This window comes from Strix aluco, chromosome 3, assembly GCF_031877795.1.
Source record: "Strix aluco isolate bStrAlu1 chromosome 3, bStrAlu1.hap1, whole genome shotgun sequence".
Lineage (NCBI taxonomy): Eukaryota > Metazoa > Chordata > Aves > Strigiformes > Strigidae > Strix > Strix aluco.
The window spans coordinates 87,735,755-88,300,991 of record NC_133933.1 but is presented as its reverse complement, the minus strand read 5'-3'; the positions used below and the strand labels follow the sequence as shown (position 1 = coordinate 88,300,991).

Here is a 565,237-nt window from a genome sequence, read left to right as displayed (position 1 = left end):
TCATTAGGTCTATGTAACGGTACCAAAAAAAATTATCTTTAAAAGTTCTCAGAGGAGCAGAGTAGTAATTTACACACTTGTTATTTCATTGTTTTATCTACTGTACAAATAACTTACACTTGCAAAGCTTAGCTGTATCTAAAATAGCAATTGGTTAACAAAATGGTGTCAGTTTTATCTTTAAATATATATGCAAAAAATGAAATAGCTGCCACTGAAATAAATGTAATAAATAATGCAGTATTCCAAGTAGAACAGAGCATTTGGTCCCAGTGATTGCAAAGTCTATCCAAGACAGAATACTATGTCTGACTACTGTGCAGCTTGAAGAATGGGTTGGGGTCTTCAAAAATCCTTTTCCTTTCTATCAGACAGGCAAATTTGCTTTTCTCCTGAGCTAATAAAACTTTACTAATTTGGATACATTCTTTAAAAGTTTATTTAATTGATGTCATTTACTCAGACCAAACTTATCATCATCTTGAACTCATCCTTGACAAGTACAGAGACAGAATGATTTTTTAATAATACATGGGAAAGAAGTCCCTGCCACATTTTATTCATTCCCCCCTCCTCATTTCTCTTTCTTGCATTCAAATACTACCTCAAAAAGTCAATCTAGGACAGAACATACAATTTTCTGTCTTTAAAACAACTCTTTTCTTCTGATATTATCCATTTCTTCTTCCTCTCACTTACAGTAGTACTGGACACAAAGCCTTGTGTGTTTCAAAAGCCAGATCTCTGTCCCTGAATGTCAGAAGCAGGCAACCTAATGATCTGCTTCTGAAAGCACAGCACTGAAATGAAACCTAAAAATACCCAGTCACATATAGAAGTTGTGCAGGTGTCTAACACTGCCAGCAATAGTTATTACAGATGCAGAAACCACATCTGTGGATGATAAGGCTGCTGTGGGGAAAAGCTTCCTCATGCAGTGAAACAAGCAATAAGGCCCACGTAAGCTTTACGCAGGCTGGTTCTTCAGCACAAACTAGTTCCTTGAACAAAACGTGCAGCCAGCATGAGTCTGAGAGCAGGCTAGCACCTCTCAGTAAGGCTAATAGAGAAAGTAACGCAGACAAACAGTTATGCTACTTCTGGGTCTATTAGCTGGTTGCATCCTGGCTCACCACACTGCTAAATACCCCATGTCAGTTCTCACACTGATTAAAACAGCAGCTTTGTTTCAAGAAATATATTGTCTCAGCATATATTTTAATTCCAATAAAGTCTTTGAATAGGATAACAGGCCTTTAGGCAAAAGACCTGGCTGTGGTTTAAGATATCTCAGAGCAGATTTCTACATGTAGGTGTATAGAGGTGCAATGAATTTCTAAGTTCCCACTACATGTAAAGGAGTCACAAGTTTAAAAAAGTACATGGAGTCTGGGAGCAACTCAGCTCGCCTACTCTTCATCTTTAATCCTGACTAAGATCACATTAAAAAATAATATATTAACTAGCAATTCAATCACAACTGTATTACAATTGATTTTGATGTACAATGAATCAGAAAAATGAAAGAAAACAAAGCTACTTGTGCTGAACGGTGAAAAATTATCAGGTTTCATTCTTTCAGTCAAAATTAGGTGTTTGTGATGTTCTAATTGATACTTTTATGACAGGTCAAAATCACTCCCAAAATTTTTGTCTTTAATCAAAAATTTAGGATTTCATTAATAGCTAAAATAGTAGTAAGATTAATTTGGGAAATTGCATACTCATTTCAATACTTTTTATGAGATATTTCTTTTTCCCAAAGGAGGCTATTTTTCAATGACAGGATTCTTGAATGAGGAAAATGTCATCAACTGCATTTTCATTCTTCTCTTGGCTTCTGTCATCTGAATGCTGTCATGTGCAAAGAACACATACTTAGTGGGATGTGGTTAACCAAAATGGAAGAGTTGTTGCAAAAGGTTTCAAAATAATTTCTATATAGTCACAGTCCTGCTGCTATACCACAATCATGTTGTTCCTGCAATAGGAGCAATCATCTAATAGCTGATTGACATCTTTCAGACATATAATCTCAAGTTATGAAGTTCACTTTGTTTTTTAAGCTGCTCAGTCTTATTATTAACACCATTACAGTTTCTGGCATTTGTTGACATTTTCTCCACCTTATGCCTACTTGGTTTCCTCAGCCATATCATGCCTTCTCCTTCTACACTGACTCTATATTTTTAGATTCTCTGTCAGCATTTTGACATAAGAAAAAAATCTATTTCCAGCTAGAACGATTCAAGCCTCTGTAACCTTGAACTAGTGAGCCCTACACCCTTGTGCCACTGCGCCTTCATTGTCACTAAATTAGATTTAATTCACTGATAAGTACACTGAAATGAAATGTAACAAGGTACATGGGCAATCAGGTGCTTTTTAATTAGTTCTGCTTGTCAACCAAATATATTGTAATGCAATCAACCGGATATGTCAATTACATCCAGAGTGGCGGTTTTACCCTTGAAACCTTTTATTCTAATATAGCTTCAAGCTGTCATGTGGTTATACCATGCTAGACCCAGTCATGAGCTCAAAGACAGCAAGAGATACTGAGAAGACACACCAATAGCACAGGATAACCGTTTAGTCAGTGGCTTTCCGAGATTCCCTGATTAATAGGAAAACAACACATACAGCTAGACATACCATATCATTTGCTACAGTTATATCTGCCTGCACAGGCTCAGCTCATGTCCAACACGGTGTCTCAGCACAGGTCTTGAGTCTGTACCTAGCGCCCTGACTTCTGGATAGCACGGGGCACCATATGGATCCACAGAGCTCTCCAGCACCTTGGACAAGCTGCCCAGCAATAATAAAGCGCAGATGCATCTCCAAGCATTCCTGAGATCTGGATAGCACTGCCTAGCAAGCAGGATTGAGCCTGTAGGCCACCCATCAGCCATATGAGATCTAGGTCAACAAGAGAGTGTGTTCAAAAGTGCAGCTTGCTTTGTCTCTGTCTTTTTTCATGTCTTTCATGTTGGATGTCTGAAAAATTCTTTTATCTTCCATTTGTTTGATGTTAAAAAGCATCCTCTTTCCCACTAGTGCTGAAAGCAATGGCACTTAATATTATCATTCAAAACCTCTTACAAAAATTACAGAACCAAAACCTTAATCTTTGTAGTGATTTTACATGTCTCTGATGCATTACATTTTAGTTTGTGTTCAAGATGAGTGCTTTTCACAGATAGATGCATTGTATATCAAGACAGAGCTGATTTACCTTTTTTGTAAGGCTCAAATACATATTTACAAATGCAAACATGGTTCAGGAGCTCTATCTTATCAGAAAAAAATATGTAGGAATGTGCACCATAATGATAGTAATTCTCACTGCTACCAATCCCATTCAACCAAGGAGATCAAAGAGTTAGTGAAATAGATGTCACCCTTCAGCATCTGCAAAAAACGTTTTTCCTGATGTTGCAAATTGTAGACTTAAATGGTTTTGGGACTCCTTCCACACTTAAGTAAAGCATCTGCACAAGTGTTTGCAGAATTAGGATCTTTATTTTCCAGATGAACTGGTGCCTTGCATAAGTACTCATATTTTCACATTAAAGAACTGAGGTACTGAGCCGAGTATGGTCATGAGCAGAAGGAACTAGCTCAGCTGTTGTAGAGCACAGCTGTATATAGCCACCTGCCTGCACTGCCCCAGCACCTGAGCAAGTTCACTTTGACCCTTTGCACTTCTGCAAGAGATCTGCTAAACCTTTCCACTCAGGAAATCTCTAGAATCCTCCCTGAAAGTTAGTCAGAAAACAAGCCTTAGGCAGTTTCTTAAATTTCTTAATCCCTTAATGAAACCTGTGACTAAGTTACCTGGAAGCATCTCCCTGTGGTGGATATTAATGCATACCTTTACAAAGCAGTTGACATTACAGATGACCACATTATTAATAAAGATGTCTCAGATCTTCTCTTAAAGTCTCAGCACAGTCATTTTAAGGCAACTACAACTTGTCTTCAGTGAAACATTTAGATGTTTTGGAATATTTAGTGTTAATATCCTTACTGAAGTGGTATATGAAGTGATATCTAAGACTTAAGACTGGACTGGAATGGACTCGTTCTAGATCAGAACACCCAGAACTGGCAATTCTTAGCAAATCTGAACATACCCTTCATACTTAAAACTACTTACGAAGCTGGTTTGCTGCTCTGGAATCTCACTGCTTTGGTAGTTAATCTATTCCTTCTCATGGAAGCCCATCTCATCTTGTGACAGTACTGCTCTTCAGCTTAAGAGGGAAGAAAATCCTTTCTCTCTCCCTTAAGCTTACATTTATGATGTGTTTTCATAGTGTTGCATCCCTTCTCCATTTTCAGTTTGCTCTTCCATTTGCTTTTCACATCATGGGTTTGCCATGCCCTGATATTCTTAGCTATCAAGAAGAATTTATCCTTCCTGAATCTGAGTGACTAGACATCTACACAGTATTTGAGATGCTTGGTAATAGCAGCTCCAATAGTATTTCTCTAAAATGATTGATCCCTTTTCCATCTTCCTCCCCAAAGAGGCCTTTATTGGTGACATCTCTGGTCTTGTAATGATTTCTTATTGTTCTCCCAATAGCTGATTGCTTCAGTTTCAGGGCATTTCTCAATTACCTTCCTTTAACTGTTTCTCAATCCCTTATTCCCATTACAGGAGAATTCTCTTCATTCATTTACCAGCTCAGCACACTGATGTTATCTAAAAGCCTTACATAACTTTTGTTTTCCTAATTTAACATATTAGCATAATATAATTGAAATTGCTTGTGAAGTCCAGAAACATTAATTTCAAGGCATTGTTGATTGCATTGTTCTAATACTTGCAGTAATATCTCCACTGTATGATACTACACCCCAAGACAGAAGAATACATGCTTAATAAGCTTTGTTATCTCCTATGAAGCTAATTACTTCTGTGGGTTTTGCTTCACGATGCATTCTGATTTTAAAAAGTTTCTCAAAACATCCCTCTCCACCATCATTTTTTACCTAGACAACGTGCTGTTCTTTTTCACTCTACTTACTAAACATAACAATGCCTCTCCACAGCAGTCTTTCAGTGAAATTCATCACCAGCCCCATCTTCTTAAAAGACCTTTAGTTCTTCTAAGATCCTCTAGCAGAGGAAGGAATGAAGCCTAGTTTTATGAATTCATGTCTTGTAGTTGGATTCTCTAGCATATAATTAGGCGTGATGTCTGATTAAAGCTTTTCTCACAATCAGGACACTCATAATAGCTCTCTCTTGTGGATTCCCTGATGTCTCTGGAGGGTTGCATTCATAAATCAGGTTTTCCTTTAGAAGGGAGAATTTACAGGTCTATTTGAACTATTAGTTGCCCATTTTGATGAACATTATGTGAACATACTTTGTTTGCATCTACTAACACTCTGTGAAATTGGCTCATATGCTGATAAGTTATGTAGTGGGAAAGAGCAAGCCAAAAAGGGAAGCACAGGTAGAGACAGGCAGAGGAGGAGAGAAAGTAATCACTTAAGCCTCATATCCTTAGAAATGTCTGAAATATCTAATTCTAATACATATATCTAATTCTAATACATATATCTAATTCTAATACATATCTCCTTCCACCATGCAGCAGAATAAATAACTGCCATTTGCACACCCTTAGAGAAACACAAGTTCAACCTTTCACCTTCCATGGAGAAACACGAAAGACAAAGCTAGCCTCTGTGTTGAAACAACTGCTGCTTCACTTTTAATCCAATTTCAAACCTCTTCCTTCTTCCTCAGACTGTCTTGATTTTGTAAGAATCTCATTAATTTCCTTCCACACAGTATTTCTCTTCTTGTCTCACCTACAAAGACTATATTCCCCAAATGTCCAGATAAATTTTTTTAAACATGAGAATGACAGCTAAGAGTTTTTGCTAAAGAAAAATCATTCCCCAACTGTTCACTCAAACACAAGCTGCTCACAATTAAGCATGCAGCCAAACAACCATTAAAAAATGATTCTTAGGCAGCCTACAATACTGCACATTTGAGCATCTGCTTGTATCTGCTCTTGGAGACAGACCACCAGGATAGATAGACTCCTAGTCTAACCCAGTTTGATCCTTGTTATGTCCTCAAACAGAAGTGCCATGGTGAGCTTTCCATGACAGCATCTGTAAACTGATTCACAGGTGCCAGACCTTTTCATTCCTGGAGACCAATGGCAGTACCATGTTCACTGGCCAACTTCTAAAATCCCTTTCTTAGACACTTAACAGACTGTGTGCACTCTTCAGGCAACCCCAGTGGCACGTAACTCTTTCAGTCAGCCTTGGATATGGCAGCAGGTGGCAGACTGCCTAATGGCATAGTTTCTCTCAAAGCTAGTCTGTTGTGTGAGTTAACTGAAATCTTGTCTGGCTGTACCTGCATTAACTCACAGAAGTGCTAAGCAACACGCTGCCAGGAATGCGTGAGCCAACTACACACCTCAGAGGCAGCAGCATGTGGATAGAGCTATCTCACTACTACTAAGTGTCAGCATCATGACACTGTATATGGAATCACAAGTAGATTTTGCTGCAAAATATAAACATGTTTCTGTTAACTAAATCCAGAGCCAGCATTATCCTCTGGGAGCCACAGAGAAGTGAAAGATACAGATCCCCCAGTCCTCTCTCATGAACATCAGAAGACTTGGCCTTGCTTGGGTGCATGCACTCTCACAGCATTCAGACCCACAGAAATGCTTGCCTTGCCTGCCCTTAAAGTGACGGGAGAATGCTCAAATCTCTCAGAAATCTGCCTTTAGTGAAACTATGGGCCAGATCTTCAAAGGTAGATACAGGCAATGGGAATTAAATACATAAGGTCACTTTTTCCATCATGTCCCAGGCTTTGTAATCTGATGTATATTACTACATTGTTACAGTGATCTATGCTATCACACTGTTGGAGTGAACCCTCATACTATTTATGTCTCAGGCCAGCTGCTGCACTCCCAGTACCTCCCTAGAACATTTGACGAGCCATCTGATGCCAAGAGACACTTAACATGAGACTATTCTGTTCTGGAGGATAGACTTGACTAGTGTGGACCCTGGCTAGTGCCAGAGAATGGTCAATAGTAAAATGCAGCTAAAGGTAAGTACAGATTTAAGCATTCAAAAGTACATACTTATTTAAATTCTTGAACCATACGTTTCTTATGAACTAAAACAGTATTGCATCTCTCCACCCGCAAAAGGCATTGTCATATTCTCTGGGGATCACAATCATGATATGCTGAAAAATCTATAAACTCATTTAGGAAAAATCTTTTGCTGTTACAGTTCAGTGCATGATCAATTTGGCAGCATTCTGACAATTCACATGCCTGTATTTAATGTGAATTTACCCCTTTTTTAGTGGCAATTTCTTCTTAATGAAAACAGAATTTTACAACTGATATTACATAAAATGTGAACCTAATTTATGTCTAAATTTTGTGCTGTTTGATAACCTTCCCTCCCTTGATTACTATGAAAGTCCTCCTGCAGAGTCCAACTGTGTAAGAGTGAATTCAATCTTTTTGGGATATTTGGAGAATAGATAGCACTTGATTAAAGAATTCATTCATTATACCCCAGCACACAATATCTATGCAGAGATAGAATTTTTCCTCCTCAAAAAGGATAGTTGACATTTAATTGAAATAGAAGGCAAGATTCTGTTCATATTTCAAATTACAGACTGCATAGAACTGGAACTGATAGGCAAGAGAAATAACAAAAGCGAGCAGAAGAAATTCTGCTCTTTTGATAAGTATCTGCTGAAATTCCTTGAATCTGTGGACATATTTCTTAATGAATCACATGAGGACTGAATATGTTTATAGAAGCATAGGAGAAGGATGCACCACGGCAGGTTGGAGGCCCTGCATAAGAGTATTTTAATGAATCAAATGAACGTTTACATGTTTGCAAACATAACTGAATGGAATTTCAGAGCCCTTCCAAATTTCCCTATTATTTCACATATTGCACTTCACTTCTAAAAAATAAGTTAAGAAATTCATTCATTAGCTAGGTTAAGGGGCTTCAAAAATATCATACCTTTTAGACAAAAATCCTGAAAACTACAGATTAGAATAGTATTGTAATACTTGTTTTGTTTTGTTTGTTTGCAGTTTTGAGTAAGGAATATGAAACTTAGTAAATCTAAAAGTTATCTACACAAAAAACCGCAGTGCTAATGTGCTTATGACCCTGCTACTATTTCCTTATATATTTTCACTACAGTACAAAAAAAAAAATGATACTCCATCCAAAACTCTTCACTGGCACAACATTCTTCTCTAAAGTAGTAATGGGTTATGATTTCATCATCAAAACTCAGGAAAATAAATCTGCATCACAACACAACTTCCACATAAATATGAGAGTTGTTAGATCTGACTAGAAGAACAATGGCTCGTATTAAAAAATCAAGTTATGCTGAGATGAATTTACATCCAGTATCCCAAGCTGTTCTGAATCAGCCTCACACCAGCAATATGATACCGTCTGATATCTAGCATGGTGTGAATGAAAGGTATATATTTTGAGATTTTTATTTAAGCTACTTTTTGTCTCTGCCTCATATCCCATCTTTCTTCCTCCCTTTTCTGGCAGAAACCTCAATATGATGATAAAGCCCTTCTATTTCATTCTTAGGATGGCAACATTCAGTTGTGCCCATGCTACTCATAAGTTTGAGGTGATGCTGAGTGTAGGGATGTGTTCACTTACCTTTCTTCCTGAATGGACCTTATTTGACTGCAATAGGATTATAGCTCCACATATTATTAAACCTCATACAAATGCTGGTAAGTCTGGGGGATAATTGTTTACTGCAGTTCAGCTTGCTTACTTTTAAATTTCTCTCAAATTCACCAAGGAATATACTCTACTTGGTCCTTTTTTTGTATTTATCAAGTCCAGTTTCCAGGTACAGTATGTCTCTGAACCCACTGGCAATACCTTCAAACAGAATTCTTTATCCAAGATATTGTGGACAAGCAGCCTTTTTAAGTGAATACCTGTTTTTTTCACTGGGGAACATTGCTAGTAGGTGTCCTGGTTCAGCTAGGATAGGGTTAAGTTTCCCCATCAGTGGGGAGGGAGGTCTAGCCGGGTTATTCGATACCATGCTAAGGTCACATCCAGGCACCCAAGCGTGGGAAGAGCAGGGACAGCTTTTGTTGGAGTCGGTACCCTCACTGCTGGATCCGTGCGGTAAACCTCTTGTTCTGTTCATTGTTATTACTGTTACTGTTATTGTTATTGTTGTTGTTCGGTTTGTTGCTGTTACACCGTTGTATTAAAACTCTCCTTATCTCAGCCCCGGGGTTTGTATTTCACTCCCTGCCCCGTCTGGTCCGAGGGTGGGGGAGGGGCAGCGGCAGCGTGGTCTCAGGTCCCAGCAGGGCCTAAACCACCACAGTAGGGCATACTGTTACCACAGACTAGATTATCCTGCAACAGCACAGGATCCATGTGGTTCAAAAAAAAAATCTTCTGGAGAAAATCTATTTTGGTTCCAAAATGATATAAAGACAATTTCACTGAATTTTGTTCTAAAATTATGTCAGTATATTTTTTGGTCTTTTTGTTTTCTAAGTTTTTGTTTTCTAAGTTCTTTTGTGCTGATTTTCAATTGATATCCACCTACTTATCTATTAAGCATATAATCTATGAGTAGAACTGAACCTGCTCATGTATGGGTCCCCTGCTGGTCAGAGCTTATAGTCTGGTAGGCGTAAATTATAATTTAATAGACACATAGCAAGGAAAAATCCCTGCCCATCTGTTTCATCCTTTAACTAAATATTTTGGAAGTAATTCACCTTGGCAAGTTCCCACAGTAAATTCTGAGTAGAATAAATAAGCTTCCATGTATTTCTGCTTGTACTTTCATTGTCTCTCAAATTAAGATGATCTATATTCATCTCTTTAAAAATATTTTTCATAGTAAATAAATAAAACAGCCACTGTTCTTAAAGTCTGACTGGTTTCACGGATTGTGTTATAGAATCAAAAGCATTTTTGTTAGAGAGGGACCTTAAGAACTGAATGTGGCGTCTGGAGGTAAACTTATTTTTACTACAGTGTCTCTTCTAAATGGTATGTGAGAAACCACCCAGGAAGGGTGGTTCCCATGCTCCAAAGTGGGGATAAACCCATTTTTCCTCTAAGTAGTTGCTTCAAACTGCAAAATGACTTTTTACTTGCTTCTGATAACTATGGAGAATATCCTTATACTAACATTTTAGTAGCCACAGCCTGCTGCCATGTTCCCATCTGTTCTCTTTTCTAGATTAAATAAGCCTAACTGCTTCAGAAGTGCTTTCTTCTTTCATTTCAGTGGTCCTTCTCTAGTTTTTTATAGATCCTTCTTTAAATGTTCATTTTTCACCAGCACTTAAGAAAGGTAGTAATTTTTTCCTTTATACACCATTTCTGTTAATATATCACAGAATGAGATACCCTTGGGGTTTTTTTGTTATAACATCCCAGCAGGGATTCATGTTTCATTTGTGATCTGCTACAACTCTCACAGCCTTCACTGCAGTATCTCTGACAACTCAGTTATTACTCATTTTGTACTTACACCTTTGATTTTGCCTTTCGAAATGTTTAACTATGCACTTGTGTTTAGTGAATTTTGTCTGCTTGATTTTAGATTATTTCTTCAATCTATCAAGAACCTTTGAATTTTGATCTTTCTGATTCTCCAAAGTGCTTTCAAATCAGCCAGCTTGGCATTATCTAAAATTTTAATAAGTTTACTCTTTATTCTCTTATCCACATCATTAATGAGGATATTTTAACAGCATCAGAAAAAGACTGAGGAACCCAAGATGAACTGTCCTCCCAGACTAAAAATCCCATTCTCTATGTTGTGTTTCTGTATTGCTTGATGTGGTGAAGGCTTGACAATTAAATATGCATTTCATCACAGTGTGAAATTAATGGGCTGCTCCACAAAGCTTAGCATCTAGGACAGACAAAAATTAATGCAAACTGGCCTCTCTCTTTGGCTACATTATTATTTATTGCTGTGTTATTAAATTCAGCAGATTTTCACTGATAAAATTCAAAACCAGCTAAAACTAGAAAACTACATCATGACTTTTTCTTTGAAGTTATTTGATAATATGGTGAGCTGGACTGGATGCTGTATTCATCATGTACATTCATCAAAGGATCTGTCCTATGAGGTGATGAATATTCTGGACCTGATTCAGCCCGGGAGATGGGGATATGAATTTAGTAACTGTGTGTGGTGGGAGGTGTGAAGCAGAATTGTCACCCATCACTTGTCAGTTTGCTCCAGGAAAGGAAGCATTACATCTGAGGAAGTGCATGGGCCTAAACGCAAAGCCTATGTAGTTTTCAACAACGTACTTGTAGCAGAGCTGTGAATAAGGTTGAATGGCTGCAACTATGTAAAGTAACCCAGAATTATTTCTCCTAATGTCCCACCATGTGACAAGGGAGCACTTGTGCGGTCATGATGCACAGATGTAGCTAGACAGAAGACACCTTTTCCTGCAGCACCACAGCTCAGCACCAGCTCCCTGCCTCTTCAACAAGAAAAAAAGCATAGCTTTGGGCTGGGAACACAGCAATTGCAGTGTTATAGTAGCAAAGTGGGAAATGGGATGGTTTTATTAGATTTTCATTGCTGGTGTAGAAGAATTATAAGCAGAGGAAGCAACACTGGGGAATTAGGATTTATTCGGTAAAAGTTGTGAGTGAAAACAAAAGTTATAGAAGCCAGACAGGTCCAAACAGAAGCATCTAACAGGGAAGAGACCTTTCTTAGAAATTACAATTCATGATCTGAAAAATTTGCTATGTTCAAATTATCAGTTCAGCTAGGAAAAAAATAAGAAATTAAGTAAAAGAAAGAAATACTTCAAGGAAAAAAAAAAAAAAAAAAAAAAGAAATGCTTTTACTGTTTTGTATTGTGCTGCCCAAATAGAATCTTGCACTTTTATTAAACTATTTCCATTTCTTTTAAAGGGATAAATAATATAGGGCTAGTAGCTGTTACACTATTCCCTGCATTTGTTCTGCACACAAAATTTCTAGAGGTATTTAAACATCAACTATTACCAAAATCTTAAAATCTTAAAAAAAGAAATCTAGGTCATAACTAATGTAAATACTCAGCAGCTGAGTAGATCTGAGCAACCCTGAAGAGATCACTTTTTCTGAAATTGTTACTACGTGTCTATGTTATTCCACAGTAAGAAGCTAACTATTCTAGCACAACCTTAGTTATGTTATCATCTGATACGAATTTGACTGCCTCTCATCTCAATAGTCAGCAACAGAGTTGGCTGGAAATATTCACAAACTTGGAAGAAATAAAAAAGGAGGAAATACTTTGTAAATCTACAGGGAACAGTGCCCTCCCAGATGGAATGAGTAGTTAGAAACCAACTAGATTTTTGGTAAAGTTGTTTCATCTCACCTAATTTTAGCTGTCTTAAGGCTGGGCATGCAGCTTTACTTCTAAGTCCTGTCACCTAGGCTTTCTCCTTCCAAATATCTCCAAGGAATGATTAAAAAGATGTGTATTTTAGAGATGTAGAATGAATATATACTTGAAGATGCCTGTCTCTCTCCACTGATGGTAAATGAAGTTTAGATGAATGGCTGAAAGTCTAAATATATAAATTCTGGGAAGTTAAATTAGATGAAGCAAACCCTACCTTAGAAGTCCAGCATGAAATAACATCATTTTGATTTGCACAGACTTTTCAGTGTGAATGATCAAAGAACTGTCGTAGTGTGCAGAGAGGATTAATGAGTGGAAGGGGAGGGAAAGGAAGATTTTCTGCAGGAATGTTAATTTTCTGGAGCAAGGGCTAGAATCAAGATGCAAACAACTTTCTGCTTGTTAGTGTTGAAGGATAAAAGTGAAATGACTAGTACCCAAGGGCTATTTGGAAACTAAGAGAATCCACAATTACCGTTATGTTTAAGATGAGGCTGCAGTCTGAGAAGACATTGCAAAATGAAGCATTTTAGGTGTGTTTCACCTTGACACTGTATCACACCTTCTAAGTAAAGTGGGGTTGAAGTTTCACTTTGGATCTCAGACAGACAACTGCAGCATAGGATTTGAAAGTCAAAGCATACTGTTACTAGATATAGTAAAATAGCTGCAGGAAGGCATTGTGCTGACTAAAGTACACTCCTTCAGGTGTCTGAAACCAGTGAAGTACCTCTTCCAGGACCTGCACTGAGTATTGGAGCATTGACTTGTGCCTTTCCTATATCATCAGAGATAAAGGTCAACCTAACATTGTTATCCTACTTCTGTGTTTATATTCTTACCAATATCCACTGAGTTTTCAGAATTTAAACTCAGATAAATTAATGGTGATGAAAAGGAAACCTAGCTGTCTTGCTATGCCATTTCTGTGAGGCAAAGTCAAGTCTATCCAAGCTTGTTTTTCCTTGCTGAATTGTTCTTATATTGGTCTTATCTCTAAAAAATCTTTGATATACAAAGCTGAATGGGTGCAAATCCATCCACAATTTGTACATTTCCTCCAGACTTATAAAAATGCAAACAGCTGCAAGCCAAACAGAACAAGCCCATTTTGAAGAGCTATTTAAAAAGTATGAGTGATAACATCCTTCATATGGCATATGAGGCATTAACCATATAGCAGTTGATTTTTGTGTACTTCACTTTTAAATTATGAAGCACTCTTCCTGCAGAGATGGTTTCCATTTCATTCTCTGTGCTCTAAAGTCTATGCAAAGCTATGCTGTGTGATGGGCACTTGACTTTTATTTTTTTCTTCTTGTTTTCTCTAACTTAAAATAAAAGTAATCAATGGGGAAAGCCTGTATACAGGAAAACATAAATAAATAATACTGTGATCCTTATTTAATTCTTGTGGTTAAAAGGAAGTAGTTAGAGCTGCCTCTAACTTAAACGATTTTTGCTTTAGCAGCATTTAAAATTTATTGTTGTTTTAAAGGTGGATTCATGAATAAAACATCAGAGTTCTAAATACAGCCTGGCTTTGCAGTGTTGTGAATGGAGAGCAAAAATAACAAATTAATCAGTATGTTAGAATTTCACCTGATGTTTTATGGGGAGAAGCATTACAGCTGATTTAACATCTGAATCACCTTAACCGTAGGGGTAGCCTTGAGAACGACATCAATAGTTTTGAATTGGCCTGATTTAATTCCTAGCTTTCAGTTTAAGGTAGAGTGACATTTCACGGTCCCATTTCATTTCAAAATTGTATATTGTTAGTACGAGTAGTTACAAATGGATTGTTAGGAGGGCAAGTGATATTAAGTTACTGTAAATTAGAAATTACAAAAAGCAGTACCAGTGCTCTTTCAAGAGAATTACTAACCCTAAAAACAAACAGGATTAGGGCTAATATGGAGTTTCTTTTCTTTTCCTTCCTGAAAGACATTGTGGCTTCTATTTATTTGTTCTTGGAGAAGCCTGAGTACCCTCAGCTTTGATGATTGACTTTGAGATGAGAAATAGGCATCCAACAGTTCACAAGATTAAATCCTTGCTAGCATGTGGAAATAAATCTCTCCATTAGTCTGTTACATGTGTGTCTGTGGGGGTGGGGAAAGGTGCAGATGGCAATAAACTATACTGAAGGCTCAGGATTTCTGAACTCTACAGAAAGAATATGGAGTCACTATGAGGTACAAAGCCCCACTTCACAGGGGCCCTTTGTATGGTCATGCAGAGACCATCAGGTCTGTACCAACACCCCCAAAGCCCATGACAAGATCCAAACAGTGAAAAGGAAAGGCTAATTCAAACAGAAAACTCAATAAGGCCTCATTTGATATTATTTTCTGGTTCAGTGCAAACTACTGTCATTACCAGTTGTTGCTTTTCATTTCACTTTCAGTACCCACACATATTCATCCTAAGTAGCTGCCTCCTGCTTGCAAAAACAGACTGCAACTAATCTTATCTACCCTCAAGCATCTAATGTTATTGAATTTAGCAATGCATATATTACAAGAAATGAATGTATGGTCTAAACATCACATGACACAGCTCCCCAGCTTAAATATATTACAATGGTATATACATTGTGGGTAAGTAAACAGATCTCCTGTCTACACAGGATTTCGCTTGTGAGATTAATCCCTGAACATTGGAGTGTGTGATACAAAGTCAAGTCACAGAAAGCATTCAGATTTTCTCTTCAAATGCCCCTTTTGAGCACTGGCAGGAAATTCTAGGGAGGCACAGAGTGAAATAGTTCACAATTCTGAAAACACCGTCACAGCTAATTGGAAAGTTGTGTATCGGAACAATCTAGGGTCTGCCCAACAGGGAAAATGCATTTCTGTCTAATGCAGCAGTTTTCTCTTCAGTTAAAGCCACCATAGGGGCAGACACGCCTACCAAAGCTGTGCTGAGGGACCTCCTCTCTGCTGCAGCCACACTGGATTATACAATCAGCAGCAGGAGAGTCACTGGGCAGATCCTGCTCTGAATCAGAGCCAGTGTGAGATTTCACCTCCTAGCTTCCAGGTGAGAGGCCCAAGTCTGCTGCCATTCAGGTTGTGCCTGGACATGATGAGCACAGAGGTGAAGCAGGATCCTATTCCTAAAGTGCATATTCTCACATAACCTTTCTGCTCACCAAAAAACAAGTCATTCACAGACTCCTCTCGTCCACTCCTCCCATCAAGTAATGTCTCCAGTCCCTGACAAAAGTTCATGCCTTTGTCCTCAAATCCTTCATCCTGTCCTTTTCTGAAATGGTATGTGCTGTCTCCTGTGTGGCAGGGGACCTGAGGGCTTCTGTCTGATTTTCATGCATTCCTTTGCTCTGTGAGGGACTTGTGATGGAGAATTTCAAGACCAACAGTGGGAAGAAGGAAAAGGAGGACAAACTGCTAAGCAGTGAGGCAGTTGCCCAATCAAATATGAGATGCTTCTTTTTCCCCCCCTCACTCCCAATTTCATCACAGTGAAAAGATCAAGCATGAGAACCAGAACATCATGATTCAGTAAAAGGAAAGCTTCCACACCGAGCAGAGCTTTTACATGGTATCTAATTCTTACCTTCCATTTCCACTGATTGGTTTTGCCAAATATGACCCAACTGGGAAACTAAATCTCTCATTTGGCATCAAATGTAAACTTTGTATTGGCTTTTTTTTTTAGTGAGAAACACTAAAATATGCTCATTTCTGTTAAATCCACATGCATCTTCTTTTCTTCCTTTTTTTTTTTCTAACTTTCAATTTTTCAGTTTGGCTACTGAACCAAAACATCAATTATTCACACAGCCCAAGCAGAGAGTTCAACTGTTGTAATTAGCAAATGTAGCAGTTAGTTTAAACATATGCAAATTCTTCACCTACATTTCCAAAACGCATTAGCTTTCTTTGTGGAATGCATGTATCACACAAGTCAATATTTAACAGAACCTTTATTGTGCAAGCACATACAAAGGTTTCTCTTGAAAAATACAAAATTCAGGAGTCCCCCAAATCCATCTCAGTCCAAAAATACTTATATACATCTAATTTCTATTTGCCATTATAATAAAATTCTCGACACTATTACTCAGAAACAGTCCTTAGTTCTGCAAAGACAAGCGACTATGGCAACAAAGGCAAATAAGGATAAGCACACACTATTTATTTCTTGCCACAGTTTTGTTTACTGCCTTGTTGATTAGCAATGTCAAACATCTAGACAGGGAACCCCTGGCTCCTTTCCTTTTTCATTCTCTGTGATGCTCTAATACAGGAACATCACTATGGAGCTTCCTCAGCTGGACCTCTGCTTCTCAAGGCTCACATGGTAAGGTCTCTTCAAGAACTAAACATCTCATTACACGAGGTATTGCAGGATGCCCTGATTTCCACACCTTCCACTTATGTTGATGCAGATGTGGCAGTTCCTCCAAGGCATGGTGCCATGTCCAGGAATACAAATGAATAGGAAAAGTTTCACTTAATCATGTAACAAAAAGTTATAACGAAAAGCAGCTGTCTACATTCACGACTGTGGTGCTGGTTTTGGAAACATTTTACACTCAGATTTAGTGGTATATATTCAAGCAGTTAGTTCATTTAATCTGGGACCATTTAATGTTTCAAAGTTAAGCAGATGCTTAATTGCAATATTCATAGAGCAGTAACAATGCCTAAAGTTAATGGTCCCTGACAGTTTTTATTATAATCCTTATTTTATAAAAGTTTTTCTTTCCCATACATGATTTATAGCTGGTGGTTTCTTATAAAACCAGCAATTTATAGATTATAAAGTGAAACTGTTCTATCCTATTTCTTCAAGTAATGAGTAAACTAGGTCAAGAAAGTGTTAGGTATGTACAGCAAAGAATTTAATTGCACTTATCAAAAGTTCTTTGTCTCCCTGGCCACCTAGCTGACAGTGCATGAATGTTTTGTGGCACCTTTCAAAAGGAAAAGTGCACCAGGGGTTTTATTCCACTCAGTAGTACAAACTTTCTTTTCGTGGAAACCAGGGTCAGGCAGATGTATAGGGGTGGTTCATGCCTGTCTGCTATTCCAAGAGGGGGTGAGGTAGCAGCTCAGATGTACATTTGCTCTTAGGAGCTGTGAACCTGTACCAGATCCCCACAATATTCACATAATGAAGTGTCAATTATTTTGGTAAGTGAGAGCTGTGGAGATTCTCTAGCACTGCCTGACTCTTATCCCCCAACCACATTTCATGCCATCTTGGTTTTTAAAAGGTTCTGTGAAACCTCAATGTATTGCATCATTGTGTTAATGATAATGCAAAAATTAAACCACCACAATTCTGAAATCAGAATCTAAGCAGCCTAATACTTAATGGCTTATAAGCTTTGACATTTCATAGGTCTTCTGGGACACTTATGAAATACCCATTTTCATTTGTGAACTTCAGTTGAATATTTTACTGCTGTTCTGCATTAACATTTGGTACTATTAGAAGGTTTCCTCAAAGGATTTCAAAGGATTTCTGGTACGTTGCATGTATAATTCTTCCTCCCTCATCCTTGTGTTTTATAGCTGGATTATGGATAGGCTGCTTACAACCAATGAAAGGTTTACACTAAAGGACATAGTCATCATAAAAACTAATGAGCTAAAATTCAGAATTCCTTACTGGATTGAATCAAGTGCCTATAGCCACTAAGTAATTTCTCCAATGCAAGACATTAAGCCAAGCCTTCTAAGAGCTCTTTCTTGTAGTAGTTGCTAAATGATTAATATCACATTGGTAGATTTCACAGGAGAATCTGCTAAATAAAGGAAGGTTCAGTGTATATGTAAAGTTTAAATTCCACACAATTTGTTTTAGAATCAACATACTATATTGCATATTTCATGGTTCCAGGAGGAGTGCAGTATTCATTAAGAAAATACAGATGGTCTTCAGATAGCTAAAAGATTTCACACACATTTCATTTCTCCCTGCTGTGAAAGCTAGAGACAAAATAACAGTAACAATGAACTCACTATGGCTGAACCTCAAGGCTCATTTCTGCCAAAATATTATCAAAATCCTGAACTGCTTTTAGCAGTCAAATTCCACTGAGTTTAACAGAGCTAAGCTATTTACAGCACTTTGAAATGTAGTCCTCTCCAACAGTATTTTTCTCACTTTAGGAAAATCCATCATATTTTAAGACCAAGACTGTCGATTTATGACAAGCCCTGAATAGCCAGAAGCATGTAGTTGTACTGCCCCAGGAGCACAGTAGTCTGAATGTTGAGACTCAAAGAATGAGAATGCAATTGTTGGTGGTTGCCTTGCTTTGGGAGAAAACAACCAAATCAGCACGTTAGTCACAGAGACTCTCCCTTCCCCTTCCCTTAGCTGCCCTCCTGCAGTGTGGAGAGGAGAGAAGCATGAAGAGATGAGGCCATCAAAAAGTCTAACCCCCTCTGCTGCACATCTCTCCACAGCAAGACCTAATTGTGCCTGAAATTTGCATTATGCATATTAATATTTTATGGAATTAATGGAAAACAACAGGTAACAAGCATGTTTTGTTGGTCTGAATTCACTCAGGAATAATTGATCTCTCTGACAGTTTTGGTTGGCTAAAGCATAAGGGTTTCAGGATTTCTTCCCAAATGATTTCTGCCTGCAGTAAGAGAATATCTGATGCATGATGCAAGTATGAACACTGAAAAACAAACTAGACTAAACAAACTGACCAAAACAATGGACTATTCATAAAAATTTACATCAGGAAGTTAGTTTTACCTTCACCTGAATCTCTTAAAAGCATTCTACCTTCTGACTCTAGTGTCTATATTAACTTTCCCTCTGTTATTCTAATACATTCACTATTTTGCTGCTGGAGCACCTATGAATAAGAACAAATATAGGCACACGGAAGTACAAATACATGAATGTATTACACAGGCACACAAAGACAGATATATATTGATTGCATATTGCTGCCCAAAAAGACCTTCCACGTTAAAACAATTGGGATGTCTAAAAAATTTAAAATAATCAAAAATTATGTTTGTTAAACCAAAGCTTGCTCACCATCCTCAGTTACATCTATGCTGTATTCACACAGTAGAATGCAGCACTGGACATACATACAAGCGTTCCACATTATGTGAAAATACTGGCTTCAGGTTACTGTTTCTCAAATACAGTTTGGTCTTACCCTTGCTCTCAGAAATTGGGAGTTAGCCATTATTCAAGTTTTCAGTGAAGAGCTTGTAATTTGCCTCATTTCAGCATCTGCCAGATCTTTTGCAGACAGCCCTGAGCTTGTTCTGCTTGTACTCGGAGCTGGCTGGATGCAAGCAAGGGCTCATACAGAAACCACATAGCTTCAGTAAGCAGCACTTTGCTCTGAGCAAGGCTTACAATATTACTCCAAGCACAGGGCCTTCAGTTTAAAGCTGCCAAGCATCCTGTTGGCTTAAAACATAGGTGGAACAAGTGTCTGTAAAAGCGTAAAAATACGTCTGTAAAAGTATGTATAGAAATATTTATAGTCTAACACCATAAACCAGGATGCCAGGCTACAGGCTTTTACTGATATTTTAAAATCCTTCCTGGGGCTCAAGTTTAGGGCTATAGCTGTCGTATGGAGCTTTACTCATGCAAATGCAGAACTTGTATTGCAGACATGTTTCCCTAAAAAACAAAACCAAAATCGGTCTCTACTTACTATGTACTCTATTACAGTGAGTGTCTCTACATTGTCAGGCTGATGGCCACATTTGCATTCATCCATATTCCTTTCCTACAGGAGCATTCTTGCAGTAGTTTTGCAGGGATCTCTCAGGAGGCAGGAGAATTTCCAAAATGTGGCACAGATTTATTTAGTATTTGCATGGACCTTGCAGCTCTGGACTCTATTGACATAGGTCAATGGATTGGGTAGAAGAATTACTGATCTGGTCAGCTATGTCTGCTTCTGTGTTCTACTGTAGATGAACACGTAAATCCTTTGTTTTTACCAGGTATTTCTATTTCACTATGATATATCCAGACTGAAAGACTGAAGAGCTATTGCAGACTTTCTTATAACTTGCTCTGTGTTAATAATGGTTATTATAAAGTTTCTATAGAGATACAAAACCCTGTCTTGAAAACAATGCTGCAGTATTAATGGAATATTTTATATAAAACACATGCATATATTTGTGATATGGTTCAAAATTTTAGTGGATTTTTATGATATATCTTTACCTTTAAAGCTTTCTACTCAAATAAAAGCAACTGTATTAGACTGGTAAGAAGACAGAAGAAACAAACTTACAGTTCTAGATCTAAATATTCATAGAAATCTTCACTGGTTACAGTGAATCACATTTCCTGCCCCCTTTGTTCACTCTAGCTCTCTAACACATACATGCAAGAATACTTAAAAAAAAAAAAAAAAAAAAAAGAAAAAAAAAAGTCATTGATGAAACATGCAAGGTTATTATATGTCTAAGAGCATACGTACTGCTTTTGATCATTTTTGGTTTTTTCTTTCAACTTCTTTTTGAGTGATTAGTTTGGATGACTTGAATGTGAAGATAGCTATAAAAATGGCACCCATAAGTCTTATTAAAAATCCTAAAATTCTTTGAAGCTTTTTTTTTCTTTGTCTGGTATATCAAAACACAGTGCGACCTGAGTGAATGACTTCTAGTCTGATTACTCATGTGGGTTTCCAACACTAATGTTGCTAACTAACACCTTTGGTCCTCATCACGCTACAGTGTAGTCTCCTTACACACTTTGTTCTGATCTAGATGTAAGAAAAAAACCTTTCAAAGAACAAAACATCCCATCATTTGTAGCCATGTCAAGCGGTCATGTTGTTAAAACTTTTTCTTTTCTCATCTAGCAGGTATCAATAAGTATCTCATCCCTTAGTTAAAAGGGAATTGAGACCCAGAATGAAGTCAGAACTCTCACCACATATCTGGTGTTTTAAAATGAACCCATCATGAATTCTAACTGTGGCTAAATGAAACCACCCTCAGCCTCTCCTGCTTATGAAGCGCTCCACATACCTGGCAAAATACTTAATTTTGTTCAACAAGTATTACAGGCATTTTTATCCATTTGTCTTTCCACTCAAAACACACAGTCATCTTGTTATTGCAGTAAATGTTCTTCTGAAATCAACCAAAATTCTAAAAAGGAAGTAGTTTAATCTTAATAAATCCAGATAAAGCAGAGTATCCCCACTTCCAATCCAGCCTTAAATTAGGTTTTGGAAATTACTCTATGAATAATGGCATAGAAGTGGGCTGGAATAAAGCAAGTCAACAGATTTTTCAAGAGGAACTTTAAGCTACTGTAATTTCCACTGATCTGAAAAAAAAAAAAAAATGGCAAAAGATATTGTATCATATCAAACTTTTAAATCTAGCTGTCATGTGTTTGGCTAGCTCAATGAGTTGATCTTATGTTAGTTATACTAACGTTCACTATTCAACTAATAGTGCTAGCACAATTCACTGTTAGAAAATCTGAAATAATTGCCATACAAAATGATTGCATAAATATGTTCCTGGTTTTTCAGCTTTTTAACATAAAAAGTGTATTGAAGTGCAGGATATATTGACCATGTTCTGGAAAGACAATGAGATTAAAGATCATGCATATATGTGTCAATGAATAATAAAGCAAGTTATTAACCTCTTTTGTAAGAGTCAGTTTTTCTGATGTGATATCATCTCTGCATTTTTATTAGGGCAGTAATCATGTTATTGGCACTAGATTTAAAATTTTATATGCCTCATATGACTAATTACTTTTAGTTATAATTGACTAAATAAATATGAAGTTAAAATTAACAGTTTGTACAGCCATAGCACTAAACATCTGGATTAGCTAACATTGTATGAAATTTTAAGCTTCTGATAAAGAACAAAAAATTTACATATCTAATTAATTTGCCTTCAGTTTTACAGGTACATGTGCTGTCCTACCTTCTCAGTTTTTTGTATACGCATAACTCACATTGTCCAATGTAATAGACTGTAGCTTGAAATAATTATGTTCAAGAGGCTGTAATATTAGTCTGTTCATCATTACGTTATTTTTGTCAAAAGCACAGAAATTGAAACTGAGAAGTCCTGAAATTGCTCAGTATGACTCATGACAGTGTGAAAGTAAATGATATTCTGTTCATCTATAGGAACGGCATTAGTGATATTTACAGTGTCTGTTATTGTTTACGAAATGTTTTGGAGACGAAAGGTGCAGTCTCATGCTGATTCCTTCTGCTATGCCATAAAAGTGTTTTACATTTTCTTTCTGTGGAGCATTATGTCCCACAAGGACAAAGCTTTTTGTGTCAAAGTGCTCTGCCGATGCATCTTTAATATTATTATTAGGTTAACAAATGTGCAATGCTGCTGTTACAAATGAGAACACAATCTTTGGCAACAATATCACTCTGAGTGTCACCATGTACATATCTTTTCCTAATAGGAATATTACTTTCCTGTGTGATTTATTCTGTTGCTGTGCTTTTGTTTAAATCTTTAAGAAGCATCAAAATAAAGGTACATAAAATCGGTGTCAGGAACATATAATGAATGTGATTCTGATGTCTTTCAGCTCCAGAAACAAAAGTCTTCAAAACCAATTTAAGTGAAAAATTTTCTCTAGTTGTATGTAAAACCTGTCTCTTATCCTGTCTGTGGAAAAGCCACCAGAAGGCTATATAACATTTTCAAGCACATATCTGTAATTGCAACACATTACACAGTGCAAGACACAGTTGCAGTACTGGCATTAGCTGCACCACCTTCTCAGAAATTATGTAGGCTGTCTCTTTGTCCCAGCAGATGGTATTTTTATGACCCACAGTTCCTGTGTTCAGGAAGGCTGGATGAGAAAATAGAAACCAAGCAAAACTGGGAATATAACTCTCCATCTGAAGAATTTCAAAAAACTGTAACCAAAGTTTTTCCATCTTAATATTAGCCTTAACATTAAGAAGTATGGAACTATCTAAGTGTCCTGGTTTTCAGAGATACTCAGTAATAGCAATTTCCCTTAAAGTCCAGCTCCATCTGAAAAGCCTGCCAGCTGATGTGGATGTCTTAGCAAGCATTAGAGAACACAGGGAAAAGAACTTGAAGGGAAAAGCATTGTGTGTTACTGCACAACAAGAGCCTGTATAAGAGCCTGAAAAAGCACATCACTTCCTGCTGCTCACTTTTTATAATGCTGGGTTCCAGCAAGTGTTTTCAGCATCCCACATCAGTTCCATATAAATAGTATGGTCATTTTAACGTATGAACAACAGATCATATCAGATTGTTTCACCTTCACAAGGATGGATTTAATCAATCAAGTATACCAAAATATATGCCTGCCTTCATTTTTAACTTGCCCCAACCTATATGTTTAAACACATTTCATTTTTTAACTGATAATTTGAAAATGGGATATATGCTTCAAAATTATTCTTTTTTCTAATATTCAGAGATGAGCAACTGAGCTGAGCTGTGATAAACAGCAAAGAGCTCCACATCTGTTCATTCTCAGTGTGTGAATATGCCAGTTCATACTGTACATTATTTGATAAATGCCTTCCCCTAGACATACAAATACAAATGCACCATCCTACCCTCAGTTCTGCTCTTTGAACTGCTGTAAATCTACCTTAACTCCTCAGTCAGCAATCCCTTTGGATTTGTATCAGTACAACTAAAGGACAAATACGGCCACCCTAACTGAATATTTGATACAGTCCTCCAAAACTTCACTCAGAAAACAAAAATGTAGACAGCTTCTACCCCTTGATCGGCTTGTGATAAATAGAACAAACTGAACAAATAATTTCCCTAACACAAGGGCTCCTAAAGGAACTGTCATTCTGATTAATCCCAAAGTACTTTCTGAGTAAACAAGTGTTTATATTTAAAAGCCACAATGTGATTTCAAAGAATTCTTTCTATCCCACTCATTGCTCATGGTTAGAGGTAATTGGAAGCCACTTTCTCACTCTATTGATGATTAATGAGTGGAATTTTGGCTTTTTAAACATAACATTCTTTAGTTCAGTGTAGAAAGGCAGTAAAAATTAGTGGCTTAATAACTTAGATTTTCAGAGCAGAAAATAATTAAAGCGATGAAAGGCTAAGAAGAAAGCACAAGCCTTGTTTAAAAAGATCCCCCACTGAGAGCTAGGACAGTTTGGGACCCTAAGCAGTAAGTAAAATCAATCAATTTTGGTCTAACTTGAGTAAAGTTATTGATTTTATATAAGGATTTGATCCACCATGCTAGTTACTTGCCAGCATGAAAAATGAATCACATTTGATGGGAGAGCACTGAATGTGGAGATTGCAAGACTCTGAGTTGAAGAAGTAAGAGGTGAAAGACACTCTGTATTAATACATTCAGAATTGGTTGGAGGAGGGAGGAGTCTTTCATTCTTTCTTTTTTTAAAAAAATATGAAACCATGAATATCCATACAAAGCTTAGCTTTTATGCCCAGCACTGTACCTCCTTTCATTCTGTCAGTGCAAAAATGATGACCTACCCATGCATTTGAATAGATGTCTTCATAAGCTACTCAAAGGATAATGAATAATACCATTCACATAGCTACTTTCATATACTACAACCAAACTGGAAAAAATGCTCAAAAGATGTGCCCAAGAAAAATAGACAATTAAGAACAATACAAGTTAAAACCAGCAAAATGTGAAGTGAACTATACTAAGGTGGAGCTTCAGGTATGATATGACTTCTAGCTGGCTCTGGAAAATTACAGTCCTCTCTAGCCTTTGACTTTGCAGTTATTGAAAGTAGAAGATTTCAGATCAAGATCTGGAATTTCAGTTCCCAAAGATCAAGAGAGTTTCAGAGTAGCCAGCCATATCACACAGAACTAGGTTTGGATTTTCTGTACCTCTCATACTTGCCCTCCAGTAGCTCTGGATGATGTAGATTTCAAAGAGAAGTCAGCAAAAATATGATGCTTTAGAGGAACAATCAGTGATGAAGATCTTTGCATTTCTGTTTCAGGATTCTGGAAAGGCAACCTTCTCATTCTCTGCTGTCTTGCATTGTGTGCACTCATCCAAATTTCACCTGGGTGGATCATTATGCAAGAGTCCATATATGCAAAGCAGTGATGGAACATACCACTTGTAACTAGGTATTAAAAACAAGTCAGGGAGCAGGAGGAAATCTTACAAAGTTTCACTCTTTTCCACTTTAGTTCATTAGTTTTTATTTGATTCAAGTCAATGGTTTACCCTGTGCTGCTACTCTATTAATCTTCAAGGTTTTTTTCAGGGCAGACAAAGTCTTTCTGTCCTATCACCCAAAGTGTTGATGAATGATTGGATTATTATCACCTTGCAAATATCAGTAATAGCTGATGGTCTCAGAGAAATCACTACAGGACAGATATCCTTATCATAAACAGATTCCCACAGCAATTAAATTTCAGTGGCAACTGAAAACAACAGATACTAGTTTTTCCTCTCAACCCCAAAAGCAACCTCTGCTTTTCAATGCCAAGACAGGGTAAAGGGCCACCACTCAGGATCTCATGTGCAAAGTAACTGTACTGTACCAATGTGAAGCAAAAATACCTCTCACTTCAAGAAAACAGAGCAGACCCAAGGCCCAGGCAAAGCAGACAGATGCCCTGGGCAGGACACTGCTGAGGAGGATGAGATGGATATGGCTCACTGCTCATGGTAACTGTTTCAGAGCCCTGAAAAATCAGCTTGCTTTGCTGCTGCCACCCAGGAGAGGCTGAAAGGTGAAGGCTGCTGCTTGGTGCTCCGACCCCCATAAAAGCTTCAAACCCTGTGCTCTGCCATTGCCATCCCTCTTGTTGCAACTAAAACAGCAAGACAGTTTCCCCAGGATTTCTGTCTTAGCTCCTCATCCATCTCTGTCCCCTTTCTTCTGTTCCTCCTGTTCCTCTGGCAGGAGTAACCCAGGGTCGGTCAAAACCTGAACCACCTTTTTAGAGCAGCATATTAGGTTTTGCCAACACTGCTGAAAATTGCTGTGCTATCTCTGAGGAAACATAAGCATGAAGCCATGACTTACTCCTGTGCACTGAATCCTGCCCTGACCTTAAAGAATATTCTAAACCTCCAGGTTTCAAGCAGATTAGCTGGGTTTGAGCATCCGCTTAATTGTTGTCTTGAACTAGGCTAGATTAAACCTCTAGGTCTGTCAAAACAGAAATATTTTAAAGAGCACATGAAAAAATAATCCAAAAGAGGGACAGGCAGTGAAATTCCATCAGCCGGATTTTCTTTTTCCCTTGTGCATGTAGAAAGTGAACTGGGTCATTCAGCATTCAATGACTTTTTTTCTTACATGCTTTACCACACACAGTGATTACTACTCTAGATTTAGATCACAGTCACAGGAGGTTTAGTAATTTAATGTTTTAAAATTAAAGTGGCACTTCAAATTAAAGGGGCACAAATACTATCTGAATAGGGTAAATACTGATCATATAATTACATGGTAATTAATTTTCATGTGGTATCTGTGTGATTATGAGATGAATATGTGACTTTTCTGTCTTCTAAACAGCACTGCAGCTTACTAGTTAATTACTCTAGATCTGCTTAGTGTAATTACACTGTAATCCACAAAAGTCTGTACATATTCTGTCATTATTTCATGTTTACTAATAACAGCAGCAAACTGCCTTAAGTCAGATCTTGTCCTTTCCTCTTCAGTATCCTGACCCCTTGGCAGAGGTGCATTTCTTTCACAGAGAAAAGGAGTGCAGGAATTTATGAGGATTTCTTGGGGGCCTCACATCTTATATACAATGTACAGTGTACTGCAGTTCTACTGTGATTTCTTGCTCTGTAGTGTAATGAGATCTTCAAGTTTATTGTCAGAATTTGAATTTTCTAATTTTGGATGTAGGATAAAGAGAGGGGCTGAATAATTTTGTATCCATCCAAATACATTTTTTGTCTGAGTTGCTTATATTTAAATAGAATAACAATTAACATCCTCTGTGCTTCCTCCAGGCTTCACATATCACCAGTTCATGAAAGTATCTCAGTGACTCACACAAAGAAGTAGTTAAATTGAAGAAAAAGAATCCAAATCTCATCAGGCAACATCTCTGTATTCAAGAGAAAGATCCTCCCACCTGCAGCTGGAAGAGGAGTAAGGGAAGGGCAAGAATGTGCATTTGGTTGTTCTCTGTTCTCACTGGCGTTCAAAATTAGCAGATTGCTGTTCCAGTATGAGATGACAATGATGGGCATTATCCCACATATGATATAAATGGAGAGAAGACATAATAAAACTATAGTAGTCGTATATAACACTTGTGCCCTGTGGTTTGAATAATTGCTTAGGGCTCAGTCTGTGTGTATTGTTCTCATTGTGAAAATGTAACTTTTTTTCAGGGGGAGAGAAAATGCTGCAAGGCATTTATATTTATATTTGTTTACTGGATCCTCTACTTCACACTCATGCTCAAACATGCAACTTAAGCTCCTCTCAGTTATCTACATGTTATCTAAGTCATTGTGTGCTACCACCATGTTTTGGTAAAATTGCTTAAACATGGTATGAAAAACAATGAGCTAAAAGAAAGCATAACTAAACCCTTCATGTGAAAATCAATGGGAAAATTATTTTTTTATTAAATCAAAGGGGTTGCATTTAGGAGGTTCTAGATCAAAATTTTGAGGGCCATGAGATACCTTTACTGATGAAAGCATATGCCAAGGGAACTGACTTCCAACAAGCTATGTGAGAGAAATGATTGCCTCTGGAGTCATGATTCATAAATCATCTTCAAGGCAAATCATTGTGACTTGTCTGTGATGGCAGTTTCAGCATCATAAACCATACATCATTCTAAAACAAATGGCAGCTTGCAATGTCCTTGTTAACTAATACTAGATTTTTCCTCAGATAATGAATTTTCAACGTATCCAAACTTATGGTATCAGACTTCAGCAAATCCTTGTTACTACGTTTCACTCGCTAAAGTCAACAGTGTTTTAAAAAGCCTTTTAAAATGTTAATTTATGCACTGGAAGTAAGACATGATTCACCATCTGTCACAGAAGGTCACTGGCTATATTTGGATCCATTAATAAATTCATAGGTTGCAAATGAGTAGAGGTGAGCCACCCCCTGAAGTAGAAGAAGCTGGTCCAAATCTTTGCCTTGTTTCTGGGCCAAAATCATAAAGTTCATTCTGACTCACATAAATTACATAGGGATGGAAAAGATAACTTAGTCACTCTGCCTCCAAAACAACCCACCCAGATGGATCACTGCTGGATTGCAGGTCTGGCAGAGACATGCTAAGTAAACAGGATGACACCTGACCTCCACCTGTGAAGTTCAGCATGAACTTCAGGAGACCCACAGAACTTAAAACCCTCCAAGGGCCATTGTGCAAATCTCTTCACTTTGTAAGTTTGAAGTCTGAGCTAAAAGGTTCAAAGGTGGCAGCAGTTCTGACCTTTAGCAAGGAATAGTCACCACTTATGTCTTACTCTGTTATTACCTGATTGCATCATTGTTAAGTATCTCTGCTTCCTTCTGTGATTTCTAATTGTTCTGCGTGTTGGAGATATTGATACCTAAGGGAACTACTTTTCAGCAGTCTGGGCAGCACAAGATGTCTCTCATTAGGATGATCAGCTTTCTGGGTGCTTTTCTATGGTATTTCTGAAGTTTGAGTAATAAAGGTAATATGGAGATAAGAGAAGCTAGAGAATCTGCTAAAAGCCTTATCCATTCTCCTCCATGAGGAAATTTCCAGAGATAAAACTCTGGTGGAAGAAAGCTAAAGAGGGATTTTGGGTGGTCTACTTTAGCATTTTAGTTTAGATCAGAAGTATATTTTGAAACAAATCTCCAGATTGTCCCCACTTACCATGCTCCGGTTTACAATGCAAAGCAGACTCAAAATACAGGAACGGGACTTCTTTCAGATGACATTAAATTGGGACATGAGCTCTGTAAGTGCAGGACATGTGCTCTAGTCACTAAAGCACAGTCAGCCCACACAACCAGACTACGCCTAGTTCGGTATGAAATCCACTGTTACATAAACAGTTTGGACATTGTGTTCTGGGCACGAACTCTACAGATCTGACCCTAATAGGCTGCACAGTCTTCTAACGTAGATCCAGGGGAGGTGTATCCCTTGCCCACGGGCCCAGGAGCCCCACTGCTGCTCTGCCTGGAGACATCAGTCCCTGCCTCAGCAATGCCACAGGATTACCAGTCTCCACCCCTGTGTCTGTCCCAGCCCCATGGATTAATCCAGGCCCCATGTTGTAGGTAACTTGCTTCTGGGTTGGACCCCTCAGCTGTATGTTGTAGCTGTGTCGGCAGTCCTGACTCTGGCCCTGTCTCCTTCTGTCCCTGGTTGGACTTCCCGTCTGGACCCTGGACCTGGTTCACTGCTTACCATGGGGTGGCTCTTGATGGACTCTGTTACCAGCACCCAGCCCTGCCCAACCATGCTCAGACCCTGTAAGACAGAACCCCATCGATGGGGACACTGACTGGGCTGGTGTCACCCTCAGCATCTTGTTCTTTAGGGAGCAGCTGTCCCTCACTGCACCCTGACACCAACAAGAAAAAACAGAAGTTTATGTATGCGTTCCTTCTTTTTCTATAGACATTTACTTTGGGTTTATTGATTGTATGTCAGAAACAGGGACTTCTAAGTTTAAAGACACAAGCTGATGTTAGTCTGAGAAAGACTCAATACACTTAACAGAGCACAACAGCACAAAATAGCATTTAGATATATTTCAAATTATGCTTTATTCCCTTCTTGGAAAATAAAATTCACAATTTGCTGCAAGCAGGAATAGATCCTCAGCTTCACAGTAGTCCATTATTTTGGAGGAATTGTGCTCCAAAGCTGAGGAGACTGAGAGATGGAGTCCATCAGGTAAATAAACTAACAAAAACCCTGGCAAACTTCCAGCTGAAGGATATCTGTCAAGAAGGGCGCATTAGATCTATCTCACAGTTTCATTAGAACTTCAATAAAAATAACTATTTTTGAGAAACCTTTAGATTTCACCAAACCAGCATGTAACATCAAAAAAGTTCCATCTGATACTTATTTTGAATTGGCTCTTTTTTCAACTGTTTACCACAAATACAAGAGGCCAACATCACACTAAACCCATAATCTGACAATAAAGCATAGATTCTGGGTCAGAATCAAAAAGAAAAGAGACTGAATTAGATGCCAAGGAGGAATGATCTTATTGTCCAAGGGAAAAAGAAAGAAAGAAAACAGACAGAGAGGGAATGACACAATCTCCCAGTAGTGTTAATCATTACATATGAAGAACAATGTGTGCTAACCTAAGTGCATCTTTCTAGTTTATATTAAACTATCACATTATGAAGCTTTAAAAATTTGACTTTTCTGTCCCTGGAGTTACAGATACTCATCTGTTTAAACATCTGGAAAGCTTTTTTCAAGAAAACTTAAACAGAATCCAGATGAAGGCATATAATTTGAGATGAATATATTAAGGATAAGGATTCATCTCACCATTCTGCTTCCACTGATCATGAATGGCAAACCAAATTTGGTTCTTCAGCACTAATTTTACATGGTTGGACGTACCTTAAAAAATAAGGTTCTTTAGTTTATACCATGCTTGAAACTACAGTGAGAATATCACTAGGATATCTTGTTAAATATATACCTGAAAACTGTAGTGAATTTAGTGTTATTAACAATGAAAAATTCAATTAAAAAAAAACCCTGAAAATTTGTGAAACATCAAACATTTTAGCTTAAAAGAGAATGAGCCAACATATTGTTTGTTGCTGTTAATCATCATTTTGCCATGGCAATCTGTCACTGGCAATATTTGGCATAGAAAAACATACCACACGCTTGTATGTGAGTCTGACTGTGCACATGCATGTATCAGCATGTGTGGGCAGGTATCTCTTACCCCCAAACACACACACACACAGACATAGGTAATCTGAAGTGATTTGAGAAGACTGTAAATAGAGAAAATGGCATTTTCCCTTTCTGCCCAGGAAAGAAAGCGTGGGAGAGATCCAGCCTTAGAAGAGTCTCTCTGACTACACTTTGTTATTCTGTGAAAGTCTACCAAAGAATGAAGGTAATTATACTTTCATCCACTTCTCATTTTCCTTTTTCTCACAGCATGCTTTGCAACCTGGACTAGACCATCCTCAGATTTCTCTTCTTTAGGCAGGTACTATCAGTTCCTTCCTGTCAAAGTTCTCATGATAATCATCACATTAGGATTATTCCAGTTCTAATGATCAGTCTCTAAGAGTGGGTTTTCCCTTTGCACCAAGACTCATTCATTTTTCAGCTTCACCTTCAGAGGAAAAGAGGCTTATGTGATCTTGTCTCTTTGTGTTGATCTACGTATCTATCTTTGAAAGTATTTGAACTCAGAGGACAGTTTCTACCAAACTTGACAAAGAGGTAAAAGCTCAAAGATACTCACTTCTGACATGCTTGGGGGTGGGGTTGAGGACAAGCCAAGTAAAGAAGACATCTCCCATTTGTGTCTCCACTGCAGTGATGTTCACCCTTATTAGATGTCAAAACAAAGAAACAAATCCATAGGAAATCACAACTCTGCTCTCATGAGGGAAGCTTCTGTCACCAGCAAAATAGAACTAATTTTCTTCACTGTGGAGCAGGAGCTGTGATAATTTAGCACTGAGTACATAACAAAAGAGATAAGAGAGATTATAGCTTTTCTCTTCGTGGTAATAAAACTTTTGTTTATATTTGCCAGCCTCTGCAACAGGAATCTCAGAGCACGAATTCTGGAAAAAAAAAAAAGGACCCTACAGTAAAATTCAAGTCCAGCCTTCTTTGGAGTAGGCAGGATTTTCTTTTATGAAGATACAGAAGATACAAAATAAAGAAGTGGTTGGAAGGTATGCGTGTGACTTCACCACCTAGTCCTTCAAGAGCTAACGTTTCCTGTCTACTACTAATCAAACAATGCAAAAAACCTGTATTTGTGAGTAATGTATTTTAGAAAAGAGCAATAAAATTGTATCTTGCATTGTATTACAGTTCATTTTTATATATATGCAAGCAATGGCTTAGCTATGGAGTGTACAGGTCCTGCAAGAGAAGTATGGGCTGGAAAAGCTTTGGCAGAAAGTCAGGGAGAGGTCAGAGGCAGCTAAAGAAAAGTGAGACTTGGTTCACTCCCCATACAAACACACAACGACAGTTTGTGAGAAGGACTGTGACTGGCTTTACATCATGTGTCAATTTCCCTGCCTGCTCAGTCTTTATTGGCGTCAAAATTTTATTGTTGAAACTGACAGATGACTGAACATGACTTTAAAGGGTTAGGGCATTGTATTCAAGTGTGGCTCCAGCTGTCTTAAATCAGGGAGTTGTAGCACCCCTGATTCCTCAACTTCTTGTCTCCCCAACCATTACGCTGGCATTCATGAAAACAAGGAGCCAGATCAGTGAGCTGATCTAACTGAGCCTATATTTATATAGGTATATATTGTGGGGGCAAAACAGCTATATAGTCAGTTTTCCACACAGCTTTCCAAGCACCAGTGACACCAGAGGGGAACGTGGGAACTGCATGACTGCACGCAGAAAATGGGACCCTGGCATCCCTACTACGGCCAGCTTAAATTCTGCTGGAAGTAATTCCTGAAAGAATGTTCCAACACACCTAACCGCAACAGAGGAAAAAAATATACAGCATGTAAGGGCAGTATTAGGTACCCAAGCAATCATGCTGAGCAGCATTCATGTCCACTGAACACACTTGGGGAATAATTGCTTTCTATCACAGGTATTTTTTCAAGGGTGTCTTATTCTTTTCCTGTCATTAACATAGCCGTGCTCCCGGCTGTACAACTGAGGTCTTTCTCTAAAAAACCCCTGCAATAACTAATAGTTCCTTTGTGGCCTATCTGCACAGTCACAAGGGAACTATTAGTTATTAGGAACTGGATAAAAGAGTGTTACTCTTTGATTGTCAGTCACACTCAGAGGCACAGTAAAAAAGATTTTTCTTATATTTAAATGTAACCTCCCGTGTCTCAGTTTGCACCTATTACCTCTGGTCCTGTCACTGAGCGCCACTGAGAAGAGTCTGGCTTTGCCTTCTTACACTGTTCCATCAGGTATTTATACACATTGATCAGATCCCCCTGAGCCTGCCCTTCCTCAGGCTGAACAACCTCAACACTCTCAGCCTCTCCCGACTGGAAAGATGCTTCGATCTCTTAATCATCTTCATGGCCCTTTGTGGACTCTCTCCTGTCTGTCCCTTGTACTGGGGAGTCCACACCTGGACCCAGCACTCCAGATGTATTTCCCCAGTGCTGAGTAGAGGGGAAGGATTGTCTCCCTCAACCTGCTGACAGTGCAGGGGCTGTTGGTCCTCTATGCTGCAAAGGCACTTTGATGTCTCATGTTCAAGCTGTTGTGCACCAGGACCCCCAGGTCGTTGTCTGCAGAGATGTTTTCCAGCTGGTCAGCCTCCAGCATATACTGGGACATGGGGTTATTCCTCTCCAGGTGCAGGACTTTGCATTTCCTGTTAAAGCATTTGCATGTAAAAGAAAATCACTCATAAGACTGCATTATGTATCTCAGAATATTAAGTACTTGAGAGGGCAGATGCTGGCTGACCATGTGCAGATAATTTTCATACTGTTAAATAAGTATAGAGTTAAGTCTCTTTATGTGTCAGGACTTCTCACCTCTTACAGAAAATGCAAAGAAGGAGAAGAAATCAGAAGAAACTGGTAAAATGTCCAGTCTGAGCCCTAGTGCTTTCTCGATGTAAACATGGAGTGTGGAGAAAAAAAAAAAAAAAAAAAAGGAAAAAAAGAAAGAAAGAAAATTAGTACTGTGTGACAAAACCTCAGTTTATTTACACAGGTGAAAAATGTGGGAGCAAGTGCGATTTAAAAAAAAAAAAAAAATCAGACTCTCAATTTCCAAGACTTCCCTTTTAACAGAGCTAAATGAAAATATTACTAAATATTTTTCTTGTTGCATTTTCCCAGAGTAAAATGTAGAAGCAGAACAAAAGACCTGATTTATTGAGATGTTGAGTGCTCTCAACTCCCCCTAAAATGAGCTTCTTACTGGATGGAGTCCCAATTTTTTTACATAAAATACCAGAGAGGGAAGCCTTGTTTTCCATATGTGAAGGCACAGACAAGAGACTGGAATAACATGATATACAGAAATTCATATGGTGGGTTTTTTTTCAAAATGAGGATATGCACGCCCACACCTTATGGATATCTGCAGGCAGTTGTGGGTTTTCTTGGAGGGGAGCTTTAATTTCAACTCTATTTGCATCTGTGGTGCTTGACTTAAGAATGATATATTCACAGCTCAGTGCCATAGAGATGTGTAGTGTGCAAAGACAATAGATAACCTAATACAGATGGGATAAAACACCTTGAAGGCTTTTCACTTGTATGTTGATGCTTTTACAATGAGCCTCGGAAACTCAACTCAGAGCCTGAGACTGCAGCTGCTGAGCCACTGTCATCCTCTTGGGCAGCTGGTGTGAAAGGTCTCAGGTTTAATCAGCCTTTTAAAATTACAGGCATGAGAAAGTTGTTTGTAACCACGGGGACCCCTTGTAGTGTGGTGCTCCTGCCATAAAGACCCACTCCTCCTTCCCTCTCTCCTACCCCAGTAATATCTAGCTACTGACCAGGACATGCTGCAAAATGCTTCCTGCCTTGCTCCTCGACCTTGGAGAACAGCAAAACAAACTAGAATAACTTTATACAGCAGCTTTCTAAGTGCTGCCCCAGAAGCCTGAGTAAAACTTTTCCAGCTCTTTCCACATCATGACCAGCCTGAAGCCAGAATGGGTAGGTCTGAGCATGGTGGTTTCCTATGGCTCTATGACCTGTCCTTGGATGATCCAACATGTACTGAAAACGTGAATTTCGGTAAAAGTTTTTTCTGTGGTTAATTCCTACCTCCTTCTCCCATGCAGATCCTTTGGTGTCTTTATTAAAGTTCATCGCTGGCTTCACCCTTTCCTTTAGTGGAGAACTACTCCAGTTCATTTCCTTCTTTTCTTTCTATTTCATGACAATTATAGGAAAAAAATATCTTTCAGACCTTTATCTGTCTGTCAAATTTAGTTAAAATTGGCCACAGAGTTTACAATTTTTTTCTGAGGGAGGCCAAGAGCAGCTGACAGCTAAGCATTTTCTGTATGGAATCTCGATAGAAACATCTGAAAATGCATAATACTCTCAGGAACTCTAAAGTTTTATACGTGTTAGATAATGGAATTCACTAATTTCTATTTCTTTTAAATAACATTAGGAAAAAATCCAAATGCTCCAATTTCCATATGAAAATAGAATTTCTTTTATTTGGTGCCCGAAACTTTTGAGTGAAGCCACAATGGCAGGTTCATTTTAAAGAGGGGGGTTTCCCTTTCCTAACCCAGTGAAGCTACTGTTGTTAGAAACCTTTATCCTTTTAACTTAAGGTCTGATCCAGCAGTCAAAACTGCAGATTGCAGTCCAGTTACAAAACCAGAACTGTAGACTGTGCAAGTGTTGAGCTTTTTAATCTCTGCAGTGTCACACTCTAGTTCATGTTACTATTCATTAAACAGGAGCTGTTAATGTTATTTGTTGACAGCAAGAGTTATCACTATTTGACAGTCATTATCCTGCAGCAAGGCTCTTCAGACCTTTTTGGTCCCTTTCTCTGTGATTATGCTGTACTAAATTTTTTCTGTTTGCAGTAGCTCATTTATCATTTCAATTGCGAATTACCACAGAAGCCAAATTTCCCACCGAGAGTTAGGAAGAAGAAGGGAAGTAGTACTTTTGAATTAAGTTTGGTCTGTCATATCTTTTAAATAGGGAAAAAAATTATGTTTTCCATGTAGACTGATAGTTTTCCTTAACAGTGTTTCAAATGTGGCTGTGTTACTTTCACTGATCAAAGCTTTTTTCATAAAGGGAAGAAGGAAAAGAGGAAAGGCATGACTCCTGATGCCTGCAAAATTCATCACTTCAGTAGTAGGAGGAAGACAATAAAAAAAGAAAAAAAATATTTAGTGGGATGATGGACAATGAGGCAATAAGATGATCTAAGGGAGCCTGAGTCAGGTTGCCTTTTCAGTAGGATTTTGTAACCCTTGGAGTATCACATTATACTGAAAAGTAATATGGGCAAAAGTTTGAATTTCTAATCCTTTGGAAAAGCATCTTCTCATTCCAAATCAATGTCAAAATATTGAGGTTTTTTCTCATCAGAAAGTTCAGAAAAACTCTGATTCAGAAATAGCTAAATATTGTGTTATGAGTCAGTTTGACATTAAATTGGATTATCTGCCATCCCACATGGTCTCAGAGGAGCTGTATCACTACCAGCTCATAATCTACTTCATAAGCAGTGCTCAGTGTCAGAACTTCATCTTTCACAATGCACTGACACTTATGAATCTTCACATGTTTCAATCAAAAGGCTACTATATGGCATCATGAGAGTTATAATCCATCTGGGGAACGTAGATTACAGACTGTCTAGAGGCAGGACTCTAAGCACCTAATCTACAGATGTTATGAAATTTCAGCGACAAGGAGGAGATCCAGGTTAATGCTGAACTGAAGCTAACATTTCAAATTTGGCAAAAAGGAGTGTTTAAGTATTCCTAATGGATTTTTTTTTTTTAATCACCAACATAAAAACATGGTTTTATAGAAAATTTATGTTGTGTAGAAGTTGGTCTCCTCTACCTAAAAGAAACAAAACAAAAATTTCCTGGCCATCTCCTTCTGTGATGCAAGTTGATGATTTTAGACTATGCAGGAGAATAGGAGACAGTTGTAACGAATGAAAGAACCTGTTCCCTTTTATTCTAGCAGGAAATAACTGTGTAGAGTCTCTACATGAGGCACTGCCTCAGAAAGGCAGGATGGGCATTAATAGCTGGACTATTAAAAAAAGTCAGATGGCAGAATGTAAGGCAACATGGCTGGAGTATTCTGATGCTTGGTAACTCTGTAACCGGATCTATTTCAGGCTATCTTACTAACCAATTTAAAGCAGCTAATTTATCTGAGCAACCAATTTATCCAAGCTATACAGAATCACATCAGCAAAGAACTATTACATATCAAAGCATAATAAATTGAGGGCATGTTGAGAACCAAGGGTCACTGGCATGTTGCTTTATGATTTATCCCCACTCAACAAAAAAGGCAAATAAAGATAATTTTCTAATCAGTCCAATATGAAAATTGGAGATGAGAGGTCTTTCTATGCTCTTTGATGCATTTCCTATGCATTTGTTTTTTCAACTCCAGAGTTCTTTCACAAAAATGAGATGATTCCTGAAAAACTTTCAGAAATTTTCTAATTATAAAAAAATATACTTTACAGGATATATTTCTTGCTCATGCATTTTTTTGCTTTTGTTTTGGAAAATGTGGAGGAGAACGTGCAAGAGTCATATCTCTTTCACTACACTGCAGTCTGTTCTGAGCAATTTCATCCTGTATTGCATCATGTTTCCTATTTGATGTAATAAAGTAACTCATCATTTCTTAATCATGCCCCTTGCTTTTGCTGTTATGAAAAGGTTGGAACAAAATGCAGGTAATAAAGAATTACAGAATAAGAGTACATTTAATGTCACTTGGTGTAGCTAGAAGGAAAATAGGTCTTGTCAAACAAATAAGATTTCATTTTGGCTGAGCTCACAGGTTTGATTGATGAAGATAACTGCAGAGGTATAATTGAATAGTTAAGTACTGATGTCTAAAATTCTGATTTAAATATTAACCATCTGTATGATTAATGAATTAGGAAACGTCCAACTGAGAAACCCCCAAAAGTCAGTGGTGATCGTCACTCAGTGCTTCTACTGGAACAGACCAAAAGGCTTTCCTGTCTCTGACAACCACGATCTAAAAAGCATTAGCATTTTGTGGTAGAAACTTACAAGATTAGACAGAACTTCTCACTAGAGAGGACATTGTCCTGCTCACCTACTGAATATTTAGCTATATATATAAAGCAAAGAGGTATTGAGACCCTTCTAATAATGACTACAGTATGGTAAAATGTTTCATTTGGGATGTGGGTAATCTGAGTTGAAATCAAATCTTTAGGCTGAATCAAGAAAAAGAGAAATCTGCACTTGGACTTTACAAATTCCTAAAAGGTATATTTCTCATTATTCTGGAAGGGTATTCTGTATCTGTAGTTTTCATTACACATTCCTTAATCTGAGAAATCTCTCTGTAAAATTCTCATTGAAACCAGCACAATCTATGAGGGATTATTGATGTCAATTTATTGATATAATCCAGTGAAAAAGACCTTTAAGAATACCAGCCTACGCATATTTTCTACAGAAATTCTGCAGGGTCTGACAATACAGCTGACATTAATCAGTATCTTCTTCAGTGATATGGAAATAACATAAAACCACTGCTGATAAAATCGTAAGTGGAATGCTAAATAATGATGAAGAAACACCATTGCACGTGGTAAATCGCTCAGTAAACTAAGTCCATTCAGGCAGGATACATTACACTAAAATATGTAAGAGGTGCAATACATGTAGTACAGAAGGAGGAACTATTTTGCGGACACACCAGCTGTGAACAGGTTTTAGGATTCCCACTGTCCAAGTCAACTACTGCAGTAGAGGGTGGATGCAGACCCTGTTCAGATGACAGGTGACTATCTCAGGCTGTATGTGTGTTTCTGAATGATACTGCTTACTAAAGATCTCTCAAATATAACAGAAAAAGCCACTCACATTCAAATTGGAAAAAGTCTCACATTTGCAACAATTTAAACACCAGGGAAATGGCAAATTCATCTTCCCTCACTCTCTTCAAGTGAAGACTTGGTGTCTTCAAGAGAAATAATGCTTCAGTCAAACAATTTCCAAAGTTTTCTTAGGTAACATTGTTTCTGTGTTCACAATCTCATCTTGGATTGCAATCCTGTAGCCTGGGAATCACTGACATAGCTAAAAACAAGTTATTAGCCTTCAACATTTCCAGCAAAATGAAATTTATTAGTTTCCAAAATACAGAAGGTTTGATGAGGTTCAGTTCTCTGAAGTGTATCAGACATTAAAGTATGTCATGTGCTTCAGCACTCAGTTCAAGTGACAAATGTAGCACCTCAAGCTACTCCATAGGATAGGTACTTTCCCATTACTGATATGTGTAATTCCGCCATACTCCATCAGTGTCAACTATGTTACTGATCAGTTTTATGAAAAAGTAAAAAATCACTCCAAACAAGCATGTATTTCCACAGGCTCCAGCACTGAGTAAGCCTGGTTTCCCATGAACTTTCAACTTACATCATAGACTTTGGTATGTAAAAAATGCTAACTCCAGCTGGAAATTCAATCTCTTTCCCACATGGATTGCCCAGTGCCTCCACTGGGTGAGCTCCCAGACTGCTTTTGCCCTAGCTATTGCATATGCAAAATACTTTTCCTTCACTTACCCACCTATTTTCATGAAACTGGAGAACTAGCCTGCAGTCTACTCAAGCAAATTCAAGCCTGTCATTTGCACCTCAGTTTTAGGTACCTAGTGACGCTGTTTACATGCTTTAGCACAATAATCACTGAATGGAAAGAAGCAGCTGTTTCTGAAAGCTTTTAGAAGCACTTATTGTTCAACTAACTTTAATGCCTAAACAGTGTTCATCAAGATCTCTCCTCAGAGAGATCTCTAAAGGCACCTATTCCTCTTCCTTAACCCTACAGGGAATTTAGCCAGCTGCTTTAAAAAATCTTCTTTGCTAGTAGTGAAAAGATAAACACATTATAAGTCTTCAGCTGAGGAGACTTGACTCTGAATACTAGTCATCATCAACTGCAAAAAAAATTATAAGAGAAGAGCAGAACCCCAAAGGCCATATTAGCACACAAACATGTGGGTATTGTATGTTCCCAAGTCTTTTTTCCATAGAAAGCATATTGAACATAATTTTTTTTTTTTTAATTTCTGTTTTATTTTTCCCTCTAAAAGAAAAGCTTCAGCATATTTTAAGGTAAGCTGACATCCAAATTTTTTGAATAAATTTCTATTGTAAGGAAATTTGAATAAAAAGGTTTTCCCAAAGTCTAGCAAAATTTATTTTTATTATGTGAGACTCTTATTGATATTTTTATTTGTCCAGAGAACAGTGCTTTATAAATATCAACACCACTTCATCACATTTTTCTAAGTTAACATTACCACTTACCATTATCACTGAGATGATGTTACAGGTGGTTCAACTATCCAGTAAGAATCTAACTGATCACCAGACTGGTCTTAAATACGTCAGTAGAGTTGCTGGCAGCAAAGTCTGTGCGCTGAGAACATATAGATCTACTAGACATGCACTTCTGTACATTATAAAGCTACAAATTTTCAGTTAGTGTACGCAGAGAATATTTTATCCTTGGGCTACCTGCAGTTTAGGATTTGACTTGGATTTTTTTCCTCTCCCTCCTCTGTGTGATAGCCCAAAGGATAGTCCTTTTTCTTCCTGAATTTTTTGTTGCTCTTCCCAGCATAAACCTATGAGGTTTATTTTACCCATTATTCTATCTTTGTCTTGTTTCTTGTCCCTTTAGCTTGATACACTTGTTCCAAACTGATGGCTATTCTACTTCAGTGCTCTCCCTGAAATTCAATAATAGACTTCTTTATGAAGATAAAGGTTTTCCTTTCATAAATCTTCCTAGTAAGCTGGATCCACACACTCCACAAAAGATTCAGCCTTTGATTTGAGATTCCTTTCTCTAAAATCATATGGGAATGGAAAAATTCTTAACTGTGTGAACTTTTGGAACATCTTTTGATCTGCAGTTTTTGTCTCAGAACTCATCAAATTTCTCTCTCCTCTGTTCAGACACTATTTCTAACAATGATGTCCCATTTATTTGCTTGTTTTTTTCCCTCATAAAATTATTTAAAAGTTACTATCTCCATTTTTTAAAATCTTTATCATGGGGACCTCTGTATACAGACTCAATTCTGTCATCTGTTGCTTTAGGTAGTCCAGCCTGAAGCTGATTTTCTTCTCAGGACTGTAATGTTCAGCTGTTAATCACGGTGTCTTTCTCAGCAAATATCACAAAACTGAAAATTGTTAGTGTTTTCCTTGCATCAAGTGTTAAGAAATGTATAAAAAGATTCTTTTTTCTGATGGCCCATTTTCTGTATATTAAGACTTAGAGATATTCTGCAACACCAGCCAGCAATCTAGCCACACGTTGGCTTAGTCTCCCTTTCAACAGCTTGCTTATGCAAGCTGGATGGTTTCTTTCTCTAAGAATTTTCCAGAATTTTTAATTAATGTGAAGTTTACTAGAGGGTAAACATGCAAGCAGCAGTGTTGCCAATGTTCAGTAGCTTTGGTTCCCCTTATGGACCAATAATTTAGTAATCTCCTGCACATTACCAGTACATGACTTTCCCTCTATAGTAACAGCTGAACAGCAGCTGATGATAGGAAAAATTTCACTGATCCTTCCTGGAAATGCCACAAACTCATCTGGAACTGTGAATCTCCAAAAGACATTCAGGAATTTTTTTCATGTGAGGGTCTACCACAAATCAATGTCTCAATATCCCTTAGCGGATCTACAGTTTCTCTTCCTATCTCTGCACTTGGGACACAGATAATGGACTGATTCATAAAACAACTCTAAACTGCAAAACTAGCAGAAGACATGAGAATACAATGCTTTATGATTGCAGCAAACACTTGTGAGGTGTAAGGTAATTAATTATTGTACAAGTGCTTGAAAGTCATATGACTGTCTGAAACTGCCAAGACTTTGAAACTTTATTATTTGTAGTGTTAACTAATAATTGCAAAGTACCTCAAGCAACTATAAACAAGTGCAAAGCATCTTCAGTACTTTCTCAGTTCCTGTCTCAAACTGACAAAACAAAGCATATCTCTGATACCTGAAGACAATAAACAGTAAGCACAAATGATTAGTTGTATAAAATCACAATGGTACCAGAGGGGAGTGGAAGAAGGTAAAATACTAAGAATTGCCCTGGAACAGTGTTGGTTTGTTCAACGGTAGGATCTAATTTGAGCTCATAAAATTGTACTCACAGTTAGGAGGAATGCGGAGCTCCCATTGGCAAAAGATGTTTTACTGAATGCAACAAGCAGTTGTATGCGCAAATCGCTGCTTCAGCATGTCAGTACCCTTTCTCAAGCTGATGCCACTCAGCTGGGTGTACAGCTGTGAGACAGCAACACATATCTTTAAATTGTTCACCAGACTTTGAAAACAGTAATGCAGCAAGTCAGCTCTTCAGCTGGGATAAGACACTGATGGTCATCTGAGATCCTGTTTTCAAACTAGTGGCTGGAAGCCCTGAAACTCTTTCATCTCCAGAAGTTAAAAAATATTGGACTTCTTTTCCATACCCCAACTTTCCACACTTCCATGTTTCAAGATGGGCAGAGCAGAGAGAGTGGCAAGACCTTGATCTGTCTCTTTCCTTTCTGTCTTTGTTCTCTTTAGGTTTGCTCGACAGTGATATTTTTTGTTCTGTAAGTGAAACCACAACAATGACCTTTGTTCAACAAGGACTACCAAACTTATTAGCCCTGGTGACAGAAACAGAGCCTGAGATACAGGTTTTGGAAAAAAATCAAGATGTATTGTTTGTCTTATTTCTCTTCGCTCCATTTTTTATCATAAAATTGTCACATCATATGTCTTTCCTTAAAAATATTGCTTTTTGCCTCCAGCAACCCACAAATCACAAACATAGATTGCTAATGATGTTTCTATCTTGCTTTCTTCCTCTCAGAAGTAAAGTTTTTGTCTGATATTCTCTCTCCAAGAGAAATGATCTTTTAAAAAGTGTGGTATGCATTTATTCTGAGACAGTCTTATTTTACCATGCACCCCTCCCATGACTGATTTTTCACTTTGCTGACTTTGTTTTTTATGTCTTTTAGCACTTCAGAAAGCTTACGGTAGGCATTATGACTTTTGCATGAGCACAAATTCTGGTAACATAAATTACATTCAAATCCTCCTGCCCAGCATCTTCTGTTCTCAGCTGGTAGGCCCTCATAGATGAGTGGCTAATAGGAAGCACTGTACAATGAGACTGAAGTGGAATTGAGGTTGTCAAAACCTGCATCTTTATCCTTACAAACCCGAAGTCTCAAGGAGACTCTTTCTTCTGTCTGAATTGAGAGGGCTTTGTACTGAAATATAATAGGTAGCACCCTTCAGATCTAGAGTTATCTTTAAATGAGTTATTGAATTATATGCCTTCCAAGGTTTCTCAGGGCAGTAGTGAGTACTAGACAGTTGGCTGTCTTCTGTAACGTCAGTAACTCATCAAAGGCCAGTTCCATTAGCACCACATACACCTGTGTGAAGCATGCTGAACCCTTATGATCAAGCAGACACTTTGCATGCATTCATTTAGCAATGTAAAATATAAATGTGATGCAAGTGAGGCAGGAGTACGAATTTTTATTTACTGCTCCTGTGCTCCTGATAAGAATTGCTCCAACTTATGCAAAGATCAGGAATCCAGCCAATATTTTTGGTTAGTTGAACAAGTAATTTTCTGCAAGGGCTCTCCGCAAACCAGTTTCTTTTACAACATACTGGGTTTAAAGGATATTCAACTCACTGCAGCTGTTAAAGTCATTGAATTGGATGCAATTTGCAGCTCAGGAAGCTTGTGGCATTACTGTCTGAGAGAAGGTATGAAGAAGGAACAGTCTCTAATATATTTTTTTTCTGTAGTCATACACTACTGTATAGCAGAAACAGGACTCCATCCAGCTGATTCTTTGTTTTGGCCACTATGTGTATTTTTATTGTGAGCCACCTCTATACTTGGGGGTCCTTTCAGCTTCAACATATGAACAGTGATAAAGCTTTCTGGTATTAACTGGTTTAGTCTAGTTGCTGACTACTATATGAATGTTCTGGGCAGGATTTAAGCACGAAGAGAAACAAGGTGCAAATCTCTCAAGAGTGCCACTTCTATCAGCTGGACACAGTGGGTGGTTGAATCTATTTTTAATAGAAAGCAGGTGACCTATTGTTGGGATTTTTACTTTTCATTCCTGCATTGGTGAAACAGAAGAAAGTAAAGAGAAGAGTTTCAATTAATGGGAGGACATAGCATAAATGAATACTTGTAGTCAAATTCACAGGACAAGGGGTAATGGCTTTAAACTGAAAGAGAATATATTTAGATAAGATGTAAGGAAGAACACCCTCACTGTGAGGGTGGTGAGGCACTGTAACAGGTTGCCCAGAGAAGCTGTGGATGCCCCCTCCCTGGAATTGTTCAAGGTCAGGTTGGACGGTGCTTTGAGCAACCTGGTCTAGTGGAAGGTGTCTCTGCCCATGGCAGGGGGCTTGGAACTAGATGATTTTTAAGGTCCCTTCCAGCCCAAACCATTCTATGATTCTATGATTCCTTGATTCATTAAATTAGTGGGATCTGCAAGACTTTTCACACATACTAGAAATTCCTCATTTCTTGCAAATATTTAACAAACAAAGCTATACCTAACATTTTATTCTTTGAAATATTTGTGAATTCCTTTTTAGAGGAGCAGAAGCCATATAACATGTCCCATTAAAGGAATTTCAGCATGTACATTTATCATCTCTGTGTAGAAGTCTGTTGTAATTCTTCCAAAATCCCATCCTCATCAATACCACTCTAGCTTAACCACAGAATCGCAAAATGGCTGAGCTTGGAAGGGGCCTCCAGAGGTCATCTTGTCCAACCCCCCACTCAAGCAGGGCCACCTAGAGAAGGTTGCTCAGTGTCATGTTCAGACAGCTTCTGAATATCTCTAAGGATGAAGTCTCCACAACATCTCGGGTCAACCTGTGACAGTGCTTCATCATCGTCACAGAGGAAAAAAGTGTTTCCTGATGTTCAGGGGGAATTTTCTGTGTTTCAGCTTGTGCCCCCTGCCTCTGGTCCTGTCACTGGGCACCACTGAAAAAAGCCTGGCTCCGTTCTCTATGCACCCTCTCTTCACGTATTTCTGTACATTGATAAGATCTCCCCTGACCCTTCTCTGATCCAGGCTGAAGAGTCCCTGCGTTCTCATGCTATCCTCATAGGAAAGATGCTCCAGTCCCATAACCATCTCTGTAGCCTGTCACTGGATATATGTCCATATCATATATCCGTATGTCCATGTCTCTCTTCTAATGGGAAGCCCAGAACTGGATGCAGTGCTCCAGATGTGGCCTCGCCACTGCTGAGTAGAGGGGAAGGACCACCTCTCTCAACCTACTGGCAATGCTCTGTCTACTGCAGCACAGGATGCATTAGCACACATTAGCCTTCTTTCATGCCCATACTGAATAATACAAGAAGGGAACAAAGTCCTTGTGCTTTCTCCATGGAATACAAAGTGTTAGGTAGTTAAATCTTCTTACAAAAAAGGAAGCATTAAGGAAAAACAGATGATCAGTGGTCATTACAAGTGAATTAATCTTCTTTATTACCATCCATAAATATTGTTAATGCATTAGTGTTTCACACATTGAACTCAGAGATGAGAAAATATAAATCATTAGTACATCCAGTATTTTCCAGCCACCTCATAATACAAAAGCCTGATGTATCTGTACAATACCTTGTAAAAATTGTGAGATTCTCCATATCCTACAGAGCTGAGAGACCCATGTAAGCTTATTTGCAGCAGGCAGCTGGTTGTAGGAGGAGTTATTAGTAAATTCAGTTCCCAAAGGACAGATTCTTCAGTGTTCATAAGCCTCCTGGCATCAAAAGCAGACAAGTTTGCTCCTCCGTACATGGTATGAACCTGAGAAGTATCCTCAGGTATGGTATTCGGCCAGTGTGATGCCCATATATAAGAAGGGTCGGAAGGATGATCTGGGAAATTACAGGCCTGTCAGCTTGACTTCAGTTCCCAGGAAGCTGATGGAGCAGCTCATCCAGAGTACCATCATACAACACATGCGGGACAAACAGATGATCAGGCCCAGTCAGCGTGGGTTTATGAAAGGCAGGTCCTGCTTGACAAACCTGATCTCCTTCTACGACAGGGCGACCTGCTTATTGGATGAGGGAAAGGCTGTGGATGTTGTCTACCTTGACTTTAGTAAGGCCTTTGACACCATTTCCCACAGCATTCTCCTGGTGAAACTGGCTGCTCGTGGCTTAGATGGGCACATGCTTTGCTGGGTAAAAACTGGCTGGATGGCCGGGCCCAAAGAGTTGTGGTGAATGGAGTTAAATCCAGTTGGCGGCCAGTCACAAGTGGTGTCCCCCAGGGCTCGGTTTTGGGGCCACTCCTGTTTAACATCTTTATTGATGATCTAGACGAGGGGATCGAGTGCACCCTCAGTAAGTTTGCAGACGACACCAAGTTGGGTGGGAGTGTTGATCTGCTCGAGGGTAGGGAGGCTCTGCAGAGAGATCTGGACAGGCTGGAGCGATGGGCTAAGGCCAACTGTATGAGCTTCAATAAGGCCAAATGCCGGGTGCTGCACTTTGGCCACAACAACCCCCAGCAGCGCTACAGGCTTGGGGAGGAGTGGCTGGAGAGCTGCCAGTCAGAGAGGGACCTGGGGGTGTTGATTGACAGCCAGCTGAACATGAGCCAGCAGTGTGCCCAGGTGGCCAAGAAGGCCAATGGCATCCTGGCTTGCATCAGAAATAGCATGGCCAGCAGGGACTGGTGAGGTCGCACCTCGATTACTGTGTTCAGTTTTGGGCCCCTCACTACAAAAAGGACATTGAATTACTCAAGCATGTCCAAAGAAGGGCAACAAAGCTGGTGAAGGGTCTGGAGCACATGTCGTACGAGGAGCGGCTGAGGGAACTGGGGTTGTTTAGTCTGGAGAAGAGGAGGCTGAGGGGAGAACTCATCACCCTCTACAACTACTTGAAAGGAGGTTGCAGAGAGCTGGGGATGAGTCTCTTTAACCAAGTAACAAGCGATAGGACAAGAGGTAATGGCCTCAAGTTGCACCAGGGAAGGTTTAGACTGGATATTAGGAAGTATTTCTTTACAGAATGGGTTGTTAGGCGTTGGAATGGGCTGCCCAGGGAGGTGGTGGAGCCCCCATCCCTGGAGGTGTTTAAGAGTCAGGTTGACATAGCGCTGAGGGATCTGGTGTAGTTGAGAACTGTCAGTGTAGGTGATCTTCAAGGTCTTTTCCAAACTAGATGATTCTGTGATCACACAGGTGTGAAGAGTACAATTGTACTGTGTTTAAGGCAGACATGTCTCAATCCTCCAGCAATGCCATACAGCTATCCATTCTTTACTTTCATCTGAGGTCTCGCTTTGCTTCTGCCTATGACACACCTTGGATTTTCTTCCTACTCCCTTCCATATCTTTCCAAAACACGTCCTAATGGTGAATTCCCCTCTCCCTGGAATTGTCAACTACACCTTTTTGGTGCCCTTTCGTTGGCTTTATGCAGTTGATGAATGAGACAGATGCAACAAAGATCTGGCTTTCCATTTTGGCTATAAGCAACATGCCAAAGGTCTGCAATTTATAAGAAATGAAAATTCACTAGGAACTCCTGCATGTATTTCATATATATCAGAGCTCACAGCAGACTTCTTCACTTGGTTAGACACCCTGACAGTAGTTGCTATGGATGTTTTGATGGTTTCTTTCTGACTACTTGGCAATTAAAAGGTGTATTGGGTTTTCAAGGCAAGGTTTTAGTAGCGGGGGGCTTACAGGGGTGGCTTCCATGAGAAGCTGCTAGAAGCTTCTCCTATGTCTGATGGGGCCAATGCCAGCTGGCTCCAAGACAGACCCACTGCTGGCCAAGGCTGAGCCCATCAGCAACAGTGATAGTGCCTCTGGGATAATGTATTTAAGAAGGGGAAAAAGTTGCTGCACAACTGGGCAATTGCAGCTAGAGATAGGAGTAAGAATATGTGAGAGAAACAGCCCTACAGATACTAAGGTCAGTGAAGAAGGAGGGGGAGGAGGTGCTTCAGGCACCTCAGCAGAGGTTCCCCTGCAGCCAGTGACGCAGACTATGGTGAGGCAGGCTGTGCCCCTGCAGTCCATGGAGATTAACGGTGGAGCAGAGATCCACCTGCAGCCTCTGGAGGACCCCACGCCAAAGCAGGTGGATGCCTTAAGGAGGCTGTGACCCCATGGGAAGCCCATGATGGAGCAGGCTCCTGGCAGGACCTGTGGACCCGTGGAGAGAGGAGCCCATGCTGGAGCAGGTTTGCTGACAGGACTTGTGACCCCATGGGGGACCCACTCTGGAGCAGTCTGTTCCTGAAGAGCTGCAGCCCATGGGAAGGACTCAGTTGGAGACGTTTGTGGAGAACTGTCTCCCATGGGAGGGACCCCACACTGGAGCAGGGGAAGAGTGTGAGGAGTCCTCCCCCTGAGGAGAAAGGGGCGGCAGAGACAATGGGTGATGAATTGACCGCAATCCCCCTTCCCTGTCCCCCTGCACTGCTGGGAAGGAGAAGGTAGAGAAATAGAAAGTGAAATAAAGCCCAGGAAGAATGGAGAGGTGGGGGGAAGGTGTTTTTAAGATTTGGGGGTTTTTTCTCATTATCCTACTCTGATTTAATTGGTAATAAATTAAGCTAATCTCCCCAAGTCAAGTTTGTTTTGCCCATGATGGTAATTGCTGAGTGATATCTCCCTGTCCCTATCTCAACCCATGAGCCTTTCATTATATTTTCTCTCCCCTCTCCAGCTGAGGAGGGGAGTGATAGAGTAGCTTTGGTGGGCACCTGGCACCCAGCCAGGGTCAACCCACCACCAAAGGTTTTGTAGAAACTGATTTCTTTGACAGTATACATTTTCCCTGAGGTGAATTTCACTTTTGACTACATGCTATTCTGGCATTCTCCTAAGTACCACAGTAATCATTACACATACACACATACATAGGCACAAATCAAATAGCAGAAGATGCTTATTTCAGTCAGGATGTTTCCAGCGCATAGTTAATGAAAACATTCCACATGCAGATAATAACCAAAAGTGAATAGGGGCAGTCTAGTTCAATGTAAATGCAACCCATCTTCACTATAATCACTGTCTGCATGGCAACAAGGCATCACACAGCCTTGCAGTAGGTCAGAATCCAAACCATGCCTCTAGAAATTAAAAAAAAAAAATGAAAAAAAGAAAAAAAAAAATTGCTTATAGCATCTGATATAATTTCCACATTATTGTATAGCACAATGGGACATTTTGTGGCTTTTCATTCCAGTGCAGGAATTAAATTGGAGAATGCTAGTAGCAAGTAATGTGTTGCAGATTTGGAGCACTTACAGATGAAAAACAGCCTATATGGATTTTGGATAAAATTAATAACTCCAAAGCTGCAGAACACTATCATGAAAAGGTTGATACAGTAACAGATTAATTAAAATTTGACTTTACAGGACAGATACCTTTTATAAGTTCAAATCTCACCTGATTTTAGTCACCTCTTTCTATGTATCCAATTAAAATAATATGAGCAATTAATATTAATCAGATAAAAGATTTGAATTATTCAATCAAATAAATCTTCCACATTTTTCCTCCTTCTATTAAGTTCTTTATATTGTAGGTGTTTCAGCACAAGAATCATTTTGTATTCAACCTTTGTCTCACTTAAATGTCAGGAAAAAATGAATTTTTAATAACAAATAGAAAACCATTACCATTCACAGATACACAAAAACCAACAATCAGTCATTCATGTTATTATGCAAATCAGATTATTTCCTCCCTATTTATATTTTAATTACCCAGGAATAAGTACAAACATGTAGCACAATGGATACTCTGGACACAGAACACATTTTAGTACTGCAAAACCCAGCAATTTCATCATCACTTGCAGTTATAAAATAATAATGAGGATAATAAATTCATGATTTCTAACTTCCATTGTTGGTTTCCATTATTGTACTCATCTTACTGTCTTTCAGGTACATATTTACAAACCAGGTAGGGAAGCTGGAGCACATGTAAAATGCTCAGTGATGAAACTCAGATGGACTCAGCCCACGTTGAAAGACTGACTTAGAGGCATGCTGCAGATTTCAGCAGACAGGTATGGAATAGCTTCATTCATACTTGGAAATGAGAAAGAATATGAGGGGAAAAAAGTTAAACTGAAATTGCTTTGAGGAATCATTCAAATTAGGTAGTGTAAAAATAGTTATCATGTGGGTTAACAGATCCTAAACAGGAGTGAAAGGTAATGGCCTACTGGCCAGCTTTGGAAATCAGCTAGTGCTGGTTTCAGTTAGCTCTTCAGGGATAATCAGGTAGATAGAGTGAACAGGACAGTAATTTGAAAACAGTCCTGTTGAACGGAACTGTGAAAAGCAATGAGTTAGATGACATGACACAACAAGACCTAGAGAGATTAGAAATCTGTGCCAAAAGGAGCTAAACGAGTTTCCTCTTCCAAAAAGAAATGCAACCTAATATACCTGGGGAAATCCAATTAAAAACAGATACAAAAATACTCAGTCTGGCAGAGAGGTCTGGATAAGATTAATGATATAGAAGTCCCAAGGGTGAAAAGCTGAAAGTGGATGAGACAGGGGTTGGCAATGTTATATGACTGCAAAACACATTTATACAATTTAGAGTTGTATTCACAAATGCAGCACATTATGGAACAACAAGGCATGGGATTTTGATAGCACATGGTGTACTCCATGCTCACCTCCCAGGACTTTACTAAAAGAGGTGCTGACAAACTTGAAGGAGTTCATAGAAAAGCAAGAGCATTTGAAATTAAAGATTTAAAGAGCATAAGGTATGTTGCTGTAGAAACAGAAAACTGTAAAGACCTTTGACAGGTTTGGGTTTAAAGGGTCGCAGTGGCCATTCTTTCATATTCAAGAAGAGGTAAATTAACCTATGAGAATTACGTGCAGAACTTAACACCATTAGGAGACAGCGGCCCCACGTACTCATGCAAGGTCCTTTTTTAGGACAGTTCTCCAGTCAGCTTTAGTAACATAAGTAATTCATGAAGTCTTCCTGTGAAGTAATTCGATAAGTAACAAAAAAGACATTATCATTGCTCAAATCTATTTATGCTTATATGTGTATGTCATACAGAATACAGTACATAAACAGGAGATACGAATTTACAACAAAGCCTTGTGACAAAAAATTCTCTACACACACTGTTTGCAAATATAGCCCTTGAAGGGGAAGTACATTTTTAATTGATACAGAGGTTTTGTTGGACATCTATTATCTGAAACCATTTAAAATTCGCGTCATCTTATGTGTGAATTGTAATTCTACAAATAAGATCTAATTAATATTTCAGGCCATGAGAAATGAATAGTACAGTATATATTACTATAACATAATTAATGCAGTAATCATTGTCCATATCATGCTAGAAATTAAGAATCTACATCAATTTTTATTACTAACCCTTTTGTATTAACAGAAGTTGCAGCATACAGGTAATTCAAATGTATAAAGTTGTACTGATCTTTGGGAAGAGTTAAGGATCAAAATGGAATTTGGAGAAGGCTGAAATCTCCTTTTGCCATGTTACTTAAAATTATAATAGTAATTTGTGTAAAAAGCAAGTTTTCCTGAATGCAACCCTTGCTAATCAAAAGCAGCTTAAGTTTCCATCTCCAGACAACGCATGAAATACATAGTGTAAATCTTTGATATCAAGTGAATGAATGTGCCACAGCGATATGGAATTTTCATTAAAATCTTGAAACATTTTATAAAAGGAAACAATATACAGTTGTAGTTTGATTCCCTGAACAATGATTCAATACACAGCAAGTTTTCATTGAGTTCCATCTATTTTGTGACGAAATCACAACTAATATTTTGTGTCACAGCAAATGTTCTCTTGGTGGAAGCTTCAGATTGTCCTGCTTGTTTCTCAAGTGCATGGTCCAGCTTATAAATAAAGGAAATCTTTGAGATAATAAAGGACTCAGATGTATGTGTTTTATGTTAAGTTAGATTTGATTTTCATTTGAGAATCCTTAAATAAGATGATTTGGAAATGTAACATGGAGGAAAGATACACAGCATTCCCAGTTTCCAGTTACAAAGGTTCAGACTTCTTTTGTATTCCTTGAACTAGCTTTCTTCAGACAAACACTGAAATATTTTTCCATATTTTCATGTACCTGTTATCAAGGAAAAATCAACTCTGTCTCATCAAAGTTGAGAAATTGCACACAGTGTATAGTACTTGTGGGGACCTACGTAAATCAGAAAAACCACCTGCTCGCTCAAAGTACTCACCTCTGCCAGGAAGCTACACCACCTTGGAAGAATGACATACATGAAAATATGCAGGCATCTGATCAAGTTATACGTGGGTGAAACGACAAATAATCTACCATTTAGAAGTCACCCCACTGTTGTTGAAATGCTGACTTCCTTACATCTATGGCAGTTGACTACTTCACTTCCACATAGGAAGATTACATTTTGAAGGAATCTGAAGGGATAGGGAAGAGATAGGGAAGGGGGGCAGGAAAATATTCTTTGTTTAATTAGCTATTTTCTTAAGAGTTTTGAACAAAACTCCCACTGGCACTACTGAAGACTCAAATACTGATAAAACTATACCCTTCCTTCAGTAAACTTTTAACAGAATTTTATTCCTGACACTGACTTTATCTAATGGTTAAAAAGAAAGCTTCTAATATGCCATCTAGCACTGTCAACAGCCACAGTCCAACCCATAATTCACTCCTAAGCTTCAAATTAGTTAAGGCATTTTAAAAAAAACCCATGTCATTCTAGTTAGTTATGTAGCAAAAGAATAAAAATAAAATGCAAATACATAAAATGCAAAAATGAGGTGCCTTAATCAGAGAAAAGTGCTTTATATAACATTATTTCTATGCAATTCAGAAAGGAAAAAAATATTTGTGTGGTTCTTTACTCCATCAAAAATTCATGCCCTCAAGTCAAATTGAAAATATCATAGATTTAAATTTATGGATACTTAATTTTGTTCTGTACTGACAGCCCTACAGGTCTGGACTTTCCTACGGATGTGAATATAACTTGCTGGGAGTTAAATGAAGAGTGCAATTAACCAACAATTTAGCAATGGAAAACCACTCATAAGCAGATAACAAAAGGAGTAAAAAGAAAAGAACATATTTTTTATTGTAAGAAAAAATATTTGCATACTTCTCTACCTGTATATCAAGGCATCAAGTAGTGTTAATATTACCCAAAAATAGCATCACTTTCCACATCTCAAAGATGGTCCCTATAACTGAGTACTGCAGCATACCAGCCTTACAACTGACTGATTTAAGGATCTGACTGAAGCTGTTGAGGGCTCCCAAAAATCCCACATACATGTTTGTCTTTCTTACAGAGTGCAGCCCATTGTGGAATTCAAAGACAGTTTTTCCCTAGGGGCAAAGATGTCAAAATCAGAAATCTATGCTTCTCCCACAAATGTTTCTTTATCAATGACATACAATGCTGTCATAGTGCAACAGAGCTAACATTGAAAATGGAAGTAACATGTTAAAAGAAAGAAATAACACCTAGAGATACAACTGTAGGATGATAGGGCTGAAGAAAGAAATTATGAACACATAGAATTCATACCTATGAACATTGCACACTGGGACAGAGCACACACACTGGCTAGCTGGTAGGGTAGATTAACAAATTGGTACACATAAAAGAAAAATATAAAACACAGAGGTCCAGTGGAAGGGGTCTGGAAAGGGGTGAACAAAGAAAAGTGTGATCTGCAAAAGAATCTCTGTGCTGAGAAAATTTTGACTGGCCAAGGCTTGAATTTCCTTGACATAAGCTTCCTCTATTCTTAGCGTTATGGTTGGAGTTGAGACAAAGAGAAAACTTCATTGACAAGAGAAAGATCCTAAAATGGAAAGTAAGAGCTGAGGCTGAATAGACAGAAAGGTCTTCAGATGAATACAACACCTGTGATGGGACTGGTGTCTCCTTCCGTAAAAGTAAGGAAAGAAAGAAAGGGAAACCCCAAAGGTACGGCTTTAAGGGCTTTGGAAATGTTCCAGCAAACTAAAAAGGACAGGCTGATGCAAGAATTCTGGTATGGAAATAGTTGAGTCTGGGATGGAAGTGGAAACTGTGGCAAAAAAGGTAAGAATATGGTAAGGTTATGACTTTTGAGAAAGTTGATACCACCACCAAGTGCAATGGTTAGGGGTTAGGTCTAAGAAAGAGAGAAAACCTAGAGCTCTGGTTGGAATAGGGCTACAAAGTAAAGAAAAAATAAAGAGGGAGGAGGGGAGGTGGGAAAGTGTGGGTAAAAGAATTAGTAAATTCCCTGAAATTTTTCTCAGCTCAGTCTTGTCTGGGAATATGGATATAAAGTACAGCATGTGTCTAGGCTAGGATTCTGGCTAGTATTCTCTTAGGGGTAGGGGAAAGAGAAGGCCTAGAGCTCCAGTTGGACTGGGGCTGCAAAGAGGCTGAAAAAGTGAGGGGACAGCTGTAAAAGAATTGTCCACTAAGAACTCGTTCATCTGGGCCAGGGCACTGGGTCTTGGACAAAGGCTCAGCTGAGGCCAGGACCAATGTCAGGGTTTAGGGTATTGGTTAGGAAAGAGACAAAGTTGTCCCTTTTGTCTAAGCTGTCCCTTTGTCTAAGCTGCGTTTAGAGAGAGGTTGCAGAAGGTTGACAAAACAAGGCTGCCAAAAGAATTGTCCCCTCAGGACTTGCTCATCCCTGCTGTGGCACTGGGTTCAGGACAAGGCACAGGGTTACGGTGAGGAAAGAGACAAGTCCTAGAGCTGGAGCTTGAGTGGGGCTGCAAAGGGGCTGCCCAGGAATGCATAGGTTGCAGAAGGAATTCTCCCCTCACATCTTGTTGGTCATGGGGCCAAGGCCTAGGTTTAGGGCAAAGGTTCAGACTAGAAAAGAGACAAAGCCTTGAGCTGCACTTGCAGTGGGTCTACAGGTGTATGCTGCATAAAAAATTCTCCCTAGAGAATTTGTTCATCTGGGCCATGGCACTGGGTCTTGGCATAGCGTTCATCATAAATTGGATGGTTTAGTTTTACAGTTTGTCTCTTTCCTAGCCCTAATCCTAGTAACAGCTAAGTCTTTGCCAAAGATCCCCCAGATGTAAAAGTTCTCTGGGACAACTTTTTTGCCAGCTCACACCTTCCTTTGGCAGCTCCTCTGCACCACTCTAAACACAATGCTAGGCTTTCTCTCTTTCCTAATCATAATTTTAATGTTTAATCTGGATATTGGCCTTGCTTGGATCCTATCCCAACACACCAAGCCAGGGTGAACAGATTCCCAGAGGACAATTCTGTTTGCAGTCTACACCTTCCTTGGGCAGGCCCTTTGCAGCTGCACTTCAATTGCAAACTTCCCTTTCCAAACCCCTGCCCTTGGCTTTGGCCTTTGACTTGGATGAGCCCCACCCCAATAACCAGTGCCATGGCCCAGAAGAAAAAGTTTTCCAGGTGACAAGTCTTTCTGTAGCCTACATCTGTCCTGTGGCAGTCCCTTTGTAGCTCTTCTCCAACTGGATTTCTGTGACTATTTTTTCTTGAACCCTAACAATCCCAAGTGATAGGCTAACCGCCTTGGCCTCTTTCCTGCTCCTATCAGAGGCTCCACATTCCTGAGAGGAAAATTTAAGTACCAGCTCTTCCTTTTCTTAAAGGATTTTCCAGACTCCTAAACACAGTTATCCCACAGTTTCTCTTTTCTCTTAACTGTAATTTTATTCGTAAACACAATCCCAACCATAAAATAAGCCTAGACACTGCCCTCCTTCATCTTACCCAGGAAAGGATTTACTCAAGGGGGAAATCTAGCCTACAGGATTTTTTATCAAACAGCCCTTCTCCCACACCACTCAAGCTGTAGCTCTAGGCATTTTCTCTCAATCATTAGAGAGCTGTTAAAGGAACTGAGTGGTGCAAAAATAATTGTTTCCTTAGGAATTTTTCATCTTCACTGGCATGTTTTTTCTCATGTCCATTTTACGGTTTGGGTTAAGGTTATTTTTGACTGAAAGTTCACAGCTAAGTTTGATTGCATCTGGACAGCAACTGACAAAAAAAAGCCACAGGCAGACTCTAATATTCTCTTTGGAAGAAGACTGAATCTTTGCATGGAGCACTGTCTTTGGCATATGCATCAGCCAAGCATTTGTGTTAGATCTAGAGGAGGTTTAGAGACAAAGGAAACCCAGAGATGAAGTTGTAATGGCACTGCAACATACCCTCCACTGTTAAGTAAGACCTGGAGGTACAACTGGAGAATTTTATCGTATTCATCTAAGCATATTTCTGAATGGAGAGGGTTTCCTCTCCTATGGCCCAGGCTAGGCTTAAGGTACACAGTTAAGGCTAGGTTTGTTGAGGAAAAGAAGAAGCCCAGAGCTTCAGGGGTACAAGGTCTGGAAAGAGGCTGCCAAAGGGAACTCGGAGTTCCAAAAAATAATTCTTTTGGCCAATTTTCAGCATGGATAAAGTCCACCTGGCCTTTTGTGACACTCAGCTGAGGTGTAGGATTTGGTGCTAGGTCTTTGGTTACTGTTGTGAAAAAGATAAATCCTTGAATGACACTTTGGAGTCAACTTTTAAAGTTAAGTAAAGACTAATGTGAAAATTCTTTTCTTAGGAATATTGATTCTCTTTGGTTGTAGTGTTTGCCCTGTCTTATAGATCAAACTAGAGCATTGCCTAAGGCTAGGTCTGGGAGAAAGAAACTTCAGAACTGCACTTGCAGGGGAACTGGGAATGGACTGCCAAAAGAAACTGAAATTCTCCCATGAGGAAGTTTTTGCCATGACTGGGATGGCATGCTTTTTTCTGAGGCTCACCTTGCATTAGGGTTGGTGTTGAAAGAAACACAGTAATTTGTTTGAACATGTAAGATGTTTTCACGCATGCATTTTTACTAGACTTAAATAACTTGCAGAGTAATGATGCATTCATGTGCTTGCATGGTACCACCAGTAAGGATTCCTTGTGCTAACCATAAACTTGCAGAGTAGGCATATATTCATTTAGGCTAAGTGCAAAAAGTGTGGAAGAGAAAGTTACAAGGCCCTTTGTAATGGAATGACATTTTTTTTTCCATTTTCCAACATACAGCAGCACATACAGAATCACAGAATCACAGAATCCTGTAGGTTGGAAAAGACCTTGAAGATCACCTAGTCCAACCATTAACCTAACATTGACAGTTCTCAACTACACCATATCCCTAAGTGCTATGTCAAAATACTTGTTAGTATTATTTTGATGATGAAAAACCTACATGTTCTTGTTTTGTATGATACTGTTTTCTTGACCCTCTGTTGCATTATATGCATGCTCACACACACACAAGTCTGCTCCAGAATTTTCTGCTGAGATCTGTAACAACTAAAAAGCCTTAGAACCACCACCAGTGGTTAGAAACAACTGAATGCATTTTCAGTGCCTGTCAAGGAAATAAATAAATTCTATATAATTATTCTACATAATTATTTAATTGCATAATTTCACTCATGTTCACCATTGCAGTATCTATGTGTTTATGAGTGTTATACGCTACAGCAAAGCATCAAACCAACACCTTTAGGACTGTAAATCCAGCACACACAACAGAGCTTATATTTGGGAGAACATAAATATAACTTTTTGTTGCTTCTGGCTGCATGGATAATATTCCTTAAACAAATTGAGGATGACTGAGCCTGAGTGTGTCTATTAAGGAGGTCTTTTGTAATAAAAACCTCCTTTCTGAGGAAGAGGCTTATGCCTTAGGCTCTCCTCAGTAAGAACCAGAATCTAATTTTCATAACTTAAGGGAGCTCAGATTCTGTTTTTTAGTTTAGTCCATTAAGAGCAACAGAGACCCACATCCAAATATAACCAAAAAGGTTAGTGCATTCATACTAGGACTTGATTGAGACGTATCTCAGCTTCTTGTCTAGGTATGAGAAAATCAGTGTAAGTGAAATAAGGAGTCTATATGAAAGGTTCTGACATAAATAAGTATGGTTATGGCAGTAACGTTTATGAGAATAATCCTAAAAGTATTGCACTGACAACTCATATTTGGTTTGCTTCTTTGGACTAACTTCTTTCCATGAAGCTAACCCAGTTTATGCCTATGTTGCTTACTGCTTCCTTGAGCATAGCATCCATTTATCAAGTCAGAATTCAGATCACTGTTTTGCATTCTGCATCAGGCATCACTTGAAATCCTCTTCCACCTTCTGCATGACAATCTTTAGAGCTCGAAAGCAATATTTTGAGCAAAGTATATGAGCTCGTTACTTGCCAAGAAATGACTGTTGTTAACCTCCCCATTTAACCTCTTTTAATTATTATTTAAATATATGTAGATGTGTATACAAAATATTTAATATCTTTATATTCAATACTGTATATATTCAAATGAAAGCATAATGTATATGTGTTGTGCTCTATGTACAAAATAAATCCTATAAAATTGCACAGTATTGCTGGGCATATCACTAATGATTACAATGAAGGTATTACAGAAGAAGAAAACATGATACTGCAGCATCCATCTAGATGATATTGAAAAGTTCTTCAGATTGTTTACTTATTTTCTAGAGCACAAGACTGAGACAAACATAGGCATGTGGTATATTTTGTTGTTCCTCCTGCATAGGAATCCTGAGGATTCTAGTCCGTGAATCCATTCATGCCCAGCCATGTTCTAATCACAGAAGCAAGAGTCTAAACAGATGTTAACAGCTGGAGAAAAGTATCTGTGCCATTTTCAAGTCCTTGCTTGTTTAGTATTAATGAGAAGTAGAGATATCTGCTGAGACAAATTAAAATTTTAAGGATAAATATTAATTTTAGCAGATGATATATTTCATATTTTATAGGTTACAGAGAGTAACTTTTGATTTACATAGAAGTGGAGGTAGGTGAGCAGGAGTGTTAGCTGAGGGTAATCAAATTTTAACAGATTTTGCTCACATATCAACCTTGCTCCCTTCTCAGTACCTATTCTGGAACATCAAGCAAGTAAATTTAATCATGTTTTAATTTATGTGGCTGTATGTGTGTGTGTACACATGTGAATAAGGGTTTGTATTAGTGTCCTATCTACAGATTTTTTCCTTTTTTTTTTCCTGAGTGCCAGTAGTGCTGGTAGTATTGTAACATCAGATTGCTACAGAAAAACTATTTTGGGGTTGTGCTCATTGCACCCAGGGATCCAACTGTCCAGGCCTAAGGCAATATCTGTACAAATGCTCTAAAGAAGCGATTTAATCACTACGCAGTATCACTGGAAACAGCCCAATAGGGATTTACCCAGGTAGTGAGAGTGGTCATGTTTATACTATATCAGTGCACAGGCTTGTCCATGTATTTGCCCTATGGCAACAGGGCTATAATTAGAGCTGTAGTTGCTGGATTAAAAGAAATGCTGTTACACTTAAACTCTTGTTATGAGCCAAAGGGAACATACCATATAAATGAAGTTAAGAATGTATTTTTATTCCAATTAAAGTTTTAGTAGTCTAACAGTCCGAATTAGATAATAATTGTCATGGCTTTAATCAGTTTTAATTGCTTGGGGTCCAGGAAAAAAAAAATAAAAAATCCATGGGTCCAGGAACTGCAGTTAAGCTCCTTGCCTGAATTATGCTGTAGGTATGTTTGTGCTCAGTTCTGTCCCTGGCTTGTTCTGGCTTTTTTGTCTTGTGTGTCTCAGATCACCACTAGACTGCAAATGGGTCTTCTAACTGTCACCATCCCTACACTTCTTAGGTCTATGCCTCTGTTGGAACAGATGCTGTCTCACTTCACACTGTTGTTTCTGGCATGTTTTCTCTTGTGAAGTGGCCCCACCCTTGTTATTTCCCAGCTGTACTACATCAGTCTTTTTCATAATAGACCTAAAATTATTTTAGACAAAATCAATTTCTAGTATCTAACCATTTTCTCTGCTGTTATGCTCACCCTTCCGATGTCATCCCAGATCCTGAGGAGAGGAGCGAGTAAGTGACTGGATGAGTGCTCAGCTGCTGGCTGGGGTTTACCCACCGCAGGCAGAAAGGGAAGGTCACATACTCCAAGCACAATACTGTTGCTACTGTTCTAGTTTCACCACGTGTCTTTAAAAATGTTTCTGGCTTTGCTTGTTAGCTGCTGATACCCAAGTACACTTTTCACTAGTCAGACATGGTTCTACATCAGATTAGCCAGATACTTGGTGAGAGCTAAGAAGAAATGGAGAGTTTCTCCCCATCCCAGAAAAAGCTTTGAATATTGGGAGGAAAGGATGAGAACTGAATGAGATCCCTGTTTCTGTAGTGCAAAACAATTTAATCCTTTACATATTCCCTAAGGCTCTTTCTTAGAGGAGATCAATACCCACCTGCCCAATCTGACATCAGGACATGACTGTGGCTTATATTATGGGAAAATAGTCCACAGACATTCTCTAACCCTCCTTCACTGCCAGTACACTTAAACAGGGACAGGTAGAAAAGCCCCTGAGTATTAGTTTTTGTTGTGGAAAAGCATGCATAGATATGTCCCCAGCTTTTTATAACCCTGACAAGGCATTGTCTGTTATGGCATAAGCAGCTGCTGAAGAGCCAAGGCACCTTACCCTCTATGACAGCAGTAAAAATGCACATTTTCTACCCAAGCATAGTCCATTTTGTTTCAGACTGGGATGGCTGAGCACCCTGCGCTTCTCTCCCTCATCTGTGCCTCAAGTTACAGTAAAGAACGGAGGAGTCTGCTCTGCACCATCGTGAAAGCTCTGCTAACATATCAATATGAACTCTTTCAACACTTGTACATTAAGTACGTTCCTAGATTTTATATGATGAAAATAAAGAGTAAGAAGAGCAAAAAATCAGTGCTTTTAAGGAAGACTAGTCTACAATGGTTATTGATTGAGACATGTTTGAAATAAGTAGTTTAGCATAAACATCCAACATTCACTCACAGATGCTGCCACCTAGAGACAAACATTATGACTGAAAACAAGGATAAAAATTTTCAAGTAAAATTATCGTATTTGTGTGTTTATTTTGAGTAGAGGAGGTGTTGGTATTCAGGGCAGTATGCGGCAGGAAAAGGTGAAAGAGCAGACACTCAAGCAGCAGGTAATCTTGAATTTTGTGTCTTCCTTACAAAATCTGTGATGGACAAAATCAGATCTTACACTGGGAGGTGGAAGGATGGAACTTAGAATGGGAAAGCAAGTTGGAGCTGCTATTCTGTACATTTATCAGAATATTTTAAAAATATATTTATTTCCAGTTCAATTTCCAGGTCTACAAAATAATGGTCAGCAGACTAAGAGATGTTCCAGTTGAGCAGCCTTGCCTTCAATTTTGATGAAAAAGCCTGCCAATTTTCAGGAAAGTCTTAAAGAAAGTATATTTAAGCTTCTCTCTCTCCACCAGTAGAATATTGCAGAAGACAAAATATCCCCATGAGGCAGCCTAACTGGAAATCCAAGGCAGCCTGGAAAATGAGCTATCCTGCTATGCTTTAGAAATTGCAAACAGCAGCAACCCAGTTTCTCAGCTAACCTGAAGGAGCTGGCAGCATTTGCTACAAGATGCCTAATTCAGTGCCTGGACTCTCACACTGTGTGTATTTTGTTTAGAAATGAGCTATGAACTTGAATCTTAATTTGCACAACAGGGTATAGTTTGATTAAATGTGTCCGGATGTATTTGTAATAGGATTATAGATTTCAATTAGGAGTAAGCAACAATCATTACAAGGTAATGTTTTTTCATGCATGTTTTAACAAGCTGAATTGGGGCAAGAAATAGGAATATGATGGAAATGTCTCCCATTTCTTTCTCCCCTCCACAATATTGTTACTGTTTCTTCACATTCAAGGTTTTTCCAACTTAACCTTATTGTTTTTTCCTTTCCCCTTGCTGGTCTGTTGTCAAAGTGATGGCTTCTAGTTCCACTGAGCTCTAAACGAGGCCATGATCCCAGCAACAAACTGATGTGCAACTCTTTGACTGCTAGTGAATGACAGTGACTCAATCTTTACTGTATTTGATTGCTGAGCCAGAAGGGTGAAGCCAATTGTTTCCAGGCTATTGGTAGAGGTACTGCTTGACCGAACTAGCCACCACTCCCTCTACCTTGGCTTGTGTCTATGCTATGTGGTGGAGAACAGGCTTGAGAAGACAGTGTCGGTTCACTGAGTCACAATCCTCACAGCTGGTGGTAGCTGAAGAAGAGCCAGCTCCCAATACTTCCTACTCAATAGGTGACTAAGCCTCACTTACACCTACTCTGTCAGACTGCATCTAAAAGAGTCATTTTGCAGAACCACACACACTAGGATTCTCCCTTCTCCAGGAAGCTCTAGAGCCTGGACTGGTTTGGCCCCTGTGAGAGACGACTTGTAAAAACAGGTCCTGAAAGAAACAGGCCTGCGAGAAACAAGGACTGAGAAAAACAGCCTGAGAAGGAGATAAAGGTTAGAGGGGGGAGTGGAGGCCCTCCGAGCTAAGGAATGTCTCAAACACTCACAAGTAACAAAACCATAGTTATGGGGTGGATAGTGTAGAGGTCAAAGCTGATAAGGCTGCCCAAATAACACAGGATGCAGCTGGAGGGGGGAGCCCTGTGGAGACAGGACGGCTCTGCTCTGGTACACCTGGCCAAATTTCAAGGGCCATCTGTCTGGTGAATGACCTTTGCTTCATTATCCACGAAATGCACATTAAAGTTAACACCCCTCAATATGCTAATGAAGACTAACAAGATCATGCTAATTACATCATCCCATGAAACACCTTACCCCTCCCTATACATGGGATACGTAGGTATGTGGGTTGACCAAGGGGATGGGCCCAAGGAAAGTGGGTATAAATCGAGGGGGGGAAGGGGTGGGGGGGTGTGGGGGGGTGTGGGGTGTGTTCCTGTGAGTGAAGCGAAGCAAAGAAGATGGAGGCCTCCTGGAACCCTCACTGGTGGGATCGACGCAGGAACCCAGACCAGTGATCTCTATTCCTCTATTCCCTCCATCTCCCTCCTTTCCTTTTTCCCCTTTTCCTTCACTACCATTAAGAAATGCAAGGCATACTATATTGCTTGCCACAACTCGTTATATACTTAGTCAATTATCGTGTATCCAATTAGTACATTGTGGAAAGTTAATAAATGTTTGGACTTTGAAGACTTGTCTCACCGTTGTCCACTCCATTGGGGATTTACAAATCTGAGTCACTTGTCTCCCTTGTGTGAGCAGGAGGTGACAGCCCCTTAGTGTAAAATTGAGCATGGGTTGTGGTCAGATCTCTTCTAATGAGTGGACTCAAACCTCTGTTGCCTGCAGTAGAGAGACTATTGTCACAGAGACATGTGCCAAAGTACAACTTGCAACCATGTAGCTAAATTTTCTTTCCACCAAATAGGATGGTCTCATTCAAAATGGAAACACTTCCTGGCCTGTACTGCTCTCCAGAGTGTGTCCAGGAAGTCTGAGAAGCTGTTGCCTGACATGGGCCAAAATCATGCTAGAAAGAGTGTTAACAGTGCTGGACTTTGCTTGGATCTGTGCCCTGGTCTTGACCAGTTTTGTGTCCTCAGAGAGCAGGAACTTAAGAAATTGGTGAAAGTAGGTATGCAACTGTTTCTGAATAAGATGCTGGTCCTTTGGCAAGAAATACCATTTGTTAACTGTGGTTGAAGTTCTCTGGTTCCTCCTGTGAAAAAGTAGGAATGCTGAATGGAGAAACTGAGAACAAAGCAAAACAGCTTATTCTGCCTGTTTTCTTCTAGGGGCTTTGTAATTAACCATTACTGATACAAATAATAATCACTTGTGACAGGCAAGAGAGTAAGTTTCTAATATATGTTTTACAGGGATGCTGTCAGGAAATCCATTCAGTCCTCCAGGGGTTGCAAGGAATGGGACAAGGAGGGTAGGTTTTTATGTTAATACACTGTCAACAATTTACCTGATCCTTTCCTTGTGGGAACTGGGTAAAGATGGGATGTCAGAGATAGCAGCTATTCCTTTATCTTTCTCCATTCCTCCTGATCTCTTGAAAAATTAAGGTCCTTAAGAGTACTAAACGTAATAAATCATACAGGCTGATACATAAAAATGTATATATATAATTATACTCCTGATAAAACTGATCTTGCCTCTGCCATTTCAGACAGTCACATCCCACTTCGAGGGGTATATAAACCCTGAAGCGCAACTGTCTGCTCAGTTATGTCACTTACCTGAAGCACTCTTCACTACCTGTTGGTGAGCAGCTAACTGTATAATGTGCTTCCTTAGAAAGTGTATAAATGCCCACAAGGTGCTTTAAAGGACATGGCAAAGAATGCTACTTTAGCAGACTCTTCATTCTAAATAATAGGCACCCCAGAGAATGGAAAGGAGACAAACTGAATAAAAAGAAGTTTGACTGGGCAATGATTAATGCACATATCTGAGTAGAGTTATCTTTTTTTCTCATCTATAATTGTGGTGGTTGGTGATGTTTATTATTATATAGACATCTGCCTGTTCACAGCATAACCAGTCAATGTATTTCACATGTTCAAACTCTATTCCAACCTGCAGAACCAGTCTGCATCAGTTTGCACTGTACTGGAAAACTCTGTTTGCATACAGTGCCAATACACTGGCACAAACATATGGAAATGACTCACAGGCAGTACACTAGTTATATTTTTGCCAAATGGGGCAATGGATTGGCAATTTTGTTGCATCTGCCGTAATATTCAGGCCAGCTTTCTCTTGTGCAAAGCAAAGCAAACAGTTTTCCAGACCAGATGAATTTAAAAGGAAATATGACAAATTCTGCCCATTCATTCCATTCACATATTTCTGTTCACTAGTAACAGTATGTTCATCACTATTTTATTTATATCCTGCAGTGTAAGGGAAGATCTGGTCCTCTTTGCACCAGTGTTCTGGAGAGCTATTACCAATCCATGGAATTGAGCAGACTGCTAAGATCAAAACCCTTTTCTACAAGAACAACATTAAAATATGCAGTCACTTAGCTTGGACTGATCACTTGCTCTCTTGCTAATCCTTTATTTGACAGGAGTCCTAGTCTGATTGTACATTTCATTCCTTGAAATGTATAGAAAAGTACTGTGAAAAAGGTGGGAGTTTAGAGTATGGACAGAGAAATGGAAAGCCAACTGAGGAAAGGACAAGATAAAGTGAGACACACAGGTAACATTTCCAAAGCTTCACAGCAGTTTAACATGAGGAATCATCATTAACTGTGGCAGGAAGGAACTAACTATATCCCAGACACATCCCTGATTACTTTGGCAAATGAAAGAATGGGAGGATAAAGGGCTGATGAGTTGCAGTGACATAAGACATTAATTTATCCTGAAAAATCAGTCCATAGGGGAAATAAATTTTAAAAGATAAGAGGCATGTTTCTGAAAAGCACCCACCTGTATGCCATTTTCCAGGATCACAAAGCACATAATGAGACATAAGACATGATTGTTAGAGGCCATAAGCAAAACAAGTTTTAGTTAAACATAAGGTTATTAGATGAGACAACATCACTGAAGGCATTTCCCTCCCTTACATCTGAAAGTGAAACCTGCAGATCCTCTATTCTTCCCAACTTCCAAACCTCTCTATAACCTTCTCTGTGTCCTGCCGACCATTCATAGAAATTCTCCAGAAGGATGTCAAAGACTCACAGACCAGAAGCAAGCCTGAGTGTCTGATATATAGTGTGGCCAACAAATTCAGAGCAACTCAAGCAACCAGAAGACTGATAGTGAATGCTTAAATGGCCTGTGTGATGCTTCCATTCAATTTAAGCTAAGCTGTCTGCCTTAGCACTGACACACCATCAGGGAAAGATGAGAGGCCAATGGAACAGTTTTGAAAGGGACCACTCTTACAATCCCCTTCATCTGCATCCTCTCATCAGCCTCACAAATTCATATTTCCTAAGGTTTTAATCTATATTGCAATACTGTTTATAACAGATGCTCTTGCATACTGTTTATAACAGATGTTCCATATTCAAACCTTTTCTCCAGAGTTAAAATGAAGAAACATGGAACTATAAATATGAAGAGATTCACGCAATGATAGAATTAACGTGTAAAATCCAAAAGGTAGCTGCCCGGGAGAATTAAATGCCAACAGTCACGAGCAGTGGCAAATTCTTTTCACAACATGCAGACAAGCTTTAATACTTTAAACTGGAGTACATTCAACTTTTAGGTGAGGGGTTTGGGGGTCTTTGGGGGATTTGGTTTTGTTTGTTTGTTTGTTTAGAAAAAAAATAAAGTATTTCTAAGACTGTGTACTGGAAGAAATATCCATTTCCTTTCATCTTACAGGATCAGAGAAGAGAGTATTGGGTCTGTGTTCCCAGTAACTCTTCCACTCTGTATTCCGTGTGGCAGTATAATGAAGTTCTTTAGAAACTCAGATGGCCCCGTATTTATTTCAGTGCATCATTTTTTAGTGCTGTTCTAGATAACGGTTTTGATCTATAATTCCCTGTGTGGTTAAAAGCCGTTGCCATTCTCGTATTTTTCACCAGCTGTTGAAATCTGCTAAACCAATAGCCACTGTGGTGTGTTTGCCTGGATGCACGGCTGGGGTTTTTCAGCAGTTAGCCTTTGCAACTTATCCTTGATTCAATGAAGCTGAAAGATGTCTGACTTTCAGTTAATAGGGTGAGGCAGAGAGCATTTTTCATGGGATTGGAAGGCAATTTCAGCAGGACTGCAGGCATACAAAAGAAAACATTGCTGTTTTCTTTGGAAAGATAATTAATACGTTATGTGAGTGAGGACATTTCATGGACATATACTCCTTCTGCACCCTACCCTCAAGGGAAGGGCTTCACTGCCCATGTGGCTAGAAAAACAGAGGCAAATCCTACTCTGGATTTACAGAGCCATTAGCTCCCCAGTAAGTCTACACCTGTAAGACTATGCTTAATGTGAGCATGCATGTGCATACTTTAACTACAAAGAGGGCTGTTTTTTAAACCTGTCCTTAATAAAGCATTTTAATTACTCTTTACCTCACATGCCAGCTACTTTCAAAGGTTACAATATTTTAGCATGCTTATTCTTTCTTCACACCCATCTTGTTTTCATTCTCTATTCAACAGAGGACTGGAGAACAGGAGAACAATGTTAGTAGTGCCTTTTGGGCTTGCCATAAGGGGAACTGAGATGATCAGTATAATATTCGTGATAAGCACTCTGTCAAGAACTGCAATATATAAAAAAAGGATGACCAACTTTCTGCTCTAGGCCAGCTGTGCCTGTTCAACACTCACATCTTTACTACTGCTGACAATGCAGTACTAACAGGAAACAAACAGCACTTACATGCGGAGCATCTCTTGTATGTCTTGGGTAACTGTAGACTGCATGATCCAGATCAATTCACTCCCACTGGGAAGCATGGACAAAATACACTGTTGCAGGAATTACAAATTCTGACTTTTGATCCAACAGAACTTCTATGACGGATCTCGCATTTTAAAAGATTTAAGAAAATTTTCATCTGTTCTCTGGGGATGTAAATCTTTCCATCATATTAATGTACAATTTTGCTCAACAGCTGTGATCTCAGTTTCCCTTTCTATTTCTCTTATACAATGTCAGTCCATTTGATTTGCCAGTCATACTACTCACCTCCAAAGTCATTCTACTAAGGCAACTGGTTGGCCATGGAAAACGTAAGAAAAATAAAAACAGGAAAAAAACAAACAAACAAAAAAAAAAACCCCAAAAACGAAAACAAAAACCAGAAGGGAATATGTTCACTGCCTCTGGGATCTTTCATTTTATATGAATAAACAATGCAATTCAGATTCACAGAATGTGAGAATCCAAGCTGTGGCTCAAATTTGCAGATTTTACTTACGCAGAAAAGCTAATGTGTTTAAGTCGATAACTCTTCTGATTTCAGAATTAACTTATAATTTATAAATGGTGTCAGTTTTCCTCTACTTTTAAGCAGTCTTCTATATTGTGAATTTATTTTCTATAACACAGATGTTTGAGCTTCTGAAAGGTTTGGGGATGAAGAGATGTACTATCAGTGTTGAGCTTCAGCTACTCAAATCCCTTGGCACTTAAGTTACAGTTTTCTTCTGTGCAAAATCCAGGAGTAGTGGAACTTATTTATAAACCATCCAACCTGCTATCAGTTGGATGGTTATAAACCATGCCTTTGATTCCTGTGCACTATGCTTTCCAGTCTTTTAAAAGATTATTGCCTCAGCTACCTGAAAGCTGCATTCTTGTCTGGTAACCCACACATCTCATAGCCCACTACAGAATAATCAGAGTTTTATAAAAGCATATTTAATCCATTGGCACACATATTTTGCTTCATTAGGTATTTCATACTCATGCCATGAGGTTTTATTACTATATGGAACTAGAGTGCTTGCCTTAAAAAATGTCTGGGTCCCTGAATTTGTTAAATAAACTTTGTTACAAGAAAAGGAAAAAAAGGTTTAAAGAAGTCACAGACGATTTCTAAAATTTCAAAGCAGCAGCAAACAGATTTGTGTTTATTATAGGGCACTTGAATTGAAATTTCAGATTTTGCCTCTACAACTAGACCTCTGTGAAATCCACTTCTTTTTTCTCCATTTTTTTAAATTCCATTCCCCAAGAGTTCTGCCACAAGATGGTCTTTTGCCTACAAATATATTTCCTTTTCCTACAGGTTGCTACCAAACACTACAGGGAACCTTATGCTGTCTTGACAAGCTTTTCCTATTACTACATGGTGAAGCAGCTGAGGATAAAGAATAGAATAGAAAAAAGAAACAGTGAGGGCCTTGCTCCCTCTCTTCACCCAAAATGGCCTATTCCAGATTTGACTTGTGTAAAACAACTGTAAAATGTCACAAATGCCTCTCCTATCTTCAAGAAGGGCAAAAAGGAAGATCTGAGGAATTACAGGCTAGTCAGCCTCACCTCAATCCCTGGGCAGGTGGTGGAACAACTAATCCTGGAAAACAGTTCCAAACACATGAAGGACGTGAGGGTGATCAGGGTTTGTCAGCACAGATTTACAAAGGTGAAATCCTTCTTAACCAACCTGGTAACATTCTACAACAAAGTGACTGGCTTGGTGGACAAGGGGAGAGCAGTGGATCTTGTTTATCATGACTTTAGTCTCCCAAAACATCCTTATAGACAAACTGATGAAGTACAGATTAGATAAGTAGACAGTAAGGTGGATTGAAAACTGGCTGAAAAGCTGGACCCAGAGGGTTGTGATCAGAGCACAAACTGCAGGCGGAGGCAAATCATTAACGGTGTGTGTGCTCCATGGGTTGATACTGGGGCCAATATTGTTCAACATCTTCATTAATGACCTGGAGAATGGGACAGAGTGCATTGCAGCAAGTTTGCAAATGACACAAACCTGGGAGGAGTGGCTGCTACACCAGATGGGTGTGCTGCCATGCAGAGGGGCCTTAACAGGCTGGAAAAAGGGGCTGAGAGGAGTATCGTGAAGCTCAATGAGGGGAAATGCAAAGTCTTGCCTCTGGGGAGAAATAATCCCAGGCACCAGTACATAGGCTGAACAGCTGGAAAACACCTCTGCAGAGAAGAATTTTGGGGTCCTGGTGGACAACAAATTGTCCATGAGCCAGCAATACACCTACATGGCAAAAAAGGCCAAGAGCATGCTGGGTTGTATTAAGAAGAGTGCTGCCAACAGGCTGATGGAGGTCCCCTCTACTCAACCTTGGTGAGGCCACACCAGAAATTCTGTATCCAGTTCTGGGCTCCCCAGCACAAAAGATATGGAGCTACTGGAGTGAGTCATGTGAAGGTCCATGAAGATGATGAAGGGACTGGAGCATTGTTTTGCTGATCGTGGATGCCAATTAAAGTCAGACACCAGAGTGAAAAGAGTAGGCTTATTTTATTGTTAATAATTAAAGGATATAACCAAGTAATACAGAAAATAAGCAATACAAAAAATACAGAATAGTACACTTAAATATTACTACATATAGTTAATTATAGAAAATAAGAATAAGAAAGGTAATGCACCTAATCATTACTACACGATGGGAACAATAGTGATTAAGAAAAATACATCACCACTTGCATATATTACCATCATCCAGATCTGCAGTCGCTGGGGAGCCTCAGTTACAGTGAGGATTTGGAGAGCCTGTCCCGGCAAGTGGGAAGTCCGACGTGATGCATTCATCCGTAGGTGAGGTATCCAAAGTCACGGCAAGAGGGTCCAGCCTTATATACCAAAAAACATCAAGTCAGAATGACTTTCACTTTTCTTTGAGCGGAAACATCTGGTTTCATCCTCCTGTTGGATTTCACCCAAAGCTTGGCCAGGGCTAGGGGGGGAAGAACCAAGGGAGTTTCTAACAAGGCCAAACACTTGAGTTCTCAGCCTTGAACAAGGCTAAACAAGGAAAGTTGGATACACATTCTCACAACATTTCATCCTCGCTACTGATTATATTTTGTCTAAGCTACATCTTTCACTAGTGAGCATACATATTTCATTAATGATCAGATACCAATAATAAACAATAATGGTAATACAGATTTTACTAATTAACAGATACTAATAATGGATAACATTTGGTTGTGAGGTTCATCTAGGGGTCAACTGTGTTTCAGGGCCTATTATTCAGGCCCTAGCACTACAAGTGTCTGACATATGAAGAGAGGGTGAGAGAGCTGGGGTTGTTCAACCTAGAGAAAGCTCAGAGAGGATCCAATCAGTATATATAAATACCTGAAGTGGGGGAATGACGAAGATGGAGCCAGGTTCTTCTCAGTGGTGCCCACTGACAGGATAAAGTAGAATACAAGGGATTCCATTTAAACAGAAGAAAAATCTTTTTACTCTGAGAGTGGCCAAACTAGATGATCTCAAGAGGTCTCTTCCAACTTCAACCATTCTGTGATTCTGTGAAGACACCTGCCACTGAGATGGAGGAAGCTCTCTTTAAAAAGCAGTCTGGAGTTCCTCTGCTCCTTCTGGTTTTAGAGTCCAGAACCACGAATTCCATGAAATCTGGCATCTTACTGAGACCTTAATTGCATGAATTCAAATTTTTATTCTTGGAAGAATATCAACTGTGGGGATTCGGATGGATTTCCTGCAAGGAAATGGGCATGTGAGCAATCCTGCATATGAGCAAGGCTGGTAAAGCCTCAGCGTCGGCAAGGATGTGACGAAATGACCCTGGAAGAATGAGGAAGAACCCAGGAAGTTAAACAACTTCAGGGTGTGGGTCTGGGCGGAGAAGGAGTTTGTACAATGCCAATGTGGCAGTTCTCATCCAATCAGAAGAGAGCTCAAGGAGCATGTGCAAAGCTAACTGTCCAATCAGAAAGAATTGTACCATGTGATTGTATCATGTGATTTTCACCTGCATTATAAAAGGCTTGCTCCACCATAATAAAAATGGGCATTGCTTAATTGATCTGGTTGTTTGCATGTCCATGTCTCCTGCAATCAACCTCCATAGCTACAACCTCCATTGGCTTCTGAGAAAACATAAGGAGCGAACCAAAAATACCAAAAAAACCAAGAAGGCAAATAAAGAACTAATTAAAAAAAGAGGGAAATATAGATAGAAAGCTAAAACTCATAATTTTGGGGCTAAGCTCGGATTTTGCTGAACATTAGGGACCCAACTATTGCTTGCCCTATCACCAAGGAAGTTAGCTGGCAAGTCTATGTTTGTGGCTCCTGTTTGCAGCACTCCAGGTCACCGCATTCCTGAAATGCCAGTTAAAGAACAAACAGAAGCCAGGCACAGGCATCTCCCACTCTTGTATGAGACCTTCCCTCAGCAGGTTCCTTCTTGTAAAACTAAATGTGGCCCCCACGTGCCTCCTGGCCACAGTTCACTTAGCTCATGAACACCATTACCACCACATGATCTGCCCATGCTGATCTCACAGCAAACCCAAGTAAAATAATAAGAAATTTCAAAGGAACTAAGCTATAGGTTACAAATTAAACAGACACTTCTCAGTTTTACCTGCTGTGCTAGTCTCAGTAAGTGCTGAATAATCAAACGCAATATATAATATATTCTTTTTTCAAAATGCATTTAAGCTGTTCTAAGCAACTTTGTTATGGATTCTCATAGCTGAGTAATGGACAAACTTGAATAATTTCCTGTGATACTGCTCTGGAGGCAATACCAAAAGACCAGTAGAAACATCTACCATCTGTAAGCTAAATTTGAGCACTCAGTGTCAGTGCAGCTTTGATGAAAAGCCCAAGAGCCTGTTAGCACATTCTCAGCTGTGCACATTCCAATTACAAAAGGGAAGATTAATATCATCAACTTCAGTCACCTCAAAGTTAGTTGACTACTTCAAAACGAGTAACCTTAAGCCCTGTATGTATCAAGGGAATGAATAAGGCACCTCCAGAGGGTAATTCATCTCATCCTAAATCTGGTGTTTTAGACAAGATGAATATCTCCCTGCAGACACTTGATTCATTTCACTGACTACAAAACTCAAGAGTTTAAACTTAGACAACTTCCAAGTTTATAAGTCAGGTAGGATGAAGGTTGCATAAAACATCTATTATCTGAACTCTGTTATCAGACATCTACATAGACATTTTCATTGGGAATATATGTCTAGAAACAGCCAGAAGAGCAGGTTCCGTAGTGACAGACAGGTTCTGGATGCAAATCTTTCAGAATCCAGCACAGTTATTATATAGCCAGTAGTTACTAGTATCTGAAGACTAATGTCTACATAATATAACGCTACATAAGACCTATGAACCTTCAGTTAAAAAGCACAACTTTTCAGAATTCTGCTAGCAGACTTTTCAAATATCCTGTCTCAGACACTGCAAAATGAGCAAACATAAATTTCCAAGGAGCTGTTGACAAGGCTGCAGTAGTTAGAAAATCTAAACAAACCACAAACTCTAAATTTAAAGCACCCAATTTATTTGTGGTTTTACTATTTAAAATGTATTATTCATTTTAGTATCATCACAATTGGAATTCTGCATATACAAGATAAGACAAGGTAATTCTCCAGTTTTCTTATACAGCAAATGCCAAAAGTACTGATACCATAACAAAACAAAATAGCACAGAGGTGTTATGGAAATAGTTAGGGAGCTGGCTCATGAAGTTGTTAACTTCTCATGTGAAATTAACTGGTGTTACCCCTTCTGTTAAAAGATTGACCATCCTCCCGACTTTTTGTCACTGCACACTGTCACACACAGGAATTGGAAATGCAACTTCTGATCGCAACATTCTGGGGCCATCTTAGGAAACATCTTTCTTCTTGTCCCTGCATATAAAAAGGGGATAATGGCTGGGTTTCAGCTTGAGGTTAAAAAAGTTGGAAAGTAATTCAGTTGCCCAAGTGTAGACATCTAGTGCATATACAATGCTTTCAGCTATTCAAAACACCTGTATAGGGCTGGTAAATATGACACAATTCTTGAGGATGACACATGCTTCTACAGTGGCAGCAAGAAGAGCAGAGGAAATATCCCACAGAGCCTAAAATGACACTAGAGATCTACATATATGCAACTGAATCCTTCCAAAACGTAGGTGCCTACAGGCATGCTGCTTCCTTAAACTCTCACTACAACCAACAAAGACCTAATCAGCATAATCAAAGGAGCCTGGCATGCATCATCTCACTGAGTAGATATTGACAGCTTGATTTACTTGCCCATCTGTAGACACCTAGTATTATTTCAGATGTCAAAAGGTATTTAAGACTCATGGCTGCCAAACATGATACAGGACTTGAGGAAGACCAGTGTCCTTCTGGAGTGGTGGCTGGAGGCCAGGAGGGTAGCTTTTTAGCATCTCAAACAGCACTAAATATCTGTGCAACCACCCCTCATAGCTGATCACCTGAAGCTTGCTCTGGTATCCACTGACTTTATCGACTAAATGTTCATTTTAGTTGCCTAAGCATAAGAACCTAGACATCTGAGATGTCTAAAGGCCTTCCATGTGACTTCCAGAATTACTAAGGCCTGCCTTAGGCCTTTTTTCATGCTTAACAGATCCATGCAGATATTCTGGATATTTTATAGCATCTCAAATGGCTATTCTCCCCCTTATTTAAGTAGCTGAATCAAGATCCAACTCTCCACTGACTACAGAGGTACCTTAGACATCTAGTATACCTACAGGTACCTAGATGATAAATTTAGGTTCGTTAATCCCAGACTGAATCCCATGCAAGGTTCCTCGGCTAACACTTAAAATTAACTAACTCAAAGGTTGTTAGAACAGAAAAAAAAAGCATGAAGTGCTCATGGACTTTCAGTTGAGGGCTTTATTCAAGAACGCTATGCTGTTACTAGTAAGAAGAGTAAAATTTGTACTTGTGTTATGGGAGCCAATGTTATGCACAGAGCTTCAGTAGCACATCAATGTAACTGTTGGCTCTTCCTTAGACAACAGCATATTCCTCCGTTTCTAAAAACTGAGTAACACTGGTTTGCTACTTTGGGCCCTCATAGTTATAGGTACTCTTTTCCCAAACTGAGCCTCCACTTTATTATGTGATATATGTAGCCAACAAAAGGACAAACCTCTGACCTAGGAACTTACAATCTACTAATAAGACACAGCTTTACAACGTCAAGTGCTCTCTGCATACTGGCAATCTACCTGTTAAGTTCTGTAAGAAAACATGATTTCTATGAGAAGTTCTTAGTTCCTAAACTGATCTAAAAGCTTTTTCCTCATTTTAAATTTTAAAAACCCTACCTCAGAAACAAAAACACAGAGTTAAACAGATTTATTTTAAAAATTGCAGATTGTATCTAGATTGTACCAGAAAACCCACTACTCTTGACATGATTTCCCACTCCAGAATAAAGGGATAGGCAAGATGAATTCATGAATTCTAAGTTTTACCCACCCTTTTTTTGGCTTTTAATCCTTCTACCATCCTTCAGCAGCAGTTTCCTCTGTGCTCTTTCATTAGACTGACACTATATTAAAAGAGGGTGTCTTCTGTAAGGAAAGAGTTAATCATGTAATATTCAAAATACTGAGAGGATGTGACATCTGAAAACAGAAGAGGAAAATCTCTACAAATTAATTATCTGAGATTCAAGGTTTACATCAGTCCTGAAAAAAAGCAGCACGATAATAAATATACTGTGCAAAAGACCAAAATCTAAGGGATATTTCTCCTACCTAAATATCTGACTCTTTAGCTTCAGTGGTTAACATTTGAGCACTTACCAAGATTTTTTTTTCCCACATCTAGTATTTGCAGATGCAAATTTAGCAGAACAGAAGAAGGTTTGGATTATTTTTTATTTCTTTTTTTGCTGTGTTTGTTTCCAATAGAAGGATAAATTTGCTTCTCAGCATGCTTTGACATTTCATAAAGATCCATCTGAAAGATACTGGAGTTTTTTTATCATAGCACATCTGTGCTATTTGCAGTGCGTGCAACATGAAGGCACCCTCTAACAAAATGACACAGAATGGAAAGGATTAATATGTTAGGTTAAAATAGAACACAGTTGTTCTGCTCGAGCATGCCTATAATTTCAGAGGCTTGGTGCGGGACTGAGTTGAAAAAAAAAACCCATATAAAACTCACGTTAACCCTTTGAACTCTTTCTCCACAAACACTTTTACTTCTTTGAGTCCATTTCATTAGTTTTCTAGAAAGATGTTAAAATTAACTTTTTCAAAGAATTTTATTGTTCAGTTCATAAAAGAAAAGCCAAAGTGTAGGATTGTTTATTTAACTTACAAATGTAAATAAATTTTGGTAAAAGCAGTCAGGAAATGGATTAGCAAACAGTATACAGTATAGCATTTGGGCTACTGCAACTTAGCAAGTTATCACACATTAGCTGGGATGTGATGACTGACCACTGCAAGCTCCTAGCCCGCCCCAAGTGTAACATAAGATACAGTTGTTCCAACCTCAAGTTTACTTTCAGTTGGAGAGGGTTGGAGCACATTCATCCATGGATATTATCATGCTTTTCGACTGCTTCCCCACTCACAGAACCTGATTTACATATATCATGAAGCTATATGATAACTTATTAATATCATTAGATTGACGTACTCAGGAATTCAGTCACAATACATTTCAAATAATCATTTTTGATCAGATCTTGAAATGTGTTGATCACCTTCAATTTCCTTTGCTCACATTTACAAAATGATCAGATCCCTGAATCATATGAGTTCTGAATCATTTGTGATTCATTTTTCGTACAAAACCACTTAACTGCACATAAGAACACATGTAAGAGAAATCTCCTACAGATGCAGTTCTCTCTCCAGACCCTGGATATTTTAGACAACTGAGTCTCTTAATTCTCCCTTAGAAAATTCCAGTTGAAAATCGGTTTGGTTGTTTGCCTCATAACTCACATCTTGAGGTAGTTCCAGATCCTCATTGTTCTGGGGTTTTGCACCAATTTTGCCTCTAACTTAATTATAGTTTTTCCCTATGTATCAGTTGTTTACCTTCTGATTAAAGGTTCAACCATGTTTCAGCCTTTCTAAATCAGACAAGACAGATCCTTCTTGTAAAACAGACCCTCCATTCCCCTGTCGTCATAAACTGTACCCACAGATCTTACAGGGTTTTTTTCTTTTTAACTTGGATGCTTAGAATTGTACATGATTATTGTAACCAGTGTCTTTCACTGTGGCATTAACACTCCCAACTTTACCAGAAATATCTTACCCCAAGCACCCTTTCATCATACTGATCCTTTTCACAAATATTACACATTTTTAGGCCACACTGATCCTGTGATTGACTAATTCAACTAAAGCACTATGGTGTCACAAACACTAATGCCCATGAATTAATTCAGTTTGGAAATTAGATTATTTCTAATCATCTAGATAGACTGACTCCAAAACAGCTTTCCAAGTGGAAGGGAGCGTGAAGGAACAACCCAATTACTATCTGTACTTCGAAATGAGAAACATAATGTGGTCACCTGTGAAGTGATATAAGAGAAGGCAAACCAGTGATCCAAAGTCCCTATTCTTGTTCAGGGCTGAAAGTAGACCAAGGAGGACGGGAGAGAAAGAGAAACTGCAGTCAAAAGCTCCCTTGTAAAGTGATGGAAACCACATGGTTCAAAGGGGCAATTTCAGAGGTCAAGAGGTAACAGAGAGACAGGCAGGCTTGAAATCTGGTTCCCTCCTTCCCATTAAAATTCCCTCCGCTCTGTGAAATACAGAATGCTATATGTGTATGAAGTACTCCTCCATTTTACAGCAGCGGACTTCCAGCACCTTTAATACTTGAACCCACACTGTGCCCTGAGCTGGCACCTCTGCTGACGCTTCAGTGCCTGTCAAGAATATGCAAAACCTCAGTTCACTGCTACTTTAGGATGGGATCGATGACACCTGAACTGCAACATAAGCCTAATACAGAGGAAGCATCACAAAAAGCTATTTGAAAAATATATCACTGTGAAAAAAAGTATTCTGAGAATAAAAATATCTGGGTTTCTTTTTATTTGCATGTTTGTTAATATTGCATTTTGAAATTACATTAAAAATAAATCTGTTCTTCCCTTCTACCTTTAAGTTCCTTTATTTTATTTCTCTGGTCTTAACTGCTACTAAAGTCTTTCCTTGGCACTGGATTTTGAGAATTTTCGTTGACAGACCCCTTAAAAGTTTCTCTGTTGCCTTTGATAGTATAAATGCTGGTTTATTTATGCAACAGCATATATTTTATATTGTTTGCAATATTTTACAAGTGCTTCTGGTTTACTGTGAATAAAAATTTTATATACTATTTCAATGCTCTGTTCCACGACAGCTCAGTATGTCAGAGCAAGATATATCTGATGTTTGCAGTATCTCACTATGACATGGTATGCTATTACCGACAAATTGGCCTTCTATTTAGCATTAATCAAAATATTCAGTTGAATGACAAATATAGGTATTTACAGTGGCTTTTGTTCTTTTCAATTTGTTCTACAAATACAGCAGTACATTTGATTTTTAACTGGGCACATGGCTTTAAACCTGCAGATATATGTCTCTCTTCCCCTAAATATTCTGTATTATGTTTGAAGATGAGGTGAAACAAATGGTTACTCAAAATTCTGCATATTACGTTTAACCATTCCTCAAAAAAGATCAAAGGGGGTTTTGTCAAACACATGTGGGAATTTGCTTATTTAAACACTTCAGAACATTTAGTCTTCTAATCCAAACAGAGAAAGCAACCTTGCCAAACAAGGATATAAACTGGACTTAATATTTTGAGCTGAGAAAATTTCATTAGCTCTATATATATACACTAACAAAAAGAAAAAAAGTACTTAAATAAGAAATAAAAAAACAGTATCTATATGAATATAATTTTCTGCATACATGTCTGAACCACATGCATAGTGTGTATGAACAAGGAAGCTGCTGATGCATTTATTATTCAGTTTTACTTGTGAGATTTTCCACATGTATGTGCTGTTTCATGCCCTGTACATCTATAAATATTTTACTCAGGGAAGGCTTTATTATTGATATGAACATTCACTGCAAAGGAAGAACCAAATGAATACCAAATTTCTCCTACTTACAGTTAGGTAGGTAATCACGCTAATTAATTGAAAGTATGGTGTTTCATAACTAAACCAATTACATAGAAAAGGCTTCCTGAGATTGCACTAAGCACACTCCCATTAGCATACAGTCACTGTGCAACAGCCAGCAGAAAAGAGTACAGTAAAAAGCAAAACATCACGTTATTTATAACTGTGCATTACAAAGGGACTGTGAAAATGAAAAAAGCCAAAGTTACCCATGGCACACACAGCCAGTGTGAAAAACATGTCCTTTTAATATACAACCAATATCCAGTTATCATTTTAAAAAGCTTGTGCTTTATCTTGCCAGCTTTCTCCGACAAAGGAAGAGCTTGTTAGGCACCTGTTCCTTCATCAGAGTAATCCCTCTGAATCACCACATCAAAATTGTTACTTAAATTTTGTATACCACCACAATGAAAACCAAATGAGATGTGAGGTAAGCTTTCCAATTTCTAAAATCAAAGTAAGCACATTAATGAGCAGAACCTGATAGCTAAACCTTTTAAATTCACAAAATCAGCTGTTTGGTAGGAAAAGATGACCAGCAAGTGATGAAGTAATATTATGACATATGTGGAATGAAAGAATCATTTAATAAAATCCTAATTTATACTTCATTTCATCCAGTTTCCAAACTATTTTCGGACATCCTGTTGGACAATTATTTACTCATTTCCACTTCTACCATTTCTAGTTTTTTATCATTATAGTGGTTACACTATTTCCTGCCTTGGCAGGTATCTTAACAAAATGCCCCATATCAAAAACATACAGTCTGCACATAGTCCAGACTACCAAATAATCACATCTTTATGCTTTATTCCCCAGTTAATCTCATACTGATTCCATTCCCAGAAGAACAAAGTGTGGTACTGCTCTTTCTGAGTGAAAGGAAAATATACTATGCATATCAAAATTCCTCTAATTCATTTTTTATGCCAAGTAAAAAGTTTTCTGATAAACCACAGCTCTTAGGAACTTTGTTCTTCTCTATTTCGCATTACTCACTCTGTCTATGCATTTTCTATACACTGCTAAACATACTTCATATGGTCAAAAAAACCCACCTACTATATTCTCAGTTTAATTTGTTTATACATTACATTTATCATATCCTTTGCATGGCAAATTAACACTGTAGCCTTGTCCTCTCATCCTGTCGATTTTCCATTATCAATTAATTTCCTAATCTATTTTGAGATGAACAGGAGTTACATCGAGTGACACAAAAGTCATTTAAGATATTATCCCTAACTATTCAGTTTTCAATGGCATTAATAACAATACTTTTTCCTGACAGGTTTAATATGGGAGCCCTAACTACACCTTTACATTCTCTTCTTTCCTAAATAAATACTAACAATTTCAGACAATATAATTGATGTTTGAAGAGTCTGCTCTCCTGTAAAGGAGGATGCACCAGGGACATCTTTGCTGGATCACTAATTACTTCAAGCAGGCATCGTATCAATGCCTTCTTTCAATTATTTTTGTATTAATTACTCTCTTTTTCTGGATAATTGATATAAAGCAACGACAGACACCATGAAATATGCAACCAAAGTATGTGTGTACACAGAGATCAAAATGGAAAACAGGAAATCACAATTTTTTCAGAGCTCTTGTCTTCTTCCAGGAAGGCTTCTAGAGTTGAAAAGCGAGTTCTCAAAAAATTAAAGGACACACCTGTTCGGCCTTAGGAGCCTGTGTTTCAGAGTATGGAAATATGCATGCTTGGAGTCTTTGGACACAATTCTGAAAGAGAGCTAGGTGTTTCTACACAAATAATAATATAAGTTTGTGTACTTGAGTGTCATGTTTGTCTCCCGCTCTAAATGTTGTGACGACTGTACGAACTTTTACTAGTCTTTTAGCTAGAAGACAGTATCTTCAGCTGACTGGAATGGGAAACCATCAGTTATAACTTTCTGTAATGCTTGGCAGCCAGCCATGAATCAGTCCAGTTCTTCAAGTTTTGCTCTTTTGGTGGTTAATGCACTGCATCAGCAAGTAGGAGCAACCACAGAAATGAAAACCGGTTCCTTTAATTCACACTCCTTCATTGGACTGGTAGAAATTCCAAGTTCCCCAAGGAGAGAGTTCAGAATAGTGCATATGAATATACACGAATATTACAATACAAACTTTTATAATGTACTTTGTGTCATACAGACAGCATTGATTCATTTTGACAGGATTAATAACCTCACCATTTGCTTTTATTGTCCCCAATTAAGACAGGGTAATTGATAGTCCCAGGGTGAATCAATGCAATATTGTGCATGGCCTTCATTTGCTTTGTTTTGTGTCAATGAAATATGGCCATCAATCCATATTATAATAGTTATGTAAAGGTTATTCAAAGCTTTGCTATCATTAAAGCTACAAAAACCTTCACACTCAGTTTATACACCTGCAACAACGAAACAAAAACATTTCTATTACTGTGGTGGCTCTGGAATCAGCAAACTTTGGAGTACTGTAGAAAAATAAATGGTATCAACTTTATTTTTAAGCAACATGAAATAGATGGTAATAACATGAGTTCAGTTAAATGAATCATTTGCTATAATTTAACAGAAGATTTAACTTAATTTATAAACTGTCTAAAGAAGAATGATTTCTACAGAAAAAAACCCTGAGTTGTTACTTGAATAATAATTAGGTATAGAAAACATTAACGCACATGTTGTGCATGTGTACATACATCTTGAAAGAAAAGGGTCTTTATAAAATCTCTTTGATTGCAGACTCAGAACCTGCAATTTCAAAATATCAGTATGTTTATAACTGTTGTGTGTTTATATGATTCATCTGACTCTTCTATGCACGCTGGTAAAACACAACTAAAAAAACCCCAATGACCCAGCTCTATTTACAGATGACTACTTTCACAGATCTGGCAACTGTGGCTTGAATTCAGGTCATACACACACAAGTGAAGGTCACAAATATTATACTTCACTTTTGGATCTTAACTTTAATGCCCAATTTGGCTAGCCCAAAGAGAGAGTCAGACTTTAGGTGGGATTCTCCATAGCCTGTAGACTATATTTGTAATTAAAGCACTTCAGATACGTTTAAGTTTAGGTAGGAAGAACCTAGTTCTAAGTTCCCTGTTCTTTTTCCTGATGTTCGCTACAATAGCCTGTTTCTGTGTAATCTTCATAAAAGTTGGCCCCACAATTGCTCACATTTTTTCCCTACCCCTCCAATACACTATTCATTCCACCTAAATAGTAATGTCTAAATCAAGAATCTGGCTAAGGAGTCTCCCTTGTTGTCTTCTTTAGCAATGGGGAAAAACAGGCACCTCCAATGAGTAATCAGATACCTTGTCTTAGATGTGTGTTTTAGATAGAGCTGAACAACAATTTGAGGAGCATGTCTCACTGTCTATGAAGGCTCCAAAACTAAACTTCAACTGCTAACTCGAGGTGCCTAAACTAGATGAATCCTGCCCCTAGTTTCTCATCACAAAGAATATGACCAGTAAAACTGAAGCTACATACTTATCCCATTATAAACATGTCACATACTTATCCCACTATAAACATGTTGTTACTATGCCAGTATCTTTCAAAGTATTTGTCTACACTATTTAAACTGCACCCAGCAGAACACAAACAATGCCAGAGACATTTTCCCATAACTTTTGGAAGGGAGAGAAAACAGTGTCAGTGAAAACAGTGGCTATGCAGCATCTGCATCCACACAGAGAATTTTACCAGCAAGAACCCGGGAAGGCCGATGATACAGCCTCAGCAAGCACGGACCACGTTCTCCACGTTGGGCAGCTCCCAGCCTCCTGCTGCCGTTCCACGCGGGAGGCCGCAGGCGTTGGTGACTGGCGCTTCACCCGCTGGCCCAGCACCGGAGCGCTCCCCTCTGCAGTACTCTCAGTCATTGCCACAGACGAGTCACCTTCATCATTTAAAGACCTTTAAAACTGTGCGGCCAGCCTCTGATCTGACAGTTAAATTCAGCTCACCCCTCACCGCATAATAGCGGTGCCATTAAATGGCGAAGCTATTTACCTCACACCCCACTTACACTCTAAATTTCATTTCAGTGTTCAGTAACGTCAGTTTCTGATGTTGCTCATATTTCCACAAATACGCTGAAAGCTCGGCTTACATGACCAACCAAGTTTTAGCCCTCGGCCTGCCAGCGCAGTCCCCTCCCGCTCCAGCACCGCGGCAGCGGGTGAAGCACACGGCCGGGGCCGCACCGCGGAACACCGCACCCCTGTCAGCCGTGGCGGCACCGCGCGGGCCTCGCTGCTGCTGACAACACGGTTCGCCGGCTCTCGTGGCTACGTCCACGGTTGCTGCAGCTGCTGGAGTCAGGCCCGCGTGGGGAAATGCTTTTTTTTCTTTTTTCCTTGTTTTTTTTTAATGACCATGGCTGCGGCGAGGCCCGGCAGCGCAGGGACGGCTCCCGCCCGACAGGCGGCGCTGCAGGCGGAGGCCGCGGGGAGGAGGTTTGTCCCCACTCGCTGCCCGTAGCCCGCCCGGTGGGGGCTGACGTGTAGCGGCGAGGCGGCGATGGCGGCCGCCTGGGAGGAGATTCGGCGCCTGGCGGCCGATTTCCAGCGGGCGCAGTTTGCCGAGGTGGCCCACAGGTGAGCAGCGCGGCGCCGGTACCCGCTGCGGCCTTCGGAGCCCGCCCGCCGGTGTTCCCGCTGCCGGCGCCCCCTCCCTGCGCCGGCGGCCCTCCACTCCCTGCCCCCACTCCGCCCTCACGGCCCCTGGTCCTGGCACCCAGCGGGGTCCCGGGGGCTTCAGGCATGCACCGCCCCTCTGCAGCCCCCCTTTGACTGGCGCCGATCAGGGGTTGGTGATTAGGAGCCCCGAAGGGGCGTCCGGGGTCCCTAGAGAGTGTATGCGGGTCCACGAAAGTGCATGGGCCGGTAATCGCCGTTCAGTTCGAGCTGCTAAACACCGTCACGGCTCCTGTGCTTTGTGTCATCCTTATGTGCTGTTGAGCAGTTGAGGTTGTTACCCAGAATTTACTCAAAAAAAAAAAAAAAAAAAAAAAAAATCCCGAACAAGCAAAAAAAAACCTTAAAAAAGTACAGAAGGATCAAAGACACGAATTCTGTAAGCACAGCCGTTCCTAAATATGCAGGCAGGTGCATTCTTACAGCAGAAGGGACTGACAGCTGTTCCAGAAAAAAGTTGTTTTAGAGGGATGACCCGCATAAGTGAAGCCACATGGACGATTTGGGGAGGCAATAAGTAGGATCCTGAAATTAGTTTTTTGTCTTAAAAAGTATTCACCCAGAACAGCAAGTAATCATCATTGTACTCCTTGTGTTTAGTATTTTTGAAACATTAATTTACAGGTAATTTTAGCAAGTACTTACTTAGAATAATTGATCTTTCTTTATGCTGTTGATAGATTGTCAGAGCGGAACTGTATAGAAATTGTCACTAAACTGATTGCAGAAAAGCAATTGGAAGTAGTGCACACACTTGATGGAAAAGAGTATGTCACTCCAGCACAGATTAGTAAGGAGATCCGGGATGAGCTTCATGTTTGCGGTGGTAAGTGTGGCATTTGCTTTCCTCCTCTGGATTTGGAAGTTAATTTTGAAGACTACAGAAGAATTCGAAAGTTCTCTTCAGTACCCTTAATCTTGCAAAAAAGTGAGCTTGTTTCCTATTGCTTCATCTACATGTTAATTCACCTACTATTATTTTATATTCACTTCAGATCTGTGTTTGGCTTTTAGGTAAGCATATCAAGATATGTTACTTGGTTCATTGTCACCCATGCAGAATTTCTGAGGTAGAAGTGGCTTATGAACCCTTTGAAGGAAATTTGGCATTTTGCTATGGCTAGGTATCTGGCTCAGATGTTTGGCCTTGGCTCAGAATTTCAAAAATTATTCTCCTTTCATGTCATTAGTAATAATATTTTTAAATTGTCATTGATGGGTCTTTTAATTTACTAGTATGAAGAGCCATCTTCTCTGTAAGGTCTGACTTAGATATCTAAAGAATTAAATATGCTTCACACAGGTTTTGTCGATGGTTTTAATGAGAAGACAGTATATTGTACTTGTAGTTATCTTTAAGAATTAATTTCATGGCATCGTATGTTTGGAAAATTAACTTCCTTATTATGTTCATACAGATTAGTCATTTTTTATGATTACCAAAAGTATGCCTCAGTTTGTGTTATGCCATTGTCTGTCATATCAGCATGATAGCTTAAACTGAATTTAAAGTTGTTTGATTTTGTTAGTAGCATCATGCAAAGGTAGAAAGTTTTGGCAATCTCCATTTTGATACCCATAGACAAGTGGTCAAATCCAGATCAGCATTGAGGCAAAAACTAATTGGGAGGGAGTTTGAACAGTGATTTTAACTTCTGGAATTTCTGTATTGGATTGTCAGGAAGGCCATAGGGTGGAACAACATGGGATATCTTGCACTGAACACCTGTGGCTTCTGCGATTTGACAATATATAAAGCTGAAGTTGGTTTAATTGATTTTTTTTTTTTTTTGTAAAAAAGTAATGAAGAAATATTCTGTACGTGATGGACTATGCTATATTCTCAATCTGTTCAAACATGTTTTATGTACTAAAAGTATATTTGTACTTTTTTTTTGAAGGTCGAGTAAACATTGTTGACTTACAACAGGTAACTTCTTAGTAATAAAAAACTATATACTTCTTTCTTTTTTCACCATGTATATTGTAAATATGGAGTTCATCAGTTATACTCCAACTAAATTACTTTTTTAAAAGAAAACAAACTTTATGAACAGCTGTCAGCTCATGTGAGAATACTGCAGATTACTTAATCCATCCATTTACTGCTTTATTGAAAGCTCCTCTCTGCATGATGATAATCTAGGACCTCTGAAATCACCACTAAAATATACAGATTTTCTTATGTACTCTTCCTTTGTAAACTAAGGGAGGCAAACAGAAAAGAAATATGTTTCCCATTTAAATTTAAAGCTGCGAGAGCATGCATAATTAACTTTGCTTGTCTCTTTGAATCTTCCCTCTTCCTTCATTAACCTCTTGTCTCTACTAATCTTTATCCTCCAATAGTTTTCCTCTGTGACTAATTTTCCCTTCTGGCTTGAGTAAAATTACTTGGAATCAGAAAACCTCTCTGAAAGACAATTTAGTATCTTCTGTTCTTAGCTTTCTGGAATTTTTTTATTACATAGATTTCTTTTAACCTTGTCACAGTTGCAAAGAGAGCTTTGTCCTCCTAAAGCGTTGCTGCTTTATTCCAAATCACAGATTAACTGTGTATGTATGCAACAGTAGAAAAAAATAAAAGCAAAAGTAGAAAATGCAATAGTAGAAAAAAATTCCTTAAGACATAGGAATGTGTAAATATAATATCTCAGTGTTTCAGAATTAATTTCAATTTAAAGTGCGGATAAGAGGTTTCATTGGGGGTATTTTTTTAGGTAATAAATGTGGACCTTCTGCACATTGAAAACAGAGCTAATGACATCGTTAAATCTGAAAAAACTATTCAGCTTGTACTGGGACAGCTTATAAATGAGTGAGTACTTTCAGGAGCAATATGTATAATTCACATCTATTTTTTTATAATGCAGAGTAAAAGTGTTGGCCAGCCTTTGTTGTTTCTGAAGTGAAATACATTTTTCTTGACTGCTACTAGGACTGCTTGGTGACGATCAGTGCTTGGTGGTGATTAGTTCTTCTTTTCCGAATGGCAAGTGAAGCCTATCTCAGCAGAGCATCCAGTGAATCCTTGGAGCAAAGGCCTTACTGAATGTCTCTGCCCAGTGTCCTGCAGTTGAGAGGCTTCGTTTCTTACCGGGTGTTTTTGTGTGCAGCAGCCAGATCTCATTTGCTGTGTGGCTTTCTGTCTGCCTCAGCTATTGACAAACCCTCTCATTTTTTCCCACTTCTTGCTTTACCTCACAAGTCTAAGATGTACGAGCAAGTTATTTCATGGCATTCAGCACACTAACAACCACTGAAGTGATACTCTTAAGGGGTTGTTTCTATTATTGATTGTGCTGCAGGATTTATTCTTGGCAAAGAATGTGAACTTCCTGGCTCTCTTGAAATAATTAAGACCTATCTTGCTCACTGAAGCCCTTGTGACATATAGTAGTCTCACTGACATATAATGTGTTCCTGTTCCTGCTTTTTGACAGTTTCATATAAGCTAATAAATGACCAATTTTAATACTACCTACCTGGTTAGCAGTATTAAAAAAAAACACCCCATATTTTCACTGACATTGTTCTCCTTTATTCATTTAAAATAAATTTCAGTTTATTTTTGCAAAGATGCAACAGAAGGAGGTATAGTGCGAGGTCAATTAATAATTCAGCATGTGACTAACAGGTTGATCTTGAAGTTCACACTTAATATGTTGGGTTTTTTTTTTCTTGTTTTTAAATAAGGAGTTACCTGGATCAATTAGCAGAAGAAATAAATGATAAACTACAGGAAACTGGCCAGGTGACAATATCAGAACTCTGCAAGGCATACGACCTTCCGGGAGACTTCCTGATACAGGTGATGCAAGCCACCGACCTAGCAAATGTAGAATTGATTGTGTTCACCTTCTTTTGTTATCTTTGCAATATTCATGGCTTTAATTGTAATGAGCTGTTTGTCATTCTAAGCAGAAAAGTATTAGATAATAAAGGTTGCAGTGTAACAGCTATTCACAGATAGAGGTTGATGTCTGCCTTTTCACTACTGGGCAAAATCTCTTCAGAATCTTTATAACTGTTAGGAACAGATTAGGGTTAGTAATGTTAGGAATAGGTTAGATTAGTATAAGATCTGAAAATTTTTTTTTTTCAGATATTAAAGACGTAGGGGTAATTTTATCAGTCCTGTTAGCTACCCAGGAGGCAGAAATACAGTGGTAGAGACCTTTCAGTTTATTCAGAAAAGGTGAAATAAATGTTCGTTTCTAGAAGCTGAAGCCAGACATTCAGAGTAGAAAGAAAAAACTGTTTACCTTTGTTAGTGACTGTTGTAGTGTTTAAAAGGATTAGGGAGAATTGTCTTACCATTGTTGACTTTTGGTCAAGGTTGGATTTTGCTTGGAAGATACTTTTTCAAAGGATGATCCTGTGGCATGTGTTAGATGAACAGTCATATTAGGTACCACAGACAACCTTGTTGACTCGATTTATGACCAGATTTCGTCTAATATTTGTCACGTGATCAGCTTCTACAAAAACATTTCTAACATACAAAAATTATTACATAGTTTCTTTTTGTTTCCTGGACAGTATTTCCTGGGTTTAGTTCGCTTTACAAGGATGCACATTTATAAACTGTTTGCACCTGTTGTGTTTATTGTTGCTAATTTTTATCTTGACTGAAAAAATGAATAGCGAATTTGTCTGCCACTGGTTCATGCAAAATTAATATGAAGGTTAAATCTTAGTTTTCACTGTGCATCTCTAAACCTTACTTATTTATTTTGGAAAGTTTTATTTCATCATGAGATACACATATATCTGATAGAAGAGGGCATTGTGAGGAAAGCTGGATTCCCTGAAGTTTGGGGTGTGGGCCCTAACGGCATCACCTTACACGTAGTAAGACACATTCTCAATATAACTAAAGAGTAATTTCTCCTTGTAGTCCTCATTTCTGAATATTTTGTCTGTCTTAGCAAAACTAATTTGCTGATCTGTTAATACAAATTTTTTTATTAATTTTTGTTTACCATTGTTAATATACAATTTTAGCAGTCATCCCAGCTTCTATTTACAGGCATTATCCAGGCGTTTGGGTAGAATTATTCATGGACAGCTAGACCAGGAAAACCGTGGGGTGATTTTTACAGAAGCCTTTGTGTCCCGGCATCGAGCACGCATTCGTGGTCTCTTCACTGCGATTACTCGGTAAATTGCAACACTTGCAACTACATATAAAAATACTTTTACGTTTGAAAAAGAAAACAAAATAAAGACCTAGCTATAGATTTCTTTAAGTGTAGTTCAGTTTTGGGGTGAAATATTTAGTTGTATTATACTCGCTTTTTTGAAATGGGGACCTTTTTGAAAGGAGCGCAAGAAAAGTATAACAATATACAACATACTTGAGTTTTTTGGCTGAAGAAAATGTTCATCTGTAGTTCTTTCATTTGTTTGGAGAGTATCTATCCCCAGTCAGTTACATACTGATGTCTACCCACTACATGTGATTATAGATAATTTTTTCTTACTAAATCAATAACCTTCTGTGTCAATTTGTATGAAAAGAAAAACTTGGGACAGTGAAAGTTTCCTTACAATAATCATTGTAGCTTTGTTACAAGATACAACTTGATAGTAGTTCAAAATTAAAACCTTGTAAGCTGTGTCACACCCTGGGGCTAAGATATGTAGTTTTGTCCATCTGGAGAAACCTCTCTTATTTCTAGACTCTCCACATCAATTTCAGGTCATTAGCTTATATTGTTTTGTTTTTCTTTCTTCCAAGGCCTACACCTGTAAGTAACTTGATCACTCGGTATGGATTTCAAGAGCATTTACTTTACTGTGAGTTTCATTCAGACTGTTCTGTATGTTTGTTAGTTAATTCATAGGTTCTCCGTTACTAGAAGTATGCTTTCCAAGAAGCATTTTTGTAATAACCTTGATTTTGGAACAAAGAACAATAAGTTTCTCTTTAGTGTAAAAAGTGTTGAACCTTTTGTGCTATCCATAACAGAAGAGATGTTTTCTGTATCTAAAGCAATGAAAGCATACGTTGATGAAATGCCTCTGGGGGCAGAATGATGCAAGAATACAGTACTCATTTTGCCATCTGTTTTGTTATTTGCCCTTAGCTACTGGCAGTTTTATCAGTGAAGCACACAAAAGAGGACAGATTTTATGTAGCCAAATGGCATTAACTACTCTGGATTTTATTTATTGACTTTTCTCTGTGATAGCAGAGGCAGAGCTTTTGTTATGCTCTTAGTTAAATGTCTTTATATGCTGAGAGATAAAGCATATCCTTAAACTGTTTACTTTTATTTTCCACAGTTCCTTTTTTAAATAGAAATGCCTAAAGATTTACTATCCAACTGCTGAAACTTCCAGGCAGTACATAATTGTTTCTCACTTCTAATGTTGCAGCTTTTCTTTGACTACCCCCTCCAGTCTGTCCAAAATATTGCTTCAAGCATCATTAGGCTCATATGCTGGATGACCAAGTGCTGCTGGTCTTCGAAATTCTTTAATGGTTATCTATCTCTTCACATGAAAGTTAATATTTCTCTTTTGTTTGATTGGGTCTTTTTGCCTTCAGGGCCTTGTACACTTTAGCTCCACTATAATATCTCTCTGCTTACCTTCTTGTTCTTTGTGACAAGCTTATTCATTAAAAATTAAAATCTTAGCATTTAAATAAAAACATATAAACACTCTACTTTCACATAATCAATTTCAGATTTCCTCTTTTTTTTTGGAATGTGCCATCCAGGTATTCATGGATTAAAAGGAAAATCTGCTAAACTGCATTATAGTAATGTTGCAGTACTCAAAAAATTTCAGTATGCAGTTACCGTCTTCTTCAAACAGGTCCTGCAAGTACATGGTCACGTTTTGTCATGTACAATGTTAATGTGAATTGAAGTTCTAGTGTTTTCCTGTCACCACTAGTCATCACAATGGCTATGTGTATTTCTAATACTTTCTTTTAAGGAGCTTGTTCATCTTTTTCTTTAGTTTTTCTTACTGTATTTCATTTCCTCTGCAGTTTCATAAGTTTCAAAGAGCTTTTTACTCGCTGCCAAAGCACATTTGATTTTATTCTGTCTAGTTGCTGAGATACCATTGCAATTTCACAAATGCTGGAAACTTGAAAAATACCTATTAATGATGTGACTTATACTCTCTGCTTTTTATGTTTGCCATTATTAGCAATGTTTTTAAGTGGTCTTTGTCAATTTTGTGTCTCTTCCTGAAAAAAAATTCAGTGTATTGTTTGTATAATTTACAAACAGCTAATTATTTAATCAACATTTAGTGTTGGACAAGAGAAATAATATTCTTTGGTTCTATCACATAGCTGTGCTGCCATTCATGTTAAGCTGGTGTGAAGTTATGGTAGAAGACAATTTTAGAAATGAGAAACTGTTAAAGTTGAAATAGTAATTACAAAGCATAATGAAAGCACAGATGTTCTTTATTTCTGAACATTGTGTTGCTGGTGTAGGACAGGCATGGAGGGACGCTTTTCTTCTGTGCCAGACTTTGCCAGAGACCTAATAGGACACTACAAACTGCTCAATCACCTTTAAAAATAAATGTGAGATTACAGTAGTTCTGCAGAGGTCCTGTTGTTTTGTTTTAAAACAAAAGACTATCTAGGCATAATTGTAGTAGGGGTTGTGAAATCTATGAAAGCACCTTCTCTGTCCTAGGGCTTTAGAACTGGCACTTGAAATAATACAAAAACTAATTGGCATATTAATTTCTCCTCCTTTCTCTAAAGACTCCAGTTCATTGCTAGTGCTCCACAAAATTGTTTGAAAATCTGTTAAAGTTTTACTCTTTTTTCCAAAAATCTTGAATAAAAACAAGTTGAGATTGCAAAGAACAAAACTGTATTGTCTGACAATTGCTTAAGTAGAATAGACACGTTGACTCTATTTTCTAGCATAACTAAACTATTAATAAGTATAAAAATCTAATTTGATTTTAAGAATATGTCTTACAAGCTCCATTTTATACAAGGTAACTGAACCATGGCAGAACATGATTTCTAGCTCTTGTCTTAGATCACATTAAGCTACATCTTGTTTAAATCAGTTTCTCTTTCTTCTACATTTTTTCAGTGTAAGTACTGTTCAGCTTTGTTAGTGGCAGTTTTAGAGGCTTATCTACACTATGGGCATATCTGGCAAAAAAATGATTTAATATGCAGTATTTCTGCTGGAACCATGTTTTCAGGTAAATTCTCCTGTGTAGGTGAGCTAAACCTCCATAGGCTGTACTAAGCATGTTGTAATGTTGACTGCTACTCATATTTAATGAGAAAGAAGCCATACCATGTGATACCATTTAATGTTCTGTTCCAGGGTAAAATCTGTCTTTTAACGAAATAGAAATCAACACAAACTGAGGATAAAAAAAGCCGTCTAGCAAAGCTCTGGAATTTAATGGAGCTTGGCAGTTGATGTCACTGATTTATTTTTTTTTTTTAATATATCTAGTGACTTACAAAAAGGCAAAAGCCAAATATAGGAGGCAGATCAGATATTACTGTGCACCTTTAATGGATTGAAAATACCTTATTTAGCATCAAGAAAGGCTTAGTACTTTGGTACTACCAGTTACCAATATGTTCTTTGTCAGCGATGTTTGTGCATTATCAGGAGGTTATTACTGGCAACAGTGTGAACATTGTAAACAGATGGTCACCAGTAGGAGGTGTTCACATTTATGCAGCTCAGGTAGCAATTTTTCGTGTCACTTTGGTGTGTTCAGATCTCTCTTTTTTCCATCTTGGTTAACATGCAAGCAGTGAATTGAAAGAGAACATTATTAATAAAATGTTCATATATTTTATTGTCTGGACAGAGAAAGATTCTTTTATGATTACATTTTCTAAATTAAAAGCTCAAACTGTCCATGTATATCTTCAGTAAAAAATGTTTTGTTCCTGCCGTTGTGGCTTACTCTTTTGAAACACTGTATGATTTCCAGAACTTTTATCAAGACATTCTCATAAGCCTTAAAAATAGTTGTTAGAACTCAGAAATGTTTCGCTAGAACAAGCACAGACAACAAATGGGTGGGGAAAAAAAAGAAACAAAATGGGAAATAATTGCTGTGTTTTGATTAATGGATATATCGAAGTGGAAAATGTTGCTTCGTTTATTTTCTTCTTGTAGCTGTGCTAGAAGAACTTGTTAACACTGGTCGTCTAAAAGGCACCGTGGTTGGTGGGAGACAGGATAAGGCTGTGTTTGTTCCGGACATCTATGCCAGAACACAGAGCAACTGGGTGGATTCCTTTTTCAAGCAGAATGGTTATTTAGGTAATTAATCTATATTCTCATAGATAAAATATCTTTCTAAAACTAGTTTAGGTTATTGCTCTTACCCTAATATAGATTATGTGTAGAGTGAAACCTCACAAGAATAAGTGGAAATCAATACAGTAGTTGATACTTCTTTGTTGAAAGACAATCTTGCTTGTAATGATGTGTTACTTTATCACAAAGAACTGCATTTCAGCAGAGAGAGCCATACTGCTAAACTAACTTTACTTCTCACAGAGTTACAAATGCTACTTTTATTGCTGTTCTGGAAACATTTTGCTCATTGTAGACTTCTCAGATGATCATGTTTTTGACCCACATGGTTGGAGTTTCAGTCCAGGTGTCCAGATTACAACCAGACTTTGTCTGTTAGTAGTCCAGGTAGCCAAGCGTGCAATGCACAGGAAGAACCTTTTCCAGAATAAGATTTGTAAAACTGGAGTGGGTAGCACTAGTGTCCTGATTTAAATCCAAACAAGTCTAACTTAAAGCTGAGTGATGCTGAACGATGGTGTTTTAAAACAGGAGCTATGGGAAAATGTACCCTTGTGGTCCCAAAGGGCCAGTCCCTAAATAAGAGTTAGTCTTGCAGTTTGAAAAGGTTGACATAATTTACTGTAGTAGTATTAAGTGTTTCTGTAATATTGCTTGACTGATAGAGTATCTGTCAAAGTCTTTGAATGTTTTCAGAACGTCTAAGTATAAACTGCCAAATAGTTGAAATGCTTTGCTTGTGAGGCTTTGCATGATTCTACGAGTATATTGGAGTAACTTTTGAAAACATTTTGACATTGTATATATTGTAAATATTGTTCATGTTCTATTAGAATACCTTGGGAAGATATAATTGCAAAGATAAATTTAGTGGTATAAGAATCTGAAAAAAACATTTTTTTTCCAAAACTCAGACCAAAGTCATGTCCATGATTTAATCTTTGTATTTCTGTTAGCCCTGTTTAGGTGTAGCTTGTACTGAACTAAGTTTTAGGGCAGCATCAGCTTGAGGCTGCATTTACTTGTATAAAAACTATATGTAATGCTTCATTTCCTGCTTTCAAAAAAAGTTACCACATAAGATCCTGTATGTATATGAAGATACTTAAATGTAACAGACATCTAACTATTTTATAGAATTTGATGCGTTGTACAGACTTGGCATCCCCGACCCAGCAGGCTACATTAAAAAAAGATACAAGTCCACACAGCTGTTATTTCTGAGAGCAGCTTGTGTTGGTCAAGAAATTGTGGATCAAGTTGAAGGCTCTGTAGAGGAAGCCATCAGCTCTGGAAACTGGATAGATGTAGCGGTAAGCAATCCTTTCAGTTCTTGTTGTTGGATTTATTTATTTAGTCTTATTTTTGTGTCAAATGATACTTTATGGAAACTCACATATGTATAGTGAAAACAGCATGTTGTCAAAGAAGAATATTCAGATAAGTAAAACAGCAAGTAAAAAGGCATTATTTGCCTTTAGGTTGGTCTGAACAAAAACAGGGGAAGGACATACCAGTATTCAGTTGATAGACACCTGAGACTAACTTTCATTTCAAGATTAGTGTTAATGTATTCTGCTAGAGAGCAATATATTTCTGTGGGGTTATTTTTTGGAAAACAGTTTAAACTGAACTCTTATGACAGTTTCAGTAAGCAGAGGAATATTATCCATTTTGTCCTGGCTAAATCCTAATTTTAGGCCATGCAGCACTACTTTGTCACTTGTAAGGAGGCCTGCTGTTGTTTTGTGTTTGGAGTTACTCTGTATCTGTTGAGCTGCATTTTGAAGAAGTTGACATGTGTTTTCCCAGAGGTAACACATGTTCTAGAGCAACGTTGATTTGGGATGTCAGAAGATTTAAAATAGTGTTTACTCTTAAATTACTAGTTTAATTTTAAAAGTGCAATATATTCTAAATAGTTAACAGATATCAAATGGGGTGTCTGTGGATTCTTTTTATTCTCATACAAGTATGTCTGTCTGTTCTAGAACAGATTATTGTATGTAAATTTTTTTTTATTTTATTTATCCTAGACTCTTCTGCCCAGTTCATTGTCTGTAGAAGATGTTGGGATTTTGCTTCAGCAAGTGATGAGATCTTTAAATAAAAATTCTTCAGGTTTAGTCTTCAGTGACACCATTGTGGTCAGTGAGAAATTTCTAAGCAGCTGTGCTGATCTGTTTTCTGATATGATGCAACAGAAAGCTGAAAAGGTACAGATTTTTTTAATTGGTCAAGATGCAATACCTGTTGGATGTTGTAGTGTAGTTTATGTGACTTCCTATTTGCTGTGATCTCTTTACATCTCATCCGAAATTCAGTTTGAGAAGAAAGGCAATAATGAAGAAAGGGTTTGTATATGTAATCAGTGTAATTTAATTATATTAATTTGCACTCGGGGAACACCATCACACTAACAGTATGATCAGATGCTGAATTTTGAAGAGAAGAATAAATGTCTTTTCATGTGTTGCACTTGGAAAACATGGTGTTAGATTAGTATACTTAAAAATGGCCAGATGGCTTAAATGTTTCCCTATGTAGCTTTTGTTGCTATGTATATCTTTTTTGTTGTTAAGTATGTGTTCTTCATTTTAGGAAATGAAAAATAACCCTGTTAATTTAATCACTGAAGAAGATTTAAAACAGACTGCTGGTTTAGAGAATTTATATGCTAATAAAAAAGACAAAAAAGATGAAAGACGAAAGAAAGCAACAGGTAAGGCATCAATATTTAGTTTAAGCCAAAAAAAAAAAAAAAAAAAAAAAAAAGAGTCTTGTTTAGCCTTGGAAATATTCAGATAAAAAGTTACTGTATTTTGTAGTCCATTAGTTGCCTCCAGTCCGTTGCTGAAGATATTTAAGAAATAATCCAACCACTTCTCATCATTTTACTGGAGGTGTAGATGTATCTGAGCTATGTCCATGAGAACTAATTTCAGATTTAGAAGTGCAGAGGAAGTGCCGTAAAGATATCTTGAGTTCATTCAACACAGGTCAGCTGGCTTTAGAAGCAAGGAATCAATGTTCATTTATTTGTATATAAGATTAAGTTGTGCAGTGAGGACTGACCAAACCAGTATTAGCTCGAGGACCTCTGTACCATTTTTTTATTACACAGTGTAGATACACTCTTACTCTCCACTTTTCAGGGATCCAGGAAAATGAAAATATTTCTTAATAGTCTTGAGAAGTTTTTTCTGAAATTACTCTAAATTCAGAAGTAAGGTATTAAGATGGTGTTTTTTGGAGAATATTATGCATCTTTTCTGAGAATCCCATGCCAGACAATTTTCTGTTGTTTCCACACATAGCAGTTATTTGGAGATTAACACAGTTTACTTTAAGGTATATTCTGTGTTAAATTAATCCCAAGCCTTACTCCATTTGTGTGGTGGCTGTTTGGAATAGATCCACGTGTCTAGACACATTCATATCCACAAGTAATATATGCTGCACCATCAGCAAGCTCTACCCTGAAGTGGTCTTTTTATGGACTGTTAGGTGTATTACCTTAAAACAGTCGGCATCATGGTTTAAGGATTACGTGGTGTTATTGTATAATGGCAGAATCACGTTGCCTATCTTAAGGTCTGTGCATGACTATATCACTATATACTGTTTAAGTGTAACCTGACCTGGTGTAGTGTTAATGCAGCTCATACAAATATGGATTCCATCATGTATTGGATTAATGAAAGTTTTAAAGACAAATTCTCTATTGTCCATTTGTAATACTATTTGCAACAAACAAGTATCTGTGAGGCATGTACTCTTGTATTCCTTTCTATAGGTTACAGCCCGCGTTTCCTGTTGTCAGAGATACAGCTTTTCTGGCAATAGTCTCTCCTGCTCCGTCTCTTTGTGGATAAGATCTTGACTGCAGATTGCAGCTTTTTCTGTATGGCTATTAAAGCGGAATACAGAATGAAGGGAGCTTGTTTCCAAAATAACTAATATGTTGCACAGTTGACAAACAGCTTGTATCTGCTCAGCTAAATGCAGTCACATTTCAAATAAGCTTGTGAAAAACACCAACTCTTTTTTTTGGAGAGGTGAAAAACTCAGAAAGTCTCACAAGTACACTGTCTGTTGCTAGCTGACAGTGAACTGGTTGGCTGTTCCTGCAAAGTAATGCTTAAACATCCACCTACAGCACATACCAGATGTGGTTAGCTTTGTGAGTAGTAGCATCTTGTCTTTGTGTTTCCTTTTCCTAAATGATAGTACTGCTACGTAATGCAGTTACTTGAACTCTTGGACCTTGTATTTAAATGTAAACATAACTACCTTTTCAAGACTTAGTGCGTGTATAGAACCAGTTATTCTGGAGTTTTAATTTCTTTCAAGTGAAAAAAGAAGGGAACAGGCTGTGAAAAAGGGAACAGCAGAACAGCTTACTTTGTGGAGAGGGACTGTGCTACAAATTGAGATCCTGTCTGCAGTGTGAATACATGGATTACAGGACCTACAAACTAAGTAGTTTGTTATGTTTATCAGAACAGGAACATCTCATTGCTTTATAGTCATCCAGGAATAGTCAAAAAAGAATTAGTGTTCTAGTTAATTGAATGCACGCTTCCAAGAATATTTTGGATAAACGCTTACTGCATAGGATTCTTTCTCTGAAAATTAATAAAGTTACATTATCTGGAATATTTTTGAGTAGCTCAGTTATTCAGCATCACTGAATAAAAATGCTAAATGCTAACTAAGAAGCTATTTTCAGCCAACAGAAAATCTCCCATTACATTATGGATACTGGTATCTCATCCGTTTTCAGCTGGAAAAAGATATTGATTTTTTTTTTTAATGATATGTACATTTGATATAATTAATATTTACATTTATTAGCTTAAACAAAGCTTTGACTCAGTTGCTTTTTTTTCTTGAGAATGAAACTTAGGTCCCTAAGATTCTGGAATATGTATTGTAGGTTACATTTAGAATCAGGCTGTGTTTTTTTAATTCACCATTGACAAGTAATGTGGATAAATTACCATAATACTGTAAACTTTTTAAGTGCTAGAACTTCACTGTGCACTAAGCAAATAATTCTCCACCAGAGGGCAGTGGAAGCGTGAGAGGAGGAGGAGGTGGTAATGCTAGAGAGATTAAGATTAAGAAAACCAAGAAGAAAGGAAGAAAGGACGCTGACAGCGATGAAGAGTCGCAGACAACTAGCACAGGTTTGTCATTTTATTTCGGGCACTATTTACTCATACCGACATGTTTTTATCACTTGCTTTTCCACATCTCTGTTTTTCCCCACTGTATTGGTAAGATCAAGTAAAATATCAAAGAATTTGAGAATACTATTCTGTTAGAATTGTGTCAATGGATATGATATTGCTATCTAAGTGAAGTGGGCATACTGTATTCACTGAATAGTATAACTTAGTCTTTAAAAACAAAATTTAAGTAAAGGAAATGAGAGCGGGCGGATTGTGGGGGTTTTTAATTTGGTTTTATGTAGGAAATGCCTTAGATTTAGGGATGAATATTGTTTTTTTAACACCTTCTGAGTACTGTAAGATAAATGGATAAGTTCTCATCCAGTTCCAAAGCTTAATCAGCTTAAATTAACAAATCATAGCAATGAATCAGTACTAAGATGTTTTTCCTCATAAGGGTAAAATATATAGTCACAATAAAGTTTTAATATTTTAAGTAAGATTCATCTTGTTTAACTGAGACTTCTACATCTGAGCTAGTTCCCTTTATAACTGCTGACTTTGTAATGGAGGAAAGTGGGTACTTTGAAGGCCTAGTCTGTCTCGCTTGTTTTAGATCTGTACTACAGGATGAGTTTGAATCACTCCCTGTTGGTGCCCATTTCTCCATCTTTACTGTTAGGACAAGGAGCGTGGATGGCTTCCTCAGAAGTAAACACCTATTGTTAGACTTAGCAAACTGGTGGCAAATGAAACAATCATAATTATGTGTTATTTCTTTTATTCGATGGAGTACTAGAAATGTGTACTTCCATTTTATATATAGTATCCGGAATTTCAGTACTGACTGAAAAATACTTGTAAACATATTTGAAGTTGTAAAGTACAGCATCTTCATTTTATATGATACTATCATAGGTTACTCTAATTCACATATAAATGAAGTTATTTTTCAAGACTACTCAGTTATTGAGTAAAACAGTTTAAAGCACCTTTTATTTTGGTGTAACCTTTCATGTTTTACAATTACTGCTGCTTGTATTGCTGTGCTGTAATAAATAGATTGAACCAAAATACCAAGATAAATTCAGATGTAACCATTCAAATATAAATAAGATCATTCCAAAACCTGATTTAGTCTCCCTTTCCACCTGTTTATATAGCTTTGTATGTTGTTTATTGCTACTGTGGCACAACTAGGAACATCATTAATTTCCATTCATTCAGTTACCTTATGTGCAGAATAAATGTGGTTTATGCTGCACCTGGAACACGGAATGCCTGTCCTTTTCTGGTTCCCTGTCATCATCCTGATCTCATTCTTACATGTAAAAACTAATTTCTGCAGCATGCAGACAAACCTTATCTTTTGTCCAAAACCAAAATACAGATGCACTAATTAGTATGTATTTACAAGCAACATGCAAGTTGATTTTGTTACTGGAACTTGTCTAGTTTAATATCCTTGCTTTATCATGTCTCGAATTTTATATTGTAACCTCAAGTTTAGGATACTCTCTGTTACATGACTGTGTACTTTACTAAATGGGGTTTTAAAAAAAAAGCAACCAACCACCTCATGAAATCTGTTCTATTCAGTTTTGGCATTTTAAAAAACCTATTTGGTCTTGGTGACGTCATTGTTTCTAAACTATTGGATGGGCTGGGCAGTTTGAAATGTCTCACCAAAAACACATTCCATCATACACTATTTAAGTTGTCTATTACAGAAAATAACTTCTAAGCGATCAAAAGAGAAATTTTGTGTGTAAAATTTAACTGTCATGCAGTCATCCCTTTTTTGCATTGTCGGTAAAGCATTTCTTCTGTGGAGGTGTAGACTTTGAGGCACTGCAGTGTTTCATGCTACAGACTAACTGCAGCAAAATTAAATACAATGTTTTCTCAATTAATGTTGCTCATGGCCACTACAGGTAGGAATAAGCACCCGGAGTTCCCTTTCATGTCACAAGAGGAAATTCAAGATGTTTTAAAGACCCACATGCAGGATTGCCCTGAAGAGCTTATTACAGAACTTGCTGAACATCTAATGAGGTAATTTCAGTAATTCGACTGGAGTTATAAAGTCTGTGATTCACTTCAGATGAATCTTCTCTTCAGTCTCTTTTCCTGCTTAGAAAAAAATGTTTTGATGATAGAAGTCAACCACAATATTCTTTTTCTATAGGGCTCCATGTTACCTATTTACTTACGTATTAGAAAGCTGTGCTGACACAGTAATGAGAAATAATGCTTCTGCTTAGCAGTAGGTGTTTCTGCATGCTTTGTCAGCAAGCATGTAGTCAGGTTCGTGGGTGTATTTCTACCCCCTTATGCTGATCCATGTTGGGGTTTCACCAGTTCCATCTTCTGCACAGCCCTTGGTGTATGTTCATGTTTCCTGTCTTTTGTGGCTCCGCTGGCACCTGTGTGAACTGAGTAGTAAGCTAGGTCAGCAAACTGATCTAAGCAAAGATGAATAACTTACTTTAAAAGATGTTCCATACAAGAGAGAGGATGCAAATACGTGTGTTTAGGGCAAAAAGGACGTGATAGAACTGTAAGAGCCTAAGCTTGAGAAACTTGGGAGTGCAATGGTAACTGCATCATTAGAAGGGCCTGTGCTATTTTAATGCAACTTAAGTCTTCCCCTCTTACAGCTCTCATTGGTCTGAAATTTGTCCACGGACCCCTGAAAGAGTCTGTGAATTGTGTTGCTTCTGAAAATCTTTTCTGTCTTTCATCTTGTTCCCATTTAGGAGTTGTTGAGTTAAAACCTTGGCAATCATTTACATACCATGCATACTGTAACCAATAGTATTTCTGCAATTACAAAAGTACATTTTAATTTCCTAGTGCTTTTTTCTGATTTCAATTATTTGCTTTTTATTTATCTCACCATTCTGTGGCATTCACGTCCCATACATTTACTATGTAATGAGGTAGCTTTCTCTATTGGTGATATATTTGGAAAAACCTTCTACAGTTTTACACTTTGCATAATGTTCCCTTTTTCTCTTTTCTTCTTCCCTGTTCTAAGACCTTTAACAAAAACTTACCAGGAAGTTGTGCGTTCTGTTTTTACGTCTTCAACATCTTCCTCTGGAGCTAGCAGAAGACAGACTATGAAGGACTTGCAGGAGGAATTCTCAAACTTGTACAACAACATCCGGTTATTTGAAAAGGGAACTAAGCATTTCACAGGTACAATAAATATATACTTTAAAAAATGGAATATGATACTTCAGGGATGTTGAATATATTCCAGAATCTACTTCAAGGTCAAAGAAGAGCAACAGTTTAAAAGGAAAAATTTAGAGATGTATTTACATTGCCGAATGCTGACCTTATGCTGGATTGTATTGCTTTGTACACTTACTGAAATATGTTATCTTTATTTCATATCTATAGTCTGTTATATTTTTTTTCAAGATAATTGTGGGTTCCTGTTCTTCCTTCCAAAATGTTTGCATTCCTTCCCAGTTTTTAAGTGTCTGGGGGGGAAAAAAAAAGAAGAAAAAAGAAAAAAATTAGTAAGCTTACTTCATTCTGTCACCTGTGCCACTAATGAGAGAATTGAATACTACCTGATTCTAAGAAGCCCCTGTGAAAACGTCTTTTAGGTTTGATACTGAAAGTACCTGCTCCTTGAGGGTAGTTTTTCAAAAAGGTCATTTTGCAGTGGGTTACTTTGTAAGGTGTCTTCTTTAGCTACCTATATTTTGTGACAGAAAAGTAGCATTAGGAAAATATTGTAGACATTTTAACGATTCTCTGCTCTATTCAACTTTCTTCTAGAACTTTCTCTGCAGAAAACTTAAAAGGAAACACTAGCAAAAAACCACAATATTCCTATGTTTAGGAATAAAGGGAATTATTTCCCATTGGCCTCTGTTCTTGTACATGTGTTCTGCAGCTTCTTTTTTCTAAAATTCTACTGTTTCAGTCTTAAGGGCATGTGCCTCCTCTTCTGTTTAACTGCTTGTCCTGTAGACTCTTCCTTTACATACTTTTGACTTGTTGATGGATAGCAGTGGTTGTTCATTAGTGGTTCAGGAAAATTGTACAGGAACTAGTTCACTGCTTGTACAGGTACACCTTTGAAATACTAGCAATGCATTAAAATGAACTTACAGACCATTTCTCACTGAACAGTGTTCCATAAGCAACTGCAAATGAGGGATGTGAGCTTCAGGTATCCAGATAACTTTCTCGTACTTTATCATGATTGATAGAGTCCATGTTTTAGGAAGTGCTGTGATAACTGTCATAGGAATCAGATAACTATAAGAAGTTACTTTTAATCACTTATTTCTTTTAACAGATGAGACTCAGACTAATCTAGCCAAACACCTGTTGAAGACTGTCTGTACAGATATTACAAATCTTATTTTCAACTTCCTAGCATCTGATTCAATGATGACAACAGAAAATTATTCTACAATCACAAGTGAGGTACACAGATAACAGTTTCTTTTTAACAGTCTCAAGTAGATCAGTGATGTTTATTTAATATTTAATTATCTTCTGCTTAAATATGCCTGCAGCTAAAATGGTAATTAATTATTACAAATTATTTCCATTCATGTCTCATACAGGTCCGGACCAAGATTTTAGGTAAATTGCCAGAAGACACCAAAGGTCCTTTAACTAAACTGCATACTTCTCTGAATGGCAAGGTAAAGTGATCCAGAATCTTTTGAGTTGACATTTTCTGTTCTGCTGATACAATGCTAATAAACAGCCGACATAAATAGTGTGGTACATAACTGCTGCTGCTGTGAAGGGTGAAGGCAAAATAATCTTTTGAAATTGTGTAAATCAGTGAGAGTAAGTACAGTATCATATCTGTGAATTTTAAGAGGTGGAAAGGTGGTCTTACATTTTGATATTGATAGTCACCTAGCTCTTTGCTTCCAGATGGAATCCAGTGTATCTTTTGTGTGCAGGTAAGAAAAGTAAAAGCTGAGAGAGGATCAGCAGTTAAAGTAGTTGATATTTCTTGTATTTTGTTCCCAATGTTCCCGGTTGTTATCCCATGTATTTCTGAACTAGTAAAATCCTAGATATTTAAAAAAAAACCCCTTCAGACTATGGCAGTGTAAGTACAAAGGAAAGTAATTTCTTAATTCTTCTATGCAAAAGGCCATACTGATACGTTTCTTAAGAAAAAAAAATCTGTAAATAATTGTAGAGCATGTATTCCTTCTTTAATTCCATTTTTAAGACTAATGGATTATAGTTTGTTTTAGTATTTAACACTAAAACAAATACTTTCCACTTTTTCTTTTCTTCCATAGTTTATTCGAAATGTATTCAAAGTCATCTGTTTGTGGGATTAATTGTGAACAGTAGGTAACCTTTTTTTACACAGATTAAATATTTATATCATTTTTTGATAGAGCATAGAAGATTTTCTTTCATGCCTGGATTCTGCAGTGGATATTTGTGGTATTATGGTGAAAAAAGGAGACAAAAAGAAGGAAAGGTACCTTAACTTTATTTATTCTATACACAGTATGTGAAGTGTAGCTCTTTTGCTGCACAAATATCAGGTGGTTAGTTTGGTAGCAATCACACAGAATGTGTAGGAGACAGCCTTCCTTTCCAGACTGTTTAACTGAAAAATGCAAAGCCAAACAGTCCTAATTCCATGGGAGAAGGAGCAGGGGGAGGGTTCCTGTTTAGCTAATTTGCTTGACTGACTGCTTACTACAACATACCAGTTTATAAATTCTCTAGGGGGCTTTTCAAAATCTGACTTACACCAGTGCTAGCTTTTTTTTAAAAAAAAAAAATAGAATTTCACATAAAGAACTGGTCGGTCAGAGCAGAACAGTAAAATTAAGTTAAATATGTTTTAGAGTGTATTTTCAACTACTATAAAACAGAACAAGAAATATATTTTTATATAATGTATTCCTGTTCCTTAGGCAAGTCCTATTTCAGCATAGACAAGCTCTGATTGAACAGCTAAAAGTCTCAGAAGATCCAGCTCTTGTTCTGCACCTGACATCGGTACTGTTATTTCAGTTTTCAACCCACTGCATGCTTCATGCACCAGGAAGATCAGTACCACAGATCATTAATTTCCTAAGTGGCAAGATCCCAGAGGTATTCCTTTCTAGCTTTTTAGGGGGAAAGTGCCTTTTTTCTATGACAGAACATAAAAGTTGTACCTTATACTATTCCTGCTGCATAAGACTGACACCTTTGTGTTTCATGTCTAATCATTACTTTATGTGCAGAATATACAATTTCTCTGATCTGTATTGTATTTCAAACCTATCATTTCAGGGATCTGTCTTCAGTATTTTTTAATAAAATTAAAAATCAATCTGTTATTAGTACTGTAGCTTTTGCCTTTATCCATCGAGACAGCTATGTATTGGGGGATATTATCATTCCTATAACTGACATTTTTTGTGCTCTTTTTCCTCCCAGCTAGAGCATGGTTGCTTTTAAACTTTTCTAATTCAGTTTTAAAGAAAGATGTATGTTTTCAAAAATAAAAATACTGAAATTCTATATTCTAATCTGCCAAAACGGATGTTTTCTACTAACTGCATTGCTTTTCTGCTTCAGTGGTTAATTGTCCTGTTCTTGCAGCATGGATGCACTTTCATTTTTCTGCCTCTTTGAACGTCTCTCAGAATTTAGGTTGCAAAATACCTTGATGGAAGTATATTTATGTATCACTAACCTTCTTTATGCAAGAATGGGAGAATGCTTTTTTAAAATTTAATCTTTAATTAAAGGTCTTTATACCTTCTCTGTAACATTGACATTCCTTTGTTTTGTTCTGTTTTTTCCCCTCAGGATCAGCATTCTCTGTTAGTCAAATACCAGGGATTAGTAGTGAAACAATTGATCAACCAGACTAAGAAAACTGAACATGGAGACAGCAACACAACAGATAACCTGGAAGAGAAGGAAGAAGCAGATACCATCCGAAAAGAGCTCCAGGAAATCACTACCTCTATCAAAGATCTTGTTCTCAGACCTAGGAAATCTTCTGTAACAGAGGAATAAAATTATTATTCAGTGTATCCACATCCATGATACAGTCAGATTTTATTTTTTTTATCCTGAAGGGAAGGATAGCAGAAAATGCTTAACAAACTTTAAAATTTGGCTTCTAACAATTGCAAATCACAGCCTGGGAACACAGTTGTTGGGTGATGGTGGCAGATGGAGTTTTGTTATGTACTACTACATGTAGTACAGGAACTACAGGGTATGTATGACAGACATTAAATGTAGATGTGACAGAGCAGTTGTGGACACTGGGTATGAAATTAGTGGGTTTTAATTGGCATCTTCACGTAAGACCTCAAGAAATGGTTATTATTCAGATAGCAGTGTATTCTGTTCCATACACACACGGGCTTATAGTTTTACTTCTCTGATTTGGATTTATAGTGATCTAAGGATTGCATATAAGTGTATATAAGCCTCTATATCTTAATTTCAAATGCTAGTTTTGAAACATATACTCATACCTAATAGTATACCAATGAAAGGCCATCTTTACTTTTGGATATCGTTAGTGGATGTTTTCAGCTTCCAGACCACTGGGCCACAACAGTAAAAACATTGAGTACGAGTGTATATTGCTAAACTTAAGAGAAGTGACCCAGTGCTAATGTGAGTTTCTAAATGTACTGAGAGCTTATGGAAATCAGCACGCTCATGCTATTAATGTATTCTGTTACTCTCCATAATAGCTGTTCATTTAAAATTTTGTAATTCGGACAGAGGAAGTGATAGAAGTGATACCCTTTTGCATTGATATTTTGGGAGTGGATAAATACTGTTATGTCTGCCATATTTTACGTGCTATATGTTCATTTAGTGGACTTGTTCAGTTCTTACTCCAGTTCGCATAGCAGTTAGAAGCACTTGCTTGCATTCTGTCAGCTCCTTGAGAGAACTTGTGGTATTCTGTTTATCCTGTGAGTTTCTTGAAAATAATTTAGTTTATGATCTTTCTACATAAACTTTATAGACCGAAATATTGGCTAAGTGTTTCCCTCAATTTCGTACTAGCCTTATTTTTACATGAGCGGTACTTTGTCTTCAGGAAAGTGGAAGAATGCGTAAAATAGAGTTCTGCCACTATTACTGACGTAATTCTTGTATGTCAAATATAATTCCAACTTATTTTTAAAAGAAGATAATTTTCAAACAATAAATATTTGAATTGTGTTACTTCAGTAATGCCCATTGATTTCATGTGTGTAATTTTAGGGTTTTGCATAAAATCAAGTTTGAGTAGTAAGTCAAGAAATAGAGTTATTTTCAGTGAAAATGTTATTCACCCATTCTTGCCAAAATTCTTTGAAAGCAAATTCTGTGCAACCCCTACTCTGTTCAAATATTTCTGTTTTCCAACAGTTCACATATTCTATAAACTTAATCATAATATACCCAGGCCTGAAATTGCAACAAATGAAAGTTGAAGAGGCCAAGTATGGAAGCTCAGTAACAGGTTAACCAAGGTTAAGTTTATTTCAGTAAGGTAAAAAATTGAATTTTATACATATATAAAAGGCAGTGATGTTTAACAATGTTCACATCAATGCTGATCTTTTCCCAGCTGTAAAAGCAAAACAGTTTGGCAGAAGCAAAGGTAGTTGTTTCCTTGGCTGGAGGCTATCATAGCTGACAATAAAGGACAATGAGGAGTAAGAGATGAAAAATGCTCAGGCTGTTTAAGAAATAGAGTTTGCATACAGAGAATAGGTTTGATTTCTTGTTATTTAGCCAGAATAATTAAGTTTCTCTACTGAATGTAAACAATTTTGTATGACATTGAGCTACTTTGTAAATAATATGCCATATGATATTCTGTATGCAAATATGAAATTATTTTAATAACATTAAATGATGAAGTATTTAAAACACATTCTGTTGACTTAACCAATGGTTGATCATCTCGCAACTTGCAGCTTTCAAACAGCAATTGGTAGTATGCACCATTTGATTTAACATGCCATTGAGTGTCCCTGTTTGATACTGTTTTATGCTGAAATGATAATGAACTTACTAGATAATTTACTGTATTGTGTGTTAGACTTGCTATATTGTAACCAATGTTACAGGAATGATAAAATATTTTTGGAAGTAGATAAGAGATAATTCGAGATAACTAAAATTCAGAGATATCTTCTGGCTACTAACAGAATTCAAGGAGGCATAGTTTGGAAAACCTTCCCAGATATTTTTATTGTCTCTTAGATGTGGAAAATCAGTCTTTATGATACAGAAGTATTTTGAAAGAGAAAGAAAAGGAATATTCACCATTTTCTGAATATTTTGCTAATTCTTGGGGTTTTTTTCTCTCCCTAGGAGGAATGTATGCAGGAGGAAGAGTAATCTCGTCTTAAAAATCAGAGGTTCAGTTCACAAAACAAAACTGCTGTTTGGAATATCTAGAAAAATGAAAGTCAATACAAAGTATACAAATTAACGCTTTTACTTTGGTTTAAAGTATTTAGTGTCAGCCTCTCATGTCCTTCACCTATGGTATTTAAACACCACCATTCTATTTTCATAGATCCATAAAGCTGACATGTATATATGCAGGTAAGTGTATATACACAAATATTTATAAACATGCATCCCATAGCCTCATTTGCTGCTGCTCTCAGAAAATTGGAACAGGTGCGTTAGCTGTAGGTAGAGTAATACCTTTCTCAGCAGCAGCCTTTCCTTTCCCTGTTTTTAAGTGGCAAAATGTGACTTTTGTAGCTGGTTATTTGCAGATCTGCTGGAAATAAGCAAACTGTAGCTCTGTTAGAACTTGCAGCCTTGTTTTCAATTCTCTTGTTTCTCAGCTTCTTAAAAAAAATTGGCACAAATTTCTAAATAATAGCATTGGGATTTGTTGTCTGCATGAATCCATCTTAGCTTGCTCAGATAAAACTACAGCACTTCTGGTCTCTATGTAGGCTCATGGGTAGGCTACTGATGCAGTGGTGCCTCCTTGAATTTTTTTTTTAATAAGTAACAGTTGCATTTTCCTTAGGCCAGGAAAAATGGAAATTTCTATAAAACTGGTTAGATTTTGAGGTTTTTTTAATAGGAAGTTTAGTGCTCTTGCAGAAGACACAAGAGTGTACTGGATCAGGTCAGAGGTCTATCTATGTAGCCCCTCCAGCAGGGGCCAAAAGTGGATGCCTAGGGAGCAATATAAGAACAAGGCATGTAGTGATTTTTCCCTTGAGTGCTTTTAGAGCCTCCAAATATGTGCTACTCAAACTTTTTGAACGATGATTGTATTTTAAACATAGAAATTGTAATTATCTGAAGCTTTTGGATAAACAGGATACTTGTGAGAGCAGAATTCCATTCTCTTCTGACCCAAATAACATATTCAGTAAATGCCAAAGATGTTTTCTCAGGAAAACAACAAATTAATTATTTATTTAACTTTTTTCTAGGAATTGTTAAGGAATTACTTTTATCTTTTTTAATTAACAAAATCTGAAGTGGGAAGAGCAACTTAAGAAGTTTTTAAAGAGAAACACCACTTGGTTGATGAATTTCCCAAATCCTCAATGTGAAGAGTTTGCTAGGTCAAGGCAGGTCATGTTTGAGGACAGATGAAATAAGCTGTTTTCTATTTCAGGATGTTCATGAAGAGATGTGGGATCATCAGGAAGAGATGTAGAGTCATCTAAGCAATACTCTGAAGAAGCAGCAGAGTTTTTCTTGTTCTCTTCAGTTGTACCCAACTTGCACCTGTTGGCAAAAACTCCTGACTGTTTTAAGTACTTCTCTGGGCATGTCTTCTGTTAACATATGTATGATCTCTATCTACAGTTAGACAAATTTAAGGGCAGTCTTTTAAGTTTAAGGAAGGTGATATGCTAGATGAGGTGTTTGTACTTCTCAGCCTTTCTGGAAAGAATGTATTGTGTTAGAAGTGTTTCTAAGTGTCATTAGCTCCTTTGTCAGATCCGTTTGGATAATACTTTTGTCTTGCTTTGTCTTGCGAGCTTCAAAAGGTTCTTAGTCAAGAACTGTACTTTCATTTTTTTCTTTTTGAAAGTAAAGGCAAGCTATTCATGATTCTTATTCTGGACTTAAATTCAGACCTAACGTCCTCTCTCTTCTCAATCTGCAAAAAATTGCAAGCCAGAAAAATCAGTATAGAAGTGCTTTGTATAAATTAAGCTTATAGTCCATTTCCTCCTAACAATAGGAGGAAAGAATTCAATCTAGTTTGAGTATATGACAAAATAAGTGTCTGCAGAGGTTTAATAAACCAGTCATCTACAAATAGAGATTATGAATTCCTGGCAATAATAATCAACTGATCAGTTTGATGTAGTATCTTGCAAGAACTACCTCAACACAGATAACCTCTGGAACACATCCTGATCTGGCAATTTTACTGAAGTCTTCAGATAACAAAATACATCTTTAAACCGTTTAAACACTTCTTCTTTCTTCTATCTGTGATATAAAACAGCTCCCACCCACTTGACATTATAGACTAAATGATTCAGATCTATTGGCTCTTGGTTGTGGAAAAATCTGCTTGGAGGTCAGAAGTGGTTCATACCACAAGCAGCAACCCTTTTTTTCACTCTGCTTGAACACAATATCCTTACTTTCAGCTGCAATTGATTAAAGGTCTGCATAGAGTCTTATGCAAAGCGTAAGTGCTTCTGTATGCTCCATGCGTGTGTTAGACTGTCTGTGAAAGCTGGCCCCTGCTCTGTCCAAGCAAAAAGTGAAAGAGATGACTGCAGTTCAAAGGCCAGAACTGAGAAATATTGAGAGAGAACCTAGAGGAGGCCACTGATGCCCCTCTGAAGGTAACCCCATACGAACACCTTCCTGCCCGCTGGAAGAGTGGCAAATTGTTCCAGCCCAGAAGTCGCTTCAGGAGCTTCAGAGCAGTTCTGCTGGGTCCCCAAAAGTCTTTTCTGAAACTGGAAGTGTTTCTCCCTGCCCCCCATTTCCTGTACACATAGTAGTCATGACTTTTCTACTTCTTTCCTGATTTACAAGCCCACATGAGGTCTTTTGGATTCATTAAGCATGGGCCAAAGTGTATCTGGAAATGAATGATAATTCATCTTTTTTCTTTTTTGGTTTTTTTTCCTTTTTTTCCTTGTACTAAACAGTTTGGGGCTTGGGGGGGTTTTGATTCTTTAGTTTTTTAATAGAAGTGCCTTTTTCCTTTGGACAACTGTCTGAAATATGTTCCTTTAAGAAATGGTATGTATTTGCAATTTGTAAACACACTATGTCAAAGAATGATTTGATTCAGTGGTGAGGCAGCCAGCTATTTGCATGTCATGAGGTCTAAGGGAAACAAACTGACCCTCAGCCTTCCTCCATCCAGCCAAATTCTGATGGGACCCTCAAATAGCTCTGGCAAAGTGTTCTGTTTCTTTTGGACTTGATGAATGCTTGTTTCTGTGAAGACGTGTAATTATTTCTTCCTTTATTTTGCTGCAAAAGTTACCAAGAGAAGCAGCTTAAAACCAAATGTGAGTATTGAGGCTCTTTTCCATTATTCCTTTATCTGATAAGGTTTAAATGTGGTAGTATACAAGGTACCCAATTTAACATTTTGAGCAAGTAAGCAGGAACTTTTTTCTTCAGACACAAAACTGCTAATTTAATTAGATGCAGAATTCTACATATATCAATTTTTCTTTTGTGTACCAAAAGAGATACCACACTTTTTTTGGATGCAATTGTTTTCATTTTAGTAATTGGCTCACTTGTTAATTTACAGGAAGATTGTTTGGGGTTTCCTTTGTAGTGAGATGAGGATTAATTTTGTCGAAGAACAAGCCAACAGAAAAAGTGTATGCTGTTTGCTGTGACATTTGAATCACCATTTTTATTTCTTAGCAAGCTTTCATAGCTATTTGCTATTGCAAGAAAACTTTCTAGATAGTGTCCTTTCTGATAAGGTAAGTCACTTGTTTCAAGTATAACTAATTTTAACACCTGGCATTGTTCTTGCTTTTTTTTTTAAATAAAACCCGTTTCCAAGCTGGTGTTTATAGCAATATTTTGACTTGCTATAAAAATCAAGTATCATCTCCATATTCTCTGTAAGACACTTGTTTTATCTTTTAGCTATCACATTTTTAAGATCATAATTTTGGTTTGGAATTTGAAGAGAAAGAGTATACCACTGCTTACTGAAATAGTGCTGGAAATGTGTGCCTATATTGTAGAATTTAAGTAGTATGGATAACGATGGAAATATTCCTTAAATTAAACTCTATGTATATAATTGTACTGCTACCTGATTTCATGATGGCAGTCTTTTTGATAATAAGGTTACAGTTAAATTTGGACAAAACTATTGAATATAATTTCAATAATATGAATGTTTGGAAATATATTTCTTTAACTGTCTTTTATATTTGGAGCTGGGCACAAAATCTCTTACATTTAGAAAACAGGTTTCAGATACCTTTTTTTGTTTGTGGTTAATATTTTCACCCGTATTTTTCTTCCATTTGTGTGAATAGTTGACATTTCTAGAGTATTTTAGCAGAACAGGCTATAACAGTTTTAATATATTAACGTTATAGCAGATTGCTGATGGTCTTGCCATGTCATTTTATTGCAGTGTCACAAAAGTCACTTTGGTTCAAAGTTGTGTAATTGGTAGAAACTTAAGATGGCATGCTAACCTTCTTGTAAGATTAGAACAAAATGAAATCAAAAGCTGCCTGAAAGAGATTCTGATCAGTTGTGACCTGTGGTGTCTCCAGGTTACTGCAGGCAGTCATATTTTACAAAGTATGTATTTTTGGTTGACTTAGTAAGTCATATGTTCTGTGGACTATATACCAATAAGGCCAGCTTTCTTCATTTTTTTCCGTATCCGAGTTTTATTTCTCAAAAAAAAATTAAAAACTTTTAGAATTACCTAACAATGCACAGACAGAAAGAAATATGAAAATCATAACCAGCATGCTTCAAAATGTCAAGCCCAAATCAGAGGGTGAAATTCTGACCCTGTTCAAATGAGCAGTCAACTGAACAAGCTCTAGATGCTGTTCAGGCTTTTAGATCACCTGAGGAATAAAACTGACCTGAGATTTTCTGCACACTTCCCTGCCAGTTAAGGGTAAGATGATGTCTTATGACTATTTCTAGGATGCTCATAAAATTAATGTTTTCCAGTTCAACTGTTCTATTAATGTCTCTAGAGCCCCAAGTTTGGAAGTTGGCGTGGCAAAATGCTGCTGATGCTCCACTTGCACTCCTGCAGCAGAATTCATTCTTCTGGGAACAGGGCGTGCAGCTCCACTGAGAAAGGAGTCTGTGAACTCCTCATTTTGTACATTTGTATTTTCCTGTAAAATCTAAGAGGATGGTTTTATAGAAGTATGCAAGCATTACTCCAAAAACACTGATGTATTAAAAATAAGTTAATAAAATATAATTAAAAAATATAAATAAAATATAAAAGTTAATAAGATACAGTGAGGGACAAGACTGTTACAAAGGCTAACTAATCTCCCTTGGTTGCCTCTATAATGATGGCTAATTTAAGTTTCAGCTGTGAATTGCCCTGGAGAGGACTTTATCTCTCTTTTAACTATAAAAAGTGCCTTGCCTCATTAGCCTCAGTCGGCTTAGGTTAGCTTTTGTGAATATCCCCATTCTTCTCTGATATGTGCAGCATACATCAGCTATCATCCCTTCTTGTTTCCCTTTCTTAGACTCAGAGTTTTCTTTGATCCTACTTCATTCATGCTAGTAGGTTACTTTTCTTCTCAGCCATGGTTACCTTTGAGTTTGAATTTTTTTGGGTCTCTCTATATGGACTGGTAAATTCTTGCACATCTCAGCATATTATGGATAATGGATCTGAACAGGGTGCCCTAGTTCATTGCTGGCCTCACTCTTAGATGCTTGATAAGTCAGAAAAATACTCATTTTCCTGTAATGTGTCTGTGCATAGATAGCAGAATTGATAGAAGGAATGACCTAGTGAGAGCATGGCATAGTTGTTGACAGCGCACACACACAGGTGACCACAGTTCAGTCCAGAGTGACCTCCAGCAAGTTGTTCTGTGCCTCCGTTCCCCATCTGTAAACCAGATTTGTAACATTGGGGAGAAAAAAATGAGTTCAAACCCATGTTATCCAAAAGTGTTTGGAAACAACCCAAATTCACTGGAAAATCCTTCATAATTAGGAATTCTCTCAACCACTGTAGCCCTGAGAGGTTTGACACAAAACTGGAAAAAAATTCCACCCCGAACATTTTGTGTAAGAATATTAATCAAAACCTCAGAGTAATTAAGGACAATTGCAAAGTTCACAACTGGAACATTTTATTGCTTCAGCTAATTTTAGAAGTGTTTTCTACCTCTAGCACTGGAGGTTGACTACCCGACAACCTTCGTACAGTGCTTTTGCCTATCCGGGCCAGTGCCGTGGACACAGCCTGATGAACAGACCCATCTAATGGCAAAGGTGTAGCCACTGGCTTCGCTTCATCCCACTCCTCCAGGTTTGCTCTCTGACCTTGTGTGAGTCAGTTACTTTTTGCTTTGACAAGTATTAACCTTTTATGTAAACAAGTATCTCACAACTGTGTTTTAGGATTACTTTATTGTTGTTGTTAGAAAAGCATTCTGAAGCCTTTGAAAGGAAGGCTGTAAAATCCTTCAGAGTATTAGGTTATAATTCTATTTATCAGAAGCCCAGAACAGTATTAGGCTGTGTATCTATTTATTGGGAACTCAATCTTCCTCAAGTGAGCTCTTCAAGTTTCAAATTCAGCCACATCATGATTCATTTATGTATTGTAACATGCAAAATTGTGGCATAATTAGAGTTCTGTGAGTCTGGGATTCTATTTGCATGGAAAAAAAGGAAAAGATTAGAGGAAAAACTTTCATGTTGATCTTCTAATTGTCAATCTTTGTTTAGTTTGGTGCTTGAAAATTGAAGACCATTGAAAAATATTTCAAATTGAAAACTCAAAACATTTGGGGTTTTTTTTTTAATACAGTAGCAGAATTCTTCATTTGTTTAATTACTTGCATAGACTTTTTACTGAAAACATTTACTGAATTTAACATAAATTAGCAAAAGAACTTGAATTGTATTTGTTCCTTAATGCAGTTTCTTCTACTGCATACCACTTTCCTCCTCCTCTGACTGACCTTATCCACCACAGCTGGTCAGAGTTATGGACTCTGAGCATCATCCTATACTGAAACCAGCCAATTCCATTCTAAGTTTGCAAAGATGGTTGCTATGTGGCAGGCTTCACGACCTCACTTGAATAGACTTTACCAGTTTCAGTGGACTCATTGTTCCACAATACCCTTGAGTTAAATAGCATGTTCTCAAAATGTTCCTAAACGTTAGAAAGGAATTTCTGCATTCTTACCAAATTTCTTTCAGAATTCTAATACTTTACTGATGTTTTTTGTTTCTCCGAGTCATATGTTGACTATCTTGGGTGTTTGCATAAACTTTCCTTCAATCAGAGTAGAGCAATCTTACACTGGAACCAGCTTTTAGATAGAGTGTATTTATGATCGTAGAAAGAAATCCACTCTGAAAGTCAAAGGGCCAAAACCAAAAAAAGGACCTTTTCACATGCCAGGACATTACAAAAATCCCAGCAGGGCAGTAACTGAAGGGTCAATAACCTCACATCGTAATAAAGACAGACAGAATACCATGGTCTACTCATTGCAGGATCTAATTTTAAATCATAGCCACTTTTAGGAAGATAGACTACGTTAAAATAGAAAGATGTTTAATGTCTGACACAGAGATTTTAAGGCTTAAGGCAAATATTAGGATACTCAGTCACGTAATTGTTCAGCAGACCTAATACCCTAAGTAGGCAAAACAGATAAAGAAGAAAAATGGCAGGACATGAACAGAAGCCAGGGCTGAGTCTCTCTAAGGACTGGTCAATGTGGCTGCTCACAGTGCATAAGGACTGAAGTTAAAACAGAGTTGATGCCATGATATGCTCTACCTTATTTGACAGGACATTATCTACTCAACTACTCAAGGTTCAAGAGGTCTTCAGTTAACATTTTTTTTTCTGGTTAATGGATGATGCACAAAGCCATGTATTTAAAGAAAAGAAAAAACAAAAACAGAAAACCAAACCCAACTCTTTTTCTGTATTCATCCTAGTGACACTCCGTTATTTTTCCTCCCTGGTAGAGGACAAACAAGAAGCCGAAGACCTCCATTTCCTGCCCTTTCTGCCATCAGCCCCACTCCTAAAGGGGTTCACAACAGAAGTCCTGTTGTCTCCTAGAACTGAGTTTTTACATTGTGAGTCATATATCCTTTTGCCGTGTTGGAAAGAAATGTGCTGGTGTACTATCAACAGTGAACACAGGACATGTAAAAGAATGTATTTATCTGAATATTTTATCTTTTTCCCCTAGCCCAAAGACTAGCAGCCTGCCCTTAATGTACCTGCATAGTTAAACTAATAAGGTTTTCCAGCTTTACAGTGTGTTTAAAACAAATACAGTGCAGAAAATAAAAGGAAAAAGTCACCCCGCTATAATTCCTCATCTTCAGTGAAATACACACACAGCCGAATTGTACTAGTTTGTTATAGGTGTTGAGATTTGTAGATGAATTGTGCCTAGCGCTCCCAAATAGATATGAGGACACCCAACCCTAATGTGCAGAGTTAAAAATCTTATCCAGAAAATATTAAATCACCTAATTTGACATCTGTGAATTGAATGAAATAATTCGGCTACATTCATTTACATACATATGCAAGTGTTCCCAGAGTCCTGTTCTAAGAGAAGCACCTTCACAAAGCAGATCCTCATGTAACACTTAGAGGGAAGCAGAAGTAAGTTAAATTAGTCTGCTTAAGAGCATCCACAGTGTATTTTCATGTTGATTGGTTGTTGTGTGCTTTCCTGGAAACCTTTCTTGCCCTCTGTCTCAGTTATATTGTATAACCAGTTCATTACTGTAAAAGCTGTAGAATACAAAGAGTATCTACCACATCTTTCAGGTTTTCTTCACCACACTGGAGCTTTAATGGTCTGTCCACCTAGCAGATGCAATATATGCATATGTATTTTAATAAGGCTGTGTTATTTTTGGATCCCTGTATTCCAAAGATTGTGCAATTGCAGAGGATCATTACTGCTAGATATCAGCAATGCCTACTGTGTTAATTGTCAGCAAAAATCCAAAGTACATAGGTAGTCCTTGCTTTGAGATCAGGCTGTTGCTAACTCTACTCAATGTTTCTGCCCATTCCTTCTCTCCTTGATCCTGCCCCTTGGGCCAGGATCCATCTTGAAGCCCATTTTCCCTTGGAAAGGTCCATGGGGACACATCATGCAGTTCCTCTACACGAAGAGGAAACTGCCACAGCAATGGTCTCCCTAAACAGCTCACACAGAACGTGAAGAGAGGGTATATATGCTACATTTGTAGTTGTCAACATTTCTTAGACTGTATGATACAGCAGTGGCTTCAGAAACTATGATTCCTGTGGGCGTAATAAGCAATCCAGGGCTTGTCTACAGAACTGTATCATCTCTGTTTTCAGTGAAAAGTTTGGTAGAAAGGTGGCAACCAAGACTGATGGAGCTCTGCAAGCAACAAAACTGGCCATTCATTGAGTCTACACATCTAAATACCTGGGAAGAATGATAACTGAAGTAGGGATCTTACATACCAATACTCTGTACAAGTAGCCTTTGCTTCTCCTAAGCTGTAATGCCACCTAGCTCATGACAATCTTTTAACAGGGCTGAGATCAGAAATCTTTACATTTGGTTCATTTTGATAAGGTATAATATTTTTATTACAGAAGTGCTGCAACTCGATTTATTTTTTTCCTCAGAAAACTAGGTCAGGTTGGCACAGTGCAGTTGGGAGAGAAAAGGAGAAGGCTGTGCCACTGCAGCAGATGCTTTATTACCACTTGAGGGATTTATGTTTGGTTTTGGGGTAAGGAGGTCTTTTTTTTTTTTTTTTAAAAATAATGAAAATCCTTTCCAATTTTAGCTTGCTGCTAACATTGCTGCTGCTGCTGCTGCTCATCTTTTTCTTATTGCTCATTTTATTTCTCAAAGCAGTTCTAAAGTAGGTCACAGGCTTTTAAAGAACCCAGCTAGAAAAAGTTATACTGCATAGTCAGTTGTAGTTTGTTTGGGGTTTTTTAAAGGATTTTAATTCATGTGATACACCCATTCTCACAAGACATAGTACTCTTTATCTGCCTTTCTGTCCCTGAAATAAAATGTAAGGGTGAGGGAAATCCAGTCTCTGTAGTTGATGCATCTGCAAAGACAAGAAATGGCCTGGTATTTATTAAGATCTTAAAGATTGCAGTCAACATCAGCATTGCCTACTGAAGCTCTGTTACCTCTTGTTAGTGGCAAGGCTGTTTTGTTTCATGGCCTGTAAGCACTTCACTCCCTGCTGTACCACAGGCATCATTTCCTATTGCTATTGTTTTCCCCAGGAAAGCTTTCAGTCCCGAAGGTAGCCTTGTGTCATTTCCAGGTATGTGTGTTCCTGCCCAGTGGTATTAGTGTATTACTAAGATGCTGCTGTTTCCCTGGTGGACTTCTGCTCAGCTGTGCAGGCATTTTGACTTCTGTGCATTGTATAGAGGGGAATCGGGAGGCAAATATTTGATGTGCAGATGCTGTTCTAGCAGAGATTGCTCAGAAGAGCTGCTTTGATTTGCACACTGGGGATGAACTCACTGGTAAAAGCCTCAGATCAAGACTTCAGCACATGTCTTCATTTGTAACTTTTATTTAAGTACTTTTTGAAGTATTTTCCATGATTAGGGGTTTGTATGTGAGGGTGGAGGCAGGAAAGGGGACTGGAAAAACCAGGCAGAAAGGGTAGTGGGGAAGACTTTGTATTCATTGCCAGAAATCAGCTGTGACCTCAGTGATCAGTTGTCATCTTTATCAGTTCAGCCCCAGATATTTCATGTTTCCTTTTCAAAGACATTTAGTACTTGCTGGGTTGTAGGTTGATAGAAGGAAAACACCTTAATATTTTCATGCAAGTACAATACGTTATTCTCTAGATTCCCACCATTTTAATTGAAGAAACTGTAACCCAGCTTAAACATCCTCTTGCTACCAAATTTCTTCCCTCAAAATGAGAACACTCTGATTCACATCTTTTTTTCCTAGAATAAAAGTTAGCTATAAAATTGCTTCTTCAAATTAAATTTTTAACTGTATATCAAAAATTAAAGTTTTTACTAGAAATTTTTCTGTTGAGAATTTAAGATCTTTTTTAGACCAAATTTTTCAGTCAAATTTCACATTTTTGAATCCTACTTTTCTAAAACAAACTGACATTTTCAATGAAATGGGTTTTTTTAATTCACAAATCTTTTCTATTAAAATACATCAAAATTTTTAAAATAAAAGTGTTAAGGCATGTTGGATCAAACTTAGTGAAAAACCCCTTTTTCTTCCCAAAATACCCTGATGCAATAACTTTTCTTTTAATTTATATTTATTTTGAAAGCTTATAAATGCTCAAGTTTCAGAGCATGAATTTAATCCTCTAAAAGGGATTAAGAAACTTTCCTCATGAGCAGGTTGTTGCCTAACCATCTCTTGTAGGGTTCCTTAGGATGGTTTTACCTGCTGAACTGAAAAAAAAAAAAAAGGTAAGTACAGTTATAGCCATTTTACCTCGCATAGTCTTTAAGTCATCACAGAATAATTTTTAGATCTGCTTTCCCTGCTGAGTCCTGGTAAGGAATGTATTTAATGTAGATGTCAGTGCCCCAAACTCTCCTTTATTCCTCATTGTTCTGCACAGGGCAGTGGCTGAGCGACGGAGCAGAGCACTGCCTACTTCCTTCTGAGCCAAGTCACTGAAATAGCTGAAATTACTGAAGGCATCCAGACCTTTACATCTCTTCTGTAGCATGGTCTGTAACATTTAACAGCAGCTTAAAATTTAAAATGATCACTGAGGAAAAAGTTTTGACTTGCACCAGCCTGCAACAACAAAAATAACAAAATCTTTACTGTGGTAAACCAGATACCGCAGACAAATTGGTAAGTCCTGTCCATCAAAAAGGGCCCAGCTTTTGGGCAGTACTTCTCTAAGTATCAGGATGGTTGACTAAGGACACATTGATCATGTTTCACACTCAGTAACAACACAGAAAATAATATGTGTATGTCTTAATTTCACACATGACTGGGAATGGAGAATGTTGAAAGTGATTTTTCCCTATGGAAATGCTGAATCTATGGAAACTGGTTTTTTCCTTTGACAGAAATTATCTAAAATCACTAGTTTCCTTTGCTCTTTCCTCTGTAACCAAATTCGTGCAATTCCACTGAATGTATTTCAATTGAGAAGGATTTAGAGACTATGTTTACCAGATTTGAAGTATCAGGAAACATTGAAATTAATTGTAAGGAACAACCTAATTGCTTATATGCTTTTTTAAATCACTTTTTTATTATCTTTGAAAATATCTTTCAAAATCTCTGCTCCAAGGATATAGGCAGCAAAGCTCTAAAGCATGGATTCAGATTCAAGCATGTAAATATTACAGCTGAAAGCAATAGCATTTCTCACCCATTTAGAGTATGCGCATATCTAACTTAGACAGGGACTCATAATAAGTCATCTAGAGAAGACCTGTTTTGTTGTTATGGGAATGACGCCACTCCTGATCAAATGCCCATAACAAAATAATGAGGTTTTGTGGACTCTCTCACCCCCTCTCATTTATCATTCAGCAGAATAGTTGAGGTGGCATGGGACCTGTGGAGATCATATAGTCCAACCCCCTGCTTAAGCAGGATCACCTAAAGCAGATTGCCCAGGGCTATGTCCAGTCAGGTTTTGAATATCTCCAAGGATGGAGACTACACAGCCTCTCTGGGCAACCTGTGCCAGTGTTCAACCACTCTCACAGTGAAAGGTTTTATTTCTTCTGTTTAAATGGAATCATTTGTATTTCAGTTTGTGCCCACTGCATTTTCTTCTGTCAGTAGGCACCACTGAGAGCACGGCTTCCTCTTCATTCCCTCCCTTCAGGTATTTGTACACAATGATAAGAACCTCTCTGAGTCTTCTCTCCTCCAGTCTGAACAGTCCCAGCTCTCTCAACCTTTCCTCATAGGAGAGATGCTGCAGTCCCTTTGTCACCTTTGTGGACTTTTATTGGACTCTTTACAGTCGCTCCATACCTCTCTTGTACTAGGGAGCCCAGAACTGGACCCAGCACTCCAGATGTGTCTCACTAGTGCTGAGCAGAGAGGAAGGATCATCTCCCTCGGCCTGCTGGCAATGTTGTTCCTAATGCCCTGCAGGATGCTGTTAGCCTTCTTACGTGGAAGGGCACGTTGTTGGTGCATGTTCAACTTGGTGTCCTCCAGGACCCCCAGATCCTTCCCTGCAAAGCTACTGTCCATCTGGTTGTCCCCCAGCATGTGCTGGTACCTGCAGTTATTCCTCCCTAGAGGCAGGTCTTTGCATGTTTCCTGGCCAAACTTCATGAAACTCCTCTCACCCCACTTCTCCAGCCTGATGAGGTCCCTCTGGATGACAGCACACCCATCTGGTCTATCAGCCACTCCTTTCAGTTTTGTGTCATCTGCCAGTTTGCTGTGGGTTGGAGATGCCCCATCTCCAGGCCATTAATGAAAATGTTAAACGCTATCGGTCCCAATGTCAACCCCTGGGGTACACCACTAATGACATTATTTTAAATTGTCTCCTTTAACATTGTACCTAGAATTCACTAATGATTTCTCATCCACATATTATGCTCATGGGTGCTTTGCTTTTGGAACTTGGACAGCTGAAGCTAATCATTTTAAAACTGTCTAAATGACTTGCAAGTATATAATTCACCAACTAATTTGGATATACTTTATTATATGGCCCTTTTGTACCAGATGCAATCCTCAAACCTGTTTTATCATTGAATATAGAGAGTATGACTAAGAATACTGCCAGGATTTTACATGAAAAGGTACAGCAATGCACAGCTGAAATATTTCATTGCTTCATTTGATTCTATAAATCTGAGAGTAGTCAGAAAGGAATGAGCCCCATCATGGACACAGGAGAAAATTCTGGCTCTATCAGACTATGTGAAAACCTGTAAAAAAATGTGGGTAAGAATGATTTCAGAAAAATAAAAGAAATTATCTAAGTCATAGCATTAACCCTACTTTTTTTTCATGTACTGCTGCTGGTGAAAGTATTGATGACACCCAGGAATCTGAGCAGATTAAAAGGTTTTGTGTTCCTAGGTAATAGCTTGGGAGAGACTTGAATCGATACCGAGCACTCCAAAGACAGTTTGTCTCTACTTAAACATGGAGCTGCATTACTGGCCAGCAATACTACTGATCAGCCAAGCTTGTTGTGTTGGGAATAACAGGGCCAGTTATTCTGGACTGGAATCTCTGGGCACCATTGTAGCACTTGTATTAAATGGTGAATTGCACTTCCTGACTCTCACATGTTGCTTAGTTTAAAAAAAAAAAAAAAAAATCCAGCAAATAATCTAGGTTTAATTCTGTAGCCAGTTAGCAAATTTTCCTTTCCCTTCTTCCAAAAAAATCCAGCTTTCAGCTACTGCATTAGACATGCTTATTTCTGACCCCTAATTTCTCTGTACAGTGGCTTTACTGTGATGGTAATTCTTGAGCTTCACTAGCAAGGTTTACAGTAGAGGAAGAATATCCTTTAGAAGAGATGCATACAGAGCCATTAATTTGAATTTTGCCAGCTATATTGCTCAGGCTGCTCTCAGTAGCAAGCACAAGTTTTATTGGACAAGCTGGATGCCGCTGGTGAAAGTTCTGTGGATTAATCAGTGACAAGTGGTGTCCCTCAGGTGTCTGTATTGGGACCAGTACTGTTTTAATATCTTCATCAGTGACATAGACAGTGGGATTGAGTGTACCCTCAGCAAGTTTGCAAATGATACCAAGCTGAGTGGTGCAGCTGACATGCCTGAGGTAAGGGATGCCATCCAGAGGGACCTGGATGAGCTTGAGAAGTGGGCCCATGTGAACCTCATGAAGTTCAACAAGGCCAAGGGCAAGGTCCTGCATATGGATTGGGGCAACCCCAGTATCAATACAGGCTGGAGGGATGAAGGGATTTAGACAGCCCTGCAGAGAAGGACTTGAGGGCACTGGTGGATGAAAAACTGGACATGAGCCAACAATGTGCACTCACAGCCCCGAAAGGCAACCATATCCTGGGCTGCATCAAAAGAAACATGACCAGCATGTGGAGGGAGGTGATTCTGCCCCTCTGGTGAGACCCCACCTAGAGTCCTGTGTTCAGCTCTGGGGTCCTCAGCACAGGAAAGACATGGATCTGCTCAAGCGGGTCCAGAGGAGGCCACAAAAATGATCAGAAGGATGGAACACCTCTCCTATGAGGAAAGGCTGAGAGAGTTGGGGTTGTTGAACCTGGAGAAGAGAGGGCTCTGAGGAGACCTTATTGTGGCCTTTCAGTACTTAAAGGGGGCTTATAAGAAAGACAGGGACAGACTTTTTAGTAGGGCCTGTAGCAATAGGAAAAGAGGTAATGGTTTTAAACTGAAAGAGGGTCGATTCAGACTAGACACAAGGAAGAAATTTTTTACAACGAAGGTGCTGAAACACTGGAACGGGTTGCCCAGAGAGGTGGTGGCTGCCCGATCCCTGGAAACACTGAAGGTCAGGTTGGATGGGCCTCTGAGCAACCTGGTCTAGTTGAAGATGTCCCTGCTCTTTGCAGGGGCATTGGACTAGATGACCTTCAAAGGTCCCTTCCAACCCAAATTATTCTATGATTGTATGAGTCTATGAATTAAAGCAAATACCTAGATTGCTACAGAGGCAATGGCGCTAGGCTATTCCAACCTACTCTGTAGTTAGTAAAGAGAGTTTGAGGGACATAGACTAGACAGGTCTTTTCTGCAACAGCATTTCTGTATGTCTGCACCACTGTGAACACTTAGTTGAGGTACTTTCACTGCTCTAATTTGTCCTAGTTTGAAGTTTAGGCAAGTAGTACATTATGCTGTACTGGAATAAAGGAAGAATTTAGATGACTACACCAACATTTGAGTTGGCATGGTGTAAACAAAGCAGACAACAATACCAGTTAAGGAGAAAATTACAGAATTCCTGAGATGTTCGATCCCCTAGTTAAGCCAGATGTCTTGTCCTTTATGCTTGTGGTCGTGGAGTGTGTAAACATGGTATAATGCAGTATGGTGTGGTTACCAGATCAGCCTCTAGATGAGCTGCTTTGCCTAGACAGTCCATCAAAACCATGTCACTTGTGGACCTTGAAGCAGTAGAGTCAGACTGTTACAGCACCATCCTGGTTGGCATCCATCCTGGCTGCTTAAAGCAAAACTTCGTCAGTGAGAGCTCTGCATCTACTCAGATGCTTGCAGGACCTGAGTATTACTGTGCTGTACCACAGAGATAAAACAACTTGTTCAAAGTTCATGCCTGTGTCTCTGCTTTCCTATAGGCACTTGCTTTGACTTGATCTGTAATATGTGCCTTGGTTCCTATTGTTTCTTGACCCATTTTTAGAAGAGTAAAAATTCCAGTATCCTTAAGCACTCAAGTATAACTTGAAGGTATCACTGGGAAACTTGCAGTTACTCTAAGGGAGGAAAGAGACAAAGCAAGGGTATTGCCAGTGTTTTGAAAATGCATCATACATTTACCTTATTGGTTGGGTTTTTTTGAGGTGTCAGGACTTTTAATAACAGATTTCTGGGGGGTAGCAGGCATCCAGAGAAATCAGGAAACATTGTTAGAAACTTATTTATAAAATAATGATATTGTTAGAAACTTTTCCTTATAATGGCTTATAATTAGCTTTATAATGCAGTTGTAACCTTGAGTCACTAATGTATTTTGCAAATTTATGTGATGAATTGTTCAGCAGCTCTCACAAAAAAAACCCAAAAAATGAAGTCAGCAAATTCATGCAAATAAGCAAAACCATATTCCAAGATAAAAACATGTACTTGACTGAAAATAAACAAGTGTCTGGGGTGGCTTGCAGGGGTGTCCCCCTCATAACAGATCAATTTGTTTTTCTTATCCTTCAGGGCTGTTGCAATGATTCATTTTGCCATCATTTTTCTTTCCTTGTGCCTCTAACAGAGCCTTATTCCAATCATTGTATGTTCTTAAAGAAAATGAAGATGCAATTCAATGGTAGTCTTATTCCAATTGGGAAACAGTCCATTAGAATTTCCATAAAGCAAAAGATACAATATTTTTACATGTATGTTTATATCTACATGCATATATATATTCCCATCTAAGTAGCATTAATGTTTCTGGGCTTTTTATACTTGTATAACATAAGGGAATTACCATGTGTTTATAGAAATTGTCAAGATAAATTATTAAGACATATATTAACATTGTGATTGTGCTTTTTAGCTCAAGTGAAAAAACAAATATTCCTTTCCTGATGGTTCCACATTTAGCACGTTTCACAGCTTCACAACCATTTTCTTAGAGCTTTCTTCACTGGAAGTCTTCTAGTGCTCTGCAATTTGCAGGAAACCATTTGACTCTACAGAAAGTCCCTCTCCTAATTTGTTGTAGCTAAATTCTATCTTAATCTGCTGGAACAGCAGGCAGACTAGCCAACTCTGTTGTTTTATTTTCATCTGCTTTATAATTCATACCATGACACTGCTGTATTCTCAAATCTGACCCCAGGGACTCCAATTGCAATATCCTCACATCCTTGGCAACATCTCCCTGCACCCCCTTGGAATATGCTAACACTACAAATGGTATCACATATCCGTGCCTACTAGATACATAAAAACCAACAGTATTTAGCTTTGCTCCAGTTTAAATAACAAAACCCTCTTTTCCCAAGGAATTAAGACATTTCAGTCTTTCCCTGTGCCTAGGACACGAGTTAGCAGCTGGAATGCTAGAGCCAGCGTTTCATTCCATGTGAGTGAATAGCATCAGACCTCCAGAGATTTCTTAACTGACCTTCAAAACACAAAGTCTAGCTTCCAGCAAACTTAAAGTAAACATATTTCTCTAGAGATTAGGATCAAAGCACAAGAAAAACATTCTACTTAACTACGTGGTGCTCAAACCATTACTTATTTATTGGAGCAAGGGTAAGTGGTTCTGGAGGAGACGAGATTCACTTATTTTGTTGTATTGTCTAATGGTAAAAGTAGTTCACAAAGGTTACCCAGACCTTTGCCAAGAGATTTTCAAAAATCATCATTCTCTTTCATACCACTGCTGCTTCATTCCCAAATATGGTGTTATATCATCATGGTCAAACTCTGAAGACTTTCTCTGAAGCAAAGCCTTGAGCAACTAGACAATTTTACTAGAGGAGCAGCTCAAGGACACCCCCAGGCTTTGACTCTGGTCTTGGGGGTAGTCTTTTAATGTTCTCAAGCAACCACTGTCATCTGTAAACCAGGAGTAATGGCACTTTGCTCCCATATCCATTTAGGAGGATAATTACATTACAAATTCAGAAGCTCTGAGGCATTACAACAGCAGATCTTGTTTGTGCACGTAACTTGGGCTTCCTGGAATTGGCTTACTGATTGACTTCCTAGGGAAAAACAAAAATAATAATCAAGAGAGTAACTTTTTAAAGAAAATTGAGGGTTATGCAGAGTTTTTGATGACTTAAAAGCCTATTGCTGTTCATTAGAATGAAAAAAACGGAGATGTATCTGTAGATATCTGAAGCTATTTGTTGGTGATCTTTATGCAACAAAAAGCACTATAAGTAAGATAAGTTCTTCATGCATGCCCTGTTAGAATTTTGCTAATACCTCTTTTAGGCTGAGATGAAACTGTGTTAGGAAGCTGTGGTACTGATTCGGCAGGGAGGAGATCAGAAAGGTGGTTCACTCAGGGTTATCCTCAGAGGCAGTTCATAACTCTAATTCCCACAAAAAAGGAATGAAAATTCCTCTGAAATCCAGTTGCAAGCCTGTCCTATGACCTTGAATATGGAGCCCAGTTAACCGCAAACATTCCTTGATTGTTTCCCTAGCCACCAGATCATGCTGCTTCTTCAATACAGAATAAAATGAGCAAAACTTAACTTTGATTTTGCTGATGACTATGTAGTGATTGTGCACTAAATACACTGTGTTGTGTCTGGGTTTTATATGTCAAGCTGATGTATGTTATTTTCTCATATACATGGGTTCATTTATTTCACATTCAAATCTCTGTTTCATCTTAAGGAAATGGAAATCCAGATTCAAGCCCTGTTATAGTATTATTCCACATAAAATACATCACATATTTTTAAACAAGCATGTTTCCCAGTGATCTGAGTTACAGATTATTTGATTTCCTTACTACGCCCTGCCTTGGCTAGCACAAAGATTTAGGGCAGTCAGAAATACAGTAAATCAATTCAACTCAAAAGATTTTCAATTTAAAGGAACAACAAGTTTTCCATAGCTTGTGCCAAATGATCAAGTCATTATCTTTGGTCTGAAATAAGCATTATAGCCTCTCTCCCTGCCCCCTTTCCACTGTCTTACTACTATCCCTCCAGGAATAGATTAACAAATGCTTGACCTTATGCATTGGTGCCAGTAGAAACCTGCAGTAATTGTTCCTTCTCATAGTTCAAACAATCATTTTGGATTACATCTCACAAGCAGAAGCACAGAAAAAGATGAAATGACTTTTTAAAACCATGGGTATAAGACAGGCAGTGACTGTATAAAAGCAAGTGTGAGGGAGTAACTCTAAATGAACTAAATGTAAACGAGTCCATTTGTGATGGTTAAGCACCCCCTCGAATCTTGTTCTTCATATGCTTCTCTTCCTTACTCTCAGGCTTCGCATCTGGTTAAGGTAAACTAATTTGCACTGTTATTCAAAGTGCAAAGATTTCAGTTTCCCAAAGTCACTGATATGTAAATATTTTAGGAGACCTTCTCCAGTTGTTCTCAAGTCTTCTAAAATTTATGATTGCTGGTGCTGGCTGCAGCTACACTCGACAAGTTTAATGAAGAGTGCAATCCAATGAGTCCACCAGATGTTCCTGAATTTATTTCACTGGGAACTTTCTGGATTCTTCTTCCTTCATTCCCAGAAATCAAGACCCAATTTTAGCAAAACACTGATGATCCAACCAGCAACAAGAAGACTGAAATAAGTCTTCATCTCCACAATCCTTACAATGTTCAGTATTGCAGATCTATAAGCAGCTGAGGTTTGGATGCTTATCCAAGCCTCTTTAGCCTGGAAAACTGAAGGATGGGAAACTCATACAATTGGCTCTCAATAGATTTGTGGTATTTCCTGCACTTGTCTGGCACAGAAATATAATCTATCTTACAGTATTTTGGCACTGCCAACATGGAACCTGGCAATAAAGAAATATGTAAGCAAAGAAAATAATTTCCAGTAACAGCAAGAGAAACTTTCTTTGAGTTATAATTTTGTTTGAGTTATGATTTAGCTTATTTATGTTTATATTTTGCTCTTTTTCTATCCAGGGGCATTTATGTCACCTTACATTGCCACCAAATGTTAGCAGCACAGCTGGGGTTATGCAAATAACAGCTATAGAGTTTGGAATCCCTTTTCTTCCTTCTGTTCAGTCAGGTAGAGGTGGGGGTATTTTGAAAAGGAAGGAAAAAGCAGAAAGGCAGGAATGGCAAGAGAAAGCCAAGAACACACTATAAAGTGCTTGCCACTTCTCTTTGGCCTTTTGACTCCACAGTTGGTTTAATTTTTGAACTATTGCTTCTATCTCCATTTCCTGATTTCTGAATAAACCATGCCTCACAATCCAGTACATAATGCTCATAATGCCAGTAGCTGTACGTAGAGAATGTGAAGATTACTTCATTTTCAGGTATCAGACCTATCAGTGTAAGTACCATCAGATTAAGTGAAGCAATCTTCTTGCTCCCCATTATGTAGGTAACACAATACACGGTATATGTTGTTAAAGACTGCTATTTTATTACGGAACAGCTCAACATTAGAAGTCTAGGGCACTGCAAATGACCAAGAAACATCTGTCTTAACTTTCACAGGTAAAGCAGCATTACTTCTTATTTGAGCAGGCAAACAGTCATCCACTGAATTACATGATTTTTCCATCTTTCCAGATCACATGGAGAACCCCACCAGAATGACCAGCAATCACACAGACTGTCATTACTGCCTGCAGTCTCTTCGTGGAAGGAAATATGCATTAAGAGAAGAAAACGCTTATTGTGTTACATGTTATGACAGCCTATTTGCCAACCCCTGTGAAGAGTGCAAGAAACCTATTGAGTGTGATTCCAAGGTAAAGATTTGTCTTTCACTTCTTGTTCTTTGCTAAATTATACACAAATCCCATTTCTTTAATGGTAGATTCTATATCCAACCCTCTGCATATCCCTGTACTGGTGAAGAGACCTAAGCATAGCCATTGTAAATCCACGCGCAACAGAGACAAACAGTGCTATTTTCCCAGAATAGGAAAGTTCTGGGGCCAAAGATTAGGAAATTTGCACATACATGTACCTCAAACATACATCGATGCTGTATCGTATGTGTGGATGACAACTAGACTCCTTCCTTCACTTCTAGTTGCTCACTGGCTGCAAAGAGTGCACAGTGCTTGAGGGATGGTAGGGTGCTGGTATAATTCAGTGGATCAGGTTGAATGACACTTTGGAATTTCTAAGAGGTGTCCATTGAAAAATGTATTTTGAATATTGCATAAATTACTTTTACTATAGGTGTCGACATGCAGACGCCACGCTGAAAAGAAACCATGTTTATAATTTTTATGTTATTCCCTCTGTCTTTTGGAAATTACGTATGTTTTAATTTTAACTTAATTCCATGTTTACCTTGCTCATCTCACAGATGGCATGTTAGCGGCAGTGTTTCTGAGCTTGGCTTTCCTTTCACCTCTCCCATTTTTCAGAATGTTAATAATATGAGTTCCTCTGTGGTCTTTGACAGGGTTTCCAGTACTCTATACTTCAATTTAAAGTCTGTACACTTGACTTTGAATTTTAAGTTCAGATGAAACCTATCAAAATGCCTTTGTTTTGCCAAGTTCAGTTTGTAGTTTTCACCTTCTCCCCATGCTCGCTTTGCCTACGTTGTTTTGAAATAAAAGGTCAGCAAGTTATTAAAATAAGCCTCTCGGGAGGCATCTCTGGCCAAAGCACTTCATGGTTTTCAAAGCACATTGTCTGAGTACAGCTCAGTACTGTAAAGGAATCATCCAAGGCAAATGCTGATTTGGATAAAGACACTTCTCAAACTCTCATCAGCACTTTTCAACAGCAAACTTGTACACGTAGCACCAGTCAGGGTCACCTGGAGAACATGTGCTCTGAGCTCACTAATTTCACTGTTAAAATTGAAAATTAACTAAGTGGCAGGACTACCTATGTCAAAGATCATTAACAAAAAGTCATGTCTTTGGACTGAATGGAAGGAAAAACTGGGAGAAAAAAGTAAGAGTAACAAGAAAGGAGTGCAACAAGCCAGACTCAGTTAGAAAAGTGACCCACAGAGATCTACAGCTGGTTGTCCCACCTCTCTGCCATGGTGCTAGAGCTTGGATCTTTTCCTCTGCTTCTTACCCAGTCTTTGCCTCAGGCTGCTCTGGGGTGATAGCCTGCTTTCTACAAGGTTCACAGTGCTAACTAAAGCAAATTAAAGTGGTAGGTGCTCAGCACCTCCTGAAATGAAGCATGCTATTTATCTCATTTTTAGCCCTTTAAAGGGTGGGGATCTGACAAAGCAGAAAAATGAGATTGGATTTGTGCCATTTTGTGCTTCTTACTTATAAAGGAGACCGGGAAGGGTCTGGTTTATTTTTTAAGGTGGAGGCTTTTTCTGGAAGTGCATTTTTCCCTTGGTTTTTTAACCTTGGAAAAATAAAATCTGCTGTTTGGTCTTTTTTTTTTTAATTTTTAGTTGAGGTCTCATACATATACTGTTAGCTGTTTCATCCCCTAAGCCTGCCAAGCCTTAAACAAACATTTTTCTGCCAGGTTTTTAGGAGGAGTTATATTAGGTGTAAACATAAACAATGATTTTTTAATAATCTTCCTAAGAATCATTTTGTTCTCAATGAGATTTTAATTGCTTGTTTTCTGCAATAATGTGATCTTTCTTTAGTGTTATGTAGTGTCAGCTGGAATAAAAAGTAGTTACATTAAAAAATACATGAGATTCATTTCAACGTCCATAGAGAATGCACTTCTTCTCAGGTGGCCCGCACACATTAAAAATGTTGATCATTGTTTCCCCTTGAAGGCCAACTATAAAATATAAAATTATTCTTCTAATAAAAACATATCTCTGATGTTACATAAAGACGATTGCCTGTGCCAAAGCAGCTCCAAATGGCCTCTGCAAGAGATCTACAAAATACTCCAACACAGTGACGTATATCACCTCTGAGCACACCTCCCGCCAGATGCACATGTCACATCTTCAAGTCACCATTCCAATGCTCTCCATTTTTCACTTTATTTCTGGGAGGAGCTGAGGGATAAAAGCACTATAAAGAGATGTCTTCATTAACATGGACTTACTTTCTCCAAGGATCTGGCCTACAAAGGCCGCCACTGGCATGAGGGGTGCTTCAAGTGTGCCAAATGCAGTTGCTCGCTGGTGGAGAAACCATTTGCTGCCAAGGACGAGGTCTTGCTGTGTACTGAATGCTACTCCGATGAGTATTCATCTAAGTGTTTCCACTGCCAGAAGACCATTATGCCTGGTAAGACAACAGGGACACTTCAGTGAAAAATTGAACTGTATTTTTAATTATAACCAGAGCTTTGAATAGCCAAGCTACAAGGTCCTTGAATTTCAGGACAACTTTCAAGTGACTACTTCTCCTTCGTGTGTAGTACCCTCCCAGCAGTGAAGAGAAGGCAGGCAGATACCTCTGGACTAGCACTGACATGGCTTATGAATCCTTATAAAGAATATTAGAGTACAAAATAGGATTAAATGTGTTCATGTTGAGTCCCTGATTCTGTTGCAGTTCTTAGGAAGCATATCCCACTGTGGGTGTAGGTAGACAAAGAGGGCTATCTATAGCAGGACTTCCAGATTAGACAACACATCTGCATTTTTCTCTGTCACATTGACCAGAACTTGAGGTCATGTTCTTGATACCATTTCTTTCAGTCAGAAATATTTTCTGTTTTCTGTGTTCAAATCATTATCAGCATCTTTGCTAAAAAGAATACAAGTACATTGGGGTTTACTTCCTGCCACTAGCGACCTTAAAAATTCTGCACTTTCCACTAAACTGCTTCTCAGCTTTTGAGCATGAGAAGGACATCATCTAGGCCTTTCATTGACACCAGTAAGGCTCATACAACAGAGAAATTGCCCAAAAACTGACTCTCCAGAGGCATCTAAGAGAAGCCACAGCACCATACGTGGCAAAATGAAGCAGCTTGCTTAGGAAAGTGGGTCCTTAACTTTTGGAACAGTGAACTACCCTCAATGTTTGAACGTTTTTACAGATCACATGTATAACTCAAAATAACAGCTGCAAACTATCTGCCATGGCCTCTTGACAACTAGTTTGGGAATCTTTGGCCAAGCACATCAGAAAATTTTGCAGTGACATAGGAATTCTAATTTTCAGTAGATCTTAATGCGAAACAATAATGTCTGGGCTGTGCAGAATTATTGTCTTAGTATAAATACTAGGTTACTGATGTTGTGGTTCAACTTGCAACACTGCTTTGTGTTTTTAGAATTTATTTCCTTCTTATTACAGGTAAAAGATGTATTAGTAGAAATAAATGTTGTGGCAATATAGTTGTGTTCAGTTTAAGGATGATATCTTGCTTAACTTTTATAGAGTTTAAAAATATGTTGTCTAATAGGCATGCCCTACTAAATGTGATGAGAATAGTACTGAAATATACTCAGGATTGCATTATTATCTTCTGGATATACACCTTGCAGATTTTGCCCCAGAGTCTAGGAGACTAAATCCTTGCAGCAAGTGCTGAGGGTAGGAGTAACAGTGCAAATAGAAAACTGAAGTGGCATGGGAATTCCAACCAGTTTCTAAATCATTAACTTCTTTGTTATCAGCTTGCTAGCTGTGTGTTGAAAAGACCCAGTAAGCAAAGACAATGAAGCCAGCCTTCTGATCACTGGGAGGAAGCTGCAAAGCTTTTATATTTAAATACAACCAGTAGTTTCTCTCTCCACTAACCTCACAGTCCAGGAAACAGGTATTGCATGATTAATCAGTTATATCAGCAATTCTCTTCATGTGGAAAGGATGGTAAAGCACCTGGCACCTCTCTTTGGAGTCTGATGCTACCAGCAGGGGAGGATGGTGGAAAGTCACTGCAAAAATCATTCTCAGATATAGGTGCACACCTTAGACTTACACATCTACATTAAGGTGTACAGGGCACCTGTACACAGAGCTAAGAGCTCTGAAACTCCTCTGGCAGACATTTAACTGAGTGACTTTCTGTCCTTATGCTGTATCAAAAGCATCTAGTAAACATGATGAAAAGAACCATTGATCTAGGTTGGAAATGATGAGCAGTGTAGTGTGCTTTATCACAGAAAAGGTATTTACTTTTAAAAACTTCACAGCTTAAGCTGAATAAGATAAATAATACATTTATAAGTGAAGAAGCCTTCATTTAAGAAAGACAAAAGACAGGACATTAATAGATGTACTAAATGTCAAATTAATCTTTAATTTATAAAAGTGCTGTGTACCTGAACTTTATCACTGAGTTGGCTGGCCTGAGAGAAACTCTGAGCAACTGAAGCCTATCACAGAGAAGTAACCTTAAAAGATTCATATAAGGACAGACTCTAAAAATCACAGCTTAGTCAATTTAGAACGTCTTTTGCCAGCTGATCACATGGTGCTGAATGTGTTCTTGAAATTTCAAGTACGTACTTAGAAACTCTGTTAAATTGAGGATAATTGCTTTCTTGGGTAATCCAATACTGAGATAGAAGATTAAAACCAAGAGTATTCCAGATGTTTAAAATTTATGTTACAAGGCTGTATCTGGGGAGATTGTTCACTCTGGGTTTTTGCAGGTTCCCGTAAAATGGAATTCAAGGGAAGTTCCTGGCATGAATCCTGTTTTGTTTGCCAGTATTGCCGGCAGCCATTGGGAACAAAACCATTGATCACCAAAGACAACGAGAATTACTGTGTGCCCTGTTTTGAGAAGCAATTTGCTCACCATTGCTACTCTTGCAAAAAGGTAATGAAACATACAGTGAAAAAATTGCTCTAATGAGGCAATATTGCTCATGGGGAAGGGGCTGGATCATGTAAAATGTCTGGTGAACTAAGAACAGAGTCTTCCTTTTGACATCAGACACTGAAAGCCAACTATGACAGTGTCTGCTGTCCCCTCTAGTTAATATTAATCTAAGCCAGATTATATTTTAAATAAACTTATTGACCAAAACAAATACTTTGGGGTTCTTTTGTTATTGATTATGATTTGTAACAAAGGTTGAATTTTTCACTGAAAATTACGTAAAACCCTTCTCTCCTGATAAGCTCTGATTTGGCCTTGATAAACATGCCTCCCTTTCCAACATTTTTCAGATATATTCACATGCATAATAAGCCACCTAAGCTTCAGACAAAGCATTCACAGTCTTGCTTGGTTTTTTTCTTGAAATCTATCAGACAACAATCAGATTAATAGTTATGATAATACTAGTTAAGAGTCCCACTGTTTCAATACATGACACTTTCCCTGTCAGTGCCAGAAAGCTTAATTTCAAATGAGTTTTTCTTTCTTCCCCCAAATACAAAAAAATCAATTCATCCCTCCCTCGTTTTCTCATGTTTTAAAATTGTCTCTGGTTGACAAAACACACAAAATATTGCACTACTCTAATGTGATACTGTTCTCTAGGGAAATGTTTTAAGCTGCTTTTTATGGCAGGATTTAACTTACTCTTTAGGGCCTGTACCACTCTGGAAGTAATTTTTTTTTTCACTTCATCAAATAATTTATAATTTCTGTGGTTATTTAATGTTTATCTGTAAACCTCTACTTCTAACAAAAGCTTTTATTTTAAGAAAAATCTGCTGCCTCTTTTTTTCTTCAGTAGTTAAACTTTAGAAAGTTCTTTTATCTGTTCCTATGTCTCTACATGTAGCCTTTAATTTGCATTAAATGATCACATGGCAAATATAGCAATTCTGATCTGTTAGAGGCATTGTACTTAGTAGCACTTATGTGAAATCAGGATTTGCTTCTTAAAAATTCTAGAAATGCAAAAAGTTTCCCCTACGTAATAGCTAAAACAATTTTACTACTTAAACTTGCATGAGTTCCCATAAAAAAGAATTAAGCCCAAAGAGATTAAATTGCCAAACTGGAGTCCTGAATTTTGTGTCAGAGATTTTGAGATTTTAATGGAAAAGCAAATGAGAGTTAGAAGTAGCCCAATACTGGAATGCTAAGGGGATTGGGAACTATTTAAATTTTTTTATTGCCTGACATCACCCAGTATATTTCTTTATTTCGCTGAAACTCTATTCCCCAGGGAAATTTGATGATGCCACTAATTTTACTTAATTGTGTCTCCAACTTTTTCTCCTCCTGTTCCAACTGCATTCATTCATTCATTCATTCATTCATTCACTGGCATGCATGTGACTTGACAGTAGAAACACTATCTTACAGCTCATCTTTATCTCTACAGAAATTTCTCTATACGGTCTTTCACAACTTCTGTGAAACCAGCTCTTTACCAAACATATTGAAGCCCTAGAGCAACTGGAAATTTCCCTTGTCAGAAATAAGCAATGGAGACCTGTGAGAGTTGCAGGGAATGAAAAGTTTGAAGACACTGATAAACACCATTTTTTCTTCTCTGACAGTGTAGATCTCCTTTCTGTCTCACTTCTGTTTCTTTACTTTCTTCCTACTTAAAATATTGTTTCAGTTGCGAGACAGAAAAATGCCATTTCCAGTTAGAGATTAGCCATAATCTCAGCATGAGTTCTCTCATCCACTGTCAATCACTGAGAATTGCTCTTCTGAGAGCATGCCTGATGCTAAGTCTTTATCCACATGTATAATAGAAAGATTTCCTAAGAAGCTAACCTGTTTATTACAAACCATGAGATTGTTATATGATAGACAATTGAGAATAACAAACCAGTGGCATGTTCAGCTCAACTGCAGTTAGTCAAACTGATATTCCAGATGAAAAAGAGTTGATGTCACCACACTCTCTTCTGTCGTGCATATAGGAAGAGAGAAAACAAGTAGAAGGATTTCTGAAGGATTGAATAATCCTTCATGATTCACACCTTTGTTTCATTGCTCTGTCATTTTTTGTCAATACATTAGGTAATAACTTCTGGGGGAGTGACCTACCATGACCAGCCTTGGCATAAAGAATGCTTTGTGTGTGCTGGGTGTAAAACCCAGCTGTCTGGACAAAGATTTATTTCCAAAGACGAGTATCCATACTGTGTAGACTGTTTCAGCAAATTGTATGCTAAGAAGTGTGCTGCTTGCAAGAAACCTATTACAGGTGAGTCTCATATTCTAGATGGGACTAGACACTGATGAATCATCGGTCTCCTCTCAAAACAGACCTTTAGAAAACATTATTAAAAGTAGTCCCATCATAATGAAAGACTGAAGGAGTCAACTGCTAGAGAGACACTCTCTCCATCACATGTAACGTATCTTGCTAGGACATAGTGATTACACATGTTCCCTAACTACTGAGGAGTTTTATGTGACGAAAAGAGTTCCTCCATTGTTTGATTTAGTGCTTTCTGAACTAAAATTAATCCTTAAGAATATAAGAAAAGGCACTTTCTGGCTCTTACCAGAACATTACACACAAGTACCTTGTGTCTGTAATGTCTTCAGCTTTGTTTTTAGATGCAAATGTAATCAAACTGGACATGACTTAACTGCCTGCTGGTAAGGCACAGCTGTCAAATTAGAAAGCTTGCCAAATGCAGCAAAACTCTATTGCATCCATCCTTGTGTACTTAGATGATTTATAATTAAACATATATGTCACTAGTCTATGGTAGCTGAAGTTTTCTGAGAGCATTTGCTGGTGTTCTGCACTCTACTTCTATTATGTGTGGACTCAAGTGTTGAAAAGTACTGGCTGCTTGCTGCAGGTGCATGCTGCATATGTAAGTGGACAAAGAAAATCATGAATACCCAAAAGGGCATGATTTTACAAAAAAAAAACCCAAACAAAAACCCCTCAAACAAAATCCAAACAAACAAACCTCCAAACCCCAAAACCCTCCAGTATTTTATTTCAGATACTCATGCTAAGAACATCGTAATCTGGTAATTTCCAAAAGACTGCATCTTGAAGAAACATAGGTGGAAATAAGTAAATTTCACTCAGTGTTATAAGAAACTATACATATCAACACATTGAAAATAATTTTCATGAGAGTTTGTTAGGAAGATCAGCAGACTTGAATGGGCATTCTGATAAACCCATTCTGTTCAGAGTTCATAATGGGATATGAAAACAAGCGACTTGTGGCTTTGCATAAAATATTCTCACTATATTTAATTTTTAAGTTTTTTTCACCTCAGCCAACAAAGGATATTTCAGACTATGGATTTTTGTTCATTTGTTTGTTTGCTATGTGAATGACAACCAGATCATACATCAGAAAACAATCTGTTGCATTTCTGGACGATGTCCAGAAAAAACTGGATTCACATTGTCTTTCTCATAATCTCTTTCAGCTCTTGGATGTGCCAAATTTATCTCATTTGAAGAGCGCCAGTGGCATGGGGAATGCTTTAACTGTGCGAAATGCTCTGTCTCGCTGGTGGGCCAGGGATTCCTCACTCGGCAGGATGATGTCCTTTGTCATGAATGTGGCTCTGCTTCATAGTTCAGTGGAGAGCTGTACAGCTGCATTATTCTTGCTCTGTAATGATGCGCTTCATTACTCTGCAGTAAGAAAACCATATAAAAGGTATAACAGTTATTTAGTCATTCAAGTAACTTTTCAACAGCAGTTTAATTCTATCATACTTCTCAACTGCTTATAAAAAAGTTTAAACGGCCCCATACTGGTTAGGAAAATAATGTGGAAAAGATTCTTATATATTTTAAATCTGACTACAGTATGTTTCTCCTTGTAACACACTGCACTCTGCTGTTAGAAGCTTAAAAATTTACATTCCATCTCCCATGAACCAAGAAGGATTGTGAAAAGTCTGTATGGTGTATAACTAATGATGAGGCATTAGCACTGCTTCACAGATGCACACTTTGGTGTGGAGAGCTGGGTACATGCATTTTTCTATTGGATCATAACATTGATGAGAACTACTTGTAAATATCAACTTCCTCCATACTTTGGGCAAAAATGGTGCTGACAAAGCAGGCAGAAAGTGGGAGGAGGGGGTACTTTTACACAGAGGGACACTGAGTCAGAGAGGCCCATTCCAAGGCCAGATAAAGGGGGAAAAAAAAATCTTCTTCCTCTCCTTACTGAGATTGTTCCTCGGGAACATAGTCTTTAGTCATCCAAAAAACTGAAAGAACAGTCCTTTCCCAAAATTGGTTAACCGTACTTAATTTTTCATTAACCATATACCAAATTTTCATCAACCATAACCAAATTTTCATCAACCATAAATAAACCCATATTTTGAGATACTGTGAGGATTCCCCAAGATTGGATAAATGCTGATTGATATACACTTTCCCATAGTTAATATGCCTTAAGACTCCATCTCTATTGTCTTCACTAGACCTTCAGATACAAGCATAAAATATATCTTTTTATTAGTAGACACAAGACCCAACTCATACTTGTCCCTTTAACCTCATTGTTTTCCTTCCCTTAAAACCCATTTGCCAGCAATCAAAGCACTGTTAAGGGCCTTACCGTTTCCACCCTGATAGGTCTTTGATTCACAGTCTACCCCTTTTCTTGTAAATGCCTGCTTGTCTATAGCAGGCCATAATCTTTTCAGAATCAATACCCAATTCATTTTGCCATGTGCCACATGCATTTTCCAATATTATGTCAAGAATTGGTAATGCTGTCATGACAAGCTAGGCAGTCCTCGCTTATAGTACAAGGTATTAGTTTCTCAGTAGCTGGCTTTGAGAAGGTTATATCTGCTTGCTGAGCTTCAGCGTTCAAGTGTCTATTATTAATGGTCATCTAGAGCTGAGTTACAAACATTTCTCTTCTTCCTTCTTCCATACCGTATGTTACAGTGGCCTGGTTCATGTTACGGTGTCTGTACCGGGCCATTGTGAATGCTGCAGTGATATTAAGAATGGCAGATTCTGCACCACTCAGCACTGTTTTACTCCTCATCTTGCATGTCTTTAAGTCATACATTCTCCTTTAGACTCTGACCTTAAGAGCTATTTGGCTGACTTGAGTGGGCTTTATTCATACTGAAGACAGCCATTACTTTAGGTAGAAAACTGAAAAGAAAGAAAAAAAAAAAAAAGAATATATGTACATAGCTAAGCCAGAGCTGAACTGCAGTGGCATAAAATCAATACGGATAATGACTGACCAACAAGTACATAGCGGTCTGTTTTCCGGTCAATAAAATATTGATCTTTTGCTCTACGTGGTGTTCATTTCTGGTTTTCAGTTTCTTCTTTCATGGCAGCTTTCATTGCAGTCTAGAATTTGATTAGTTTATACCTTTTCATTTTATCTAGCTGCTTCCTTTTCTACTTTCACATTTCACATGGCTAATACAGGTTCTTGGTAAGACTTGGATTCCCATAAATAGCAATACTTTTCATTGCCTTAAATATATATATATATATCTATACACACGCACATATACTGGTTCACAGTTATGTATGATGTTCTAAAAATGTGCACTAAGTTATCAGAAATTAGCCCATTGGTAAATGTTAATTGTCTTAAAATTTTAATTGAAAATGATGAATCACCAGATGTAGGCTTGTCTGTGGGGTGTACCTTTTGTTTGTGTTGTGTGAAATAACATTCAGCAAATTGCAAGGATGTGGTCTGGACCCTTTACTCAGTCTTGTCTGAGCAATCTTCCAGCTTAATTACAAACTGATGAAAGAATTACCAGGCAGAGTCCTAAAACATGACAGAGTCACAGGTCAGACACACTGATCATGATAATCCCAGTCTTCCAGCCTTAACATTTAGGAAAATGAAATTCTTCTCTGACTCATCAACTAATCATATTTTTAGAAATACCAACTGAATTATTTATTCCTCCTGCAGTAAATACACTACAGCCAAATCTGAAACTGAGCACTTTCACTTCAGAGTAATAATAAGAAATAAATGTGATTGCTATAAATAGTTTGAATAAAAGTTATATTAGATATCAGATGGATATTTCCTAGTCTGTATCACCAGCTACCAATGCCTAAACATATATAGAGTAATACTCTCGTGGTGGGTTGACCCTGGCTGGATGCCAGGTGCCCACCAAAGCTGTTCTATCAATCCTCTTCTCAGCTGGACAGGGAAGAGAAAATATATTGAAAGGCTTGTAGATCAAGACAAGGACAGGGAGAGATCATTCACCAATTACTGTCACAGGCAAAAGAAACTCAACTTGGGGAAAATTTAATTTAATTTATTACCAGTCAAATCAGAGTAGGATAATGAGAAATAAAACCAAATCTTACCAAAAAAACCCTTTCCCTCACCTCTCCCTTCTTCCCGGGCTTAACTTTACTCCTGATTTCTCTAACTCCTCCTTGCCGGCAGTGCAGGGGGATGCGGAATAGGGGTCGTGGTCAGTTAATCACACATTGTTTCTGCTGCTTCCTCCTCAGCAGGAGGACTCCTCACACTCTTCCCCTGCTCTAGTGTGGGGTCCTTCCCACAGGAGACAGTCCTCCATGAACTTGTCCAGTGTGGGTTCCCCACCCCCAGGCTGCAGTTCTTCACGAACTGCTCCAGTGTGGGTCCCTTCCACAGGGTGCAGCTCTTCAGGAACAGGCTGCTCCAGCGTGGGTCCCCCACGGGGTCACAAATCCTACCAGCAAACCTGCTCCAGTGTGGGCTCCTCTTTCCATGGGTTCACAGGTCCTGCCAGGAGCCTGCTCCAGCACAGGCTTCCCACAGTCTCACAGCCTCCTCCAGGCATCCAGCTGCTCCAGCGTGGGGTCCTCCACAGGCTGCAGGTAGATCTCTGCTCCACCATTAACCTCCATGGGCTGCAGGGTCACAGCCTGCCTCACCATGGGCTGCACCACCGGCTGCGGGGAAATCTCTGCTCCGGTGCCTGAAGCACCTCCTCCCCCTCCTTCTTCACTGACCTTAGTGTGTGCAGAGTTGTTTCTCATATATTCTCACTCCTCTCTCCAGCTGCAGTTGCCCAGTTGTGCATCAACTTTTTCTCCCTCTTAAATATGTTGTCACAGAGGCGCTACCACCATTGCTGATGATGCAGCATCAGCAGATCAGCCTTGGCCAGTGGCAGGTCCATCTTGGAGTCGGCTGGCATTGGTTCTGTCAGACACAGGGGAAGGTTCTAGCAGCTTCTCACAGAAGCTAGCCCTGTAGCCCTCCCGCTACCAAAATCTTGCCATGCAAACTCAATATACTCTGCACAATTTCAGTCACCTATGCTTATGTAGATGAAATCCAACTTGAATAGGTGTGCAGAAGGGCTGCAAGAAGGAACAGTGTGTCTCTGTGGAGGACTGTAGATCACGGAGGGGATTAGATAGCTGCTATAAGCCAAGAGACTACACTTAGTTCAAGAACAAAGGCAACTCCTCAGCACTGGAAATTGGAAACTGAACTGCTGCTGCTGCTGAGCAGTGATGCTCCAGGAGAGCCTCTTTCCAGAACCAAGAGTGGAACAGCTATGTGGTCAGTTTTAAAGTGATGTTTGATCAGTGTGTTAAATGGCATATATAACATGATTGCCTGGGATAGCAAAGCACTTGGCAAAATGAAGCAGATGGTCAGCTTCAGTCTTTGTTACTAACATTTGATTTACTGCAGGATGGTCAGGGTACAGACTCCAGTGCAATTCAGTTTTCTTTAATAAACTTCAGAGAATGGAATTTTGAGAGATTTATTTTTAAGTCAATTTTTTTTTAACATCATGTGCTTTTCTTTAACATTGTACTGGTTTAATTTAAAATATATCTAGTTCTTCCCTGTGTATTAGTTGTCCAGTTCTAAGGTAATCACATTGCTTTTATAATAACATTGCTTTTGTTATGGTCAAGTTCAATTAGCCTAAGTTGCAGTGATGTCTCTAATTCCCTGATCACATCTCTGCTGTACTCATAGTTATCCCAGGGGACTGGGAGGGATTCTGCCATTTGCAACTAAATTCTGAAGAGTGAAGTAAGGTAGCCTCAGTGCTTAAGTCTGAAGTTTAAGTTCTTCGACCACTGCCTAATTGTCAGAGAACTCCTGGGCATAACATGCTTAAAATACAAAGACAAGACCTGCAGCATTGTTACCAAGTGACCCTTCTCTACTCATACTTCCAAATGTCACATTTTTCACTCTGAGACAAGTTCATATAGTTAGAGCAAGATATCAGCCTTTTCCTGCACTACTACTTTTAAAATCCAGGCATGTTTTCAGTAGATGTTGTTGCAGGCAACACAGAGCAGCAGTAATGCTGGAACCCAGGATCACTTCCCAGCATTTCACATGCTCCAGACTCATGACATGTCTAGGATGAAACCTAGACATCCTCCATTCTCTCTCCTTGTCCCCTGGTTTTCTGGGAAAAAAAAAAATCTGTGAGTCTATGCTGGGAAAGATCTAGGCCATAGTCTGGCCATATTGGTGAAGTGGGTGTCACATCACAGCGTAGTTTTTCTGCAGTATCTCAGCATATGCAAGTTCAACTGGTTCTGGTACTCTACCAGGGGTATCGTTCCAGTCTTTCCTCATGGTAAGAGTGGCTCAGTGCAACCACAGGAGCATTAGGAGGGGACTGGTAAGGTTTTGCAAGGCCTTCTGGACCTGTGGTTTCAAACACTTCACAGGCCCCAATATGAGAGGGGAAGTATGTGTTTATGCCCCGCTAAGCTGACCAGCAATTTCTGCACCTGGTCAAAGTTTTTATGAATCACACTTGATTTAATACAATGGATGTAGAACAGTGTATTATATTTTAGGAAGACAAGTAAAAACACAGTGACATTCATATAATGGCAGGTATCAATAGCTGAAGGAAAGCAGTGTTAAATGACTGCCTAAGTGGAAGCTGGGAAATAATTTCTGTAAACAGAAACGATGGATGGAATTCAATCCTATAGCCAGAACAAACTGGTTTACCAATCAAGCAGGAATGCTACCATAAATCCTCTACATTCTTGTTAATAATATCTCAAAGAAAACATGTGTGTGTGCGTGCATGCTTGTTCACCCTCAAGTTGCCAAAACTTGAATAGACTGAGTCACAGGAAACCTGGAAACGTAAACCAAAATACAAAACACCTAGCATGGTTATAGAATACTATTTCCAAACAGAAGTTTCAGTTCATCGTATTCAGAAGTACCAGGTACAAGTGCTTTGATACAAAAAGAGGACAGATAAGACCTTTGGAGGACAGATATGGCTGCACACAGGAATGTAACACAGGGATGTTATCCCATTGGCAATACACGGCTGCAGTGGAGGATCTAGAGGTATCAGCTTTGGCTTGAATCACTAAGCTTTCCTTAGCTTGCTAGAGAGAACATTTGTCCAATAGTGTCCCTTTAAACATTTTTATAGATTTCCATCCTACGTTTTTCACCCAAGTCCTTACTGGGCCTCCTTGAAGATGAAGCCAGACAAAAGCATCTCTACAGCACAGTCCCACAGACACACACAGTGGCTAGCAAATACAGCCCATAAGAACCTGGATTTGCTCAGTGAAAATTAATTCAATGTCAGAAGAACAACCATTGTACATCATTACATCCAAACTAATAAACCTTATGTCTCTTGGATATAATTCAATATCTGGCTTCATCAACTTGTGCCTCTGCTGTATGTTTTTTACTGTCCTCTCCAGTAAGATATTCAAGCCTGTAGCTGCTCACCTGATTCACTGCAGATTTTTTTTAGTACTGACTGAATTACTAAATTGCATACAAGAAGCTGCACTACCATCACATCTCTGAAAAACAGGAGCCAACTAGTCCCTTTCATGCATAGTCTGTGTGAGGCTTTGAGAATGAATCACACTAAAACAACAAAGAAACACTTGGCTCCTGCCTGTAGCCGGCACAGATATGAAGGTGACCACCAAAATACCCAAAGTCACTTAAAGAGCAAACAAAAGAGCACGGCCTCAGATGTTTGAGGAACTGAGTCAAGCAGAAAACTACCTAGTAAAATCAAGAAACAATTGAGCAAGTTTTATGGGGTTCAGATGTTTCACTCCAGTATCTCAGCGCTCTCTCAAGTGACTTGCTATCTCTCACCCAACACCTCACATCCTAATCATCCTCAGGCATTTCCATAATTTCCACTTGTGACCAGGAGAGCAGTTTGCTGTGAAAGGACCTCAGTCTGGCACAATGGCCCAGCCTCAGGAATCTCCTGGGTGACTTATCAAATAGAGGATTGGCCCAGCTGGAGGTAAAAAATGCAAACAGCCTTAGATGGTTGCTCACATTTGAATCCCAGTGCTCAGCTTACAGTACTTTTATAACAAAAGCATACCTCAGGTAGCCATATCCACATTGTTCCTGAATGAAGATCCTCATTTGAACATCTCTCTCTTCACCTTAGACTTTTGATTAGCTTTTGCTAGACTAATTATCAAAAAAGTAAATTTTTAAAATCTCTTCCCTCTGAGCACAATTTTCCTGGATTTAAAAAAACCAAAAATGGTGCAAAATAATGTAAACAGTTTATCCAGTTATGCTGAATTGCATTTTTTGTTGTTCTTGTTTCCCAAAGGAAAAAAAAAAAAAAAAGGACTACTTCTTTCTTGAGAACAAGTTCTTTACTTATAAAAAAAGCAACTCAAGCCCCTAGTCAAACATTTTCATTGGAAGGACAGCAATCTGAGTAGAAATTTCTGGCTATGAAAGCAGATGGCTGTAAAAGGCTGTTAATATGAGGAATAGGACTTACCTCAAATAACAGAAAAATTGATAACAAATCTGTAACAGAAAGGTAGCCTAGCACGTACTTTGTGAGCCTGTGACAGAGGACCAAGCTCAGGACACCAGTCTTGTTGGGGGCCAGGCTGTTCTCATAAGGCCTTGGAGAAGTGACAAGTTGGGTGACCCTAACATCGCATTCCAATGTTTTTAAACATTTGGATTTCTTTAACCTTTAACTCTTGAATTTCTTGGCTTTCTCAGAATAGTCATTTTATTCCTTGTTAGCTTGATTCTTTTTTAATTGCTACAAAATCCTCTTTATAATCTTAACTCTTAACTCACTGGAAAGTAAACCCACCCTGATTGATTTTTTGGGGAGGAGGCAATGTCTGTTATCAGCTACCAAGATCTTCGAATTAAAATGTTTTCACTTGCCTATAAAACACTGTCAAAGTTAAATACTTTGAGCTGAGCTCTGTGCCAAACTTTCTCAGGCCAGTTCCTGCTTCCCTCTTCCCCTTTTTCCTTTTCATCACCAGAAACTTACAGTCAAAACCATCTTATTTTTCACAAAACAAAACACAGGAAAAAATAAAATACTTGCCCTATACAAAAGAACCCTGAAAATTTTCTTAGAGGATTTCAGGTGCTTCACATGATTTTGGTTCAGGAACCTAACTGATAACAAAAAAACCCCCAACTTTCTGTCATGGAGATGTCTCCTGCCATCTCCACAAAAATCCACTTGTCCCAATTACATCTCTTCTGCATTAAGAAATTGCAGGCACATTTCCCACAGGGCAAATGTGTGGTCCAGATACTACATGCTTGGTGACAATGACTTGTAAGCATTTTAGGTTGAGTACATGTTTCAGTTCCTCAGCTGTAAAATGGAAATAACTCCCCATCTTGGAGGAATCAAGTTAAATTATTGTGAAAATTAATCCACCTAAAGCACTGTCATAGCAGACTGCTGGTGACCAACCTGACAAGGCCAACCTCTGAGTAAAGCTCCCAATTCTGTCATCAGAATAGCTTTCAGCACAGAGCCACATAGCAAACAGTGCTGAGAGTCCCCAGTGTAGGACGGCGCTCGCTGTGAGAGCATGATCCACTCTACATGGATGATGGAGAATGGGTTCCCTAGGAAAATAATCATTATAGGCCATTTTGCTTAAAGCCTGAGCTATGCAGGAGAGGTAAGGGCACCACAGAGGCAGCTCTAATTCCAGTGTTTCCTTTGAAAAGTCTAACCCAAATTAACCAGGATTAGTCACTGTTATTTTCATTTAATATTTTGGAAACCCACCAAAGCCCACAAGGTTTTTCAAAAGAGGGCTTTAGCAGGATTTCTGCCCTCTGAGCATGTCAAGGAGGCAGCAGAGGGCTGGCCACTGCACCCAAGCAGCCCTTCCCACCAGACGCCACTAGACGTCATGACACAGTGGCCTCCTGGCCTGTGGCCACTTCGACGAAAAGCTGACACAAACCACAAAATTTCATAAACCCTTACAGTTACTCGAATCCAGTCAAGTTTCCCTTGCTTCTGAGGCAGGGATGTGCCCCATGGACTCAGGCTCGCTGTATGTTTAGAGTGTGCTGCCTCGGAAATGCAGTGATACTTATCGTCTGCTGCTCCTGTTGATGTGCTGCTGTCAGGCACAGAGTTGGGAGGTTCACTGGACCCAGATGCCTCTCTCCCCCTGAGTGACCCCCACTTATTTCCACAGACCTCTTTCTGGAAGATGGAGATTTTCTGTCAGGGAGCAAACTGCAGGGCTGTGGACTACAGAGAAAAGACTCTGTCAGAACATAATACTGCTCTTTATGGGCATCTAATTGGTTCTCATTACTGAAATTAAAATCACTCTGTGTGATGAAAAACAATGGTCAAGGGTGGAAATTCAGCTGCAACTACAGTCTGATAGTTAAACAAGAGCAACTTAGACCTGCTAGAACTATTAAAGAGGAATTTAGCTTTAACAGGATTCCCATCTTACTTCCCTTTTGCTCAGAGGTTTAGGTAGCCTGCTTCATTCCTGGTACAGAAACAATTGCTGTTGTTTCATCGTGGGAGGTAAGCAAGGTCAGGTCCCTGTTCTACCCTTCACACTTACTGGCTTACAGTGGAAGCATTCAGCAAACTGGGACTTGCACTCTGTACCAAAGAGAACTCGTACCAAGGGAAGGTAGCTAATAGACACCTTACTGTCTTACACCTCTTTTTGGTTGCCTAAAACAAGAACATACCATCTAGCAGAACAGCACATGCTTTCCTTTCAAGCATGATATCCAACTGTTTAGTGCAATGGTAAAGTCTGCTAAATAACATGCCATCTGCAATGGATGTGATGAAAAACCATACTCTGGGCACCAATGTTTATTTCCAGCTACCTTATCTGGGTTTACAAAGTCTATATTCGCCTAACTAAATAGCAACGACCTCACTGTCCCGACGAATCACAACAGGCTTCCTTTTAGGTGGTACAGAGAGGCTGCATGATCAAAAATCAGGATTTACAGCAGCTATTGAACTGAGTAGTGGAGTGTCTCAATTATCCAAAATTAAATACTTCTGGGAAGGTTATAGGTTAAGTCAAACTGCTCACTTCCAATTCATCAAGGGCAGGAAAGCAGCTCATGTCTTCCTCTGCGATTCAAAGCTGTGGAAGCTCTACCAAGATACTTAAGTACTTGTGGTGGTTTAGTCCCTGCCGGGGTCTGAGACCACGTGGCTGCTGCCCCTCCCCCACAAAGGGAGTGAAATACAAACCCCGGGGCTGAGATAAGGAGAGGTTTAATACAACAGTGCAACAGCAACACAACAAACAACAACAATAACAATAACAATAACAGTGATAGCAATGAACAGAGCAAGGTATGTAGCGATACAGCAGTGAGAGGACCGGTTGCACAAACCCCACGCGCTCACCGAATCTTCCCACCGAATCTTCCCGCGCTAATGGCGCCAGGATGTGACGTCAGCATGGTATATGAATAACCCAGCTAGAGCTTCCCCCCCACTGCTGGGGAAACTTAACCCTATCCTGGCTAAACCAGGACAGTACTCTACCAAGCACTTTAAGCAGAGTCCTGACAGAAGGACATTTGTGCATTTCCACCCTTCTAGATGTGAGAGCTCAGCAGTGAGCATGGTCACCAGGAATGTGAAAAACCTAACATCAACTCTCTTCTTTATCCAATTTGGATTAAGAATTTAAGCTTCCTCAAGAAAGTGTCCTGTCCTGAGAACTGGTTATTTGTGCATTCTGGAATCAAGATAAGTGCCACATTTCTTGCTGAAGAAATTTTCATATTATACAATATAATTAAATAATCATAGGTTCAAACAGGTGAGAAGACGTCTATCATAGATTGTCATGTTGCTCAGCTGGGAAATGTGGAGTATCCATTTCAAGCTGCAGATGACAACAGTCACTATGTGACTATATCAACAAGTCCCAAGAGTCAGATACAGATTTGTTGGAATACAGCTTTTCCAGAGGAAAGGCTGCTTCTGTGGACATTCGTACCATAGGGTAAGGGCATTGTTCACTTCTCTCCTCTCAGGATTGCACTATGAACATCATGGTACAGATTCAGCCCAGATATCCCCTTCAAAAACAACACAGAACCATTTTCAGCACAGTCAAGGTTAGTAATCAGTAATATTGGCTATAATATTCTGAGCAATTCACTTTATTGTCTCAGAACAGTAAACATGGGAAGCAAGAAATTTAGCTCATTCTTAGATATTACCAATAACATTATGACTTCAAACACCAACCCAGGTGGGAACCATCTCTCTTCTGAGAAGCAGTAGAGAAGAGGTTTTGCAGAGATACTGCTGGACACCCAGAGGCTGGAACAATGTCAAGCCAAAGGGTGGTGGGTCCCTTGATAGGGACAGAAATTTGTCATAGTCTACCTCTGATCAAATGACCTGAGAGCTCCTTTTGCACCATGTTCCCACAGGCATTCTGGAGGTGGCAATTCATACATTTTATCAGGCCACTGGGAAACCTTTCAAACAAATCTACTTTCTGTTTCTCATTCTATATGGCTAGATATGAATTTTAAAATTACATAGAATGGAAACACTCAAGAATAACCATCAATTGCTCTGTTCCAGGAGGAATTGCTGGGTTAAGAAGGATTACCTTTAATCTGTTGTATGGTTGGATAAAACAGAAATAGACCTTAATAATATCCCTGGTAGGCACTAAGGTGGATATAACTAGTAACAGCTGGATTAAAACTTCCCAAATACAAGGGTATGGTGTAAGCAATGAAAGAAGAGTATATTAATGGAAAAATAAACCCAATAATAACTAACAGAATGAGACAGAAAATAAATAGGTCTGTTGTAGCTAGCTTCAGCTTTATTTATCAGAATAATCCTTGTAAGTACCAAACTAAAGCATATATGTAATTCCTCTGAATATCAAATATTAAACATGCAGGCCATGCTCTAAGAGTGACAAGCATAGTAACAGAAAAGTGAAAGGGAGCAAATGAAATATAGGAAAATAACAGTAATGCGGCAATCAGTATTAACAGAAAAACTTCCTTATATTAAAATGATGTAGCAGTTTAGTCATGGAAAGATGATGTTAAATCTAAAGACTTGCTACGTGAATCAGTCAGGTATTAAAAGGAGTAATCTGTAGAAAAAAAAAAGAAAGAAAGAAAGAAAGAACTAAAAGCAAAGTCCTTTATCCTATGTAACTGTCTTAGAGTTCATTTTATTGTCTATTGTCACAACAGTGCCTGGGTGACAAGCTAATACAATAAAGTGCTGTAACAATTTTAAATGCATTATAAATCATTGATGTATTTTCAGCATATTTAAAATTTGCATCACTTAGGACACATATAGTTGAGTCTGTGTAGATGCCTGTCATTATAATCTAGGCCAGATAAAATTATTTTCACTTGATGAAAACATTTTGTGTTACCACACAGATTTTCTCATCTTGTTAACTGGAGAGATAGGTAAGTGTGTGTGCGCATTTATTTATCACTTGTCCCATAGCCTTCATAAACAAGGAAGGGAGTTTTCTTTGTTCCAGTGGATCAGTGGATCTAGGAAAAGCAAGTCTTTTTTTTTTTTTTTTTTTAGTCCTGTGCCCAGCAGAAATAAGACAAAATTTTAAAGAGGCTTTGGCTACCCCACCTTATGGTCACACTCACAGTTACAAACTCAGTCTTCAGTGACAAAACCAGCTCTTCAGTTTGGAGAGTTGGTTTTGCACCCACACAATTTAGAAGAACTGGCTTCTTCACTCACACACAAAAGATCTCAGTTAGAGAGTGATAAGTCTGTTTTACCTCACTGCATGCAATTACGGCTCCTCAGGATGCAAGCAGCTTGCACAGCTTCTCTGCAGTTAGACAGCACACAAAGAAGTGTGAAAGTTAGCAGGACAGCTAAGAAAGACTACTTTTAATCCACCAGGTTGCATCCTCTGCTGTGTTCAAATGAGTCTATGATAAATTACCTACCACTGAAGTTACAGGTGTAGCCTGTCACACAGTGTGCTCCAGCCACAGGAGATGGCTCAGAGACAAGCACGCCCACCTTGACCTGGTCATACAAAGCTCGCACAGCAGCCCTCCACTGTTCTGCACATCATGCTGGTGTTGAACAAGCCTTCCAGAGTGCATTCTCCAGTGAACTCAAAAACCTGTTTTGTCAGGTCACGAAAGAGAGGTGGTGTCTCTGACAGGTTTAATAGAAAACCAGAGCAAGTGGCTTTTACGCTCTTTACATGAGCCCTCAGGAATAACCAGAAACTCACCTTTCAGCATGAAGAAGCAGAAATGCAGGTCATTTGCCATTATCCTTCACAAATTCAAAACTCACCAAGCAAGCTGTTGAAAGGATGATCTATTAGAGTTGGTTAAACTTCACCAGCAGTACAGTAGTTTTCTCTCCATAGGAATCTGTCGTTCAGGTCAGCTATGGTACTTCTCACAAAGGGTTCTTCATTGAGCCCATCATTTACACCCAGACAACTGCAGCTAACTGTCATTGAGTTCATCATTAAGTTCATCACAAAACACGTGTCACCTCCTTGGAAACAAGAAGTATTCAATGTGACACACTTTTGCCATTTCTACATTTCTGGGGTTGAAAGTTATCCCTCTTGAAAGACAGTTGCTTAATGTTGCTACATGTTACTTGACAGACTGTCAGGGAAAGTCCGACACTCCCTGACCACCTATAATCTCAGGACATTGCTAGTTACCTGAAGGTTTATCACATGACATTGTGTGAAGAAGAAAAACTACATTTTTCTCATTTCCCTACCAATTGTCATGCAAGCCAGTCATTCATCATGGATACCAATACTACTTGGTAAGTAACATTCACTATCTTTAAAGCCAAAACCAAATTATAAAAGGAGCTCCTGCTTTGCATAGAGGTACAGTCCTGCTAATACTGGCTAGGACTACATCTCCTTTTTGAGACGGAACTCTTGCTGAGGTCTGTCAGCCCACCTAAGGTCTGCTTGTGTGCTCTGCTTGGGAAGGAATAACTGCAGACCTGTGCCCACATCATGAGGACTACTCAAGGTCAAGGGAACTTCTACATTAGGCCTGTCAGTACTGACTAGCTGGACTGGGCTTGTTTTTGAAGATCATCAGGAGCAAATACTCATGAATCAGTTTAATATCTGGGGTGGGAGACAGAATGCTTTATTAGGAGTATCATAAGAGAGAAGTTAGAGGCTTTTCTGACAATGATGTATTTAGAATTGGAGTTATGTTCATAAACACAACTCTTTAACTGGGATTTTCCTTCTTTTCATATCAGACATCAGGCTTTTATTTTTAAATTCCAGAAACACAAAACTTTATTTAATGATATTTGGCAGTTTTTCAGCACAGAACTTCACAGTGCTTTGGAAATATTAACCACACTTTAAAGGTACAGAATAGCACCTAAATAAAATGTTTGACATATTTATAGAGTTATGCCAAGCACATCTTAGCCTGCATTAGGAAGACTATTACTAGCAGGTCAAGGGGTGTGATGTTTGTCCTCTCTTCAGCACTGGTGATGCTGCATCCAGAGTCCTGTGTCCAGTTTCCCAGTACAAGAGGGACCTTGTTAACCTGGACAGAGTTCAGCAGGCAGAGGGCCAGCAGCTCAGGCTGAAGCACTTGTCCTGTGAGAAGAGACTGGGGGAGATGGGCTGTTCAGTCTGGCAAAGAGACAGACAAGAAATCTCACTGTTGTCTACAACAATCTAAAGGGAGGGTGTACAGGAGACTGAGCCAGACTCTTCTCAGAGTGTACAGTGACAGGATCAGAGGCAGTAGGCACACTGCAACAAGGAAAACTTAGAGTCCATATAGGAATTTTGTTTGTTTACCATGATGGTGGTCAAACCCCATCACAGGCTTCCCCTGAGAGGCTGTGGAGCCTCCATCCGTGGAGATGCTCAGAGCTCAAATGGTCATGGCCCTGAACAACCTGATCTACCTGAGCAGGGTGTTGGACTGGACAACTTCTGGAGAAACCTTCCAACCATCACAGCCTCTGTGTCTGTTAGCAACCTTATGACCCTCACAGCACTCCTTTGAGGGAAATGTACGTGTACGTCATACCACAGGGGCTTAGAGAAACCATGTGAGATGAAATGGCGATGTATTTGGTATCAACACTGTTTCATGATTGTTCTGAAACAGTCACAAACATGCAATCAATTAATTCTAAGTGCAGAAAAGTGTACAACATTATAGAAGTAGCAACTGCAAAGGAGTTCAAGTCATCCTACTAAAAAGTTCATGCAAACTTTAATCATGCCTCCAAGAGGAAAAAAAAAAAAAAAGAGGAAAAAAAGACATGCAACATGGTAACAGGAAATGCACCCCAAATCAAATTACTGAAAAGGTTCAAATTTCTTCTACCCAATGATAACACTGTTATATTCTCCTAGATAATATTCATTAAGGACTGTAATTAGTCCTTACTCCTAACTTCTTGACTCCAGTAATTTCAAGTTTTAAATTACAGTCAGTTATGAAACTTCTGAAATTAGACAGTTATGTTACATTATTTTCTGAAAAGCCAATATTTCATAACAACCTGTTAAGGTACATTCAACAAGCTGCACTAGGACAAAGAACTCCACTGGAAGATTTTGTTATTCACCACATATTTGGAGTATAAATTACTTTGTATAAGCCCTCCTTGCCTGACTAAAAAGAGTACAAAAGGTGAAATTGCATTTAATATAAAATGGTTGGATAGAAGTTATAATGCTGTAAATAATGCTGTAAAAAACTTGTGATGATTTGGGGTAGTTTACTGCTTTACTCTTGGATCTTACAATACTGTGCAGCACAACTATTTAGCCAATACTCTAGAAGTGCCAGCAGAGTTTGCAGTGATATATTTGCCCATATGTAAGTGTAAATCATGCCCACAGCAAAACCAACACTTCATAAACATGATTTATTTTCCTTTGAAATTATGGTATTGCTAACACATTCCAGCCTGTTGCAAGAGCTTTCTTTTTCTAACCCTGCTCCTCAGAGGAATGTATACTTAAAGGTGTTGGGGCAGGTGGGGAAGTATTCATCTTTTTTAAACAGAGATTTTAAGCAAGTTGAGGGGCGGAGAGTGGATTTTTGTGGCTGACTTACTGCATTGAATGCACTTAACAACTCTGAAATAAACAAAAACAAGAGTCATTCTGCAATTCATCAGCTATGAAGTAACTCAGTAGTGCACAGAGACAGCAGTTTGTGACCCTGACCAACCCCTACCCACACTTGCTATAGCATTGAGGAGACCTTTTCACAGTGAGATAGCACTCCTACATCTGTGTGGTGGAGCGAGAGATTCCTGATGCTCTGGAGAGCTGTGCCTTGCTTCATTTGACTGAGCGGAGGAGGAAGCCCAAGGTCTGGAAGGGGCCCATATCAGAGCACGAATGTAGTTACTAGAAAGGAAGACGCTCAAAACAGCATGGAAAAAGTTCCACTCCTTCCCTCTACACAAATGAAAAATTATAGTATCACATAATGGAATGAATAGACTAAGGGAGAAAGAATAGAAGAAAATGTTTCAGAAATAAGAATGGGATATAGACCTGCAACCCAAGCCCAAAAGGTCAATTGGAAAAGATATTTCTTAGGTACTAAACAAATAATAATTTCATGTAATTATCTCATTCTTTCAAAAAGAAAAGAAAAAAACCTACAAAACTCATCTCTATTTCCTACCAACATTCCCTCAAACCCATCTAAAAGGAGAAAATACATTAAGCCTCCTAAAAGCAGAGTTTATCATGGGAGAGGAGAGCAGAGCAGAGAAGTGGTCAGTGATGCTTGGCTACACCCCCGTCCACAGATGGCTTTCTGGGGATGCTGCTGAACAACTGCATCAACAACTACTTTAAGACCAATTAAATGGTAGCTCCTTTCTTTTCTTCCTTCTTCTTCTACCAGACAAGTTTGCTTTTTCTTTCTCTTTTCTGAAAAGTGACAATAGCCATATAAGTAGTAAAACAGTTCAAGTACAAAGGACTTTGCATGCTCAGAATTGGTAGCATGAAGTGGTCAGATTGCTTCATCCCAGAGTTTCTATAATCTTAATAGCTACTGAAACTCAGAAAAAAATCTGTTAGATTAGGTGTCCAGTTAAGCTCTTCTCTTCTCCCCCATGTGTTGATCTAGGATTTACCAGAATAGTAGGTGAAAGGGAAGAGAAGAATTACTTTACTCCTTTTGGTCAGCCAGACCAAGCCAAACATGCTGTCACAGCACTGATGGTGAAAGTACATCATTAATCTAACCCTTGAGAAGTTCCAAAACTTGTTAGTAAATCTTTAATTAAAAATAAACAGGGGATACTGTATATGTTCCTAAAAAGAAAGTACAAGAACTAGGACTATTTTCTGTAAAGAGTATTCACCCAAACATCAACAAGAATTAATCAAATTAATTATAATATCCTGGTAATGTTTATTTTCATTTCAAAAAAAGGGGGAAAATGTTTAGTCTGCTTTTCATTTGTCCCAGACTACAACAAATGTTTTTTTATGCAGAAGTTCTGTGTGAAAGCATTGGACAGATGAGGGTTTGGGTTTGAAGATATTATTACCCCTCCATCTGAATGTCCATTTTTCTGCTTGTGGTTACCACAGCTAAACTGAAAGCAGACTGGACAAGGTAGAGAGATTTATTCTAAGACACCATGTTGTGATCTGGGAGCAGCAGTGGTTTTGCTGGAAGAAACACCAACACTGACCATAGCCACCTTCCACTCAGACAGCAATGTTCTCCAGAACCTTCTTATTATGTCCTCTGCTGTGCTCCAAACTCAGATTACTACAGGAAAGCTTTGACAAATCAATGTATGTCACACGTTCTGTTTACAGATAGGATTAATCATTTCCTCCAGTAGCTCATTCCAGACATATCTCAGAGGCAGCAGCCTCCCACCATAGACATTTAATTAGGTCAGCTTGGGGCTGATTCTTTCATGAGAATCCATTGAGAAAGGCAGGAGTACATGACTCTCAACGAGATGTACACAAAGTCCAGGTTTTGAGAAATGGCTTCTGTGTGGTCAGCCCAGCTGTGCTCAGTTTTCTGCCAGACAGCCTGACTCTGACCCAGATTAATCATTATACCTATGCTTTTGGTCATATACAACAAGTGTGAGCATGCTAGCAGCTGTCTTATGACTCTCTTTTTTAGATTACATTAGACCTTGCAGGCTGATTAATTCCTTTCCTATATTTTTTTAAACCTTTTGCTCCTATATATGTTCGTGAAGCTTGCTCCTATATATGTTCGTGAAGCTTGACAGGTGCCATTCAGTTCAGAGATACATTTAAACCCACAGAGTTAAAATTGGTAGTATACCTCTAATCTCTAAACCAGACCATGAAAACCACTTCTGTGCTGAACTTAATCTACAGTCTCTTGTCTCCAAACTACTTGCATGCATACACATATAAGGATGCACAATGTAGTTACTGCATTTTCAATAGCTGCTGCTGCAAAGCTAACTTGGCCAACATCATTTAAAACCATATTTGCACCCTTTGATAATAGAAATTTCCTTAACACCTTTGATAAAACTGAAGCTGTGCCATTTGGCACCCATTAATATGGACAATCCTTTCATTCATATTTAAACCTTTCTGGTTTATTTCTACTGATATATAAGGGTTAGCCTTGTCTTTTATCTGTACATTGAAAAGCTTACCCTGAATGGTACCTCAAGCTTGTATTCCAACATATTTAGAATAACCTTTCAGTGATTCAGCAATGCAATGTAACTTTCTGGATTTATTTGATCTGTATCTTTGAAGCAAACAGTTAAGCTGCCTGTCTCAGAAAGAAAATAAAGCACTTGAACTCTTGCCTTGGTCTTAATTTAGAGTTCTGTTTGCATGTCTGTTTTAGCATCTTCTGGGAACATTCTGTCTCCTCAAGAGCTATTCTACCAACATTGAAACTCAATTTGACTGAAGTTTTTCTCATAGGCTTTGTCAACTTAATTTTCTCTTAAATATGCAAATGCAAGGATATAAATTATGCTTGGCATTATAAGTACATATGGCCAAAAATAGAAAATCTCAGCAACTGTTATGCTGCCACTATATGTGAATACAGTATTTGGCTGCTAAATGGGATGTCAGCTAGAGATTTTTTTAGAAAAGCTGAAAGAAGTCCAGTTTCCACCTCCTTAATAATTTTCTCCAGACCACCTAAATACCCGTGAGACATAATAACTAAATGCAAGATCACATTTTTATGGACTTCTCACTTCTGTATGTTTGAGTGTTAATCACACCTCATTGAACTTAATGGCGTTTTACCTTCTTAAATTGCTGCTACAGAAAGGCAAAGGGAGCAGTTCTTTGGGTTTTCATAGTCCAACCAGTAGGCAGGGAGTCAAGGTAAGTTCAGTGAACTGTAGCATTATAGTCACATTAGAGTACTTTATAGCATGCAAGAAGTTTGTCTTTATAGATGTTATGGACACAGCAAATGTCTGCCAGGACTGGAAGCATCGTTCTGCATACATTAACATGTTTGTCACATTGCAGAATCACGTAAAACCTCACTGTAGGGTGAGCCAGTTGCACAAACACATGGGAGAAAACAATTCATTACCAAAGGCTTAAACTTCAGTTGAGAGGCTGCTTGTGACAACCAAAGTGAGATGGAAGTATAATAGGACTGACTGAAGAATGGGGCCAGCTACAAAGTAAATCCATTTTGGACCATCATAGCATGTTTGTATTGGATGTTCTCAGATGTCATCCTCAGGGTAATCTCAGTGATAGCCAGTCTGTCAATATGAGATGTTAGCTTTGCAGCTATGCCAGCCTCAGAAGCTGATCTACACCAGCCCAGTATGTCAGTACTGTACACTACTGCACCAGAGCTGACGTAGTTTTAACCACTTGTTTTCTCATTGCTGAACAGCACTTACTGGTCTGTTGAATTTAATGCTAAATCTGGATTAACAAATTTAAAAAAAAAAAAAAAAAAGAGAAAGCAGTTTAGCCCTTTCCTTTCTATTGTGCCAAAAGAACTGGCTGAAGCAAGCTCAGCTCACAACATCTTCTTTTAGATGGTGAATAAAAAATACTCTTGTGTAAGATAATGGTAAATTGAGATGGGACAGAAAGTTGGAGTATTTCATGGGTGACAAATTGCCTTTGTAACAAAGCACAGCTGGTTCTCATTCGGTGATACTATGGCTTATTCCAAGCTCCACAGCATCACAAACCTGATCAGGTACCACATACTAAGAACCAAATGACAGCCTGCCATGCAGGGGATGGCAGCAGCAATGTGTACCCATGGAAAAAGCAAGTCAAAGCAGCAGCTGCCATTGTGAGTGTTGGGGGAGGAGAGGAAGGGGAGGTTTGCAACATAATCAGCTCTTTTGAAGTCATCAAGATCTAAATGTAGTAAAAATATGTAAAGTAGAAGGATCAAGACTTGGGCGCCCTGAATACAATGCATTTTAGGACTGCATGGACAAAAACAACAACCAAATAAACCAATAAAAACCTACTTAGCAAATATATTTGTGTTAAGAATTTTTTTTTTAAAAATTAAATGTCCTTGACATAAGAGACATTCTCTGGTCAGAAATCTGTTGATATAATGAAATTGCAAGGGATTTAGATCCAGCACACGAGCTTCAAGTTGACTTACCACCAAATAAGCTTGTCTTCCCTCCTGTCTTATTAGATAAGATAACCTGAGTGAAAGATCCATGCTTGTTCACCTATTTACGCTCTTGGTGGAAATAAACCAGTCACACTTCTCTTACTCTCGCAGGTCTGAGGACTGCAACAGCTGACAGAACCAGCTGTTCTCCATTCCTCTCTTCTCATAGCTTTTTCTGGCAGAGCATCTAATTAAGTTTTGCTTGGATGCAGTTTATGTGGTATTGAGTAAACAAACTCATGTATTTACTAAAGCAAAAGAAAAATCCCATTGTCTGGTTGGATCATACTGCTTAAATCACAGCTTGGAACCATCACTATATCTCATGTAAAACTGAAGAGAAATAAACATCTGAGGCCTGATGGATGATGGAACTAACACTTAAAAGTACATAAACTTAGCCAAAATAAAGCAATATATTGGAAAAATGGATGAGAAAAATGGATGCTTAGTGGCAGTGAGTATTCACTAAAGGAAAGGCTGGACTACATCATCACCAAAATAATTTTTAAACTCTCATGTGGTTAATCCTGTGATTACTAGGACAGTAAGTCCAGTGTCTCTCTCATTAAGCCAATAAGCCAGGTGCCTGGGAAGAACTGCAGAAAAGCTGTAAAGCAGGCAATGGAACATGCTCTAACTGAAATCTGCCAGTTTATTGCTAATACGGTGGAAAAGGCCTTTTCTAGAACCAAGAGGACCAACTCACAATTTGGCATCTAGAGATCTGGCATTCTCAAGAAGAAAAGATTAAGTTAAGAAAAAAACTGCTGGCAATGCAGTAGTATATTTTCATAAAATCTGAGGTCCATGTTTTTCCCCTTCAAAGTCTGATATAATTATGGCTTTTTTGGCATGCAGGGAAATAACACAAACCAAAAAAACGGGTAATAGTAACAATAGGAAAATAACAAAAGTTGAAAAATGGTGACTTGCCTGAAAATTTTTTTTAAAAGTTTAATAAACTCAAGTAGAAAATGTGTAAGACAAGGATAACCAAACTTCAGGCAAGACTTACGGAGGCAACTAATGTTCAGTTCACATTAAAATTAATGAAAACCGATTTCAAGCCACTTATTCAGAGATTTCTACCTTTTAACCTACAATGATATTTCTCCTAATTTAAGTACAGGAGTTCTATTACAAAGCTCCTAACTAAAGATGCAACAAAGTGCAATAATAAAAATGTATTTCAAATACATCTAAACAAAATGAAAAATAATTCCTCATGTCCTTTTGTATATGAGAACATTTGTTCCTGCCAGTAAGTTCTTTCCCAGTTTCTTAACTGAATTCTAATTCTGGAGTGGGATAATATCATTCCTGCACATTTCCACCCTATCCACTATTAGTCTGGGCAACAAAACAAGGCTTTTGCTGTCACCACCTTTCTAGGGAAAGGCCTAAGTAGAACATAAAATCTCATTTCAGTCAAACAAGCCATGCTGTACCTTATTCAGTTCTACCGAACAAATGCACACCCTTCCAGATTATATGGGCTTCCCAGAAAGTTCAGACATTTTGAAGAATAATCCAAATCTATTATACCAAATGAGCAGACCATACTAAATACTTTCAACTAAATATGGTCAACCTAAAGCCTTGACGGCTCTGATTATCCACAATAGTTCTTTGTCCCTCCTTCTACATACTCCTCCAGCCTCAGCTTAATTGCTCCCAGCTGTTCTTCAGATTCCTGTGACTTTCCATAACTGACCATCCCTCACTTCTGCAGTATCTTGCAATGCTCTTGAAGCCATAAACAACCCAGCTTCCAAACAGGTGTTAACAAACCAGAGCTAGCTGATTTCAATGCATGTGAAGCATTCAGTCAGCAAACTGGGTTTCTTTTTTTAAACAGGCTATGCAACAAGCAGAAAAAACATTTTGGAAGATAGTTTGTAAAAGGTGTGCTGGTTTTAGAGTTCACTGTTATGAATGATTGGATGCTTAGTAGCTGTGTCTGATTATGGAGTTCTACCTCCCCACACTTCAGCTTTTTTTTTTGCTCTTGGGAACAAACGTGCATTAGAACAGATATAAAATTTACACTAATTTACAGCAAGTTCTTGGCAGTCTAAGGTTGCAATCACCAGTATTATTTGTAGGTCCCCAGCTGGCCTCTAAGAGGCCTCCTTCACCAATAACTTGGGGGTCTTTTGCATGCGCCATAGGAGGACTGCATTGCTAGGCATCTGAAATGAAGACACAAGTTGCGCACCAAATTTAGGTAGATTATATCCTTCCCTTAACTCCCTCCCTTCTCTTTTGCAATCATTTCTGTTGAGATGGCTCTGTTGATCCCAGCCACCAAACCACCCAGTGGATCTGAGCAGTTCTACCTAAATGAGAAGATCTAGGCAGCACCCTAAGCTTCTCAGTTTGGGTGAGCTCCCTAGGCACATATGTACCCAGCCCCATGTCAGGATGACATCCAGACATGTGCATCATCTTTCTTTCCACCTTCCCCTTCCCCTTTCTTCTTGCACTTTCATCTCCACCAGAACCACATCTCAAGTCAGAGAGTTCACAGTCGTCACTCAGCTTGGGTACAGGCAGAGGGACTTGACCTGTACCGTGTCAAGCCTTTTCCTGAAAAACAGGGCACACTGGTGTTGCTTGGTCAAGACTTGACACGGCTTTTTAGATCTCTCTAACCACAGCGCTCTCCTTTAGCAAGTCTTTCACTTCCTGAATGCATACCAAACTCTCTTCGGGTTTCCTCACCTTCAGATTAGGAGATCTAGCTGCAGTTAACAGAGCTGGTCAGAATATGGCCTTTTTTACACTGTTTGTGGGTAAAACCAAATTATGAGTATTATAATAAATAGTAAATATATTGGTTGCTACATACAGACAGACAGTGTCAGAGGCATTTAAAAAACATGAAGGTATTTAAAGAGCATGAAGGGCAATTTTATGTGTAGTTTATGTTGCCTTCTCCCTTCCCTGTTTGGGCCTTTTGTTCTTACTGTCTCCCCACTGCTGGCAATAAAATAATGCAGTTCTGCTGTAAGACACATCAGCTGGCTGATTTTTTTAAAAATAGGTTTTTTCCAGCTAGATCAGCAAGGTGATCTGACTCTCTCCATGATAATACCAGCACAAGCAAGGCAGTTAAGCAGGAAACTTTCATTAATGAAATCAGTAAACTATTAACAAAAGTATTTTCTAAGCAGGATTCCAAGTGCATCTTAGTTACAGTCTTAGCATTTATTGTACATTTTCTGGCCAAAAAATTAGGTTTCTTTACAGGCAAGTCTTCTACCTTGGGCTACATCACACTGTTGATTGCCAGGATGAGAACAGGCTGTGGTAATAGGCTGCAGTATAGACTGCAGACATGCAGGTAATTGGCAATTGTTTTTAAAGAAAGAAAAAAGACAACTTCTGTTCAACTTGTGCAACTTCAGAAAGCAAATGCAGAAAGGAAAGCTTTCTAATACAACCAGATTAAAGATAAAAAGAAGTCCAAGACTGTAAATAGTGTCAGTTTTAAACATAGTTCAGGTGAAAACATGAAAAGCGTGGGGAGCAGAGGGGAGAGGTGCAGGTAGGGAACATTTTAAAATACGTATATTTATAATTATCTGAAAATCCTGCAAATGTGTCTGAGTTTTAAATATTGTATGTGTATCTCTACCCTTGTTCACCGTGTCGTGCTTACCCTCTGAGACTGCTCTCAGTCCATAGAAAGCAGAAAGCACATTAGAGGACCCTGACAGGAGTAATAAGCACTCTGTAATCTCGATATCTGCACAGTATATTTGATTTTATATTTGTGAAATTGTCAGACATCTAATATTTGCAAAAGCACAATTCTTCTTCTAGTCTGGGATGAGTTTTCAGGCTTAAGTATCTTCTGGCAAGGATTTTTAACCTAAAATTTGCAAATTAACTGACAAGGCCCCCTAAATTGATGGTAGTCCCCCCAGTTTTCTACAATACCGTAAGCCCATTCCACCTCAGTCAGACACTTTGGTCTGAACCGGTTTATCAACCCCCTTCTGCAGGAGTATGCCCTCATCAAAACAAATGTGTACTCATTTTGCAAGAGGGATCCAAAACCTATAGCATACAAAATAAAGCCCTTCAGATAGAATATCTCATCTTCTTCACTACCTTTGAAGCATTCACTAGGACTTGATCAACTTCTTCTGAGACACTATTTCCTTTCAGTCAGTCAAGAAACCTTTCCCACCTCAATTTGTAAGTGCTACCTAGGATGACAGGAGGTGTTTTGTACCTCACTAGATGTTTCTATCAACTCTTAAGAAATGTTGATCTGGAGCATTCAGGACTATAGTGCTTTATCTTATAAAACATTTCTCTAAATCTCTCTCCTCCCTCACATAGGTAGTAAGATACCCTTCATTTTACAGCTCTTTATATAACTGATTTCCCATGCAATGTCTTTTCACTTATCGTCCCCATCAAGTGAAGAACTTCTTTCATGTGGCCTCTTACTTAGTTTCCTTCCTAATAATCTTCATTCATTTATAATTTTCCTTGTGGTGTTCCATGTAATTAAAGTGTGCTGCCCCACCAGAAGAGCCAACCCCACATTCCTGCCTTTTTTCTTTTTACTAATACCCCTTTGGTCATTGGACAGCTCTATCATGGAACATATCCATCTGAAATCACTGCAAGAGAAAAAAAAAATCATTTAAATTAGAGTTCATAAGATGTTACTTGTATTAATCCCTTGACTGACTACCCCTTATGCATGAGAAAAAGGCCAGCACAACATAAAACAGATCCAAAATAGAGAGATCCAAGTGGACAGGTCCAAGTTAAAGTCAGTTTTGCATTCCTGAAATCTTAGGGGTTGTCATGGTTCCTGACAAAGTTTATAATCATCAGCTCACTGTTAACTTACATTCTTAAAAACAGTTCTCTATGCACTGTTGTCATTAACAACACTTGAGAAGGACTGTAAGCCCTACCTGAAATCTCTGGTTTCAGTTCAACTGTTCCCTAAACTGTTTGTTAGGCCCTTCATGGAGAAACCCAAAGCAATCAAAGTTTTACAAAACTTGTAACGTTCCTACTCACTGAGCACATGCTTCTCAAGAAGAAAAAAGATCTATATGCATATTGTCATTTGTGGAGTCACAGATTCTCAGCTTTTCACATGTGCAGTGTTAATTAATTCAGAGTTATAGTGCAATTATTATAAATACAGCACTCTCAAGAAATTTATTAGGACTCCAGGCAGGTCTGTGTACACACACACAAAATATTAAAAGGGAGTGAAAGTTTTTGGGGAAAGGAGTGAACTGCAGCCAACTCTGACGGCAGAGGTTTCAAAATCCCTTTTCCCTTACTGATCTTCCTGTCAACTTGCCAAGGAACTTTAAAAAATATAAATTTAAGGAGTATGGCCAATGGTGGAGAATCCAAAATTGTAAGACCTCAGTCATGAGATTAAAAAAAAAGTTTAAAAAAAACAGAAAGAACTAAAAGATCTTTTTTGTTATTACTGTAGTCTTTTTTAGTATGCAGGTTTCAAAGTCTCCAGCAGTTTGATTCGAGTTGTGGGTTGCTTCTCTACAGCACAAAGAAACTGAAACATGCCTTATCTTTCATAAAATACCTGATATTCTCGCTGAATCATCCAAAGACCTCCTTATTAAGAAAAAAATCTACACCACAAGCCAGGCAGGAAAATGGAGAACAGTGGCAGTGCTGCATGCCACTTCTTCCCTATCCCTCCTAGAACATCAGAGAAACACCGACAATTTAGTTGACAGTGCAAAGACAAAAGGAAAGGACCATCACCTGCAAAGAGCTGATCCTGTTTAGGTCCCCTGGAAGTTGCACTTTTCAGAGTAAAAATGGTCCAAAGACTTGATTTGGTAGCAAAAAGCAACTTTTTTTGTGGTCCGCTGAATATCAGTGCAGTTCCCCCAAGTTGGTAGAAGCATTTGAGCTTTAGTCTAGGTTTAGTCTAGGCTTAAACATGAACAGCTATTATTAGGATGGTAGTTTCAGTAGGGTCACCCACCGGCCTTACAACTGGCTCTCTTCTGAGTGCTGAAGAGCAATCCAATATCCAGGCTGGGTGGCCTCATTAAAAGCATCCTGGGATTCTTCTCCACACTTGTATGTTGATTACCCGTGTCTGTGCTAGGTATTGTGTCTAATCCTCAAAACTAATGAGGTCTATCTCCAGATCCGAGGCAGGGTCATTGTTCTCAGTCTTCCTGAACTGACAAATCTCCCTGGGACGTAGCGTGAGAGAGCTCATTGGAATAACTAACAAAGGTGCCAAACATTACTATAGCAACTGGGGAAAAACAGAAGCTCAGTATATAGTCCAGTTACATTTTCTATTTCTTTTATCATTCATGCTCAATCTTTACACAGCTATACTGCAGTCCTTTGGCATTATAAGCCTTTATATTTATTACAAATAAAGTAAAACAATGTTACTCAATTTAATTGCATTTCGTTCCCTGGAGGTTCACCTTGCACATTCACTGACAGGCCAGCTCCCTTTGTGTGTCAAGAGAGAAAATTAAAACTTTCTGGCCTAAAGTGAACTGAAGAAGAGTAGGAAGCAGCATGACAGAATGTATAATGAAAACATTCTTTGAATGTAAATCATATAACTTCTTATTTTTTTAATGAAGTGTTTCATAGGTTTTTACTGTAACTCTCACAGCATTGTAAGAGGCATGAGGGAGACCTGAACACTGAATTTTTCTGGTTTTCCAGCTTTACATTTCCATGGTAGGTGTTTGAAGGAGCACAGGATATGGAGTGCAATTTGACTGCATTTTTATATGTTTAATTCCCAATCATTTTTTCTTCTTTCATTCTTTTATATACCTAAATGCACTATGTTCACTGAAGAGAATTTATAGTCTGTCAAAGAGTGTGCTAAGGGGTACTTCAATACCTGGGCCTCTAAAACTGCCTGGTACTAAGGACCAGACCCCAGATTACCCTTTTCTGTGACTATGGCAAAAAATTGCATTTTCTATCTGAAGAAAAATATCTCCATTTTCTGCATTATTGCTGTATGGGTTTCAGCACTGGATTCCACTCACTGTTCCACCAATTCTCTCTAGCTTCATAATACTCTGGTAAACTACTCCATAAAACCTAGAAATAAAGTCCAACTGCTTTCCAGCAATATGAGCTAGGTGCTTGGGGTTTTGTGTTGGCCTTCAGATCTCAGCAGAAGATGGTGATGTAAGCTCCACATGGGTCCTGCACAATGACTCCTTCTTGTGTAAAAAAAACCTTTTAAGGTTATTAAGACTTTTTATAGGGAATGTTTTGTGGAGGTGGGTGTATTTATCTCAGACGGCCTTTGATGAAATAATTCTCATTTTTTATCATACATTTTTTCTGAGTTTTGGGATAGTTGTAACAATTTTCAGACAGCTCAGACTAGGTGTATATTCTAAAGGGATTTTGAAAAATTATCTTTAAAATTAATAATCCTGTAATCTCATGTTTGGAGTTATCAACATTTGCTCCACTGTGCAGAAGTATTTTTTTTCACTTTTGTTTAAGGTGATCTTTTAATATTAATACTAATAATGGATTACCCCACTTAATAGTTCTCATATTTGAGCAAGTGATTTGTTAAGCAGAGTCAAAAACAATGAAGGCTTTGATTTTCATAGATTTTGATTCTTTTATAATTAATAACTGGCAACGTATGACTAATTTATTTAATAAAGACAAAGTTATAATTCATATTCATTGCCTAAAGCATAAATCTGGAAAAAGACATAATGGGTTCAGGACAATTTTGAAAAATATAAGATAGCAACTAGAAATAGGTCATAAAAACTAATATACTTTGACTATCTCTGAAAAACTTCAGAAATTTTCTCTCTTATAGGCACATGTGTGGTATATGTCAGGCCAAAGATAATTCATACAGCACTAAGAATAACCATGCTATTACCTAGAAAAACTCCAAGCCTGCCTTCATAGTCAAGCAGCTCCTGCATGATCTGCATTTTTGAGAGTAGACTTACATTTTAAATGATGAAAAATATCCACTGTTTATAAGTAAATACATTATAATCAGCAATAGAGAAAATTTATCAGTAAACATGAGAGTAATTGGCTGAAGCAATAACAAAATAAAATGCTACACGAGCAGAGAAACAGCAGAGGCCTGGAAACATGAACCTAAATTATGTCTCTTACCCCTGTCTTGCTTGTCACCCCAGATTGTCCACATGCACTTATAATACACCCACTGGGAAAAAGAAATCAGTGACTATGACTCATCTGGAGCTGGGTCCACGTGGACAGGCCAACCTGTTATGTGCATGCCCTATTAGCCAGGAGGTTGCTATGAAAGAGATTACAATGACTGAGCTATGCCTTCCTTGGAGGAGTCATAAATTTCTTCTTTATCCTGATATTTATTTCCATTAGACTAGGAGGAAAACATCTTTGAGTACTGTACCCTTTTTCAAACATGGTTAAAATTAGACAGCGTCAAAAATAACAGGGGAAGGGACTTGGCAAAGGGATCAATGCAAAAATTATATAACAATCTTTTTTTTTCAGGAATTCAGGTCTAAATGTATTATGAATTAAAGCATCCATGATCCTTTTTATTATTAAATGCTTTTTACCCATCCCAAATTCAGCAAAATGAAAAGTTCATTAATTTCCAAAGTGAACAAATTTTTCACAGCTCATAACTCAAGCCCTGATCTTGCAGTGAGTGCTGAGTCTGCTGTAAGTCATATGGGATTCAGTGAGGCTGAAACATCCTGGGTAAAGACGTGGAGCTGCCTACCTGTATTGTTTTAATGACAGTATTTACTCAGCCAATATTTCTTTGGTAGCTCAGCACCTCATAAACTGCAAGTTATTTATTTTCACCTCTGTGAAGTATGGAGGCCCCTAGTTTACACATAAGGTACCTCCTAAAGTTACTTCCACCAAGGGAGATGACTAAAAAAGCATTTAGCACTGCTGCAGTAAATTTTCGGATACCAGGCTCCTAAGCAGAATACATGATTCTTCATCAGGTCCTTGATTTCCTTTATTGTCCAGATAATTGGAATTTAGGTGCCCAAACACAGGCAGAGAGTGTGTATTTAGATGCCTTAGGGTATCACCTACACCCTCCAGGAAGACACACGTCTCCAAATGTACTGTGTTGTATCTGTCTGCTCCACATTGATGATTCAGTAACAAAGGGCATCTCCAGTGGCACTAGGCACCTATGTTTATGTATCTTAAGTCCCACTGTAGATGGGGCATTCACAAGGGAGTTCACAGCAACCAACATTGTCTGCATGGATGAGATTGAAACATCTTAAAAAAAAAATTAACAAGTCCAGAATAGGCAGGAGCATTAGACAAAATACTGAAGGCCCCCAAATCTGTGAAACCTTTTAGTATTTGGGCATGAAGTGGGAGTGTTCCACTCAGCATTCACCAGGAAGATACTACCTGCACTGAGTTGTAGACATGAAGAATTTTGTAAGACTGCCAGGCTAAGAAACATCTAATCTTCAGGATCTAGATTTTGAACTTGGCTGTTTAAATACGAGACTTAAATTATATTTTAGGTCTTAACATCCTTTATATGCTTGAGCTGAAATGAATTGATCTGTCATAAAGAAAGTCTGGAGGAGAGGGAGAAACTGGACCTCTTTCTCCCATCACCTAAAGCACTGGCCCATCCACTTGTGAACTAAGAACAACCCTAACTCAGTCACTACTTGCTTGATTCTTTATTCTGTTTTTATGTTTTCTGTCCTAGAAATGATTCTTGGAGAAGTCTAACATGACATTAAAGAGATGTTTAAAGAGGACAAAGGGGACGCAGATGTTCTGGGAAGTGAAATTATGCAATTGGAAAGTACCACTCAAGAAAGGTCTTACCTCCTTTAGTTCTGGTACCAGTATTGATGAGCGTTAAAAGCACTGGCACTGCAGGATGATTACTGAAAACGTTGAAAAGCAAAACAAATGGCAGTCCTTACACTCCCTAATTAAAACAGATTAGTTACAGCAATTTACTCTCAGGATTAATGCAGCATCAGCCAGGCAGATGTGATCTATTAAATAGCTCTGCTTTTGCCAAAAGAAATGCATTCAATACAACTGGATTTTATAAAATCTTCATTGCATCTAAACATCTGCATCTAAAGCTTTACAACTTTATGGCGTTTTTTAAATTCCCTTTTCTAAATGTTTTATTACCAGAGGGTATTATAGGTTTTAACAGATTTATAAATATGCATTCCTTTATCTGTGTCCTCTATTGAGAACACAGACACACTGTAAAGCTTTGTTTAGATCTCTGTGGCAATAATTTCGACCTCACCACTAACAGGAAGAATCAAGAAAGCTACAGTTTTCATGGCACTGGACCTCCATCTAGTGAGAAGAAGAATAGTGCATGTTTCTGGGGCATAAAACCAGCACAGTTCCTGTTTCCATGTTCAAAAATGTTTTCATAAGGGGAATTGTGTTTCCAAAAGCTGCCAGAAGAAACTTGGATATATTTACATAAAATACAAAGGAATATGTTATTTTATACTATGAAAAACTTCACAAAATTCATAGTCTCAGTTTCAATTAAATGCCAGTGATTTCGCACAAATCTCAGTAAAGGAAACAGTCCTTGAGAAAATCCTGCTGTAGTCAGACACGTGTAACAGCTGATGTTATATTGCAATGTCATGCTCCACTGTTTATCCAGTTTAAAGACTGAAAAAGACAGTCTAAAGGCCACCTTCCAAGGTGAGGAGGTCTTGTCACCCCCATCACACAGGTAGGGAAGAAACACACAGATCAAGGGTTGGATTTTAAAGGTTTAAAGGTGTAGAGATAGGCACCTACTGAGCTTTTCAGATATGCTTAAATCTTTTTTTTAAGTCAAGGTGCTAAGTGCCTGAGTCCTCCTAAGCATCATGGCAGATGACTGTCTACATCTATTGCCACATAAATGCCTATAAAACTTGTCCTGACATGCCAGACTGATACCCTGTTCTTCTTCCCATCTGGAGGGTGACAGAACTGTGGAGTTAGTATCTGCTCAGTGATGCTCTTGCAATAATGACAGTTCAGTATCACCCCTCAGGGACTTGCATCAAGAAAATCCTCAGAGCATGCTTCATGAGATCACTGAAAAAAATTTGGGGACCTTTTTACGCAAAGGACAAAGCCACCACAGGTATCTGAATGCCCATTTTTCTCTGATGCCTTGACTTTTAAAAAGTTAGTTTGAAATTTTTTTCAGCTGCTTTTTCCAGATCCAGGTGTCTGGATTATTGCTGTGAGATGCTATACTATAGAAACACCTTTTTCAAGCTAGAAAAAAATCTTTGCAACAGTTTGCCTCAGTCTTTGCAGGTCATAAACCACCAACAGGCAAGGACTGTTTATTAAGAGACATAAGTATCACCTATAAATATGGTGACAGATATGTCTTCAAACAAGTAATTTGCTTTAAAATTCATTAATAAAACCATATGATATTTTCAAGATTGCAAGAGAATGTAAAGCACTTATCCACTCCTACTTTTCAAAGCCAAAATTTGCACATAAACACAGATTCTGGTTTAATGGCATTAGACGATTTTTTAATTTAAAAAGTAACTCTTGTTTCCCAATTCTGTTAGACCATATCTCTTCCTCCAAATCATATATTTCGTGGGTGCATGAGAAGAGCAATAAACCTAAATAGTATGATCTACATCCCTGGAAAATATTATTCTATACCAAGAAAATATTCTTCACATAGTACAAATTTCAGGTGAAATACTGCAGTGGTGAAATTTCAGGTGAAATAAATTAATTTCTTTGCTTTGATATATTTGTCTGGACCAGACATTAATGTTTCTCTAGTTGTGATTACACCAGGTTTAGACTTTTAGATCCCTGGACATGTTTCATTCGCTCTTCCAGTCTTACTTTAGTCAAGTTAGTTATGGTGAGTACTTCTACATCATTTGCACCTTGAGCAGAAAAAAATTAAATCTACTAGGTGCTAGATACAGTGGACCTTAGTAGCAGACTTTCTCTTTGCCAGAATACATTAAGTTTTGTTATCTATCATCTAATCCATTTTTAGCATGAGATGCCAAAGAAGAACTGCAAAAATAATAAAAAGAAATAAATGTACATACTCATATTCCCCGACAAGCAAAAAAACACACAGTAGGGGAAATAGGGTTGAGAACAGCAACACAGTACAGTTTGGTCATAGATTTGGAGCAGCAGGATGGTTTAAATATTGAAAGGTCCTCCAATTTTATTTTTCAGAGTGGTTAACTGAGTCTTTGATTTTCAAAGGTTATGAAACTTTGACTGAATTGAGTTCACGTTCACAGTTTTTTGTCATATGATTCCTCATGATGCTTACACTGTTCACCTGCATTCTGTGAAACAGCTTCTTAAGACGAGCAGCTACCATAGGTCTGGCAATATCAAACCCTTACTGATAACATTGCCTCAGTCAGCTTTTCAGGCCCCAAATATTGCAGTTCAGTATCTGCCCATGAAGTGGACTGATGTGTATAGAGGCAGGTGGTTCACAGGCAGTAAGAAGTTGAATGAGATAAACCTTCCTGTGGTTCAGGAAAGATACAGCAGAGACTGGAAAACCTGAAAACAGAGCTCTGACTTCCTACATGAATCCCGGGATGCCCTGGAGAGCTCTTCATTTGATTCCATAGCCTTACTGCACTTCAAAAGTTTTGGACTTTATCATAAAATCAAAGGCAAGAGGCAAGCCCATGTTCAAAGCGATGCTCAGTTCTCAATTTAAAGGTCCTGTCACTAGGCAAACAGGACCTGTGGGTAAAGCCACAGTAAGCCCCAGGTAAGCCCTACAAAGAGAAAAACAACTCCTTTCTCACAAAAAAATGCCCATATTATTCAACAATGTTAATGACTTGCAAATTACAGATCACTGAGATATGTACATCCAGACTGAAACTCTCTAAAAAAAAGTTAAAGACAGCAGGCATTCACTGAACTACATTTAGTGAGCTACCGAGGCAGCTTAAAATACCCTTTAATGGGCTGAGTCATTAAATTGCAGGATCTGTATTTGGCATTCAGCTTAGCCCACATGGATGTTTATTTCAAAGTCCTGTCTGATAACTGTGTCCCCTTTTTTTTTTTCTGCATTAGCAAATGAGAGTCTGAGGGATTAGACATTGGTTCTGTGTATTAAAATGCTCTAGACTGTTTTTTCAAGGACTGGGAAGCTTATCGTCCTTTTTTGGGGGAATTACCTAAGGATACTGGAGAAGTATAGGCTGATCCTGATGATCCCACCTTATAACCTTACTACAGAATTAATGGATCTGTCCAAAGATAATGTATATCTTATATTTTAGTCCATGCCTTAAGCCATGACAAGATGGGTTTAAATAATAAAGAAGACCATGGTTGGGAGGGCTATATATGAACGCTAGAGGAGTTGACAAAAACTCATGTAGGGTGGAGTGGTTTCTCTGTAATTGTAATTAAGCAGTAATCAACTCTAATAAGTTACTATTGTTAATCAGATAAATGTAGCAATCATTTGAGATATGTTCCTAAAAACAATGCAGCTTGTGGAAAATAGGATATTAGGAATTATTGTAGAAAGAAAAGAGAAGAAAAGAAAGTATATCTAGTAAATTTCTCCTGAACACTGCATATGGTTTTGGCCACTTCATCTTGAAAATAACAGGAAAGGTTGCAGGAAAGGATGTCAAAGATGATGGAAGATAGGAAATGGTTGCCTAAGAGCTTTGGAATAGATTCCTGACAAGGAAATACTGACTCAATTAGGACACTTTGGTTGAAAGGACAAAACTGAGAGAGGATAAAAATTACTATCCTTTAAAACAGTGGGTGAATCAGAAACAATTATTAACTGTATCCCATAATCCAGAGTACATATGACATTACCTGAAACTATTAAGCAAACATTCTGAACGGAATGTTTGTTCACACTGTGGTTAAAAGGTGTTCATCTAGTGCTACTTACTGAAGACCATGTTTCAGATGTAGCCTCCAGCATGGGTGGTCTTTCAATTGCTGGTACCAACAGCTGGGAGAATATAAACAGGAAAGATCACTTTATGCATGCTCTCTGCTTTACACTTTTTGTGAAGAAATGCTCCCCAGCTGGGAAATGTGGGCCTAAAGGAGGAAAGCAGGCTGTTCTGTGCAGAAACAGAGAACTTTAACAGTTGCTTTGACAGAGCAGAGTTTAAGTCCTCTGAGATGTCAGCAAGGGACAGTGTCCTCTGTCTTTGATATCACTTCTGCCAGAGGAATCGAATGACACACACAAACATCAGGCACATCAAATAGTCTTTATTACAAATGGGAAACAGACCTGGAAGATCAAGTCTGGATATAATTCAACATTAATATTATTTCCTGCACTTTGGAGACAGGGGAACTTATCCAGAGATTATTAATATCCTGTCAGTTTGTGGTTAGAGAGCTCTCATCTACTCTTTCTACCTACTAAACTTCAGAAAGGATTCACGCTTACAGGCCCAGTCAAATTTGACAGTTCATCACCTGAACTCTCCAGTGAAGAAAATCCCTCCAGAAGGTGTTATTTTAAAAATCAGTGTGTAGTGGAGCAATTATGACTTCAGCTGGTGTTTTTTTCTGGAAGTTTGCAAAGTTGTATTTGCTTCTCTGCAGGCAGTTTCAGAGATGTGACCTGAGGATTAATTGAGATAGCTCTGTGAAAAATGTTTGTGGTTCTTCTGTCCACAAGTGTTTAAAATACATCCCTCTGCAGGGTGCACACACCTCTTGTATACTGCAGTTATGACTAAATTAATACAACAAATGAAACTGTTGAAATTGCGTAACATTCATCAAAACCTTCTGCTTTCTCTTACATTTTCCACACAGCATAGCTTACTTTCCTCTGAGTTTAGTAGTCCTGTTGTTTTCCATTTTCAGATTAGCAATTCAGGCCTCACCATTCCATTTCTTTGTAAGAACATTAACCCAAAGATTTTCTCATTTATCTTCTTAAAATATATCAGCCATACAGTTTTGCATTTCTGAAGGAAACTATATAAGATGATTACCTGGGATAGCAGAGGACTGGACTTAACAACTCAGGAGATGGTTTCCTGTCATGTGTTACAGATTTCTATTCCAGTCAGCCTGAAACAATTTCAGCCTAAAGGCCATTAGGCTCACACCATACTTTCCTTCCCTTATGTTGCTTCTAGCAGCTGAGATTGTGATGTTTGGGCTCTACAGTGATGGCAGGATGGTTATGATGTCCTTCATCCCCTAGATCATCCCCTTTTCATCCCCTCTTCAGCCCTAGGGGTAGCAGAGCTCTATAGAGTGGATTGTTCATGGTAAAAATGGGTGAAGGAAGATCAGACCTTGGGGTCAGTATCTCTATTCTTGAAGTGAGTGGCACTTTGTTAACCACTGGCAACTTTCTCAGCTTGGGGTGAAGGAGGTGTTTCACTATGGCAGTTGGCAGGCAAGTATATTGCAAAAGCTTGTTCCTGTGTGTGAGCACAATAAAGCTCCAAGGCTTTCGAGAGCAATATTATCAAGTTTAGGGCTGGGAACTGAAGACAGGCACAAGCCCAACAGAGTGCCAATAGAAAAGGGAAATGCCATTCAGAATCATCAAAGCTTGGCCCTGACTTTGCTCCTTCCTTTTCTTGTGCCTTTCTTGTGCTGGGAAGGCTTCACATGTCTTGGGGGCAACAAATACCCTGACAAGGATTGTACTGAGTGTATTCCCCTTGTAAGGACCATACACCAACAGGCGATGCCTGTGACAACCAGCTGAACCTTTTACAGGAGGAACACTGAGCAAGAACAAGGTGCCAAGCTGTGCACCAGTGGGCAGAGTGTTACAGGGGGTTGGCCAGGCTCACCACATACCCCAAATATAGCTGGATTTTCTCCACTACACTTTGACCAGAACCCCGCCTGGCTTTAGGACATGCTCATTTTATAACTTCTGAAAGTTCTTTTCCAGAGTAATAGCATTCATTCTGTCTCACCCCCATCTTTCTGATGTAGAAATAAAGTCCAGCTGCAGTTCATTAGCTCCTGGTTAGTATCAGTTTCCATCTGAAGACCAGCATTACAAGAAAAAGCTGCAAAATCTTAATTTTGAGAAAAAGCAAGCTGGCTTTCTTCTTTCTGACTATAAGTTTTCCTCACTTATCCTGTGATTCAAGGAGATTTTGCAACCCTGCTGCAGCTCAAGAGCAAAACACACAGCATAAATACAACAGCTCCAGCCAGCTTTATTCAATTCATTCAGGTGTTATAATCTTATGTATTTATAAAACATTTAAGAGAAATTTATAGGATTTCTATATGTAAAATAAAAGTTTATGAGATATGTATGTATATGTCATTAAAATTGCCTCTAACTAGATAATGACAATAGGACAAAGATCTATTAAATGAGTACTGAGCTTAGCTGCATGTGAACTGGACATAGGAATGAGTAAACAAATGTCAGATGTGTCATTAATGTCATGGTAATTTTTTCTTCTTCTCTCTTAACTCCCTGGATACTATAAAACCCACGTAAGCATTAAGAAACTATATTATTGTCAGTCACAGACTTGACAACCTCTCTCAAAATAAAACCATTGAAGCAGTATGCCTCTCTTAGTTGAAAGAAGAAAGATTCTCTGCATTAGCAGGACTTTCACACCACCAGAGTTATGCTACCAGTTGCCATTTATACCTTCCCTGTTTCCCTATCCTACTTTAAAACATTACTTTTGAAAGCTGCACAGAGGTAATAGAATGACAGCAGCTTATTAGTTGGCACAACACAAAAGAAATCCAAGGCTGGAAACAGTGGAAATGAGATGGTAATGCTGCAAGAACACAAAAATTGTATACATGAAACCACTGATTTCCTGAGGCTCCTTGCACCTTACTGTCATTCCCTTTAATATGCCTTGGCATGTCTGCAACCACCACTACAGCACATAAAAATATTCATATATATTTAATAGAAGAAAAATGTGCTAAAGTCTGAGTACTTTATATAAAAAAATACATTCAAACCTTATCTTGAAATTCAAAAGATTATGACTGCAAAGAATCACTTCTTGTAGAAATGGTATTTGAAATATGACCATAAGATTACAAGGTTCTCCAGCCACATGTACAGTTATATTCTGCTTTTCTCTAGGTATGTTTTCCTATTCAACGTTACCTCATTGCTTTGTTATCTTGTGAGGGAGTAGGGAAAACTGATTGTAAATTCATACACATACATATAACCACACACAAGCTTATCACTGGTGTATATATATATCCTTGTTATTTTCTGGTGTTCACCCATTCCTATCACAGCTGTCATATTTCATTACTTATTAAATTCAAAATAAAAGAAATTATTATTCCTTTGCTCTGGTCTGCATATTTGTTTATTTGTTTGCATTTATTCTATATGAATGTATTATTCTGCATTATTATTACTTACTATTTTATTTAAATTTCCTAATTATTATGCATCTGTGTATTTATATGAGGCACAAAAATGTGTGGGGGTGGTCTCTGAATATGCTGTTACCTTGTTCCCAGTATACGCACTAATTTCTTGTCATGTGTTTTTAAATTCCTCACTAGATTTCCTTTGTCCCATTCAGGAAAGCTACTCTTATATACAGTAGGCTCAGGTGTGGATTCCTCGCGACTATTTTTAGGATGAGCTTGCACTAAGATTGATAACATTCTCTGGAGGTGTCTGTCTTTCTACACCGATTAAATTGGCAGGCTGTGTGACTAAGCTTCTAATTTAGGCATCTCAAGGCTGGTTTGGGGCACAGGCTGTTCTCTAGGGTGCTGGCCACATCACCTGCATATCTGGCATCATTAAGAAAAGCACTTCCCTTCTTACCAAGTCTTCGCTTCCATCGCACAGAAAGTAAAAAGTTATTTTGTCCTTGGCCAGGGGACAGCAAAATACAGCATTGTCTGCCCTTCATGAGAAGACCTTGGTCACTTTGAGTGGACATCTCAAATCAGCTGCCTGTAATTTTCTAAGTCCAGGATCAGCATCTCCACACACAGCTTGAGTTCAGCCAATAAGACTGCATATGTGAAGAGTGAACCTGTACAAAGCCCACCACATAACACAAGGCTCCCCTTCAGGCGTTATGAGTCAAGAGGATGTTATTGCCAGCACTGCCAGGAGCTATTCTGTGTTCTTCTTCACTTCTTTTATCGCAGATCTTAATAGAAGAGCCATCCATCATTTTTCTGTTTATTCCTTATAACTGTGAAATTTGTCACGGATTTTCATCCTGTATTTCTTAGATGATGGTCAAATATTGCAGAACTTTATAATTCAGATAGGAATGGACAATTTTTAATTTTTTTCTGTTTCAAACATGAAAAAAAGAACATTTCTGACCCCTTGCTTCTTAACCATTGTTTCCTTTTACAATGTATCAGTGTACATTCAAAACCCCACAAATTTTCATTTTCAGAGGAAAAGCCTGATGGGTTTTTTAGACAGATATGAGGAGAAAGCAATGTTAAAAATAAAATATAGTTAGTTGAAGTGTGGGAGACATCAGCCTGTCAGCCTTGCACAGCATCTGAATCAACAGCTAGGCTTTGATGAGAAACAGGACTTGGGAGAAAGATAAGAAACTGCTGAGTTGTGCCAAGGTGGCAGGGAAAAACAACGGACAGCTGCAACACTGAACTGTGGAAAAGTACTGAACTGTGAGAAGTTACCGCCGCGTGAACAGCGCGTGAACAAGAAGGTGATTGGTCTGCACAACGTGTGTTAGAGTGGTCTTATGCTGATAGGAGAAAAGGTCGATAGCTGTCTAATTGCTGATTTGCTAATTATGAAGTAAGAGCTTTGGCAAGAGCATAAGTATGTACTATTAGAAAAATAAACAGCTTTGCTTGATATAACTCTCAGAGTTGTGCAAGTCTGATATCCTCCTGCAACATTGAAGTGCTGGTTTCAGTATTTCAACCATGAGGAAAATACAGAAGTAGAAGAATCTTTGGTCCATAAGTGATATCCCTACTGTGTTTTTTGCTATTCAAATATTTACACTAAACATGCTGTTGGAATTGCTAAACATCTGTCAGGGTGACTCCTCCATTCTTCTTTTTACAGCTTGTTTGGCAGAGTCTCTGGATTCTAAGAAGAATGGTCTGCTGGCATGGAAATCTTCTAATGTATTTGCAACAATCATTTCCTTAGCTTTTTCCCCTTTTTTAATCTATTTCTCAAGTTTTTATTCCCTTCCTTGCTCATCTTCAAAAGATCTATATGTACAATAGTCCAGCATTATAGTCATTATCTGTTGCTCTGGATTGTCCTGATCAGTCATGTTACAGATGCTCTCAAATAAACAACCAACCACTAAAAATAAAAAAAAATTATTAACACAGTTATCTAGCTCTCCGTAAATTACAGGTTCAAATGTCTGTGAGAGGAGAACGGAACAAATTTTTAGGGTTTAATGGCAACCCAAAACACATAACAAAGAACTCCATGGGGTTTAACGGCAACCCAAAATACAGAACAAAGCCCCACTACCCAGGGTTTCACGGCAACCCAAAACGCTTTATCACTCACCTGACAAGTGAGGGCTCTCAACCTCGAGGACCTGCTCAGGGCAGTGTCCCAACCCAAGGCACCTCGAGGAGTTTTCTTGGGCAGCGTCCTGACCCAAGAGGAGAGTCCTCGACTGCAGCGTGCTGCTCCAGGGGATGAGCTCAAAATGGCTCCCCAGGGGACTCCATTTATACCCAGGCCGAATCTGACCTGTAGTCAATAGCGGCTCCCATTGGCCAAAGGCCCCAACTACCACGAGGCCTTGAGAACAAAGACAGCCAGGAGCTGCCACACTTCAGCAGCCAAGAAGCTCTGCTCTCACTGGGCAGATACATCTGCCACAAGTCACTGCCTTAACGGCATGATGACCTGTTCAAAGTGATACAGCTCATCGCACGTGTTGGACAATCTGCATATTGACTTCAAGTTCAGGTATGGGGAGGACCATCAGAGGCAGGATCAGGTAGGTGCTGTGGCACTCACATGTACCTCAAAAAGTCTTCAGAAACTAATGAGGCTTGAGATTTTTTCATCAGCTTGATTGGGAGGTCCCCTAAGACATCAGTGACCTCTAGTATGAATTCTGGGTACTTGCACATATTGTAAGTGAAAATGAGGCCAATATTTGCTTCTGTTCTGATTTTGATTTTTAAGAGTATGAATCCATGAGATAAGATGTCCTTTGGAGAGGAAGGCAGTATTTTCCTTCTAAGTGGCTCTCTTTAATGTCTTTGCTTGGCGTGTGTAATGTGATTGTGCTGTAACTATTACAGTATAAGAAACAAGCAGAGAAAGTTCAAATTAACATCAGTCCGATCAGCCTACTCTACTTCAACTCAGCCTTAGAGGTCCACATAAATCAGGGCCTCAGGAGAAGTAAATACGTGGATTTCTCTGACACAAAGAACAGTTGCAAACTCTAACAAATAGAATAAGAAAAAAATGTCTCACATGGTGAATTCGAATGAATCACACACAACACTACATGGATAGCGTGCTCACAGCCATAAAAGGTGTTGTTCTTAATACAGCCTCTTGCTGGCTCCTTTAAACACTGTTATTATTTCTGCTACTCAAAGCTACAAAAACTAGCACAAACTGAAAACTGCTGTAAGCTTAATGTTATCTAAATTTGGATAATATTTAGAATTACACTATGTTAGATTACAACATATTTTGAAAACTAAAGCCCTAGGAGAAAACCAACGGCTGTGAAGGCTAAAAAAGCCTTGGAATAATAAACCCAGCTCCTGCTGGAACATAGAGATTCAGCACTGCAACTGTGCAAAAGCAAATCAAATAATCAGCTTGGATTGCCAGCAGATCAGGACTCCCCAGAGGCTGCCTTTTCAGTTTCTCAATGGAGACCAACAGATGGAAAAAAGCTAAGAGAGCAGGCTTGCTTTCTCTGCCCATTGAATAATTTCCTTCTTACGCCTTTTTGTCTATCTGTAGCTTATAGCTCTATTTACCCAAAATGATTAGAGTTTTCTGTGAAACAGAAGCTTGGAGGAACAACAGAAGGTCATGTATATTCTTGCTGATACAGCCACCTGTTGTCTTGCCACATACCCCGTTTATTTACTACTGACTTGCTCAACCTTCCTCCCTAAACCCAGTGACACCAAATGGGACCTAGATTTCTTCTTTTGAGTTTTACTGTGGCAAGTTAACACAATGATAAAAGCTGTCTGCCCAATTTTGTAACCTTTGTGTAGTGAAATCTGTCCTAACTTAACTAAAAATCTTCATAGTCTTAAATCCTGCCACCTGATCAACCATACAAGAATGTGATGGTGGCGTGGCTTTCCAGACATTGGAAATAATTTTGAGTCAAGTGCACAGACAGAAAGGCATGCGAGAGGGAGCAAGACAGGTTATTTATAATTGCTGAAGATTCTCCATGATAGCAAATCATCTAAGCCCCTGGCTTATTTTCTGAAGCAACTTGGCTCTGCTAGAGGTTAATTTTCTCCACAGGACTTTTGGCAATGTTGTTAAAATCTGCTGAGACACTCTGGACTGCCAAAATCCACACCAGCAAGGATCTCCAATATACTGACTGACATTTCCAGGTCAAGCTGGTTCTGAGATAAGATTTCTACAGAAAGGTGTTTCAAAAAATAAAATATCACAAGGTGTTTCAAAAAATGAAACACCTAGGGTTTTTCAGAGGCCCTTGTCTGCAAAATAGACATTGTCCAATTACATTAAAACTTTTCCAGAGAAATGTATCTCTGGTTACAGCTTCATTCTACCTGCCAATTTCAGATGGAAAAGACTTTAAAAAAGAAAAAAAAAAAAAAAAAAGGGGGGGGGGGGGCAATCATTTGTTGATTGGATGGGGATGAAGCAGCCAGAATTAGACTTATAACAGAAAGTGATTCATATTTTATCTTTGGACTTACTGTACAGCATCTGTAATTTCACCTGTTCTTATTTTGCAGGAAAGTGATCAGCAGAAAAAGAGTACAAAAGACTGGGTTGGAGATAAGCTGAAGAAGGAAGGCCACAGGCACATGCCTCTGACTTTCAGGAGAGCTCACAGCAAACACAAATAACTAGTTTGATGGCCTTTTGCCACAGTCACTGGCTTCTACTTCTCAGAGAGGCTGGACGAACTGAGTCATATATTTAAAAGATTTTCCCAATTGTTTTTAAACTTCAGTTGACTAATTCTTCAGACAGGTCATTTCTCCAGTGGACTTCTTCCATGAAGAAGCCATGTTTATTTTCATTTTCAATTACAAAGGTATTGGTTTAGTGGTTTTAAATGTTTGTGGGAGGATACAGCCTTTAAGTTGCCAATCTTTTGTCACTGAAATCTTGTGATTTCTAATGAAACCAGTTAGCTGTCTGAACTGAAAGAGCAACTGGGCAAGCACTACATTTGGCATAAACCTTGTTAATAATACTTGCACCAGGAAGGATTAGGCTGGCTTTAGTCAGCATCACCATTTTATTTCAGAGAATCTCTTACACGATCCATCAGATTATATTCACTATTTGAAGCTTTTTTTAGGAAGAAGCACTCAAATTAGACTTATAAATATTGCAAAGCACTGAGATATGCTAGAGAGAAACCCAGAAAAAAAGACTGAAAAGAGGGCCAGGATGTGATATGTTTTATAGGCTGGCAGTAGCCACCTGCCCAACCAGCCCGTGCACAGCTCTAGCTTAGCCAGGGTATGTTCTGGCTGACATTTAGACCCAACACTTCAAATAAAGGGTAAGTGTCAGGACCCAAATGGCTTGAGCTGGCTCCAGCAAGCTTCATGGTTTCACACATGCTTAGTCCCAGCTCCCTGCTACTTGAGGAGAACCACAGAGTAACACTCATTTATTTTCCAGTACTACACCAGTTGCCAACAAGGAACTCATCAAGAACACATTTTTTTCTGCTCAGAAAGTGTGTGGAAAGCAGTATGAGGTCATGTCTGGGATAAATCCAGGTAGGGCACACCAGGACAGAACAACAAAGGAGACTTAAGTTGTAAAAAAATCAATACCTCTTATCTCAAGGGCTAGGATTACATTTCCCATTCTGAGGTTGCACACTATATCTACCCTCCCAGTGAAATCCCTACAAGAAGTCTCTGACAGGAAATCTACTTCTCTCAGTTACAAGATCTCTTTAAAACTCTTACTAGAGAGTCAAGTTTTGGTCACTGCAGCCCCTCTGGACACCAGCAACACTCCCTCTCCCAACCAGACCTGAAATTCATAAAGGGCACCAGCAAGAAGATATTTAGGTCCTTGCTTCCACCAGTCCTCCCACACAGACTTCTGCTGTGGCCCAGACTGTACATCCTGAAAGGACATTTCTGTGGGCATGTGTGGAAGACAGGGAGCAAAAAGGTGAAGAGGCTAGCTGTGCCTCAGGGTACTGCTCTGTTAACAGCCAATATTGATTCTGGGAGCAAGGACAAGATAATAACCTTGCCCTTCGGTGATACAGACATAAAGGACCCTCACAGAACACTGTCCCTATAGGGTGCCTTGTGCCCACTGGCTGATTCTGTGGTGGCCCATGTAATGTTCAGGGCATCCAGAACATTAAGGAAAATCCACCAAATGGCAAGTAAACATCCAAATGTATGTTCCAAACTGAGAAGCTGATATGCAGACAGAAAGCCTGTGGAGCCCCTACCATTACAATAGGAAACTAGGGAAAAAGGACAGGGAAGTATGTGGCATTTACCACATCACAAGCTGATAGCCTGGCTTTATCAGTGTTCCTCCACTGGTAGGAAGAGGTCACTACTCTGGCACTGAATCTGCAAAGATGAGACTTTCATGTTTGGTCAAGGGATGTCAGTGTTTATAAGCATGCTGACCCTGATGTTCCCCCAGCTCCTGTGGTAGCACTGTCCTAGCAGCTCTTTCTGCTTGCATAATTGAGGCACCCACCCACCAGAGGAGACTGGTCTATACTGGTATCTGTGGCCCTTGCTCATCTACAGAAACTTTGGTTGACAAGGACTCTTTCCCTTACCTGAGGGGATAGATGCTGAGCTCCGGACAATGAGGGTGGTCTCCTGGAAGTTTGAATGGACATCTCAAGGTCAGCCATAGCTTTTTTACCTTGTGGCTGGGTACCAGTCTCCTGAACAGTGTGTCAAAGACAAGAGGATGTTGCAACCCTTGCCAGCAAAATTAGGCAGAGTTGATACAAGAGGTGTTGGAAAGGTGATGCAGACAAGCTGGAGGAGAAGTGTGGGCAGAGAAACCAACGTTGGTGAGACGTGAAAAGAGAGTGAAACAGAGAGATAGAATTTACTTCTGCCAAGTTTTGCATTCAACTGAAGCAAGCTGGAGATGAATGGCTGTGTCTAAAGCGAGTGGAGACCAGAGCAAAACCCAGGCAACCTGTAGTACCCCCTTCAATGAAAGGCAACTTTTTAAGGTTTATGTCTAATCCCACTGACAGAATAGCAAAGCACTCAAGCTTCCCAGAAGGAAGGGCAAGGAAATTGGAGAATTCAAGCTGTAGTGTAATGAAATGCGCTTTCCACCCACTTAGATTTAGGATTGTGATTCTGTACTGCATTTATGCAGTTTCTGGAATGGAAGGGCATTGCGGTGCATCTAAATCAGATTTCTGAGCCAGTGGTAGCAGATGGACCTCAAGAGAAAAAACACAGAGTCAGATAGCTAAAATAAGCAGATATTTTTCACCACCTCTATTTCAGTGATGGTGTCACCCTCTGTCATTGCCAATTCTAACAAGACTAGTAACCTCTTTAAAAAATGCCACACATGGAAGATAAAAATATCAAGAGCAGAGGTTAGCTAATTTTGTAGCTTTGCAGTTTTTGCAAAATTTGCATTATCTGTATTATCTGTCTGACACTTTGACACACAGTGTTTACAGAGACTGTACTGGCAATCCAGGAAACCAACCATTAAAGGCTATCTCATGAATATTATCATAAAAGATTACATCAATAGACATAATTAAAAATTGATACCAGCCATACTTAATAATGAACTCAATTTTAAGGAAAAACTATAACAGACTGACAATTTGTATAGCTTTAACATTAATTTGCTTTATTAAAAAACAATTCTATAATGATATATGCAGATAAAGCATTGCAAAATCTTTTATGCATAACATTCTTAACAGAGACAAGTTTCATCCACTTTAAAAGATGCTCAGCCTTCCTGCAAATTTTGCTTAATATTTCCCTATATCAAAGCAGCATTTGCTTGCTTTTCTCATTCCTGCATTGGGAAGTTCAGCACTCTCATCTGTTATTAAAAAAAAAAGAACAAAAAAACCCCCGACTAGCTTTAAGGACAGCATGACTGCTTCTTATTTGATTGGGATGCTGATGACAACCCAGTGTTCACCCAAAGTATGCAGTTTAATCTGAGGGAGATAAATCACTCCAGCATAATGTCAAACTTTGCCTGTGGTTTCAAGCAGAGGAATAATTAGTCCTTTCCAGGTTTAGCCTAGGTGGTGATATTAATAACAAGTAAATTTAGAGTTGCATGTAAAGCAGAAAAGTTCAGTCATCAAGAGGCAAACCAGAATATCTTATAAATTAGGAAGGGGTAAGCGCTGATTTAACATTTTTTTGTTTCTGAGACTTCCAGTTACAGAAATTGTCGCAGTCAGATACGTCATTACCATTTTATTCAATGCTTAAGATAAAATGTGGCAAGAAGCATCCATCTGTTCATCTTTAGCACCCACCCAGACATATTCTATAGTGCCAATTTCTGCTCAGAAGTACACTGAGGTAAAGCAGTAATAACTACTTTGACAGTAATGTATTCACTTTAGGTTTAATATAGAACAAAATTTGTGTCCTGTTTGGCAGTTCTCAGAAAGACTAGAAAATTTCCCTGGAGCCCTACCTAATACTTCTTCTGAAAAAATTCTCCCTAGAGCCCTACCTAATACTTCTGAAAAAAGTAGTGCTTTTTATCTACAGTAGTGTTTAAGTCATTGTTTAGCAGGTAACTGCAAACACTCTGTCCACTGTTTAACTGCTGGGCAAACTGCTTTAAGGTATCATAATTTAGAAAAGCATCATACAATGCCACAGTCTGTTGAATATGTAGAAAAAAAAAATTATGAACTTTCTTTAATATCTGGTTCTCTAATTAGAAAATACAACTTCTGTGGGATATTATAGGAAGTTTTGAATGTCTTTTCTTCAAACACCCATTTTCATCCTACATGAAGTAAAGCTACACAGGGTTAAGGTTACTTCAATCTTGTGAACCTGCATATTAACAGTGTCCTCATGGCACATTGACTGAAGTGCAAACCTCAACAGATTTTCTAAAAGCCCTTCTTCTTCACATCAATCCACCTTGTGTCTCAACTGGCTTTGTAAACACACGAAACCCCACATCAGACTTGCACTACATATCCTATTTTATCAAGAAGACTTAAGAAAACTTGTTTTCACACATTTTCTGAGAATATCTGGAGTGAGCTTGCTACATGCCTCTATACTGGTGGCTAGTGCTTTGATTCACAGAACTGTCAAAAAGCGTTGACACTAGGATAAATTTACCTGGACAATTTCAAAGAATGGAGGTCTTTTCCTGCACAAAACCTAAGGACAAAATTCTGTCTGCCCACCTCCACTTTTGTTTTCAAAATTCTGTAAATCCCCTTTATTGCCATCTCAAAGATGGCCCAGCACATTCCCTGTACGGTAACATGCATCTCTGTTCTAAATTTGAACAAGATGTTAACTAGAAGCAAGGAATGGTATTACAACACAGTGAAAGAAAAAATTTTAGTCCAAACTCTTCTCTCCCTCATTTACATTTTTCACAAGAATTCAAAAGGCAAGACGTCAAATGATGATGTGCTGCTGAAGTGGCAGGTTATAGAAAGATCTGCACCTCTTATGCTCAATGGAGACAGCAAGCGCAATAATGTTGGGAGACCTTACTGGGTATGACTAAAGAATCTGTGATCATTCGCACTCTCCAGGCAAAGCCTGTGATGTTACTTAGTAGAAACATAAAGGGTAGTAACAGTATGAGTTGATTCTGTTGCCCACATCAAGTTCTGAGAAAAACCCTAGGAAAACTCCATTTGAGGATTTTTCTGAAAGTAGTTGGATCTTACTACCAATTCCTGAGAACATCAGTAGTTGCTGAAGGCCCTCCTAATCTTGGACTTCAATGCCTACAATCTAAATGATCAGTATGGGTTCAAATCTATAATTCTTTTTAGAGTTTTGATTCACTTCTGTAACTTTCAGGATTTCTCAAAGGCAATGACATTAAGTGTTAAAAATAAAACTACTGCACTTGTAGTAAATGAGTGCATCTCAAGTTCACTGCTGTATTTTCTACTTGGCTATAGAAGCACTATATGAAATGAATATCAAAAATGGATTGATGTTAAGTTCTGAAGAGCCACGTGTTATTTGATAACTTCAGAAATCTACTCTGAAACCATGAAACATAGCCACTCCAATTCCTTTAAAAATTATTAAACTCTCTTAAGCCTGAGTATTACAAGCATACAGAAGCACAGTCACCATTTACTGATGAATCTACAATCAGTGGAAATGTATGTCACGACCCAGTGTAATAAGTGAGATTAAAATGGCAGTGGGATTGGCTAATGCAGTGCTTTGGTTCCTCATACCTAGAAGCAAAATGAATGACAGGTAAAATACTTCTTGTCTATCCTTATGTTTCCAACATCTGTTATTTAGGTTAGTTAGGATAATGAAATAGGTGTTGAAGAAGTTTGCAATCAAGCCACTGGCACTACCTTATGAAAAACAGAAAGATGGCCTTATGAAGAAGTGGAATGCATGGAAAGGGAGCTGAGAGCACTCTCTCTCCTTTGCTTGCTGTTTTGCCATTTCTGGGATGAGCTACCTGCCCAGAGACAATCTGAGCTCGCTGCAGCAGCCAGCCTGGCTCCCAGGACCTGCTATGGGCAATTTCACTGACTCAACCTGTTGCCTTATCGCAGATGCCCTTCTTTTTTCCTTTCCCCCTGGATCTACAGCAGATCCTGGATGTGGTGATGGTGAGGATCTTATTCAGATGTAACACCTTGCTTAGGAATTTAGCAAAATCTTCCTCGTGCATTCCTGCAGCGGGCGTATGAATTTAGCTGTGTGACTTCGTTGGCTTTAGTTGGAGTTACGCAGCAGTACCTGAGCACAAATGAGTTCGTCTACAAATTCCCATAGCTGATATTCATTAATAGGATTATGTGCAGAGAAACACAGTAATTCCTTCCACTGTGATTGCCCCATATAACAGGAAAACGTAACTTCTGTCTGTATTTCTGTCTACTTTCACCTTTGCCTTTGCTCAGACTGCAAAGCTACCTTGACAGATCAGAAACAACCTCCTTATGCACAAGTGGTTCTCAAAAAAATTGGTTTTTTATAGCTCCAACAGTTTTCAAACAAATTTACCAGTTCTTGCAAGGGTTAAAAAAGGTTAATCCTTTAGCATCTCTAGCAAGAAGTTCCTGCCCGTTTAGTGACCCCCATTTCAACCTGTAATCAACAAAGAACCGGTTCAGTGCCGCAGACAGACCTTGCAGAAAGCCCTTCTGATGAGACTGCAAACTTGAACACTGATTAGTACCAGTGTTGACAGCAGCTTGTTAAAGCTTGGAAAGAGCTCTTAGAAATTCATCTCGCCTAGCCCACAGATTTGCTGGAAATAACACCACATGCTATGACATTTGACAGTATTTCTTCTGCCTCTTTAACATAGCACTACGTTAAAGTAACCTGGACTGTGCACCACAGTCCCATAGTACATTACAGTAACTATTACAGTAATCATGTACCACAGTACATTACAAGCTGTGTTGTACCTATATTTAGGTCCCAGTCTGTGAGGACAATTCTCTGTAGGTGGAATTGAAAGGCTAATTTGCTGAAGGTATTAAAAATATCCTCAGAGAGGATGGATGAAGGAGAGAAATGCTGCTGGATGCAGCTTGGAGCTAAGAGAAAAAACTTTAGACAAGCTTTTGCCTGAGCTGTATTTTATATTATTCATTTTTTTTTAAAAAATAGCTAAAACGATATCATATACCAGTACCATAACAGGGAGTGGTATAAAACAGTCTAATAGTAACTAAACTAACAATAGAAGCACTAGGTTCAGAATTTGATGGTAGCAACATTAATAATAATAATCAGGCTGGAGTATCTGCCTTAACAAAAGCTTGACTTATTTTTTTAACAATTAAAAGTCAAAATCTTATGGTAATGATGCAAACATACAGTAAGTTAGCTACAGGCAAAATTAATGGAGCAAGTTACTGGAAGAAAGTAAAATGTGATGAGTCCTGAAAAAAGGGTGAGGATGAGTGCCTGCAAGGCCTGTCATAAGAAGCATGGTGGAGAGTCTGAGAACTGCCACCTAAAAACTTGGGGGTCATTTGCAAGCTTTAAGTAATGTCATACAGGAGAGGAACAAGGTCCTTATTATTTCTGTTGCTCACACTCTTAACCAGAAGCAAGAAAGAAGCAAGATGAGACAACACTGGGCAGTCAAAATTTGAACTAAAGCAATCTACTGCCTCTTTACATCTCTGAGTAAAGAGGATTGTTGCACATATTCAAAGCACAGCAGGAATGCCATATGAGATATCTCATTTCCCTGCCCACATAGGATCTGATTCAGTAAAACTATAGAATAACTACCATGGAATAATCATGGTGTAATTCTGTGCTTCTCTCTTTTTAAAACAAACATGACCACAGTAATAAGTCAGTCACAGCTGGAAAGGGAAGGAAAAAATGAGCTTCATCTTACCACACTTTAGAGATGCAAAAGTTAGCCCCCAGTCTAAGCTTACCTTCCTCCAGAGTCACTGAAAGCAGGTGGGAATTTCTGGAGAATGACTCATTCTCCTAAAATAAGTTTCTTGGATAGAAGGGATGATTCACCACCTGAAGGTACCTAGAGAGCACATGGGAGTAGCTTAGATGAGATGCCCAATTTATTGGTGCTGAAAGTTAGGTAAAACGAATCTCTAATACAGTTACTATCTGATATTTCTCAGAATTCAGAAAAAAAAAATTACAACAGAAGATGCATGAATTTGTCTCACTGTGCTAGACTTACCCCGCTTTTCAAAAGCTGACAAATAGTACAGGTTATTCTTGACAGAATTCAAAGCAAATGCCATTAAAAGACATGTACCAAGCAGGTAAGTACAGTAATAAAGTACCATTTTACTGTTCCTTTTGTTTCTCACATTGCAGAAAGGAGACACAAAGTGATCTTGAAGATTAGTTATGTTCAGGAAACCATAATGGGTCCCATTATTACCTTTCAAACACAAACCTGTTAAAGCAATATGCATTTCACTATAGAATATAAAAAACCCACACAAAAATCACACTGATCCAGACACTGACACCAGGAACATCAAGAAACATCCAGCCTGTTTCCTGTAAAACCCACCAGCCTATATTGACTGGAGACAAAAAAAAACCAAGCTCAATTCACTGCCTTGTTAAACGAATGTTTCAGCATGATAGAACTGGATATACCTCCTGCAGATTGCACAACAGCAGATGTTTCTCAGGTCCTAATTCCTACTGGAGCTAGAGTGCCTTTTTCTTCTAAAACACCTCAGGGTATAGTATATAGAAACTGGAAATAGTAGGCCATTATTCTCAAAATGAAGCATCCTCTGTATTACTTTCTCATGAGGATATTTCATAGCAATATATGTCTCCAATTATTTCCTCAACTGGAAGAGGTTTCAGTCCACATAGCCATGCAACTCTTTTAGTGAGAGACTGCTACAGTCCTTGTGCTATGCTAGTCCTGGCGGCAAGGAAAGATCAGCCAGGTAAAAAACTAACACATTTGTTGTTTTTAATATTCCCTTGAAAGAGAATAATCCCAATTTCTGGCAAGCACATTTAAACTAATTCCTCAGACATAGAGGAATATAGGACATAGCAGGAAACTCTGGGCAACAGCATGCTCTGACAGGCATATTTAGAAAATAGTTTCTTTTGTCAGAGGTTTAAGCACATTACTGATTAAGCCATAATTGCACTTCCTCTGCATTTGTTGTGAATGATTGCATTACTAGTATTGAATGAAAGGGTCAGAAAAGCAATATAAACCCAGATTTTACTATACACACACACACACACTTGTTTTGAGTCAAGAAAACCTGAGTTTTCTATTGCACTATGAACTCAGCAAGGTATCTTATCGTTTGAGGCACAGCTCATATGCGAGACTATGATTAAATATCCCTGACTGGAAATAAGTTAAATTAAAATACCCCTGGCTTGGGTAAGTTAATAGGAAAAAATGTAAAAATTTGATTTCTCAAGACTTGCTTGCTAAGCAGTTTTAATGAATTCTGGGTAAGAATAATGACACAGAGGTCATCAATGCATTACAAATACAAGGGCTTTGTGCTCTACAAGAGCCATGATACTTCCTTGTCTGAAATATTTAGCCAGGTTTATATTGTAAGCATGCTTGTTTTTCCCCTTCTGTCTAGGTCAGTCCTCAATCAGAAGACTGGCTCTAGGGGCTCAAACAGCAGTGCCTGTATCATGATATTATATGATAATGATTGATATAATGATTAAGACTCTCCACCCCAAAATAACTTGAGTATTGCAAACCAGGTTATTTGAAAATGGTACCACCTTGTTTAGGCAAGATACACATTTTCCAGCACCACAAACGGCAGCTTTGTCATTTACCACTCCAACAGGGAAAAAGGCCAATACAAAGGGCTACAGTAATCTCATTGTCATTATTCTTATATATTCAAAATGCAATAAGAAATGTGTAGCAGCAGAGCCTTCCCTTTGCTGCTGTAGTCATATCTATCCTTGAAGACCAATCCCAAATTACACCATTCATTATACAGAGCTTTGTGTGGATAGCTCTGTAAGCGTATGTGGATGATGATAATGATGGTAACAATGATGCCAACAACATGTAAGTACACATACACACATGATGAAACCCTCCCAAAAGCACATTCATCAAAAAAAAATATTTAATTCTGGGCAACGCAGAGTTTTATACCTTAAAGACTGGTGTCTGCAAAAGCCCAGAAAAAAACTAACACATTCCTGCTCTTCAACTGAATGCACAGAATTTGCTTCTACACCAGACTTCAAAATGAGAGCACTTGGAACAATGGACACAAGTCATGCAATTTTAATATTAATTTTAAATAGCATTTTAATTTAATCTCTTTCTCCTTCAGAGATCTGTACTGATCTGGTAGAGCCAAATACTGCAGGATTATATTACAAAGTCTCTTGTGAGCAACCATATTGAAATGAATGGATTTATTTCACATTTACAATTGCTATAATGAGAGCAAAAATTGGCCCCCTGTAATGAAACTGGTTAGGCCTTGGAAGTGAAGATTCCAATAAGTTTTAAACATCTGAAACATTTCCAAGATGTTTTTCATGTAACACCAGTAGCATACAAAAATTGACTGAGGTACTACAGAATGACCTGGAATTAATAATTTAAAGACATAAGCAAGATAAGTATCTTTTCTAATCATGTTTGTAAGTCAGCCTTTCTAAATACATACAGTTTTGTATTAAAACATATGACAGGTAGTATATACCTTAGAGAAAAGGTAGTTTTTCAAATGCTCTATGATTCCTTAGGGGAAAATAACTATGTTATGCACATGGGTTTTTTAAAAAAAAATCATTTCTGCCTATCATGTTTTCCAATGTTGATGGATAAGCTGCAAATAGATCAGTAAGTGGATGAAAAATTGAAATGCTTCCCTCCATTTCAAGGACTGGCAGGTGAGAACTTGCCCTAGCTGGTGGGAATTAGTAGGAATTCCTAAATCCCAAGGCTTATGTCAGGAATGAAATAAACAAACAAGCCGGGGATTTATCTCTCACACCAAATGGGGTGGCTCAGCACCATCCAGTTAAGGTCTCCCTTTAACACATAATCTCTATACCTGAATTGTTAAACGGCATGGGCCCTGTCCTGTACTAACTGCGAGGAAGCTTATTGGCCCATGAAGAATTAAGCATGTTAAATATTTAACTGTGTTCAACTGTGTTGTCTCAACTACGCCCCGGCCCATTTAGCAGTGCAGATGTGGTCTCGAAGCCTGCAGCTCCACAGGTCCCTTCATGGGGACCTGTGATCTAAGGTGTCCAGGCTCTGCAGCTTTAGGTGGCCCTGATGCAAGGCACTGTGAGACTAAGGATATTGGGTCTTCGGCTTCCCTGATACACAGGTAAAAGGTTTTCTGTCTCTGGAGCCCCAGTTTACCTGGGATTTGACTGCTTGGCTAGGGCTTCGCAGCAGAGACACTAAAAGCATTTAGGGAGTTGGTAGTTTAAGAGTTTAAGCCTCCTGATGCTCGTTCTCACAATGTGACATATCCACACCCTGCTCTGACTCTCTGGAGGTTGCCTGGGATCCCAGATAGTCTGGGAGCCTCTGGAACAGAGATACTCAGCAGCATTTTGTTGAAGAAGTATCAAAACAGAAAGGTTCCACTTTTCTAAAGGACTTGTTTCTTTGTTTGCAGAGAATTTTGAAACCTCTAACTTGCCTTTTGAATCAAAATTAAAACACTCTCAAACTGTAAGCATTTCCCACAGAAAGGAAATCTGGGCTTTGACAAGCTCTACCCCTCAACAATTCCAATCCACCTCAATCCAATGCAAGAGTTTCATATATAGGATCTGAACTTTGCGACTCAAGATTTTTCTCTAGATTTTTCTGGCATCTTCACTTTGTTGCACCTGATTGTGGACCTCTGCCTGCTCAGACTTACTCCAGAAACATAACCTGAAATTTTCCATGCCAAATTATTCTTGAGAATAATATGAATTACTCCATCAGTAGCAGGAGTAAGGAATCCTAGTTTCCCAGTTTACAGACAATATATATTTATACACCTTGTCCCACAATAACCACATCTCTCTTTGTTCAACTTATCTTTGTTCCTTATAGTTTGGGATGTAACAAAATGTACTGAAGCCAGTACAAACAATAATTGGTCTATGTCAATCCAACACAAAATTTTAAAATAGTGCTAGTATCAAAATTTTAAAACCCAGTCATTTTCTGAAGGTTTATGATTCAAAGTCCTGAAATAAAAGCATCAATCCAGATATGTAATTGACCTATGACAACACTGTAAAATTTTAATTGCTGCAAGACTAAAAGCAATACTTTCTGTAATCAATTAATCAGACTTCCCACAACTTATTTATTCTAAACCCTGCTTAAATGGTTTAGAGCTTGCAACGTAAAATGGGGATATAATTAAAGAAGAGAACCTATTTCTAACAGCACATTCATGTTTAAAAGATATCCAGTCACTTGATATATGTAGCATAAGCAGATCCAACAGAGACATTGGCCATCTTTAAACTAAGCTGCAAAGTTCCTACACAGCCCTGGATGGGAGAGATATGAAGGGTTCAGTTCGCTAGGCATTTTTTCCCCCCACTATTTTTACTTCATTTACCCTGGCCAGGAAGTCATGGAGAAACTGATTCTAAAAAAAACAGGTCTTTGGGCTGTCTAAAAGCTAGATCCCTTTAAATTGGATAAGGTTTAACATTCAGATTCAGTCACCTAGAAAAATTTATATTCAATATATAGCATGTGCTGGAAAAGGTGAGTCACTTCAGGTCTGAACCAAGTACAGGCCTGAAGTTGACATAATCGTTATCTGCAGTTCCAGGTCAGTCCAACTCTATTTCCAAATGATTTATCGGTTTGAGTATTGAGATAGCGCTCCATGGTGACACCATGATTCTCACATGACAGGGCATCTCCCAGAACAACCCCCCAACCACGAGCTGCAGAGTATTCCTGAGTCAGTACTGGACAGTGCTAAGATATTCACTACATAGCATTAAGATACTCATTAATCCAAAATCAGCTATTGCTACCAGGTGCAATGGCTATAGAGGCTTTCTCTAGAAAAGGAGAGACCGGAATTCAAGTCCTTGTTTAATGAATGCATGTGTTTTATTAAAGCCTGGGGTTCTTGAGGAAATGAGTGGGCATGACATTACTGTATTAGCTCTGCAGCAAAATGAAATTCCTGGACACTGACAAGGCTTTGGTGTGCCTAAGGCACCTACCGCACAGCAAGGTGAGGACACAGCTGCTTCTGGACATGCCCAAAACCAGATCTCATGTAGCTTGGTATCATGGACACCTGACAACCTTCAGTATCTCCAGGAACAGGGAAGCATCTGAACAGAGATTCTGGTGGGTTGGGTTTTTTTGGTTTTGTTTTTGTTTTTTGGGGTTTTTTTTGGTTTTTTTTGTTTTGTTTTGTTTTGTTTTTTGGGTTTTTGTTGTTGTTGGGGTTTTTTTTAAATTAACATCTCTTGTGCTTCATTTCTCACTTTATAAAAATTTGGAACATAATACATCTTTCCTTTGCAGTGTACAAAAACAAACAAACAAAACCATTACAAAGACGCTGTGACTGGAATGATCAGAGCACATAAAAAAAAAATATTTGGAAGGGTAGGGAGAATTCTATGCTAACAATGATTTTGGACATTCTATCCTCACCTCTGTCACTCTGACATTCATGACCAGATATATTTAACTCAAATATTCAAAACATTTTACTTATTCCCAGATTGTACATATCCTACACATACCACGATTAGGGAGTTAAGTTGTATGATATTGATATTTTTATTACTGTAAAGTTTATAAACTCAACTGAACAAATACTGACATTCACTTCATGCAGACTTTATGCTAGAAAACCGCATCACTTGAACAATTACCCAAACTGAACACAAAAAGGACAAGACCAAAGGAACTTACACAAACATTCAAAAGATTGTTGAAAATAACTGTGGGTTTTGGGTTTTTTTTTCTTTATCCTCTATCATTTGTACCCTGTATTTAGCAAAGCCAGTGGTAAAGCCAAAGAGGACAGAGTAAAATCTCTATCCTCAAAAAGCTGAATATCCAGGTATGGTTTTTTTACTTAAGCAAGTATATATTTCTACTCTGACAGACAGCTGTACAGAAAAAAAGATGACATCATCTTTTGTGACTTAAGAAAGCACTCCTGTATTTCATTTCACTCTGTCCTCACAACTAAAATAACCATTCTTCTTTTAGTATGGCTACCATATATCACAGGTGATTGCTTTTCTCAGAATTGAGTATGCTGAATTATATTTGGGACTCCCTTGGTCATTCTGTGGTGCATCTCTATATTTGAGCAGAGAACAAATCTTGCTTTACATTCACAGTAGAAGGTGAAATGGTTGATGCTGATCTTTAGCTCCAGCAGCAGTTCTTCCATTGGTCAAACAGCTTTCAAGGCAGGAGACTCCACAACAGATCCTGTACATGGTACTATTTGTGGCCCCTCTGCCTGGGGATAATATTTCATCATCTTCTCACTGTGTTTTGCTTTACTTTTGTACATACTGTAGTTTCGGCCCCTCAGGAGACACTCCACCGAACCTGTTGCTTAGTAATAGTAACCTTCATGGAAATTAGCTTGAACTTCAAATGAACAAAACATCTTTCATTAGTCACAGGTTTTCAGATAATGAATTCCTCTGAGAAAGCTGATTAGAAAAGCCAGCCTTCCAGAATCAAGTACCACCAATGCTGACCCAAGATGAATTACAAAGGTTAGTAATGCTCTTGAAAGGGCCATTTCTTTATACCCCTTAAATTATGTTCGAGATTCTTTCTACCAATACCCAGGCTCACCTTGACAATAGCACTAATAAAGTGAAGTTTTGTGTAAGTGGAATCAGCCTCTCATAAAGAATAAAGCTGGAAATAATTACTGCAGTCATATAGTCTGGCCTCCTGTGTAATATAAATCACATGAATTAATTATTGTCCTAACAAAAGCAACTCTTAAAAAAATCTCCACTATAAAATGCTTTTTGAATTTTTCTTTTTCCTTAAAGACCTGCTTTAGTTGAAAGAACTCCTGTCACATGGTAAGAAAGAGGGGTTAAGGACCAGAGAGGCACCAGAAGAGCTGCAGACTCCCACTGAGAGGGCAGATAGGGACCTACATCCTCTGCACTGCGAGCAGAGAAAGTCAGTCACCTCTGTGGGCTGTCTCAGGTCTTCCAGACAACAGGAAAGCAGCCGCACAGAGCTGCTCAGCAGAAATGCCTGGCAGGACTGATTCCTTCCTGACAAAATCCTGGCTTCCATCCCCTACTGCACCTACCTGAAATCCTGCATCTCCACTTCATTTGGAGGAAAGCAGAGACCTAACTGAAAAGAACACATCTTTAAAACATGGTCACCTGGAAAAGGACTAATCTCTCAGCCTGATGGTTAGAACATGCTGAAGAGGCAAAGTGAGGTCTGATTGCCATGTACCTGGGAGCCACAGCATGCTCCCACCATGTACCTGGGAGCCACAGCACAGTGCAAGAAGCAGCAAAAGCTTTGTGGGGCCAGAATGTGGGGCGCAGGAATGAGCGAGATGCTCATGCCTAGAGATCAGGACACTTGAAGCCTCAGTTCCCACCTGCATTCAGGGGATTGCTAATGCATTTCACATCAACTAATCCCTGAACAAAAACTGTAATCAGCTAGGCAGTTAAGACCATCTTTGAGGTTTCCAACTTGCCCAAATTAGTGGGTGGCAAAGTCAGGCCCCCTCAAGTGAGTCCCTAGGCTTCTTTCTTACTTTCCATTTAGTCCTATAAATCTTGCATTGCTCCCTCTATCTAGTTTAACAAAATAGATGTCTATGCAATGATGCCTTCTGGATTTCTAAATTTGAAATAACAGCAATGGAATAATTACCAGAACTTTAAAGAATCATGCTAGAAAGCTGGGTAATTTTAGAACTGACTTTATAAAGTGACTTGTCTACACTGGAACATGAGAAATCAAGTAGTTAAAGGTACAAAGGTGACGCATTACAGTTGAACAATGCTAAATCTCAGTGTAGATGCTCTCACACAGATGCAAAGTGGTTTAATGCCTTCAGACAAATTGCACCAAACTGAGGCCAATTTACTTTTGCAGGAGAAAATCCACACCATGGTTAAAAGTGCAGGTATTTCACACCTCTTGTCTAAAAAGAAGCACTGGAGGAACTGAGTCAAGTTCTAAAATGCACAATCTTTTTTCCAGTACAGTTATCACCAGAAATCACAAGACTGACTACAGGTAGATTCAGACACTTTAGAAAGTCAAAACGTAGAGCCTAAAAGTCCTGTTCATCTGCATTTGACCCTAATGTTCATAGGTGTCTAAGTTTCCCACATTAAAATTCCTTAAATGGTTTGGGGTAAGATTTATCTGACCGACTGTGAACACGTATCTCTCAACACTCCAGGTTTCCTTCTTAATCAGTGGAGAGATATTAGCTCTTCTGAGCTGTTTCTCTCACTCCTTTTAGAAGGTAAACTTCCAAAAAAGCTCCTATAAATCATACCTGAAAACATCCACTCATTTCCACTGACTGCAAAGGAACCTCGAGTGATCAGTGGAGCTGTCTATGCTACAGATAGCTAAAATATCACAGATGTATCCCTTCATATACATCTGCTTCAGCATATGTCCAGAAGTGCTGCAGCACTGACGGCAGTGAACAATTCAAGGCCCATCTCAAACTAGAATTTACAAAATAGGATTTACATTATCTATGTCACATGAAAAAGTCCATCCATAGGCATTTTCAGAGCTCAGCCAACAGCTAAGGCTGCAAAAAAAAAATTAAGCCAAACGTCTTGGTAGACCACTCCCTTAACCCAGTAATTCAGTAGTGAAAATATTCAGGAGACAGTTGCTCTCAGGATCCCAGAGGATTTTAAACAGTCTCTCCTCAATGCTTTAATCAGTGGATTATTACCTAATATGAGGTGAGGACAGAAAGAGCTTTCTCACTCCCTCCTGTAAAAGCTGTTTCACCTTGAACAGAATAATTAAATATTCACTGGAAGAGAGACACACCTGGGCTGGGGTAGTTACTGCATGTGATGGGGAGAACCTGGCTTCCACTGCTGCTCTCCTGAAAAACTGTGAAACTCTACACCACCTTGTATCAAATGGTGGCTGGAGCACAGCCTCCCACTTCCTTGTGAGTACACTCATCTTCCTCTCTGGCCCAAGGAGTATTAAGCGTGAGAGAGTCCCCAGGAGGGACTAACAGTATCTCCCATCTCCTCCAGAACACACTGCAGTATACAGGCTGATTACATGACGGCTTCAAATCTCCTCCAGTGTGGAAGGGAAGGAAATCCAAGTGCTGGGAACTAAATTCAAAATTACTATTCTCACAGTTAAAGTGTCAATAAAGAAGGAAGAGATGATGGAAGAGATGCCACTTAATCTCTCTTCCTTTGAAAGAAATGGCTTTTTTAGAAAAAAGACAGTACAGACATGCCAAAGAACGGCAGGGCTTAAACTCTACTCTAGCGCTGAGATTTTCCTCTAAGTTTCAGTGGCTCCCTGTTGCCATCCTAGGTGGTTTAGACAATACCCTCAGCCACCAAAATCTCCATTCTATCTCTGACACAGAGGCTAGGCTTGGTAAATCAAAAGGAGACACTGTTACATTCATTACAGCTGTGATTACATCCCCTCTGGAGATCAGATTAACTGACTCTTGGAGGAACAGATCTTCCCTTTCAACAGACAGGGAGGGCAGTGTTAGTGTAATTCCTACTCATGTTTGTGAACAGGTTTAATTTTATTTCAGGTCAACCACAGAGGTCTAAATTGCAGTAATCTATTTAAGGCAGATCACCAATTAAACAAGGAGTATGTCTCATTATTGCTATGTTCTGCACCCACTCACTAGCAAAGCTGGTTATCTGGACAGGATAATAAAATAAAACAGAAACAAGTTCTACTTTGATATTTATGAATACTATGTCACTTACCTGCAGTTCTGTTAGCGATTTGATATCAAGCTGCATTCATTCACTGTCACACAATAAAGCAGAATAACACAACCCAATATTCTGTGCATAAAGTAGCCATAACTCCATTTTAAAAACAAACACCAGCTCTGTAAGGGGCACATAAGAATTATCACCCATTACAACTCACATTTTCCTCCACCATGTAGTGCAGTCACCGACTTATGGCTCTTTTCCCCCTCATATCCGAGCAGAGTTGTGCTTTGTCTCCATGGATGCCATTTTTGTTTGAGAGCAAGCTGTAGGAACTTCTGTCCTAGTGGATGCTCACCAGCAGGTCCTGTGCCCAGTGCACTCACAGAAACACAAGTCAGCTAAGGGATTCTTAGTCAGTCACAAACTGGTAATGGACTGTTGTAGCTCAGTTGCCGAAAGACAAGGTGGAATAAAACCTGTAACACTACTGGGGATAAAACCAGAACCCTGCACTAGCAGTGAAAGCAAATATACGTGCTCCTGTTAACAGCTCTTCCCTGACAGCCCTACTCTTATAACCAAAGGTGGTAAAACTCACTCTCATCCCATCACAGATGTTCCAAACTGTACTCAAGACGGGAAGGAGTGGCACTAGGTGAAAGAGGCTTGCTGGCTCCACAGCTTCTCCAGGCACCTCCACCTCCTCCTGTCACCAGCACCACCGTACCTGCTGCAACACAACAGTGCGGAAGGCGCTACCTCAGGGAGGTGGAGCGGAACAGGAGAGGACAAGGGAGGAAAAAGTTGCAGAGGTACAGGGAAGGATTCTCAAAATTAGCCATGTGGGCAGTTAAGCAAGGCCATTCCCAAGCAACTGGAAATAAACATCCCCTCTCAGGCATTCTTTAGGTACATGTCTTGACTCTATCATTTAGAGAAATTACTCCAGCAGAATTTCTGCTAAATCATTAGCAAGACAAAAACTTTCCCCAAACAGCCAAGATGCTGAACATTTTTCATTCTACTAATATGAGGAATCACATACATCCCATACAAACATGCAGCACTTGAATCATAAAGGTCACTGTCTTGTGCTGAAATGAATCATGTCATACAGTACCACTGCCTGTTTTATTTATCACACAATAAGATGATCTTAATTACTCAGTGCTAGCTAACATGTAGTATACCCATTTCAGGTAGTATTTTTAGGAAAGCTATTTTCTTTTTAGGCTTTCTCTCTCTTTTGCTGGATATTATTTCATTTGTTTTAGCTACATCGACACATTTCTACCCCAATGTCTCAGAAAAGAGCATTCTGTAAATTCTTTCCACAAGAAACATTTTGGCTTAAACAAAACCATCTGAATCAGGCAAACAACCTTTGTTATTTAATATACAGATAAAATAAAGTGTTGGAAACTATGAAGTTGAACCTATGAACTATGAACCTGTGAACGCACAAAGATAGAGCAAGTCTATAGACTTTTGCTACATTTTTGGAGAATGTTCATATTTATTTTTCTTTTTTTATGTTTTTTGTTTCTCAAGTATTTTCACAGGTGTAATATGTACAGAAAAGACAATGCCATTCTACTTAACAGCTTGTTTTAAAACAGTAATTCAAGGTTTCTCCACATCAGAAAATGACTTCTCAAAAAAAGATCAAACCAGTTCATAATGGCAAAGTAGTGGCTCCTGGAAAACTGGACTTAAGAAATTCCTCACCATTCCAACCGCAACAAGCTTGTGCTCTGAATTTTTATTTTTCACACAAAAATAAATCAAAATCTCTTTCAAGGAGGGCATTCCTGAATGATTTGAGAATTAAAAAACAGCTGCAGAAACACCACCGAAATCTTGCAGTTGTTCATCCATATGCACAAACAAAAGAAAATATGAAGGCATTAAGCATACAAGTGGAAAAAATAGTAACATAAAGCAATAGGAGGCAAAACAATTTTCTTCTCTATATACATAAATATTTTTACATGAGTAACAAGAAATGTCAAGAATGCACAACTTTGAGTACAAAAGAATCATTCTAGCAATAGATTTGTACAAATGAGACTTGTGTAAGCAGCATGCTTTGACAGAATGAATTAAACTGCAACATAATTCAAAATACATTCATTTCAATCCTCCATACCAAAGATTTCTCAAAATGTAACATGAGGGAATACAGTTTACTAATGCGTATCATTTCTGGAGAGGAAGAAAATTATAATTCCCCAGTAGAATCAAGAAGGAACAATTTCAGTTTTTAAAATCCTTGGTCTTGGTCAAGGTCAAGCCCACTAAAATGCCTCAGTAGACCCAATCCTGCCAACACATGTGTTTTAACATTACAAAAGTTAGCAAGGTTATACTGATCTTGGCAGGATCATAGACAGCAAGACTGAGCAGTTCAGTGGTCTTCAACTTGGTCCTAGGACTTCAGCTGTAATTATCAAGGCACTGCTCTAAAGACAGTATATTAGACACAATAGCCCAAATAGTTCTGTAAACACATAATTACCTTGGGGATATTTCTGTGCCACCTTGTGTCTTTTTTTGAATACCCTTTTGTTCATTGTATGCTCTGATCACTTCTAAAACCTGGTAAGTGTGAATACTGTATCAACATGTAAGTCACCTCTGAATTTGGGCCACATGTTTTGGGTTTCTTTTCTCCAAGTATCAGCAGAGGCAGCGCTAAGCAGAAACCCTGTTACAGTCAATGTAAACAAACACTAAATTATCAAGACAAATTAACTTAATTTGATGTTTGCAATTTCTACTTCCCAGCCAGTACTTACTGGAGATTATGAAATCCCCACAAAATGTTTTCCCCTCCCCCTTCAAGAAAGTAATTTCACTCACTTTCCTGTATTACTCATCTGCTTTCCTTCTTGAATTACCATGTTTTATGCCATTCATTCAAACCTCTTACATTATAGCTCTGCAAGACAGAAAAAATACCTGCTCCTGCCATCTTAGACAGTATACGCTCTCGCTCTATTACATTAGCTCTAAACACAATTTTGCTGCTTTCAGAGATAAACAGGCATGACAGCTCTGAAACAGAAAATCCATACTAACAGGCCGTAAACTTTCACTATCAATGTAAATGTAATTGAGAAATAAAAGCTATACTGGAAAGACATGTTAAACCACTGTTTTACAGCGGAACTCCTTTATGGCCTGTCATTTTGATCAAAAAAAATCCATACCATCATCAGTGAAGTTGACAAGAAATGGGAAGCACAGACATCAGTAACACCGCCACTGCCTGGGTGCCTTTACATGTAACCCACAACCTCAGCTAGCAGCTTTTTTAAAAAATTAAATTACTAAAGTAGAAACTGTTCCTTTTATACTCCTAAAATTTAAATATTGCCAACACTTTTACCAATAGTTGTCAGTGAGAAGAACAGAGATAACTGTTAAATTAGTTCTTCACTGAAGACCTAAATAAAATCTTGGGTGTAAATGTTCAGTTGGCCTCAGGAAGCAAGCAGTCCCTGCACATGTCTATGTGTATGAAGGAAATGCCCTGTTCTGTGTGGATAGATAAAAATAGATAAAATTGTTATTATTTGCTCTTTGGATACAAGAACAATGAAGAGGTCCCCATGCTTTAGGGTACTGAAAGAGAAATGGAAACAAAGAGAAGCCCAAACCCTAGCCCTGGTTGATAAGTTTGTTGTACATTAATTCTCCTGTACTCAGTCACAAACAGCCCCAAAAAGCCTACTGCAAGGACACACAAATTCTGCGAGCATTCTTCCCCAGAGACATTTCAAAGCCCAAACTTAAGTCTTAATTTTACTTACCTCACATTAAATATTTATTTAGCTGATTAAAATAAATAAAAGATGTGAATCTGGATTGCTATCATCAAGGAAAACCTTCGCCTTTCTGCTTTCCAGGCAGGTACCAAGACATCCTGACATTACTCAGAAACATGGTTTGGCATTTCAGGGAGAGAAGCTGATGCCTAATAGATGAGAACAGCAGAGTAAGCCCTTGAGGCAGGAGGCACTACAGAGGAAAAGGGGCAACAAAAAAAATCAACATAAAGCAGTATCGGAGGGAAAAAGGAAATGTAACTTACATCCCCAGCAAACTCTGCTGGCCAACTGTTATTCATTATTATCAGTTTATGGTTTTGGTCTTAAACTGGAAAACAAGCAAGATGAGGATTTTTTTTCCCAGTCATTACTATGTAGACTAAGTTCTAGACTCAGCTATGATTCATGTGCTATTTGTTTCCTGGTTTATCCTACTATTTCTAGGTCTATCCCAATGAATGCCTGACAGCATGATTCCAGCAGTGTAGAGTGCACCTGGCTTTGTACGAGCTCCAAACAGAAACAGCATTATACCAACACAGTGTAAATTGTACATCCAAAGTCACAACTTCAGATAGGTTTTCAGGAATACCATCAGGTCTGGAGAGCTTGTAACAGCCTAAAGTAACAACTACAGCCACCCTCTCCCCCATGACAATTTTCACATGAACTATCATTTTCTAAATCTTGTGTTTGCGTAAACCTCAGGACATGGTATTTTCATTGTTTTCTTTCCCTTTCATTTCTCCATTTTCTCCTTCCAACTCCCCTGATAACTGAGCAGTTAATGTTACTTTTGATCAATTGTTAGAAAACAGCAAATCAATGACTGTACGTGTAGCTATACCAACATAAATCTCACTCCTAGAGCTTACATGGGTCTTTCATTGAAATTCAACAACATAATAAAAATAAAAATAATAATAATAATATCCCTTCAATACAGAACAAAATATTCCAATGAACAAATTCTATAGCAAATGTAAAGTGCACAAAAATATTAATGGAAATATCTAAAAAAAATAAAAAAGTTTTCTAGCGTCACCATGAAAACTTCTGAAATATTGTTAAAATTAAATAATCTAACAAGACTTTTTGGCTCTAATATATTGGCAGACAGCAGCAACGTTTTTCAGAAAAATTACACCACCTAAATATACTGTATCTTAGCAGCATAAAAAGTCCCTACAATTAGATGCAATTGCAGGCCTAGTAAGCATAAACCCGATAAACTGTTACAAACGTAGTTTTCATTTAAAAGAATGGATTTCCATGGAATCCTAGAGGTAACATTTGTTATTTTGTTTACATTGTATTCTGGTAGTAAACCCAACTATAACCAATCATTTTCCCTCCTTATCTTTCTTCCCAAAATTGCACAGAGTACTGGAAAATTTAGTCAAGTTATAAAATATGGCCACACTGAAGAAACCATATTAAACAAAACAAAATTCAACCTAAAGCCTAAAAACAAATAATCCCAGAAAATAACAATCATCGTCAAACAACCGCAGTTTCACACTACTGACCGATGCTCCCCACACACATAGATGGCACTGGGTCGAATGCGCCGCCTTGTGTGGCCAGGTAGCTGTGGCAAAAACTTGAAGTATTTGGGCATCAAGTCCAAGCATGCATCATGAAATTTCTTAATCCTCCAGTAGTAAATCAGTGGGTTCAGTGCAGACTTGAGGTAGCAGAGCCAAAGGAGCCAAGTGCTTATCTCAAAAAAGTTGTGCTTGTAGTAGAAGTGGCTGTTGAATGTGGCAATAAGGCTGTAAGTGGTGAAGGGTGCCCAACAGACTATGAAGACAAGGAACAAAATCAAGATGGTTGTGAAGGCACGAGTTTTAAAGCTCATATCAATATTCATCTGAAAAGGTCTCTGTAAGCTCATGAGACCAAGTTTGCTGGCCTGGCTGAGACATATGCTATCAGGGTGGCTATGGATACGAACTGCATTGTGGCGGACGGTGTTGAGTATGCCCATAAAAGAATACAGCATTACCAGGAATGGAATAAAAAACGATATTAGCAAGATAACTATCACATAGGCTTGGTAACCTGGGCTTGTAGAGTAGCCAAAAACACACTGAGGTGCTCTCGAGGGTATCTGCAGATTAGGATTCCCTACCGATAACGGAAAAGCAACAACAAAGGATGCCGCCCAGGAAATCGCAATGAGAATCTTTGCACGATAAGGGTTCAGTTTATCTTGCCTCTGAACTATGATAAGAAATCGGTCAATACTAATAATAAGAAGAATGGCTACCCCCTCTATGGCAAAGAGCCAGAAGAACATGGCAGAGACTCTGCAGAATATATCCCCAAAAATCCACTGAGTGGTAATGATTGTTATGAGAGCAAAAGGCATGTTCAGCACTGCCAGCAGCATGTCTGCAAAAGCCAGGCTTGCTAAGAGGATGTTAATTGCAGATCGCATAGCTGCCTTCTGGTAGACCATGAGGCAGACAACAAAGTTTCCAAGGAAAGAAACCAATAGGATAAATATCATAGCAGCAGAAAGAATGATCTGGAGTGGCAAACTCAAGCTCCTGAAAACTTCTTGCAATGGCAGGATAGCCGTAGTGTTTACCAGAAAAGTACTTCTCTCAGTGGTGAGCACGGCACCTGAACTATATCTCAATGGCTGTGTTGTGCCACTATGAAGCAAGAACTGGGGAGTGGTAAAATTCGTATAGGCATTTTCATAAACAATAAAAGTAGCGTTTGAGGTCCCAGAGTGGGCCAGCGTCAACATTGCTGAGAAAACCATTGCTTCAGGAGAAACGAAAGCAGAACCAAAGGTCTTCAAGGCATTTCATCTTGTTCAGGCAGTATCTTATTCCTGGTCATTTAACAAATCAAAATTCAATGTCTGAAAGCATCAAAGTTCTTAAATTCATGTCAGTATTTCCACCTGAAAAAGAGGAAAGAAATTTAAAGAAACAAAGTAAGACTCTCCAAAACCAATGGGAACCAAACGACTGCTCTGCTTTCCTTAATGACAAAAGGATCCTTAATACATATTTACACTTTAGATTGACACAATTTACTTAAGCACCAGTCACAGGAGTCTCATAATATTTAATCTTTTTCTTATACATCCTGCTTCTGTAGCCTTGTTGATACTGTACAACTGTCACTCACCACGATTTTTTTTTTTTTTTTTTTTTTTTTTACTATAACCAGGACTGGAAAACTTTTGTGTTTGAAAACAAACTTTACTGATGACATAATTTTTAAACTAACTTCATGATTTTGTTTTGAAATTGTTTACAGCTAGAAACTTTACTAACATTTCCAAATAGCTTAAATAGTATCAGTATCATTTATCTGCCTGGTTGGTAAGCACTGAAAGGCCTACCTATCTGAGCTACCCTACATAATACAGAATCCTTGGTTCCATGTCAGTCAGCAGCAGCAGATGCCTCAGGAAAAACATGCAGAACATCCTAACCTGTTATTAATTATTAAATAACTTGTTCACAGGATTAAAGTATTTCTCAATTTGTTTCCTTTAATGACTGACTCATATCAAGTTGCAGGAAACTAACTCTTCTTCAGTCCTACAACCCTTCCCCCTGCAGCAAGCTTTCCTGCTTTCACTGGTCTAGACATGTCTTTGTTAATTCATCTTGGTATCCCAAGATCCTGTGTGCACCCTCTTTCTTCTTGTAAATCTAATCCTAAGACCATTCTGATGAACTCCCATCCTCATTGCTATGCTGATACAATGCAACATTTCCTTTCAGAGTTTACATGTACTGTCTTGTTGTACTATTATTACATGTATTGTATTACTACGTGTACTGTTCTTACAAATAAAATGCAAAGGAGTTGAGAGTTGTCTCCCCTTTTCAGTGCTACTTCTTCCCCTCCATCCTGGACTATTAAACTAAATGCTCCCAGAGTACTCTGGCATCTGATCAAGCTGGAAACCAAAAGGATTCTATGGCCTTTTAAAAAACAGATCACCACCACCAGAAACAAAAGTGGGATTTACTTCATTCATTCTGGATGACTGTAACAGACACTTCAGGCTGTTTTCATGTTTTTAGTCAGAAGAGGGATATAGGCATTTTCAGAGGGCAATCTGTCTCCTCCTCTATCTCTGCACAGGGTGACAAGCTTGTGCAACTAACTCAAGAAGCTTATGTTTGGTAACACACACCCTGCCCATGGTATTTATGCGGGTTCTGTTTGGTATCAACATTGGGCAGAAGTAAAGGGAGGAAGGAATACTTTTACGAATTTACACAAGGACCACATACTTCATGGAAGATCAAAAGTTTATTCTTCCCTGGACAATACTTCACCAACAAAGGAACTGTAAAACAACAAAGTCTAACCTATGTCCCCAGTTTGGACTTCTAGAGATCCGAATGCAAGCCTGCTCAGGCTGCTGCCAAGGATTCAGCAAGGAACAGCAGCACTATGACCTGCTCCTCTCATTCCACAGCAAAGCTACTCCCTTCCTATCTGCAAGCTCAATATCGCTAGATGATTTCCAGGGCCAGACTGCCTTCAGCATTTTTTCTAAGACAAATGAGTAACCTGTCTCCTTTAATTTTCAGTGGTATCATGAAGGCATATTATCACAAACACCCTAATTTCATTGAGTCTGTGGTGGGTTGACCCTGGCTGGACACCGGGTGCCCACCAAAGCCACTCTATCACTCCCCCCCTCAGCTGGACAGGGGAGAGAAAATATAACAAAAGGGCTTGTGGGTAGAGATAGGGACAGGGAGATGACTCAGCAATCATCGTCATAAGCAAAAGGGGAACTTGAGGAAAAATTAATTTATTATCAATCAAATCAGAGTAGGATAATGAGAAGATAAAAACAAGTCTTAGAGCACCTTCCCCCCACCCCTCCCTTCTTCCCGGGCTCATCTTCATTCCCACTTTCTCTACCTCCTCCCTGCCAGCAGTGCAGGGGGATGGGGAATGGGGGTTGTGGTCAGTTCATGACACGTTGTTTCTGCTGCTCCTTCCTCCTCAGCGGGAGGACTCCTCACACTCTTCCCCTGCTCCAGCGTGGGGTCCCTCCCACGGGACACAGTCCTCCATGAACTTCTCCAACACGGGTCCTTCCCACAGGCTGCAGCTCTTCATGAGCTGCTCCAGTGTGGGTCCCTCCCACAGGGTGCAGTCCTTCAGGAACAGGCTGCTCCAGCGTGGGTCCCCCACGGGGTCACAAGTCCTGCCAGCAAACCTGCTCCAGCGTGGGCTCCTCTCTCCACAGGTCCTGCCAGGAGCCTGGTCCAGCACAGGCTTCCCATGGAGTCACAGCCTCCTTCAGGGGCATCCACCTGCCCTGGCATGGGGTCCTCCCCGGCCTGCAGGTAGATCTCTGCTCCACCATTAACCTCCATGGGCTGCAGGGGCACAGCCTGCCTCACCATGGGCTGCACCACCGGCTGCAGGGGAATCTCTGCTCCAGTGCCTGCAGCACCTCCTCCACCTCCTTCTTCACTGACCTTGGTGTCTGCAGGGCTGCTTCCTCTCACATATTCTCACTCCTTCCTCTAGCAGTTGCAGAGTTTTTTCTCCCTCTTCTTAAATATGTTATCACAGAGGCACTACCACCATCACTGATGGGCTCAGCCTTGGCCAGCAGTGGGTTCGCCTTGGAGCCGGCTGGCATTGGCTCCATCGGACATAGAGGAAGCTTCTAGCAGCTTCTCACAGAAGCCACCCCTGTAGCCTTCCCACTACCATAACCTTCCCATGCAAACCCAATACAGAGTTATACAAATTCCACTTTCTAGAGGTCCTTCTGCTTGAATGGGAAAGAATGTCATAATTTTCTAATTTATCCTATTATATTTCAAAGACTGCTAAACTCAGCAAGAGTATACTAAGCTATACACATTGACATTTTGCAAAAATGCCAAATTCTGTAAACTAATCTAGGTTTTCCTTTTCTCTCCATTCTCTCCCTTCCATTTTTATTTTACAGTATCTCTTCTAGAGAAAGCCTCAATGTTAATTACATGCTAAAGCAGATATAGCATATGGTCTTTATAAACTTTTCCTTTACTAGTCTTCTGTAATATATTTGTCAGAATAAAATCTGTAACCAACAGCAGAAAAGTTAACACAGCTTTCCAGGATAAACTAACACAGATTTTAGCAACGAACATGAAAATCTCACCCGAAGTTCCACTGAGGTTTATGACTCCACAAGCCAAGAACACTGAAGAGGGAAGGAAGCTGCAGCATTCTGCAGGGACTGCAAAAGAGCATAACTTCAACAAATAATTCTGGATTTAAAATCATGGCATACAGAAAATTAGATCTCCAGGGTAGTATCTTTTAGAGTTCTGTTAGCAATAAGCCAGCAAAGGTAACTTTTGCATTCTTGATTGTTTTTGACAAGGTGTCTCCAACAAGGCTCTAAAAGAAACTAATCTGTCATTAGATAAGTGTAAAGCCCTCTCACAGACAATAATCAGTTTAAAATAGGAAATAAAAAAGGAGCAGTTAGTTTTGCAGTGAAAAAAGGTCACCAGAATGATCCTACAAAGAAAATCTATACTGGGGTTCAAGCTCTTCAACCTGTATGGGAGAAGAAGGAAACGTGAAACCACGACATTTACTGATGATGAACGTGAACCGTTTTTCAGAGCAATTCAATAAAAACAAATGTCAACTATAAAGAGGTACAGAGGGATCTCATGTCACAGTTAGTGACAGGCTAATAGACTGCCTGATAAAATTCAGTGTTGCTAGAGGTAAAGCTATGCCTGTATAGAAAAAAAGTTATCTGCACAGTAACAAATGCTAAACCAATGATTACCATTCAGAAGAAAAACAGATCTTCAGGTTTAATAGTCTGTTCTATGAAAACATCAGCCAAGTGTTCAGAATTGTTAGCAAAGAAACCAAGAAGAAAAGCAGGACCTATCTACATACACTATATATTTGTACACCCTACCTGCTACAGTACATATCCATGGCACCTCTTTAGTACTACATTCAGGTCTGGTCCACCTGATCTCTATTCAAAAGTGACCGATAAAAGGTATCATAGAGGTCTACAGAATTATTAGTGGCACAGGGGAAGTGAATGATTGCTGTCTCTCATAATGTAAGAATAGGAAAAGCCAAAGGAATCACAAAATCTCAGAATCATTGATGTTGGAAGGGACCTCTAGAGGTCATTGGGCAACCCCTCTGCTCAGGCAGGGCCACCTAGAGTCAGTTGCCCAGGACCACGTTCAGACAGCTTTTGAGTATCTCCAAGGATAGAGACTCCTCAACCTCTCTGGACAACCTGTGCCAGTGCTCGGTCACCCGCACAGTGGAAAGAAGTTTTTTCCTGACGTTCAGGAGGAACCTCCTGTGTTTCAGTTTGTGCGCATTGCCTCTGGTCCTGTCACGGGGCACCACTGAAAAGAGCCTGGCTCTGTCCTCTTTTCACTCTCCCTACAGGTATTTATATACATTCATAAGATCCCCTCGAGCCTTCTCCACTCCAGGCTAAGCAGTCCCAGCTCGTTCAGCCTTTCCTCACAGGAGAGATAGTCCAGTCTCTTCATCATCTTTGTAGCCCTTTACTAGACTCTCTCTCCAGTATGTCCATGTCTCTCGAACTGAGGAGCCCAGAACTGGAAATTATTAGTTCACAATTAATTGTGAAAATACTTGCCACAGGATGCTGTGGATGCCACAGAGCTTCTGTGGATGTAGAAGGCAATTTAGGACATATTTCACATGACCTTTATACAGATGTCTATGTCGGGAAGAGGTGAATCACCTTCAGGAAGTGCCTATCTCCCTCTGCTGACTGCAAAGGGTACATGGCCATTTGATTTGAATACAGACATTTTGAGCACATACATGCAGTTACGTGACTAACTTTAAATATATACAACAGAATTTGCTCACCTAGGTTAAGTTTACAGCTCTTTAAACATATTTATGCCACACGACTTTACACTCTTAAGTATGAAGTTCAGCAGAGCCTTAGACGATAACATGTATCATAAAAGCTCTAAAGAAAAACAAACCTGCAAATGTTCCAAGGTAAAGAATCAAAGTTTTAGAAAACACTGCTTTATCACAAATTGTCCTTCTAAACAGAAGGAACGAGACGAGGGGAGTAGAAGCAAAAGTGTTCTGCACCCTTGGTTTAGTCAAAGAGACTGTGCTACCCTGCATTTCTCAAGCCAGTAACATCCAGTATATAGCAAAGGACAAAGGACTCAGAGTTTTCTACAGACTTTTCCTACCAAACACAGAGAACGTGACTAAGAAAAATAATCCCATGTATGCTCTATCACCATTCCAGCTTTCTAAGCAAAGAGCTACCTCCTGTTTTGTGCTTTCTCTCCACAGTGTGAAGCTTGTATGCTTTTCTGTACAATGTTAAGAGGAGGAGGATGACCTCATGCAATCTGCTGCCTGGACCTAGCCAAGTGCTTAAAGTGGGAAGCGAGCGTTAGCCATTTGGCTGTTGCATAAGTCATCAGCCATTATCTTCTTTTCAAGAAGGATGAAAGAGTGAGGAGTGATCAGCTCTTGCAAAGACGACAACTAACCTAATAAGAGGACTGCAGGCTTTGGATCCCAGGTAGAAAAAAAAAAACTCTTGAGTGTTGCTCCCGTGCTCACTGCTTCCTGATGGTTTCCAGGCAGCACCCTTCTCTGTATGCTGTTTATCACTCTGAGGCGTGAAATCTCTCCATGCACCCCATACTGAATCTGCATGCTCAAATGTGTTTTGGAGTTACAGTTATCTAACCTGCAGGCAACTTAGTTACACTCTTTCTTGGTTATCATGCTTCAGAAAGTGGTTGGCAATTCAACCAATAAATTCAAGAGGATCCCTTCTGTAGTAGCAGTCATATATAAATTTTTCCTTATTTTTTTTTCCCCTCCTACTTAAATGGCTTCTACCATGACTATCCACGTGATTATTAGACATGTGCCTCCATCATTCTTCCTACCCTTCCAATTTCCCAAAAATTATGTAAGGATAGAAACATAAGCTGAAAGAAAGGGACCAATAAGATAACTTCACAGCAATTTCATTTCAGTCCTCACTTGCTCTTTGAGAAAGACAGATCCTGTAATTTCAAAGCCAGAGTCATTGCTGAATGGTAATCACATAGCTTGTAAAAGACAACCATGCTTTGATAGTTTAAATAGGTAAGCTTATTGATGGTCAAAGTACTCAAGCAAGAGGCAGATACCTTTTTGTCACAGCATTCTCACTTTTGGAACATGTACTCTCACTGATTCTTTTCAGATGCAAAAAAGCTTCACACAATCACTTTTTTTCCATTTCAGTGCTGAAAATTACTGGGTATGCACATTTTCTCTCAAGCAAGGTTCTCACTCATATGCAACTTTCTTTTTATGGAACATAATAGACACAATTATTTCAATGAAGTACACACTTAAAGCTAAATAACACACAAATTTCATTCATCAAATATAATTATTGCTAGAACTATGGTGTCTGTTTTTAACAGCTTTTGAAGCTAAAAGGTTTCCATTCAAAATTTGGATAGTATGCTCAACCAGAAATGAAAGATTATATCTTATATGCAAAGCCAACATCAGTCAAAACCAGTAACTCCAACATAGACAAAACAAGGAACATAACAGTGCCATAACAACAGTTATGTTTAATGCAGATCAGAACACACTATGAACAGCTGCCAAAATGTTCAATGATTTATTAAATTTATCTGTTATAAGTAAGCATATTTTCAGTACTGCCCAGCACCAGAATTTGGTCCAGCACACAGAAATCATTCTTATTCAGAAACTTGAAACTAGCAATGCCTGGTACATTGATCCTATTTCTTGGGAATGTTTTAAGTGGTCACAAATGGGAAGCTTCTGCATGCTTTATAGCTACTATCAATGGTTTTATTTTGAAGGTAAACTTTGGCAAAAACAATTTCTGCAACATAAAAAACATTAAAAAGGCAAAATATTCTTCGGGGAAAAAGGATAAAGTGAACAACAAACATGAAGGCCAAGGACTTACTTTGTTTTCAAAAAAATTTGTGTGTTAATAGAAAATACTCAAGTATGTGCTCTCTGACACCCCATTATTGTACAAAGTAGCCCAGGACATACTCCCCTCTCAACAAAAATCAAGCATTGTTTCCTACGCCATTAAGCAGAGGCAGGAACGTATAGCAATGGAATCCTTTCTGCTAAAGCCAGTGAAAAGAATGAGTCAGAGCACAAATCAGCAGGGACAATGTTACTCACCTAACTGTTCCTCCTAAAAGGAACTAGCAGTTTTCAGTTTTAATACCTATTTACATATCCTAAATTGAAACTAATCAACTACACTGCATGAGTAGATGACCCATAAAACTATTCACAAGAGGCATTAGTTTAATTTAGGAAATTTTCCTTTTTTCCACTCTATAAACACTACTGTGGCAATTTTCATTGGAAAGTATTGTGGGAAACAGCCACCTCTGCTTTGGGTCATTAAGTACAACTAATTGACCTCTTGAGGATATTTCTTTCTGTCTTTAATTCAGAGAGCCATTAACTGTCAAGAAATGTCAGCCACAGGAATCATTATTACTATTCTAAATCACAAATATACAAAACGTAAAGAACAATTCTATTTTCTTAGCTCTTGGGAAAAATCATGTTCTCAATCTGTAGGTCACGTGAAAGGACTTACACAGTTCTAGGTTCATTTCTAGTACTGTCACAATATTCCCCCTGATTTCTAACTTTCCCACTAGTTCAATGGTCATATTAACCATATTCATGTTGAAGAGCTAACTGAATACTGTAGTACCTAGGAGAACAGTAAACATTGACAATACTATTGAAAACATACTCTTTTAATGCACAGTCTCCGCCTAGTTATTAACATACAACTAACAAATTGGAAGCTTCCTAAATGCTTGGCTTCCTAAATTTTAAGTGGACCTTTGCATTATACATGCAATCACTACATGTCAGTTTGACAAATCAAAAAAAGCAAGCATACCAATCCAGACAGGCTCCCATGAAGAGCAGGAATCTTAAGTCATCTTGTGCTGTTCTGTTCAGCAAAGTATTCCCTTTCCAAATAACCTGTCAAAAAAAAAAAGTTGGTGACACATTTATACTCAAGGCAGGACAAGATCAGAATCGCAAAAGTTTTTCATGTAATAAAACGTTATTTTTATTGGGAGAGGCAGAATACGCTGTGTCTCCTGACAAAAGGCAGATCACATGTCCCATTCTTGCAGAAGGTACAGACCTTACACAGGACTAAGGCATCTAAGTTTCATCAAGCCAAAGAGATCCCCAGCTATCTCACTCATGGAGCATAAGAACCTCACCATTTAGTACTATCATTTGCCAGGACTGGAATAATGTTGGTTTAGCTCTCATTGAGTTGCATTTATTTACAAGCACACAGCAATTAGCTACCACAAGTCTTACTGGATCTATTAAAATACATGCTTAGCCTTAAACATCAGGATCCTGACCTTGAGACCCCCAAAGCCTCTCAGAAAAAATGTCATTTAAACCCACAGTGTGCTACCAAACATCATAAAGAAGCTGAATAAATTTTCCCCAAGTGGCAAAGATATCAGCATAATAGTTTCAGAAAAGCAAAGGGTAAGAAAACAGGTCTAGAGAGGAAGAATAAGCCATGAAAGTTTCAATGCAGGATCTCAGCCACTTTCTTTACATGCTCTCATACCAATCAATCAGCAGCACAATGCTATTATGCCTCGAGTAGTTAAAATTATTTCTGTAAACTGGGCCTAACATAGCTAAAAAGCTGCATATTCCATCATGACATACCTGTTGTTAACTAGGAACATCAATTTTCAACGTAGGTTTTCCATATACTCTCAGAAGGAAGCCAAAAAAATTCAGTGAGCCTTGAAAGCTGAGTTTATGTCACACTAAAGGATTCCAATGACCCGATTTCTTTATAAATATTGTTTATATATAAAAATCAAAATAACAAAGACATGGAACACAGACACTTTCACATGCTAGTTTTTAAAAGGCTACACAACTTTTAATTTCTGTCAGAAGCTTTTGGAACATCTGTAAGTCACCTCCACACTGGAGCAAAAGATGTCAGGAACCTCCAGGAACAAGTTTCTAAATAAATGCTGTACATGGAGGTTAGAGGACAAAGCAGCCAATGAGTTTATAATGACCTTCTACAAGGGAAGTAATAAGAACAAACTACTTTAAAACCACTCATAATTTCCTGGTTCCTCCAACCATTCAAGTGCTGAGTTTCTGTATCTGTGACCAATTTAAGACAGATATCAAACACCCAAAACATAAGGCCTGATTTGCCAGACTGGTGCCTGTTGAGAAATCTGCCTGCTGCAGAACAAACCCATTATCTAGTCACAATGGAAGTCAGTGTCTCACAAGATTTTTCTGATAATACAAATTTCTGATTAATACAAATTGTTTTCCATTAGCACAAAAATTTGATCTTTACATTTATGACACAGAACAAGGTGGAAAGGAAAAATACAAGTCTCAGTTTCAGTTATGTACAGAGATAAAATGTAGCCATTGGATTATCATAGACTTTCACCAAGTGTTTTGTTCCCTCTTTAGTGAGGTAAGTATTATAAACTGTTAATCTTCTCTCTCGGGCTTTCTGAAGTATCAAAGAAGTAAACAGGTTTGCAAGCAGGCAGAATAGTCTGCCAGGAACTTGGACAGACTAAATACACTGACGACCTGTCAGATCTTCCCACCAAGACAGGCACATTCTCTGACGTAAGAGCCATTTCTTCTCAGAAAGTATTTCCAATTCTCATTAAAAGTATCTTTAAAATCAATTTAGAAAAGCATTCAAAATATCATCACAAATGAAAAAGTTCTTCCACTTCAAGCCTCCAAGAAGGGTAAAAATAGAAGCACTTTTCCAAAGTAAATCTGGAAAATTTTACTAAATTTCAGTACTTTGCAGAGCTTGCTCTTAATTGGGTAAGATTATTTTGGGCAGTTTTCTATTGGCAATCAGGGGTTAACACGGTTTCCAAACACATTCTTCCCCCCCCTTATAAATGATTACTCAGGTTTTTCTGCAAGAACAGAAGGGAAAAGATCAGTAACCCTTCACAATCCTGCAGTGAAATTTGAATGCAAGGATTCTTGTACCTGCAAAGTTTTACTTGTGGAATTACAACCTTGCTGATATCAGCATTCAGAGCTGGCAGAGCTATTGAAAGCGTAGTCCTGACCTCTTCCTCATTCCCTCACTCAGTTCCCCAGACCTGAGGCAGGATTGGTCTGGCATAAAACAGACCCTGGCAAGCAAATTTAAAAGCCCACTTCTGTCCCGAGAGAATCCTGTGAGATGTTGGTGTACACAGATTGAGGCATAAGATCTACGCCTCTGAATGTAAGAGGTACGTGCCATAAGCAAGAACTGTGTAAAACTTGTAATTACTGATGATCTTAGAGGAATTTGCATCTTATTAGGTCTATTTCTATTCCCCAAACCAGGAACTATCATTTCCAAAGAACTGAAATAGCAGAACTAAAATCACAGAGATCTTAAACACCATTCAACTTGTTTCCCACAGCATTCAGATTACATTAAAGACTTAGCAACAGGCTAGAGAAGGTCTCAAAAATATTATGAAATGTTTTCAGTATGCTATTGCTTTTCAAATGAGTCATAACTTTTGTAATGTACTTTACTGACAGCTCTCTACATCTAGTTGCACCTAGTCCACAGCCAATTTTTAGCAAGTTTCCTTAACATTTTCTTAGGATGTTAAGTCAAACCATGGGCAAAAATAAACTGAAATATTGAAAGCTTCTTCACCAAAAAGCCTGCTTCAAGTCAGAAAGCTTTAACAGAGTTGTCCTAAGGCTATTTTGGATTTTCAACCAGAGCAACTTCTCCAGTATATTCTCTGAACAGAAGATTATGTGAAGATCTTTCACCTTCATATACCATAAGGTAAAGATCTAAAGGCTCCTTGTATTACATCACTCTTACCTCCTCTTTAGTGCCCCAGTACACCCAACATACACTACTGCACTGCTTTCTGCTAAAAATAAGGGAATATGGATTTCCTTATTCATCAGTAGTTTCGACAACAGCTGTTAGCACGCTATCTTCTACCAAAATGCAAGGGCTTACAAAATTCATCTTATAAAAATGGTAACCCCATCATCAACACCATTCTATATTGACAGAATTTATTAAGCTGTCTCTCCCACAAAAACATACCTTTTTTTTTAAAACAAAATTGATTTTAACAAAAATTCATCCTTTTATAAAAAAAATGCAGGGATGCTAATGGAAAAGGGATTAGAATGACCAAATTTGTACTCTTTTCACACCATGTGCTGCCCACAATAGGTTCCTGGGATTTGGTTTAGCTCCCAGAGCAAAGCAATCAGCCCTGATTCTGCTTTTCCCACAAGGATTCAGCTCATGATACAGCCAAATTCTGCTGCTGCCCAAAGAGTCTTGCTGCTGTAATACAGATGTTATGGATCTTACTTCTTGGCACTTGGCTCACAGAGAAGAGGCACTGATAGCAAATTAAATGAGGTGACTGTATTTCAGCAACAGAAATGCTGCTACTTGCAGCATCCTGCTCTGAGAGCACTTAAAGGCTTCAAGAGTAAGATTTAGCCGACAACTACACATATATTTAGTTTATATGCATATTTATGTATTTATATTATACACATGTCTTACTTATACATATACACACATGCATGTGTGTGTATGTGTGTATATTTTCAACACTTAATAGCATCTCTATTCAGACAAAAACAAACATAAAATGCTTAATGCAACAAAATAACAGTTGTGTTCCTTTGATTTTTTCCCAGATTTACCCTATACTTTGCTATTAGCTTAAATTAGTCTATTAAAATCAGCTACATGTTAAAATAGTAACTTACTTTTCACAACATCAAAACAGAGACTAAATAAACTAACTACTACTTAGTAGTTATCCATGTCATCTAATTGTTTTAATAGCTTCAGACTTATTTTTGTCTCATGCCAGCCAACTGGAATAACACTTTCAAGATAGCAATTGTTTCTGAGAAACAATTCTAGTTAGAAATCTATTCATACTTGAGATTAAAATTGAGAGTTCCCATTTGGACAACTCTCATGGTGAGATGACATATTACAGACATTCAGATCCTATGCAATACAGGCACTAATAATTTCTGTACGGACGTAACAGGCAGGGCTTGGAACATGCATCACGAACAGATAAAAAAAATTATTAAATTTGCAAGCCAAAAATATTTAAATGAGTCAGTCTGGTGATTTTTAAAGCATACTTTTGTTTTAATGTAATACAAGAGATCACTATTTCATTTTTTTCTGGTTTTTCTTTATAACAATACAAATGAATATGCACACCAACTGAAGGATTCAAATCCTTTGTAGGGACAATCTTTTTAAGTACCTTGTAATCCCCTGTTACAAATAACTTGACAGTTAATTGAAGGGATTTTGCACTACTCAGTGGTTTTGTGCTACTTGGGAACTGTTAAACAAACAATAGGCCAAATCAAATGTCTCGCATGGATAGAGTTACAGCAGTTCCCAGTTCACAAACCTCATATTTAAGAAAGACTTGTTTCCATGGAAAAGGTACTTCAGTAATAAAAGTGAGGGATTTTCACACTATTTTAAAAAAATAATTAATATTTTAATAAACCCAAACATACAAAAAGACACACATCCCCCTGCAAAAAAACCAAACCACTCACAACACCAAAACACAAAACACAAAACAAAAAAAAAAAACCAAACCTACAAAGAGAAGTATTACCTTACCAGGAAGAGGTCACCCATTAACTCATGTCATCTTCCACTTTGGTAGCTCAAGATCATATTTCCCTACTTAACCGAGAGCCGTTTAAGTATGCTCAATTAACTCATTTTGCATACAATATCAAAGTGCTTCCTCAGTTACAGAGAAGTTTATTTGGTCTCAGTTTCAATATGAAACTGATACTGAGAAAATACTGTATGGAATTTATCATCTAGCATGCAGGATAACTCTAAATAGAATAATAAATGTAACATATAATTTCTAATTTGATAGTAACTACTCAGCAACCACTGAAGAATTCAGTCCAAGAGACTTGTATCAATTTTTAAAACACTGAAACACACAAGATTTAATAACAACTCAAAGTTATGGCCAAGATTTATAGGAAAATAAGTGTAATGACATCCACCATAAAAGATCAGAAAATGAAACCCTGCCTCTGCACTCTCTATAAATCTCTTTATAAACCCTAAAATATTGTTAATGTTGAAATTAACATTATTCAGTGCATCAAAAAGAACACATACATAATCAGAAGCTATGCTTCTCCTATGAAAGGAAAAAAAGTATTTTAAACTACTGGGGAATGTTTGCAGGTAATTTTAAAGGATTCTGTGTATCAGGATACTACAGAGGGTTTCACAACTGTCAATAAAAATAGAATTTTTCTGCCTTTCTCTGGGACAGGTTAAAAGTTAAGTATTTTTATCTAATCTTCTGATTATTTTATCTTTATTTCTATCAAACCCACTTTTCTACTCCAGCTCTAACAGTCAAGCTTCTGGTAGCAGCTCCTTTACACTCACACAGCTGCTGAAAATAACTTCCATAGATTTTTTTGGCTATCAAATAATTACTGTTTTTCCCATTGAAAATCTTGTTGAATTTAACATATTTCTACAAAATCTCTCCAATAAAAGCCCAAACTGTTTGATTATACTTCATTATTTTGTTTACACAAAAAAGATTCACTTTAACAAGACTTGTTCTAGCACACCTGGCTACAGTACATTTACTTTAGTTCCCTCAAAATATTTCTCATCCAGGCTCACCAACAGTCCAAGAGCCACAATTAATCCTTCAGAACATTTTCATCTGGCTCACTGTCTTCCTCCTACTATCCCTTTCCTATGGGCACTTTGCAGCAACAGCTAATCTGATCCCAGCATGCTCTTTGTTGCCAGCTTTCTCATGGGTCCTACAGCTCCTTCCACCACATAACGAGCACACAATTTGTCAGAAGATGAGAAAGAGACTTCCAGGAAAGATGCAAGGCATCCATCAGGGAGCAAACAGCCACCACAACTGAACTGACTCAACCCTAAAGTCCCTCAGCAAAGGGGTAATTAAAGAGGAAAAGTCATGATTTACATACTGTGACAGCTGTAGTCTGCTCCTGGTTACTGTTTCCAGTGCCAAGACAGCAGCAGATTTTGATTCGTATGTAGACTGACAGTACTCACATCAATGCAATAAATTCAGTCATATAACAGGGAGGGAAAAGTTATAGAAGTTATAGTGCACTTAGTGCCATCTCCACAATGACCTCTGTTGACTACCTGGCTGAAAAGATCAGCAACAGTTCTCTCCAATGCACTCTAAATAACAGTTTAAACACTGCATGTTGAAGAGGTTTAACACCACTGGAACAATGACTCATTTTCCAGAATGTGTTTTATTGAAAACACTTGCATTTCAGTTCAGAAAGCATAGAAAGGCAATTCTACCGACCACCTGTATATACTTTAAATCTTTCTTCGGCCTTCCATTTCATATTTAACTCACAAACTATCTTTTCTTGGCAAGTTCTTACCATTTTCAGTCTTACAAAGACCTTTCCAGAAGTAGCTAAGGCAAGTTTCTAAAGCTTTACAGACTCAACCACTGCCTGTTCTCCTCCCAGCCCACTTTTATTCCTTTTCTTCTTAAGCAAACACAGCCTGTGAAACTCATGCATATTCAGTCCACATCAGTCTCATTTTGAATAGATATGCCCCATAAATAGTATGTCTGAATAAAGTTATAACCACTTGCCCGTATGCTTGAATTTATACACTTGTATGCATGGGATACAAATTCAAAACAGCAGAGCATGCTCTTGTGTTAGGTTTTTGTCTTGCCCTTCACTATCTATCTATCTGCTATCACCAGGTTTTTTTGGAAGTGGGTGCAATTCTGAATATATCGTATACAGATACAGTCCAGTCATTCCTTTTATCTTATATTTATCGTTAACTCACACAATGCTGAGAACATGGATACCATTATCTTCTCTAGTATTTCAGTTTTCAAGCCCAGCAAACTGCAAAGTAGGGACTTTGACTGCAGGAACACAAGACACTTAAAAGTAAAGCAAGCAATGTGCAATAGGCACGTTACTTTACCTCTTACATTGGAGACCTTGGTAAGTGAGAGGGGGAAGATCCACATCCTATCTATAAGCCTTTAAAAGTCTGAGGTCTGCAGGTGTTTCAGGCTATTCAGAACTCCTCCTGCCTTCTCCTTGTCCAGTCAGTCCATCTTACCAAAGCAGTGGTTGCTGTCTGTCCTCTGGGCTCAGCTTTCTTAAGTCTTTACCCTTGTAGCTACACGCTTAGCTAGAATGGTTAGCTATGTCTGCCCTTCTCTGGGGGAAAAAAAACAACCCTGTTGTATCAATCAATAGCCCTGGTTTTGAAACCTGATATATTTTCAGCAAAAACATTAGAAAAGAGCCAAGGTCTCTTCTTGGGCAGAGCAACTATCAAAACCACAATTGAATTCACTTGTTCTGAGCAACTTCATATATGTAAATCAGGGTATAATATAGATGTTAAACAGCTTATATATGAAGTTCAAAATCTGTAACTTCACCAGGTCTGTAGTAGCTCTGTCCTTTCCCACGTACATTGAAGAATCTGTTTATTTCCTAGTCCCAGTTTTTCAACAGGACCCTGCTGCTGCCAGGTCTTTGTTACACCATTATCTATCCACTGAGCAGAGTTTTAACGATTATTTTAGGATCTGTTTTACTGTACAGCTTTTGTCCATTTTCTAATTTTAACAGCAAATTTTTGTTCAGTGACCCACACACCAGGTGGTCTGAGTGGGAAGTTAAGGTACCTTTTGTAAATAGTAACAAAGCAATGAAAATTAACGAACTGTAAAATACAGGAAATTAACTTCTCATCACATCATCAATTTATCTACCCACCTAAATGAGTTTAAAATACCAGCTTCAAGCAGTCTCATGTTCTAGGGACACTCAGCTGCCACTTCATTTATAGTCTGTTTCCTTAGCAACACTATAATCCATCTGGCTGCAGAAAGCTAAATTCCCAAACCATATCCTCCTGTACACCGGAAATAGGCTCAAAAACATTTATATTTTAAACAGCATACAGTCATCATGATTAGTGAGCGTATAAATGAATCTGGAAAGGTAATAATGTTCTTAACACACACACACACGCAAACTCTCCCTGCTCTAGCTTGAATAAGTGATTCACATATTGAGAATGGCACAGTCTTTCAACTTCTAGGTGTTACAACAGCATCTCTTTCCCAATACTGCAGTCCTAAGCAAAGCTGCTTAAGAACTAAGTCCTGGCTCCGAGACAAAGAGATCTTGTATACCATCTTCCACAAAGAGTTTCAGAAATGAAAACATTTCTCTCATCTTTGTTCCACCACGCCCAGCTGAAGGAGCCTTCAGAACTGCACAAGGTGAATCTGTTCTTTTAAGACTTTTCTAACGGAAGTAATTTGAAAGACCTGGGATGCAATGCTATTAAAGGCAGCCAAAAAAACCTGATGAAAGTCGATCACATTACAAAGTAGAGCCACTTGTCTTAAAAATACTTACTCTTCAGGTTTTTGCATCTAAAACTATAAATATCATCTGTACAAACTAAAATAAAAATCCAGTCCCCAACAGCAACACTTAACCATTGTTATGAACATAAAAATTGCAAATTCAAAATATTCAGGAAAGCCAATTCAGAGACTGGAGGGTAACCAGCAATTCCCCAATGCCATAGTGAAGCTAAGATGAAACTGGATAACATCAGGCCTTCTACCACCAGGATGAATGGAAACAACTTAAAATGGCAGAATGCATCTTAAACATTCACCATTTTGCATGAATCTGGCAAATCCAAACTGGCAAAAGGAAATGTAGTTCTTGTCCAACAGGCAAATCAATCAGTTACGTAGAGCAGAACAACCTCCTCATTGCCTATATCTCAGACCCCATCAACAGCAAGCCAGTCTTTAGTCCAGAGAATGATTTTGCCACAAAGTGAATCATTTCAGTGATAAACTTCCATAGCTTTGCCCAACTCTACTGTACAGTGGTGGTATACAAGTCCATATTACCTGACCTCCTGACAGCAACTGAAAAGAGATTTGAGCTTTCATAAATCGGGAGTCTCCTCAAGTGAGGTACCGAGTGGTGTTTCTCACTGCGATGCACTGGCTAGCATCCCTCTAAAAAGTACTAATAGAGTAGCACAGTAGCACTTACTCTAGACACCTGATACTTCCCTCAGCAGGGAGGGATTTATCAGATGTTTTGGTGGTGGTTGGTTCCAAGAAACAAGCAGGCTGACTCTATCAGACAGAAGCAATGATAGTTCGTGTCTTTTCTCCCAGGTGAGGGAAGAAGTGGGTCAAATTCACAAACACTAGTCTAAAATCACTTACATGTTCAATCATATATATGTTATGTGAGTGACCACAGCAAGTTCTCAACTGATATGTTACATATATTTTAGAAAACATTTTCAAAGATGAGTTTAATCTTCTTCATGATGTAGATGACAGCTCTTCAAAATACTTGGAACACAGTGGTGTTGCAGTCCCCAGACTGAGTAGTGAACTGGATAGGCCTTCTGACAATGTCTGGCAACTTTAGTAAGTGCTCATCAATATGAAGCCCCAGCTCAAGACCTCAAGGAAGACTGTTTCCTTATTAGCATCTGTTTCCCCATCTCCATTTTCTTCCTACTAGGGCTGAGACTGACGTCACCTAATTTCAACACAGCTTTAAGGTAATCGCGTAAGTTTACTTAGCAGTCAGACAGAACATATGTTTCTGGAAAACAAATTCATCTAAACTGTTTCAGATATCTATTTTAATTATCTTGTTTCTTAACAGTACTGTATATGAACTCTACACTTCTATGTATCCACATCAGTCTGCATACATCTGTACTGCCTGAACAACTGACTCAGATGTATGCTTCTATATAAGAGCTGCATAATGCTCAATAGGTGCATTCCACAATTCTGTAGCTTCCGAAAACTACAAAAATTGCCCTGTCAGCGGCTGATACCAGCCTATCCCAGGAGTGATTCACCAGGCCCCCACTTCCTGGAGTTAGGGTGCTGGGATCCTCAGTGTGCTCTGGAGCACACCGGAAGCTCACGAAACACCACACTAGAATCAAGATCATCCATCTTCCTCATCGTTAGAGGTGCAAAATCTTGGAAGACCACCAAAGTGACAGGTCAGTCCCTGAGCCAATGCCTAATTCATATTCATTTACACTGGAATCAAGAAATGAAGAATCCAATTAATTATTCAAATAGCTGCATACCCAGGAACAGAGACAGAGTTTGAAAACAGAACAGAAAATAGAGAGAATATACAGGGGCTATTACATTTTCAGCCTTGCTGATAATAGATTGAAGTATATCACCATATTGCCAGTGTACCATGGAGATGTTTTTCAACTCTATCATTTGAGGTGGCCTTGAAAACACACATTTAACCCAGTTCATTCGGATCTAGCAGTTTAACAGAAGTGCTATTACCTGAGATTTCATGCTTTGATTTGATATTTCCAGAAAAGATTAATGCAGTCAGAACTTCCTTCTTATCTTATCAAAATTAAGGGAATGGGGAGGGAAAAGACTCTTAACTTCAGTCAGCAGATGCACTCAGCCCCATCCCTATCCTCTTAATGCAATGGAATTTTCTTATGGCAGATGCAGATGTCCCAATACCAGTAAGGCATATTACAACCTCTCCCTGTTATAAATACTCTGAACATGCCTTTATGAGTCAGTATTAAATATTGCCAAATTTCTTTCAAATGTCACCTCCTTATCATAAATGACACACTTGGAGCCTGAGCAGACACGCTGGATGAATTCAGTAGTGTGAAGGATGGAATTAACTTCTCAGCTCTACCAACTCAGGGACCCTTCAGATCAGAAATAAGGCAAGAGGTGGGAGGCCTCACTGCTACTCGGTTGATTTTGCTCCAAAAATAAACAGGTAGTTCCTCTCCAGGCCACACACAAATTTTTCCAGAGTACTCAATACAAGCACACATAGGTCTGGGGTCCCAGTGTGAATTTTTGAGAGATGTTTCAGGGCATGTCTTTGGCTAGATGTGGGAAGTTTGTGTTTTGGTTTGCAGATTTTTTTACTTTGTTTCTTAAAATCAACTTGGTAGTAAGACAAAGCACAGGAAATTTGGAATACAAATACAATTTGAAATCACTATCTGCACTTTATGCAAAAGTATATATATACACACAGTTAGTGATACAGGAATCAAAATATCATGAATACATTATGTGCATGTATTTCTAAACACATCCATAAATATCATGTAAGACTCCAAAAAAAAAGTCTAGAGAAAATTCAGAAGTGACAACTGACAGAAGAGTCTAAATCAAAATGATCAGGTAATAAAAGACTTGTTGGAGTATTACCTACTGAAGAATTTAATCAACATAAAATATCATGTGTTTTCAAATTACTTTTCAAGCCTTTGACAAAAAAAAGTTTTCTATTTTTCACAAGATATCATACTCTCTATCATTACACACAATGAACCTTGTACAATCCTTTGAAAGGGATAATTTTGCGAATTACACTACTGATGCAGAAAACTTGTAGCAATAACCACTTCTAAGTACTATCAGGTTTTTTTGAAGTTATAAGACAGCTTTAGAAAGACAGGATTATTATTTTGCAATTTGCATTAAAAATACACACTTTTTCTCCCGCTTTGTTGCAGTTTTCCCCTTGTACTCAGAGCAACCCAAACCAAACACCTTTTGTTTGTGAACTTTTTTCTATCACCTTTTTCCCTTTTCCTGTTTTTAAAATGAGAAGATAGCTTGCACAAGATAGTGAGGTAATGAAGATAAGTTACGGAGATATCACAGGGATGGACACCAGCACAGAAGACACACACATTAAAGTTAATTATTAAGCATTCAGAATGGGTTGTAAATAAGGCGTGTGACCATATATTGAATAATGACAAGAAAATAAAGGACTGCAAAGGTGCTCACTAAGAATTAACCTTGCCTAAATGTAGCTGTCCTAAAAGCTAGATAGCAAGGCTAAAAGAGCCATTGAGACTCTCGTGATACAAAGCAGAGAGACACTGGGCAAGTAATTCAGCCATATGTGGGATAAACCACTTTGTGGACAAGCTTATTTTTCTCCATTGGCTGTGCCTGGAAGGCTAGTTGAGACTACCTCAGTGTCACCATAGTCCTCTGCAGATTATTTCTAACAGATTCCTGAAAGGTAGCCTATTGTCAGAGGGTTTAAATTTGCTATGCAAGGGTCCATATACCTAACAAGGTTGGAAAAAAAAAAAAAAAAAAGAATAAAAAAAAAAAAAATCACAGGACAAGATAGCTAGCTTTCAGAAGCTCAGACTGAAAACTTAAAACTACCTCCTAAACCACCAGCATCCATTCACTGCACATAATGAGGCAGGCACCAGCTGGAAAATACAGTGCATGATCACGTGGAAGAAAGAAAAAAGAAATTTCAAACATCTCATCTGTTTCAAAAAGTAAGCCTAGCAAAAGATTTTTATTTTGCCTACATTTAAAAAAAAAAAAAAGTAATTCAACTGATCTGATAAGCATGCTATTGAATAAGGTCTGCAAGACTAGCTGGAAGAGGATAGTTTTTCACGTGTTTGGCAAAAGTTTTATATATTCCTGACAGAGAGTGTGTTATTAAGCACCTGAAAAAATCTACCAGATTCTTCTTGGAGGTTCACAGCAAAGGACGAGGGACAATGCACACAAGCTACAGTATGGGTAACTTCAATTAGGCCTTAGGAAAAAAAAATCACGGCGAGAGTGGTCAAACACTGGAACAGGTTACTCACAGAGGCTGCAGAATCTCCATCCTTGGGGATATTCAAAATTCAGGTGGACATGATCCTGAGCAACCTCATCTAACTTTCAATCTGGCTCAGCACTGAGCAGTGTGATGGCCTGCGTGACCTCCTGAGGTCTCTTCCAATCTCCATTATTCTGTACTTCTGTGCTCCAGCCTCAGCCCACTTAGGCTACAACAGCAATTATTCCTTCACCACAGCCTGTTAAATGTGAGTGCTGGATCTGAAAGCCTGTTTCCCCTTTGCTTTCTTGACCTGATCTGCTTGACCAGCTGTCCTGACCTATGTAACTAGATGGCTGCAAACTAGATGAGGATAAAATATTCTAACTGGCCAACTAAAGTGACTAGCAACTAGAAATTATATACGAAATCAACCAAGAAAGGGATCTGACAAAACAATGCAGGAAGCAGCTGGGCAACAAGGTGGTCCAGAAGAAGCTCGTCAGTAAGAGTGAAATATTGCAGGGAACACAACAGTAGAGTCACCAGATAGCACTGCGCTGTGGACAACAGACTGGAAACTAAGCCTCAGAGTTTCATCATACTCCTTAAGTCAGCTATATTAGATAAAAATTGTGAGGTAAAGTGGGTCATTTCATAATCCATGTATAAACCATGCTATTTCCCTTCATTGTCAAGTCACATATGGATCATGACCTACTGCTACAGCTCAGACAGTTCCTGCCTAAACTGGCATTTAGAGGTTCTAACTCGGATAAGAATGTAAGAAGTGATCAAAGATACCCCTGAAAAAAATACTCCTTTTGCTTCAGGGATACTAAAAAATAAAAAACCCATGGGGAAAATTACACTCCCAAAAACTATGTTAAAAAATAAATGCTATTAAAGTTTGAAAAAATCAAGCTCTGAAGACTTGAGAAGTAACAGTTTATGGAACCTTAATTAAACACTACGACACAGGCTTTAACTACATGACTACGTACTACTTATCCACACAGAATCCAGCTTCCTTTAGAAGGCCCGGTGCCCACCAAGATGAACAACTGTTCAAAACCTTGCTTCTTCCACAATTATTGTGTGCCACTATGTTATATTTAATCAACAATCCAAACCTTGCTTTAGTAACTCCATGGAGGAGAAAATCCAGGAAGAGATGCAAAAGTCATAACCATACACTAATTTTGGTTGCCCAATTTGAGATAAGTGCTCTGAAAAAATCAGATCCTAGATAGTACAAAGCACAGCTCCCAAAGGCCGCATCATCACCACTTCAAAGCCTTAAATTTCCAAATGCTTCTGTGCTTATGTGGTCTTAACAATATTTTGTTAAACACAGCTTGTGTAGAATATACATCCAGATTGTGGTAAATTAGGTTACAGTTATGCAAGGGATTTCTCTAAGTGCCATTCAAAACAGCAGGACTCCTCAGACACTTCAACATGTGCCTAAGTGTAAATACACTTTGCTACATCAGTGCTTTCACACAGAGGCAGAAAAAAAGGATAGCTCACCTTTCTCCTAAAGTACATGTTGAAATGTCGCAATGTTAAGATTTGTATTTTATGAGGTTTCACTCAAATTAAATTGACTGGAATTTCACTGAGACAAGCTGCCTGTTTGGCAAAGTACTTTAAAGCATTTACCAAGTTCCAACACGTATGTATAGTTTAGGTAAGTATCTAAGTGTCATCCTCAACTTGAAATGAAGAGACTAAACAATCTTCCTATTTAAGTTCAAACTATGCTACTAGCTAGGTTAGCAAAATAACAGCTGCCAGCAAATATAGAGAAAAAAATACAGCATTCTATTGAAGTATTTTATTTGTCTGTGAGAGTCAGTGAGACCTCACAGATCAATTTTCGATTTGATATTCTACTTCTGGATCCTACAACTAGGATTCCTTAAACAGTCACACTTCCTCCTGCCTCACTTTCCTCATTTGTAACAATTAAGTCTGACATCCTTTAGAATTGCTTTGAAATTTATTTATGAGACTATTGTGTGAGATTAACTACACATATCAATACTCAAAAAGCAAGCACAGCGTAAAATACAATGCACACACACCGTTTCATTATGAAACCAAACAGTGAGATACTGCAAAAATGTGAACCAAGACATACACTTACAGAAACATTATGAAGTACACAGGCTTTGTTCATACTTTCAGTGACAAAAAAATACAGTAAGCATGGTGAGAGTCCACAACTATTTATTTTGAACATCTATTCTGATAATTTTAACAGGCTAGTAATCTCTCCAGGCATCTAGAAGTAAATAACCTTCAAGCATTAAAAAAAAAAAAAAAAACAACAAACCTTGCTCTGCCCAACTTGCTACCTGTAGCAAATTAATTAGGATAGTAGCAAAACGGCATAGGAATGCAGGCTGTGGACATATTCGCATCCAGCCATCAGGATTGCTTATGGACACGCACTGCTCTGGGAGTACATTCCCAGGCAAGGAGAACAAGTCATGTACTCCCTTCCCTGATCCTGCTTACCCCTCCCTTATGGGCAAGTGGGAAAGCCACCAAGCCTTCACCTACTCCCTCTTCACCCACCTGCACAAGCGGAGAAGCAAGCAGTTCTGACAGTTCTAAGCAGCTGACTATGAAAAGCAGCATTTCATAGCGCCAGAGATCCTCAATGCAGGGAAATTAGATCACCGTGACAGAGCACAGAGTTAAAAGAGGCTACTAACAGTGTTACTGATAGACTATGTCCACACTAGTAAATCAAGCAATGCCAGGAACCGTTCCCAGGAAATGGAACTCACTCAGTCACGCAGACCACTGAACTGCTACAGCCTGGCAGAGCGTCCTTCTAACCCAGACCAGCTACAGCTCTCCCATGCAATTCTGAGCCATGATTTCGGATTTAACACAGGCCAGGAGCCAGTCCCAACCAGTAGCTTGTATTCAGCTATCCTGTTCTGGAAAGTAGGAGAGTTTAGCAGCACTGACAAGGGCTAAGCTGTGCCAGTCGGCTTTAGGACCAGAGAATGGTCTTGGGTACATTTAATTAACTGGTAGAGACACGGTCATAGCCTCTCCAGGCTTTATCTGCTGTTATTCTTAGAGGAAGACTTCAAAAGGGGGGTACATGCCATGAAGAATACAAGCGTAGCCTGATCAGCACTGCCTCACAAAAGTTATCTACACACTGCAGTATACAAGAAGAAAATTAGAAACGAGTAGAGCTCATCCTGGCTTTTTCCTGTTTCCTCTGAGCAGGCAGACCTAGCATATCATCTACCAATATGCACTGTCTCATTTATTTTCTCAGTTTAAAAAAAAAAAAAAAGTTCTACACATTTAAAATACTGTCTTACAGTAAAGCTACTCTCTAATAAATGAGTCATGCAAAATAGTGTAAGAAGCTGGGTATCTGAGGGTTGATCATTTGGCAGTAAATATTTCAAATGGAAGTTATTTAGAAATTATTATTCTTCTAATTCCTAGTCATCACCAAATCTGCTTCTGTAGACTAAAAATATAGTTACTGATAATTCTGCTATGTTATTCTAGAAACATAGCTACAGCAATGTTAGCAAATACATTTTCACAACAGTTAACTGCAAAAACAACTGTAAAAATACATTTGAGAACTGACAATACACAGCTATTCTGTGTTATCAATACTCTTTGAAGTCTCCTTACAATTTCAGATATCTAGAAACGGTCTATTTAAAACTGTCCCTTTCATAATCCAATGCCTCTGACACCTTTGCTCTAATGTCAGAATGTATACGATGTCCCACAGAAAATGCATTGTGCAAAACCCATTTGCCACTGTTTAAGCATTCATATTTTCAGTAAGGACAATTTTATTTAACAATCCTCTTGGGCACGAATCTAACGTGCCAGCTATACCTAACTCTAACCATTTAAAATGTGTGCGTTCCCTGTACCTTTACGCAAAACAACCGTTTTCTTGAAAAAGTGTTTTTACTGATTTACAAAGAAAACTTTATGATACGGTTGGTTATATACGTTTGCCTGCACTGGATCATCTTACTTTTAAAAATCAAGTATGAAGAAAACCATGTGGAACACCCAAATAAAAATTACACGCTCATTTTACAACCACCAATTGTTTTCCATTTACTTAAGTGAGGCACGTCTTTTATTCCGGGAGCGACATCGGGAGCGACACGCACACGGTACCGGCCGCCGGCAGGCTCTCCCTCATCAAGTTTTGCACCATCGAGAGTCTGAAGAGCAGGTGACAGAAAGCAGCCAGCCCCCCCCGCCGCCGTGTCCCTAACGACGTGTCCCGCCTCGGGGAGGACCAGCTCCCGGGGATGAAGCCCCGGCCGGAAGCGCGGCCCCCGCACACCGCCGCCGCTCCGCCGCCTCAGGAAACCCCCCGCGGCCCGCCCGGCGGCCCTGCCTGCCCGCACGGCCGCAGGACACGGCCGAGAGCGCCCACCCGGGGCTGGCGGCGCTCCCGTCGCCGGGCCCCGCTCTGTGCCCCCGGGCAGCGCCCGCCTGCCCGCCGCCGTCTCCCCGCCGCCGCCGCGGACCCCGCGCGCCGCTGACCGTTGCCCGCGAACGGCCGCCCGGGGCCCACGCACGCGCCTCGGGGCGCCGATCCCCGCACCGGCCCAGCCCAGGAGCACGGACCCGCAGTGTCCCCGCCGGGGCTGCAGCGCCCTCCCGGCCGCGGGAACCGGCATAACCGTGCGGGGGTCTCGGCGGTCGCCGCTGCAACTCTACCCGCTCCTGCCGCCCAGACCACCGCCCCCCTCGGCTCCGGGGCAGCTGCAGCCCAGCCCCGCCGAACTGCCGCCGGCGGACCCGGCGCGACGCCTCGCCCCGCCTCGCCTCACCTCACGGCGTGGCCGGTGCCCGGCGGAGCCCAGCGCAGCACGAGCCCGGCCTGAGCCCATTCCTCCGGGAAGTTCCCTGCCATCGCAGCGGCCGGGGAAAACAAAAGCTTCAAAGCCGGGAGCAGGAAGAGGAGGAGGAAGGGCAGCGCAAGCTGAGAAGTGAGGGGCATTGCTCGCCCGCCGCGCCGCTGCCCCCGGTTGCCGACCCCCCAGCGGGAGCCCGCTCAGCGCCGCCTCCCCATTCGCTTCGGCGGCGCCTCTGCTGCACAGGCAGCGCCGCGGAACCGCCGGACAGAGGAATAGGCAGGCGAGCCAGCGCCTGCCTGCCTGCCTCCCTACCGGCCAGCCGCCCCCTGCTCCCCGCGCCCGCCCGTCCCGCTCTCCGCAGCGCCGCCGAGCCCCGCCCGCGCCGCGGCTCCGCCTCCCGGGGGCGCGCGCAGGCTCCGGCCGAGCGGCCCCCGCGGCCCCCGGCGCTCCCCGGCGGGGCGGCCCCCGCGGTTGGGGCCGGCGGCCGGCGCCCTCCGAGCCCACTGCCCCGCACCTGCGGGCGGACGGGCGGCTTGGGCCGGGCTTCGCTGTGCTCTGCAGGGCCCCACCGTTCATTTCTCAGCGCCAGGCGTCGAGCGGGCTGCTCTTGTAAAGTTGGAGACAGCTCTTTTAAAAATCAGCATAAGAGAGATGCTGAAAGCAGGCTGAACAGTTGCAGGGGAGCATCAAGCCTCCTGCCAGGCAGGGACATAAATACGATATGCGCTTGGTGGTATTGCAGTCTCTGCGTACATAAAGAGTGGTTGTCTCAATATATTGAGCTGTGCCGGCTGATTTTTAAGCACTAAGAGAAGCCTTAACGTCTCCTCACCGCCCACATAGCTAACTCAGCGAGGAAGAGGATTTCAAGAACAGGTTGTAGTTGCTACGTTAAGGTCACGCAGTATGTGGAATGAGCAGCCATATCATCTCCAAACGGGGATATTGTGAATACCGATGCTGAGAAGTGCAAGGCAATAGCTAGTAATTGCAGGCCAGAGTCTGTGTGGTTCAGGGCAGCTTATTGTGGTTGTAGCTTTTTGTTTTATTTTCGTAATTAAAACATATTTGGCAAGACTCGCTATCTCATATTAAACGGTTTACAAGGATATAAATTGGTATGAAAACTGTATTATATTACAGAACTTGATGTCTGAACCAGGAAGAGTCTTTCGCAATCCCTTTTTCCATACAAACTGTACTTACCTGATTGCCAGCTAACACCAGATCACAACTGCTCACAGTGAACTCGGAATGTGACAGAAGAGAAAAAGGAAGCTTCTTATTCTCTCAGGTGCACCTCTTAAGCATGAAGCTGATGTGATGCCAGCAGCATGTTAGCAGCTACATCCACTGCTACTGTTTTGACTTTTGAGAAGTACAGCTCTCAATTGAGTTCAGCCGTCCTGCACCCGTAAGGCTTTGATTGAGAACCACAAGGCAAATCCAGAGAGGAAGCAGTTCTTTCTGGCTGCTTTAGAAATTCTTGACCAAGTAAATTTTCTTTATTCTTACATCTTCTTTAACAAGTAGATGTGAGCACTTTTTTGTTGTAATTTCCCATCAGAGGAAAATCACTGCTGAATTCTACTGTTGAGTGTAGAAAGAAAAAAACCTGTGGGCTGTATTTGTTTTCTGGGATGCATTCTGAACTCCTCCCATCTGAAATAAGCATAACTAACCAGTGAGAAACTGCCCCATTGGGGCTTCTGATTTGTTTTGCTGTGGTTGGCTAAAGTCTTTAAAGGCTTTTTCTAGCATAGGGGAGACATGATACATTGATTCAATTTGAAAATCCTCAGATATTATCACTGCACTCCATCTTGTGGAAGAGGCAACAACACATTTTAAAATGATCCTATAGCGATCTTTTTGAGTAATTAATTAACAACGTTTGATTCTTACTGCCAAAGCAAGTAACTACAAATAGCAGTGGATACAAGAAGTTGTTTAAGTCTCAATCTACCTAATTGTACCCAATGGACTTGTGTAAATGTCCCTTGGTTTTAGGTATGAGCTTCTCATCTCCTTTTGTTTTGGAAAGGAGCTTTAGAAAAGCATTCGAAGAATGTAGTTTGAAAAGAGAAACTAAAGCAGGAAGGAACCTGCTTTCTAGATGGGCATGCCAATGAACACCCCAGATTTGGAAGAGTCTTCATAAGGCCCCAGGTGGAGCAGGGATGGTGATCTGTGGGGATATATGGCTGGGGTAAAGATTCTGCTACACAGGATTGCTCTGTAGGGAGCTGACTGATTTGGGTTTTTTTTTGTTACGGCTGTAATAAGTACAATAATCTAGCTGTATCTGGGACTGTATATCTATCTGATCTGTGTTGGGGATCACTGTCTTACCCAAAAAAAACAAATGATGAGGTTCTCCCTGCCCTTCTGAAATTGCTTTTCGTGGGTTGTGACCTTTTCCCCCTTGATGTTCAGGGCTACTTGGGGAAATCAGAAGAGGTATTGAGGCAACAACTGTGAACCATAGCAAAGGCATATTCATACATATTTGTGTCTGGCTGGGTGCAGAGAAAATTGAGAAGCTTATCTGGATTCACAGCTATAGAAAGGTTAACCTTATAATAGTTGCCCTAGGACAAGCTTGAAGAGAAAGCCATTTAACTTTAATGAATAACTTAAAATACAAAGGGCTAGTTATTCCAACAGTTCCTTGGACGGAAGAAAAAAAGGTTTTCTTGAGAAAAGACTGTAGAAAAGCTTAGTCATTCAGACCCAAAAAAGCAAGGGAAAACAGGTCTTGCACAGGAGGAAGTTTAAGAGAAAATTCTATTGTACAAATTAGGATCCTCTGAATTACCTCACCCCAGAAGCAGGTTCCACAAGGAGGCTAAATTTAATAGGCAGATGTGAACTGTGCCTTTTTTTTTTTCTTTCCAGAACTCCCCCTCCTCTTGCAGTAACAGTAATGTACATGCCTCTCCCCGTGATGTGACATGAAACTGCAATGCTGAACCAAGCACTGGCCTTTTTTGTTTCATTTACCAGGGAGGGGCTTAGACAACACAGTGGTCAACTTGCTGACTGTCAAAACTGTGCTAAGTCCGGTAAGGTAGAATTGATCTGTTTTAAGTAATGCTTCAGTGCAAACAAAGCCTCGAAGGTGGAGTGTCTCTTTCTGTCTGCTATTATAACAGTGGAGACAGGTCTCATTAATTCCTGGGATAATACTAAGGGCAGGGAATCTTTGTTGGCAGTATTTGTTAGACTTTTCCAGACTCCTTGGTCATTTTCCTAGAGCAATGACTCATCACTTTATCACTGTGCTGATTACATTAAATTGTTGTTATTATTACAATATAAGTAACATAATGCTTATGCTAATTCATTTTGTGCGCAACTGTCAGAATTCTTGAAACAGTTGTCAATTGAAAACATCTTACATGAGCATTTCAGCATTATTTAGACTTTTCCTGATTGTTCTTTTCATATTTATGATATTCAACTCTGTTCACTGATGATTTTCTATATAGTATGTGAAAAATCAGAGCAAATGGTCAGACATTTTTTTGAAACCATTAGTATTGTTTGAAGGGAAATCAGGACATAACATGACTGCTCTAAAGTTTTTAATAAAATTCAGCCTCGCAGATTTTTTTCTTACAGAGCAGGCCAAAGAGTAATGCTGGGGCTGGGGTGGCAGGGAAGAGTTGTCCAAAAGAAAAAGTGTGCTTTTTAGAAACATTGAACATGAATGGCAAAATGGTGGAGTTAGATTTTTTTTTCCCCCCTAACAATAGCAACAAATTATGCTGGTAAACAGAAAAAATATCAAATGTTTAGAGATTTTATATTTGCACTTATTTTATTAAGCAGTTAGTTGTATAGAACACCAAAAGAGTCTTGAGTTTCAGGCTATCTGAACTCTGTACCCTGAAGAAACAGAAGACTTCAAAATGTGGTTTCTGGTATATCCAACATAAAAACCTTATTGTCCCTTTTGCCTGCTTTTTCTTTGTAATAGAAAGAAGTTGAAAATATGAAAAAACACAGCATAGTTTAACAACGAAGGGACAGTACCAAACTCTGACCTTGGTGGGGTTATTCATATGCTTGAAGTTACACAAATATTTTGTTCTGCCCATATGTGGAATGCAAGCAAGCTCACCACAGTAACTGGAGTGAGCAAAGAAAGACTGGGTGAGTAAGGATTATAGTGAAAAAACAATCTGCTATTTTGAAATGGAAATTTATGACATTTATCTGAGAATTGATGCAAAAGGCTTGTGAACTGTAGCTGAGTTTGAAATGTAGCATGAAAATGCTTTCACACCTTTCTCTAGAAAAATTAGGTCCTCTAGAGCTGCTTTTGCAGTGTAGCAAATAGCAACTAGTCATTTCCTCACAGCTTCAGTACTTAGTTTTCTATTCTGTTTTTATTCTGAGAGTAAGAGAGAAAGAGAAAGCATTTGAGCAAAATTTGTGTCATTGCCAAGTAAATATGAGATCATTTATTATGTAATTTCAGGTATCAACATACATTCTCTTTTGGCCATCTGACTGCTATTGAAGTCATTCCTCTTTTATTTCTCATAGCAAAAATGAAAAGATGGTCAACAAACCTCATAAATTCACCTTCTCAAAGGTCATTTGCTGCTTCAGTTGCTGCTGTTTGCCTTTGAAGCAAGATAAACCAAAGCTCTACTGCATCTGTGTGCCACTCACATCTCCATGAAAACAAAATGTTTTGGGAAAATTCAGCATTCAACTTCCAGTCTATAAGACCCTGAAGTGTCTGGGCTGTAACTTCAATCCTTCATCAATTATAATAATTTCAGAAGCTTGTGGAAGTGGAGGACATGGCAGGAAATAGTCTCCAAAGTGGTATTTTGCCCCCAAAACTCAACTCTGAGAACTACGTCTCTTCATCCCGTGTCCCAGTTTTAAAAAAGGAATGAGACTGACAACACTTCTCTTTGTTTACTCTCCCATAAGAGAACCAGCTGAACTCCCCTTGTAGTTAGTGTGCTGGGCACTTTCTGGTATTTCTGATCTTGGCAGGAGAGGCTACATCCAGTATTACTAAAGTCAATGTACTCTTTTTAATATGACGTTTGTTCCATTTTGTTCTTTAATCCAGGAAACGAGGGTAAAAAAACTCTTGAGCCATGGACTTCCTAGAGATGAACTATAAACTTCTTTCCCTGCTTTCTGCTCTTCTCTCCCTCCAGTTTAGTGTTTCCTGTGCTTCCATGAAGAGGGTGTAATAACAGAAGTGTAGTCTTTCCCCCCTGTCCAGATCCCAGCTGTGTCTGGTTTTGTAAATTTGCTATTTCATCACATTCAGACTAGATTTATATATACTCCAGTTATTCAATACAATTTTCAGTAAAACCTTTATGGTACATATTGATATCTTTGGTTTTAAAACAATTATTTTTACTGATAACAGGAATTTAAATAACAGTCTTTATTTTCAGCAAATGCTTTGGGGTCCTTACATTATAGCCTAGTGAAACTAGCTGGCATGACTTTCCAATGTTTCAATGCAGGGAACTGTCTACAGCACAGTGTTTGAACATGTCTAGTGTTTTGTGCAACTACACTCTCTACGAAAAGCATAAAAAACCAGGACTTCTGCCACAAGGCACCTTTCTTTTCTGATGTCACTAATTTGGTATTGCAAAATCTAATTCTGTGCATCATGTTAAAACTGTTGCCATTCATTCACCAGCAAATTTTACTTTTAATAGAAGCTGTAAATCAAGATGCACAACACAGATATTCTGCGTTTAAAAAATTCTGATTTCTGTTTTTTAAGGACTCAAGGCAATGCCCCATGCACCTAACGTTACAAAGTGACCTCCACAATAAAACAGGTTTCTGAACTGCTAACCAATGACAAATGCTTCCTCCAGTTAAATAAAAATAATGGTGAAAAACTTATTTATCATTAAAGCATTAGAGTAAGTAAAGCAAACAGTTTACCACTGGGAAATATCTGTGTTGGAATCCTCCGAATTGGTAAGTAACTTCAGCAAAGAATGAACATGTAATAGTGAGTTTAAAACAAAATTTTGTGTTCAATGGATTTAATAAGAATATAACATTTTACACTAATGTTGCACATAATTTTCAGTTCTCTCTTTTAAAAAAAGATACTACCCTATTTTAATTACACCTGGGACTAGCTAATTTTTCAAATGCTTAAATTCCCTTTGTCCTAAATATGCCTTACCATTTTTACAACAGCACTAATAATTTAACAGTGACTTTCACCTGCGGAGGCTTTCACAACTTGTACTCCTCGGGGAGAAAGAAGATGTCTAAGAACATACATGAACAGAGGAAACACCCCACTGGGTCAAGCTGGGGATCCTTTTTTTCTCTGACAGTGGCAAGAGACCCTGGTGCACATCAAGTACTTTGAGTGTACATCAAATGAGGCAGGCTGCGGTCTCTCCTGTAGCTCCTCCAGAACCTCTTACTGAAGTTCTAGCTGCACTTTTTCCTCTCAACTTTCTATTTATACAATCCTCAACCAAGACTCTTCCAGGTTGCAGGACCTCCTCCTCAACCTCTTCCAGGTGCTGTCCCTCTTGGTTATTCATGTCACCAGAAGGAAATTTGAATGGGAGATCCTGGTGACTGTGGGACTGGTGTCCACTCATTCCATCATCCTCCCACATGTCCAGGCAGAGCATCATTAGGGACCATCCACCTGCTCCTCAGTTAACTTTCAAGAAGTGGTGGATGATGTCAGGGTGTCTCTGCTTAACACCCTCCTCCAGTTCCCTATCTCTTTATTTTCAATCCTGTAACTCTTCCCTTTCTTTAATTTGTTGTTCATTATTGTAAATTTTTTTCTACTTGTTTTCACTGACTTTAGTCCTCTCCTTACCTAGGGGGCTTCAAGGTTTTGCTAATATGTACCTAAACAGAAAAGCAAATAGAAACAGCAGCAGTAGGAGAAACTATTTATAAAGTGCACACAGGCTTGGCCACCTTCTTCAGACCTTTTTCCTTGTAATCCTCTGGCTTCCATGGCCGTTAGGAAGGTAAATCCTTGTCTAGTCCTTTTACTATCCATTTCTTGGACCTACTGTACATGAACTTGTCCAGTTCCGGTTTGAACCTGAATTGGGATCTGCTTCCACGTCTTTTGGCAGCAAGTCTAGAAATTCACTAGCCACTGTGTAAAGTAATGTGGTTTTTATTGATCTTAAAATAATTTAACCAAATGAATCAAACTCTGCAATTTCATGAAAAATGGTTCCATATTCATCTTTTTAGCCACCTTCGTGATTTCATAAGCCTTAAACAAGTCTCACCACAGCACTCTCCCAGTTGAAAAATCTCAAATTTTTTAGTCTGATCTCATAAGGTAGCCACTCCTTTTAATCCCTTTAATAATTTCTGTTGTCTTCTCTTCTCTGTATCTTCCCTAACTCTATCATGTCCTTTTCCAGACACCAAGACCAGAACTGTATAGAGCATTCAAAATGTGGATACAATAGAGTTACACTAGAGTTGAGGCGAAATGATGCTCTCTCACTATCATTTCAGATGATGCCAAACACTTTGTTTTGCATTTTCTTTGAATGCTGCTACAAATTCACCTAGCGATTTCAGCGAGCTTCAGTCTCAATAACTCTAACATTTCTTTTCTGAGTTGTATCTGGCCGTTAGATCTGGCAATGCTATGTGACAATCTGTATGCTTCAGAGAAAGCCAACTCATTTAGCCAATTAAATAGTGTTGTTAATTTTTAGAAGTGGTGTTAACCTATACAGGTTCAGAATTTCATTCCAAATCCAGTGAATGATTACTTTTACAATTTCTTGTATAATGTATGTCTGTTGGGCCCAGTGTTGTAGGTCTTCCAAAGGAACAGCTCTACTTTGAAATGAAATTCTTGTTTAAATAAGTTCAAACATATATTTGGTATGAGGTAGGCGAGGTGAAAATGCTGTAGATGTAGATTTTGGATAGGAAGACAGCAGAAAGAGCAAATTAGAGTTACTTTTGGAGCAGTACCTGAGTTCTGTGATAGAAAAGTCATCTTCTTTCTTTGTGGCTAGTGATCTCCATTCTGAGTAGATAAGGAGAAGGGGAATTGGGGTTCCTTAAACATCATTGCAGTCTTCATAGGTTTTTATTTATTTTCTTAACTTCATCTCTAATTTTTAGATGCACAAATGCCAAGAGTGAGAAATTAGGAGGTTGTTAGCAAAGACTTTATGACATTGAGTTTTTTGTGTGTATATGTGTGCATGCACCCTGTATATGATGCACCCTCTGACTTGAAGGCCTTATAATAGAGTTCAAGCAAACAGACACATGCTGAAGAAATAAATTTTTACTTATCCATTTTACTTAAAGAGAAGTAATGGCTTTCTAGTGATCAGACATTTTGCATATTACATTTTGCTTGGCACATTAGTTCTTGTCTATTCAGTATCCACATGAAACAATAATGTAGGGCACCTGTAAAGGCAATTGCACAAACAGACAGCATCTCCCCATCAAGTTTCCTTCTGGTGACATGAATAATCAATGCTCTTTGCTGGTTTAGTTTTGCATTTTCAAAATCCAGATATTTTAAATCACTTTTCTAGCAAATAAAAGAAGGTGCTACCTGTTGGTTGGGGGGAGGGTTGTAAAATATCCAAAGAATAAGTAAAATATCCATTTAAAATTGAGTAATTTGACACTATTCTATTCTTATGAATGATGACTGCTGGGGAGAAAAAGATTGTTAATATGAAAGCTCTATGTCCTTTTAAATCAACTCTGTCTTGCTAAAAGTAAACATGTTTGAACAATCAACCTTTTGCTAATGATCAGCATACTCCTTTCCCTTTTTGTCTTCAAATAGACCTGCTGACGCTAGCTCTGATTTTTTTTTTTTTTTTAAATGCAGGGAGGAGGTGATTATAGCAAAGATATATTTTAACCCACAAACTTGGAAAAATAAAACCATCCTTTTTCAATTTCAGATCATGTTTACTGAAGCATATTTCTCCTGATTGCTCTATATAAAGTCCTTTCTAATATTATGATTGATGCCTATAAATACACAGGCAGTGAGATGGCAATCACCAAGGAGGGAGAAGAGCTATGAATAAATTTAGTCTTGAAATTTAGAACATTTCTAATCATCAGAAGAATCAGGTTCTGGAACAGCTTTTCAGCAGAAGTCACGGTGGGATGAACTCTTTTCAGTACAAAGATGACATCTGTGATTTGCAGCTCTGCCAATTTAATCAGAAGTCTGTAAGACAGCCTGGAGTCTTTCTTTTTTTGTGCAGAACAACCAAAAAAAGCTCTGAATTCTACAGTCTGAGCATCTTACTCTTTATGTGGGGACATAGCTACAGCTCTATCTTAGGGATTAAGAGGAGAAAATCCATATTCTGCTCTGCTACACCTTGCCTGTGCTGGGAGTGAGCTCTTTACTGAGCTATGGAGTTGCATTAAATAACTTTTGTGAAAGCATCTGTGGAAGTTTTAGACATGACTGCTTTTCTGCTGGAGGGCACTGTCATCAGAGCTGAGCCAGCAGAAAGGCTTGTACAAGTGTTTCTTATTTGCTTCAGTGAAAGGTCAGCCAAGATTAGCTCAAAATACATTAAGCCATAGGTTAAACGATGCCAGCTGACTTTGTGAAGAAGTAGATTAGGAGTGCCCACAGAGGCCATTCCACAAGCTGAACTCCAGAGGCAAGTGAACTCTGAAAGAAAGGACAGTGCCAGCTTCTGCCATTTCTGTGGTGGCTATCTGATACAGCCCAGTAGCTGTATCTATGCAACCAGTTATTTCTGCTGCAATCTGAATGATAATCTCTGTGCAGTGAAGACCTTTGAAATATTAAGCTTGCAACATTTCTGGACAGGGTGAAAACACTTTGCTTCCAGATTTATGCATTCTCGGATGTTTTCCTGTGACACGCTGAGAAATGCATGATAGATGGCAGGAAAAATCAATGGACGATGCGGATTTGTAGGTCTAGCTCAAAAACTGCTGTGCTTCCTTTCACACTGTGCTGAGGACTGTTTCTTCTTGGCCCGTTTGGATGCCTCTGTACCACACTGCTGGTCCTTGCAAGTGCTGAAATGTTGGTGAAGGGGCATTTGACACCTTGACCAATGAACGTCTCAAGGCTGGCGAGTCAACCACAAAGCTACACAGCTTTAGCGTGGCACTTATGCTGGCATGCTTTAGCCCACTTCTTAAGGGTGATCAGTAGATGCTTACAGGAGCAGTGTAAGAAACAGGCCATGTACCAAATAATTACATCTGTTTTCCAGCAGTCAGTGAGTTATGTACTTCCTAAATCACTTGTTCTTCCTAGAAGATGTTACATCCTGACTGCTGTGTTTAACAGCTACACATGGACTTTCACTTCGGTGGTGGTGTGGGTTTTTTTCACTTCTTTTTTAATCTACTTATACTTTTGACCTCCATAACATCTCACGGAAATGAGTTCCAAATTTAATTATACATTAAAAGGACTGGCTTGCAGGACTGACAATGCACAGCAGCTACACATTCCTCAAAGCCTGTTTGGCATCTTAGTGCTCTCATTGCAAAGTCCCAGCCTACAGAAGCTAGAAATGGAAAAGACCCATTGTATCATAGTGTTAGCTCCAGACTTAATAGAAAATGTTTCAGTCACAGCTTGACATGATAACATCAGTGCACTTAAGAGATACAGCAGATTTAAGAACAGTCTGCAGGGTGCAAAACCAAAACAACTTCTACAGCCTCCGGGGTGTTTTTCCTCAACAGAACGAACAGGGCTGGATTCGTGTTAGAGCTACTGCGAGCATCTCTTTTGGAATAGTTGGTATTTTGAGTGGACCTATCATTTTCCTGACAATTGTAGTTCTACGGGTATTTCCTATCCTTCTTCAACAGTCGGTAGAATAATACTGTGTGCATTTCTTTGTATATGCACTACAGAGATGATGTAATTATATTACTAAATCACAGTTTGTAAGTATCTTCATGGGGAATACAGTTGGTTTTCAGTGCCATAAACATTGGTTAAATAAAAGGCAATAAATAGCTGAAAGCTTACCACAGTTAGTCTAGAAGTAGAGCTCAGTCTTGAACCATGAAGGTAGTAAATTACTGTGGTAATTTTCTAAGGGTTATTCAGGCTTTTCTTTCACTTGAAATTGTTTGATCAATAGTGGGTTTGCTTTTTGTCCCTAAAGCTTCTCTTCTATTTTAAAGAAATCAGAAATCAAGGAAGCATTACATCACTTTATTTTAGATCACATTAGATCATCACAGTGGCCATGTCTAAGATTACATAAAGTATGAAAATAAGGATAAAGGAAGAACTCAGAATAACCATAAACCACTAAAAGACATAATTTACTCTGGAATAATTCAGAGGAAATAAAGATAAGTTAGTTTAAACAAAAACTCCTTTAGCAATCTACTGAGGGCTTTTCCTAACAAACAACACTGCAGATTTATATATTACTTTTATTTACTGGTAATCCAAAGTGGTATACAGATGGTATATGTGATTATTTCATGCATCCCTAATTATTTCATGCATCCCTAAAAAGCAATCTCTTCTTGAGTAGAAAAATTGTAATTATTCTCTGTCAATAATAATACACCGTATGCTGGATCAACAGTGTGGTTTCTGGATATCTGGTGTATCATTCCATCTATAGGCAAAATATATGAACTACTGTCTGTTTTCCTCTTTTGAGAAAATGATAAGAAACAATTGTTGAAGAAAATGCCTAACTATATGTTGGAAAGCCTTCCTCCAAACCAATCCTCAATATCTGATTAAGATATCATGGATTTTACATTAACTCACCTATTTTTTTCTCATAGAGAAAAAATGTATAACCTTTTTTCGTCTCGAGAAGTTTTAATTCTTTCAGTCCTGCTAGTGGATGAAAAGCTTTATTTCCTTCTTTTTTTAATGGAAGTTTCTAAGCCTTATGGTTGTAGAGAAAAGATTAAAAGTCTACAGCAAAGGTTCAATAATTGTAAATGAAATAAACCCCATGAACCCTATATTTCTTTTAAAATTCCCTGATGCTTGAGGGGAGTAATATGATTCTTGGCAACTGTGACAAAAGACTTTTCTGTGCTTGGGGCTGATAATATTGTAATTCCTACCTCTTTGAAGATGTTTATTGTAAATGAGAAATAACTTAGATTGTGTTACTGCCTCACTCTGCATTCCAAGAAAACTCCAACAAACTCATACAGATTAGGTGACTCCAAAGTGAAGATGATTTTTTTTTTTTCAAATGTATGTCCTTTGTTCCAAAGTGCCCTCAATTAATGGGAACATTCAGTGGCATGATGAACAAGGAAACCAAGTTTTTATAATAGGAAAAATTTTGTAAAACTCAGTAATTCATCACATCATCTGCTTGAGTTTATTTTACCTAGATAGACTCGAAATGTAATACATATTTTAATTAGCACACTATATACTATTGATAGATTTTAAACCAGGTACAGGTTTATAATATCTGAGAATGTACATAGCAAGAAGAACGAACTGCCAATTTGTACTTAGCTAAACAACAAAATTGGCAAAATTTGGTGCAGGGCAGCTATGTAAAAAGAGCTCAGTTCTATCGATCCAGATCTCAAAGCTCATCTTAGGTTTTTGATATGACTTCTAATCATTATAAGTGGTTCTGATTTATATACATTTCTAACTGAAGCAGGCCTTCCAGGCTGCACATGCATGTCATCCACCTACCAGGCATATGGAGACTGTGGAACAAATAGATGCAAGCAGCTCCACAATTGTTCATTGGCTCTGGGGAATAAATGGATGCCTAGTGAACCATCGGCATCACCTCAATATGTTTGGAAGTCTGTTCAAAGCTACCCTTCTCCATCCCCACTGAGGATGTAAATTCTCATAGCTCACAATGGTATAACTGTTTATTCAATATTCCTATTTTATATTTTTTGGATACTCAACATTAATTTTCAGTATAATTCTGTTCCAGGTGTTTGTGCACTACAAAAGGTTTTTGTTTCTAAGTACATGTTCTGCTACGGTAATTATCCCTCCTGCACTGTAATTCAAGCCTGAAAGTTGATTTATTCTCCATGTGTTCTTTGTAGAATTAAATGTGTCGCCGTTGTAACTGACTTACTTCTGACAAAGCTGATCTAAACAGTTGCAGAAATGTCTCATTGCCTTCGCAGTTATGAGCCCAATTAACTTGTCAACATTTTCCAGTGGTTATTTACTACAGATTTACCACAGCTCTAATCAGCTATAGAGGTGGGAGAAAGAAGGACAATTAGGGTAGGGAATGTCTTTCCTTGCAGTTTTCTACTAACAAGGGTAACTGCAGCCTTGTTTCACAAGTATTTTAGCATATGTAGGAAGTTGGAAATGGTGATGGGTCAGAAAATCACGAAGAGGTTTGTTTAGTGATTGTGATCTGACTCTGAAGCCTACTGGAATTAGCTTTTGTACTACTAATTATTTTACCCTTGGTGGTTTCAACAGACACATTTAAAAATGAGATTATCCCATCTGTCTTAGCATATTCCATATGTCATTTCACATGCAATTTGCTACCTAAAGACCAGCTTCTGCTATCTTTGTCCATCATATGCTGAGAACCACTGTTGCATGGAAAAGGTGAAAATTCAGAAAAAATTGAGAACATTGGCTGTTGTTCTGATATCATTAATCCCTTTCATATTTTGCTTCTTTGCATGTATTCTGTATCGCCCAAACTAAATTACTGTCAATTCTCCTGGGAAAATATCACACTGAATGTTGTGTGATTTAAATATAGTTTGAATGTTGTGTGATTTAAATATAGTTAGAGACTGCAAGGGGCCTTGCTAGATGGTGGGTCACTGTGCATTGCGCTTTCTGGAGCTGATGAAAGGTGCAGAGATCAGAAGCTATTGATCTAGCCTGACACCTTCAGAATAAACACTTTGTTCAAAAGGCCTCCGTTCTTCTCTTATGAGAATACAAGTGACTACTTCTTTTGAGAGGGGATTGCCCTCACGCTGGGCATCTTTTTTCTTCACCTTGACCATCACAGTGGTGAAGTGTGCCCTCCTGGTAGCGGGGCAGGATGCCAGCGGTGGCTTCTGGAGGTTCCCAGCAGCTTCTTCCAGGCCCTCAGTCCATCACTGCTCACTAGTGACGTGACGGTACCATCTGGCGCCAAATTGGAATTGCACAATCTATTCACTGTCAGGGTGCGTCATAACCTGCGATGTTCAAAAGGTTCAGCGCTCTTTGACAAAAGGCATCTCTGTGAGGGTGTTTATTTTCAAACCTCTCTGGGGTGAGAGGGAGATGCTTTTAGGTCTGGGAAAGTATGTATCATGTTCAAAAACCAAATCATGATGATCTGTCCATAGATAATTCAAGTTGCAATTCTGGTTTTAAGATACCTAAGGAATATATGTAATGAATATAAAATTAAAGAAGTTGTTTCTTTTCTGAGAGGGCACCGTGGCTGAATGGAAACCATGGTAACTAGGATGGCATATGCTGGTACCTTGTTCCTGAGTGATAAAAATGCACACAGAGTAGGCTTTGTGCTTAGCAACAAAATCTAATCAACCAAGTTTTCAAATAGCCCTCTCTCCAGCCCTCCATTGCAGATGCCATCCTTGTCCCAAGCAGTATGTATGCCCAGTCTTCCTACTTTCATGTTCACTAATCCATCCTTTAGGCAGGCAATAAGCAGCACAAAATACATTTCACACAAAAGAATATTTATTCTTGTTGGCCATTGCTTTAGAAGAATACACAACTGAGATCTCCTTCCCTGTAGAGCTGGTGTGAAGTATGACTCATCCTTGGCCAACATGTTGGATGTTCACTTTAATTAGAATATGTGCATCTAAAGATTGTTGTAAATACTTGCTGTTAATAGCAAATTACTCCCTGGTATACAATGGGAAGTAGGAGCAATTTTAATATATTTAATACATTAAGCTGTACATTTTAAGTCATGTTAGGGCAGCACACTGACAAAAGTTAATTAGGGAAATTCTCTAATTAGCACACATTGGCTGCCATACAAACCATGTTGGCATGGAAAATGGGAATAACGCAAATTGTACTCTACAGAGATGATTAAATATTTTCTAAACACTAAACAATATTATACAAATCTTTGATATCTACCCTATGTGGCAAATCTGGATGAGGATCCAATTTATTTATAATAATGAGCAAAAAGAGATAAAGTATTGCTGCTTTCTAGTTGATGGTACACATTAAATAGGCTGGCTTTCATGGAATCACAGAATAATTTGGGTTGGAAGGGACCTTTAAAGTCATCTAGTCCAACGCCCCTGCAATGAGCAGGGACCATCTTCAACTAGACCAGGTTGCTCAGAGCCCCATCCAACTTGACCTTCAATGTTTCCAGGGATGGGGCATCTACCACCTCTCTAGGCAACCTGTTCCAGTGTTTCACCACCCTTGTTGTAAAAAATTTCTTCCTTATATCTAGTCTGAATCGACCCTCTTTCAGTTTAAAACCATTACCCCTTGTCCGATCGCTACAGGCCCTGCTAAAAAGTCTGTCCCCATCTTTCTCATAAGCCCCCTTTAAGTACTGAAAGGCCACAATAAAGTCTCCTTGGAGCCTTCTGCAGGCTGAACAACCCCAACTCTCTCAGTCTTTCTTCATAGGAGAGGTGTTCCATCCTTCTGATCATTTTTGTGGCCTCCTCTGGACCCGCTCAAGCAGGTCCATGTCCTTCTTACATCGGGGGCCCCAGAGCTGAACACAGGACTCTAGGTGGGGTCTCACAAGAGCAGAGTAGAGGGGGAGAATCACCTCCCTCAACCTGCTGGTCACTCTTCTTTTTCATCTCACATGCAGATGCTTTCCTCAGTACAGGCAGGTGAAATGCCTTTATACTTACCTGGGATCTAACTGACCCACAAAACAGATTGAGCATCTGTCACAGCACAAGCTGATGATCCAGAGATTTTACAGTCTCTCTTGGGAGATTGTAAAAAAGAATAGGAATATTATGTCTTTCCAAATGTAGTTTAGCACACTTGAGTAAGCTTAGACTGCTCCCAAAAACTAAGCTATTACACTAATACTAGAATGATAATGGTGTGTGTGTGTGTGTGTGTGTGCACATCTTTCTCCGTTGTGCAGAAATAAATCATATTTGTCTGTAACCAACATATCTTTTTTTCTCTTTAAATTTCACTGTCATTTACTGACTCGGGATGTACGGTGTCAGAGATTTTGTAATGTAGCATAATGCTACATCACTGTGTGTTAAAAGGAAGTGTCTAGGGTGTTAGACTAATTGACTTTATTAAGATAATCTATAAGTGTTCTCACATGGTCAGATCAATAGCATATGATTAGAGCATTATCATGCCTTTTACTACTCAGAAATCTTCACAGGGTGCCACTTCACACTTTCACAGGAGAGTATATTTCAGTGTTTTTCAACCCTCAGACAAAAAGAAGTGAATAACAGAATCTTAACGGAACTAGTCTTATTTCTGAGAAATTTACAGAAGACTCAGAGCTAATCTTAAAACCTAACTGTATATTAACATAACTGTATATAACATGCATCATTTCTGTTGGTGGAAACCCGACCATTTATGTAATTAAATATTCACATATCTAAGCTGCAGGATCAGGACTTGAGGGTCTATCTTGTTCCATTCCCTTGATGAGGATAATGGTGCCCCTCTGCACTGGCACAGGTTCAAGTTCACCAGGTCTTCCACAGTCCTCTTGTGGTGGGTCAGAGTTTTTCAGCTTTCTTTTATCACTGACTTGAACTTAAGATGAACACCTACCAGAAAGACAGACGTGTATATGCCACAGAACCATCAGAGAGTCTTCCTGGAGAGATTTAAGTGATATAATGACAACAATTTGGTGTATGCTGATAAGGCAATCAAAACAAATAGAGGTGTCAGTCACTGCACCCAGATTTCTTCATACATCTGATGTAGACCTGAGGCATTAAGAAACTGTGGACATTTTTTTGTGTGATATCTTTGTGAAAATGTGGGAGACTTGAAAGTAAAATGTCAACTCACTTGTGCCTATGTATCAATACCATCAAAACAAAGAATCAAAGCATCATAAATTATGAAGCTGATCTGTAACAGACTATTTCATAAAGTTTGGAGCCTTAGAAAATGTGTAACAACTATGGATCTTTTAAGAGTGCCATAAGTGGAAACAATTTCTTTCATAAAGTGCTCTGACTGTAATGTGGATCCTGTAACCTTATTATCGGAAAATGTTACTACAGAGGAATTGCTATGGGAAGAGGAGCAGTTGTGAGCTTACGTATAATTTTTCTACATTACTGTTCATTAAATAAAATAAGGTAATAATATTTCCATTGGTAAACCACAGATAAAAGACAGGGATAAGTTTTGCTTAGATTTTAGCTCTTGTTTCCCTGTTCTCCCACCCACAGCCCTGGCTGCTGCTTTCCAGAAACAAATGCATTACCTGGTACTAAGTATATACAGAGAAAACATACAAACTGGCAGGAGGAACAGGAATCAGAAGGATGACATTCCAAGCAAATGGGTAAAGCATAGATGGATGGAATCATGTTTCTTTCCCCATAATTCTTAATGTTCTGGTGATGCTGAGAGACCTTTGGCCAGGCATAGGCAATACAGAGTCACTCTTCCCAGAGGCATGCAGCAGAACAGCAACAGGAAATTTTGCCTAGCCATAAAGAAACTGCTTTTCCCATGAAGATTGTTAAGCACTGGAATGGGTTGCCCAAGTTGTGGAATCTTCAGCCTTGGAAATATTCAAAACTCAACTGCACAAGATAAATTATTCCCTTACAATCTAAATTATTCTGTGATTCTATGAATTCAAACTGTTTTCAACATGGTGCCCAATGTTTTGATGTAGCAAGTGGTCTGCTTCTTTGCCAAATGAAATGCTCAGTTCTTCTCCTTCTGCTAAGATCATTCCTCATCCCTATAACCATTAGATCCCAAATGCCTGGATGGATAATTGCACTTGACTTGGAGGTTGCCCAGCTCCTGCTAAAACTGTCATACAGCTCCTGCAGGTCAGTAAGACTCCAGTACTCATTATTCCAGTGCAGTTGCCTTTGTATAACCTTGATGGACTAAGGACAAGCTCTGGAAGTATTACAGAAATTATTAGATGCTGCTAATGATCTGCAATTTTATAAGTAAAATTAAAAAGTGAAATAGAAATATTATTGTAGCATGGCAAGAGACGCATATGTAAAAAAGCATGCCTAGGAAAAGTCAAGATTAATTTCTCATATTATGCCTATAAATTTTTTATTCCTATTGCTAGCAGACCTCGGGAAAAAATAAGACAATATTATTCCTAATGGTAAACCAGGGAAAAACATATCAGTAAATTAAGTAATGCTTTGTGTGATGACTTCTCTAAAAGCTATGGGGTGAAATGTCCTTGCAGAACACAGCCAAAACAAATATTATTCTTGTTTTCATGGTTTGCATTTAGGTACCTCCTGGTAAGTCACCTTCCCAAACAATGCAATGAGTCCCCTGAGAGTCCCCCGCATAAAACTCATTATATTCTTACAAATCTCTGGGGCCACTTAAAAGCTTGCTAGATAACAACATAAAACAAAAAAAGATGCCACCTGCAGGATATGTGGACTTGGCAGGGCTTTCAGGAAGAGTTTTGGGGAGGGGTTATTTGCAAGGATTCAGCAACAAAACCATCTGCCTGTATCTCCTCCACAGCCTGGAACTCCATTTTTGTCTGGTGTATCTAGTGAAGGGATGCAACAGATAAGCTGTTTTCTCATCTTTAGGCCACACTTTTTCAGCTGAATCTTTAGATACCACTCTGCAACCATAGAAACAGTTTGACCAATTGGAATGCACACTGGATTTTTATCTCTTAAGTAATCATTCTTCCTTCTCATGGAAATAACTTGAAATCAGCAGCATGTGAAGTTAGTTCAGATTCAAGTTGTCTTCCACTTGAAACAAACCTTTGATCAAGACGGCACAAGTGCAACGTATCCATGGCTAGTGCCTGGTGTAGAAAGGATGCAGCGTTTGAAAATCCTTCATGACACATTCTTCAACCTGACATTTGAATCTATTTGTATACTGTTTTCCTCCTTCATTTGGGAAGCTGAGATGCTCTGTGCAGGGAAAGGCAAAGGAGGTGCTATAATTTCATCAAGGACAAAAGATTATTTTAGCAAAGGTCTTTCATATTGTTAAAAACTAAAAAAAAAAAAAAAAAAAAAAAAAGGAAGTTGTCGCACAGAGTCTCAGTTAAATTCAAGACAGAAAGGAGTAATAGCACATCAAAACCCCTATGTAATTTATATTAATATCATGTTCTGCATTCTGACTTCCAACTACATCTAGATTTTAATCTTTCATTTTCAGAAGTACCTAGCAGCTAAGACAGAGGGAGCAGTTCATATTTCTCAAAGTGTTGTTTTAGGTAGCAGCAAACAAGGGCATTTGAGTAGCATGGTTCGCACTCACTTTTTGGCTGAGAACTACACTTTTTTGGCAAAATTAAATGTTATATGCTAGAGCATGACATTTAGCAAGGGGTGAATTCTGTAACAAAGTTCCACAGCAGCATAATTACAGAAAACACAAAATTTTGAGGATAAAAATCCAACAAGGGTTTCCTATAGTGCTCTGTCAGTAAAACCATGTGTTTTCCTTAGGGTGTCTCTGAACCATTGCAGTTTCACCACTTTCTGAAGGCTAAAGAATTACATATGTCATGGAGCCTATACATCACAAACAGGTACTTATGTCATTTGTTGAAAGAACAGACTTGCTTTTTGTAGTATCTTCTCAGCTTTTAATCACAGCTATGTGTCCATGACAAAATTAAAAATTTTTATTCAAAATATATGAAATAGCACATTTCTTTCAAAAGGGCTAAGAAACCATGATTAAATGTCAACCTATTAAGAAAGCCACAAGAAAAATGGCTCCATTTCTCAAATTGCTACATTAATGAGAACTGTGCAATATAAAAAAAGTTTAATATTGAAGTATTACATGTGCAGAAGTGAGCTGATAGAATTTATCTTTAAGTGAGACAACTGTGAATTCGTTCCCACACAGGAAATCTTTAACTGGTGACAGCTAATTGAGAAAGGCAGAACACAGTATGAAATTTGTTCCCACTTTCTTCCTCTGTGGAGGAGCAGAGCCAATAGAGTGGCATTATTTCTTCCTAAAGACATCTTCAGTAGCCTGTTTTGCTTTGATTCATTGCTATTCAATGCACTCACTTTCTATTTATTCGTTTCACTGTAGCTTCAGGTGGACAGTAAATCAGCCTCACTCATTGTACAGTTAATTGCCTATCTGTGAAACAGGACTAGAAACCTGACAGATGATACTCGTCAACAAAGTAGTGGGGGGGGGCGGGGGGGAGTTGGAGGACAGGATTTAGGTGAGGGTGGGAAGGGTAGTAACTAGGATGGGACAAACTTTTGTTTAACAAAAGTCATCCTTATTATCTGGCAAAGCAAGGGATAGCTTTGATGTATGAACAAAATATTTTGCATTCAGTTTGAACTGGTCTTAGAAATAAATGTCATCGCACACCACCATGCCAAAATATTTTATTACAATATAAAAAATAGGTTTTAGAATATGCTTTTCCCATCCCAAATCAAATAACTTGGGGATAATGTATTTCAAAACTTCATAGAAGAATTTTGGTACCTCTGCATGTCAACCTTTTGCCCCTAAATTGTGCACAAAAAGTATACCAAATTTTAACAACTTGTTTCCCCCAGTGGACATGGCTGATAATAGAAATAAACTGAATATATGCTGGCTCCAACCAAAGGATAGTCACTGATGCTGACAATAGTAATGACTTGTTTCTCCTTCTGTTTTAAATATACCCATTTTGATTTGTTTTCTGCCACGTTAGTGAATGAAAGTGGTTCATAAAGTGGTCTGCCAATTGCCTGAGCTAGCAAAAAGAGAGGTGGTGGGCTCTAGTGGGTTGTAGTGCTGGGAACAGGCATAGGAATGGTAAGGAACAAGCAAGGCTTCCCTCCCTGGGCAGCAGTGAGCCCATCCGGCACACACCACACTGCAGCCCCTACCGCTTCCCCACCTCAGCCTCACCAAGAGGGACTCGAGCTCTGCTATGCTTGGTGATCACGAAGGAAATTCGTGGTTGCACAGGAACTATGTAACTAAAATAAGATCCATAGTTCCGAGCTTTTGGGGCGCATGGAGACAGCTAAGCTAGACTCCTACCTAACATTCAATTTCTGCTTCACCTTAAAGGGGATGCAAATACACATCCCCACTCTTAAGAGGAGAGACCCAACCATCAAGCCTGTGGCATCCTTTAGGCTACAGTGCTGTGCTGCAAACACCAGAGACCAAGACAGAAGGCAATCAAGTGTGGCATGTGTGCAATATACAACTCGCAGCAGGCCTGTCCATACAGCAGCTCAACAGGGTTCTGGTCATCCAGCCTTGCAGTGCTCTGCCCCTACTTCATACCCAACATGTGGCCCGGGTAGAGTCAAACCTGCCTGAGTCACAAACCGCACTGTGTGGATCTTCCTGGGAACAAAGCCCTGTGCAATTAATAATAGGGCATACTTCAGTTCAGAGAAAATGCTCCAAAGACTCCACCTTTGTCTCTTTTTTTGTCTGCCAACACAGGCAATTATAATCAGCTCTGCACTCCCAGCTGCACCCAGGTTGCCAGCGCCGTTGTCCCTTCTGCAGAGTCCCAATCTCTCTCATGTAAGCATGGCTCCCAGCTGCGACTTTACATTCAGGCTTCCAGTTAAAGCAGCCTCTGGCAGGAGCAAATCTAGCTTTCACCAGCACTATTTGCAGCTCATCAGCAGTGGGATCCCTTATTCCCTGAGTGAACCAGCTCACAGGTATGGCTGCCGCTGAGCAACTATTTTGAAGGTAGGGATTCCTCCAGCCACACCATCATCTCCCTCAGCTTTCTAAAAAGTGGTGGCCTGAGGGCCTCAGTCCTACAAGACACCATGCATCTTCCATTCCTGTGCAAGGAATCCTTATGGATGATTATGGGGTCTATCCACGCCCCAGTCGCTTCTCTCCTGGGTAGTACAGTGGCACTACTCGCATCAGGAAGCCAAAACATCTCACCTAAAGGCAGAGCTTCAGCAATTGAAGTAACTCATACCCAAAGGGGATTCTGCACAACAGTCATAGAAGAACCACCTTGGTGGATTGATTTTTTAAATTCTCTTCCTGGCAACAGACACATCAAACCCTGCTCCACCCCACAGAGCCCCAGGAGCTCCTGCAGTGCGCTCCCTCCAGCACACTACAGGAGATACGCTGCTGCTACCTAACACTGCTGTCACCTCATGTAAATCTAAGCCTCTGTTTCAGACCAAGAAAGCTAATGTTAAGTTTCTAAGAAAAATTAATCCACGTTTTGGGGGGGTGGGTTTCAGCAGAAAACACTTAGTTCTGATAATAACAAAGCAGTACCTAAACCGTGAAAGGTTACAGAATTCATTAGACTTGTAGATTGCTGGAAACAGATTTAATAATAACAGGCACTGACACAGTGTTTTGATTGCTAATAGCACATCAGTTAGCGTACAACTGCCACAGTCCCAAGTGCCAAAATCCATTTGCACCTGAAGCTCACCTGCACTAGTCAGGCCTCCCCTGGTGTCAGTTCAACACTGGAACCACCTGATCAAGAACCCGAAAACTCCTGTATAGAAAAGGGCTGCAAAACAGAGCCATGAAACGTGAAGCTTCATGCAATCTCAAACATGAAAGCACAGTGCTCATATGAAACAAGGTGAGACAGCCACTTTTTTAAACTTTTGCATTTTGATCCTCTTTTATGACTACTTGGTTGGACTCCATTTTTCAATACAGAAGTAAGAGATTCCCTTTTGTAAGTTTAGTACACCACTCTTGGATATAAACATAATTTTATTTTCTCCTTGAGTAAAAGAGGTAGCTTAAAAGATAAATTCCCTGTTCTGGAACACTACAGAAAGACCACTTTTTGTACTGAAGTTCCTTCTGACTAACCTGCACAGAAAGCAGAGTTAAAACTTTCCTGCCTCACAGCTCCAATCTTGCTGTCTTGGCATCAGACTGTAAGAACCTAGCTACGATTAATACATGGTGACACAGCACAAGATTACTTAGTTTCACATATCCCAAAAGAGCAGCTTTTGAAGATGTATGAAAAGCTACATCCCTTTTGAAAATCTGTCCTATTCATAAGTTCTGCAGAGCAAAACATGTGCTCAGTCCTCTCATCTTTACCTCAGCAGATGTGCTACTCCTGGAAGGCAAGGGAGCTTTGTAGAAATAAAACAGGTTGTTGATACTGAAAGGGCAAAATACAACCAACATTTGCATGTGAGCTAGTAAAGAGCAAGAGTGCAGCTGCATAAAGTTTTCATAGCAGGTAAGACTGGCTGGAGAAGGCTGGGAATAGACTTAATGACAGAACAAGGCTAGAGCAGTGGGACTATGTCCCAGAAGACGTGGGTAAGTGAGCTACTAGACTCCCCTAAAAGAGAGATTTTTTTGAAAAATTCAAGTCAGGAATTCCAGTATACCTGCTGGAACTCCCCTGAAGAAATTAAATTTTATGTCTCACCAGGAATGTAACCCTCATTTCCAAATAAGGCTCAGCCTGCCTTGTGTACTCACTCTGTCTCAGTGCCCAAGACAACCCTGGCTTTATTCAGGGACATTTGAAAACTGGTGTAATAACGCCACATATAAAGAAGTTTATTACCTGTGTGTCATTTATACTAGAAATTAAACAACTCCCTTACAGGCTCACAAAGCTTACACTTGCTACACATTTTACATTAATTCAACAAGAACAAAGCAGTTTGAGTGACGCAGGTTCTTCCCTACCAAATGTAGACTCTATAGGGTGGCCAAAAACATCTCAGCTAAATTTGGTGCACCGCATGCATGGCAATGAAGCATGAAAAATTCTCCACATACGAGTACCAGAAAACTGAATTGCAGGTTTCCACAAATTCCCCATAATTACCTCTTCAAAACAGTTGCTTGAAGAGTACCTTTTCCTTAGGCTGACAGCCAAGCAGCTATGGGAAAGGGATATAGACAGAAAGGGACACAGACAAAACCAAGTGTAAAGAAAATACCACTATTCTTCCGATTAGAAATTGCATCAAAACCAGAAACCGGTAAGCAGGCAAGATAACTTGTGACTAGAATCCCTTGAAACTGGAAGAAAGGAAAGAAGCAGTTCTAGAAAAGATGCAACAGTGAGAATAGTCTTGTCCCAGACATCAACCCAAAAGGCAGCGTTATCTTCAAACACATACTCACTTGAACACAACTTAAGCACACACCTGCCAAGAACCTGGCGGCTGGCTACACAGGACAAAATGGTAGCAGAAAAGTGCTTGACTAGGGAGAGGCTTTCCCACCAGAGCAAAGAGAAGAGATCCATGCTTCTGGACCTTCTTGTGAGCTTTGGGCAAGGTAAACACTTCCAGCCTGAAGAAACAGTGAAAGCTAAACATTCAGACTATGGATAGTTTGGATATATAAAGGTACAGATTTTACACGATCCCATAGTATCAGCAATGCCTTCATAATGCTGGTTTGACATTGCCCAGCAGGTGGGGCAGGTGACTGGCAGAATTTGTGTGTCGACAGCAAACTGCATTTCGTCTTAGTTTTCCTGAAGTGAATGCACTGTGCCGAAGTTCCCTGCTTCAGAGGAGCCTTCTGGGCCACCGGGAGTTCACCTGCTTCCAGGGAGATGGATCCCTGGCCCACCTCTGTGCTGTGGGGCCTGCCTGCTTCCCTACTGTGGACAATATGGTCTGAGGATGAGATCCTGGCTCCAGAGAAACCGGGGACTGCTTTGCAATCATCTCATTCATGGACAAGATTTTGTCCTGAAGGTATGGCTGGAGCACTGAACATGATGAGCACCAAACATCCCAAAGCACGTGCCTGCTGAAGAGTGTAATTAAAGCAGTAGTATACCATAATGTCTCTAGGGACTTTCTATGTGAAATGGGGTACTGTAATGGTACAGCCACACCACAAGACAGTTCACAAAGGCAGAAGACAAAATACATACCAAATTAGTCTAGGCGCCTCTGGTTAAGCTGTTGACTGGTGCCAACTGCAGTGAGTTTTTAATCAACTTCAATACCTAATTAAAGATTTATTTTTAAAGGAGGAAATCAGAGCATCTCTGATAACAACAACAGTATCTGTACCAAATGCATTCCACAGCCGTTTTCTGAATATTACTTTAAATATTTACATTAGGATGAACAGTACTCAAACAATAAAGTATTTCTGTTGCAACATTCTATAAAAGAGTATTTTGTGGTAAACAATAAAAATCTTAACGTGGTACGTAACTCAGATACATTAGTTTCAGCATGCAGCTCTGTCCTCATTACATTACAGGAAGAATGACAAGCCTATTCCCAATCCACACAACCAAAGACTAACAATTTCAAATTTTTATATAATGCACTTAGGTGTCATCTTCCACTGAGGTACAGCATCATGTACTTCAGAAATGAATCAAGCAAAACCTTGAATACACTGTGGCAAACTGTACTCTAAATACCTTGTTCCATCTCAGAGAAAGAAGTGGAAAGCATCTTGTTGCGAAACAGCAAAGCTGATCATCATCTTGGTGAGATATTTCCCAGAGACTGAAATCTAAGACCTGACAGAAAAGTTCTTAAAAAGAAAGTTACATTGTAGGCCTGGTACTGACTTCCACCCTCTTAATAAATCCAGCTTCTTTGGTGATGGGCCACTAGCAATGTTGGCACTGCATAAAATCTTGTTTCTTGTTTCTTTTGAATGAAGGCAACCATAATGCATTTTTAAATATCAATTTTGATCATCCACCCTCCCCAGCTTATCTGGAAAACATGAACCACTTTTTACTGCAGTATTAATCATTAGTGCAAAACTTCTTCCTTACCTACACAGATCTGAATAGTCACAGTATCAAGGTTACAATCCACTGTTACCACATCAGAGTTTGTGTTAGCCTTTACTAACAACTGGAAAGGGGGATGTTCATCTTCAATCCGGTAGCACGTGGGTACTCTGTTGTGAGTGGACGTGACCTGATCTAGCCCACATTCGGGTAAGTCAGTCAGATAAGGCCTCCACGGGGAAAGAGGGCTATTGTAACAGCGCAGGCAGACATTTACAGAAGACCTGCTAGTGGGTCCAGTTGGTAGATCCAGTTGCATTTCATAGCTACCTATTAATTATAATATGAACCATTATTTCTCATACAGTAGGTGCCATAGACTGCTGCAAGAGACTGATGCTAGAAGATCATCACTCTTTACAAATTCACTGACTGACAGACAGTACCCAGGGAGGTGCAGATATTTAATCCAAATCAGAATAGAGCCAAAGAGGAGCTACACATCAGCCATGTTCCAGCATCAGAAAGAGGCATTCTTGCTATTCACCACCTTTTTATTTTGACACAGCCGAATTTCCCAAATGACCCTGTCATCAATCTTCTTTACACAGGAATACTATTCCATTCTTATACAAAAGAAATACAGCTGTTTGTATATACACACACCTTGACAGCAAGTCCTTGAAAGAACATGGTAACATGAAACTACAGACCTAATACCTAATACACACAGAGCACTGATTTAGCTGAAGATCAAGAAGTCTCTGCTAAGAAAGGCAATCTGTTAAAGTTCTCACTAGAACTTGCGTGTTTTAACTGAAAACTTGTCACATATGAATGGGATAATCAGAATTGTGTGACCTGTTCTCATACAATTTATTAGTTATTCTGGCTTATAACTGTACCCTGTAATTGCTGCATTTAACTGAAGCCATCCAATATAGTGTAATTATGTGAATACATCTTACTGGTACAAGGAAGCAGCCTTGGTGGATGACACATTACCAACTCTTTTCAGACACTGAATATACTCAAGAGTAAAATTAAGACACGAGTAAGGTCATACAAGGTTTGGTAATTATTTTTATGTTGGCTTTATAGCTTTTTTGGTTTCTTTAGGAAATTCCTGCACAGCAAAAGGAATGAAGAATTCCAGAAGAGAGTTGACCTCCTTCAGTTCCAGACTGTATTCCACTGCTATTTTCTCTGCAGTCCATATTTGAGGATGAAGTTTATGATTATTAAGAAGCGTCAGAGCCTCCACAATGGAAATTTTGCCTTTGGGAACTTTCTTAACGTCTAGATCTCCCAAGTGGCCTAGTTTTGTAAGTCTCTTTTCCTCCTGTTTACATGGAAGATGTTCACCACCTCCATCTTTTACCTAATTGTGGGAAGGAAAACAAAAAGAGCTTAACAGCAGTTCTGTTTACTATGCATACTGTAGCAGCCAAGTTGTTTTCCTAAATATGGCATTTCCTGTTAGCTTTCCCCATTTTCACAGCATTAAAAAAAAAAAGCTTAGCCAGCCTTGCTTCTTGGTATCACAAAAGTTGTCCTTTCTTCCACAGCCATTCTACATATGATGTCAGCCCCCACCCAAATTTTGAAAAGCTACCATCATTGAACTCCAAGTGTTGTACAGACTCGGAAAACCACAGATTTTGGTAGCCAAACGTCAATGTAGTTAACCTAATATTTGGTACTAATTCATGGCAAGGAGAAAAAAAAAAACATACTACAAACCAGCCTTGCTGGACAAAAAGAAACTATTTTGCAGCATCATATGGAGTTTAATTCCCATGACTACTGCAGTGCTCAGACATGTGAAGTTTCTTCTCCCAAGTCCCTTCATATTTCCAAGTCATTTCTAAACCAGCTCTGCCTTCCCCATGTCGCCTTTTATTAAGATTTAACCAGTGAATGACACACTGCAAAAAAGGCACAATGGAAAGCCGCCTTAAGTTTAAGAAAAACTACTTTTAAAGTTATCAGAGTCCACAGGCACTGATTAGCCCACAGACATTCTGTATTAACTCACAAGCTGAGAAAACCAATGTGGATGCTGCAGCATCGGTAACTGCCTGTCTGTTTCTAAACTACAGAGAATGTCTAATGATGCTACCAGTTCTCCATTTCCTCCTTTTACTGTGTGCTAAAACTGTGCTCAGATAACGAGCAATTTTTCAAGTCTTAATAAAATATCTGTCTCTGGGTATCTGCCACTTCAGGACTTAGAGCTGGTGCTTTTCCACTTACCACAGACAGACATACCAAGTATATATTCAGAATAACATCAGGAAAGGAAGGAAGCTTTTGGGTCAAGTTTTGCCCACAAGGCTCCACGCTAACACGTTAATCATGCTCTTTGTAACATCTGCAAGTAGACACACCACAAGAGCAAGTCTTATGTGGCAGTAACCTCAGAGTAAGCACAGAATCAAGCACTAAGATTTGTTCCACTTTTGGCTTTTTCTCTAATCTCTCTTGACAGGCTTATAAATGAATATTGAAAGATACTGAAATTAGACCTTCAGCACTTCAAGATTAGAGTCCTAACCTCTATAATTAGAATTAAGGATGGAGATTACTTGGAAAATTCAGGGAGAGACTGCAGAAATCTGCTTGCATTTTTAAGTACTTCTAGTCTTGAGTACAAGGTACTATGAAAGTGGCAAATTAGACTTAGTAATTTTATTGCTACATGATGATAAAACTTCTATTACTGAATAAAGCAGCTAAAGAGGTCCAATAATGCAACAGGTAAAATGCACAAGTTGTAATATAACATGGTGGAAAAGAGAAGACTGAACCCCAGTCTGCATTTTACTGCAAGGGGTATGCTTTGCCTTCCAAGTCAAAGACTGCAGTCCTTGGCAATGAGGAAACCTATCACCAAACAGTCCAAAGGTTATGCAGAAAAAAACCTAAGTCACTTCCTCAGCTGCATAAGGAAGCCTCTGCACAGTATGACATTAACATCATTAGTTAAAGACACCACTAAAATGTTAGTGTCTTTGACATCCATGCTCCCATAGTAGTCCTAATCTCTTTTCTTCTAACAACTTTACAAGAGATCTCTGGCAAACTCCTGCACCTTTGCAAAAAGCTGGCCAACTGTCCTTCTGCCTTAGAGGAAACAGAAGTGGGAATTTAAGTGAAAAACAAAGTAAGATCAACGTGAATTTAAAAAGGAAGACTGCATAAGCATTTAAAAGGTTGTACAATCATAATCTGTCACATGTTCAAGACCCAGGATCAAACACAGTCAGTGCTATCGATATATAAAAGAGTAATGAAACATCAGTTTTACCTATAAAAAAGGTAGCTTTTAGGCACTAACAGAGCATTTTTCTTTATACAGAATTTGTGCTGAGTTTGAAAACCACAAGGCTGATGCTGGTATGCCTCCTACAGAGAGACATACTCACCTGCACGGGTGGATCTCTGGACTCAACATAAACACCTTTTAACAAGGTGAGGAGCCTGTCGTCCTTTCTGAAAATTTCTTCTTGTATCTCTGAGTGGCCTGAAGGCAGTGGGGAGAAGAAGGGAAGAAAAAACAGAAGGAGAGAGAAAAGACAAATCTGAGTCAAACTGCTTCCTTTCTGTAGTTCTGCCAGCTCAATCGCTTCCCCAGAGGAACGGCGCGACTCCCAAGGCGCACGGTGCTTCCCGGCAAAGTTTCGGTTTCCCACCAGCTCAGGCGCTGACAACGCCGCTTCACACGGCGCCGCCGCGCCACCCTCAGGGCCGCACGGCGCGGCGCAGAGCGGCGCACCCGCTGGCGGCACGCTCCTCGCTGCTACGCACCGGCCCGTGGAGCCGACCCGCCGCAGGCCCGGCAGCCGCTGCGCCATGGCCGCCCCTAGCAACCGCCCCTAGCAACCGCCCCTAGCAACCGTCGCCGGCCACGGCTCCCAGCATGCCCCGCGCGCCCAGCCGCCCCGCTCTCAATGTCACCGGCCCCGCGCCCCTCCGGGGGTGGCCGCCGCCCTGCGCCCCCAGCGCCTCCCCCACGCAGCCCGTCCCCAGCACCCGCTTTGCCCCTCCGCGGCTCGGCCCCGCAGACACCGCCCCCCGCCGGCAGCCCCTCCGGCCTCGCCCCGCGGCCTGGCGAGGCCGGCACCCACCGGCCAGCTCGCCCAGCCGAGAGCTGGGGTGCCGCGGCGCGGGCGTGGGCTTCTCCTTGCTGATCTCGCGGCGGGCCCGACTCTCCACGTTGAATGTCCGGAACACGCGTGCCAGCCGCCCGCCCATCGCCGCCGCCGCCACCCGCCACCCCCCCGCGCCTGCGCGGACCGCCGGCACATGCGCATCGGGCCCGGCCGCGGGGAACGGGCCTGCGGTGCTGCGGGGTAGAGGCGGCAAACACCAACCCACCAGAAACCCCAAACAAACAAAAACCACGGACTAGACGATTCCCTTTTTCACTGTCCAGCGCCCCGGCGGCGTTCTCGGCCTCGGCGCTGCCTCGGACACCGGCCCGTCCCGAGGCCCTTCGCTCGCCGGGGCTTTTCTAAACGCGGGGGTGACCGGAGCCCCCGGGGAGCGTCCCCCCGCGCCGGTGGGAGCCAGGGGCGGGCGAGTCCCGTCGGGGAACGCCCTCGGCTGGCCCCGGCCTTCCCCGTCAGCCGCGGGAGGCGGCGGGGCAACGGAGGGGAGCCCGGGCGGCGAGAGGGGGGGTCGGGCAGGGGCTGCCCCGCGGTGCTGCGGCTCGGCGCGTAACTGCACCCAGACGGCCTCTCGCAGTGTGTAACGGGCCTCACCCTCTTTTTAAATCTTTTCAAGTTTTTACTTGGGTAGTGATAACATGGAAGTATGTAGGGATGTTGTGCCTCTTACTCGTTAACACGTATAGCATTTCCTTATAGGGACTTCACTGGTTTATTCAGTGAAAAAAGTTAAATTTATAACCACATATCTAGAAGACAGAGTCCACGTGGAAATCTGAACAGTTCCCCAGTACTGTTCAGAATCTGTGGGCTACATAATGTCAGCGTGCTGCCCCTCTCAGCCGAACCGAATAACCTTCTGACTTGTGCAAAAATTGCTAAACTGCGAGATAAGAGTTGTGAGAAAGTACGTAGTTTTGAGCCATGCAAGATAAGAAAGGTAAAATTGTAGACAGAGGTAAAATTATTGTGCTGGAATCAGCAGTTCAAAGATTCAGGAAGAAAAACATAAACATTAAAAGATACAAAATCCTCTGAGAGAAAAGAAGGCAGAAAGAGCAATACTAAGGACTATTAGCCCATTGCAAGAAGCAATAGAGCCTGATGGTCCTCCAAGCAATTGCAGGGTCCACTAAGACTCATAGCTTTATGTTTTTAAATTGTGTATATGCTGTTGGCAGACTTTTAATGCATTCACTGCCTGAATGAAGTGACTTAGAGCAGGAGTGTTAACGAAGGACAGAGACAAGACCCAACTTCTTGCTGTGTTCTTCTTTTGGAGGAAAACACGTATTTTCTGCCCTTGCATCCATCTAGTTGTGCTTATTACTGTGGGCATGCAAAACTTTGATTTTCAGAACTTGGTCTTCTACTAGAATCATAGAATTGTTTAGGTTGGAAAAGACCTTTCAAATCTTCGAGTCCAACCATTAACCTAGCACTGCCATGTCCACCACTAAACCATGTCCCTAAGTGCATCTACATGGCTTTTAAATACCTCCAGGGATGATGACTCCGCCACTTCCCTGGGCAGCCTGTTCCAATGCTCAACAGCCCTTTTGGTGAAGAAATTTTTTCCAATATCCAGTCTAAACCTCCCTTGGCACAACCTGAGGCCATTTCCTCTTGTTCTATTGCTTGTTCCTTGGGAGAAGATACCGACACCTGCCTCGCTACAACCTCTTTTCAGGTAGTTGCAGAGAGCAATAGGGTCTCCCCTGAGCCTCCTTTTCTCCAGGCTAAACAACCCCAGTTCCCTCAGCTGCTCCTCCTAAGACTTGTGCTCTAGACCCTTTACCAGCTTCATTAACTTTCTTTGGATGCACTCCAGCACTTCAATGTCTTTCTTGTACTGAGGGGCCCTGTACTGGGTCTGGCTGGGCCAGAATTGGTTTTCCCCTATAGCAGCCCTCATGGTGCTGTGTTTTATGTTGGGAGCTGGCAGGGTGTTGATAGCACACTGGTGTTGTGGCTACTGCTGAGTAGTGCTTACACAGCACCAAGGCTCTTTCTGACATTTCCCCTCCCACAGTGGGACGGGGTGGGCAAGATCTTGAGAGGGGACACAACCAGGACAGCTGACCCGAACTGACCAAAGGGATATTCCAGACCATATGACGTCTGCTCAGTATAAAGCTGGGAGAAAGGAGGAAGGGGGTGGGGTCACCCTTGGTCCTCCGAGGCAACCACTACACGTATTGGAGCCCTGCTTCCTGAGAAGGCCCGACATCGCCTGTTCATGGGAAGTAGAGAATAAATCTGGTTTTTTTGCTTCCACACGCGGACCTTTGCTTCACTTTGCTTATATTAAAACTGCTTTTGTTTTACCCACAAAGGTTGGTTGGGTTTTTTTCCTATCTTATTTTCTTTCCCCTCTTTGCCCTGTTGAGAAAAAAAAGGGGAAGGGGGGGAAATTATAGAGCAACTTGGTGGGTACCTGGCATTTTGCCAAGGTCAAACCACCACAGGCCCAAAACTGAACAGAGTATTTGAGGTGCGGCCTCACTAGTGCCAAGTACAGGGAGACAATCTCTTCCCTAGTCCTGCTGCCCACACTATTTCTGATACCAGCCAGGATGCCATTGGCCTTCTGGCCACTTGGGCACACTGCCAGCTCATATTCAGCCAGCTGTTGACCAACACCCCCAGGTCCTTTTCTGCTAGACAGCTCTCCAGCCACTCTTCCCCAAGCCTGTAGCGTTGCATGGGGTTGTTGTGACCCAAGTGCCGGACCCAGCAGTGAGCCTTGTTGAACCTCATACAGTTGGCCTTAGCCCATCGCTCCAGCCTGTCCAGATCTCTCTGCAGAGCCTCCCTACCCTCGAGCAGATCAACACTCCCACCCAACTTGGTGTCATCTGCAAACTTACTGAGGGTGCACTCGATATTCTCATCCAGATCATTGATAAAGATATTAACCAGAACTGGCCCCAGTACTGAGCCCTAGGGAACATCACTTGTGACCGGCCTCCAACTGGATTTAACGCCATTCACCACAACTCTTTGGGCCGGCCATCCAGCCAGTTTTTTACGCAGTGAAGAGTACACCCAACCAAACCATGAGCAGCCAGTTTCTCCAGGAGAATGCTGTGGGAAACAGAGTCAAAGGCTTTACTAAATTCTAGGCAGACACAGCCTTTCCCTCATCCACTAAGCAGATGACCTTGTCATAGAAGGAGATCAGGTTACCCAAGCAGGACCTGCCTTTCATAAACCCATGCTGACTGGGCCTGATGACCTTGTACATGCTGTGTGGTGGCGCTCAAGATGATCTGCTCCATAACCTTCCCTGGCACCAAGGCCAAACTGACAGGCCTGTAGTTCCCCAGATCCTCCTTACAGCCCTTCTTGTAGGTGGGTGTCACATTTGCTAACCTCCAGTCAACTGGGACCTCTCAGGTTAGCCAGGGCTGCTGATAGATGATGGGAAGTGGCTTGGTGAGCACTTTACCAGCTCCCTCAGTACCCTGGGGTGGATCCCATCCAACCCCATAGACTTGTGTGTGTATAAGTGGTGTAGCAGGTCACCAACCATTCCCCCTTGGATTTTGGGGGCTTCATTCTGCTCCCTGTCGCTGTCTTCCAGCTCAGGTAGCTGGGTACCCAAAGAACAACTGGTCTTACTCTTAAAGACTGAGGCAAAGAAGGCATTAAGTACCTCAGCCTTTTCACCAGCCTTTGCCACTGTGTTTTCCCCTGCATCCAATAAAGGATGGAGATTCTCCTTAGCCCTCCTTTTGTTGCTAATGTATTTATAGAAACATTTTTTATTGTCTTTTACAGCAGTAGCCAGATTAAGTTCTAGTTGGGCTTTGGCCCTTCTAATTTTCTCCCTGAATAACCTCATGACATCCTTGTAGTCCTCCTGAGTTGCCTTCCCTTTCTTCCAAAGGTCATAAACTCTCCTTTTTTTCCTGAGTTCCAGCCAAAGCTCTCTGTTTGGCCAGGCCGGTCTTCTTCCCTGCTGGCTTGTCTTTAGGCACATGGGGACGTCCTGCTCCTGCTCCTTTAAGATTTCCTTGTTGAAGAATGTCCAGCCTTGTTGGACTCCTCTGCCCTTCAGGACTGACTCCCAAGGGACTCTTGACAACCAGGCTCCTAAACAGGCCAAAGTCAGCCCTCCATCAGTCCAAGGTGGAAGTTCTGCTGACCACCCATCCTTACTTCTCCAAGAATCGAAAACTCTATCATTTCGTGATCACTATGCCCAAGACTTCCTCCAACCATCACATCAGCCACAAGTCCTTCAACAGAAGGTCCAGTGGGGTGCCTTCCCTAGTTGGCTTCCTCACCAGCTGTGTCAGAAGTTGTCTTCCACACGATGCAGGAACCTCCTGAACTGTTTCCTCCCCACTGTATTGTATTTCCAGCTGACATCTGGTAAGTTGGAAGTCCCACATGAGAGCAAGGGCTAGCAATTGTGAGACTTCCCCAGCTGCTTATATTTAATCTACTTCTTCATGCTGGCTGGGTGTTCTATAAGACTCCCACCATGATATCTGCCTTGTTGGCTTTCCCCCTGATTCTTGCCCATAAACACTCAACCCTATCATCACCATCATTAAGCTCTAGACAGTCAAAACACTCCCTAACATACAGGGCTACTCCACTGCCTCTCCTTCCTTGCCTATCCCTTCTAAAGCATATATAGCCATCCATTGCAGCACTTCAGCTGTGCAAGTCATCCCACTATGTTTCCATAATGGCAACTATGTCATAGTTTTCCTGCTGCACAATGGATTCCAGCTCCTCCTGTTTGTTGCCCACGCTGCGTGCATTGGTGTAGTTGCACTTCAGTTGGGCTACTGATCCAGCCACCTTTTTGGGGGGAGAAGCCCTAATTCCTATGTGACCATTCTCAGGCACTTCAGTGGTTTCTAACAGATCAATAACCCTTGTGTCTTTGCTGCTGCATGGATCTCCAACCCCCACCTTCACGGAGAAGGCAGACTAAAGGACCTTGCTAGCACACTGTCCCCCAAACATTGGCATGCTGCCCCCAGGCTTATCTCTAGCGAGCCTGGTTTTATCCCTTTCACCCTTCAAATCTAGTTTAAAGCTCTTTCGATGAGCCCTGCTAACTCCTGTGCAAAGATCCTTTTCCCCCTTTGGGACAAATGTACCCCATCTGTTGCCAGCAGGCCTGGTGTCCTGTCAACTGACCCATGATCAAAAACCCCAAAATTCTGCCAGTGACACCAGGCTCAGAGCCAGGTATTGATCTGCTGGATCTTCTTCTTTCTTCCCTCATCATTCCCTGCAACTGGAAGGATAGAGGAGAGCACTACTTCTGCTCCTGATCCCTTAATCAGTCTTCCCAAGGCCCTGAAGCCTCTCTTGATTGTCCTTGGACTTCTTGTTGCAACTTCATCGCTGCCTAGCTGAAAAATCAATAACGGATAATAATCCGAGGGCTGTACCAGGGTAGGAATCTTTCTCTTCACATCTTTAACCCAGGCCCCAGGTAGCATTATTTGGTAATAACATAATAGTAGGTTTATTTAATAATAACAATGATGATGTGATAGTTATTAAGGCTACACTGTGCTTGAATATTGCATGAAGACAAGCTGGTGGATGAGCAAAGCCAAATAGATTTACAAAGGCAATGGAGACAAGGTAGCATATGCATAGTCCATGCTGGATCTCTGCTCTCTTAGGGAATCCTGAAGGTGCAGTTTCTCCACTTCTTCATTTTAAAGACTCTCGCTGTCTGCAGGAGAAGGATAGAAACATGTCTTTAAATTATGTTCTCTGGTAATAAACTTCCTTACCCTATCTTATTTTAGACACTGCATGTGTAGTGATACTAACAAGATAAGTGATATTAGTGATAATAGGAACATGGACACTGTTAAAAGCTGCTGGACTCAGACTGGTGGCAAGTTTAATTAAATATCAGTAGTCAGTTACTTGCTGACTAAACCTATGTTCTTGAGTATGGAATTTGATATTTTTGTAAGTGATTAGCCTATCATCTGGTGCAGCTGTAATGGTAAAATTCGCATGGATGCCTCTGGTGGTTGTAGACCTTTGATGTGTACTTTAGCATGTCTCTGAGACGTATTCTTATTAATCTGTCTGTGGATGCAAGCCATTGTGCTGAATTTGGAAATAAAGATTCCCCCTTCAAATGCTAAGTACTGCGGGCTTCTGGGATCAAACTCAGCACAGGGCTTCTGTCTCCGTAAAGCCTGAATGTGACTAACACTGCTGTAATATTTACTGACAGCAAAATAAATTCACCAGAAGGCAGTCAGTTAAAAATAAAGAGTGATGTCATGCTCTGCCTGTCACTTCCTATCACTGAGGATGGTACAAGGCTGTTCTTTTTATGTATAAGGAAGCATCAGAAGTACAAGATTTATATTCTGAGGAATCTTAGACTGTAGCAAGCAGAAGAACTGAGATTAAAAGCCTTTTGTTTTTTTTGATAATTTGATATTTTATCAATGTGATCATGTTGATATTAAATACCAGTAATCAAGAGCTTGGATTTTTTTTTCCCACATAAAGTATTGGCAAGTGTGGTTATTAAAAAATGATTTTGTAGTTACTCAAAGCATAAAAACTGTGTGTACTCAGCTTATTCAGTGTTACAAATGGGATGCATTTTTCTTGAACCAGGAGCCTGAATTTTTCCAGGTAATTTAAAAATAACAAAAGAAATAAATCAGTTCTCAAGTAGCTCTAACAAAACAACCCATGAGGAGAACACTGGCTATCCAACTGAGTTCGTGTATACCATCAGCCTGTTCTCAACAGAGAACAGCATCAAACACACCAGAGAAAAATACTGTAATTCACACAATATAAGTGTGCCATAGGCTGCCACACTAGATCTCCTTTTAATCCTTTTACAGCTCTAGGAGCGAGATTTCTAAAACTACTGTGCACCTGGAAAATAAAAAGTACATTTGTGACCATTCTTTGAATCTTTTGTTTCAGTCTTTCATCCCAGTTTTGATTTTATGTTATGTGTTCTTCATTTTTCATTCTCAGCTAGTTCTGTAGCTGAATGGAAAATCAAAAATTAATTTTGGTAGTTAACTAGCATCAGAAGTCTGACCGATCTATTGAAAATTCCTTTTAAAGAAGGGAGAATAGGAATGTCTGGAGTTAACTTGTTTTGCTGTGGGGTACTACTAAGGTATCTCTGTTGTCTTTACTAATCAGAAGAGCAGGAATCGGAGTATTAGTCCAGATAGGCAGGTAATCTCAGTGAATATGAGTCTTGTTTTAGTAACGGGTGCCCAACTTGAAAATATTTGAGAGGAGGAAGGGCAGGTTTGCTGTGTGATTTATGGTCTGGGAACTACCCAGGGGTTGACAACAGAGGAAAATTATAAGTGCCCTTATACTGCAGCAGCATGGGTTTATGTTTGATTCTGTCCACATTTTCTACCACTGACACTGTTTTCCTCTTCTCATATTTTTGTTGCTATTTGTTCATAATTTATGGCAGTCTAAAGGGACACTCTAGCAAATTCATATATAATTAGGATTCAGGGAATTGAGTCCTCTGTCCTGATTACTGGTTTCCCAGTAAATACAATGAGAGCATTGATCCATTTGTTCCTTATCTCATCAGCGTTAGGCAGAACCAGAGAACATAGCATTAGCAAGAATTGATTATGAGCCAAGCAAAATGACTGTCCTGCAACGTTGTAAAGACAAACTCATGAAAGATGGACATTTAGATCACTGATGCCTTTCAGTGATTTCTTGTTTTTCTGTTTCTTAAGTCAGTTTGTTTCTGTGTTATTTGCTTCAACTGATACATCTTTTACTGGCTCCTGAAGTATCTACAAATACATGGAAGGCTTTTGCTTAATTCCAGGCTGTGATCAATGTTACTGAACACTTGCATCTTTTCAAGGCTAGGTGGCTGCAGTGCTTTATTTAAAGGAGTTTTTGTCAAGTCCTTACAAGGATGAAGTTTATGGAGAATGCAGCAAGCTCACATTTACAGGCTCACACACCAGCCCAGGCAGGTCACTAGCTCCTTGTCAGATAACATTAATTTCAAAGACATTACATTTAAATTTTCCTGATTGACTGTGGCTTGGTATACCTGACTTCATCTTCCATAGTTTTCCACCCTGATTGTTATATCTCAATTAGCATGTTACTCTGACTTGGAAATGCACAGTAGCAGCCAGCATATTTGAGAAGGAGGCAGCCTGGTACTGGAATTAATTAATTATAGTGATTACATCTGCATTTTTACTTCATTTTTACTCATAGGGTTCAGTTATTCATGCTCTTTTCTCAGTGGCAATACTAGTTGAGAGAATTGGCACCCTCATTCTCAACTGTAATCGTGGCCTCAGTTCATCCCTCTTGACAGAGCAAGAATGTAGGAACCCTTGAGAACTAACAACATTAGATAGCTGCTCTGATTTAATAAAGAAAAGAAGTCCTGTAACATTTCTAAGCCATATCAGCTACTGCTGGTTTGACTGGTCCCACATAAAGGTACCAGAAGCACAGGAGGAGAAACAAAAGGCATATGATAGGAGGAATATGAATACCTTCAAGTGGTATTACTGCCAGGTTGATTGGCTTGTTTGTTTGTTTGTGAGAGGTTGCACTTTACACCCAGATCGTTTCACTCCAACAGTTACAGAAACAACAGTACTGGCTCCAGTGAGGAGGAGGTGAAGCAGCAGTCAGAAGAAACTGGGTGAAATGGAGAGGTGGCTCACCTTGTGCTGACTATGCTGATGCACCAGAATCACCCAAGACAAACACCATCCCTTTGGGCCTGAAAAAAATGTGAGTGAATGTTCCTCCACTTGAAAGGTAAGAATTATGTTAGCTGTATTATAGGGTCTGTATTATGATAAATTGTCACAGAGAGAATTGTACAAATACAAGTTGTGTATTGATAAATGCAGTGACCACAATAATTTTGCTGGATTAACTACATATAAATTGATGTAACATTAGACCTTTGTACCTGTTCATCGAGGACTTTGTTATTCAACTTGCTGAGCAAGTCCAGATAATTTCCTGTTCCCCAGTAAGGTTTTCCATACTCAGCAGAGACCTCCCATGAAGAGTTGCCCTCAGAGAGAACAGTCATTTTTTTAGGTGCTGTGATATCATAAAACTTACTCTATTTAGTTTTGTTGTTTTTTTTTTTTTTTTTCTTGAGGCATCCCATCCATGTGGTGAGTAGATTTGGCTTTATAGTATATCAAGCAATACTGTCCTGTTTGCATTTGTGTCTGTTGTAAATCAGTACCTACAAAACAATTTCAGTGAATACTGATTCTGGTTTTAAAAGTGTTGATTGAATTTAAAGCATTAATTTACTATCACAAATACAAATAAAGATGTCCAAAGACCAAAGCATTTCTTTGTAAACAGCAGGTTTAGTACAACTTCCACCAGTTCCATGGAGTTTACCCTGCACTTTACTATCATCTGGGGAGGTGACCAAAGGGTGCACTGATGGGGCTGAGGTAAATTATGTGACTGAATGACCAGTAAGCCTGACCAAGATGACTGAAGTACGCTGGGTGACCCATCTATCCAAGATGACTAAGACATCTTCTTTCCAGTGTAGCAAAAAAGGGATGCACATTGGAAATCCCTGCTTTCTATAGTGTTTGTTATTTGATGATCTGAAATTTTAGTTACATTCTGCATGTCAAATAACAGGATTTCTGAGTGTAGCTTGGAAATATGTATTCTTAGTCTGATTTGTATGATTTGTTCTTAAATTATATCTAATATTTTTTATCACCAAAAAAATGAGTGATCCTGAGGTCTTATGTGGGCACAGTGTGTATTAAAGACACAAGGAGGGAAAGAGGAACTTTTATTTTTAACCTATGATTATACCAGAGAGCTGGACAAACTATAGACCAAAGCAGGATGTGAAGGAACTAAGTTGTTCAACTCAGGTCTGATTAGATCTGGGCTGATTTTGCCCTAAGAAGGCCTATGCTTCCTTACCCATTAAAAGGTTTCTCTAAAGAAGCTGCTTTAAGTGACAAGAGTTCCATTTCAGTTTGTTTGGGAAGTTTTTTTACCTTTATCAGTTATTTTGAAATTTTCCAGTTTAAATCATGTCATGCTGAAATCTCTTTCATGTCTGACTGAATGCTTCCCTAAAACAGGGAAGAAGGAATCCAATCAATCCTTCTGTACTGGGAGCCTCAATTTAAGATAGTGACCCACTTCCACCTGCATATTTAAGCATACTATTTCCTATTTATTCCAACACCATCATCCATAATGCTAAAAGCAACATACAAAAATGGAATCCCTCTATTTATTGCTCCTAACAGGGATTTATCAAACAAATCTTTGAAGACAATTCTCAGTATGATGTGTAATTACGGCAGGTTCACCCGCCCAATGAAAATAGGGCTTCCTGGCTGCTGAAGTGTAGCAGCTCCTGATTGCCTTGCTCTCAGGGCTTCATGGTAGTTGGGGCCTTTGGCCAATGGGAGCCGCTACTGACTACAGGCCAGATTCAGCCTGGGTATAAATGGAGTCCCCTGGGGAGCCATTTTGAGCTCGTCCCCTGGAGCAGCACGCTGTGGTCACGGACTCTCCCCTTGGGTCGGGACACCGCCCAGGGAAACTCCTCGAGGTGCCTTGGGTCGGGATGCTGCCCTGAGCAGGTCCTCGAGGTTGAAAGTCCTACTTTTTAGTTGAGTGATAGAGCGTTTTGGGTTGTTTTTGAACCCTAAGGAGCTATGCTTTATTATGCGTTTTGGATTGTTGTTAAACCCTAGGGAGTTGTTCTGTTCTCCTCTCACAGACATTTGAACCTGTAATTTGTAGATGGCTAGTTAATTGTGTTGACAATAAATTTTTAATTTTTGGTGGTTCGTTGTTTATTTGAGAGCTTCCGTAACAGTAATCTAGTCTTCACTAAAGCTCTGCTTTAATCTTCAAATTTGGAAACATTGGTGGCAAATAGGAAATTAGCTTAATGCATCTGTATGTGAGCAAGAGTCAACATAATAATCTCACTTCAACTCTTTGAGGAAGTTTCATTCTTACACAGCAAATATAAGACACACTGGTTTTGTGACATAAGGCTGCATGTGCTACCATATTTTTCTTTCTGAATTCCCCACCCTTCCCCAAACCCAAATAGCCTACCAATTATTAACTTGAAATTAGACCATAGATAAAAGTTTGTGAGCATCCTTTTCTTCCTCTAATTTCTTTTTTATACTATGTTAACATGTTTCTTTGCTGCATTTACTCTGTATCAATCAATATTTTTTTCTAAGTTTGTTTTATACGTATAAAGATCTACTGTGAAAGTAACAAGTGAAAACCAAGGATATGTAACAGTCTTAAACTATAAGCAGATTAAAAGAAAAAAAAGTCAACACAAACCAGAGTGATACCCTGTTGAGACAAATGCCTCTTAGTTTTTGCTGAAAGATTGCTGTTTAAAATCACCAACTTATTTATCTTCAGTGAAAGTTACTTACGTGTTCTTTTTGTGGAAAGCCAGCAATTATTTTAGAATCTGGCATATCACTGAAAGCTTAGTAACAACATGGTCTAGGCAGAGAAGGGTCTATTCCCAGCTGTGTCACTGACCTTCTCTCAAACCATGGAAAAAGTCTGTTTTATTTACCTACAGGAAGCCAAATGTGTGCAGAACAGGAAAGCCAAAATAACGTCAGTGAACACTTTTAAAACCATTATATATATCTATCAGTTAGATGAGTCTTAAGAAGCTGGAGAATTTACAGAGCAGTTTAATAGCTCAGTGGCTTAATCAGTGTTATGCTGGGTAAGTAGCATTTGAGTCCCTGTCCTATATCTGTATTTTTCCAGATCTACAGTAGCTAAAAATCTGCCTGGCACACACGAAGGATGTTTTGCAAAGCTTCAAGGAATACCATACTGAGATTACACATCTTTCCTGGATGAGTCCACAAGCCATTTCTACCAATTTTGAGTCCTCTCCCTTCCAAGAAGCAAATGCATCTACACTAATGGTAGAAGAGGCTTCTGTTAGGGGAAGCTACCGGACTGCAGAGCAAATAAAATGTGACCATTGGATTACAACCTACAATCTTTAAGTAAAAGCCTTGAAGTAGAGCAGAACATATAACATTGTATTACCAAAAGATAAACTACAGAGCATGATTTCAGAAATACATCATATTAATTTAGCATTTAGTCCAAGAAACAAATGACAAACCATCATCTGACTTTTCTAAGATATTCAGTCACCAGTAGAGCTACAATAGTCAAGTCTTGCTGGTTCAAACACAAAGTTTTCTTAAACTTGTGATTGCATTCATTTTTTTTCCATATTTTAAATAGTAACTGTTTAGAGATTGACCTTACAATATATAAAACATATAAAGTCCCATTGACTTCAGTAACATTTATACAGAACAGGATAAATAGGAGTGAAAATAATAGGAAAGAATCCAAGGCTCTAGGCAAAAATCTACATTTGAAATGGATCAAAAATTCTCAGGCTTAGGATGTGGTCCAGTGAGGGTCAGGAAGGAAATTCCTGAGGGAAGATTTTCATAACTATCTACTACATGGGGTTTGTTTGTTTATTCTACATCTTACTCTGAAAAATTTTGTGGAAGCCATTATTAGAGACACTGTTTTAGACAACATGTATTCATATTGCTGGTCAGGGGAAAGCAGACTTATTTTCTACTTGCTTCATTTATCGTAGAAGATGATTTTTTAAAATTTGATTTAAGAATAAAACAGTATGGTTTATTGAAACACATTGCAGAAAAATGCCTGTTGTAACAGGAGTAATGTCCACTACAAAGGATTTGGTCTACACCTAATGCAGTAGTTCCCATTAATGTATGTAAAGAATGTCTCGGGTTAGATTAGTTCACAGAGGAGGATATAGTTAAGACAAATAATCCTGTATTGGTTTAGTTAATTTTGCATTATTCCTAAATTGTATACTTTATGTACAGTAATACAGAAATTAGGTACATGCTTAATACAGGTCTTCTGAGTCTTTTCATTTTCATTTGTATGTGTCACCATTTACCTGAGAGCTCATATATACAAATTGCGTTGCATTAGAGAAACAAGAAGAGGTTTCAATGATACTGACATGTGACTACCAGTATTAAAGTTCAACTGGAAATCATTACTGAAGTTAGAGAGCCCTTTTGTGTGTCTCTTCTTTCCACAGCATCAGAAATCTGGGGGCAGCATGTGGGACACAGATGAATTTTGAACAATCACATTTACTAATTATATAGAGAGAACCAGTGTCTAAATATGAAAGTGTCAGGTTTCTCTGGGGGCTACTAAAATAGACCATTAAAGAGGTCTCAAAATATTTAAAGAAGTACTATCTCTATGTACTAAAAGTTCATTTTTGGATTGTATAATAAGGGCATGATGAAGCTTCAAAGCTCCAGCGTTATAACGCAGATTTACTGAGACTCCTTGAAGACAGAGTTCTTGCTTTATGTAAGATGTCTTTGGGATCAAGATGAAGCTACCACACTTTCCTATATATGTAACATAATGCAAAAACAGTGTTCTCAAGCATCAGTTCAAGAACTCTATAGGGATTAACACACTTTTTTGCTTGAAAATTAATGTTGAAAATGGTCAAGATTTCTTTAGTTAATAAATATGTTTTTCTAATATGGATTAAGGAAATTAATTCTCCAAAGAAGTCTATAATGATGAGTGATAACAAATGATAAATTTCACATGCACAAAACTGCTAGAACCTGTTTCCAGTAAGTTACTGCCAAAACCCCCTCTGAGCACTTTTCTGTGGGACCAGGCCTCAGCATACAACAGCTACCTGAGATGAGGTTCTCTGCTGTACTCATAAGTAGCAGTATTCTCAGCCTTTGGATGACGGACACTTTAAATAACTCCATACACTGAGTTACTGCAGAGGAAATGTCTGTTGATGGCCTGTCTGAATTATGACTGCCGAGCTTCTCTTGCCAGAAGTACTGCCAGACTGTCTTCAACAGTTTGTGACATGGGCCAGCTTCACCCTGGTGTAAAATCTCTTACAAGACTGTAGAAAGGATCCCCGCAGGGGATCTCTCTTTGCAGCATGGGGAAATTCACCTCTCACCCCACCAAGAACTGAGATTTTTAGATTTCTGCAAGCTGCTCCTGCACTGTTTTACCCTTTGCTCAGTTGTCAGAGGGAGCATGAGAAGTTATTTGTTGTTCTTTAATACCTTAATCTGTTTGGAAAATGTGGGCAATCTTGTAATGGTTAATTGCTATGATGATGTGGTGATTTCTTCTTTTTCATACACCTCTGTGGATGTACCATACTCCATCTTTGAGCAAGGGGCAGAGAAACAAAACTACAGCCTGTTCACACAGGAGACAGAAGAACATCAATCTTAGAATCTGTTCTCTCTCTCTCTTCCAGTGCTGAAATGTGGCATATCAGCGATCTCCACTAGCAGACTGCAGCATACTCTGCATGGGTATTCTCATAAAATTAACTTTTTACATTTCAGACTGTTGCAGATACCAGTAAGAAAGGAAAATATATTTTTCTTTATAATGAATGGATGATGTTGACCATTGCCTTTTTTTTCCTATTGATTCACATGTATTTCGGGCTCTTCCATCATTTTCTAATACAGGTTAGAAAATGGAGTGGAAAGTAACACTGCAATTTTTAAAACAGTAGTAACAACTTTTGCTAAAACTAAATCTTTTTCTTCAGATGTGTTTTGTCTTTCTGAGGCATAAATGAATGAGGTGCTTTTTTTGTAGTGCAGTGTATAAATTGAAAATAGAGAGTAAAAGACTATAGTAAGCAAATGTATAATTAAAAGCTATTATGACAAACTATGAAAGTGTGTTTCATGTTTCCTAATAATAGTTAAAACTCTGAATGATTTAAAAGTGAATACTTTTTACAATTTAGCATTTTATCAATAAATTACTTGTGTTTGCCAGAGAGGATCATACTTATGTTTTCTTTATGGCTCCCGTAGACTGGCAGTTGAATGGCAACAATATTTGTTTTAATGCTAGAGTTTTAGCCAGTGTTTCTGATTTTACAGGTTGTTTCCACTGAGAGAACCAGATGATGGCTTCAGCGACTTTTCAGAAGGAATCTTGCTCATTTGAGTCCTGTTCCTTTCAAGCAATACGCATAAAACCTCTTTTTTTTCTAAACACAGCAGGAAGCAGGAGATAGTTTCCATGCTCAGAATTTCAGGCCCCCAACAGACAACATTCATGTACACGCACACATACACACACACAATCATATGCTTTTGTTGCTTTTATGGACAGGAGGGTCTGTTGTCATCTATAGCCCCTGCTGTCACAAGCCAAATGTTTCATTTAATAACTTCCATAATCTGTCTCCCTCCCTGCTGCTTTTTTGTCTCTTCCTCTCAGACGTACAGAGCTACCCCCCAGACAACTCCCAACCCTCCTGGCTTCAGACCAGATTGTTAGCTTCCACTCCAGGCTTGTCATTCTGGTGAATGATTTGAGCAATGACTTCTGTGGTTTCAGATTAAAAACAACAAAAAAAGGGTATCTGAGTGTAGCTGGAATGCAAGTAGGTTATCACTCCTACCAACCTTAAATAGGATTTAGACTTTTTCATAAATCAGAGGTACATCTCCTGAAAGTCAGATACAGTCTGCCTTTTAGTGTCTCTTACGCTGTTATGACTTGCTATTTATCTGAGCAGACAATGTGCACAAAGTGCCTGGTTCCCAGAGTGGAATCCATCATCCTGAAATTACCTTCAAGTATCTTTGTGTGCTTAACAGGAGCGATTTAAGGCTGCAATCTAATAGTGCATTGTCTCTAAAGGAGAGTCTTTTTTCTGCTAGTAGCCATCCCTCACCCCCCTTGCAAGAAGGGCTCCTCTGACTGCCTGGTAAGGCAGCTCACTGCCTGCGTAGAAAACCATTCACTATTTATTTTTTAATCAAAGTTTTCTATCTAAAAATACAAAGCATCTTAAAAATTAGTTATATATACTACCAAATAAAATTAGTCAAGGAGCATTCTTTGGCCCTCAGGTCAGTTAGAACATGAAGTCCACATCAATATGTATAAATCTTTATTATCTGTTTTTGTCCATAGTGTTTTATACTGTCCCACAGCTGACAGTTACTGCAGTCACATTCAGATGATATTAGTAACCTGTGTAAGCACTCCTCTGTTTCAGTACAAGTTTGGCCTGGTTAGCCTAAAAACTGCTGCAGATATAACAGCGTAGCTATATGCTGTGATACTATCCTTGCCATTTATCAGTACTCAGCAAAATGAAGTGTGCCGATAAAGTAGGGTTTTTTTTGCCTCAGGTATAATTGCAATTTCAGTACCATTTTTTTTGTAACAGCTATGCTAAATGATTATAATTGGTTTCTTTTGCAATCCCAACCAAGATATCCATGTCAGCAAAAGATTTTGAATTTAAATGAGGATGTCTGCATCCTAGTCAGGTCACATTTTCAATTCTTATTTAATAACATAAAGGCATGAGCCTTAAAAAGCAGAATCACAAGAGTACAAGCTATATTTTCCACTTTGGGTTACTCAAAAGCCATACTGGTGTTCTACTTCTTAGACACTTAGGTGGCTCTGTTAGTACAGTCTTTGTAATTTCTGTCTATTCAGTTTTACAGAACCCTAGAGGTATGAGGGTACTTTTATACATTTTTTACATGGTGACAAATGCAGACACAGCTGTTAAAGACCAAGAACCATCTATAACAAAGGGTTTAGGGGCCTAAATGGGACTTAGGGGGAATGTCCTAGAAGTCCAGAATGGTAACTCTGAAAGCCACCACTCAACTGTTGCTTAATATTTCTCTTTTTTTTTCAGATACCGCTTGTTTAAGAGGGTAAGCAGCGTAGCACATATGTCAGCCTCAAGTACAATCATAATCCAGAAAGTGGCTGAGGGCTTTCAAGACTTTAGTATATAGGGTAGGGATATTATATCTCCTAATCTGTCAATAAAGAGAGGGGAACTTCTAACTGATGTACAGAGGGTCTTCCTCTTACTGACTATATGAAGTGTCCACATTAAACAGACTGAACAATCTCTTATATCCTAGCTTCAGGGTCTAAAACTGCCTTGCTCTAGTGTGCAGCATGCATCAGAAATGCCATATTCCTCTTTCTTACATCTAGGTGATTGTTCTTCATCATGCCCTTGTCATTCATCTTTTATGTACCAACTTACTGGGATTTCCACATCCTCTGATCCCTCTAAAATAAGTCCTGTTTAGGTCTTTCAGATATGGTCTTAGAGGGCATATCTAGAGCCTGAATCCTAAAAAATTTATTTATTCCCTCTCCTGAAGAGCAGGTCCTGAACTGGGGATCTTAAGTAAAGGAAGTGTGCTAGCTCCAAAAAAGGAAAATATTTCCTATAAGCTCTTGCAGTCAGTGTTTTCTTTTGCAAAACTCTAGGCTGATCTTATGCAACCTAGATGAGTAGTGGAAGGACTATTTCTCCAAAAACTTGCCCGCTCTTCTTGACTATGTTAGACTAGCTGATACAAAATACTACTTTTCCATATGTCATTATTCAGGATATTCATTAGGACTGCTCTAATTCTGAGGTTTAAGTGCCATGCGTACAGGTGTCTTTGTCCAAAATGAGCTCAACAGACTTAATGTGAACTCCATATAAACGTTAACTGTTAATCTGTGAATTCATCAAATATTCCATTCAGTGTTTGGTTTGTTGGGTTTTGTGTTGTTTTTTTTTTTTTTCTTATAGCATCTCTTTGATTTTTTTGTAGTGATGAAAAGAGATATATTGTGTTCTGGACTAGTGTACCTGTTAAAAATCCTTGTATTACAGAAGTTCAACTCCAAATACATAACTATTCCCACACATACTGGATGGACTAACATTTAGTATACCTAAATCTCATCTCAAGATAAGGCAAGTCTTGTGCCACATGGAGTAAGCAGTCTGTGTAGTATTTGGTGAACAGAGCACTGTTTCTTGTCTTTCATCATGATCCAGATAGCAGAAGGTATTACAGACCACCATACATGCAGCCTAACCAGTCCAACAAATTGTTGAGGAAGCAATCATGGACCCTTCAGAGAACTGTGCCTGAATCACTCATTTGTGGGGCAACTATGCAGAGATGTGGCTTTTGCAGTATTCAGATACTTCCATGGCTAGGTAATGTCAAGAATGGAAAATGACAAAATATATGTACTGGCAAACTTCGACAAAAGGATATATCTTACACCCAGTATGCTCCTTATCCCTACTAGCATTTTCATGACATCCAAAATAAGCAAATTCACATACATGTGGAACTTGCATTCACCTATCACCGGTTAGTTGACTGATTAAAGATTACATCCTCTTAGAACAGATTTTTGCTAGCAAACTAGATAATCCAGATTTCTACTGTTCCTTAACTAGAGTTAAGTGTTGGAAAGTCCACCCGTGGGGGCTCAGTCACACTGTGTTAGGTGAATCTTTCATCTGACCTAGTACAGCCATCTTTCTGCCACCAGTATGACTATGAAAGCTCTTCCTCCACTGATTTAACAGCACCAGTCATACACATGAAAATAGCAGGCTTTCAGAATCTAAGGTTTCCATATTGCACAAGTACTGCTGTGAGTGGATTCATACTCATCTATTCATTGACTGTGTTAACCAGAGTGTCTTCTGTTTCCCGTACACAAAAACTGTCAAGGTGCAGGGGTCTCAAGTTCAGACACTGAAGTGCTGGAATAAGCTGAGACCTTGTATCACTGGTATCTACAGAACATCATTATTTTGGGAATCTACCTAGCTCTTCCTGCCACAGTTTATGAATTCATGCTCTGACAACATGAAGCCATACAGGGCCTTCAATAAAATGCTCTAAAAAACAAAGAGAACTGTTAGAACACACACTGAGAAGGCTCAGAGGCTGGTAGCATTTGCAGAAACAACTTAAAACTTAGTAAACCCAAAACTGTAAGTGCAGAGTGCAGCAGCCTACAATAACTGATGTCTGTAAGTGCTTTTGCATGGCAGAAGAGTGGATCTCCTTGATCAGTTATGGAATCAACTATTCTCAAGGTGGTGACTGGAAAGTGAATAGTCCCAGGCTGAGGAAGACTAAGGACAATGTGCTACACATGCTCATATTTCTGTCACATGCTGTGTTTCTAATGCGTACCTGCTAGCTCTTCTTATTCTGCTTGTCTTCAGATGTTGTTCTAACTTATAGGGCTTTATGATTATAGAATTAAAAATCATTTTTTTAAAACTCTGCAAGGAAGGAATTGCTGGTGTGCAGAGTAATTTTGTTCTTAATGAGCATTCCAGAGTGTGGCAAATTTTCTGCTGAATTAGATATTCAGCTTCAGGTTGGATGCCATTTCAGGCTCCAGAGCTTGCCTGCAGTAAGGTCCTTTGTGTAGTTACTGCTTCTTTCCTCATGAGAGGGGACCAGCAGCAAGTGGCTCAAACAAAAGTCTATGTTACTCATCATTCAGGCTTTTGAAGGCAGCACAGTGAGGTCAGTGCTGCCAGCTTTAATCGTGGAGGGGATATCAGAAAGTCCTTTGGTTCTGCAGACAGGCTAAGCTCAGTAAGTTACTTATATGAGCTCTCCCTCTGTTTCTGACACCTGCATCCTCCCTCTTATTCTTATCAGGGAGAAGATTGGTTGTCTAATTATCCCAGAATTAAAAGTGCAGCAAACATTCAGTCATACTTTCAGATCTTTGCTATCTCCATGCTACTTTCTATTATAGGAAATATCTGAATGTAAGAAAAAGGTGAAGGAAGAGTAATTTGAAGAGGCTGTGGTTCCTTAGGAACACTGGTTTTGAAAACAAAGGCATGCAAAGTGCTCTACACTGAGGCCTATGCTTTTGTTAGCAGAGTGACAGTGCCAAGGCTTGCACCAGGATCAATAAAACATTATATATACAAGCTCATCTATCACAGCGGAAAAAGCACTGCGGGAGTGCATGTCTCTCTCCCTCTTCCTGACCATTTCCCCCATGGCTCTACCCCTGCTCTTCCTTTGCCAGACATACCATGATCTCTTTCACTTTGTTGTGGAACTTCTCATACATCAAAGCCTCCAGCCCCTCTTGCAGCAGCCACATGCTAAATGGAGCAACTACATTTTCAGCGTACTGGCAGTAAAATATGCTTGCTTGATGTTAGAAATACACCTCCTACTTCACAGAAATAAAAGCTGTGGATTGTCGCATCTAACGTGCCAGACTATTTTGATTTCAACAGTCAGAAGTGGAGAATGATTTTGTTTAAAGCAGCCTCATGCTGAGCCATGCTCAACTGTTCTTTGGGAGTAGAGGGGATCTAGAAAAGGGAGATAGAGTAGTACAAAAATTAACTTTCAGTGGCCTGCAATTTACCTGCTGAGCGTACTATACGGATTGCTTAGAGAATTTTTTTTCTTAGCTTCTTGTCTAAGCCCCACTTCCTTTTTTCCTTTCTGTAAATGTTAAGGGCCACATCCAGAGCTGTATTCAGAACAACACGCATAGCAGAGGACGCATTGCAAGTTTCGAAACAGGACCTTACGCACCCTGCTATACCCATCAGGAAGCTTCCTTCCTCCCGCAGGGAAAGTCACCTCATCTGACTAAACCTGGTCCAAATGAAAGAACCAGGTCACAGCAGTAACCTAGACGACTCCAATGTTACAGCTAACACTGCTATTTATATATCTACTACTGAGAAGGGAATAATTACTCCCTTACCTTTTTCAATTTTGTTTTGCCCATTGGGCTTCTTTTAAGCAGGTGCTGTCATGCAATTGGTGTTTGTAAGCTCCACCAATAAGCAGAAAACCTGAGGCACTTATGAGTTTTCCTCTAGGTCCACTTGCAAGGTTAGAGAATGGGATTGCAGGTATTATTTTTTCTTCCTTTTTTAAATGTTGGACCTTTCTTCTGTTTGTTTGCTTTAGATGCTTGTGGTACTGCCATGTAGTCTGGAAAATGCTCAGCTGAGCAAGCTGCTCAGAACTTAGTGTGGTGTTTGAAATTTTTATGGTTTTAATCAAAATAGTGGTGCTTGGTATACTTTCAAATGTAACTATGATTTTTATGTGTTTATCTGGCTAATTTTCAGAATGTTGAGATAACGTGCACCAGTACAGCAGATTTACATTCAGCTTTGCAAATCAGGAAAGAGCACTGTAAGAGTTGTAAAGAGCCTCTGAGAACAGAAGGTTTACAGAATCATTGACTGCACACAAACAGAGATTGGTATAACTTGTGTTTATGCGGGAAATTCACCATAAATCACCATAAGATTCAGAATCTTGCAAATCCACGCTAGGACCTGAACTGAAGAAGTTTTTGGTGTGGATAGCTGAGTGATACATGATCCTGGCACAGTAGTGACTGGTTATAATTTCAGATGTTATCCAAAACCTAGAAGGAAAAAACACTTCCTAGCGTAGCTGGAACCACTAGGCACCATAGTGTTCATAGAGGTTCTGGTGACAGGAATTCTGAGTTTACTGTTCCTTTATGGTGTCAGAAGGAGTAACATAAAATTCTGTATCTATGTTTGAAAACAGTCTCAGTTTTAAGTTCAACCCAGCTGTACCCTGAGGCTGAAACATGACCATGTTTTGGCAGCAGGGAAGACTGCCATATGTTGCAGTGATAAAGGAATTACACTGATGCCAATCTCTAAAGTCAGGCTTATAAAAAATACCTAAGGGAGTATATTTGTAGCAATATAAGCTTTTTAATATATATATGTATATATAATAAAGGAGCCTGACAAGTCTGTATTTAAGGATAATTTTTCTGTCTCTAACAGTCACACACTTTGTAAATGCTGCAAGCCACAATTCACTATTGTTCTTGAGAGAAGTTGTATATAATACATAAATCCATTGCATTTCCCTGTTCAACAGAATTGCTTGCTGTCTAGCTCCCATCTTCCAACAGCTGTAGGACAATTCCATTCTTTGAATAAGTTCTTACTTATTGACTGGCTTTTAGTAAGCACATACTGGAAATCGATAAGAAGATTCTTTTTTTATCAGTCATTCAGTCAGGCCTCTAAATGAGAGCACGGATATGGAGACCCTGAACGTGGCTGGCAGCAACATGACATAATCTTTCTTCTTTTAAGGTCAGTATAGGCTGTTGGTTTGTAGCTCTCATGGGTGACTTCCAATGCTTTTAAAATCATCAATTGGTTTGTTTCAGTGCCAGCATTATGTCAAGGATCATTGAACACAAAAGACTATTTGTATTTTTGATATGCATATAATAAAATCTGTTGTAGGATCTCTTCATGCAATGTGGTAGTTCCAAACCACATCTACTGCAACTTAATGCAGAACAAAATATCCAATAGAAAATACTGATCTCAATCATAAACCTTCTGTTTTCTATTGTATACACTGAAGCTGCTGTTTCTCATTGCTGAAAAAGGACTGCTACCGATCCATAAAGACGACTGTCTGAGCAGTTTTAAATTATCTCCATTTACCAGTGCCCTGAGACACATTTGTGAGATTGCTGAGAAGTTGCTGAGAACAGACAATGGATTCCACCAGCATCTTCTTGTTTTCACCATTTATGTCCTTGACCTCTTGAAAGAAATTATCCAGAGATGCAATAAATTTGTTTTGAAGCAGATTTACTGCTGACTAGGTCCATAGTTTCCAGGTAAACATTTTGTTGCCCAGCAGTGATGGTAGTCTTCAAACTTCTGGTTTTTGACAGTATACCAGCCATGTTCTTCTGTATCTCCTGCGACAACAGGTCCAGCTGGCTTTGCAGCGAGGACACTAATTCATCTGCACTCTTTGTATATAAAAACTTTTCCATTTCCACTTCTTCTCTTAAATTCTCACAGTATTTTGAAGCTGAGAAAAAACACTGTTTCTTCCTGTAGTTTTTTCAGAGTGAGACAGAGATCTCCTATGAAGATATTATTTTCTTTATTATGGCCCTCCGTCTCATCAGCCACAGCAGAAAATTTCTTCTTGTTATTCTGAAACTGACAGCTTAGTTCCAGGACAATTTCCACCATTGGTGTCAAGATATTTAATGCTCTTCCTAATCCACATATATGCTCCTCAGTCAGCCTCAACAGCTCAGCTTTACTAGCAAATGGCAGAGTCCTACTTTATAGTATTTTTTCAGACATATAAGAAAGCTCAATGGTCAGCAATTTTTAACAGAGGCAAAAGACACTGATACAACTTACGCAAATACATTAGCTGCTAAACAACTGGTAGATAGGCTACCTGTAAAATATGCATAAGATGTTAACATCTGTTGCTGCTTCAAACTGTTCTCACTAACTGAATCTTGTATTTTATTGAACAGAACATTAATTTCTCCTGTAAGTGTATTTGGACAGTAGCATTGTTTTGATCAACAGCCTTCTTATGAACCAGTTTTGCATAGATACATCCTTTGTATTAACAGTACTAACCAAATGGCCAGCTGTGCCATGAGGTTTTTCTTTGGTGTCTTCCAAAACTGAAACCATATATTCTTTCTCAGCCAGAGGAACCTCGGTTTCTTGCAGGTATGTCTGTGCTTCTGTCAGTTCCTTCCCCTTGATTTGCAGATCTGTTTTCATTGTTAAAGTTCGCTTTTATTAATTGTGAATGGTTTAGTGATTGTTTTAACAACTTCTTCCATGGCACTGATTATGTCAATATACCAGGCAACTTACTCTTCCTGAACTATCAGCTTTCCTTAAGGGCTTCATGAATTTATAATGAAAATATAGATTCCATTTCACTCTTGTGCAGCAGTGAGGTCCCCTTTTAGATGCTAAATCTCTTCAGTATCTACCTTAATAATAGCTCCTTTTGGCTGCTGCTGGTTAACTTCAGGTTTCATTACGTTCTTTGCTCTGTCAGTATACTCTAGTGTACTCAATGTTTCCTCAGGATTTATAGATGTGGGAGAAACTGTGGCAATTACTGATTTTTTTTGTGGTTCTCCAAGAGGGTCTTGAAGGATTCTGTTAAGATTCTCTGTGTCTCCTTCCGCAAGAGCAGTAATAATTTTCACCAGTCAGAACAAACTAGCTGGTATTTCCAGCTTCACTAGCTCTTTTATCAACTGCCCCAAACTGAAATGTTTTCACATCCTGCAAGATCAGCCAAGTTTATCTTCCTAGTTTTAACAAGCTCTTGTCCATTTGCTCTGGTTTCTCTCATATGGATGGTAGCTGAAAACACAGAGTAGGATCAACTGGAACATGCATTTATGTAAATAGCTGCAGTAGTTCTTTTTGCTGCACCTCTTTCCAAGGTTTGGTAGGCTTTATTTTTGTTGTGTACAGGTATTCCTTCCAAGCTTTTCACATTCACACCTGTCTTGTTTATGGGATCATCAAACATCTGCAGTCTTTCTCTAGCACTGGGAATAGGATTCAGAAGATCAAAAAGCTCTTCATTATAGATTTCCAGAAGAGAAAATCTGACAAAAAAAAAATCAATATCAATCTCTGTGAGTTTTTCTAATATTCGATGTATTGTACCTGGTAGCAAATCCTCTTCCCAAGCACGTTCTTCATTGGGGCTCCCCTTAAATTGTGAAGGTCTTTCCAATACCAGTTTTGCCATCAATGATCACGGTACCCATAATAACTTCATCCAAAATGTGACAACACTCCTGTACATATCAGCTGTCCGTGACTCCTCCAGTGCAGGCTCTAACTTCTTTTCTTGCTTGATTACGGTCTACAAAAGCGTAGGCACTTGCTTTGCCTCCTGAGGCACTAAAAGGCCTGGACCACACCACCACCTAGATGTTCATGCCCTTCACGTTCGAGTAGCACTTCCCTGGAAGTGCAAGGAAGCCATGCTGGGTCTCAGGGCCAATCTGCCAGGGAAAGAGGCAAAGCATGGACTGTCCCGTAATGCTTTTGCAGCCCCTTGAGCTCCAGCCAACTGCCTGCTGCTCACATTCTGCTCACCTCTGACACCAGCACTGCGTCTCCTGCAACTCCACACTCCAGTTCCTGCCATGTTTCTAGTTACAGTGGCTCAGAAGTGTGTGAGTATAGGGAGATTCTGCTCATCACTTACTTTGTCATGTCCACACTGTGCCGTGCAGCAAGGTGTGGACATGTTTAAGCTAACACTGATCAAAATAGCCCTGGAATAAAAGGTAATGTAGCCACGACAGTTTTGTGTTGCACATGAGTTAACTGGCCCCATCTTTATGCCTGTTTTGAAACAGCAATGGGCCTCTGACTAGTGTTGTACTGCATCAGCACCAACCTGCTTGAAGCTTCACTTGGAGAAGGCACCATATAGAGCACCTGGTGCTGTTCACTGTCTGCTCTGCAGATGAGGAATTGTGTTTTTTCTAGATGCCTTTCATGGACACCTTACAGCAGAACAATTCACCTGTCAGTAGCCTGAACTAAAGACCCTCACTCTGAAAAGTGTTTTAGGGAATTGTCATCTGCAAAAGGCTTCAACTCCTCTGATACGACCTGTATGTAAAATTTAATACGGAGGTATGTTGGAGATGGAGGCAGAGAATTTTGGGACCTACTGTTTTTAACTGTACAGCTCAGAAAACAAGGACTCCTAAGAAAATCCAGTAGCAAGATGTGGACTCTGCTCAAAACCAGAGCTGCTCCATGCAATTCTCAAAATTATATATTTAATATATTAAAGCACTGCCCAGTCTTGCTAAATTATATGAGTGACTCACTGATCATCAGATTGCTCTCCTGAATGTTCTTCACAGTCATGGGATCAGTCAGAGGGTGGGGGTTAGAAAAACTCCCACCACCTCATAGTTCCATGAGGTGAGACTGAAAGAAAAGCAGTTACAAGCCTCCCTGCAAAGCCAGGTACTCTGTCCCTGCAAAGATGGCATCTGGAAAAATACACGACTGCAGCATGCCTGTGCGCACCAGGTTTACCTCAGAGAGGTGTCCCTCATCACTCTCGCAATGAGGTTTTTAAAAAGCCACATCAAAATCCTTAATCGGATAATAAACCACTGATGCTTTAATATCCTCGGATGTAGCGCTCAGGCCCCGACCCTGCAGTGGGCCTGCCCTTCTGAAGACCTCTCCCGTTCCAGCCATATTTCTTGTCTTAAAATCCCTCCTTCTCAACTCACCCCGGCCGACAACCCTCCCGTGGCGATCCCGCCTCGCAGGTGCTCTGCCCACAAACTTATCCAGGGGCTTGGCCAGGCCTTCCCTCCCTCCAGCCCTCCCGCAGGGCCGCGGCCCCGGCGGGCGGGAAGCCTGTGGCGCTGCCGGCGGCCGCCGCCTCCCGGGGCGGGGCGGAGGGGACCCACTGTGGACGCTGGTGGCCCTGCAACGCCTCGGGAGCGACCGAAAGCACGGCGGGAACGATCCCGCGGCCCAACCCGACCCAGGCCCGGCCCCTCCTCCGGCAGGTGCGGCCCTGCCGCGCCGGGGCCGCCGCTGCGCACTGGGCGGGGCGGGGAAGCTCCTCCTGCTCAGCCACCGGAGCTGCACAGCTGGGACGGCGGGGCTGCGGCGTGGGAGCTTCTTCCCCGCGGCTCCGTAGCCCGCTGCCGTCGGAGCGGGGCCACCGCCGTGCGCCGGCACCTGCCGCGAGGTGAGCGAGCGGCCGGGCCTGAGGCGGTGCTTTGCCGCCGCCGTTATCTAACCGGGGCGGCGGGGCGAGGCCGGGGGGCGGCCGGCGGTGGCTGGCCGCCGCCGGCCGCCCCCCGCCTGGCCCCGCCGGTCCCTCAGCACCGCTGCCTGAGGGGGGCTGAGGGACGAGGGGGGTGTATGTGTGAGTGTCCCCGTTGCCAGGGAGACGGTTCAAACGGCAGCTCCGACCGTTGGGGCGTCCCCGGGTAACGGCCGGCGCCCGCCTCAGCGGTCCCGCCGGCCCTCGGCTCGCCGTAACTCCGGGGTAGGAGGCGACGGGGGCTGGGGAGGGAACCGGGGGGGAAGGACGAACCGGAGCCCCGGGTGTGGCTCCGGGACGCGGTGAGTCCCGCTCCCTCTGGGGTTGTGCGGGGACGTGTTGGGTTGGTGGCGGTTTCTTAGGACCTGGCTCTGCCGCCTCGAAACGGGCGCTGAAATGCGTCTCCTTACTTAGGAGGAGCGGTTCTTTCCCTCCATCCAGACTCGAAGCTACTCGTTGGAGGGACAAAAACAGAGCTTTTGCTCCTCTCCAGTGCTTAAATATGCCCGGGCTCCCCGCTGGAAAGGAGCTAGGCACCTTGATTGCTGGAAGGTTAAATCTGCAGCCCGTGGACTTTAAAAGGTACTGCTCCAGTGGTTAAATACCTAGCTCAGAGTGGGGAAATATTTGGTTCCCAGCGCTAAATCTCCAGCGTGGTCAATCTGGAGCAATTCTACCAAAAAATCACGGCTTCCTGCCATGCTGCAGGTTGCAGTTGACTCGTTGCAGCGACTCTCCAGAGCATCGATGGAGGGTGAATTCAGCCTGCAGAGCGAAGTCGGCTTGTCTGTACAGTCTCTGGCAGAGTCCGACTGACAGTTGATATACATAACTGTTACACACAGGCACTAAGAAGCAGTATACTTGGCACCATACACCACAGTAAAATGTAAAAGAAACGGAGCTACAGTTTAAAACATAGAACAGTGAGATAAACTGCAGACGTTGATCTTAGCAAATAGCGTGAATGCATTTTTTTAAGCTTGTTATAAATTTGTCTGGTTTTGTAGGGGTAGGAGGATATATTGCAAATGTTTCAGAAGCAAGTTGGGGTTAGTTTTATTTGCGTCTTATTGGCAGCTTTCATTCAGTCATGAAAAGATCAGGGGTAGACCCAGAGGCCACAGTCCTATTAACTGTAGTGCATAGGGTAGAGAATTACTGTAGCCTTGCCAATTCCTGTTGATTCTGGGATGTGCCTGCATGAAGCAGTCGGCAGGGGCAAGGCCTCTGAGGGGTGTTCAACAATTGTTTAGAGTTTTTGTCTGATAACCAAGTTCACTGTTTAACTCGATCCTACAGAAATCCAGTGATGCGCTGAACAAGTAATATAGTTGCCACAGATGCTTAAAAATCGACTGATAGTTATTCAGATCTCTTTGTTTTGTTCGTTTATAAATGATTAAGAGAGAAATTTTTACTTAACTTTGAAAGTATTCCAGAAAATCTCCTTTCATCTTTTTTCTGCTTTTCAGATTGTGAATAATTTGACAGTATCTGTAAAGTACTTGTATTATGTATGAAGTACTAAGCTAGGTATGGGTACTGTGAGAAACTGTTAGGGAATAATAAGATCTTGCTTTAATAGGACACTAAAAATAATACACTCATACCAGCTAATGCCTCTTAAGCATAAGATCTTTTTTTAGGTGCTTGCAGTGTTTATAAAAAATAACATTATGTTTTATTGTGCATATGAGCAACAAAAGTCCCTGTTCCTTCCTGTATAAGCATACTTGGAGAAAATACTTGTTTGGGCAGCTATTGAGTTGGCAGATGTGGGGAAAATAGTGCTTCTAATATTTAAAGGGAGGAAGAAGTTGCCTCAGTGTTTCTTCAAAAATCATCTAGTTAGATGTCCAGGTATATCTTGTATTCAATTCCAAGCGAGACCAAGTGCTTTTAGGGAAGGGAATTTTAATATGGAAATTGAGGTGTTCTTTGTTTAACGCTTTATAGATCAGCATGTTATATGAACCACACAGAATACGAGATTAAGCATTGTCTTTATTGTTAGAAAACGATGTGATAATCTAAAAGTAAAGACGACTATACAGAAATTGGATTTCTGGAGATATTTTTTTGAAAGCAAGCTTGGAAGTGACTGAACTTCAAATTTGCCCTCAACAGACAATTCAGAACCTCGCCTCAGACAACGAACTCAAGATTCCCTGGGATCTTCTAGTTGAGCTGTAATCTTATTTGAGTCTGTCTTCTCCATAAGAAGGACATGAACAGCTGTGTTTGAGATGGCAACTCCTGTTAAAAAGTCTGTGTATTGCTAAATGTATAAATGAATTTGATTCTGGATATTTGAGCATCCAAAGAAGTTTGAGTAACGTCAGGGAAGATGGTTTTTGGTTTTGGTTGGTTGATTTTTTTTTTTTTCCCTCCTGATGATTCTCTTTGTATTAAGGGGAGCAATAAATTTTCAGTTTACAGTAAGAAGTATGGCTGAAACATCAGTAGCAGATGGAAGTTTAGGCCTTTTCTTCAGTGGGTACTTGCAAAGTAAAGTGAGTGGGACTTGACCAGAGAAAATGAAGTGTTCATTTAAAAACAAAAACAAAAAATGTTTTTTGATATCTACATTTTTGATTCAGAATGTGTTGCTTCTGCCTGAAAAATCAGAAATTGTTATAACGTAGCTTCTGACACTGATCAGCTTCTACAATGCAGCAAAAAGGAATGTATTCAATATGAAATTCATGGCACTGCTGTGGTGTTTTTGATCAAGTCTGCTGACTGGAATATGATTGCTTTAATGGCCAAGGATGACAGTAATTTAATGCCATGCTAGTATGGGGAAGCGATGATCATAAATTGGATCAGAAATGGGAATTGGATTAAGTGAAAGATAAAATTAATTTAAACACTCGGGTGAGAACAGTTGAATGTTATCAGGAGAAACTACCCAAACATAAATATAATCCACTATAATTATGTTCACCTGCAGTAACTGTTGTCTCATTTTAATTCCTTTTAGTGTAAAGAAATTATCCTTCCTATTTCTCATCCATCTAGGACTTTCATATGGCCACCTGCTATATGAGCACACTTGCCAGTGTGTTGTCTGCTCTGAGGACTTCAGTTACTCCAGAAATGACTGCATCGGGGAGGGGAATATCGTGTTGGAATTTTTGTATCTCGCTTCTTTGGAGATAGAACAGTGCTAAAATGCTGAAAATTACAGAGGTTTTTTCCTAATAAATTATTAAATTTTTAGAAACTGCATTTTTAATTTTTTATTTATTTATTCCTCACAGAAATTACTAACTGGTTGTGGTGGCATATCCCCCCCAATTTCTTGAATTATCCGACAGTTATATTTAGTAGTGAAAGACATAGGATGCTTGACATAGCAATTTCTAGGTCTTCACCTTTTTTGTGTTCTGTCTTAGATGGTCTTTTGACCGCTTCTGAGATGAAATGAGGTCTGATGTTGCTTCTGGCATTCTATATGCTTACCAATTTGCAAGAGTATGTGCTTGTAGATGGGATGCTTTTATTTTAAAGATGAGGCGCTTACTAACTTGATTTCAGAGGGATTTTTGAAATTTTACTATCAAATTCTGATTACTGAAGATGAGTAAAGAGCAGATACTTTTCACAGTGGTTTTTAAACAATTTTAAAATTTATTTATTTTTTTAAATGTTGGCTCATGGGTGGGATTTACCTCTGATTGAAATTTGGGCTTTAAACAGTTAGAACCTTCAATTTGAAAAGCAGCATAATTAGGAGAGAATTTTTTGAGGGACATTCCTGCTGAGTCTGAGAAGAAATTCCAGGGTCCAGAGGCAACTCTGGGAGGTAGTTTCAAGAGAGGAGAATGAAGCAATGATGTTGGAGTTTGGCAGTTTAAACTGGGAGCTTTGAAACTCCTGGTTCTGGGTGTCCCCAAGTGGACCAGCCCCCCTGAATCTGAATCTGCCTGACCTTTATAGGAAGGGAAATATCTAATGTAGGCCAGAAAGGAGGTGCAGGTGCTAGCCTGTGTGCTAGGCCACAGTCTTTGCGATTTCCAGTGTGTACGGAGGAACTCTGTGCTATTGATTGCTGCGTAACCTGGCCAAGAGCGGGACTGGAAAAATGTTTTGTCAAGATTTTACTGGATTTCTATTTTAGTTGCACTTTTAACTAGGGACAAGCTTGGACATAGCTAAGATTTGACACTGAAGTCCCTTACCAGGCTTTCTGTGGACCAGCAGTGTTTGGCTTCCTTTCTTGGGAAGAAGTTTTGCACGCATGAGGTAGCTGAATTAGGATACCTTTTGTGCTCCATGCTGCCAGTGGACAGCTAAATCAATCAAAGGGCAGATACCCTGTGGGAACTGGGATAATACTGATGGGTCTTTATACACCTACATACGTTGCTAGCTCTTCAAAATATGTGTCTCTGTTGGCTTCAGAAACAAAAGGCGTCATTGCAAAAAATGACATCCAGGAGTGAATGCTGTGCAGATTCCATTCACACTCATGCCAGTTTGAAGTTATTGACTTTGATACCAGCAGAGATTTCTCTGTGATGAGAAAGCAACAAGATATGTAAACAGTTATGAGTAAAATAAATCAGAGGCTTCAGAACATCAATAATGCTTGAAAATGTATGATTTTTCTGAGTTAGGTGACTACTCTGAGCAATTATGTAAATTGAGAATATGTTCTGCCAAAATTTCTGTAGCAATATGCTGCAACAATTTAGAAGAACTTTAATTGTAGAGAATGAGCTTTATAGGGGGATAAATATTGTGAATATTTTGATTCATCAGTACTTAAAGGTTATGGTTGTTCTGAAGAGTCTTTTTCTGCAGCCATCTGTCTTTATTTTTCCTGACAGGATTGATATGTATAGTGGTGGGTTTTGACAGTATAGAAGATGTGGTGCTGCAGCCTAATTTACTGTTGTTTTTCCTGAATGATGTGATTACTTAGGGTGTATCTTAAAAATGTGTATGTGTATTTTTTCCCCTGGTTGTCTAAACTTTAACGCCTTCAATTTTTCTAACCCCTTGTGCCTCCAGAATAGTCTTTCATTCAACTCTTCAGTAAGAATACACTTGAAAAAAATTCTCAACATTACTAGTTTGGATAACGGGGCTTTTGTTTTGAAGGTATTATATCTAAGTGTGATTGAGATCTATTTCTGCAGTGTTGATAAGACCTGATTTCTGTCCTGTATGTGGTTGGTTGGGTGGGTTTTTTAATGATTGGTTAAGTGAAAACAGCATTGCTTAGGTTAATAAAAAATTTTGAGTGGACACGAGCAAGCTTATGACCTTATTATGTCTGAAACATTTTTCATCAGGTTTCACTTCAGGTTAAATAGAGTAAAAGGGCTATTGCCCTTTATAACCTAAACTGGGACTCTACCTGGCTTATCAAGACAGAACAGTTAAAAACCTGTGGTTGAAGAAATGTCACCAAGATATGTGGAATGTACTCTTTCCAGGTTTATTTCTGAAATTCTCTAAAACTGGTATTAACATTTTTTCCAACAGCTACATTTATAAGAAGAGAGTGTCTAATATTTTTTCTTGATCTAATACAGATTTTTAAATTATGTCATTAAAGCAATAATAGACTACCAAAAGGTTCTTCTCCCTTCGAGAGGATACATCTTTTGTGTCTGTGTTATACTTAGTTTTGAAAGCCCCCCTTCAGTCAGTGACCTTTATTTTAGTTGCATAAAACAAAAAGAACTGAGGTGATGTTTTCAGAACAGAACTAGGACTTTGACTTCAGCAAACTGTGGAGATCAAAATAAACATCTCAAGAGCTAAAGGCTGAAGTGTGGAACTTCTTTCGTGGGGATAACAGCAGCTGTTTTGTGGGTTTGGTATATTTCTTAGCTGAACTTTTTTTTTTCCCTTTTTTTTGTTTCTTCCTTTTTTTCTTTTTCTCCTTTAGTAGAAAACCCAGGCAAACAAACAGCAGGGGAACAGAACTCCTCTTTGGCAGAGTCTTAGTGCATCAGGACTGCAGAGTGCGCTGGAGAGTGTGCCATAACCCTGCTGTGCTGAACTTATCCTCAGTGAGGTTACATTAAAATACACTCTGCATCTCTTGTAGTCTGTGGTGACTTCTGCATACAGATGCAGCTGCTTATTTGCTTGTTGGGAAAGTGCATAGGAAATTGAATGGTGCTGTACAACTATGAAATCTCATGTGTTTACTTTTCGTGTGTGTTCTCCATCCTCTAAATAGAATCACAGAAGTGCAAAAACATAGGAGTTGCTGAAATGTAAATAAGAGGACTGGATGTGCTTTGCTTGCTTTCTTAGGGAGGATAACTATGAATGGAGGTGGAACAGAAGTAGGAATTCAGCTTTACAGAGAGCAAGTCAAGCTCCAAAATGTTTCTGTAGCCAGGGCTGGCCGCCTAATGCATGAAGTTCTCTTGTACCAATGTGACTGGACCCTCGAATATATACTCAGTTTGAAGCATGCCATCTGATATTTTTTTTAAATTTTTTTTTTTTTAATTTTATTAGGATTGTTCAGTTTCTTTAAGACCTTTTAATCAGGTCCATCATGTTAGATGCTTTCTGGAGTCAGATTCCATACTTAAGGTCTTTAGATGCAAATGACAGAAGAGACGGTGAAGATGAGAGCAAGTCATGCACAAAACTAGTGTAGTTTATACTTATTGCAGCTGTTCATGTTTCCACAGGATTCCGAATCTGGCATAGTGCAACTCTAAACTAGCTTAAAGGGGGGAAAGCTGTTAGGCCATTTGAATTGGCTGTCTTTACTAATTAGAAGTAACCCTTGTACTATGGACTTGCATTGATTTTTAGTGGTGTTGCTGGATAAGCAAAGAAAATTAAGGCTTTAATAACTAAGCCTTGTCAATTGTAATTTCTGGTAGTTTAAGACCTAAATACCTCCAGCTTTCCACCTCCTTTTGGTCATGTAGCAGAACTGGTGAAGTAGACCATGTGTCTGGTTGTAGGCACTGTCATGGGATATCAGTTTGGATTTGTACCATCATGCCAATGATATGGTGGCAACGCAAGTGTTGCCTGTGCTCTGGGACAGTCATTTATGGCAGAGCACAGGGTATATAGGGGAAGGGGAGTGGAATCATCTTCAGTGACATTACACATTATGTTTCAGTGAATTACACATTATATGTTTCTATGTTTTGTCCTGTCACTGGTCAGTGTACTGTGAGTACTGAAAATTGTTGGAAACCCAAGGAATGAATTTTCATAGGCTGTATCTTTAGTTTCTGACTTATTTATTTTTTGTCCCAGGTAGTGAGAGAGATTACTACATGATCACCAAGTAGCCCAAGCAAGCCTCGAATACTTAAAAGAAGAAGGGGGGGGGGGGGGAAGTGGCAGTATAGCTGTGGTGATCTAAAGATATGAGAGAGGTGAAGGGTGGGGTTTTGTTGTAGGTTTTGGTTGTTTTTTGTTTTCTGAGCCAGTTGATACAGTCTGTGGGAAGGAGGAAGAAAGGACAAGGATTCCAACCAGAAGTGTTTCTTTTGCTTAGACCTGAAGAGGGCACAGAAGTTTAAACACTTGTCTGTTTCTTTTGTAATTCTATTTCTGATCCTATTTAGAGATTAAAGATTAAAAATTATTTAAGATCTTCTTTTTAGGCTTTTTTTCCCTGAAACAGAGCCTTTTCTCCAAATAAGGAAAAGTTGTGTCTCACACTAAGGAGGGTGGGGAAAGGTTGAAGAAAATCTTGAGCTGTAAATTCAGAACCTTCTGTTTGAAGAAAAAAAAAAAAAAAGCCCCTCTTTTCTCAGTTAAAATTATTTTCCATCTGTTTATCTGTATGATACACACATTTCAAAACTGTCAGAAGAAACAGAGTTTATCAGAACATCAATCTAATGGATTTATGATCCCTTATGCACCTTGTCTGGATAAATGGATGACAACTGGGTAAAAGCTGTGGATCACTCTCCTTGCTTTTCTATCATAGTTTGATACAAGATTCTGCAGCAATATTGGCTTGAGGTACTCATGATCCCTCTGTTCTCCTGCTGCACCTTACTGCTCTTGTGTTTTGCTGGCATCACAGTTTGTGGAGGTGTACTGTAGATTGGGTGACCAGCATGCCTCTTAAAGCTTTAAGAAAAAAAAAAAAAAGCCAAAAATAAAAAAACAAAACCCCGTAAAAACTAAAAAGCAATCCCACAGAAGTCTATACGCTCTTAAGCCAGGTGAGGGAAGAGAAGGAAGTACAGAAGCCAGTGTTGCTGTTGAACTTGTACCCATTCTATCTCGAAAGAAGAGCAACCAGTTGCTTTGCCCTGTAATGAATAAATGTAGACTAGAGAAAGGCATGTTGACTGCAAGTACTTAGTTTTTCTTTCATATATTAGGGTGTAAAAGGTGTTAAATTAGTGTTTTTATTTACCAGATTCTTGCACTGAATTGGGAGTAAGCAAATGTTTTTATTGCAGCTTGCCATAAACAAACAGAAGGGTGTTTGGAAATCCTGACCAGCTTTTGTGTAGGAGAGAGCAATCATAACAAACTGGTTCTGTGAGAAACTGAAAACAAATAAAAGATGAGCTGTTATTCATGGTTTACAAAAGCAGAAGTGATTGTGCACAAAACAAGCAAATTATTTTCAAATACTGAAAACCATTGTTTGCAAACCTGGACAATTTTCAGTAACGTTTCATGTTTTCCTGTTTTCAGTCTTTAGAAGATCTCAGGAAACCAAAGGCAATGATTTTAACCAACTCCGGCCTCAGAGAAGGGTGAAAATCATCTCCAGCTACGGCACTCAGTACTGCTAGAAATTTTTTGAATCTCCCCAAGGTATTTCCAAGAACATTTCCTACCTGTTTCTGAGTGTTACAATCTTGCAGTCACAATGTTGCAGTTAGCTAAAGCAAAGAATCCTTTCTCCTAACAAAACTTCATACAAGGAAAGCTCTTATTTTAGTACTTAAATTAAAACTTCAATGTAGTAGTAATTTTCGTTATTATTTTGTGTTCTTGGCATTTTTCAGTCTAACATTACTGTACAAAGTGAAAGGTAGGCAATACTTGGATGAGCAGAGTATTTCCAGTTGTGCAGCTGAAGGATGGATGGATGTATTGGTGAAGGTTGTTTTTTTTAAGCGGGAGTTGTCAAATGGCACCAAATACCAAAATCAATATTCCATTTTTACTTTGTACTGATACTTAGTTTTTGTGACTGAGTAATGTCCGAGTATCTTAATAGCTGATAACTCCCATTGACTTTTTTGCAACATTTTGTGTTTTTCATGCAACCACATCTGTGCCCCAAAGAAAGTCTCTAGCCTTAAAAGATAAGGGTAGACTCAGACTAGAAGTGAATCTGATCAAGTGTTGATAAAAATCATGCTTAAAGCTGCATCTTTTTCTTAGTTATTCCCTATGTGGAGCAGAAACCTGTTTTAAGTAATCTTGGGGTCTTCACAGAGAATCTTTTGGTTGTAAGGTTCCACTGGAATCAAGTAGACTGGAAAACTGTAACCATAGATCAAATGTTTTTGTGACTGATGGTAGGAAAAAGAAATATAATGTTTTACAGAAGGGATGAAACCTTCCATATAAACATATCATTAGGACATACAAGTTGACTCTGCTGTGTAGAGGTATCCACTTAGCTCTGAACAAAGTAGCAAAGCCTACAGGAGCAGTGTTGTTGGTACAGTTTTTTGTGTGGGTAACATGTTGAGAAACTATCTGGATGTCTCTGCAAGCCTCTGCATTGGGCTTTGATGAATGCAAGTGAGGTGGTGATCCTTTAGGAATTGCAGATTGTAAGTTCCAATTCAGATTCAGAAGTTTTACTCTCTGTGAGAAATGGAGTTCAAAGACCACAGCTTACGTAATTGTAAATTGGGCAAATACTCGTGTCTCAGCAGTATTGCTGCATCAGATTTCAAGTCATCTCTGAGAAAGTTTGCATTGCCAGTAGTGCTGACTGAAGGAATTTTGAAAATACTTAAGATCAAATAGCTTTTAGTTCTAATTAGTCTGTAGTTTGTGCTCTTTCTCTCCTGGAAGAGGGTGGGAAGAACCTTTGTTTGGTTATCAGAATCAGTATAAATCCAGAGGTAGAAGCTTGCATTTGTTTTTCAAATATAACCAAGAGTTGCATGAAAGCATGCTGCAAAACTAGTCAGTGGTGATGCCACAGCTTCTATGTGGTCACTGACTGGCAACATTGTCAGATCTAAGAGTTAAAGTGCTGCAAGGTAGAGAGAAATCTTTCAAACCTATTTTTGCTTTATTTATTTATTAGAGAACAAGTGTCTTCTGATTAGTTCGGGGTGACTGTAGTGTTGCCAGGTAAATGAATTAACCTGGCCAAAGCTAGAAGTCAACCCTTTGTTTGGTTATAGTGACTAAGGTCATCTGGATGCAGTCCTGCACTTCTTGGCTGCATTCAGTATGTTACTGTCCAAAGATGGAAAAGAAGCAGTGAGTCTGTGCTTAGAGTGCTGGATCATGTACAATACAACTGTTCAGTTCATTGGCAAGGTGAGGAGCAGTCTGTCCCCCGCAAATCCTCTGACTCAAGTCCAGGTTTTTGTGTGTGCCATTTGGTAAAGAGAGAAATCAAATACCATTTAATTATCCTCTTAGTCCTTGGATCTATCTGCAGTATCCTTAGGCTTAGTTATTGGAGGGGATGGGTGGGCATGTCAGGCCATTTTTTATGCCATTCAGCACCTTTTGGGCCAGTGTGTCTCAGTTTCCAGATCAAGACTTTGTTATATCCTTCAGTGGCTTTTAATTTTAGCATTGTCAGCCTCAAGCATTCAAACACTAGAAGTCAGTTTCCAGACATCAGTAATTAAATAAATTCAGACACTTTCCATAAAGTCATAAGTCTGGTGTTAGATTAGGCTTCTCTCAGCAACCTTCACACCTGTAAACTTTATTCTTCGTTTGAAATGAAAGCTTCAGGTGCAGTTTGATTCCAGGAGATACATTTGGTGACAGGGAAGGAAACCACTGTGGCTGCTTTATTTTGGCTTTTCCTTACCTTAAAATGTGTTTCTCATCACTGCTTACTTTTGCAATAAAACTTTTCTCTAGTTGTTGAGAACGAGTTAGCATTTTCCTTTCTAAATCAGTCTGTGTCAAAATTTAAATTTAGAAGGTGATGTCCCATTGATTCTTTTTATTGGTGATGCTGTCCTATTGATTCTTCTAGAGATGTACTAGCACTGATACATTTAACCAAATGGAGAGGCAACATAGCTTCCATGTGGGTTAGAGGCTGGGAATCTAAACTAATGAAAAAATAGTTGCAGTAAAAGAAAGACTTAAAAGTGTTGTGATACAGTGTAGAAGTCAGAATAATATAGTAAAATACAGTAATTCAGACTCCTCCCAAGAGAGATAACTTTATTAAAGCATATGAAGAGTCTAGCGTAAAATAGTACTGGTTTGTTGGACATACGCAGTTTAGTTTGGTCATCATTCCTTTATGAAGTGGATTGTCCCTTTCATGTCAGCAAACATTGCTTTTGCTTGTTGAAAAGTTCATAGCAGCTGGAATCAAATGCTTTACGCTCAAACAAGAATGATTATTAAGAAGGTAATCTCAGATCCTGCTGACACCAGAAATATTTAATGTGTTTTAAATAATTAAAAATGCTAATGTGAGATCTTGTAGATAAAGTGCACAGTTAAGGCAATTAACAGCATAAGATGTAGTCAAATAAGTTGTTTGATGTAAATTCTTTTCCACTACCAAAAAAAACCCCAAATCAGCCAACGTCTAAATGAAAAAAACTGTGTAAATGCATGTCTGTGCTCTGAACTGCTAAAAAGATTGTGGGTCTTACAAATTTAGCCAGACCTTTGACTTCTCCAAGGACTTCAATAACATTTTTAGGGGTGAAGGAACTGCTTTGTCCTTAAATATGTCCATGGAGAAAAGATCTGGGGGAAGAAATCTCTTCAGGGCTCTCTTGTAGTGTTTTGGTGGTACCCTATCCAGGAAAACCTTCACTTTTTTCTGGGATATGATAATAACAATAATAGGCCACTGTTGTCCTGTTTGTAATTCATGGTTTCCTTTCTTTTTGAATTCCTTCTCTGTTTGACAGTGTGGTTTTGACAGAGATGTCCACCATGGCCTCTAGGAATCCTGTCTTGAAGCATACCCACAGGAAGATGCAACTGCAGGCTAAGTTGGCTTTACGTTCAACACCACTGATTTGGTGCTGAGTGAAGCACATCTTCTCCAGGGACTGCACCTATTCTCACTTTGCCCAGCTGCGGCTTGTTGCCTGAATGCCTTTTCCAGTTCCTCACATCCAAAACTAGACATGTTCCATGCTGAAATCCTAAGTATCCGGGAGAAGTTTAATAAGTTACCTTCCACTGTGTAAGGAGATCCCTTCCTTTTATTGCAAGAAGATCATTAAAATATGAGTGGTTGATTATTTAAAGATTTAATTTCTTCTTTCGTCACTAGTGTAAATGCTTTACACTTATGTACCCTTGGAGAACTGCTTACCAATAGCTAGGCATTTCATAATTTGCCTAGCTGCATCTGTAGGAGTGATCTAGCATTAATATTTCACTGATTTTTTTCAAACATGCATCAGCATTTCTACTAGTAAGCTATGAAACATTGCAATAAAAAGATTCACAGAAATGTAAGCTGTTAAACTATGAATTTAGTCTAATTGTCATTGAAGACCTTGACCAAATTATTGATGAATTTAAAAATAGCAAGGTTTGACCTGAAATAAATAGTAGAATATGATATATTTTATGTAAGTTAATGGATACTCAGATTTTTTTTTTTAATTCAGAATACTCAGTATTTGCTGTGGCTTTCCCAGACATCATACTTAGCAGAATTCTCTTTTGAGAAAGCTTCTTAGTGTGGCTTAATTCTGAAATATTCTAATTTGTTTCATTTACTTTCGACTCTTGGAAGCATCGTATTTAAAAGCGAATTTTTTTTTGATTTTTGGGCATTTATGCAAGGTGCTTTTATTGGTTTGAAGTTCTTTTGAGTGATGAACATCTATCAGAAAACTTATTGAAAATACCCTCACCGAAACTTAAGTTACATAAAATAAATTCCTTTGCTTTTGTCAGGAGTCATTCAGGGCTCATTTTACTCACTGAAACATGGATGTCTAGTGCCATTTGAGATACTGAACCAGAAGAGACTGGATATCTTGTGTGTCCTATGTTACATCTCTCATCTCCCTAGAGAGATGTCTTAGTTACTGTAGGGTCTCTGAAATGACAGTAAATTTCTGTATATTGTCAACTGAATTTAAGTCTTAATTGGAAAAAACAAACAAACAAAAACAAAACCAGTGCATGCGTGTATTGCTTACAAAGCATTATTTTGTTTATTAAGTGAAATAATCATCAAACTTCCTATAAATGGCAGTTGCATGAGAATTGCTACTGAGTTTTCCTATCCTTGAAAAAAAGAGTACTTATGACTCAATAAGTTTTTTAGTGTTAGAGCACGCTTGCTTTGGATTGGTATTAATTCTAGCTAGGGGTTCGAAGGATTCTTAGGCTGTTCCAATAAATGTGCTCCAATAAATGTGCTGCATCAGGACACTTAGAGATGTGGAGGCATGTGCATTTGCTATGGTTTTGATAGAATTTTCCCTTTTTGCCTCTTCTGTTTTCTTTTAAGAGAGAGAGAATCTCTTAAAAAAGATTGGAATGTGGAATAAATAGGACATATGGGGGTAATATGCTCTTGAATGCATACAGTATATTCAGTCTTCTCAGCTATACCGTAGAGAATCGCACAAAGCACAGAATTGTCTAGGTTGGAAGGGACCTCATGAAATCATTTGGTCAGACCCCCTATTCAAACAGGGTCAGCTAGAGCAGGTTGTTCAGGACTGTGTCCAGAGGTGTTTTGAGTATCTCCAAAAACGGAGATTCCACAACTTCTCTGGGCAATCTCTTCTGGTGTTTAACCATTCTCACAGCAAAAAATATTTTCTTGTGTTCAGATGGAATTTCATGTGTGTTAATTTGTGCCCATTAAGTTATAGAAAAAGCAGTGTTTTAACTTGAATTACGAGTAGCTATTTGTAGCATTTAGTGATTTTTTTTTTTAACAAGGTAATGATTGCCCTTATAATTTGTAAAAATATGTGTTATTTTAGAAACAAGTGCCCTTAGAGTCTTTTAAATTATTTTTTTAATATTATCATGTATACAGATGTTGTCTTGGCAAAAGCTGAGCTCCAGTTGTGTGCAAGGAATTATGCTTGGCACTGTAGTGGGCTTCTAGTGTTTGGCGTGCAATTCACAAACTTCAGTTAGGCATTTAGGACTGTCTCCACAAATCATCTTATGTTTGGTTCTAGGAGCAGTGTTCACACACCCTAGAGACTTGCTGGGCTTCCCAGTTTAGTGTCTGGGTAGTGATAGATGCTTAAGAACAATGATTCTCAACAAGCTGCAAGTTGTTTGCACGTATATGGAAGGAAGAATAGGATGGCAATTTAGCTGATAGAAAAAAATCAAAGGTACATGTGTTTAAAATTCCTCACTCTTCTGGAAGTAAGCACTTAACTGTAGCCTTCGAAAGTCTTTCACAGGCACCTACATTCACAGTGCCTTTATGAATTTTAGCAGCAAGTTGTTTCACAAAATTAAGTTTTGCTTGTTTCTTTTGAAATTTAGCTTCTCGTGATTTTTTTTTTTTTTGGGGTGGGGGGGGTGGGTTTTTTTAAATCTAAGAACTGCTGATGCAGTACTTGCCTAATAATGGATCTGAGTTCAGTTGTTCTTGCTGTGATGGGTATTCACAGCTGTTCCTCTCACCTCCTATGAAGAGTAAAATAACTATCAGACTAAAGGCAGACTAGGTATGCATGGGATTGTTCTCAATTCCCTCCTGCTGTTGTAGTTTATTGTCCCACTAAGAATGTGCACCTCTCTTTGGGTCAGGAGAGTGAGTAAGAATAGGTATCCATAACCCAGGGATGAAGGTGGTGTCCTGGGGATAGGGATACCTGGTTCTGTCCTGGGAGCTGGGACCAGAATGTTGAGTTGATGTTTTGAAAACAGGGCTGCAATACAAGTTTCACGTACAGGCTGGTGCACGGTATTATAGAAATGGGAGATTTGAGTGTACTTTTTTGGTCAGGTTAAAAGCAGAGCTGATACAAAATGCAGCTGTTCAGGGTTCTCCGGTTATCTCTGTACTCACTGAGTACTTCTCAGCAATAACCTCATCTCAGTAATGGAAATGTGTAGAAGTGACATCAGATGATGCAGTTTCTGGTCTGTCTTCTGACTGCCAAATGTGTCAACAGCTAATGCTAGTCAGATCTGACTTGTGAATTTATACAGGGTTTAACAAAAAATCCGTTGAACCACCCAGTCTGTTGAAATCTGTATGTAACCAAAGGATTTTAAGTATTAATTCTCAGATTGTCTCTGAAAAAGAGTAGAGCACACTGAAATCTGGTGTTTGCAAACAAGAACTCAAATGTCTCTCTAGTCACCTAATTGATAGTTTAATTAGAGTGATCTTTTACTTTAGTACAAGGTATTATCTTAAAGCATGTTGTCAAAAACATGACTCACACTATGCATCATATGCATCCTCAAAATGAGTCTTTTTAGACTATATTTCCTGTCACCTCCCTTCCCTAGCTGGTATGTCCCTTCTGCTCCGAGAGGAATTTTTTATTTGCTGGATTGACACTGGGTGTTAATGACAGTGGTCTGTATCAGAACATTTTCTAGGTAGCTGGTCTGGAATACAGAATAAAGTCTGTGTTAGAAATGGTATGTATGTTGTGCAGAGGATGAGAGAAAACAAGAAATCTCCTGTTTCAATAAAATATGCTAGTATGAAGTCTAGATGTCTCGTGCAAAGCCTAAATAAAAGCTCTGGATGAATCCTTGGAGGAAAAGAATCCACTGATTCTACCATTGAGTTGGACAGAGCAATCAGCTGTTTTCCTACATAAGAGGTCGGGTGTCCTGATGTTTTCCTTTGTGTTCCCAGCAGACCTGTGAACCACAGCTTCCCCTGGCAGTGGGTGGGAACTGTACCATTCCCAACCATCTTAATGCTTCAGAAGTTCATGCCATATAGCAGGTTGTACTCACAGGGAGTAGGGAGAACACCACAGTTAGTTGCCCTAGTAAATCTGCCCCTTGATACCCTTCCTGAGTTGAGAGCAATTTTCCTTCTGTTGGTATGGGAAGAGTTTTTCGTCTTAGTTAAATTGATTTTTGTTTCCTTTGTCCAGTTACAACTTTGTACAGCCATGTGTATATAGCTAAGCTTCTGCAGATTTCTGGGTGCGAAAAATCCCTCTGACTGCTTCCATGCTATTTTCCCCATCCCAGATCAGGCTTATCTGTGTTCTTTTCTAGCTTAGCTAGTTAAGGTTATAGAAGTAGAAGGGACTGCATAAACATGTTACGGGCAGTGAATGTAAGAAATAGTGGTCTACAGTAATTATAGTGTACGTAATGGAAATTCTTTTTTTTCTAAGTAGATGCTTTTTTGGTCTGCAGAAGGCAGTGTAAAGCAGGGTGAAGGACTGGAAGAAACCCTCTGTCATGGGGATATCAAGTGAGGGATTGTAGCCAGGGAAACCAGTGTCCTTCCAGAATGACATAGGCTTAATGCTTTGTTAATCTGTAACCATGGTGCTTACAGTGCTTCTGAATGAAACTTTTGGATGGTTTCATGAAAGCCTGGAATAAAAAGAATACAGTTCAGGTATGCTAAGAGCCCTAAAGAAAGGGGGTCAAAAAAAGTTACTGCTGCAGATGTAGTGGTGCAAGTTCTAAAGTTCAGATTTTGCATGCCCCAGATCACAGTTTTGTGAGACAGTAACTGCTATGCAGTGAAACAAAGAAATTGACTCAACACTCAGAATCCAATATAACTGTTAAGCAGGTATTCTTTATTAGCAGCGCTGGGGTCACCCTGGGGATTCTCCACAATAAGGGCTTCCAAGAACTAGCAAGGGACATCAGTTTACATACACACAAATCACACATATTCATTAGATTTCCTAGAAAGGAGTGTCTTATGATAATGAGTTCCTGGAATTCATTAACATAGTCCGAGCGTGAGTAGTGAAAATAGAGTGAGGGTCTTCAGTGGTCAAGGAAAAAAGTAACTAGTCTTCTTCATGGTGTTCACTAGTTGACCTTCTTTTCAGAGCATGTGCTGTGAAGAAAAGTCCAGGTGCCTTCTTCCTAAATCAGCAAGATCATCCTCCCTAGATAGGATCTCTGTGTCCTTTTGTTTAGGTCCCCCTTATCTTAGTTTGCCCATTCTAGGACTTGCCCAAGTGTCCATTGAAGGCTTTGAGTCTGCTATCAATGATTTACATAGGGAGATCTAAACAGACAAAGAGGTCTAGCGAAACAGTTAAGGAGTCCTTGGGAAACAAAAAACACAAGCAAAACTTTGAAACAAATGAAGTAAAGCACAAGCAAAGCTTTCATGCATCACAGTTTAGTCTTAATCAATGATTGTCAGAAATTCATTTGTTTGAGCCCTTTCAGCAGCAAGCAGTATTGAAGATGACTTACACCTCTTCAATCTGTCTTCCCTCTGATTAGACCTTACAGGTTTCTTCTTAAAGACAAGCATAGAATTACAATATAAAGGAGCACCTTTACAGTTACTGCTGCATGTTTAACTGTGACAGTGTCAGTATGGTCACGTATGTATAACTCCTGTTGGAAGAGTCTTCTACAAAATCTCCCAGCTGTCTCTTTTTCCTAGAAAGGAACAAAGAGGTGTCGGTCTGTCCTGTATGTCCTGTCAGATTATGTCTTTCTGAAATAATATCATATTTCAAAAATGTAGTAGTAAGTAGTAATAATCGGGATAGTCTACTACAAGGTGGAGGAGAGAAACTTTTGGAGGAAAACTGTCTGCCACTTACTGTTGGAGGGTAATTAAATAACTTCCCATCACAGAAGAGACAGTATGCAATTAGTGTGTGGTGTGGATGGAAGGTGGCAGAAGTGATCATCCCTTCCTTGGGGTAGCTGATCATCCTGGAAGAACTTCCACCTGGGAGATGAGTCTGACAGGACAAGAGAAGTGCAGTGAGGAGCTGTGAACTTTCAGTGCAAGGAAAAATACTGTAAGAGACTACTGAGAGGAGCAGGGAGCTGATGCCCATCAGGGTCTTTGACTGAAAGAGGATATTCCCAAAAAGCAGAGATGACTGTGCAGACTTTACTGCTTATGGCTTTTGTGGTTGCAGTGTTTAATAAAACTTGGAGATGGGCAGCACTCTCCATTCTCTCCCCCTACTTCTCACCCACAAGCAATGGCCAGAAATACATTTGTCCGTAGAGTCTTATTTATTGTGGTCATTTAATTAGTTTGGATTTTCTCTTTCAAACTAGAACTCTTTAATGTTTAAATCAAATCTGACTTTTCAGTATAGAAGTGTTTTAATCACTCTGAGTTTGTTGTAAGGAAAAGATCTACATTAGATGGATCTACTTCAGAGGTCTAGCTAACTTCAGGTCCTGTCACTCCTACTTAAATTTGTAAGTCAATCAGAAGTGAGTAGTATGAAAATCTACATGTGAAAATTCCTTTTATACTTAAAGCAGCTTGCAGCTCAACAATAACACAGGCATCACTAATACAGGAGTTTATGCTGGAATGGCATTAACCAGGCTTATAGAAGTTTTGATATAATCTCGGTGTGGAAAAAGGACCCTAGGGGAGTTTGTATGTCTTCCTAATATTGTTATCCCTCACTGACTTTATTTTTAATACAAGCATAAGTCATATGAAAATTTCACTTCTTTAAAATCAAACATTCACATGTTAGGAAGTGTTGGAGTTAGAAATACCTATGCCTTTTCTTGTAGTACGATGATCATAGGCGACCACCATTTGGGCATTGGACCGCTTAGCTTTGTGCTTTTTCTAGCGTTCTTAGCTTCACGGGCATGTAACTTTTTAAAAGGTAAAGTACAGAAAAGATCTGGAAGAGCTGTACTGACTGTGTGGAACAGCATCATAATTGGAACCATTAGCACTGATCTCTGCTGCCTGAGTAAACTGTCAGGTATTATTCATTATAATCCAGCACTGTCAGCAGAAAGTGAAGGCAGGTGTTCTGCAGATAATTCTCCACAAAAACATGTGAAACATGGAATGTGCTTCAACAGACATTGATTCTTTTGGTTGCTTTCTTCCAAATCTGATGTTTTTGTGTCATGTGCAGGTTTAGTCCAGGATCTTCCCTGCCCTTGGCTCTTTGTCTTTGTGCCTTCCCAGTCTTCACTCTGGAACTGAGCATTCAGCTTTCTTGCCTAGCAATTAGAATTATTCCCAGCTGACCTCTGGTTTCTCTTCCTCTGATGGTGCTGTAGAAGAATCCATCCTTTCTCCTCTATTTTACCCAGATACCAATCTGATTTTAGTGTTGTGCACTATTTCACTCTTTCCCCTCCCCCTTTGCAAAAGAGAAAGACCAAGAAACAACTGTCGCTGTCTTACCTGGTCTTCCTCTTGGCCTTGTCCAAATCTGTTTCGTTATGAAGATGAATGACTCCCTGCCCAATTTGCTTAAAGCTGCTAGAAATCTTTTGATGCCGCCTTCTCTTCTCAGAAAGGTGTTCACAAATATCTTTGTTTTCTTAAATTGAGGAGTGGAGAGGTAGTTGGTAAACCAGTTACGTTGCAACAGGCTAGAAGGCAACTCCTGTTCCTCCAGAGCAGAATTCTGTACTTCAGTGTTTGATTTAAATGGCAGATTATTTTTTCTGTCCAAAAAAAGAGTTGAGAACCCAGAGACTCTGTAACAAAGGAAGATTCTGAATGCCCTGTTCTGTCCTTGACTTGACTGGAAATCTTAAGTTTGTATAAAGCATGTTTTAAATTAGCAGTGTATATGTTAACAAAGGATCTCTGTGGGGTTTGGTTTTTTGTTTACTAATTAATAACTGGTCTACATCCCCCCCCCCCCCAATAAATAGAGAACACATTTATAAAACTGCCTAACATGCCTCCTATGTTAGGAGTTTGCTAGAACTTCAAATGTTCTTGCACAACACTAGTGTTTGGTGCAGGGATTCCAAAGCCTGGTTTGTGTTAGTAACGTTGCATGGCCCATTCCAGGCCAGAGCTTGAAACTCAAACATCCTTATGAGTAGGCCATTACAACAACCTCTGGCAAGGTCTTGACATTTCCAGTCATGGCTTAGGAGTTAGTGACTTTTCCCAATTAGTTGTTTGGATGTGGCCATGTTATTTTGGAGGCCACAAGAGACCAAATATGGGCTAGCTAACTGTATAGGCAATGGAACCAGCACTGGCATTATTAAATTTGCTAATATGGAGGAAACTTTCCCTGCCTTCTAAGGATGCATGTGGGTGAAATGAAGAACTTCCAATGAAGAAGTGTCTAGGGTTTCTTTTGGCTTGAAAAATGTCATGCTAATTTAATGATATGAGGTAAAATTGATAGTGATTCTCGTGACCAGTTACTGTATGACTTGAATGAATTGTCAAAATAGAAACATGGAGGTCAGTAACCTGTTGCAATGCTCTGATGTTTGGAGAACTGCCAGTTGGTAGTACTGTTATGTACAGACTTTTTACTTTTCTTTTTTCCTGATTCCTGACGTTGAAAGCACCCACTGAACACACAGCAAGTATTTTATGCTGGGGGGGGAGGGGGAGGGAAGCCTCCTTGAAACAGTCTGGTCACAGTCCTGGAGGTATAGATTATCTTGAAGTATAGTTCTGCCACCCTGTGGCTACTGAAGGGTCATTCTTAGAAGGTTCATGTTTCCTTAGCTACTGGTACTCACAGCCTTTTTCTTTTGAACTTCATGAATGCTGTTTTGTGGAGAAAGTTGAAGGACTGACTATTGTAGGTCCCATAGAGATGTATAAACTCTCCATGCTTTTATTGAAAGACATAAATACTCATTCACTGGAAATGCCATTAGTTAATAAATCTCATGATGGTATAGTATGTAGACACATAACTGGTCACCTCAGTTATGCAAGGCTGTCCACTATCCAGCAATCACTTATGCTCTTCTTATTTTTTTTGGGTTTAAGCAGAAAATGTGATTGTTTGTTTCAGTATAGTTATAAAATGTGTAAGTTCATGCAGACTAATTGCCAGTATTGTAGACTATCTACAGTTCTGTATACTCCTGTCTGGCACGAGTACTCCATATGCAGATTTGAAGTGGTTTCAAAAACATACCCATGTATTTTTGACTCTTACTGCTCTAGTAAAGAATGATTGTTGTGTTCAATAAAAGCACCTTGATGGTTGTGACAGTTAAAAATCCAAGGCTTATCTGAGTGAGGCCCTGATGAAGTTGACAGCACAGCTCACTCTTCTGTGTCCACTTCAGTGTTCGTTTCTAGAGTTATCAGGAGAAATAATTATGATATCTCTAGTTAAATTTCGGTTGCTCTCCACTATAAAGCATTCTGACCTCATTTAGAGAAGCCTTCCACATTTTGCCACAAATATATTGAATTTCACAGAAGAAAAATGCTTAGGTTTAAAGAACAGGGTTGGTTGGTTTTGTTTGTTTTTATCCATAGAAAATGCAAATGAAATTTCAAAAGAAAGTTCAATTACAAACTACTTAAGTCACCCTGTCTTGTAGAACTGCAGACTTATTTCCTTTCGTAGGTAGTATGCTACTGCATTGAGTTATATGATTGCACGTGGCTTTATCAGTAGAATGCAACAAACTCTTGCTCAAGTGGTAGTGTAGTTAAAATATGCCTTCAGTTACACAGACGACCATAAACCTGGCTATTTGTTTATCTGAATGCCTCTTCAGAAAGTATGTTCTGAATACTGATATATTCAGATACATAGATGATATAAAGCCACAAAGATGTGGTTCTGCTTGTACGTTCTTTACCTGTATGGTTTCGTTTTATATTTCTGTGGTTTAAGATCTTAATGATTTGTGAAGTCAGATGGTAATTTGGTAGTGATAGACAATAAACTTCATGATTCTAATTGACTGTAACTGATGGCCTGAAGATAGTAGTGACCTTTCCAGTCTCACAAGAAAATAGTTTGTAACTAATCGGAAGAATATAACAGTTTGTTTTTTCTTACTGTGTTTTTACTTTATTATTGATTTTCCTGAATGTTTTTGTGCATTGTTTTGAATGACTCCTATTTTTTCAAACAAATCCAGGTTTTCAATTTTTTACTCCTTTGGTATTGTAATTTTAATTAAATCTAAGACTTTTTTTTTTTCCCCCAGTACTATGAATGCTTTCTCTTGAAAGTCACTATATTGAGGCACTAAATTAGATGAGAGACTTGTGGTTGAGCTGGGTTATGGTTTCACTGACAACATTGGGCAGTGGCAGAGTTTTCCTCTCAGTTGTGATGTTCTTGAACATTTTTGTATGGAATGAGAGAAATCTTTCAGTTCTCAAAGATCTTAATGGAAAAGGGGAAAAGTAGTGTCTCCCAGGCAAGTAGGAGAAGTGTGTTAATATACTCAAAAGAGCGAGTTTGCAATCAAGCTCTTTTTAGCTGTTTCCAAGTGTTTCCCTTTTGACAAATTAATTTGGCAGAACTCTGTTAAAAAAATAGAAGATAATGCTGTCCTTTTTTTTTTTTCCCTGTGACTAGTAAACTCATGTAGTCTTGTTTCTGAAAAGACTCTTACTCTGAGAGAAGGTGAAGTGCAGCTTGAAAGGATGATTTATTCTGACTTAACTAAAACCAGAGTACTTTAAAGACAAAACCAGAAACTTGTACAAAAAAGCATGTAAACTAGGACAGAAAATTGCCGTGGGTAAATCTTAATGGTTTTATTCTGCGTCTGTGACTGCCTCCTTCAGGATGTGCTATGAAGTCATTCTGGAAAGAAATGGACGTAGTGTACTTCTGATAGTTTTTAAATATTAAAATTTCTTTTTAAATAAAGACCAAATTTAAACCAGATATATTGCAGTCAAAGGGAAAATAACATTTCACAGAGTCCAAACGCTTGATCTTCAAAATTTTGCTTTTCAGCAGTAAAGAGTTGTGATGCTTATGATCTCTTTCGTTCATTTTTGCACCTAGTATATGTTGTTATTTTTTCTAACTTAAAATACACATTTTGAAAAGGAGTGACTTGACAGAAGGAAGATAAGTAATTGAAGATAACTACTTGAAAATGCAAAATCTTTTGATTTATAGATTGAATACTTCTGTTCTGCTTAACAGAATTTCAGAAGTTTCTGTCCAATCTAGTTTGGCACACTGCAAATTTATTGAAAGTAATGTTGATTTACCATTTTCCAACATAATTTCAGAATCAGAATTAAGAATATTAATATATCTAAATTAAATATTGCTAATTGGAAAAATGTTATTAATACTCATAGAAATAAAAAAAAATCACATTTAATCAGAAGTCTTACAAATCAACATGTTTTAATGGTTACTGACAAGTGAGACAACCTCAGTTTAGGAAGCTAACTAAAACCTACGTATGTGAAATGAGATTAAAGTCTTTATTTAAATCCTCAGGGTTTGGCTAGTTGGTTTGAATGTAAAAATCGATTATTTAAAATAGATTTTTGATAGGTAGTATTGTGTTAGATAATATGGAAGTAGATAAATAAGTGGCTTTCCCAATTCAAAGTAAAAAACTAAAGGAGGAGAAATTAGAGGGCTTTTCGCACACTGGAGGAGTTTATAGGCAGAGTAATACTGAACTGCTGCAGTGTCATTCTGTGAAGTTTAGTGGTAAATAGATCACAGAATCATCTCGGTTGGAAAAGACCTTGAAGATCATCCAGTCCAACCATTAAATCAGCAGCCTTATTTGTGATTAACTGAGTGAAAGCCTTCTTAAGTGGTAGTAAAGGACTCCACAGTTCCCAAACTTTCTCCCTGCATCCTTCATTGAGATGAATAACACAGGTCTTCCTAGAAAGGCAAGCCAGTCTTTCTGTCACCCTGTGAGTGGGTCTGAAGCAGCCGGGGCTGTTGTGGGGAGCAAACCAGTAGCTGCTTCATTCCATGTCAAGACATCCCCAAGGGTTCTAGGCAGCCTGCTCTCCTACCTCACTCCAGATGTGGATCATCAGAACAGCAGGGATGTCGCATTTGGTTGCAGTGAAGCTTTATGTATGATAGCTGTGTGGGTCTCAGTCAGTTATTTGAAAGATAATTGGCTCAAATTTTGTGTTGCAGCCTTTCACAGTTATACTCGTTTCTTTAGGGGGTGGAAGGCATCAGTCGCTGTGTAATTTTCTGACCTGTCTTTTAAAGGAGTTCTGATACTAGCCATGAGGATCTCTTCTGTCTGCAAAAGCATCTTTCTGTATCTCTTGAATATGGTATTAAGCTGAATCTGTGAAGTGGTAGCTGCCTGTGTTTCGCTTTGATTTTTCTCAAATTACAATTTGTCAGTCTTGCCAAATTTCTGGGAAGGGCAGTCTCACTTCTCCCACAGCAGCACAGTATGTTACCTAGAACAGTGGAGGCAGCCAAGAGGTCATCAGATGGGTGAAAAGAGCAGCCCAGTCCAGGTGGAAGAGGATCCTGCTCTGTAAAATGCTAAAGCCAATGACCAATGATTAAGTAATTGTACAGCTCCCCTGAAGTAGAGTTTTCTGACTGCTAGACAGGCAACAGATCCCTCACTTTCCCCTAAACTTAGGCTGGGACTCAGGGGTTGGGAGAGGAATTAGTATCTTGTGGGAAGGGGGATAATTTAGTAACTGCTGCCTAAGATGTAATTGCCTGCGTAAAGAAGAGACAACTCATTTCTTGTCAAACACTATTTTATTTTTGCAATAATAACACATTTAAAATCAGGATTTTCAAATCACTTCATTTCTGACTAATAAAAATAACGCTTGTTATGTTCTATAAGTGAGTTCACATTGAGGTTGATTGTAACTCACTTCTTATTTACATAAAGCAAATGTGAAACTTATTGATGAAACTTCCATAGTGATATTTATTTTATATAAGCTTGAATGATGCAGAAAAGCTGTATGTTTTCAGGCATTATTAAGAGACTGTAGTTTCCATTATGAATATATATTTTTACTAGTTTGCAAGACAAAGCAATCATGATGAGAGGGGGAAAAAATGTTTCTTAGGCACTAAATCTAAAATACAGAACCTGTTTATGCACAGAATTAGTTCTGTGATGATCTGGACTGTGGCTTAAGTCCCTCTGTAAAATTGGATATGTGAGCTGGAAAAAACCCCAATATTTCTTGAGGGGCAAAAATAGTGAATTTTGTGGCATTCAAATTATTTTCAGTGGTAAACTGGACTAAATGTGAGGTGTGTTGTTTTTTTTTTTTATTTCCCACCCCTTTATTCTAATCCATATTTTGTTGGCATGTAGTTTCAAGAATTAATCAGAAAAACTTTTTCCTGCAATTCATTTCTACATAATACAAGGAAAAAACTCCCAAAACTATTAAGAGAAGGTTTGACTGAAATTCTCTCAATGCCTCAGATGCATTCTGTGCAAACCTTGAATATGGTATTTCTTCCTCAAGATTAAACTAATTTAAGTGAATGAGAGCTTTTTCTGAAAAAGGACACATACGTTCTGCCACTAAATAGGTTTTGGAAGTCACAGAATCATTCACGTTGGAAAAGACCCTTGGGATCTTTGAGTCCAACCATCAGCCCTACTCTACAAAGTTCTCCCCTACACCATATCCCCCAGCATCTCATCTAAACGACCCTTAAACACATCCAGGGATGGTGACTCCACCACCTCCCTGGGCAGCCTATTCCACTGTCTGACCACTCTTTCTGGGAAAAATTTTTTCCTAATGTCCAGTCTAAACCTCCCCTGTTGCAGTTTAAAGCCATTACCTCTTGTTCTGTTACTAATTATCTGCGAGAAGAGACCAGCACCAACCTCTCTACAATGTCCTTTCAGGTAGGTGTAGAGAGTGATGAGGTCTCCCCTCAGCCTTCTGCTCCTCAAACTAAACAGTCCCAGCTCCTTCAATCTCTCCTCATAGGATTTATTCTCCAGGTCCTTCACCAGCTTCGTTGCCCTCCTCTGCACTCGCTCCAGCACCTCGATATCTCAAATTGCTTTGTCGAGTATCTCCAAAGCCAATATTATAATCAACTAAATTAAGGGAAGAAATACTGTTTGCTTAAAATACTATTTTTTAATAAACTTTGAACAAATAATTCTTGAACTGCACTGCTAATTTAGATTAGAGAAGAACCATAGCCTGGCAATATGTGATGGATGCACCAGAGTGGCACACTGTTTCAAGATCTCCTGAGAGAGTGAAAAAAACTTTTTACTCTGCTGCATCATAAGACTAAGAAAAAATATATATAGAAAGACTGACATTTATTGAGGCTGCCACAGAAGAAATGCTGTTTTCCTATATTAGTTGGACATAATCACTTGCATGGATAATGTGATATTGCTTATCTTTGAAATCCCTGGATATACTGTGTTTTCATGGAAAACAACTGATCTCCCCCTATTCCTCACCAAATTATTGTTATATTCTTTCAGCACTAATTGGATCATTACTAGGGGGTTTTTGTAAATTTTTAATTTTTACACTTTTCTAGGATGTGAACAAACTAATGCAATAAGAAAATGTTAGTTGTAAAATATAATAGGATGAGTGGTTAGTGATCTTCATCATAAACTTGTAAGAAGTGAATGTCTCAAAGCAATAATATGCAAAAAAAGTTTTATAGCAAATTTACATGTATCTCAAACCTAAGATCTAGTGAGTATTTTCTGTTTGGCCTATATTTTTCCTGTTAATCTCCAGCATAATGGAGTATTTCACTAGAACAGAAGGATTTAGGTGGAATTAGAATTTTCCATTTAAACCAAAAGTCTTACCCTTAAATTTATAAACTAATCTTTTAAACCAATTTAATTACTTGAAGTAGTTAAATAGAAAGACAATAGTATGTCTTAAACATTCTAACACAAAGAGTTTCCTTATATACCAATGACAGTTAGTTTACATGAAGAAGATGGACCCAGCTATCTGAAACAGGAGAAAAAGCTCTTGGCACAAAGGATTTTGGAACTGTCCTGGCACAGCACATCCGTGCAAGAGGTGGAAATGCCTCTTTTTTTCTTTTTTTTTTTTTCAATATAATATATATCTACATCAAAATTTCTATGTCTTAAACATTTTGAGCTGCATTAAGTAATTCTGTATTGCTAAACAAAACCACTGCAGTATTGATTAAATTATTTACACACTTTTATAGTATTCTTGTGTATGTGATGTAGATTTAAAAATAGAAAGTGAGGCATGCTGCGCTGGCACTTGGGAGTAGAAAGGACATAAGACAAAATTTAGGAAAGATTTGTCTGGGCAAAACATTGAACTCCGTATGGGACTATTTGGATGTTTTGTTAATTCTTTGAAGCACATGCTTCAGTTATTTTAGAAGGAACACTTTTCCTTCCAGGTCTTGGCCTTTCTTCTGTTTGCTTTCACTGCTGCTTGGGTTTTTTTGTGAGCCAGAGAGTTTGGACCTCTTGAAAAGGTCAGAGAAGGCTTGAATTTTTCCATACCAGTCTCTGGCTGTTGTAAGATTTCCTAGCTGCAGCCAGCAATATCAGGACTGTTGGACATTTCCTGACTTAACAAATTGACAGATTGGAGAAGACAAGGAAGAAAATTTCCTACTTGTATTTATAAAAATGTGAATTGGACTCTACTGGTTTTGGGGGAGTTTATCATTACAAGAATGCTTGTTTCTACAGTGTTGTGATAAGTAGGAAGGAGGACGGCCTGCCTGCCGAAATTCGGAGTGCTTTGATCAAGAAGCTTAACAGTTTATTGAGCTGTATTTCTGGTAGTGCTGACTGGATCATGAGAGGGACAGAAATAGAGACAAAGTCCTTAGTAGCCGGCATGCACTCAAGGGCCCAGTTAGGCCCATGTTTTGAGGTGCCTCTGGATCTGATTGCAGAGTGGCATGAAAACAAGTCCAGCAGTGTGGAACAAACAAGGCAGTGTATCCTAGACATCCTTTGCAAACCTTGATGAAAGCCTCCTTGAAAATGGTGTCAAGCTGTTTGAAGGCATCTGAAAGATTTTTCCTTCCTGAAACTTCAGTTCCTAGGAGAAGAATGGCTTTTTTTACCTTAATTCTTCAGAAAGTGTTAAGTTCTGATCACCTGAGAGTGGAAGAAGTAATTTTGTTCAGACGTGACATCAAAGCGAGTTGCTTTAGACTTGGACAGTGGCTAGAAAACCAGTAAGCTATGTTCTTTATTCTTATGGAGGTGTTTTGTATACATATATATACACTACATATTCCATCAGAAGGTCTGATAAGTATATCTGTATAGACTTGATTATTGTTAAAGTTCTCATTTGTTTTAGCTGAATGTTCAGGCACCTCCTTAAGATAATATTCCTGTTTTCTGTTTGTAATAGACTGGTTTATGGTACAAGGAATTCTGCATGTCTGAGGTGATTTCCTTCTGGCCACTGTCTGTCCAAACAGCAGAGTTCAAACCTTTGATTTAGGTGTTTGTATTCACAGCTGTGGTGGAGTAAGGAAGTTTTGCTGCAGAATTATTTGTGCCAGTACGGGTAATGCTGGATTTTATATGGATATTGTGGTGGTGTAATAGTTACAGATATTAGTTCTGTATTAGCAGTTCTGGCATAGGACTTAGGCCATTTAAGGACCTAGTTAAAACTTCTGTGTATACCAGTCAAGTTAACTGTTGAGTGTCTCCTTTTGGTACTGATGAATGCAAAGTTTGAACTTAGAAGCCTGTTCCAACCACTGAGATGTTGCATAGGTGACATGGGTGTATATAATAGCAGGTACACTAATCAGGAAATATTTTTTAGTTGCCAGCACCTGGACCACTAACTTAATATGCTGTGTTTTTCTGTTTCTTGAAGGATAAAGTAAATTGTCTTAATATAGCTAGAAACCAAGTTGATGGTGAGAGGGAAGTGTTCTGAAACCATCATTGGCAAGCACTGCGTAACAGTTTGCTGAGCATCCAGCTGAATCATCAGCATAAGTTCTGAATGACCTCACCCCCTTAGTCATCATGATAGCCTTTTGCGAAAAGGGAGAAAATTATGAAAACACTTCCATTCTTCAAATTTTACTGAATTGTAATACTTCATCGTCACTGAGTTATGTTAAATGATCCACACAGCATTTAAATAAGTGGCCAAAGTCATGCACCTCTGTTTTGACTGTTCTATTAAACTCTTAATTTTTGTTTTATAGCTGATATATGTGCTGGCTGTTACACCAGTTAACAATTTGCCATACAACCCTGCTTTCAATACCTTATTTCACTGGATGCCTCAGCTGTTCAGGATGCAGTTTTCTATGCCAGGTGCCTGTCCCAGGCTGAAGTTTTAGAAGTTGCTGGTTTTGAGAATGAGATAGAGGAAAACTGCATTTAGCTAGCTAAACACATAATTGTATCTGAACTGAGTGGCTGCTACTTCTTTTGTGGTTTGGAGTATGGACTTGAGATCTACAAGGAATTCTGTTGTCTTAAAGAAAATGCAGCTAAAAAAAAGTAATCAGCCTCCAAAATTCAAAACTCTTGTATGGTTCTACTTGGTCCTTCCACTGCTGTGGTGCAGGTGACAGCACTTGCAGAAAGGTAGGTGTCACTGTGCCTCTCTGGCAAGTAGGAACTGTAGTTTTGTCTGTAGAATGAAGAATTGTAGTTCAGGAGAATAGGAAAAGGATTAATGGTCCTTTCTTGTAGGTTGTTTCTTTGTTATCTGAGAACTGACTTAAGGGCTTAATTCTGCCTTCACATATCCATTGCGGAGTCTCCCTGAAGTTAGTGTAGTGGCTTTCAAAGTAAAACTACCAGCCAATGTAAGATTAAGGGACAAAATTAAGAACAAATTAATATAAACAAAGAACTGGATTATTTGTACTTTTGTTTGTTTAATTAGTGACACTACAAAACGGTTTTTGTGAAGTTTCAGTGTTGATCTCAGTAGAAGCCTCTGCATAGCACCTGGAATAGGGCATTGTTTTAATTGGAATGTGGAAAAAAAACCCTTGTATTGAAGTTACAGAAGTAACTTTCAGTAATCATCAAGCAGCATAGGTTAATTTATATGGTCACTTTAATATTTTACCTTTTTAAAAAAGCTGTAGAGTTTATAAATGTGATCATACTTCTTTTACTGTATTGTTTGTATTTACCAGAGGTTTTTTTATATCCAGGTTGTTAGGGATACTTGGTCATAGCACTGATTAGTCAATCAAGAATGTTGCTCTGGGGAAAGTGGGACCTGCCTTTTGAAGTATGCAGTAAACCTCTTCCCCACCAAACTGTGTCTTTAGGAAAAATTAATATAGTCAAAGAATGAGTTTAGGTGTATGGCAAACCTCTTAGACGCTAGACAATCCTGTGAGATTACACTGAGATGCAAGATTTTTACAGCTGTATGTTTTTCAGGGAAGTAAGCAAACATCAGTGCATGTCCCTCGCCACTCTTCCACCTTGTTGAAATAATGTGTGTTCCTGAGTTTGCAGAAAGGAGACGTGCCTTAAGGGCAGTAGGTGCAGGAAATTCAGATGGTAGGGTGTGAATTTCTAGGAAAGACTAGAGGAAAGGCCACTTTCAGGCTATACTCAATCTAGCCAAAAAAATTTCACATTTGCTTAATCTACATGGTATGTCTTTCTGCAGTAGAAGAATTGAAGAAGGTTGCTTTTGAATTACACATTCTGAAAGTATTGATCTTTAAGGCTGTCTGTGTATGCTTTGAATTTTAATGTTCCTCTCCTTTCTCTCTTTCTAGCTGCAATGTATGCTGTTTTCTCTACAGGACTATAAGCTTTGGTATTCAGAAGAGCGAAACTGAAAGATGCCATCCGAGAGGTGCCTGAGGTATAGTACTTGGTAGTTTGTATAAAGTCATTCACATTTAGGATGATGTTTACCAAAGCATCAGTCAACAGATAGTAGAAAAGAGAAATTAATATTTTTGTTCATTAGTAATTCATATTATTTAATATAAATCCGTGCTATAATCTGCAAAATATTTCTTTCTTGTTGCCACTTATCTCTAGCAAAGAGAAGTATGCCTGGGATTCGTTTGGATCCCACAATCTCTTCATATGTTATCTTCTTTATGCCTTTGTCTATACTTGGAATTTTTGATTGTGAAAGCAACTGGCCTTTTACATTCATGCGTTTGAATTGCTGGCTGGTGATCAATTTTGGTGTTTGTAGTGTTCCACTCTTCAGGACATCTATTACTCTTCCAGTTCTTTGAAATGACTTCTCTAAACTCGTCTTCCTGCCTTCCAGAATCTCCCATTCTGTCTCCCTTTTATAGGGTCTTAATAATCTATATGTACTTGCCAGTCTATCCTTTCTCATTTATTTGTATTGCCCATTGTCTCATCAGGGATTTGATATTTATAATTTAAATAGTTTCTGGGAGCACTTTAAGGCAGAACACTCAGAATTTATTAATCTAGTTACTTTTCTGCAGAACCTTGCACTAGTCTGATACACTGGTGGTAGTTCTGTTATGCAGAGTAGTTAACACCCATGGGCTGATGTGGGAGCTCAGAGATCTACTTGATAGTACCGGGACATTGTGTCATTCCAGTTCTGTTCTTCCTTCCCTGCCATGCTTCCCATGCCCTGCCAGAAGAGAATCAGGAATTCCTTGCATTTTACAGCTGTTGAGTACATCAACTGACAATATCACTACAAAGTGGCCATGTTATATTTAATGAATCAGTGCTTTTTCATTCATAAATGGCAGTTATATTGCCTTGCAGGTGTATACATTCTTTATATGTTGTTAATACAAGGGTTACAGGCAATTGATTTTTCACTTTGGTCATTGAATTGAAAAAAAGATTATGATAGAGCTCAAGTTAAAACCACAGATGCATGATTTTATGTATATATATTTGTATATATAAAAATAAAAAAATTCCCCACAAAAATTACCCTTGTGCCTTGTTCCTCCGATCTGTTTTCTATTGAGTGAAATAGTCCTTTTCTTGTGCTAAATTACCTCTGGATGATTGTGAGAAAAGCAAGAGACATGAAGGGCTTCGATCACAACATTGGGAGGGAGGCTTATAAAAACAGAAATACAGAGAAATCATCTCTAGGTCTAATTAGCTTATTATACTTCCACAGGTTATCTTCCAATTTTTTAATGTTCCCTTAGAAAAAAGACAACCCAAAACTCTGCCCCTGAAACCCCAATCTTCTTCCAGGATTTTCAGGGGTAAACCAGGGTGAACAGACTGTATCCTGGAGTTGTCCAAGAATCAGTTACATAACTGATGGTTAACCTTTGATTTCAGACTCTTTATTGCTGTTGATGAAGACTGGAGAAAAAAAATACAGTTTTATTAGTTAATTTTTTAATACAGCAAGTTTAATCTGTAGCATTGCCTGCCCAAAATAATACATCTTGGTTTGATTTAGTCAATTTGCTATAGAAATTACAGAAGGGAAATAATTGTTAGAAATAATTTCCTTGTATTTTAACAAGTTACATTTCTTGATAATGGTCACGTAGAGTATCAGTGAGGTTCCACAAACAGAACAGCTGAAGGAAAAAAAATCATTTGTATGAATCATTTTGAATTGTATGTAGGGTATGTCCATGTGTGAAACCTAAACTGTTAGAGAGGGGAGTGGAATCCAGATACAGGTTATTCCTGTGTAACTCCACTTTGGCCATCCTTCTTGAAGTAATTTCTTTGTTCTTGTCTTTTTAAAAGGTTAGGTTAAATTAGAGCAAACAGTCTGCAAGGTCTGCATTAGCTTACAGATGCCCAAGTTGCAGGAGTGGGATAGGCAGTACAGAGTGTGTGTTGATTGGGAAAGGAGAATATAGCAGCTATACAGCTGCTACATAGCATATATACGGAGTGAATTACATGACTGTAGTGGAAAAATGATAGCTTATTTACCTCTTAATCAAAAAAGTTATACCTTCACTTTGATTTACTCGGGAATGACTGTAAACTCACCTTCTATAAAGACCTAGGCAATATAAATTTGTAGAGTCTCACAGATTTTAAATATACTGCATTGGTTTGTGCCAAAGAGGATTTGCAGATTTGATTTGTTTCTTTTTGCATCAGCAGTTACATTGGCTCATCCTTCTGCTGTAGAAAAGGAAGCTGCAATCAGACAATCTTAAGCTGGATGACACGGAAATCTTGTATTCATACAAGGAGATATTCAGAGGTGGTGGAAGGCCTCAGCATTTTAAAAACAAGCAAGCATCCTCCACCCCCATACAAAACAAACAAAAAACCCTATGATGCTTCATAAATGTGAATGACCTGAAATACCTGAAAACAATCAGTAATGCAGTATCAGACTTAAACAGGCCACCTGAGACCATGAGTCTTCATTCTTTTTAGTAGGACTACTTATATACATACAGACGTGCTCCTTTCCACTAATGCATCAGTTTGAGCCATTTAGTTTTCGGTTGCTCCATTGACCTAAGCCCGTTATTCTTCTCAATTCTAAAACGATTCTGAATTAATCCAGTGAGTCCAGCTGACTTCCATTGCAGCAAATGAAAATCAGAACAGTTGAGGTTTTTAAATTCAAGTATATAATCAGGATTCATAATACTTTGTTATACTGAGCTTTTCCTGTAATGTCCATACCATATAAAGATTTTTGACTGACAGGGTTCATGACCTTTCTTTCCAAGAATTATCAAATCCTGTCTTAGAAAAAGTTCTTCAATGTTTCTGACTGAATCTGTTTGTTTTGTACATTTTTTTTTTTTTTTTTTTAACAAAATCTTTCCTCTGTCCCCTCTCAGTGTTCAGGAAATGCTGACAGGTCAGAGGCTGTGTCAGTCTAGCTCCCATAACGATGCTGTCCTGGCAGCCCTGAACCAACAAAGAAGAGATGGCATACTTTGTGATATCACCCTTATTGCTGAAGAGCAGAAATTCCATGCACATAAAGCAGTCCTGGCAGCCTGCAGTGACTATTTCCGAGTAAGTCCAAAGATTTTTTTGTTTTCTTATAATAATATTAAAAATACACTGGGGGGAGACAGTGATGGTTATAGATATCATACTGACCAAGCTTAAAGTTTGAGCCTATAGAAAATTCAGGATTGTTGCACATCCAGTAGAGTATACAACTTTAAATATCCACATACATGCCATAAGAAAGAAATGTTAAGACCATAATTAAGTTTTTTATCATTATTTATGATTAGTCTCCCCCCTCAGCCTGAGACAGGCAGAACACATCTTTCTATGAATCTTATGCCCCAGTGAAGTCAGAAAGTGGAAGATATTTGTAGAACACAGACATTTGAGACAGTTGTGATTAGAGCATGGAAAGATGGGGAAAGGGAATTTAAATATTAATAAATGCAACTTAAGTCAACTTGGAGGGAGTTTAGTAGGGATGTAGATGGTTATTCTCAAAGAGGTAGCCATAGTAATTTTTTTAGTGTAATAAAACTTATTTTCAGAAACATATGTTTCTGAAATGCAAATATTAAAATATTCTCTGGGAAATCTAATTCAGACACTCAACATGGAAAATTGAACTCAGGTGCTAAAATCGGAGTAACTGGAAAATTGAGTTTTCCAATAGGAAGAGCATTCTTCATATGAAGCAGTTCTACTGACCTTCATTATAATGTACCTGTTCAAAATGTTGGACTGTCTATAGCTCTTTAGCTGACTGGTGTTTCTGAGTGTGAGTCATTCTGTTGTTGCTCAGAGACTAAAGCAGAAATTAATTAAGGTCTGTTTTCTCTAACAAAGTAAGTTTATTTAATATTTTTGCCTACAGTGTAATTGCAGTGCTATGAACTTCTTTATGGTGACCTTTTTGTTATGTTACAGCAGTAATACAGTGTATGACAACTGCTCTATATCCTTAATTACCTGAGCAGAATTTTTATCTTCCTGTCAACTCTGTCTCTCTTTTGATTAGAACTGAGACTTAATTTATTCTGTGTATTTAAGAAATATTGTTAACTTGATGTTACTTTCACTGTGGTGATGCTGAGCCAATTGATTGCTCATTCTTTGAGCTTGTCTGCATGCTTATGTGTTCTGCTGCTGCAGACTTTGTACTGCCATAGCTTTGTCATGTTGCCCTGGCCTGCTGTAACACTGCTTACCACTTTTTTCCTTTTACCCCAGTGTGCAGAGAAGGATTTTGGAGCTATCTCTAGCAAGTGCTATATATACTTGTTGATGATAGATATACTACAGGCCTACTGTTCTGTTTTGATTGAAATATTTTAATAAGGGTACCATATCATTCCTCTGCACCTGTGACACACATTCCTTCCAGAGCTCGTTGTACCCTGTGCATAGAAACATCATAGAGTGAGCAGCTGTACCAAGCAGTGTGGTAGGCACAGCTTCTACCTGGGTCACTTACTAATTGACATTGAGATCGGGGCACTGTGACTCACCCTCTTAGTTCTAATTGAGTCACTTGGTATTTGCTGGACAGTTACAGCAAATTAAAATCTTAATGCCCTACGGAACAGAAAAAAAAAAACCAACAACAAAACAGTTTTGCAATAAATCAAATTGCTAATTGCTACATAAATATTATCTGTTAAAAAAACCCAAAACTGCAAGAATGATGTATGCAGCTTTTAGTGATTTGGTCTGACTCAAAATTGTTATAATTGGTCAGGACATATTCTTCAGACATTAGGTATCAGCTATAAATATGGAACTCATACTTTCTGAAAGCAGCCAAACAGGTTTTTATTATTAATGGACAAAAAGCTTTGTTAGGAAACTGTGAAATGAGATTTATGTTCTGTAAGAAGATGGCAAAAATGTTACTATACACTATGTTGCTGATTCTAATAATGTAGAAGAAGCAAGAGTTGATTAAAAAATAATGTTTTGTATTTAAACTGAGATTATTAATGTTTTTATATCTAGGGGGATTTTGCCTAATTTGAGCTACCTGAATATTCCTTTTCTAAGATTTAGGAGAATGATGCCCAGTTTCATTCAGAGTCAGTGAAGACAAATGAGCATTTCCAGAGGGTGATAAAAGAGGATAGAAGATTTATTTAGAATGAAATGAATGACCATCTGGAAGTGCCAGATCTCTCTCCACTGGTCATAAAGACTAGACTCACATGCTTCAGACTTAGCTGTTAAGATTACATAAGATGATTTCTACCCTCAATTTTTCCTGGACTTGGAGGAATTCTTGCATGAAGCTTGCGGATTTTCTAACCCTGAAGTAATTTATGAAGAACTCATTGCCATGTGAAACTTACCTTTCACTGATTTTGGGGAGATGTAAGCACAGTACTGCAGTGGATGGGATTCTGGGAACATCAGGTGTTGGAGTTGCCTTGAATAAAACTGAGGTGACAACACTATACATCAATATGACATAAAGAACTTGCCTACTGTAGCTTCTGGTTTCTATGGCTCATAGATTTGATTAATATACCAGCCCTACCTTCAGCTCTATGTGGAGAGGCTGTCATCCAGTTCTTATGATCTCACAGATTACTCCAGAAATGTGTTCAATTCTACACAGGGGTCTATCAGAATGAATCAGCATGGTTTTTTTGTTTGTTTGTTCTCTCTTTTTTGCCACTCTTGTAAAACAGCTGTATAATAGACTATATATTTAGTTTCTACAGAGCTGTTTTATGGTTTTCTACATATTCTGTGTCTACTTTGATTTAGATGGAGATAAATATGAAATTGTGGTGTTTTCTTAATGAGAATAACAAGTCATCTGAGCAGCATAATTTTTTTTTTCAAATTGCCACTTATTTCTTTCTTTTACTGCAAAGAAAAGTTTATTAGCACTTTAGAAGGATAGCTAAATGTGTCATGTTACAGACAGGGAATCAGAGCCATTGTATGTGGAAGAGTGGAGAAGGTTAAACAGATGTTGCCTTACCAATTTTTCTTTGATGTTATAGTCTGGAGTAAAATCCTCATTTGCTTTTCTAAGACAAGCCGGAGACACGAGCTTCAGCAAAATACTAAGGGCCAGCCTTCTAGGGTAACAGCCTGCCATCCTTTCTTCCAGTTGGTATAACTAGTTTTGTAGTTCCAGCTGTGCAGAAACAGTAGAATCTAAATCCTAAGCATAGCACCTGATTTGGGAGTTTGTTATATTTGTATGTTAAAATATTGTGGCTTTTTCTTTAAGAAAACAAACCCTTAGGAAATTGCATAGAAAGACTGCATTAAAAATACAGAGTTAAACTGCAAGATTAGACACTTGAAAATTAGTGTTTTCAGTTTGGTTTCTGTTCAGGATCTCCTGCAGTACCTCTTCTTTCAAAATGAGCTAAGGAATACAGTAGTTAGCTCCATACCCTAAAAGACTCATATAAAGAATAGTAAACATGTATTTTTATAAATTCTTTTTAAGCAACAAACAGCATTTTAGGCAAACTTTTCCATATGAAATGGTGTAATTTGCTATTTGTCTCAAGTCTATTTCAGTGAGTCAAGGTGGTTGAGTTAGTGAGTATGTGTGCGTTGTGATAACTCTAGCAGGCTAAGTCATTTCCAATTAAAAGATTCTTTTTCTTTTTTCCCCTCTGGGAGCAAAATGAAACGTTACTGCATGACTTCATTAGTAGGCATTTACAGTGTTGGCAGGTTATTATATAACCTCAAGATTTTCTTGTACAAAATGCATTGGTTTTCCAGTCAGAAGAATTCCTTTCTTCCTTATTTTTCATTTGAGTGGGTTTATAGTCACAGGACTTTGATCTTTCTCAAAAAGATGCATATTTTGCATGCAATCTGGATGAACACAGTTATATCTATTAACTACAATAGATTTTAAAATGTCAATAATATTCTATTTTTTTTTCCCACAATGAGCATGTTAAATTCTTAGAAGAATCTTTCTACTCTGAAATGAACTACTAAATACTAATTTTGCATAGAGACTCTGTACTTATAACTGTCACAGTTGATTCTTAAGCAGTTTCTTTTCAGGGTCTTTCTGTGACATCTTTCCTCCCTGTCAACAGATAGTTTCTTCCTGTGTACACAACATTGCTGATTGTTTGTATTTTGCAACATACTGCATTGTTTCTTGATAAAGTTAGAAAATTAATTTTTACAAACAAATCCCTGAGGCATGAGAGGCTGTATGATGCAAATAGCTTTCAAGGTCTTGTTACATGAATCCAAAAGAGGAAAAGGCTCTCCCTAACATGTCTTAGAGATAGATCTAAGGACCTAGTTCTGAGAAATCAGAATTACCTGCTGCTTTTGCAGTATAATGGGATTTTGTTTTTCAGTGTTTTACCATTGATGTGTGTGGACCAAATGAACACCATTTTCCTTGCTATTGTACCCTGAAAGTGATGCTACTTAGAAGTTGTCTTTCCAGATAACGTTTATAAATGTTAGCGCTTTCCATTGGACCAAATCACTTCTATTCTTCTAGTAATATCTAGTCATTACTATGACTTTTACTCTCACTTTTAGTTTCCTGTATAGGTTGAGAAATACTTCATTTTCTTGTATGTCTAAATGTTTCCTGGGATCATTTTAATTTCATTTGCTCAGAAATTATGATATATTTGAGAAACTAAACTACTTCATCTGTATTAGTTGCCTAACACAGCTTTGGTAGATTTCAGTCACATAGATTCACTGTATCATCTAACACTGTTTCTAAACTAATGCTTTTCTTCATTTTCCCTTAGCATATAGAATCATTGCTTTTGTTAAGTGTTGAATATGCCTTTCTTTTTTAAAAATAATTACTGCAGGTTCTTCAAATCATTCAAAGTATATCCTTCATAAGGATATTACCAGCTTGTAATAATTACCTAGCAGGTAAGTTGAGATGAATTCCCATATGCTTGTTGTCGACCCACAACTTGCACCCAAAAGCAGTGTTTTAATGAATTTGAAACCTGCGGTTCTAAGTGAAAAGAATCTTTGTGAACAAGATAACAAAAGTAAGGAAATGCAAGTAACAACAGATTCTGCTTCAATCAATGGAACTGGTTGACTCTGTTCAATTGCATGTTCTTCTTGTACATAAGCTACTGTAAGTAGAATTCACAAATGGAGATCAGTGTTTGGAATGGATTTTGGTTTTGTTGAGCAACTCAGGCAAGTAAGGCAGTGCCAACTGTATTTTTAAACAGTTTGTAAATATAAAGACAATGGAAGTCTACCATGGAGGAAAAGCCTACAAAAGAAAATAAATATTGTAAATCAAACAATATTATCCTAATTAATACTACTGAAACATTTGTTTATATCTTTTCATTATGTAATACATATAGTTGATCTCCACTAGAATATGTTAATAATCCACAGTTGTCCTTTATTGGACTTCTCTGTACAAGAGAGACATGGGACATACTAGAGACAGTCCAGCAAAGGGCCATGAAAATGATGAAGGGACTGGAGCATCTCTCCTGTGAGGAAAGGCTGAGTGAGCTGGGATTGTTCAGCCTGAAGAAGAGGAGGCTCAGGGGGATCTTATCCCTGTATATAAATAGCTGAAGGGTGGGTGCAAAGAGGACAGGGCCAGGCTCTCTTCAGTGTTGCCCAGTGACAGGACAAGAGGAAATGGGCATGAATGGAAACACTGGAGGTTTCCTCTGAATGTCAGGAAACACTTTTCCAGTGTGAGATAACTGACCACTGGCACAGGTTGCCCAGGGAGGTTGTAGAGTCTCCATCCACAGATATATTCAGAAACCATCTAGCACAGTCCTGGGCTCTGCTTGAGCAGGGGATTGGACAGGATAACCTCCCGGTGTCCCTTCCAACTTCAACTGTTCTATGATTCATGCTGGAACTAAAACAATAAAGACAGTATTCCTAGAACTTTTTAGTTAAACTGAAGTTTTCCCCTTTTTTAAAGGAACTAAAAAGGTAGGTGTAACTGATGTGGTATGGATGTGACCTGTAGCTGAAATGACTGTCTCCCCTTCCCCATCCATACTCTTTTTGTGAAACCTACCATTTTAGGACAGACGAGGACTCAGGAAGTGTAAAAATCCAGTAGATTCTGAGCCAACGCTATTTTTCACCAACTCCTGAGTACATATCTATTACAGACTTGGTTGGGACAGTACAGGCTGAAATCCAACATTCTTTTAAGTGTAGTAGGATAATACTATAGGAATAGTATGTGTTGCATCCAGACTATGCAGACTATCATAATGGATTTGGTAAAATCTGTACTGCTTGTAAGGATTCAAGAAAGAGGGCCAAGAAAAGCAAGACTATTTATGGACCTGACTCTTAGTACAAAAATCCTTCTCTAGTGCTCAAGCTAGAAAAGCTAGTCTGTTAGTTGTTCAGAAGCAGTCATACCTACCCATATATGGCTAGGGCCTAGAGAAGGACCACAGCTGGAACTACTGTTCATTTGGAAATCGGATACATCCATGATACTCTAACAGATAAACTACAAGGTGCAGATGTACAATTGTAGACAAGTCACATGAACATCCCAGAGGTGGCAAACCATGTACCCTGTCATGATTCCTTGCATCCTTTCCTTCTTATCTTTGTTCTCACTGATGATAATTTATATGAAAATTGAAACATTTTCTGTGAAACACCAAGCTGTCTTTCTGCTGCCATTATGATTTATGCACAACTAGTAATATCACAGCTATGTGGTATCTCTCATTTATGTATATGTCCTTGCCATCTTCATACTCTTAACATTCTTCCCCACAGTCTGAGAAATCTCAAGACTTTCGACCAATTAATTTCTTGTCTTTGCTGTATTAATTCATATTGTCCTGTGCCATTCTCTGTTATCAATGCCCTAACTTAGAAGCAGTTCCCAGTCACCCTACAAAACTTCAGTACAGGATATAGAGTATTCTTATTTACTGCCACACCAGCAGTTTTCTTGTCTAGGAACTTTGGTAAAGATGTCTCTTTTAAATGTGCTTAATATTGAGATGAAGCTATTTTGCCCCCTTAACCCTCTTTTTAATCTCTTGGGGTTTTTTTATACATTCTTCCCATGTAACAATACTAACTGTAAACTTGTGAAGGAATATAGTCTTAGTAGTAGTTCCAGGCCTGCAATTACTGACCTTGTAATGTTCACTACCATACAGTGATGCTGTAAGAAATCTAAGGACTACTTAAGCATGCTGTCTAACTGTTTAGCACTATATTTTAATTCTACACATTAAATCAGACAAATGTGTCACAATACACATGGTTCTGAGTGACACCAACAATGCAGAAGATATTTGAAGATTCATAGTAGTGTCTAGTGTTGTAAACACGTTACTTACACACTGCCTGTTAAGAAATGAGAACTCAGTGCTGTTTGCTTCTCATTAGAGGGAAAAAAAAAACCAACCTTGCTGAAAATAAGAGGAGGCCTGGAAAAAAACTATTTGAAAAATTGTACTCCTAACATAATATAAAGGTTTAAATACAAATTAGAGTTTTGTTACTAATAATTCACTAATCCAGTTACACTTGAATGTCAAGAGGGCAGCACATTCCTTCACTTCTTAAAATATTGTTTGATATAGGCATTGTTAATAGTTTTACTGAGTTTAATCAAATCACTGGAAGAAATGTAGCATGGACAGGTGTGAGGTGGCTTGTTGTGCAATATGTATCTGAACAAAATTTTTTACTTCTGAAGTATGCACAAAAATGGTTTGCAAATGTTTTAAAGCTTTCTAAATAAATATTTAAATATTCTTTAAAGTAGACAAAATGAGGGAGTGTATCTGGGTTATTTTACTTTGTTTGTCCTTATCTTTGCAGTTAATGAGTTTTTTTCTGTGAGACTCTGAAGCAATTTTCCTTTGCTGCAGACAGAATTCCCACAACTCAGCATTGTGAAATCAAAAACATTTACAAGAATCTTTTCTGAGTTCTATTTTCAAATTCCTGTCAGTTGTTATGCTGTCAGAGTAAATAAGTTTCTGTTGCAATTCTCATAGTATGTAAATAATTATTACTGATAGGTGGTAGACAATATGGTATATTTTTCCCCTGAATTGTCCTCTTGACCTTTTTTTTTTTGTTGGAAGTCCTTATATATTTAAGTAAGAGGACCACAAGTATGTATGGCAGATTCAACTCTGCAGTTAGTGAGATAGGCCATAGGAGACTGTGGCTCATTGTCTCAAATTAAATTAGTGTTATAACAACATGTAGTGTTTGGTTACTGTTCAGTTAATGCATTTTCTCAGTTTAAAAGCAGGACAGAAAGGAGTCATTGCAGCTGTGTTGCTGTAATTGCCAATTTTCTTTACCATCTTCCTTGCTTGCTCCAGGCTACCTCAGTTCAATTTTGCAGTGCTGCTATAGCAAGTGTTCTGAAGCTGGGCTGGGCTCAGCTGCAATATCTGTGTTGCTAAGTGTCTGCCTGTGGAAAGCCAATTTATTGGGGCAGGCCTGTGTTTCATACCTGTTTTCTTCTCAGTCCCTGTAGTCTGGTGAAGAAGTCTTATATTTTAGAATGTTGTTGGATGCAGTAGATGCTCTTCTGTATTTTGCAGTCTCCATCAGTATCTTCCTACACAACCTCAGGAGAAATTAAAGCTCTTATTCTATGGGTGTAGTGAAGCTGAAAACACCCGAGTGAATTATTTGGGCAGTGTGTCATTTCTGGGTTCAGTGACTAGGACCTGCATACCATTTTAATAACATGAGAAGTATCCAAAGAAAGAGTCAAGACTGCTGAAGAGCTAAAAGCACAAGCCATATGTTACACTTTTACATCTAGCTGGTGTTAGGGTGTTTTAACACTATTGAAATAACTTTTTCTTTTGGATGCTCCCTCAGGGTTTCTTCTATTCCCCCTCATTTGTATAAGGAGAAGCCCATCACAGTGCACATACTTCTGTGTTGCACATCATCCTTGTTGGAAATTTGAGAGAAAATACCTTTCTTTAAACAAATTATTTAATTGCTTCATTGTCAACAGTGCCATTTTTTTTACACCCTGTTAACAACTTCATTTTAGTAGACTGAAATGTGATATTGCCTAGTTGAATTCATGTCACTGTAGGTCTTCATCTAGTAAAAGGTTGGATTTAAGCAGTGGAACCTTTTCATTTGACTGTCCTGAACAACTTTGTAAAATGCTGCTGGTTGCTTATCTTTGGCAGGAGTTAACCTGCCTAAGTCAACCAGTTTTCAAATTTAGACATCTAAAACCTAAGTCTTATTCATCTGACTTATTCAGATGCTACTCAAATGGAAGCAGTTCCATATGCTTGATGATGCCTTTTGCCCTTCTCTGAAGCTTTTACAGCTCTGGTATATCTTCTGTGAGATGAGGGTGTAAGATAATTGCATGCAACAGTAGGCAAAGCATAGATTTCTGCATGGGCATAGGGTTAATTTCTGGTTTGTTCTCTCTTGTCTATTTCTAAGGTTTTATTACTTTTTTTTTTTTACTATTGCGGAGCACAGGGATGACTTTTTCATGAAACTTTCATATGCTGATTTTATAGCTGCCATTTTAGAAACCAACCACTCATCTCATACAATGCTTTTACAGTTTATCACATTTTGTCCATGTCCTTACTACCTTGAATAGCTTTGCCTCACTGGAATTTCTAGCTGCACTGCTCTTGCCCTTTTCCAGATCTTCTATGAGGATGTTAAACAGCCCAGACTGAGGCTTGGGGAGGAGTGGCTGGAGAGCTGCCAGTCAGAGAGGGACCTGGGGGTGTTGATTGACAGCCGGCTAAACATGAGCCAGCAGTGTGCCCAGGTGGCCAAGAAGGCCAATGGCATCCTGGCTTGTATCAGAAATAGCGTGGCCAGCAGGGACAGGGAAGGGATCTTACCCCTGTACTCGGCACTGGTGAGGCTGCACCTCGATTACTGTGTTCAGTTTTGGGCCCCTCACTACAAAAAGGACATTGAATTACTCGAGCATGTCCAGAGAAGGGCAACGAAGCTGGTGAAGGGTCTGGAGCACGTGTCGTACGAGGAGCGGCTGAGGGAACTGGGGTTGTTTAGTCTGGAGAAGAGGAGGCTGAGGGGAGACCTCATTGCCCTCTACAACTACCTGAAAGGAGGTTGCAGAGAGCTGGGAATGAGTCTCTTTAACCAAGTAACAAGTGATAGGACAAGAGGGAATGGCCTCAAGTTGCACCAGGGAAGGTTTAGACTAGATATTAGGAAGTATTTCTTTACAGAACGGGTAGTTAGGCGTTGGAATGGGCTGCCCAGGGAGGTGGTGGAGTCCCCATCCCTGGAGGTGTTCAAGAGGCGGGCTGACATAGCGCTGAGGGATATGGTGTAGTTGGGATCTGTCAGTGCTGGGTTAACGGTTGGACTGGATGATCTTCAAGGTCCTTTCCAACCTAGATGATTCTGTGATTCTGAGGTGCTCCACTAGAATCACCACTGCCTGTGAAAGCTGGCCTGCTCTTGTTCAATGTTTTATGTATTCAGTCACTTATTTATCCAGGCAAAGATATGCTTTTTTTTTTCTCTTGCCTAGTTTACCTTCAAGACCTTTGACAGCCTTTGTCAAAAGCTTATTGTTAATCTACTTTGTTGAAAAGCAGTGGTTAGAGCCCAGCATAACATACTCTTCACCAGTAGGCTGCAGCTATTACTTTTATATGTATAAAAACAATTTTATGTTTGTGTGTGTATGTGTGCAAAAATAGAATTATCAGTTACCATCGCCTTAGACATGTGGAGCATTCTGAGCTACTGACAAAATAACCTGGCCTTCCAAGCTCATAGAGCACCAACTATACAAATAGGCAACAAATGTACACAAAGCCCATTTAAAATCAAAAGTACTGAATATTAGGACACCTTACGACATGTCCATCTGCATTTTCAGAAGCATTCATACCTGGCAATTAAGGATCTACCTTGCCAGAGTTAGATTTCAACCAAGGAGGAGTAGGTGTCAAGCCTATAGAATTTATGGGAATAATTAAACTGATGTCATCATGGTCTGTTAGTTTGGAGGGGGTTGGTCTGTTGGACATGAAGAGCCACAGGATAAATGAGCACAGTCAAATGTAGACTATTAAAAATGAAATGAAGAGATGATTTTATAGAGGCATTTGTTCCATAGGAGATAGCTGATGGAAGGCAGAGCTCAGCTGATGCTGAAAGTTACTGTGACAAATGACTGCAATATTAACACAAGCTTGGTTAGTCAAGTCATTCTTCTTTTATTTAGCAAATTGTTAGTGTTTAGTTACATTTGTAGATCAGTAAAAGGATGTGGAAAACCAAAGAAAAATGGTCAGTGAGCTGGTTTTATTCTTTGGCCTATGTATAAAATAATTTAATAAATATTTTGGTGGGAATTAAGGGTACTTCAGCAAAAATATGCTATAATCTTAATGGAAAGCAGGATTTATAAATAAAGAATGGAAAATAGGGTTGTTCTAAAATATATGAAGGGTACCTAGTTCAAACCCTCATAAAATGGGCCAGATGTGAAAGTTATCTAGCAGAAACCTTTATAAAATGAATGATTTCAAACCATTTCAAATTTCAGCATTAGGCTTCTCACATAACAAGTATGCTTTTGCAGTTATGCTGCAGGACAGAAGATAATTGTTATAGTTTTCTATTGGTTGGAACATTTGGATGTCAGTGTCTAATGACATTTACATCACATTAGAAATGGCTTCCCAAGAAGTTAATCATAATAATAACTAATATTATATTACTCGAGTCCTGTTAGATTAAGCCTTGCTGTACAATTGTTTAGTTATAGCCCGTTTGCACTGGGGAAAGTTGTCTTGATGGTACTCTATGAAGTATGCTTTTAAAAATAAGCCCCTTAAAGGTGTCAAGTTTTGATCGTGGTTTTTCCTGCAAAAAGATATTGCAAGAAGCTTTGCCTCCCTGAATGGAATGTATTGTGGTAGTTAAAGTGCTAGTTCAAGAGCTAACTGACTTCTATTCCAGTTTTATTTTGGGCTTGCTTTTGATATCACTTGCTAAAATCATCAAAGGACATGAACAATAGGCTTATGCATTCACTGGGAAGCATTAAACCAATTTAAGCCAAAATTTGCAAATGTGAGTCATACTTTTCTGTGCTTGACTGGAGATGCTGGAAAAAAAATCTGTTTTTAGTTATGCTTCTCCCTTTATATTCCAAAGGCAGGCCTGCTTAAGAGTAACTGTTGTTAGGACAGACTGTACATTACTGCAGATTAATGCAGTGCTTTTTGTGGCACTGTCCTTACAATTCAGTTTTCTTGCTTCTGCCACAAAGAAAACAATAATTTTGGTATTCGGCACCACCTATGATGACTCATTTATTTTGAAATATTGGAACTAATAAGGTTACTGTAGCTGTAGTAATTCACTGTTAATATTTTTTTATTATTCTGATATGGGGTTGCACATGAAAATTGTAGAATTGTTTCTACAGCACAACTTTAGACTACTTTTGAATATAGGTCTTTTTAGTGATACAGCACATTAGGAGTAGTATGCTACAGTTTGTCTTTTTCCCTTTTGTCTTAAATTATGTTTGTGTATCTAAGCAGAAGTTTGGGGAAGACACCTTACACTGACTGTTAAACTCTATCAAAACATAAATTAGGTTTGATGCAGGTTCAGCAAAGAATGTAACTTGTTAGCAACTGATGCTTATATTGTTTTTTTATTTTGACTGGGAGTGAAGACCCTGTACCTTGTTACAATCAAGAAAATTACTTTGTTCTTGCTGGGTTACTCCCCACAAAAATGTGCACTATACAAACAGGGAAAAAAAGAAAAATCACATACTTAGGGCCTCGAAACATTACAGTAGCTCTTTGCTTCAATTTTCATAACTTATTTGTAATTATTCTAAGAAAGTGATACCTTTTTGTACTAACAGTACAATGCAAGAAGTGCATTGCATATATCATTGATTTGGTAAGCTCTTAGGGGTTGTGTAATCATGTATCGTTGTCTGGCACTGTGATCTACTAAAAGAAACACCAAAGGTTTGGTGGAATTTGCTTTGCTAACAGTAATATGTGAGATTTCAGTACTGTGCATAACGTTGTATATTTTGTTGCTCAGTTTTTCTTTTATTTCTTTTCATTTCTTTAACTATATATTCCCTTAAACTATGAATGATAGCTGACCTTTTCATTTTACAGGATTTATTTTAGTTGCCTGGCAAATGCTTAAAAAACAATATTTAGGTAGATTTCACTGAACAGATGAATTACTGCAGGATCAGTTATCAGTGATTGACGTTATGTGACATTTTCCCTGGTAATTTATATAGAACTTTTTCAGAAGAATCATGTAATGAGCCTCTTAATCATATTTCATGCAGTTGGTATTGATGGATGTGTTTTTCAGTGCGCAAGAGACTCCAGAGGACATGGCTGATGATTGACTTATAATAGGCTTAAATTGGGAGGAAAACAAAGCAAAATATATCATGCTAGTTATGAGAAGAACAAGCCACATTTTTACATGCAGTAAGGAAGCATTCACATATTCAATTGGTTATTTGGATAAGTATACATTACATTTCTAAAACATAATTGGTATTTGATATGGACATTGTCATCTGTCAAAGTAGTATTTTGACTCCCGCTAATACATTTTGAATATTTTTTTGTTGTTGTGACAGGTGAAAACAGCAAAGACGACATTATATTGCTTATGTACTGAAGGATTGGAACATGGAAGTTAAGAACACCTACAGGTTAATTCAGAAGTAGTTCAAGAAAGGGGATTAAATAGGTTATGATTTATTAATTTAATATTACTGTTTCACAAACAGTGAGTTGCTTTTTTTAGTACAAACTGCAAAGGAGAATGTTTTGTCCTGGAAGAGTTTATAGTCCAAGTAGGTAAGAGTCTCAGGGCTGGATACTTACAAGTTTGAGTAACCTATATACAGATAGAAATCAGAAAGAATACATGACCAAGCTGTTCCATTGATGCTAGTAAGATTTCTCACAGACTTAAAATTACATGTGCAATAAAAAAATCTTGAGTTACTACATCATAACTGAGTTCCCTGAGCAGTGTAGGAAATTGATCCAAGATCTCTGAAGTGTTAGTTTACTTTCTTCATAGCTTCTCTGATGCATGAGATGAGAAGTACGATCAATTTTCTGTAAAGAAAAAGATGTGAAACAGGTGAATATAGAAGTAAGTGCATATACTGTGGGAAGTGAATTTGAATAAAACACTGCTCTTAATAAAGATGCCTATTTTAAAATAATTTTAAAAAGAACTCAAGCAATGTCGTTGGGGAATTGTGGAGACAGAAATTTCAGATGACAATTCTGCTCTTCTAAAACAGTAAAACAATGCTAGATAATGTTAGTTACTTTAAAAATTCAGTGGAAGAAGATAAATAGTCAAGGAAAACTTTGGTGATTTCATTGATCAGTTCTTTACCACTTATTTTGCTAGATAGATGGATGTTCACTCACTCTCAAAATTGTTATAGTGGGTTTTTTCCAGCTATAAATATATATTAAGTTATTCTCTTTTCTTCAGACGTGTTTCTGAACTGGGTGGAAAAAAGTTAGTTCAATAGTTAATGTGACTACCAAACAAGTTTGGAGTATTTTAATTTTTACGTACAGAGCTCAGCCTCAGTAATAAGAGTCTGGGTAGCATAGTATACATAAGGTTTAATTTATGGTAAGATGGATAAGAAATTTTTTTGCCATAACATTTGGCCAAAGTGCTTACAATATAGTTGATAATAATAGGAAAAGTAGGAGTGAGTTTTTAACACAGAGCTCTGCACTGACTTAGAGATGAGAAAGCTCATGTGCCTTGAGCTTAACTTGCTGTTAGTTCATCCTGACTTCCTGGGTGTTCATCTTTTTGAGTGTGGTGCAATGAAAGGAACTACAAGAATGCTAGTTCACTCTGTGCCAACTTTCCACTCTCCTTATCTGGTGGTTGTGAGGAAGTGCAGCAAATGCTTATGCACTTTACAGTAGAGAATATTTCAGATTTCTGGACAGCCACACAAGAACAACAGCTGAAGGTAAAGGCAGGCTCTTGCACTGTTAGAGTCAAGGATGAAAGGTGACAGGGTAAGCCAAGTGGGAGATGGACTCAGTCGAGATACTTGCATAGTGTTGCGCAAAACGAGCTTGGCCTTGCTGAAACCCTATGAAGATCATGTGAATGCAGCTTTTAATGGAGATGATTCAAAAGTATCCCAGGATTTTATTGCTGTGCTTGCTATCTACTGCTAAGTCTGTGGTAGAACAAGAATTTCTGTAGGTCAGAGCTATGCATTGGTGGGGAGGTCCGAATATTTGTTTTGCGTTTTGGTGGACTTGGAACTAGGACTGCTGGTAGTTATCAAAACAATGTTTGAGAAAACAGCGGAAGGAAATTTGGAAATGTTGCTCTTTGGGTTACTGTAGATTGCTGTGGTAAGCTTAGTTTACTTTCAGGTTTTTGGAAGCTTAGATTTCTTTGAAAGTTGCATTTAGAGTTGAATCAAAGAAAAATGGATAATGATGAATGTGTCTTCACAGTCTTGCTGGGGGAACTTTGAGATATTTTAGAAGTAATTGCTGTGCACTGGAACCATGTATTTTACTCCTAGAAGAGTGAGGGTATTTCTTGAAAACAGTAATTTAAATGGTCATTTGCTCATCTCCCATTTGGAATGTAACAGAAAAGTAGATGTAGCTGAAGTAAGGGATGAGCATAAGAGTCGAGATAGGCAAACTGAACGTATTTTTTGTGGATTCAGCCTCTGATAATTGGTGATCTGTTACTTTTTTTTAAAGACCTACTCACCTCATGCTTTTAAACTAGAAATGACTTTACATGACTTCAGAGAAGTGAAAGAAAACTCTGGTTCTTATATATAGTAATTTGCAACAGGAAGCAAACTTACAGGTGCAAACTTTTCTTAGTTTACTATTGATGTCATTGTAGGATTCATTCCAGAAATACTCATCTTCAGAAGTTCTTTTCTTCTCCTAAAATGAATACACTAAAAGGATACAATTCACTCTTATCTCTTCAATCATTCTTCAGTTCATTCAACCCTTTACTTTTAAGATTGAAGTTTTCACCTATTTTAGGCATCTAGGCTAAGATAAGTGTTTAGGCCTCCTCTGCAGTTAGAGTAGAACAGATACTTCATCCTACTAAGTTTTGTAAATTGGTCTCTAAACATGCCTATTTCTATCTATTGATTACCCAGAAAACACTTTCACTTACTTTTGTTATACAGCTACCTAACTTCAGATATTATTACAGGCCCTGATGACAATTTTCTCTCCTTTTCTCTCAAGTTTTCAGGTATATTACCAATTTCCCTTCTATCCAGTATTTACCTGATGTATCATATTATTGTTCATTTAATGACTTTATTAATTTTCTGTAAACATCTCTTATATGTTAAACAGGTTTTATGCAGATTTAAATTAGAATCCAGTGGTTACCTCCATGTTCAATTTTTTTTTTAACTCCCAGCAGAAAGCTTATAAAAGCTTAATAATAAGAATTCCAGTTTGTTTCCCTAGGTTGTGGCAGTAAGTTACTTACAATTTTGGTCACTGTATTTTTTTTAACAGCATAACCATTTGTTCCTTTTATATTAATTTACCTGTCTCCTGAGGCTGCATATGTCTTGATTCTGTTTCTTGCCTTTAAAAGGCCGCTAAGTTGTGTGAAATTCGCTGAAAGCATTTACTTGTGTAAAATATTGTACAACTTGGTTAAGTTGTTTCGTGATGACTTACTGCTTGCTATGCCCGATATGGCTGTAAGATTGATGTGTACAAATGACATCAAGCTCATTACTCTCATGGATATGGAACACCTGAGTAAGCAAGAAAATGACTCAAAGGCAAGAAGCAATTTTGTGCCTCACCATTATGACAGTGAGAAATTTGTATTTTGGGGATTTTGAATATCATCTTGTGTTTCTGTGATCTGGTGTCGATTCTTTTGGTTGTATGTTGTGAAGGAGTTTGTATAAGTTGCTGCAATGCTGCCTGAGTGATAAAATCAATGTGTCTAGACATTTTTTTGTCTCATTTATGCTTATTTTAACTGTAATACATTATTTTGATTTGGTGGTATTTTACACCCATCTTGCATTTTGCTTTTGAAAGCTAAGCAGCAGCAAAAGCTGAGCACGGAAAGTTAGACCCAATGTCTGTGCTAAGCATCTTTTACTTAGCCTGTCCTGCCTGATTGTATCAGATCTGATCACATATGAGCCTAGTCACCCTGTTGTTGTGTGCCATTCAGTTTTGAGCTCTTGTCTTTTGTGTTCTATGTTTGCAGAAGAAAACATTTTGTAAAGGTGCCTTGGGCTGCTGAGGGCAAAGTAGCAAAACTGCATGCAAGTGTGGTGTGTATTAAACACCCACCAACTTGTTATGTTACTTTGAAGTCAAATTTTCAAGAGTCTGAGAGGTTTTTTATGGTTTAATTATTTTTATCCATAGATTGTGTGCTATGTTTTCCTTTTCCCTTGGGAATAGTTCTCTAGCTCTGTTTCTGTTTCAGGCCAAGATTAGAAGAATGGAGGGTCGATTCCTCCTTTTCTCTTCTTTTTACAGCTAATAAAGTGTCTGCCTGCCCCCCAAGAATGAAGCCATCCTAATTTGTAGCTTCATAAACAAGTGTGAGCTCAGGTGGAATTCCACAGATGGAATATATCCATTTGTGACAGGATGTTGAAACCTGAATTTTGGAACACTTGCCGCAGAATGGCATGTGGATTGTGTTTACTTTTCTTTCAGGGAATTGGTTTACTTAATTAAAATCTTGACTAAACCAGCAGAATTTAAACAATCACTTTATTTCCCACAGTGTTGGCTCATTGGATGATTGGATAGCAGAACAAGACCAGGATATTTGAAGGAACTGGAAGAAAACATAGGTCCTCTCACCAGTGGGTTTTATTATAAAAGGGATCTTTAGTTAATATATTAACAAGTTGTACTGCCAAATGTCATGAAGGTCTTGGAGGAGAAATGAGGCATTTTCAAAGAGATTTTATTTTGTCCAAGCAGAAGTATTTTAAAATAAAGTATGATAGATTAGCATTGTTGAATGACATTAATAACTAAAATTGTTAACATTTCATGTTTAGCCAAATTTGGTAACTTTTCTGGTAAGTTTGAATTGTGCACTTGTCCAAATATTTTATATTTTATTGTTTTTCTTGTCTGTCACTTGTACATCCACTTGAGATGTTTATCTTATTACCTTGTTTTTAATGTACCCAAGGGAAAAATAAAGTAGGCTACTAGCCTGGCGTTAAAAGCATGACTGATAGATGTGTTTAAGATCACAAAACTTCAGAGCATTTTCAGAGATGCATCTGAAATCAGAGTTCGACAGCCTACCTGTAACTCATTCTCCAGGTATTGGTGAAGTCTCAAGCCAGAATTTGATGATTCATATATTTCTACAGTTAAAACTACAATACTCAAGTACAGCAGTGCAAATTAAAGGCTCAGTTTGAGCTCAATTTCTGCCTATGATTGAAGAGATTTTTTTCATGCTGGATTAAACCTTTAAACTATCAGACTGAGAAGGAAATTTGCCTGCTGGTGAAGACAGTGTGGATCACTGAGCAGTACTAGGTTCATCTGTGTGGGAGACTACTTTCCTGGAGGCTAATCCAGTTCAACTGAATGTGAACTGTCTGAGGACCATTGCAGACCTTATCTTTTGATCAAATTCTCTGGCTTTACCCTCTGAAAAACAAATGTGGTTCATACTCAGTATCAAAAAGTTCCACAGAATGCTCAGAGGATAGTATGAGAGAAAATGAACTCCATATAGCAGATGGCATGCAAAGTCATAGTGCTATGGCTTACTGGCAGCTACAGTTCTGATAGCCCATTGCACTACTAGACTATGCCTGTACTAGTAAATAAGATGGATAAGGGCTTGTTTTCTGTCCCTAAAAGTGACTGGCACAGCATGGCTCATGGCCATATGGCTAAACCATCTCTCCTCTATAGACAGGTTGGCTTTATCCATTCTGTCTATTTGGAACAGCCATGGCTTGAGTTACCCCCTGAACCAGAGCCTGGACATTGCCTGGGAGGGTGCTAGTTGGCAGGGCATCAGTGCTCTGCTGGAGGCTGTGTTCATTAAACGCTGTGGATGATTATGGACAGTGACTGAGTTAGCAGCCTGATCCTGCTGAGTTTACTAAATTGGGTATAGTAATAAACCCTGTGTAAGGACCACATCGGAATCCTTGGTAGAATCAAATGGTCTCCTAAAGGTAAAGTTAGTAAGTCTACAAAGATACTCTACCAGTTCTTCATGGAAGTGATTCATGGTCTACAGATGAGATTCAGTTGTTTCTTTGTATCTGTAAGCTTAACCCATGGTGTGGGACATCATCCCTTGAGCAGAACAGAAACTTAGTTAGTAACCACACTGTCTTTTAACAGTTCCTGTGTACAGGTAGGTAGTGTACAAACAGTTGCTGTAGCACAGTCACAGAATGCAGAGCATGCGGGATCTTGTATTGCTGAGCATTTCCAGCCTTCCTGCAGGCAGTCTGCTGTGCAACTGGGTGTACAGAAGGTGTGCAAATCTACCCTGATGTAGACAGGTGTTGCTTTGAGACTTTACTCTCTTTATTCAGGAATTGGTGTGTGAAAGGAATATTATCCAGAAAGTTTATTTAGTAGTGAATTTCTGGAAAGAGAAGCTTGGCTCTTCCAGACACAAACAGCAGGTCTGCTTTTGCAAGGAGCAGGTGGCTGGTAGATACCTTGCAGTTCCTGGCAAACCCTGAAGCCTCACAGTAGCTATTTGAGCTCATTTGATACATCTAAATCATAATGAAAGGTCTAACTCTGATTACATTTTTAATGGAATTAGAAAAGTGTCTGAACTTGTTAGAAATTTTTTTTTTTTCTATCGAGGTATATTTCATGGTTGTGTCTTACTACTTTTGTTTGATAAAGCTTTTAAACTATTTGATGCTGCTTTTCTGTTGCCAGTTTGGAAGAAGCCCTGATATCACTTGATCGAAATAGAAACTGCAAAAATACAAGGACTGACCGTGTTGTGATAAATGTCACTCTTGCTTACTGGATGATTTCCAGGCAACAGATTTATGTCAAACTATGGCATTTTAATGATGAAAATACTAACATTTTCAGAATAAATTACTTATTTGCAGGAAACACTCAGTTCTTGAAAGAAGCCACCCGGGTCTCGGTGAATGCTATGTGCTGAACTGTTAGAAGGGGTAGGACTTATTTTTTTCCTTTAAATTCAGCTCAGTGGACAGGTTGCACATGTGAAATCCAGTGTGCTTATTGACTGCCTCAGCTTCTGCAGATATTAGCCAGAGTAGAGACAAAATTAGCAGAGGGTATGTTCATAAGAAGTGCTTCTTTGCTGGAGTTCTTCAAGTTGAAGCTTGGTAGCCTCCATAGAGATGTGAAGTTTGGCTCAAAACCAACTGAGGATAAGTTTAGACTCTCTTTAGCAATGACAGATGTAGAACTGTTCAGTTTATTTGTTCTCAGTTTACTGTCTAAAGAATATGAGTGGTATATTTTGTTAAAAAATGTGTGGGCGAGTGACAAAGAATGAAGAACGGGACTGATAAGAGGAGGGAAGGATGGTAAGTTAGGGGTACTGCAGGAGTGTGGGCTGGGAGGGAAGAGTGAGGGGTGAAGACAGGAGTCTAAGTTTAACAGAGATGGGAATAAAAAGATTCCTACAAGGATCCAGAGATTGAGTATGGTTGCTTCAATCCAGGGAGGCACTGAATACTCATGATGTGGAAAGCAAGACTGGATGAAAGGGACAGTTGCTCTCCTCAGTGTTATTTTCCAGGAAGTTCCGTAGCACCTTGCCAATCTTCAGTTTAGATTTTATGATCTGAGAAACTGGGGCAATAACAAGTAAGGGGAGGTTGTAAGTTTAGGTGACTGCATCTCCAACCTTCCTACTCATTCAATAATTTGCGTATTATATTGTTCACATTCTGGTCTGAGATGCTTATTTGGAAAGGATTGTTTATGAAAGATGCTGGGTTAACTGCCCCTTCTTCTCAGGCAAGTAATTGTGTATGGCTTATTGTTCCTACCTATATATAATGATACTATGTATAAGTACTATTTCTAGAGGTGCTTGTGTAGATGATTTTTCCAGAGTCCAATTATTTATCTTTTTTATTGAATGATACTGTATTGTGTGACTCTTCCCACTGATTTCCTCTGAATTACTTAGTTAAGAATTATATATACATGGGACAAAGAGATTTGTTTCAGTTTTTCCAGAATGAGATTTTGTATTTCTGTATTAATAAAAGGACTCAGTTGCAAGATTGGTTACTATGGGGTTAGTATTGAAAATTTGGTATAGATCTCATTCTAACTTGCAAGTCTGTTGCTATTTGGAATTCTTATCCAAGGAGAAACAAAGGTTAGTGAAGGTGGAAAAATCAATCCTCCTCTTCCTGGACCTTCACTGGGCATTGTTTTTAGTAGTTAATAACATTTCTTTTCTTTTTGTAGGCAATGTTCAGTCTCTGCATGGTTGAAAGTGAAGCTGATGAGGTGAATTTGCATGGTGTCACAAGCCTTGGTTTAAAACAAGCCCTGGACTTTGCATATACTGGACAGGTATTGTACAGTTCTTCAAATTAAGAGACACAAACGAAAGCAAACTGCAATAAAAGCTGAAGATGACCTTTACAGAGGTACTAGAAATTATTTTTCTTGTGCACTATCCAGTACAAGGTCTTTTGATTTAACAGATCTTACTTTTTTATATACTGTCACTTTTTTTTTTTAGAGGGATTGTCTAATAAAAACATTGTTTACGTGCATTGTTGCCAGGTAGTGAACTATGTAGGACTTGTATGCACCTTTTATGGTGGCCTGGCTGTTCATAAAAACTTAATGTGAGTGATTCTGCATGCTAAATTAAATGTAAAGAAAGGAAAAATACCCTAGGTGTTTCCCTAATGATAAATATTTATAAACGCTGGTTGGACAAATTATATAATTGAGGGGAAAAGTAGTCTCTTATTCTCTGGACAGATGGAGTCCAAGCATCTTTGTAAATGCTTATAGGTACTATACATCTTTATTGTATGATAGCAGGTTATGTATCACATTATGTTACTTCAGAAAATGCAGAGTGATGCTCCTCTTCCCTCTGTCTGCCCCCCAAAAAAGCCCACAAAGTATATATGACTTGCCATATCTCTGTACTGCATTCTTGGACAGTGTTGCTGTATGACTTCATCTCAGTTCAGAGTTCATGGATAGTGAGCTCAGACCATCCAGCTATTTTTGCTTTGGACTCTAAAGTTCTAGATAACCAAACTATTTCTGGAAATATTGCTACAACAGTTGAATCCATTGATGCATATTTTTTTATTAGTTAATTTTGAAATAGAAACCTTAATTACGTATTACGTTATCCTGGAAGTCATTGCGTTGTACAGATTTAAGGCATCTGCTTCCATACTTTGGACTGAGCACGTGGCCTTCATTTTTTTCAAATGGAATTAAACAGAAATATGGAAAGAAAAATTTGCCCTGTTTTAGAGGAGCTATTTTTGTCACCAGCCAACAGTTATACGTTAGCATTGGCCTTAGAGATTAGCACTTGAAACTTCTATGTTTCTGTTGTTATGGAAAATGTTACTTATTCAATAATTTCTTTGATGTAAATGAGAAACAAAGATGCCATGCTATATTACTGAATTGTCTGAAGATCTCAGTACATGACTTCTCATTGGTATGCTTTTTATTCTTTCAGTTGAAAGTTTTGGTAGATAAAATTGAATGTCTTCTGTGCTGTTGAGCACCTGTCATCTTAGCCATTTGAAAGTATAGATCAATTATTCTGAAGAGAGAACTCTTGTTGCTAAATGGAAGTATCTTTTGAGAAGACCAGTTGTAATTGATTTCTATCTGACCCATCCTGTCTGCTGTGAGTAGAGATATGCTCCCCTATCTTTCAGCGAAATTCAGAGTCTAATAAACCTGTGTAAAATACGTTGAAAACTTTGGAAGGATGGATTTGGCTTTTATGTAAGCCAACGATCCACCCCACATTGACTCCAGGATAGTATCCTCAGCTCCCTAGTAAATAACATGTGCTTTCTATCCTTGATCCTTTACAGACTTTTGAGTCTTTCATTTTCAGGTATAATCTACTTCGAATAAATGAGTGGGCTTCTTGAGTTAAATATAGATGTGCATATATGTACACTTGCTCATATATAAATAAGTGATTATAAGGCAATGCTCTGTAGTGTCTATCAGATACACCAAGTGCTACTTTGAAGCACAGTGAAATGAGAAGGATTCTGTAGGGGTTCTCTTACAAAAATGCCTTTGAAGCATAACTCAGTGGTATGTGGGTCTGAGAATTAGCAGCGTAGAATTTTCCCTTTTGTCCTTGAAATTCTCTTCTGGCTATGGTTTATATGTATTGAGCTGACAGAATCTGGGTGAATGTTCCAAGGTAGTGAGTGGGAGTAATCCGCAAAGGCTTTCAATAAATAACTGGATTACTGCATGCTTACATCAGAGAGAGTTCTGAAAACAGAGTGGTCTTTAGTTTGGGTCTGTGAACTCTTTCTGATTTAAAAAAAACAAGTAAACAAAATATTTCTTAGTAACCCAAAACTCACTCATGCCAATTACAACCTTATATTGCTCTGAAAACATAGGTATCAAGCCATGATCTGATGTGCCTCTTAAAAGTCAAAACCATGAAGTCTTTTTTTTTTAACATGTTTGGTCAAAATGTTAGTCCAAAATATTGCTATTTCTTTAGGTAACACTGTGGAACTGACAACAGTTTAGGGACAGTCCGAAGGTATCATTGTCTGAACAGATAAATACTTAGTTCCAGCTTTCTTGTCTTTATTGCTTTAATATTTTGCTAAGCTTGCATTCAATTTGAAGTGTATTAACTCAAATGTAACTTTCTGTATAAAATAATATATTGGAGACATCTGGTGGAAATATTTAATATTGCATGATGGCAATATTTGATGCCTGTATTTTTTTGAAAGTTATGAAAATTAAGAAATTTAACTTTTAGCATGACATTGCAATCTGAAATGAAGTTCTGTCATCACTGCCTCTTTTTTTTAAATTTGAAATATGCCTGCAGACTTAAAATGCAAGCTTCATCTTCCTGTCTACTTAGGCAGACAGTGCCTTATTGTAATTACTGGTGGAAATATTTTGCTTTTAAGGGAAAATTGATTGTTCAACAGAAGAAAAGATTGTTGTAAAGCCCAAGTTAAATATAAATAATATCATAGTTCCAACTGAATTAATCTATTACTGTGGTCCCTAATCATCACAAAGAAAGAAATGTTAGTATAGAAATAAATAAAAACTAACAGAAAGAGTAACAGCAGAATTTTATTCTATGCATGTAGTCTCTCAGTAATCCTCTAAGAATGAAATCTCTGGCAAAAAATGTCTTAAACACTGTTCCCTCTTGGCTGTAGGCATTTTACCATGTAAGACGCATAGTCAGAATTCAGATATATAACTCTTTTTGTGTTGTAGCTGACTCTTCCTGTTGTAGCTGACATATCCATTCTTCATAAAAGGTCTTTAAGGTCATTCTGTCTTTTACTTCACAGCTGGCAGCAATAAGACCAGGCTAGAGTCTCGGTGGCTAGATTACCCTTCCTCCTCACAGGGGAATTTTGCAAGTGTCATATGTGCATTGGAAGGGAGATGGATGAAGTACAGTTAATACAGGATTAGATTATTAATACAGAGAAACAGTTCTTGGTGCAGGGTTTGGAGCTCACAGTTCCTTCTGTCAAAGTGGGAGACTTAACTGCTGGGCTAGATTGTCATGGGCACTGTTGCCAGCTCTTTTTGACAATTTTTTTGTTTGTAACTCTTCTGTTACCAAGAGACATAATCTCATTCGGAGGAATGGGATAGCCCCAGTCCCCACTGGGAAGGCCAGTATAGTTAGGTGGTGAGTCACTCGTCATTACAAGAAAAGGTGCTTTTGATCAAAAGAGAACCTTTGAGCATCTGAAAAGTTTCACTGCTGAAAACAGGCTCTTCTAAACGCTAAGTGCTGTGGGACAGAGTAAATGGTTTGAACTGAAATTTTGAGGCTCTTGTATTCCTCCTCAAGTTTAGGTCCAGCAAACATATATATATATATATATGTAAAATCAAAGTGATACCATTGTTTGAATCGGCTGACAGGCACTGTGGTATAGTTTCAAGAAAGAAGAATTGTGCAAGAGCACTGGATTTAATTTGCAGTAGATGATTATGATCCTGATTCAACAAAAATACAAATACACAGTTGGAGTCCAATGTATAATGAAGTGCTTCGCTGACTTGGATCTTTCTACAACAGAATTGTAATTCTGTTCTATTACCATAGACTAAAGATATATGATAGAAATATTTTGCATTTAGATAGAATTTTATTTGAGGACCTCAGTACACAGTACAAAAGCAAGTAATTGCTGTATGTACTTTGTTGCATCATAGACAGGAAATGATTTGGGGAGAAAATAACTTTCCAAAGACAACACATCAAACCAGCAACTTTATTAGGGCTTAATACCAAGTTCTCCTGGCCAAGTCCTGTTTTCCTAACTGGCTGATCTCTCTGGTTTTTTTTCTAAACCAAATATTTTGTTTCTGTATTAATAGAAATTGTCTTCTTAAAGTTATAAAGAGATGTTTTATCCTCAGCTCTTGCTCCAAAAGGGGATTTTGGGGTAACTTGTCCTGTGGTATCTTCTTAGCCCAAGATTAACACAACTTTACACCCTGCCTATGGAATGTTGAAATGTTTCCTTTTTTTGAAAGCCATATATGAAGTTGCATTTATAATGATTTGATAATAGGCTTTAAAATTTTTCTGTTTCTTAGCATATTTAACAGATTTTCTTTTACTCACAAAAGCTAACATAGCGGTTAATATCAGTATAATATTCCAGTTACAAATCTAGAACTTCATGGTATTTTCAGATATATATTTTTATTTGGTGTGTTTGGATTGCTCTCAGTATTATTTTAATGCATTATCAGTGTGAGTCCTGTTTACTGCCTTTATTTACTAACTTTACCTTGTACTCAGTTAGTTTAAAAACTCTCATCCTGTGACAGCTATTATCACTTTACCAAACAGGTTTCAGGAATTGGTAGGAATACCACCTGGCAATTTTTCAAATTCATGCACACAAACCTATGGTTAGCTAAAGTATTATTTTACAGCTCCTTTGTGAAATTGTTCTTTCAGCTTGGTTATTTCTTTGACAAAAAATATGAAAGTGTGAAAGGTCTTCTCCAATAGTAAAGAACAGTAGAAATAACTTTTAAGTACAACTATTTCTCCTGATAATTGTTTTGATTCCTTTAAGAGTCTTGGCTTTCATCTCCCATCAAATCCTTCCCTCATTTGATGGTGACAGCTTTGCCTAGTGATCAACCAGTATTTTACCTGCCACTTTCAATTAAGACTGGGGGGAGGCAGCTATCAATATTTTAGCATCACTTATTTTGTTAATCCTTTCTAGCTTACTTGTGGGTGAAGTGTACTGCAAAGCTGTATTATGATGGTTGATTTTCTTGGGTAAGTGACCTCTTGTGCCCTGTGAGTAGCAGTTCCGCTGGTTGCCTTTTGATTAAAATGAATCATAGGGTTCAGTTAAACTGCCTGGTGTCCCCAGCAAAAGTGACTTCAACTATTCTTGTTCTTTTCTACCAGGGACAACATGCCAAGGTCATAGAAAACTGATTACAGCAGGACTATGTCTTACTGGAAATACTTATAATTTTTCAATGCAATTTCAAAGCCAAAAATACAAATTTGCTACTTTGTTTTGGACATCCTCCTATCAGGAGAATAATCTTGTTTCTGCCTAGCAGTAGGTTAGAGCTACTAGGTGTTAGGTTCACAATTCAGCTACAGATGGCTGTCACAACCCAGACTGGAAGCATGAGAATTGCAACACTTCTGTGATCCACTCGGGTTAAATTAAGGTGAAATGACATCAAATGACCGGTTAAAATCTTTTACTTGTGGTAGAGAACAATTTAAACTTGGAAAAGGATAATAAGCGATGTGGTCTCTTATAAATCTATAAGAAAGGAAAGGAAAGAAAAAGAAAGGAGAGAGAGTCAAAGAAATCCGAATCACCACCCCTGGATCCAGCGTTGTCTCAAGTCCGGTAATCTTGGGTGGTGGGTGCACACACAGCAAAGTTTCTGTCGCCTTTTAAGTTCATCTTATTAGCTGATTAGCATACTAGATGAGGAGGGGCAGGTATTCCACAAACTCATTTCCATGAGAGATGAGGAAAAAGGTGGAACATGGGTTCCAGTTTGAGTCCGTGGTTGTTGCCCAGTTTTGGTTTTTCTTCTGTTCCCAGAGATCTTATCAGTCGTCCCAGAGATGATCACCTCTTATCAGTTCTTGTTACCACTTCGATGGCGAAGGTGCAAAGTCATTGGCAAGGCAAGCATGGTGTCTGGCTTGCACAATTGAGCCACAAAGTAGCGGGCTTAGTGGTACTTGTGCTTGAGGGGAAACACCTGGTTTCACTCAGTCCATGTCTCCCCCTCTGAGATTTATCTAAGGAATGCAACTGCAGGGGAGTGGGGGGGTGCATCCTTCAACACACTTCTGCTTCCTTGGGTGACATTCCTTAGACAAATCCAAAGGCGACAGCTTGTCCTTGAGGTTTTCTGTGTTGATGAATGTTTGAGGCATTTCTTCCTTCAGTTCCTTACAATGGCCCACAAGGTTTAGAATAATACATAACTTAACTCAGTTTGTGAAGTTTACTGCAGAGAAAGTTAAATGTTTCATGTTATTTGCTCTGGGTAGGTGTGTTGTGGTTTAAGCCCAGAGGGCAACTGAGCACCACAAAGCCAGTCACTCACTCCTTCCCCTCAGGGGGAGGACTCCTCACACTCTTCCCCTGCTTTATCGTGGGCTGCCTCTCACAGGAGCCAGTCCTCCATGGACTTCTCCCACATGAGTCCTTCCCACAGGGCATCAGCTCTTCATGAACTGCTTCAGCATGGGTCCCTGAGGCAGGCTGCAGTCCTTCCAGCAACAGACTGCTCCAGCACGATCTCCCCTCAGCATCACAGCCTTCTTTGGGTGCAGCCACCTGCTCTAGCTTGGGGTCCTCCACAGGCTGATTGTGGGCATCTGCTCCACCATGGACCTTCATGGTCTGCAGGGGGACAGCCTGCCCTCTCACCATGGGCTGCAGGGGAGTCTCTGCTCCAGCACACCTTCCCCTCCTCCTTCTTCTTTCTTCAGCTGACCTTGGTGTTTCCATAGGTCTTTCCCTCACTCCTCTTTCTCCTCTGCAGGTTCCCCTTCTTAAATATGTTATCACAGAGGTGCAGCCACCATGGCTAATTGACTCATGCTTGGCCAGAGGCGGGTCTGACATGAAGGCAGGGAACTTCCAGAAGCTTCTCACAGGGGGCCATCACTGTAGCCCTCTCCCCCGCTACCTAAACCCTGCCACACACACAAACCCAACACAAGGTATCAAGCTATGGACAAGACAGCTTTTCTAGAGCTGAAATTAATCCAAGTAATGAAATGTCTTCCCAAAAGATAGTGAATTTGCTCGGCGTCTTACCTATAATAACGATATTTATTTGTAATAGTGGTACTTATTTCTTATAATTACTTATTTCTTACCATTACTTATAATAATGGTATGAAGCTGCATCAGGGGAAGTTCAGGCTGGACTTTAGGAAAAGGTTCTTCACTGAGAGGGTGGTTGATCACTGGAACAGGCTCTTCAGGGAAGTGGTCATGGCACCAAGCCTGTCAGAGTTCAAGAAGTGTCTGAATGATGCTTTTAGTCACATGGTTTAATTTTAGGTTGTCCTGCAAGGAGCCAGGAGTTGTACTCAACGATCCTTATGGGTCCCTTCCAACTCAAGATATTTTATGATTCTAGATTTACGTGCTGTGCATTTAATACAGATTTTCATTCAATTTTCTGGAAAAATATTATGACGTATGTCAGAGAAATGCTTGTTGTGATTCCTTCTAGTATTGGCTAATGAGACATATGGATTTTGTAACAAGCGCTATTGAACATGAAGTGCAAGTGCTTTGGGCAGTTCCCTGCAGGAGACTAGAGCATTCTTTTCCCACTCACACTTTTTTGAAGCAGCACTTCTCAATGTGTAAGGAGCTCAGGATTCGACTGAAGCACAAATGAACAGGGAGACAGGCAGAAGTGCTAACTGGTTGCAAGTGAAATGCAGTCTAAATTACTCTGAAAGAAAAGTTAGGTTTTTTGACTACGCTGAAGCACACAGAATGGTCTCCAGAGGGGAAAAACAAGTGGTACTTTCGTTAGATGCCTGTCTCGTTTGAAATGCTGATCACTGCAAGTGGAGCCAAGAAGGAATTTTCTTTTGTATCAGACTGGCAGTAATCTTATTTTTTTTGTTTGTTTTCTGTGTTAAATTCCGTATGGTTTGCTTTCTAGAATTTTCTGACATGACATTACATATTTCCTTACTGTTATAGCATAATGCTAGTTTATTTTTTATGTGAATCATCCCACCACCTCACTTATTCCATGACTCCACAAACAGCTGTATGGAAATGAGAAGGAAATACAAGGGTATAAATGAGTAGCTGGAATGAAGGTGATAGAACTGTATCCTTAATCTCTCCATCTTTGTACACATGGTTTAGCCTTCTTGAGCATAAAGTAGCTTTAGTTTAGTGTCTCTAAAAGTGTCTGGATGAAATATCATGCCCTGCAGTATACAGGGAATAGATTAAATGATCTAATCGTACTTTCCAGATAAAAACCTCATGAGACTCCATAGAGGTGATAGTTAATCTGGACCTTACCTTCTCCCTCAGGGTGTAAGTTTCTTGGGAAGGACAGTTTAAGGAGTTTTCTTCTCACTTTCTTTTGTCTGTTCTTACCCTCTTTGCTACAACCATACAAGTTTTTTTGTTGGCCTGTACTGGTTTGTTGGTTGTAGGGGGGTGAGAGGCATTAGAAGAGTAGGAGGATGTTCTCAGTCTGGACAGTGTGGACGTGAAGCATGAGTAGTTCTTCAGAAAGGATGGTGGTTCACATACTGCTCTTAGCCCAGGAAGTCATAGCAGCTAGTTTGTCTGTGATGCCAAGAAGGCTACCAAAGAAAAATGACTGAAAAGAGAGGCAAGATGTGTGATCCCAGTTAATCTTTTCCATGCTTACCCAGAGCCCTAAGATGTACTGTGTTGCAGGTATGCAGGGTGAGTTGGAAAAGGAAGAGGAAAATCTTGGGAAAAGGGGGAATGAATTCCAGTTTTAAACTGCTGCCTGGAGGATGCAGTGTTCAGGGCCATGTGTGGCTGATTATAGGATTCCCTTTTCTGCCTCAGAATTGGGCTTCAGAAGCTCAAGTTTAATTTACAGAAGTTTCTAATTCTTGCATTTGCAGAGCAGCTTTCCTCAATATATCAATGAAGCATAAATGGATGCATTTCCATATAGATTTAAACTGTATGTCTAAGAAATGTGAATCTAAGAAATTTTGTAATCTGCCTTTCTGGATTTTGTGAACTCAGCACTCTGTTGCAAAGAAACACCAGATTTTTGCATCTTTTCTATCCCTTGGCCTACGGATCTGCCCACAAGAGGGAGTGAAGTGGATTTATTGTGTGCTATCTGAAGGGTTTGTGGAACGATGGAGGGTAGAATGGTATCCTGAAGAACAAGATTCCTTTTTGAAAACACAGTCATTGTGTGTTGAAGGAGAAATATAGTTCGTGAAAGCAAGCAGTACATCAGACCTAGCGGCTTGGGAAAGTAAGTTACTCAGGCTATCTGCAAGATCTGCCCATTGTATACAGGGAGAAGGTGGTTAAGCTGATTTTCTTGGGTAGCATCACGGGCCAGAGAAAAGTTGAGAGCATAATGGAAATTTAACCCTCATAAATAAGATGCAGCCAGGTGCAATACCTGAATTGCAGCTAATTAATCTTAATATAAAAATAGCACAGAAACCAGTCTTAAGATGGCATGTGCCGTACAAAGGCACATCCTTCACTGATGAAGATTGCAAAGTTTGTCTGACATTGATGGTTCCAAATTACTCCCTTTTCTGCCCTGATAATTATGCCTCATAACCCTTGGGTTGAGGATGGAGAAGGGAAAATGATTAAGTTTATCTCTTTAGTTTTCACACTAATAAATTGTGATGAATTTTGAAGGTGTGAATCGAAAGTAGATCTTTGTTTCCCTCTCCTTAATTTTCAATAAGAGTAATCACGAAGACCTCTGAGCTATTGTTTTGAGGGTTAGATAAACAGAGGAGAGTCAGCCACTGTGTGTGATTGTGGTGTGCATATGCTGGTATTTATGTGCATTTACTGTTAAGATTCAGCTGGATGGCCTATATAGCATATAAACAGCTATGCTGGTAATTAATGAAAATCAAGTAATTCTATTAATGTATAGAATCTAGGAGGTGTGGAATAATTGTAAATTATGCCAGTTTTAGGAGAAGGAAGACTTGCAATATTTTCTTCCTCCTTATTTTCTTTTTCTTCTGGGTTTCCCCAGCGTGCAGTTTGCTGATGGTGAGCATTTAGCATGGATGAATTAGTATTTTTGCCTATATCCAAATGAGTATTGAATAAAAATTCAGATAGTTCCGTTTAAGACACAGTCTTGGGAAGAGACAAAATAAACTTCTCTCAGTTATCTTGGGAAACACAATGGTGAATGTGTTATCTGAGCTGAATAAATCTTGCATGATATGGGAAAGCTGTAAGAAATGTAAAAACATGTAAAATATGTCTGCCACTTTGAAATGAACTTTTGTTGCTGATTTTGTGCAAATCACCTCTAGGTAGTGGCCAGTCACCCTCATTGCCTCTTGTCCTACTTCTCATCTCATAATGCTACTAGTATTATTCGTAAATGGATTGCTGTAGCTTTAAAATACATTAATATTATCATAGTTAAATATAGCTTGTCTATGCCTACAAGGTAGTAATCTGCTTAGGGTTCTGGTTCTCTTCATATTGTGTCTTTAACAATGCTAAGCTGGTGGCTGGCACTTAGTAAGTAATATGACATCAGACAACAACTTCCTCAGTGTGAATGATGTCTGAATAACAAACACTGCAAGGTCTAAACCAGCTTGTTTTGTCAGTCTGACCTTGAGTTTTCACTTGAAAATACTTGACGGTACTGCTCTTTTTTTTTTTTTTTAAAAAAAAAAAAACCACAACCTATTGGAGATATTTTTATAACTGAAATACTTTCTAGTTTTACATTGAACTACCTCTCATGCACAGCAATGTCATCAACACCAGCCAAATACCTGGATTGTGCTGAGCCTGACTGATTTACGTTAAGATCCTTACATGTCTTTCTGGCTAGATAAAGAACTTTTATACTGTATGTAAATTACATATATGTTCACTTAAAACCTAGTATGAATATATATAGTGATTTGCACAAGCTTTAAGCATGTCATATGGTGACAGATCTCAATATAAATGAGTTCTTGATATGACAAGGATCAATCCCCTTCTCTACTGCTCTTAATACATCCATTATGTTGGAGATGATTTGTGGTTTTGCTTGAAGAAATGCATACATGTTTTTTTCATTTCCCTCAAAACTAGTTTAACTGCAAAAGATGCAGACGAGTGTCTTTCCTTTTGTTTGCCATTCTCCTTATTCCACTGCATTTGAGACATATAAAGGGTGCTGTGAGATAAAACTAAATTGTGTGGGCAGAAGAAAAAGGATCTGAAAAAAGCTTTACTTCCCTGTGGAGTAGTGAGAGACTGACCTCATGTGGTGTGAAACCAAAGTTGCCAGGGAAATACAACAAGGATAAAACTCTGAATAAACTGAGTATCTTTGAAACACTAATTTTTCTCGTGCATTTCTGATTTTTGTTGGATGTCGCATCACTTATATTTAAATAATACTAGTGTGGATATTTTGTGATGTGATTGCTGATAAGAAGTTGACCAGTGTCTGTATTCCTAAAGATTTTTTTGTGTCCTGAAAGGGATGCTCTAACAAGCTGACCCCAAGACATCAGGCTAGGAGCTCAGGCCCAATTATCCTGGCTGCTGCCTGTGCGTGATTTTAATTGAAATGAGTAGGAGTTTTATGTGAGCAACTGACAGAATAATCAGTCTTGGTTTCTAAGCCCTTTCTGGCACTTCCCCAGCAGCATGCTCACTCCGTGCCTTCACAGCCTTGCTCTGTAAAATGAAGACAGTGGTTAGGAAAATTATGAAGTGGTACCATGCAAGAATGGGAAGGGTGTTCCTAGCCTGTATATATTTTACAACCATGAATAATAGTAATAGTGGAGACTTCCGAGTCAATTCTGTTGGCTTGATTCATCAGTGTATATGGAAGCATCCAGATATATGGATAACAAAAGAAGGTTCTGTTATTTTGAAAAGTCTCCTTTTTAAATGAATAACATGCATTTAGTTTTAAAGGATTTAGGAGGTAATGTGGCTTTTGGACTCTCACAGGAAAATCTGCTTAAAAATCCTTCGGGCAATTCAGGTGAACTTTAAAAACTCTGTCCCCATCCTGCAAAGACTTCTCTATGTGCTTAATTGTACTTTTTCTGTTCTTTATGTTGACTTAAATGTCTGAAACAACAAAGGCCTGTAGTGTTTTCTACAAGTACTCGTGAGTTCTACATGACAAACTTTCTATTTGCTTCTTTACAGATCCTCTTGGAACCAGGGGTGATACAAGATGTCCTAGCAGCTGGGAGTCATTTGCAGCTGCTGGAGCTTCTCAGTTTGTGTTCTCACTATCTCATTCAGGTGAGGCTTCTCTGCCTGATTATCAGCCATTTCTGTTTGAAAAACTATTGTTTCAAGACTAATTTCAGTAGGAGAGTATTAGTACAATACCTGGTGTAACCTATGTGGCAACAAACTGGATTTCATGAGACCTGACTTCTGTGTGTAATTTGGGTATTGGTTTGTGATAGGTGCTTTCTCCTCCCATCCATTTTGTCCATTTCAGTCCTGAAAACAAGGATGGTCCACTGATTAGTATCAGGACATTGGGAGTTTGATTCCCCCTCTTACCAGAGAATTTGCTTTCTTCTGCATCACTTTACCAAATGCTAAATATTTCCCTGTTGTGATCATGAATATTGTGAAGCATTCAGATGCATAAGTGTTCATAACAGAATATCTATGCTTCAGTGAGAGGTAGTAGTACCCTGGAATATGCATCATTATGCTGTTATGGACACTTACAATAGCACCTTATTCTCAACTGGCGTCGTGCCTGTAATGTTGATAATATTATCAACAGTAGGACTGTCATTATGAAGCAAAAAATCTGAATCCAGTAAAATATTTTTTTGTGCTTGGCTTATATAGGAGATGGCTCATGATGGTAGCAAGAACATAGCTTTGATGTGTATCTCTGAAAAGCCTTATTAAAAATAAATGACAATAGCAATTCTACAGAACTGTTTCCTTTTTGCTGTAATTTTTCAGTATTGTTTCTGAAGTAGGGTGCATTGGCTGTATCTGAGCAACAGTTGGGCATGGAAATGCTTGTTGGCACAGTCCTCTCCGTATGCACTTGCCTTCTAACAGCATAACTGCCCTTGAACAGTCTGAGTGTGCCTGGCAGCACACTGAGCTACTGAGTACCATAGGCATGCAGGATCTCATGATAAAAGCTTCAGGACATACTTGAAGGGTCTGTGTCTTATGGAGAAAGAATCTGTTCCTTGAGTGTTAGCCTTAGGGAAGCCTTTAAAATGTATGTTCAGACAATGAGGTGGTATTAATTAGTGCATTATAAATTGATTGAAAAGTTAAAGGAGCTGGTAGAGTACTGCAATTTGTATCAGTTTGATTTTAGGAATGTAAGGAGGGATTTAATTTTTCTGAGAAAATAGACATGGAATGTAATGGGAAAGATGTTTGGTTTGAGAAATAAGAAACGTGAGATGCCAAATAAGCCACAAAACCCTTTGACCTACCAGTTGTCAGGCAGGCATGGGAAGGGGTTACTTTTAATGAGAAAGAAGATACAAGTCTAACATTGATAGCCATACAGTGTACTTAATGTCACCCTAACAAATCAGTCAGTGCAAGCATGTCTCTGCTGCTTACGTGCTCTGTCTTTGTCAGAAATTGAACCAAAGAGACCATTGCAGCAAAGAAGGTAGGGGAAATATTAAAGAGTAGGGAAGAAGCTGAGTATTGTAGTGCTAGTGAGGTAGGGACATGAGAGAGCGGTAGGAAAGGACTAGGTACATGCTCAGTGTAAGTCCTTATGCTAACTTCTGTGAGCTGTGTTGAGCAGTCTCTGTTATTTGTAGCTCTTCCCTTGGCACCATCTTCATACTTTTAATCCTGAGGTCACTGCAGTGGAAAGACAGCTGTAGAACTAACAGTGTTTTGAATCTCATCCTTGATGTGCAAACCATAGTCACATATTTAGGAACAGACTGCTAATGAATTAAAAAAACAAACCAAACAAACAAAAAACCCAAAACCATACCCCCCCCAGCCCCCCCAAAAAAACCAACCCCACAACCCTAGAGTGAACAAACATCGCTGTCAAATTACTCTGTAATTAACGGACCAATAAAAATTCTCTGGAGGTGACAGGCAATATGCAGTTACTCAGATAATGTGAAAGAGCTCTGTTACTCTGAGTAGTGTGCCAAGGTGGGGTAACTGGAGCTACACTGGTGTAAAAATGAAGAGGAAGTGGGACCCAGTGTCCAGATTTACAGTGATGGAGGTAGGGAATAAGGCAGGGGATGAAGGGTAGAAAATAAGGAGGGGAGAATATGTGTTGGGAGACACAGAGCAGTGGTAGGTCTGTATTTTTTAATCAGGGTCTCATTGTAAGGTTTTGAGTCTACATGGACATCTGTGGGATGATTGTAGCTTATATCATGTCAGTCTCTAGACTATATTTTACTCTTTTTACAGTATGTTTTTTACCAGGTTCACCCCATCAAGGCAATCGTGTAGACAGATTTGCAGTCTGAATAGATCACAGTAGGAATTTATCAGTCTTGTTTGTTCTGCTGTTGCAGTCCATGCAAGTAGTCAACCTTGAGTAGTTGTATAAGCCTTTTTAGCAGGGGTCAACAAGGTGCTGTGCATAAAGACTGCGATATCTTTCAGGGTCCAAATTAATTATATCAAGTATCTGTTTATGTTCTACGTATTATTGGGTCACTTTAAAAAATATCTATTGCTTTATTTTAGTACCATCTAAAAATAAAATCGAAGTAGTTGAAGGCTTCCTTAAAGCCACTTATCCTTGCTGCAGTTGGTAACTGGGGTGTCTTGTCACCCCACATGCAATGGTACAGATGCTGGGAAGAGAATAATGCTTGCCATTTCTCTTCTTTCTGATGAGTCTGAGTGCTGCAGAGTTCTTCATTTACTGTACTAGTGAATTTCTTTCTTGCTGTTTTGAGTTGTTCAGACATCATGAACTTAGCTTAGTTTGCATAAATTCAGGGAATATCATATGTGGGATCTAGCTGTCATTTATTATTGTTGCATAAAGATGACAGAGTTTTAACTTGTTAGGGTTGTCTTTAATTGTTTGGATTGGACCAGGCTTTTCCTGTATAAGAGTGCTGTTCTTATTGTTAGAGCTTGTTCCCGCTCTTCTCTTTCTTTTGATGTTCCAGCTTGCAGGTTTTTTTTGGAGCTCAAGAGGGTTTAATCTCTTCTTGTTACTTTTATCTGGAGCCTGTAATTATTTCATGTATTTTAATAAGAATTTTTTTTGCTACAAATGCAAATGGCATGTCCCATAGACATACCTGTTCCAAGGCACATTTGTAGTCTGTGGGTTCCAAAGACGACTGTACTGATCTACTTCACTGAAGAAGGGTCTAATTGTCGAAGATCATTTGCAGTGCACTAGGGCAGATTCATTTCCAGCCAACACTTACTTTTATATTCACTGATCTTTAAGGAATTTATTCTCAGTGGTGTCAGAATAAACAAGATGTTATTTTGACTGTGACAGATCTTCTTTCTTATAGACCAAGCAGCTTAGAGCACTTCAATTTGTTGATAAATCTAGAAAAGATTTCTGTAACAAATTGTTTGTATCATGATTTTGACATTTTTATGAAGAGTTTTTGATCAAAGGAAAGACAGAAAAAAAAAAAAGGAAAGAAACATTCTTTCCCCCCACCCCCAATTAGGTAATATCCATCTCTAAGACATTTATGGTAGCATGATGCAATGGAGGTTTTTAACAACACTGCTAGTTTGCTAAATGTGTTTTATCATCTAAAAACTTAACATTATCAAATGTTCTGTAGCATCTAATTAATTCCATTTTCTCTTTGGAAAGCTCATTCTCATTTTCAATTGATAATTTACTAATTTTTATTTTTAAAAGAATTGTGGATCATATTTTCTCTACTTGCAAACAAGAGAAATGCCCTACTTTTGGTCTTAATTCCAGCTTTGTGTTGTGCACTCTTCTCCCCCCACCTTAAGAGTGTCATATCTTGACTTATGATTACTCCCCAGCCTTTGCTGTTTGGGGGTTTTGTTTTTAGCTTCATTCGTAGAGGAGGACTTTTTGGAAGCATGCTGATGTATTTTATTTAAGATACATACATATTCATGAACCTCTCCGATCATGTCGTCTGCATAATTCTCAGGTACTTTAAACATTGAAACAATGCTTGAAATCTCATACATCCATCTCAACCTAAACAAACGGTAAGGCAATGTGATTATTCTTACCTGTATTGCTGCCACATAGGTATGGGAAAGCTAAGCCGAAGACTTCAGCTTTGTGCATCTTGAATTGCACTAAGGTCTGTGTTCACACACACTTCATTTGCCTGCAGAGTGCACATCTAATTCTCTAAGATTCATGTTTCCTGAGTTTCTCTTCCAGCTCTGATTGATTTTCAGTTTTCGCTGAGATTTTTCAAAGAAGGCAGAGAGCTGCAACCAGCAGGTAGACTTTGAAATATAAAGGGAATGACTTGTCTGATTGTCTTGTTTCCCTTTTAAAAGTTTTAGCTTTTAGAGTTCCAGTGGACCATAACTCTCCTACTATGACATTGGAGAAGGCAAGAGAAAGCTAGTTGAAGGCGTTGAATGGGATGGAAATCTGAGAATGGACTTGAGCTGTAGAGAACGTGGTATTAGGTAGTGTGTTTGTGATGACCTATTTTGCACTTTAAAGCTTGTAAATGTTTTTCTGAAGGGTACATGATGACTTTATTCTTATGCAACAGAACAAATGTGTTAAAAGATTTATTCAGAATTTAGAAATGTTTGTTTCATAAATATGTCTGAGTTATATAACTGACTGTAGATATAAGAAGTTTTGTCTTTTTCCTCAACTGTTTGTATGTTAAGTACCAAAGAGAGCTACAAACTGGAAATTATTTCAGTAATCAGAGTCTTGAGGAAGGAATGCTATTGAGAATACAAGTTTTTAATGGAATTTCCTTCTACTGATCAACATCAGCTTAATATTGTGTGGATATAGATTTAATAATCAGCTTTTAAACCAAAGGTTGATTTCTACTGGCATTCAGGGACCTGAGACATAAGACTGTCCATATTTGAAATCTTAAAGCTAAGTGATTTTTTTTGTATTTACTAAAGTCCAGTATTATTGTTTTCAGTGGAGTTCTATATATTCCTGAGTTACATTCACAGTTATAGGGTGATAGGTGTGAGAGCTTTAGAAGCTGCAGAACTGTCCAAAGCTCTTGTTTCTGAGAGACAGGACATGGCATTTACCCCTTTAACTTTCTGCTGCCAGATCAGGCACATTTTGTGAAGAACAAATTAAGTTTGCATACTGGACAGAGCCTGGGATATAATTTATGTTGTGTTTATTGGTTGTACAATTGCATATTTTCAATATAGCCTTATTAGAAGTGATGTTAGCTGACTCTCCCTGTACTCAATGCTGGAAATCATTTCCTATTCTCACAGTAGCTAGGAGCAGCAAGTATAGTAGACATGAGCAGTGATCCTGATTGCCAGTAAAGTTCCCCTGACTGTTAAAAATTGTTCTTGGGATCATAAATGTTTTTGTGTCAACGGAAGTGAAAAGTCTGATGCCAACTTTCCTGTTAGTTTTAACTGCATTAAGTTCCCTGATAAATGATAAGTGTACTAGATTACCTTTTAGAAACTTCCGTACAACAGATAGAACTCTGCCACAGGTATACCTGCCCACTTGCTACTCATGTCAGCTGTAGTATCTTTAAAGAGGGCTAATTTAAGCTGAAAAGAACATTTTAAGTGATTAAAATGAGCCTGAAAAAAACACAGCACTGTACAGCAGCAGTCAATTGGGATTTTCTTGGAGACGCCTCTGTACTGTATGCTCTGGATTCTTGTATACAAAAGCAGACACAGAGCAGGGTCAGGCCTGGAATGCAAAAATTAAATGAATCAACTCACAAATGATAAAATAAGACCTCCTGGAGTAATTCTTGGTAATGATTGAAGCAGGCAATTTTTCTTGGGTAGAGGCATTTGATTTTTAATCCTCTGCTGTAATGGTTAATCTAGGCTTATAAGAGAAAATTTTTTTCATGGTGTACGAACACCTAATTATCTGGATCTTTTCTTCTACTAATTTTAAACTATTTGAATGTGTTTCTAGATTGAAATAGGTTACTGTTTTTAAAAGAAAGAAGCTACAAATGAATCTGCTTGTGGAATTAAAAAGAGTGTGCATGGTTTACATACATGGTGCAGCCAGAGCTTCAATGCTATTTATTTTTCTTAAACTCAACTTCTCCATTTGGAACAGTGCCAACAACACAATCCCAACTTTCACTAAGATACACTCCTTCAGAGATGAATTAATTCTTACACCAGAGATTGAGAGCATCACCTTTGTATTGCGAGAAGCCCCAGCTCAGTTGGGATTTTAGCTCCTGGGTTTTTCATATAGAGCAAATTAAACTATTGAAAAAAAATCTAAAGGTCATCTAGCAACTAAGACTTGCCTTTTTTTAACTAATACTGAATTTTTAATCTGAGTACATGCATGCACACTCTCCAGCCGCCACTCCCGCAGAATTAGTGTGTTGTTTTATAAAGCCACCACCTTCAAATTTGAGTCAACCAACCTGTGGTGGAAAGAATGACCTTCCCATCCCAAGAATACAAAGTACACAGAAATAATGTCAGCTTGCATTTCACTGGTTTTCAGTGGTATGCAACCAGTTGTTGCTGTGCTAGCCTGCTATTTTTTGAAGGATCATGTTTTGTCAGCTCTTGAGTCATTTTGCTATTGACAGTCATTAGGATAGTTCTTGTACAAAGGTCAAAAATAACTTTGGGAATGTATCTCCTCTCTTTAGCATACAGATACATTAGATACAGATTTATATATATGAAATGTAAATGCATTACTAAGCATTTCTACTTCAAATGGAACTTGGGGAAAAAAGTGATGGTGGTTTTCTCCATTTTTTTTTTTAGTTGGTGTCAGTGGGGAAAGTAAAAATGAGATATACCCAGTCACTTTGAATCCCATTCTTACTGCAATCCAACTGCTGCTACTTAGCTGCGATGTGGTAGTGGATATTCTGCTCCTGGGGTGTTAACTGTTAAAGTGGTACAGCTGTGGTCAGGAACCTGCTGTCTTTGTGTGTGTGTTCTGCTTTTCCTAATGAAGTAATAGCTGGCAAAGCTGAACTGGAACTGCTGATGGATGTGTCGAAAAATATGCTGGAGTGTCTAGGTTTACTAGTGCTGGCAAGATTAAAGCTCCTGAGCTGTCTAGCTAGTTGTGTGGATACACGTTGCCACGTTCTGCATCAGAGTCGCGGGAGAGGTCACAAGCTGGGAAGCGGCAGGTACTGCTACGTCTTCCTTCTCTTTGCAATTTCTGTCAGAAAGGGAGAGCAGCTTTGGTGTGTGTTTTAAATAGGAGCAAAGAAGCTGTATTACTTCACTGTTTCCTTCCCTGCCCCTCTCACGTTGTCTTTCTAGCCAACGTGGCCTCCTTACCTGTCCCTCAGCCCCTGAAAGATTCCTCCTTCTCAAAACTTTCTAGTATTTTTATAAAGCTGTAAACAGGGGCTGATGAATCCCAGAATGCTTAGTGTTCAAAATTCTTCTTTGGTTTTATTACAATTTTATGTCCTTCTCATCCCTCCTGCCCCCCAATGTCTTTAGCTTTTAATTCTTATTACTAATTGAGGCAGTTCAGATGCATGAACCCCCAAAATGGCAGTATTTGTAATTGGGCAGTGCAGCTACGCTTACCTGCTGGTGACCTCGGCGACATGCCCAGTTAGCAGTCTGGCACGAAAATTTGTTTGAGTGCAAGATATGAAACCCAAAAGGCCGAATGGCTGTACTGGACTTGAAATAAGGCAATCGGGGCCCTTCCACCCCAGGTGTGGGCAGCAGGTGGCAGTGTGAGTCCGTAACAGTTTGAGCAGATAAATTCAAGCTAAAATCAGAAAAAATGAAAAGAAAAATTATTTATTTTTACTCCATATTAGTCTTCTGACCCAATCAGTAAAAAAGTCATTATTCACACAACACTGGGCAATATGCATTGTAATTTTTAACAAATAATAGGAAACTGTTAATGTTTTCACAGGAAATACAGTTCTGTCTTGTGCAGCAATGGTCATTTATCACTGCACTTTGTGAAATCACTCATTTGTTCTAATTTGAATGTAAATGACTCTAAGGTTTTACAAATAAGGTGACAGACTCACATAAATGTAATTGCAGGGTTCATCTCTCTCTTTTTATATATCACTCATTAAGTTATGAATTAAATACATCGTATTAAACCAGGGGCATGTCCAATGATGATATTGTAATGGCAAATTACTCTATGCTATTAGAGGTGTATTTTTTATTCATGGACATTAATTTGTCATTAAGCGGCATTAGTTTAGCACTTTTATGTGGAAGACGTGACCTGAAAGAGGAGACTTACAGCTCTAATGTGAAGGAACAGGAATACAGGCACCAGATATACAGAGCTTTTTTTACCTCCTGTAAAGAAGCAGAGGGACATTTTATTTAAATTTGCTTTGATCTAAAGCAATTTGAGTTGTGTTAAGCCATTCTAACAAAGGTATTTCTGATACATGGAAATGCTTTGGTTATAAAGTATTTACCAATATGGGAAAAGCCAGAATGCTAAGTACAAACTGGTGACTATAAATCATTTGTAACCTATGAACCTGAAGACAACATTGGGCCTGAAGTGAGTTACAATCTGATTTTATCTCAGAAATATCACTGTGGTAGAGAGTTAATTGTCCATCTTCTCTTTCCTCTGTACAGGCTTAGCCAAAATAGAACTGATTTTTTTTTTTCCCTTCTTAATTATGAAGTAAGTATCTTTTACCTCCTCTATACTTCGTATTTTTAAACAGACTATTATTATTTTCACAGGGATCAATTTCAAGTTTGAAATGTTAAGCAGGAGCAGAATGTTTCTTGAGAAAATATATTATTTGATGAAATTTGAGAGGCAACTTGACACTTGTGAATGACTGTTCCATCTTTAAAAGATATTAAAAAGACCTTGTAAATTTTATTTTACAGTCAGTTTAATATAAGAGACTGGCTTTTCAAAACCTTGTTTACTTAATGGTGGAGATGGACTGAAGTTATAAGGATCCAAGCTGATACATCCCCCAATTTGGCAGTATTTGCATTTTAGACTTTTTTTCAGACCATCTCTTATTAAAGGTAAAAAGTCTGAACTTGATATGAATCTATGTAGTTGATTTCTCCTCCCACCCCATTATATAATATGTTTTTCTGATGACTTAATCATTACTGTGTGATCCATCTATCTGAGCTCTGAACCATTCACAACACACTCAACTAGTGTGTTGTGCTAGTTAAGAAGATTTGGAATGAAAATTACTTAAGCCCGAAGTATACGTAAGTAGTTTCAGAAATGGAAGTACCCCAAATTATCATCTAGTTTAACTACTGTTAAATACTATTTCAGTACTTAATAGAGAAAAATTTTTCGCTGAACCATTTCAGTTTGTAGGGAAGCACAAAGTAGGAAACAAGTTCCGTGTAAGGCTGTTGATGTTTTCCAGTAGATCTCTTAGCAGCGGTAAATCAAACAGCATTTCAGCACATTCCATCATTTATATGTTTTGTTTGCACAACTGCATCAGAGCAGAATTTGCCAGGAAACCAGCATCTTGCTTGAGAATTGTGATGTAGACTAATTCTATTTAAAACAAAAACTCCATTTCTGTCCAGGGTATTGAGTAGGCCTTGAACCCAGAATGAATATGAGTGTATGTATACATATTGTCTTACTGAATCTTCAGCCAATATGTAATCAGAGCTTTGAAAGTTATAAATTGTCCTCATTCATCTTACTAATTCTAAAAATTAAAGATACAAACCTAAAGATTAGTGGTATCAACAACTTTATTGACTATTAATAACGTCCTGCAAGTGTGTTACTCCAAACTGAAAAATGTTTGTAACTTTATTCACTTGCTTTCCTGTGTAATCTATTCTGAACATCTGTTTATTAATTTGGAGGAAGTTGCTGCTAAATTTCCCATCTGTTTCAACAGAGTCTTACAGAATTTGTGATTTCTACCACAGAGTGTGTCTAGCTGTATAGGTGGCATTGGATCTTGAATGACTTAAATGAGAACTTTTATCTGCTGTTCAGCGGGAACTGAGCTGGAAACACATGGAATTGTTTCTACAGTAATTTTTTGTAGGAACTGTTGTGTCCTCTGGATTAGAGGGGTGGTAATGTATTGACTGGACTTGCCTCATAAACACCACTTTGACCTTTGTTGTGAAAGTCTGCAAAGCCATTCGAAGGAGGTTTTGTCTAAATTCTGTTTCAGTGTTTTCTCCTTGTTTACCATAAGCCACATCTGTTCTAATTATATATGCAAAAGACCTTGAGTTTCCATAGTATCTAAGCACACCTGTTTATCATGGGGAAAGTATTGTAGCAACCTCAGGTATGTTCAGCCCCTAAAATGGATTGGAATTCCCACTGACTTGAAATGACACGTTGTGGACATGGAGAAAGCTAGGGGGACAGGCCCAGTGTGGTATGCCGGGTCCAAAATCAGTGTTTATATGTGCTTGTATTTTGGTTTTGCCTGCCTCTCAATATTTTTACTCATATTTGCAGCATTACCGTCTTGATGGGGAACTGAACTATGCAGGGGGAGTATATGTATACAGTGGTGATGTCAAGGACCCCCAGAGACTGATATCAAACTTTAACTAAATACTTGAAAGTATTTGACTACTTAGGTACTGTTGTGAGTCTTAACTTACATGTGTATTATACACCATCGGTAAAAAGTTCTAATCAAATTCTGGACTCGTATATCACCATTCAGCCCCGGACCAAAAATTGAACAGATTAACGGAACTTTTTGAAAAAGAATAAAGCAAGTAGCTAAGATTATCAGAGTGTGTGGTGAATATTTTTGGGGGGAGTGGGGCAGAAACAAACAACATTAGGTATACGTAACCTTTGATAAGCTGTTGTTAGTGTTTTGCTTTTAGGTGTGGTTGAAATCTTTGAAATTTTGAAGTTTTAGCAACATTTCTTATTCAAATTTGTATTTGAAAAGGACTAATTTTTATAACATTGCATGGAATAATCATTGACTAAAAACTTTTTCAGTAAGCTGTAGTTCAATTTTAAAAACAGTGACTGTTGTTCAATTAGCTGCAGAAATACATTCTTTTTGAAGTAACTGAGCTAATTCCCTCCTCTAAATGCCATTCTAATTTTCTTTAAAGGGTGTCTGGCTTCACTTCATTCTGACTGTGTTTAAAGGGAGATACAGAAGAGGGGCCCTTCATATACTTAAGGATTTTGAGATACTGACAAGCATCTCTAGCTGTGAAACCTTAGAAATTTGGCCTACAGTGATCTATTCTGATTTTAAAGATGGTGTTTTCAAGTAGAAGTCTTGAGGCCAGTGAGAATTTAGTCATTTGGTTGCATGTCTTAAATATATGATGCGTTGGTTAAATTTTTTTCCTCTTTTGTATTTCTATGGAAAAAAGCCTTGGTGGTAAAGCATGGTCTTCTGACTATTAGCTGTTTGAGATTTGGGGTGGGGGGGAATTGTTTTTTATTCTTGGTAAGAACTGCTAGAAACTAAATGAACAAAAGTCAGCACAGTCTTTGAAGGCTCATGCCTTCCTGATGCTTAGCACCTTCATCAGTGTGAACATTCACATGTGGTAGTTTTGGGAGGACTTGTGACTTGTTTGGCACTACTGAAGGTCAGATGTAGGAGATGTCAAACTGGACATTGAGTCAAGGTCCTTTTTTTACATTTATGCTTTGCCCTTCCTAGGTGTTCTGGTTTTGAGAGTCAGATTTATAATAATTTCTGACAAAGAGAGTGATAAGTGAATCCCTAGTCAATAATGCTTAAAATACAAGCAAATCCTCCTTGATCCTCACACATACTAATTATTTTTTTTAATTCAGTGGTGCTTCCAGAATTTTTTTCATTCTTTTACTTTTCTTCCTCTATGTGGACTACTACTATCTCTTTTTATCCTGTTTGCCTCCTGAAATCAGTTCTGAATGATCAGCACAGCTCCTAGTCATAGGAGAGAGATGTTCTTTTCACTGCATAAATTTTGGGACAGAGTGTTGTGGTGGGTTTTATTTTACTGAGACATAATGCTTATACAAAACATGTTACAGACATTTTGCTGATATATTGAGCTGTCTAAATAACTTTAAATTGTGTTAAAAGTTGCAGGTGGAGTGGGCAAGAAAAGAATTATCTAATTACTAGACCACTGGAGTGGGTTCCAGGCATTTGAGGTTCTGTTTTTTTGTATCTTCTGCATCATGGGAAATACTTTAAATTATTATTCTGCTTCTCCTTTTTTCTCTGTGAAGTGAGAATTTGCCTTGGTTTAGTGCTGTGAGCAAAAAATTTCTCAGTGATTTTTTGAGCCGAGGTCTGATATTGCAGGAGCACAGACATACCTGAACAAATAACAGTTTTCCAAATAAAATGGAAATGTTGCCTTTTTATCATTGACATACTTATAATCAGGTTCTTTTAACTGCTGAGTACCCTTATATCTTCCTGCAACTGCAACAAGTCTCTTGCTCTTCAGAGGAATGTGAAACCATAAACCCTTAGAGGTCAAATTGTGCAAATATTTCCTTCTTTACCTGTACAAATGATTGGCAAAAATCTTGTTTTATTGCAGTCATTTTCTTAATGCAGAGTTGCAGAATGTTCATAATCACACCAAGGCAGTGCAAACAGTCCTGTACTTCCTAGTCCAGGGGCCAGGGTAACTTTGATCCTGCATTCATGAGCCAGAGACTATTTTCTGAAAATTTATTCAGAACTTTTTTTTCTTTCATGTATTCTCTCCATTTTATAAATATCTTTGCTCCAGATCAAATCCTCCAGGAGTCTTTCTTTAAAAAACGAAGTAGAGCACCTTAAATCTTGCAAGGTTGGTTTTCCAGCCTATAGTATTTTCATATCCTTAAAGTGTGGACTTCAGAACTGGGACCAATATTTGAGCAGTAGCCTTAAAAATGCAATGTTGAAGCAGCAAGAGGATTTGTTTCTTTTATTGGACAGTACTCGGTGTGCATTTTATGACATGAGCCTCCTTTTTTTTGCCAGTTCTGAGAACTGATGTTGCTATTTATGACTGCTTCGTAGTGCCTCCTGATAGCCTGTAAGTGTTGTTCCAAGAAGAGCCTGGTATATTTTTCTATATTAGCTATGTTACTGGTTCTCAGATACTTTTTAAAATTTTTTTTTTTGATGTGATCACTTTGCCAGGAAAGCCAGACATATTCTGTCATTCTCATAATTTGTTACACCCTGCTTTTGCAAACTCTGTGGGCAACACTTGTCATTCTCTAGTTCAATAAACTGTTAACAGTATTGGACCAAGGATCAATTCCTTGAGGACTTTGCTGGAAAAAGTTACACTGCTTTATAACTTACCATTAATAACTTCTATTTTGAGATTGTCATTGAACAAATCTTTGATCTAAGATGCGTCCCACTGCAAGTATGTAATATATGAAATTTATGAAACATTATAATGCTCAACTTTCTCTAATATTCCTTGTGTTAAATTTTGTTCCATTTTATTGTGCCGATATTTCTTGTTAACTTGGGAAAATGAGCTCTTTTGACATTTCCAAAAATAAGTTCCCATACTGGTGCCTTATTCCTTTCATACAAGTCAAATGTTAGTAGATAGCTGGGGTGATGTGATTCTTACAATACATTAGGAACTATTGATTTATAATTGCTGACCAATTCTGCTTTGTCTATCAAAATGATACTCAGTATTGAGTTATCCTGCACCAGATTCAGCCTTTCTGTAGATAGTGTCACACTCTTAAAATTCTGAGAAAGTTTTGTTGCTTTGTGTTGTTTAGCAAATATTTGAGTTTTGAATTTGTGTTAATTAACCTGTCATTCCACACATTTTAGACAGTCTGTTTCATTCTCTAGTGATATTAGATGTCCAGCACACTACAGTTACCCTTTTCTAAGTCTCCCTTTTTAGGTGTGTTTATTAGCTTTGTAATCCTTAACAGCCTGGTGACAGGCTGTTGCCTGGGATTCTGAAGCAGAGACAGGTTTTTAAGAAAAGTGGTCCCTCGCTGGGTTTATTACAGAGCACACGTATACATCATTGAAATGTTCCAGAAATAAAATGTCATAAAAAGATTCTGAAACAGAGCTGTTTGAATCATATTATATATTCTTTGCACATGAACACCTCCCCTGTTCTTATTTATACCTAGAGTGTTAACTTTGGTGTATTGATAATTTTGGAATATGCTGTTTGTTTTTTAGCACAACCTCATGAGTGTTGACTTCCTTTTTTAGTTAGTGACTTTCATGCTATTATCCATCTTTGTTACTCATTTATATTTATGTAGAGCAGTTGGAGGAACTATCACCCAGCCTCCTTCAGAAGCCACGTCTTCTGGATTGTGATTCTAACTCTCCTGCTAGAGTCCAGTACTGTTTGCCCCTTGTTGTCTCTGGGCTTCTTGTCTGGATCTGCTCTCCTGTTCTTTGGTCTGAGGTTTTTTCATGCTTCTGCATTTGAAAGTGATAGTGTCTTTCTCAGACCTGCTGGTGCTCCGAAATGGATCCTAAGCAGTGCAATAGAAATGGACTTCCAGCCTTCAGGTTTTGCCGTTGTGATTTGGCCCATAGTGGACAATGATGCAGACAGGATCTTGCTTAGCTGTGGAATAGATTATGGACAGTGCAGCTAGAATGGGATGAGATTTTTAGCTGCGAAGTTCAAAGAAGTCATTACTGAGCATATCCAAACTATTTATTTTTCTAGAGGCTGATGAGGGGAGGTCAACAGAAGTTTTTCAGAGTGAAGGCAACTCCTCTGAGCTATTTCCGTTCTGAATATTTTTAATGTGGAAGAGCAATGGTCTTTTCCTGTCAGTCTCATTCTTAGTAATGTGTAATATGATTTTTGAGATGTCTTCAGGAGATTTTAAAGAGATTCATCTTGAGGTTGGAAAACTTCAGCTTTCAAGTGTTAAATGTTGGCAAAATAGTAAGTTATTAAAAAAAGGCATTGGAAAGGAAAACTGTCAGGTGTCTCTACGAACAGATCTATAGTAGATATAGAGGTAATGTTGACTTTTTTTTTCTTCCCCCTCTCCTCTGTGCTGGTAATGGAGATGGCAATTAAGAATAAAAAAGACACTTTAAAGTACTGTGTATTAGAAACATATTTTCTATTTGTCTTTTCACTGTGTTTGAAAGTTTATTTAAAACTTTCATTGTTTTTCAGAATATTAAGGGGATTTCCTTGCCTACTTTTGAAACAAATCTTAAGAAAATTATTGAAATAATTTTTCCCCCAATAAGTAACTGGTATGTACCAGGACGGTTACAAGATTCGTTACTCAAATATAGAAGGAAATTAAATAAGCAATTGAAAAATAATTTCTGAGCATCCTCAGTAGAATCTACTGCATCCTACTCAATTCCCGTTTGTAGCATGTCATATTATTCCTGTCCTGCCTGGCAGATGGAAGGGCTGTTACTGTGTCTCACCTGAGGACCAAGTTTACAGAGAATTTTCATGTATTAAATCATACGATGGCTTTGAGCTACTAATGTGATGCCATCAAGAAAAAGGCAGTTTGAATCTAGGATATTTCATGTAAGGTAATTTATAAAACTATAAGGAAGTATTAATGCTGGTGTGCAAGATAATGCTGAAAAATCATGAGTACTGTGAAGAGTTTGCCCATGCAGAAGAATAAATGCAGTCAAACTGGGAGAGGTGTAGAAAAGGGCAGCTAAGATGATCAGGAAGACCTGTTTTACGTGAGGAGATTAAAAGAGCTTGGCTTTCTTAGTCTAGCAAAATGAGGGCTGAGGTGGAATAGGATTGCTTTCTGTAAATATATGAAGGGAATAAATACCGGGGGAGGGGGGAGAGAGACGGAGTGCTGCTAAAACTAAAAGATAATGTTGGCACAGGAACAAACGCATATAAACGGTCTGAGTAAATTAAGCTGGAAATTAGGAGATGGAGTTTCAAAATCAGTTGAACCTTCTCAGAATAGTAATTGCGAGCAAGAACACAGCAAGTTTTGAGATGGATCTTTCTTAATTTATGATGATGATTTGATGAGCTTGTCCAGTATAGTAGAGGAATAGGCTTCCACTCCAGTATTCTCATGGCCTTAAACTGTTATTAGAGTCTGCAAAAGAATTAGAAGCAATAGTATTGTACAGTCCTATTTTTCTTTATTTTTCTTGTTGATGGTAATTATTGTTTTAACTGCTACTCCTGGGAACTTTGGGTTTCTAAAGGACAAAACTCACTCTTCCTGGATTTGACAATATTAGCAACAACAACAACGGAGTGAACATTTACCATAAAAGATTGCTGATGGTTGATGGATTAGCCAAGTAGTTTTCAGCTTTCCTCAAGCACTGTAGCAACCCTGAGGAGTTAGCAAAAATATGAAGTAGTAAAACATCTGCAAAGACTATGTACCAATATTCTGTGGTTTCTGCTGGAGTAAAGAATTCAGGATTATGTCATTCCTCATAACATATTTGAAGAAAAGACAGGCTCCCATAATTGGCAAAAACTGTAAACATTGATAAATCTGACTAAATCCTCTCTTTGGCTTTCTACTGTCTGAAATGGGATAAGAGGAGCTAGGTGAAGGGTTAGGTGATCTCTATGTTCCAGTTCATCCCTGCATTTTTATTTGTTAAATAATAATGATTGCTACAGTTATCTTGCCAGGAATACTGGAAATATATGAAACCAGGTGAGATGTGAAGCTTTTCATTTGGGGAGATTCTGTGCCAGGTGCAGTTAAAAAAAAAATAAAAATTCCCACATCAGCATCTGTTTAGCAAGGGAAAGCAGCTATTGTAAACAGAACCTTACCTGTGGTTGTTGCAATGGTACCATGAAGCTTTAACTGTGAAGTCTTAATGTTTCATTATTATATTTCTTTCCATGATACACTTAATCATGTATGTGATATATAATACGTATGTATAATGAGGGTCACTTAAAAGATTTAACTGGATTGCCATTTGAAAATATTTGTATTATTTAATAACTTAGATTGATCTGAGATTCTAGAAAATGTTTACTCTTTCAGAGGTACTTTTGAGTACCTGCACATGGCATGTTTCGCTTTCTTTTTTAAAGGCTACTCATATGTTTCATCATATGAGCAATCTGAGAATGTCATGTCTTTCCACTGTGTTTGTGAAGGTCACAGGCCTCCTCCACGCCTTCAACAAGGGTGCTTGCTAGCACCAGCCAGTGGGATTGAAACTGAAAACTAAGTAGATATAGGGGAACACTGTGAGAAGGGAAATTAATTCTCATAGGGTAGAGAGAAAATAATAGGGCTGAAATGTTTTGATATTGTTGCTTTTGTGCTTAGCCCCAGACCTACTTTGAAATAACAACAAGGATGCAAAATAACTTTTCATGTTTAAAAGAGGAAACAAAAGCAAGAATTACAGAAAATGTTGAGAAAGCAGTGATCTACTAGAAAAATTAATTTTATAAAGTGAGTCATTTAAAAAGTCATCCTTTGCTGTGCCTATAAATACATCTACAATCTGCACTGATCTTGTAAGAAATGTAAACACCATTTTATACATTATAAAATTCTGACCCAGCTGTTCTGCTGTGACCAGGCTTCAGCATGGATGGCTTTGGTGTTTAGTGCTTAGTATGAAATATGTATGTCACTGTGCTGTTGAGTATGTGCAGGATCTGTTAGTTCTTGGGTAAATGTATGAGGTTTTGCAGAAACTAGAACCTTTGATATAGAAAGGAAGATCTAGAACCAACAGAATCAGATTTTTTTTTTCCTCTTAAAGTTGTGTTGATCCCTTTTGTTGTCAGATAAGTGTAGTGTTTTTGTCACTACAATTTTTCATTCTGTTTCTATCCCTTATCTATTTAGACTCTGTCTTTGCTATGATTTATGTCAAGGTTGTTTTCTGAATGGTGTAGCTGGTTCACAGTATTTAACATAGCAGAGAACCTAGAGGACGTAGGGTCAAGACCCTGTTGTGCTGCGTGCTGCTTAAGGATTTTTGAATAAACGTGTCCCTGTCCCAGAGACCTCACACTTCCTTTTTTTTGCTATAAAGAGGCTGAAACCCTTTTAGGAACAGGGGAAATAGTGTCACCATGCAACTCTTCTCTGTTATAGCAGCAGGGCTAGTCATTTAATACCTTGATTTATAACAGTGTTGTAATCTAAATAGGAAGCAGGTGGAGTTACAACTGGGTATGATACTTTGGATATTAATGGCTTGGCTTGGCAGTGGAATTCTAAAGCTGTATATACTTTTTCTGTCTTAATTATGCATTCATTAAAAGCTTTTATACCCAACAGAATAAAGTAAATATTGTTTGATCTCTGTAGTGTGCTCCCAGACTGTAGATTTGCACAGCAGGGTCTTGATAATCTGAATAAATTGTATTTCCCCAAGGAGTTTATCTTTCAAATAAGGTCATAAAGAAATGCATTCTTTCCCCTTAGTTCTCCTTGTGCTTTTTCTGCTATTTATAACACAGAGCAGAGGAATAGAGGTATATTGTAGTCTGCTGTGTATTTGGTTATGATTAACTCTAATTTATCAATCTGTTACATCCTTTTCTGTGGCTTGTGCAAGGCAATTATTCTTTAAAGTACAAACGAATAAAGATGGATTTGGAAGTAATTTAAATACAATGTTTATATCTATTTTTCCTGTTTGACAATTTATCATATTTCTATATTAAAATGCACCTCTGTATTAAAATATGGACAATGTCACATCATTTATTTTGAATATTTAATATTGTCATCTTTCAGATTATGTTTGTTCAGAAAACTGATTTTCTTTTATGAGGCTTTTAAATGTCAGCTCATTGTTAAATTGGTTTGGCATCTGAAGGTTGATACTACTGAATCAGAAGACCAGTAGTGTATAACAATGGATTCTCTTCAGAGAGAGGGGAAGTGGTGGGGAATGTGTAGTAAGTAGCATGCGTAGGATCAAAGATAGTTTCTCATTTAGAAGTAGACACTGATAAATAATTTGGCCAATTTATTAAGTTGCTTTGAGTTTACTGTGAGATTTTAGTACTCTTTCAACTGTTAAGTGTAAGATCTGTATATATAATCTTATACATATTTTCTTAGTCTGAATGTGTTTCAGCAGTGTAACATACATCATATTAGAAGAGATAGGATCGCTACCTTTCCCTAATTCTCTTCAGCTCTTAGTGACAGTTCTGCTTGTGTTCATATTTCATCCTTCAGTTCAAAAAAGATAAGTGGCATATATTTAAAAGTTTATAAAAACAAGATTAAAAGTTTCAATAATTTACATAAGCCTGTTTTGTATTGCATGTTTTTAAAGAATGTATACTGCAATACAGTACTGGAATGTGACTTAAATACCGCAATACAGTACAGCACGCGACTTAAATTTTGTAGCTGCTTTTTCAATACAGTATAATAAAATTTATGGAAAACAGAGACTGCCAGAACTCTTATTCATGACCACGCCTAAATTAATTTAATAGTTACCTATTTCATTTTTTAACAAAGTTTTTAATTCAATTAAGAGTATAGTTTGAAAGTCTCTGCAAATCAGACTGAGTTGGCAGTGATTGCTTTGTTACTTCCTGTTGAATTTTTTTTAAAGCTAGAAGGTAAGTTGCATTTTTTTTTTTTCTGTAAAAAACTTACATATTTCATTTTGGTTTGATGTTTCTGAAAGTCTTACCACATATGAAGAGCCAGGTTACCTGATCTGTGGTATACGTCTTGCAGTCTCAGTGTGATGTTTTTGCTCTCTAGTATCATCACAGAGACATTAATGTATAGTACTGTATAACTTTAATTTGAATATTGGTATGACAGCTGATAATTTTGATTTTTAAAAGCTCATGCAGTATTTGCTGCTTTGGCTGTGAAATACAAACCTGTAGATCAACTCTAACCTTACAAAACCAGAAACAAATGTTTCTTATTACCAGCAAAGACCAGTTTTAACAAAATATATTTGCAATATTCACCAAGCAGTAAATCGTAAGTCCAGCAGGTCACGAACACGTTATGTTAGGCGAAGCATCAAACCTCCTCTGAAGCTTACCAATGAAAATACGTAAACAAATAAACCCCTATAATAAATAAATAGAGACAGATAAATAAGAATGTGAAATAAGCGAACAAATATAAATAAAAATAAATAATATTGTGCATAAATGACTCCTGAGAGTTTATCAATCCATAAGTATATTTGGCCTCTTCAACTGTATGACAGCTTTCATAAAAAACGTCCAATTGGTGTTGATTTGAGGAGATAGGGAAGTTTGGGTGATCATCAAATATACCCAAACCAAAAATGAAGGCTTACCAGTGTGTTTCAGATTTCACTGAAGATTTTTCAGGGGAAAACTACATTTGTGTGTCATATTACTGCTTCTCTCTAATGAGGAAAGATTTTACTGTGTTATCTTCAGTATTGTCCTCTTCTGAAGTCCACCGAAAGCCATCTGTCCTTCTCCACTGACACTTAGGGGGGTTTGATCAGGTCTGTATTTTAGCTGGGCTATTGATCCTCAGATCACAATGCTTGATTATTTATTTGTTTATTTTAATCCTCCCCAGATATAGCTGTTGACTACAAGGGAGCTCAATAAATATATACTGAGCTCTTCTAAATTTCTTTCTGGATGTTTGGCATTCATTCAATCAGGGAGTTCTTTGAAAAGAGTCTTCCAAACTAGGGGACAATAAACCATGGTTGTTGCTTGTCAAATGCTGTGATGTTTACTTTGATTATACTCCTATGTGTTGTTGCCACCATTGCATGGCCATCACAGAAGTGGTGGTGTGAGGTACCATCTGTGATCTGCAGATACTAAATCACTGAGCAAGCACACAGACCAGATACTTCTCATGTAAAATTCATTCCTTTCTCTTTCTTTCTGCAATTGGGGAGGATTTATCCTTACCCTCCTCTATGTTAGTGTGAAGAGGAACTGACACTAGAATATATGTGGCTTTTGGGATGATGGCTGTTAGTGCTTGTTCTGACAATGTAAAGAACTTTTCTTTGTTCTTCCAAGAAAACAATGTGAAACTCCTAGGCAGCAGTTTTAGTAGATAATGAATAGGGTTTATCTCTAATGTATAACGCTGCCAGGGAAGGTGCGTCGTTCAAACGGGGAGATTACATAGCAAGCAGGAGCCTCCACAGGAATTTGCTTCAGTTTCCTCCAGTACTGACTCCTCTAAGCAGGTGAAAAAAATTCTTTCTCCACTCTCCATTGCATATGCATAAACAGCTCCACAGTCATTGGGACAGCCACCCAATTCACACGTTCAAGATGTAGTCCATAAAACATTCCAAAAAAACCCCTCTTCGCACTTTCCCATCTTCCCTGTTGCTCTGCTCTATCTGCCAGCCGTGCAGCTCATTTGACATTTACAAGATTTCTTGTCAGTTTCATTTGGTGCTGCCATTCCATCCAGCAGAGCAGTGAAAGTGAAATTGACTTAATTTAGTCTGTTTCTCTTTCCTGCTCTAGTCCCTATGTTAACTAACCAGCAAAGTGAAACTGACAAGACTTCTTGTCATTTTCACACATGGAGCTGGTCAAGGAGAAGGCAAGCTGATAGGGAGCAATGCGGTAAATTGGAAGATGAAAACCAGGATTGCGGAGGGGAGAGGAAGAGAGGTGTGAGCATACAGCAAGAACAGAGAAAACGGGTAAACATGCTTCTATTTCCCAGACGTCCTGGGTGTTTTTCTCTAATACAGATGAATTCTTGGCCTGTCCTCTGAAAGGGTGCAGTATGGTCTAGAATAGCAGTAATTAGCTGTCGAGACACTAATTTACAAGGGATGCCAAGCTGAAAACCTTAGCCCATAAATACAGGTTATCAGTTACCAGGATGGAAAAAACTTGCTGCCCTGAGTTCCTGTAGCTTTTGTCTCTGCAGATTTTCTGCTGCTAGAAAGAGGGAAAGAAAGGAGGCCAACATCCACTATAGGTTGATGTCAGTGGTTGGAGAAAAAGGGTCTGTTTGTTCATTGAGGATAAATTTATACATAATAAAATGTAGCTCAGCATCTTGTATTTTGTGAGGTTTCATGGAACTGAAAGTTGTACCACACAGGTGCTCTAGCTCAATCAAAACAGTAAATAATGAATAAACAATTGCTTTGTAACAAACCATTGTAGTTAACAAATACATTTTTTTAATCCACTTGTTAACTCCTGCGAGCTCTTGTCACACAGTGTAAATCGTACTGGTTTATTATATTATGTACTAATCAATATTTCTTACAGATGCTTTATGCATATATAACCTCAGCAGTTGCAATATAAATTAGTACTTATCATATATATTTGCATACACACTGGTAACATTTACACATACATTTTGAATGAGGCTGTGTTAATTAATTTCAAGTTATATTTCCTTCCTTCTACACAGCTCCAAACAAACATTCTTTTTTCATTATCTGAGACCTGTGGGGGTTTTTGTTCTCTGCTTTGTGTTTTTTTTTTCTTCTGAGATGTATTTTGTTTGCTTCACCATTTAGGAATTAAATAGTTTTAATTACTTGGACCTATATAAGCTCGCGGACCTCTTCAACCTCACTTTGTTGGAGAATGCAGTGGTTGACTTCTTAGTAAAACATCTCTCTGAGCTATTGAAGAGTCATCCTGAAGAAGTTCTGGCACTCCCCTACTGTCTTCTTCGAGAGGTTTTGAAAAGTGATAGACTCACTTCACTCAGTGAAGAACAAATCTGGCAGGTAAGGAGATTGGTGAACAAGCAGAATGTGTGATACTCTGTAAACCATTGCAGTAATCTGTTGTTTTGAAACCCTGGAGCAATCTCAAGGGCGAATAAGCACTTGAGCAAAAACTGTGAATAACAACTGAGGAAAACTTTTAAATGAAATGCAAAAAGTGTTGTGTTGTGTTAATGCAATTAGTTTGTTTGAAAGAAAAATTTGTCTTACTGCTTAACTTGTGTTACTCAGATACAGCCAGAGATTTTCTTCCAGATCCAACTTTGTTGGTGGGAAGAAATGGCCGATTCATGCAACTCAATTATCATTGCCTCAGGTGAGGCTAGTGCCACAAGTCTAGCCACAAGCAAATTAGAGAATCATCACACAGGCTGCTCTGCTCAGAGATGAGTGGAGGCTTCAGTGGAAGGTTTGTGGCAAGAAGCTGGAGATGGTGATCATTTCCTTTAAAGAAGCTGGATATAGAAGAGGGTCAGGTTGCTAGCCACAGAATATTAACAAAATGAAAGCATTATGTTGCGACCTTTAGTAGTGTGTATGTGTGTGAAACCTGATATGGAAAAGCCATGTAGCCTTTAAAGAGAAATACAAAAACTAAACCAGAATCTATCCTTGGAAATATTCCCATCATATGACTGTAAAAATTGCAATTCATGATATAGTGGAAGGAAATCTCTATCATGTTGGTTACCCAAACACTTCTTTCAGTTGCCTTTTTGTGGCATGTTTTATAGAGGAAAGTATTTCAGGGTATTTCAAGGTAGAATGTAACTTGCTTGAAAGAAACCTGTGCTTTCTTTTTAGGAAGTGGGTTATATTGGTCCAACAGAGAATACTGAGAGTCAGAAGACTGATATATCTTTCAATCCCTGATATTTATCTACTTATCTATTGGATTATTCTAAGCAAATAATTTCATTTATATGCCATTGTTTTTTCAAAGTATAAAATGTGTGTTCATCTGTGGGGCATTTCATGTTCTGTGGATGGATAGTGTCATGTGGGAACAAAGTATTTCTAAAAAATGTCTAGTTAAGCTCTTCAAACCACAATGACAGTATGCAGATGTAACTTAACCCTTCAGTCAAATAACTGGCGTATTTGTTTCCAAAACTTTGAGGCTTTAGATTATGGAGTATTTTACAAAGATGATATTTTATGCAAATACTAATATAAAGTTAGACTCTTTCCTGTCCTAGTCTCTGGCAGATGTCTGTACAACACAACCTGTAGCACACTACCCATGATGGTGGGTTTGGTTTGATTTTTTTAGGCACGATACTCTGGAGTCCTAGCCCATATTCCCTTTATCAGAAGACATTTTGATGTACAAGTTCATATATGGGGCATAGCTGGCCGGCCAATTGGGTTTTATCATCATCTTTCTGCAGGGTCAGTGAATCTCCTAGCTATGTGCTTGGGTATATTTTTGCTAGAAAAGTTGTTACAGAAAGCCATACAAGTATAACTTAATGCCAGCTCACTAATGAGCAAGCGTATCCAGAGTCATATGCCCTCTGCAACCTGCTGAAACAAAGTTTGGGAAGTGGGAGTTTTTAAATCTTGTGTCATTGTCCTGTCCTGCAGGAAGAACTCGGAAATAATTTTCTTAATTGCATGCACTCCAGTCAATGAACACTTCATGTGGCAAATATGACAAAGCTTCTGTTTCTGTTGCAGGGTCATACTGGGGAGAGATACTTATAGGTAATATGCTGCTTTCTGAGTGACAACAAACTCCACACTGTCCATTTAAGTGTTATCATAATTGCCTCTCTAAAGGTTACTAATCCTGTTCCGAAGAATTTTTTTTTAAACTAGTTTTCTGCTGCAGGCAAAACGTGCATGTGTCTTTTTAATTCAGTCTGTACAACCAGGAATAAATATATATTTATAAATATTCCAGGTCCCCAGAATGAATTAAAAGACACACATAAATATTTACCAATTTAGACATTCAGAAGGCAATAAGAAACTGTTTTTTGCTTTATCTTAGTAAATAAGTAATTCCCTCATACTCAACCCAATAGAAGAAAATCAAATCAGACCAGCTATATTGCCTCAAGTGTAGTTAAGTTCATCATTTTTGCTAAGGTTATAGTGGTAATGCAATATACCATGGAAGAATCTAATATTCAGCCCAGGGTGAAGATTGGGTATGCCAGAGGATTAGTGTCAGGGTGCTTTATAGAAGTGAAACTTGATGGACAGGCTGGAGACAGATCTACAGAATCTCATTAAATTGCTGAATTGTTCATTACTGAGCACTCTCACTGTAATAAAGTGCTCATTGACTTTGACAAATCCCCATCCCATGTCTTAAGGAAGAACAGCAAAGCAAGAGGTGTTGGGGAAGCTGGAGGAAATTGGCACAAAGTGGGGCAGATAATAGAAAAGCTGATGGGGGGGATGCTACTGTTTGATTTGTCTGTTTTACCTGTGACTAGTGTGGCCTCCTGCTCACACACATGCATGCGTGTTATGGCAATATCAATTCAGCGTGTCCTCGAGGCACCTTTACTAGCAGGGTTCCCATGAAGCCCTAAGCACAAATTAAAGCTTCCCTCAGAGAATCTCTGGAAAGGGTGCCACTGTCTGCAGAGCACAGTTATTTTCACTAGTTTAAATTCCCAGTGTCCACTGGGCGATTTGATCCTAATGCACATAAAGATTAAGGGAGTTATTTTAATGAATCAAAATGTGTACATAGAGTGATGCTTGAATGTGATTTAAACTGAAGTGACTGCAGCTCATATCTGGCACGTTTTGGATTTTTGTTAGACTACTCACAGTTGCCCAATTTTAGTGAGTATGGTGAAATATAACCTTGAAAAAAACAAGTTTGAGAAAGTTGAACAGTAATATGAATGTTAGTATATTAGGATGTGGATTAATGTAGAGTACTACAGTAATTCCAGTTGATTCTTTCAGAAAGAAAAATGTGACTTCCAAACCAGGGTAAAGTGGAGAAACTAAGTAGTTCGTTCATTTTTCTACCTCTTAAAATCTTATGAAACTCTTTGGCTTGAGGTAGGTGTCTTTGGCTTAGTGGAGACAATAGACAAGGAATATAATGTTCTACTTCTTAAAACAAATAAACAACAAAAAGAAGGCCCACCAGAAAACACCTGTAGGCTGTGAAATAGGAGCGATTTACTAGCCGCCATCATTAAGGTTTTTTTAGCTAGGCTAAGCCAGTAACAATAACTATTAGTTGTCACAGGATTTGGTTTCATATTGAGTTTTTACATTTTACTAGCACGTGAGATTATGAAATATTGTTTTGTATATATGAAATTTCTAATTTATTAGCTGCATTAAAACGTGAGTAAACTTAAAGCAGTGACATGGAAGAAAGAATTAAATTAAAAAATGAAGAAAACCAAGGAAGAATCCTGAAAAAGTTGGAGGAAAAAAGCAATTTCTTTGGTGTTTTTCCTCTGCATCGTGAGCTGTGCAGCATGCTTTTTTTTTTCCACAGGAAATGGTCATGACGAGGACATAAATGTCTAGTTTATCATGAAGTGAAAAGTGAATCTTTTCATAATTGGCCATTACTAGAAAGGCTCATTGGCTCTGCTTTAAGGAAGCAGATGAATTCTTTACCTTGATAATTGAAAAGGTAACCAACCCTGTATGACAGAATGTGTTCTCAGAGAAATCTAGCAGTAGAGGGCTTCTTGTTGGAAGCCAAAGTTTTAAGTAAAAAAACTGATGTTAGCCTTAGTTTTAATATAGTTATGCCTTATCGTGTTCATTATTAAAAACTTCAGTGTCATGAGGCTTAAATGTTTCTCTTTCAAGGATCATACTAATAGTTACAGATAGAAATATCTACTGGATCATTCTGTCTCCCAGCAGTACATTGGTCAAATGATACTGTATTAAGTACTGCACTTCATCCAAGGTGAACTCTTGAGTCCATTTGGCAAAAAATCTTAACGTGAGATCAGTATAGTTAGTTACTTCATTCTCTGCTACTGGTTAAGTCGCTTGTTAAAGGATATATATTTTTTAAACGACTAACATTAAAACCATGTCAATTTTAGTATTTGCCAATACTTCTTCTGAAGTTATGGTTAGGAGTTTTTTTTCTTGTTTTTCTTACTTTACCATGCACCTTAGTTTCTTGGTAATCAACTGATAAGCAAGCAATCTAGAAAAAATTAGTAGATAAAACTGCATGAGTATTTTATTCAGCTAGAAAGCGTGCAGTTATGTTGTGTCTTTTCCAGGACTAGGCTCCCAAGACATTCCAGCCCTGTTAACTTCCTTGTGTGCAACTTGTGAACTTGTATTCATAAAGTAGATGTTCTACATATGAAAGTGTAGCACTAGTTATTCCTTTTGTTACTGTCGATGTGATGTGCAAAATCAGTCTTTGGTCTCTGTGGTAGAAAAGTTTCTTTGCTTGAATAAATAAAAAAATAAAAGTCAGGAAGACTGCAGTGTTACAGGTCAATATGAGTTGTTACACATCTATTTTATAAAAATAATAAATGCATGTCTAATTTTCTTATTACAGTCCTCTTTATCCTTTTCTAAGGGAGAGTAAAGTGCCCTCTTTTCAACTGTCTTTTCTTATACTTGAGCTCCACTTTGAATCTCCTGGTGGAATTTTTGGAGGGCCAGAAGTATTCTCCAGCAGAAACCCCCCAGAGTTCAGCACTGTAGGAAATTTTGCAGAGTGTTCATTATAGTAGGCTGTTACGATGGAACAGTTCTCTGCTGAAGACAGGGCCATAGACATCTTCCATACATCTCCAGTGATGCCCACATTTTCCTATGCAGAACAGCAGTTTCTAAATTGGGTTGTCATGTTCTAGTATGAGCTTGCCATTCCATCAGTGCAGTACTTGATTTTTTTTTTCTGTCAATCTTTTGATTCTACAGAGCAATTTTTAATATGGAGAGAGCAAAACTCATGTTTCTCAGGGGTGTGTGTGTGTGTATATATATGTTTTGATGAAATGTGGACTAAACGCCTTGCTAAACGTGAACTTACGTTTTACTGAAAAACAAGTAATGATATAAAATAGTAAACAAAGGAAAGCATCTTGGTAATCAACGTTGTGTTTAAACAGTATATTAGCCTTTCACTGTTCAAGAAATAAGCTTAAGTGCTCTCTTGGGCAATAAGTGAAATCATGTCTGGTGGTCTAATGCTTGTCCCTAGTGAGTATTTACCCTAAGTAGAAAGCCACTGCACTAAAATGTGTCTGTCAGCCTCTCATCAAGAGAGGCATAGGAGAGAAAAAACGAGTTTCATGCATATCAAAGCCGAGGTAAATTGGTGAGGCTATATGGGAAAATTAACACATTGCCCATGCGTGTTTAGCTGTGTTTTCACCCATTTTTCAGTACCCTTTTCATAAGTAGTCTACATAAAGTGCCAAAGAGCCACCCTTGAATCCCAGTGTCCACTGTGCTGGACCTATGGTGGATGCACTGTGTATCATGACTAGCTGCAAGCAAGATTACTGTTACCCTCAAATAAAAATAGTGTGAAAACATAACCTATGGTAGGATGTAGGTTTCCTTTTCCTAAAACTAATACTCATAATCACAGGTATTTCACCTGAATTGCCTGTGTGCAATAATAATATTCTTCACAGGCTCTCCAGACTATCTGCTGGGATTCATTTTTATAAACATAGGCATGTGCAGCATTTTCAGTAGGTTATCCATTATATATAGGCCAAGCCGGCAGTTGTGGCACAGGATCTGCAGGAAGATCAGGGTCCACTGGAGCTGCAGGCTAGACAGGGTTCATGCAGGCTGCAGTGGATGTGGGCAGCTGAATCTCACACTCAGCTGATGTGCTCAGGTCACGCACATTTTTCCTGATATACTTTCTGCATCATTTGTAATAGTAATGGCATTTTGGCTTACAGTGAAAATGAATGCTGCCCCTGTTGGCACTGTCCCTGTACTTTATGAAACACCTTCCCCCTTTGTCTGTCTAAGCTTAAACCTAACGGGCTCTTAATCTTGTCCTTTACAGTAAAGTTTTGTGAACTCCATATATGCTTTTGTTTTGAATTTTTGAAAGTTTCTGCCTGTTATTTCTTGAATGTTAGTTAATCTTGTTAGTTAGTTATCAAGTATAGCAGTATAGAAAGGGAATTTCTATATTAAAACTAGATTTATGTTAGTAGCAACTGTGTGTTCTTCTAATTTTCTTTTTGATACATGTCAATTCCAATCAGAAAACTTGATTATTTTGCTGCTATTGCTGTGAGCAATAGATATTTACTGTAGGGCATTACTTTTGCCTCAGTGTCCTACAGTAGTATTACCTCACCTTATTTATCCCAGATTAACTTCAGAACTCACAGAGCATCACACCAATATTGAGGAAGGCTGCTGTGCCCACAGCGCTGGAATTTAGGTCACTACTTCAGCTAAGAAATGGATATGGGTTTTGATTTAGAAAGCCAAAAAAGGACACCAAGGTGTGCACACAGCAAGACCACTTCTGTGATACTGCATTCTGCATTTGAATTAGTCTGTTACGGTGGGGCTTGTGTTGACTGTTATGCTGATTGCGGCACTGATCTATTGGAGATTAACTGAAGTATAATTGTATCAATGCACAGGTATATGGTTACATAAAAGAAAATTGCTCAGGCTGTTGTGAAAGCCAGGCATGGTTGGAAATATACATTAGTTTCATTTTTAAGTTAAAGAAAAGAACAACATAAATAAAACTCTAAAACCCACAGATACCATGGACGATCAAATGAGACAGTCTGTTGTTACTATCTTCGTTAATGTCTTCCGTTCAGGGATACCAATGTTAGTAATCTCAGCTCTTTCAAAGTCCTGGTAAAGCTGTTTAACACTGTTTCTGATGGATTTAAGTTTGTGGAGGATGATAGAAAATTAGAAGCTCTTTCGAGAATTCCCAGCTTCGTATTTCACCAAGTTTTCCTTTGGGAGCTGGTAGAAGCATTACTTCTGTTTGTATCTATGGAGCCAAAGAAGATGGAGAAAGAAAATTGAATTCCAGGTTGTCTAAAACCATACAAATTGTCATCAATATGTTAAGATAGCTAGAATCCAGTTTTGGGGTTAAGTACCTAAACTAAATGTGTAAAGTTAGATGAAGTAAATTTGCACTCATATGTCTAGACCTGCTATTTAAGTGGGTTAGTTCTGCATAACTGCTGAGATGTGACTAGCTGTTGTCCCTTGCTATCACTCCCTGCCCCAGGACCAGGACACTAGTGGCTCCAGGAGGGTGAGGAGGCAAGGAGATGGAAAAGCAGTAGCACTTCTGCATGTCCTTGCTTACTCCAACACGGAGACCCTTGGCAGCTTCCGGATGTGTGAGCGAGCTGCTGAGCTGGGAGGTTTGTTGCCTTATGACAAAGGGGTCCTTATACTCCTTTGATCACCTTGGATTCCCTTCTGCCAGGGAGAAATGGAAGAAATTACGAAAAATACATTTGTCAAAAAGATCTTAAGAAGCCTCACTGTGAAGTGGCTTCCAAGCTAGAGGTCTATGTGGGATAGTAATGACAGATGGAAAGATCACAGTCTCTGAAGTGAGAATCTGTGCTGAAAAGCTTTCAAACTGCTCCTTTAGGGTGGAGCCAGTTCATTTGAAATTGTGTAGGTCTGAATTTTATGAGGTTCACCTTTTAGCAGTTGCAGTTGTCTCAGTTTGTTTCAGATGTGATTTAGTTTAAATAATAAATTTATGATGGTTTTAATTTTGTAGTAGGGAAGCTCTGACATACCCATTTCATGAGATATGTTTGGGATCTTAAATGCATTTACAAATGTGGCTCTAAGTGTTTAAGTCACTCTTTAAAAGAACTTATATTGTTAGGACAATTAGTGGATTTTAAAAAAATAACTCATCACTTAAAATGAGTCCTGCATTAATCTGAAGGCCATCAAGTAGGGATTAAATCAAAGTCAATAAAATTGACATCATTAAGAAGATGTGATTTGATTAAAAGGGAAACTGTTCTATTATCAAAAAGCTGAGTGAGCTTCTGCTAGTGTACTTGCTTGGGTTTTTTGTATTTAAAAAAAGCAATGGGGAAAAACTACCCCTTTGTGAAAATCAGTCAAAAGAAATACTGACTCCTAAAATAGTTATGTAACTTTGTTGTTGTTGTGCTGTCCTCGGAAGCACATTCTTCACGGGATTTGAGAAAGCAGAAGTAAATTGCCTGCTGACAAGAAAAGGCCTAAATGTTCCCACAGTTCGTATTACTGGGCCCATCCATGTTAAAATGAGGTTTCAGCAGCACTTCAGAGTTGAAGAATCAGGTTTACTAATGCATAACGTGGACTTCAGTGGCTAATATTTGTTAACTGTGGGAATGAAGTGGCTGGGAGAGAGCAGGGGACACTCAGGCAGCTTTTGTCTGTGAGACCCAGGAGAGTAAGCTGACGCTGTCCTTGTCAGAGGACATAGTTGGTTGATTAAAATAGTAAAGCAGAACAAAACAAATAAAGTTCTTGTGAAGGTGCTGGTGATGTCACTCATTTAAAAAAAAACAAAAAACAAAACAAAACAAACACCTGGTGATTTCACTTGGAAAAACTGACCTTAGTGATTTTGTGGTAACATGGCATGTTGAGAGCATACATATATAAAAACCAACTAAGGAGTGTAAGTACTCTGATGTACGTTTTTGTGTGTGACCTAAGATATTAATGACATACAAGTCCTGTATAGCTGTTGTCAAGATTATTATAGAAAATTATACGTTTTTATATGATTTGTTGGATTTGCCTATTAAATCCGTAGAAAACTATACCCTAACAATAGGGTAGAAAGGAAATAGGAATTTTTCTACATTCAAGAACCATTTAGACTAATTTTCAGAGCTGAATTGCATTTTTATAAAATTTTGTCGATTTTGTGCCTATTTCATTGTATAACAATTTTTACTGATGGAAGCTTGTAGATTCCTGTCTCCATAGAGAGCCACTATACTTCTAAAATGTATTTCTGGGGGAAAAATAACAAGAGGGGAATAGCAATAAAAACAATGTATATCAGATGGTGAAAGATTGTAATTTCCACTTATAATTATGTACTGACAACTTATTTTAATGCTAAATGTGGTTGTGTAAAGTTCAGTGCATTTTACGTCATCCTCATTTTATGTTTCCTCTAAAAGTGAGTAATTCTAGATTTTTGAAATGATAGCTGCGGGGGGGGCGGGGGTGTGTGGAGGGAGGAAAGTCCTCTTCTTCCACCTCCCATGCGCTCTGTCCTCACCCTGTTTGAGAAAAGAAAAATGCTCTGGTAAACTTTGATCTCCTTAAAACTGAAATCAAATCACAGTTAAGAGCCCTAGTAGAGCTGTGTTTCTGAAGAGATAAGCTTCTGTTCATTGCAACTTCAGAAGAACTTATCAGAGATAAAGCATGTAGCAATGTTGGGTTTACCATCACAATAAATGATGGAAGGTCCAAATTTGAGCATTTCTTGATGTGTTAGAAAATGGATGGCAGGAAGTTGTTACCTCAGAGCTTCTTGCCATTGATCCAGTTATTAGTAAGAGGCAGATCTATTAGGGTCCATAAGCTTTAGGAATCTATGAAGCTACATTTTGGGAATGTTTATGATGGAGGGGCTTGCTTGTCGTTCCTAACTGTCTATGGTTGGACCTGTTTGAAAGGAAAAAGCAAGGTTCTGTCTCCGGATGCTGTATTTTGGGTTTGGTTTTACTGCTTTGATCTGGATAGATTGTCACACTCGATGCTCCTTTCTGATGATCTTGTTAAAACAAAATTTACTTTGATTGCAGGAGTAAGTCAGTCCTTCCAGTGTGATCAATCCCAGCTCATTTATTTTATTTGTGTGCACTTCCAGGTGTGATAGTCATTGCAATGCACAGGGAAATAGAGTGGTTGTCAGTAGCGGACTAGCTGTAAAGGCTGTTATAATAGGGACTACACAGTAGCTCATACAGGTTTTTAAACACAATTGTACGTACAGAATGTCATTGCTAGGGGTTGCACTGGGCCTTGCTTATTCCTTCCTTCATAGCAGAAGAATGAGTTAGGTGCAAGAAGCACATTTTAAAGTCTGCCTTTGTAGAGAAGCTCCAGATGACCGTGAAGGAAACTACTCCATGGTTTGAGGATTTGATCACACAGGAAAGCACTTCTCTTGAAGCACACTACAGAATAGTTTTCCCTTTGCTGCTCCAAGAATGTTAAGAAAAAATGCAGTGTGTTATTGACTGCATGGAGATGTACTTTTCAGCTGCAAAAATCTCAAATGCTTATGTCAGATGATATTTAGGAATCCGTTTTGTCCTCAGTTTCAGATACCTACATCTTCTCAGGCTTCATTCCATGGCACGGAGCACAAAAATCTCCACAGAATTTTGGTAGTGGAGTAAAGAGGCTCAGTGTGGGCAGTTTGAGGGGACAGAAGATTTTGATTGGGTGTCAGCTGTACCATTGCTGTCTTCTGTCATATCACTTAATTTTTCTCTCTCTTAGTTCCCATGCTGGGAAAATGGTTGAAATGTACACTTCTCTGAGAAGCTCGAGTTTTACTGCTTATGAATTGCTTTGAGATACTTGGAAGGAAAGTGCTATATAATTTTGAAGTTCAGATTCCCCAGAAGGTGTAAAATGGCAAACTTCCATGAGCTGTGATAATTTACAACAGCTGAGAGTTTACCTTCTGTCCCTACCTTCACTTTGAGCTTGAGTAGATAAAAAGTTTAGTTTTTCCATTATAGTAACTCTTTGCTTTAATATAATATGATCCATTACCATATATAATGTTATATATTAAGGTAGTTCAGCTAGCCTTTTGTAAAGCTGATTTTTGATCATAGTTATTTTATTACAAGTCTAAAAAGCTGAAATATTTTTATTGAGGTTAGTCAATGTCTTCTAGATAGGCTTCTGTCAAGTCTCATTTCCAGTAAATATAAGAAAGGGTAAAATAAATGCATTGGATTAAGTGTATAAAAGAAGTGAATACAATTTTGAAAAGTGTGCATTCTATTCTTAACTGTTATTATAAAACTGACAGTTTTTTCTATCTGTTTCATAGGAAACACACATAAAAAATGAAACTAACACTGTTTCTCTTACAACCTTTTTGATAAAATAATGTCTCTTTTGGGAAGTCCAGTATCATTATGTTGCACCAGGGAGGAAGGAAGCTAGTGGTAAAGCACTGGGCTGAGAATGCAAGGGACTGTATTTGGTTGGTGGAGAGCTTGTCTTTGGGATGAAGAATTCCTCTCTTCCTCACAAAGATGTTGTGTGGAAACCTTTATTAAAAATTTCTGAAACGGAAATACAGCTGTTAAAATTGCTGGTAATGGAGCTGTTTAATTATGACTAAGAAATCTGCCAGACACATACATTATGTATCCCCCTTGTACTTCTTGAAGACTCTGCAGGACAATATTTTTGTCTAGCAGCCCTGTGAGGAAATCAGACAGCTGCTGATTGATGCTTTACAGCTTTAAGAAGATAGATCTTAACAGCACTTGAGGAAAAATTAAGAAGTAGTTTTAATACATTGTGATTCACTTTAATGCTATTAATTTTGATAAATGTTTGCTATTAATACAGCTGCATTATGTACCTCTACTTTAATCACAGTATATTATCATGAAATGTATCATTCGTGCTGCCAGACAGACTTTGGCCAACAACTCTGCTTGCTGCATGTTATTCAGTGCTGAAAGATCAAAATCAAATTTCTCCCTCTTGGAAAGTGGCTTACAGACTGCAGGGCTGGAGTTCTGGAAGTTGCAGGTTGTAGTCTTGACATCACATAGATCCCAAACTAGCAAAACTCCAACCAAGAGGTATGGCACTTCTTATTTAGCAGACCAAGAGCTTCCTAAAATAGTACTGTGGACAAATCCACAGCAGCTTTTGCAGAGACTGATAAGAGGTCAGGGCGACATACACTAGCAAGTGCTTTCACTCTCCAGATCTAATGAACCTTGAGGTTCTCTAATCTTCCTTTTGGGCCACATATTTCCTGAAGTCATAACTCATTTATATTCAGCCTCCCTCTCAGTTGCCTGAGCCTACTGTTTGATTGCTCAGTTCTCCAGACCCTGTCCGTCTGTGAAGCTGTGGGTCTGTGACTGGATGGCAGTGATTACGGTAGGGTCTGGAAGGATGCATGTTTTCCTGCCAGCTGTGGTCTCAGATGCCAGTTTGGGAATGCACTGCAGGGGACCCCTTGTACACAAAGCCAGTGTCACTGATGAAGCTGGGGTCTAGTACTAGTGTGGGGATGGCTGGGTAGGCGTTGGGGACAAATACAGTGATAGCATCTTTGAATATGTGGTGGGAAAATGTGAATGTGAGTCTTTGCTATTTGTGTAGAGAGAAGCATGTTTGCTTCTTAGCCTTCTCTCTGCTCCATTCAACAAAGCACATGGTGGAAGCTTCCCAAACTGTTACTTTCCTTCTTCACTGGTGTGTTACGAATGTTTTGGGGTCATTTCCAAGGGTTCACTGATCCATGTGTATATTGTAAACTTGTAATTTATACTTGGAAAAGGTTGGGTGTTTTAATATTTGACACAGGAGGAAAAGTGAAACTCAGCTATCAAGTGAGTGGAAGCACTGGGGGAAGTACTTGCCAAATCGCTGGCAGACTGGGCATCTTTTGTCAAGCTTCTTTTATCTAGGACTTGGAGCTAATAGATCTTCCTTAATTGGGTTGGGTTGGAGCCTTCATGCTATTTGAGGATAGTAAAACTTTCCTCACTGTACAAAGAAAAAGCACCAGAGAGCCTGGTCCTTTCAACCTACTTACATCAACAGTGGACTTCAATAAATTAACCAGGAACAAGTGAAAATGGCATCCTCTGTGTCACCAAGAATGTGCAAGTCTGCTCACAACTTCTTCAGCTGAGGGCACCTGTGTTTCTTCCACTTAGATGAATGTTCTGCTTAGAGCTCCAAACTTGTAAGGAATTAAAACTTCCATTCTATAGTGTGAGGAAAAGGTCCAGAAAACAAAATTTCTTAAGACTTTGGTGTTTGGATCAGTCTTCTCTATTGCATCCCCCTTCAGGCAAATATTAATCTTTGCGTGTAAGCTGCTTTTTTGTTTTGGTATGCTGACCTGAACATTGGTATGCATTTTGTGATGCTTGACAGACTAGAGAACATCTGATGATGACCAAGATCACAGAACAAAAGATTTGCCACTCATCATTTCAAATACTTGCTTTCTTCTACAAAGAGGTTCTTTTGATTTACCGCACCTTTCTTACAGCACTGGATAGAAAGCCGTGTGGCTGGAGCTAGGTGAGGCTGGGAGGGGAAGTGAACTGGAGCAGAGGAGGTGTAGGGAACTTGAATCTTCCATTCTTTCCAAATTTTGCCTAAGCAGCCCCCATTTATTTTTTTTCCCCCCTATTCATTTGTGAAGCACTCTGATTCTGTGCCAATGAGTAAGGTAAGAAACACCTAGTGGGATCAATTAATTTCCCATCCTTTAGAATGTGGAATGAACAACCCAACCCACAAGAAAACTAAATATTGATGCTGTCAGTGGCATGATAATTGGTCTCTGCTTTCATCTCCAAACAATCCATTGCTTGGATTCCATTATTCATTCTAAGAGGAAGAGGGTTATTAATGCAGTGTTCTTTAATTTTTTTTTCCTTGTCTGCGTGTGAGAGAGAACAAGAGAGCAATAACGCAATAAATATATTGGCTAAGAGAAAACATTTGCAAGAGATCCATGCCCATTTTTTTAATCTTCTCTTATCATGAAGAATGTGAGCTGTGATAAATTGTTCTGCTAATCAAACAGCACTGAAAGGTCAGGTCATTGGATGTCTTTAGTCATTTTGTGCTTTTCAAGAGTGAATTTGTTAAAATTATGCTGAATACCCACTTAAAGCCTGGGCTGAAAACCCTACCTGTGTTTTATAACTCTGCACTGTCAGAACTCATAATAAGTCAAACATTCTTTCAGAGGTACTCATAAGGGACAAAAAACCCTGTAAATTTAAGAGTAATTTCAGATTGTAAATGAAAAAGAGAGGCACGACTGTTCATTTGCACCAATCATGCCTTCCTTTCATCTGCTCTGATTAGGCCTGGTGCGGTTTCATCAAACTACTCCATCACTGAGCTGTCACTCCAGTCGTCTGTTGATTGAAAACAATCAGGGCTCTGATGGCACAATTATTCTGACCCTTTAACTAGAGGCTGCTGTGATAATGAAAGGTTGATTATGATAGTTTGTGCCTCTTTCAGTTTGCCAAGAAGGTTAATTTGGGCATCAGACGGATGTTTAATGGGCGCTTGCTGGCTACACTGAGGTAAATGAGAACGTGCAGTCTTCGATATTGCACGGATATAGTTTGGCTGTCAATCATTGTCATTTTGAGTTTGTGCCTCACACTCTGGAAATCACATTTTATTTTTTCCTTGGGATTTAATTTATTCTGTGCCCTGAGGAAGTTCTTTCACTCTGTGACCTTCACAGTAGCTTTCTCTGTCTTTTTTCCCTTCCCTCAAATGGAGCCCAAAGGCATAATACATCTAGAGGAACATTTTTCTTTCATTTTTCACATTAAAAAAAAAAGGGAAATTTTAAACTCCCTGTTTATCAACTCACCCCGAACAGAGCAAATGTTTTAATTCTGATTGTAAAATCAGAATGTGCAAATGAAAGCGTGCCTGCTTGTTAACGCAGCGCCACACAGGGGACTGCTTGCGTAGACACACATTTGTAAAACTGACAAACAGGTAATTTTAAAATGTCTGTGTGTAAAGGGGGGGTGGCACAGCTTTATTTTCACAGGCTACACGCATATGCCTCAGATTGGTGCCTTGTAAATATGGTCTCAGTCACTGTACTACAACTTTTCGAGTTGGAAAGTCTCTCTTCAGGGTTCAGGGGCAAAAGGCATTTCATTGCTGATTCAGAGATTATTAATATTTACTGTGTTCAGATTGAGAGAATCCTATGCATAATTTTGTAGTTGTTTGGCTCAAGGTGCAAAAGAAATGCAAATACCTCATAATTTTGATTGTTCTACATGCAGCTCATTACAGTCTTATTTTTATGCACATTTTTAATTCAAAATATAAAGAAGAAAAAGATTTCTATCTTTAAGGCTCTCCTGCATCTAGTCTTGAGCCGCTCATTTACTATGCTGCCCACCACTTTGAGGTAATACCCGATTGATACACTTGCAAAGAGAGTCTGGGGCTGTTGCTGCGTGGTTACTTACTAACTTCTAAAAATATTCACGTGTAACTCATGGCTTTGAAAAAATTGTGTGTGTTTTGTTTTCCCAGCAGCAATTCTTCACCCATATGTTTTTATTCTTAAATGGTGATACAGACCAATTTAGTTCACCTTACTTAAATAAAGTGCTTAAATGAATTTCCTAAACCCTCTGGGCTTTGCCCTTTGTAGTCTCTGGAGAGAGAGACAGGAGGACTGAGACCCTTCAGGGATCCATATTCAGGCCCTTTGGAAATCCCTGTTCATTTTAAAAAGGTGGAAGTTCCTTCCTAGTCTTCAGTGGACTTTGTTTCAGAGCTTTACTATATGTCCTGGTTTATCCATGGATTCTGTTCCTGGACTTGAGATTTGAAGAGCCAGGGTGGTGCTGACAATAGCCAGCTGAGACAGACAGTGGTTTTGAGGCAGGACGTTCCAGTCTGGAACACCTGAGGCTTGCCGAGTTAGATAAAATCTGACAAAAGGTCAAATCATCTCCAAGTTCCGAGCCAAAATAAATATTTCTAGTGTTCTCAAACACTGAACTCATAAAGTCCAAGTTTTGCTTTTTGAAGTTCCCTCAGTGCCTTAAAGTGATTGCTGCCATATCTGTGTTGCTTTCATGACTCTTTCTGGCTTATCGATTAATGGGAGCAGATCTATAGCACTGTCCAATATGCTAATGATACAAACTCCTAATTTGATTTTTTTCCTGGCAGAAAATTTTTGCTTATGTTAAGCAACAGAAGGACTGCTCAGGTTAGATTTCTGTTGAAAAGAGAGATTTGTGGCTCTTTCTCTTTCCCTGGTTTATATCATCATCAGTATGTCAAGCAGAAATCAAATAATTTGTATTGAATATATCTGATCTTAGTCCAGGAAAATACTTCTCTCCACTTTTGTTTCCATATTTAAAATTGTCCTTTCTCCTAAAATGAGAATGTTCACTATGTTGTTATATTTAATATTTCAATTTGTTTTAATGAGACAGTGTGAATTCATTGTTACAGAACCTTATGAAATTTGATGTTTCCTTTCATTTGTTGTTGCTAAAAAAGCCCTCCAAAAACCTAATTTTTTTTCTGCTACTGTCACTTTTTGGCTTCATCTCAGTTGTTAGAGACCTTAGATGGTATAAACTAGCATAATTCCTTTACAGTTCATGGGGCTACAACATGAATACATCAACTAAAGAGCAGACCAAGATGACTTTAATGGAGTTTGCATGGCCTCTGCCTCTCACAGAGCCCAGGCTAGCAGTTTTTTTCTCTCTCAGAGCACTGTGAACTTAAACTTTCCCTGACACTGACTTCATGACTTAAAGTAGTTTCCAAGTGAACCTGGGTCTAATGATTATGTCAAGCTTTTTGCACTCATAAAGTAGCTTGGCTTTTCTGGTTAGAAAACTTTCTGTGATGTCAAGTGAAGGTCTGGCACGTTTCCCAGCAGAGTGACGTGAGAAGGATTGCAGGGGGATGCTGAAGGGACAAGGCACAGGCATCCCGGGCTTTCTTGCTTCCTGGGATAGCTGGCAGCCCAAAAGACCAGGTAACTATTGCAGGGTTATCTTCAACAGGAGTGAAACTCTTAATTCAGCTTTAACAGCAGGGAGGGAAGGACCGCACTCTGAGGCTGTGTGAATTGGACTGTCAAAGCACCATGCTGGAAGCAGAAGCAGCTGTTGGAAATGCAATGAAATCACAATCCAACATGCAGGTGTGCTTAGATGTATGTTCCAACTGTGCCACAATATATTTTTCCATCTGTTTTCTGCTGTTTTGAGAATGTATTCGGCTGTTAAATCAAGTAATATAACCTTGGAGACGAAAAATCCTTTGGGTTAAGGCTTTAGAATAAGAGAATTAATCTGGTTTGAAAATCCTGTCCTTCTGAGGGCCTACTTTTGTCATTTACTTAGTTTAGAAGATGAATATGGCAAAATATATTATTTATTAAAGTTGATATAGGCACTAGGCTGTAGCTTCCTTTTCTCACACACTCCTACATTAAAATTAATAGAAAAGAAGCTTCTAACAGTTTAAATAGAATTTGCCTATATGGCACTAGGAGTAGGAGTCTTTCCTTATTTTTGTAAATTATTTAGCGGCGATACAAATATTTTAAACCTCAAAATTGTGGACGGTCTCTTTTTTTTTGCTTGCTTGTTTGCGTTTTAAACACAGTTGTAATTTCAAGTGCTATTGGTATCTCCTTAGAGAAGCCTTAATGTCTTTCCTTGCAGTGTCATAAAGTGTATAATGGCTTTGAGTTTATTTTGCTAATACTGATTGTAGTTGCTAATCACTGCTGCCAGAGAGGCTAAAAAAGAGGTGCTATAATTAGTATATAGATGGGGTGAATTTTGGAGTTTTTATGTAGGCACCAAGTTTCTAAATCAGGATTAAACAAAAACTGAGTAAAGGTGGTAGAACTTGTATTGATAATTATACAGATTTTGCTGATATGTTACATGGAAGTTTGTGCTTCTGCCATATGTTCATGAGAGTTATACTTGCCTCCTTTACACTGAAGGGTATTTAGAACTGTATTACAGTCCATCAGTGACTATTTCTGCTACAAGCAAAAAACTTGTTTGGGAACTTAATTTTCTTTGTTTTGAACTAATCCAGCCTTCCAATAGGTGCCAGACCATCCAGTGACTAGAACATCTATTCACCCAGCCAGATAACTCAATTTTCTTCCATGCATCTATAGCGAGAGACACTGTGTTCTGTTAGAGAGCACCGTAACAATCTGTGCTGCATAACAGATGTAGAAGTCTAAGGCACAGTTTGTGAGTGCCCCTAGAACCATATGACCTGTTCCATAGCCTTGTGTTTTGTATTTTTTTTTGTTGGTCTTGTATTTTATGAATATACATATCAATACCAACATTTGTAGCTTAAATTCCTAGCAGCTATTTTTTAAGGAGTGTCCCAAAATTAATTTATGGCATTTAAAATCGAGTAACAGTCATTGTTATCAATAGCAAGAGAAGGAGATAAAAACATTATAGCTTTTAGCTCTTACGGCCTTTTCTCTGCCTTGGAGTGCCACAGATTAGGTGTGGGTCATGGGATACTGTAGTCAAATTGTGTTCAAACAATAGCATGAGTTGATGTGGACAGGAGCTTCTAAACAGATCGTGATTCCCAGACCTCAGTTGCCTCCCTAAGACCCAGTAGAGCTTCTCTGCTGTACATGCCTACAGACTATCCAGGTGATACAGTGATATGCAGGGTTCTTAGCCCTGCTTTCTAAATTAATATGATAAAATGTAGCACTCCACTGCAAACTGACCTCAGACATAAGAGTCTGGTAAGAGCCAGTAGCCACCTACACAAAAGACAGCCTGGGATTCACATTACTCTCCCTGTTGCAGTTGCTTCTCAGAAGGTAAAGGTGGAAGTAGTGTAGCCCAAAGATACCTTTAGGTGCAGCATGTAGAGGATCCCAAGGAGGTTGCCATAAATTTAATTTGGAAAGGTTCATAAGTTTTCATAAATAAAGATGCAGGACAGATAAATGGGGATGAAATAACGTAGGAAAGAATGGAGAAAGTTTTGGTTCAAGATCGGCAATAGATTCTACATCTCCTATGAATGCCAACAGAATCTTTATATCACTTTGCACCATCACTGTGGTGGTTTAGAAATTCTGTGATTTTAGAGAAACGTTAAGCATTATTGGTTTCAGTGAAACATTTTTTACAACTCCAGGAATATTCTCAGTACAGACCAAACTCAGTGTGAACCAAGTTGCTTTTGCCAAACTTCATGCAGCAGAGAAAATGTATTGTAATGGAGATGTCCATCCCTTCTGCTGCAGCTCATCACACATCCTATATGCAGAAATGAATGCAGATACTGTGTCTTTGACAGGTATGAATGGATGTTTCTTGTGTGTTTCTGTTGTATTTATTGGGGGGTGGGAGGGAGGACAATAAAGGGAAGAGGAGAGGTGAAGTTCTAAGATATTAGCAGGCATTAATGTTAAACTTCCTTTAAAAGCCTTGTGGTTACCAAGACGTGGTATACATTAGTGAATGTCTTAAAAGTCTGTAATGTCTGTCATTATAGCACAGGTGATACCTCCACAATGCCATTTTAGATGTGAGTGAAGGCACGAGCTATAAGCAATCAGTTGGATGCAAGTGATGACAGATAAGAACTCAGTTTTTGTAAATTCTTCTCTTTTAATATAGCAACACACACATCATTCAGTTGGTATGAAATCAGTTGGTGTCTTCATAGTGATGAAGATAGCCTGAATTGCACTTCAGTTTCAAGTGTCTAGTCAATAATGAGAGCTAAGTGCCTCTGAAGACTCTGAGGCCTCTGAAGAGTTTTGATTCACATGGCCTAAGACATGGAGTTGCCTAAAACCACTCAGTAGGAGACACCTGACACATGGATTTGGTAGATTTAGAACATGTAATGCTCAGTGATTTCAAGTCCATAAATACTTTCAAATTTATTTAACTAACACCTTTTTTTACTAACAAATCTAAATACATATAGTTTATTGCACATTTTGAAACTCAATACAGCCTTTAACTGACTGAACTACTGTTGCAATTTTTGATGCCCTTCACTGATTCTTTGTTTCACAGGTTGAATAGCACAGTGGACAAAAAGTGTTTCAAATTAATCTTAAAAAGGTGGTTTTGTTTTGTCGTCTTCCCCCTCTGACAGAATACGGAAGCAGCAATAAATTTGATATTCCATATGTATATGAAAGCCATGAGTAACAGAAGCCTTTTGTTTCAGCTCCTTCATGTGGCATTCCCATGAGCAGTACAGGGCAGTAAGCTTTAGCTGAAACTGTTGTTATCACACAGCTAGTTAGAAACTCCTGCTCCACAAGTTCTTTCTCAGGATGAAATGAAGTATCAAGTAGAAGAGTCTATCCTCATCCAACACTAGTCAATGTCTTTGTTAATGACTTGGGTGAAAGAATAATATGGGTTTTATGTTTTCAGACAATCAGAAGGTGGAAAGGTCTTTCAAGCACTTTCAAAAATATAACTAGGATTGAGAATGATCTTGACAGATTTGGAGCAATGGCCTGAAGTAAATAGTAGAGTTCAGTAATGACAGAGAAAGCATACCACTTTGTGGAAGTTCTGCAGAAAGAGGTGGGAATAGTATGCATCATGAGCTTAAACATGAATTAGCAATATCATACTGACAGTCTTGTGTAGTGATGCACAAACAAGAATGGCATAGATTGCTACAATCAAAGAGATCCTTCCAATCTATTCACTACTACTACAGCCTTAAGAGGAAGATTTATATACTGTTTTCAGCAGCAAACATTAAGAAAGAGGGGCATTTCCTTTCAGTAACAGAGAACCGTGAGCCAAGCAACAGAGGTTTAGAAAATGTGACCCAAGATGGATTGAGAGACTTTTTCATTCAGAGAAGAGGAAACTGCAACACACATATTATAATGCATCAGAGGTGGGGGAGAAAAGGAGGGTAGCAAACTGCTTTTCATCCTGTATGGATGGATTAGTTTCCAGAGTTGGCCTGGGGGTTCCTGAGTTCTGGAATATAAATCCAAAGGTGGAAAATGGAACAATGAGTTTGAAGGGTTTAGAGATCCTGCATAGGTAAAAGGAAAATTTGTCTGAGAGGATAGCTGAGCATGGGAGTGGTTTTCCTGAGGAAGTTCGGGTGTCTTCATCACTGGAGGTTTTCAAGAATAACTTATACGACAGTTCTTGAAATGGTTTAGGTCCTTCCTAGCCTCTTTTTAGACCTGATTGGATTCAATATGCTTTATGTAATTTAAAGGCTATGTTTAATTTTGGCTGCTGATTCTAGCTGCAGTTGCTGAACACTTTTAGAATTGTCTTTGCTGCTTTCTATCAGTCCCAAACCAGCAAAGCATTTTCTCTGCATCTCTCTTCTCTGGCTTAATTTCTGGTCCCTTTACATCTCTCTCCACCTTATGAATAAAATAAATGAAGAAGAAAAAAAGAAATGAAGGATTCAGTATGTATTTTGTTATATTCTTTCAATATTTTATCATAACTAGAATGAAAGATGGAGAGGAGAAAGGGCTTTTTTTTTTTCTAATCACCTAACCATAAGCTTTTCTTTCTAGTGTATGCATGGTCTCCAGTGATCACGTAGTCCTTACATTTATATTATTCCTTCAGCAGCTTGATTCTGGGATATTGTGGTCTCCTACAGCATCATTAACAGTTTGCACAGCAAGAGTATTGCATAGGAGTGTTACAATCTGATAATGCTGTGGAAATTATTTAGGGGACTGGTGCAATACAATGCTTGTATGTATATTATAGGTGGAGTTTTAGTAGGTATCTTCTATGTTGACTCGCATGATTTTTAGATTGATTGATATCACTACTGAGGCAAGTATATAGCTGTTCTTGGAATGCAAGCAGTTTTCAAAAGACCAAATTTTGACAGAATTGTACACAAATAATTGGTGTCTTGTTTTTCCCCTTCTTTCCCTCCACTTCTAGCTGGCTGTGAGGTGGTTGGAACACAACTGCCGCTACCAGTACATGGATGAACTTCTCCAGTATGTCCGCTTTGGCCTTATGAATGTGGATACACTGCATACCGTAGCTCTTTGTCATCCTCTTGTCCAAGCTAGTGAAACTGCGACAGCACTTATTAAGGAGGCCTTGGCTTACCACCAGAGCATCTATGCACAGCCAGTTTGGCAAACCAGAAGGACAAAACCTCGTTTCCAGTCAGATACTCTTTACATTATTGGTGGGAAAAAACGTGAAATCTGTAAAGTGAAGGAATTGCGATACTTCAATCCAGTAGATCAAGAGAACGTTCACATCGCAGGGATTGCAAACTGGAGCGAGCTAGCGCCTATGCCTGTAGGGAGAAGCCACCACTGTGTTGCTGTCATGGGAGACTTTCTTTTTGTGGCTGGTGGAGAGGCAGAGCATTCCACAGGGCGCACTTGTGCGGTGAGAACTGCCTGTCGATACGACCCCCGCACTAACTCTTGGGCTGAGATAGCTCCAATGAAGAACTGTCGGGAACACTTTGTGCTGGGAGCAGTGGATGAGTACCTCTATGCAGCAGGGGGCAGAAACGAATTGCGTCAAGTGTTACCTACGGTGGAACGCTATTGCCCCAAGAAGAACAAGTGGACCTTTGTACAGTCCTTTGATCGGTCGCTCTCATGCCATGCAGGATATGTGGTGGATGGTCTTCTTTGGATATCAGGTAGAAAACGTTTCACACGGTTTGAGGTACTAACAAAATACCAAAGTACTGTTTCAAATGAAACTAATAAATCTTCTTTAGTTTATATGTCCTGGTAACTTTTGTCTTAGGAGACGGGTATTTCAGAGAGTTTAAGCCTGGAAGCGTACAATCAAGCCTGATTACAAGTATAGGAGCGTAATGTACCTAATACAATATTTTTTGTCTGCTAAATATTCCTCTGTGTTTCAAAGCTGCATATATGGTATGTGCTACCTCCAGTTGCCATTCATAAATCACAGTGAATTGGAATGTTAATGCACTTTTGAACAGATTTCAGGTGACAAATTCTGTGTGCTTCCTAAAACCAAAACCAAGATCCAGTTTCTGTAGTATTATCTGGTACCACTGCATTTATTCCTGATAATGAAATGGGGAATTAAGTGCTTGTTGGCTTGTGTTGATCCAGGGCTTGAAGGCAGATACATAAATTGCTCCCACTTGCTCTTCAGGATATTGTAACAGTCCAAGATGACCTTAGCTAGAAATCATGCACAGCTCTGATTGTCCATAACAAGTGCACAGGACTGCCTAGAGGTAATCATAGCTTTATGGCACAGGAAGTTGAAAGCATAGGCCTTGCATGTGCACAACGATGGGAGTTGAGGACATTGCCATCAGTCTTTGTAGTGACTTTTCTGGTATTAGTTACTTTGGAATAAGATTGATGCTGTTTGCAGAAGGTTTGACGGAAAAATATCCACCTTTTAGTAAGAAGTGTGTCATGGAAGGTTATAAAGTTGTAATATTTATCAAGGAAGTTAATGAGTAAATGGGGCCAGCCCTTGAGGAAAATATTCAGCAATTGCCATCTTCACTGTAGATACCCCCTGGGGATTTTAATGTGGCCTGGGATGCCTCTGGTGAAAAGATGGTATATGAATGAAAGATTAAGTTAGCTACTTAGGCCTTCACTGTGCTTCTCAAAGTATGTCATTTGGGTTAGCAGAGCAACTTCCAGCTGTACCTTTCTACCCATACGGATTAAGTGCCTTGTGAGAATGGATTCCCAAGCATCGGGGGGACAGGTAGCAGGTATCTATTTTTATACATATACACTAAAATCGTGAATGATGACTTCAGAACTAAATCATGACAGAACGCAGAAAATCACCAAGGTCCCTGGCAGGTGTCTGGGTCACTTGCTTTAGCAATTGGCATTGAAGGAGTCTTGTAGTGTTTGTGCTGTGTGTTAATGCTGAAGTGTGGATTCTACACAGTGGGTTTTGAGACCCAGGTTCGGTACAGAAGCAGGGTTTCTGCTTTAGGATACCAGTTGGGTGTGTTTGGAGCATTACCCTATTTATTCACTACCTTTCCTGTTTTATCAGTGAAGAGGGATGTGTGTCTGTGATGTGCAATTCAAATACATGGATGCTACTACTACTGTGTCTTGATTTAAATTTTTTTTTTTTTTTATTTCTTGTGGTTTGTATTTGTCAGTCTCTATGAAAAACAGGGCTTTTTAGGAAATTGTGTTAAGCATATTCATATAAAATCATTGAGCAAGCACTGGAAACATCCATCAGAGTGTGGTAAAAATAATATTTTTTTCTTAATTTCATTTTTTTCTGTAAAAAATACACCCCCCCATCCCCCCCACCCCATCCCCCCCCCCAAAAAACACCACAAAACCAACCCACAACCCAACCAAACCAACACAATAAAAGAAAGTATTTGATAGGGATTTTTAAGTTAAATGTGGGACTGGTTGAAAATTACTCTTAATTTTTCCAGATCTGCCAGGAAAGGGAAAATTATGCTGAGGATTAACTAATGTTATTAGTTACGTAAGTGAAATGCATGCCTGCCTGTGTGTTTAAATACTATCTTCACTTATATAATGAGGTAGTGCGATATCGTGTTCAAGGATATGCCTCTAATACAGCTGTAGAATCAGGGGAAGAGGTAAGTGGAAGCCTATTAGATGAACTCTTTAAAACTAGGCAAAACAGCAAAAAATATTTTATTAGTATTGTTCCATTTATATTTGAAAATGCTACCAACATAACTTCTGTTGTAAAGTCATGGTAAGGAGCAATGTTTTGTCAGTGGAATAAGATAGGTAGGACTTTTCAGTTGTATTTTGTATATTTTGGGGGAAAATGCTTAGCAGCTTTGAGTTGCTAGATTCTGACAAGTAGTTATGAAGTACGAGAGCATATTATGCAATACTTCAGTAGGGTATTGATCTGAATTATGTACTCACAGATTGAAAACAGGTTTCTGTGTATTGAATAGTTATTGTAAAAATAAAAGTAGATGGAGATGTGATAACTGTAGCTAGCTTTCTATTATTAATTAATTGTATGTGTATATTCAGAGGCAGAGGAACAGTACAGAGAGGTGTTTTATTGTTCCAAAAATATCAGTAGTCACTGCTGAAACAATCCACTGTTAGTCATCAGATATAAGGTGTTAGCATAAGAGTAGTCAGTAATGCAGAAAGGAACCTGATTTTGAAGTATGTGGCCTAAAATTAAGTAATTCAAAAATTAGGCTGAGTTAGGGATGTTTCTGAGCTGTATCCCTGCTGCTTTTTCTGGGAAATACGGGTCATCAGCAAGAGCTCTCAAAGTCACTCTGCCACTACCAGCTGGCAAGGTAACCATGAAAATGTGCCCAGTTTTTTAGCAAGTGAATAAATGAAATTGTGATGAATTTCTAGCCCTTCTGTTTGAGGAGAGAGTCGTCAAAACATGACCTGCACACAGACCATTTACTTGCACTATAGCCAAAGCCTCAGTGCCTCTGCTACAGCCCCTTGTCTTGTAAAGGCTTTGCTAATCAAAAGCTGACTAGACTTAAGGGATTTCTATTATTATTATTGGGATTCATTTTCAGCTTTACTTTGCTGCTCCTTTGGGACAAATACGAGAAGGAATCAAAAATAATAGAGCATAAAATGATGGCAAAGGCAGCAGGGAAGGGAAATGTGCTCAGCAAAACACTGTACAAGTATAACCACACGCTGGCAGTAGGAGATGGGTGGCCAGTGTTTCAGGTGACAGGAGGACTCCTAAGCTGCCACCATGTCTTTGGGTTTTTTAACTTGCCAGAAGGCTCAGAGGGAGCCTTCTGCACTCTGGAACTAGTCGGACCCACTGGTCAGCAGAAGTGGGTTCAGCTCTCGAGGTTTTCTGAGCTCCATATATTGCAGAACATATTTTTATATTTGTGTCATCGTTTTTTCTCGTCTTTTTTTTTTTTTTTTAAATTTTTCACAGCCTGCATTTTATTTTATTTTCTTATTTTAAAAAGTAGATGAGAATTCATTAAAGTAAGTTTTCTGTACTGACAGTACAGCATTGGGCAGATGGTTTTGAAATTTTATAGAAAGATGAATCTTAAAGGCTCCAGTTAACATCTGACACCGTGACCCATTTCACAAACGAATTGCATACCACATGCTTGAGGAGTGAAGTATTTGAGTGAAAGAGAAACAAAATGCACCAAACCCTTTGGAGTTCAACATTACTAACAATCATTCCCTATAAAAGCAAGGAAATATTTTCCATAAGCGTGAGAACTTGAACTATGCCCATTTCCCTGCATCCTCCGTGGCACTCATGCAAATCTGAATATCTGCTTTTCTATACACGTTAACCTTCCTTCTCCTGTATAGGTGTAGTGCTGCTGTGGACAGAGAGGGGCAGGGAACCTCTGCCAGGCAGTTCAGCTTTGGGCCATTCCTGCACCTGCAGCTGGGGATAATGAGGCTTCCCCTCTGCCTTAAGTGCTCAGGAGATGAGCACATGAGAAGTCTTCTGTAAAGCAAAGTATTATGCTGTTGTTTTGCAGAGGTCTGAGTTGCCTGACCTTAAGTCTATCAGCTAAAACCACATCTTGACATGCACATGGAAACTCAACTTGGGGAGGGGAGTGGGTGGTGATAAACAAGCCAACCCTGTACAGTTGCTTCATATTTAAGAGCTTTTCCCTCAAAATTCAAGATTTTTTTATTATTATTATTTTTTCCCTAACGGTGGAGATTTTGACCAAGGAAATGATGGAGATAACATATCTTGGAAAATTATTCTGAGTTAGCAAGTGGTTTGGGGTGAAAAGAATTACCTTACTGTAAGTATACTGTTTGTTGTGAGGAGAAGAAAATTTTTTCTCAGTAAATGCCTGTAAAATTCTTTTATGAAAAATAGATCTGGAATAAATGGGAATTGACAGTATCTAACCAAATCAATTTTTGTGATACGGCTGGTACAGAAATTACCAGGAGTGGGAGATTAACAAGTACGTAAAAATTGCCTCAGTGACCCAGTCTTAGTTTGTATATGGAACAGTGTTTCTTCATTATTATTATTATTATTATATTTGAATAGAGGTAATGGATCTCACACCTTTCAAGCATCGGCATTATAGGTTTCATGCCATTGATTCCTCTTAGATTGAATGTAAATATCAGACTTCAGTGATTAAAAAAACCCCCAAAGCTAACCCACAAACAAACTAGGGCTTGTGCCCCTCTTGTTTGCAGCTGGATTGCATCTGGGGTGGAACAGTGTCAACTGGAGCTTCTGTTGGCATCTTCCAGGGATCTCATTAGGGTGGGAGAATATGCTCCAGCTCAGCTGTCCTGACTGCACCTGGGCTTGCTGAAGTAAAAGGCAGTGGGCTTGCACGTTGAGGAAGGATTATCTTGTGTTTAACACACAGACATGTAAGAGAGTAGAGATTTCTATTTTAAAATAGCAGAGCACCTTGGGGCGCATGTCATGAGTTTCTATATTTTCCCTGAATTTGCTGGAAGGAACACACGTGGGAGCTCTTTGCCAACATGTAGTTTTACACATCTCCCAGTGAACTCGGATTCACGCACGCAGCCTAGCACTTGGGGACTTCGGAGAGAGTTGTGAGATTTTCTAGGGGACTTGGATTGGATTGGATTTCTCAAGTCATATGGGGGTCTTACTAGGACATGTTATAAATATGGATTATAAATTTTTGATTGGGAAAATGGTGTTGAATCTACTGCCTCCCACCCTTAACTTTTTAGAAGTGTCTTTATTAAAGGTGTTCTTCAGTGCAGTTTGTGGCCTATTTGGGGGGCTATAACAACCCAAAATATTTCCCATGTGTGGGGAAGGGCTGGACAAGGTGGGTCTTGGAATCCTCCAGCAACTTGCCCCTGTAGAGGGGCATTGTTGCATGAGTTGGGATCTTGGAGGACTTAAAAAGCAGGGTTACGGCCTGTAAGGGAGTGAGCAACAGTGACTGTGGCAGTGTAAAAACATTGTAAGCCCACGGGTTGGATGCTGGGCTCTCCATGAGGGTGTTCTCATGTCTGTAAGAGCAAGAAAGACACAGGCTTGTCCTGAGAGTGCTCCTTGCCTCCCAGAAACTCTAGTCCTTAAAGCAAGCTGCTCATGGTAAAGTGGTACAATCATCACTCTGTTTATAAAATCCAGTCAGCACTGACCAAACTGTAAATTTTCTGTCATTTACCCAGCCAGACATTTTTTTCTTTCGTTAACTGATGGGTTACTACCACATTAGCTGCTATTGCTTGACATCAAATTTAATAGCATGGTTTGTATTTTCCAATACTTCTTCTCAAGTGTTGTTATGATGCTTCCCTGCCTTTCCCCTCCCTTCCTCATAGAAAGCACTGCAGAGAAGTTTAAGAAATTATCTCAGAATGACCCCATTTTTTTCTGAGAAAGTATGTATTATTTTTAGTACCATTTAAACTTTTTTCCCCCTGTTCCTATTTTTTAAAAGACATATTGCTCTTCTTTTGCCCTTTCCCAGCTGCCTGGAGTATTTAAAAAAAAAAAAATAGTTCAAGAGGACATTGCAGACTTGTTAAATTTGAATTTTGGCAGAAAATTTTAAACTTTTGCTATAGCACTTCAAAGTTAGGAGGAACTTGAGTTTGAAAATTGATGCAGATATAAGATGGCATATTTAATGACAGATGTATCTATAGAAACCTGTTAAGATGCAGATTATCCCCCTGGGGAGGGGAGATCAAAACTGCCAATCTATAAAATATACTTGTTAGGGGAAGGCATGGAATCTATCTCTGCGAGCACTTTGATTGCAGGGGACAGTGTAGCAGCATGTGGCATCATAACCTAAGAGCAGACAAATCAGCTTGATGACTTTCAAAGCCAAGAATACTGCTGGAGGCAAGGGTACTCCAGTCTAGAAGAAATTAAAACATATAGAGACTGTTATTAATTCCAGATCTATTTTTGTGTAGTCAAATCTGTATGCAAATCCTTAGCATCTCATTTTGGCAGATTAATCTAAAAGTGAAGAGCGGTATGTGAAGGGAATGTAAAGATAAAACACCACAGATGAGCAATATTGCAGGGGAAAACATGTAAGCTGTGTACTTGATATGAGGGGCTCTTTTGTGAAGAGAGGAAAATAATTTTGGTTATTTGATTATTTCACTATTTTACGAGGAAGCAATCCCCTTCTTTCTTTTCTTCCTCCACATCTTTCCCCCCAAATTAATGTGTCCTTTCTGAATTGGAAATACACGACCCAACGTCCTGTTTCCAATGCATCTCCTGTAGTTTAACATTCTGGAGGTAATCATCCAAATAACTATGATTTTTATTTTTCAAAATACTAATCTGACATCTCATTTTTAAACATTACACTAGGAGTGAAAATAACTATGTAAAAGAAAATCAAATTATAAAACCGATATTAGAAAAGATTGTTTTGTGCATGTGGCTGACGGCCACTAACACTGTGAAGGCTGCACAACAACGTAGAGACAAATAACAGATTGTGAGATTAGACACGGGAACAGGCATTGCTTTCCAATGCGTGTTCTTGTGTGTGTACTTCACAGGTGCTGTGACGGGCAGTGTGTGGCATAGTGTGATGGAAACAGTTTGGAAAGACTACATCTCATCTTGGCTGTCTCTTAGCCTGTGAGTGTCTCTGAGCTGGTAGCTTGTGCTTCCATCTGTGTGTAGGAGCCCCAGTACAGGGGGGTGTTTGCAGAGATGCACCCAAATAACAGCGTTATTCCTCCCTGCTAGTGTGGTTGATGGCAAGACTCTTGAATAGATTTGTCTGTAGTTTCTGCTATCTGTTGATCAGATTCTGGGCCTCACTCAAGTTATTTGGAGTGATCAGAGGGTAAATCTATGTTAGCTGGTAGCTCAACCCAGTAGGAGCAGATCAGCAGATAAAACTTTGGTGCCGAATTCTCTATATCTACTCCATGTATAGTTCATATTTTTTGCTTTGGGCTATATTTATTCTGGACCTCTGGACAAAATGTTCCCAGTACTCAGCTGGTACAAAGCCATCTGAAAGACCAGTTACTATTTTACAGCCTTATACCCTGTTAGTAACTGGAGCACAGCTGATGTACATCTGGAGCAGAGCTGCTGGTTTAACTTGAATGCACACCAGTCCCACCCTACAGCCTAAAATGACATGTGAGAGGTGAGGGAGTTGCTTCAAAATCAGAGTATGGCTCTGAACCAAACTGCTGTGATAGGTGCAGTCAGAGACTGGCAAAAATAGGATTCCCCAGCATGAAGGCATGTTAATACTGGTTGGGGATAAAAGAAAAAACTCAGTGGCCTTAGGAATGGGCCATAGCTCAACCATCAGGAATGAAAGCAGGTTTGCTGCTGCTCTCTCTGAAACAAGGGATGCCCTCTCAAAAAGGAAAGCATCAGCAAATGTAATGACAGATGAAATTCCTTCTTCTCATTGCTGTGGATTTTGTCCGTTATTGGCACATGCTGTTAAAACTGTAATATAAAAAGTTTGTCACTATGAGTTTCACTGGCATGCCCTAGTTACATCTAGGTCTTCTGGTAGGATGAAAGGCGAGATGCAGTTTGCAGGCGTTTATTTCTGGTCCCACCTTCCCATGGGCCCAGGGTGGTGACAGAGGGGGGACTGGGACCTGTGGCAGTGCTTCAGTGACACCGTGTCCCCAGGAGGCTTGAGCACACTGGAGAACCTGTTTACACAGGTAGGTTTACAGACTTGAGATGGACAACTTTTTCCACCAGTTTGCTCAGTCACATTTGCCAGTTAAAACCGATAGAAAACAGGATGATCAGGCATTAAACATATACTGTGTTGAGGCAAATAGCTGGTTTACAGTATCTACTCTATTCCAGGCTTTTCCGAGGTGCTTTTTACCTTGTTTTCTAAACCTTATTGAAAAGTAAATGGTAGTGTTGTTCCTGGTCACTATGGAGCAACCTCCCAACATAAGTCTACAACTAAGCCAGATGATGTTCTCTCTATAATGCAGACTAAGTACAGGATTTCCTTCAAATATATAGGTGATCACAGTTGCACAGGTTTGTACTATGCTTTCCAGCTGACAGTGGTGTCCCACCTCACGCTCCTGGTTAGGCAGAGCTCCTCTCCCACCTTTTCCTTCTCTCTGATGCAAGCCCACCTCCTCCTCCTTTAAAACATGTCACACACTGCACGCTCCTTGGAACAGGGATGAGTTTTATCTTCACAACTTAATGATGGCTGAATGCACAGTCATTTGTAAACAGATCAATTTTTATCTCATTTTTAGCCCATAGAATTAGCTTCAGAAAGGAAGTGTGCGTGGGTGGTGTTTGTTATTACTATTTTGTGTTTCTGGATGTTTGACAAATGTGCTACTTATTACCTTGTAACCAGATTAAAAAGCGCAGTGGAATGGAAGCATAAGTGGTGGTATGCCATGTAATTATGTCAGCAAATGAACCCTAGAATTGGTTATTTTGCTGTACCTGATCTCAGTCCTGGTTTTGCTTATATGAAAAAAATATAACCTGTATAAACCCTTTCACAGGAGGAGTAACAAATACTGCACAGTATCAAAACAGGCTCATGGTCTACGATCCTAAGCAGGTGGGTATCTGTATTGTATATGTTTTTTTTCTCATATGTTTTGCTTCAAACAGGTCTCTTAGCAAATACATACAATGATTTTGTAAGGCTAAAAATGCTGACCATTTGAATTAGTGGTGTTTTAAATTCACTGTGTACTGATGTGTGAGTTTAACAGAGTAATGGAGACCCTGCCTTTTTATTATGTTTTTTTAAGCCTGTAGGCATTAGAAACATCTTAGATTAAATACAGAAATGTGTTTTAAATCCCCTGTATTTATCAGTATTTATTTTGCTTGTTCATTTTTTTGTAATCCAGCAGCCCTGGGCAACATATACTCAAAATCAGTGTCACAAAACTGCTCCTTGTCATTGGCATTTCTGCTTTGAATTGCACATATGGGCTTTTTGTTTTCTGTGTACTTTCAGAACTATGCTACCTGGCCGTGACTTACTCTGCTGACTGCAAGGGTGCCTATCATTTCATTACCCAAGCACCTAAAATATCTTTTAGGGATTATTTCATACATTATGTATGTGTTTTGATTAGGTTAGCTTGGCTCAGTAACCATTTCAGAGGGTTAGGGCATGGTTATGCCCTCTTGCTTGTATTAAGAATTAGAAGTCCTAAGCTTGCAATCAGAGATGCATAGCCTGATTTACACCCACGTGGAAGAGTATTGACTTTTCTGATTGTAGGATAGGGTCTTTGATTGCTGTATTTGGAACCAAATTGTGCCAGGAGATACTTGGATGTGGTTCCCACTGACTTTTTAAAGTGTAGCACATACGGGTCCTGAAGCAGAACACTGGCAATGACACACCTGCCTCTTTCTTTTTGAGGTGCAGTTTTATGCACTGATTGTGCAAATGCTGATTCTGTCCTAAATCCAAGTAGTAATTACAAGCAGCAACCTTATTTTGTTTATAAGGTGGGCACGTATGTAGATACTGTGCCTCTACTGTGTATCTTTTGCTTTGATTCTTTACTTGCTGACATGAAAGTTGCACCCCAAAATACCAGCAGCAGGGCTACTGCAGCGTGCCATGCCGATGGCAAGAAACCTGGCCTGGCGCGTAAACAGTTACAGAGGAATTGTGCGCTCGCATTCTTCAAATGAGGTCCGCTTCGTGTTTGTACACACAAGCTCTTTTTAAAAATTCTGCTGGCATATTGTTTACGGTGGGTACTGGAAACCATCACATCTGCTTGCATCTCGCACAGAATCTCAATAACTCTATCATTCAGCACCAGCGCTTGCTTCTGCGCGAGGCCTTTGTGGCGAGTCGATAATGCCTGCCATCTGCCACAGAGCACACAGCTACCTGCCAACAAGCTGGCTGGGGTGACCTCTGCTTCCCCACCACTGATTAGTATTCACACGCCGGCTTATTAGAAATGACCCCACCAGGCCCCTCTGTTTCTTTGCCTTTGCAGTGCTTTGCGGCTCACCTGGCAGGCACTGCAGTGGAGGAAGCTAAAGATATAATCAGGGGATGCAGGCAGGCTTTGCAAAGCAGATGGTGTCTATAGTCTGGTGTTAAGAGACTGGACTACTAATGCAAACATTAATGCCTAATATTCAACTATTACACATTGAAATGTATAGCTATATATTGCAGAGGTTAAAAGGCAGTAGTATTAGAGGCTCTTGAGTTACCACAAGCGGTAGCACATGTAACGCGAAGAATTTCCTGGCAGATTTTAACTTCCTCCACTTAAATAAATTAATCTCATCCATTGCCAAGTTGTTTGATTTGGTAAGCGTAGCAGGAGCAGTTGTTTTCTTAGGCTTAAAATACTGTCCTTTAGTCCCTCTTCTTCCATGTCCTCTTGTCCCTCCCCTGAACAGGTAGAATTCTTGAATATTGTTAACCAGGAAGAAAAATATGCAAAAGGCTGTTACTTTGTAAGTGCCCACAAATAAAGGGTTAGCATTAAACCAAATACATGAATCATTTGAAAAGATTCTTTAGGAAATTATTTTCCCCTGTTTATTCACTCCCCAAGGATAAGATCAAATAAGCTTCTGAATAACGAAAGGTAGAAGAATCTCTCTTCTCTCATAAGAGAGCTAGCTGATACAGATAACTTTAACACTGTATACAAAGGAGATATCTAATAGCCTTGCTTAAGGAGGATTTGCTACTGAATTATAAAGAAGAAAAAAAGCTTTGAAACCTGATGAGCTAAACAGAAAAATACGGAGCAAGAAATACTATTAAATTAATGAATTTAAATGTGAGAACTGTAAACCACGTGTTCAAAGTCCAGTATGTCTAGTCAGGGTTATACCCAACACGTGTGTTTAACATACGAACAACACAAGTATATACACTCATGGTTTCTGGCCAAGGGTAAGGAGAATCATAGAATGGTTTGGGTTGGAAGGGACCTTAAAGATCACCTAGTTCCAAGCCCCCAAGGACACCTTCCACTAGACCAGGTTTCTCAAAGCCTCATCCAACCTGGCCTTGAACACTTCCAGGGAGGGGCAGCCACAGCTTCTCTGGGCAACCTGTTCCAGTGCCTCACCACCCTCATGATGAAAGATTTCTTCCTTATATCTAGTCTGAATCTACCCTCTTTCAGTTTAAAACCATTACCCCTCATCCTATCACCACACTCCCTGAGAATGAGTCCCTCCCCATCTTTCCTGTAGATGCCCTTTAAGTACTGGAAGGCCACAATAAGGTCTCCCTGGAGCCTTCTCCAGGCTGAACAACCCCAACTCTCTCAGCCTGTCCTCACAGGGGAGGTGCTCCAGCCCCCTGATCATCTCTGTGGCCTTCTCTGGACCTGCTCCAACATGTCCATGTCCTCCTTATGTTGGGGGGCCCCAGAGCTGGACACAGAACTCCAGGTGGGGGGTTCTCAAGAGAGTGGAGTAGAGGGAGAGAATCACCTCCCTCGATCTGCTGGCCTCACTTCTCTTGATGCAGCCCAGGATACAGTTGGCTTTCTGGACTGCGAGTGCACATTGCTGGCTCATAGTCAGTTTTCCATCCACTACTACTCCCAAGTCCTTCTCGGCAGAGCTGCTCTCAATCCACTCATTGCCCAGCCTGTATTTGTGCTTGGGATTGCCCCGACCCATGTGCAGGACCTTGCACTTCGCCCTGTTGAACTTCATGAGGTTTGCATGGGGCCACCTTTCAAGCCTGTCAAGGTCCTTCTGGATGGCACCAGTAACATGCTACTATTATTGTACTACTAATATAGGTACGTCTTTGAGCAGTGCTGAGACAAGTTCTCTCTTTCCAGAATAAGTGGTTAAGCCGTAGCCCGATGTTGCAGAGGAGAGTGTATCACTCCATGGCTGCTGTCCAAAGGAAACTTTACGTGTTAGGTGGGAATGATCTTGACTACAACAATGATCGAATCCTGGTTCGGCACATAGACTCCTACAGCATAGACGCTGACCAATGGACACGTTGCAGCTTCAACATGTTGACAGGCAAGTATTGTACACCAACTCTTTTCCCTTTAGATGTCTTTAGTATGTGGAACTCCATGACTTTGCTGCAGTAGCTTCCCTTTTAGGGACCATCGTTGGCCAACAAGACACTTTTGGTTACTGCTCTGGCAATCAACGTTCTACAAAACATTCATTTTAGGACATTGTAGACTAAATTTTTAAGAGGGAGCACATTAATTAAGTAATCAAAAATAATTTATCATAGTATTACCAGTACTTATTTTTGATTCTCCAAAAGCTTGCCCGCAGTGATAGATTCAGCTCCCTGTTTGAGTGTACAACAGGCAGATGTGTCTCTACCATGATAACATTGTTTTGTAGTGCTTTCAGCTGGCATTATAGGGCAAAGCTTTCATTGAAATCCATTAACTGTTGCTTCTTTCTAAACAGTATCTTCTTAATAAATTACCTGAAAGGAGGTGTCTTTGTTAGGATTCTGTCAAGTCAGGGATGAGTTGAGCAGCTCAGCTACAGGTTCTGTAACATTCTTCTTGACCATTATTAGGAAGAACTGCCACAGTAGCAACTCGCAACTCTCTGTCCCTGCCTCACAGTCCACCAAATTTCACCACCACCTGCTACAATTCCCAGATGTCCTACCCCTTCAAATCCCTGGGAGAGACAGACCGTGACACATTCTCAGAGTAGTGCTGACTTTAGCTTTGCAGAAAAGGATGGATTTCCAGGATAGGACAGTGTTAATGTTGTGACCATTCTCTTGTGCAGCAGACTTGGAGCTCAATTAGTAACAGTACTGGCTGCCAAAGAGTTTCAGCACAGACTGCTATAGGAGACCTAGAACTGGGCCTACCTCACTTTTCATCCTTTTCCATTTGGCATTGCACTGATTTCTGAGATCTATCACTGAAAAGGATGCAAAGGATGTAGGAGCTTAACTAGAAGCTCAGGATAGCTAGAAACACCATGTCATAGAAATGAATGTCTGACAAGTAAGATAGCCACCTTATGTCATTTTCCTCCTGGTAGGTTTAAAGCTGCTCTAGTGGTAACTTTGTCTCTCAGAGATATTGCATTGGGCTTCTTAATCTCTGGGATCTGGAGAAGGGGTTGCTTGGTTTCTGAGTCAGGTCATAGGAGTACTTCACAGACATTGGGGAGAGAGACATAGATTAAAAAGTAGTTGCACATTGTCAAACAGAACAAGTTTTTCATATCTCTTTTGCTCTTCGGTTAATTATTTTATTATCTGGAGGCATTGACAGCCTTTAGAAGGACATCATCTGATTTGCAACTGCAAAAGCTCAGGCACTGCAGGCACCCCCATTCAATGCTGTGAGATAGCAGCCTCTCCTCAGATACAACCTGGGGGGTTGTTTCCACAACCTGCACCTTAAGAAGGCATCTAACCTTTTCTTTGCATCTCTGCAACCAATGGTAAATGTGCCTGTTGCACTGTGTAGTGCAGATTTTTTTAAAGGCTGTATTTATCCTTCAAAACTTCCAAACTTGTTCAGGAAACCATTGCAATGGGAATGAGTTTGCACAGCAGCTTCTGCAGTTTTCACCATACTTGTACCTGGAGGGACGGGGCGGGGCAAACAGGTGTGGGCAGAATGTGAGGGGCGTTCAGCTCTCTTGGCCTGCGTGTCTGTCTGGATGTTCATGTGCGACAGTAGCTGAGAGGCAGGTGGGGAGCTTGCCTATCACCTATGAAATACACACGTACAAAAACCTGTGCCATCGAGGAGACAACAGATGGTCCCCTGCACAGCCACAGTTTATTGCTCATCTGGGATCTATCTCTGGACAGCACCGTACGGGGCTCCTGTGGAGAGCAAAGAACAGCCCTCGTGTTTCACCTTCACTCTTACATGTTGTGAATTCTGAAACAGTCAAGTTACTGCCAGGTGCATTTGCATCCTATTACAGAACTCCAACATTCCGTGCTAAAAGGGTTAATTAAACACTGAAAGTGGTTTCTATTTCCTTTTTTGCTTTAGGTCAAAATGAGTCTGGAGTCGCTGTCCACAATGGTAGAATATATTTAGTTGGCGGCTATTCGATTTGGACAAATGAGCCTTTGGCATGTATCCAGGTGAGTGATTTAGGTTTCTTTTAAAGTCTTTTCCAATAATTTTGCAAGGATACATTTTGCACAGAGGTTATTCAAAAAGGAAAATGCATGTGAAGTGGAGAGATTAAGGATGTTTCTTATGCAGCCACTGAACCTGCATAAACACAGAGAGGAAATCCTGTGGACATTAAAAGTATTTCCAGATGAGCCAGTAGATGCAATTCTTCTAAGATATTCTAGTAAAACAGGGTTGAAGAGTCTGTCCTTTGGCAAGGTTTGGGCAGAATGATGGCTATGTATTCTCAGGTTACAAAGTCAAGTTCAAAAGTAAAAGGGTTGCAGAAATGGATGACGGAGCACGGGCTAACAGTTTTTCAGGCCGTCTTGTGACTTTTTTTTTTTTCTTTCCTCTCCAAGTTGTCTTTCTGAAGAGCAGCCAGAGTTAACGAGTTGTTCTTTGACAGAGTTCAGTCAGCCTGCAACCTGCCCTAGTGCTTGCTGCTTCAAAGCTTGAATGGAAGTTTTTTGATCCCTGCTGTAGGCAAAAGGTTGTCCAACAAACTCTTCTGCTCTCTCGTCTTGTATAAGAGCAGCTTGCCTGCAGATCCATGGCTTTCAGGTATTCCTGTACAGAAATTAGGAATTCTTATCTTTCTGCATGTTTCTGAGCGAAGCAAATCTGCATCAGTCATCACTTTGTGACCAGCTGGGCAGTTACAGATGGAAACTCTTGTTTACATCTCAGTTTCTGCACTTTTGCTGATAAACAACATTTTCATTAGCTTCCAAGTTTGTGGATTTTAGGATTTCACCTCCAAACTGTCCCATAAGACTAGAAGTTAGACTTAGCATAAGAAGGGAATGTATTAGATGTTGAGCTGCTGGTCTTAGAATGAATGCTTATTAGTATGAGTTTGTAAAGAACAGATAATGCAAGATAAGCAGTTAACACCACATTCTAGTCATAGTATACTTGTGTTTTAGTAAGCTGTTGGATACCGTACGTAACAATTGTTATTGGAAAAAGTCCTTCAGACTGGCTTGGGTAACTCTAACTGACATACAGTGCTTCAGATGGAGTAATAGCACAGTATCAAGGCGGTGGCTGCACTCCACCGACATGCTCATTTACAATCAGCAGGTACTTTGCAGTATTGCACCTGGGTTTAAATACTGCTTAGTGCCAAGTGAAAATGATCCTGGGATCTTGCTTTCTTAAGTGGACATTTGTTCACATCCCCAAACTGGTCGTGAGCTGGCAGCCTGCCCGAGACAGTCCCCACATTAAAGGGGAAAGTAGTATAATGAGTGTTTTGGCAGAGCTGTGTGTTCTGCCCCTTCTCAGTTGTTGGCAGTGTGCCTGTCTTTAACCAGCAAAACTAGCCCTTTTATCTTCAATTTCAGCAAATTTGAGGTTGCTCTCTCCTTTGTAAGAAAAAAATCCACTTTTTCCATATATCTTACTTTTCTTTAAGTCATTCCTTTATCTAGCCTTTCCAGCTTCCATAGAGCTCCCTTGCTCCCTACATCCCACCAAGCTGACAAATGATTTGTGCTCTGTGGTACCAGTAGCACTTGTGTGCAGAGCACCCTACTTGCATGGTTGCGCGTTCTGCTGCCCGGAAGCAGGATCCAATGTCCCCGTCTGCTGCTGAGTGCCTGAGCTGGCAGAAGACTTGGGCAATGAGGACAGCAATAGCTCACCAGATCCACAAACACAGTAAATGATCTGAAACTAACTTTCTGTTGGGATTAATAGCACATATGTGGTATGTGCCAGCAAACGTGTTTGAACTTTCTTCTCTGACCCCTGAAATATTTTGTACGCTTTGACTCACAGGTGCTGGATGTTAGCAAGGAAGGGAAGGAAGAGGTATTCTACGGGCCTACGCTCCCCTTCGCTTCCAATGGAATAGCAGCATGCTTTCTTCCAGCTCCTTATTTCACGTGCCCCAACCTTCAGACTCTGCAAGTGCCTCACCACAGGATCGGCACAATGTGAGACAAGGAACGTGCACTTCATAAAACCAGAAGTAGAGGGGGGGAAAAATCAAACCCTGTCTATAGAAGGGTTTTTCTGGATCAGTGAGAAGAATCAATTCACATGGGCTGCTGCTTTACCTTCACACATTTGTCTTAAAGTCGGATCACAATAGGCAGGAAGGAAGCTACAAAAACTGTCTGCAGTTCCTCTCCTCTGCCTCAGATGTAGACGCATATACATGAGAACGTTTGGCATTTCTGCTGGTGACTACCTGGTACCTGTTTCTACTTCACTTCCTTATGCAACTTCGTAAGGCATTGTGGATGCTCTCAGCTCCTCCTGGGCTGCTCTTCTTTGGAGTCTGCACGTTCAGTTGTTCACCAGTGGCACTTTCAAAGCCGATAGGAAGCTCTGTTTATGTTGACAAAGATGATATAATACTGTGGTAATTATGCAACTTACTCAATACCTTTGGCAAAAAGAATAACAAATGTGTTGACTTCCAATTCCACACTCCATCATTTACAGATTCTCATTTAATAATACTTCATTTGAAATTTAAATACTGCAAAGCAGATTAAAACAAAAATAAAAAACAAACAAGCCCTATAGTATATGAGGAACAGATAAAAATTGTCTCAGCTGAAAGACAAAGACACTGAAGCCTCATGGGTAAACCCAAGTCTGAACTGAATGTGTTTGAGAATCTAAAGATCATTTGGGATGTCATTTACCAAGGTCTACTATCAAATAAATGTTACCTTCTGTCATATGATCAATTCCTCCTGACAGCTGCAGTCTTTTAATGGTGGAGAACAGCCTCTTTACTGTATAATTAAAATGTGCCATTTACTTAATATTTTTAATATCCAGTTTGCAAGGGGTCACCACATTTACAATTATCAATGAAGTCTCATTTTGTCCAACATATGGTCCCACAAATCACTGGTCTCCAGAGGCTAAACAGGTGTAGAACAATGTCAATATTTATTTATTTATTCTTTCAGTTTATATAGTGTGTCTCCATTCCGTACTCCAGGCATATGCCAGTTCACAATAAATACTCTAACCTGTTATATTTTTGGCTTTGCTTGGCTACTGCAGCCCCTGTCTCTTATTTCCATGGTTTATTTACATATCTAACAACAACTTCAATGTTTGTAAATATTAACCAAGCATGTAATTAAATCTTTCTCTATTTATGATTTACGGGTATTACGCACTTCTCTGCTTTACCTACTGATCTGTTCCCTGCCACTGTGCTATCTGAGCAGACCTATGAAATTCCTACTGCTGCTCATGCAAATGCCGCGCGCAGAATATGCTGCAGCACTAGCCTGCGCTTGCTGGACAGGAACAGGTTTGACTTTGTCCAGTGAGCAATGTTTCCAAATCAAATGCTGCTTTTAAATTTTAAGGGTCTGGTTAATGATACAGGGATGTGAACTTTGTCACCATTTCTGTCTCCAGCTGGGGCAGCGTACTCACGGCACATCACCTTTCGTCTTCAGTAATTCTCAGGTTAGAAAGTTTTGTGGGGCTTTTTGCTGAGCTTTCGCATTCTTGTTGCATAGAGCAAAGCTGCAGCTGCAGTGCCTTTGCCAAGCACACCAACTTGAGTGCTAACAGTGTCCCCCTCTGCACACAAAGCAAGCCTACATCCCAGCAGCACTTTTCTTTAGCTGCATGGGAGCTGTACCTCAGGATTTTTTTTGTTTTAAATCCTTTTGTCTCCTGGAAATCGGCATGCAAGGGCCAGCTCTCCTAACAGGCCATTTACACTTTAGAAATCTGACTGCTGCCCTGCATGGGCTGCAGGGCCCAAGCCTGGCAAGTATTCGAAGTTCTATTTATGCATGACTTGCAGGGACACAAACATACTACATGTCTCATTTTCAAGAGGAGGTAGCTAAAATAATCAAAACATGTGTGTAGATATCCTTGGGGCTTTGAGCCCCACCCTGGAGGTACCACAGCAGCTGAATGACCAGCTTTTGCTCTGGGTGCAGAACTGACATCTACTTCCTATTTTGCAGGTGGTGGGACAACAATTTCTCAGCCTATGTAAAGCCCAGTGCGCTTCCAGACAATAGCGCAAAGCGTATTTTGTATGTCTCAACTTAGTCTTGAGGCTTTTATTCCTAGGCCTCATAGCTTACCACAGCAGTAGCTATGAAATAATTTCTAAACTGCTCCTTCTGGAGAGCACAGGGAGGGGTTGCGATGGATCTGGTGGACTGCTGGGCGGCGGCAGCAAGCTGCGACGGAGGCCCGGGTTTAAGGAGAGGAGCAGGCAGCTTCCTTATGCAAAGCAGCATGTGCCTTGTGGTTCAAGGACTGAGAGGGAGGAGTGTATGGCAAGAAAGTTATTTATCATGTTTGTTCTGCCCTTTAGATGCTTTTACTGTTCCGGTTGTTATCACCAATTGTCTGTTCTGGTGAATAGCAGTTTTAAACAGCTGTGCAATTGCATTAAATTAGTTAGGGGTACCACAGCCACAGAGCCTCAGGACAACACATATGCTCATATTAGTGTCAGAATTCTGCTCTGGCTCTTAATCATCAGGCTCCACTGATTACAGAGAAGTCTTTCAGGGCAACCTCTCATCCCCTAAGTTTTTGTGCCACACTTTCCTATCTGGGTTTTTTGCTTTTGTTGCAGGACCTACAGGACAGGTGGGGGTGCTTTGCTGCACCTGAAGTCAGAAAATACAATGTAGCTCTTGCCAGGTGAGCAAAAAACAGTTATTTATTGCCAGGTAAGAAAAGAAAAGGGTGTTGATGCCAGAGCAGACAGCACGTTGGTGCTAGCAGTGGCTTTGCTCTGGCTGAGGGGGTCTCTGCTAGGGAGGAACCAGTGGTGGGAGAGCAAGCGTGCCTTCGGGGGCCGGCTGCAGCTCTGCAGGAATCATGGGCAAAGGCGACCGTGAGCTGAAGCTTGTGAAGAATTGCTCGGAAGTCCTTGCTCTGCCTTTTTCCATTTAGTGTCCCTGGCTTCTGAAACTGCACCAGTTGCAGGCTCCTGTGTGCCAGATCCAGATCTGCCTCTGCTGTTCTAAATTTTTATACCATTTTTGGCAAACATAAACCTCTGAACCCAACCTTTGTCCCTATCCAGCCTACCAGTTTTGGTATTTACCTCTGAAACGCAGTTTAGCTCAGTTTTTCCACAGAGCCTTAAAGCTGTCCGTAATAAGACTATTTCCATGCTTGATGGTTCCATTAGTAGTGTCAGATCAGCACAGTGTGAGAGCAGCTGCCGACACAAGTCACTGGGGTTCCCAGCTGGGAACGTGGATGGTAATGGCACAGGTTGCAATCGGTGAGAACTCTCACTTGTGCTTCCTTACAAGTGAATAACGCAGCAGCCCTTACTAACTGGAGTTTGGAAACCAGTGCAGTTCCATGCCCTGAATTCCTTAGATTTACAGATTAAAGCTACTTATATCTGCAACTAGGCTTTTGGGCCACAAGGTCTTGAGAGCTGTGCTGAAGAACCTTCGCACTTTTATGCCTGTCCTGTGATCTCCTTTTTTGGCCCATTCCTGTAAAGAGTAATATTTCATCCTTTATATAGCATACTTCACCTCTAAGTCCTAAGATGTGTTAGCAGCTCTTCTTAGCTATAAATAACCACAACAGCAATCAGCTGCTTTGTGCTTTTTATCCAAAAAAAGACAGTTTCCAGAAGCAGCAGCACCACCACCAGCCTTTTCTGCCCCTGTGGTCTCTATTGAGCATTTCACACACGAGTGCTGACCAAAGAAATACACATTAAGAGCTGGTGTGCTGCAATTCTGCTTCTGTGCACTAGTGATTTTGTAATCCTTGCATTTCTAGTTGTGGCTTATGATTTTCTTCTTAACTTAGCAGCTTTCAGGGAAAGTACCTGACTCTTGGAATAGTTCAAACTTTTGTAACTCTTTTTCCTCTAAGTTTTGCCTTCCCCAGTTACCCTCCCCCAAACCTGTACAGACATTTAGTGCATCAGTTGCAGAATCATGGAGAAATAGATAATTGAATATTCACACATGCAGAAACAACACAGGCAGAATGTGGAACAATGTGGAAACAAGCGCGAAAAGAGGCGGCATCTGTTTATTGAAAATTAGAATGTAGAATAAATTAAGAGGGCAAGGTTAAAACACTTCATCTGCAGGCAGTTTGTAGGGGAGGAAGACTTTGCAGGAAGTTTAGCACATAGACTATATAAAGGGCTTATACAGTTTTATTTTTGCAAAACAGGCTTTTTTTTTTTTTTTTCCTCCCCAAGGACACATTTTAAAGGTATAAAAAGTGTCCACATAAAGAATGGTTTTCCAATAGAGATGATTATATATAGCTGTTTCACAGTAATGCCAGAATTAAAATGCTTAAAATGTTAACTCTTAGTGTGGGTAGGTTAGGCTGTGTTGCAATGCTTCAAGTACCAAAGAAGAGAGTAAATATTTTTAGCAATACCCTCAATTCATGTAAGTGAATGCTGTGCTCATTTTCCCACTGGTGCCCATACAAGGTCATGTTGGCCCTTTCTAAAACAAATAATGAATTTAGCAAACTTGCGTTTTCAGTGCCTGTTTGGGTGACATTCTGCAGGGAGGAGAGTAGATCCAAGATAGTGTTTGATGGACTGAAAAATGCAGTGAAGTTGGGTTTGATGTGGCATTACTCTGCTGGCATTTCCCAAGGCCTGCAAAGACACCACATCTACAAATAGAAGAACTGAGTTTTTAATTTTTTTTTTGTTCTATACATACCTTCACATTTTGTACATTAAGTCTACCGAAGGTTTACCATTTTAAAGCTACTCAAGTAAACAAAAGCCATATCCTAGTCATTCATCATAAAACAAGCTTAATTATGCTAGGACATATTGACACTGCATCAGATTTTTAATCTTCAACATAATTTTATAACCATTGCTAACAGATGGGCTGATTACACTGAATTTGAGTTTTAAATAATAGTTAAAAATTATAAAATATGATTAAACTGAAAATACCCATGCATACATAATTTTCAAAAGCTACTGAAAGGGGGAAAAACAGAGTGTAATAAAACCTCTTTTCTGTTTCCTAAGGGAAATACATTGCATTTAGGTGGACAGTTATCAAAGTTCCTTAAATGACTCTGTAAGTAGTGTATGCTATTGGCAGCTCCTCTTCTGTGCAATTACAACAGATATGCAGAACCTTATTCTTTCCATAGGTCTGCTGCTCTATTCCAGCATAAAAGGCATAAATTTTTCTATTTCAGAAGCTCTTTTATTGAAACAAGTGCCTTCCCCCCTCTATTTTTTTTTGTCATTGAAAATGAAAGCAAGGAGTAATTTAAATTACCATGTTCCTGCTCTTTAATAACAATAACAAATGGAAAATTCTTATAAAATAGAGGGACAGCTTTGTGGGACTAATGGAAGTTGAATGTGAATTTCGAACAGAAGGTATATTTTTTTTCTTTTTCTCAGTTATCATTTTAAGGTTACTAAAGGAAAGATAAACCAGACTTCCCTCTCCCTGCCATTGTTCATGATGTGCTGGACATCTGTTTCATGTCACAGGGATGATAATGGGTCAGAGGTGATCAGTATTCTGGAATAGGGAAAATATAAAAATGAAATACTTCCTATTCAGCTCTGAATTTTTTATATATATATATATATATATATGTATCAAAAAGAAAATGGCATAGCAGTCCTCTACCCCCTTATATCCTGGAACAGTCCTCTGGCCAATGAGATCAGCATAGTAAATGCTCACAAGGCTCACACCTGCTGTAAACAGGTCTCCTGTCAACATTATTAGTGTTTCTAAACAAAAAGAGATATAGGGAATCATTGAATGGTTTGAGGTGGAAGGGACCTTAAAGACCATCTAGTTCCAGCCCCACTGCCGTGGGCAGGGACACCTTCCACTAGACCAGGTCACTCAAAGCCCCATCCAACCTGGCCTTGAACACTTCCAGGGAGGGGGTATACACAGCTTCTCTGGGCAACCTGTTCCTGTGTCTCATCACCCTCACAGTAAAGAATTTATTCCTTATAGCTAACCTAAATCTACCCTCTTTCAGTTTAAAACCATTACATGGTCAAGGGGTAAGAGGCCTGGGGGAAGAATAAGCTTACTGAGATTTAATAGTTTGTTATAATTCCATTGACATATGACGATCCTGTAGTAAGAGTAATTAATTAATGTTAAAAATAGCTTAATACCACCAACTTTTCATATGTAGAAAGGGAGGAGGACTAAGCCCAGGTGTATATGTTGAAGCTCCTCTGAGTTTCATTAGGAACTTTTAACTATACCCCTTTTTCAGGATCTTTTCACTTTCAGTTATGGAAGTTAGTTATAAGTGCAGTAAATGTCCATTTTTGCAGACAATGTTATTTTTAAACATACAGTGAGAGACATTTCTGTTCCAAGAAGTACAATAGTGTCCTACTGCTACAAAAATGCTGGCCAAAGGAGGATCCTATAAAAGGCAAAATCAGGCTATTACTTTATGGTGATGTTCAGACCCAAGCGGGGGCAAAACAAAGCTGTCTGGAGCAGAGACACGTTAGTGCAGTGAACACACTCAGAGCTGCAGCGTGGCTTTGGCACATCAGGTCTGACCTGACTCTTAACTCAGACCACTGCTGTGTCTCCATAGCGTATCGTCTTGCACCCAACAGCGATTTGCCTTTCAGCCCTCTGGTAATACCAAGTGCTGCTGTGAGACAACAGGCTGACAGCGGGCATCGCCTTCCACCACAGCACGTGTGGGCAGGCGCTGGCTGACGAGAAGGGAAGGAAGGAAGGAAGGACATGGGTGGGGGTCTTTGCCCTGATGTTGCTGCAAGCCTGTGAAAGGACGCAAAAGCCTGAATGAGCTGGGTGAAGGAACTGCACTGGTGTCTGTCTGTCCAAATACCGGTGGTAGTGGTAGCAGTGAGTTGCTTGCAAGAGTCACTGACTCCTACCAAATCCACAATCCTCAGCTCATCTATGGCAAGCACCTACTTTAAAGGTCTGGCCTGTGCCTGGAACCACAGCCCCCACTAGCAAACTGATCCACACAGCTGCTGCTGTCAGGGGCTGGCAACATCCAAGTGGCAGTTTCTGTTGTTTTCTCCACAGGCAATGACAGCACTTGTATTAATTACCAGTCTTTAGATACAGAGTTAGGCTTGGTAAATATCTCTAGGAAAGTGATCTTGGGACATGCTTTTCATCTGCTGGAAATCACCTTGGATTTGAGGCACAACCCTTTTCCTGTAATCAACAATCTATCCCTGTGATACTCACTTGGGAGAGTGGAAAATGGGCATCTGACCTATATCGCTTAGTGGAAAGCAGATCATCCTGCCAATGGATCAGCAGAGAAAGACATCTGCCCAGAGCTGGTGGAAGCTGCTGCTAATTTGTTACCCGTTACTCCTAAGAAACAAAGCCTTCAAAAGCCATAAGGCAGGGCAAGGCAGTGACACATCTTCACCCTGCAGGCCGGAGAGGATTTCTGTCCTGGTGCTCCCTATAGAGTCTTGACAATGGATGTCTGAAATTGCCTGTCCCAACGTAAAGAGACTACCATCTCTCATGGAGCCTCTGGGGTTGGTGTATGACTGACTAGTAATACCAGAAGTGTCTGCTGGTTCCATCCAGTTCAGATTTCAAATGCTTACAAAGCATCCATACACACTGGCAGGAAAATGAATCACAGAATTGTTTAGGTTGGAAAAGACCTTGAAGATCATCTAGTCCAACCATTAACCCAGCACTGACCGTTCCCAACTACACCATATCCCTAAGTGCTATGTCAACCCAACTCTTAAACACCTCCAGGGATGGGGACTCCACCACCTCCCTGGGCAGCCCATTCCAACGCCTAACAACCTGTTCTGTAAAGAAATGCTTCCTAATATCCAGTCTAAACCTTCCCTGGTGCAACTTGAGGCCATTCCCTCTTGTCCTATTGCATATTACTTGGTTAAAGAGACTCATCCCCAGCTCTCTGCAACCTCCTTTCAGGTAGTTGTAGAGGGCGATGAGGTCTCCCCTCAGCCTCCTCTTCTCCAGACTAAACAACCCCAGTTCCCTCAGCCGCTCCTTGTACGACATGTGCTCCAGACCCTTCACCAGCTTCACTGCCCTTCTCTGGACACGCTCGAGTAATTCAATGTCCTTTTTGTAGTGAGGGGCCCAAATGGTCAGAAGCAAGAGATATACGTAAGTTTAACATTAGGGAGTTGGCTGAGGTGCTTAAAATTATTCATATATATTAAAATTATTGTTAAAATTATTAGCTGCTGTCCAAAGTCACTGCACACTTAAGTATCTGCTGCCTAAACCCTACGATGATGTTTTCAGGTGCCACAGAGCCAAGCTCCATGCTACCAGGCTACTGATCCCTGGCAGAACTCACAGCGGGCTTGCTGCTGCTTTCACTTTTCCTACTCTGGGTACAGGGTCCAATACAGACACCTCAGCACACACCCACGAATTTCAACCTTGCACAAACAACCATGGGGATGAGTCCCCGGTGGAGGGAGAAGAGGAAAGCAAGCTTCCCTTCCTCTGCCAGAGGTTAAGGATACCACTCACCTGTAAGTGGAAGTCTTATTTTCAGCTCCCCTCTTAACCTGATTTACAGCAAGGCTCTATTCTATTGTTTATTAAGCACAGTGAAGAGGCAGACTTTGCATCTACATGCAGATGAACTGCTCCTGTCAGTGGTAGCAACCAGTGTAAAAGCTTTCCAGGATCTCCTGCTCTTAGCTTCAGCAGTTCTCCATGCATTGTATAAGGAAGCTAGACATTTGGACTGTTTTTAAACCAAACTCTTCATATGTAAAGTAATAAAAAGATTTAATTTAAATAATGTTCACTGTCCTAAGCAGCCTCTATACAGACAGCATCTAATAAGACATAATACATAATTTCAGTTCATGGTTTTCAGTCTTTACTTTTTCTATATTATACTTAAATTCAGCACTTTCTTATTTTCTAACTGATTTTGGACTGTTGTTTTGGTGTATACTTGGTAAGTCAGTATAGACTAACAAGTCTGCAAGCCTTCATCTCATTAATATTATCAGAACTGTCAGTCACATCTGCAAATGTCCATACCAAATAATTAGACCAAACCAGATTGCCCATTTGGCAGTGGTTGATGAATATGATGCAAAATGCTTTATTTCTGTTCACATTAACTTTTTGACAGAGAATAATGATAATTTCCAAACTGTTTAAATTAGTTTCTCATGCACCAGGAGTTATTACAGATTTACATAAAGCTATGTTGCTTTTTCAGAAACTTCCAAGCCCTACAGATAGTAGTCTTTAACAATCTCTAAACTCATCCTTAAATGTTTTGTTATAATATCTGCTCCATCCTTTAAAAGTCAAAGGTTTTACATTCAGGAAGTAATGCTACAGTCAGACATCTGTTCCATAATCTACTGTGTGATAGGACTCAAATTTCAAAGACATCTCTATTAATCTCTCTTGGAGAGGTTTTTATTTATTTATTTAAAAAGCTTTTTAGAGGCACAATCCTCTTGAGATGAATAAAACTCCTCCCAGGTACAGAAGCTTACAAGAAGCGACAATGCAAGTTCAGTAAGTCACTTCCATAATGAAAAGAACCTCCATGTTCTGCACTATTAAGTAGCCTAAAGAGGCTTTTAGTTACTGCATTATCTGAAGTAACGATAGCCGATTGAGGCAAAAAGATTATCTAGTTCGACTTGATAAGATTACTGCAACGAAAGAAAAGCTGCTCTGAACAAGATTTTAGGGATTTTTGTGGAGCTGTTAGACAGCTTCCCATTAATATCGTAAAGTTAAAATTTGGATAATTTTAAAAGTAAGCAGCCTGTTCACCAGTGTTGCCATTAGGGGCAAACTTACCACTCCCAAAGTCCAGTAAGTAGTTTCAGAAATACAGGTTACTGAGGGAAGTGAGAAGTGTGAATATCACAGGCATTAATGGAACTTTCCTGAGAACTTCAGAAAAAAAAAAGAGTAGAGAAAGTTACAGAGCTAGACCTGTCCTGGAAAGACCTAAAAGATAATCCATAACACGGCAAAATATTTGAAAGATCCAACTTCCCAGGCAAACAGAAATAATTACTAGTCTATGATCAAATGGAATAAATTCCCTAAATTAATATGTTCTAAGTCTATCCTCTTCATTTTTCTCACACCGTTTACATCTAGTCTAAGTTAAATGGATAATTAACAGTGTCGTGACTAACAAAAAGATTGTGGGATCGCTGTAAATATGGGTTAATTTTAAGAAAATAGTATTGAGAAGGAAGAGGACAGGAAGTCTGAACCTACCTTTTCTTATATTAACCAAAATGACAACAGAAGAGATTTTACACTGGAATTTGAAAGACTGTAATATTTTAATATGGGTGGAAGGTTAAGACAGTTATATACATTTTGTGCAACATATATACAAGCCCTCTCAACAAACAATAGCTCTATCATACTGGTGCAACTCCTGGTGAATGCATTGCATTCAACAAGATCACAGCTTTTTTTCATTCTACTAAAATAATAAATTAGAAATTACAAAGTTATGATTTTCCTAAGAACATACTGAATAAGAATTGCAGAAGTACAGTGTTAAGAGGGTCAGGTCTCACTCAATGTGAGCTGAGTTGTGAAATTACTTTGATTCTTTGAAATCCTACCTCCTATGTTGCAATACAGGCTCTGCTCATATAGACAATTTAACATGTAATAAGTTCACTGTATCTTTCAATTGCCATTCAACAGTATATTGACTGTTACTCTTCAGATGCATGACAATATTCAAATATCACAGAAATTATTAAAATTAATACATAACTTGGGAGGGGTGGGGAAGCACAAAACTGATAAAGGTATTGCCATTGTAAAGAAAAAGAACTTGGCTAGTGTGTCGTAGAATGCAGGTTTAGGTACCGACAGTGTCAGAATGTTCAAGAGGAAATGATTAAACACCAGCACACTGCTAACCTGTCTCACTTTCCAGTTTTTGTATCTCATTTTGTCCAGCCTCTGTGAGGTAAGATAAGAGTCTTTTATAGGCTTCTCTGTTGAAAAAATAAAAGAAAGTAACATGTTACTTAATCTCACACATCCTAGGAGTACAAGCACATAATTCCCAAACATATTGTTTACATATTGGGATAGCAGAACACAGTAACTTTCTTCCTCTCTGCCCCCACGCCTCATCTATTCAGCTGCTTTGTTTGCTGTGAATTTTCAGCATGGCAAGGCTGGAAAAAGAATAAAGATTGCCTTGTTTATGGCTACAGGTGTAGTGAAGATTCTTAGAAGTCTACTTGTTTAATAAAATGCTGTGAAATAGATTTTTAAAAGAATTTTAAAACATGGAGTTTCCAAGGCTTAGATGAGATTGGCATTCAAATGTCATCATGCTTTCTATCTGATTTCTGCATAAGAAATCTCTCTGTGCCTTACGCCACAGCACAGTGACGTGAGCCATGGGCACTAGGGTGCAGGCTGGCACTGACAAAGATTTAGACCATCATCCTCAAAAAAGGGCAATGACCGTTCTAAAATAAACCTGGAATTCAGAAGGGGACTGTCACTCAAGTGGATTTGCCAGAAGAGTGTGTATGCATTGGCAAGACTTCTCACCTGAAGTTCATTCTAATACTCTCCAATCTGGACAATATAATTATACTGTCTCTGATGTTTAGATCTATTCTAATTATATATCTTTTTAATGAAATATTAATTTGAGCAAACAAAACTGCAGTTTTCATACTAGTTCCCTTCAATAATAATACCGGACATCACCACTATAAGCATCTAATGCAACTTCTGAAGTTTGTTTCTTTTATATATACATGGGTTTGCAGTTTAATGTCTCCAATAATTGCACAGAATATGTTAACATAATATTATTTAGTGGCCAGGACTGAAGAAAAAAAAAATCAGTTATTAGTGTTCTTACAATAAACTGTTCATGGATCACCTTAGACTGCTGGGTAATGGAGCAAATTCTAAATACAAAATTATTAACACAAAACATCAACAACAGATTAGATAATATATATGTTAAATTATGAAGCTAAAACAAACTTAGCTCTTCAGAAATCTCCAAGCATACATTTCAGGAAGCTCAAACCACCTGCCTTTTTTTTTTTTTTTTCATATTTTGTAGGTAAAAGGGATGAATTTTACCTTATTAACAGTATTAAAAAAATGAAAATTGGCTATACATTATTAAAAGACCAAAAGAAAATAGTATGAAAATCCTGCATATAATGGTACTTCAGTCTGACCTTGGGTGAATTGCCTTAAATAAAAGCAAATGTATTTGTTGGTAGAAGATAATAAAAAGTGAATAATATAATTACAAATAATTTAAATTATTTTTCATTAAATGGAAAATTAATACCCTTTGACTACCCTTTACTGTCTCATGAGTTACATTCTTGCACAACTCTGTCTTCTGGGTTTCTTATAGCCCAGGCCCTGCTGATGTGCACCTCAAAACTTCTCCAGCCAGAGGTGTGACTGGGATCCTACCCTTGGAGTAGTCCCAGTATGGGCATTAATGCAAACGCTGAGGCCTGTTACGTGCCCTGACCACACGAGGGTCAAGGGCCAGCCCTCCAGTGAGCCGAACTAACAGGAGCAGCCCTTTTGACTCAGGTGCCACGCTGGGCAGAGCTTCCTGGAGCTCTGTAACAGCATTTCTATAGGTGCTGGAAGTTCACTGCTGCATCTGCGCCCAGGGACGCCACCGTCTGTGCGGAGCTGCTCACCTCACGTGCCATTTCTTCTTAATGCTAGATGGATTCACAAGTCAAACATTTCTGTCCTGCGTTCTTGTGGGCAAAGGGAGCAAGTGTGAGTCTGCTGTGCCCATGGGAGAGAGGAGGCCAGCCTTTTCAGGACACCCACAACTCTTGTATGTTTATATTACAAGACAACTCTCGAAATTAAGCCATGGGCATTTCTTTTCCAGGCATCTAAGATCATACCTGATTATACAGTGATTTTAGATATGACCCATAAAGTCCTCTAAAGCAGGGACTGACAGGAAAATTCTTTGGGGCAGGAATTCTTCTTTATTCTGTTTTGCAACATAGAGTGTAGTGAGCAGAGGCAACCTGGCTTCACATAAGTTCTACTGGGGTCTGTAGCCCTAGTGTCAAAACAGCTCTGAAAATATTTAGCAAATATAGATGTCTTAAAACCATGAAAGACCTGAGCAAAGGGACATTTCTGGATGAACACACTTAAAAATCACTCATTTTTTATTATGTGTGCTGCTGTCTAACATTGCTTTCTTTCAAGAGAATAAACCTCTACTGCTCATTGTCAAAAAACAGTATTAAAAATCAAACCTCTGTGCTGCATTTCTTCCAAGACCTTGTTTGTGCTCTGAATCCTTCAGAGACTGTGTGATTGTGGGAATCAGGCTGGTAACTAACGTCTGATCCAAGACTGCCACTGTTTCTAGTATGCTGAAAACCCGGTGATCATACACGGCGGTGTAGTCCTGGATAAACTGCCTGAGGGGGACACAGAGGCATTTAATGCAAGGTCGGAACTAGATGCAGAGAACATGCCAAGAACAACTGAAGAGTCTAATCAGAACAAGCAATCTGGCTGCATGGCAATTTTCATATTGTTTCACTTGAAATACTCTACATGGAATACTTCTTCCAAACGAAGCCATGCTTTTAAAGGCTAATGCTAAAAATCCCACACATTATTTTCGAGCAATTTATCAGATTCTGCTTCTGTTTCACCAGGGCTTACTTGTTCCAGAGCACTGCACTTTGTGGTTTTCCATTCAGATACATTAAACCATGTATTTATTATTTAATAAAAAATAATAATTAAAATAATAATAATAAAAACTCCAGCAAAACAAGAAATCTAGATTCAAGTCTGCAGAAATAATGTTGGCATTTCTTATAAGCTCCACTGGACCTTAAGCAGGGCAGACCTGGAAGCACACCCATTTGTCTTCCTGAGAGTTTGAGGCCTTTAAAGATCACAGATTACATTCGAATCAGAAGTAACACCCTAGGGATGAAACATCCCATGAAAGTGATATATCATGTACAGGGAGACTGGCATGCCCACAAACATCCATTCTTATTTCAGTGAGTCCCTCTGGAGCTTTCATCTAGACATGACCCAGTACAGCACGAGTGCTTAGGTTTGCAAAATGTCTTCAGGTCATGCAGCTCTTCTACTGTATCCATGTGAGAAATAGGATTCATTTTGCAGAGGCATGGAATCAGTATAATTTACATTATAATACTCTATTATTTGTCACAAAATCACATCAATCAAAAAAAAAAGCTAAGCTTGTTGTATGAGAATTTGATCTCCATTATATACACTTCAAATTAGGTGCACACGTCTTTCACAGCACCTAACATTGACCAGCCCCATTCATGAGGGGTTTTTCCCATTGCAGCAACAACATACCTCTCATATACCTTTCAAAACAGTATCTAATCCATCAGAAAGCAGGTATATTTCTCTCTTCTACTTTTTTTCTCTCTGGCTTTTTGGCCAAGCCATGTTTAAAACCAGTGCCAAAAGCATCACTATTTAAATACCATAAACAAGTGACAATGCAGTATGTTAAGGATAATTAGTTATTTAGAAAAAACATGTTTGCTGTCAATTGGCTTGCAGTAGCTTCCCTGCCAATTGGCATATTTTCTGGTTACCTAAATACAGAAGTCAGCTGGGTGGCACGTTCTCCTCCTGACCCTGCTTGGCAGCATTCTACCATGTACTGTAAAAGGTCTGTAGATATTTTTTTAACTGCAAAAGAAAAATCACAAGATTCACACTGAGCTCTTGAACTGACCATCTGGAGAATGTCTTTCATGAAGACTACAGTTTTTAAATGAGAAAAAAATGCTTTTATCTTACTTTGATGCAAGGCAAATGACTGTGAGAGCAGTTAGTTAGATTGGCTATAAAGAACAGAATGAATCACAAATTTATGCAAAAGTCTTATTTTCACCACCATTATCCTTTAAACATACAGATTTTTAAGTACACTATAGTCTCTTTAAGACAAAGCAAAGAGATACACACTTAGTGGAAATAGAGATTTTATTTAAATTCAAGTTTTGTTTGTATTCTTTAATCATTCCCATTTGAATTAAAGAAAAGCAGTCATGGCATTATATCCTGCCCAAAGCTATACAGATACTTTATTACAGATACTCCTTAGTTTCAACGGTGGATATTGTTCTGAATTCCACCCTTCTTTTTATAAGGGGAACTCCCCACCCCAAAACCTCACTATTCTCTTCCCCTTAATTGTTTCCAAATAAATATTCAAGTTGCAGCTCTTCCTTTATAAAGGTGGAACTGGGCTGCAAGGACTTTTCTACAAGGGGGTGGTGGAGCCCTGTCTAGGCAGGCAGCAAGCTGGTGGCTACAGCAGCACAAGGCTTTCAGCTTATTCTACTCCACAGCGTGTTGCAAAGCAGGTATGCTTGCATATCTTGTCCTTGAAACTTTTATAGACCAGAATCAAAAAGTACTTTATTAGACAAAATTTCCAGGAGAAGTCAGAGGTGAATCCCCATTTTGCTTAATGCCTCCACTGGCAGCAAGAAGTGGAAATTTTGAGCTTATGCACACATGCACATTCATTATACAACTGTGGGGTGAACAGAGTGCTTCATTTTTTAAGAAGCTAAAAATAAAGAAGTTCTCACTACCAAACAAAGCATGCTAAAAGAAGGAAGAAGACTCAAAGATGCCTTTAGAGAGCAACATGCTACTTTTAATCCATTTATCATGCCTCTATAGAGAGCACATACACTAGTCTTATTTGGTCTCAAACCTTTTGGTGCAAGAAAGCTTCCACAGTTATCAAGTCTGGGATAAATGAGATGGGAAGGATGGGGAGAAAGGAAATGCTCTTCAGATTCCTGAGAAGTTGATCATTAGTTCATTAGAGAGCGAAACAAGGCAGGACTTCTTTGCCTCTTGGAGACAGAAGTCACAGACCAGGTAAGGAAAAAAGAAAGCTTGTCCAGTTTATCTGGCCAAAGTATCTCATTCACCTCATTTAAGAGTCTTAAATATCAGAGTGAAAGATGCTCCACAGTACAAAAAGCTTAGAGGTGTGCAGAGAGGTATTTAAAGCAAACAAGCAGCTCACCTTGTAGCTCATTAACCAACACCATGCATTTCAACACGGCCGGGAGAACCAATTCAATGTCACATAGTTCAGTGCTTTGAGTTCTCTGAAGTACTTCAAGAATGAAAGCAAGAACTGAGGCCAAGCGAGGTGGTGGAGCGTTACCTTTGAACTGCATGTAGTTTTCACTGGGAAGACAAAGCAAACCAAAACAGAGTCTATAATTTGTTTTTTTTTCCATTCAATGCAAGCACCATACAACTTAAAATAACTTTGTGGTATTTCAGCAGGAGGCCTATTACATTGATTTCTATCTTTATCTAGGCTCAACTAATGGCTTCTATTTGTCTTAGCCTTAGAAAAGGCTCCCAGTTTATTCATCGGACAAGTGATGCCATCTGACTCTTCTGTTGAGGGAAGTGAGAAATAGCAGCTATGATAATCAAAGTTAAAAAGCCATGTGACTACAAAAGTTAAAATATAAAGGCAGCTTCATAAAATAACTGAAAAAAAAAAAGGAGAAATCAAGTTTTTAAGACCCTAAACCAACGTCCAAAATACAACTGCTGTTCAATTACTTTATTTAGCTTTATGTGCTTTTGTCAACTCACAATCCAACTTGTTATAACAGCTCTGCTGTTATACTGGTACTGTTATTTTATTTTTGTCAACAGTATGTTGTAACAGGACAGCCAATGTCTGCTTTTGCTCCGTCACAATTAACACAGTCATGGCTGGTATAAAATTTGTCACAAAGGTAAGAAGTGACCTGTCGATCTGCAACAAGAGCAAATTTTGACATCACGCACACTGAATGTCCCAATTTGAATGGCTTGATTTGTTATTCTTCCACAAAAGGATACAAAAAATCTGAACTACTGTTAATTCAGTAATTACAAATTACTGAAATCTGAAGACAGTGCGCTTAAATTGAAGGATTCGGGTCAGAAAAGTGCAGGTAAAAAGAACACAGCATTTATTCATCAGTTAGCAAGAGCACTCTCAAACGCTGCAAAATTACTTTTTAGATATTTAATACTGGGTAGCAGTAGCTACCCAAAAAAGGCATGTGTGTTTACTGAGCAATGTATCAATTAAAAAATCACCATCCTTGTTAAAAACTTACTAAGGCACGGTTCTACAACTTTCAAATGAAACCTGACCTTCAGAGATCTGAGTATTTCATTGCACAGCTTCAGAGCACTGGTATAACTTGGCAAATGAAAGTTGTAATGCTTTCCTTGTATATTCCTTGTATCATGTGGTCTTGCTCACTTTAGTATTAGCAACTCTGAAATCTTCTATCCTGTTAATTTACAATGAAAATTTCACACTGATTTTATTTTTTGGTGCTCTTCCACTAAAATGTTCTCTGGCCTGGATAATACACTCCTGATCCCATGGTTCAATTTCCTCTTTGCAGCAGCAAGACATTCACTGCTTTCATGTGTCAAAACAGCTAGCAAACTCTGTACGTATTTATGTATAGAGCTACTGACTGCCTCCTGACCACCCAACGGTTTGTAAATCTGACTGCTGCTCAGTTCTAAGATATTCTTCCCAGATCACTAAGGAATGTTGCATGTCTTACAAGTCACCAAGTGCCACTACACTTTCAGAACTTACTTTCCACTATCAACTTTAAAATTCACACATGCATGCACACATTCACAAAGAATATAAGATGATAAAGTCTGAGTATTCATAAGTTAAAAACATGTCAGAAATAAGACTACAAAATCTTAATTCATTCCTTCAATATGCGATAATACAGGCTTAACTTACAGGACTGCCTATAATATTTACCCAAGATCAACACTAAAATTCTCTTGACCAACATGTACATACACTCTTTAACGCAGAAAAATACAATTACCTTGGGTATAAGCAATCACATTATATTTCAGGGTGTTGAATTCCTCTCCCAACATTGACAAAAAGTACAGATTGTTCCCTGTTCTGCAGTACGTAAAACAAAGCTTCGGCTTTTCAGCAGCAGAGACCCAGCATTTATAGCTGCTGTTGACATCGTGCAAGTAGTGTCAGCACAGTGAACAAGTACTTTCTCCTTGCCTCTACATCTCCCCTCTTCCCACACCCCAAATTTTCCATTTCCCTGGGTAGCTGGCACACCTACGTATACCCTGACACTTATAGAGCAATGAGGCCTCCCATGCACTACGACTCTGTGACCCTAAATACAGACTGAGACACAAACATATGATGATGTATGTTGCAGTGCAATTTTTCTAGAAAAATACTTGCTTTTGATGTGGCCCCATGTGATTTTTTCCCCTGTAGTCTAGGAGTTCCACCCTCAATGACTCTTTCAGTAGTCTCCCGATCTTCCCAATTTTACTCTCCTGCTCTATACACATTGTCCTTCCTTTGCTCCCTGCCCAGCAACCTACAGGCTCTTCCCACAGTCAATCCACCAGTTACTGAGAAAAAAACAGTGGTATTCCCTTTCTCGTTAGCTGTTTCTGAAATCTGAACAAGTGATATTTTTTTACTTCACTGGTCCTTACTTTACAACATGCAGAGTGGTCTTCCGTAGACGGAGCATCTGGGGGGCTGTAATGGAACTGCATAAAGCAGTCAGCATAGGATGCTGTCCAACTCCAGGTGCAGTCGGAGAAGAAGGGAGAAATCGTCCAAAATACTGTTGAATAATGCTCCCAAGCAGTTGATTTAAATAGGCACACTGTGTTTGGGACTGACAACATATAAAGGACAAGCCCTGTAGAAGAAAATTTTAAAAAGTGAGAAATTGAATATATTTTTAACAGTACTTTTGAATAAATCTTTAACAACCATAGGCTAGATACTTGCTACACACTTTGTAAACTGCTGCACACATAGTGACTACTGCATGACAAACAAGCATCAGTAATTTGCTGCAGATATGATGGTCTACAAATGAAGACCTCACCAGGGCAAGGCTTGCAAACAAGAGAAGATTCTTTTACTAGACTAATTAACATATTGGAAGATAACCTTTAGGACACGCAAGCTCCCCTTCAAATTTGAATTCAAACCTTGGCATTTCAGACTTGAGAAGTGTTTCTGTGCCCAAGAGCTCCTCCTTTCTTTTTCAACTCTGTATATGGTCTAACAAAGTCAGGTAAGATTTATGAAGGGAGAGAGATTATACCTCATCTGTAAAGCACCATGTGAAATTTTTGTACGAACAACATAGAAAAATGAGCACTTTAGAATCATGGTCTGACAAGAAAAATTTTCCTTATAGTGTGAACAAATTAGGGTAAATTAGGCACCATTTATAAGGGATTTACAGGGGTTTTTTAAATCTGTTTAAGATAAGGCTAAAACTGCTGTGATTTATCCAATATAAGCTATATTGATCCAGAGAAAAATCTATAACGAAAGTACTTGCCCAGAAAATGCCTATCTGAACACTACCCATAGTTATACAACATATATGCAGTACATCTCTGACAAAGTGAGTGTTATTCTTACTGGTACAAGTTGCTGTGAGAGAAAGTTAAGAGTTTCCTTCCCCTTCCTTTGATTACAGAAAGGAAGAACAACAAATCACTAAGAAAAAAAATATTGTCTCCTATCACAAGGAACACAGTCACTAGCACAACCAGAATCCTCTTGAGAATTCAGTTGTCACAATAGTTTTGTCCAACAAGAATAATGGTGTAAAAGAAGGTCAAGCACGGAGTTCCCTAGACAGCAACTTCAACAGTACTTCAAACTTCCACAAGCACTGTAATCCAGGCTCCAGTTTTGGTAGGAGGAGTATCTGCCTGAATATTGATGGCTGCTGAGGTAAGCTAATGCCCCTAATACATGAATGAATAGTTCAAGACAGCTACTGGCCAAGAGTATTTCCATTGCTTTTTGCGCAGGAGTTCCTCCCCAAAAAGATTTTCATCTGTACCTGTCTGTGTGAACATGACAGAACAACCTTACAGGAAAAAAAGCAGGCTGAGACATAGCTGAGGGTTTTCTTGGGACTTTCTTGAAATGGAGAGTTCTCACTTTTGGTTCCACAGTAAACAAATACAGGAAACATGAGGTTTTAAGAAATGAGGTGCTTCAGGACCTGCCTGAAGACTTGCTGTAGGTGGCCCTCTTGTACACAGGCATGTTTGGTTAGGGTTTAACTTCACATACTTCTAGAGCTCCTTGGTAATTTTGGTAAGTCCCAATGATAAAAACCACACTTCCTGAACTGGGGCTTTGATAAAGTTCAGATTCTCCCCTCCTTTTGTGTACATACAGCAAAATTTTGTGGGAAAAGGCAGCTGCTGCTATATCAGAAGTCTTAAAAACACTGCTTGGCAAGTAGCAGACACAGAGAAACTATTACAGGTGACAGATTATTTAGTATGTAAACTTGAGTGTTTGGTGTTTTCAATAAGATGTTGCAGCAGGCATAAAGAAGTCTCGTCTGTGCTTTCGGTACTACAGCTCTCACAAAAAACAGAAAATACTCCATAATCCCAAAATCAGAGCTGGCACTCTTAAGACTCTAGACTGTTTTAACACTACAAAAAAATCTATGAGAAAGTGTATTAAACTATTTGATAAAAGAGACACACAGAACATCACAACCTTACAGAGGACACCTAAAGGAATACATGAAGAACGTAACACCTGTGAAGAACTAACAATGACAACTACTAAAATGAGACAGTTCTACAAATTCAGGATCAACAAAGGCTACATAGTATCAAGAAAAGAAGAAATCCGTTATTACTAAACAATAAGAGTTTTTAATAAATGAACCTAAAGATACTTCATAGGTGCAAGAAAAAGCAAAAAGTTTTAGAATTTACATATTTGAAGGAACATGAATTTTTGCACATCTTCTAACAGTTTCACTTGAAGATGGCTCAACAAGCCTAGTCTGATCCTTTTCATTTTTTGAGTCGAAGTAAACCAATTCTAATTTTTTGGGGTGTGGGATGGGGAGAGATGTAATCTGAAAAAGAAGGAAAGGATTAAAGAAAAAAACCCACAACACTGTCAAGTGCATAACTGAAAGATACGCTTCTTGACTAGAGAGGAAAAAAAGGATGTACGTTAACTAGTGATTTTTTTCTTTAGTTCTCTGATAAGGATAGAGTGTGCTCTTGAAACCCTGTGAGGAGAGCTGGTAAGAAGTGTTTAAAAACATGGAAAATGCTTTTTTTCTGTAACCAAGTGTTTTCTTTAGAAAGTATTCTAGGTTCCTTTTTGGTGGGTCAGGCAGAGATGCTGCCTCTCAAAAAAGGTGTAATTTTTAAAACCATGTAAACCAAAATTCTATCTTCAGTAGGAGGATCCTCATCTTTTTTCCTAATGAAAGTTACAAGATTAGCACCAATGGCTTCCAAGATACAATATTTTTTTTCGAGTGAAACAACAGCGAGAAAAATCACCTTCCATCTTATCAGGAGCCAGAAAAACACCCCCAAACAAAAAAAATCCTTCTCTTCTACATAGTAGTAAAATCCATGAATCAGTCCTCACCCATGAAGGGCACATCTACAGCATCAAAGCTCTTCAGGGAAGAATCATCACACCTTTGACCCTGACGCTTCTACTGTTCCTTAAAAGTTTCCAGAGAACAACTTGGATTTCTCTTTTGAAGGCTCATTGACTTTAGCTCAACATTGTGTTCTTTATTTTGGACTCTTTTTTTCTTACATAAGTGCAGAGAGCAACAGACCTGCACAAGGTCTGACAATGCCATATCCCATGTGGCACAAGGGATAAATTACCGACACTGCACAGTAGCTGCAAATCTCGCAGTACAATGGCAAAATATCCTAGGCAGCGCTGGCCAAGGATGTGATTACAAGGAAATCACATAGAACTTTCTTCTTTTAAATCCTACCAGTAATTAACAGAGATGAAGGAAGCTACTGTTCATATGAGAGAGAAAAGAAACACATGCTACTGGACTTCAATTCAGGACCAGAGATCTGAAATCAATCACATCAGACCCCTAGGACAATCCCTACAAAGCAGATGGACATTAAAGGGTTGATAGAGCTGCTCTCGCTCTCTTAACTATGTTCTTTAGCCATCTTCTGTGGTTAAAATAACCCAAAAAACAAAGACATTTTAAGGGGAGCAGAGGGGCATGACAACATCTGCTCCCCATTTTAGCAGAAAGGCAACCGATTCCTGTGCGTGTTCACTGCAGGAACCTTTTGTGGACAGAGCTGCCTCTTTCTTCTGATTTATCCATATATCTGTAAATCACCTGTGGAGAGCGAAGAACCGATTAGTATGGATTACTGGAACTATTCACTGCAGAAATGCCAAGCTACCTAATGATGACTTATAATATCAGTCCTGCTGTTGGAATAAATCTGCTGTTCACCAATTAATGTTGTACAATTCCTATTAAACACATACTATAATTCACAAAACATATTAATAAGCTTGCTCAAATATCAGACCACAGATGTGACTCACAGGAGGGCTTTTAAGGTCTGATCTCTGACTAATGCTGAGCCTGCACAGGCCCATTAAAATCACTGGAAAATGTATGTGCCAAGTACTACTTAGAATTAAGCTCTTTCACCACTCTCCTGTATTTAGACAGAAATCAACCATCTTCTGTGTTTAGACAGGTTTAACACTGATAAATCAAGCAGGGTAAGTTGCTTTGCCATCATTATGTATATTATGCTTTTTTCATGCCCCTACACTGTATTCTGCAAGATATATTTAAACTAGTATCTCTTCTCTAAAATAAGTTCTGAACACCGCTTCAGTTCTTTCGCATATTACTGGTAAATGCATACCAAAATTCCTCCAAATCGTTCTCCAAGAAATCCATTCAAAATCAATCTCAACTGCTCTCATATTTCCTCTGGTAAGCTTCAGCGATCCACTATCACACAAATCAACTCAACTTCTCTTTACAGTGACAAAATATCTCAAGTTAGATTTCACATGCCTTACTATCTTGTAATTAAGAACAGTCCCATAAAATTATAAGATAGCTTTTCATTCATGTTCTTCCTGCTTTACTTTCTGAAGTCCATCATTCAAACAACTCTGAGGACAATTTTGATATTATATCCCAACAAAATCTTTCTTAGGTCATCAAATATTATCAAAACAGATGATGCACAGTGAAAGAAATAATATCCACACAGTAGCCCTTTAGGCAAGAAAAAAAAAAAAGTTTAAAAGTTGCTAGAGCTAAGCTATTTTGACAAGGCAGCATCAGTGACAGATTAAAGGAAACTTCTAGATAAATTCAATGTATAGTAGAGAATTGACCAGTTGCCCAATAACGTCAAAAGGCACAACTGTATAATCCAAATTTATATATACAGTAAACACAAACATAACAAGTAAATATAGTCAGTCTGAATTGAGGAGAGAGAAATGCAATGTCTAGTATTATTTAGCACACTTGACAGTTATTTATGCTTGTGTAAAATGAAACAAAGTCTGTAATTTTGATCTATTAAAAATAAACCTGTGGGTCTGGGGTGGTGAAGGAGGGTGAGATACAGTCGTCAGTTCTGGTGAATTGTGAAGGTGGTAATGAACTATGCTGTGGGGAGAGAAGGAGCTTCATATGTTGTCCTAAAAGATGAAAAATTGGCCTCCACCATTATAGGGTGATGAACAAAAGCAATGCCCTCTCTTAGTACAGCACAGTGACAACAACATTGTCCTTGTTTTTAAGCATGCTGCCTGAGTTGTGTGGCCAGTTGCATTGCCATTACACAGCGTATGTGACCATTTGGGGAATCTTTTTGTATACAATTCAGGAATTCTGTAGGATTTCATAAGATTGCTGCATCAATGAACGTGTGAAATTAATTACCTGCTACTAAGACTGATTTCAAATCCTTTCAAAACCCCCATAAAAGGATCAAATAAACCACATTAAGATTAACTGTTAAAAGCTCTGGAAATAGGGAAGTTTTGCAAACCATTGCTTGCAAACTAAGACGTTTTCTGAGATCTAAGGAGGTTGTTTGGGACAAAGAAGCAGCAGCCCACACTGAAGGAGCTGAAGAAGACTTCAGGACAAGAAAAGAGGAGATTGAGATGGAACCTGGAACTTTTCAGAAGACTGGAAAAAAAGCAAAAAAAAAAGAATTGAAAAGACCTCTGAGTAGAAATGCTACTCAAAGGTGTTGAGTGCATCTGTCACAAAGGGCTTTTATGCTTTGACTATGAATAAAGAATTTGCATGTATAAGATGATATTTTGTATGGTCTCCAAATTCCTGTTTCTTTATTTTCATGTAACTGCTAAAGGATTAAGTTGTAAGCTAGAATGTTAATTGGGACAGATCTATAGAACAATGTGTGTCTAACGTTAGGGTGAATTAAGGTTCCTGCACCAAAATACCACTGCTCCACATCCACGAATGGGCACCAGACATAGGGCAGCCACCTAAGGAGAGTCTGATCACACATGTCACCAGCAGTTTAACTTAGCCGAGGTAGGTGTCCTGGTTTAACCCCAGCCAGCAACTATGCACCACGCAGCCGCTCGCTTGCTCCTCTGCACCACCTCCTGGTGGGATGGGGTGGAGAATTGGGGAAAAAAAAAGGTTAAACTCATGGGTTAACAGATTAATAGCTAAAATAAAATATAGTAGTAGTAGTAGTAATAATAGTAATAATAATAATAATAATAAGGAAGAGAATAAAAAAACCCAACAACTAAAAACCCCAGGAAAAGACAAGTGATGCACAATGCCATTGCTCACCACCTGCTGACCGATGCCCGAGCAGCGATCTGCCCCTCCTAGCCAACTGCCCCAAGTTTATATACTGAGCATGACATCCTATGGTATGGAACATCCCTTTGGCTAGTTTGGGTCAGGTGTCCTGGCCATGCTCCTTCCCAGCTTCTTGTGCACCTCCTTGCTGGCAGAGCTTGGGAAACTGAAAAATCCTTGCCCTAGGATAGTACTACTTAGCAACAACTAAAACATCAGTGTGTTATCGACATTATTCTCACACTAAATCCAAAACACAGCACTGTACCAGCTACTAAGGAGAAAACTAACTCTGTCACAGCCAAAACCAGGACAGTGGGGTTATTCCCAGAGGACTCTGTTTCTCTGTCTTTCCTCCCACCACATTTACATGCTTTATCTCCCATATACGCTTTTAAATCACTTTTCTGATATGCCTGTTTGTTTGTTTGTTTTGTGAGGCTAGTTACTAGTTGAATCAGCTCACAAATTGCTATTCACAGAATTATTAAAGAAAATTAAATGGTAATGTACATGGGGGTGAAAGAATGAATTTAGCCTTAAGCCAACTTGGTGAAAAAATAACCTGAGAAGTCAGAGAGTGCCTAGAATCCATTCTATCTCAAAGGAGCTCAGAAGCAGTCCTAAGAGAATTTTTGTTTTTAAACTGATACTGAAATATTTTCATTTCGAGTTGATTCTAAATAGGAACTTTTCCAGTTTCCCAAACAACGGGGAAGGAAGTATTTTGGAATGAATAAAGCATTTTGAAGCACTTAATGTTGTAACTTTGTAAATACAAACAGTTAATAAAATGTAGAGGTTGCATATTGAAACAGGAAAAATAATTTTTCTTCTCTTTGTCTTCTTTCCCCAGAAGTGTTTGCAAACTAAAGAATTACTTGTTTTCTAGAACCAGCATTTGTCTAAAATAAACTATCTGGTCAATAAGATCATCCAGCTTGGCCGGAAAGCACACAGACTATGCAGCAGACTGCTGAAGAGTATGACAGTGAGGTCAGGAAGTCAAAGACTGACAGAGAAAATGGGAAACAAGGGTCCACAACACTTGGACTTCAAAACCAACTGGAGTGGCTTCATCTTAAAACTACATCCGTATGTGCAGACTACAGAGAAACAGTGCTCTCCGACTAAAATACCAAATTAGCAAGCAGACAGTCACACTCTGTGGTAATATCAGTGTCCAGATGGTCCTACATGTATATAGCTACTGAAAATACCTACTGAGCAGTAAGGCAAGTCATATTCTGCACATCATTATATAATCATATTCACTTCCATATGACATGCCATCGATCACCATGCAACTTTTGAAAGGAATAAGGATGTTTACAATGTCACCACTGCACTGTTTCACAATACAATCCTGTAAAGTAATCAGTTAAGATGGCAATCAAAACGAACACTAAAAGGAAAGAGAACATAGGAAGCAAAAAAAAAAGACCCAAGGATTTACAAGGAAAAGCATGCCAACTTATTTATTTAAAAAATATATTATTTTCTCTTCCTCACCAGCAGGAATTAGTCTCTTTCTACAGCATCAACAAGCCTTACAGAGTTTCAAGATTGATAGGCAAACTGAGGGAAGAATAGGAGGAATAACAGGCAAGAAGGCTTCAGTCATGTAAGCATAAGCAGCAGGAACTCGATTCAGCAAAACATATTCTCAAACTATTAAGATAAAACAGTGCCATGATATGCAGAGGATTGTCTTTCGTTCCTAAGAGCAAACAAAAAAAAAAAAAAAGAGTAACTCATCATTAAGTATCTACAGTTAGCCAAGTCAGGGATGACTTAAAACGTGTTTGCTCTGTCATCTCAACAAGTGCCTTGCTACATATTACGATTATTTGATCCACTGTTTCAGAAATGTCTCACATCAGAGACCAGTGTAAACAGCAGGTTGGCTAAAAGCTTTCTACATACAGCGATTAGACTAGCAGCTCTGAAGTGTACCACAGCATAGCTGCATGCAATGACAGGAAAGCCAATGGGGTGGCATTTTTCCTTCCACTTCTACAAGAAGAAAAATCTCCTCTTGATGCTTCTTTAAATTCAGTCAACACTTGTCTTGATTAGGGAAAAAGAAAACATCCTCTGCAATATGAATCTTTTCCTGAAGATATGTTTGTCTGCTGATAATAGAGTGCAGATATTTACCTGAAGATAAAGAGGTAGGCTTTCCTGAATGGCAGACAGCAAAGCCACAGGCAGCTCTTTGTCCTGCTGGAGCACAGAGTGTGGCAGCAGTAAGCAATCCACGATGCGGAACAAGAGTTGCTGCGATTTGGAAGTAGCCAGTATCGGTGCCCAGAACTTTACCAGACATCCTGTTGAAAATCAAGAAATCCCAAAGGAATTTACAGTCAGGAAAAAAAATAAGTTAAGAAAGCCTAAAGAGGCAATTATGTTAAATTAGATAATCCAAGAGTAGCAACAACAACTGAAATGTCTCACTCTCATATACTTATTCCATGGTATCCCCTTAGAAAAAGCCCAGTCAAGATGACTCAAAGTCTATTTACAGTTCAGCAAAATGAAAGTACTAAATTGATTCAATACATTACAAGTTTTTAGGCAAGTGAGGCTGCTTTAGGAAAAGTACAGTAATGCTAAAGAAAGGACAGTCTCTCACATTCATGCAGAAAAATTAATTGAACTTGATACATAATACTACTGCAATCAGCACACACGCATTTACCTTACTGTGTGCATTCATCACATTTTAAAGAGAGACACTGCCTTTGCCTTCCCTTCACGTTTATCTAACCCCACCGTGGCCACATCAGCAACTACTCACACAGCAATTCAGTGTTAGGAAAACATTAAATATCTTTCCAATTGTATTTAAGGCATCTAATTCAGCAGATTAAAAAGAATGAGGGGCAGCCAACTCCATTAAACCATCATTGTCTCTCCAGATCTTTGTGGGCTCTCAGTTCACAGAATGAGAGCCTCAGAGAACATCTTTCTTGTTTTCAACACATTAATGTATCACTTGTGCAGCTTTGAGACAGTTTTAAGATCTACCTTTTGAGTTGCAAAAAAAAAAAAAAAAGAAAAAAGGTGTTGATGTGTAAATACCCTAACTTTGAGAAACATCTTTATTGCAGGTGAGGTGCAATTTTTCTTGAGAAAATAACTCTATGCTTGTGAGTGTTAATACTCAAAATACAGATCAAATAAAACCAAGATTTCTATGTAGCAGTTCCCACAGACATTCTTAACTTTATATATAATGGAAAGCAAGAAAAAGTTTGCTGGGTTGAAATACAGGAATATCCCAAGAAAAAAGGTTTAAAACACTGAAAATAATAAAAGATCAAAAGTAGGCTGTTACAAGATATTATTAATCTATAAAAGTCATTCATTACCATCTCTAAAAACACTGCAAAACAACATTAATCTTGTGGAGTGAAAGAAAACACAGTGATCAATCATAGAGAAAGAGAACGAGCACTTAACAATACTTCTAATAATGTTTTCTAAGCTTCCTGCTTTGAAAGAAACATGCTCATTCTAGCTAGAAGTACTCCTTCTATTATCACTGCTGTGATGTATGGGACAGTAGAAAACACAATCTGACCACAGACAGGAGGTGTTTAGATTTGTTAAATTTCTTGCTTTTTCCTTACATTATAACACGTCCACAGAATGTGGAGAAGTGATTGAAATACACTTAAATATTTTTTTTCTTTTAAACGTTATTTATGGTCTCTTAACTAAAAAGAAAGAACAATTTCTTGCACACAACATGACTGAAGCTTAATCATTTCCTACTGTAAAGAACAGAAAGGAAAATACCAGCCTAAAATTACTTTACATGGCTCCAGCCCAACGTGTGGGTATCTAAAAACATTTAATGTGACATACATCTTGTATAACAAAATATGAAGATCTTGCAATAGAAAAGTATTTTATAAAATTCATATTCCATTACATTTGTTGCACCTTGTGCATCGTGGTTATGCTTTTCACTGTAGTCCTTATCATCATGAGTATACTGTGTGTACATGCAAATCATTAACTCAGTCTTTAAGATACATAAGGTTTACCCTATTTTTAAAGGTGAGTCAGACTGGCACATTCATTCATAATAAACAGCACTCATTTTTCCATCTTATCAGTGGTTCCACGTTTTAATTAACAAATACTAGAATTTGACCCTTAAAAAAGTTTTAAAAGGAAGCAAATTACATTCCTAAACCAACCTGTTCACTGTCCTAACTCCAATAAATACAATGTAGCATGTCATAACACTGCTTCTCTGGCTTGTCACTGTTTCTGGTTTTGTTTAGATAAAACAGGTGGTTTTCAGTGGTAAAAGACATGAAAACATCTTACTTTTGAAAACACTGATTTGCAGGGTAATTAAAAAAACATACGGAGGTTAGGCATCAGGATAAAAACCAAAGAAAAACAGCAAAAGAAAATTAAATATCTGACTGTATCTTGGTGACTTTGCTTTTGTAAACCATTAAGATAAGCAGTACAAATTAAAAACAAGTATTAAAAGTCACATTTTATTGATTCTTTAAAACTATTTCCTAAAAGAAAAGAGGTTGCAAAATAATTACCTATGATCCAATATGTAAGCTGCAGACCTTCTGGAGGTCCTTTTACCTTCAGATAAGGTTTTACATACTTTAATACATCACCTAAATACTCCAGAGTCTTTGCTACCATGGCAGATTTCTCAGGAAGGGTCTGAAGGCCGCTGTAAGTTCTACCAACAGCCTGAGAAAACAGAAACATTGAAATAAATAGAAATAAACTTACTAAGTTTCTTACCAGGTTTCTGCAGGTCATTTATTTTCGTACACCAAACAAAATCTGATACATAATTCCTTTTCCCTAAAATTGTTGGATGAAGCTAACACAGGTGTACAGTACCTTAATGAATTGAACTAGAGCATTTTTAGGGTCTTGCTTGAAAACTGACTCTTCAACATGACTCTTTGAAAGAATGTTTTCTACTTCTGAGAGTTTAAAAATCAGTCTTGTCATTTCAGTCAGCTGCTCCATATAGGCTTTCCCTGTTGTTACAAGAGAGCACAGCAGTAAATATAGCATACAGTTATGCTTTTCAATTTACTTTAGTCCCAAAATCATAAAATGAAACATGATTTTAAAATGTCAGAAATACAAAGATTCTGCAACTGACTGCATCTCTCTAGACAAAGAATGTTTCTAAACTAGTTATGTTTCTAATACACATACACGAGAATGAAGAGTATTAAGTATGTATAACCAAGTCTTTCATTTTACTGATGGTTTTCTTCAGAATCTACAAAATGTGTATGAAAAGTAGTCACTAGAAGATGTGTTCTACAAATAATTAGGACTGCAGTGCTTTATAGAAGTCATTAAGTATTGCTATAAGAAAGCAAAATATCCAATAGAGAAAAGGGAAGAATTACTTGGCAACTGGATTCTTTTTTTCCTTTTTTTTTTTTTTTATTTTAGGGCATTCACAGCATGATTTCTGACTATTTACTTCAGATTTTCACTTTCTTCAGAGCAGTTTCTCCATGGGGGAAAAATAGCTTGTCTCCTTGGGAGCAAGTTTTTGTTCTTTGCTTCCAAGGAAACAAGCTCTTTTATCTTTGTTTGTGATAAATTTGTCATATGCAGAGCAGGCAAACTATCAATAAATAGCACAAGCAGCATAAAGAAACACATTTTGTAATTAGGTAAAAGTAAAGGAATACAAACAAAAATACATTTTGTAATTAGCTGAAAATGTTTGCCAGTTTTGCAATATAGAATCGTTACTGCAAACATTAGGGAAATGTGAACACTTACCAACTGTTCGCTCAGCATCTGTCTTGGCCAGCATACCACTTGGTTGATCTATGAACATTTGCAAAACGCATCGAAACCAAGAACGTACTGTCAAAGCTTCATAGGATGTATATCCCATACTAGAAAAAGCTTCACACAGTGCACTGCATAGGTAGAAGAGGAAGAAAAAGGTAAAGAGATCTAATAAAAGTATGCAAAAAGGTAGTGGCGTGTCTCATTTGGCTGTACACATATAGAAACAGTGCACAGAAACAATTAGAAATAAAGTAACACAAAGGCCAACTGGCATTCCTTCTGTGTACTCTACAGACTTTGCTCACAATATTGTAATGCCTAAATACAGAGAACATTATAAATCTAGTAATGCCACACATGGTAATATAAAAACATATATACATGGACTTTTGCTACATAAAACAAAACAGAGGGGGAAAAATTCACACAATGGGAAATGTCTTGTTCTAACAATGGATAATTTGATAGTATTATCTAAATTGACAGTGAACAATGCTGGAAATAGTTTATCTGAATCAAGCTGGAACTTCATATCAACACTCCAGCCTTTCATATAAAGTTAGGTCAGGTGCCCCACGCTACTCTGAAGTCTGCTTAGTTCTAACTACACAAAAGATGGAGAAGAGAAGGTCTGCTTTAGCAATTAAAGACATATCATCTTAGAAACAAATCAAAAAGGGAAACATAAAAAGGCACCTTGGAGATGAGAAAAGAAACCGCTATACTTGATGTACACTTACAGATGTATGCATTTATGTATGTATACACACACGAGTATACACATTCCCACATATATACAGCAAGTTCGTTGCATATACTTTCAATCAAACACTCGCTACTGTTCTACCAGGCAGCGTCAGGCCGGAGTCAATGGCACCATCAGTACTCAAAGCACAATCCCTGTACTCTACTGTTCAGTATTCCCAAAGTTTTTCTTGCCTTACCACTGTGAGTAGCTGCTGTAGCCTCTTTCTCCCAAGCATATCTGCCCCACATCATTAATTCTGCAGAAACTCCTTGCTAACAGACAGCAGGTCTGTTCTGCACCCTGTTTCCAATTCCTATCAGACGAGCTCCGTGTGTGCTTCAGGTCAGTGAAATTTCTTGAAAATAGTTACACCTTTTTATTTGAGAGATTTCCTCCCTGGTCAGTCCTAGGTGCTTCGACTTTAATGGAAAATGCTTGCACTCTTTTCTTGATATATGTACATATAAATCTACTTATTTTCTACTGAATTTTTACTCATGCTTGCAACAGAAAGTCAACACAGGTCCAGATGGATTCTGTTTCTCACTGAACAACATTAATAAAGGGTTTTTTCTGTTTCAGTTAGTTAAAACCAATGACAGCTGTATGTTTTGTCTGAACATGCCTGCTGAAGTACTATTGACAAAATTAATGAGACCAAATGCAAACAAATAAAATATAAAAAAATGAACATTAAATTCCAGTACCAAAAGAGAAAAAAAACAGTATGCCTATGGACTTAATGCTCTTTGCAGTAACGTATAAACAATTCCAGCCTTATGTAATTTTGATGTACACAGCCAGTCTACTTGGCCCCAAAGGCTCACGAAAACACTTTCTCCTGTAGTCTCACTCTTGTTTCTCTTGCTTGCTGGTAGGTAGGCCACTTAGGCATCTTTCTAAAATTGGAGAGGAATATGCTCCTAAACGTTAAAAAAGGAAAGAACAGTAACTACCTCTTAGAAGCATGTCAAGTGGTCCTTTTAAACCAGAGAACTTATACACATGCTCAAAGTTAGCTTAAACAGGTTATAATACTATCGCACACTACACATCACAGATCTGGAGAAGAACTTTTAGGCACTACTGCAAAAGAAATGCCAAAGCTTGTGTACATGTTCCCAAGGGCACAGCTTGTCCATCAGAACCTTTATTATCGATACTGAAACAGCTCATATGCAGAACAAGCTTCAATCTTAAAGAGACCAGGCAGAGCTTGCATCAGCAACAAAATAATCTTTTTACTTTTTAACTGAGAATGTTTGATGTGAAAATTATCAGAGCGCAGTAACCATGAAGTCTTAAGATCCCAGCACTTAGATACTTCGATATGTTTTGCTCTACAACTGCTTAAGGTAAATAAGTACGGGAATCATGCTACAAAAAATTGCCATCTCATTAGCCTATAATAAAATGACAGTATTTATAGTACAATACTTTTGTATAATTCTACCAAAAAAGTCTTATCTTAGGTACCTACTGTCCTTTCACAAGGAAATCTGAGGACCTTACAGCTCTGTTGATGAGGTAGTGACATACCTTCTCCTAGTCTCAGATACTTCAGTTTTTACCTTGTTGGCCTTGAGGATAGGGGAAACAGACAATTCTCCTTGAGGCTGGGCAATCGCAACCCCAACAGCTTGGGCAAAAATATTTGCCTCTGTGTGAGTGCTTTCTGTCCCATACTTCCAGCAAGGTGAAGATTCAGAAAAGCAGAGAGTGAGAGAGAGTGAATACGTATGAGAGAGGACCAGAAAGAGTGAGAACATACACACACGTAAGCAAAAGACAAATATCCATCACCACTAAGCTATGGAGTCATGCTTTCTCCTGCCAGTTTCTCTCAATATGGATCCATGAACCTGACATTTGCAGTTAGTCCATGGCACAGCCTGCCAGAGGAGGGCAAGGTCCTCTCATTCCTTTCTAAGGTGGTATTTGAAAAATAAAGGTTTGAATTCCCTCAGAGTACAAGATCCGCTTAACTTGGACTTTCCAAATTCTTGCACAAGTGCTCTAGCCTCTCAGCTAATGTACACCAGGTAACTGTCATCAAAACTAACTGCATTTTTAGATGAAATTATGGCAACAGGGCTGTATGGGGAACTCAGTACTAGCCACATGTGCATGCTCTGCGCTTGCTAATGCAATCATTCTTCCAAACACTGTGGAACAGGAACGCTTTGGGCCATGGTTCCAAATACAGTAAATGTCACCTCACCAAACACATCAATGTATCTATGGATACATATATAACAATATGGCAGGTGCTTAATGAATATTGCTAATGAATACTTAACTGCTTTCAATCACTTAAGTGTTTACTGGGGGAACAAGTAATTAGCCTTAAGCACCTAAATTATACCAAAATTCCAGTTTAGGCATCAAACTATTTTCTTGATCTCACCTGAAGAGCAACAAAATTCAAATTATAAATGCGTATTTATGTGCTTAACTCCTATTTCATTCAGCACATGCTAGGTATCTGCAACTTTGCATGAAACTCACCCTATGAAGATCACACAAGAGAAATGCAGTAAGTTAGAGGACTGAACGCTCCTCTCCTGAGTTCTAAACTGACACACGAGGAACTAAATTCAACCTCTCAACATCTCCCTGCAAGAAGGCCATAGCCTCATCTTTGCTGATCACACTGAAATAGTCTTTACCATATCCTGTTTTACAGCTATGCTCCTTAGTACACCATGTACCCTAAAAATGCGCAACATTTTTCACTTTCGAATACAGTCTGACATAGAAACACTCCCTCTTTCTTTCTCATCTCTCACCTCCCCTGCTTCCAAAGCCTGATTCAGAAGCGGGGCGAGGGGGGAAAAAAAAAAAAAAAAAACACACCACAACAACCACCACCACCACCACCCACCTCTCTAAGGTTCATAGAGGCCTAATTAAAGCAAATAAAATTTCTTAGGTATATAAAATTCTGAGTGAATAGTCCTGGGCAATCTGCTCTACCAGACCCTGCTTGAACAGAAGCACTGGACAAGTTAAGACTACCTGACCTCAAGAGTCCCCTCCAACCTAAAAAAAATTCAGTGATTCTGTGAAAATTCAACATTGGCATGTAAAACATAGGAATGTGATTTTCTAAATCTATTATTTAATTTAAAGAATCCTTTTAGCAGGTCTCGGAAACCTGAGCTACATGAACATTAATATGCACTCAGAAAGTGTTCCAGGCTTGTCAAAAAGAAAGTTTTAATGCATGTGTTTCCTTACAATCCTTTTCCTTATACTTTCAACACTGACCAATCCATCCTCCTCAGCTTCCTGCACAAGTTCTTTGTTTTGAAGAAGTCAAGCTATTCAAACATTGAATACTTACTATATAGCTATCTTCAGATTTCTGTGATAATGTTTATCTTGACTTTTTATAAGATAAAGTTTTTGTGTTAAGTGTAACAGGTAGGAAAAAGAAGACCAGTACCTTTAACTAGAAATTTTAAAATTTACCAAGTTACATTATTCAAGTGCATCCAGGGCAGCAGGCTACTGCCTTGCCAAACTGTAACAACTTTGCCCGATTGTAACAACCATAGAAGGGGGTGGAATAACTATAACTGTGCAAATTAAAAATAGGTTATGGGTTCAGGCACTTCACTCTGATGCAGTATCACTCTTCACAGAAATACCTCTCTGAAGATATTATCCAGGTCCCCATTGCCCAAAATCTGTTAGTAACAACACTGTTTCCACTGAGAAGAAGTGGTTTGCTATATAAAAGACAAATAATTTTTCAAAATACTTACCTATCTTCCTGAGAAATTTTGTGTGTCTTAAGCTATTTACACATTAAAAACAAACAAGCCAACCCAAATTACACCCGCTATCCCCTGGGAAATGTCCCAGATGATTTCAAGAAACCTAGAACTTTAGCAGATGCAAAGAACCTGGACCATCTTCATGAAACATTATTGTTTGAAGCAACATTTTCCACAAGTCTAATGAAGGAATGGCAAGGTACTGGAAGAACAAGTAGTCACAGTTTTTCACCTGTTTTGAATTAGGTGACTTAGATATCTTGACACCAGCTGAGGCCACACCATGTCATCCCATCCAAACAGCTGCATCATTGATAGAACAGGCTGTGGCTGGAGTTCTGATAGGGCTTTGCTGGGTATATCCAAAGCTAAGAGAGTAAAACCTGATTTTAAAAAGAGAGAAAAACATGGCACCGTGTTAATGGTTTCTCAGTATATCCCTGTTTCACTAAAAAGCACTGAAAATTAATTACAATTAATAACATGCAGTCTGGGAGTACCAGAACTCTCAGTTAAAACTAGGCAACTATTCCAACAGATAGCATTTGTACACATGTTAAAATGAAGTCTCTGTCCCAACGAGTCTGTAAATCAACACGACACACTGAATGTAAAGAAGGGAAAATGGATCCAAACATATGCAATTTTAAATATATTCACAAAAACACAGATTATAAATCCTGAAGGCATAGTTTTACCACCTATACAATAAAAAACATGTCTTAAAAACTTGCTGGTTTGCCTTCTTGGCCTCCCTTTCTTGCCTCCATCCACCACTTCTTCCCTTGCCCACATAACGATTACTGGGCTTTACAGGGTTGAGTTTTATTTATTTGTTATTTTTACACACTTCTCGCAGTGAGGAACTGTATCTGGAAGGAATTCACTCAGCAAAAGCTGGTACATTTCTATTTTTAGAATAGACTTTCATGTATCAGAAGTTACTGCGTAAATAAAGCACTATGGACAAGCTTATTCTTGAAAAATGGATCTTCATATAACAGTAGCAGATCTAGAAACTGGGACAGTACTTTGTGAAGAGTTTTTGTTAATGAAGCATAACCTTTTGCTGTTTCTGTTAGGTCTACTGTGGAATCTACATCTAACACTACCAGAATAAAAAAAAAATATAGCACATTCTTTATGCTGCAAATAACAAATGCACTTAAACTCCAGAAGAAAATGTAATCTGAAATGCTGAGCAGTTATTAGGTTATAGGAAATGAGAGGCATCAAATGAGTCAGGAAAACTGACTTTGGAGGGCAATGAAATAAAGGGGCTCACTGGTTCCCAAAGTCTCCAATTCAAGCCAAATATAAATGTAATACTAATTTATTAAAATAATGATTTATAGAACTGTATGCATTGAGAAGGTAACTTTGAATTAGACAGAAGAGGCTAGTTTTCAGAAACAACGATGAAGCTATTTTAATTAATGGTGTAGGGACAGACTGCCTTAAGCTATGAAGGACTTCACATTTCCTTACATGCCTTGGAATAAAAAAAGGAGGTCATACAGAGTCACCACTCTGCCTTCACTGAGGATGCAATTTGTGCCAGACTTCTTCCAGATTATCACATCATTTCTACAGCATCAGCCATAACACGGGTGGAGGAGAAATGGGAGACAGAAACGCTAATGTGAGTGCCAGGCTATTGCCTGGCAGGGGGAGCAGGAGAGCTGTGACTGCTGATCTATCCTCCGGGCAGCAACCTCTAAGGCAAGAAGCTCATACAGCACGGGAAGGGTTTGCCTTCCTCTGTAGTACTGCCTACCACATCTCTATAAAGCAGGTCACAACTGCACTCCCCTGATTCTAAGTGGAGTTTATAATAGGTTGTTCGTCTTGCTATTTCACTGTGTTAATGAAAAATAAAAAGATATGACACTGCAGGAAATGAATGAAAGTTTTGACATGAGCAACCTCTTCCTTTGATTTGTATTTCTGTTTCCCACACATGCTTCAGCAGTGTGAGACCACTACGTTGCACGCTGCCTCCTTCATTAACGTTACCTACTAACTGCTGCAGAGCTGCTTCACATGAAGGGCCTTTTAACTTTTCTGTTACTAACTCGGTACTTCTGAGCTTGTAACTTCATATCATGATGGAAAAAAAAATATTTTATGTTTCACACCTCTCTAAATTTTAGGTAAATGGATACAAGATTTCACTGTAACAGCAGAATACAATGCTAGCTACTGATGTTAAAGATCAAACTGAGATTTCTTTCTATTCACTGCCACGCTGACTGGTTGCACGTGGAGTTCACATACATATGGAACGTTGACTTCAAGATTAAAACCCTTCAGTGTAAAGCAAGATAAATAATTAAAATGAATTATGAAATAGTTTTATGACCATAAGGGTTCAGCAAAAAACAAGTCATGCAATCAACCTTTTAAAAATTGTCTCCAAACATAAAACATTATTTTAAAAAACTTAGTTTGCATCACAACCATAATGAATAGTTAAACACAAAATTGCAATAAACTTTTAAAAAAAGATGTAAATTCTAGATATAGTGAAAGAAGTTACTCTTATTTATATTGTATAACATTTGCAACGTTGATTATAATCTGACTAGTAGGGAAAAAGAAGTCAGGCTTGTATAGCTTCAGACCCCTTGAAGTTCTCAATCTGTTTGTATTCTATTAAGTAATTCAACACTACAATATTTCTTCTTGATATTTAGCATAGAATCTACTTTTCTGCATTTATGCATATTTAAGTCACTACATGGAAGTAGAAATATCACAAAATGCAAAATCCTTGAAAGTTTGTGACCCAGAAAATAGCACCAAAACCAGTAAGTCACAGGGTGGGCCAATGCTAACCTGCCGCTGTATCAGCAAGCTGTGGGGAAGGTGGCATCTGTGACATTCTCTGGCTCTTCAAGTAGGGAAAGAAATTTCTCCAGAGAGCACTGGCGACAGCAAGGTGGTGCTCTTTAGCCACTAATGGAAGCTGTGCGTCTGGGGCCGTGTTCCCCAGTTGAAGTCCCTGGCTTACACGTTTGTGCACACTCCTAGGGAGAAACAAAAACAATGTTTACGTTCAATAAATGAAAAATTCACATCTTTTAAAAACGTATTTACAACTACTTTAAACCGTAGAGCCTGAGAACTGAAGGATCATTTTGTGCAATTAAAGCCTTTATGCAAAGACATTATGCATACCAGTTATTTGATGGATGAATGATGGCATATTAAGCACCATAAAGTTAATGTTAATTACTAATGTCAACCATTAATTATATGCTTTTTAATATGTCAGATCAAAATGAGAAATAGGCAGCTTTAAAATGAATATCTGCATTTTGCAACTGCTAGCATGACAAGCAAGTCTGCTTACAATTCAAAGCCAGATGCTTTAAAATTTTTGTCAGTAGGGTTTTTAGGAGAGGGTTGTGTACAGCAAATAATGGCAAATGATTTTGATCAATCGTAAAGCTTCCATCTGAAATCTATTTCTCATCTGTAAAATCTCACTAGGTGCGAGTTTAGATAAGAGAAAAGATTCATTTTATCCTGATGCGCTGCAAACAATTAGGTTTGACAGCAATGCCCACAGCTTTGTTAGTACAGTAAGGACAAAAGTTACCACTACACATAACTCCCATCTCTTCCTGAGACAATGTGGCATGAATTCAATAACACACTCAATTTTCTTTGATTCTTCTAGTACCATTCCTGCTACTTAATCTAATTTGGAAGTTGTGACTTTCTAGAGGTTTAATAGAGATATGTCTGCAGGGAATCAATGTTCTCAGAGAAATGGGGGGCGGGGGGGGAGCATTAATAAATTTGTCTGGTAGAGCAGGATAGGAGGCATTACTGAACTAGGCTGATCAACTAAATAACATGCTTATTAAAAACAATCTGTAGGAACGCACTATCATTCCTGTTCCTATTTATCTTCTGGTCAACTCAATTGAGATTGTGCATTAAAGCACAGGCAGCATTATTACATTTGCTTTATTAAATTCTATAAACAGCACTGTAAAGTCAGAGTCAAGATATTTATAAGATAATGGCAAACAGCAGAGGCATCAAGACTTGCCTTAACACTAACATTTGTAAACTGTAATATTTTTTTCCTTAATTGCCATTCTCACAATAGCAACTGCTTCACAAAACTCTTCCCCTAGATCTTTATTCTGTGCTCACCCTAATTTGAAATAAACCAAAACAAAAATACAAAAAACTCCAGCCCCTAGTTCTCATCTGGGAACGTGGGAAAATTATGAAAGAATTACACAACTCACAGCACTCATTAGGACATCTGAAATGGAATAATTTTAAATAAAGAGTAGGCTGGCTGCAAGGCCTTTCCATACTAGGGCTGATATTAGAAGCGCATCTCATTATATCAAATTAGTATCCAAAAATTCTGCCTAACACATAATTTAAAACATAAAACATACTGGCTGTCAAAGGTAACGATACCTTATGCCTGCCTGCAGGCATCCATTAGTTTCAATAGGACAGACAGAGAGAGAATTGAGTACCAGCTACTTTTTGAATAGCTACATTTAACAGACAAGGAAAGGTACGCAATATTAAGAGGAATCAGGTATTTCTTTGAGAGACAGTGTGAGTCCAAACACGGAAACAGAAGCCAGGAATTCTAAACCCAACATTTATTCCCTCTGTGGCTTCACATAAATCATACTGTCTTTGTTAGCCTCAGTTTCCCAGCCCTGATATTTGGACAGTAAACCAGCTTACCCTTTACGGATGCTGTGAAAACAATCAATGCTTAGAAACTGAGGATTATATTCAGTATATCAGTTGGCATTCCTATTTACAAGGCATATTCTCCAAGTCAACATGAACTGAAATAGAAGCAAGATTAGCATAAAAAGTCGAGCAATACTTCTTTGGGAGTATTCCTTATTAAAAAAAGGACAAAAAAGAGGGTGTAGAAGTAGTGAGGTCTAGAGGACGAACAATGAAAAAGTAAAAGCAGGGCTAAAGAAACAAGTTAAAAATATATTTTTGCCTATTACAAAAAAAAAAAAAAAGGAAAGTTTAACAGTAAAAACAAAGGGCTTTTCTGGTTTATTTTGTTAAGAAAGGAAATCATGATGCCTCATAGTGCAGAGAATAAAACTTCTGGGACCAAATTCTGCCCTACTTACACCCAGACTACACTGTAAAATTGCACAAAGTCCTTTTTCTCTCCTCTAAATTGCTTCTCCAAAGAAGGGTGCCTTGCATCTCCTTTAGCCATCTATGCAAAGTAGAAGGGTGTACAGACTTCCAAAGTAAGGTAATATATCTCTGTGTCAGTGGAAGGGCAACACGTACAAATCAGTATTTATGTTTATTCATAGTAACCTACACAAATGCTTGCAATAAGGTAAATACTTAGAATCGACGGGGCATCAATATATGCTGCAGCTGATGCAGCCAGCTACTTCTACCAACAAACAAATTTTTTAATTCCATAAAAATATGGATAAATACTATTTTACTTTTTATTCAGGCTTCCACATTTTTCTAACACTATACAAGAGTACCATCAAACATCATTCCATTTCTGAAACTATATACATCTAGTTTTGCAAGCTCTGGAACCACCGTTTGCCTCACTACAATAATAACTTGGTGTGGTTTTTACTTGTTTTAAATCATGGATTTTCTATTTCTGCAAAAAGAGGTGTGTTTTTCATTTTGCCATCAGATCAAATAAACCCTGGGTTTATAAAAGGGAATGTTTGTGCTACCTGAATAAGGACTGTGCTGGATGTATAGGTACAGCAGTAGGATGTGGGATTATTTTCTGCATCCTACAGCTGAGTAAGGAATTACAGCCATTTATCTGGATGCAGGTATTGTAATCTTTTACAATCATAAACCATGCCTTTGCAAGCCTAGATTACTAAAATGGAGTGAAACTTTAGGTCAAGTTGGAAAAGTAACACACATAAATGCAGAAACCTGCCTATATAATGAAAAGTCAGGTCACTACTAGTCCATAATCTGCACTGGCTGCATATTGGCATCCCGATTTAGTACAATGTAATTTAATTTAATCTATAAGGGTTCAGAACTCACCAACATGAGAGAACTCTCTCCTCCTACCAGCATTGGCAGGAATGCATACTACCACCCTCAGGAGCTCTCAGACTATAAATAGGCACTGGTTTCTCCACAGACAGTACTCCCAGTTCCTCTGCTCCAAGACCATGCCAGGCCAGCCACAGCATCCAGAGAACTCAGCTGCCCAGCCCAGTAGAGCCACGATTAAGCTCAGTAAAGTCTTTTTAAAGGACCTGAATGACCTTTCAGTGTTGAACAAAATAAATAATTAACAAACACCACCTGCAGGACCAACACCCTTGGATAAATCTAGGGAGATTGGGTAGAGATATATGAGTATTTCTAAAGTGATAAATGGCTTTGATGCTTAGCATCTCAACTACTAAGATCAGTTCTTTCAAGAAAAACTCAGGCAAAGTAAAATGAAACAAAGCATCATCACACTCAGATTCAAAGACAGGTAATAGGGGCTTTGTGCTCTCTGCAGATCAATGGAACTTGAATAATACTTGAATTTTGAGATTTCCCTTCCAAACATTCTCCCACTTTCTGTATCACTGTAAGATTATCAACACAGTTTCTCATTTTGATATTTTGGCAGCAAATGCATTGTGCCTTGGTCTGATTTTAGTGTTGCCATAGAGGAGGTAACAGCAACAGAAGTGATTGGGGGAATTTGAGGCTTCTTCAGCTATGGGGTAGCTATGAAGATTTCAGCATAAAGAACTGAAGAGATATGGAGGTTAGCTGATGCAGAGAAAAAAAGTGAGAGTTTTGATTTCAGTGAAGAAGACAGAAGAGCTTTACATTCTCTCAACAAACCCCAGACGCAGACATGATGTCAGCTACTTGGAAATGTGCACAACAATAAAATTATCAGCTTAAGGTCTCCCAAAAAATCAAAAGCCACATTAATACAATGAAAAGTATATTTGTTTCTGCTGAAAAGATTAGTAACATGTTACACAATAAACATGGCATTAAAATAAAATTCAAAATAGAAATGCCAGTGTTGATGCTACTCCATTTCATACAGAAAGGTGTTTCTGTTTCCCTTCCCCTCTTACTTGCCAATACAAAGAAATTATCCAGCACTATTGTATGGCAAAAGATTGGGCTTTCCTGTAGAAATCTATCCAGTCATATTTTCTATGGTTGTATAAGTCTCACTGCAGTGATACACTCAAATTTTCTGCTACTGCTACAGGTGCAAAACTCCCAAGATCTCTGCTAGACAGCAGTCCACTTAGCTTCAGTGACCAAACAATATTTTCCAAGCAGCATTTCAGGATTTAGTTCAAAATTACTCATCTAATTTCACTTTCCTCAAATGGCATAAAACATCAATACTTCTTTAATACATCTACTCATTTCTTCCTTTCAGTCCACCAGAATTGTTGCTTCTTATGGTGACCAGAACTGGAAGCGAGGTTTCAGCAGAAGTCACACATATTTCCAGTAACTAGTCCTATCCAAGATTAAGCTGAAGATCATCCTTGTGTGCCCTTCATATACCTTTGAAAATAATCCACTATGACTATTATGTCATTTAATTACATGATAGTTATAGAAAATTGCAACTTATTTCATTGATCCATATGGATACAAACTCCCATGTTGACAGACTCACTGTTCAACTTCTTAGTAATTTGTTCATAAGCATTTACTTATTTTTATCTCTACGCTTCAAATATGCAGTTTACACCAAATACATGTACATTTCTGAAATCATAACCTGTTATACTACCATAAAATATAATACAAAGCATGAAGGGGAATACATTTTCAGAGTGAGTTAATTACTTTTATACAGAATTTTTCAAAACATTAAAAAAAGAAAAGCTAGTTTAAATATGGACAATAATACTGGCATTCACAAAGGCAAGGACAAAATGGTTGCATCTAGGTTCAAGTTTGCTTTCAATGCAGTATCACAGAGCTGTGCCAAGGTACAAGTAACAAACTGTATGATCCTATCTCTCTTCTACATCCAGATTCATGAAAATGAAATGGATCTTGATTCACAGAAGTGGCACCCTAACTGTACAGTGGTTCCACAATGGCCCAGCTCCTCCAAGAAGAAAGTGCCCCAACCTAACCAAGTTTAGAGATTGGTGGCAAGTCATAGGTACGGGTTTCAGACATCACCAGTGAATGATGTGACCAGTTGACCTAGCATGTCACCTAAAAAGGTGAACCTTCCTTCTCTTGGCCATAGTTATGAATGCAGCTATGCTGGCTTGCAGAGCTCTGCACTGAACTCCTGGTTATCAGTATGCTTAGTAAGTGCACTGACAGCATGCTTATGGGAATTTTAAGTGCTAAACTATCTAGTTTATGTCCTCAAAGTGCCTAAACTGGATGCTAAACAGATAAGGCCTGTGAAAACAGCCTTAGTGTCTCTGGGCACACAAGTTTAGGTACCTAGGGAACTTTAGTGGTTAAAACAGTCACCTACATGCTTTCATCAGACACTTCCACATTCAGGCCGTTTCAGTGAAACATGAATGAAGGAAGGTGACTAAAGTCATCCAAGTCTGATTCAAACATACAAGTTCTCTTTTAAATCTGTTTAACTCTTTGAGATACAATTTCTTTTTTATATACCTTTACATAGCACCCAGTATATTGAGACTGGTACGACTACAGTTAGGAACCAGACAGAAGAAGCAATTCCACCTCAAATCAGAATCTCTCAAGTTGTTTCCATATCTGCAATATACATACAAAGTAACTATAAAGTCTCTTCATATTTGAGCAACAGCCTTTTCACTCTTAGATAATTCAAGAAAAACAACACCTCAAAAGAGCACAGAATTTTCACCCTTTATGGAATTAAAAAATAGATTTCAGAAAGATAAGCAATATGAGAAACTTAAAGCCAAAAATAAATTTTCCCATCCATTAAAAGAAACATTTGAAAAAAAATCCCAGAGTTTATAATGAAAGTGTCAGTACTGTGCAAGCCATAATGATAGCATCACAACCACCACAGAGTTGTACTGCTGACTGTACAAACAGAACAAAGCATGACAGAATATTATCAAACATTAACATGTCCCCATCAGATCAGTATTTATTAAATCGTGTTTCAGTGTTCTTCTTTCAGTTTAATTTGCTTCAATAATTCACAATAAACTGCATGTTTAAATGTTTACTGCAAAAACTATGTCCAGATAATATGCCTGGTTATTTATGTATGCATATGATGATCACTGATTGGTGTGATGAGGTAGGGAAGGCTAACAAGCGAAGAAGGATGCTTTTCAGAACTCTAGCATCCAGGATTTTTATCAAATGCTTTACTTCACACATTTGTGCTTAAGTTTTTTATAGCACAGACTTGCACAACGTCATACATGTCATGTTACAACATGCCTTCATCAGGCACAACAATGTGAAGCATCCACAAAGTGACATGTCTTAGACATTGGATGAGATCCAAAGGGATAAAAGGATGCAATGGTTAAAAAGCAGGGCACAAACAGATCTCAGACTTCTGAATCATAATTCCCAAATTGCTCACTTAGTCAGATCACCCTCTTTTGACCAGGAAGTTCCCTAGGTGCTTGCAATTCAGCTACACAAAAGCCTTGAGCTGAGCATCTAACCCACAATCTCTGTCTACTGGGGCCAAGAAATCTGATCATGACTAACCCACACCAAAAAAAGCAGGCTGCATAAGGTGCAGCAGTAGCTTCCTTCATTTTAATACACATTTTTTATATAACAACCAATGAGTCACAGCCTCAGGATGGAGGGCACCAGGGTCCAGTTCTGATAGACTGTTTTTGGGATCAGGCTCTGCTCTTGATTGATAGTTTTACATTAAGTCAGTCAGTGGATAAAAACGTGAAATCCCAGAACAAGGAATGGAGCCCATGACACTCTTCCTTCCCTATATTACATCCTAACCACTAGGTAACAAGATATTTAATTGTTCAAACTGTTGTCTGTTATTTAAAACAAACCACAAAACCAAACCAAAAAACCCTGATCATATTTAAGTACACATCTACAACAGTGGTTCCAAGCACACAGACTTCTGTCCTTCATGACACTGAATCAGACATCTCTGGGCCCACCAGACACACACAGGATTCAGTCCCTCACTTTGCATTTTCTGTAGGCTAGCAGTAGACAAAGTCCCACATAAGAGGCAAGAGCGGTTTGTTGTATAAGATGTGCATGTTGTACATGCCAAAGAAGTTGCTGCTCAGCTGGACCTGTTACTGTAGGCCATCAGACCACTGTATCTTGGAAGACCCATACACCATTTGAGAGCAGGAGTCTTCCAAGTTCCAGTATCCTCCTAGCTCATCTGAACAGAGCTGTCAGGCAGGCAGATGCCCTAGTGCTCAGGAGTAAAAGGTCAAAAGGCCTAAATCACCATAACACTCTAGGACTGAGGTGCTTCAGACCATAATTTAAAGGATTTGTTTATATATGTGTGTTAGTAGATATATAGAGAGAAATAAATAAAAATGTCAGGGCATTAACTTAGGCTGTAAGAGACACACACAGACATTAGGGCAGCATTTCAATTATGACAGCTTCTCTGTAAAACCTTAGCTAATCATTGCTAAAAGATACTCCGCCTTCCTCCAACCAAAAGCCCTAATCATACTGTTTTCTGCTTTTTCCACATGCACATCAGGTAAACATTGCCCGTAAACATTCTAAAACATATTCTGCATTATGTTCCCTTAATTGAAAAAAATGCCTGTTAACAAAATAAAAAAGGCTACAGATCCTTTCAATTTACCACACATCAGTCACTGCCTGAATAGAAGCAGATCACATACTCTTTCTATTGAAGATACAGTAGGTTTAAAGGGAGTCATTCCAATTCTTTCATTGATGGTATAAATCTTCAAATCTCAGTGGAAGAGCCTAGTATATTCCTATTGTTAGTGGATCATTGACAGCATAGACTCAAGAGTTAAGAGGCTTCTAATGTGACAATTTATATAAGCAGAGTAATTAAAATATATTAGAAATCCAGATAATCTCCCCCAATCAAACCAATGAAGGGCAGCCCATGGGCATTCAAATCACACATTTCAATTTATCTCAGGGTCACCTTCCCAAGTTAAATAATATCAACAGAAAATACCTTAAACTAAATGAGCCTTACTCACTACTAAACCTATTCAGGAAAGCTCTTTCGAGACACAAATATTTTAAGAACAGTTAACCACTTTAAACAACTACTTTTTTCCTTTTAGTGATTTGAAGACTAAAGCCACGTTTCATTTCTCAGACATTACTTGAGATATTCACTAAAATATAGGAAAGAGAGGGGAAAAGCGTGACAGATCCTTTTAAATGTTATAAGGCAAGTACAGCAGCAGCAATATTTTCTCACATTACCTGAGAGTGCATTGGTACAGACAACGCAGGTTGGCAGTAATTAAATAATTATACTATCAACAGCTAGGGAATACAGTTCTTATGATTTTTTAATATTCTCAGAAGCAATTATATTTTTTTACTATTTCTGAGGTTTTTTTGTTTGTTTTATATATCTTCTGCAAGTAAGTCTATCAACTGCACAATGAAAAGCACTTGATTACATTACATTTTGACATAAAATAAAAAGTAAATCAAAAGCAGCATTCCTTATATAAAGCTTTCCAAGTTTAAGGTTATATTAAGAAAACAAAAAACCCAAAACATAGCCATTGCAACTGACACCATAAGAAGCAAAAATGGAAGACATACACTATGCAAATTTTAAGTCAATGTTTCTAAATGTTTTTCTTTTTGAGAACAAATGCTGTAATACATAGCTTGGTAACTACTTCATTAGAGAAATACGATTCCAGAAATATGGCTCTTTGTCTGAAACTAATACAGAGGAATTAGGTAGATCCATGTTCTTCACTAAATTTTTTAGATTTAAAAGTAACAATACAAACAGCATGTAGCACAGAAAAAGGTGAACTGAAAGTCTCAGATTTTAAGACAGTCTTCTTTTCCACAGCAATATGGAAACAATAATATTATGTTAGGATACATAATCAAAGTTACCTCTCATTGCTTGATCCATTTTCCCAATCAAGGAATCACTAAAATTGGCAAGTGACCATGACCTAATCCACTTCAAAGTTTTCAAACCAAGCATTCAAAGCAAGAAAGGTTAGTTTGTCAAGCTGCAGCATCTCTAAACATGGCCATCCCTCGAATCATTGAACATATTCATTCTTTGGGAGTTCATGTTCTGGACTTTTAGAAGGAAGTAGCATATAGGAGTGACAAAGATGACTCAAAATCTAGGTGTATTACACATATACTCCTTTACTTTTTTCTACTGGAAGGCAAAAGTTGCACAAAGGCCAAAGCAGTACTAGCCTGAACATTCCACCCTTTACTGGAGAGCAGTAAAAGTTCCCAGGATACCACCAACAGACTTGGCAGAGACAAGAGGATAAAAAAGGCTATTTTAAAACTCATGGAGTTGCAGGAAGAAGTGCGAAAATCCTTCAAAAAGGAAAGCGGACAGACAGCAACTGCTGAAAAGTTTAACTCAGGAAAAAGAAAAAATCCCAGAAATGAAGTGACCTCCAAGCACAGCCAGCTCTCCCTCCTCTATTATACCACTTCTTCTTTCATCACATTCTTCCTGCAGCGACCTTTCCCCTATGCATTATATGGCAGAAGAGAGACCTGGAATGTGTTATGATCAGCCTGTCCTGTCCTTCTGACTCTCCCAGACGACTGTGGATGCAGTGAGACTTGCAATGATCCAGGCCAAAGAGATGCCACAATCATGAATTGCAAGTGAAAGCTGTCAAATAAACACTTTCAAGAATTTTCAACAGGTTGCTTGATGAAGGTCTTAAACATACAGAGAAATGGGCCAGCAGTCTACCTGAAACACTTCTTATTAAATTACAGGAAAGGGCAAGTATTCAGAAAAGAACTAGCATAAAATAAAATCACGGACAAAGAAAAGGAAATCAAGCTTGAAATTCTTTTTTCCTGGCTGGATTCCTTTTACTTTAAAGAGAGAGGCAAAGCAAGTGTCACCAAAGTTGTGAGTCTACAACATGCAATGTTGAAGATAGGGCAATAAGTTCCAATGATTTTCTATGCATTTAACTCTAAATTTTAGAGGAAAGTAGTTCATTAATAGGTCTGCACTCATCACAGACACAAAATGGCAACATATCTCACATTGCTCCTTCAACCTACTGATTCGTAGGTAATACTGTTTCTTTATTGTTGGATGCGGAATACTAGGAAATGTTTTTCTTAGTTACTCCAAAATGTTATTGTGGATTTCTTTTAGAATGCAAATATTTTCCTAAATCATTCACTATTTTGTAAGCAAACAGCATAACAGTCCCTTAGTTAACCACTAATTCATTCATCAATAAATTCTTTTACCCATTTTTGAATGGTTAGGCTTGATGAGTATTCCCTGTATGTAGCCAGGTGAAGAAATGTCCAAGGCAACATCCGCAGGACCACACTAATGTAAAAAAAAAAATTATCTGCACAAGACGCTCATCGCCTGATATCAAAGATTCTAATTTTCACTGGGATGGCAAGTGTTAATGCTGTGAATAAAAGGTTTTGAACTGCAGTTGAATCATGTGAAGATTATCAATATAGCAGCAATGTACAAAGGGGCTTCAGCAAGGTTACCGAGTTTAATATAATCCTCTCTATAGCTAAGCACAGTAATAGAGAACCCTGTGTTCACTGTGACAGCATGTTGTGTGTGCTTGGTAATACTTTTAAAATATACAGGGAGAACAAGAAATCCCCAACATCTTTACTATGCTCAAAGACAAAGTAAAGATATTAACAAAAGCAGACACACAACCCTAAAACACAGAGGTACAGAAAAGCCAAACATTCAGAGCTGCAGAATATTAGCACTTTCTCCTTAACCCTTCTCAAACAGTTTAACTACATCACCAAAAAGACGAGTTGTTATGACCATAATTTAAATGCAAGAAACAGAGCTCTGGCCTGCTTTGGCTATGTCTCTTGGGAGGGAACATTACATCCATTTCAGCCACCCAGGCAAATTCATGCCAGAGAGCTGTTGTCTTTTCTTAACCACATTTAACTAAGATAAGGTTGCAAGAGCAGTGAAGACAACACAACCTGCATTAATTCATTGCAACTAGTTCACATTTCAGCTTGTGGAATAGTCTTGTGAAAAACAGACAGGTAATTTGAGTCCAAGTGCAATTTTCCTTCATTACCTTCACTGGTATTCAGCCAGGTTAGCTTCTCCCCTGTACTACTCAGGCATATGCTAAGATGACAGTTTTCTTTGTGTCTTTAATGCAAAGTATAAACGGGAACACACAAACACACAAAGTGACCCTCCGCTGTCCCAAAATCTGAAGCCCCAGGAGAGGCAGTCCAGGTACTCATTTCAGCAGCAGGGCTCAGCCGTTCACAGGGGTCAGCCGAGCACTCACTCTGTGCTAGGTTCTGCACTGTTCAAGGCACTGGGAGTCATCTTGTTGCTTTGAACAAGTCAGAGCTCAGCTCTTTCAGGAAACAACACAGAAAAAGTAAACAGTTAAAAAGACATTTAGTTTGCCTAAGAAGAGTTTCAGCATAGGTCAGATTCAGAAATTTTTAATCCTTTGAAAGAACAAATAGAGAAAAATAAAAGAAAAGATAGACAGGCTGCATTGAAATTGATACTATCCTAAGCTGTTACATTCCCCTTTTTTTAGTTCACATACATACAAAAAACCCCACGTAAGCCAAATTTAATATTTCTAAAGCATTGCCATTTCACAGAACTCACAATAGGTCCATTTCAATTCTTAAAAGCCTTATTTTGAATAGCAATCTTTGTAACAGACATTACAATTAGTTTTGAGCAAAATAAGACAAAATTCCCCAATAAATTCCTGTACCACATGCAAAGTTTCAGAACAGTAAACGTGCCTCAGCCTATACTGCACTGTTTTGCAGGAGTCCTCTCAGAGCAGCTAGTGAGCTGTGAGCCACACAGTCTGACCCATAAATGCTAAGTCTTCCCCACTGTAGGATTCACAGTAAGTTCATCACACAATTGAAAACTGTTCTTTACCAGAGGCAGACAGTCAAGAGGGCAGGATCTGCAGGCACATCACCTCACATGATAAGAGTTTTAAAGAAAACCACAAACACACTTATCCACCATTGATGGGGGGCAGGGGGTGGGGGGCGGGGCTTGCAGAAGTCACTGGAGGCTCTGTGATCCACCCGGACTGTGAGATACTTCACCCTTTGGTTTTGAGGGTTTTGTTCATTTGTTTGTTTTAAACAGAGGTCATCTTTTATATAAAAGATTTCTTAGAAAACTACTGAGAAATTGTAATTACATTTCTGTAACTTTAAAGTATAGGGACGTAACTTTTTTTTTTTCTTCCCCCCAATGTGAGACTAAATTGCGTTTCCAAAGTATTCTATGTTTGAAAGAACAGGAAGCCTAGATCATTTCAGATGATCTCTATTCAAGTCCATAGCTTATTAGGAACATAAATGCTAATCAGTATTAGCTGTTATGTATTTAGCTGGAAACAGCAAATCACTGCTGGTACACACGATCATTTTTAACAACCTTCCATGGCAGTTCTTCCTTCTTGCCATCAAAGCAGGTTGGAGTTACAACTAGATACTTGAGGGTCACAGCAAATAAGCTGACTTAGCACCATTTGCTCCCTGTTAAAGACCACCTTTCCTCAAAATATTCAAAAAAAGATCCACTCAACCCCATCAAGGCTGAGTGAGCTCTTTGCTTGCAAATTTCTAAAAAGATGTCACACATCAAACAATACCCTGTTATTACATGCAACACTCCCGCCTTGAATATATACTGTTGAGTACAAAACCCACGTACTCCATTCTTACTGAGAAATCAGAGAATCACAGAATGGTCGAGGTTGGAAGGTACCCCTGGAGGTCATCTGGTCCAATCCCCCTATCACCTAGAGCCGGTTGCCCAGGACCCCGTTCAGACAGCTTTTGAATATCTTCAAGGATGGAGACTCCACAACCTCTCTGGTCAACCTGTGCCAGTGCTCGGTCACCCGCACAGTGGAAAAGTGTTTGCCGATGTTCAGAGGGACCCCTCCTGAGTTTCCGTTTGTGCCCATTGCCTCTGGTCCTGTCACTGGGCACCACTAAAAAGAGCCTGGCTCCCTCTTTTTCATTCCTTTACTTCAGATAATTGTACACACTGGTAAGATCCCCCGAGCCTTCTCTTCTCCAGGCTAAGCAGTCCCAGCTCTCTCAGCCTTTCCTCATAGAAGAGATCCTCCAGTCGCTTCATCATCTTTTGCTGGACTCTCTCTTTTATGTCCATGTCTCTCCTGTACTGGGCAGCCCAGAATTAGACACAGTACTTCAGGTGTAGCCTCATCAGTGACAAGCAGAGGGGAAGGATCATGTCCCTCCACCTGCTGGCAGTGCTCTGCCTACTGCAGCCCAGGATATGATCAGCTGCCTTTGTGGCAAGGGCACACTGCTGGCTCAAATCCCTGATGAAGGTATACGGAAACCTTCCACATCATTATGAAATGAATCCTATGTGAATAGTGAGAATCAGAGTGCCAGTTTATCTGAGAAACTGAAATAAAGTAGAAATGCTGAAGTGAAAAAATGAGTGCAAAAATGAGTGCTTCTGACTTCAGTCATGTTACTAATATATAGATAAACTGCAGATTGCAAATGGGTATCTTCCAGAGAACTCTTCTGTTAGAGCAAACTTCTAAAATTGGTCATCATCTAGAAACTGTGTGTTAAATAGGATTTTTGTTTGACTGGTTTTTGTGTGTTTGGTTTTTGGTTTGGGGGGGGTGGGGGTGGGGGTGTTTGTTTTGTGGATTTTTTATTAAGAGCTAGAGCCATAGAAAAATCTAAATTGGAAGGGAGCTCTAGAGGTCATCTGGTCCAACCCCTGCTCAAAGCAACGCCAGTCTTGAATAATCCTGAGGAGGGAAATCTTACAACCTTAGAAACTCGTTCCAATGTTTGACTATCCTGTGAAAATTTTATCCTTATGTCTTATAAAAACCTCCTTCATCACAATCTCAGTCCATTGCTTCCTACCACTATACACCTCTGTGAAGAGTCTGAGTCCATCTTATCTATAACTTCCCTTCCATTAGACTTGTACAAAACAATAAAATGCCTTCCTTCCCCCCATGACCACCCATCCAAGCTTTCTTTTCCTAAGGATGAACAAACTGTTTTCTCTGTCTTCCCTCACAGGACATTTGCTCCAGACCCCTAATCATCTTGGTGGTCCTCTGCTGAACTTAAATCAGTATTTCAATGTTTTTTCTTGTATTGGGAAACCAATATGCTGCTTACTTATACAACATAATTTACTTGAAACATATTCTTCTAGAGCACCAGGAGGGCAATGAAATGTAGCTGTCTATAGCTACAAAATAGCCCAGACTCAGATATAACAAATTTTCTGAATTTTTACAAGCTAAGCCTTTTTTACCAATTCCTTACTGTCTTTAGTTCAAAAAAAATTCCATGAGAAATGATAACTATGCAGTGTGACTGGAATGCAAATCAACCGGTTCTGAAAGGCCAGTACTGAAACCCATTTTTAAGTACAAACATTTCCAAAATCCTGCTTTTAGCTCTTCTGTGGGACTCTGAGATCAGGATAACACCAGTTGACAGAGAATTATAATGATGGGACAGGTTCATATTTTCTGTAAGCTATTGTTTACACTTTTTAAAAGGTAATTTTTCACACAGTAAAGATACCTAAAAAACCTGAAAGCTTAATGGGCTGACCTTAAACAGAGGATTTCTTACAATTCACAGCCCAGCAGTTTAATGGACTCACCACACTGGGGAACAGACACCCACATACTGTACTAAAATGGATCTCTGATTAAGCTCACAGTGTTTCATTCAAACGGATCAAAAGCGTACAGATCACTTTGAAAAAGCTTACAATTTGAGAGATGTGTTGGTAAATTTATGGCCATGTAAAGATGATTAAAATTCTTCTTGGCCACACTATGAAAAAAATCAGTTTCGCAAATTGCTTGAGACAAATTCACTGAGGTCAACTTCAACACATCTCTCAAATGTTTTCCTTTATCTAGCACAGCTTTAAAAATGCAGTTTCTCTCATTAAGCATATCCTCAACCCAGTCTTTTCCAACCTTGACGATTCTGTGACTCAAGTACCAAGAAGACAGAGAAACTGGTAAGATAGCCATTCTGGCTGCAGAAATTCTTATGTTGAGTTGGTGTCATTTCAGTTAGAATTTTCCGATCTGTGAAATTAACTCTGAGGATAACTACACAAAGTCCTGAGTGGAGGTAAAGAAACAGTATCAAAATATAAACCTCAAATACTGAAAACAAACTAGAAGTACTACTACCCACAGTCATCTCTTCAGACATTCTGAATATAATTTCCAGTAACACACCTGTCTTACCATTACACATGTAACACTTTGCTACTATCATGCCACTCTCATTTTTCAGGTAGGAAGCCTGCAAAAATACTTCAAGATTTCTGCATTTCTCTTAATTTAAAACAAGACTGTAACAAAGAGAGGAACTGTAGTTCAAGTAGTTGTTTTTTTGGATTTTTTTTTTTTTTTTTTTCCCCTAAAATTACTCTCTTGCTCCAGCTCCTCTAGCTGCCTCTGCAGAAAATCAAACCCTATATGCATATGGATACTCTCTAGCAACCTGCTGGGAGTCATATACTGTAAGTGGTTTAGGAAAATCTTTCTCTCCAAGAGAGAAAACAGATTTTGGAAGGCAGGCAAACTTGTACTCAAGATAATGAACTAACTTGTTTCCAAATTCCAAAACAAACTATTTTATTTCCTTCCTGAAAAACCAATTTTGTTCTTTATAGAGTATCTGCTGTGTTAAAGGATGCTGTTCGTGTAATACATCTTTTTAGTGAAGGAGACTTCTTTGGGTACAAAACATCCCCTACTAACATTGTTCCCAGCGTTTGGTAATACAGACAGTAGAGCTAATTTTCTGCCATCCAGGAAGAACGATAGGCTTGCTAAACTTTTATCATCATCCCCTCTGAAACACAGTAAAAATCACTGCTAGAACTGATAGTTTATTAGATCAAAGCTACCATCAACAATGTCAATTCTGCCTGGTTGTGTTAACAGAAAAATGTTTTACGAGTTCTACCACTGGGCATCCATTTAACTTCCAGCACTAGCTACGCTGTAAAACCATGCACATAATTTATTTGGTGACCTGCGTGTGTGGGAAGCATTATCCAGGCAAAACTTCTCACAGTCTGACAAAATGCTTTGATTTGCACTGTTCAGATGATTGAACAAAGAGACTTTAAGCAATCACAAACAATAGCTTTTATCTCCAAATGTGCTAAAAGTGTAATACTACATGAAAGCAACCTATTGCTTTAAGACCAGATTTGATAAATACAAGTGACTGGATAAAGACTACATTTTAAATTTGTACACATCTTGTCTATTAAGCTTAAGTATTGGTGAAGTTCACATTTATCATAACATCATTTTTAGCAGTTTCCCCACACAACACTCATAATGCCTCCATGGCATCCATGGTAACCTCTTTGCTTACATACAGCTTAAAATAGACATTCATTCCAATTAGGTGAAGTAAACAGAAAACAGCCATTCATAATTCCTCAAGTTACTGCCATCTTTTCTTTTAGATAGCTTTCAATAATGTTCAAAATAGTTCCCAGTTTAAGTCTGCCACATGCAGCTGATGACAGATAGCTGTGTCACCAAATTCTCTTCCCCTGCATCACAGTAGAACTGATTTAATTACTCCCCATAATATGCACAGTATACAAATACAGGTATCTAATCAATTTCTACATAATTCCAACAACATAAATCCAATAACTTACTGTGTTTCTTTTCAGTGAAAATGTATTGCTACTACTCTGCAAGGCTTCCTAGAGCTTAATCTATTCTTTCTCTATACTGTATAAACCATTTGATTTATAATAATCTGACACATGCTGCAATGTCTTCTGAAAAAGACTCACCTCAGACAGGAAACATGCTCAATAAAATATTATTATACTTAATATTCCATTGTATTTCATATCAAAACAGAAACAAATGTTGTTTAAAAACTTACAACACATAATTCTTTAAAACATTCTGCTTCTATGGGCCTGTTTGGTACTTTGAACTCCTTTAAGATGCACTCACCCAGTTCATGAATTTTTTTTTTTTTTTTGAGATAGCAGCTGATAAAGGCATTTTCTAATGTTTTTTACATAGAAACCACTACATTGAAAAACCAGCACGAGCCCTGGGACACCTACCAGCTCCTACTACTCTGCCTACATTCAGTGTGTCATGTCCTTGCTACACAGCGTCTCCTACCACAAATAGGTGACACATTGTTAATAATGTCAGCAGTAACTGTTCAAAGTTTTCTATGCAGCTGCTGAAAGAATTCAGAGACCTTGCAAGACACACAGAGTTAAACGTTTAAGTTGTTTTTCCTATTTTGTTCTTCAAAACCTTAAACTAGAAAATCCCTTGAGTGAAAAGTCAGAGAAAGGCTACCATCCCTTCTAGGGTTAAAAGATGCTTTTGTAAGATTTTTAGGTCAGATTAACCTTTTGCTCACAATAGGTCTGGTTATTGGTTTTATTTTTTACTGTCTTTAACACAGGTAAAAAAAATCAATATGAAGCAAGACAAAGGGCTCTGGAGGCCCTGGCTACACCAGCTTTTGGTTTGGCTCACGCACAATCCTACAACATGCTGAGGCTGGGAAGGATTAGCCTGCTTGTGTTGAGTAAACCGATGATACTCAATAAACAGTTTCTGTTGTAAACCCCTTAGGACGTGCAAAGCCACACTAGTTGGCATTAGACCAGATAAGCTGCCGAACCAGCTGTAATCTCATTTAGACCTGAGCTGATCCTCCTGTCCTTTCATTCCACAGGATCAAAGCAAACCACTGAGGAGGCAGCTGTATTATAGCAGCAGTGCTTGCTGGATGCGGCAAACATTTCATAAATTCCTCTCCTTGAAGCAAGCCTGCACATAATCTACCCAGAGCCAGTTCAATCAATGGATTTCTGAATTCATTAGTCTTATTATTACAGGATAACTGTTTTCTCCGCATAGTGTGGTAGTTGTTGCAAGCCAACTTTGCAAAACAGCTCTTATTGCTGACCATTTCTTTCTGGTAATGTGCCTTTGCATTTTTGCTGTGCCACATGAAAATGATTTAAATCACTTCAGTGCAGTATTTTTTTAAAAGACTAAAAATAAAACCAATTCACGAATATTCAAGTAGGAAGCCCTGAAATATAGTAAATTCTTCCAAGCATAATTACTGGCTACCTGCTCGCATGCTTCCATGCATCAGTAATAATGACCAATGTTTTCTGAGCTCAGTGACAGCAAATGATAATAGCAAAGGCAGAGATTATATCATTGTAGTAGCATAAATACAGACCAAAGTTACAGATGTGAAAGGAGTAATTCTAAGAAAAAGATTTCTATTTGCCTTTTACTCTGTGTGTTCTCTGGAATTAAAAAGAAGAAATATTTTCATTGTTAAAGAAATGAATAGCACAACTTAAAAAACTAGAAAAGTACAAAAGCAACAGGTCTTTGTAAACTAAGCAAAAATTAAATCCAAGACACTGGATCAAATAAGACTTGAGGGTGCAACATTCGATTTCTGTATGCCACTTGGAGTTTCCACAGTGCAATTATAGCTAAAAATGTTATAATGTAACCTTAAGAGCTTTAGAAGAACAGAAAGTGTAATTCAGAAAAACGCGTCAACCGCTCCATTGCAGACCACCATTGCAGTCTGCACTATAACACACATTCACAGGTAAAGAAAGTAAAATTAGATTTGTAAGTTACACTGGAATAGGGAAATACTATTAAAAATATTTTTTTTTCAGTCCTTTAACAATTAATACAATTAGTAAATCAATGTCAAGACCTAAGTTTTCTGATGCAGTTGCATCGACAGAAAAAAAAAAAGGATGTAGGAAGAATTATGCAGTACAACAGTGATTTTTGGGTCACGTACAAGCAACGTTGGTGATTCTTGGATCACTCCTTGAAGAATAAACAGCAGCCACAGAACTAAGTTTGGCCAGAAAAGTAGGGGAGGTCAGGTAACCCTTACAATTAAGGTAAAAATAGCAGTGTTTGTGACTTAACTGTTATTTGCAGTCAGTATAAATATACAATACATTCATGCACACAAACTGAAAAGACGGAGGATTCCTCAGATAACCGCTCTGAGTTTACAGAGTGCAAGAGAAAGATCTGTATCATCTTTGCATGCACATTCTAACTACACAGATCTATTGGACCTCTGTATCTGGCTGTTAATGTTTTTATTAGAGTATGAAAAAAACCCTATCCCTGTAATAAAAAGCTTCAATGAAGTACAATAAAATCAGATGTTTAACACATACAAATGATTTTTAACAGATTACAGAAGTGAGATGTTTAGTATGAAACTTTTTTTAAGCACTAAAGCACAGATGTGCTAAAGCATGTCATAGGCAGCTGGCAAAGATGAACAAAAGGTATTTGCACCTATCATCTACAGATGTGTAAAACACCCCGCCACACATCTCTTCCTCAATCACTTAGAAACCATCTGATGTGTTAGTTAATGATTCCCCTCTCTCCACTTCATTCTTCAGACATAAAGGGGTCCCATTTAACATAATCACTTAATAACAGCAAAGTGATGGGTATCAGAACCCTAATTCTTCTAATATTTGCAAAATCCAGCTCTTTGTAATAATAATAACACCATGATAGCAAACTGTAAAACTGTGTAATTATACTTTAATTGTATTGTGAGGCATGCATTAATCACAAAGTTTAAGTACCAAGGATGGAATTATAATAATTCTGTAAAACAAATTTAAGCTAGCTAAGTAGGTCAGAACCACTAGCATGCAACAGGAGACCTCTGGGAATTTATCAGTTAATGGCTATTTATGTGCAAATGAGTGCCCTCCAACCCTCCCAAATCCTGTGTAGCTGAAGGGTATTTCTGTTAACCAGGAGCATGCTTAACTGCTGAGGCATAAATTAAACCATTTATTGGAATGATTTTAATTCTTCTCTCCCCCCACCCACTCTTACTACTCCCTCCACCCTCACTAGCAGCACAATTTACGGTATTAATTTACATGGAGATAGGATTGCTGAAGAGTTTTCAGAAATTACTCTGTTTCAAGAAACAGAAAAAACGAGCGCGGGAGGGAGGGAGAGAGAAAGAGAGAGAGAGAAGGGGGAAAAAAAAGAGTGAGATAAAAACTTTCAGTAAGAGACAGTATCAATGCTATACTTAATCTTCAAATCTTCCAGAGGGCAGGTTGAGTTATTAGAAATTCCAGAGGTTCAGTATCACAGCAGTACAGTGGAAACCCTTTCATAATGAACTCTAACGAAATGAAATTCTGTTTTATGTACTCATGTTCTAAACTTGGAGAAGACAATGAAGCTCAAGGGGGACTGCATCAACTGTATGTTCTGTCGTAATGCTGACTGTACAGGTATCAAAGGTTTTCTTTTGAGAAAGAAAATAACAAAAATTTCTTGGCTGCAGGAAAAAACACCTTCAATTTTTGAGTTTGACTTGTAAAAAACTAGTCATTTTTGATGTCTTAGAAAAATAGATACCTTTACAAAATACTCAGAATCAAGATGTATTGAATTTTCACTGTGATGTAAAATGGGGATGATTTGTAGACAATATAAATGATTTCTCAACACTTATAATCATAGCACTAATTCAGTACAGCAAGGTAATGCAAGCATAACCTCAAGATTCACTTTTAGGCTTATATTTTCATATATTTGGGGTTTCTTTTTTCTAAGCACATGCACACATTTTCTTGCAAAGCCTAGGGTCCCAGAATAATAAAACAGTAACAGTTTGATTATCCTAACATCAATTAACCATAGCTCCCTGCTACCCTAAACAGGGTCACGTCTCCCCAATGTCTAATAATTACATTGTAAAATCCCTTGATTGCCTGAATATATTCACTCTCCCTATGACATTTGGATAATCATGGTTGTGCTATAGTTAATTATTGTTTAAGGGATGATCACAGTGCTTTCTGATGTCATCTTTGCACCTAATACAAAACTCCATGTAAACGTAACACACTGAACAACTACAGACATAAGCATTTCCTCCCCAAATCAAGTCGTTGTAGAATACCCTTGAATATATAGGTCTGGTACGAATTAGAGGAATTCCCTAGGAGCAGATCTTCACAGCCTTAAAATATTTAGGTAGATACCTGGAACGCTTACTGAAGTACTTTCAAATGCACATCACCAGTAGATAAGCAATATATTCCTGTCCAGGAAAACAAAGAATGCCAATGATAATATTGGCTTTTATTCTCATGGTTGACTTTTTGTAAGGAAAACAAGACTGTAAAAAGCAGTAAAAGAAAACCTCATTGTCCTGGCAAGCACATAGGTACTTGCCTGTTCCTCCCTTCTGCTGCCCCTCAATAAAAGATGACACACATCCCCGGCTGCAGCGAACGCTCCTGCTGCGTGCATAATGGCTGCTGTGGCTGCCTGTGTAGTCCCTGTATTACCATCTAGAAAACCAGAAGGTTTCCATTGCTTAACATGGATTTGCAAGCACATGCGTTAAACCAGGGACTTCATACCGCACTTTGATAACAGTCAGAAATTAGTAAGTGAGCAGAACTGTTTGACCAAAAAAGAGTTCACTCACGTATTTTCAGAAAGAATTAGCACAGCTGTATTATCAGAGCCTGTGACAAGCCCATGGTTACCTCTCCATTCCCTACGGTGAGGGGCTGCAGCCTTGATTATGTCTGTACCTTCCAGCCATTGGCAGGGTCTCAGCATTGCCCTAAGGCTTTAATTAACCCCGATTAGAGATAAACAGGGCCTTCGGGTTGTGAAAAGGAGGAAAGAATAGAGAGTACCTTCAGTTTTATGAGAGAACCAAATAAACCACAAACTGCTTTTACCTTTCTCTGCTTGCTCCTCCCAGCAATAATGTCAGGAAGGGACCCCCACAAGAACATGAGATGAAGTACAGTGTAAATGTTGCAGGGTATGCTCTATTCTTCTGATTTTGCTTTTAGGGAGGATAGGGTGGTCTACTATTTCAGGCTCATTTCACATTAGGCAGAGTTTAGTACCACTGCAAAGAAAGCTGGAGCATTTAGGCATTGGTGATTAATGGCACTTGGACTTGCTCCAAGCCAAATAAAACATGACAATGCACAGATACATGCCCTGTATCAATTAGCTTTCTTTAGAAAATGTCTAAAAAAGCCTTTTCAAAGTAGTTTTCTAGACAGATTTCAAGACTTGAACACAAAACCACCGAAAACTTCAGCAGAGCGACTGTGCTGTGCACACTGTACAAGCCACCCTCACATTCCCACTCCAACAGTTCCAAGAACTAGTAGGACACAGAAGCACTAAACAGGTTCAACTTTTTTTGCCCCAATAGAAAGCAGAAATTAAAAAGAGTGTGAATACTACAACTCAAAATGAATGACAGATTTCCAAAATTAAATTTTATGGCAGATTACAGTTTCAGATACAACTTCTTTACCTTCCAATTTCACTAAGGTTTTTTTCTGTAGGGAAAAGCACAGACTACTGTTTAGGAAGCATCCTTACTAATCAATCACCAGCCACATCGAATGCTCCTTAATATCAAATCACAGAAACATAAGTGAAGGGCTGGGTAGCATATCAAGAGTCATTTAGGGAGTTCATGTCAGCAGTCTGGTAAGCTTACAAAGACTACCCTCTGGCAAATGTTTGTCTAATGCATTGTCTAAAAAGTAAAAAAATAAAATTCGATTCCACAACTCTCTTGCAGCCTGCCAGAGTATTGACATTTGCAGCCTATTCTAAATAAAAACACTAAACTTCTGTCCCAAATTAAGCCAATTCCTTCTTCACTGGCACGGGGAACAACAACTTGTTGTCTTTGCAATGTCCTTCTCCATACTGGATAACTTCTAGTATGTCTCCCCTCAACCTTTCCTAGCTAAAATCAGTTCCATCAAACTTCTACAAACTTCCTACTCTCATTGTTCACTTCTGTGACTCTCTCCAATTTTCAATTTATTCATAAATATTTAGTACACTGACATGTCCAGAACTGCATAAAAAACTACAGCTAAAGACAGAATAGGCAGCTCCTGTGTCCTGGAGAAGTTAACACACCCCACAACGATATTTAAATTTACTTATTTTTTCTTAAACAGTCATATTAAGTCCTGCTTCCTAATATCAATGCAGGCAGTCTGCATGAAAGAAAGTCACTGTTAAAAGATAGCAAACAGACAGATTTCAATCAAATATCAATTTTTCTTACAGCTCATATAGTCTTACAAATTCATGTAAATATTCATGTAAATAGAGGTAAAAACATAAGGACAATGCCCACCTGCCACTCCCTTTTTAAGATATAGGGGAATCCATCTGAACTACCATTCATAAACAATTTTGGTTCTCCTCTCAGCACCAGGCAGAAACTGTGCTAGTGCAGGGACAAAATACTGGACCTTGCAGCCATCTGTGCTGAGCAGGCAGCAAAGTCTACAAGCAAGGGCAGGACAGATAGATGGAGTAATGCGATGTAGCTACCTCACTTTAACTAGCCCCAGATGCAGAGATCTCCTTTGTTTCTCTCACCTCGTGGTGCATACTACCTCCCCATACTTTGACAGTACGGTTGCCACGCCAAGCATTCCATGTGTTGTATTAGCATTTCTCCTTCCTAATTTCACTACTTGGCCTTCACTATTTCCTCTTGCTGATGGTCTTTTCCTTCAAAATATCAAATTAATTTTAAATTCTGGTTCTGCTTTCCCTTTGAACATAAAGAGATACCCTATAATTTTTGTCCACATACAAATTCAAACTCTAACTCATTTTCATCTACTACAGCAAGTTGTGCTAAACAGTTCCTTATTTTCAGTGATCCGAAGTGATACCATTAAACATTGATAATAAGATAATACAAGTAACACTGAAGCCTCACATTAATTATGAAAATTTTCTCTCTGATTCCCATAGACTCACACCATTTTCCAGAAAAACTGTTTGTACTTGTAAGGCTGCTGCTTGCTTTTCTCTTACTCTTTTGTACGATACACAGAAACAAGTAAATTGGAAGTTGTTTTATGTCCCAGAAGAAATTTCATCATGAGCAAAAGCATCCCAGGGGAAGAAGGATCAAACCGTATATATCCAGAAAACAGGAAAATAGAAATCAGTAAAGAGAAAACACAAAATGTATTTAGATTCATCCCTTCTCTTCATATAGTCACTGGTTTCATGAGAGCACCAAATTGCTTTTGCTGACAAGGTAGTCCCATAAGTTAGTAGTAGGAGAAGCCAATGCTGGTAGGTTACAGCTGTCAGTAACAGAATCTGAAACAAATTTGGAAAAAATGAAGCAAGTGACTATTTATCATCATTGAAGCTATTACTCGGTTTCCAAAGCACCAGTGACGGAAGTAGGGAGAAGAAAACCCAAAAGCTTATTCTACTGAACCACCGAACTGAATCTTTCAGAACTGCACAAACTACTATAATCTGTGTTGTGTTCAGCACCTGGCAGGTGCTTTGCTTGCTTTTGATTTTCCTTCATTAAGACAAGTATATTCATGTGTTCAGTTAGCATAAGGATTCTCCTTTGAGTTAGTTCAGATTTTTTTCTCCTCTTTAAAGGTCAACTTTCTTTAAAACACGCAGGCACAAATTAATTCTCCTCTCCAGAGATCACCTCCTTTCACAGGGGCTAGCAATGAAGAAAAGAGTACAAAGGGAAATACTTTGTGTGAAACAGAGACACACATGTATAGTTCAGGGCATGCAGACGACTCATCTAACCATTCCTGAAGACAGCAGTGGTTTGTTCTTGTCCCAAAACGAACACTCGCTATTTTATCAATGAGGTTTGTGATTCCCTGCTAAGAGAAGAGACCAGAAACATACAGGCATAGATGGGCAGAGGCACAGAGTGCACTTTGGTAGGCTAGAGAGCCTGACAACGTCGTCCCGAGCCGGCCATCCACCCACTTTGTCCATCCTTCTGCACAGGCTGTCAGTAGGAGGCAGCATTGACTCTGACAGCAGCAGCTCTGCACCGCAAAGTAGTTGGGAGCTTCATTCTTCTGTCATTATATAAGCAAGATGACACTGTTCTCTAATCCAGCCAAAGCTGATAAGTACCATCAACCTGTCACTTCCTACATTTCAAATTCTAACATTGCAGCATCAAAGAGTTTTTACATTTCGATTTCTTTTGCTGGCAGCGGTCGGTAGCCTCTCATTCTCCCACGGTGTTCTAATGCAGCATTTGCACACCGGGGTTACTCCCAGCCTGAATAGCAGGTCATCCCCTACTCACTGAGCTCATCTGCGGCCCATGTGCTAGGCAATTTAGATCCAATCAGCCCTTATTTAGCTCAAGAGTAATGAGCAGCATAGTGACACAGACTTAAGCCTGACCCTCAGGACACTGCTCATCAAGCAGTAAAACTGTGACAAAATCATTCATCTTCCACCCGCTGGCAAGAAATAATACTCGCACTCACTGTATTACTTTTTCAAGATATAGAAAAAAAAAGTCCTGAATTTTCATGATGTGAGACATTAATTTGCAGAAAGCTGAATTCCCTTAAACCCCCCTGTTGCTATGAGCTCACCAGGGGGAAATAGGCCTTAGGAGACTGAAATGGAATAAAGAAAATTGCTTCAGCTTTCTGTTCATTTTAAATAAGCCTTAAATCTGACAAGAGATATCCTAAAGAGAGAAGAAGTATATATCTTGTAAGGTAACGAAGAAACAATCAAAATTAAGAGATTAGAAGGCTACTTGCATATAATGGTTTTATTGGCAAAACTATTTCTTTGTTTAACATCCACAGCAAAAAAATATTACATATGAAAAGCCATTCTCACACCTCATGTGAAGAATAAAAGAAGAAAAACTGAGAGGAAAGTTAATTTGGAGAAAATAGTTTCAAAAGTGAGACACTTCCATCAGAGAACAGATCTGCACTTTATGTCCTTCAGGAAGCACATATTTCTCTAAACAACTGCAGGGACCCAAGCAGCAGGTTCTCGGTACACCTGGATATGATTTTACTCTTTTTTTGGTGGATTTATTGTTTCACAATAGTAAGTCTTGTACTGCTGTCAGGTAGGCCACAGAAAGCTTATGTGGATTAATTTATGATAAAGTGGATACAATCGATGAAACACAGAAAAGTGTTTCAATCTGTAGCACAGGGAACAGAACTGCATATCTTCTTGATTAATGTCTGAGAACTAGACTTCAGTTTCTTTAGCTTTAGGTGTACACCAAGACTGGCTTTGGGCATCAACAATCAGAAGGTCCTTTGGCAGTTTTGTTGTTCCCGTTTGTTCTTAAAGCAATTCTAGAATAGAATAGACTATTTCAGTTGGAAGGGACCTACAGTGATCATCTAGTTCAACTTTCTGACCAATTCAGGGCTGACCAAAAGCTAAAGCAAATTATTAAGTTCACTGTCCAAATGCCTCAAACACTGACAGACTTAGGGCATTGACCATCTCTCTAGTAAGCCTGTTCCAGTGCTTGACCACCCTCTCTAATGAAATGCTTCCTAATGTCCAGTCTAAACCTCTCTTGGTGCAGCTTTGAACCATTCCTAGGTGTTCTGGCACTGGATACCAGGGAGGAGAAGAGCTCAGCACCTCCCTCTCCACTTCCCCTCCTCAGGAAGCTGTAGAGAGCAATAAGGTTGCCCCTCAGCCTCCTGTTCTCCAAACTAGACAAGCCTAAAGTCCTCAGCCACTTCTCACAGAACATTCCTTCCAGCCCCGTCACCAGCTTTGTTGTCCTCCTTCTAAGGCAGATGCTCTCTGTTACGTCTTAAACACCAATGTGACATTGATTTTAATCAATTACTCAGCTTTCACGTGGCCACCTACTGATTCAAGAAAATGGACAGTGAGAAGTATACGTGAAGATTCTTGCAAACCTGAACTAATACTAGACACACCCTGGAACTTTCTACAAGCAAAGTATTAGGTACACAGCTCCAGTGCACACTGTATCTTATTTCATTCCTTTTTATAGTAATACTCTCAGAGCAGAGGACACACAATGAAAACGTGTTGGTTTTCACTAGTTATCTTTGAAGATCAGAATACAAGGGCTAAAGGTATAAAACATTATTTAGACCAAAAAAAAATCCTGAAAAAAAATTAATCTCAAAGTCCACTTAAAGGAGGAGGAAGAAGAAAGAAATTCAGTTTTAATTACCAGAGCCACACCTTAAGGCAAACAACTGTAGCTAAGAACACATCCAGTATTCCCACAGAAGATGGTAACATTACTTTTAAGGATTTAGGCACAGCAAACCTCTCAAAATGCTGCTATACTCTAAAGCAGTGCTTGCTTCCGATGCTCTAAAGGATTTAGAGACTAGATTTTTTTTTACACTCATTCAAACCTCAGTTCTGTTAATGGAATAACTGAACTTCAAAAAGCCCCTAAAAATACTTTAAACTAAAGGTCAAGTTAGGACAAGAAGGCACACTTGCTCCCCTTGTGTAAGATTTATGTTGTGAAGTCAAAAAGGAAGGACTGACTTCCTTTTTCCACACAGGTAACAAAGTTCATAGCAACTTTTAATGACTTTCTAATGGTCATTCATTAAGTGTGGGAGATCTTAGAGCCAAGCTATGATCTTCTGATTCTCAGTTCAGTGGTTTTGTCAAGAGTTGCCCTCATCACAACTGGCAGCTCTAAATATACTCATGGGATGGGATGGAATGGGTAAGGGAAGACTCATGCTCTTCCAAACTCTTTTGGATACAGTTTTCAGAAGTTCAACATCAGAAAATACATTTTACAAAGACTAACACTAAAACCCCTGAGGGGGAAGAAAAGAAGGAGGGAGGACCTTTCTATTCTCCTCCTGAGCTTATCTGCTGACTTACATGCTAACAGAGAAGGGGAGAGAGGCTTCTGTTGGTCTCGGAAAGCTTCCCACAGGCTGTTTTGATGGCAAGCATAGCACAAAAAAAAATTACAAATGACTATACATTTCCATAGCAAAGATATACTGGATAATCCATTCTTATCGTGATTTCTCTCACAACCTCAAGGCTAGACACACTCTAACAGATAGAAACATCCAGTTCTGCTGTTATCCATGGCCCAATTATTAATGTAACTTTTAATTAGAGACAGGTTTACCTGATTAGTACTCCTGTATAGCTTATGGAATTTACACACTGAAATTTTCAATAGCTTTTCATGTCCTTCAACACTGGTAGAACAGTACAAACAGTCACAAATACTCAAAAATTGTTTTCAAAATAAAATTAACATTTATTATGTTATTAGGTTTGTCATTTCTCCTATGGGAATCAGTAGCAAGTCTCCCTGAAACTAGGCAAAGATGTTTGGAGTACAGCAGTGATTTTACACCTGGGCATGTATTTGCATTTTATAATCCTGTAACTCAGTGCTAATACACTACAAAACTCAAATGCCAGGATGATGCTAATAAGAGAAAGCTCATGTCAGAGCAATACCTGATTATGATAAAAGATATTTTAACATGTTTCAAGCAATTCTTTTAAGAATAACATATTGCAATGCTGGAACCTACTGTTTCCAGGCACTCAGCAGATTTCTCTGAGTCTATGTCCATTTTTACAGGGAGTTCTGTCAAATCCATTAAATGCCTGTATTTTTATTAACCTAGGGTTTCTTTTTGTGTCATGAGGCACTCAGATGACACATAGTGTTAGAGATTTGGAACAAATGAAAGCACACATGAGCAACGATCCTGCATTTACCTTTCACTAAAGAAGAAAAAAAAAAAATCAGGATTCTAAAACACTGCTTAGAAACAAGAAATAAAGGAAAAACTTATGTCTGAGCTAGAAGCTGAATGTAAACATGGTTAGGAAGCACTCTACATTTTGGGGAGTTTCTTGATTGTTTACTGTTTATTTTACATGTTTTAAAAAGGAGATTGCACTAAAATACAATCTTACACTTCACACTGAATCTCACTATGAAGATCAAATAGCTGGAAGTGCCAGCAAGTAGCATCTTGTTTCCAATTATCCACTCACCACATATCAAAAACTAATAAAAATGAGTTCTCCTGCCAAGTCATAGTTGTATTTTAATATATGAACACCAAAATAATCATAATAACAAAAAAGTGGCTTAAAAAAGGTTGTTTAAAACATAGTCTAAACATAGGTAAATACAACAATCAAAAGCTGCCAGTACTTTTCTAGCAGACAAGAAAAATACAAGAAAAACCTGGAAAGGGTTATTTTAAAACAGAGCAGTGTAAAAATGGTGAAGGTGGGGATCTCTTTTCACATGCCTTTTAAGAAAAAAGAAAGGAAGAAAACAAGCGCACTTTCAAAACTTTGTATGCCAAGTTTTAGCCCAGAGCAAGTTTTCACTGCTGTGTTACAAACCCTTGAAAATAAAGGTTTATAATGGAAATGCTGACAGACCCTTAACCATAGCAGCATGAATAGCTATAATTAAAGAGCAGCTTTTGGCTACACCTCACTCTGCAAATGAAAGATTGCCATTTTTACAGTATCCTCAAATAAAAGCAACTGGGAAACCTGGAATGAGATTCTAGAAATCCAACAAGATATGTTAAAGGGGAGTGCTAAAACTATTTGACATTTTAAGCTTTAAATACTGAGGTGTTTAGTTAACGTAACCAAGTCAGTATTTTCATAATGCTACTTAATCGGCAATAAAGAATGCTCCTGTGAGCCATCATCTGGGGTTAGCAGAAAGTGGCACATGAAGTTATTATTTCCTAACAGCCTAGAGGGACCCGCTTCTCTCTTTAATCAGTGATCTCACTTCCTTCCTACCTGTAAATTCCCTGTCATACAGTTATAAAATTATTAGAGTGCAGTCTACAGAAAAATTACATTTATGAAAGGCCTACTAGCTTACATCTGCCCGGATTTTAAAAACAGGAGAGAGAAAGGCATGGAATCATTTCATCCTTTTGTGAGTTTGTGGACAGACTAGTCCTAATCAGTCTGGTTAAGCCAATAACAGTTTAACATTTAGTTGGCACAAAGCCATCCAAATCTTCTGAACCAAGAAAGTGGTTTTAATGTTGTTTTACTTGTATGGTAACAGAGGACTGTTTTCAGTGAGTCTGTTAAAGCCAGAGAGAGAACCAGTAACATTTTCCTGTTCCATACAATCTGAAGATCAAAGCATTTTGTGAATGTTGAGGAATTAAACTTCTCCGTAGATGGGATAAGTAGGCAGGTAATCAAGTAATCAAATGTATAAATACAGAAGCTGAAATAAGGAGCTGTTAAAAACAAGGCTCCCTCATACTAATTAATATTTGAGTGTGTTGGTGATTCAAATATTTCAGCAGACCTGCTTTTTGTAAGAAAAGGTAGGAATACTGTCCTATACGTTTGTCTGTGATGACCCGAGAAGTCTGTAATGAACTTCTACGCCCTCCTCTCTGTGTTACAAGAGGCCCACATAACCCCCAATCTCAAAGGCTTTAAAATAATACCAAGTTACGAAATAGGCAACTTTTTCACCCTAAATTTCTCCCTATTTCATCTTTAAAAACAACACAACAAATGCTGTGTATTAGCTAATGGAGAAAATGTCAAAGTATTTTTGAAGTCTCCAATTTATTCCAGTAAATACATTCAGTTGAACTGAAATAATAAATAATAAATCAACTAACTTAGTTTTGTGCTTCATCTTTTTTCAAAAGACTGCCTGAAAAACAGTTGTCTTTGGATGTATAAGCTATTGACAGCTGCAGTCAAACTACTAGACAATAACAAAGAACCTAGTTAAAGAGAGATCTTGCATATGGGCCTCACTGTTCCTATTATGCACTCTTCCACAGCTCTTTCCACATATTTCAGTCTTGCACATTTGAAGTAATGGCAGATCAATAGCTGTCTCTTAATATCTTATAAAAAAAAAAGCAGTTTGGGCTTCAAACTGGAGGACTACTTCTCAAAGGCATCAGTAGACAAAAATATGCTTATTGAAGGGCACTGTGGATGTTGAAAACTGAACTAACACATCAAAGCAAAACTGTTTGAAAGTGGTAAAATATGCTTTCCTTCTTTCTTATCGAACCCCAGACAAGTATTTAAATCTCCGTAACTGTTGTATTTGATTGCAACCTTGGTGAAAGAGAAAAAAATAGAATGACGAATCTAAAAAATAATTGTATTTTTTCAGATTCACTGAAGAAAAAAACCCACCAAACACCCAAACCCCCAACTTAAGTAATTCCTCCAGAGATTTCTCTTTCCTTTTACTCTTCCAGTAAGAAATTAATATGAGCTACAGTTTAACCTTAAACGCAAAACCAAGGTACCAGTCTATTATCTATAATGTAACAAAATAACTTACCGAAGTCTGGCTAGAACAACCTGAAGAAAATTTAGGACCACACTCAGTTCAGCTCCTCGACAAGCAGGCAGCAGCATAGTAAACCCATCGTTCAGCAACTTTTCCTCAGAAAGGCTCAAGTAGCAGCTGGTCTCAAATACTTCTTGGACACCATCAACGTAGGTTGAAAGTAGAGTCCAGAGATTTTGTTTCTGTGTGTAGTCATTTTTGGTTACTAGAAACTCCTTTGCCTTCTCACGGAAAGCATTTGAGAGTTTCTCAGCTAGGACGCTAATGTCCATGTTCTTCTCAACATAAATCAAAAGGAAAGCAAAATGACCTCTCCAGATGAGAGCTCTCTGAGACACACTGACGGAGGATGGAGTCCGAAAATCCAAAAGATCCAACACTCGACTCACTATATCTTCTGTCTCTGCAACAATTGCCAGCATGAGGAACAGGTTAAAAAAGTTCTGCACTCCCACTTCTGTCAGCTCCTGCATTCTTCTCCGATGGAACTTGGAATAAATTCTACATTAATAAAACAAACCAAAAAAACCAGGAAAGTTTCTTAAAGTATGCAATTTTCTATCTGCTTGATAGAATGAAATGGTATTTTCATGCTTTTAGTTTATAATAATCCTCTTCCAATAACCCTTAAATTTTAATTATCCTCTTTTCCCTCCACTCTTCTACTCTTTTGGCTACTGGAACAAACATGCCATTTCATTTTCTGCTCGTAATACAAAGTACATGTTAAGAGCTTTCAACCCCAGGCACAGCCTAGCCCTTCGTCCTTATCCTCTAGTACAAAGTTGAGCACAACTTTATGAGCAGACTGTCTCTGCTTTGTCTGTGATGGGTGTTCTCCATACCATGCCTTCACATCAATCAAATTTAACCCATGAGGGCTGCTAGGAAAGGACGCTGCCAAGTGGCATCTCTTCACCACAGCAAACAATTCCTGTACCCCAACTTCTTCCCTAGAAACTCCATTATTTCCTTGTGGCACAAAGATAAAAAAAAAAAAAAAAAAAGACCAGGGACAACCAGGGACAACCAAGGAACGGTTACAGCTCACTCAGCCTAGCCTAAGGCGTGAGGTGAACAGTCATGATGAGGATGGAAATGAGCTACAGACAACACCAGAGTTCAGAGCACATGTTGCAAAGAAACTAGGAGCAATGCTAGACAGTTTCATCACTGTCTTGAAGGACTCATCAGGACCTTCACCATCAGGACCAACAAAAAAAAAAAAGACCAGGGACACCTTCCTTTAGCTACTGATTTGTGTTCTTATGTTATACTACCACAGCTGCTGTGATCAAAGGCTCACCTCCCTAATCATCACTGCAGTAAAAGGGAGAGAGATTTCTGGTGGAAAGCTCCTTTTCTCCACAATGCTTTGTCAAAGTCTGTACTGACCTGTATTGCACATCTACTGTATGGACTGCAGACTACAAGTTTGAGAGAAAACAGGAAAACAGGCGTTTGGGAGAGAAACCTCTCTCTAGCAGGAAGATGTTAAGAAACTTTAAGCTGTATTGCTTATATAGTGCTCAAGTCATACGTAGCTGATGGTGAGAAGCACTGCTATTCTGCAACTTTAAAGTGGTTGACAAAAAGCGGAAGGCTTTTGCATAGGTGTCTTTTCTGTGACCTTTGCTCAGATCATGACTTTTAAATAAATGTCACCATTCCCATGACAGAAGAATAAGATGAAAATGGCTTGCTTAACTTTTTGATTTGTGTGTTTAAAACCTTGGGTATATCCTTCACCTTTAAATTAAAGTAAGTTCCACATACAGTAGCTAAACATTCATAAATGCTGTTTTCCTATTCTGTCACCTGGAAAAATAGTTGGAAATGGTGCTGAGGTTATCAAATCTAGCCACCAAAAATTACAGCAAATCCAATTAATGTTGTTTAGTAGTAAATTACTACTGACAGGCATTTACGTTCTTCATGCATCAATTAATGCTTGGTTAGCTGCTGAAAACAGAGTTCATCCCAAAATCATAGCTGTAGGCTGTTAAATTTTGCTACTTGTGTAATTGATTTATTCAAGGTAGAAAAGATGAATACTGGTTGAGCAGACTGACACAGTGTGTGTTGTGTATCATTATTCCCCCTCTTAAATTAGGGAAAGTAACAAGCTATAAGAGCACAAAAATGTAAGTATAATTTGTTTTCAGTAAAAATGGAGCAGGCTAATTAAAATTACTAACTAAAGCAAGACACTGATTCAGCATCCAACAATATATTTGTTTCTATGTAGTTGTAGTAACTCTTAAACCCAACTTTACTGACTGTAACTACTTGTGAAGTGTACATAGACACTAGGTATATTTTCCCTTTCTGATAGCCAAGATAACCCTTCTTTCTTGGAAGAAACATACCACATAACTTTGTAAGGTGTGCATACATGTGCATTTTTATATATTTATTACTTGCATACAAAAGTATTTTATAATACTTAAAATCTTTAAAAACTCAAAGCAAAAACTCAAAACAAAACTAATTCTAAGTCTTCTATATCCAACGGAGACAAACTAAAAAGTTAACACTTTTAATAATCAGTACAATCTCATTACTATAATAAAACTTTTAAGGATTCAGTAAGTATATAAAACATCAGGATTCTGATTTACAGGATATATAAAAAGCCCTTAAAATATATTATGACTGATCATATACTTAAATTAGTATGTTTCAAAGTTAAATGAAAAATTAAAACCCTCACAAAAAAAATACTGTGAAAAATTTTGGAAACCATGAAAAAGAAAATGGAAATATAAATGAAATTGCAGGCCTAGCAAGAGGCAGTCTGCATGTTCTTGGACAACACATGGCTTACATGCAGCTCAAACAGAATTTCTGTGCTTTAATTACATTAGCTGTCTGGCAATAGGGCTGTACCTCTGCATAGGTTGCCAGTCTACCAAATTCCTGGCCTGTGGGACAAAGTAAATCATCACAGGCTATGGATGCCAAGGTGATTCTTGGACCCAGCTCTTGGACCCTGTCACAGCCTCAGCTGGCAACAGAAACTTCAGGGAACAACTGCTTTCTTCAAATTATGAATCCCCCTGGATCTTTCATCCTCATGAGCACAGTACCCCCGCCTTGCTTTGGTATGTGGCTGGAAGGGCCACGCAGTCTGACTGACTAGACCTCTCGCAACATGAGACAAACTAAGTAGCAGCCATACCGTCCTTTAATTTGTTTCCAAGGATGCACACCACTGTTCTCTGCTTCTTTCATCATCCGTGCCAAAATGCTGAGAAAAATGAAGTAACTGTTGCTGGACTTGTACAGGGTGGGGATCTGCTGTTCACAACAGCAACTTTTCACCAGCTCAAGCATTGACAAGGAAGTTTTACTAACATTTGCCAGACCCTTCAGACCAAGCCAAGGAACAGTAAAGCAACTGTTCTAAAAGAATAAATGCAAACAGAAAACATTATAAGTAACAACAAATGCTAATATTCCAAAGGCAATAAGATGCAATCCTTCACACAAACAAAAGGATACATTCCTACCACAACTCAAAAAAATGCATTGTAACTATGTGCAAAACATTTTTACAAGATCTTAACATCAGTAGCCCTGATGAAAAATACAAGTAAAATATATTATAATTCATTCTATTGTGACATAATATAATGGACCATAACATATATTTAAACATGATTTCTTAAATAAATATAGCAAGTTTAGAGATACTGCCATTGACTAGTCAGTTTTGCAAAAGTATACCAACCAAGCTTGGCTAAAGAACAATCAGAACTAATTGCTAAAAATCGAGGACTGTCCACACGTAATTCTACAGTTTTATATATTCATCTACTTACCAGGTTCTTGCTGTAATAATCCCAGAGTATGGTGACAATAGATAGGTTCAAGTCCCAGAAACTACACAAAGTCAAACAGCACTGAAGATGCATTCGTAAGTGTTCCTCTAACACACCAGTCTTGAAAAGGGAATAAGAAGTTTATTGTAGGAGGGGAGCATCACCTTGTCTACCCATAAACCCAATACTACCAGACTATTAAGAATAATTTCCTAATATAAACATTATTTTTAATTATATAAAGTTGAGCAAATGCTTCTGCTAATGTGAGCAATGAACTGTAAGATAAAAGCTGACAACTGCATCCTGCAATCCACCCAATACCATGCACCACTTCAGGTGTTCAGAGTTGTAGATACATTAAGATAACAGCCAACCCAATATTGAGCCTAACTTGAAACATGACTGCATGGTACAGAACCTCACAAACCAGTAAATGGGACATTAGCTGGGATGAACGCATGAGTCAGCTGAATGCTGACTCATTCACCACTGATACAGATAGAAGGTGCAACTATCTGAGAGCTCATGCTTCTCTTTATAATATTCCAAACAGAAGGGTCTTGTCTTTTTGAGTCATGTTCCTTCTCAACCTCTGCAACCTGGCTATACTGCTAACATCCCAGACAACTCTAAATCAAGGGTAAATAAGTCTCTGAACACTGGGGGGGGGTGGGGGGGGATGGGGGACAACACAAAAAAAAAAAACCTTCCCATACCACATTTTTTTTATTCATCAGTTCCAAATTTTGCACACAAAAGGAAGAAGCGTCATAGGAAAGAAAATAGGAAATTCCAAACAATTTGAACACAGTGAAGCATTCAGATTGTAATTGTGGGATACCAAGAGTGAGATTTCCCGCATCCAGCTTTTGATGTCAGCAAAACCAGACTGGCATTGATGCTCGGATATCAGCTCTATGATCAGACTGAAATCATGTTCTAACCCAGCCTATTGTAGATATCTACTTTAGGATGGTAAAGTACAGGATGATAAGCCCTGGAAAGGCTTTATTGTCTCCACTGACTATAAAAGTAGTTTGGCGGACCAGCTTGTGTGTAGTTGTCTTAAGGGAAGACTTTTACACATGTAAGTCTAACCCATGTCTGGGATAGTAGTGAACTTGTTCTGCGACAAGAGAAACCCCTGACCTACTCTTAGCTTTCAAAATACATCTAAACACTATACAGGCCTGGAATTTCTAACAGCATAAAGTAAGCTAAAGAGGAATAAAATGGGTAAGAAAAATAATAAAACATACAGGATGTTCTATGACCCAAAATCATAGACCCAGGGAGGGGAATGAAGGAAGTCATGCCTCAAATATTGGGAAGTTATCCCATTCAGTTCCAATTACAGTGCTAGGTCCTGAATTCAGGTGTCCCAAGCTCATCCAGCTCTGAACACAAATAAACTAAAAAAAAAAAAAAATCACTGATGCCAGGTGACAGAAAAGGATAGCACTGGGGTTTGTTGGGGGCTGGCTTGCTTGTTGTTTTAAAATAGTCTTTCATTAAGTACCTGTTACTGGAAGAGCAGGACTTCTGCTCTTACCCACAATGCTACTTCTTGTGGCTTACTATGTCTTAGAGCTGCTTTTTTTTCGTGTTTTAAACATTACACGAAGGAGTTATAACTCATGAACTTATCTCTACCTGGCTATACATTCACATGGAAAACATTATTTGCTAAACTTTACCAGAACACTGTAAACAATTACACCAATCATCTACAATAAATTCTAATCATGTCTGCCTTCTCGTGAACAATTAATGCAGGGCATATGGCTTCTGAAGTGGTATATTTCTAAAACGACTTGAAAATTGAAAAGGCATTTCCAGTTGTCATAGAAAATTATATATTCAAGACATTATGTACAACAATATATGAAAAACACTGAAATAGAAAGGAAACTCAAGAAAGGCTCATTAAAAGATGTACAAAATAGTTCAAATATAACAACAATGCCCACAAATGAAAGGTGATCCTCAAGTATTGTTTTTATATACAACATAACTGTGGCTATTAAATCAGTAGTCTTCCCAAATTAACAATCTTATACAAATAACCAAAGGACAGAACCACAGCCATTTTCAACAGCTGCTATTTTTTTAATGAATAAAAGCAAGAGGCTTGATATAAAACAAGAAACTGCAGCTGAGCATATCTGTTTCTCTAGAGATATCTACTCAGTTATGAAAGATGTAAAAAAACGTAACCCAAAACACACACCCTTTACAAAGGGAATGCTTAATCTTAAAACTGTAATTTGTGCATAGGATTATATTTAGCATCTAATTCAAAAAACAATGACCGCATTAGTTAAATTAATTCAACAATATACATGGTATTGTAAGTAGCTTCAATTTCAAACATTATTTATCTATCCAACAATAGTTTTAGAACAGTTTCCAAAACCAAGATAGTACTGAAAGCTTTATCTCAAATTTAATATGAAGAGTTCTCCAGACTTCAAATATCCCTGGGATTAATGGATTTTCTCATTGCTCTTTTGCTTAAAATGGTCTCTTGCACTGCTGGAAATACTATCAGAACTCTTGAGGTAGTCAGCTTTTAATTTATCGCAGAAGGGAGGAACACCAGATACTATCAAAATGATAGTACTATCTAAACACAACATTTTTCTCTTATGACCTCCTACTGCAGTAACAAAATTGGTTTCCTAGAACTCCAACAAATACTTCTGTATCTCTTTTATAGTAGAATTAAACAAAAAAATATAGTGAAGGTATAACAAAATTGAAGCAGAAATGAAACAACATGAAGCATTTATTTTCTGAAATAAGAGAACACTAATAAGACAGATTGCTATTAGCTCTCATGAACAAAAAAGCTTTTGATTCTCACTTACAATAAAACTTTGTACACACAAATTCATCTTATAGCGACAATCCATAAATTTAGTCAGTTTGATGTTGCCTAGTATACAAATACAGCTATGTTAATATTCCTAGTACAACAATTTTCATTTTGTAGTAGAAATAGAATTGTAAGCCAGCTCTACTTTTGTCATTAGCCCAGTAACAGAAATCCAAATTACAACAGAAGTAGGGAATACCCCATGTAAGTAGTTTCCCCATAAATGTCCTTTTTTGTGATACAAATGGGAGATCTTTCACACAAGCAATTGTCTTCAACTCTACCCATCAAGAACTATATATTAAAAAAAAAAAAAGAGAGCAGTTTCTGGCTGAGAAATTCACCAGTCTGTCAACTGATTGAAGGTGAAAGGATATATCCAAGGAAGCAGCACTCTACACTTGCCCAGCCATTACTGCTCCCACTTTTATTTACAGCTCACAAATACAGTATTTTTGCTTCCCATCTCCATTTGTCCCCTAACCTGAAGAGCACCTTACATCATCTCCTTGCTCAGAAGCAGGCCGAGTATAACCTCATAAAGAAGGAGTTCCTACCTGGAGACAGGGCATTGCAACACCCCTCTGCCACCTTCACCTGGAGATGGGACACCTTTCTCAGGAAGTTTTTATCCCCCAAAAAAATCAGGCGTATGCTGGATAAAGGTGGCTCAGGCTCTCTGCTGCCTGCATGAGGGTTGCCCTCTCTGCTGGGGATCATTAAACTCACCAGTTCTACTGAAACTACAAAGAACTGCAGCATTGTGTTATGCTTTTTATGTCATTTTTGCATCCCGGTACTTAGCTGTCCTAACAATGTTAAAGCTAACTCCAACTTCTGCTGATTCATCAGAGATGAACATTCTTTTCTCTACTTTCATGATGCTCCCTTGCCCTCAAAATCCATGTCTGCAACAGTGCCTAAAATCATCTTTTCACTACCTAGAAATTGAAGATTACATGAAGAGAAATTAACAGTTACTGGTAGGAGAGAAATTATCAATTTACGTTACAGATGTATGATTTACATTAGAAATGTATGATCTGTACCTTTTTCAGATACTTTTGAACATGCAAACTTATGCATACTTGATTTCATCTCCATTTCCCCCCCACCCCCACCCCATCCCCCTCCTTTGTATATTCACATTCTCCTTCTGAACTTGTATAGTCTACAAGCTTTTGAAGTTAGGGAACAAGCACAAGTGGATCATGAGGCTGATGGGCAGACTATGTACTAAGCATGATCAGTTTTTAAGCTCTCATATACTTAAAAATGAAGTTTCTAACCACCAGTTCTTGCCCTCTCTTCCAAATGAGTGATTTAGTACTATCATTTTTTCTAACTTATTTTGCACAGCTATTACTGTGCATCTCTAGTATAGATAACAGAGGGTATATGCTGAAAAAGATGGCTCAGGTAGGATTTACTAACAAACTCAGGCCAAGTGTTAGTGGGCAGTATCATCAACTCTGTCCTGTTGTTCATTCAAAGAGCACTATTCTCCCTTTTCCTTTTTCCTGCTTCCCCATGTTCCATTTCATTATGGACTTCTTGATATCTCATTGTGCTTCTCATTCCCGCATTTTCTGGTCCCAAAAATACTCACTTGGAGATTCAAAAGGATAAAATAAAAGGTAAGAGTGGCCACAGGAAGGTGACAGATCAACAGAGGAAATGGACATGTCTACTGGTAAAAGAAAATCTCCTTCCTAGACACTGTCAAGAAGGCTGGTGTGCAGGGATAGGAAGCAAGATGCATCTTTTAATAAAAGCATATGCATGTACTTGTGCAGGCACATATAGGGACTAATGCTCTTCAAGGAGTATTTCCTACAGGCAGCTAACCCCATAATGCAAGAAAAAATAATGAACAAAAAAAAGGGAAATAAACTAGATGGCTCCTTAGCTGGTTGACAATAGCTGCAAATCTATCCTTGGCAAAATGTGGGTTTAATACCAATAGTGTTTGCCTTTGGAAATTAAAACAGATTATTTGCCTTATATTACTGCATCATGATTGACTCATTATTCAAACCTTCTGAACTTGGTCACCTAGCTGCCTTTCTAAACCGTCTACAATTCAATGCTTGCTTAACAGAAGCATCAAAAAGCTGTATATTTTATGTACGTTCAACATCAGAGTAATCTTTATTCAAAATAATAAACATTCAAAAGAAAAAAGGAATACTTTGAAGAAAAATGTAACTACAAGCTCTTCTTACTCCTTCACAGGTTGCTGACATACCGAAGATGCAGCACAGGAAGGTGGCTAATAAGCTACTCTGCTCTTATGCCTCTTATCTCTCCAGTTCCTCTCACAGAATGGCAAGTATCCCATAAGTGATGTCATCAGTGTAGTTTTAATGTATATGCAGTGTGTGTATTCATTTATACACAGTGAAATAATTCAAAAAGTTAACCTTTTAATATGAAAGACTACATAAACAAGTGTTAGACCTTCTGTACCTTGATTTTTCAACTTTTTAATTATCTATTGTTTCAACTATACTAACTACAAAATATCTTTTTGTAAAAACTGTAGTTGTAACAAGTATTGTTCCATACTCTAGCTTCAACCACAGCTGTTGCTACTACATGAGCAAGGCAGCAATAATGAAAAACCCCAACTGATTGCTCTTCTGCTTCCAACAACAGAGCTTTGCAAGACTTTATTTCACCTGAGAGCAAATAAAAAACCAAACATGTTTACTCTCATCTTAAGCATACACAAATTAAAGAAATTATTTTTATAGGTGTTGCTGATACAGCATTTGCAATTTTTACCATGCAACTTCAGAACAAATGTACATAGCTGCAACGTAACATATTTAAAAATGTGATGAACAGCATATTTAAAAGCATTTTAAAAGGAGGTCAGTTCTGACCTCTGGGCCATGAAGCATTGCATTAACAGTTCTGCAGAAAGAAAAATGATAAGGTATGAAATGAGTACTCAGAAACTAGAACCTTATCAGTAAGAGTTTGATTCAAGCCTGTAAGACAAATTGCTCAGCAAGGCAAGTCACCTTCCCGCTGTGATGAGGATATAGCTGAATTTTCAATGCAACTGACTATCTCCTTCATCATGTCTCCTCAACTTGATATCCTTACATTCAGTATCTGGTTTACATTTTCTAAGCATCCAGTTCTTATTCTGAATACATCTTGTCTGAGTAGCCATATACCTACCCTTCCAGGATAATTATCTTTTTCCTTTATCTGACAATTTAGCATCAAGCACAACTACTTTCAAGCAAGTGCAACTGCTAACAAGGAGGGAACTGTATACTGCCATAGTTCAGCTATGTCAAGGATGTTCATTTACCACTGATAAAAACACTAGAATTCCAAAAATATACTTGTTAGCTGGATTTTGTTTCATGCACTGTCTTTTCCTGAAAGCATCCCTGACACGGTCCTTGTTCATTATTTCTTCCTTTACACACTTACTTGAGCATCAGTGGATTTTTTAAGGAGTTCTTCGACAAATTTCCAATTGGATTCCTTCTGTTTCTGAAAAACAATGATTATCAGCATGAAATAGCATTTGTATTCCTCACAGGAATCATTATGTAATAACATGAAAATAAGCAGGCAAGAAATTTCCAGAAATATTTCATTTCATGATAGCATATTGTACTGATCACTGAAAACAGCTTTTTTGTTTTATGAATATAATTGATATCCGTCTTAAAAATTATGGTCTCAAAACGAAATAGATGACTGAAAATAAAAAGTACGCAAATAAAACTGGTTTAAGTGACTCATGTACAATCCCAGCCTTCACTTTTAGTAAAGACGCAAAACATTCAGGCATTTTTGATTAGTATGAGCACTAAGTACATCTTACAATTTCTTTCTTTAACATTCTGTACAAAGGAAAATATAAGGGATAAGAAGGAAGAAAAGGTAAAACCTCACCTTTTCTTGATTTTTCCTTGTCAATGAAAAAAAGCTAACTATTTTTCCCAGCCCAAACATTAAGGATTGTTTTGACCAATTCACTAAGGAGTTGGCCAGATAGTAATGGCCTATATAGATAGAAAAAAAATACAGGATAGGTCAAAAATGGCCCATAATCCGTATTCTTCAGCTTGGGAAGACAGATGGCTATCCACTTGAATCAACTAGACCATGCTAGTAAAGTAAAGGAGTTGCATGGCAAAGTATATTAAAAAGGAAGAGGGAAAAATATATTTAGGCAGTGGGAAAGAAAAGGGTAGAAGGTTTCACAACTAAAGCTATTTCCCAGGGAAAAAATAAGAGGCAACAAAGCCAACATACTTACAATTTAGGAGGTCCAAAAATCATCTCTTACACTCAGCTGTGTATATAGTTGTGTATATAACTGGATGTGTGAACGTAGTATTTTCATCATTGTCCTGCCTCACTCATTCTTTCCACTATCACAACTGTTAAGCCTTATAAAAATCATTCTGCAGATAACTGTCCTTTAAATGTCTGTATAGGGCTTACAATAAAGACCATCTTATGCTCTGGTAATTGAAATATAACTACTTTCCAGCAGCAACACCATCGCGCCCCACCCTCCTCTACTATGGACCACACTACTTCATGCTGTGACTTGGTGACAATTCCACACAGAACTCAGAGAGTACCAAGAGAATTTTAAAGATGACCTCTTTAAAAAGATGCACTAAGACTTATGTAATTTTGAATACTAAAGTTGGCTACTTGGTGGCTTTACATTTTTTCACAACAAGAAAAAGAGAGTTCTGAAAGATTGCTGATGGTAGCAAGATGCAGTCAGTAGACTGTTTATGGAAGAAATATGAACAAGAGGACAGATCTGCAGAAAGTTACACTAAAGCTGCAATTTCATGATCCAGGAACTTGAGCAGTATCAACTAAGGAGTCCCCACTGCTTCCTTCTCATCCTGCCAGCTGCTGTTCCTGCCCTCACAGCTGTAGCATGCCGCTGCTCAGTTGTTCTGGTACTTCTGCTTGTTGGACACAGTGTGAACCAGAGCAGTGAACCAACCCAGAGCTTTAGGAGAGAAAAAGAACGAAAAAGGGAGGAAGGCCTGACCTCGGTCATAGAATAGGGACATAAATAATTGTGCCAGAACAGCAGAGAGTTCATCATGCCTAGGGTGGTAAACAGGCCTTCTTAAACCAAAAGCCTTTGTATCATGAAACCAGAACCAGAACTAGCATTCTGTTAGGAGAGGCCACTGCATAAACAAGTAGCCAAGGAGTAAAGGCAGCACTTCAATAACAAGTAAAACCTAGGAAGTGCAAAATCAGCATTCCCAGACAGTTCTGCCTAGTATTTACATCAGATTTTTATTCTGACTGCTATATTTTAGAGCCTGATGTTATGCGAATATTTAGACACTGGCATGGTCTTACTGCAGACTCCAAGTAAAGTTAATCACTGCTCAAAAGCCAGATTTATCTGAGATGAGTAGATATTACAGCATCATGCTAAATGCTACGAGACCTCTGAATGTCTGGATTAGCCTGCTCAGAACATGCTTTAGCACTCCTGTAGTCCAAGGACACACGATTTATACAAAAGGTGTTTATTGCCAAAGTTCCAGCTCATCTGCAGTATGCAGATCACCCAACAAGATACTGGACTAATCTAGGGCAAACTCCTGACACCAAGTGGAATTGATTACAAGAGTGCACCCAGGTTCAGCCCAAACCCAGGAAAGAATGACACCAACCACCTGCTGCACTCTTGTTTTTTAGCCTCAATTGACTATATTTTTTAACAGACTTGTTTCATTCAAATCCCACTAAATTGATATCCTAACAGTATTCCCCGCTACACTGGCAATACAGCATGGCAACCATTTATAATCCATCCTTGTCAGAGTATACGTAGAATCTACATCTCTTACTCCAAAACTACTGGCTTATAACATCCTTCCTTCACCCCCAAAGAGTCCTGAAACCAACAAAATCTGGAGACCTTACAGTGCATAAAAGTACTGCTAAAATCAAAAATTTGAGCTGAGACCCTCTGGGTTTGCAGGAAAAAACTTCTACAAGGACTAACGCTGACTACCTGGAAGACCCATACTAGGCTTAGCTGGAAGTCCAAGTTTGCATATCTTGCTACGTACTCATTTCAGATTATTCTATTAAAAGGCAAGAATTCTTAGCCCCAAGAAATTCTGCCTATATTTCCCTAGCCCACAGCATATTGAAATTGACCCCTGCAATGTTCAGAAGTAGCAAAATTTTCTCATCAGGTCCCATTTGGTTTTTAAACGTACAAATCCTGCTTTTCAGAAAGGTGAAGTGGGACATCAATGGGGGCGTTATGGAAAGAGACACGTATTGTACATCCCTCAGAACACAGTCTCTAAGAAACCTGGCCAAAATTTTCTAGTTTAAGAAAAATTGTTTCATGTGTATGAAATATACATTCGATATATATGAATCATTGCATATTTGAAATTACGTTATATGAGCTAAAGGGGGAAAAAATAAAAAGAAGCAAGTCTGAAACCTATTTAGAATTTTAAAAGCTTTCATAATAACCTCAAGGCCATGCAGACCACATTAAAAAATTGAAAATCTTCCACAGATAACATAGGCTTAGAGGCAATTTTTGCTACAGAGCACATGAATAACCATCATTATGACACATCACCCTCCCACCTCTGATCACAGTTAATTAAAAGAAAGCATGTGTCATGAAGCTATCTCATCAGATGTTTAACCAACAAAACAGGACTACATTGAGCCCTGATGTAATTCCACTGACTTCACAAATTTATACCATGGACTATTTTATCTTATAATGTTCAAAGAATGTTTTCAGCTGTAATTCTGGGGTGGGGGACAGAACTTAGAGAAATGGTTACCATCAACTATCTATGACAGATTATACTCTTGTGGTGTGTGAAAAGGCACTCTTGTTACTGATAGGTTTTTTTGTAAGCACCCATGGCACTTAAGAGAACAGGGATCCCTGGACAAACTCAGAGCTGCACTCAGAAATGCAAAGCACAGCTAACAGTTTGAACATAAAGACTACTGGACACATCAAGCGGAGTGTGCACTGGATGGTCTCATGATTTACAAATAAGACTTGGAAATTCTCTTCTCCCAGGTGGGCTCTAAGGAAAAAGTATTATTTAATCTTGGGCAAGTCACTTCCTGTCACTGTGTCTCAGATTCCTAGTTTAAAATAAGAACAACAAGAGTCCTTTTTTCCATTCTACATCTGTTTGGCTTATTTAAATAATATAGTGCCTGGGGCAAAAAATAATCTCTCACGAGGCTAAATACATAGTATGTATCAGTATAAGGAACAGGGAAAAAAAATCCAATGATCAAAGTAAACAGTATCACTGCATTTTGATTAGGGCATAAAATATAAGAAACCCAGGATAAATGTCTGCTTCACACTGGTTTCTGTATTCAACCTGGGAATAACCTTTTCTCTCCATCTAAGTTCCTCTAATAAGCAGGGAATATAGTAATTCTATCTTCCCAATGTCCCTCTGAAATACACTATGGACTGTGGTCCTCCCCCACTACTGTAGTAACAGGACAAAAGCAAGAGGAGCTTGAGACAACCTTCAGTGTAAAAGTCACATGTGGTCTGCAATTTTACACTGTATGAATGTGTAAGAAGTTGCTTCATTTTGTCATGGTATTATTAGAAAAGACTGAACCACAGGATAATGAGCAGCCTGCCACGGGATCCTAAAGTATCCATCAACCCGCAAGCAGCAGAAGCATAAGCATCCCACATTCATCAAGCCCTCTAGTCACCACAAATGGTCATGAGATTTTCAACTAAGTATTCAAGCACTGAGTTACCACACTTCCCCTACCTTTCTTCCCCAAGGAATTTGCAAGACAAATTAATGAAACTAATTTTTATTAGAAAGTCTAATTTTACTTAGGATTAAAAACATTCACAGAAGTTCAACATTTTTCATTCCTTCTCTGTTTATATACTAATGCTTTTAAAGATCTAAAGATGAGGGGGCGGATTTTAAGTTATCAAAGCAAACTGATCACCTGATGTGATCAGACTCTTCCCTCTTTACAGATCTGCAGTTCACAAACATCTTTCAAGGTTTTAACCTTTTGTCTTAAGTCAGGACAGGAAATCATGGTTAAGATTTTAATAGAAAAAGGGTATGACCTTGCCAGTTTTAATACACACTATTAAATTACAAATAGTAAAAGACACTTCACAAGAAAGGCCAATTAAGCCCAATTTGTGGAAGAAGCCATATATATTTGATGTTTGGCAAACTAAGGAATATAAGAAATTCAGCTGAAATGTTAAAAAAAAAACCAAAACACCAAACAAAATTACAATGAGGCAAAAGATGAAAGAACAGGACAGATGACAGAAGATGGCATGACCTGATTCTGCTTAGTGTCAAAACCACTATTATACAAAAAAAAAAAACCACCACCAAACCCCACAAAAATCTAGATTTCTGGGTCTTCAGCTATCTCTTTGGCTTCTAGTCAGCTCCCTCTACAGTCAATTAAGAAAAACTGGCAGCTTTCATACCTCTCAAAATGGATTAATTGCCTCTGCAAGTGAATATTTCCTTCCCAAATAATGATTCGAAACTTAAAACTAAGTAGGATGAATCTCAGAGTAAGAGACTGAAAGAAGGTTCAGGGTTTACATGACCCCAGAACTGCAGAAAACTGCTGTGAAGTCCATGAAGGAATCTGATGCATCAGTACCAAGTATAGCCCTACACAGGTCTTACAGGAACAGCATGTACAGGACTCATCTAGGTCCCTTACAGAATGCACAGCAATGTCAGGTCCCTCACAATGAGATTCACAGACAAGAACCTGATTAATCTGGGGCTAGCCAGCTCGAAAATTTAAGGCCATTTCCCAAAAGCTAATGTCTTGCAACTTACTGCCAGAACTTCCTAAACTGAAGCTTGAATTCAACAGTTATTAGACAGTGTCTATTGGTACCACACCAACACAGAAAATTAAGCTGTGTACACAAATATATATATGCACCTCATCATGCCATTGCTGTGATGCAAAGGGAATGTAATTAGACAGATTGGAATTTATCCAGAGAAGAGCTACCACTTTTTAAAAAATACAGTGTTTGAGGTACAATCTATTGTGTTCAGCTCCTAAAACAACAAACCCAGTGAACCGTTTATGCTACGGGCAGACAGTCTTAAAACATATGCTACATCATTAAGTATATGTGCTACTAACTGGTTGGGATATTTCAAGTTTCCTTAATACAGTAATCTTCTCAATATCTGGTGTATAACATGAACCTGTCAGGGGCTCCCGGAACGTTTACTGACTTGTACAAAGCACACCTTAACACCACCAACCTTAAAGGACCTCTTTTTTAAAGCAGTGTGAAAATTCCTGTATTACAACATGAATTGTTTTCTGTCAACAAAAACATAACCAGGCAAAGTTAGACACATAAATAAATTATTATAACTTACAGGTATTTAGAAAAAAGCATACCCACCTTTTCATCTAGATTTCCATTACGGTCAAACTGGTAGAGTGATGCCAGATGAGTAATAATCCACCAGCTAAAACTCAATGGGTCTTTACACTGAATTGTTTCAAAAACAGATGTCCTTTCAGAACTACTCGGCCTTTCAAAGATATTCTTTAGAGTTTTGTTCACCAAGCTCCAGAAACACTGCAGAAAATGCAAAAGTAAAATTGAACTGTGTTGAATAACAAAGCCTATGTTAACAACTCTCTCTACAATACTGTCCTATTGATTAATTTGCTTTTACAGAGAACAAGCAAGATAACAGTCATTTAAAGAAAATAACAAAAAACAGTGTACAGTGTTACCAGAGAAAACCTGGAGCCACTTTAGAATGTCCTCTGTCTAATGCCAGTAGGAAGCAACATGAAGGGACAAGCTTTGGTCACGAGGAAGAATATGGTGTGATACTTCACAGGCAAAATTACAAGCTGATGGAATGACGGTATGCAAATGGGAAGGTGCACCAATACTCAGATGAGAGAGATTAGAGTTCTTTAATGAAGGCTTTTTATAACAGAATTTTGAAAAACTTTTAGTGCTAGACTAACCTAACCAAGAGGAATGTAATAGATGGTAGAGAATCAGTCTGAAAGACAGCAAACAGGTTCAAATTCCCTGTTTTGTTCCAAGTCCACTCCAGTGCTGGCAAACTGATTATTTCTTTTTGGCTCAGATACCCGTCTATACCACAATATTACTTCTTCTGACAGTCTGTGCTTCTCTTCCCTAGTTATACAGAAACTCTGTGGAACTTCTTTGCATCTGTATTTTATCCACCTTAGGTGGGTCCTGATGCCAACTTCTGCTTCAGAGTGCTACTGCAAACACTTAACACTAAGGAAGTTTCACTTGTGTTGTCCACCTTTATAACTGTTGTCATTATCAAGTAAATAGCTATCAGTACAAACACTCTACTGTGAGGTACTTCATTCTATACTAAGTGAATGGTACTCATTGCACAGATGGCAGCTTTGGTATTTATAAAGATTATTTCAGAAAACTTTCAAAGGATTTTGACACTTAATATTAATTCAGAGAAACATCAGCTCAATTCTAACCAGCAGTCAAGAAAGAAAAAAAAAAATAAAAAATCAAACACTAGAAAATATTAGCAAAGGAAAAGAACAAAATAGAAAACATCATTATGCAATGCATAAAAATCAGGGGTTCTTAACCTTTCCCTCACCATGGACCCCCTTTAAATACCTTTTGTGGCTGCGGACCACCAAGACTTAATTCAAGATTTAAAGCACTAGACTGCATCAAACATTTATTTCAATTTTCTCATGAAGGGTCTTCAAATTTGGAGAGAAGGGGAAATACACATTAATACACACATTCCTATTATAGTATTTTTATTGCAACGATTCCATATGAATTTAAAATAACAGCATCAACTCTTTTTGCCCAAATGGCCCATTTTATGGTATTTTAACATTCTAATTCCAAATCTGATGCCAATTTTTACATTAAAATTTAATGAAAAGTTTTTACAATTCTTCTCACCTCCCTCCTTATTTGTCTGTGTTCAGTCACCATATATTTTTGTTTACGGGTCCAGGGCCACCACTTGGAGGAACAGACTTCAGCCTGGTTGTGGCCCTAACAAGGGCCATTGGGTTAAGAAAACCTCTTTAAGAGAAAAACCGCCTAGTTAAAAGTGGGTGCCACCAACCATACCAGCACCAAATATACTAGTACGTCAGGGCAGGTGTGTGTGGAGGTGGGCGGGGGGCTTGAACATGAGAGGAGCATTGAGGGGAGGGGGCTGTGGGGAAAGGAGGCACAGTGCTTGCCATGGGTCAGACCAAATGTTTCTGGGCTGGACGTTCCCCACACCTGCTTTAAGTCTTCATGGCCTCTCTGTGATGATATTATGGCCCCAGGGGTCCACAGCCCACAGGTTGAGAACCCCTGTATAAAATCATATGGCCACCTAACCCATACTTGGAATACTGCATGCAATCATGGTACTTTGCCATTAGAAATAGGATGTAGTACTACGGGAAAAAGGTTCAGAGAAGGGCGACAAAGATGAACACAGGTAGAGAATGGTGCCCATAAAAAGAATGACTGAATACAGTAAGACTCTTTAGCCTAGAAAAGGCAGAAGGGAGGAGATACCAGAAAAGAAACCCTGAAGAGACATATAAAGTCATATTGGTATAAGGAAGAAGAACAGGTAGTGATTGGCTCTTCCAATAAAAGTACAAGGGAGCAACAAAAGAATTCAGCAACTACAAGATTCAAAAACAAAACCCAGGTTGTTCTTGTATAGGTATGGGTATCAAAGAAACATGGACTAGATGGATCATTGGTCTGACTGTACCTGTGTTTCTAATGCCTGGAGATAAATCATTGCATCACATAACACATAAATTGCAAATAATAAAAATTTTTTTTAAAAAAATGGGTAAAGATGGTTTCTTTTCTTTTGTTCTACCACCCAACTTTCACAGTCTTTTCCTTTGCTTTGCATTCTTTAGCACAAGGAGCACTCCTTATCAGTGCCCTAGGTCATAACCAAACAGTACACTGTAAACCTAGAGTCAGGACTTGACATACATTCAAGATAGCAGCCTAAAGCATCACAGTTGGCACGCAGTCCTCCCAAAGCAAATATGAAGTCCAGTTCTATCACCAAATATGTGAACTAGTGCATTCATGGCAATTTGGGAATATTTGGCGACTGCATTGCATATGTAACGTGCATGCATGTGTAACTGTATTCTTCCATTACCTCCGTGTGAGACCCTTTATTTCTGTGGTCCAGCAGCTGAATAAGTAGAATCCATAATTCTTTAATGCAGGTACAGGGATAATGGTGACTAGCAAGAGCCTCAGAAGGTCTCACCTGAAAGAGAATATACAATACAATTATTCAGAAAAGCATTGGTTTTGGAATTTTATGTACCAATATCTCCCCTGGTTTGGGTTGTTTGGGGTTTTCTTCAGTTAAATAATATAGGTACAATTACATATTGGAAAGTGCATTATTTCATTAACATTCAAAATATAGCTCTCGTACAACAAGATTGTTTCCTAATTCTACGTAAGTTACAGGTTGTGCTATTTCTTAGCTTCTTCTAAGCCACTTCAAACATTATTTAATCAAATGAAAATGGGATTCTGAGGCCTAAATGAAAAGGAATTGCAATAGATACTGATTCATTGTCTGACAGTAGGGAAAAGAAAAAAATGATTGATTAGATTTTCCTGATGTTCTTGGGAAGATAAGAAAAAGATTTCAAATGATTTAATAGCTATTATTGTTGTTATTTTTAACTGAAAAATCCTTAATGACTAGGCATAATGCTAGTAGAATATGTTTTTGTTGGCATGAGGATGTTAATGTTCCCACAACATTTCACAAAATCTGCTTTTCGGTAAATTTACTGCAAGGCATTATTTTAATATGCAGAAAACAGCATATTTCAAGTCATGTACGTTATTTGGTTACTATTCCATATTTAACAAAATTCACTCAGACTGATGCATTTCAAATGCAAAGTAGTCTTCTTGTGATTCATCTTTCAGTTTTACATTCCCTGAATTGTGAAACAAAATAAGCAAAACAGCAAAAGGAAGTGCTAAATACATAAAAATTCTCTGTACACTTTAGTGTTTTTAAGACCTACCAGCACTGTATTTGAAATAATCGTAGTATATCAAAACTTTACTCACTCTCTCTTAGGACCTACGAATCCACTGAACTGTATGCAGAGGTGGTAAAAACAGTGAAAAAAAGCTTTGCTTAAATAGCGTAATTCAGCACATTTCACCTTCAGCAAGGACACTATGGCAGAAACGTAAAAAGAAAAGAGGCAAGAAAGCAGCTCATACTCAATTTATCTCTAAACAGTGAGTAGTTCCAAGTCTGAATAATTAACCTATACCCCTCTAAAGCAAGTAGAGGGGAATGGGCACTTAGAGGGACTAATCCATCTAACTCACTGCAGGAAAAAGAACTGTTGCTATCCTTCCCTGACAATATAAAGAAAGAACTTAGGGTGACTAGTTTAGCCTACTAACTCCTAGACACCTAGATCTGATGAGATGAATCCTGAATTTTTATATCCTCATACTCTTGCTTACCCATTCATGCACAACTATTCTCAAATCACACTGGTACTTAAAATCATTTCTGCATTTGGAAACCTAATGGTGTAAATTAAAAATTAAATCAAAATATGCAATGGCAGTGACGGCAGTAGCTGTGTGAAAGGGATGTTACAGAAGTGTGAGTGAATAACTAAAATCCACACTCTCACAATCAGAAGAACAAGTATATCACCAATAGTTTCAAATCTGTATAATATTCTATAAGGATACAGACTTTTTATTTATCATCTGCCTTTAGAATAATACATTTACAACTACTGTTCTCATACAGCTCCATATCAGGTTTAAATACTGAACACTTAATTATAAATATTAATTTTTTAAAAATATGACACATAACTTGTTTTTCTCTCTCTTTAAAGAACCCTGCTTACGTTATGAAATTGCCAGTGTGTACCCTGACAATTGATTTAAGAACATCAAGAGATCAAGACTGAAATAGTTAAAATAATTCTATTATTCACATTCCGCATATGCTGTTTAGAGGTTTTCATGTGCCTATGCCTCCTCATGCTTTTAGTTAAAGACCTGCTATGGTCATCTCTCAACAACCTGATTTAATCTTATGTAAATATTATATTGAGAATAGACATCAGTGTGACCATTAAAGTCTGTTGAAAAATTTATTATTTAACTACTAACTCCCCAAAACTGAAGCATCTCAAAAATACTCTGGTTATGATTCATCATTAAAGAGCAAAACAGGTCCCTCAGAAAGGAACAGTTTACTTATTACAGATGCACTATAACACTAGTGGATTTTATGGAAGTATTAGGTACATAGACTCTCACAAAGTGAGACTTTCAGGACTTTTACATGGAATACCAGTTGTTGCAGCAACTAAGTTTCTTCATCTACTTGCACCTACTACTGTGCTTTTCTACAAGACAGCAGGATCTCTTCTGCAGGAGAGGTGCAGTATCTGTCCAGGATAGTTTGGCTAGTAGTATCAAAACAAGATACCATACAGATAATGGTTGGACTAAGGATAACCAAGACATTGTTTTCTTTAGAGATAGTCTGGATTTTCTCTTGCAACATCCTGAGTTCAGTATCTTGGTAAGAATGGTTATAACCTCAAATTGTGGTACTGTTGGGACAACAGAGCTCTGGTGCCAGAGATGTGCTGCTGAAAACAGGAAGAAGATATCCAAGGATATGTATTTCTCTGCCAAATGTATCTCTGAGCACAATGGGCTCAGTACATGATCCAAGTCAAGTGTCTTGATACCAGAGCTGCCCAAGAAACAGATCTGAAAATATGAGTCTGGAGGATTAGTTTATGTCCCTCCTTCCAAGGACACCCACAAATGTTAAGAGCTGCAATTTCAAATATTCTCAGCCAAAAGCTTAATGACATGTTTTAGTGATGAGCTGACAATGAGCATCAGTTGTGTTTCCAACAATTTTGAAGGGCCTTATTTACTGGATAATAGCAACGAAGCACCAGCTAGAGAGATGTTATCCAGCTCAAATGCAAGCTCCGCTTCAGAAATGAATCTCAGATAGAACTAGTTCAAGCTGTGGAGCCCAAGCCTAGGGGGAGCTGAAGAAAAAAGCAGAGGCAAACCCATCTTCTCTCTTTGTAATGTGGCTCTATAGAAGTAGGACGAATTGTCACTTTAACATCTGACATTTCAAAGTCTACCAACAAGCACAATGGTCAACACATACTATTTGAATCTTCCTTTAAAAAAATTACTCTCACCTATTTGCCTTTTCATGGGGGAGGACGTTGCAGTATTATCTGATAATAGATAAAACTAATTTTAAAAGGTAACGGGAGTTCTCTACAGAAAGATAGTTTAAAAGAACAGTTATCAAATGCTAGCACAGCTGCCCCGCCCCCCCCAAACAGTAATATGAAAGAAGGGGACTCCATTTTTCATCTCTGTACCAGGAAAACTTAAATTATACAGTGGTCACTACTACTTATTCTCAAAGTTCCGTCCTGCGCTCATGGATCACGCATGCCCATCTAAAGCAGGTTTCACAATGACACAGTCAAGATTACAGAGCTCTTTTGCTAGCTGCTATACGGAGCTATTATGACTTTCTAGCTTTGGAGTGCTCAAAACAAGTGAGAAAAACACTGCAGCTATAGAAGGAGAGAAAAAGAAAAGAGAAGGACAAGTTATCTCTTGGCAAACGTAAAAGTGCTGTAACAGAAAGATGAGGTTGTAGAAACAGGAGCTGTGCAACAATAAACTCTAATATGACATTCTCTAACTGTCCAGTTAGCTTACTGCCAGGATTACAGTTATTCTCTTTTTGTTCCTGTTGAGAGAGTTTGAAAAGATCTTTTTCTTCCATCTATAGCTCTAAACCTTTTAGACTGTGCCATGTTTGGCATTAAACCTGGAACACTGAACTTAGGAAATGTGGCACTCACTTCTGCTCTGTACACAGCGCATTTCAATATTACTCTCTCATTCAACTGCCAGATGGTCATGAATAAATATAACACAATTTGAGCTCCTAACAAATAACACTCTTTAAAACATGGAGATATAAATCCATACATAACATTTAAAACTTAGCAGTAAGAAGTCATCTATGCATTGGTGCAGTATCTAATTCATATGGCTCTCAATACAAGCATCTAACTGCCCATGTCTATATAAAGAAAAAAGTTACCTTTATGTACTTGTTGATGGACAAGCTTATTAAATCAGATATGAGATTTCCACAGTGTGTTTCAAATAAACTGATACTCGTTAAATTCTCTCCAGTTAGATTTCTGAAATGGTTAGCATATACAACTTGTCCTAAAACACAAAAGAAAATGAGACCTATTTAGTCCTGGGTTTGGGTTTAGGAATACCAGACAGACAGGAATTTTTTTTTCTATTCTATATATTTTAGAATTGGTTTGTTGAGCTGCAAGTAATTTTAATTTACAAACTCATTTGGGAAAGTTCATCCATTCTAAGTTCGAGCTAGTCCTTTCGTTATTACACTGAAGTCTGGTATTATTCTGGTTGACAGTAAAATAGTTTGGCACTTTACAGCCTTTTCTTGGCACAGTTTTTGCAGTGGAATAAAGATTTATTTATCTGCAAGTTCCTCTTTGTCACATGCCAGTGCGCATGTTCTGAAATCATGACATGTTTTGCAGATATGCAAGATGATGACAAACAATTCTGGAGAGGTCTAACACTTTCCTTTGGATGTGTTGATGTAAAAAGCTGGCATGATCATATTCCAACTTGAGCATTTGTAGACATTAACACAGATAAAATGGTAAAGTTACAAGGCTGCAAAATCTTATCCCACAAGCTTTTCAACATCCCTTGACATCAGTGGAACAGAAGAAGTTATGTAGAACGAGCCTGTATTTTATTCCTGGAAATGCAGGGTGAAGCCCTGAACCCCCTATCCTGCCACTGGTCTCAGCATCACGAAGTTTCTACTCAGCACACTTTACAGAATGAGATGAGAACCTAAGAAATTCTATAAGGCACATAAGAATGAAAGACAAGATAATATATGCAGAGATACTACTGTCTTGACTAGTAAATTTCATTGCTAAAGAGCACAAGCTTTCTCTTATGAAAATGGATTACTGCATTATTACTCAGAACTTTATCTAGAAATAAATATAGGATTCTGGACAATAAATTGCCTCCAACAGTTTCCTCATCATTTCTCCAAAAGGCCCCCAAAAAAGAAAACAGGTTACATCACAACAGTTCATAAAAGAAAGTTACAATTATAGAACAAACAGCCAACCCACACATTATCCAGTAACACTGACATGCAGAAACAGTGAAGATGCATTAATCCAAGCAAGGCTGTGTTGTGACAGCACACAGAGCAGGTGAAAGCTTATCCAAGAGTTCAGATTCAGTACCAGTTACCCAGGCTAAACATACAGTGCATTCATCCAAGACCTCAATGTTACTCCAACTGTTGTAATTCCTATAAATTATTAATCTAAGTTCCACATAATAATGGGGTGGGGGGAGTTTTGGTTATAGTGACAATGATTATTGAAGAAAATACATTTTTGTGATTTATTTTGCTAGCATAGACATGAACGATATTCTCACAAAGCAAATAACGTTCTCTTCTGTATTTTAACAATTCTTCAGCAAACTGAACTACTCTGAAGTTCGGTTCTTCAAATGCATTCTATGACCTTTTTTATCTAGCTTCTATAAACAGTTTACTCTTATCAATCTACTTTTTGCCCTTTTAAAGCCTTTCTTTAAAAAAAAAAAAAAGGTACTGCCTTGCCCTTTTCTTGCTGTACTTTTATAAGCTCCTCTGACTGAGGCTTTCTTCTTTTGTCCAGGATTTTCATGTCACATACGGTTAATAATACAAATTCTCTGTTCTGAGATTCTTTGTTCTGGTCCATCCTTGGACCCTCTTTCTACATGGTTTTCATCAAATTGCTGTTCACTTATGCACTCTGGATCTCTGCAAATGCATTTTTATTTGCAATGTCAAAAAGTGTATTATTATTAAGTATTTAGTATGTTGCAAGCATCAGTTAAGAACAAACTTTGTAACCTTGGTCAAGTTTTGACAGAACAAATTCCTGATGTTATTTCACTTAATTTGAGCTACATGAAGATTCACAAAGAACCTGCCTTCACCATATTTGAGTTTACCCCATTAAATATAACTATGTTTAAAAACTACCAAAGGCAGTAAATGATTCTGGACAAATCAAGATAAGAAATCTAGGTGAGTCATATGTACAAGAATAAGTTCAAGAAAAAACCTGCATACTTACTCATCATTTTTTCACCTAGTACATGAAGAACTTCCAACACTACCCAATTAATATCCAAGTGGAGGTGTAGTAAATGCCATGATGGGGGAAACACCTGTGATTAGAAATACACACATTTCTTTATTTTTGACATTTCTTTAGCAAATTCTGGATGCTGTACTAAGCCACACGAACATGGGCATACATTTTGCCTGGAGTGAATGTTACGGATCTCTATGATCAAATACACTGTAACATACAGACATGTCATTCAGTTAAAGAAAGTAAAAAAGAAAAGCAGAAAACCTTCATGACAATTAATTCTGTCTGTAGAGAATTTTTGTGAAGTCTTTAATCTGATCTAAACTACGATTTAAACACAATGTCTTGATTCAAGATTGACAAATTACAACACCCTTAGTTATCCTTTCCCTTCCAGAAAAGTATTAGGCAGCAAACTGCTGTGTGCTCTTAAAGTAATTCCAAAATTTCAATAGTCTCTTCCTTAAAGTTTACTTGAAATTACCGTTTCTTTCATCAGCTCAGCAGTGGCCCTACTGACAAGCTAAACAAACAGAAAGATTCAAAATGCTTCTCAGTGGATCATTCCTCTCCAGATACTAGTTTATACAACCTAAGACTGAAATTCCTTTTTTCTTTCTAAAAGATTTGAAAGCATTAATTATTATAAGTATGCACAAATCTTAACAGTGTATACTTCACAACGGTTTAATGTTGTAGTGCCTGCTTCCATGTCCGCACATTTCTTCTTTATATTCATGACCTTTTCTCCTCTATTGAGTCAGATTTCAGAATGTATTTTTAAAAAAGTGCCCCTCCTACTGGGAAGCTCAGAAATTCTAACCGTTAATAAGGACGAACACCAAGGAATTTTTAAAATATGCTATGGTAATTCAAGTCTACTTAACTACCTGTAATTGTTATTATCATTTCTATAGTGCAGGAAGAATTCTAAAAGCTATAAAAAATTAAAATATAGAAACAACAACAGAAAATCCAGAGCTCGGTATTTGCATTTGCCAAGCATGGGATGGCACTTAGTTAAGAAAGGGAAAAAAACCCAAAATATAAAGTGTAACTTCAATTTCATCCTGAAGAAAGTTAATTCTTATTCAGACAGAATTTATCAAGTTGAATATGTACTGTTACACAAAAAAAATAAAAATTATAAGAGACCTTTGCCTGATGTTGAATTGTAAATGCTGCCAGGACACTACTAGGGAGTTCGCAAAGGTGACCAATGTGCATGGTCAAAGCATGAAGCTCTTCCACCAACAGTGATGGTAACTGTGCTTCTAAATCTTCATATGGATGGAGCATTCCATCATTTTCCACTTTAGGGGGTTCCAGGTACCTGAGCACACATACACAGACACACAATCAGAAAACGGATAAGAAGCAGCTACACAAAGCTGAGTACATAAGTCGGTAAATTGTGTGCAAATCTCACCTGAAGATGAAAACTTTCACATAATGCAAAAACTCAATACATTGATGCCTGATGCTCTCTGCTTCAGAGTGCAAGCTTGCAGCTTGACCTGCAGTAGAAGAAATAAGTAGCTGAAAGCAAAGGTGCCCACACTATGATTCATGTAACATGCATTCTCCACAGTAATTAAACCAGACCACTGGAAAGCCACCCTCTTTTCTGAGGACAACTTGGGAGGTGGCTGGTAGCAAACATCCACTTCTAAATGTCACCTTGCCAGAGGGATCCATTCTTTATCTTATCTCAGGTGCATATCTAGATACAGAGGGAAAAGAAGGCAGCCAGTCCCTCAGGAAAGGTGGCAGAGGCAAGCAATTAGTGCTAGAAGAAATTCAGCCCTACTGCCCTGCTCCCTGTCTGCTTCCAAGACACCTTCAGAAAAGACATGTGTGAAACAATTTCTCAGTATCCTTTTCTCTTAGGGGACTTAAGCAGGTGGACTTATTTGGAAACACACTTTATTAACTTCTCTTTCTATGAAGCATCACGTTGCATAGTGCCTTAAGATGTGTAATGCTAAGAGCCATCCACTCACAATCCAGTAGCATGCCTTTCACCTGCAGCTCTGTATTCTTTCAGCCATTTATTGCAGCTACCCGTCTCCATTCCTTTGCTCCCTGAAGCTGTTGTTCTTGTGGTGTTACCCTCCTTATCTTGCATCTGAAAGCTCAAACACCATCATTACAGCAGGGATTCACTGGAAGCTCATGCCATTGATGTGAGAATCACTCCCTATTTATTCCCACACACCTTGCCTTGTATCTTTCTCTAATATAAGCTGAAATCTGAAACTTAGTGCATAACGAAGCAGATATAGTCATTTAAATACCCTATAACTACTACCCAATAATATATATGCACAAATCCTTAGCAACCAGTCAGCTTGCAACACTTGTAGCTGATTAAGCGCGTGCCAATCGTTGTTAAGAGCATCATAAATGGGAACAGTAAATTAGGAGTTCGAGCAAGCCCCAATGAAAGTATATTGTGCTAGAGGAGATGCATGGCAAAGAGTCTTTGACACCTGCTGCACTGGACTGCATGCCCAGGGAAGGGCACTCCCCTTTGCTCCTCTCCCAGCTGGCCACTGGGGAGTCTTCCCTTTCCTTTTCTTGCTCTCTCCCAGCTTTGTTTCCCCCATCCCCTCCAGGCAACCTTGAAGTTCACACATGCCACTTGTTACAGACCCCACAAATAGTTTTATTTATCTCAACATATTTTGAGCCACAACACTCACTGAATGAAGCAAATCAACAAGTACCACAATATTCCAGTGTACAGCCCACCCCCACCACATAAGAAGCCATAGGATCTGCCACAGTAATGAACTGTAGGCTTAGAGGTTCAAATCACTTGTTCTAAAGGAATTATTTCTAGCTATTACTGCTGCTTTGTAGCAATAACAAATATTTTATCCCAAGTTCTTGTAAGTTCTGTTTAAGGAAAATTTTTAATATTACAGTATTTCACTAGAAAATCTTTTGCATAGTGTCATATATCATTGAGCAATGAAATAAGTGGAACAAAACAGTAGAGAGTTAAGAGCAGACCACGTATTTTCAGAACAACACAGAACATAAGAAAAGATTTTATATGGCTTCTGTATTACACAGTTCTCAGTACCAAGTCTCCAAAGCTCATTAAAACTGACAGGAAATTAAATTAAATGTATAATATTGATATCTGTATAAACATATATGCACAACAAAGATTTACTGAGCTAAAACTCTAAACTGGGGTTTTAAACAGTGTCAACAGCACATTTATCTAAGCCATCAATAATACCTAACATCACATTGCCTGATCATTTCAAATATTTTAATCCTCATGACACCCCTCTACTAATAGTCTGCTTGTATAAAAGGGGAATTGAGTCACAGGTGGATTGGTGACTTGGTCTAAGTCACAAAGAGTCTGGTGCAAAGCATAAAATTCAACAGTTACTTAATTAACTGACCTGTCAACAAGAACAGGATACAGAGAAGAGAGCAAAGCAGATGCTTAAATTGAAGGGAAAAGAACTACAGAACAGTTTCTTGGTGTCTAGCTACCATACAAATGTTCAAATGCAACTTAAAATAAGGCTATTTCTACTTACATATTAAATGTCAGCAAAATTAGACTTTTCAGATACAATCAACAAAAGCATATGAAAGAAGCTTGATGATAAATTCATACCAGTGACTTAAACGGCAGAACATGACAATACCAAATGAAAATAATAATAATGTGTAAAAATATTCACTCATACTCTTGGAACACTAGCAATTTATCTGTAATGAGAAGACAGTTTATTTCTAAGTAATTACTGAACTTCTCAACTTGCTAAGTGATTCAGCCTTCAAACTTACAACAAGCCCAAGGCTGCAATAATCCTTCAGATACATACTGCTTCTCATGCCTTAGTATTTAATTGAAACAAAGTGTTTTGTGGTGATCCCATTTTATTGATCCTGCTGCAAAGATAAATTAAGTTTGTAAATAACTCTAAACTAAGCAAATATAACTAACTTGTTTAAATGTAAGCCAAGAGAATGCCAAAAAAAGTCCCAACCCACTATCTTTATAGCTAAAATAGTTATTGGGAGTTTTGATGCAACTTTTCATTTTTAATTAAAGGAGTTAATAGTTTTGCCAAATTCTACCTTAGGGGTGACATCTTAGCTCAAGTCAAATTAATGTGAAATTCACCACTCAGGTTATAAAGTCAGGATTGCCCTGTGCACCTACTATACAGACAGCTCTCGTTCCAAACTGACTCACATTTCCACTCTCTATTTTCACACTACCATACATCACTTGGTTGCCTATATTTGTAACCTTACTGCAGGTTTATGCCAGTGATATGCTGTTTTGCTGCTTGCTCCATGAGCATTTGGGTCAAGAGTCAAAGCACAAGTGTGATCTGTGATAATACACTTCAATAATGAAAAGGTAGTCAGATACCTATCCCAATGTCAAATTAAACGTGTTAAACTTACCAAAATCAGATGAGCTCATTTGTACTAGGTCTTCCAGTCTGTGTATCTGTTGCCTAATTAAAGGAATACAGAGGTTTATCGTATTTATATAGGTAAAAGTTGTTTAACTACATTTTAGTAAGGTCTAAACAGAACAGAGAGAGGTGAGAGGTGTTTCTCGCTTCGTATTTCTGAAAAAGCTTGCAGAAATGTAACTTCGGAAAGAGTATTAGCGGAAGACAACAGACGCGTCCAACTGTGACAGGATGACAATGGACAGAATTTTTGCTTGTTTTTAAAACATTAAACACAATAACAAATACGAAATTAGCTAAATATCTGGGGAGGAAAAAAACCCACCACACACACAAAAATCCCAAGCGCCATTCCCTGTAAGTGATGTTTCTACAAGTGTAACTCAACTTTATATATGACCACAGAATAAACATGAAAGTTAACCCTCATTGCATACAATCAGTATACACTAATTCACTTGTGAACGAGCACTAGTAAATTCTGCCAGCACCTTTTCCCACTTCCTGCTTAGGGTGGTCTGCTGCTTAACTTGAGCTCAAAAAATAAACAGTAACAAAATAGTAGAGTAAGAGGAGAAAGTGTCTCTAGAAAAGTTAAAACTTAGATCAGTTTTGGAGGGGAGAGAGAACATTTTTAAAGCAGCTGCTAACTGCCACTGCAAACGAAAATTTTAAAAAGCTGTAACATAGGTAAGTACTCAGCCCCATTCTGCAACAACTGTTATTTTCAAGTGGCCTTCAAGTAATAGTATCCAGATACATGGTACTAAATCGAATACATTAAAAGTGCAACTGTCTAAGAATTTTGAAATAAAATGCTGCATAAGTTGAGTAAGGAGCTCTCTGCGTCATTTCTTATACAGCGAGATCAGCAGCTACCGAAGGATTCAAAAACAGGATACTTGGAAATGACCCAGATCAAATGTTCTTATGGAAAAAAAAAAAAACCTGGAAACTAAGAAGTGCCCACAAGAATCCAAAAACCCAGGTTGTAACCTGCATATTAAAGGGCAGGAACACATTAAAATTATCTCCCTTAGCTCTTCCTTCCTTGCATAAAATCATGTCAGCTACCCAAGATTACCGTCAGTCATTTAGGTGGGTTGTGGGGTTTTTTTGTTTTATTTTTAAATCAAAGCTGAATTTCTGCGTAAATTTTTTAAGTATTTAAACCATGTAGAAAAGAAGGAAGCCTAAAGCAGGGGAAGTTTATGAAAGAGGGTTGAGGCTGAAAGTTAGAGAGAGAGAGTGTCAGAAGGGAGCCACACTGGAAAAAAAAAAACAAAACCAAAACACCATTCTCTAGTGAATTGACAAAACACAGAATACAGTGGGCTGATAAAATAAAAGCACAAACTGGTCATAAGAAGCATAACAAAGATATCAGTTAAATAAGTAATTTTAATTTCAATTTGCATTTGTACCTCAAAGATTGATTCTCATGGTTGTTAATCATTAAATCATTTGATGTGCAAATAAATATTCTGACAGTTAAACTGGTACTTCTGTTTATTATTCAGCCAAAGATATATTGGCTTAATATACCCACTTAAATGGTTACATCTTACTCACTGACTCGTACATCTTCAATTACATAAAAAAAGGGTAAGAATTCTTTTTATCGTGCAATTAAGGTTTTTAACTTCCAGTTCTGCTGTATATTATTGATTATAATATTTTAAAATATTAAACAATATTTAGTATTTACAGACACATTAAAAAAAGACTAGGTTTCTGTAAGCACGTATTTAAACATAGATATTATCTGTACTTCATAAACTGAACTATTTACAGCCAACTTGTACTTAACATGTATGACTTCTACAATGGAAAAAGGACTTTTCCCACTTTCAGTTGTCAACTGGTCTATAAATGAAAGTGTTCCATTTTATGACTGAACAAATGAACTGAAAGAGAGAATATCTTTGCAGAGGGACTTGTCACACCAAAAGACAGTTTAGCAACCAACCTCTCATAGCCAAGAGCTGAAATCCATTATTCCTACCAGTTCCGCAGGTTTTAAAACATGTATAGCTTGAATAACTTAAAAACTACAACAAAATATATTATGCCTTATGGTCATCTCTATTACAATTACAGAGCACTTTATACTTAAGAAAAAAATAATTTAATTCAACAGAACAACTACAGTGCTTTCTTACTGCCCACTGATTTTATGTTAATAAATAGTTATTAAACAGATCATACTAAATGCTGAAAGTTAAAAGAAACACTGTATCCCTAAGTTATCATCCCATCTCCTTCATTATCAGTTTAATTTTTTTTTTAAATTACAGTGAAGTCAAAGTCTGCATCAAACAAGCAAACCTAAATAATACTGTTTTTAATATACTTTCTGTCATCTATGCCATTGTGTTTCAATAAGCCAGACCCTATTAATAATGTTTCATATCACGCCCTTGGTGATACCCTAAAGGGATGGAAGAATCCACTACAATCAAAGGAATGACGGAATATATCACATATATTTGTGGAATCATACAAAAGCTCCTCTCCCATCTACTCTCTGTATGTGCTGTACATCCTGAGGATTATCAGTAGCAAAGAGGATTATCAGTGATCTGTGTATTTGCATTGACCAGATTAAACATCTACATTGAATTAGTCAAACACTGAGTAACTGTATCTGAAGAGATTGCTGAAGCTATCCTAATCCAAACAATTGAAGAAAGTGCTGCATCCAGCATTTACAGTATTTGATTTTTAACCTCCACTTTTCTTTATGCACAAAAAAAAAGGACTTATAATCTTCAAAAGACAACTTTAATTATATGGGTAGCACAATCTCATTCAAGGAAATCTTATATAGTTTATTCATATATTCTGAAGCTAGAGCTTTCTAAATTAATCACAACACTGTTGTAATAACTATACTTATCAATTTTTATCTGGTGATGACTAAGATATGCACCACACTGCTTAGAAAGTTATTATTAAGTCACATAATATTAAAAGTCTGTGACAAAATTTACTTCTTCCTGTAATTCCGCCTGCGTCTTATCTATCACTTACTGGAGTGTTAGGTATATGGCATAATCTTTTTGGATGCACTGCATAGCCCACAATCTTTTATGATTTTACCATCAAAAACTTTAAAAGTTTGCTACATCCTTAAGGTGGGTATAATTACAGAAGTGGATTAATTATAAAATACACTAATATTATCATACCTAAGTAATCCAAAGAGAAGTTCACAGGATTCAACTAATGCCATTTCAGTAACCCACTGAAAGCCAAACATTTCCACTACATCTTCATCATAGTCATTTGGAGAAGGATCTAGTGTCAGCAAAACCCTGTAAAACAGAGCCAACAATATTCACACATTTCCCAGTAATAAACCTATAGAATACAATACCTACAGCTGGCTTATGTACCACTGATATCAATATATCAGCAACATGTGTACTGTAGATAGAAAGGAGTAGCAGTGCTTTCAAAAGACAGACTGTTATACCTTCTATAGCAATATATAGCACATAAAATATAACAACTCCTAGCTTCAAGAGCATAAAAACATGATATAGTCACAGGGCACAGTATATTTTAGAAACAAATAAAAATTAACAAGCTACCACCTTGAAGCATCTTCATCCTTAAAAAGAGGCTGAGACATAACATACAGACTACCCTTAACAGAAGGGGCTGATCCATTAGACAACATGCTCCACTGTAAGTGTGTGTTTGGAATCTGTCGCAATGTACACTACATACCTAATAACTAATGCTAGAACATACATTTGCTCCTTTATATCCATTTAATAATATTTATATATTAACACTGATAAAAGCACATTCATAAAAGCACACTTTTAGGCAGGTGAACTGATGAGAGTCACAAAATGTGACTTCATTATTATAACTTTAATACTAGGCTGTAACTACCCTTTACTCCAGCTAAATAATAAATAGAATCAGAATTACCATTTTACTCAAAGTAGAGAAAATCAGACATCTGTGTCGATTGTTAAAACATCACTAACTGTGCAAATATAAAAATTATTCATTAATGTGCTTCCAAAAAAAAAAAAAAGTCACAGCAAGCTGTATAACAACAACCACCACAAAGGTATCAAAGCAAATTATTTCAGAATTTTCCCAGTGCCTGTCAAAATGCTTCACCATAGATGAAGCCGAATTCACCAAGAAATATTTCTATTTTTAAAAATTAAAAAAAAAAATGTACTGGGCAAGCACTTGGCTTTCATTATATTACTCACCAATTTCATATTCTTCTTGAACTATGCACTATTAACAATTCAGTTCTCAGAAGCAAAAAGAGCATCTGCTGAATAATCGGCTCAATCTCCCATAACACCTGTAGTTCAGTTGGCAACTGCCTAAACATTGGTGTGTTTTGAAGCCTTTAGCAATTAAATCCAGTTACTCTTGTTCTAAATAATGAAGACAGAGGAGTCCTTCACATAGAGGCTTTTCCAAGAATTTACAATCCAAGTAGACAAGGTGAATAAACGACAGGAGAACAGTATGACTGTAGTGATCTGGGAAACCTGCTTACGTACAAGCTCCTGAGTGAGTTTTCACATGAAATTGTTTCTGTTATGAAATCCTTCTTTGACAGCTTGGAAGCCACTACTGATATGTTCATGTAGATACAGGATCTCTTAATCCTCTACTTAAGCAATTTGAATGAATGTGCTGTGACCCAATAACAACAACAGAAAAAGATAAATAAGGGAATGGGGGAGGTGCAGCAGAACCCCCTTTAAGGCTTTACAGAAAAGGCTGTGGAAATGAAGGTTAAAATATCCCAAAGTAACAACAAAATATGAGGCTTGGCAGGAGGAAAGACTTAAAGATTATGCTTTTGTAGCAAAGACAACCTCTGCAGGTTCAGTAAATGGCACATAAAACTAAGCTGGATCACAGACAGTGAGGAAGATATTAACTAAACCAAAGTAACATTTTAGAATCTCACAGAAAATACTTACGTATTATATATGTGACTTTTGAACCTTAAATCCAGAATGCATGCAAAAGCAGAGCTTTGAGAAAGATGGTCTTAAAGCTACAAAGCACAGTCCCAGTGATGTGGGGAAGCTAGGCAGAGCAGGTTTGTTTCTATCAAGTGTAAAAGAGAGAAAGGGCCAGCACTGAATAGAGCATATGACTGGAAGAAGCAGTGCTACAGCCTCCTCAGAAATTTAAGGGGTCTTGGATGCTGTTGACCAACAGGCCAGTTTTGAAGCATCCTAACAGACCTGTAACAGGTCCTTTACAGTATCTGAAAGTAAGTTCACAAAGCTCGGAACTGGACCTAGAACATGGTTCAAAGCAGTGCATCAACACAATTGCCCTTCCCAATTTGGTATACCACCAAGTTGATCTCAGGATCATAAGGGCTGAAGAACAAACTGCCCTTGGCTTCCAGGTTTGGAAACCCTGTCAGCATTTAGAGGCACCAAACACCAGTGGAAAGAACATCTTAGAAGTATATTATATTTGTAACTCAAAAAACCCCCATACCTCTTCAGAGACCCACTTGCTAAATAAGACTCTGCAGAGAAACTTCTCCCTCCATTTTGTTTGTCAAAAGCACAGGAAAAACAAGGCGGCTTTGAGTTCTCATTCTCCACTTCCATTGCCATCTCCAAGCTTTCAGTGAGAAAGGGGGGTGGGGAAGAAGCCGCAAAGTCATCGTCCATTGTTTCCACCTGATCCAGAAAATAAATAGATAAAAAAGCCAATGTTTCTTCAAATAAATTTCTTTGTTACAACTCCCCATAATCCTTCAGTTCACGTGAGAACACAGCTCTGACTTACTGTAACATCAAACTAACAAACAGAGAGATACCACCAAAAAAGGCAATCATGGTCTCATGCCCTGTCGTTTTGTACAACTTCATCTTCCTCCATCACAACCTGTTAAAGGAGTCACATCAGTGACTACAAAAAATAGGTTCACTTCCTTCTGGTTTAGCTTTCTAAATTGTCTAGTCATGAGGTTAGAGTAGCACTAGGGTAAAATAAGAGGTAGGAATGCATTACAAGGCACGAGTGAGCTACTTTCAGCAAACACTTCAATTTGCAACCAGAGTAGCTATGCTACGAAAATACATCATGCATTACAGGCTTCTAGTTGTCCACGACTTTAAGGCAACATTACAGCTCAAGTTCCTTCTAAGAAGCAGTAAATACACCCCAACTGATAGCTACGGAACCCTGAAATGCTAAAGTTTTAAAGCTCAGAAAATGACTGTATGGCTGATTCTGACATAGCTGAAGTTGGAAGTTTCTAGTAAAAAAGTCTGACTTCCCAGAAATCTGAAAAAAGAGAAACAAAAGCAAAGAAGAAGGAAGATCATGTCCAAAAGTTCACTGTATACTTAACATTAGTGAATTAATATTTTATACAACATACTGAAAGAGTAGAACTAGGCAACAGGTGCCACAGAGCTCTACAGTAATATGCAAACAATATAATTAAAACTAATTAAGTTTTCAATTTCATTGCTGGCAGTCTTTGATGCTGTTCTTGCAAAAACCAGGCTACACCGTCGCTAGAGGTTGGTAATACAGAGGCTTGACTGAGAAATGAGCTCAAGGAGAAAAGTTTCTGTCCTACATTCCATTCATTTATATTCCCGCGGTCCAGTCGGCTGTGCAGAAGCGGTGCAACTCTCCGGTGAAAGAATTACTTCAGTGTTTCAGTTTACAGCAGGAGACTATGTACAGGTGTGTTAGCACAGCAGAATTAAGTAGCTAAAGGGAATGCCTAAATCGGAGGAGTTTCTAAGGAAAGTCTGTTCAACTTAGGGTATCAAAATCGCCCCACACGATAGAAAGCACTAGGAAAAAAGTACAAGGGCAGCTCTTCATCGTCGCGACTCACGTCAGTTCCGTACTTGTTCTACCCCATCCCTGATCCAACGGAACCAACTACTGACTTCAAGCACCGCCATCTCCTCGGCCAGCCACGCTGGAGAACTTCCCAGACGGCTACAGTCCGCGGGCAGGAGCTGCAAACCGGCGACAGAGGCGCCGGGAAGCGGCCACCGTGCAGCGCACCCCCACCCCTAACACCTGCGGCCCAGCGCCACTCCCCGCAGGCGCCCCCACGCCGGGCTAGGTCTAGGCCAGGCCGGGGGAACGCGCCGACACCCCTATAGACCGCGGCAGGGTAGCCCGGGGAGGGGAGGGGAGGGGAGGGGAGGGGGACGGATACCTGCGCGCTGCCAGAGGCGCCGCTCCTCTTCCGCGCCCGGACACTTTTCCGTACGTCCCGCGCGCCACGGCCGGCCCCGCACTGCGCAGACGCCGCAGCACCGATTGGCTGCCGCCGCTGCCCGCCCCGCCTCCCCCCGCCTCGCCCCGCCTCCCCCCGCCGGCCGGGGCGGCGGCGCCCGCCCGCCCCCTTCCTCTCGCTCGCTCTCTCCTTCCCACGCCGCCACCCGCCCCGCTCCGCTCCGCCCCGCTCCTCCCCTCCCCCATCCCCCGCCCGCCCGCCTCAGGGCGAAGCGCCGCGCGCGCCCCCAACCGCCGCCCGTGAGGCGGCTTCCCGCGGCGATCGGTCGGTCGGTCGGTCGGTCGGTCTCGCCGCTGTGGGGCGGCTGCCGGCCCCCTCCTGCCAGTGCGTGTCCCCGCCGGGCCTTTGCCCGCCGCCTGCAGGGCCTCTCCAGGCAGGCGCGGTCCCCAGCGCGGCCCGCCCGCCCTCAGGCTCCGCCGCGCTCGCCCCGGCGTGAACTCCTGCCTCCTTCCCTCCTGCCCGCCCCCGGCCTCAGTCCCTTGCTCCCCGACCCCCTTCCGCCTCTCACCTATGCTGTGGCCACGCCTCCCAGCCGCTGTGAGTTCCCAACGTGCTTCTTACTTGCCCGCTTCTGGAAATTTAGGTGGGATTTCCTGGCAGCCGCTTGTTCCCGCCCCCAGCCCCTTGCACTCTGGCAGCTCCCCTCAGTGCCCCCAAGCCCCCCACTTTCACTGCTTTGCTAGGCGTCCCTTGCCTGGGGAGCCACCAGAAGTGGTTTCTGGTCACCTCTCACCTGAACGCCACCATCTTGCCACTGCTAATAAGTGCCCCAGACCAGACTGCTGCTTCCTAATCTTCTTGTACTTCGACGGTCTACTTCCTACCTTTGGTTTCATTCTCGCCTGAACCTCATTTTCCTTCTCTTCTGCATCCTCAGTTCACTCAACCCTGTGCTTCCTCACAGCCATGGGCAAGAGGTCCTGGTCGTTTCGGATGCCTTAGAGACCCTGATCCAACCTTCCCAAGTCTGTCAGGTACTGCTCCTGTGTCGAGACACAAGCAGTTCTCAATCAAGCATGGCAAGTGGTGTTCAGTACATTTGAAATTCAAGCTGGGTGTCACTATTTTCATTTACTGAAGCGCCTTCATTGGGTATGGCAGTCACCACAGAATAGGGACCAGGGAGAAAGTCCTAAAACCTGTGCTTGGCATAATATAGTTTAAAATGCATACTCTGCACCTAGCGGCTTCTGGGTCTTTTTAAAAATTATGGTATTATTTTGGACTGCCTTGGTTTGATTTCATTTCAGAACGAATGGTCTTCCAGGTTTGCCTGAGTTTTGGGTGTAAATTAGCAGCAGTGCATGAAACTTTTGTTTCTAACAAGAAAGTTGCTATAAAAACTTTTGCTCTTGCTGCTACAGCTTTCTGTGAAAGCTCTCCTGTGATTAAAAATGCTTCGTTTGCTCCTGTGACTGTAAGAATCCTTCACTTCCTTCTTTAAATTCACGTCTAATTAAAAAAACAGTACATCATGGTTAAATAAAACTGTACCCAGGATAACCCTGATTTCCATATGCAGATTTATCTGCACTGACAGCCCCCTCTCCCTCTCTTAGTCTGTTTCCTCTCTCCCTCCCTCTCTCTCCCTCTTTCCCTTCCCCTCTTTCTCTTCCTCTCTGTCTTTTTGTCTCTCTTTATGTCTATTGTACATTATGCCTGAATAATTTTCAGCTTTTTTTTTTTTTTTTTCCCTCCCCTCTTGCACGCACATGCTAAAATAACGAGACAAAGATGCAAGGTGTTGCTGCAGTCCCTGTCTCTAGGACAAAACCAAGAAAGCTCGTGATTGCAATGCTACCTTTCCTTTTTTTTTTTCTTTTTTTTTTTTTTTCCCCACCCATGCTCGGTGATTAAACTTCCCCAGGATAGGGAAGAAAACGAAGCTGGGGATGAAATAGGGTTGAAGAAAAATCCCACTGCTGCAGCTGCAGCCAGTGGTGTCTGCTGCCAGATGTGCTAAGGTTCCTGGGGTCCTTGACACTAAAAGGCAGTATTAAAATATTTGGAGACAAAAGCTGCATCCTCAGTGATCATTTTCTTTATTTAACATGGCAGCAGGCACCGTGTGGGGGAAAATCAACACACTGGATGTTGAATTGGACTTTTCTCCTTTCTAGGATGAAGGATGTTATCTATCCCGTGCCAAGAGGGAACTGAGGTAAGAGAGCTGATCCAGCTCCTGCTTTTTCATAGTATATTTCCTAAGCATCTTTTCTGAAACAACCTATGTATATGTATATTTATATATTTCTATGTTTGTATATTTGTGTATTCGGTTTCGAGTCAGTAAGTGGTAATGTGGGGTTTTTTTCCTGCCTTCACATCAACGCAGAGAAAGTTAATTCACAATATATATTCAGAGCTTGTTCGTAAGGGTCATTCTGTGGGGTTTTTTTTGAATACGTTTTTGTTTCCAGAGAAGACTTCAGCAGTGACATCATGGTCGACTGCTGATATTAAAACCGATTTTCAAAGTCTTAAAAAAAAAAAAAAGCCAGTAACTTTGTGATAAGAAATTGTGCTGGAGATTCATATGCTCTATTTTTCGGTTACACTCTAAATATTGGAAGTCTTATTAAAGCGATAGTGAGATTTTTTTTATTATTATTATTTCTAGCACAGAAGCGATGAATGCTGCATAATTAAGTACAGTATTTAATTTGGCTGTTGTGAAGCAAAAGAATAAGGTAATAATTTTTATTGTACTAATCAGACTCAAGATGTTCTCTGTGTTAATTGGGTTAAAAAAATTGCAGTACTTATTAGAAATTCTAATTTCACAATGCAGCACTGACAATAAGCTCAGCCAGTGAATTATTCACATCTTTAATTTGCTCTCTTAATGACAGTGTTCTGTAATCAGAGTGCAGAGACTGCTTCCTATGCATTATGTATGATGTTCAGGACTTAAATGCAGGACATTATGAAGCCTCTCAGTGGCTCAGTAATTAGTTTTCCACAAGACAGGGCTTAGATATTCACAGATAAAAGTCTACAGTTGAGATAATGTTGAGGTGGTGACTCATGCTAACAAAAGCAGGGAAGTTCAAATTTAATGCTGAAACTGCTCTCCATTCTCCCTCATTGTGCGTAGGTGCAGGGGGAGGGGAAGAAAGTCTTCAAAACTAGCCCGCCATGGTGAGTACGCTGCGGACAGCCCAAGGGGGCAAAGGGGGGGTTCATTTCAGTTTGGAACCGCGTTTTTGACGACTTTGCTGATTGGAGGGTGGAGGTGGAGTTGCCTGTTGTGCCTCTTTTTAAAGGTTGTGAAAAAGGCAATAATGGTCACACCATCCAAGAGCAATCACCTATAGGAGATATTAAATGCATTTTAAAAGATTTTATCTGAAACACAGGCATTTGTAACACTGTCAAATTACGGTGTTTTAAATGGGATCTACTTCGTTGTGTGTAGAAACTTTGGGAACACCTGATGCTTGCTATATTGCTGTATCTATTTCAGCTGTCATGGTCTTTACTGTATACACATTTTAGAAAACATGTTATTTTTCTAACAGCTTAGTTCTCACCATCCAAAAGGTGACTCATAGTGCAGGTTTGTTCTTTTCTTCTTGGATCATTTACCTAGTGTTACATCAAGTGATTTAATTGTAGGGAATGTGCATGGTTATGTAACTTTCCTTCTTCTATATGCTGCTTAGTATAGAATATTGAAATTAAGTTGGAAAATGTTACTTTTTCCATACTTAGTCGCTAGTCAGACTGGCAGCTGTATCTTTGTCCTGTGTTCTCACATTAGAACAATCATAAATTTCTACTGGAAACAAAATATCTGACTAGAGAAGATTATTTACTTATTTTGTGTTAACTCTCCAAAGACTACTCTGACATAAATATAGTCTTGTGCACTGTTTACAGGATTGTGATTCTAATTATTAAAGATGATATACCAATAAAAGTTTTAGGCTTAAGTTTAAAAAAACCCCACTAAAGTTCCCAACTTAATAATCAAGTACAGATATGGGATTAAGAATTTTGAGTACATCTAGATTTTTGAAGCAAAATATTTTAAAGCTAATCCCTTTAAAAAAAAAGTTCACCAAAGACTACATCTGGAATTTGGTGTTATTAGCAGCTGTTGCTAGTGTTGTCTGGCCTTAAGGCCGTTGGGCAATTTACTGTCATTTCTCTTAGCAGACAAAGTGCCATATACTGTGACCAGATTAGACATTATGTTTATGTATAGTCCAGTCCTGAAAGTAATTATTGTTAAACTATTGAATAAAGAAGATGCAGATTAGATCAATGTAGATAGATGATCCATAGCTAGAAGATTCTATCAGAATCCAAGTGATTGTCTACGTGAAGAAATTGATTGAGTCTTGCAGAATATGACTTTCATTCCAAGTCAAGATTCCACATCAAGCGGTACTGTAACATGGTATCACTGTCACTACGTAGCTATATTTCTTTGGTCAAAGTAGGCATCCTGCCCACCCCCTCACTCTTCCTTCAAAGCCAGGATCAGTAAAATCTGCCTTTTTAAATGCACACTTACCTGTAAAGATCTGTTATGATTACTTACCCAAGTTATCCCAGCATTTCACTAGTTTTCCCATTAGAAAGTTTTTCCTGCTTTCTGATCTTAAACTTGCTGAAAGTAAATTACTTGAACCACTTTTTGCACAGTGGTTACAGGGAATTTATTTTCCTCTATGCAGCAGACTTTTATGTATTTGAGATTTAGTCATGTTTTCACTGTGTTCTTCTCTTATGGTAAGTACTTGTGACTGACCTGATTAGTGCTGTCTGGGTGTGAGCCATCATATTGAAAAGAATGTCTGAAGTGTTCAGTCCTCAGATGACTGTAGAAGCACTATTGGAGAGTCAAAATTTTAGCCTGTGCTCCTGTTGTAAAGCATCTTGGGTGGCCAGAATAAATTAAAACCTGAATTTTTCCACATAAACCCAGCCAGATTGGACAATCCAAGTTTGAGGCACTACAACAGTCAGATAAGAAATCTTTTTTATGAAAGTGGCAAAGGTGTTAGTGGCAACCAGAAATTAAGGTCCAGGGTTAACTGTGCAGCAAAGATGAACAGTATATTTTAAATTTAAAAAATAAAGATTAGAAAGTTAGCCCATTCTAACTAGCCTAGCAGACTGATTCTACATCTGAGCTACATATCTGGGAAAGAGCAAATTTTTGTCTACCCAGTATGTTAAAGTGGAGGTCAATGCATTTTTAGCTTTGACGAAGAAAGGGCCTAATATCATTCCTAGGTCAGAGGAAGACAGTTCATATTATCCTTGAGTTGTCATGGCATGGGAGGAGAACACCACTTCTGAAGCCAAAATGGAAGAGTCACATGTCCGAAGAATTAAAGACGACTTGTGATGTTTCCAGGGCATTGGGGTTAATATAATCTGGTCATGAAGACATAGTGGCTACCAAAGAAAATGTTAAGGACCTTTATGTGATTAGACAAGCATCTAATTCATATATTTGGAATGTAAACCTTTACAGTCCTCTTACTGGCTTGTAACATCCCATGTTTAGGAATATTGCAAGGTTTTTTGAGTGATCTGATTCATATTTCTGTAGTTGTTCTTCTATCAAAAAGCTAAGGAAATAGTTTTAACTAATTTTTAGTCATATCTCTAATAAAAAGTTACGAAAAAAACATCCATAATGTATGTCCAGGAGTTGTATTTTGTGCTTTTATTTATATTACTTCAGGCTCAAGTACTATTATAAATATTAGGTTCTGAAGTGGTATGATGATTTTCAAATGTCTTCTCTTAATCTAGCCTAATAATGCAGTCCTTTCATATGCATAATTCCTATGAAAACCAGTAGGAGTACTACATTGTAGAAGGAATAATGGATACATATGCCAAGACGTCTCCTTTTTGAGTCATTGTTTTAACTTGATTGACAAAGAATAAGGTTAACCAAAAGAAGCAAATATTGAGACTGGAAAGAGAGTTACTGATAATGTTCTGAATTCCAGATTTATCTTCAGTTTCTTCTCTGAAAGATATATGCCAATGAAATGACAGTAATCAGAATATCTGATAGAAATATCAAATGAATTTGCATTCACTAATGCTTTCCAGGAAATATTTCACAAGTAGATCATATGCATTCTAGTCAGTGAAATTCCATATAACTGACTTGCTATTAAGAATTCCAACCTATATATAAACGTATGTATATATTATATAAAGTAGAATAGTGATAAATATTCATACTATAAACTCAGTTTGGGCCTTTTTGCAAAGTCAAACTAGAAACTGCATAATGTACTGTGTGAGTTCACATACTCAAACTTCTATAAAATGTAAATCCATGAAATTTTGCAGTTCTTATCTGCATCCATAGTAGACCAGAAAAGAATAGTAGTAAGAATACTTAATGCCGCACAAAAACATCTCGCTGCTTCCAACTGGCTTTTCTTCTATCTCATCATCTGTACATACTTTCTATGACTCTCATCCTAGGAGCTACTCTGTATCCTCATTAAACTCCAGCTTTCATTGCTTACTTGCTAATTTTTCAGCCATTCTTTTTAAACTTTTTCCCATGCTTTGTTTGAAACTCAGGAGGCTTTTAGCATTCCCAAAGCATCCCTCCTTAAAACTCTTTTGTCACATTGCTACATGAGTTGGCAAGTTAGACTGCTGATGTCCTTGAAATCTCTCCTATCACACTATCTTTTTTCATTGTTTTCTCATAGTATCCCATTTCTTGTCTCTTTATGTTTAGATTGTGAGATCTCTGGTGAAAACACTGGGGATTTTATTCTGGGTTTGTAGAGAGGGCAAAGCAGAGGGCTTTTAGGCTCTATCATAATTCAATGTATAATCATAACAGTAGTAATACAAACAATGTGTACAGTTAATAGTTTTAACTGCTACCCTTTTAATTCCTAGTAACACGGACAGACTTTTCAACTCCTAACCACTTCTTTGTGATAGAATTCCATCTGGATCCCAGGAAGTTGACAAGTTAGGGCAGTAGAAAAATGAGGAAGGGAGGGGCCGAATCCAAGAAAAGCAGAACTTATCCTCAAAATATTTCCATTCAGTGCTCTCTGTTATCTTCTTTTGTGTAATACTTCATCAAAAAGACCCAAGGTTCAATAACAATTGTTCTGAAAGCTTTTTGCCTCTTGGGTACATAAACTGTTTCTGGTGTGTGGTACACAGTGGTAATACAGACCCTGTAGATACAGCTGAAGGATTGTAGCAGTCCAGCTGTAGACTGAGGGTTTTTTTGCCAGAAGGAATAGCTTTAGCTGAGAGGGGCTGTGGTGGAGCAAAAAATTTCTGTGAAAAAGAGACATTAAAAAGCTGTGGTGGTGGCACCACACTGCAAAGAGAGGTCAGGGTGTTGACAGGCAATGCAACTTGCTGGCAAAGGGACTAGCAAGGAAATCCATGAAGGGTTGCTGGACAAGGAGGAACATAGAAATGGGATTTAAATAAATAGGTCTCTAAGAGTTGTGAGCTCCTGAGCATAAACGTGTACAAGCTTTAGAATCAAGGTCAAGCTGGGAGAAGACAAGAGACTAGACAACATCAAGGAGGAGTTTGTTCAAAGATTGAGGGGGAAACAATACTGCACAGTCCTGGAAAGAACTAGTGCTTTTAAGATGTTGTGATACACACATATTCTATAGGTTGGATCCAGGATGACTTTCTGGCCATCAACATTTTGGTATACTGTGTGTTGGTAGTATGAAATGTGAAGGGATACGTGAGGAACTGGAAGGCACAACTGCAGTCCAGTATGAAGCTTGGCAGGAACCTCTGGCTAAACCATATCACAAACTTTTTGGTGCAGAATTTTTAAAAACTGAATATTTGCTTTACCATCACTGTATGGATTTGTAGTCAACAGTATTTGAATGAAGGCGGTTGTTGTGGTTTCCAAACATAGCCCCATACTAGCTACTCTGAAGAAAATTAACTCTATCTCAGCAAAAACCGGCACAGTGGTTAATTTGAAAAGAGTATAATTCTGTGAGGCCGGCTATCACTCTCCAACTCACACTGTCTAGTGTTGGGAAACAAAGTTGTGCACGTGTTTGCTAGTCAGCAAAGCTCTTTTTCTCCTGGCTTGTCCAGAGGCTATAAATCTAGAAAGCATGCCAATGATCTGTGTGGATATGAATGTGGGCATCACACAAAGGCACCCTGAGTGTAAACCACATTTTCAAACAAGTGTCTAAAAAACAAAAGAACTAACTTTAACCAGTGTAATTGGAGAATTACAATAATCATTCAAGAAGTTGGATCCCTGATAAACTTCATCTGTGGTTTCCAAAAGTATACTATTTTGTCCATTCTTGTGTCATCTCGGTAATAATCCCTTTTCATTTTCTCAGTGCTTTGTGCTCTTTGCCTCAATGTAACTTGCCAAAAAGAAAATTTTGGGTGACTATTGGGTACTTAGCATAACTTCAAAGATTTTGAACTAAAAAAATCTGTTGATTTTTTTTCCATCTGAATTTTATAGTAATATTTATATAATGGAAGAAAAAAGGGCCCCGCAATATATCAGGTCCTCATTTAGCACCTTAGAAAACAGAAATGTCATTAGCAAAAAGGATACAAAGGCAATGGCTCAAATTCAGTTTCTCATTCTACATAGCTTATCTGTATGATTTCAGGAACTCAGTTCATCCTTGTATCTCCATTCCTCAACTGTGTAATAAGAAATGAAATCTTCCTACTTCTTGCAGAATCTAAATTTCAAGTCTCTTTGGACTGTATGAATTTTAATGTAAGTTTTCTCTCTTGGTGTGTCATTACATCTTGCTCTCATTTAAAGTCTCCAGGAGGCTCCTAGATACTCCAGGACTTGAGCAAATGTATAAAAACAAGTTGGTATGAGCAAGTGTGGAGTTGGGGTGAACAAATGTTTCCAATGGTCAATGAAAAGAAGTTTTGTTGAGCATCTGTCTAGAGAGATTCCTGAAAGGAGGTGGGGAAAGAGCTGATCTTTAAAATGAAACAGGAACAGTCTGTGGAAGGGGTCACTTAGTATGCTGCCCAAGAAACATCTTTTCCACAAAATGACTTTTTATAGCTATTGTGTTTCTAGATTTGCAAGGAAAATTTGTCAAAATACTCATTCTTAAAAGGAGTTCTTCATGGAGATCTTCAAATTTGAATTGAGTTCTTTAGTTTCCTTTTATTTATTATTTATTTTAGGTCATCACTGCCCTGTTCATCTTTTGCACACCTTTATTATGATTTCCCATTGCTCTGTTTCTTAGAACTTGGTAACAGCACAGTCACATAGACCTGAAGCTTTTCTTCATCCATTTAGTTTTCATCAACCATGATACTTATTTTAATGTGTGGGATGAGATTGTCCCAACTGTGTGTCATAGAGCTGCTTTTTAGCTAATTATACTAAAAACATATTTATAAAGCTATTTCCTATTAGGTTTGTTGGGTTTGTTTTGTTTGGGTTTTTTTCCCCTAGGGAAAAGTGAATAGTGAAGAAAGGAAGACCTTTCTCTTTAAAGGGATTCCAAAATCTAATAGAAACCAGTAAAACCAAATTCTTTTAAAAATGTATATAGAAATCAGTAGAGGTTGTCTGAAGTTGAGCTGTTATCCAGCGCATTAAGACAACTGTATACAGACACCACTTCTCATCAGTTATCTCAAAGCCTTTGCCAAAGTAAATGAGCTTAACCTTCATTTTCCAGATGCCCTGGCTACCTAATTTGTAAAACATGGGTGTAAAATGATGTAATCTTTGTTTTGACAGCAACCACTTAAATAAATATGGCTGGAACAGACATTCTGGCCGAAGAGTTTGTAATAGCAGACTTTAACATGACTGACAAAGGACCTATTCTGAAGTGTCTATCATGGAGAAAAAAGGAAGAGTTTTGTCCCCGCTATCTGGTATCTAACCTTCAAAGGGATAGTTCTGTATGGTATCTGAAAATAATGCTACTGTTATGATCCTATCTCTAGATGTCCATACTATCACCTGAATATGGGTTGTACTGTCCTTTCTGCAGAGAAAGGTTTTATGACATAGGAGGGTGATGATGGTGTCTGATGACTAGATCTGAAGTCTCCAGAGGCAAATTTCTTCCTGGCGAGAGAGTAGAAGAAGTTTGTCTGTCTGCCACTGGAGTAATTTTCCACTTTGTAAAATGCCTTATATTTCATTCTGTCTACAGTATCTTTAGTAAACACACGCACACAGAAGCTGCAAGGAATTATAATTTGTTTTAGAGATTTCTTAGGTTTCCTGATGAGAGTTTTGTACTGTAATTTGCCAGGTGTGCTTATGTGACTTAGAAGTACATTAAACTTTCCTTGTTGTCAGCCTGACGTGAAGTTTAAGCCTGGAACAATGGAAGTAGAGAGCAGTGAGAATAAACTGACAGCTGTCTCACATCAAGCTTAATGTACAGAAATGAAAATACATTATCATGAAAACTGTATTGAAAAATGTGTCTCAAATTAACTAGTGGCCGTAAGTAATGAATCATACCTAATTGCATGTTGTATATTCTAACAGATTTAACAGTACTTACCAAAATATGGTAATTGCCATTTTTGAAAAATGAAAATTGTACAACAGTGTTATACAACAGATTAGATCTAATAATTTCAAATAGGTTGATAAAAGCTGTAACATTATTCTATAATTACGTTTAGAGCTAACCACCTTTAGACAACCTTATCCAGTAAAACAACACTCCAAAGATACTCTATCCCCTGCTCAGATTGATGTGGTTCTCAGTATATGGCTATCCTTTGTGGACTATATTAGAAAAATAACCTCTCCCAGTTCAATACTGAGTGCAAATACAAACCGAATGTGCCAGGAGATTGTGGTAGCCCATCTTAGAGAAAGAACTGAGGCAATGGTCCTCTCTTACCACTATTCCTTTGGAAAAAATGCATTTTCAAAGGTGCATTGAATGAATGGTATTTGTGTTTCACCAAGGGACAAACTATAAGTAGCCCTTGCAACTCTGAGTGTGTAGGGCTCACCCTTGCACTTCGATAGGAAAAGCTCTTGCATAGTCCCTTGTCCTGGTGTATGAACAAATATGGTTCTCAGCAAAAAAAACCCAAACAAACCCTGGGATCTTATCATTTAAATTCGTGACAAAAATTTAGTATTATTCTGGTGTGCTGGACAGCTGCTCACTGGAGCAAACATTTGAATAATCAGATATTTGAGAGTAGATTCTTCCTACACTAATAGAAAGAAAAGAGATCTTGTTTTTGTTTGAGCATAATGAACACCAGAGACAATATTGTTGGTCGAAATGATGAAAATTGTTTTGACTTCACCTGGAGGAGGTGTTAGCGTATTTGAGTTTTAATTTTTTTAATGGAAGGTATGATATCATAAAGTGTACAGAAACAATTAAAAAAAAAAGCTATCAGGAAACTCATTGAGAGTCTTGGAAAAGAGAATAAATGTCACTGCTCAACTGTCATTCAACTTCCTAGGTATTTAAGAATATACTGCTCAGTAAAGGACTTGCAGTACAAAAATTTGCTGGGTTAATGGAATGGAGTGAGTAGGAGAACTTATATTGAAAACCTGGAAAATTATTTTAAAATAGATTTATTTTAGAGGTTTTAAAAAATAATAGCTGATTTATTTTTTTGTCTGTCTTTAAGTTATGAATATGCAGTTTGAGATACTTAAAGTGACTAGGCTTTCTAAACCTCTACTCTCAGGAAATTGTTTCCTGTTTCTAAAGTTTTAGAATTCACATTTCTGATTGATTTTGAGTATTTTGATCTTGATTTTTAGTATTTAGCTAAATCATACTTTAGATATTCACAGGAAAGCAGGGATCATCTTTAGACCAATGTTACCAGTTATCTTTCCTAATTGAATCTCTTGTATATTAGTGCAGTGATAGTCTTTTTTAAATCAATACCGTATCTTAATACTTCTTAGAGCAAGCTATTATTAGCACTGAAATCAGCTAGATATACCAGATAATCATAGCTACACAAAAGCCACCTATCCTTTATAAGTAAACAGTATGATAATTAACCCACAAGATTTTTCCTGACCCTAAACCGAGGGTCAATCAAGCTGATTATGTCATATTTGAAGTGCAAAGACACTGGCTATGGTCTAAAAGAATAATATCACTGAGTTAGCATATTGTTTTTCCAAGCTGATATATTGTACATCTTAACACACCAGCTAAATTGGACACAGCTTTGTGCTGATGCAATACTGCTGTCTACTTCTGCTTCAGGAGGTACCATGATCTGAACAAATTTGTGGGATATCTTCCCAGCAGTCTGCTGCAAACACGAACTGCAGTCTCTCACCATACTAGATTTGAAGAGTAGATTTTGGAAACTCAGGGTTCAAAATGTTAATGCTTCTCAAACTATTACTAATTGGGAAGGCAAAGTAGTCTTCTATTTCACTAGTTAACACTGTTTATGAACTCACTGTTATTCCAGCTCAAATGTTAATAAAGTTAAGTAAATTGTCATGCAAGGCTCAGTATCATACCATAGTCTGATAGGAGAGTTTTTCCATTTAAATTTACATCATTAGGTTGCAGTAATAACAGAAGTGATATGATTCATCTCTTGTTGATAAGTGTTCTCCAGCTGCAGCTTCCCACCTATATACAGGATTCTGTAATGTGTTCCAGAGAGATCCAGTAAAATGTAGATAGTGATAAGTCTAATTCTAGGAATTTTCTTTTTTTTCCTCCCTCCCCCCCCCCCGTAACTTAGTGGGAAATGAACTGAAAAATGTCTGACCTCTTTTCTAATAGCTGAGCTTGGATTTCTGTGTGTCATCTTTCAAGGCTGTGGTGGTTACCATCTTAACAAAGCGTTGTTCATGAACACGTTTTTGGTGCATCTGCTCATCTGTTCTTTCCTTTGGATAGTACAGAGGGGTCACTTATTTAAGGAGAAGTGTAGGTCTACTACCTTTCTGGACCCATCAGCAGTGTAACCCTCTTATGAAAAATATTATGAAGACAACTTCAAGTTCAGGAGATGAAGACAGTCTCAGTCTTGCACACACACAAATACTGACTGCTGGGAGAATATGCCAGGGAAAGAATTATGGTATGTTTGATATGTTCTTTTCCTTCCCTTAGACTGCTCTCAGAGATGCTGTCACAGGCAGGATATTGAACCAGTTGGACTTCTGATCTGATCCAATTCAAATGTTCTTAAAGCAAGTGTCTGTTATACCTAAAATCTGATCCAAAGAATGGATAATTAACTTCCTAATACAAAGAAAACAGTGTGGTATAGTAGCAAAATGCACATTTCCTTACACATTGTACATTTCTCTAGCTAATTGCAGCACTTTTTGGCAGAATGTTAGCAAGAGTAGAAGATGGATAAAATACTTCCATTCCATACCGTCTTTTGAATATTGCTTATGTGCGTGATTCCTGATAATCAAGAGCAGTGAAAACTAGATTGCCTGTCTCGGTGATTATAATGAGACTTGTGGAAGTTTGGAGCCTAAATTCTAGAAAATAACCCAGGAAATCGGTGCTCTCACAGCTGCCTAAATCTGCATGTGCCTAAAACTCAGCACGTATATGTCGCTATGATCTTAAATTCTATGTACACTTAAATTTAGATTCCTGCGTGTAGTTACCCGGTGTGACCACTGCATCCTTGCTTCTCCTTAATATCTGTTAAAATCTAGAGATAAAAGAATGTGGCACTGAAATGCTGCCTTCATCTTTGGAGGTGTCTGTTATATTTTGGGAGAGGTACTCAGTACAGTCCCAGTGAAGATGGGCAGCACTAGGTTCTGCATAAATCCCTAAGTATGATCACGTCTCTGTTTTCCTGCAGCCAGTTTTAACTACCAGGTTGTTCAATAGTCTGAGGGGGGTGATTGGGGAAGGGGAGCTGGTGGATATTGGGCTTTTTGGTACTGACCCACTGTGCAGGCAGGAATGCCAGATTCACAGGGCAAGGGAGAATGAGAGAGTGGCTGGCTGCATGCTGGAGAGGTGGAGGAAGGAGAAGGAGCAGCACGCTGGTCTGTTTGTATACTTTGAATTAGAGGGTTCTGGTTTAAGAAATAGTTCTGCAAGACTAAATGTGTGCTTATTTCCTATGGGTTTGTATTTGTGAATTGATATTTTAATTGAATAATACTTAAGCTGCAGTCTAAACTCTCCTTTATTAGACAAGAGAGAATCAATTTGAAAGAAAGGCCTTGACCGAGAAGTAGATTCTGCACTGCTAAGTAAAAGTTGTGTTCACTTCATTTTCTTTTAGCTAGCAGCCACCCTATCCAGCTGCCTGCTTTCACAAAGTTTGTCAGAATGTTAAATCTTTGAGACCTTTTCCCATGTGTTGGACTTAGATGGAATTTGTTACTGGAAGTGATCAAGAGGAGCTGAGCAAGGCAGCAGTACTCATTTTTCAGGAAACCATGTAAAAAGGAACAATAGTCTTTGGTCCAAGGAGCTTTTTGTTCTCTCAGAGTCTACAAAAAATGCTGCTAAGCTTGGTGTCTTAGTAAAGATATGGTGTTTCTTTCATTTAAACTCATTTAAATATACTCATTATTTCTTATTCATAGAAATCTGATCCATATCCTGAAGAACCAGGTCAGGTGCCAGGCTTCTAGGAGTAACAGCTTCTGATGGAAAGCTATTACTGCTGCTTCTCTCTACTCTTACCCTAGAAAACTGCACCGCACACTCTGCCTTCCTATTTCCTTACTCTCCTCTGCTCTTCATGTCTCTATTATTTTATGGTTTATAGTATTCACTGTTTTATCCTTTTCTCAAACGACTGTTTTACAATGGATTATTCACTTTTCTAGCTCCAAAAAATCCATTCCTTTCCCTCAATGATTTCATAATCAATGACAAAAAAAATCAGAAATTATTGCCAGGTAGACATTTTGTGTGCTTTTCAAAAACATCAGATTTCTTTCTTATTGCTTTAGAAATAATTAGAATTTTCAGTTAAAATTATGTCATTTCACATTATCTCTGTGTCATCAATTTTCTTAATCTAGGAAAAGAAAACAAATTGGAATATGTCTAGGAACATGAAGTGATAAATAGCAAAAAGTTGACAGTTGGTAGTAGTATTTTATTAGAATCGTCTTTGATAACAACTCCTTTGGTACCTGTTATATGTGCTCATGAATAGCCACTGAACTAACACAAAACATCTGCTGCTTTGGCTGAATTTAAATACCCCGGTCTGATAACCTTGCAGAGAAATTTACCAGTCACCTAGAACTGAAATTCCCATACCAGTCCTGATCCATCAGAGACTCCACACATCCAGAAATACATGTCAGTAGATCCAAATGCAGAACCAGATTTTAAGTGTTGAGCATTATCTACTGTTATGTTTTACATAGAAGTTAATGATTCAGAGGCAGAGTACTGTGATTATACAGGTAAATATTCAGGCACTGCCTACACTGTAGCCCTAGAAAAATAGGCAGAAAAATTTGTTTATTTAAAATTGGATTCACTGATATGTTCATGTGTAATTTCATAGTGTGCAATAAAACTTTACATGCAAGACCTCTTCATATTCCAGAGACTTCACATTTTCTAGAATTTTTCATATAAGCAACACTTAAACAAATGTTTCTTTTATGGTATCACAAGCAGTTATAAGTTGTTTTGGGGAAGTATTTTATGTGTTATATATGGAAATTAATTTTCCAAGAAAAAAATAGCGCTCTTACATACTTGTGCATTTTCTGTGGTTATTCGTGCAATATCTTTTCTTCTGACTTGTCAGTTGTGTTTGACTGAAGCTTTTACCCTAATTCCATTTATTCTATGAAGAAAAGGAGGTCAATTTTCTAGTTGGAGAACAAAATCATTTAGATTCAAGCTCTTGGCCAATGTGCATTTGAAAAATGACACTTTCTCATCTCTTCTATCAGTGAAAGTGATTGACTAATAAATGTTTTCTTCTCTGGAAATCATTGAGTGGACTTACAGTACTTCACTACTTTTTTAAAACTAAGTGTCATTTAGACTTTAATGGAGAGTCTGTTTTACTTAATGAAATCTAAGCTGTTTGTTATTTTCCATCTTATGTCTTTTAACTTTCCCAGTTGTTTGTTGGAAATAGTTTTGATGTTATGACTTAAGAAATCTTAAGGTTGTATACTTGCTACAATTACACTTTTTACTCTCTTGAGTGGTTTTTTTTTTTGTGTTTTTTTTTTTTTTTTAATTTTTTTTATTTTTCCCTATCCTTTCCAGCCTGGCTTCTTGCTGTGGGCTTGAAGTTCAGATCTATTGGAAGCTGATAACCATAAATCTTTTAATCTGTATTGGGATTTTACCTGTTTCAGATGCTTCAACACTTAGAAACAAATAACCACTTTAGTCTATCAAAGTCTGTATTTTTTGAATCAGAAGGAACAGTGGGGGTAAAAAAAAAAAAGTTTGTTCTAATGCAAAATATTTAAATCCAGTTTGAGCTTTCATTCTTGAATATCATTAGCCCATATGTGTGACATGGTTCTGTAAATCCAGACAATGAAATCTTTTTCAGAAAAGTAAACGGTTCTGATTGAAGCATAGCTTATTAAATTATCAGTTGTCTTAATACCATAACAGCTGGAACAGACTTGAGACCTGATGTAGGAGTTCCTGGGGCTGCTTCTTGAAGGTGCTTTGCTATTTTTCTGGGAAATTTACATGGATACCTTAAGACCAAAGTTTCTATATTTGGTACAGTGTTGGCAGAAAGCCAGTACTGGAGCACAAGGCGAAACTGTTTAAAGAGAAACTTGCAAGTTGCTTGTTGTAGCAGTTCTGGGGACTGACCCAGAGTTATTACTATGTTCTTGGAAAAAAAGTAGCAAGACCTCATTTTTTCCAAGCGTATGTATATGCAGCAATATATGGTAAGTATACATATTTGTGGGTGTGGGTGTGTGTGTGTTTCTGTATAGTTGGTTAGGCTTGTTGTTTTCTAGAGAGCGCTGCCTCCCTTCAGTATCATCCTCTGCTTGATTCATTTGGCTGAATGATAACATTTTTCCATAAGATTGTCTTTCAGTCCTTTATTTCAAAAGGGAAATGCAGAAGCTTTTTACATACTTGTATACTTAAGTTAAAGTTAACTTTACATTTTTTTGTATATGTGCTTATGTATTTATTCCCTTTCCTTGTCATAAGAATACTTCTGCCATAATAAGTTTATATTTTTTCCCTTTGATTATATTATTTTCAATGCTTTATAAAATTCCCCAGTTATGGTCTTGTGAACCAAGAAAAACTTGTTGATCATATGTTGCTGTTCATTCTCAAGCCCTCAACTTTTAGGAGAAATGAATTACATACTAAATATTTCTCAGGCATATTGCTTGCTGTATATGTAACAGATGTAGTAGTCTGTTATCTGATCATGAATGAGAATTTCTGTGCAAATACTAAAAAGTAAAAGTGGTATGTATATATCCATGAGGGAAAGATGGGTAGTGCCCAAGACAATTACTGTATAAAATCTGGGTACTGGGCATTTTTTATTGATTGCTTCGGTGGCTGTTTTGGGGCTTTCCTTTATCAGATCAGAAGTTCTAAGGAGCTGAGAAATCTGTCGTATCTAAAATGCCCTTTTCTGATATTAAATAGTTTGTCAAAATTCCCAGCAAGTTTAGGAGTTTGGGTGGTTTTTCCTTATCCATCAGGTGTCTCTCTTTAGCATATCATTAGGAGGTTTTGGTACTGTCATTTGTTTTAGTATTTGCAAGTTTTATCTTTTTTTTGTCTTTCCATTTTACATACACAACAGGGTTTTTTTTCCCCTAGAAGCTGTTTTGTAGATGTTCACACTCTGTCCCTTTCCACATGTTTTCAGATCTGTTAAAATAGTGTCTTTGAGTTTCAGGTTTGATGCCAGTGAGGTTGCATCTTCTTTTCTCTTTCCTAAATACTCTGTGCCATAGATGTTCTGGAATTGAAAGATGAAAACTTACAACTTTCTTTGGCAAAGTATTTAATTTTAAATTCAGACTGAAAGTATTATATATATATATTATCACACACTGGGTGGTATAGCTCCCGTATGTATCCTTAAATTCTTTTTTTTTATTAATTTGTTTGTTGTGCTAGAAACTCCCTCCTTATATGTCAGTTGTTGCAACCAACCAGTCAGACTTGCTTCATTTAGTAGTCAGAAAATGTATTTACAGAAGAGTATTATCTCCTTATGCAACGGTAGATTTCATCCTGTATCCTTGGGAATAATGGAACAGGTTTCTCAAATAATGTGTTCCATTTGCAAGTGCATTTATAAAAGTTTCTTTATAAATGTTCTTTAAATTATATGGAGATATTTAATAGAATGGTATCATAATAAATATATGGTTCTTGTTAGCACTGAATAATTAAATTTGATGGGTCTTATTCTGGATTCACTTCTTAAAAGTTTGCCTTGGTTTAAGCCAGGAAAACTACAGCTTTCTTTAATTTTATTATTGTGATCAGTCTGTTTAACTTCTGATTGATTTCTGGTTTTGACAGGTAAGAAGAGGAACTAAAAGACCTTTCAAGGTCCCTTTTATTATCTAGTTTTTCATTCTATTATTGTATATAACTGTTTTACTTATTTTTGTGTCTGGTGTTTCATTCTAAGTAATGCTAGCTTTTTCAGTTGCATAATAGATGAGTAACTAAGACTTTTTTCACATATGTCCCGTCAGTTAATTACTATTCTTTTATCTTTGTCACTTCTGAGTTCAGGTGACCAAAAATCAGAAGGATTTTCAAAGACAGAATAATAAGTCATATTATAACTGCATATATTTTTCATGTTGTTACCTGCACATATTTCTACATTCTGAAATTCTAGGAAGTTTTAAGGTAGGCACTCTAAGCTAATTGTGGCATGAATTAATAATTCTAATAAAAATGAAGTAATTCAAGATTTTTTTTTAATAGATACTTCCTCTTCCCATATATTTAATAACATTTGTGTGTAAAATCTAAAATAATATTGTGAGTTTCTTGATCAATGGAGAATTTTCTTAATTAAAGAAAAATCAGAGAGCTGATCTACAAGTGTAGAACAAATCCTGTTACTTTTTGCTAAAACATTACAAAAAAAAAGAGGGAGTATTCCAAAGATGCTAAATTGAAAGATTTGCTAAACTTCACTATTTTATCTATAAGTATATCTCTAAAATTCACAAAATTATGCATAAACAAAACACTGCAACTGGACCAAATGACAGATTTTCTTAGAACTTAAGGAAAATAAGAATATGAAGAGGGGTCTGTTTGATTGTTTGTTTTTTTCAGCTGTGCAATTAAAAAATGGAGTTGGCACTAAGTGGAAGAATTTGAGTCCCAAAATTGGGTCATCACAAAATACTCTTTTCACACAAGAACAATGAATTCAGTGTGATTCTATTGCTTATAGCTTTATTATTTTAATCAATGCCAGGACTTTCTATACTTAAAACTTTTGTTAACATCCCTCTATCAAGGGAAATCGGTAAAAGTTCAGTATTTCTATAGCTATACTACTTCTTGAAATCATAATTAATTATTCTGTCTGGCTTTGTGGGGAGATGGCTACCATACAGATTACACTTGCTATTGCCTGCTTGAGATGCGGAATGTACATGTGATGAAGAAATGTAAAATTTTGCGCATGGTTCCACACTGGTCTGTGGGGTATGATAAAGTTTTGTGTGACCTACCTTTGCATTAAATTAAGAAAAGACAAACACCAGCAGGTAATACTAAAAACTGTAGTGGGATCATGATGTGCTTTAAATACTGCATTAGACAGACTGGAACATTTAAAAGAAAAAAAAAATCAGAAAAAACTACCTTATGAATAAAATTGTCATATATGTAAAGAGGAACAGAAAGTACAAAACTGAGGTCAGTACTATTTTCATTTATCTCTTCTATTTTGACATTTTTGTTAGTGAGCTATGAAATCAATAAAGACTAATTTCATTGGCAAGGATTAGAGAATACATAGGAAGGAACACTCAGGATGTGTATAGTTGCTTTCAAGGGCACTTTTGAGTAAAATATATTTATTATAAAGTGAATGGAATGGTTCTTTTTGTCTAATTGGCTCATATATCAAGCATTAATTCTTTAGAATACTCAATGTACAAAACAAAGTTTGTGATACTGGGTATAAAAAAATATTTTGTTTATTTCTGTTACTTTCACACCCTTATAATGAATGCTTGTCTGGTAGTCTGAGCCCTTTCATAAAAATCATAAATCATCATAAATGTAACTTGAAGTGTCAGTATAATACAGGAAGTGTCCTAATAACTCCTTGTTAATCAATAATGTTCAAAAATTAAATATATTCCATGTGATTAATGAATTAGCATCTGGAAAGTTAGATGTATTAATTCTGGAGTCAAGAATGTGGTTGCACACTGAATACCCAGCAACAGAAAACACTTGGACATTGGCAGGAGAAAAAAATAAATCCTCAAAGCTGAGGAGGAGCCAGATGTGCTTTCAAGCAAAGCGTATGGGCCAGCTGACCCTGAGCTTTGCAGGACGACCAGGAGGAAATGGTGAGTGAAAATAGTAGGTGACTCCGTGCAGTGGGGGTTGGAGGTAACCATCTGCCAACCTGACCTGTTGTCTAATGAAGTTTTCTACTTGCCTGGGATCTGGATCAAGGACATTGTGGAGAGACTGCCAAAGCTTGTCCAGACCTATGACTCTTAAATCCTGCTGTTCTTCCATGTGGGCACCAGTGATACTGATAGGAGCAACCTGATGAGTATCAAAACTGACTACAGAGCTCTGGAGGCGATAGAGATATGGGGGGGCAGCTGTTGTTCTAGATCTTGCAGGGAAGGGGAAGGGGTGTGAGGATACTGCACATCACTTGGTTGTGGAGCTGCTGGCAGCAACACGGATTTGGTTTCTATGGCCATGGTACCCTGCCTGAGGATTAGCATCTGCTTGGAAGAGCTGGGGATCCACCCCAGTAAGCAGGGCAACAGTATCTTTGCCATCAGGATGTCTGACCTGGTAAGGAGGGCTTTCAACTAGCCATGCCAGGGAGGGCAAAAGTTACTGGCAGCCCTGTAAGAGAGTGATGGTCAGGGTTGACAGCAAAAAGCCTGGGGTGATGTGAATGAAAGGGAGCACAAAATCAAAAAAACAAGGCTTAAGTGGAGTCATCTCAAGCATTTGTGTGTAAACAAGGAAGTGCTTACAAGGCACCGTTATGGAAAAAAAAATACCCAGGCCCTTTCTGAGAAATCAGCATGCTGGGGTGCCTCTCTGATGTGCCTGTACGCTAGTGTGGAGAATAAACATGAGAAAGTAAGAGATCTCTGTACAGTTGCAGGGCTATGATCTTGTTGGGATCATTGAGATGTGGTGGGATGGCTTGCATGACTGCAATGGAAGGATACAGGCTCTTTAGGAAAGGCAGGGTGGGAAGATAAGGAGGTGGAGGTGTGCTTTATGTGAGAAAACAGCTGAAATGAATGGAGTTCTTCTAGGGATGAATGATGAGCCAACTGAGAGCTTGTCAGTAAGGATTAAAGAGCAGACCAGCATGGGTGACACTGTACTGGGAGTCTGCTACAGGCTGCCTGACCAGAAAGAACAAGTGGATGAGGCCTTCTACAACAGCTGGAAATAGCCTCACATTCACAGGTCCTGGTCCTCATGGGGTACTTCAACTACCCTGATATCTGCTGGAGGAACAACACAGTGGGACATAAGTCAATCCAGGAGGTTCCTGGATTCAGTGACATCAGAGCATCAGTGACAACTTCCTCACCCAAGTGAAAGAGGAGCCAAGGAGGAGAGGTGCTATAGAGGAACCAATAAGATGATGTGCTCTGCTGGCCCTCACACTGGCAAAAAAGGAAAGGCTTACTGGGGATGTGAAGGCTGAGGACATCCTTGGCTACAGTGACCATGGGATGGTGGAATTCAGGATCCTGAGAGGAGGGAGCGGGGCAAAAAGCAAGGTCACAACCTTGGACTTCAGGAGAGTCGACTTTAGCCTCTTCAAGGATCTTCTTGCAAGAGTCCTGTGAAATAAGGCTCTGGAGGGAAGAGGAGCCCAAGAAAACTTGTTAATATTCAAGGAACACATCCTCCAAACTCAAGAGCAATCCATCCTAATGAGCAGGAAGTCAGGCAAAAATGCCAGGAGGCCTGCATGGAGCAGCAAAGAGCTCCTGGCAAAACTCAGACTTATAAAGGAAGTATACAGAAGGTGGAAGGAGGAACAGGTAACCTACGAGGAATAAAGAGGCACTGTCTGATCATGCAGAGACACAGTTAGGAAAGCTAAAGCTGACCTGGAACTGAAGCTGGCAAGGGAGACCAAGGCAGCAAGAAGGGATTCTGTAAGTACATAAATGGCAAAAGTAAGACTGAGAAAAATGCAGACCTGCTGCTGGATGGGGCAGGGGCCCTTGTGACCCAGGACATGCAAAGGGCATAGGTACTGTATGCCTTCTTTGCCTCAGTCTTTTACTAGCAAGGCTGGCCTTCAGAAATGACAGACCCCAAAGACCAGGGGGAAAGTCTGGAGCAAGGAAGACTTACCCTTGATGGAAGAGGATCAGGTCAGGATCACTTAAACAAATTGGACATACACAAGTCCATGGACCCTGATGGGATACATCCACAAGTACTGAGGGAGTTGGCAGATGTCATTGTGAGGTCACTCTTAATGGTCTTTGAACAATCATGGTGGCTGGAAGAAGCGCTCAAGGACTGGAGGAAAGCAAACACCACTCCTATCTTCAAGAAGGTCAAGGAGGGCCTAGGGGCCTACAGATCAGTCCGCCTGACCTCAACCTCTCGTAAACTGGTGGAAAAGCTAATCCTGGAAATCATTTCCAGGCATATGAAGGACCAGAAGGTGATCAGGAGCGGTCAGCATGGCTTCACCAAGGGGAAGTCATACTTAACCAACCTGATAACCTTTTATGATGAAATGACAGGCTTGGTAGATGAGGGGAGAGCAGTGGACATTGTCTACCTAGACTTCACTAAGGCTTTTAACATTGTCTGCCATAAGATCCTCATAGAGAGGCTGTTGAAGTATGGGCTAGCTGAGCAGTGAGGTGGATTGAAAACTAACTGAATGACCAGGCCCAGAGGGATTGATCAGTGGTAGTGTGAAGTCTAGTCGGAGGACAGTAACTAGTGGTGTAGTTCAGGGGTCAGTACTGGGTCCAGTCCTGTTTAACATCTTCACTAATGACCTGGATGATGGGGCAGAGTATTTCCTTAGCAAGTTTGCCAATGGTACAAAACTGGGAGGAGTGGCTGATATACCACAGGGCTGTGCTGCCATCCAGAGGGACCTCAACAGGCTGGATAAATGGATTGACAGAAACCTCATGCAGTTCAACAAGGAAAAGTGATATGTCCTACATCTGGGGTTGAATAACCCCATGCACCAGTACATACTGGGAGCCAATTGGCTGGGAAGTAGGTCTGCAGAAAGTTACCTGGGGGTCCTGACTGCAATCAAGTTGAACATAAGCTAGCAGTCTGCCCTTGCCATAGAGAGATCTAGTGGTATCCTGGGCTGCATTAGGAGAGTGTTGCCAGCAGGTCAAAGGAGGTGATCTTTCCACTCTACTCAGCACTGGTGAGGCCACACCTGGAGTGCTGTGTCCAGTTCTGGACTCCCCAGTACAAGAGAGATGTGGAGCTACTGGAGAAAGTCCAGTAAAGGATCACTAAGATAATGAAAGGGCTGGAGCATTTCTCCTACGAGGCAAGACTGAGAGAGCTGGGACTGCTTAGCCTGGAGAAGAGAAGGCTCAGCGGGATCTTATCAACATGTACAATTATCCAAAGTAAGGAAATGAAAAAGAGGGAGCCAGGCTCTTTTCAGTGGTGCCCAGTGACAGGACCAGAGGCAGTGGGCACAAACTGAAACACAGGAGTGTCCCTCTGAACATCCTGAACATCAGAAAACACTTTTTTCATTGTGAGGGTGACTGAACACTGCCACAGGTTGCCCAGAGAAGTTGTGGAGTCTTTATCCTTGGAGATACTCAAAAGCTGTCTGAACACGGTCCTGGGTAACTGGCTCTAGGTGGCCCTGCTTGAGCTGGTGGGTTGGACCAGATGACCTCCAGGAGAGCCTTCCAACCTCAAACATTCTGTGATCCTGTAAATTCAGCTAAATTTAATACATGTCCCACTAAACTTACTATTTCTGATTATATATCCTAAATAATTTTGGATAACAGCACTGGCAATAAAGGGCATTGTAATTTGTTTTTTCTAGCGAAGTAATGTTGTTCAAGTTATAGAAGAAATATCTTTTAATGACTTCCTTTGGAGTAAATAAGCAGAGGAAAACTAGATCAAGTGTCATGCATACCAAAAGTTTGATGCAATGTATTCTAAGGTATGTTTGTTCTCTACCTACCATCTTAGCTGAGCATTGCTGAGAGGAGAATTGAGTTCTTCACATCCGCTTTGAAAAGACTCTTGTAGAAGCAGTAAATATGCTTCATACTTCTGGTCAGATTTATTTTAGAAAAAATTAAGTGTGCAGTTTAGTTCCAATGTATATTTTCCATAACAACAAGAATATTTAACCACTGCTATAAGTCAGTGTAGCTGATGTCACCACATGATCGTGTTAAATCATTGTTACTTCTATAGCTTTCCCTCATCTTAAAAATGGTCTAAGATATATAATATTTTAATGTGATAAAAGGAATACATATTTGGGAACCCAAAATTTTGCATTATTGTCTTTATATTCAGTGTCTCAAAAAATCAGTGATACCTATGAAAAAGCAATCTATTTAAATAATGAGGTATACAGCTGTACATATTTTAAGCACGCCATGATTAAATATTCTACCATGAATAAAAGCGTGAGTACTTAATTCATTGTTGGCTTCTTTGTTGGTGCCCAGCTGACATACAAACGAGTAAGAGCACCAAGATGTTTTTAGTGATGATTTACGCATCTCTCATATGGCCTCTTAGCCTAGCCGTAGAATAAATTTGTAAATGCAAAACTTTTGGAAATGAAAGAGCTAATCCTATAGTTTTAGGTGTGCTGTGATTAATGCTGTAATTGTGAATGAGCAGTCAAGGAAAGAATTCTGCTACATCCTTACTGTGTTTACAAATTACAAGGGAGACTAGGGAGGACTTTAAACCTTCTTATTAGCACTTACCAGTTCAATACACACCCCTGCATCGCATGACTAAATCACACTTTTGGGGCTGCATAGCTTTTCTATTCCTCACATTCAAAATATTGAATGGACTGTGTATGCTGTCAGGTAGTAGCATTATGTACTTCCAAAGAGTGGTGAAAAAGGCAATGTAGAGAAGTCTATAGTCTCTTTGCTGTATTGGCACCCTGTCAAGCAAGTATCTCTTACTCTAGGATAGCAGCATTACATTGACTATTTCTGAAGGAATTTTCTAATAGAAGTTTCAACAGAAATATAACAAACAAGTCTCTTGGATAATCTTTTTTTTTTTTTCCACTATAGAAAGGAAGTGTTTAAAAACATAATAATTGTCCTTTAGAGAAGGTATTCTATTTTTATACTTGATTAACAGTGCAATATAAACGTACTGCTCATGTTGTTTAATTTATTAACTATTGAATGTATGCATATAAGTGCCTGAATGCTCCACACTAAATCACTACTTTACTGTAGGAGATTTGTGTAAAGATGTGAAATGATGTTTTTTTCAGAGAAACTACATATAAAAACCACCTATATACCAAGCACCTCATTGTGTCTCCATTGGAACTGCATGCACATTAAAATTAAGCATGTGTTTGCAGTGAACTGAGGACCCAAGCAGAAAAGTGACAGAAAGATGAGATACAGTCAAAATATGTGGAGTTATAGGCATATATTTCCCTGAGTACTAGGTAGATAAACAAAGCTTCAAAGCATTAAATTTAATACAAGAAATTTTAGAGGTAATGTTGTTTCAGTCTTTGTTCTCTCCAAATCTTTTTTCTTTCCTGTTTGTCTTGTCATCTTTTTGTTCCTTCCTATTTTGTGTTTACTTGTATTCACTTACGCATAACCTTTAGTGATTACATGGTCAAATAGCTCTGGACATTGGGATTCTGTTACACAGACTCTCACATCACAATAAATGAAACAGTATGTGATGTTACACATTTATTGTGTTACATTATTAAGTTATAATGATACTTTGACACCTAGGTGTTCCCTCATCAGAATGTCTTTTTTTTTAATATACATGGAAGAGACTGGGAGCTGAGAGTTAACCTGGCTGTTAATTATAGACTGAATTATTATCATGACGAGACTTAAAAAACTTGTTGTATGAAGTCCAAACAATATTGGTTAATGCACATCATAATTCTAAACCTGGAACTCGGGCTGAGCAGAGCTTGTAGCACTTACAACTTAATCTCAGTAAAACTTCATAGGATATTTATAATGTGTTTAGCATGGTGTCAGGTTTCATTAGTTGATGTCTTCCTGTTGAGAAATTAATCTTTGTTACCAATAGTTCTTTAGCTAAGGAAAAACAGATACATTTTTATAAGTTTTAGAATTAATCAGTCTGCATGGCATTTAGCAACAGAGAAGCAATATTGCTCAATTTTTATGAGTAACAATAGGTTGATGTCAAACAATTTTTTGGGGGAAATTCCATCAGCATAGTCCACTCCTCTCATGAGACTGCTGAAGTTGAATCTGCCATTTTTGATGCCCTAAAAATCTGCTGCCACCAGAATTTCTTTTCTTAATGTCAAGGACTGCTTTGGCAGTGAGACAGGGGTCATATTGTGGATCTGAAGAAAAACAGTTTTGGTGCCAAAAGAGATGAAACAATTGATGCATAAGGTCAATTGATGTTCTTGCCAATTGTTTCATGGCATTAGACCCTTCTAAATCTTTCTTTAAAAATCTTCCATCAAAAGATTGGAATACATTAATTTTGTCCTTTACTACTCAACAGAAAGAATGAGTAGTTCAGTATTAAATTTAAAACTATTTTTCTCATGAAAAACACTATAAATATTTTTAAAATGACATTTTTGTCTTTGAACAAAGCTATAGTCTACTTTTATGCCTTTCTAACCTGAGCTGATAGGTATTTAATGGATTTGTTTTAATTTTCCCTATAAAAAAATTTGAGAATTAGTTATTTTCTGTTAAAACATGCCTAATTATGAAGAATGAATAAAATTCCATTGCCTTTAGTATAAGAGAAATCAAACTATAGAATACTTTCTTTTCTACAGTTTTATCTAGCACTTGGTGAAAATGGTGAACAATAATTCCTATTTATATCCCTAAAATATATTATTGCTATCTTTGTGATTAGTGATATCTGTCTACATTCTTTACAAAACTAAATTGTTTTCCTCCTGATTCTGTCTGTTTTGTGTGTATCTCTACTAAGAAAATACCTACCTAAATTCTTCAATCCTTGTGTGCCTAGTAAGGATTTTAACCAAATCTGTGACACTACCTTATTTAATCTATTTTTAGCTTAATATTTCTTATCAGTTTCAATGGTGAATTTAGTAAGATTGAAGGTGGAAAATTAGTGATATACTTCATGTAATTTTATACATTTTATTACACTCTAGAAATTGATAGAGAATTTTCTTTATATAAACATCCTCTAGAACACTATTAAGGTCAGGTTTATAGGGAAGGTCATCTCAGGGCACTAGTTTAACTCTCTGTATTAAAATACTGTGCCAACACACAGAGTTGATTGTGCATGTATAAAAGGGGAAAATACTACTAGAGATGTTTCCAGTTGCTTTGATTGCCAGTTTATACTTCCAGAATATTCTCAGTGGCTTTGTTTTCCTTAGTCATGGGCACAAACCTGAGCCTGAATCAAACACTCATCTGGAAGTTGGCAATGGATTTTGTTGGCTTGCCCATTTCTTTTGATAAGAAGGGCTTTGTCCCTTAGCCTAAGATATAGTTGACCTTGAGTTGTCTGGATTGTTGTTAATGCTGAAGAAATAACTGACAAACAGCAATTATGGAGAAACATGTGGTTGGTGCTATTCTTATGCTCTCATCAGGTATTGTTACACATTTGAGGTCAGACTGTGAAAGGTAACATTGTGGATGAAACAATGAAAAAGAAATGGCATTATTTTCAAACTCTTTATTCATGACTACAGATATTTTCTATATGATTTGCCCTTTCTATCACAGTGACCTCTACAGACATGATGATGAAAAATATTAACAAAAAGATAACAACCGATAGCTGATATAAGAAGTTATTCACAAACACTAAGCTAGAAGCGGAGTAATAATTGCATGAGCCGTTGTTGGCATCACAGCAAGTATAAAGTCAGATCTGGTTTTCAAATTTACTAGTATAAGGACTCCCCGCTGAAAGCATGTACCAGATGAGGATTTTCTCAAGGTTAAATGTGATTATAGTGCGCACACACATACAAATTGCAGACAGACATTAAATCATAAAATAATGAGATCTTTCAAAAGGTGGTATACTGCTCTGATTGTCCTTTCTACCTTTAAGATATGCTTGTGTTTTAAGAATTTATACACTATGTTTATTGGGAAATTGCATTTAAGCTGATATTATGTCATTGATCTTGAAGGTCTGTCCATTTTGTTGGATTACCCACAGAAAAATTCATTTCATGTAAAGGATCTACAGTTTTACTTCTGTGTGTCAGCAGTCAGAATTATCTTCTTTTTTTTCTTTTTTTTGACTGACTCCTTATATATCTGAAATGAGATAATAAAAATCACAGGAAGATATTAATGAAATGGAAACTACTGTAAGAAGATGAAATAGATATGAATAAGTAACATTCTGTGCTCCATACTGAAAACACATTAGTTTGAATTTACTGTTAACTGTCAAAATCAGTGACTTCAAAATTTCAAAATACTATAGTGAGGTGGATTTTTAAAAAATATTTTATTATCTCTCTAATATTATGGAGCTATGGTTTAACACAGATGGAAAATAGTGGACTGGGTAAATTGCCATAGCCAGAGGGTCTCTAAAGGATGTGTCTACCCTAGTGATTTGTCTTGGTGCAATGAAAAATATCTGATGTGAATTGCCCAACGGTATCCGTTTGTCTTATGCTGGTTCAGGTCTCCAAGTAGTTTGATGCACAAAAATAAAATTAATTTTTGAGAAAACTAAATCAGAAGTCCTGATCCAAATGTGTTCCAGTGCTAACACTTTTACTTTAGACTCCCTTTTCTGTAGTGATTTAAGAGAAAGTATCTGGTAAACAAAACCGAGTTAAAATTAGGTTATGCCAAGCCGGTGTCAAATTCATGAAATGATGATGGAACGGAGTACATAAGCTGATTCAGAGTGATGTTGCAGAGTTAAGTTCAAATTAATATGTTAAACAAAGCAGATTCTACTGTATAGTGGTCCCAGCTTCAGTTCAGAAAGGACTGAATGCTTTCCCCATTCAGAGTAACACCATATTGTGCTATCCAGAAGTTTTTCACAAGCCTCCCCCAAAACAGTGCTATGCCTTCAAGGCATAACTCGAGCTCACTGGAAAGCTGTTCCTTTAAAAAATGCTCATTGAAAGATGCAGTTTCATTGAAATGGAAATGTACACAGTTTCATGGATTAAAAAGCCAGAAGGGAGTACTGTGATCATCTAGCCTGGCATATTGTACAACAGAGACCTCATGGCTGTCTTAGTTTCTTCCCATTTGAACTAGGTCATGTCTTTCTAAAGATAAAAACCCCCTCTACCTTGCTTTTTAAAAAGCATACTTCAAGGATGGGAGTATCTACCACAATTTTCAATGAGGTACTCCTCATTGTTAATTATGCTGTTAATTCTAAGTTTGTCTATCTTCAGTTTCTAGCCCCTGGGTCTTGTTATGCCTCTGTCTGTGAGACTGAAGTGAAATTTATCTTTCTATGTATATATTTATAGACTGTAATTTAGTTATCCGTTATACTAAGGAGGAGAAATTTCTTGATTCTCTCACTTTCGGTCATGTTTTTGAGTACTTTGATAGTTATATTGGGAATACTTAGCTACTTACCAATGTTATTTTTGACTTTTGGATGCAGAAATTGGATGCATTATTTGAATACTGAAGCAGCTGATGCTAAGTAGTGTCTCTGTTCCTGCTTGAGATTCCACTGTTTATACATCCATGTTCACATTCTTTTTTGACTGAGATTAAGAAAAGTTTTGAGTTATCCAGATGGTCTAAAACTGCAGGGACTTCTTTGCCTGACAGCTTGTATTGTAAGCTTTTAGGTGTTTGTAGTTTACAGCTCTATTGTCACCTCTGGTGACACTAAATCAGATGTTGTATTCTTCCTTGATGCTAAATCCTTTTTAGGCCACTAATTCTGTGAAAAGTTTTCTTTCTAAAAAACAGAGAGATAAGTCTGCATTTTTGGATTACTTAAATGCAGTCTTGGGTCTCTGCTTTTGGTTTACTTAAAGCAAGTCACAGTTTGGGATTGGCTTATCCAAACAGCAGCCTTCAGGAAAAAATAGAAAAAATGACGAAGAAGGGGAAGGACTAGTCTGATGATGTAAATTATATTTGTGTTGCCATATCCATTGTGTAAGTGTTCAGTGGCTAGAGCATTCAGCCCAGAGTGGGAGATCTTAGCTTACTTTTTTCCTTTGTCTCAGGAAAGACAAACTTACATTTCCAACTCACCATGAGAATAGTTTTACCACATGGACAGAAGTGATTTTGCTCTCTGTCAGCATGAATATTTTTAGTGTTTCACGTAAAGTTGAGTAGATGCATGAGTTCAGCAGTGTACTTCAGAATATCTCATTTTATTCTTTATCTTAACTAGGACAAATAATCACTTTGACCTAGGAGATCTCTCCTCTCTTTGGAGTACCTTGGCCAGTGAGACAGTTATGATGCAAACCTTTTTCAGTTTTTCTGATTACTGTTTAAAAAAAATAGAATTTCTTATTTCTTGAAAAAATATTCTCACATTTGTGTTCTTTCTGTTGGTGAACAGTGAATATTTAAGAATTTTTAAAAGGTAGACCTTAAATAACTTTTAGAATATGATTTAATGACTTCTAAACTTATTGTGAAGTACAAATATGCCATCTCTGAGAACTTCCCTTGTAGCTTATGCCAATAGTGTAGACAGGCATTGAAGTGAAGTCAGAAAATGGATAGTGTTTAAGATGTTATTATGTATGTTGTGGCAAAATGTTACCTTTCTAAAAGACAAAATCATATGCCAATTACAAATAGTTCAGTCTTTGCAAAGGAACAATATTTCCCAAGGAGGAATGTGACAGGTATGGATATAGAACCAGTAGTATTATGGGCATATGTTCAGTTGTTTACAACTTGCCTAAGTTTGAGAACTTGAAGCAAAATTTTACATGCTGGTATCTGCCTCAGCTAGATTGTTATGGTCTTTGCAGCTTAAAAGGCCTGGTCATTTCAGAGAATGGAGAAAAAAAAATTAAAAGGAAGAAAAAAGAAAAGTTGATGCTGTTTTCTGTTTAAATACTTTGTTGCCCTTGTACTTTGACATGGGACTAGTTTCTACATCAGCAATATGACTTGGTTGCCCAGGTGAAAAAGTTTCTACCCAAAGCTTCCACACTTGGTTCTTTCTTCCCCATTCCTCTCCTTCAACATTTATTATCCTTTGAAAAACTGTGGTTTGTGTGCTCAGTGTATGTATAATCAGCAGTGACTTCCTGGAACTTAATTGCTAATACTCTGTCATCACTAAGCATGCTTGATCCTCTCATAGTCATAGCTCTTAACAGATGGCAACTGAATATACTTCCTCCCTTTGCATCTCCTACATCTAACAGGAGTTTGTGCCTCAACTCCAGACATTCAGTTTTGTCTCATCACTGCTAGCACCTGTGCTGTTCCTACCAAGCTACGGAACATGCTCCAGACTTGGAATAAATTTCCTTCTTAGTGCAGCTTTGAGCCAGAATAGCAATGGGGCATTGAAATTGTGAATTGCAATGCAATTCCTTTCAGTTGGGCTGTTGCTAGCCCTAGCCTGCCTGCTGGTGCTTTGGTAGGCCTGAGGTTGAAAAAAAAGTGTCTGCTGAGACTGAAATTTAAAAGAGAGAAAGTGACTGGGAATTGGAGGATGAAATTGAAAGTAATTGCAAAAAAGACTCTCTTTGGAAGTTGGTTTTAGGCTGAGAAGCTGAAACAGAGATGAGAGGGATGAGTTTCATTTGCCTATGCACCCACTGCACAGATGAATGTGAGAGGAACATGTTTTCCAGCAGGGTTTCACAGGTACATATGGATGGCAGAGGACAAAACATCCAGAACCTTGGTTTTGGCTTCAGGCTTTGGAGGAAAGTGTATCAGTGTGGCATGGACTTTTCTGCCCATTCTGTCTCAGTTTTCCTTGCATCTCCTGTTCCACCTGTATCACCTTGGCCATGGCTCCTTGTCCCAGCGTCATCTAAACTCTTTATACCCTTCACTCACTCCTGTGGCTTCCCATTATGGCCACTTTTGCATCATGACCCACGGACCTGATCTCTTCATGCATTCAGGCTTCCTGTCTTAGTCAAATCTCCTTTCTGCTTTGCATACACAGTTCCAGATTTCCTGTGTAGCCGCTCCAAAGACCTTTCCCAGTTCCCAGTCTCATTTATAATCATGTCCACTCTCACCTTTTTCTGACTTCTCTTTGCCCTCCCTACTCTCCATGTGGCCGAGACTTTCTGATCTAGTATGGGTACTAAAATAGGATGTGATTATCTCACTCCTCTTGTTTCTTTTTTTCCAGTGTTTGCTGAGCTAATCTTAGGTTTCTCCACATCCTTTGCATCTTTGTCAGAATGCTCTTTCCAAACTCCTTTTCCTATCCATCCACTACATTTTTCCTTGACCAGACAGTCTTGAACTCTTCACTCCCTGACAATTAAGCAAATTCCAGTGCTTATTCCCAGACCACAGAATCACAGAGTCACAGAATCATCTAGGTTGGAAAAGACCTTGAAGATCATCCAGTCCAACCATTAACCTAGCACTGACCGTTCCCAACTACACCATATCCCTCAGCACTATGTCAACCCAACTCTTAAACACCTCCAGGGATGGGGACTCAACCACTGCCCTGGGCAGCCCCTTCCAATGCCTAACAACCTGTTCTGTAAAGAAATGCTTCCTAATATCTAGTCTAAACCTTCCCTGGTGCAACTTGAGGCCATTCCCTCTTGTCCTATCACTTGCTACTTGGTTAAAGAGACTCATCCCCAGCTCTCTGCAACCTCCTTTCAGGTAGTTGTAGAGGGCGATGAGGTCTCCCCTCAGCCTCCTCTTCTCCAGACTAAACAACCCCAGTTCCCTCAGCCGCTCCTCGTACGACATGTGCTCCAGACCCTTCACCAGCTTCGTTGCCCTTCTTTGGACAAGCTCGAGTAATTCAATGTCCTTTTTGTAGTGACCACAAGCTGTGCAATTTAGATTAAATATGTACATATTAAATATAGGTCTCATTTACAACTGTATTTCAACTTTGTTGGCCTGTTGTTTGAGATGTAACCTTCTGCTTTCTGTGTTGCTAATATTTGCTCTGAAGACAGAAATACTGTATTTTCATGCCACTCACTATCCAAGTCTTCATAATCTTAATTATTCAATTTTTACAATCTTCTAGAGAAATGAGCAAGGAAAGAGAATGTCATAAACCATATAAAATAATTCAGGATATGCAAATTGAAAAAAACTTAGAACCTAGTTTTTCAGAGTACTTAACATTATACGCTGTATATTAACTTCTGCATGTTGAAAGCAGAACTCCTATGGATTACATTTGCAGCTATGTTATCAGCATTTTTGCAAAAGATATTTAAGAAATAAGTTGGGACAGGATATGTGGGGACACAATTAATGATGCCTCAGAAAAGCTTGGTTTAAGTGCCTTATCAGTGTTATTAAGGCATACAGCAGGAGGACGCAATCCAAGTTTTCCAGGGAAGCTATCACTTGTTTTGATCAAAATACCTTCTTTTCAATTGTGCAGTTGTTTATTACACAATTTCCAGGTGCTGCAGCAAATGAAATAAAAATTCTACTTACAATCATGGTTTCCTATCAGAGCAGATTCATCCTGAGCATTAAATGAATCTGGAGTTTCCTGGGAAAGAGTAGTGGATGTTCATGAAGTACCACAGTGTTGTTATTCAAAAGTACAGGGAGGAAGAATTACTTCTGGATTGGTGGATATAAATCTCTTTGTTTGATATGCAATCCCACCAGCATTCTATTAATTTATCAAGGTAACTGTGATATCCGAAGTTGAAATGTTCATCTGTGGCAAATAACTACTTGTCTGTTCTAAACATAAACTTTGGAAAAGTATTAATGTGAGAGGACTTAAAAAAATAAATGTAGTAAGTGGTACACAGTGGAGATGGATGGTGTAATTTGGATGTAATTGTTATAAAAAATCAGCTGCTATAGTTTGCTGATAGGCAGGGCTTTGACAATAAACGTTAATTATCTGAGGTTCTTTGACTGACCATGGCGGCAACAAGCATGCTTCGACATACAAAGTAACTGTGTTTACTGGCTACGAAACTCTTATAAATGGAGATGGGTATAACTGACATTTGGGCCTCTAGAGACCTGAGCCACCTCTTTTAACATAAAAGGTAGGATTTAATAACCAAAATATAGGTGTCTAGTGCTATTTGAAATGCCCTACCACATTTAACCTAGCCTCCAGCTGTTACTCCAGGACTCAGATTTCCTCTAGTCTCATGTCTGTCAGCCCCAGGTCTCAGATACCCTAGGTATCTGAAATGTCACTGGCTATGTTTGAGCCACTGAGTCATAGTTCTGTATTCAAGATGTACTTTTTAAATCTAATTTGTACAGATTTTGGTCTGGGAGTGATCCTTTCCCAGAATACCCTTCAAGACTTAAATTATTTGGAGCTCAGAGATCTCCTGAATTAGGGAGATTTTTTTATTAGGGATTTTTATTTTTAGTAGCCCTTGGTAGATTTTTGTTTTTCCATGAATATTTTGATCATTTTTTGAGTGAAAATTAGCATCCATGATTCTGTGGCTAGAAGTATAATTTAATGACATGTTTGAAGGATTATCTTCTTTTTGTTTGTTTTGAATCTTCTGTTAGCTATTTTCTTTTCTTGTTTCCAACGGCTTCTATTGGAAGAGACAGTAAAAAATAATTTCTTTTTCACCTTCTTAATGCCACTTCTAATATATGAACTTTGGTATGTCCCCATCTCTTGCTTTGGCTAAAGAATCCTGGTCATTCTTTATACAGAAATTGTGTCAACTTTGATCTATTCTTTGTCCTTTTCTGTATCTTTTCCAATTATATTGTATTGTTTTTGAGGTAAGAAGGACCACCAGAAATATACACAGTATTCAGACTGGAGCTGTGCTATTAATTTATTCTGTGGCATTATGTTTGTTGTATTCCTTTCATAGTAATTCGCATTTTTCTCTTTGGTTTTGTTTTGTTTGTTTGTTTGTTTCTTTTTTGACTATTATTAAGTACATTCCTGATATTTCTGTGGAGTGATCTGTTATAACTCCAAGGTCTTACTGAGTTATAATACTTCAGAGTCTATCACTGTGTATGTAAAGCCAGAATTATTCTTCTTTTGGTCTATCAATTTATATCTGTCTATGCTGAATTTTTGTCTGCCTCCTAATTGCCTAGTCACACAGTATCATGGTATTTGAAACAACCATTACCTTTACTATCAAAGTGAGCAAACCTTGTAATCCTTCAGCCTTCTTTCAGATCATTTATGAATCTGTTGAACTGCAATACAGAGAGATCCCAGTGAGTCTCTACAATTTTCAGTGAAAACTGACAATGTGTTCCTACACAGCTGGTTCCAGTGGGCTCTGCAATGGACCCACAGCTGGACAAAACTGAGCCCCTCAGACAAGCTAGTGGCACTTCTGTGATAACATATTTAAGAAAGGGCAGAAAATACCAGAGAGAGGACGAGGGAGCAAAAAGAGTGAGAGAAACAGCAGAGGCAACAGCAAGGTCAGAGGAGGAGGAGAAGGAGATGTTCCAGGTGCTGGAGCAGATATTCCCTGCAGCCCACAGAGGACTCACACCAGAGATCATTTTTCTGACAGGAACTGCAGCTCATGGAGAGCCCACACTAAAGTGGAGAAAAAGTGTGAGAAAGAAGTAGTGGTAGAGAGGAACCACTGTATACTGCCTGTAACCTCCCATCCTCCTCTGCACTGCTCAGGGGTGCAGAAAAGTCTGGAGGGCAGGAGTGAAGTTGAGCCTGAGAATGCGGGGAGGAAAGGTGGTTTTTTAATGTTTGTCTTTTTATTTCCCACTACCTGAATTAGTAATTACATTTTTATTTCAATGGACAATAAATTAAGTTAATTTTCCCCCAAGTTGACTCTGTTTTGCCTGCAACGCTCATTAGTAAGCAGTCTCCCTGTCATTTCTATTCCTGGGTTATCTTCCTGTTTTCACCCGAGTCCTGCTGAAGAGAGAGAGTGAGTAACTGTCTGGGTAGGATTTTGGCTGTTAGCCAAGATTAACCTACTTCACTACCTTTGCTTTCTCCTTATTACTCATTATTAATACATACAAGTATTTTTCTGAATGAAATTGCCTACCACCGAGCAATTTTTATTTTTTTTTTTGAAAGCAGTTCTGATAAGCAATCTTGTTGAATACAGACTGGAAATTAAAAAAAAAAAATCCTCTCTGGCCTATATATACATTTACTCCTTTAGAAAAAGTTAATAGATTTGTGAGGCATATGTTTCTGTAAAAAAAGTTCTTCTCTATTGTGTCATAGTTATTCATTTGTCCATTGGTTCTATTTTTTTAGAATATTAGCACTTTATTTAATATGGACATTGTTCTTACTTGTCTGCTTCTCTGCTGGGCTCCTATGGAATATCCTTGCAAAAGTCCATGTCGTCTTAGCTATTTTCAGTCCTCTAGTGCCAGAGCAATTCTGAGTGAGGTTTCATAACATGTTTAGTTGTGTTATTCTTGAATCATTTAGAAACTTTTGGCAAATATCAATTAGTAGATAGGAAGTTTGTTACTTTGTCTTGATTGCTCTAGAACTTCTTCAAGAACTTTGAAAATTTCAGAAATTTTGAGTTTGAGATAGACCTTTTAAAATGTTGAATGTAAAGAAAAATTCTGGCAAGCATAACTCTCCAAGTTCTTCAACAGTGATTATGGATCTAAAAATTAATATTTTTTTTCTGTCTTTTTTGAGTATTCCTTAATTCCTGCAAGCTCCATGTCATGCTCCCTGCTTCTCATCTAGTTGAAAAGGCATTTGTTATTAGGTTTTCTGCCTTTTTCAAATTATTCTTCAAGCTTTTGTTCTTCCTCACTGTATTTTTGCACAAATGATCAGAGTTTATGATTTTTTCTGTTTTACTCATTTGAATACAACTTCTTTTTCTGAAAGATAACTTCCTATATTATTCAGTTGGTTTCCCTGACTATGCTGTAGTTGTCATAACTTTTTCTTGAACCTTTTGATAGTGGTATTCATTTGCTCTGACACTTAAATACAAGGCCTTTAGTTTCCTTAATGACTGTATATATGTCTCCTTTTGATTCCTTTTCATAAACCTAAGTTTTATATAGTTTCCTCTTTTGAAATTAGTAACTTTTTGTTTGTTTGTTTCTGCAAAGCTGTTGAAACTAAATATATGATGGTTGCTGTCATAGCATAGCTCCTGGAAAGTAATGCTGTGAACTACATCCTTTGCACTGTCATGGTCAGGACAAGAATTACTTCTCCTTTTGGAGGCTTTGCCATTAGATGCTCTAATCATTTACAGGAACAAAAAATGAAATGTTATAATCATACACTAATGTAACAGCCAGTTATCTACTGGAGATTAGATGAGGTTCTCCCATTATTATTTTCTGCCTTTGAATTCTCAGTTCACATAACTGATTCACATAACTTGTTTATCTGATTTAACAATAACTTTTAACAATAAAACTCCACCAACACCACCAGTCCTTCCTAGGTACTTTGGTGGTAGCGTTCACTGATTTATTTTCTTCCATCAAGTATCTGACATAGCTATAAAGTCAATTTCTTATATGAATCTAAGTGGTTTAAATCCTTTATTTTTACTCCCAGCATTTGCATGGAAACATTATTTCACTTTTATGTTCTTCTGTACTCTATTGTGATTATTCTTCACTTTTTTCTTTGAAGTTTACTCTTCTATCTCCGATTTTGAGGTTTTGTGAAGAACTAGGGGTTTATACAGATTTTTTAATGAAAAAACTCTTAAAAATCTATTACCCTGGATGTTTCCCTTGCAAGGGATGCAACCATTGTTGACTTTCCTGAGCTAGTAAGTTTTTAAAGTGTAAGCAGTCTCATTCTGGTTTGAATTTAGAAAAAGTTCTCTTGTACAGGTTCTGACTGCCATGAGTTCTTAATATAGCCTTCTTCCTGATGTCATTTATTCAGGCATGTCTGGAGACTTCCACTCTCTCTGAGCCAATAGCTGGTACTGAGAATATCTCAGAGAACGCTGCCATGGAGCTTCTGGTGTTTAGTTTCCACCAGAACTGCAGGCATTTTCCCTTTGGACTGTTCTCCTGCTCTTCTTTGAGTCACCGAGGGTCTCTTAGCCTGCCAGCACTGGCTCCTTCCTAGTGTTGGCCCTGACCAGTCACTGCACCCAAGAGCCAGGCCATCAAGTGGCACCTTTGAATTTCACAGACTTACTATCAAACGTCAAGCTGTTCTTAACCTGACTGTAATATGCCATTCCTTCCACTAAAAACTTAATAATCTGCTGTCAAATTTCCATTTGAGAAGCCCACTTTTTATCTTACAACCTTTATTTCTACAGCTCACTAGTTATATGATACCATGTTTTCAAGGTAGGAGGATGAGTTATCTATATAAAATGTATGTATACAAAAATGTAGATGATTGTCAATAAGTGCTGTTATTTGAACTATGGTAAAATTTATATTTTGAGCAAATGCTGTTCTAAATAAGTGCCCAAACTGTGGTTATTTTGACTATATAAAATCTTGGATAGATAATCCCATTCTAGTTCTTTGATTAAAAAAAGCTCACCTAGTATGCGGTTTTCTGGAACGAAAGAGCACCCATCCCTTGGTTTCCTATACCTCTGCAAAGCTGAAACAGATCGGGGCTCCCTAGTTATTCTCTGCTTCACATAGCTTCTGAGAAGCAGTATATAAATGAAGGCAGTCATGCAGCTATTTTAATGAATACTGGAAATTTTGTAGGATCCATCAGATGTAGGGCACAAAAATGACTTAAACCCATCTTCTTTCCCCTATTTTCATTTCCGTCCCTCTACTGAGATATTTATAGTTATGGGTAACACTGCAATATCCAGAATATTTTATGTAGTTCCTGCTGTTGCATGATTTATGATGATGTTCATCCCCATCAGGCTCACATTTATATGCACTGTTCCTTACAATTAACATGTTTAACAACAATAGCTTGGTTTCTGGGTTAATATAAAAGTATCATCCCTTGATAATGTAAATAAAAGCTCCTAATTATATATATTAACATTTTGTCTGACCAAATCTGTATCATTGATGGGGATCAAACATGACAGTATTCCAAACATGACTGCTGGTAATCCATCAACATTTTCCCCTTGATTGTCATGTAGTAGAATCCTCTTAAATTAAAGTATTATGCGTGAAAATGAAACAATATTCCTGATTATCAAAACATTTCAGAAAATGACAACATTTTCACAAAAAGGATTAATAGAAATCTAACACTTTCTATATGGTTAGAAATATGAAGGTAGGGACAGGGTGAAGATAAATCACACACTCTGATGCTGCTGGTGAACACCAGTTAATACCTGTCATCTGTGGGAAATAGGCATCAAGTGTATAATTTAAACGGAAATTTCATCATTGTATACTCTATTACTTTACTTCAGAATGCACTGCACTGATTCTTCTGTGGTTATCATCCCAGCGAACAACAACATGCATGTGAATTTCTGGTGTATATTACAACTCCAGTGCCATATAATGGAGTATGTATGGTGTCAGGACAATGACAATATTCAGAAGAAAAGTTCATATATACAGTCATAATAACGAAGTGGCCTTAGCAAGGGAAATCTAGGCTAAACGGACAACAGTTTTTATAAAATCCTGTGAAACGTGGTCTATGACAGTACTTCAGTCTTCATTTTATACATTATTCTAGGTGGTACCTATTGTTTTGTAGATAAAAGTACAAATGTGATTCTGCTGTCGCTGAGATACCATTTAATTTTGTTGTTGTTGCTATATGGTACTGTAGTGAGGGAATACTGCATTATCTTAGAAGGAAGGGTGACTGTATTACTTCTTACAAGAAAATATTACTGAAGTAATTACATTTAAGCATCTTTCTCTTATCTTTTCTTTCAGTTAAAACCATAAACTTAGACTATTAGTTGACAAGTTCCATTATACCATCCTCAGACTGTTGCTCTATGAAACATAAAGATAGTTTTAGTTGATGTAACGTACAGCTGCCTGTTCCCTTTTTGTATATCTATTGTTTGGGCTGTGATACAGTAAGCATTAGAAAAATTCTCAGTCTGTCTCCTTTTTTTTTTTTGGTTAAGATATAAGAGTCTGTAAATATGTAAAGTATTCCAAAGTGAGTGTAAACATTTTATTATTTATTTAACAGCAGCATTATTGCTAACTTTCTAACAATGACTTTGACATATATCCATCTACATTTATATGCACCAATCAATAAACACAGTATGGGCAGACTAAAAAATGTATATTTTCACTGTGGCTCTCCTCATTATATTATAATGTCTTTAAAGTAAGTCACATGTTAGATCTAAACTACTTGACAGGTAGCCATTTTAAAGACATTTATGAATTTAATCAATGTAATTCTCAATAGTTATATTTCTAATAACCAATTTGCTGACTTCATGTTCTTGTCAAGATAATTTATACATATATACCATATGTTCTGTGAAATTTTTCTTTGCCCAGGTGAGCATTTAATCTTTCTTTCTCCCTAAAGGAATTATCCACATCCCTGAAATTAGAGGATCCTCCACTTATTTTTCCCTTCTGTCAGACCTTCCAGCCTTAAGACTTTAAGTCGTAATGATCATCTTTTCAGCAGAGGGCAGCATATGGCATTCTCAGAGTCCATCAATTCCACTGTTTAATTGGCTGTAGAAATCACTGTTGAGCTAAAGGTGATTCTGAAGCACTTCCAACTCTTCTTGACTTTTAGGCAAGATTCAGATCTGGGTATCCTTTGTGATTGTAAGAATATTTCTCAGGGGAATGATCTGTAGTAATGAATCTATTAAATAAAATAAAAGGTTTTTTTCCTTTTTTTATTGTTACAAGAAAACAATACTTCTTTGGTTGGAATTTTCTTACTAATGATAGTAAAGTTTGTAGGAAATATTACTTTGCTCCAATAAATTGAATAGATGCTGAAAAGTTGCATGTCAGATAGTTTTCATTTTTGGTAATCTTAGTCCCTTGTCTTCATAATAGTGGTAAGCCTATTAGGGGAAAAGGGTTTGGCAAACCATTTGCTGTTGAGCATCAGACAGCCTAAAAATCTGAGCTACTAATTCTGTTTTACAATAATTTCCAAAACAGAAGCAGTTTATTTTTTAACACATTTTTCCCCCTTGCATTTTGTATAGAAAGAAGAATGAGTTTACATCCATGTTTTATTATTCACATTCTGTTTTTAATATATCATGTAGTTAATTTTCTAAAATGTAGACAAATGATACAGTTCATGCACTTAGTAATCATGTAATATCCTGTATAAACTTTAGGATGATCCTAACCTTTCTGGTTTTCTACAATCACATTTTCAAGTATTCTGTATATAGAATATATAGAAAGTTCTGTATAGTTAGAACAGGTTCTTTTTTAGACTTAGGATATGACTTTATTGCCTTGCTCATTAGATGTAAAAAAGGATCTTCCATAGAATGTCCAACAAGATGACATTCCTCATACTGATGATGATCCTAACATAAATTTACTCTTTTTTCTTTTTTAAAGTAACAATTAATGCTTTCTGGTTTACATAAGTTCAAAAGTTCTCAAAATGACAATTGATTCTTTTTGCATGCTGCAGAGGCTTCTCACTAGATTAAGAATTTTAACACAGTTTTTACAATATCACACAGCCTCTGTTTTCTGAAAGCTATAGAATTACAGAATCATAGAAGAGTTTGAGTTGGAAGGGACCTTTAAAGGACATCTCGTCCAACCCCCCCCTGCAATGAGCAGGGACATCTTCAACTCCCAGTTGCTCAGGGCCCCATCCAACCTGACTTTAAATGCTTCCAGGGATGGGGCGTATACACAGAACTGTATGGAATGATTTGTTCACCTTGGTGGTAGAAAAAAAAAAGAGAAATTAATGTTTTAAGAGCAGCTCCAGATTTTTTGTTTGGTAACTGTGGAGGAATATATTGTTATGTTAGTCCTCCTGAAGTTCTATTTTGGTGTTAATCGAAGTATCTCTTCTTTTTCACAGAAGAAAATAAAATTTGTAGATGGACTATTTTTTAATAAAACTTAATGCCAACAAGAGGCTTGGCAGTGGCAACGAATGCCCAAAACTCAAATGCAGAAATCGTTTGTTGCTCTTTGCTCTTATGTATCATAATACCATGATCATTAACATAAAAGAGCTATTTCTGGGTTACTT

The 565,237-nt window shown here is 38.6% G+C and overlaps 6 protein-coding genes and 1 pseudogene across 15 annotated transcripts; 3 read left to right on the top strand and 4 right to left on the bottom strand.

Moving 5' to 3' along the window:
* Positions 1 to 83,340: 83,340 nt before the first annotated feature.
* Positions 83,341 to 107,214, top strand: UFL1 (UFM1 specific ligase 1). Its single transcript, XM_074819509.1, has 19 exons — positions 83,341 to 83,740; positions 84,520 to 84,665; positions 85,741 to 85,769; positions 86,560 to 86,657; positions 87,536 to 87,650; positions 88,872 to 89,002; positions 89,583 to 89,641; positions 92,986 to 93,132; positions 94,267 to 94,442; positions 95,166 to 95,345; positions 95,731 to 95,851; positions 98,199 to 98,321; positions 100,241 to 100,361; positions 101,347 to 101,510; positions 102,631 to 102,761; positions 102,905 to 102,985; positions 103,709 to 103,794; positions 104,240 to 104,420; positions 105,126 to 107,214. The coding sequence occupies exons 1-19, from the start codon at positions 83,664 to 83,666 to the stop codon at positions 105,336 to 105,338; spliced, it is 2,379 nt and encodes a 792-aa protein (XP_074675610.1). The 5' UTR covers positions 83,341 to 83,663; the 3' UTR covers positions 105,339 to 107,214.
* Positions 107,215 to 107,351: 137 nt separating this feature from the next.
* Positions 107,352 to 138,944, top strand: FHL5 (four and a half LIM domains 5). Of its 4 annotated transcripts, XM_074819516.1 has the most exons (8): positions 107,352 to 110,815; positions 115,473 to 115,616; positions 117,169 to 117,275; positions 128,455 to 128,636; positions 130,907 to 131,081; positions 133,406 to 133,575; positions 135,694 to 135,880; positions 137,083 to 138,944. In XM_074819516.1, the coding sequence occupies exons 4-8, from the start codon at positions 128,460 to 128,462 to the stop codon at positions 137,232 to 137,234; spliced, it is 861 nt and encodes a 286-aa protein (XP_074675617.1). In that variant the 5' UTR covers positions 107,352 to 110,815; positions 115,473 to 115,616; positions 117,169 to 117,275; positions 128,455 to 128,459; the 3' UTR covers positions 137,235 to 138,944. The 4 variants fall into 4 exon arrangements, with proteins under 4 accessions (XP_074675617.1, XP_074675615.1, XP_074675618.1 ...); XM_074819514.1 differs by lacking the exon at positions 117,169 to 117,275; XM_074819515.1 differs by lacking the exons at positions 107,352 to 110,815; positions 117,169 to 117,275 and adding an exon at positions 111,171 to 111,247.
* Positions 138,945 to 198,989: 60,045 nt separating this feature from the next.
* On the bottom strand, positions 198,990 to 230,392 carry GPR63 (G protein-coupled receptor 63). 4 transcript variants are annotated; one of them, XR_012622587.1, is made up of 6 exons: positions 230,071 to 230,392; positions 212,322 to 212,407; positions 207,498 to 207,575; positions 202,867 to 204,257; positions 201,320 to 201,527; positions 198,990 to 200,211 (listed from the first exon to the last, which is right to left on the bottom strand). XR_012622587.1 is itself a non-coding variant. In XM_074819510.1 (5 exons), exons 4-5 carry the CDS (start codon positions 204,111 to 204,113, stop codon positions 201,464 to 201,466), a joined length of 1,311 nt encoding a protein of 436 aa, XP_074675611.1. In that variant the 5' UTR covers positions 204,114 to 204,257; positions 207,498 to 207,575; positions 212,322 to 212,407; positions 230,071 to 230,392; the 3' UTR covers positions 198,990 to 201,463. The 4 variants fall into 4 exon arrangements, 3 of the variants coding, with proteins under 3 accessions (XP_074675611.1, XP_074675613.1, XP_074675614.1); XM_074819510.1 differs by having other exon boundaries at positions 198,990 to 201,527; XM_074819512.1 differs by lacking the exon at positions 230,071 to 230,392 and adding an exon at positions 213,131 to 213,268 and having other exon boundaries at positions 198,990 to 201,527.
* A 24,817-nt stretch (positions 230,393 to 255,209) lies between these two features.
* Positions 255,210 to 260,296, bottom strand: NDUFAF4 (NADH:ubiquinone oxidoreductase complex assembly factor 4). The gene is made up of 3 exons (XM_074819508.1): positions 260,150 to 260,296; positions 259,448 to 259,545; positions 255,210 to 257,400 (listed from the first exon to the last, which is right to left on the bottom strand). Exons 1-3 carry the CDS (start codon positions 260,274 to 260,276, stop codon positions 257,104 to 257,106), a joined length of 522 nt encoding a protein of 173 aa, XP_074675609.1. The 5' UTR covers positions 260,277 to 260,296; the 3' UTR covers positions 255,210 to 257,103.
* A 22,352-nt stretch (positions 260,297 to 282,648) lies between these two features.
* On the bottom strand, positions 282,649 to 285,168 carry LOC141921630 (kinesin-like protein KIF11-A; annotated as a pseudogene).
* A 1,227-nt stretch (positions 285,169 to 286,395) lies between these two features.
* Positions 286,396 to 416,721, top strand: KLHL32 (kelch like family member 32). 4 transcript variants are annotated; one of them, XM_074820762.1, is made up of 13 exons: positions 286,396 to 286,752; positions 295,498 to 295,620; positions 298,899 to 299,179; positions 317,589 to 317,677; positions 320,613 to 320,793; positions 342,261 to 342,368; positions 354,476 to 354,574; positions 376,909 to 377,124; positions 398,841 to 399,567; positions 408,407 to 408,465; positions 411,710 to 411,902; positions 413,885 to 413,979; positions 415,799 to 416,721. In XM_074820762.1, the coding sequence occupies exons 4-13, from the start codon at positions 317,655 to 317,657 to the stop codon at positions 415,958 to 415,960; spliced, it is 1,863 nt and encodes a 620-aa protein (XP_074676863.1). In that variant the 5' UTR covers positions 286,396 to 286,752; positions 295,498 to 295,620; positions 298,899 to 299,179; positions 317,589 to 317,654; the 3' UTR covers positions 415,961 to 416,721. The 4 variants fall into 4 exon arrangements, with proteins under 4 accessions (XP_074676863.1, XP_074676862.1, XP_074676864.1 ...); XM_074820761.1 differs by lacking the exon at positions 298,899 to 299,179; XM_074820763.1 differs by lacking the exons at positions 295,498 to 295,620; positions 298,899 to 299,179.
* Positions 416,722 to 426,315: 9,594 nt separating this feature from the next.
* MMS22L (MMS22 like, DNA repair protein) lies at positions 426,316 to 520,941 on the bottom strand. The gene is made up of 24 exons (XM_074819507.1): positions 520,760 to 520,941; positions 518,443 to 518,568; positions 515,238 to 515,290; positions 512,218 to 512,305; positions 511,944 to 512,121; positions 510,768 to 510,861; positions 508,661 to 508,791; positions 504,641 to 504,754; positions 501,865 to 502,044; positions 495,840 to 495,902; positions 489,506 to 489,625; positions 488,863 to 489,086; positions 485,673 to 486,182; positions 453,993 to 454,183; positions 451,387 to 451,537; positions 446,610 to 446,752; positions 445,698 to 445,840; positions 445,382 to 445,541; positions 442,965 to 443,134; positions 434,611 to 434,822; positions 432,104 to 432,270; positions 430,647 to 430,743; positions 429,300 to 429,467; positions 426,316 to 427,007 (listed from the first exon to the last, which is right to left on the bottom strand). Exons 1-24 carry the CDS (start codon positions 520,936 to 520,938, stop codon positions 426,926 to 426,928), a joined length of 3,744 nt encoding a protein of 1,247 aa, XP_074675608.1. The 5' UTR covers positions 520,939 to 520,941; the 3' UTR covers positions 426,316 to 426,925.
* Between the last annotated feature and the right edge of the window lie 44,296 nt (positions 520,942 to 565,237).

Bases quoted from the DNA above. Each gene is read 5' to 3' on its own strand.
- UFL1 (XM_074819509.1), top strand. From the start codon at position 83,664: ATGGCGGCCGCCTGGGAGGAGATTCGGCGCCTGGCGGCCGATTTCCAG. The intron at 95,346-95,730 runs GTACAGATTTTT...TCTTCATTTTAG, and splicing joins TGCAACAGAAAGCTGAAAAG to GAAATGAAAAATAACCCTGT. The intron at 103,795-104,239 runs GTACCTTAACTT...CCTGTTCCTTAG, and splicing joins GGAGACAAAAAGAAGGAAAG to GCAAGTCCTATTTCAGCATA.
- FHL5 (XM_074819517.1), top strand. From the start codon at position 128,460: ATGGAGAACCCCACCAGAATGACCAGCAATCACACAGACTGTCATTAC. The intron at 131,082-133,405 runs GTAAGACAACAG...GGGTTTTTGCAG, and splicing joins CCAGAAGACCATTATGCCTG to GTTCCCGTAAAATGGAATTC. The intron at 135,881-137,082 runs GTGAGTCTCATA...AATCTCTTTCAG, and splicing joins TTGCAAGAAACCTATTACAG to CTCTTGGATGTGCCAAATTT.
- GPR63 (XM_074819510.1), bottom strand. From the start codon at position 204,113: ATGGTTTTCTCAGCAATGTTGACGCTGGCCCACTCTGGGACCTCAAAC. The intron at 201,528-202,866 runs GTCAGTAGTGTG...TTTCCTCTGTAG, and splicing joins TATGTGTGTGGGGAGCATCG to TGCCTCCTGCCTCAAGGGCT.
- NDUFAF4 (XM_074819508.1), bottom strand. From the start codon at position 260,276: ATGGGCGGGCGGCTGGCACGCGTGTTCCGGACATTCAACGTGGAGAGT. The intron at 259,546-260,149 runs GTGGGTGCCGGC...CACTGCCTTCAG, and splicing joins TCGGCTGGGCGAGCTGGCCG to GCCACTCAGAGATACAAGAA. The intron at 257,401-259,447 runs GTGAGTATGTCT...TCCCACAATTAG, and splicing joins CCAGAGATCCACCCGTGCAG to GTAAAAGATGGAGGTGGTGA.
- KLHL32 (XM_074820763.1), top strand. From the start codon at position 317,655: ATGCCATCCGAGAGGTGCCTGAG. The intron at 317,678-320,612 runs GTATAGTACTTG...GTCCCCTCTCAG, and splicing joins CCATCCGAGAGGTGCCTGAG to TGTTCAGGAAATGCTGACAG. The intron at 411,903-413,884 runs GCAAGTATTGTA...TTTTTGCTTTAG, and splicing joins CAGCTTCAACATGTTGACAG to GTCAAAATGAGTCTGGAGTC.
- MMS22L (XM_074819507.1), bottom strand. From the start codon at position 520,938: ATGGACGATGACTTTGCGGCTTCTTCCCCACCCCCCTTTCTCACTGAA. The intron at 454,184-485,672 runs GTAAGTTATTTT...GTTTCTCCCTAG, and splicing joins GTTGTTCTAGCCAGACTTCG to GAGTGTGCACAAACGTGTAA. The intron at 445,841-446,609 runs GTAAGTGTTCAC...TTGTAACAACAG, and splicing joins AGATGCTGAGCGAACAGTTG to GGAAAGCCTATATGGAGCAG.